Source organism: Sparus aurata, chromosome 6 (assembly GCF_900880675.1).
Source record: "Sparus aurata chromosome 6, fSpaAur1.1, whole genome shotgun sequence".
NCBI lineage: Eukaryota > Metazoa > Chordata > Actinopteri > Spariformes > Sparidae > Sparus > Sparus aurata.
This window is the reverse complement of record NC_044192.1, coordinates 27,005,899-27,544,136: the sequence shown is the minus strand read 5'-3', so window position 1 is coordinate 27,544,136 and position 538,238 is coordinate 27,005,899. Positions and strand designations below refer to the sequence as shown.

At 41.4% G+C, this 538,238-nt stretch overlaps 27 protein-coding genes, 1 long non-coding RNA gene and 2 other non-coding genes across 87 annotated transcripts in view; 18 read left to right on the top strand and 12 right to left on the bottom strand.

Moving 5' to 3' along the window:
• Positions 1–357, bottom strand: part of zbtb49 (zinc finger and BTB domain containing 49) — a 6,457-nt gene extending 6,100 nt beyond the window's left edge. Inside the window, exon 1 of one of the 6 annotated variants that reach the window (XM_030419475.1) lies at positions 257–357. The gene's annotated coding sequence lies outside the window, so the exon portion shown is untranslated. The other 5 variants (XM_030419481.1, XM_030419476.1, XM_030419478.1 and 2 more) reach the window with 5 other exon arrangements.
• Positions 358–554: 197 nt separating this feature from the next.
• lyar (Ly1 antibody reactive homolog (mouse)) lies at positions 555–3,994 on the top strand. The gene is made up of 8 exons (XM_030419485.1): positions 555–989; positions 1,122–1,236; positions 1,334–1,441; positions 1,572–1,652; positions 1,835–2,162; positions 2,413–2,466; positions 3,461–3,546; positions 3,714–3,994. The coding sequence occupies exons 1-8, from the start codon at positions 868–870 to the stop codon at positions 3,849–3,851; spliced, it is 1,032 nt and encodes a 343-aa protein (XP_030275345.1). The 5' UTR covers positions 555–867; the 3' UTR covers positions 3,852–3,994.
• A 2,784-nt stretch (positions 3,995–6,778) lies between these two features.
• tmem128 (transmembrane protein 128) lies at positions 6,779–11,432 on the top strand. 2 transcript variants are annotated; one of them, XM_030421604.1, is made up of 5 exons: positions 6,779–6,957; positions 8,170–8,302; positions 8,476–8,637; positions 9,697–9,805; positions 10,364–11,432. In XM_030421604.1, the coding sequence occupies exons 1-4, from the start codon at positions 6,858–6,860 to the stop codon at positions 9,794–9,796; spliced, it is 495 nt and encodes a 164-aa protein (XP_030277464.1). In that variant the 5' UTR covers positions 6,779–6,857; the 3' UTR covers positions 9,797–9,805; positions 10,364–11,432. The 2 variants fall into 2 exon arrangements, with proteins under 2 accessions (XP_030277464.1, XP_030277462.1); XM_030421602.1 differs by having other exon boundaries at positions 10,360–11,432.
• A 2,963-nt stretch (positions 11,433–14,395) lies between these two features.
• otop1 (otopetrin 1) lies at positions 14,396–24,729 on the top strand. Its single transcript, XM_030418506.1, has 6 exons — positions 14,396–15,084; positions 15,296–15,432; positions 16,160–16,218; positions 16,433–16,563; positions 20,182–21,089; positions 22,745–24,729. The coding sequence occupies exons 1-6, from the start codon at positions 14,700–14,702 to the stop codon at positions 22,913–22,915; spliced, it is 1,791 nt and encodes a 596-aa protein (XP_030274366.1). The 5' UTR covers positions 14,396–14,699; the 3' UTR covers positions 22,916–24,729.
• On the bottom strand, positions 19,251–26,216 carry LOC115582532 (uncharacterized). Its single transcript, XR_003984182.1, has 2 exons — positions 26,083–26,216; positions 19,251–21,000 (listed from the first exon to the last, which is right to left on the bottom strand). It is a non-coding gene; the product is annotated as an uncharacterized LOC115582532 (long non-coding RNA).
• A 422-nt stretch (positions 26,217–26,638) lies between these two features.
• Positions 26,639–28,901, top strand: drd5a (dopamine receptor D5a). Its single transcript, XM_030418507.1, has one exon. It carries the CDS (start codon positions 27,264–27,266, stop codon positions 28,641–28,643), a length of 1,380 nt encoding a protein of 459 aa, XP_030274367.1. The 5' UTR covers positions 26,639–27,263; the 3' UTR covers positions 28,644–28,901.
• A 77,661-nt stretch (positions 28,902–106,562) lies between these two features.
• slc2a9l2 (solute carrier family 2 member 9, like 2) lies at positions 106,563–225,542 on the bottom strand. Of its 3 annotated transcripts, none has more exons than XM_030418794.1 (13): positions 225,364–225,542; positions 216,670–216,758; positions 211,762–211,863; positions 205,915–206,075; positions 201,186–201,310; positions 199,573–199,718; positions 187,769–187,901; positions 177,022–177,209; positions 169,822–169,932; positions 159,739–159,840; positions 159,333–159,408; positions 129,527–129,654; positions 106,563–107,047 (listed from the first exon to the last, which is right to left on the bottom strand). In XM_030418794.1, exons 2-13 carry the CDS (start codon positions 216,739–216,741, stop codon positions 106,811–106,813), a joined length of 1,581 nt encoding a protein of 526 aa, XP_030274654.1. In that variant the 5' UTR covers positions 216,742–216,758; positions 225,364–225,542; the 3' UTR covers positions 106,563–106,810. The 3 variants fall into 3 exon arrangements, with proteins under 3 accessions (XP_030274654.1, XP_030274656.1, XP_030274655.1); XM_030418796.1 differs by lacking the exon at positions 225,364–225,542 and adding an exon at positions 223,108–223,135; XM_030418795.1 differs by lacking the exon at positions 225,364–225,542 and adding an exon at positions 220,091–220,137.
• A 2,383-nt stretch (positions 225,543–227,925) lies between these two features.
• Positions 227,926–239,440, bottom strand: wdr1 (WD repeat domain 1). Its single transcript, XM_030420946.1, has 15 exons — positions 239,290–239,440; positions 237,528–237,649; positions 236,572–236,662; positions 235,638–235,785; positions 235,114–235,294; positions 234,272–234,349; positions 233,908–233,988; positions 233,244–233,477; positions 232,758–232,845; positions 231,645–231,801; positions 230,989–231,076; positions 230,738–230,848; positions 230,374–230,547; positions 230,109–230,253; positions 227,926–228,834 (listed from the first exon to the last, which is right to left on the bottom strand). The coding sequence occupies exons 1-15, from the start codon at positions 239,303–239,305 to the stop codon at positions 228,728–228,730; spliced, it is 1,821 nt and encodes a 606-aa protein (XP_030276806.1). The 5' UTR covers positions 239,306–239,440; the 3' UTR covers positions 227,926–228,727.
• A 2,405-nt stretch (positions 239,441–241,845) lies between these two features.
• On the top strand, positions 241,846–251,088 carry idh3b (isocitrate dehydrogenase (NAD(+)) 3 non-catalytic subunit beta). Of its 2 annotated transcripts, none has more exons than XM_030420769.1 (11): positions 241,846–241,975; positions 243,586–243,759; positions 244,042–244,162; positions 244,918–244,978; positions 245,082–245,214; positions 245,569–245,702; positions 245,821–245,923; positions 246,029–246,175; positions 246,805–246,899; positions 247,864–247,924; positions 250,571–251,088. In XM_030420769.1, exons 1-11 carry the CDS (start codon positions 241,922–241,924, stop codon positions 250,646–250,648), a joined length of 1,161 nt encoding a protein of 386 aa, XP_030276629.1. In that variant the 5' UTR covers positions 241,846–241,921; the 3' UTR covers positions 250,649–251,088. The 2 variants fall into 2 exon arrangements, with proteins under 2 accessions (XP_030276629.1, XP_030276628.1); XM_030420768.1 differs by lacking the exon at positions 250,571–251,088 and adding an exon at positions 248,815–250,085.
• A 1,002-nt stretch (positions 251,089–252,090) lies between these two features.
• On the top strand, positions 252,091–280,202 carry ptpra (protein tyrosine phosphatase receptor type A). Of its 3 annotated transcripts, XM_030420568.1 has the most exons (23): positions 252,091–252,586; positions 252,977–253,027; positions 264,118–264,164; positions 264,460–264,541; positions 264,641–265,090; positions 269,451–269,550; positions 269,759–269,832; positions 270,340–270,476; positions 271,422–271,512; positions 271,765–271,841; positions 271,955–271,991; positions 272,114–272,211; positions 272,596–272,715; positions 272,980–273,146; positions 273,240–273,375; positions 273,729–273,887; positions 273,971–274,064; positions 274,202–274,278; positions 274,454–274,588; positions 275,090–275,215; positions 275,382–275,533; positions 275,982–276,117; positions 276,426–280,202. In XM_030420568.1, exons 3-23 carry the CDS (start codon positions 264,144–264,146, stop codon positions 276,498–276,500), a joined length of 2,544 nt encoding a protein of 847 aa, XP_030276428.1. In that variant the 5' UTR covers positions 252,091–252,586; positions 252,977–253,027; positions 264,118–264,143; the 3' UTR covers positions 276,501–280,202. The 3 variants fall into 3 exon arrangements, with proteins under 3 accessions (XP_030276428.1, XP_030276427.1, XP_030276429.1); XM_030420567.1 differs by lacking the exon at positions 252,977–253,027; XM_030420569.1 differs by lacking the exon at positions 252,977–253,027 and having other exon boundaries at positions 252,092–252,586; positions 273,729–273,875.
• A 2,212-nt stretch (positions 280,203–282,414) lies between these two features.
• Positions 282,415–283,921, top strand: gnrh2 (gonadotropin-releasing hormone 2). The gene is made up of 4 exons (XM_030420826.1): positions 282,415–282,558; positions 283,158–283,303; positions 283,440–283,523; positions 283,682–283,921. Exons 2-4 carry the CDS (start codon positions 283,169–283,171, stop codon positions 283,718–283,720), a joined length of 258 nt encoding a protein of 85 aa, XP_030276686.1. The 5' UTR covers positions 282,415–282,558; positions 283,158–283,168; the 3' UTR covers positions 283,721–283,921.
• Positions 283,922–284,418: 497 nt separating this feature from the next.
• Positions 284,419–292,770, top strand: zmat1 (zinc finger matrin-type 1). Of its 2 annotated transcripts, none has more exons than XM_030418480.1 (7): positions 284,419–284,588; positions 287,089–287,195; positions 287,303–287,386; positions 287,606–287,747; positions 287,835–288,113; positions 288,866–288,956; positions 289,173–292,770. In XM_030418480.1, the coding sequence occupies exons 1-7, from the start codon at positions 284,435–284,437 to the stop codon at positions 290,146–290,148; spliced, it is 1,833 nt and encodes a 610-aa protein (XP_030274340.1). In that variant the 5' UTR covers positions 284,419–284,434; the 3' UTR covers positions 290,149–292,770. The 2 variants fall into 2 exon arrangements, with proteins under 2 accessions (XP_030274340.1, XP_030274341.1); XM_030418481.1 differs by having other exon boundaries at positions 287,606–287,741; positions 289,173–290,148.
• Positions 292,771–294,078: 1,308 nt separating this feature from the next.
• On the top strand, positions 294,079–299,717 carry cd8b (cd8 beta). Of its 3 annotated transcripts, none has more exons than XM_030419099.1 (7): positions 294,079–294,243; positions 295,532–295,891; positions 297,563–297,643; positions 297,924–298,013; positions 298,741–298,774; positions 298,894–298,942; positions 299,139–299,717. In XM_030419099.1, exons 1-6 carry the CDS (start codon positions 294,189–294,191, stop codon positions 298,910–298,912), a joined length of 639 nt encoding a protein of 212 aa, XP_030274959.1. In that variant the 5' UTR covers positions 294,079–294,188; the 3' UTR covers positions 298,913–298,942; positions 299,139–299,717. The 3 variants fall into 3 exon arrangements, with proteins under 3 accessions (XP_030274959.1, XP_030274958.1, XP_030274957.1); XM_030419098.1 differs by having other exon boundaries at positions 299,117–299,717; XM_030419097.1 differs by having other exon boundaries at positions 298,894–299,717.
• Positions 299,718–305,391: 5,674 nt separating this feature from the next.
• Positions 305,392–308,663, top strand: cd8a (CD8a molecule). 3 transcript variants are annotated; one of them, XM_030420093.1, is made up of 6 exons: positions 305,392–305,856; positions 306,166–306,495; positions 306,588–306,683; positions 306,791–306,898; positions 307,131–307,170; positions 307,789–308,663. In XM_030420093.1, the coding sequence occupies exons 1-6, from the start codon at positions 305,712–305,714 to the stop codon at positions 307,832–307,834; spliced, it is 765 nt and encodes a 254-aa protein (XP_030275953.1). In that variant the 5' UTR covers positions 305,392–305,711; the 3' UTR covers positions 307,835–308,663. The 3 variants fall into 3 exon arrangements, with proteins under 3 accessions (XP_030275953.1, XP_030275952.1, XP_030275954.1); XM_030420092.1 differs by having other exon boundaries at positions 305,401–305,856; positions 306,582–306,683; XM_030420094.1 differs by lacking the exon at positions 305,392–305,856 and adding an exon at positions 305,871–305,996 and having other exon boundaries at positions 306,582–306,683.
• A 269-nt stretch (positions 308,664–308,932) lies between these two features.
• Positions 308,933–350,310, bottom strand: cast (calpastatin). 35 transcript variants are annotated; one of them, XM_030420054.1, is made up of 36 exons: positions 350,180–350,291; positions 346,847–346,936; positions 324,862–324,930; positions 323,415–323,558; positions 323,008–323,118; positions 321,806–321,928; positions 321,116–321,199; positions 320,268–320,312; positions 320,090–320,188; positions 319,886–319,966; positions 319,303–319,341; positions 318,413–318,499; positions 317,875–317,946; positions 317,671–317,778; positions 317,297–317,398; positions 317,075–317,191; positions 316,880–316,954; positions 316,673–316,783; positions 315,689–315,811; positions 315,440–315,541; positions 315,204–315,320; positions 314,980–315,093; positions 314,181–314,309; positions 314,005–314,055; positions 313,799–313,903; positions 313,453–313,569; positions 313,189–313,302; positions 312,972–313,076; positions 312,783–312,887; positions 312,599–312,691; positions 312,263–312,307; positions 312,034–312,171; positions 311,832–311,912; positions 310,669–310,698; positions 310,308–310,414; positions 308,933–310,198 (listed from the first exon to the last, which is right to left on the bottom strand). In XM_030420054.1, the coding sequence occupies exons 1-35, from the start codon at positions 350,234–350,236 to the stop codon at positions 310,316–310,318; spliced, it is 3,282 nt and encodes a 1,093-aa protein (XP_030275914.1). In that variant the 5' UTR covers positions 350,237–350,291; the 3' UTR covers positions 308,933–310,198; positions 310,308–310,315. The 35 variants fall into 35 exon arrangements, with proteins under 35 accessions (XP_030275914.1, XP_030275915.1, XP_030275916.1 ...); XM_030420055.1 differs by having other exon boundaries at positions 312,034–312,168; XM_030420056.1 differs by having other exon boundaries at positions 314,193–314,309; positions 350,180–350,289.
• Positions 350,311–359,071: 8,761 nt separating this feature from the next.
• Positions 359,072–375,708, top strand: pcsk1 (proprotein convertase subtilisin/kexin type 1). The gene is made up of 14 exons (XM_030421086.1): positions 359,072–359,559; positions 361,687–361,791; positions 361,881–362,003; positions 365,784–365,930; positions 367,011–367,087; positions 367,779–367,867; positions 368,604–368,776; positions 369,053–369,265; positions 369,898–369,998; positions 370,115–370,348; positions 371,401–371,558; positions 371,652–371,785; positions 371,983–372,144; positions 373,449–375,708. Exons 1-14 carry the CDS (start codon positions 359,371–359,373, stop codon positions 373,869–373,871), a joined length of 2,328 nt encoding a protein of 775 aa, XP_030276946.1. The 5' UTR covers positions 359,072–359,370; the 3' UTR covers positions 373,872–375,708.
• Positions 375,709–376,698: 990 nt separating this feature from the next.
• LOC115582828 (globoside alpha-1,3-N-acetylgalactosaminyltransferase 1-like) lies at positions 376,699–380,782 on the top strand. Of its 3 annotated transcripts, none has more exons than XM_030419047.1 (4): positions 376,699–376,895; positions 377,344–377,388; positions 379,061–379,123; positions 379,330–380,782. In XM_030419047.1, the coding sequence occupies exons 2-4, from the start codon at positions 377,355–377,357 to the stop codon at positions 380,286–380,288; spliced, it is 1,056 nt and encodes a 351-aa protein (XP_030274907.1). In that variant the 5' UTR covers positions 376,699–376,895; positions 377,344–377,354; the 3' UTR covers positions 380,289–380,782. The 3 variants fall into 3 exon arrangements, with proteins under 3 accessions (XP_030274907.1, XP_030274908.1, XP_030274906.1); XM_030419048.1 differs by having other exon boundaries at positions 376,719–376,895; positions 377,347–377,388; XM_030419046.1 differs by lacking the exon at positions 376,699–376,895 and adding an exon at positions 377,100–377,184.
• A 4,722-nt stretch (positions 380,783–385,504) lies between these two features.
• Positions 385,505–403,536, top strand: ell2 (elongation factor for RNA polymerase II 2). 2 transcript variants are annotated; one of them, XM_030420017.1, is made up of 12 exons: positions 385,505–385,722; positions 389,419–389,466; positions 390,341–390,465; positions 390,573–390,736; positions 394,923–395,182; positions 395,585–395,709; positions 396,737–396,809; positions 396,900–397,620; positions 399,247–399,319; positions 399,482–399,653; positions 400,032–400,076; positions 400,227–403,536. In XM_030420017.1, exons 1-12 carry the CDS (start codon positions 385,549–385,551, stop codon positions 400,341–400,343), a joined length of 2,097 nt encoding a protein of 698 aa, XP_030275877.1. In that variant the 5' UTR covers positions 385,505–385,548; the 3' UTR covers positions 400,344–403,536. The 2 variants fall into 2 exon arrangements, with proteins under 2 accessions (XP_030275877.1, XP_030275876.1); XM_030420016.1 differs by having other exon boundaries at positions 385,506–385,722; positions 396,897–397,620.
• A 1,254-nt stretch (positions 403,537–404,790) lies between these two features.
• glrx (glutaredoxin (thioltransferase)) lies at positions 404,791–411,352 on the top strand. The gene is made up of 4 exons (XM_030420025.1): positions 404,791–405,116; positions 406,577–406,708; positions 410,767–410,932; positions 411,013–411,352. Exons 1-2 carry the CDS (start codon positions 404,910–404,912, stop codon positions 406,688–406,690), a joined length of 321 nt encoding a protein of 106 aa, XP_030275885.1. The 5' UTR covers positions 404,791–404,909; the 3' UTR covers positions 406,691–406,708; positions 410,767–410,932; positions 411,013–411,352.
• Positions 408,317–440,870, bottom strand: rhobtb3 (Rho related BTB domain containing 3). 2 transcript variants are annotated; one of them, XM_030420019.1, is made up of 13 exons: positions 440,742–440,870; positions 438,239–438,470; positions 437,186–437,378; positions 432,676–432,833; positions 432,186–432,294; positions 429,127–429,322; positions 428,772–428,968; positions 421,628–421,737; positions 420,099–420,204; positions 418,659–418,832; positions 414,162–414,328; positions 413,775–413,871; positions 408,317–410,909 (listed from the first exon to the last, which is right to left on the bottom strand). In XM_030420019.1, the coding sequence occupies exons 2-13, from the start codon at positions 438,404–438,406 to the stop codon at positions 410,791–410,793; spliced, it is 1,794 nt and encodes a 597-aa protein (XP_030275879.1). In that variant the 5' UTR covers positions 438,407–438,470; positions 440,742–440,870; the 3' UTR covers positions 408,317–410,790. The 2 variants fall into 2 exon arrangements, with proteins under 2 accessions (XP_030275879.1, XP_030275878.1); XM_030420018.1 differs by lacking the exon at positions 440,742–440,870 and adding an exon at positions 438,902–439,501.
• Positions 440,871–443,040: 2,170 nt separating this feature from the next.
• On the bottom strand, positions 443,041–446,410 carry rfesd (Rieske (Fe-S) domain containing). Its single transcript, XM_030420023.1, has 4 exons — positions 446,269–446,410; positions 445,171–445,332; positions 443,917–443,951; positions 443,041–443,638 (listed from the first exon to the last, which is right to left on the bottom strand). Exons 1-4 carry the CDS (start codon positions 446,276–446,278, stop codon positions 443,339–443,341), a joined length of 507 nt encoding a protein of 168 aa, XP_030275883.1. The 5' UTR covers positions 446,279–446,410; the 3' UTR covers positions 443,041–443,338.
• Positions 446,411–447,856: 1,446 nt separating this feature from the next.
• On the top strand, positions 447,857–449,904 carry nudt2 (nudix (nucleoside diphosphate linked moiety X)-type motif 2). The gene is made up of 3 exons (XM_030420024.1): positions 447,857–448,003; positions 448,982–449,123; positions 449,215–449,904. The coding sequence occupies exons 2-3, from the start codon at positions 448,997–448,999 to the stop codon at positions 449,535–449,537; spliced, it is 450 nt and encodes a 149-aa protein (XP_030275884.1). The 5' UTR covers positions 447,857–448,003; positions 448,982–448,996; the 3' UTR covers positions 449,538–449,904.
• A 3,751-nt stretch (positions 449,905–453,655) lies between these two features.
• On the bottom strand, positions 453,656–465,082 carry ube2r2 (ubiquitin-conjugating enzyme E2R 2). Of its 2 annotated transcripts, XM_030420021.1 has the most exons (6): positions 464,479–465,082; positions 463,969–464,158; positions 461,163–461,249; positions 460,995–461,092; positions 459,291–459,425; positions 453,656–459,192 (listed from the first exon to the last, which is right to left on the bottom strand). In XM_030420021.1, the coding sequence occupies exons 2-6, from the start codon at positions 464,143–464,145 to the stop codon at positions 458,907–458,909; spliced, it is 783 nt and encodes a 260-aa protein (XP_030275881.1). In that variant the 5' UTR covers positions 464,146–464,158; positions 464,479–465,082; the 3' UTR covers positions 453,656–458,906. The 2 variants fall into 2 exon arrangements, with proteins under 2 accessions (XP_030275881.1, XP_030275882.1); XM_030420022.1 differs by lacking the exon at positions 464,479–465,082 and having other exon boundaries at positions 463,969–464,177.
• Positions 465,083–466,079: 997 nt separating this feature from the next.
• Positions 466,080–475,693, top strand: ubap1 (ubiquitin associated protein 1). The gene is made up of 7 exons (XM_030420745.1): positions 466,080–466,251; positions 468,610–468,658; positions 470,331–470,455; positions 470,905–471,720; positions 471,852–472,010; positions 472,592–472,693; positions 472,859–475,693. Exons 2-7 carry the CDS (start codon positions 468,619–468,621, stop codon positions 472,997–472,999), a joined length of 1,383 nt encoding a protein of 460 aa, XP_030276605.1. The 5' UTR covers positions 466,080–466,251; positions 468,610–468,618; the 3' UTR covers positions 473,000–475,693.
• Positions 475,694–476,592: 899 nt separating this feature from the next.
• dcaf12 (DDB1 and CUL4 associated factor 12) lies at positions 476,593–485,811 on the top strand. The gene is made up of 9 exons (XM_030420574.1): positions 476,593–476,998; positions 479,102–479,392; positions 479,900–480,181; positions 482,222–482,282; positions 482,445–482,638; positions 482,985–483,050; positions 483,907–484,069; positions 484,317–484,495; positions 484,666–485,811. The coding sequence occupies exons 1-9, from the start codon at positions 476,939–476,941 to the stop codon at positions 484,822–484,824; spliced, it is 1,455 nt and encodes a 484-aa protein (XP_030276434.1). The 5' UTR covers positions 476,593–476,938; the 3' UTR covers positions 484,825–485,811.
• A 1,032-nt stretch (positions 485,812–486,843) lies between these two features.
• Positions 486,844–504,357, top strand: ubap2a (ubiquitin associated protein 2a). 3 transcript variants are annotated; one of them, XM_030420557.1, is made up of 27 exons: positions 486,844–487,071; positions 488,902–489,039; positions 489,730–489,807; positions 490,025–490,135; positions 492,338–492,500; positions 492,630–492,710; positions 492,796–492,862; positions 493,169–493,266; positions 493,445–493,503; positions 493,594–493,664; positions 494,451–494,634; positions 494,740–495,010; positions 495,139–495,443; positions 495,552–495,778; positions 496,805–497,084; positions 498,026–498,065; positions 498,184–498,358; positions 498,643–498,694; positions 498,804–499,179; positions 499,291–499,382; positions 499,578–499,628; positions 499,746–499,836; positions 499,921–500,337; positions 500,764–500,868; positions 500,957–501,024; positions 501,127–501,318; positions 503,556–504,357. In XM_030420557.1, the coding sequence occupies exons 2-27, from the start codon at positions 488,944–488,946 to the stop codon at positions 503,649–503,651; spliced, it is 3,846 nt and encodes a 1,281-aa protein (XP_030276417.1). In that variant the 5' UTR covers positions 486,844–487,071; positions 488,902–488,943; the 3' UTR covers positions 503,652–504,357. The 3 variants fall into 3 exon arrangements, with proteins under 3 accessions (XP_030276417.1, XP_030276419.1, XP_030276418.1); XM_030420559.1 differs by having other exon boundaries at positions 486,845–487,071; positions 492,799–492,862; XM_030420558.1 differs by lacking the exon at positions 486,844–487,071 and adding an exon at positions 487,099–487,599.
• Positions 504,358–507,332: 2,975 nt separating this feature from the next.
• nop56 (NOP56 ribonucleoprotein homolog) lies at positions 507,333–513,185 on the bottom strand. Its single transcript, XM_030420211.1, has 12 exons — positions 513,033–513,185; positions 512,245–512,334; positions 512,037–512,151; positions 511,415–511,579; positions 510,999–511,197; positions 510,233–510,420; positions 509,777–509,928; positions 509,472–509,572; positions 508,789–508,937; positions 508,455–508,576; positions 508,070–508,189; positions 507,333–507,793 (listed from the first exon to the last, which is right to left on the bottom strand). Exons 1-12 carry the CDS (start codon positions 513,033–513,035, stop codon positions 507,551–507,553), a joined length of 1,647 nt encoding a protein of 548 aa, XP_030276071.1. The 5' UTR covers positions 513,036–513,185; the 3' UTR covers positions 507,333–507,550.
• On the bottom strand, positions 508,265–508,330 carry LOC115584196 (small nucleolar RNA SNORD57). Its single transcript, XR_003984517.1, has one exon. It is a non-coding gene; the product is annotated as a small nucleolar RNA SNORD57 (small nucleolar RNA).
• On the bottom strand, positions 510,003–510,132 carry LOC115584191 (small nucleolar RNA SNORA26). Its single transcript, XR_003984512.1, has one exon. It is a non-coding gene; the product is annotated as a small nucleolar RNA SNORA26 (small nucleolar RNA).
• Positions 513,186–518,334: 5,149 nt separating the features above from the next.
• LOC115583411 (retinol dehydrogenase 11) lies at positions 518,335–532,549 on the bottom strand. The gene is made up of 6 exons (XM_030420212.1): positions 531,963–532,549; positions 523,591–523,830; positions 523,340–523,429; positions 522,510–522,698; positions 521,840–521,949; positions 518,335–519,171 (listed from the first exon to the last, which is right to left on the bottom strand). Exons 1-6 carry the CDS (start codon positions 532,117–532,119, stop codon positions 518,992–518,994), a joined length of 966 nt encoding a protein of 321 aa, XP_030276072.1. The 5' UTR covers positions 532,120–532,549; the 3' UTR covers positions 518,335–518,991.
• Positions 532,550–538,238: the final 5,689 nt, after the last annotated feature.

Below are 538,238 nucleotides of genomic sequence, written 5' to 3'. Positions count from 1 at the left end.
GGTGATAATATTGATCTGTATAATTCAACCACCGCGCAGGATCCACTGCGACTGAGCTGCGAGACCACCCATGCAAAAATTGGACACAAACTGCAAACAAGCTAACCAGAAAGCTATGCTAACCGACCACAGCGGTGCAACTGCAACGGTGAATCACTGCAGCGCCGAATCCCTCAAGAGTTACATTTTTAACTGGGGGTGTACGTCCTAAACATTTAAAGTTCAGTCACGTGTGTCATATAAGATGAGTTCAGACCTACACCTGAGCTGTCCACCTTTTCTTTGGATGATGGGTCACTTTTCGAGAGCAAAAACGTCACCTCACTTCCTGGTACGACCCGTATTCCGCGCAGCCTCAACGTGAAGCAGATTAAATGAATGAATAGGTTTTATATTTAGAAGCAGTTATGGTGTTGTACCATGTCAACTTTCTGCAATAATTAAAGTTGCTTTACGTATTTGTCTCCTGAATACGAAACAAAAACGTTATACTAGTAACTTTGTATCGTTTCCTGCCCGGTCGGAACTTTCGCTCGTGTGCATTTTACACGGAAGACTTTTAGTGTAGCTATCGAATGTCGGTGTGGTCACGTGTGTTTTGAAAAAGTTAACACGCATGGAAAATCCAAACGAGTGAAGCGTCGCGGCTAGCAGCCTTTATACGCTTTGATAGCCCTCCACGTCCTCCATATCGCAGTTGCTAGCTCTGTGTCAGGTTAGCTAGATTTGTTTGGCGAACATTAGCTCGTAGCAGCGCTTTAGCATCAGAATCAAACCAATTTCGGTTGGGTTGCCATAGGGACTTTTCGGTACGTTAGGAGATCCGCTTGAATCAAAGTTATCGTTACAGCAGACGTGTCGATAAAAATGGTCTTCTTCACCTGCAACGGTTGTGGTGAATCGCTGAAAAAAGCCCAGGTGGATAAACATGTGAACATGTGCCGGGGCTGCCAGGTGCTCTCCTGCATCGATTGTGGAAAAGACTTCTGGTAACGTCCGAGTTCATGCTTTCTTCTTATTTTTCCGTTAGGCTAACACAAGCTAGATAACCTCTTAGCATTAGCCACCAGACTCACAGTGCTCCATGCGTGCCATGTCATTTCTGTGTGCTTGTTAAACAGGGGCGATGACTACAAGAACCACGTTAAGTGTATCAGCGAGGATCAGAAGTATGGAGGCAAAGGCTACGAAGCTAAGGCGAACAAAGGAGATGTGAAACAGCAGCAGTGGCTCCAGGTACAATGCAGCAGAGCACTGCCCATTGATGTTACAGTTCTGCATGTGTGAATGAAGAAACAGTTGTTTTTCTAACTTGGTGTTTATTCCCCTGCAGAGAGTCCATGAAGCCATGAACAAACCTGGAGTCAGTGCGAAGCTAAAGGATGTGCTCAGACAAGTCAGCTCATATGACAACGTCCCAAGAAAGAAGGCAAAGTTTCAGGTCGGTGTGTGACGATATCATGTTATACTGATGTTATACTATACACTGTGTGACAAAGTATCATTTCTTCATGTGCTGTGTTTGTGTAGACTAAACCATGTTTTTTTTTGTTTTCTGCTCTTTTCCTCAGAACTGGATGAGAAACAGTCTTAAAATATCGAACACCGGTCTTCATGATGAAGTGTGGGACATCATAAATGCGGCTGACAGTGTAAGTTGCTCTGCTGAAAGGTTACACATATATTTTCTTTGACTGCTTCTCTGTGCATATTGGTCAGTGTGTGTCAGCATAGATATTCCTTCTCCCGTCTTGTTGTAATAAATTCTGTCACAAGTTTCCCATGTTTTGTTTTCAAAATCCCTGACATTCCTTGCCCACCTATCCTCCTACAGGCTCCTGAAAACCCTCAGGAGACTAAAGAAGCCAAACAGACAGTAGCTGAAGTAAAGGTGGACACTAATGGAAATGAGAACCAGAACGTCCATCCAGATGCTGAGAAGAAGAAGAAGCTGAACAAACGTGAGCGTAAAGAGGCCCGTCAGCAGAAGAACGGGAAGGCTGCGAAAGGTGCCGAAAAGACCGTTGCACAGGAGCCAGAAGAAGAGCAGTCGGGCAAAAAGAAAAAGAAGGACAGGAAGAGGAAGCATGAGGAAGATGGAGATGAAGAGCAGAATGGGCACAGTGCTGAAAATGAGACATCCGGCAAGAAAAAAAAGACAGGTAAAACTGTTCTGTACAGGTTTACTCAGGGTCTGTTTCTTAATGCCTGAAAATGTGGAATGGCTTAATGTTTGTTTAACTAGCTTTGTAGAGTTGTTTTGTTGACCAAATGCAGATCCAAATTTTAATGATTTATTCTTTTTAAATGTTGGTACATTTTGTGTAAGTGCTCAAATACAGTATTACACACTGTTATAACATATGTTAGTATTTAACTTCATATGAAACTGTTTCATTGCCTTTCCTTCAGTTGACCAAGCAGCAGAGGAGTCAGAGGAGACTGAGGATCAAGCTGTTCCTAAAGGTAAGATGGTTCACTGTCTGACATTGATTGAAATCTTTTAGGAATTTTATAATGATGCAAAAGGAGAACGCCACCAGGGGTCAGTGTTGCTTCTTCTGTTAAGTGACAGTGAGGAAATGGACCTCTGTGATGTGTTTCCACCTCATGGCTCAGTTTGACACGACTCTCCTCGCTCTTCTTTGGTTTTCTAGTGTAAAAGCTGTGGATAAATACCTTGTAGTTTTTTTTTTTTGGTATCAAACTGGTCCAAGATGCAACGTTATGGGGTGATACTTCACGTTCCAGCCAAAACATTGCAGACAACTGATTGGTCAAAGAATCATCACTGTAATGGTTATTTGCACGATGAAGAACAATTAGAATCCTCTTGTCTGTCTTCTGTTTCCCAAACCGTCATGTGTTTTCAGCCGTCAGCTGAAACAACGTTTGTCTCTTTACAGTAACTAACAACCAATACTTTGATATCCTCCATTTATCCTGTGATTGTGTCGTGTTGAAGATGATGTCAAGCCAAATTTGCGTGGTTTCACTGTGACGATCAGACCCATGTTGCAATCTGAGAGTAGAGCCGAGCTGTACCATTTAAAGCTAACGCAGCTCTAATAGGGATGTGAATCTCCTGGCACCTCAAAATGCAGTTCTTTTTTTGAATTTTTGAATTTAACACATGATTTTTACATTTTATTTTATGCCTGCGCGCTGACAATACCAGTGGCTGGATGCATTATGTTGTAAATGCGTTATCTCAAGGACTTCTTGAGAGAATTTCATCATATTTCGCATAAATATGCACCTGGATTCAAGGATAAACTGGTTAGATTGTGGTGGCCCTGCTTAAAATGTTTACACGACACACATTTATCTATTTTACGCTTGACTATTCAGTTGATTCAGCCATAAGAAATGTTTGGACCAGTTTTACAAAGTTGTCCCCCAATACTAGTTAACATTCCGTCTGGCTAGCAGCTAATTTAACTTTCTAATTAACTTCCAGGCAAATTCAACTGGAAGGGAACTATCAAGGCAGTGCTAAGAGCATCGCCTGACCAGGAACTGCCAGTAAAGAAACTCAGGAAGAAGGTGAGGCATGGAGCGATTTAATTAATCAGTGCGCTCTGTAGTTCTTTGTTTGTATACCACTCCATTTGACCTATAGACCCAGTATGTTGCTCTTGAAAAATGTAATTGGAGAATTTGAGTCGTCTTGGGTTAATGTGATACTAAAAACTTGATTATCTTATTTACAGGTTGTGGCAGCGTACTACTCTTTCACTGGGGATGGAAATTTTAAAACAGAGGAGGATGTGCTAGCACTTTTCAACAAGAAGATCAGCAACAATCCCAAATTCAAAGTTTTGAAGGACCGAGTTAGACTTGTAAAGTAGATATGCTTATCTCATCCGTCTCGCATGAAATTTATTTTGTTCATAGACTTTTAAAATGTGATGATCATTGTTGTCTGTTTCCTCCCATGGATGTTTTTGTACAGGTGACATAATCTCAAAGATTAAATGATTTTATAACAGAATTACGCGTCCTGTTCCTGTTCAGTTGTTTTAGTGATAGCAGTAGCTTAGTCAGCACAAGAAAGACTCCTACAAATTACCTTACAACGTGTCAGTGTTGTTTAATGTATAAAATGACAATTGTGATAGACGGCTGCTCTGTTCCACATTCCAAGCCCACGGTAAGTCTGGGAAATGGCACTTTATCTGTGGGATTGGATGTTGGAGTGGGGGAAGGGAAACGGGAGAGGTGCACCTGAGGTGAATTTGACTCTCACACGGGACGAAGCTAATGCACATTCCTCGGCACCCCGAACGGGGTTCATTTGGCCAGGGACACAGAAGCTCCATAGAAGCAAAGACGCTTGGTGTCAGCCTCAGGTGAAGTTTTAATGCTGTCTGATTTTCTGCCGCTAGAATGAGCAGCCTCTTTACCCTGCGTGTACACACACACACACACACACACACAGGAGGAGCTACAGGAGGAAATCTGCCCAGCTTTATGAAGCTCTGCTAATCCCAGCAGGTTTAACACAGATGCTCATTCATTACACTGCTTACCTGTAATTGTATATTGCATACTTTGGGTATTAGTCAAGCTGTTACTCAAGTTTGCTAGTATTAAAATCGTGTTTTCTAGTCTCCAGTGGGACTCGGTATAATTTAACACTTTTGTTTTAATCCAGACCCCACAGGATACTCGGAAACACTGAAACTAAATCTGTATTCACTGTTGCAAAAGAACAGTTCAACATGCTTTATCTGCCATTAGATATTACAGGATTAACTGTGGGGCTGTATGTTTTCTATGGGGCAGTTTCACCCCTGCACGTTTTAACAGCAGCATGAGCTACCTGAGGGATGTGTTCAAATAAATGGGTACCTTGGGTTTTAATGGAAGAATGTATAATTTCTTAAATAGTGTGTCTTTTTTAGTTTAGTTTAATTAGTAAGTTATTTGAGTGTTTTACTTAAAAATTAATAAAAATGTACTAATTTCAATACACTCTGTTTTACTTCTTCAGCCTTTGTTGCTCTCATCAACTTCTAGTGCTCCTGGTAGCTAACGAATGCTAGCTGACTATAGATTGACATGTAATGGGAATTATTCAACCAGTTTACTGACTTTATGATCCTTCTCTGCTTGTGCTAATGTTACATTATGTAAGACTATATTCAATTATTTTTTGAATCTCCACATAAAAAAAATAATATAGAATGGCACTCAGTAGAGTGCATACCTCTGCCAAGGTCCAAAAGTCCCTTTTCATTCAAACAAGCCAAATCCATTACATTTAATAGCCCTGTAGTAACAAGCTGAAACTGCTCAATTGTAATTTAAGATCAAAACATCTAGTTTTGAAGTTACAGAAGTGAGTCCTAAATGTTGACCTAAACCAAGTAGTTTCCTTGCCTAAACCCTTACCAAACTGCAACCATATGACCGGGCCTGGATTAAATGAACATATGACATTAGGCCAGTAAAAGTTATCATCTTGTTTATATGTTGCCATTGCAAAGAAAGCAGTAAACTTAAAGCAGAGGAAACACCTGTTGTATGCTGCTTGTGCTATAGTAGAGAGGTGTTAAACATGACCAGGTATTACTTCTCTTACTAATACCCAAAGAAAGAACCCGACTTGTGAAGGATGGCATCCCAGAGTATGAGCAAACACTCTTATCTGGTGCTTCTGCACAGGAACAACAAATACTCATAGATACAATGTAGCTGATGACCCCATAACCTTTACCTGTTTGTGAGCAAAAGACACTTGTTTCCCCTAAAAGTGACTACATGCTGCAGACGTCCAGTTGCCCTATTATTTGTATTACATTGCATTAGTTTTAGATGCATCTAACATCTCACGTTTGTCAGTCTGTGTTCTGTTGCCTGTTTATGATTGTTTGCCACAGAACAACAATCCAGTATTCTCTTTTCTTCAATGCACCTGCCCGGCGTTTGCCTCGTGGAAGAGTTTTCGATCGAGAGTGAAATGGGACAGAGGTATCAGCAGTGTCAGATTCTTGCCAGCGCCATGTAAAGGTATACATTCAAGATAAACTTTGGAATACAGCCAGCTACTATGCATTCTGCAAGGTTTATGAAGGATGACAGCAAATTTGTCCTGTCTGACTTTCTTGTTCTAATGTCCTCAGTTACCCTTTTGTGGGTCTGTTTCACTGCCAGCCTGGTGGTCCAGTTTGACTGATGCTGGATTTACACAAATCACTCACAGACGTTGGTTACACATAGTATGCAAATGATCTCAAGTATTTGCACAAGACATTGTTTTCTGTTGCAGGGAATAGATAATGAATCAAATAAATAATAATATTTCCCTTTCAGCAGAGGTGTGATGTATAGTTAATATACATCATTTACTTAAACTGTAAATGTAGAGTTTACAGTGTATGCTTTACAAGTTCTATATTGTTGGTCCAAATGAGTTTGCTATTGAATAAGAAGTTAGTATTCATTTATGTAAATTAAGAACAAAAAAGTAATTGTTTCCTATAATCAAAGGGGACATGGTCACTTTATTGTTTAACGATGGTATATATAATATAACAATTATATAAATACTATAATACTACAAATAATTGAAAACATATTTTGCACAAAAGCAATACAGTTATTTAACTTTTTGCTTCTTAGATACAAATAATAATTAAAATGTAAGTTTGTTTATCTGATGTATAGCCTGTTGAATGTTTTCTTCCCGCTTCTTGACATTTGTTTTGCTCAATTAGTTCTAGTATAAAAAAAACTACAACTGTCGCATTGGGCCGCGTCACAGAAAAGGCGACTCTGGGTCTAACAGGAAGTGCCTTCTAATTACTAGCTAGCCTTCAGAGCTGCTGTAAGTTGGTAATAGTATCGACACAATGCTTAATGACAGTGAGCTCGCAACGTTGCGGAATAGATTTAAGAGAGATGCGGAGTTTCTTATGCAAACAACGACGTCGGGTGACGAAGACGAGAAGAGTAAGCTTCAGAGAGATTGTGATGGCTAACGATTTTAGCCAGATGTAACTAGTTTTCTGACAGAGCTAAGCGGGAACACCTGGAGGTAACACAGTGTTCTGAAACGTTAGCATAGCTCTGGTTGAGCACTGACATCCACACTGAGAGTGGCATTGTGTCAAAAATGTACAGCTTGCTAGCTAACATGAGCGAACTGTGTTAGAAAAGTAACGAGCTAACCTTTATGGTTAAAGCAGCTGAACTGTCAGTCCCTAAGTTAGTCCACTTTATACACAGACATTTGCCTGTCATGCAACCACAGCAGAGAGATATGTGGTATTTTGAGGTTGTAGGCAGCCTGTACAGTGGACAATTGTCCAACTTCGAGGCCCTGACTGGCAGAGATCCAGCAATTCTTGATTGTTTTGACTGTGAGCAAACGCTGTGTCAGCACAGCAACATAATACAGGGAAACTCTACTCCTCCACTGTCCCAAATCCAAGGGTCATCTCTGCACCAGTGTAAACTGAGATCTGTAATATAAGCAACAGACAACACATTTGTCGAGTGGTCATCCTGTCCTTATTGATGGCTGCCTCTACCGGTTTACATGAGGTCAGTTCCGTCTGGCAGGAGGACTTTATTATACTTTGTGTCCAAGATGGACCACGAGGCATAGCTTTGATTATAGAGGTAGGCCAAGCACTCGTCTAGGGCATGGAGTTCATTGTGAACTCTGCACAGAGTAGACCAGCATGCACTTCAGCAGCCAACAACAGGCTGATACATTTAATCAACCAGCAAATTATAGAGACTAATAGCTCTCTGAGAGGTAAGATTATCTCAGAGAAGGCTATCAGACTCATCTCAAAAGCTCCTTAAACCTGAAAGGTGGGGATTTAGTACATTTGGTTAAGGCAATCTCATATTTGGTAGTAAATTCTTCAGCATATTACACTGCAACTCTTTCAGCCACTTCTTCAAGTCATGCAGTGGGTTTGCATAAAATGGCTCATCTAATTTATGTGAAAACGTGTTAAGAATGTAGCCAAACTTTTGTGGACTTGTGAATTTACTGACTGAGAATGAAGCATAATTCAGTAGTATCAATTTGTGGTAATCTGCTGTTAGATCACCTCTTGTCTGAAGGCCGTCTTGTGATGTAAAGTATGGGTTATGGTTGAATGGATTGAAACTTTGTTTGTTAAATGCTCCTTTTCTGTAACTGTTCAGGTCAGGCTGAAAAAGATGCTAAGCCTCTCCCACGCATCAACAGGCACTCAGTCTTCTGGATCGTAGCATCCATAAGTGTGACCTACTATGTGGATTTCTTCCACAACATTATGGAGAATGATGATATCAAAAGGTGACTGTGTTACGAGGAAGATACCAAACTTTCCATTACAGATCTTGTTCATGTATTCTCTACTCCGTACATTATAAACACTCAAAAGTAAATGCATCTTTTTTATTTGAATAGCTACAAGAAGTCTTTATGTATATTGCCTACAGGTCTTGAATGAATGTTATTTTTTCCAGTTGGTGGTTCAACGTGGGTCTGATACTCCTCGGGATCTGTCTGTCTCTTGCCATGTTTTGCATTGTGTACCTGGAGTGGTTCAAAGGTATCAAGCACTACGACCAGGAGTACCCTGCCATTCCTCCCATCACTACCGCAGCTTTTATTGCTGCATCTTGCAGGTAAAATAAGTTAAATAAGTCACAAATTAAATAACTTCACTCTTTAACTTATCTGTTCAGTTCTGTCATTGTCATTGTTTCTAGCTGTTGTGCTCTCTGTGCACAACATCAGAAATGGACACTGTAAACTGGACTGTATTTCCTTTATGTCCGCACATACTTGGCCAATAAAGCTGGTTCTGATGTAGTACTCAAAACTCAGGAGGTTTTTCACGTCAGATACGTTCACGCCTACTGGAAGTGGTTTAGGCAAAGGTCGGCGCCTGGATAGAGCAGGCAGGAGGTTTTAAAACAAGTTCTCGTCTACTTCAGTTGTTTAGGAGAATGCTTGTATGCTGTTCGGCTGTGAAGCTCCAAAAATATGACCACCCAAATTTCCATCCATATGGTGGTGAATAGATAATGTGGGAATTTTCATTCTTGGCTGAATGTTTCCTATAAGCAAACATTGACGGAATACTAAGAAGAACCCAGCGAGAGCAAATGAGAGCGAGCCAACTGGGAAGTGTCACACACAGGATGTTGCGTACTTGTGTAGATCAGAAACATGGCTGCCAACAGCACAAATCGGTACCCAAAATCTGCCAAATAACCCACTTTGTGTAAATCATAAACCTATTTTCATATTCACATGTTATTTGTATAGCATCATTCAAAAGTAGTTTGAAGTGCTTTATGTATATAAAAAGATTATGTTGGATATGCTTGAAAAGCGTGTATACACATATGAATCGGTGTTGACTGGAGTCACTCATAAGAAGAAAACGGCAAGCAGTCAAATGCAAAACTAGTTTATCTGGATGCTTCTTTAGTGCCAAGCCTGAACTTATTTGGATGTAGACTGGTTCACGTTCTCTCGTCTTCTGAGTGCTTATTGTGTTGACAAGCAAGAATAAATCAAAAGCCGCCATATACAAAAATGCTGGCATTGTTTTACCTCCCACATTCTTCCTCTGTGACAACATGACAGTGTAGGCAACAAACTGCATGCGTTGAAAACTGTATGATTGATCATCCAAATTGTGCACATTTTTAAGTGTTGTTGTATTTCCCTTGCAGCCTCAACATGGCACTGTGGCCAGTGTGGTCCTTCTTCACTCCACTCATCCTCTTCACACAGTTCATGGGCGTGGTCATGTTCATCTCTTTGCTTGGATGAATGTGACGGGTGAGGATGATACGCTGTCATTTTAATTTTCACCAAATGTCTTTTTACTGACATGAACAATGCTGTATTTGGCCTTAAACTGTGAACAAGTGAAGTCTTTTGTTGTTTAACGTTACATGTTTAATACCAGTGCTTCGTACTTGAAGAAGTTGAACTTTTCAACATGATAATGTTGAGTTTTTATACACATATTTCATAAGCAACACTCAAGTTGACAACTTCACTAACAGTCTTCACTGCAGTGGTGTCAGTACAGGAAACACGCCTTCAAAAATAACGGAAACACTAAAAGCAAACACACTTTTACCATCATGGTACACTTCCATCATTTAAAAACACATGCACTAAACACAGCAGCCAGCGTTTTTCAACACATTTAATGTAGATTTAGAAAAAAATGCTCAAAATGAAGAAAATACTGTAAAAATAAAATTAGAGTAATATAATAAAAGAATAATAGAGCAGACATCGCCTCAGTCAGTACTCTGTACAATGGCTGGTATGTTAGCACAATTGCCCGTCACAATCCCTTACCTTCACCTCCCTGTGTTTAGGCAGAATCCTGCCTCGGCTCCATAGATCAACTCATGATGACGCTCTTCATCTGCCTCAAGTTCAAGTTATTGCTGCATATAAGGAGGAGTCAAAGGGAGAATCGAATATTACAATATATCAAATATATAGATGTCACTAAGCAATGTAAAACATAAAAATGACCTATTACACACAGCTATATTTTGTCATAGTGCTGAAAGTGTGTGACATTTGTGGATTGGATTTAAGAAAATCAATGTGAATCTGCTGAGCCCTGTGTGGACCTGCTGACCGGCTTCTCCTGAGACCATGGTTCACCAAATATTCAACAGTAGTGACTTGAATTTAATTTAAAACACATCCGCCTGGTTTCTCATGCTCCTGCTCCTGCCGTCCTGTTGTCGACCCACACCTGCAGCATGATGATGATGTTGTGAGAATTTCACACAGGTGGTGTCAGCGGGACAGGTCAGCATTGTAGGGTCTCTGTAGTATTAACGTGCTGGGAGTTTAACCATCTCACTTTATGATTCCTCATTGTTGTGTGTGACAAAACAAACAGTGACAACTGTGTCAAAAACTGTGATGCATTGTGTGGAGTGTTTGGCAAACGACACTTTGGAGTTTTGCAGGCAGTGTCAAGAATGTTTTACGTCCATAGCGGACATTTTGGCTTGTTGTAGTAGGAAAAGCGGTTACTTAAAAAGTTTGTTTACTAGTTACAGTAACAATTGCGTCATTTTAAATGTTTCAGTAGCCATGACAGTGAGTCAGTGAGTCAGCATGAACAACACTAGAACCCTCAAACTGAAACAGCTAAATGGAATTCATTTTTTTCTTCTTTTTTTAAGTGTTCACCTGTGCTTTTCCTACTGTGGCATGTTGAAATGTCCCGTGTGGGGGAAAAAATGCTTCTGTGCTTGTATGTTGAAAATTGTGTGTAAACAAACTTAATGTTCCACCGTTTATAACTTTATAAAGTTTTTAAATTATTTTTATTTCTTCAGCAGTTTGTGGTGAGGAATGTAAAGATTTCTGCTCATATTCTGTATTTTTTTTCTTAATAAACTTTTATAACTGATTTCACAACTTACTGAAATTATTGTCACTTCTTGATAAAGCGATACATTTGTTCAGCACACACTGTACAAGGGGTCGTTAAAGTATTTAGCTTTTTACTCAAGTACATGTATGATACAGACAAATCAACTTTTAAAATTAAAGGTGCAATCTGTAAGAACTGGCCCCCTGTTGAATTCATAATAGAAAGAAATGGGGGATGGCATATGACCAGAATAAAGCTAATTGCAGCTAACTGTAGCTGCAGACAGTTAGTCAGCACAGTTAGCCGTGCAGGTAGCAAGCTTGGGTCATCTGGAGGGTGTTGGTGCGGCATGGTAGCTTCGAACTGGGAGCATGCGTAGTACATGCCTCTTCGAATAATATGTAGATGTCATATATTGCCATATATAATCCTTCAGTATATGGTTGCCTTATGTTACATTCTGTCTTCAACTATGTCTTTATAGCCAAGATTTCTTTGCCTTATTCTATGTGCTTTTTTTTTTGTTTAGAGATTGGCTCTAGAAGACATAAGTTCCAGCCAATTTTATATAATGACATTCGTCTTGTTATGTGAATCTTAATTGTGAGTATGTATTCTTAAAATATTAGACCTTTTCTTAGTGGTCTGAATGACATGAGACGAGCTATTCTGTCATTTTTTGACAAGATTTACAATTTTTTTTTTTGCCTAAGTCTATGTCCTTTCTTTGTTGTTCAAGGACAGGCTCCTGATGACACATTAAGCTCTAACCAACTTTTGAATTATATTTATACTGTTTTACTATTTCTATGGTGAACATGCACGCTTTGATATTTTTCCTACTATGATGTTGTACCATATAGTCAGCCCACATGTTCCTGCTCTTCACTGCCGTGGATTTGATGGTCCAGGTGTGTGTGATGGGATTTTGACGGATGTCTGTGTGCTTTGTGGCCTGATTGGTCCACATGAGTCTAGATAGTCTCTCCCATTATCTTGTAAGATAACCTAAAAAAAAAAAGTCCTGAAAAAATCTGTGTTATCATCAGCAATGACACATCAATACAAAGCATTTTAATCCTGTAGCTGATCAAGCTAAATTGAACCATTTTTTTTGTGCTCTGAAATCCATAATATTGCATCATATTTTAAAAGATAGTAAGTGTAGCCCTGCAGCTTTCTGTAAGAGGAATTCATTTGAACCCTTATGTGTACTGCAGGGTACAATAATGCATCCTATTGTAAATTATTAAAGTAAATTAGAATTGGAGTGAAAAGTAGCAATACTGGAATGACTCGCCTCAAGAACAGGTCATCAAATTGATCTTCAGCTTCTAAAAAATACTAATTTTAAATATGACAGTAAAGCTTTTAGTGAATCACACTGTTATTGATGTTATTTTGATGTTGTTTTATTTTTTGTACTGTTTTTTTTTGGGGGGGGGGGGGGGATGCAAACAACAGAGAGTTCGAGCGCTTCCAGATTTAATCAAAAATGTTCAGACTTAATCAATCGCCCATTAAGGCGCCTGATAATGAAGAGATTAGACTCTTTTTCTTTATCGCGCTGACTGTCAGTGATCAAGAAATCGATACTCGCTGAGATGTGCTGTTCAGGAGCATGAATGGACTGTCTAACCTCGTGACGCTTTTGTAGCGTGTCGTTCGCGAGAGGCTGACGGGCCAGGTTGGTGTCTGATGTCTCCTGCACGTGACATGCGCAGATCCTAGATGTGTTAACGAAGGAAAAATAAACGGAATAGCTGTTTGGCTTATACGCACACGTGTATCAATGGCAGAGCTGAAGCTACCACGGTGTGTACACATGGCATGCGAGTTCGTGTGCGCAATTACGCGCCGTTTCCTTGCGCACGGTCCCCATCGCTATCTGTGCTGTGTGTTTTCAATGCATGTAACATGGATATCTTCTGTAAACCTCGGAGGAGGAACAAAGACCGAACACACAGAACAGACTGTAGTGCTGCTAGTTTTTAATCAATTGATCCGATATGCGTAAAATAAAGATATTCCGGAAATTGATATTAGTAAATCATGGCTGCTGCACTTATTAACCATTAAATATCCGCATTAGGACGCTCAGCTACTTGCCCCAACGGCGTGTTGTTGTTTTAATGTGTTTTTGAGTCCAAGTTGCTGGACTAGGTTGACTCATGCGTCCTGAGGGACTGACAGCACTCCTAAAGCAGAATAGGAGCTATTGTGAAGCCGCTGCCGCCTCATGTATCCGTTTCACTAACTCTGTTTCACTTTTTAATCAGGCAGTTTTTTTTTTTCAAAGAAGGTCCCATATTTGCTTTTTTAAAAATTGATCAATGACTTGATTAAGTCCTGAACACCACTCCCATCACCCATCACACCAATCACCTCTGAGTGTATGTGAGCGGTCCCTCTATTGTTATGCTGATTGCGCGCATCCGCCCAGGTTATTTCTATTGAACCAGCGGTGACATATAAAAGCTCTCAGTGCTGACGGTCTCACTGCTCTCCGTCATGCACACACAAAAAGCCATTGAGAATTTGACCGATGAAATTGGATACTTCTTTTTTTTTCCACACTAAAAGTTTCTAACCCGCACATCTCAACAACAAGTCGGACATAAAGCTTTGAGGAGCTGGCACTTGGATCTTAAGTGCTGTCAGGACAGGTCACTCGCCTCCAGCCTGCAAAAATCGCAGGTTTGTGAAATGTCATCTTTCTTTTCATCTCATCCAGGCCTGCATGCTTAACACCCGATAGCTACCCTGAGAGGATTTCAGCAGACTTGGACACACTGGCTGGCAGCGACTCTGAAGAGGTGGATTTGGGCGAAGCTCGTTTTCTTTTCTTTCTTTTTTTCCCCCCTTCTCTCCCCCCCCTCCCCCCCTTTTTTTTTTTTTGCTGTTATTGTGGATCATTCCGTGCTTAGTGTTTTTGCTTCTTTAGGCGGTGAATGGTTGGCACGGCGAGCCCAGTGATTTCTCTGAATCATATGGGAGTTTCAAGAGGACGGGCGTCCGGGATCACCAAAGACTGAAACGCAATCTCCCATTTTCAGTTACAAGGCCAGATATTTCAGTTTCAGGGTTACAAGATGACAATGGCATCTATCAAGTCCATCCTCAGCGAGGCTGGACATGGAAACTATGCGTGACCACTGAGCCGGACCTTGAAGATTGAATGAGCATGTTTGGCACAGTACCTACTCTGCTGAATCCCCACCTTGTAGCAACAGGTTACGCACCTGGCCTCCCTCAAATGCACTTATAGCGCGTGGCTTTGACTTGACTCTTCTCTCGGCACCGTAGTTTATATACATGTCTCCCACCATGGTGGAACACAGCGGCCTGGATATAATGTGTCTGAACAAGTACTGCCACAGTTCCTCCTCGTCGTCCAGCTCCGAGCAGGACAAGAAGATTTTCTCGAAACTAAAGCGCAGCTTGTCGGGGGACTATCCGAGGAAGAACGCGGAGTTCCTCAGCGGTCAGTACGGGACCAACCTGCTGCTGATCGGGGCGGCGTTGATGCTGGCTATTGCGCACCATGGGCCCTCTGTCAAGGAAGAGCATCTGCTGTCCTTCGTCACCTGCCTCATGATCCTCCAGCTGATCTGGATGATGTGGTACATCCTGGTGCGGGACAGACAGAAGAACACGCGGACTGAGAAAGATGTCCACGCTACAACATGTTGGATAAGAGGTGAGTTTGTAAGATTACGCACAAGATGACAAGGGTCAGTGCGTAAAATGGCAAATTCAAGTTTATCCTCCCCATCTATAATCATAATGTTGACAAGAACTCAGGGTTTGACGAATTGAAGAACACCCGGAAATGATTTGTTTTGCCATAATTGTTTTTCATTAATCAGTGGCAATAACAACTTGATCTTTATTACTTCATTCCTCGGTAGGTGGTTTGACTCTCCTTGCACTCCTTTCACTGATCATGGACGCTTTCCGAATCGGGTATTATGTTGGATATCAGTCTTGTGTGTCGGCCGTGCTCGGGGTATATCCTGTCATCCATGCAACCCACACCATAGCGCAGGTAAGTTTACAACCCCACTTTAATTTCAATAAGGTGATAATCTTTCAGCAGTGTTGGACACTGTGTCTTTTTTTTCCTCCCGTGCACCACTTAACCAGGTAGGTCTGCGAATAATGTGCTCTTTGTTGCTGAGGCGAGTACACAGTTGCTGCAACACTATAATCCTGTCATTGTCCATGTTACATGAGTGTAGCTGCATATGACGAGATTAATCCTGCCGGTGAATGGATTTTAAGGATTCTGACGATGCTGCTCTTGGAATATGGTTTTACATTTACATGGTGCACCATGTAGTTTTGGGGCAGAAATTAAACAGAAAATAAGATAAAATAAACAAAATAATTTTCATGACTTTAATGTAACACAGTTTCATCCTGTTTTACTTTGTTAATATTTTGCACCTTTCTAACTCTAAACACTCTTCTGGGGAGCTTAGAGCCCTTAGAGGAAAATAAGATCCCCAGAACACTGTTTGAAGCTACAAAAAAAAAAAAAAAAAGGTGGCAGGGTCCGCCACATAGAAACTAATTAAAACAGAATGAAATTGTCCTTTAAGGTCAGTTTGTCTATTCAGTCATAAAAACAAAGTTTTTTTGTTTAGGCATAAAAAAACAGTCTGTGAGGATCTTTATCTTCTGATTAAGTTGTTTCCCTGAAACTACACAGTGCACCTTTAAGATAATGTGTTCTGAAGCTCTTGATATGAAGGTCTTGTGTCTTCTTTCAGGTGCATTTTCTCTGGTTTCACATCAAAGATGTCATCAAAAGCTTTGAAACATTTGAGAGGTATGTGAAATATGTGATATTATCATTTAATTTCAAAAGACTTTAGCTGTTGTGATATCAATTCTGCTACAATAAATCATCAGTCACAAAAAATCTCACCAGCCACTAAAGAATGTGCATGATACGAACATGCATACACATCAAGTAAAATCCACTGCCACATGCTATTAAATGACCGCTCATCGACCTCGTCTTCAACTCTTTGTATCCACAGATTTGGTGTGATCCACGCAGTCTTTACCAACCTCCTCCTGTGGTGCAACGGTGTGATGTCAGAGGCTGAGCACTTCTTGAACAACCACAAGAGGAGACTCTCTGCCCTGGGCTACGGAAACCTCACTATAGGTAAGGGCCAAAGGGTCGATTGCTAGCTTGTACCTGGAAGGAAAAGTACAATAGTCCACTTGAGAGCTTGTCTCAATGGATGAAAGAAAAAGGAAGGAGAGGAGGGTTCGCGGTGGGGAAGGGAGGTTAGCTCGGCAGCCCAGTGGGTCTTGTTTGTGTTGAACGTCTCTCTATTAGGTTTCAGGAGAAACACAGCATTGCTGGCACTGATTCCCCCTCTCCAGCCCCTTTCCCCACACTTCAGCCACCACCACCCTCCTTGGCAACCCCCCGCTTGACCTCAGACGGCTTTGTCCCCCAGGCCGCTTTCTCCCAAGGGTGCTGCAATTACAGTAACTGATACATATAAACCTAGGGTTGGGGGGTTCAGCTGCTCCTCCTCATATCCGGCTGACTGTGAGGCTGGCTGCACCCTGACTGCTGTTCCCTTTTTAATTAAAGGGTGCAGTACCATAGTGGTCGCCTCCGGGGGGTGAGGGGATGGGAGTGGGTGAGTGAGGAGTACACGGCAGGGTTTTGTTGAGATGGTCTCCAGGGGCAGCAGCGTTACCACAGCGTGTTGTGGTGGGCTTGACAAGGAGTATAAAAAGTGCATTGTCATCAACTTCTAAGATACTCAGGTGTCCTGCTAATGAGCCAACATTCAAAATAATGAGTCTTGAGCCACAAGAGGAACTATAGAAAGTTGCTGCAAAAGTTTGAAAACAAACATTACTGAAACTTTTCATAGGCTTCTGTCGTGAAGATAAGTCTAATCTAGGAGCAGAAAAAATAAGAAGTGGCTAAAAATTGCCACCCTTGTTTGTAGGCAAGCCATGAAAAGCAGAAGTGGCCATGAGGACCGGCTCTGAATTTAGTATCAGCTGATTATCAAGCCGACTGTTGTGAAGATCCAACTTAGAAGATTATCAATCTAATATTGCCGGCACACAATAGTATGTTCATCTTTCAGATTGTCATCTTATCTTTGCGAATAACTGGATAGTTGGACCTCTTCATACCACTAATTATAGGAGATAACAATCAATCAATCAATCAATCAATCAATCAATCAATCAAACTTTATTTGTATAGCACCAATTCACAACAAAAGTCATCTCATGACACTTTCCAAATTGAGCAGGTCTGAACCAGGTCTACTCCTCAATATCCTTTATATGACGGTCCTTCCAATAATTGAGGTACTCATTAGTACTTTTATGATTAACCTTAATATGATTATATAAATGTTAATAAGACATTTAAAGCCACTTGCTTGCTTAATTAGGATTTAATTACTTCATGTTAATGAAAGCATCATTAGTTTATTTTGTTTATGAAAGCATTACAAAGACACTTAATTAATTAAACTTAAACTTATCTATGATGTTATTGCTAATAAAGCTCCCAAAAAGGTTAGTTAAGTTTTAACAATTAAATTTTAGGTAAGTGAGTTAAACTCAATAAATGTGCTTGTAATGCTGTTATAAACAATAAAATAAGTGCTTAACATTGCTGTACAATCCAACAATAAACGTGTTAATTAGTGTTTCTTTTACTAATTCTTACATAGTCTTTCGAATGTTAATAAGCACCTTACAAGGACTTATAAGAGCCTTATAACCTACCAACTGACGTTTATTACAAGCAGCTTAATGTAAAGCTTAATATCAGTTTTTGGTTTAACTGGTCAAAACTGGTAGATACACAGCACGTGACAAGTAGACTTTGCCACATCCCATAAAGGTTGAAAAAACGCTGCTTTTGTGAACAGACGTGTGGGCTTCTGATACTCGCTAATGCTCATTGTACTAATGCAGGCAGGTCCCAGGAGAGATTGTGTTTAACTCTGAAAATAAGATTGCATTGGAGCAAGACGATGTCAACACTCATCAGATCTAATCTGCATATGGAAATGACTCTCTTGAAACATGTAAGATTGGATTGGGTTAGGGTTCAGTGGCTATAATTATGCCTCCAGGCTCTCAAAGCATTCGTATTACTAACTAACTGCTCTTTCTCTACACAATGAAGTACTGATCTTCTCTTTGATTTTTATTTAGTCAAACGGGTGGTTTCCTATGCATGATAATTATTTCTTTACGTATCTAATATTGATTTGTTCTTATGCTAATTCTATTATCGACATTTTTGGTTTCTCGTCGTTGCTGCCAGTTAAGTATTATGTCCTGCTACAACCCTGATTAAAATAAACCGATGAGATGCTGTGGAAAACATAAATAAGGCAGAACTGAAGATAGTAAAAAGACAAAAACACTTAAGGTTTTACCTCATCAACCTTTTGTAAATATTTGCTTATTCTGAATTTGATGCAGGCACCATGTTTCTAACAAGTTGGGACAGGGGCAGCAAAAGACAAGCAAGGTTGTGAAATGCTCCCAAACACGTGTTTAGAAGATTCCACAGGTAAACTGGTTCACTGGTATCAGGTGATAGCATCATTATTGGGTATGAAAGGGGTGTCCTCAAAAGGCTCAGTCATTCACAAGCAAGGATAGGGCGAGGTTCAGCACTTTCTCAAACACATGATTCTATAAAGGATATTATTACATGGGCATGGTAAGCACAGTTTGTTTGCAAATGATTGCCTTTTTATTTATGTTTTACACAGTATTTGTGGAGCTGCGGTTGTAGATGGATGTGGTTTTGTTAATATTGTCTTAAAAAATAGACAAACTGTGACAGCGTAGGACATAAAATATATAACATTTATTCAACCAGGAAAAAACATTGAGATTAAAGTATGACGGAGCCAAGACAGGGTCAAAATAGCAGCATCAAGGACAATGCAAGACAAACAACAACAACAACAACAACAACAACAACAAGTCAAACCACAACAGCAGCTAGTACAATGAAATACATTTCGTAATACAGTAAATTGACAAAGTAACAATATTCAGGCATGTGTCAAGCAACTACACTTGGTAGTAACCGCTTCCATTATTCTGCATTTACCTCTATTTAAAGATATAATGACGGTGCATTATGTAAGAATTTCGACTTAAAACATTCAAACATTTACCAAAAAAAAACACCATGTGAGGAAATAATTTTGGCGTTATTTTAAACACGTGTATGTAACATGTTACAGAGATGTCTGCTGAAGTAGCATGATTACCAGCTAGCCCTGAGCCTGAAAGCCTCTTTCTCCAGGTAGTCCAAAGCTGTTGTGCAAGTGGTGTAAACACAAACACTCCCCCAGAAGTCTGGCTAGTTGCAGGGCTAACTGAGCTAACAAGCTAACAGTAGCTACAGCCATGTAATGTAACGGAATACAATCAGCAGTTTCTCTGGTGATATGCTGACCCTATCTGTTGGCAGAGTGAATTTAACAGGTGACAAATTCTTACACATTGCACCTTTAAGCTTGACCTGCAGATCACTCCAAGAACAAGGGCCGTAGTAGAACAGGCTGGATTTTTCAGCCTCCAACATGACAGAAGGCGCTGTTATTTGAATTTAAATTGAAGCCATGACCTGAGATTATGAATGTTTTGCAGAAAGAAAACCTTGAGTAAGTAGGAAAATCACCTAAAATTGTTGAGTAGATTAAGATGTATCAGTGTTGGAAAATGGATATATTTCTCATGAATCCCTTTGACTGTGTTTTTGCAGTGCACTCAGAGCCTCACTGTAACTGCACCACCAGCACCTGCTCCATGTTCTCCAGCAGCCTCTACTATCTCTATCCATTCAACATCGAGTACCACATCTTCGTCTCTGCCATGCTCTTTGTCATGTGGAAGAACATCGGACGGACCATTGACCTTTCCATGAACCGGAAAAGGTTGGCTACCAAAACCCAGGGCCTGACCTTAGGCCCCATTCTGGGTCTACTTGCACTGGCCAGCACTATCGGAATCCTGGTGGTCTACATCACCCATGTCGAGCAGTCCCTCCCAACGCGTCAGTCAGCCATTTCCATGTTCTACATATACGGCATCGTCATGCTGGTGATCATGTGCTCTGCTGGTGCTTCAGGTCTGCTCATATACCGAGCGGACCACATGCCGCTGGACACCACCAAGAACCCATCCAGACAGCTGGACACAGAGCTGCTGTTTGGGTCCTCTATCGGCTCCTGGCTCATGTCCTGGTGCAGTGTAGTGGCTGCGTTAGGCACCAACAGCAGTCCTCCTTACCGCTGGACCAACCTTGTCTACTCTCTGCTCATTGTGCTGGAGAAGTACATCCAGAATCTCTTCATCATAGAGTCCCTTTATCGCCAACAAGAGGATCAAGAGAGAGAGGACCCCGAGCTACTAGCATCTCCAGAAATCTTCTCGGTGACGTCCTCTTTGGCCCCTCCATACAACGGCATCATCAACCGGGCCTATGAGACTCCAGACAGGTCCTGTGTCACCATGGAGAGCGAGCAGGAGGGGAGCGGACAGGTGTATAGGTGTCCGAGGAAACCATCCGAGGTGCCGCTGCCTGTGGGAAACAAAGTAGGGGAGCCCCCAAATATAAAGAGGCAAATTCTGAAGAACATTGCTGTCTTCCTGCTAATGTGCAACATTTCGGTAAGAATTTCTACCTGTCTAATTTCGACCCAATTGCCAGCATAAATGTCATGTACGTTTTTGCAACACATCAGATAAGTTCTCTAGTTCTCTGTCGTCACCATACTGTGCTTATGCTCTGCTAAGGTTTAGGCACAAAAAACACCTGGTAATGGTTAGGAACACATCACGGTTTGGCTTCAAATATCTCTTGTGGTCACTGCAAACATGGCTGGTAAATGTCTAGAAGTCTCCTATAAAACACCCACTTCTGTTGCAACATACACGGTTGGAGATGACCCAACTTCACATGAAAAACGTTCTGTTTTGGTCGTCTGAGGGGCCCAGGTCCGCAGTGATCTGCCACAACAAAGACTAGTGCTGCAGTTGCCTGTTTGGCAGCCTTGTCACCTGTAACTTCACCACCATGCCCTCCACCTCCAGTTTGGATGAATCTGTGGTTTGCAGAAACATTTACTGCTAACATGATATCCTCTTAAACCTCATTATGTCTCTATGAACAGATGTCTGCATATTGTTGCAGAATCTTTGGGCAAGGGACAAGATTTTGGTTTAGGAAGCATTCCCATTTGTAGCCGGAGTAGTATCGACCACCTTTGAGTGGGCTTTGGTTGCATCCAGGTAAACAGTCGGTGTCGAGAGCAAAAGAGGCATCAGGGATTGACCGAAATATTATCTTGGAACCCACTGGCTATCATCTTATCATGATTTAGCTTTTTGTTACATTTTAACAGTTTAAATGCATCCATTCGCATATTTCTATTTATTGAGATTAGTCGTCTCTTCATGCCAACTCCATCTTCATGTCTCAAGTTGCTAATTCGACTGTAAACACATGGGAGAGGAAGTGTTGGCCCACATATCTGGTTATCCACTGGCTACAGAGGCTAAATCATCATCAGATTATAGCCGATGGATTTCAAGATGGATACCTGCCAAATTGATCACTGAATGTAGACTTAATTAGATTGAGGCAAGTTTTGCAGTGTACTGTAGAAGGTCTTATAATAATGGCAATCATAATGGCAACAATCCAAAACATATATTTATTAACTGAATGCATACATAAAGATCTGAAACTAAACAAGATTTACTCATCCAGATTTCCACTTAACTTCCCTGTAAGTCTATTCATACTATCTTTATCTCGGAAGCTGCTGATTGATGTCACACATAGGGACAAACACACACCTTATTCTGCCTTCAGGATGTTTTAGTGTCTTTCAGCACATTGTTTTGGTCTTCTTGCCTTATAGCTCACTCTCACTGCTCTCATCAACCTTGTTTAAGACATAGACAGGAGCTGTTTTCAGCAAAAAAAGGCCACTGTACACTTCCTGCTGAGCACCAAACAGCCAAAAGACAAAGTTAGCGACTAGTTGGTAAACACATTGGAGCATTAATCAGCTATGGAAGACTGAATGCTCGACTTACATTTGCAGAAACACCATTTCAATTGAATGCCATCTTTGCTCGTTGGCTAATAGATGTTTGAATAGGCAACTGTTTACCAACATGTTAGCCCCAATAACTTAATAAATAATGGCGATAATATGACAATGTGATGCATACAGCTTGCTGTGCTGCCCTCAAGTGGTTAAATTTTTTTTATATCTATGACTGCAGATTTAACTCCTTTCATTTCTTTCTTTCAGCTATGGATCCTTCCTGCCTTTGGCTGCCGGCCACAGTACGACAACGGATTGGAACAGGAGACATTTGGCTTCAGCATATGGACCACAGTTCTCAATTTCGCCATTCCTTTGAACCTTTTCTACCGCATGCACTCAGTCGCCTCCCTCTTCGAGGTGTTCCGCCGGGTCTGACAGAATAGCAGATGACTGACAATGCCAGATAACATGCACAGGAACACTTGTCACCATCGGCTACGGGGGAGTGTCTCAGAGCGCAGGTCAACCGTTCAGGAGGCAGTCTGGGTCACACTCCGACAGACATGAAAGCAAGCCGTGGAGACAAACAAAACAGTGTGGGGATTACAGAGGAAGACAAACCTATTAGTCTGTGTTCCTTGAAGAATTACTTTGTGTAATGTGAGGCTTATTCAAGATTGCGATGAAAAGAACCTTTCTACCTTTTGTCCTGTAATCACATGTCAGTACGTTATTCCTCACTGATACATCATGTAAAATGCTGTATCTGCCACGCACATGTAATAACTGAGAGTATACCACAAAACAAAACAGCTACTGGAACACCTATTAGTCTCAAATATCTAATAATGTAATAGTACTGTACCTAACGGAGCCACACTGGTGTTCCACTTGACTCATATTTTATCTGCATGTGAAATGATCATACTGTATATGGAGATGGTTCTCATTTACTTCTCTTAGTAGTTCAAGTAGTTTAAGGGAACACTTGAGCTACACTGATAGTGACAATCTTAGCACTATATTTTGAATAATCTCTATGAGTTGGACTATAGTTCTCAGAAGTAGGACCTGCCTCTCTCAGTCATTTAAGGGTCATCATTGTCCATTTGTACGGTGAATGGTAAGTTACGTTCAAAATGTTGTTACTAGGTAGCGCAACTGTTTTTGTTATACCGGAGCCCTGTGTATCAGCATTAGATTAAGAAGTGCAAGGTGAGATAACAAATGTCCTGACAAACAGGTTTCCCATCTACACACTGACAACACTGAACTTTTCATTTACAGTGAGGTCCAAAAGTCTGAGACCACATTAAAATCATCTAATATTCACGTAAACCAGTGAGGAGAGTGAATGAAAGCATCAGAAGTCAAATTGTAAGCTGAAGCAAAGAAGGGCTTTCGCAAGGTTAAATCATGGCTAGACTAAAGGTTTCCAGGAGTAAGTGAGTTAAACTCTAAAATGCCAGTGACCACTCCATCAATACATCGAGCTTAGGTCCCTGAAAGATAGAAGAAGAAGAAGTAACTTCATCACAAATACAGTCATCGGGTTTTTCACAAACTTGTGGAGTCCGTACCAGCTCGAGTGCATCCGTCATTAAAGCAAAAGGGGAACATACCAAATACTAAGATATTCTGACATTCATTGCCCTTTTTAATTGATTGGACTTTTCACGAGATTGGCACATGATAGGCAATGGTATTATCATTTGTAATTAAAGAAAGCATTGTTACATTTGAAACAAATGCAAAAACGAAGTAGACTAGTGGTCTCAGTCTTTTTGACCCCGCTGTATGTGAGCATGAAAAGGCACTAATGTTGCTAGAATGAGGTGCATTTTATCATTAAATTGGGAATCTTGTATTGGAATACTTTAAGGATTATTATGCCAGATTCTTACAAAATCAATTGTTGCAGTGATAACCTTAGACCAGAGATTGTATGTTTACACCAGAAGGATCAATAGAAAAAACACCCCAGTCTGTGACATTAACATGAATAGCAGATTAACTGTCTACTTGTACTGTATAATTTTATATCAAATCAATGTATATCTTCAGCTAAGCGAGTTCTCAACCTGGTGCTATCCACTGTATGTGTTCTCACTATGTGCCAACGTGTGGTAAAACCCTTGTTTTTGTAGGTGCAAACTGCAATATTATATTATCTCTGTAAATACTGTCATGCTGATCAGAATCATCATTCAGAAACTGTGATATGATTTTGTGTAATTACACTGAAATGGTGCTCATATGCAATTATGTGTACAATAGTGATGAATGCATATCTTTCGCCTTATTGAAATAAAGAATAGTTTTCTTTTTGTTTCATATACAAGACTTGTCAAATCTCTAGGGTCAAAAAGGCTGAGACCACAAGTCAAAATGATATGATTATAATTTTGCTTAAAAATAAATAAATAATTGTAATAGCACACTATTCATTACAAATAATGACAAGACGAATAGTTTCAATGAGAGTTGAATGTTAGCAAAAATGTCCATGAAATTCTGTGACATCACAGGAAGCTTTGTGGAACATCATGTTTTGAACAAACTTATGGAGTCCATGCCAGCTGGAGTGTGTGCTGTCATTAAAGCACAGGGGGAACATACCACATATCAAGATTTTGTGAACACTGGACAGCATGGACATTTTTGACAACAAGCATGACAACCCCCCTCCCCCAACGCTTCTTGTGATGTCACAGAATTTCATAGACAGTTCTCAAAGATTCAGCTTTTCACTAAAACTCTTCATATTATAATGTGTAATGGTCCCAGCCTTGTCTGCTCTCCTGAACACCGAGGAACTCTCTGGAGTGTTCCTACATTTTTGCTCATTTTCTCAATGGGCTGCAGGTGTAGAAGCTCTTTGCACCACAGGATGGCGCCACATGTTTATATTTTTGAGGAGTTTGATTGGACTGTCCTAAAGCTTCTATACTATAGGCATCCATAGCTTGGATGGTTGCCTCATCACTTCTTATAAATGCCTGCTTCTTGCAAAAATCTCCATAAAACTCCTGAAGACGCAGTTCAGTTTTAAGGAGAAGAAATCAAATACATTCTCACAAAAACAAAACTTTGAACTTTATGTTGTGGCTGAATTTAAACTAATGATGATCCGACAACTATTAGAAAAATACATATTGAAACAAAATAACGTAACTGATTTCATTTTGTGATTCTCCCCCACGCCGTCACTGCAGCAACACTATTCAACATAAACGCATTTAGAGATTAACCTCCGTGGCCATGGTGCCATATCATAGTAGAACACCGGCATCTGTGGTAACATCTGTCTGAACGTAAAGATTTACATGTGTGTGTCGGACACAGGTTGCTTCCTGGCATGACATCCAGGGATTATAGGTCACTCCAGAGAATTTGGCATCGGGCGTAGAGGAGATTATTTTGACGTCACGTCAGAACGATCTGACAGGCAAGCAGACATATCTAAAAATATCCGTGACGTTTCAAAGCCGGAAACGCCACTGCTGCTGCTGCTCTCGCAGCTCCGCACACGGAGACGCAGCAGCGCGCAGAGCTCCTGGCTCTGAACATGCCCGCTGAGAGTGTGAATGAATGTGACTCACCTGTTCAGGCAGAGGCGGGTGAGCTGTGACCTCCAGCCGGCGGAGGGCAAAAAAACCCACCAGAATTCCGTGAAAGTCTGAGAAAGGATTTGTTAATGTGTGAACAGACCCGTCGGCTTTTTGAGGCGCACGGTTGAAATTATTTCACCAGGGTGAAAATGACTCAATTCACTGATGCTTAAACTTAGAAAATAATATGTGTGTGAGAGAGTTTAAGTTGCCTTACTCTGCACCAGAGGTGTATCTCAGCCATGGGAGTGTGGTGCTGCTTATACACGTATGAATCTAATGCGGGATCATTCATGGTTTAGATAGATAGATAGATAGATAGATAGATAGAATGATAGATAGATAGATAGATAGATAGATAGATAGATAGAATGATAGATAGATAGACTGGTGCTTTTGCGTTACGCTCGAGGGTGTTTTCTTTTTCAGCACCATGGACAGCTCAGCCAGTGCCAGTACTACAGCCTGTGAGAGGCTCATGTCTCTTCACAACTATTGATCATGCATAATAAGTGGACTGACTCTGTTTGTCTACAGCCTGTCTACAACACACGAAACACGGTTAAATGCACCCAGTAGCTGCTTTGGTCGTCACAAACTTGGATCGTGGATCTCCCTGCATATTGTCACTCCTGTCACACGGACTAACCACAGTTCGCAGACCGCTCTGACTGATTTCGACTTTTTAATCACACACTTTGAAACCAAACGATGAGAACCCCTCGAAAATGTTGACGGCTTCCTCACACCCCTCTCCTAACGCAGTGCACAGTCGTGCGTAACACCACGCACAGAGGAGGCGTGATGCTGTCTGCGCGCAGACCTGGTTAGGTAAGTGTGTGTTCAGGCTGCAGGGACTCCCTCCTTACCCACGCCGCGCTCAGGATACCTCGGACTGGAGAGATTCACAGAGGCAGCCAGATCAGACGACCGAGCCCGGCCAGACTGCAACATGCGCTCGCCACTGCTCGCTGCGTTTCAGCCCCTCAGCGCACCTGGCACGTCGCTCGGCTCAATTTTAACGCGCTCACTTCTCTCTCTTCGTCTGTTTTGCTCTCCATATCATGCTGGCAGTCGAGCGGGTCAATGGGGACCACACGGTGAATGGCTGTTAACTGCGCCCGTCACCGCGCACGGAGCTATGGACTGCAGTTTTACTTGAAGAGAGGCACATGGAGAACCCAGCCAAGTATCTGTCATCGGTGCAGAGGACTGACTCTGTGCCGGCACCCCTGGGAGAGATTATGTGGAACAGCACCGAAACAGAGGCAACAGACGACGGGAGGAAGGATATGGTGGTGCGCACGGTGACGGGCTGCCTGCTGTCCCTGCTCATCCTATGGACCCTGCTGGGGAACATCCTGGTGTGCGCCGCGGTGCTGCGCTTTCGGCACCTGCGGACCAAAGTCACCAACATTTTCATCGTCTCCCTGGCTCTATCGGATTTATTCGTGGCCGTCCTGGTGATGCCTTGGAAAGCTGTGGCAGAGGTGGCGGGGTACTGGCCGTTTGGCACTTTCTGTAACGTGTGGGTCGCTTTTGACATTATGTGCTCCACCGCCTCAATCCTCAACCTCTGCATCATCAGCGTGGATAGATACTGGGCCATCTCGAGCCCCTTCCGCTACGAGAGGAAAATGACCCAGCGTGTTGCCTTTGTTATGATAAGCATCACTTGGACGTTGTCTGTGCTCATTTCATTCATACCGGTCCAGCTCAACTGGCACAAAGCCAACGCTGACGACGCAGCCGGGGCGCACAACTCCTCCACTCGGCAGGTGGAGGAAAACTGCGACTCCAGCCTGAGCAGGGAGTATGCGATATCCTCCTCTTTGATAAGTTTCTATATTCCCGTGGCAATTATGATTGTGACTTACACCAGAATATACCGGATTGCGCAAATACAAATCAGAAGAATAGCCTCCTTGGAGAGGGCGGCAGAGCACGCGCAAAGTTGCAGGAGCAACAGAATAGAGTGCCAACACCACACCACCTTGAAGACTTCGATCAAGCGGGAAACCAAAGTGTTCAAAACTCTGTCGGTGATTATGGGCGTGTTTGTGTGCTGCTGGTTACCTTTCTTCGTCCTGAACTGCATGGTCCCGTTCTGCGACAGACCCGCCACGGACCGGGACGCGGGGCTGCCGTGCGTCAGCGAGACCACCTTCGACGTCTTCGTGTGGTTCGGCTGGACCAACTCCTCCCTGAACCCCGTCATTTACGCCTTCAACGCCGAGTTCAGGAAGGCCTTCGCCAGCCTCCTGGGGTGTCGCAACTTCTGCTCCAACACGCCGGTGGAGACGGTGAACATCAGCAACGAGCTGGTCTCATATAATCAAGACACCCTCATCCACAAGGAGATCGTGAACGCCTACGTCAACATGATCCCCAACGTGGTTGAATGTATCGAGCACGAGGAGACTTTTGACAGGATTTCGCAGTTTTCTCACAACAACGAGAACCCCACCGACTCGGTTTGCGACCTAGAGGACTGCGAGGCGGACATCAGCCTCGACAGGATGTCCCCGTTCACACCTAATGGAATACACTGACTCCAACTTTAATGTTTCCCCGTGCGTAAAATGGATGTATTGATAATAACGCCATCGTTCATTCTGCTCCCATCTTCCCAAAAAAAAAAAAAAAGCTTCGACCAGGGGAGCTACTGAGCAGCGGCCCTCGCAGCTGCTGCGGGATCTATTTCATGACTTGCTCGTGGGCACTCCAGCAGGGCAGTGCCTCCGTAGCCGCCCTGCTATGCGTCATATATGAGATGTAATGTTGTCGTCCTGTTCTGGAAAACAAAAAAAGAAAAAAAAAAAAGTGATGTGTAGGTGTATATTTACATGACAAGTGAAGTCTGTGTTCATTTGTTCAAAGGTTCAGTGTAGTTGAAGCTGTTGTTTACGCGCAGGCGGAGCGTCCGTGTCTCGTGTCCATCCTGGGGGGGGGGGGGGGGGGGGGGTAACTCACAATGGAAAAACCTTTTTGCTGCTTAAAATCCTCACGTGTATCCAGTGCCCGTCTTATCCAACGAGTATGAAAACTGAGGGCAGCCTTACAGACAGTGCAAACCAAGACAGTTCTACTCAAATGCAGTCTTTTCCAGCGCCTTATAGCTTATTCAAAGAAGGAGTTTGGAGACATGAGAGGAATGTGTCTGTGTGGAGATTAAGTTACATGATGCCAAAATGCAGTATTAAAGTGTTTACCCACCCCAGTGACTCGTCCAGCACACCTGATCTGCACCTCATGGACTGTATGCAGTTTGACCCAGACTCCAGATGGCCTTTGATGGAGCAGAACATGCAGCTACAAACACATAACACTGGGCCTGTTTACACTGGATTCACTCATCCAAATCAAAGAACCCTGCAGCCATTGTAAGAGTAAAAAACTGTGACTTTTCTCTGATCTCTCGTTTCTCATTGAGGCCAAAAGAACGACTGAACGGTTCTGCTCTCTCAGGCGTACTGGGCTCACACTGAGCTCACAGAAGAAAGCAGAAAAAAAAAGAATCCACACTGTCCTGAATGACCAAAGATTTCAAGGAGTGAATCAATAACTCTGACACAATGAGGCGACGGAGTTTTGTCAGCCAGAGCAATGGTCGCTATGAACACACACACACACACACACACACACACACACACACACACACACGCACACACACACACACACGCACACAGACGTGTGTGAGGCCACTGGGTCAACACAACTGGATGTCACACACCAACTCTCCCACACCTCTCACCTCTTTAACTTTGTACTGTACAGATGACCTGATGATCTGAATGTATACTGCTGTCCTTTTAACAGTGACGTGTGTCATCATTTGTCTAATAAAATGCCGTCATGCTGAGAGGAACAGAGTGCTCTGGTGGTGTCTTCGTCAAGGTGACATTTACCTTTTCCCAACTTTCGCAGAGCTGGAGGAAACTTCACCTTTAGATTGCCTTTTTCATTTTGCCAGCATTCTGGACAGCGACTTGAGTCGTTTTTACCCCCCCAAATCTGACGCGTCTTTTTTAAAGGTTTGTTTTGGGCAGTTTGACAGCAGCAGAGAGTAACAGGAAAGGTTGGCAGAGAAACGGAAAGAGGGAGGGAGAGGGAGTGAGTGAGGGATGACATGCAACAGAGGTTCCCCGGTGGACTCAGACTGGGGAATCGTGGTTACGTGGCGCACATTTTATTGGCTGCGGCTCCTCCAAGACATTTCCTCAGACTGACCTGTCTTCCACGGGTTCAGACAGCTTATGCACTTCCTCTGGCAGGGACAATGAGTTTTGAATCCTGCAAGATAAAAGCTGCGCTGTTTCGTATATATCTAAAGAAACTGGGAAAAGTTGTTGAACTGCCAACAGCATCTGTCAGTTCAGTCTTTCAGCCAGCAGAAAAAAACCCAACCAAAAACCCACTGTGTGCAAATCCCTCCACCATTCCCAGCTTATATAGGTCTTGGCACTAAGTTAACAGATGACAGATGCCCCCTTTTTTATGAGAATAAACATAGAGATGATCGAAATTGACTTTTATCCTGGATCCTTTTATGCTGTCTACTTCACCCACAAACCTAAAGGTTTTTTTTTTCTTCTTAAAAGCAGAGATGAGCCAAAGTGCTGGACAAAACTGATGAGCTGCCCGAAAGCAAAAACATGCATATTTGAAAGTTAAAAAGAAAATCTGTGCCAATTATCTCAGGAGCCCTTGTTGTCTACATTATGTCCACAACAGGGAAGCTATTTGTGCAGCACAACAAAGAAGATAATTAAGAAGATACGCAACACAACTCAATTTGTGAGAGTTTTTCCCAAGTTTTTAATGTTAACCCACGCCTTGGGTCGTGTCCCCTTGACTCCCCTGGGACTTACACCAGTGAAACAGGTGAGTTTACCAGACCTCGAGGCTCAAAGCGACATTTGCATAACACACCAGAATCTCCAACCAAACTTTTCCAGCCGAGTTGCACGGTGAATAATGGAGGCACCAGGTTTTGACGAGAGAGAAGAATCCATGAAATAAAAGAGACAATATCTTTGGTTCTTCAGCATCAACTATAATACTCTAATATAGAAATTGTCCAACATTACATGAATGTATTACTTTCTGTAAACGTTCCAGTTCAACGGTGTAAAAATACATGATTATGTGTATGATGCTATCAAAATCATGATTAAGCAAAAGTATTGAAGTTTTACAAAACACATATGTACTCAAAGTATCAAAGCAAAAGTAGCCTCTGTGAGCAATAGGCTGTGTCTTTTTCATATCATATTTATAGATTGTAGTACTGAAGCATCAGTGCAGTGTGTTACTCCTGCAGCTACTTGAGGTGAAGCTCATTTTAATCGCTTTATTGTGAGTCCTGGCCAACCTCAGCTGGCAATTGCCTGGCATGGGAGTGTCGCCGAATGATCGATGTAGTTCAGCGGGGACTCGGCCTATGTGCTCACTCTGTCTCTCGCTTCCTACAGCTGACACCCACCTTCCACCCTGTTCTCTTGGTTTGAGCTGTCAACCCCTCCACTGCACACTGCCTACATTACTCATATTGCCACACCACTGTCCATTGTGTTAACCTCAGTTTTAATAAATTACATTTCTTGAAAGTAAATCTCTTGCGTGGACTCCCTTCTTGTCACATTGCTTGATACAGTTTTTTAAATTTTTTTTTGATTGTGTATGAAACACTCTTAGACCCTCGATTCGAGTGAGGAAAAATTCTCCCAAAAAAGAAGAAACCTCAGGAAGGAGCACAGAGCAGGGATACTTTAGGATGGAGAGACACGCAATAGTTTTCATGTGTACAGAAAAAGGCCGACAGAATCACAGAGCACACACATAACATGACAAAATATCTGATAATAAAATAAATTTGAAGGGAGTGGCTCCGTTATGATGACTGAACAGCTTTTTAATTTTAGCCACTCCATCTTTTAGACAATAAAATGCATCATATTTTAAAGGTGCAATATGTAAAAAATGGCCACTTGTCATATTCATAGTAACAAAAATAATGGGGGGCAGCATATACCGGAGTAACCACTAACTGCTTCTAATCGTAGCTGCTGTTAGGTAGTTAGCTCAGTTAGCCGTGCAGTTAGCTGCCCGGACCGGGAGCTCGCGAACCAGAGGAGTCTGGGTGTTTACACTGGATTTTTGGACAGCGATGGGCCAGGACTAGCTGGTTAGCATGCTAACTTCTGGAGATATCTCTGCAACACAATAGATATCATAGACACCACAATGGCAAAATGGCTGTTCATTCAAATGCTGATGAAAATTTCAGTCAACTTTTGAATGTTTTCCACAAAAAGTCTTACATATAGCCAAGTAAAATATTGATTCTAAACTTAATAGCCTACATAGAATTTCATAGAGTCGCAACTAACTGTTGTTTTCCATTCAATTTGGTGGAGTTAAAGGTATTGCATTGAAATATGTCAGAGTAGACGCATACACTTACATGAAATGGAACAACTCTAACTTTGTTACTGTTTATTCCAGAACACTGACAAATGGCAGTCTCTCCCAGAGAGAATAACCCCTCAAAATGTGACTATTACTTTTACTTACTATGCCTGACACCCCTCTCGAGGGACAGGCCATCGACAATGGACCTCTGGAGTTCTTGGTTATTTGTTGTCTTCTCTATGAGATGTCAGTTTTACCCTAGCCCCTTCCCAAGGAGTTCCTGTTCCCTTGAGGGTCATGTGTCAAAGCTTGTCTGGTGGTGTTTGACAACGGTGTTTGCAGTGGGTGTCCTATCCATCTTCATCATGTTCTTCCAATTTCATCTGTTGCTGGTAGCTGTGTCCTCGTCCACAGATCATTATTGCGGGAGAAAAAAACGAGAATCTTCGACTCCAATGTGTAATCAGTGCTGCGGAGACCAGGAGAATGACAAAGACCACCACAGCCCACAGAGTGGAAACCTTCACCCACTGCTGCCTCGTAACGACACAGAGGGTGTAACTCCACCGATTTTACACGTTAAAGTGTGTTTACAGGTCTTGGAGAGAACCACTGCATTTATGAATAAAGTAGTATAACGCCTTATGTGGCTCCAGAAGAAGCTGCATTTATCTGATAATCTGCCTCCAGTGATGTAACTCGGTGGTCAAGTTGCATTGTGGGTAAAAAAAAAGGTTTTGAATTGAAGGAGAATACGTGGTTCTGCTGTTTACATTTATCACGATGCGACTAAGCCACAAGTGACATCACTGAAGCTAATTTACCAGATTGCATGCGTCTTTCAAAAAAGACTTTATACTCCTTTTTTCCACAAATGCATTACTCCTCCTCCTCTGATTTTAAAGTTAAAATTGGTGAAGTTATCCAGCCAGACTGAATCAGCAAAAAATAACAGTATAAATGCAAAATATATTAAACAAGAGTCCCCGCAAAGTTCATGGTCACACTCAGGTCCTGCAATTTATTATGACAAATCACTTTTTTGACCAAACTGCAGAAATATTTGACAGTTTTTCTTTGATATGCATAAACTTTATATTAAGCATTAAGCCTCATTACAACAACTGATGCAGCAGTGGAGTGAGGGATTGTAGTACAGATGTAGTTATGTAAATGCAAAATCCTGTAAAGTGACTCTCTCAGCGCATTTTCCCAGAAATTAATACAATCTGTTATTTTCACCTCATCAGGGGCAAATTTTACGCAGCTTCCAGGGATATTAGACCTGGATGACATCGAGATGAAAGCCTGTTAACTGAAACCCCCCGACCGGTGCTTCAGTGTTGTTCACCTCCCACCTTCATCCGGTTGCTGATCAGAGTTTCCCCCTGGAGATGACAGATGTGAGAGGATGTGAGTGTTTGTGGATCGGGTTGTGTCTGTCAGAGCCGAAATGTAGCTGATGTCTCAGCGACAACCCGCGAGGCTGTGATTAAACTGGTGCGATTCAGTTCAAACTTGAAGGCTTGGTGCACTTTGACACTGAATTTAAAAAATGTTGGCCTCGTGTGGAGGGAATAATTGAGGCTCCGCTTTTCAAATTTCCATAATTCAGCAGAACGTCTGCATGGAGGTGCTGCTAATCCAATTTAACTACAAACCAGCGTGATGATACTGAGGATTTCCAAGATTATTTTAATTTGCTGTCTATTCTTAAAAAAAGAAAGAAAGAAACAATAACAATGTTTTGCACAATAATTGACTAAATGAGTAAAACAATAAGAAAGCAGCACCATCGCCCGGGTGTTTAGTTGCTCCGTGCTGTGTCCTTGCAGTGTGGAACAGATATGAAAGGTGGTTTGACCTCGATATTCAGCCGTGACAGGAGGGCTGGAGAGGAAGTGGAGGCAGGCTTAGGGGGGTTACACCATCCGTCAGGACACATTCATCAAAATCACTCCCTTTGCTCCTGCACACACATACATGAGCACACACGGAAAAAAAACGCACATTCAAAACATAGATGCAACCACTGTTAGAAGAGATTTGCTCTGAATCTCTGTTTGCCGTGTCTTTCCTTACACACACTTCATTCTGTTTGTCTCACTCTCGCCTCTCAGCATGCCTCCTTGCTTCTCTGTCTTCAAATGATTCTTGTCATCTGAGGAAAAGCACAGAGGCAGCGTGGCTTCCTGTTTGGTTCACCTCTCAGAAGAGCTGTGTGAGTGCTGCGACTGACACCACTTTGAGCTTATCGCAGCGACTAAATGAACCCCTTAATTACTGTAAATCAAGCCTGGCCTGTTTCATCAGCTAGTCCATGATTGACCTGGGAGTCACCTCGCGGATTTAAACGTCACGCCACCTCCTCCCGTTCCCCTTCTCACAAACCCACACTTCCATATTCCACTTCACACAGCGAATGTTTCAACTATGCCTGACATTTAATGATCGCATGTTTTATTCGCATGATAAAAGAGGCCACCTCGCTGAGGCTCAGTCCTTGTACTTGGATCGTTAAAGGAGAGACTTTGCTCAGATCACCGAGCCGTTGTTTCCTATCTGTTTAAAAACATCTGAGCCTTGAAGATCAGACACTCTGCTCTTTGAAACTGTGCCATTCACCTCTCGCTGCCATCCCATCAGTTTCCTATCTCTGATGCAGTCTTGGGTTTTAAGTTACTTTCAGTGAGCTTGAATGGAATAAAAGACTGGTGTCTCTTTTCCTGCAAGGCCACTGGGTCGCTGTCCCTGTGGTGTGCACAAACTCCGAAATGGGAAGAATTAAACCTTCGACTCTGTCCGGCTCATTTAGGGCACTACATCGTGCAAGGACTGTGCTCGGAGGGTTTGTTATTTTTTTCCTTACGTCCTGTTTCTCCCATCTGCTCATTTCTTTTCAGTGTGAGCTATTTGATAATGCAAAAATGCCATGAAGAGGAGGAGACATTGATATAAATTATCTGTGAAAATCAAAATGCTTTGTACGAGGACATGAACATCAAGTTTTAAGGAGGAAAATAGAATGTTTCTGCACTTTCTGCAGAAATCAATTTGTGATCCTGCCTCAAATGCACGTGTCTTCTCTGTCTGTGAGACGAGACAGACATTTGCATTTGTTTATCTATAAAGCCCTTATCAGGAAGTTGCCGCCTTATAAATCTGCTCTGCTTCAGTGGTCCTTGGGTCCTTATCAAAATCTGCTTTTAGCCCCAACTGCCAGGAACTCTTTACATAGCATCAAAAAAGTTGACACTTTGAGACCATATGGTGAATTTGAATCCACAATTTTGAACGGTTTGTACCTTTTTTAGCTGAATTTGTTTTTGTACCTTCTATGAATTGTTTTTAATTCATGGCCTCATCTTTGTATTTCTTAAAGTGCAATATGTAATAATCTTAGTTGAAAACATTAAAAAAATAACAAAAAAGTAAATATAAGTACAACAATTTTCATGTCTAAGTATTGTGTTTCAGAGATATCCACTGAATGTGGCATGCTTACTGACTAGCCCTTGTCCCGTTCTTTTCCAAAGCTCATGTGCACCTCTGATTCTTACATATTGCACCTTTAAGATTATGTATCTGTTTACTAGACTTCATTGTAGATAAGGACCTGCCCTCAATGACCTTTGCCTTCAAATAAAATAATACCAATAAAAAAAGTGTAAAGCAATGAGGAATACAAATATATAAGGCAGGTTATCAAGGGGGATGCATTTTGATCATCCCCTCTCAAAAATATCTACTGATTAATGAGTTCAGTCAGATGATTAATTTCCCTTTAAATCCTTCTTAGCAGGAAATTTTTTTTTATCATTTTGTTTCTGCATAAACTTAAATGTTCTGAATATGCCAGTGGCTACGTATGATGCGTTAAGAATTTAATGGTCAGCAATTCAGCTGATCCGCTTCATCAGGGCTGTGTGCGATGTGGTTTGATCAGATTTTATCAGCATTTTTCTGGCAACATAAAGCAAAACAACCCACAAATGTAATTGAATTTTGATTTACATAGGGGAGCATCGCTGACTGAAACGATCTTTCAGGGCCTTTAAAAAGACGTATTGTCAACATTCAGCTTGCACAGGAATCTAAAATCCTTGGGACTGTTGTGGTCAAAAGTAGATTCTGATCTGCAGGAAGCTATTCACCACCAACAGTCACCATGCAGCACTTTACCACAGAAAACTGACAGATCTTCTAATCATCACAAAGCAGCATTTTTTATAATTATGTGATTAAGTCATGAGTAATCATTAGAGGCCAAATCCTAATTATGAGATGCTCAGCAGGAAATCATATGATACAGAGTAATAATTAATTACTGGAGATACGGAAGGCGTAATTACAAGAATTCTTTTTTCTTATCTTTGATGAATGCGTGTGCGTCTGAATCAACCACAAAAACGCACTTAATTCCTTTGATATTCTATTATATCAGATGAAAAACAATCAGATAGGTAATGGAGACCCAAGGTGGAAAATTCTGTGTCTAGGTCTTAATAGCCTGACAGTGAATTGGCTCATCAGATGTCCCACTGAGTGAATAAACCACACAGACTCGATAGGAGAGTGAAGGCAATGAGGCATAGTTACATTGTTTCATGTGAAGGGTGGAAATATTCACTATACAAGGTATAAAGTGCTCCTAGTGCTTGAAGAGAGGGCAATTATGCACTGATGCCAAATTTGTGTGAGTAAAAAGAGCTGTAGGTCACTGACTGTAACACATCCTGTGGTTGTAAATCAATCACGTGGGGAGATTTAGTTCATTGAGTCAGCATCCGTCAGCATTTTTTTCACTTTCATCTATCATCTACTCTGTTAATGGATTGCTGCTTTGCAGGAAAACTGAGTTCATATGACCGGGTCATGATGTGCACATACTCTCACGTAGGAGCTGAACAGCAAGAGGTCTGTCTACTCAGACTGTTAATAATGACTGATTGTTTCATTTAGTTTGAACTGGTAATTTATCTCATAAAGGTGTCTGACATCATGATGGGATGTTTTGTGAAATAAGCTGTTCAGCAATGTTTCATAAGAAGGCTCTCTAAAATGGTATATGACTTTACTGTAGAAGCATAACCTCTAAAATTGATTTTTAATCCACTGAATATATCATGTCATTTATCGTGTTGATGTCTACAAGTGGGGAGGGGGTAAGTGGGAAAACTTATTGGATTATAGATGATACGTCAAGTGCTTGGTGGAACTATCATAAGAATGTAAGCATCATAATAACAGGCACTTTCAAGGCGTTAGATGTGTTAGCAGATAGAGCCAATAGTGTTAGTAGTATTCACTTGATAAGTGGCTAACCTAGATCTTTATTAATGAATGATACGCTGCACCATTTGCTCTAAAAACTAAGATTCCTAGTCCTTTTACCATAAAAAAAACAGCAGTTCTGGTTAAATGGGCATGCTAGAAGCCATGCCCATACTTTGTTCAAGGTATCCAGGGGTTAAGGAATAAGGTAGATATTTCCATGTCCTATTTTACCTGTTTGTGCGTTGCTCTGGGCACCTGTGACTTGGTAAAACAGGAACATTTGAGGTGTGAGGAGGATGAGAGAATTCCACACTGCACTTGCACAATGATTTGTGAAGTATATCTGCTTTACAAGCTGAAAATCTTTTAGCTCCTGGTGACAGATCTACAGTATAGGTCTATAGTTATCTCAGTGCATTTTCTTACTTTTCACATGGTTTGTATATATTATTAATAGTTTACTTTTTGTGCTTTGGGTTTGACAGAAATTACTGCCATGAAGCACGATGATTCATTATCATAATCATCCAGAGTAGACCTGTATGAGTCATTGTCACCCTGGTCTGAGTTCCACCTGTGATGACGGACAGAATTGATTCAGGAGCAGACAGAGACTTTGACTGAACTGCTTTGAAGAGACCAAACTGAGAGCTACTCAGCTGAGTGTGTGAAGGAAATTGCCTTTGTGAACAATATGCCAGTTTCCAGAATAGTTATTATGCTCGGCCACTTTTACTAAATTACTCCTCAGGCTCTAATATTAACTTTAATTAACAAAGTGATTGGAATTTTTCAATTCAACTACCGCCACATTCTCTCAGTCAATCAGGTATTTGTCAGCGACCCGTCATCTGGCAGCAGATAGACTTTGTGTAAATATTAAAGTATTCTTTTATTCGCGTTTGGGGAATATGCGGGTAAAGAAGGAACCTGCAGAGAGGAGATTTGATCATCTGCTGTGGGACAATCAGTTTTCAGAAGATGCAACCGCACATTAGTCAGAATTATACAAATTATTTCATTGTAATTTAAATGCAGACCTCATTTATTGATGAACAAAAGCCCACAGTCTCATGGAGGCAGTACTTAGGCACAGTGGTGCCTTGGACTGATTGCTAATGTCATCATGCTAACATGCACATAAAGACAATGTCAAAGACAAAAAGTAGAGCTAAAATGAATGGGAATGTTACTCATTTGCAGGTCCTGAGTCACAAATTAATTTACCGAAGCTAATTGAAAGGGTGTATCATCACAAAATTCATTCTATGGGGACATGAAGGTGTGCACTTTGCACTCAGGTGGCTGACTCTGTTCTAACCTGGTTAACATCATATCTGACAAATTGCACCTTTCAGGTCATATGGAATGGCTCCTTGTCCAAACCCTGCTTTCTGGAAACTGGTGTCCCTCAAGGCTCAGCACTAGGACCACTTCTGTTTTCATATACACTCAATCACTAGGCTCAGCAATCACATCATATGGATTCTCTTACCACTGTTATGCAGATGACACCCAACTGTTCCTCTCTTTCCCAACTCCTCCGAGACCCATGTTGTAACCGCATCTTGGAATGTCTGGCAGACATCTCTGCTTGGACAACTGCGCACCCCGAACATTACTGAGATTTCAGATATCATTGATGAATAGTAGCCACTATACTTAGACGAAGGCTTGAGAAGTGTTTCTAATTTTACATACTCACTTTATCAGTGTTGATATGTTGTGGTTTACGTTCTTTTGACAAATGTACTTATTGTAGGTTGCTTTGGACAAGAGCGCCTGCTAAATGCCCTAAATGTAAATATAAATGTATAAACGTAGTCAATCTGACTAATCATTATCGTTTCGCCGCTTCCCGATTGATTTGCTGCTGAAAAGATAATGGATAATGAACATAGTTGATAAACCATTAGCTAATGTTAGCATTCAGCAAGCAGCTACATTCTGTGTGTTTTATTTCCAGTCTTTCCAAAATGTGCTTTGATATATTAGAATTAATTAATACCTTTATTGTATTGTGTAACACTATCAAACAGTATTGTTAGAGTTTGAATGCTAACGTTAGTTGTGGTCTAACAGAAGTACATCGGTGCTCCAAAATGTTTTTACCTTGAAATATGGCGGCAATCCCCGAACACGGTGGTGAACACCGGAAGTAAGGGTTGCTGTCAAGCTGAAGAAGGAGTCCTACCGAGCCTGGCTGGCCCGGGGGACTCCTGAGGCAGCTGACGGGTACCAGCAGGCCAAGTGTGCGGCAGCACAGGCAGTCACGGAAGCAAAAACTTGGGTCTGGGAAGAGTTCGGGGAGGCCATGGTGGAGGACTACCGGTCGGCCTCGAAGAAATTCTGGCAAACCATCCGGCGCCTCAGGAGGGGGAAGCAGACCTCCACCAACACTGTTTACAGTGGAGGGTAAACATCCATCCATCACCCAAGCTGAAGTCACTGAGGTAGTCCGGAAGCTCCTCAGTGGCAAAGCACCGGGGGTGGATGAGATCCGCCCTGAGTACCTCAAGTCTCTGGATGTTGTGGGGCTGTCTTGGCTGACACGTCTCTGCAGCATCGCGTGGCAGTCGGGGACAGTGCCTCTGGACTGGCAGACCGGGGTGGTGGCCCCCCTATTTAAAAAGGGGGACTGGAGGGTGTGTTCCAATTATCGGGGGATCACACTCCTCAGCCTCCCTGGGAAAGTCTATTCCAGGGTGCTCGAGAGGAGAATTCGGCCGATAGTCGAACCTCGGATCCAGGAGGAACAATGCGGTTTTCGTCCTGGCCGTGGAACACTGGACCAGCTCTATACCCTCCGCAGGGTGCTCGAGGGTTCATGGGAGTTTGCCCAACCAGTCCACATGTGTTTTGTGGACTTGGAGAAAGCATTCGACCGTGTCCCTTGTGGCATTCTGTGGGAGGTGCTCCGGGAGTACGGGGTCGGAGGCCCTCTGTTAAGGGCTGTACGGTCCTTGTACGACCGGAGCAGGAGCTTGGTTCGCATTGCCGGCAGTAAGTCAGACCTGTTCCCAGTGCATGTTGGACTCCGGCAGGGCTGCCCTTTGTCACCGGTTCTGTTCATTATTTTTATGGACAGAATTTCTAGGCGCAGCCACGGGCCGGAAGGGATCTGGTTCGGGAGCCATCTCTGCTTTTTGCGGATGATGTGGTCTTGTTGGCTCCTTCGAGCCGGGACCTCCAGCATGTCCTGGGGCGGTTTGCAGCCGAGTGTGAAGCGGCTGGGATGAGAATCAGCACCTCCAAATCCGAGGCCATGGTTCTCGACTGGAAAAAGGTGGCTTGCTCCCTCCAGGTTGGGGGAGAGTTCCTGCCTCAAGTGGAGGAGTTTAAGTATCTTGGGGTCTTGTTCACGAGTGAGGGTAGGATGGAGCGTGAGATTGACAGGCGGATCGGTGCAGCGGCCGCAGTAATGCAGTAATGCAGTAATGCGAAGCTCTCGATTTACCAGTCAATCTACGTTCCTACCCTCACCTATGGCCATGAACTTTGGGTCATGACCGAAAGAATAAGATGCTGGATACAAGCGGGCGAAATGAGTTTCCTCCGCAGGGTGGCAGGGCGCTCCCTTAGAGATAGGGCGAAGAGCTCTGTCACCCGGGAGGAGCTCGGAGTAGAGCCGCTGCTCCTCCACATCGAGAGGAGCCAGCTGAGGTGGATCGGGCATCTGTTTCGGATGCCCCCTGGACGCCTCCCTCGGGAGGTGTTCCTGGCATGTCCCGCCGGGAGGAGACCCCGAGGAAGACCCAGGACACGCTGGTGTGACTATGTCACGCAGCTGGCCTGGGAACGCCTTGGGATCCTCCCGGAAGAGCTGGAGGCAGTGTCCGGGGAAAGGGAAGTCTGGGTGTCCCTGCTCAGGCAGCTGCCCCCGCGACCCGGCCCCGGATAAGTGGAAGAAAATGGATGGATGGTTGGAATATGGCTTAGCGTTCCTCAGGCAATATTTATTTGACCTATTTTCACTATCCATCATCTTTTCAGCTGATCAATAAGGAAGCCATTAAATGATTCCCATGTTTACAGGACTTGCAGCTTGAAACACAAGCAGTACAATATTTTAGCTTTTCTGACCCTGAGTGTGATGTAAAAGGAAAATGGCCACTGTGTAAATATGGCAGATTGTAGTTGAGATACTTCATTTAAATGTATAGATTGTCCTATACAAAAACTCTGCTACAACATTCTGTTAATAATTTTCCTGTAGATAATTTTGAGAACATGAATGATGCCATCATCATTCATGTTCTCAAATGTTTCAGCGCCTTTTCTTGTAATTTTTGCAAGAGTCGCTGCTCAGCTGCTTACAGCCGGCAAGACATTCTGGACAAGAGCCAGACCCTCTGGAGAATAAAAACCCAGAGTCACTTTGGATTCTGCTCTGATCCGTAACCATTTACCAACGGTAGGTAAAGCTCAAAGATTACTTTGAAACTTTTGGGATTAAAAAGTGCGTTTATCTTCACTTTGCTGAGCGGCGTTATGTTGACTGCTGACTGCAGCTTGAGGGGAAATATGCTTTACTTTGTAAACGTAACGCTACAGAAAGTAGAGGGGAAAACAAGGTAGGGAAGCTAGAATCTCTGGAGAGTAGGTAGCTGACTTCACTGAGAGTTGTACTGCATTTCACTACACAGACACACCGTTGCTCAATAACGTTAGCTTATGTCTAGCATATGGTAAACTGGCTTTTTGTGGCAAATAAACACAGCATGAGTAATGCAAATAAACACATCTATCAAATCTATCTGATGTGACTCAGGCACAAATGTAAACAGATAAGGAAATGTTTAAAGTTTTCTTCATCTTAAATTTTGTCTTGTTCGCCGACCTCCTTAACGTGAAAGTCGCAGCGGCGACCTAATGAAACATTACAGTTACCTCGAGTAAACCAGTGGATTTATCTAACAATTTTTGTTAATACATATTACATCTTTAACCAAGGAAGGAATTCAGCGCTGCATTTCAAAACAGTGCACAGAAGCTTCACGACTTCCCTGCTCAATCAGCTATGCACACAGAACGTGCATGAATTGAAGGTACAGTTCGCAGCGGCATTACATTTTTTTCCAGGCTCATCACTGCAATGTTTATTTTTGAATCAGTCACATTCTTGCTAAGTACAAGAAATCCTAAAGGATAGCAAAATTGTTGAAGAAGCATTTATCAAGGCTAAATATTCATTCTATTGACAAACAAGGTAGTGGCTGCTGCTGAGGACATGGAAGTATCCTGTAATACCAGATCATGCAAAAACCAAAAGTGCGAAAGAAGAGCTACTCCTTATTTTGCAATTGAAAGGCCTCACTAGGGGAAAATATATTTTCCACACTTTTGTTGATGTTATTATAAGAGCCAGTTGCTTCTCTTGGAGCTCATCTCCACTATAACTAGTGGTAATCCAGCAATGACAGGCTGCAATATTTCTGCATTGTGCAAAAAAGTGGCTCTTTCCAGGACTGTCATTGTATAATTGAGCAGCAAGCACTGTGTGGGAAGACTTTAAACATGAACCACGTTATGGGTCAGGAATCAGGAGAATGTGCACAACTAAAGGACCACAAGTACTTTTGGATGTAGGGTCCCCGACGGATCTCTCTGACCTACTCAATGAACTTAATTTACAGCTGCACGGTAATATACATGATCAGTTCAATGAACACATTTAAAGCAAGCTCTAACTGCTGTCGAGTAGGCTAGTGCAGAAAGTTCTTAACAGACGATGTAAAGGCTGTGACACGTATCCATGATTTCAACGACTTAATGAGGCTTCTCTTTATTTTTTCTCCTCTACCTCTATGCCAGTGCCATTTACAGCTAAACTACTCTTTTGCATGCTCAGCTCTTAGTTTAATTTCATATACCATCCTTTCATCCATGCTACTGTTTTGTGTGCGGCCTCCACCTTGTCACGCCCATGGTACAGATTGCGACTGTTCCAGATGGTGCCCGGGTTTCCACCTGCTGTGCCACACAATATTGCCACACATTTTTTCTGTTTGTCGTTTGTCTCTTAAATATACGTTTGTATAACTGTATCAGTAACACTGCTCCCATTGGGGATGGGTGTGTGTTGGCAGGCTGGCTACTGCACAAGTAGAACTTTGTTTGAAAATGGTTTGACACCAATGCTCTATAGGTTCTGTCTATCATGGGTTCTCAAAGATATATCCAGATGATGACCTGAATTAGAAATGATCACAATCAGAGTTTGAGATAGAAAAAGGCTCTGAATCAATGGGGCCATTTGTTAATGTCCTGTATTGTCGCTCTCGACAGTGACATTGGCGACATGCAATGCATGCATCGCAGGGCATTAGCGGCTTATTCAGTGCAACATGCTGCCATTGGACTGTTAAGCTTTCAATCCCACTTTTGTGAGGCAGTGCTGTTAACAATGAGCGTGGCGAATTTACATAGGATGTCTGTGAAAGCTTCAGAAACACTGTCTCCTGGTTCAGTGTGGGACTATGAGATGAGGTGAACAGATGCTGCTTTTGATGTTTTCTTCATTCTCTACATTTGTGACAGAGCCAGCCATTTGTGTGCTGGACCACAGCTGTACAGCTGCTCCACAACAATCTCTCTAAATCAAAACAACATGAAATAAGTCAACGTCTGCGCTCTATCCTCCAGAGATGTATAGAGAAGGTTGCAGGAACAGACACGTAAAAAACGTCTTGTCGTGTTCTCCAAACGCCGTTGAGATGCTGATTGTTTAGGATGCCTTTTTAATCAAAAGGCTGATTAGTTGGCATGTAATGCTGCCTGCATGCGTGCAATTATAATCTGAGATACTTTCCTTCTTGTTGCTAATTGCCTTTCAGTGCCATAGGACCAATGTGTGTGTCATCATCATTCCATAAGGCACCTACACAACCGAACATGCAGTTCATAGATGTGGGAGGTTGACAATCACATTGTATCCTGTTTCCTCTGGCTCCCCTAGTCATCGGGTAATTATTATCAAGTTTTAATCCACGGGCAAACAACACATTTCCTGATCAATTTGCCTACTTGCATAAAGACGCTAAGAAATGGAAAGCACTAGAATATTGTTTTCCAATAAACACAGTGTTACTTTAAAGAAATGTAAGTTTAAGTAAAAGTACTGGTGCAAAAATATACTCAATTAAAAGTAAAAGGATGTGAATTAGAATGTAAACTTTGTAAACAATACTGTGTATAATCAGCACCTCTGTATATATGTCCTTGTCATCCCCTCTCTTTTATCTATCCGTCTGTTCTGTTTGTCATGCGTCTCCTGTTCATTTTGCTGCCATATTTGGGGATTTTGTATTTATTGGACTTCAGCCTTTTGTTAAGTTATCTGGCTTCCTATGCGTCTACATTTGGGTCCCCTTTGTTTAACCATGATAGTGATGCTGTTGAAGGACAGTGTTCACTCACAAGCATGTGGGAAGTTGTCCTTTGAAACTCTGAAAAAGGCGCAGTCACTTAGAAAAATACCTCAGGTGAATGGACAAACTAATTGATTCAAACCAAGCAGATCCATAGTAGAAGAGTGATGGTGGAGCCTGTTGATACATAAAACTTTTGAAGCCACTCGAGACTTCCGTCGACCAAATCGGCTAGTGAGCCATTTCACAGGAGTTGCGAGGCTTTATTACCGTTTTGCTGACGCATCTTTCACAATGTTAGCTTTTGTCAAAAAGTCCCCAGTGCATCACATGACGATGTAATTACATGGCTTGGCCACTCCAAAAACTGGCTTCAAGGCCTGGTGCTCATTGTAGGGGCTTGATCTCGACGATGAGGCCAGTTGTCTTCTTTGCAGAGGAAGTTACTGTCAAGCCAATTCAAAAAAATAATCCTCCTCCTCTTATTCGTTGGTTTTACCGGCGAACTAAAAACAACAATGCCATCCACTGTATCGGTGTATATAACATTATGCTATAAACTGACGGGTGCACTGTCTTGAGTGAGTGAGAATGGGATCCACAGCTCCAAAAATAGAAAATCAATATGTGGCAGCCAATGTTGATAGTGTGGGATACACTGGATACTGGGATAAGTGTGCTTTTTTTTGTTCTCACCTATCTGTATGTCATTCTGTGAGTCTCATGCGGCATGAAGTCCTCCACAATCTGCGCTTGCCCTAACTTCTCTGCTCTTTCATTCTCAAAGAATAATCTAACCAATCCATTCAGCCTCTCTGTCCCACTTTAATAAGCAGTCCACTTATCCTCTTTGTTCCACTGCCCTCCTCAAAGTTTTTCAGCGAAATGAGACTCTGCAGTCACAATGTGACTGTGAGATTATTTTCGAAAACGGCTTAAAGGCCTTACACACCTCACTGAAGGTTTAAGTTCCAATCCTCAGTGAACACAGACGCCACCGCTGGAGCATCCAGTGCAGGCATGTTAACATTCAGCATGTAAGCCGGACCCTGCATGCATCTGTCGGTCACGCAACATCATGTGTGAGTTGGATTTGGGTCACTTAGCATGCTGGCCGGGCGCTGCTTTAAACCCTTGATTAGATACGACCATTTTTTCTTTTTTTTTTTAAACTAAGCCATTGTACACTAATGCGAACCTTAACTCATAAACTGCACTGACATGATCATTTTATTGCATTATTAGGCATTTGTGTACTGTCCACTGCCAGCCCCTGCCCAAGTGCAACGATACCGTCCACAACCCCTGACACTTGGCCACCGAACATTCTAAAAATACTCAAAAATACGACTTTGTTTCAGTGATGAGAGTATACGACATGTCTTACTATTTACTAGCAGGCAGGCACGCATTCACAGGGGAATACATTTTCTTAATGATGTAGAACATGCGCTACAAGGTGGAAGATTGTCTCACGTGGGCATCCCGCTTTCCTCGTGACTGGGTGATCTCTGCTAATAAAAAAGCACTAATCATCTATTGTTGGAAAAACACATCCTATCATTCCCTTCTCTCTCCTTATCTTCAGACTGAATAATTCAAACTGGTCTCTGAAGGGAGAGCGTAGCAAGTAAATGTTAGGTTCTTCCACCCTATATATGTCAGAGAAAAGCGATAGACTGCTTTGAAAGTCCTTGCTGAAGCTCCAAAAATATGGCAAAGATGCCAGGTAAAAAAAAGTTTACTGTATTTTTTATGAAATGGCGTTGGGTATATATAATTCATTCGGTCCTGCAAGTCAAGTAGCAAATTGAAAGTCTGGCAGGGGATTATTCTTGGAGAATCACCACTCGAAATAAAGAGACAGCCTCTCTCTCAAACGGTGTCATCATCTGAAGTAGGAGCAGGGTGGCCGGGGAGTGGACGGAGACTAGAGGCGATGAAACTGAATCTGTGGTGCTTCTCTGAGCGCTGACCTGTGACGACGCGGGAATCAGCCATGTTTTATCACTGACAGGTAGGTGGGAAGTGGCCAGAGCTTTGCTGCCTTCTGAAACCAAAGAATCAGGTTGCAAGCAGATATTTATGTGTGAGACTGTGTGGAGTATAGGGGAGTGTATATATGTTTGCACACACATATATACACTCCCCTATACTCCACACAGTCTCAAACATAAATATCTGCTAGATGAAACAGTGTTCAGTGCAGCACGAGGTCTCACCTGCTGCTGGCTTCAGTTCGGATCACAACTATATCCATATATTTGGCGCTTATCATGCTCTAATAATAAAATGTTGTACAGCCAGGCTCAGGTGGATTATCAAAGAACCAGAGAATATGACCTGACTCTGCTGTTCTCATCAGGAACAAACTGTTTCTGTTCAACCTCAAAGCACGTTTTGAGATTTTTTTTACTTCCTTTCATTCCAGATGGAAATATTGTAGTTTTGTTCCATTGCATTAATTTGCCCTCTACTTTTTAGATCAAGAATTTACAGACAAATTGCATAAATGTATCGAATACAATGCATTAAACACATTAAAATGGTGGCTCCCAACCTATTTCGCTGGCGACCCCTTTACAAAAGGCTCCCAGTTGTCACGTTTCACATGTCTTTTGGTTGTTCTAGATGATTTTCTGACAAGTCCTTACATGTTTTCATGTAAATAACTGTTTGGGGCTTATAGAGGTCAAATTATCCAATTTTTTATTCGGAGAACACCTAAAACAAACACGCATCCATTTATCAAAGTGAACATGTGAGGAATTGATTGGTGTATTGTTGTCAGCAGTGTAAAGGACTTTTATTCAAAGACAAATACAAATTCAGTCTGCTGTAATTCAATGCGCCAACTAATGGTGCCTAATAGATGACAGTGTTAGCAGCTTTGACATTTATGAGGTTGTGTTTCACAGAGAAACAAATGGCTGTTTGATGACAATTTTGAACTGAGATGGAAGCCTTTGTCAGGCCTATAATGGCCAGAATGTCACCATGAATCTGACAAATTAATTTCATTGCTGTACTCTAATGTGTCTTGGTGTCTGTCTAATGTCATAGGTAGAATAAATACGAGAAAAATCAGTTTCTATATGACTTTTCAGACTTGATAACTTGTCAAACATGGCAGCAGTTACAGTCCAATAGTCTGCTCAAGGTGATGATTCTGAACAATCCACTTGCTGCACAGCTCCTCCATAATCCAGCGACAATAAATCCAATCAGAAACCTCAAGCAGAAGTCATCGTGTCATGTTTGAATCTGCAGGGCTCCTTCACTTGAGACCAGTAACTCATACCTGCAGTGTCAAGTTTCAGGAGCGACTCTGAGCCAGTGATGACTCTCCACATTTTATGTCTTCATTAAGTGGAGCTGCTTACGGAGATAAAACACAAACTGCTGACGGACATCAATAAAATAAGGAGTACATGATAAATGCGCTTCCTCTGTATGTGAAAGCTACAGTTCAGAGAATGCTGCAGAAAAGCACATGAAAAAGGAAGTGGCATACAATTCACTGCTTGCTCTATGGTAACTATGGAGACAGCAAGTATGGAATGTGGCTTTTTTTGCCTCATTTTTCAGCTTTTCTAAAAGCAAAGTCAAAAGAAGAGTAAAGTGTATGAAACCTTTTAAATACTATGTCCATCAACTTGAATGTTAGCTGCTGTATCCAGCCTCATGTGTGGTGACCAAGACCTTGGTGACCTTGGTGTTCTGAACAAGACCTTGGGACATCTGCAGTGTTTGTGGCAACCAAAGCAGGTATTTTCAAGCCAAAACATGATTTCTTCCCAACCCTTACCAATGTTGTTTGTGCTTAAACTAACCACACCATAAGCATAGGGTGATCAGAAAATAAACTAGAAAAGTGAACCTAAAAACAACAATTCACATATTCTGGCAGTTGGGTTGCCAATTGAGAATGGACAGCTTGACACACTGATTGTAAAAATAGTGGGTAGAGCCATAGGTTTGGGAGAAGTCAAAATGAAATCCAGCAAGGGTAACCAGTCTGTTAATCCAATTAATTGCGAGAAAGCCATATTACTTGCCCTGTATTTGCATTAAAGATTCTCCAAAAGGCATCACCACCACAAACACGGCAAAGATGTAAAGATCATTGACTGGAATCAGCTGAGGTGAAGCTCCGCAGACGGCTTCACTCTAGCAGCCATGTTGGGTTACATATTGAGTTATATGAAAATAGCTTGGATTTGTCAGAACGTTTTCTAACATAGGCTCTAATGGGGATTGACTTGCTTTTTGGAGCCAGCCTCAAGTGGTCATTGGAGGAACTGTGCTGCTGTGGGAGGCGGGATTTAGCTAATCAGACAATTTTTGTTGCCCTCATTCAGTAGGTCCTTCTTTTACACAGCATTCTTGGGCCTCAGATGTCTTTCTCTATGTGGGAGTTAACTGGATTTCTCTCCAAAATGTAACAACACATATCCAACACAGACCAGCACTCCTGCTGTTTTTGCCTCCCTTTAAATATACAGAATTGATTTTAAGATACGTTTGATTTTCAAGCACTGTGTGAACTGGCACCAGTTTCTATCTTTGAGCTCCTCTACCAATTTTTCACCACCAAGTGATACTGCAAATTACTCCTCTGCAGTTCACATAGTTACATGTTTTCAGTCCATTACATTTATTTGTATTCTCATTGTCTAATGTGGTTTCAGCTTCTCTGTTTGGCATTTTTGTCCTTTATCGTCAGTGTTATATGTCAAATACTTGTTTTAAAACACCACCTTCCTCCAAAAAAATACATTCAAAGGAACTACACAAAATACATGAAAAGGAAATAAAAGAGGGAAGTAGAATAAGAAGGATGTTCAAAATACTCACTTCAAAGAAGTGAGGCACTGGCACTGACTTTTGTAGTAATTGGCAGATGAGCCTCTTTGGAAACAGTTAACCTTTTCTGACAAAAATACATTAAATCAGCTGGTGAGGATGATGTAGAAAGAGGCACTGGGCCTTTCAACTGCACCAGAAGCCATCTATATGTAACCTTCAAGAAGGTACCGAGTACACAGGGGCTTCAATGAGGAGGCCGCAACAGCCAGTGTGGGTCATACATGCCATTTATGTTATTACAACTAAAACTCTAAGAACACAGGGAAGAAGAGACAAGAGGACAGACAGTCATACTACGGCTGGGACACCAACCACTCACTGCTAGTGAGACACTGGGAGTATACTAAGTATTCAAAAGAAATATAAACCCAACACACTTCAAATAAAACACTACATTAATACAATGTGCAACCACAAACCATATCACCATCTAAAGTGAACTCCCAGCATCAACCACACTGGTGAATGGAGGACCTCGCCAGCCGCAGCACTAGAGACAAAAGGAGACAGAATGTTAAAACTCTAAAACAATTCCAATCCTATATTAAACAATAAAAACAATAAAATCAATAAAGCTAAAATATATATAATACTAAACTAAAATAAACAGCAGTCAGTGCTTTGCCTAAAAACAAACAAAAGCACTGTTAGTTTACTTTAGAACACAAGAGGTTTAAAAGCTGTATGTTTTACACACCTCTGTGCTGGCAGTCAAGTCAGTCCTAAAAGCAAGTATGGCAGACCCACAATTAAAATCATTAAAATACAAATACCTCGGGGTGCAAGCACCCCTACCATACCCTAACAATGAAAATGCTAACATGAGTATAAAACAATGTTAAAAGTCCGTCCTACCAGAGCCACAGGGAATCAAACAGTCACAGCCCTGGCGTGCACAAAGGATTTGAAGAGTGACTGCTGCAGTCACACCTGCTGCCAATCAGTCCCTCCTTCAATTCCTGTCACTTGATTGGTCTCTGCTCTTTTGGCTCTTTGGGCCTGCTACATATAGAATAGGATTTCATTGTGCTCTTTAAAAAAACAGACTTGATGTGTAGCTAAGCAGTTTTCACTGCTCCTCATTCACTCCTTGTCAATTTAACGAATTGTCTAAACTCAATATCTCATCAGCTGCCAATCTCTGGCAGGGAGATTGAATTATCTGGTCAATCAAAATCCTATTTCCAATCTTTATCTGGTTTGGGGGATCATTATTGGACAACTGCCCCCTCTTGTTGAAAACAATAGGGAACTTTTCCTACCTTATCTCAAGGGCACATTATTCATTCAGATGACATTCTAGTTCAGATTGGGCTTTAGTAGGGGTTTAAATGTCTGGCTCAAGGATATTATGGCAGAACATGTCTGTTGGTGTGGTTGAACCTGTGACTGCAGGTCAGGGAACAGCAGTCTTGAAGGACATTTCATGCTTGTATGACGTTAAAGTCAATGCGGGGAATAGCCTAATAGGTTTAACCATCTATATTCTATTAAGTCCTGTTTTCTGCTTCGCAAATTTCCTGATTATGCAATTTTCAGGCTTGCTGCAAATAAAAAAAAGGGCGAGCAACACCAGTTATCACCTATTATCTGTTAAATTTGCTTACAAACTTGAAGGCGATAAAAGGGTTGAAATTGATAACTTGCTGCAGGATGGAACACTCTATGGCCCTGTTCACGTTAGGTATGAACTCGCGTGTTGAGTGACCCGCTCACAAGTGCACAGCTTCAAAGTACAGGCGTGAGTGCCCCCGAGACACAATAAGGACACATTTGAGATCTGCACGTGTTCTGGGTCAGCATCAGACAGCCTTTCCCTTTGGCACTACATTCCCTCAACCGTTTTTTAACCCTCTAGCTCAGGGGTGGGCAAACTTTTTGGTTCAGGGGCCACACTGACTTTTAAAATTTGACAGTCGGGCCAGGCCAGCACCAGATGCATACATATCAAACATAAACATATAAAAAGGCATTACAGTGTTAATACTTGCATTCACTTTTATTGGGAACAGTGTTGTGGATCACCCTTTTTTTGCCAGTGCACCAAAATCTGGTGTTAGTTTTGTTGTGGCAATTCTCAAAACAGATCTGAGGTGTTCATCACTCAACTGGGATCTGTGGGGTGCTTTGTTGGTGTTCATCACACTAAAAGTCTGTTCACACACATACGTAGAGCCAAACAACACCAGCATCCTATGTGCCATCTTCTGGATGTTTGGAAATTTGGCTGCGCTTAATGAAGCATAAAACTCATCCAGTTTAAGAGAGTTGAACTTCTCCTTTAAGACGGTGTCACATTGGAGATCAATCAGTTCCAACTGCAGCTCCTGTGGCGCCGTTTCAGGGTCTTGTGTGAAGGGACATGACACCAGCTGAAGTGACTTGTCAATTTTTCCAAAGTCAGACCAACCGCAGAATTCTCCATGCAGGTCGTCCAGTGATTTCCTGTATTTTTTCACATGTTGAGGAGCCTCTTTCAGTGTAGCGAGTGTGGGGGAATGAGCGAATGACTTGTTTGACATTTGCTTTGAGAATAAAGCTAGCTTGGTTTTGAAGGCTCTGACGTTTGTGTACATTTCCTGCACAAACTGGTCTTTCCCTTGTAGCTTCACATTCCACCGACTCATGTGTGTCCGTATGTCCACAGCAAAAGCTAAATCACAAAGCCAATCTGTGTCACTCAGCTCAGGAAAATCGGCAGCTTTCTCAAATAGCTCCAAAAATGAGATAATCTCCTGTTTGAGATCCCACACTCGTTGACATGCTTCCCCCAAACTTAACCTGCGGACATTAGAGTGGTAAAGCAAGTCCTGGTGATCAGTGTCAGTTTCTTCAAGTAACTTAATAAACTGACGATGCTGAAGTCCCCTCGCTCGAATAAAGTTAATGATTTTTACAACTGGCTTCACTACGTGGTCAAGCTGCAATACGGATTTACACAGTGCTTCCTGGTGGATTATGCAGTGTAGGAAAATTACCTCCTGCTCAGAGTGCTGCTCTCCTGGATTCTTTTGAACAGCCTGATGTTTTTTCCAGTCAGATTTGGCAATCCATCGATGGTAACGTTGGAGAGCATACTCCAAGGTAGCCTGTGTCTCTTGATGACCATCAACACGCTGTCATACAAGTCCTCCCCCCACGTTTTCCCCTTTAGGGATTCCATGGCCAAAAACTCCTCTGTTATCTCAAAATTGTCATTAATCCCTCCGATAAAAATTAAAAGCTGAGTGGTTTTGTTTATGTCACTACCATCGTCCAGTGCCAAGGAATATAATGTAAATGACTCCACTTTTTTTTTTTTAGCTTGCTAGCTAAGTCTTTGTCAATTAGCTCAACACGGCGAGTCACTGTCCTGCGTGATAAGCTAATTTTTTCAAATTTGTTCTTGCTCTCAGGACACAAGATACCTGCTGTCTCTACCATGCACTCTTTGATAAACTCAAAGGCTTGCTGGTCTTTGCTTATTTTAATGCCAGCAAATAACTTGCCTTCATGCTTGATTTTTGGATGGCAGCTTGTCGGATAAAGGTGTTTTGCTGAGCCTGCAAACTAGCTTCCAACCTCTGAGCGGCAGCCGTCCCTTCTTGCGTTGACTGGTTGTTAGCGTACACTTAGAATGCTTGGTGGAAAAGTGATGGCTGATGTTGTATTCCTTTAAAACTGCAATGGTTTCTTGGCAAATAAGACACACAGCCTTTGGACGGACTTCAGTGACAAAGTATTTAGTTGTCCATTCCGTATTTAACAATTAGCACTCACTGTCGACTTTTCTTTTCTTTGGCCCCCTCATCGTTTTAGATGGGTTCAGAGGAGTAGCAGAGTAATAACAGAGAGTAACCAGGCATTACAGGACAAGGTCAAATGAATGCAGTCATAATTATGATATGATTTGATTTGGGCAATTCTGTACCAATCTTTGGCGGGCCAGGTTAAAAGGACCAAAGGGACGGATGTGGCCGTAGTTTGCCCACCCCTGCTCTAGCTGGTTCCCACTGTTCAGGGTATGTATGCTAAGCTAAGCAAATCAACTCCTGGCTTTAGCTGCATATTTAACACACAGACATGAGTCTCAATGTTCTCTTCTAACACTCATCAAAACAGTGAATGAGTAACTTGGGTGCTTGAGTTAATATCACAGTTTTTTCTGCCCATCAGATCGAGGCTTTACAATGTCATGCCATAATCTCAACCCACCGTCCAGTGAATCAGCATATTGTCATCCAGTATGCTGGTGTTTCTTCCAGGCACACGCGTTCATCTTTCTGTTTTATAACGAAGCTGGGGTTTCAAGGTGACTCTGCATGCTTACTTTATTGATTAAGATCTGATCTCAGATATAGAAGAGACCATTTCGCTCCAGCGGTTTTTGGTAATTTGTGATTTACTGAAATGTCTTTGAGCCAACAGCGGGAATTCTTGGATATCATGTTCACAGACCATCTAACTGTCTGCCAGCAAGGCCCCCCCCCCACCTTTCCAACCCACACAGGGGAAAAAAAGTAGTCACTGAATTATGCTGAACAAGTAAATACGTAACAACGTATGGTAGCTGAGTAGATTGACGAGACAGGAAGGGATGTTTACATTGATAGTAAGCCATGGTAGTGTCTCATCACTGAACCATTTTAAGACTTCACCTGAAGCCCTGACGGTCCAGCTGTTGCTCCCTCAACCTGCCCTACATCTGTACTGGATATCGGAGTTTCCTGAATGCATTTCAAAATAATGCATCAATGAATAAAATGTCGTCTTTATATCCATTACAAATATCAAACTTATAAGAAAGAACATTTGGGTAACATTTGAAGAATAACATCTTGACACCTTTAATTATGAAAATAAATGAATGAAAATAAATGAAAATTTATTTTCAAACTTACCAGCATGATGATGAGATTCATAGGTTACAACTGCAAGGTATCCTAAAACAAAGAACTGCAATCTTTATTCCAAACAAAATTGCTAACTGACATCGTCAACACCTTTACCCGAAACTCCTTATTCATCATCAGCCTGCTCTACATTTGTAGCTTCATGCTGCTGTTTTTCCTGTGTGCAGTGATTCATAGTTACCAGCCAGTTACTCACTAGTTTAACCCTTGTAATTGCTAACACTGTTTTAAAGACTAGAGGGGACACAGTTAGCTTTATTACTACCCTCAAAACTTATACTTAACACCAGTGATGTTTTACACAGTAAAAGACTGGTGATATTACACTAGGCTAGCATGTTTGCATTTGCGTGGGACGGCATCCACTTGTCTTCACATCGACTGGCAAACATTACAGAACCCACAGTCAGTTAGCTATGATACTAGCCTGCGTTCACTACACCAACACCTTAATTACACTTTTCCATAGTAGTGTTAATGTTGAGCTTGTGTGGGTTGTTAGTTAGCTAACTAATAACAGCCTAGCAGCTAGGCTACTACTTACTCTCTGGGTGGGGAAATAGCTTTGGATGTCTCTTTTCTTTTTCAGTGGCATTTTCTATCTACAAAGCAGAAACACGGGCAAAAATGTTGAGACCAATACTGATGTGAGGATTTACTTTCATGATTTCCTGGTGTATTTATGTCAGCACAGTCCGCAACAGCCAGCCTGATATCTTGCCGTCAGTCCAGCTATCTTGCAGCAACTCTGCCACACAGTGCGTCTTCTTCGTAAGAGGTGACGAGAGGGGCTTTGATACCTACATGTGCTGAGAACGTGATAACCCTTCAGCCAATCAAATGGCAGCATGAGAGGGTACGTTGGAAAAATAGTTCTCTACATATGCTTAATACTACGAATGAGTTTGCAAAAATACTATATTCAATGCATTATGCAAAAGAAAAATTGTTTTATTGCAAAATATTGGTAGGGACAACTCTATCTTTCCCAAACTTTGGTTGTGACTTGTCCCTATTGTCCCTATGCAAACTTACGGCCTTGTCTGACAGTTTAAGCTATTCTTGCTCTCCATTGATCTATTTTTAATTTGAATCCCTTTTGGCCTCTTTTATGTCTGCGTCCTCAAAGCATTTAGAGTTTTATCATTGATTGTCTCATTTCTTGATGTCTCTAAGGTTCTTTGACATCTGATGCTTTGATAATCTTTGATTCTTTCAATCAAGGGATTGTTTTTGAAACAATCCCTTAAGCTTCACCATAGTTTTTGATATATGGATTTAATTCCACAATCTCATTTAACACTCAAACAAATGCCCACAAATCAAGCTTTATCCATTTGTATCTAACAGTCAGGATCAACATTTATGTCCCAATGTGCGACCAAAGCTACTCTTTTTCAGTTTGTTTGGAGGTCATTGCGCCTCAGTGAAACCATAAAGAAAATGTATAGATTCAATGTAAACCGTAATTAGGGAAACTCATGCCCTCTAGAGCAATTCTCAAGAGACACACTTCGGCTGCACGGTGACCTAATGTGACACCATCCTCTCGTTTCCGTGTGTGTGTGTGTGTGAGGTTCAATTGAAGCGTGAGGATTAGGGCACAAACCCATGTGAGCATGTGCAGAATGTGCAAACACTTAACAGATCCTGTTTCCTGCGGCCTGTAATTAGATGAAGACTGACCCAGTGTACAGCAGTGACTAATGTTCTCCAGAGCCTCAGTAGCAACACAAGCATCAGTCTGAGGGAACGAGGTGTAAACCACATGTATGCATCTGTGAGACTGGCATCACGGCCTCAGGAGAATCACTTCCGAAGTGACAGTTTGTGGTTTTGTGGGGAGTTTATGTGCTGTTAACTATTTCCTGGTGAACAGTGCCATGGGTACATAACATCTCCAAATGTTACAACATACAGTAAGCTACAGAAAGCAAATCATCTTCTAGCTCCAGCTACCTAATTATGTAGGCAATATGAAAGAACTGGCTACCTCAAATTCCTCCTCCCAACAAATAAGGGCTGCATGTCACCGTCTAACTGCTAACTGCTGCTAACTGTATTCTTTTTATACATCCACGACTATAGCTACTGTTAGCTCAGTTAGCCATGCAGCTTGCGAGACTACCAAGGGAATGTTGGTGTTTGCAACACTTGCACAGGAGCCTCGGACTGCCGGGAAAAGAGGATTTCAGGCCTAAGGCTAGCTGTTAGCATGCTAACTTCGGTAGATATCTCTTCAACACAATACAAAGACATCTTTGGCAAATGTCAATTGTTATTTTCATGCATGTTGTTATTTTCCATACATATTATAGATGAAAGTATTAAAGTAATAAAAAGTAATGTATGTTTTTAACTAAAAATTGTCTCTATTGCACCTATAAGAACATCTTTACTTCTCCAAAAAGAGAAGGACAGTAACAGAAGACATCTGTGGCTTTTAGGTTGTCCGCAGAGAGGATGAAAAAGGTAAACCATGAGACCCAGCCATGCAATACTGTACAGCCCGTCTGTGGCAAACACCTTTTCACCGGTTAGTTAACGATGTAGCTGAGTTAATGACGTGTGCTGATTGCATCTGTAGAATTACAGCGAACAAAGCCAGAGTCTTTGTAAAGTTGTTACCTTGTAAACAGCATGAAGTAATGTTGGAAGTGGAGCTTAAACTGACCTGTTTTCACTTCCTCTCAGCTCGTAGTGAACAGTCGGGTATTTAATCACCAACGGCTGTCAGAACAGAGACAGCGGTTCTGGTTCGCCACAGTGATGTAATTAGTATACAATTGTCTAACTGAACTGATTATAAAACAACAACATAATGTGTCTTATTGACAGAAAAGATGGTAGAAGACAGAGAAAATTAATTGGACTTTCAATAAGGTAGTTGTTTATGTCAGACTGTTCATTTTGATGGAGACTTAAAAGACGCTTATCATATTGTTTTACATTTTTCTATATATTGATGCCAATCATATGGATTGACAACAATGTAACATGACTGTTTGTCTGTCTGGTCATCAGATTTGGGCTCCTAATAGCTATCAACACGCAATTTTTATTTCATGCAGCTCGAATTAGAGAGGCTGTTTTCACCCAAAAGGGAGCAGGGCATGACACTAGGACAGGGATTGATTGATCTTAAGGGAAAACGTTCTTGTGCATATAAAATATCAGAGTGTGTGTATTTTTTTTAAATACTAATAAAAACCTTCCCCACAGTTTTCTGAATACTCACCTTTGAAGCCTCACAGCTACTAACCTAATAACCTTCAGTGGCTCAAAGGTCTAAATCTAAACTTTCAGTCAGCAGGAAGGGCAACAAACACCCAGTGGATACCTTGGCTGTTTACAGCAGCCACTCTGACTGACTGATGTGTGGTGTGTCATGTCACCACGACTCTATCATTCACTTTCACATGGTTGATGTTTACAGCCTGTTGGGGGGTCCATCACTGCTGTCGGCTTTCTGTCACCAGGGCCGAGGCTTGGACATTCATCGTTTAGATCAATTCCACAGTTCTTAAAGTGCAGCTAGGTTTAAAAAACGTTACTGCTTTACTAGTTTCTTTAGTGCTGATGCTGCTTCTCATATACTCTGTCATGTCTGTTGTTTGCTGGTGCTTCTGCGAGAATATGATGAGTCAGCAGCGACAACAAGGAACATTGCTCTTATCAGCACCTCGCAGTTGCATTCGGCTCTCCTATATTTTGATGAGTTTATAACAGAACTTAATGAAAAACTAATACAAAATGAACAAAACATGCAACTTTGAGAATTACAATAAAGAAATCACCTGGCGTCAGGATCGTGTGTGTGTGTATGACCTTCTGTCAGTCCTCCAGTCAGTTGTCAATCACAACGCAAGTCCAAAAAATTGAGCATTTATTTTTTGTTTTAAATAAAATCTTGTGATGTAACTACATGCAATAGCCTGTCCGCTGGCTTTGAAGTTTCTCTCTTGTGTCCAACTTGTGTGAACAATCCACCCAAAGCGGCAGCATCATTTCCCGTCTCTCTGAAAGTAGGCCACAGGTCAAAGGAGAGCTGGCTGCACGCTGAAAACTCCGTCTGCGGCCGTCATTTTATCTCTGCATCCTGCTGTCTTACAGGGTTACTACTAACAGGCTGCAAGGGACACTCCACTCAAATTACACTCGCAGAAGCATATTATTTCCCCGATGTCCACTGTAAAGATCAGGTGGCTTCCAAGACAACTGAACAGCTCGAGTAAGTACCACTGACCCACACAGCAGCACAGAGTTGATGAGCGAACAATAAGGTTATATGGCAGGGCCTGCTGGACGAGGCAATAGAAAGGAGATAAGCAGCACACCATTAAGCTCAATGGGCGGATCAATCCTCAGAGTTTAACAGAATATCCAGGAAGAGGCAGAATTGATTTCATGACTCAAAAGCAGACCTGGCCTTACATCATTCTAATGATTGTTGATCTACAACTGTGGACCCAATCCAACTGGAATGATTTAAAACGGAAAGGTAGAAAAGCCAGAAAAGAAGACAAAGCTTGCTCAAAACACAATCAGTAACTTTGTGTGTGTCTGCATGTGTGTGTGTGTCTGTGTGTGCGTGTGCGGTACTCCATCATTTTTAGTGTAGCTGACATGCCGTCTCTTCAAAACCTATTAATGTAACTCTTCATTTGAGGGCTGTGTATTGACAGAGATAAGAGCTTCTCATCAAATGAAGTGTCTGGAGGGTCAGTGGGATGCCACATCAGTCAGTGGACGTCATGGCATAGTCAGCCTCAATATATCAGAGGCATCAAACAAAAGCGTTGTCACGTTAGGGCTGGAAATATAACATGATTCATAGAGAAGCAAGAAAACAACAAGCACACTACTAATGTTTAGTCTTGCAATATCTGTCTTATTCGTTTAAAAGAGATATATCAGGTGATACGTTATATATATATATATATATATATATATATATATATATATATATATATATATATATATATATATATATATATATATACACATACATATACATTGACAGAAAAGATATATATATGTGTATATATGTATATATATATACATGTATATATATATATATATGTATATATATATATATATATATATATATATATATATATATATATATATAGTGCTATATTGTCCAATGCAGAACTGTCTTCTCCCTTTGTCTGAAGCACTCTGTTTTAGCTGCTGTCTCTTTGACAATTCCTGCATTATCAAAAAACTAAATATGTTGTTTGTTCAGACACTCCAGAATGACACATATGTGCCCCCTAAAACCAATACTATTGTTGGAAATCGATATTGATCATTCATTAGTCATTAAAATGTTGTTATCAATTAATTGAATTATTAAAGTTGATTAATGAAACATAGGTTACTATGATTCATAAATGAACACGGGGCACCACCCTGAAGTCAGGGATCAATAATCAAATGATATACCTTTAGTCTCAAAGTCTGAAATTAATCAAATTGTCAATATTATGAAAAGGGAGAACAACATGACTGTTGCACCGAAGCAGCAACAGGTGTACTTGACCTTCATCGTGTGCTTGCAGTTTGGTTAAGTTTAGGAAAACATCTGGATCAGGTCTAGATAACTTTCTAGTTCCGTTTGTAAGTTGAAATAATGCAATGTTGAATTTCTACCTCTTTATACTACTTTGCCTGACTTCCTCCTTTGCTGCAGTAACAATTACTCTGGCCTCTAGAGGACGCTGCCTGTCAACAAGTATAAATATGAGTCGTCATAAGCAGCTGTTACCATCGACCCTATATGGTAATTTTTCTTTTGAGGATGGACCGTGGGTTACAACAATATATGCTATGTTTAAGTTCCTATTTGTAAGACAAGTTGATTTTTGAGTGTCATTACTAACTCGACACTTTGGGATTTTAACTCAGGTCGACTGCCATCCCAAAGCTTCGATTTTTGATGAGTTGGGAAAATCAAAGCGTCAGAATGATTATGATCATGCTTTTAAAAAAACAAAACATTAACTGTTAGTTTGAAATAGAAAATTAAGAACTGTCTCCAGTGTTCAAGTCTGGTGTTTTAAATGTTAACATGTCATTTTGGGGCACCTGCAACTGATTATTTTGTTTTTCTTGGAGAATAGTCTGTCTCGTCTTTGTATGGTTTCAGGCTGGCACATCCTTTACAGCATTCTCTTTATTAATTAAGAACAAATCCACTTTTTGCCTCGGTGCCCACAGGAGCCCCAGAAAGTTTAGGCCCTTCCTTGGAGTCACACTCTGTCATCTCAAACCGCTCTGTGACATCTCCGTTCTGCGATGTTGGCACACATTAGCAGTACATAACTACTGCTCTTTAGAAAGCCAAATATACCCACATAATTAATACAAATTATAACTTCACTTCTTCACTTCATGCAGAAACATGTTGACAGAAGTGCAAGGTGTGTAGAAATGTTTTCCCAAAGCTAATCAGTCATTCTGTGGTGCTCAATTTCTGTTTGCCAAACATTAACAGGGAAGATATTTAACATTCAGGCTCTACCACGTAAAGGCAGGTGCTACTGCAAAAAAGAAATGCACACCTCAATCGAGCAGAGCAGGGGAAAAAAAAGAAAGTTGGATGAGGAAGGTATACGAGGAGAACTACACAAAGATTTTGATTGACTGTTGCGGTGGGTTAAGGAAGCCTCTCCACAGCCGTTGTCTTTGAGAATGTGAGAGTGAACTTCCATTACAGCTTTCTTGGCATCTCTGAGAGACCTTTCTGCTCCCTGATCTCTGGGAGATCCTTCCTGCTGCACTGCATGCAGGGATGAGCCTGGGCTTCAAATCATGCCTGCCTCTCTTTAATCTAGTTCAAAATCCCCTGAATCCAAAATGTGAATGTGGAGTGCCCATGTGCGCACCTTGACATTCATGGGATGCCTCTTGTCCTGTAATAGGATATTAATATTCCTCCTATCCTGGGGAATTTCAAACAATTGAATAGCTGGGAGTGCAAATCTATTTCTGTGCAATGAAACGTTTATTAAATCAGTGGATTTCAATGGTGAAGCTTGGCGCACTGGAGTTTCCATTAATTCTGGAAACAAATTAGAATTTTATCACTGCTTTAGAATTTAAGTGACATGTGGCAGCGCTCATGAGTGGCCGAGGTGATGATTGGTCAAGGCGCTGAGAAAAGCCTTTGGTCGGCAATATGAATGAAAGGAGCGTGAATACGATTTCATTCACGCTGATTGTAGGTGTCCTTCACAGCTGTGCCACTGGATCCTGCAGTGGAAAAATCTACATTGCTAATCTGGGTGTCTAGTGGTTTTCTCTTCACTACAGAGGTCAATCTCATGTTTACTCTGCACGGTCCAAACAGCTCCTAGGCACAAGATGAAGAAAAAGGAGAGATTTTCAGGAATAACTAAGCTCGGGGCTTCAGTCCATGTCCTCACATATGCCAGTGGACTGACAGGAGGGATATACTGTGTTTGTACTGTATCTGTCATGAAAAAAAACATGTTTAAGTGTTTGGTGAAGCCCACACATCAGGGATTTTGTTTCTTTCCTTATCGGGCTATTGTTAATAAGAATACATAAGGCTTGTTTATGCCACTCTTTCGCCCAGTAATTCATTTTCCAATGGAGAATTGTTCCTGTGGCTTCTCTGTTTGATTGTGGATTATGTTAGATTGGGTATTTTAGAATTTAGATCAATGTGTGAGAGGCTGTGTGCGTGTGTGCACATAGATCCCGTGTAAAGTGACAGAAGGCATTGTGTCAGTTGTTGGCCTTTGTTCTGGTGTATTGTGCCAGCACAAACAGATCAAGTCTTTTGTGGTGTGATCAAACATTAAATTCACTGTGGCCCACAACTCGCTCTCCTCCTCTGCTTGTACAGCGGGACAACGATGGCACCCACGGGGAGTTGTGGACACAGGAGTTGATCTCAGAAATGAAACCCATGCTCACCCTCTCAGCATCTACCAGTGGTCTGAAACACATTCTATTTTTTCCCCGTCCTGATGTCTTCAACGCCAACTGGTCAAGTGGTAGTTGCATTAAGATATCAAGTACATCACTTAAATTGTGTAAATGCATAATTATAACGTGAGAGGCACTTTTCAAATTTACTGTATTTTTCGGGTCAAACTCATTTTCAATATGAGTGCTACGGGCACTTTTACGATAGCATCAAAATCGATATTTTAAGACACTAAGAAGGCTCGACACAACATGAAACTTTGCTCGTAGTATCACCAGGGAACTGATGGGCCTCACCTGATTAAGTTTTCATTTGGCAGGCATGTCGTTGTAATGAAGGGGTGTTTTAGGGCTTACTCTGGTGTGATTCTCTTGCTTGGATCTGAATACTCAAGAGGGTCTCTGCTTGGTTGGCTGGAGACCTGTTGCCTCCTTTATATTCCTCTGGTGAATTCAGTCTCCAGTCTGGACTGCTGCTCCCCTCCTGACTGAAATACTGTCAGCTGTATATTCCAGCACTCAGCAAGTGGTCCTCTGGCTGACCCAGCAGCTGCACCATAGTTTTCATTCACTGATATGCAGTCACCAGGGAAGAGGTGCAGACCGAAGCACAGATATACCATGACACATCCGACTCCCCACATATTGATAGCTTCAGACAATGGGAGGCCCAAGGTCACCTCTGGAGCCCTGTATTCACAAACCTGGAATACTCCCCCACCTCCAAAAAGTCAGCTGGGGTCACCAGAGAAAAGGTCAATCAGCTTCATCTTGTGCGGCTGCTACTTGATTGTCAAGCATCATATCAACAAGTTTCAAGTCTTTGTGAAGAACACTGATACCCTTCTGGTCATCCAATGCTTTCAGAGTCTGGTGAATCACAGTGTGAATCACATTAAGTCTCAATGGTGTCCACCTCCTCTCCTTCATCAGGTCCCAAAGGCTCCTGTCCAACATCCCAAGGCCTGGCAAGAGAGGTCTTTGAATCTGAAACTTTCCATGAATCTTACTATGTTGTTTTTCTCCGGTTCAAGAGCCTTGATTACTTCCAGCATTTCCACCTCCTTCTGAATGAAGTCCTCTGTGTGTGGATCCTTACTGCTACTGTATTGCAAGTTGTTAAATTGAGACACTTGGCTGCTTTGACAAAAGATCCCTCTCCATTAAAGAGCATCACTAGTTAAACGGTTCTGCACTTGAAATGGTGCACTGACATTTGTATTGTATGATGTTAAAGTTGAGGAGGACATTTTTGCAGTCAAATGTTTCCAGATACTTTCTAAGCACAATGTAAGTCACTCGTGGTGTGTCTTTGGTACAGTGTTTGTAGCTAGAACAGTGGCAGGGTCCGCCAAATATAAACAATAAAAAATAAAATGCTATTAAATTCTGTTGTCCTTTGATTATTCAGTTTATTCCGTCACAAATGTGTTTATTTAGTTTGTTTAGGCAAAAAAAAAATACAAAATCTTTCAATAAAAGATCTTATTCTTTTTATAGAAATGTCTTCCCCAAAACTACATACAATTCATTCTGAAGCTGAATTGCAGGATTTGGCATCAGTGAGATGCACACCTCTTTAAAAGTTCATCAATAACATCCCATTTTATCAAAAACATAAACTGAGTGATTTTTAATTTTTTATCGGGCTGTAATACCTTGACTGCTGCTGCAATTTCCCCAAAAGTTACGGGAGAATGAGTTACACCGTATTTAGCTTTTCTTTCATCAAATTGTTTTGTGTCGATCCATTTCCACTGAGTTTCTCGCCTTAAATATATAATTACCAAGCTCAAGAATGGCCAAGAATATCCATCAGAGTGGACATTTTCAACCCTGCAGTTATCACGAGTGGCAGGCCCAAAAAGTAAAGCATCCGAGTTTTACTGAAGAGTTTGTTGTGAGCACGTCCACATTTGAATTGTATGTGATGGCAGCAGTCCCATGATGAAACAGATCCCCGCCTCAGGCTGCCACATGGGCCTGCCTGATGGGCTCATTTAGCTCTGTCTCTTTACAGACCAGCAGGATTTCAGCGGCTGGATCCTTAGCTTAGAGCTGCAGTTCATCAGTTGGTTCTTTAAAAAGCGCCTGGTGGGTGCTAATCCAGCATGAATAACTTAGAGAATTACTGATGGACGGTCGGCAACAGTCAGCAGAAAGCTGCAGCTTATTATTCTAGGCAGACTGGGCTGAAAAAATAATCTTGTTTTTTGGGTTGATACGTAGAGAAAGAGAGCGGGAGAGAGATTTCCTCTCCATCACATGAGCACTTATTTTCTGTACTAATGTTTTAAATCATCCAACTGTGTTTTAGACAGACAGGTGGCTTTTAGGTATAACCTAGAAAGCCATGGCCTAAATCCCTGGCTTATCATCTTCCAGAGATGCACAGACTCATGCACACAAACACACACACACACACACACACACACACAGTGCACATAGCAGCACTGGAACACAACTCACAAGATCAAAAGGGCTGTATCTGATGCCTCTGGTGCAACTTTCCATAAAAATACAGAAAACATCCCCTCTGTTCATCGCTGGCTTTTAAAAGGAAACCCTTCCCTTTTTTTTCCTCACTTGAGTGCCAGGATCTGTAGAGGCAGGGGAATTATGTGCTCTGAACATTTTGTCTGAGCACACTGCATCAATGTGACAGCTCCTCGAGACCAGCGTGGTGAAACATCACTTCATAATTGTCCGTTTGGGGTTTGTTTTTTAACAACGCACTTACAATTCACCACAAAATCATCCACAGGGATCATGCTCTGTCACACTGAATGCAACTTTTGTGAGCACGAAATACAAATCGGCCAGCATTCTGTACGATATGGATACGATACAGGATTAACCTCCAGGCTTGCTTGAAGACATTTCATAGCTCAGCTGTCCACTTTGATCCCAGTTTACGTAAGAGGCAATGGGGAAAATGTACGTAGCTCGGGGGCTGAAAACATCAGACAATAACCTGAATTGACAGTTGCCTTCTAATAGAGATGGATGACAAAGAACAAATAAACAACAAAAAAGTACCCTCGTAAGATGTTTAAGCCCCAAGAACAGCTTCAGTGCTCCACAACGTTTATTAAGTCACTGAACTCACTTGCTGGAGGGAGGAACACCATCCCTCCAAAAGATATTAAAAAGGGTTTGGATCGGTGATGTCTTTTTGTCAGCTTTTCCAAAAAACAAAAACACAAAAACAAAAGTATGCTAGTGTTACTTTCAGAACCATGCAGATTATCAGGAGCTTGTGCTGGCCAGCTACCTTATTTTTAGTGGTTTACAAGTTAGAGGAGCTTCCGGGCTAAACTCATCAGTTAGTCCTCATCCTCAGATCATCTTCTCTCATAACATTATAGCAGAATTACAAATATCCGAGACTGAAATAATACACTGAGCATGCATTTCTCATCGTCATATAACTTGTGCTAACTAGGTGAAACGGCAGTACGAAAACCATAATGCACCTTAATTTCTATGTCATCAGAATGGTTCATCATCTGGTGATTATGTTCCACCTGGGACATGCCAACAAGTTCTCAATCCCATCTTGTCAAATACGGCGGCTTGGTCAGTGGCCTATAGCCTCAACTTATAACACTTCACTATACCTCTAAACTTTTAAAATCATGCTGGCAGACAAATGGACATATTATGCCTTTTGGATTGTTATTGCTGCAATTGAGTGAGGTTTAGGTACAACAAACATTTGATTGGGTTCAGGAAAAGAGCAAATTTAGGTTAAAATAAATATATGTACTCATGTAACTCACGTAACCGAGTCATACAAGTTATGTCATGTTACGTAAGAGACCTAAGTTCATCACTTACAGAAAAAAAACAATGGATCCGGATGTTAAGAAATGTTGAAGAAATATGTTAAAACATGCTTCTGAAGGGAATTACCTACCCCAGCTTTAATCTGTCAACTACACTGTGCGTTCATTTTTTAATTTTTTTTTATGGTATGTAACACACAGTTGGCGTTCACTTAGCCAGTTTTATTCCAGTTCTCCCCAAAACAACAGAGGTGCTCTTTAAGTGTCCCACAATAGATAGAAATGACCATTAAATAACTCAGAACAGCCCCTTTTCAGCAGCTTGTTCCAAATGACGGCAGAGTTGTTCCAAAGGAGCAATATTTATCCCATTACTGCTTACACAGGGCAGATATTCCTCTATGACCTTGACAATATGACCACTTATTTTAGGTCTATGGACTTCAGGATACAACAGGGAATAATCATTCACTCACTTATTTTTTATGTTATTACCTAACATCCAGTAATCAGAAATGACTTGATTAATTGTGTCGTTGTTTGCTTGAACTGCATTTACTTTTGTAAGAGTCACTGAAAGGATTACCCAGAGCCTGACATTTTGGTAAATACACTTATTTGTATTCATGCTGAGAGTTCAATGAGAAAATTGATACCACTCACACATGAGTGCTTAAAGGATAAGTCACCAAAAAAAAAAAAAAAATCTAATCATGATCCACTCACCCTCAACGGCCGATGGATATTGGTTTTGTCATCAACATAACTTTTTTAGAGCTGCACAGCAGATCAGCGTTGTAGCATTCTGAACAACTGAAGTAGTTGTCAAAAAACATGGGAACAACTGGGGGAAAAAAAAAATTCCCAAATGAGATCCCAAGTTGATTTGATAAGACTTTACTTATACCCTCAATGTATAGACTATAGACAGGGTGCGTGCTAACGCTTTTAGCTTAGCCATTACAGTGAATCTAAAAATATGTAAATGACATCTGCCATTGGCATGGGGGTGAGTAGATAATCACCACATTTTTAATTTTGGGTGAACTAATCTTACTGGATACCTACAGTATCGATACTGGAACTATGATGTGATTAGCTTAGCTTAGCCTTCAGCAGGTACCTGGTGCTGGTGTCTTAGTTATTAAGGTTTCGTGGTCATTTGGAACTTTTGACAGCACCAGGCCAGCTGTTTCCCCCTTTTTACTGCCTTTATCCTAAGCTAAGATAAAGGTTCCTGGCTCCAGCTCTTTACTTAATGTGGATTATCTTCTATCTGGTCGGCAAGAGAGTAAATAAGCACATCCAAAAATGATCAGACCATGATTTTGAATGTTATGTCCTGTGTTAATGAAACTTTTCATTTATTAGGATCTAAGCTTTAAGTAAGAGTTTTCCTTTTTCCTTTAACGTTAATGTCAGTTCATCTGTACGTCAAGATTAAAGAGCAAACTACCTGCAGCTGTTCTCATGCCCTCCAGCGACAGATCTCTTTCCTGTATGCCAGCCAAAACCCTTCGAGCTATGCACACTACTCTTTTCCTACCGCTGAAAATTGTACTCGACTGTAACATTTTTTTTTGGGCTCTTTACTCAGAGGGCTTAATGGAGGTCAAGGTGCACTACTTTTAAATGTAAAACTTCAAACAGCTTCAATCTCAGGTCTCACTCTGTGCCTTGGGCCTGCTCTAGATGAGCTCTCAATGAGACTGAGGGAGACGTGAGTGGGAAAAAAAAAAAAAAGAAGGGTTCCCCTCAGTCTGGGTTTCCTGTGGGAGGCAGACCTGTGTGCAGCCTGTCTTCATTACCAGTGCCGCCTGCTTATTTATAGATGCCCTATTTATCCTTAGAGCTGGAACACAACAAAGAACAGAGAACAGACATCCTGTGTTGCTGAGGGAGTTTTTAATGGATGTTAACTACAGATTTCAGTGACTTAATCTGCCTTTTTTATGAATAACTTTATTCTATCAATACCCTCACATGATATATAGAGCGTTAGGAAAAGTTCAGATGATCATGTCTAATTTGGGAATTACTTCATTTAAAAAGTGCTGACTAATAGGATGAAAATGCTCAGAATGTCATTTCTGTCACTAGGTGTCTCTCAATCAAAGCAGTAGATGATGATGTTGTGAAGTAGCGTGGGATCATGGGAGACTCAGGCAGAAATGGTCAAGGATGAGGTAATGTATAGAAGTTTTATCCTCATTATGTTTAGTTCACCGAGTTCCTTTTTTTCACTATCTGACGCGTCATCTGATGTTATAGCGACAGGAAGTCATAGCAACTAAAGGACGTTAAAGGGATATAATGACAATTCACCATTACTCGGAGAACAATATGTATTTCTCTGGGTTCGAACCTTGTTGGAAAATTTGGGGAAATGTTTTAATATCATATCTTTGAATAAGATAAATAACCAGGGCAACGGTGGTACATGCAGATGCAGATACTGTTTTTTTTTCTGCCAGCTTTATTGCTGAAACACGCATTGTCGATAAGATAAGAGAAGATAATGATAATGCCCTGTAGGGGAACACAAAAGTAGCAATACGAGGTAGGAATCGTCTGAGAGAAAGATAAGATAGAATACAATGAATTATACTCAAATACATGAAAAAAGTAGAACAGAACATACTATATGCACTAGATGGATCTGTGGGCATATGCCTGTGCAATATTCTGTATTCAGAGAGACGGAGCCTACAGAGAGCTCATTAAGGACTTTGTAGACTGATGCCAGCAGAACCACCTCCAGCTCAACGCCGGGAAGACCAAAGAGCTCGTGGTGGATTTCAGCAGGGCACAAACAACCCGACACACGAGTGAACATCCTGGGAACGGACACTGAGATGGTGCATCTTGCAAGTGACTGGGAGTTCACCTGAACAATAAACTGGACTGGACTGATCACACTGCAGCAACACAAAACACAGGTAGGAGCAGACTCCATCTGCTGAGGAAGCTCAGGTCCTTTGGCGTGCAGGGGGCACCCCTGAATTCTTTCTATGACTCTGTGGTGGCATCTGCCATTTTCTATGGAGTAGTCTGCCAGAGCAGCAGCAGCTCGGCAGCAGGCAGGAGGAGACTTGATAAACTTATCAAGAAGGCCAGCTCCATCCTGGGATGCCATCTTGACTCAGTGCAGGTGGTGGGAGAGAGCAGGATGATGGAGAAGCTGTCATCGCTGTTGGTGAAGGAGTCCCGCCCCCTGCAGGTCACTATCAAAGCTCTGGGCAGCTCCTTCAGCAACACAGTAATACACCCTAAGTGTGTGAAGGAGAGGCATCGCAGGTCCTTCCTCCCTGCTGCTCTACAACTACAATCAGCACTGCTCCCATTTCTCATTTTTAGTTGTTTGCACTATCTGGCAAATTTTTATAAATACCCATATTTATTATTATTTGTAAATAACAATTCACTGCCACACTGTCTGTAATTAAAATATTAATTTTTGTACAATATTGTGTTTATATGTATATAGGAGTTTATTAAATTCTGTTCTATTTCTTACCTTTTAATTGCATTTTTTTTTTTAATTGTTTTTTTCATAATTCTGTTAAGTTCATTTTTTAATGTTTTAAACTTCAATTCTTATACATTGCCTCTTGAAGGCTGCTCTGGGCTTACATCATGCAGGAAAAAACGAAATGAGTAAATGAGACTCAGGCTCGCCAAGCAACAGGACATCAGAGACGGTTGTGCCTACCACCCTACAGACATTTCTCCGCCACGGCATCCAGGATTGAGCTGTTGCAGGTCACAGGTTCTGACCCGAGAGAGGGTATGACTCTGGTTGGGTGAGGAGAGGCAGACATCATGAATGCTTGGTGCTCACACGCAGTCAAAGTTGATGGACAATCTCTACCAGATGTTAAACTGTTAATTGGAATATTCAAATGTATTCAAATTATAGAAACTAGTGCAGTGCCCGTAAGAAAAATGTATTCCTATAAAAAAGTGGGAGGTTAAGTAGCTTTTTAATGGATGGCCAAATGAGGCTGTGTTTGAAGGTATTTAGGTTTGTTGTGTAATCCGATATTCCAGGGTATAATCGGCTGTTTTTGACTATTTTTGATTTTGCCATTATATTTCACCTTAAAAGCTATTTACTTGGTGTCACTATTTTCAGCACAACCTCACATGTGTGACTGTACAGTTATGTTTTTATTTTGACATACTGTATTAACACTATTGACCTAAAATCACAAAAAAACCATAAAATCTGAGTAGAAAAAGTTAGATTTTTTACTGTGAAAACCACAAATATGTTTACCAAACCACTTTTTTTTTTTTACTTATAATCCCAATATAAATTGTTGTTTGCTAAATTTGTGCATACATTTAAAAAATGTACAAAGTTATATGTAACTATTTACATTTAAATGCAGGCAATGCTCAGGTCTGCCTGAACTCCTTCCAGCTGAATGAAGAGCTGCACTGCCTGCTCCACATTCAGCTTCTCCTCATTGTTCTGACTCATTAAACAAAAAAACCGACTCCACTACACACTAAACACACTACACCAAACACTACATAACACACTAACTATACACTCCAAACACGCTAAATGTCACAAATCTCTCAACTCTCAATATCGCTGTCTATACACCGACCGTCGGTGCCTGTCAATCATCCGCCTAGGTCCCTCCCACAACTTCCTGTTCCTCAACAACCGAACTTGCTGCTTGGACACTTTCATGACAAAAGCCCGTTTTTACCGTTTCTTCTGCACCAGACACAAAGCAAACATGACGGCAATGCTCGCGAAAAAGCGTTCCGTTCCGTTCCGTTCTGTTCCGTTCCTTTTCTTTTCCGCTTTTTCCGTGAGGGTCGCGGAGATGTTTTATCTCCCCTTTTTCAGGGGAGGTTACTGGGGCCAAATCCAGTGACTGTGGGCGAAAAAGCGTGGCGGACATTATTTACCCTAGGTCCGGTTTTGGATGTGCAGATGCGTCCGGTCCGTCGCCTCGGAATGTGGGCCGTGTAGCTAGCGGCTAGCTACACACGAACATCCACAGACAGACAGAGATTCCGTGCTTTTATAGAGAGATGCTAAACACGTTTGTGTGTATTTGTGTATAAATAACTGTATATATTATGTTGTATATTCGTGTAGCATGAAGAAGTGTACAAACCTTCATTATGTTATGAATAATGACAAATACATCATCTTGAACCTTGAAGAAAAAAGAAGGAAGACAGAATTGAAATGCTTTTTATCAATCTGCTGACATGTGTCTTTTCTCTGAATGTTACCACCTGAGAGCTCTTCCTTTGTTGCCAATACTCAAAAGGAACTGCACACTTTACTGCTTCCAATACATTATTCCCTTCTGAAGAAAGTCAGAGTCTAATGGCCTCCTTCTTTTCATTCCTCGTTAGCGACACAACCTCACCTAGCTGTCAGTAACTCGCTGTCAGTCATCCTTTGCCAAAAATGAATTCTGCTGACCTTGTGCAATTTAAGCTGAGGGGAAGTGTCGAACCATGGCAGGTTCACCATGGCTTGATTTTTTATTCTTCTTGAAGGATGTTCCCCCCCCCCTTCAATCACTTAATATTGCCTGTATTGAGTGTTAACTTATCGTGTCTCATCCTGCTCACCACTGGGGACTTTACTGAGCGCTCTAATCAATGGGTGGTTATTTATCTATTGTAGGGGCTCTCTGTCAGTGTTTAATGAGATGGGTGCAGGGGTAATGCACAGCAGGGGTAGAGCCATTGACTTGGTCCTCATCTGGGCTCTGTGCTGGTTTTATTGAAGCTGGACACAATGGTGGTTATGTGTGGAGTCTACTCAGGGACACCCAAAAATGTTTTTCTGATGTCTGTACACAGTGCCTCGCTTCTTGAGCTAATATTAGCGTGGGTCTGCCTCCTCTCTGCCCTCCACTGCAAAGGCACATGTAATTGCTGCTATCTTTCCATCAGAACAAAGCCAGAAATACAGTTCATCTATTATTCATCACTGCTACAGACTCTCCAGACACTTTCCAGAGAGGGATTTCTTCTTATACAAACACTGTGGACCCTGAGCCCCCCCTCCAGGAGAAAGGTGTATTTGTAAAAGAAAACTAAACTGTTTCTCCATTTAATGTTACATATTAAAGAGAATTTTGCACAGGAGCTGTTTTCACAATGACACTTTATATCAGCGTCAATAAAGTTTTGAGCAAGTACTTTTTTAGTCTGTATTGAATATTTGCCAGGTTTTAAGGAACACTCATTTTAGTGGTAAAACAGTCCCACGAGAGGCTTGGGAGCTGCTTGTGTCAGCATTTCTGCAGGGTTAACAGCAGAGACACTTCTCATTATAGCTGTACAGGGACCAGTGGGGCTGAATTAAGTCAGAGAAAGTCCTTAAATTGGCAATTTATCCTTAAGCACGGTGCATTACACTGGCCATCACCATTGCATGTGTGACATTAGGTACAACATTTAATGCGACTGTGTATTTCTGTTCTGTTCTGTTTTGTTCTGTTGCCAGGAACCACAAAGGTGTTGGTGACGTAAATGAGGTATGAAGCTCCCGTAATAAATCTCTGCCTTCACACAGCAGTCCAAACTCACATCTTGGTGGTAAAATGTAGCAATGCAGTGAGGGCCTCTTGACCAGAGGAAAATGTTTTCTTTAATCCCTCAGGAAGACTGGCTCGGGCATCCTGAGAGACTTTCCAAAATCTGAGAAGAAATGGACTGCAGAGGCCACTGCAGCACTAACACTTGATCAATACCAGAGGTGCTTTCTATAATTCAAATCAAATCAATTTTATTTATATAGCCCAAAATCACAATCACATTGCCTCAATGGGCTTTACAATCTGTACAGTGAACAACATCCTCTGTCCTTAGACCCTCGATTCGAGTGAGGAAAAACTTCACATGTTGATGGAAAAAAAACCTTTTAACAGGGTAAAAAAAAACAATGGAAGAAACCTCAGGAAGAGCCACTGAGGAGGGATCCCTCTTCCAGGACGGACAGACATTCAATAGATGTTGTGTGTACAGAAAAGAGCAACAATTCACAGTTTACAGGTACATCGACAGAAGATCTGATACAAGTTATGCAATGTTAGTGGAACCAGGAGACGACCGAGCAGGACGAGGCATCACCAAGTGGAGCCCGAGCCAGACGATCTCCTGTCCACCATGATGACCTGGAAGAGGGCAGGCCACACAAGATAATTAGTAATAGACAGAGAGAGGCTTCAAGATTTACAGAAATAAAGATATGAGGAGATAGTGAAGCAGAGGAGAGCAATGATCCAGGAGAGCCCGGGGTGTGACGATCCAGATCAGTCAGTATTTCAAGGCAGCAGAGACTATAACTTTGTAGTCTACTTCAAGATGTGTGTGTGTGTGTGTATATATATATATATATATATATATATATTAGGGCTGTAACGACACACTAATCAAAACTGAAATCACTCCGCTCAGATGCACAAACCTGTCTCGCGGTGTGCGAAGGCAGAATCGCGACACAAGTTCCTGTCCAGATCCAGCCCTATGAGTAACAATAAGTAGCCCCTTTCACACAGAGATGCCGCATTAACACCACAGGTGGTTCACCAATTCTCCGCCAATGGTGATTCACACAGAGTGAAAGATCTCCGCCGTGAATTAACACAGAAAGGCGGCGCTGTGGCTCTTAAAGAAGTGTGACGGTAACGTGTACCCCCCTGTCAATCGGAGGCTGTTTTCCGAAAGTTCACTGAAGTCTCGGTCTGGAGGGCTGACGGTCGCGGAGATTTTTTTTTCATCACGAACACTCGGTGAGTTAAAGTTTTTTGCCGGTGACAGAAATGTTGCGAGGAATTGGTAGGATAGGCGGGAGGACGGACACTTCTCCACTATATCTGTGGTATCTTTTTCCTCATATAAGTTGCCAAAGACAGTTACAGTTACTACGTTACTTTTGTTTGGTTCTGTAACGTTGCTTTGTGGGACATTCTGTTTGTTAAGTTGAGTGAGGGACCTGTGCAGTCATCAGACTGTACGACACCTCCTCCATATGCGCAGCTGGCTCATCCATTCACATTGGTTCAGTTTCCCAGTACTGCGCCTCTGATACTATCAGACGAGTTTCATATACAGAAGTTATTGAAATGTTACATAATAAAATGTTTAATTTTATTCAAAAAAATCGAGGTTTGTATTTATCAAAAATCGTGATGCAAACCGAATCGTGAGTTTGGTGTATCGTTACAGCCCTAATATATATATATATATATATATATATATATATATATATATATATATATATATGTATATATATATATATATATATATATATACATATATACACATACATGTATATGTAAACTCAGGTCAGCAAACGAGATGATACACAATATTGGGTTCACAAGACAAGGTTTTAACACCATTTCTAAGTAAACTTCTTCGAAATGTTATTCGACAAAATGTAAAGTCACAAAATGCAAAACAAGCTGGTCCATTTAAAATATTTGAATTTGAAGTGTTTTATCTTCAGTTTTACTTTCAGACTGAGTATGAATTAATGCAGTAAGGGACACAAACAATTTGTAAGCACTGTAAAATATTTTTACCACAAACCCGACTTGCTTCTCTCTAACATGATTTCTCCTCATTATAACTGCCTCACACCACTAATACACTACCGTTCAAAAGTTTGGGGTCACCCAGACAATTTCATGTTTTCCATCAGAACTCACATTTTTATTCATCAAATGAGTTGCAAAATAAATAGAAAATATAGTCAAGACATTGACGAGGTTAGAAATAATGAATTTTATTTGAAATAATAATTTTGTCCTTCAAACTTTGCTTTCGTCAAAGAATTCTTACAGCCTTGCAGACCTTTGGCATTCTAGCTGTCAATGTGTTGAGGTAATTTGAAGAAATATCACCCCAGGCTTCCTGAAGCCCCTCCCACAAGTTGGATTGGCTTGATGGGCACTTCTTTTTTTTTTTGTTGGCCTTTATGGCTTTATTGACAGTACAGCTGAAGAGGGTGACAGGAAACAGGGTGAGAGAGAGGGGGAGTGACATGCAGCAAAGGGTCCAAGGCCGGGAGTCAAACCCAGGTCTGCTGCAAAGCCTCAGCACATGGGACGCCCGCTCTACCAACTGAGCTAAACAGCGCCCCGATGGGCACTTCTTACGTACCATACGGTCAAGCTGCTCCAACAACAGTTCAATAGGATTGAGATCTGGTGGCTGCGCTGGCCACTCCATTACAGACACAATACCAGCAGACTGCTTCTTCCCTAAATAGTTCTTGCATAGTTTGGAGGTGTGCTTTGGGTCATTGTCCTGTTGTTGGATGAAATTGGCTCCAATCAAGCGCTGTCCACAGGGTATGGCATGCCGTTGCAAAATGGAGTGATAGCCTTACTCTTTTCTCTTGTTCTGTGTCTCACAAATGTTCTTCTGTGTGATCCAAACACCTCAAATTTAGATTTGTCTGTCCACAACACTTTTTTCCAATCTTCCTTTGTTCAATTTCTGTGTTCTTTTGCCCATCTTAATCTTTCCCTTTTATTGGCCAGTCTCAGATATAGCTTTTTCTTTGCCACCCTGCCTAGAAGGCCAGAATCCCAGAGTCGCCTCGTCACTGTGGATGTTGAGACTGGTGTTTTGCGGGTACCATTTAATGAAGCTGCCAGTTGAGGACCTGTGAGGCATCTATTTCTCAAACTAGAGACTCTAATGTCCTCTTGCTTAGTTGTGGACCGGGCCCTCCCACTTCTCTTTCTATTGTGGTTAGAGCCCATTTGTACTGTTCTCTGAAGGGAGTAGTACACACCGTTGTAGGAAATCTTCAGTGTCTTAGGAATTTCTCGCATGGAGTAGCCTTCATTTTTCAGAACAAGAATAGACTGTCGAGTTTCAGAAGAAAGTTCTCTTTTTCTGGCCATTTTGAGAGTATAATCAAACCTACAAATGCTGATGCACCAGATACTCAACTAGCTCTAAGGAAGGCCAGTTTTATAGCTTCTCTTATCAGCACAACAGTTTTCAGCTATGCAAACATAATTGCACAAGGGTTTTGTAATCGTCAGTTAGCCTTTTAACACGGTTAGCAAACACATCATTGTGTACATCATTAGCACACAGGAGTGATGGATGCTGTAAATGGGCCTCTATACACACGTGTAAATATTCCATTAAAAATCAGCTGTTTCCAGCCAGAATAGTCATTTACCACATTAACAATGTCTAGACTGTATTTCTGACGAATTTAATGATATCTTCATTTAAAAAAAAGTGCTTTTCTTTAAAAAATAAGGACATTTGTAAGTGACCCCAAACTTTTTAATGGTAGTGTATGTATTTTTAAATGTATTTATATATTTATTATAGTTTCATGTACAGTGTTTACAGTTATCTTGTTATATTTTGGTGATTTTTATGTTTCAGTCCTTTATATTTTAGTACTTCACTTATTGTACTCTTACTTATTCTTATATTATCGTCCTCTATTTAAATCTTGTTTATATCTACAGTGTGATATTTTCTATTCCAGAGGGGGCATCTGTAACGTGCGCAATTTCCTCCACATAGATCAATAAAGTACTTCTGATTCTGGTAATTGGATATGACCCACCACGGATGAGTAACATGATATACAAATCAATATTAACATTGCATTTCAAGTAGCAAGATGTGTCGTTTTGCTTTTCACTTCTTTAATGCCAGGTTGATGAATAGACTAGTGTTGGTAATGTTCATTCGTATCTGTAACAGTGCCACTCAGACAGTTTTGTGAAAATGCCCAAAATCACAGGAAAATGGAATATGCTAAAGCCAAAATATGGAGAGGCATACAGTCAGGTAATTTAAAGGAGACATATTTGGTTCCCTTTTAGGTTCATAATTTTAATTTGGGTTACTACTAGAATAGGTTTAAATGCGGGTTAGGGTTATGCTCAAAAGTGCAACATTTTGCCCAGTACTGCAGCACTATACCACCTGAAATACTCTCTTTTAGGTCCTGTCTTTTTAAGACCCCCCCTCCTGAATACCAAGTCTGCTCTGACTGACACGATGACCGTGTCTCCGGTCGGCCCTGTCATGTTATCAGCTTCCACTTAGCTTCACTACTACCATGAATATACAGTAGGCATAATGTATCCAAATGTGTGACATGGTGACGCGGTGTGATGTCAAGAAGTCGCCAAACTAAAGGCGGGACTACTGATGAGGTGTTTACAAGCACCTCAGCAGCATTGTTTTCTGTGGGAAAGAGGCAAAAAAACAACTGAGGTCTATATGCATATGGAAGTTAAATCAGGTCATTAATCAAGAGCATAGATTTTCAGTTTGAGAGCATGATTTCATTCCTTTTCAGTGACACAGCTCCTTCGTGTGCTCAGATTTGTTCTCCTCATGCTCACATTTTGTCCTCGCACTTAAATTTCTTATGCTTACTTTCAAAATGTCTGCTTGAATTCAAAAATCACATGCCTGTGCTCACATTTCTCCTTCTTGCACACAAAGATTTCGCTCGCATTCAAATGTGCCCTCTGCGCGCTCAGGTCTAAGTGCACGCGCTCAGGACACACACCCGCTCACAGGTCAAGTTCTGCTCTCGGATCTCTCCTCTGCTCACGGATTTTTCTTGTGTATCAACACTATCAACCAATAGAAGGCCTACTGTTGACCAATCAGATTATCCCCGCTTCTTTGCGGGTGCGTTCGCTGTACTTCAAGGAGCGTCGCATACGGGCGGGCACTGTTTCTACCGGGTTTATCTACTTCCGTCCTCCAGGCTGTTAAATGTGGTGGTTCCCTTTATTTTTTGACGACTTTTGGAATGAAATATCAGTTAATCAATACACGAGCGCCCGTGCTTTTCATTACAGTAGCTACATCAACATAAAGTAGAACAATAGCGGCTCTACTTTCGCCATATTAGCCAATAGCCAGCTACCCAGGCAGCGGGATATGTTATATAGTATAAATACTGGAGTGCTAGTATGTTTTGTGATGATAGTACAGTGGTTAAGAATATCAATTTATGCTGCTTTTTGCATCATGGGACGCTGGTTCGCATCCCGGCCCGGCGTACAGAGTTGGGTGTAAATGTACCGTATATTACCAAATAATAGCCGCGTGTCAATTAACCGCAGGGTCCCTTTAAACACCGAAGCAGGTGTATATTTTGATAAATAACCGCTGGTTCCAAATAAATGCTGGGTCTAATTCATTTATTCTTTTTTAATCAAGGAAGAAGACATGACCACTGACACTGCACGTTTTTCTTCTTCGCCTTTTTCACGCGTTGTGCTGCTTTCTGTCAGTCAGTATCACACTGATGATCGCCATGGCTCCGGTGCAGCAACAAAATAAAAAGTATGACTTGAAATTCAAACTTTCTGTCGTAAAATATGCAGAGGAAAACTCGGGAAAACCGTGAGTGACAGACAGCAGAGATGAGGAGTTTGCAGCGAGTGCTAGTTGGATGAATCGTTTCCCCCGCCGCAACTTGCAGGAGGATGCCAGAGAATTCACCGAGAAGCTGGCGAAGTTTGTGACATTTTCATTCCGGATTTTGAGAGGAAGGAATTAAACGCCTGTCCCAAATAAACGCCTGGTCTGTTAAGTGATTGAAACAAATAAATGCCGCGGCTATTATTTGGTATTTTACGGTATGATAGCTCGCTCGGCCGGGGAGAGAGACACGTCACAGTGCTCAGCTGCAGACACAGCAGAGAGGTGACGAGACGCGACTCATCATGACTGACAGGCATCAAGGCCACTCAGCGTTACCTTACCGACCCGCCCCCAGATATTTCATTCACAAAAACAGGGCCTGTGGCAATTCTGGACAGCTGTTTTTTTTTCTTCTTTTTTTCTTCTTCTTCCTTCATGGGCCCCCTGACAAACGCTTAACAAGAGTTGGTGGGTAAACATACGTGATTAAAAAGGTGTAATGAAAAATACGCTATGATGATAGAGTATTTTTCATTCATTACACGAGCGAGGGTGCCGGCCGGGACGGGATGCGAACCTGCGTCCCATGATGCAAAAAGCAATGTGAACTGGAGTTCTTACCCGTTGTACTACCTTCACAATCATGCTAACATCTGACTATACTATATAACATATCCCGCTGCCTGGATAGCTGGCTATTGGCTAATATGGCGAAAGTAGAGTCGCTATTGTTCTACTTTATGTTGATGTAGCTACTGTTATGAAAAGCACGGGCGCTCGTGTATTGATTAACTGATATTTTATTCCAAAAGTCGTCATAAATAAAGGGAACCACCACATTTAACAGCCTGGAGGACGGAAGTAGATAAACCCGGTAGAAACAGTGCCCGTCCGTATGCGACGCTTCTTGAAGTACAGCGAACGCATCCGCAAAGAAGCGGGTATAATCTGATTGGTCAACAGTAGCCGGCCTTCTATTGGTTGACAGTGTTGATACACAAGAAAAATCCGTGAGCAGAGGAGAGATCCGAGAGCAGAACTTGACCTGTGAGCAGGTGTGTGTTCTGAGCGCGTGCACTTAGATCTGAGCGCGCAGAGAGCACATTTGAATGCGAGCGACATTTTTGTTTGCAAGAAGGAGAAATGTGAGCACAGGCATGTGATTTTTTACTTTAAGCAGACATTTTGAAAGAAAGCATAAGAAATTTAAATGCAAGCACAAAATGTGAGCATGAGGAGAAAAAATCTGAGCACGTGAAGGAGCTGTGTCACTGAAAAGGAATGAAATCATGCTCTCAAACTGAAGATCTATGCTCTTGATTAATGACTTGATTTAACTTCCATATATGCAGCCATTAATCAGTCATTTGGATAACCGTGATTTGACAGGCGTCACACACAGCTGTCAAATCAGGTAACCTTGTATAATTGTTGTTAATATAGAAGTCTGTAAACTTACATTACTTACAGTACATTACATTGCTCTTAGGAATATCTGCAATTTTTTTCCATGCCCTTGATATGAAGTCTCACTTCAACATCCAGCTGTTCAACCATCTGTGATTGCTCTCTATTGACACAGCAGCTGGAGATTGTCTGACTGTCGAATCTCATGTGGTAAAGCAGAGGAGAATATTCCCTTTCTTGGAGGTTTGAATAAATCCCTGCAGGTAAAGAGGAGCATCTGCTCAGATCTGACACAATCAGAAAGAGCAGGAAGGCAATCTTGGTGATGTAGTCTTTGCCTTCGAAAGAGCCCCCGCAGCGAATTGATTGAAAACTTGGGGCTGGATCCATTTTCAAAGATCCCCCCGTTGTTCCTCTGAAGAAATTGCATTTTAGTAATACCCTGCAGTGTTGGTGGGGCTTTTTCTGGACATGCAGTGCAGCGCAGCGTAGGGAAAGAGGGAAAGCAGGATTACGATCAATAAAAACAGAAATGATCCTTATAATTAAACTAACACTGAACTTTGTTGAGATCTGATCTTAAAGAAGCAAAGATTATAAGTCAAATTATATTAATGGGAACATTAAATTCATTCTGGCCTTTGTGAACGGCGCTCTCTGTGCCAGATTTCCATAGAGCCTTCCGGGCAAAAACCCGGCTAAAACACACTGTAAACAGGCCTTAATATGTAGCTGGAAAAACATCCAATCTGGCAACACCAGCCACCACAGAGTCGCACCGCCGCATGCGTCATCAAAATGCGAAGCATGGAGGCAAAAACAAATGAAGGCAGCAGCACTACCTCAGACTCTGCCTCCACCATTAATACGGCATCTTCGTATGATTACTTAAAACAATTCTATGAAAAGGTCAGTGATGATCCAGGTGGGAAATATCTGACCTTTTTGTGTAAACTTCACCTGTCGGGTTTCAAGAAGCAACTCCGTACATCAGCAACGTCAACAGCAAACCTGAAACAGCACATTGAACCAAAGCACCCGGCTGGCCTTTCAAGGTATGTGAGAGTGAATAAAAAATCAAAAGACACGGCAACAGCGAGCCAAAACAGATCCTCTACCACCCTAACCGCTTTGATCGCGTGCAGTAGCGGCTCCGCTGTCTTCATCTCCCAGCCACAGCGGGACAACCTGGTTTGGCAGTATATTGTCGGAGACCTGCAGTTTCAGCGTTAAAAGTGATCAGATAATTGCTGTCTGTGGTTCTATATGGGCTGTGGCAATACGTTTGAAAAATAATAGCTCGCAGCAACATATTGAGAAAAAAAAGAACAATAAACTAGTTCATTTTTGGAACTGTGAACTGAACTTTGAACTAGTTCATGTAGAAAGCGAACTGTCCTAACACTGACTGTAATAGGCTTAACTGCATTATCAATTAAATACATTTGTAGCGATGATAATGTTTGTTTCTTTTTAGCCAAGCTACTGATAAAATTTTGGATGGATGGATGGAAATGTTGCTCTGCCTGTTGGTTTGTTCCAGTTTGGACTCAAATGTCAACAAAAACATACGGTGGCCCTGAAGGGCAAACGACAATGACAAAAAGAAAAACACCACAACATTAACAAAAACACAACAACATTAACAAAAACACAACCACAATACAAAAACACAACAACATTTACAAAAACACAATTACATTAACAAAAACACAATTACAAAAACAAAAACACAACAACATTAACAAAAACACAATTACAAAAACAAAAACACAACAACATTAACAAAAACACAATTACAAAAACAAAAACACAACAACATCAACAAAAACACAATTACAAAAACAAAAACACAACAACATTAACAAAAACACAACAACATTAACAAAAACACAATTACAAAAACAAAAACACAACAACATTAACAAAAACACAATTACAAAAACAAAAACACAACAACATTAACAAAAACACAATTACATTAACAAAAACACAACGACATTAACTTCTACCGGAAAAGGTAGGTACCTTCTACGACACGGATCAATGCTGATTGGACGAAAGCACGTCTGTCTTTTTTTTCAGGTGGGAAGGGCTGCTTTACGCCACACCTGAGGCCTGTACTGCGAAGGGGGCTCAACATAGCCAGGCTTTGTGCTCATGATGCAGCTCAACAAAGCCCAAAGTCCCCAATCAGAGTTAAACGGTACTGCAACGGTGGTTATCAACTTAATTTGTCAAGTCCGGTTCTCTGCTTTGTGCTCTGCGCGCGTACACATAAAAGGGGGCGTTTGACGTCATATTATTCTACTTCCGTGCGAAAACGGATCGATCCTGGGCCACATATTTTACTCAAGATGAGCAGATTCTTATTATGCAAGGCTATGAAGAATTCAAAGAAACCATCACGGCAAAAAGTAAAACTGTCGCCGCCAAAAGAGCGAGGGAGGGCTGCTGGCAGAAAAGTGCTGACCTTGTAAATGCGTAAGTTAACAATGATTAATATTATGATCAATATTATATTAAGCCCTTAGTGTTTTCATTTCTGAATGCTCAATATTGTGCAACTTTTAAATATTAACCCTCATCCATTTAAAAATAAATAAACTGAAGCAACAACCATCTTTTTCATTTTTGAATGATGTCTAATTTGTTTTCACATTTTACTGATCTCAGTTATAGAATGCGCGTGTGTGTTTTATTGAAAGTGAGACTGAGTGTGCGTAGCAGGGATGGAAATTAACTTTTTTGTCCACCTGCCACTGTGGCTGGTAAATTCTAAAATCTACCAGCCACTCGACATTTTTACCAGCCACTTTTATATTTAAGCGTTGATGTGTACAGTACAATGCCTAGAAACATATTTTCCTGTACATGGCATGCACATAGCACTTCCCAATCAGTACTTGTTACCAGAGTTGATTATTCAGTAATTATGTGAAATACCAATGAATGATTACAGAGGTGAAACTATTCAAGTGTCATCTACTAGGCTGTGAAATAACAGGACATGAATGAAGAAATGAAGGTTAGATGGTTAGAAATCTATATCAATATTTCCCTGCAACTTACAGGAATTTACAAATGTCAACTTATTTCACATGTTCAGCTGCACTGGACCCACACAAAGGAAGTGGAAGTTGCATCATTAGGTGATTAGGGGGTTAGTAATATATAACAATATCTACTTGCAACTATAGAAATTACTGTACTTAATTATCCCCTTTGTTCAACCGTTACGATGTAACGCCACATTTTAATTTACTTCCGTTTTTGTAAACTCTAACAAAAGAGAAGCCAGCTCAGCTGATCGAAGCAAGGAGTGATAATTAGTAGCAGTGAAGAGTTCAAGTAAGGGCTTGCTAGCAGTTCAACTGCCGAGATGGTCATTTTGGCCGTTTTCAAATGTGCAATAACTTTGTCTGTATTTTATTTTAGAATAGTTCTTATATAAATCACACGCAAGACAAAGACAATATATGTTTAACCTATTTCAGCCACAAGTGGTCATATTGACCGCACATCATGTCGCGGGATTTCATTGTTATTGTTTGTGCTTCTTTGCGAATTAACTTGTAAGTTAATTATTATATAGTTGTATTATATCGCCTGGTTGGCACCATGGGCAAACAAAAACGGGAGTTCCCCCCTCCGTGAAACAGCCAGCGGAGCAAGCCTGTAAGATTTGTGTTTGAGCACACTGCTCTACAACGGGTGAAACATTGATCAGTTCATCAGGTTATTCATGGCCACATCAAAGAAATAATTTACTTTACTCATCATCTGTGACAAATAAATACTAGGTTGGCCTAATTAATATTTCATATTGCATTTTATTAAGATGTGGAAGCAGCAGTTGGACATGGCAGCAAGTTAGAGCCAAACACAAACACATCATTCAGAGTGGTATGTAGCCAAGCTGCCCCATTATTTTGTCAGAGTGTGTTCTTGCTCAGATTTTCTGCATCACCAACTGAATGCAAGTAGGTTCCCGTGGCAAAAAAACGAAGGGCTACACAAACAGTTTGCCCGACAGTGAGCGCACAGCTTCTTCGAGTGGCATTCCTGACACTCGGCTCGATATGTGAGTGTACGGTATTCCCTCAGCTGAAAATCTATATCGCTCATAGAGAATTTCATCAGGAAATGCCAGCGGATCAGCGCCGCTCACGTCATAGTGCTGCCCGAATTATTCTTGCTCCCAGGTCCACCGGGTTCTCAATGAATGGTGACACCATCTCCGAATGAGTTACATAGTGAAACAGCGGCGCTTTTATAGCCGATTTTGAGCTGAAACTCTGAACAGAACCTGTTCGGGACCAGGTTATGAGCTAAGCATAAGTTACCATGGTGATCTAGCCGGGTTAAAAGAGAGCCACCGTTGTAGTACAGAGAAGCCTGGCTTTAGACTCAACATACCTGCTAACCCACTAAACTGGCTTCGCAGTACAGCCCTCTGGTGTGGCGTAAAGCAGCCCTTCCCACCTAAAAAGACGGACGTGCTTTCGTCCAATCAGCATTGATCCGTGTCGTAGAAGGTACCTACCCTTTCCGGTAGAAGTTAATGTCGTGTTTTTGTTAATGTAATTGTGTTTTTGTTAATGTTGTTGTGTTTTTGTTTTTGTAATTGTGTTTTTGTTAATTTTGTTGTGTTTTTGTTTTTGTGATTGTGTTTTTGTTAATGTTGTTGTGTTTTTGTTTTTGTAATTGTGTTTTTGTTAATGTTGTTGTGTTTTTGTTGTTGTGTTTTTGTTAATGTTTTTGTGTTTTTGTTTTTGTGATTGTGTTTTTGTTAATGTTGTTGTGTTTTTGTTTTTGTAATTGTGTTTTTGTTAATGTTGTTTTGTTTTTGTGGTTCTGTTTTTGTTAATGTTGTTGTGTTTTTCTTTTGTCGTTGTCGTTTGCCCTTCAGGGCCACCGTAAAAACAGGAGAGGTAGATATATTCTGTACTGTACATGCTGTGTATTTATTGTCCCCGCAGGATAAGTCCTACTGACTTTTTTGAATCCTTGACTTTTTTTTCTGGCACGACCAAAAGGTTCACATTTCTACTTTCGAGTGAAATATATTGACTAATAATAGGATTGCCATGGGATTTGGTGCACATGTTAATGTTCTCCTAAGGATGAATTAATCAGATCTTTCTCTTGGCAACATCAGTGGGTCATACTTAGGACTACAATTTTTCTAGTTTTAGGACCAAATATGTAAGAAGAACTACGGTGTTAGTTTTTACTGCCACCGCTCCAAAATGGCAAATGTTTTTGCTCAAGTGACAAGTCATAATTACTTTGGCATTCTAACGGCCAAATTGATTAAGATTGGAGCAAAGGAGGAAGTCAGGTGAAAGGGCATCGACAGACCACATATTTTTTCAGTCACTTAGGAGGACTTGTTGCATTACGAAAAAAGCAGTTTGCCTAGTGTGGCTTTGGACTCTACTTTTCTGTCAATGTGTCTTCAAGTAACATGATGTCATTAAAAGCAAACAGATGGTTTAGTTTCCTTTGATGTACCTCTTATATGAACTGGAGGACACTGTATGTATTATTTTTTAAAGCATTTCCATGTTCCTATGTAGCAACATAGAAACATGAAAACATATTTATGTTTTCACAACCAATCATATTTAGACTTCAAAGGCTTTTTTCAATAAAGTCAAAAATGATACCTGGTAGGTAACCTCTGTAGGTGCAGACGGTGGAGTATCCTGCTGGGATAAGATAAGATAGAATATGAAAGACCTATAAAATGTATATATGATTTAAAGCTCAACATCACTGGTATTAAATTACCATAAAGTGCTATGAAAGTATGACATTATTGCTCTAATAGTTATCATTATTCCATCGGGTCATTCTAGGTCTGCTATCTGATTGTTTGTGCTGTTGTACGTGTTATAAAACTTGGATTTAAAGTTTGGGCGGTATATATTTGGAAAACATTGCCCTGTTGTGTCAAAATTTATGTATAAGCTTTGCCCAAGAGCCTGCTGAAGGAAAAGTATATTGCTGCACTAGAACTGTTTGTTTTAAAAAAGTTTGTTTTCCAAAGTTGTGTGACTTTAAGTGCCTGTTTTTATCTTAGATAATACATGGCTTAGGTTGTATTTTACTGTCGTGATGCTGCTCTGTTGATCACGCCCAGATGGAAAGGTCTGTTTTACTTTCTTTTGTTATTCCTTTCCCCTAAGCCGCAGCCACATTCCTCTACCATCTGAGACAAAAAAAAAAAAAAAATCCCACCTCAATTCTCTTTATAACTTGGCTAATACCCACATCTATCCCCTCCCTTCCAGGCACATTTCCATATCATCGGTCTCTCTTTGTTGATACCAGGTGTTGAGCTGACAGTCACCATTTCCAAGTCCAGGGCATTAGCTCCTCAAACCTTTTTTATTGTTGAAGGAAATAGCTTTTTTCAGAGGAATAATGGCTTCAAAATGAGGGTTTAAAATGATTTACACTTAAAAATAGAATGGCACTCAGTTGAGTGCAATGCCCCAAAAGCCCCTTATGTACTTAGTCATAGATAACAGCCACCTAACTAAGGGACTTTTTCAAGTTCCATATGTGATGCTACCCTCTCACTGGGGTGACATAGTGCAGAAACATGTGATGGGGGGGCAAAGACAGCATTCATCCTGTTACAAGACAAACCTGTTACGTTTAACTACTGTATGTAGGGAAGATGGACAACTCAGCCTTGCATACATTAATGTAATCAATTTTAAAATATTCTTATAACTGCATATATATTAGGATGACTTAAACCATATTTCACACCGTCCTCAAAGATACATACAATATGCTTCAGTATGAAACAGTGAATGTAAAATATTAACTTTGTTTACAGGAAAACTTCCCAGTAACAATTTAACCTACAATATTTAGAATTTAGATTTATTTTATTTTCTCAGCTCAACTCAACTTTATTTATAAAGCGCTTTAACCAGCCATAGCTGGGACAAAGTGCTGTACATGAAAAGAAATAGAACATAAAACATAAAAACATAGGAGACAAAAAAAAAATAAAATGTTAAAACAATAAAAACATAAAACACTAAAACAAGAGCAGAGTCTCATGCTGGGTCAAAAGCCAAAGAATAAAAATTGGTTTTAAGATGAGTTTTAAAATTTTTGTCTTTAAGATCTTAACGCTCCACTATGTTCAGCAGCAAGTTGTTAACCATATCTCTCTGCCTCTGTCAGTGAGTTTTATTAGCTTTTTTATGAGTTGACATGAAAAAGGTTTAAACTTTTAAAGAATTGAAACCTTGTTGTGACTCCACCAGGAGTTTCCTAATTTTCAGAGAAAGATGGATATCACAAATACAGTTTTTCTGCAATTTCTGGATATATACTATTCTGTGTAATTCAGAAATACTGTTGCAAAAAAACAGTTACAGAGTGAATTTCCATTCAGTGCATATTTAACAGACTATTGAACAAAATAATTGTTATTTTGGGCACGTTGCATGTGGCAGGGATTAAGCATGTAGACAAAGGCTAATCCAGTGTAATTACTGTGAAAGCTCCCAGTCAGATGGTGGTCCAGCAGGCGAATAATGCTCATCTGGTACAATTAAGGACCTTTAACTCAAGATGTTTTTACAATGGACAGTTTATGATCTGATCATTGCTGCTTGAATATACTTTGAAACTGATAAAATCCCTCAACACAGTCTCAGCATAAAAGTCTGTTTGCACACAAGCACATCATCAGCTGGGATAAAGATGTAACAGACTCCCTTAACTGAGCATCAGCCAGTCTATTTGTGGGCCTGGATGGAAATTCATGGCCCAGTTCCACATTAACCTTCTGTTTTGTAGGTTGCTGCAATCAGCAGCTGTACAGATGGTGTACTGGCACCCTGTCATTTGAAACTTTTTCAAGAGATGAGAGGTATTTTTCTCTTCCATTAGGCCAGCAGATCCACGCGCTGACCTACATGCATTTCTCTGACTCTGAATCAGCATAGAATTATAATTAATGTTTTTGTGCATCAGGATTATTTCAGTGAATATACCTGATTTGAGTTTCATATAGCAACTATTGCAGCAATTGTGATTTTTTTTTCTCTCACTTAAATCCAGCAGCATTTAAGTGCATCTTATTATCTATCTTCAAATGAACACAAGCCAATGTAGAAATATATTTTTTAAAAAGCACAATAGCACTGGGGAAAATAACGAGTTTGGCATTACAGCTGTCACCGTTTTGTTTTTGTTTTTTTTGGAGCCAAAAGTGAACTTATTTGGATGAGGGGGAGGAGCTGGGATGATATCCTGATCTGACCGATAACCAGATGACACGCTGTAGAAGCTATTTTCCAATCACAAGGTAGCCACACTTAAAGCATCACCTGCTTCATTGTATATTTTACTTTAAATGGGACCGTTATTCACAGAATGAACATCCTGCTCTATTGTAGACTTGAATCTAGAGACTGAGACAATAAACTTATCTTGAAATGTTTACTGAGGTAATGAATCAAGTTCTAAGTAGGGTAATTTTCTCATAAGCTTACATACAATCAGACAAATTTTTGCAACTGGTGGAGTTGCTCCCTGCTGGAGATTAGAAAGAAAGAAAGTTTAATGCACTTCCTCATAGACTATTTTTGCGCAGTGGCCATTTTCCTCTTACATCGTGTACAGGATGACTCCATTGTCATACTGCTGTGTTGGTTGCAAGTCGTATAAATGCAGGAAATCTGCCAAATCCTTATCAATTCACTGCTTTGCAATTGATTAGCAACTGAACAGACAATGAATAGTGAAATCTGGAGGGACATTGGGCTGTATTTCAAGATAAAACAACATATATAATAACACATTTGCTTCCGTTATAAACTAATGTTAGCATTTAACTATTTCCGAGCTAACATTACTGTTTGATAGTGTTGTACGGTGGGTTAAGAAAGATGTACATTCATTCTAGAATATCAACAAACCTCTTGGACACATTTCTTTAAGCCTGTAAGTGAAATGTACTAGATGTAATCAAATGGTAATGGCTAACTAGGAAGTGATTGAATGCTAATGTTTGCTAATAGGTTACCAAATATTTTGCTAAAAACTGCATCTCCAAATTTTTATTATCCAACATTTCTTCAGTCGCTGGTCAATCAGAAAGCGGTGAAAGGATAACAGTGTGTCATATTCCATACATTTATATAGCTTATAGCCTGGATAATCGCAGGATTATCCCAGCATTCATGCATCCGTACCTGAACACAACATTCCAGGAAAAAAATGGTCGCCCTATTGGTTTCACTTTTCAGACCCGAAAGCTCCATCCATATATTATTAAGTCAGTGGACACAAACTGAAAATGCCTCACTGCCAATTCATTAGCTCGCACAGTGCCCTTGCTCTTAGAGTTGTTCTTAGAGAGCTGTCTTCGAATAATTTTACTGCTCTCAAAGGCTTATAACTGTGGTTGCCCTGCAGAGATTCAGAAATAGCTCAGGATGGGCTGAATGGCTTTTCTCTTTATTGGCAATGGTTTGAATGAAAAGATCTGTCATATTTACTTTCCCCTCTACAATGAGGCAGGGAAATTAAATTTGGAGAATGATGTAGACTAGACCAAGGTCACCTTGCTCGGTTAATGCCCAGATTACAAATGTGATCCTCTAACAGAACAGTAAGAAAATACTGGAAGTACGGATGACTGTGAGGTCAATTTCAAAGCAAGCATAAGCTATTAGACTGCAGGAAATTCTGAAAGCATCCCCTTAACCTTTCAACTTATTAAGTTGATACACTTATTCAGTGTTTCAAAATCAGTTAGGACTATTTTTGGACAAAATGCATGAAATCCTGTGGCGCTTCTTCATGTTTATGCTGGTTTACTGCAGATTTGTCCATTTCATGACTAGATTTTCTGTCTTGCCCTGCATTACTCTGTGTTTTGTCCATAATTCCAAAATAATTGGGAACAAATCCCTACATTTTCTAGAAGCTGCAACATGAATGCAGCACCGATCAATATTTCTATTTTAATAATGGGTCAAACAGCTTAATAACATAACCGATCCTACATTATCACTCGACTCCCCAGTCCTCCTTAGCTCTATGGAAATCAAAGTGTTTTTCAGCTCATGTTTTGGTTTGATGGCACCCGGCTTTACTGTAGTTTCAGCCTCACTGCTGTGATCATCCTCTGAGGCTCAAGCAGGCTTGTTGCGCTGCCCCCAAGAGGCAAAACACCAAGCAAAGTGGGTTTAAATTCCAAACATGTCTGTACTTGAGTTAAGCATGCTGGTCATTCCCTGTGTTGGAAACAATGACATGGTTTATCATAGTAATAGTAATAACTGTGGCATGAGGTGTTTTGTAGACCAACTTGGAATTCAGTATGTGCTCGCACTGCAGATTTTCAGTAGATTTGGTGATATATTTTCATGAAGAAAAAAAACAAGAACAAACCTGTGAAGCAAATCAACTTCATGATAAGCACCCTTTTAGTCAACTTGCTGCAGTTTATAATTTTACAGTTGGAAAATGAAGGCCTGTTATGTATTCCACATTAAGTGGGCTTACAAGAACTGAAAACAGTATTTAAGCAAAAAAAAAAACAACAACTTTTGGAAGTCGGGAGATAGTGACCATGGCTCTGCACTTCACAACTACAAACTGTGATGTTCTATGTCAGTGCACATCTGAGCCATGTCTGTGTAATCCTCTTTTCCCTTACAGTATGTCAGCAGCTTCTGACTGCATGAACAGGCTTTTCCTGCAGCGACAATCCACCTGCTTCAACCACTACTGCAGCAGCTCTCACATGATGACACACGTAAATCAGTTCCCCGAGCTTCAGAAATGGAGTTCCTCAGCTGCTTTGTGGCCTGACTCAAAATCATTTTAAATAGCTTGTGTGAACGACATGTAATTTCCGGCTTTGCATGTATTATTTCAGCTTCTGAAGCAGGTTTGCCACTGCAGCGACTCCGTGAAATATTTGACGTCACGTATGAATGACCTGCGCGGCATTTACATGTGGCTGCGGTAGAAAAGTTTGTGTATCAATAAAAGCAAAGCTGTGACAAATTGCATTGGAGAACAGGTTCATGAATAATTCAGAATGTGCTTGACTGATGTGACTCACTTCGCAAGAACTTTGTTTTCTGATTTCTTTAATGCTTTTAACACAATTCAGCCGAAGCACAACGTTGTTATAACATAGAAGGTGGTTGTGAGATGTTGTGCTCCTATGTATTTCCCTCCTTTAAAGACCAACCATGTCCCCTACTCGTAAGGATATCTGTAATTTTACAGCATTTAGTAGCGCTTTCCGCACAGGCTTTTCTCCTTTTGATACGCTGCCTCTCAGTCATGCCTTTTCCTCTTTCTCTTCTTTTCTCTCTCCTCTGCTGCCGATTTTCCACACAGTGACAGGTCGCTCCGTTGATGTGTATGTGCATGTGACCAATCGCATGTGATGACAGAGATTACACCATCAGTCACCATCAGCCATCAATTTTAACACTGGCCTGACACTCCAGGCCAATCAGCTTGCCATTCCACCGGGAATTCTACTGGTGTTCCTGACCGCCGCGGTAATGATCACGATGTTGATGGTGGCTGTACTGAGGGCCGTGGAGTTATTGGTGTCCAGAAAGACATGGGTGTTAAATGTAACCACAGACATCATGTTGTTACATGTTTACAGTATTTATGAAGGTGCTGCGCACTCCCCTGCCTTTGTACTTCCTTGTGACGCCATTGCCTTCTCCTATCGTCCTACTTGTTGTCTCTGTATTAAAATGGCACAAAAGGACACCTGTTATGCTTTTTGAATTTTTTTAGCCTCGCTTTCAGTGTCTTACAGCACATGGGTTGTTGTACATACAGAAGGTTTTGAAAGTTAAAATGCCCAAAGTAAGCACCAATAGAAGCTCCTCTCTCCCACACTCGTCAGAAGTCCCGCCTTTAATCTCGCGACTCCTTGACATCACACTGCGTCACCATGTCACACATTTGCATGATTTACACCTATATTCATGTTTGAATTCGAAGCTGAAAACAGGACAGAGCCAACCAGATACACATTGAGCAGTGCTGGCTCAGGCGTGTGTGAGCTGATCAATCTCAGCAGACTGGGTATTCAGGAGGGGGGCTTTAAAGAGACAAAAACAGGCAGTGTCTCAGGCAGATAGGGAATACAGTGCTGCTGTATGAGAAAGTTCATTTGTTAAGTCATGTAAACCTATTCTAGAAGTCATCCAAAATAAAATCAGGAACCTGAGGATATGTCTCTGTCCATGTATCATTCGTTCATTTGATAATCAATGGAGAATCCAAAATCAGAAAATTAAAAAAATTATTTGTTATGTCATTATTTGCCACTCTCCCTAATAGAGACACTGCAGCTGCGACAGCCCAAAAGATCAGTGTGTTTATCCGCCAAGCTACAGCTCATAAACCACCGTAAACAGAGCAGTTTATGAGCCAGACCTTCTGGGTGAGTCAATTAATCAAATTCATCCCCTGGCCTGTTTTTTACATTCCCTATTTTTGATCTGAGCATAAAATCCTAAGGATGAAGCATGAATCATTTTTTAATTTTCAGATTTTCAATTCTCAATTGAATATAAAATGAAGGATGAATGATACACAGATACACGTTCAGATACATGGTCCCCTTTAAAGCATATCTCATATGATGGTATCCTGAATGACCCCAGCTTCAGTTCCATATTGAGGTATATTGTTTGATTACACAAATATCAATCAGGCATCATCTCCCATCACCACACCTTTCTAGTTTGTTGCTGCTTTAGTGAATACAAGTGAAACAGAACATACTGCTCATATAAGTCACATTTTGATAAAACTTAAACTAGTGAGTAATCCTGAATGGTTAAAGCTTAAGAAGTTTGATCTTCACGCTTTTGGGAGGAATGAGGCAGAGTGGTTGTTCAGTTTAATATATTAGTCTGGTCTGCCTGATCCAATGGTCCTTTATATGACTGAGGTTTGTGAGTTAGAATTGGATTTTGTTTTTCAGACATTAACTAACTTGTACATTAGCTTGACTTGAGATTAGAAACTTGAGAAAACCCTGTCCCGATAAACTCATTCCACTACGTGAGATTAAAATGTGTTTTTTTCTCATTACTTTAATTCAAGGTATCAAAAAGACAGTTGTGCTAGGGAGAGGAGTAAGAAGATGGGATAAAATGGATTTGTAGAATTAGAAATATGTTCTTTGAGTGGTGTACAGATGTGTCTGTGTGGGTTGGTGGTGTAGGGGCAGGTGAGTGCTCCATCCCTTCCGTTGCCAATTAACAAATCACAGACTGGATCCACATGACGAAGTGTCGAGCTACTCTGCTTTACTTTGACGGGTGATCATTTTAGAATTATGTGAAGAGAGAACCGCACCATGTGAGTGAGAATCACATGCTTCTCTCAGTGTGAGCTCTGAGTGCACTGCAGCTGTTATTGGTTTCAGAAATGACAAGAAGATTGAGGGTCTTCCTTTCTGTCCTTTACACCAGCGACATTTGCGATCATTTGCTTCAAGAGGCGGCACCAAGGTCAGGAAGGGTCTCTTGTTCAATCCACATCAGAACTGTAGTACCACTGTCCCACAATTCATTAGTGCCCAACTTATCACAGTCTTACAATAAAGTAGCTCACAGAAATGCACTTGCTCTCACAGACACACTCCTAGTCACGACACGTCGCTAAGGCTTTAAATCAGTCCAGCCACAGGCGTCAATTCTGTCTTTCCTTGATGAGCTCCGGCGCTCTGGTCGGGTCAGCTCTGCAGCATTGGGAAAACGTTAACTGATAGAGACAACACTGAAATGGAAATCAGAGGTCAGATGCATAAAAAAATTGTAAGCACAAAGACAGAAATCATTTCAATCTACTGATAAAGCTGTGCAAATGGCTGAGTTGGTTTGATAACTCTCAGTCATTGTGGAAATGGGTGCATGTGAAAGAACCTCATTTCCACTCCCACAATTATCTATAAATGGATGGACAAATGCCCTTAAACACCTGTCTGCATATAAGCACTTGTGCCTGGTCCATCACTCATTAGACCTGTCAATGTGATAAACAAGAGGAGGAGAACGTGCAATTTAACAGACATCATCATTCAAGGTCAGAAGCATGTTCAAATATTAATCTCAACACGTTCTCACACCCAACTCGTCAATTCTTGCAGCATCGTCTTAAGATTCAACCTATTGCCCCCTACTGACCCCTCCAGTGTCAGTTATGAGTGTGTTGGGCTCTCCGCAGTCAATTGGCAATAATAAATAAAGTCAGACTTTGAAAATAAAACGTCCTGAAAAACATTTGTGACAAATAAATGCAGAGGTGCCGCCTAACAGCCTAATCTCTGTACTAGAACTCTTTCCACAGACAGTGATTAGTTATTACATGCTGTTGCTGGCGGGGAACTGTGGTATCATTCTTGTCTGGTCCTGCTTGCTTTGATTTCAGTGTCCTAACAGTTTATCCCTCAAAAGCTCTCCTCATATACACTTACCATCAATGTCAAACTACCAGCCTGCACGCTCGGGACATCAAAGGTGTGTTAAGAAGTTGTTGGAAGACTTCTGTCTGGTTGAAAAGAACTAAAAGCCACTTAAATCACAGACACACGTCACCTTAAAAGGAAAAATGGCCTATGTTTTTTTTTCTACAACCTCCATTATATCCCACTTAGTGCTTAAAGCTATAAAATGTAACATTTCCGCATTAAAGTGACTAAAACATCTAGACCGTTGGTTTGTATATTGTTTAGTTGTGTATTTTCATTTTTCCAACATTTCCCACAATGCTCAAACCAAGAGAAATATGCAAAGTCAATCGTGCGTTTCTGTGTGTTTTGTTCAATGTAACGGTGTGTTTTGGTGAGTTTCTCAATCTCTGAGTGAGGAAGGAAGTCAGCAAAGATAGACTATATGTAATGTGATTAAAAAAAAAAAAAGATTAACTTGAACATCTGTGAACTGGTCTGCCTGAGTCACATCAGATAGATTTTCATTAGCATTGATGTTTTTTAACAATGACGACAAAACTTGCATGATCCTGTGCTACACGTCTTTTGTTTTTGTCTTGAAAGGAACTGCAAACATGGACACCTGATGTTGGCCAAAGTCCAAGTGATCTGCAAGTTTTTAACCAGAATCGTTCCTTTCTCAATGTCTAACAACAGCCTGACAGGGGCACTACAGACCTGTATACTCTCAGTTTTTAGGATTTTTTTCAAATGAATGCTTTTAATGTGTTAAATGGCTGTTTCCACATGTTGCTGCTCTCTGTCATTCTGTGATTTTTGGTTCCGCATTGGTTTGTGTAACATCCTTATTCTCCCCTTTCTCTTAAAATAGAGAATTCAATCTCAACAGAATTTCCCACTTAAATAAAGGTCACTTCAAATTAAATAACAATATAGTTAATTCAAAGCATACCAACAATCCACTCTGTAACACTGACGATGCTGGAATTTCTGTGACTTCAGGTGGACGTTGGAGTGTTAGAAACTGCAACACTTCTACTTTATAACCCTTGTTTAACATTGTTTCTGAATCATTTGAACATTATGTGCCATCTGGATAATGTAGAAGTTGCCAGAGTAACTTTGGAACAGATGAAAATGATCCTTCTGCAATTTATCTCCAGAATGATTGTTTTGATTTCTCCACACACTGTCAAAGGCAATTTATTGCACCAAAAGTGATTAAAACAAAAGCTTGTCAGAGTGTGTCTGGGGGAGGCTGCTGCATGTCTGTCTGTGTGCTATCTTTAACTTTGCTGTTGACATTCCCTGCTTTTCTTCACTAACTGTTGCTGTGACAACATTCATAATTAACACTTTCTTTATATCCCTAGACATAAAGTGTATATTTTTACATGAAAAACCAAAATTTTTCCCTCCACGTCATAGCTGACGTTGATTCAGATCACTAACACTTATGTTTGATTAACATTAAGCATAGTCACTTTCTGCAACCACTGTCAGTTTATGTCTATTTCACACAGGTTTGGTCCTCCAATGGGCCCTACAGCATAAGCTTCACCTTGGGTGTAAAACAGAACAGGCTGGTTTTCTTCAGAAGTGTGGCTGGCCCAGAAAACATGTTCTCAGTCCTCTGTTTGTGACTGTAATGGAAAATGGTCTGTCCATAGTGTTGTGAGAGAAAGGGATTGACTGACTGTCTTGTTCAATCAGTTCTATGTCTAAAATCATCAGGTCTTCTATCAGGACCTCAATAGCTCAGCTGAATGACTCCCCCCTCCCATAACCTTGTATAACCATCGTATAGAGGAGAGAAATTGTAAAACTGTGTCTTGTGCATGTCTTGGCATACTAAGTGGAACCACACAGGTTCTCTGATGCTCCCCGCAGCAGTTCATCTGTTATAGCAGTGGGGCTCATGGCAAGATCCTTCCTAAACAGAAGATGGCACATTGAGTCTGTGCAAGTATTTCGCATGTCTAGTAGCAGGGCGGCTTAGATTCTCCTGCAGTGATTTGACTGTATTTCACAATGGTGGCAACATGTGAAGAAGACAGTGGGGCTGACTGGGGTTAAAAATTGGGGGGGGGTGTATGTTAGATAAAATCAATTTAAATCTGTTTAAATTTACAAATCTGAACACTGTACAGCAATCGACATCCTTTGTCCTTAGACCACCCCCCCGACACACACACATACACACACAAACACACACACAAAAAACAACAACAAATGACATACAATACAATAATACAAGTAAATCATAAGATACATGTGAAGAGTGTGGCAAGGCATCGTCAAGTGGTGTTCAAACCACATGGCCTCCACTCCCCGGTGGTGACCTGAAAGAAGACAAGCCACAGAAGATAAGTGAGATGAGAGTGAGACAGCAGCACGGCTTGCAGCTTGAGGAAACAGAAAACAAAAGTTAGAGAAATGTTATGTGTATCAGAAATAAACAGATAATTGTTTTCTCATTGGCAGGACAACATGGACTCTAATATTAAGTTTAAGAGAATCTTAGAAAACTGAGGCGCGCCCACTGGCATCATGGTGTGAGGAGATCAGTTATCTCAACCACTTCATAAACACAAACAGGGCTGGCCACAGCAGTGGCTTGAATGTATTGCCTGCAAAGCCAAGGTTTTGTCTGTGCTCCTCTCTTGCATCGCATTTCCCGTTTTTCTCATGGTTTTAAGAAGTTGAAATATTCTCAACTTTTGAGTGCAAAGCACAGAGTCATCCAACTTTTGCCTTTAATAACATCCGATCAACCACTTATGCACACAGTGTCGCTCCACAGGTGCACTGAGCAGTTTGTCCCAAGTGATTTTTAAGTGGCCACTTCGCAGGTAGAATACCTTTCCAGATCCAAGTCTCTGAAGCAAAATTTGGAGACCTCTGTTTACACTCTCTTGAAGCTTCGGCATGTCTCGCACCTGGCAACTAGCTTTTCATAGATTGGACCGACTCTGCTATGAAGAATATAGGAAGAACTGTCGTAATGTTGTGTGAACACAGGCTTTTTATTTCTCCTCTGTGGCAGCTAGCACAGCCTATCCATTATCCTGCGATCTGTATTCATCCATTAACTTTTTTATGGCTCACTATTACAACAAACAGCATGCTCTTTTCTGTGGCTGTGGCAAAATGCTGGTACTTTTTCCAAACACTCATTTCCCACAACAACCCAGCACAGGTTACCCACAAAGTTCAGCCAGTAGTAAGAGTTTAAGAGTTAAGAGTGACAAAACACTGTGCTTCTTAACACACACACTCTCTCTCTCTCTCTCTCTCTCTCTGGCAGGTCTTGGTCTTTGTGTTAAAATGTTATTTGCAATAAAATGTATCTGATATCACTGTATGGTTTAATTCCTGCAACATCATAATTAGTGTTGTTCCCTTTGCAACTGACCAAAATGCCACAAAGTCAGCAGTGGGAGTAGTTTTTGGAATGGTTGACTGGGTCAAGCACAGGACTGTCACCGAGGAGACTGGGCCTGGTGTCACATGTGGAACTTATTGATATATTGTTTGCTCATTATTTTTAGACTTTGTCTTTCTAGAGCTCATGTGTGCAGCGCACCTGTGTAGTTCTACGTAGAGAAACACATGTGTCGTTACTGGAGTATGAACAAGCCTTTACTTGCCGCTTTGTTGCACAAAGGGGACACTACGTCGTGCTCTGGCACTGAACATCAGTGCTGGGACTTCCATTGTGGGAAGCATAAATGTACACAATCCCGAGGGGTCCTGGGCTGAACTTTCTACGTGGTTCACTGTGCAGGGTAGATGTCTGTTGTACTGTAGGAGCTCCTTCTTCCACGCTGACTTTAAGTTAAACCTATAAATTGTATTTGTTGCTGGCCGGAGGTCTTGAGGTTTGTGTGTCTCAGAGCTGTACAATAAGAACAGCAGGGTTGCCTGCCACTGGCAGCATGCTCATTAGTATGACTTGCTCATTAGCATGACTTGCTCATTAGCATGACAACCTTCTTCTTCTACCACCATGGCGGTGAAAGGTGCTGTATTGCTGCCTGACTGAGTTGCTATTCCTGTCCTATACATGGTCAATCAGGCATGAAGTGGAGCAGTGGATTCTGCCTTCACGCCCCAGGTTGTTGGGTCATAGAATGGTGGCTTGTTGTAAGGTTGACTGATGCATGCATGTTCAATTAAGTTAGGTGTGGGTGTCATGGCAGGGAGTACAGGCATCTGCCTTTCAGTTCCTCTTTAAGCCTATAGAGCTTATAAGGGATTGAAGTCAGTGTGAAACAACTTGCTTATGTATATACCTGCTGCTCTGAGTACAGACGGAGCCCTCGTACCTTGTCACCTTGTCATCAGTTCAAGAAGTTGCCGACTGAGCAACCCATCGTTATGTAGAGGAAACATATTATCCTGTTTGACTGAATATGTAAACTAGTATTTACAGGCTGCCCCAGTGAGAGGAGTGGTGTCAGTGGTGTTGAATTACTTTTCCATTCATTCAGCCTGACTTAATGTTCATGTTGGCCAATTTCTTGTAGGGATGTTTCTGCAAACCATGGATATGTTGAAACTTTACATTTCTTTATGTGGTAACTTACATTTCATTAGGTCCAATTTTCTATGTTGTGTTTTGTACAAGTATTAGGCTTATGGTTAGGTTAAGGCACAAATAACACTTTGACTGAGTTAGGAAAAGATCATGTTTTTGCCTGGAGACGTCACGTCTTTGTATTCTTTTGCCACAAACACAGCTGGAAATTGTCCTGAGATCAAAATATGGCAAAATTACCAGCAAAGGTAAGACTATTTGTAGAGTCTGTAAAAACATAGCTGCCTTTTGGCAAAAATACATGGGTCACTGAGGCAGCACGGTGCATCGGTTGCAGCGTGCCCACAGCACAGCATGTCCATCATAATCCACTGAAGCTGCCACACTTCAAAACGGATTCTTAAAACGAATGAAACAAAATCAAAAAAATGTAATAAAAAAAAAGCCCACGTTTTCACTGATACCACTTTTTTGAAAAATAAAATATGACAACTAATTACCGGAATACCTAATAACCCCGCTGGCAAACCCTGCCACAGAGCAGGAACGCAGATTCAGTAGTGCGCACACACGCACACGGGTCACAGTGGAGCACAGTGGAGGGCAGGTGACTCCGTCTCAGACCAGCAGGGGGAACGCTGCTGTATACCCCAGAGAAAGTGTGCGATATTATTTTGGCCTGTTCAGTTTTGCACAACATTGCATTAGTGAACGGAATGCCTTTGATGTGCTGGTGCTGCCAGGATGCCGATCTCCATCTCGGAAAAGTTTCTCTTCTTGCCAGTGTTTCTTCTCTCCATGTTTGACCTCAGTGGGCGAGGCCTCCGAACCAGGAATATTTAAGGGCGTAACATGTTAATGACGATCGAATTCAGCCGCCGCATTTATCAAGACCTGATCATTCGTATGCTGGGATTGGTCAGATACGAATGTTTCATAAATCACACGTGTGTCCTGTCGTAAGACCAATTCTGCACTCAGATCTGCACCCGTTTTCATGCAAGATTGATAAATGAGGGCCATTGAGTGCAAATTCATTGGGAGTTGGAGGTCTTGATTAGGGTCACACACAGGGACATGCTGACGTTTTAAAGTGCTTTAACTTCAACCCACTTTCCAAAGTATCCTACTTTAAATCTCCTCACAAAACACGGCTGACACACAACCACATGTTACAAAGATGGGAGTGTGTGTAGCAGATAAAACACCCTGCTCCACTCCGTCTGCTCAACCTGTCTATCTGTGCCCCAAATGCTTTGGCCGTCACTCAGAGACACAGAGGTTATTTACTTTATAGTCAGTTGAGGCTCCTCTGAATTGTCTGAATTCCTGCTGCATTTAATACAGTTAAAGGTTTCCACTGAATAAAGCCTTAGTTTGTTGCTTAGTTTAAGAGTTCACTTTGATTAAAGAAAATACGGAAAAGAAATATTGTTCATTTCAAGGTTATTATTGACTAAAGCAAAAAATCATTTAACAGTCAGAGGTGTCTGGCTCCACTCTCCCCCTGCCTGACTGCACAGGCGGTGACCACCTGCAAAAACAAAAACGTTCTCATGAGACTTTCAAAATAAAATAGCACAGTTACTAGGAAATTACAATCAGAGTCACCTACTTCCAAAATATTACAAATGCAATATAAGTGAGACTTTACATGTTTTTTTTAAACTAAATTATCTACACATTTTAAGACTTTTTAACTTATTGCATCTCTGTAGATATGAACTGTGAGAATATCAACATGGAACAATGTAAATATTATTTCCCCTTGGTTCTTACAGTATTCCCTGTATATTCCTGTTTCAGATATGAACGTTATTATTATTATTATTATTATTATTATTATTATTATTATTATTATTATTATCATTATTATTAAGCGTAAATGACTTAAACATCAAATAGGCTGCATTAGGCTCCCAAAAGAATCATGTTACAAGGAGCAAAGTTTCAGCAGAATTATACGGGCTGATGAGCTGTGAGTCATTTATTGTCACTGCATCACACTGACTCACAAAAGTTTGAAGTTATGACAGAGTTATAATAGTGTCTGAACTATCACTCCATTGAGAACAAAAAATAGACTTTTTAATCAGCTAACTTTTGATTGAGGCAGACAGCTCAAGAGTTTTGAAAGAAAGTTTATTTTGCTATTAGCTATTAAGTGACGTGGGTGATCGAGAAGGAATAGATTAGTCTGACACATTCGGTTTTTCTCAGTTTTTTCTCAGTGAGCTCCAACACAGCACAGTCAACTCATACCACACTAGCAGACTCCCAGCTCTTTGTCTTCTCTATCTCCTTCTCCTTTTTTCCAATGAGCTTCTAGCTGCCTGGACAGCATCAATAGCTGAAATACCAGATACTAGAATTACTGTCAACACTAAATTTATGTAAACAAGAAACCAAACTTATTATATCAATTATTTTTAAATCAATTTAGTTTACATGTCACATTTTCACTCGGAAACAGTCTAAGCTATCGCTATATTCGTTCACAGTATTTCCATTTGGCCTGTAATGAACCAAGGAAAATGTATATTCACCTAAACAAGACCACCTTCCTCCTCTCTCCAGCAGTCTGATGATCTCTTGCCCTTAAAGAACACGCACATGCTCCCAGACACATTTACTGTCTCGATATTTTTTTGAGGGAGTCTGAAATACTCAAGCTACACTTGTGTGTAAACTACCACCGCTGAGATAATGAAGGCAAAAGCAGGTGCTCGAGGAGCACAGTAGATTTGTAATGGATCTGCCACTAGAAGGGCCCTTCAGCCAAATCACTGTTTTATTAAGTGCAAATGTCAACAAAGGGCTCGGAGCTGCAGCCGTCACAAACAAAGTTGAAATTCTCACAGGATCAAGAATTCCCCCCCAAACCTCCCTGTTGGGTGACAGGGTTCAAATGCTCCAGTCTCAGGTCAGTCCGCAGAACAGAATCAGAAGATGGATATACCACGCAACCAGCAAACTGTCTCTAGACGCAGACGTGGGAGGCTGGGATGTAACAGGTCAAAGTTACTTTGCAGCAAGTGCTGTGCCTGTAAAAGATTGTTTAGTGTTGTTAAGTTGACTCATACACCACTGACGTTTATATTCACGGTAGTGCCTTGGGTATTATCTGGGTTTTGGAGAATCCTGTGTTTGAGTTTGTGAATGCAAATCCAGTGAAAAAGACTAAATTCCTGAGCACACTTTCCACCTCTGCACTGATTGATTTATTAAGACAGGTCGATGTTTTGGTCACAAAGACATGTGTGCCTTACAAAGCAGCACCACTGTTGTTACAAATGACATGAACATTGAAATATTGAAAGGCTACTCAAACGGTACGTGTTGGAGAAGCTAACACTGTTGTTTGCTCATTGGAGATTGATGCATCATGTCACCAATGTGATCTCAGTAATATAAAGTTTATATCAGTTTTTAAAGCCCTAAACTTTGAAAATGATTCAAATTAATGGGGTTTTTTGGTTGTTGTTTTTTTTGCATTTCGCTCTTTGATCCGTCTGTTTTTCCACCATAGCACTTGTTTTTGACTATTTTAAATGCATGAAGTTTTTTTGCCCAGTTACTCCCACACCTCAATACCCCTTATTGAGGTCATTATTGACACCTTTTCCCTCAGGAAAAAACAAATGTTAAGTTCAATTTTCAGTGATAGTGTTTTTGAATTTGAACTTGGACCATGTGAGACTATGATGTTGATGATTGCTTTTTACAGCTAATAAAATCTAGCAGAGAAAAAGTGAATACATAATTCTGTGTTTTTAAACTCCTATAGAATAATTCCAGGAGCACTTACAGAGCCTCTGACAGCTTTGGGAAATTATTCAGCCCGCAACTTTTCAAAAGTGCCCAAAACCATGGCTGCACTCCAAAATGGCTCAGCAACAGATTTAAATTGACTTTGGGCTAGACGGGGATAGGCCTTTTAGGATAATTTTACATACATTTACATAAATATTTACATACAAGAATTGCATATAAATTTGATCATCTCCTTAGCCGTGGTTTGACAAACCTTTGCTGTCTAGTCGCAGAGAAAACTGGGACACGGCCTACTGATGTGCTTTGAATCACTGTTGACCAGGCAGACTGTAGAAAAAAACACAAATGATGACTGATGACATAATGATGACTTACACGCCGAAGTGTAATTAGAGGTCTGACACTAGTTATTTGGAAGATAACCTGATTATTGCATGTCGCTTTTGTTTTCCATCACTGGCAATCAGATTGAGAAAACCTAATCCAGCAGAGAGTGGTGAATGCAGCAGGCAGGCACGAACCAAAGTGGGTTAATCCTCCGCCGCTGAGGTAATTCAGTGGCCGGGATGTTGAGGAGTCGAACACATGCCTGCGAATATGCACGATTAAACACTTGATTAATGTTGAAATTACACCTACAGATAGATGAATGACCGGGATGTATGTTTGTTCCGAGTAAACATCATCCTGAATATGAGTCATGGCTCAGGCAGATGAATGTTAGCATGCAGATGCATATGGTAAAGACTAATAGCAGTCATAAATCACGTCGCCTCCCAACGACTGCATGATAAAAAGCTTTTAATCTGAGACTCCTTTAAGGTAGCAAACATTATGGTGCATAAATAATGTTTACTGTCTCGATGACTGTACAAAAAAAAGGACAAAAAAAGCATCTGCATTTTCTGACTCTTTTGTGCTTTTCATGACCTACCCAGACAACCAGGCTTCTGCGCAGCAATGACACCTGTATGGTTGTTTAAGTTCAAGTGCTGAGGCAGGCTTTGTGAAGGTGAAAGACAGCACAGCATAAAATTGCCCATTCATCACTGTAGAGGCACACGTGCACAGTAAAGACACCAACCTCCTGTCACTGCAGAGCACTGTGGTTCCTGAGTACCTCAACCCTTAAAGAAACACATCGTCTGATCTGCAGGTTGACCGAGGGACATGGAACAAACATCACTTTCAAAAGCATTTCAATATCCATAAACTGCTGTAAACATTCAATACCATTCTTTAAATTGTCAAAACTTGGGCAGCACGTCCTGTATGCTATACATCTAAAGTCACCATGAGCTGTGAAATATTATTTTTTGCGTTCTTGGTGTTGGGGCTGTCGGCCAGGCTCACTCAAAAAAACAACAAACTAATGCTCATGGAATACAGCCATCCTAGTGAGTATAAAGTTTCAAGGGTTTTGTTTTTGTTGTGTGCTCTGCATGAGCAACTCTCCCTGCACTGACCGGACCGCCATATTTGGACCCCTAATCCTCTGTTTGATATTGCTGAGTAAACTCAGATGATATGAAACAGATATTGGCTGTGTGAGGCAGGGAGTCACAAAGACAATATTTTTGTTTGCTTAGCTACAGTGGCCTGTGGTTCGATGGACACTCTTCATTCAGTGGGTGAAGGTGCTGCTGGACGTAGCAGAGATAATGGATAGAAATAGTGAAAGTGTGTCATCGCATGACAGAAAAAATCCACCTGCGATATTAGATATACTACTTAAGCCTTAAATAAATATGAAAGAAAGGAAATCTGTCATGGATTGTGACTTTCGGGTTATTCAAAGTTGTTAAACTCTGGGATGTGTGAAACTAAATGATCCCCCTCTCCGTTTCCTAACCCTTTTCATTACTTGTCGCCAGAAGAGGCCTTGACAGTTTTAGTGGTGCAATAAAGAATCTAGAGTAACTGCTAACTGTTGCTAACACAAGGCTGCCAGCTAGTTAGCAACGGTTAGCTGTGCACCTTTGCTTTGCAGGAATGAATCATCATTCCCCACTGTGCCCACTTCTTACTTTGTATAATGAGAAGTTAATTTAACAACACTTTCTGAGAGGATAGGTTCTATTTAAGTGGCTGGACAAACACGCTGTTTATCAGACACAGCATTACTCTACAGTGCATCTTATTAAAAATGCACTATTTATGTCTTCGCAGCTGTAAGGTAAGATAATTACTCTCCGACCACTAATAGCCAGCAAATCTGCCTGCCATGTCTGCCGCAGACATGCTAGAGCAGAGCGATATGAGACAGCATTTCCAATTATTATTCCACCCATTTCCCCGTCTGCCTGCCAGTTGCACGAATGTAATCTGTGGCGCTAACTCACTGGATAAGATCAGGAATTAAACTGAGAGCGGTGAATTTACCCACCTCTCTTCTTCAGTGCCATTCGAATACTTGGCCGCCCCTGTATCATCGCATGACACATACATCCATGTGTCTGTGTGTGTGTCTCTATGTGCGGGTAGGGTGTTAGCCCCCAGGCAGTGGACTTTGAAATGTTGAGTACACCCCACTGTGGAGCAAACTGTGAGTGCTATCCAATGCCACGCTTGTCTGCCCCTGTTCAGATCACTTCCTCTGCTGGCTCCCGCCATCTGCTGGGAAGTAGCCCTGGCTCCTCTTCCAGATTTGGAGAGGTTCCAGAAAACTGTTCCTGTCAGCTTTACTGCACTCTCTGGGTTCTCTCTCTGTTCTCTTATTAGGAAGTCAACCGAGACATCAGCATTAGGGTTAATTCTGCAAAATATGTCTCCCCTAAGACACATGGCTGCCCTCCTCTCATTATGAAGCTGCTTTGGGATGGGCAAAGAGATGACATACGTGAGATAAAATCTGACAGACAAAAAGAGATGTTGCATGCTGCTACAGCCTGTCTGCTTCAATCGCCATCCAGTTGGTCAGACACACTTTGGCCTGGTCTGGAAATTAAGGGTGCCATAATATATTTCTTTAAATATTGTTACACGCAGTTGTTTGAAAGGACATTGTGTCATGTGAAAGTGGGCACTCAAACAACATGTTTGGCTAACACTTCAGCCATATCTCTGTGAGGTGATAACATTTTTTCCTGTAATAAAGAACGCTTTGAAAAGTTAAATATTGCAGTGAGTACACTTAATATACACTTAATATACACTGTATTTGTATATTTGATGCAAGCCGTCTATATCCACTTTGTTATCCCTTTTGCAACTGCTGAACCACCTACAATGCATTATGTTCTATTCAGTATATTGACTGGCAAACAGAAAATGACATTTGGGTTTAATTTTGATACAAGACATAAAAACTTTTTTGCTGTAAACTAAATATTACAAAATTCCCAAATATTTCAGTCATACAAAATGTATACAAAACACCTGCATTTCTACAACATATTGAAACATGCATGATTTTTTATCTTGTTCATCACAGTCATTAAATAAATATGTAAGAAATACTTTCAGTTTATTTTTTTAACCCTGTTTCTCTACAGTCGTAGTTTGGCGTACAGCTAGGAGGAACTATCCATGTTAGTGACATCTTGGGCTTTTCCGTTGACGTCAGGCTTCATGGACAGAACCAGCTCCATTTCTTGGGCGGGGGCGGAGATTTTGTTGATCTTGGCAAAGCTCTGACTGATGTCCATAAATGTTTGATTTTTGGTTTCAGGCAGGACGAAGTAAAGGTAGATAGATCCCAAAATGCAGACCACCACAAACACCAGGAAGGCGAAGGACTGCAGCTTCTCCTACACAAACAGAAAAACACCGGTAGGAATTAGACGGATCCGATACATCAGCGTACATTTTTCTTAAAAAGGACTTTGGATTAGGAATGAAATTGAGTCAAGCGCAAAGTCTAGAATAAAGAACTGACAGAACAAACCTTTTTACTTTTTTTTAACATTTAAAGCATTGATGAATACTGTTCTCCCACTCCACAGAGCTAAGTCTTGCAATTTTTCAGCCCTCCTAAACTCTTGCCAACTCCAGACAGACGTTGTCTGTGGCATCTGTTTTGTCATCTGTGTGTGTCAGCGTAACATCCACATGATTTGACACTCACAGGGGGTCCCACAGGCTGGTGCATAGGTGTGAGCTCAAGTCAGAGAAAGTGTCTTATCGAAGTTTAGAAAAACATATGCACATCTTTGTGTTGAAAACCATCGACGTAGCCAGAGTATGAAAGCCAACCTTGTCCAGTGTGTTATGCCAATAATAGAGATTAGTGACAGATTTAAAAATACACACTGACTGATTACCCAGAGGGAGATTTAGAGATGGAGAGAGGGTTTGTTTGTGAGTGTGTGTATGTGTGTATGTTTGTGTGTATGTGTGTGTGTGTGTTTGTGAGAGACAGAGAGAGAGAGATTCTGCACGAGGCTGTTTAAATTGACTGACCCTCGCCAGTGTGTCACAGAGCTATAATACCTTGCTCATGAGGGGAAGGGACTGCGCTATGTAACTGGTATTAAAGATGCACTGTCCAAAAAAACATGACCTCATTGAGGAACTACTTACTGTTTCGATTTCAGCTGTTATATCACCACTGCTGTTAGTCCCTGACACGAGTTCCTCTGTTGAGTGTATTTCATAATAGTGCTAGAAAAAACAGAGCATCGTGCAAAGGGCCTGACCCAGTTTCCGTGCCGCCTAAGTGACATAACGCATATCTGCAAAGTTAGCAAGTTCCTCAGAAAACACTGCCTGCCTCTCCCAGTTGTCATTCGAGATGACTCATGGTACAAACGGGACATTTCTGCGTCCACTCCATCTGTCATTAATCGAATTTGTGTAAGCCTGTGGACTGGGGAGAGTGAGACGGCCCCAGCCGTGACACAGGGATAATCTGCTGATCTGCTCTGGTGACTCAGCTTGGTTCTGTTTGCTGCACACACAAACAATTAGGAATGCACACAAAGACTCATCGATGCTGCAGACCAACACAAACATAAAGACATGACTCACATTTTAATGTTAAAACACATGTTGCAGCCAGGGTGACAGTGCATTAAGAGAGGAGATTGCATTACAGTGAGGGTGGTGGTGCACAGGGTAGTAGAGTACCAGACAAGACTGCATAGTCAGACAGGACAGCACGTAAGGGACTGGAGGGGATGAGACAAGATAGGATAAGCGAAGATGACGGAACAGTGGAAAGTTTAGTGCTGAACAATGCAAGGCTGGACAGGATAGGCCAAACATTTGCAGACTGGGATAAGACAAGATAGGGATAGGATATGAAATGAAGGGAAGAAATAGAACAGAGCAGTGTTGACAGGACAGTATTAGGGCCCTGTCCACACCAGACCAGGTTATTTTGCAACCAAGGTTTTGTTAAATAAAATTCTGCGTCCACACGAGTGGTGTAATAAAAATAACCGAGAATAACTCCGTACACATGCAACCGTAAAAATCTGTGTGATGCAATATACGTGTAATACATATGCCACAGCAATAGGTGGCGATGTAAGGTAAAATGGGAAGGCTGTTTTAACCAATCAAAATAGTTTAAAACCGGAAAGGGGAAGCGCGGCAAATACCAAAACAAACAACAATGGCGACTCGCTAGCAAGAGGAGCAGTCTCCTTCATTGCTCATCCAGGCGCCGCCATTGTTGCATTAGGTTGAGCAGCTGGACATGACAGCCAAACACAGCTGACAGCAAGCCAATTAACAACAACAACTTTGTCATGTCCATTTTAGCCTATCAAGCGAACGTTTACTCTAGCTAGATAACAACCTCTAACCACTTTCTAACTGTCGTTACTCTCTGTGTTTACATTGTTGTGCGTGCATTATTTATAAAGGCACGCGCTCAGCTCTGATGTAAGCAATGGAAATAATCGCGGTTGTCATATCCACACGCAACTGCTGTTACCCGAGTTGCAACCCGAGGTTGCAAAATTACCCGGGCTGGTGTGGACAGGTGCTTAGATGGAAAAATGCAAGCTAGGATAGGCCTTGCCTGTATTGGATAGTACAGGACCAGACAGAAAAGGATGGACCGGGATAGTCTAGAAAGTACAACACTAGACGGTACAGTATTACATAGTACAATGCAGGACAAGACAGGATAGGACTGGCCAGAACAGGACCAAAAGCAGACGGTTGCCCTAACAGAAAGGGATAGGGCAGAACTATGCAAGACAGGACTGGAGGGGACGGTCTAGGACAAAATGTTGGAAAATCACCCCACAAAGGACAAGAGTGGATGTAACGGGACGATACGCAGCAGGATCAGACAGAACAGTGCAGGACCCGACAACCAAAGATAGAACACTGCATGACCAAACAACACCAGATGGCAAAAGACAGACCGAAGGATAGGATAGGACAGGATAAAAAAGTATGGAATAGGACAGGACGTAATGGTAAAAGACAGAAGAGAGGTAACGGAAAGGAAAAGATTAACACACACATTGTCCCGGCCCAGTGACTGCCCGTTGCTGGGAACAATACTGTCACGGTCACTGGTTTCTGGGGCAAGACTGAGTCATCATTAGTGGTCGGGCTGTGTACTGGGTGAGAGGATTATTTGCATGTGTGTGGGCTTTTAGAGATTCTGTTGATACTCAGCATCAGTGTTTAGAATAAATTAAGAGACTTTATGGATTAGCAGATATCAGTGCTGCCACAATGGAAAGACAAATGATCCTTTTGCATCTCAGTTATGGATCAGGTAATCTTAAGTCATTAGCAACACATACAGACGATACAAACTCATAGTACACTAATCAATATGATCGAGTGTGACAGCTCATTAGTCTTTGCAGATGTCAGAAACAAACAGTGCCTGGTGTTATCATCCTATTTTACATTTCATGCCGTCAATAAATCACCTACTTGCGAAGTGCATTTAGTTTGCTGTTTGAAAGTAACTGGAGGATGTCTAACAAATAACTTAGAATGGCCGCCAGCACTGATCAATACAGAACAACAAAATACTCTGATACATTAATTTCATACCATCACTATGCTATACAAACATGGATCTCTAAAACATCAGCTTTTCATTCATTATTTAGTTTAACAAGAAGGAGACAGTGGTGAATGCTAATAAGTACATATACTCAAGTACTGTAATTAAGTACATTGTTACGGTATTTGTACTTTATTTGAGTCTTTTGGATTTCATGGTTTTTCGCCAAACTTCCCAAGAAAATATGGCACTTTTACTTAACTACATTAATTTGACAACTTAGTGACTTTATAAACTTTTAAGCTTATAAAATTGATGTAGTTTTCTGTAGATTAAACTTCCCAAACACTGTACAGCAGAAATGATTCTTTGTTCAACTGGTTCAAAATGAATAGTTAAAGTAATTTTTCAAATATGGATTTTCTGAACTTATACTAATAAACAATCCTTAAGCTCCGATGATTGTGACGGCATTTCTCACAGGGAAAATAATAAGTAGATTGATATATGATAAATAAATGCAGTCCTATAAAAAATAGATAAAGTTAGCTGCAACAGTAAAATCCTTCTTTTACATTAAAGCATGAGTAACAATGAATGTGTGACATGATATATAATAGTACAGTCACAGGGGACATTTTTCCCCTATACTCACTTACAGACTTAGTAAATGTTTTAATGCAGGCATTTTTTCTTGTAATAGACTGTTTTTACAGTGTGCTTTAAGTACTTAATTAAATTATATTAAAACGTTGCAAAAACCAAAACAGAACAGCAGCTTAATGGACCATGTGGTCGATTTGTCAGTCGAAGTAATCCCCTTTTCCATCCAAAAGGAGAACCCCTCTAAAGGCTCACAGCCATTGGATTCAGAGAAAGTCATCTATTTCATGGAAACAATCAAAGCTAAAGCAATACCACAGGCTCATCTTAGTAACGTGATTTTCACTAGTCCTATATGAGAGTCAATTAGATGACACTGTATTGCATCCCTCTTCAGTTTCAGGTGTGATATCTGTCTGGATTTTAAAGGGGACTTGAGGTTAATAAGGCAGATTTGCAGCTGCTGTAGAAAATTCCAGTCTTGTCCAACATTTGCTGTGTCAGTTGAACTTGACAGTTCAATGTTCACAACAATCCTGTTTCAATTATTTCCAGCCCATTTCCTGCTAATGCAGATTTGTGCCCTCAGAAAGAATCCAAGAGCCATATGAAAGGTCGGAAATGGCGGGGCTAAATCAGAGGTCTGTGTGGAAATCTCGAATAAGGCGGCAGACCCCGTGTCAGCTAAAAAACAGCTGATGGTGCTTGATATTCAACACAAGGCTATGATATCAAAATCCCCTTCAACAGTGGTTAAATGAGGTCAGCTGCTGCGCTGCTTTTAAAATACGGTTGATGACTTTAAGGTTACTGTGGCAATAAATGATGTTGTACTGTAGGTGTGAGTACCGCAAGAATGCTCTAAGATCATCTCATTGAATTAAACTGAGGTTAAATTCATCCTTTTACGTGACACATGAGTTTTTTTTCACGAGTTTCTCCTTTATTTGCTCTACTTTAGTAAAAACTGACTAAAGTGTTTAATATTAAACTGGAGCGTAATAATGTTCAGCACTGTGAGTAGGATTCAGAGATAAAGTAGGAGGCGATAAGTCACTTAATCAGCTTGAGTTCAATTTGAATTATTGATGCCAGAAGCCTAGAGCCGTGGCCAGGGGTGCAGCCTGAGGGGTGGTCAGGGGTGACGCTGGTGACAGAAGGTAATAGGTCGTTTGCTTGTTAGTAGAAGAACCTCTGTGCTGGTAAATCTTATTGGAAAGTCAGTTGACCACAGATATCTTCAAAAAGATGCAAAATCACCACAAAGTAATGCACAACCACTATAAATGTTACAAAACATCTGCAAAGACACAAGACGCTCTCTGTTCTCACAATCTGGCCAGCCACTCTTAAACCAATGAATGACACAGAGCAATCTGAAATTGGAAAATCCTCTGAGGCCAATCCAGCATTCAATCCCAACTCTGATCAACACACACACACACAAGTTCATAAACATGACAGTTCTATGTGAAGGTGGGCCTGAGACAACACAGTGCAAATCAATAATCCATACACATAATGATTTGCATATCTTTCAGCACACAATGCCAATGCAGCCACAATTCCCCGTTATTGACATGGTATAAGATATGTTCCGATGTTGTGTCAAAGTGTGTTCCTTGATCAAATAATGCCCTCCTGTTATATTTGTGTTTCCCAAAATGCCTGCCAGAGGTGCAGGTTGAGGTTGGTACATGGCACATATACCAATCAGAAACAGACTTCAACACAACATCGGAGACAAATTGACATGCATTTTCATTTTCTCTGGTTTCATAACGTCTGATGCTTTATTTTCTTTACATGTGAATATTAATTCATTAATACTTTATAGTAATTTTAACTTGATAACAAAGTTGAAAAGAACTTTCACTTATTAATTGCAGATCAATTCTTGTGATTCATCACTGCTGTATTTTGAGTTGAAAAATAGCAGCTGTTTCATATTACATTATTTTAGCATTTTTTGTCATTTATTTGGCACTCATTAAGTGCACAAAGTTGGACAATGTTACTATTAATAATATTTATGATTGCCAAGAATTGGGGCTTTAAAGAAGACCTATTATGCACATTTTCAAGTTCATGTTATTCATTTTGGGTCACTACTAGAATGGGTTTACATGCTTTAGTGCTTGTCCAGTGCTGCAGCCTTGTATTCCCCTTCTGTCTGAAACTCTTTCTTTCAGCTCCTGTCTCTTTAAGGTCCCCCTCCATAATACCCATTCTGCTCTGATTGGCCAGTTCACACATGCCTGACCCAGCACCACTAACAGCAACAGAGCAGCTGTGCCAAATTAATTTGTACTTGCTAGCTGCCAGGCATAAGTTATGTGATTTCTTGACATGCTGACACAGTGTGATGTAAAGAAATCACAGGCGGGTCTACTGACGAGGCATTTCAGGAGCATTGTTTTCTGTGGGAGAGAGGAGCTCCTGTTCTGTGGACTTTGACCTTTTCAACTCTTAAGATCTTTTACATACATGATAACCTATACAACACACTGAAGGAAAAAACAAAAAGCATAATAGGTGCTCTTATCAACCTCCAAAAGATTCTAAACCCGCTCCTGCAGAAGCCTAAGTGACACGTCAGCAGTGGCTGTCGTAAAGGTAACGGGATGTGACGGTGCAGTGGCGTGTTGCCTGAATGGAGGTCAGGGCTGTTTTCAGGTGCCAGTCAGTAACCAGTGAGTCACTGCTGTGATCTGTTGTGCCCAGTGTCTGCCTCGGAGTAAGTGGGTCCAACAAAACCAACACAGCAATATTTGTGGCACTGGCTAAAAATAACCCTCCTGTTGCTCTCTGCCTCTCACATTCCTTCCTCGCCCTGGTCAACCTTATCTCCCGCACTCTTTTCTTTACCTCACTGAATCCATTTGCACACGTCTCCTGTAGCATCGCTACCTCTTTGCTGTATGCGTCTATTATCTGTTCCGATTACATATTCAGCTCCACTTCTATGTGCCCTTTGGCTGACTGACATCTATTGCTACCGATCTTTTTGTACATCCATCAAAACGAAGGAGCCCTCAATGTCATCACCACAATACATCTGTCTCCCTATCTGTGTAGCGGGGCAGATATGCTCATATGATTATTATCATATATACAGTACAGGCTTACTAAATCCAATCAGACATTAGGGAATGAGGTGACAATGCCGAGGAGTATAATTAATGTCCCATGGATCTGCTGACACTCTCCAGATGAGGTTCCACATACCAATTTAGATGTGGCACGTTCCTGACAATGCAGTGAGACCCCTCTGATCATTAAAACTAATGAACACTGAAACATGAGCTTATAGGATGCCATGCACCAGCGTCCTCTGTGACACTGAAACGGCTCCAAGTTTCAATACATTTCTGTAAATTACTTCCACTGAACAGCTTTTCTAGATTTCACCCACAGTACCTGGATAGAGGGGTTTTACATTACAACACCACAAATTGTATTGTAATTACAATTAAATTAATTACCTACCTCAATTACTACCTCATGAAACTGTTTTTAATTTGTCAAATGCTGTACTGTTAAGGACTTCTGGTTTTTGCATCCTCTATTTTTGGTAGCTGTCCACTTTTATAGCCTCTGCAGTTGGCAGGTGGCATGTGTGTCACGTACTTGTGGCAGAACATCAGATACAAACAGTCCGGGAGTTGCTCATCAAAGCATTGTTCTCCTGCACCACTAGTCGTCAAATAATCTATACGGTACCTTTTAGTGTTTGTATCTGGATAGTAAGGCTTTAGACACACACACACATCTAATCCTCCTGTGAAAATTGGGGAGATAAGCAATCACAAGGTGGAAACCCGTAATCACTGTAACTGAAAGCACCAGTACGTTTTACCCCTCGGTGATCTGATCTGTTCTCTTGTTAGGTTTGTGTGCTCGGTTTGTGTTTCCTTTTAAAATCAGTAAGTCTAACATCAGAAAGAAAAAACGACTGATCCGATAAGAATACCAACTTCCTTCTCTGAGAAACCACTAACTGAGTGTTTGATGTGCCCTTTTCAGCTATGTTAGCTCTCAGGTCACCCTTTGCCTCCCACACATGACACACTGGTGCAGCTGACTGAAAGGACAAAATTAGGTTTATCTGCAGGGGCTGCAGCGAAAACAGACATAGAACATTTGACAGAAGGTCAACCCAACGTCACTATGATGTCCAGCATGCCGCAAGCAGAGTTTCACTCTAATCTCAAACTTCTGCCCTGACTTTATCTCACTCTTTCTGTTTCTCAAACACAACCTTCAAGTTACAGTGAGACAGACCTTGCTTGTGCATGGATACATGTTTCAGTAAATGAAAAATGAAAGTTCCTTGTAGCTGTTTTAAAGAATCGAAAGCAAGTAAGTACTAATCTAACTATAAAGCAAGGAATCTCTGTCTGTCAGTCAAACTGTCCGTCTGTTGCATGTATATCTCGAGAACCGTTTTTCGGATCTACTTCACACATGGCAGATGTGTTGATGAGGACCCATGGAAGTGCAGTGTCAAATGAGGTGCAATATGAACGTGCGACACACTCTGCAGATTGATGCTGGGCTCACACTACAGATCTTTTAAAATCCTAACCATTTTTTAAATTCAGGTTGTGTCTCACACTCATACTGTAAGGAGAAACTACAGATTCATTTCTCTCTAATATTCAACATGCGCACACAGCAGTCATTTTTGAAATTATGGCACATCACAGGCTACAAATGAGCTTATCGTGATAGAGTAAGTGGTCCACGACCTTATGTGATTCCTCTTATGTGACTCTTGAGACTCATGATTATGGGGAAGCAGATGTAAACAAAATGGAGATAAGCACGCTGCAGTAAAAAAAACAAAAAAAAAACAGAGTCTGGTTGAGTGGGGAGATGTAGTCAACATATGCAGGTTATCTATTCTTCAGCAAGAAAGGGGTGAGATTTTACCTTTATGTCAACAGTAGTGTGCTAGCTAACGTTAGCCTCAGGGGATAGAATGTTTACCTGTGCTTGGTAGCACCATCAGCTTTAACCCCTCACAATACCAGATAATCTACGCTATACAGCATGTTTTGAATGGCATTACACTTGTAATAGAGAAAAAAGGTTGAGGTTGATTTTAACTAATGAATATACTGTTTTGTAATGCATCAGAGTCTATAAGATCAGTATATGAAGATGCATGGTTTATTAATACATTACCTTCTAAAATTAGAAGTAGAAGTATAAAGTTGTATAAAATTGAGCACCTCAAATTTGAACTTAAGTACCTTCTAACGGTGGTACCTTGTCTTAAACCATGTCTGTACATCATAAAACAGTTCTTCCAGAAAAATGCAGAGTTTTTTTGTGATTGTTGCGGGCAAAAATCCTTGATTATGCAGCACGTTTTCTTAAAAATGCAATGGAATATGCGGGATATTTATGCAATTTTATGCGATGAAATTGCGGGAACTTGCAAAAATTGCGGTTTGATGAAAAAGAGAAAAAAAGGGATTCCCCCAACACTCTGTTCTCACTAGGCTACTACCTTAATGTAAAGAGTCATTTCTTATTACTTCCTATGACAAGCAAGCATAGCCTACTACATCATAGAAAGTGCTGGGAATATTTAAGTTCTCAGCTTGTTTTATTTCAGACCTTAATAAACACATGGCTCAAACTTACAAAACATTGATGAGTCAAATAAGTTCTGTAGCTTTACAAAAGGAATATGTTACAACTTCTGTAAATATGAATAAATAAAATATAAAAAAAAAATGTGTGCTTCCTGTTTTACAGAGGTAGCTATACAAAACAGACATGTACTGTTAAAATAAGTGCTTCCAATGCACAAAGTGCAATCTCTACTGTAACGTAAATTTACATACTACTAATATACTTACAACTGTAAGGTTTTTGAAACTAGTATGATTTTTTGTTGGCAAATGAGACTGATTTGCGGGCTTCATCATGGCTTCATCACGGGGTTTGCAGCTTTTCGACGATGTTCATGTCGTGTAATTACGTCACTTCATACAATCCCATGGCAACAGGGGAAAATGGCTGCTCTTGTGTGAAGTAAACGCAACATTTTTCAACTTTCTGCTAAGATATATGTGACTTTTTTGCAGTGAAAATGCGGGGATTATGAAATCATGCAAGCCCTGCATATTTTGCATGGAAATCAGCAATTTATGCGGCGAAAGTGCGGTGTATTTGAAAAAATGCAGCCCCCGCATAAATATGCGGACTTTGCCTTATTATGTATTGAATCATGCCATCGCATAATCGCGTTTTTCTGGAGGGACTAATAAAAGTGTAACTGTTGTTATGTATGGTAGTTTAGCATTTTTAAATATGTGTATATATATACATATATGTATATATATATATATATATATATATATATATATATATATATATATATGTATATATATATACATATATATATATATACACATATATATACAGATATATATATATATATATATATATATATATATATATATATATATATATATATATATATATATATATACATATACATATACATATATATATATATAGTGGCTGCAGGATGAGCTGTAATGTTAAAACAGTGTGCACTTGTGCATGAACAGAAATGAGGCACGCTGTTCACTCAGTCATGCTGTAATGAAGCTAGGTGTACTGTAATACACAGTAATTATATTATGTAGTTCCATCACATTAGGCTTATTGATGGATACAGCACAATGATATGTTAATGAATTTCAGAGTCCCCAATCCTGTTGTTCAGAACTAAACAAGGTTATGCCTGAAACGTCCTGTGCTCATGTCGTTTGTGCTCATCCTCAGCAGAGTGCCACTGTAACTGAATGCTGCTCGCAAACGTCCTGATGAATGCCTCGGGCTGAATGCCTGCATCCAACTGCAACGACTAGAGGTCGGACTCTCTCCTGAGTTACACAGCCATGATGCCCACGCAGGCACACAGCTTCTAGTCACAGGGGAGGGTCTGAAAAAATTCAATACAATACATTGAAGATGCAAATAAGAAATGCAAAAAGGGTAAAAGCCTCTGGACAAAATATAAATTAAGACAAAGGGACAGAGATTATGAGCCGACACATACTGGGCTTCCTGTAACAACACAGTCTGACTATAATTTTGTCTTATTAACATGTGATTAAGCCAATGAGCGCAAAACTCACTCACACACACACACACACACACACACAATCTATAGACTTATAGATTCTATATTGCCTCAGTACTGAGCATGCAGCAAATAATTGCAATTACTCAAAGTGCATTCATTAATTCATTAATAATCACTCTACGGTACATGTGTAGATCAACTCCACTGCCTCTCTGAGCAGAAGCATGAAATGCTTTCCTGCATTGGCTTTATTTCAGCCAACAACATGGGGAGAGTAGTACAGGGACAATTTCTCTTGTGCGTTCCCAAGATTGGAATTCTAATAAGGTATGTATAGTAATAAGGCATCTTTCAAAAGGATGTGAATTCTGTGTACCGCATGTGTTTGTTCATTCATAAATGCAATAATGAAATAATATTTCCTGTTCACTCTAGATTGTTTTGTTGTGGTACGCAAAACAACTGTTTTATGGACTGTGTAATACCCGCACAGCAAATTAACTAAAACAGTCAAATCTCTCTAAAGATGATAACCATAAGCAAGGTATTTGATATACCTGTTAATTGTTATTTGTAAAAGCAAAAAGCAAGCCCCACTGTTATTATTCTTCAAATGAAGGACAAAGTGTAAAAGTGAAGGAGTGCTTGAACAAGTTGAGAAAACTGGGGGTTTAAGAGGGCATGAACCTCAACGCACATATCTATATTTTTTTAACTCAGGAAGATTGAAATGTCAAATGCCATTAGGATCTAATGAGGGACGAGTGGGACATTATGACCGTGGGCAAAACTCTGCCTCTATAAAAAGCTGAGCGACTATGTCCTTTGCACAGAGGGCAATTATAATAGACAGCAGGACTTCACTTCTTCTCTTCTACCGGATATGTGCAACTTTACTGTCAGGTAGACAGGTAACAATTATAATCTAAATGCTAATATTTAATGTCTCACCAAGACAGTTAGACAGTTTCCAGTCATTGTGTTTAATTAATGGTGCCCAGTGTAGATTTAGAGGAGCATTTCAAACTCTAATATTATATTATTATTAAGGGTGTAACGGTTCACCAACCCACGATTCGGTTCGAACTTCGATTTTTGACTCACGGTTCGGTTCAAACCTCGGTTTTTAAAAACATCCTGAAAAACCTTTTGAAAAACTTCCAGAAAAAATGTCTGCATTTTATTAAAGGATTGTTGCATTGCAATATCAAGAACATGAACATTACTTAAGTTATATTAACTTAACCAAGTATAACACTTCTCTTTAGACCAGTCCAAAATTAATAAACAATATATATATATATTTTTTTAAAACACTTCTATTAATCTCTTAACTATCCAGGAATACAAAAAATAAACATTTGTCTTAAGACAAGTCTACATTGTCTAAATAAAATAAGAATGAAAAACTTCTTACACCAGTCTGAGGTATAACAAAAATAAAAAGCAGTCTACATTTGTTTTGGCGTTGTCCGTTGTCATGGGAATGGTGACATTTGGTCTGTCAATCTTCCACTCTGATACAGCTGCCTGTAGTATTTCTGACAGATGGTCACTTATGTGACTTTTCAGCTGAATTTAGCACCGAGCAGACAGGAAGTCAATCACCAAAACAACAATATGTCCTCCGGTTACTTTTCATAATAAAACACTCAGTGTTGACACCAGCACACAATTCTCAAAAAATACAAGAGCGATTATGTGGTTATCGTGGGAACTCCTCGCGACGCCAGCAGTCTACCGTACTGCGCCGTGGCGGACTCAAACCGCAACCGGACTGTGGACGGCAGAGCAAAACCAGATCGGAGCCATAATGCAGCGGACACGTATCCAGTGGATATTCGGGGTTAATATCAACTGAAAACCAAAATTCTCCACACGGCTGACCGGAGTGTGACCGGGAGATCTGCTAGCTCAGGTTTATTAGCCATCTTGCAGAAATGAAACGGGAGCGGGGCGGGGATGAACCGAGGTTCGGGAAGATAAAATGAGTTTCTGAACCTAAGTCCTTTGAACCGAGGTTTTCGCTTTCGGTTCAGAACCGTTACACCCCTGATTATTATATTATATTTAATATTTACAATATTAATGAGGTAATACTACAATCTAAGAAATATGAATGTTCTCCATAACTGAATAAACAAGCTGTTCTCAGAGGAAAATAAGGTTGCCGGGAGAACAGCTCAGATATTAAGATAGAAAAACTGCTGAACTACTCCTTCATAGTGGCTATAATTAATGTATCTATATTAACAATAGACCACATGTTTGTTTTATATCAGGGTCTTTCAGCCTATTGTTTGGGTTTACAGACCACAGCCACACTGCAGCGAGAGGGCCAGAGATTTCCATCTGCAGCGAGGAGAGTGGAGTGAATGTTGGAGTTAGATCAGCAGTGTGCAAATGTAAACTGTAAACATGATATCAGTATGTCAATGTTGTGTTCACAGCATGTGTCCACCCAAAAATCAGTTACTGCAGGGTACACTTAGAGAACAAAAACTAAAGCAACCCCAGTGATCATTAACTTGCATCCAGATAAAGCCAATGCATATGCAGTAGGGTCGAGGATAGAATAAAGAGGATAAAACCTTAAAGATAGACCTCCAAACTGGAAAGGAAACAGCTCGCACAGCGGACTACTTGATTCTGGGTGGTAGGAGATTGGTGTGATAGAGAGAAAACGAAGAAAGAAGAAGAGACGGAGAAAGATTAAGACACAGAAGGGCACAATTTATGGTTGCATGAATATGTAAAAAAGGTCAAAGGAACTGTAGATGAAGTTAGGTTGGGAGAAAAGATGTGAGTGTACTGCAAAAGAACAGAGAGGAGAAGGACAAGACACTTCAGAGACAGAGGAGACAGAAAAGAGACACAAGGCCTGTGCACAAGGACGCTGGAAGTAAAAAGAATGGCCAGACTTCTTTAATGTGACCATTTCAAGCTAAAGTGTCTGACTGATTTCTCCTTGCTGTAATTCAACAACAGCCTCTTTGCTTGTCTATAGTGGCAATCACCTCATAAACAGATACAGCTGATATATGACAAAGGTCAAGTTGAGCGTTCAAATGTCACATTTTGCCCATAGAGTGATGACTCATCTGACTGTGTTGACATCAGTTCTTCTTTACAGGTTAACGACATCTATTAATCATCTCTTGTTCAAAATGAGAGCAAAGATCTGATGGGCAGAGATGAAAAGGGCCAGTGACAGACGATTGATGAAATGTTAAAGCACACTGTCGCCCACTGGATCCAGCTCGGTGCAGTTTAGGAGGAAGAATGGACTCATTTACTGTCTCGGACGCCCGCCGAGACATTAAAGACCGGCTACAGAACAATCGGAGACAGAAAGGGAGATACAGTAAATACAGAGTACATGTAGAGGCAATTGTCAAGCTCATTTCGGGGCTAATTTCCACACACTCTTCACTGCAGATCAGATAAATCCCCCAGGCTGTTCATCAGCTAGTTTGCATAAAGTTGCCTCTTCTATCTATCTCAACAGCACTTCCATTTCATTTGCAGTAGCTCACGACATAGAGCAATTGTTTTTGTTTCTCTCATGAAGTAGCACTTAACGAGTCACGTCCTTTAATATGTTTTTGGAATAGTGAGAGCACTGATGAAGTACATTTGCCATGGAACATGTACCATTCTGTGGAACTTAGATTTTCATCAATAAAAAAGAAATACATGGGGCATTTATTTAGAATTTAATTAATTGCAGTGTAACTTACAAGCTGAAAAGCTTTAAGGGCTTTGGTTAAAGGAAATGTGCACACTACACAGATTGACTGAATTCCCTGAATTACCTGAGTTTAATTTGTTTATTGATTAGACTTTAAAATGCTAAGGGTGTTTGTGGAGCATAGCAAACTAGCTGCTCACACACATATCCCAGCTAAACTATACAGGACCCAAGCTTGACTGTCAGACTATCGCCTCTAGACGTACAGAGTGGGACTACAAGACAGGATGGGCTGGGGCTAGCTGGTTAGCATGTTAGCTTTGATAGATGTTGATGACGTTTCTCAATTAACGTCAAAGTCTAATTTCTTCAAAATTCAGTTGAGAATTCTTGTTCATTATTGAATGTTTTAAGTCTGTTTTTGTTTTGCATGATGCACCATTAGAGGGGCACTGTGTAGTTTTTGGAGAAGAAATTCTAACTCAGAATTTTATATTAAGAATATTAATGAAATAATAATACAAACTCAGAAATTAGTATTTTTCCATAAGTGAATAAACAAGCTGTTCTCAGAAGACAATAAGATCCCCAGAACACTGTTTAAGGCTAGAAGGGTGTCGGGGTCCGCCACATGTTAACAAAGTAAAACAGTAAGAAACTGTGTTGTCCTTAAAGGGACAGTGTTTAACGATTTAATTAATTTATTAACTCAAATCAATGTCTTCGTTCATAAGTAAGTCCTCATTGGTGTACAATTACCTCTGCCAACAATCTGACTTTTCCTCCTGAACGAAGAATTACCTATCTGAATATACATAGCACGGGCAAGCTCTATGGAGGCCGCCATGTCTTTCCGGTTTTAAAAAAACTATGGACTGCCAAGAGGGACAGAAAGCACTACGTGATACTTTGTAGTAAGGCTGAACGCGTTTTCGCTCAGAGCCAGCTTGACTGCGGAACTGAGAGAGAGCTCAGCGAAAGCGTTCGTCACTAACAATAACAATAACTAACTACATCTTTACCTCATTACTTGAATCAGTAGAAACACTCGACGCTGTTGGGAAAGAGTCCATATTTTGAAAATGAGTTTCTTGTCCGTCAGGGCCACCGTAGTTTCCAGAACGTCTCCAACGTCTTCAGAATGGGAGGGGTGAGCAAAGGAGTGTTGCAATGTAGAACCTCACAGCTAGATGGCGCTAAATACTTGATTTATTACACACTGTCCCTTTAAAGGTCTAAGTTTGTTTTTTTTTTCAGTTTACACAGTCATGAAAACAAAGACTTTGTTTATTTAGGTATAACAAAATCAATCAATAAAGATCTTACTCCTCTGATTAAAATTTCAGAGGAGGGTCCCTATAAGGCTTCCCCCTTCCAAATACCCACTCTCCTCTGACTCGTCAGCTCACACGTGCCTGACCCAGCACCGCAAACAACAACAGAGCTGCTGGGCTAAATCAATTCTTGCGTTGCTGAATAGTTGCTGGGCATACATTACGCAAATGTTACACATGGTGACACAGTGTGATGTCACAAAGTCACGGAATTAAAATCAGGACTACAGACGAGGCGTTTCATGAGCAGTGTTTTCTGTGGGACAGAGGAGCTCTTGTTGGTAATGTCTTTTCAATGCACAATAACCTGTATAAAAAACAACAATAGACAAAATGATTCTCTCCTCAGGAACTTCTTGTCAATTAAGAATAATCAAGAATCTGATAAATACAGCTCCTGCACACTCTTTCAACCTCCGCTTTCTCCATCATAAATCCAGACAAGGGGTTACACTGTGGCACACTGTAGTGAACCAGATGGCTCTGAAACCAAGAAGGATTTCAGAACTGACTGCTATAAATGTACCCTGCTGTCTTTAAGAGTGGAAATGAACAGCTGGTCATGACTTCAGAGACCTGTCTTGGCTCAGTAACAAGGAAGACATGGCTAAAAAAATACAGCTTATAGAAAAAAAGGTTGTTTTCTTGAAGAAACCATTCCCTGCAGTATGCAGTAAACAAGGTCCTCTTGTGACAAGCACAGCTCAGAATATGTTTAGAATGATAGAAAGTGAAGAGGGAAATACAAATGAGCTGCTTACTATGCACCAGAGTGGCTCTTAAAGTCTTTTGAAAAGCAAACAGTGGAACTACTTTTGCTTGCTTATTTGTGCTGTAAATTAAATTTTTCAAAAACAATTTTCCCCTTTGATTCTCACACATTTCAACAGATTCGGGAAGGAGAATCCAAAAATGATAAATCAGGTCACGTCACCCTGGTAGCTCGCATTACACACCCTGACAAGCTGGCACACATTTGCTGTCATTGCACACAACTAGAGTCCCACGGGGGCAGGCATCCCGTCCAGGGAGAATCCTCTAAACCCACAGGCTGTCAGCAGGGTTTGACAGAGATTCTGTACCTGCAGGCCACTGTGGATGATTTTTTTCTCCACAAACAAACCCTTGACACTGCTGTGTGACGCCATTCTCAGCCTGCTTCTCCCAGCACAGCCAGAGGGACAGAGTTTGTATTCAAGGCGCACAGAGGAACTTAACATTCTCACTCAATGGCTCACCCTCAGGATCTGGCTGATGTGGGGCAAAATCAGAATACTGCCAATCGGCCCACCAGCATGATGGAAACCATTCAAAGTATTCACAATGGCTGCATGAAGTGGCACATGTTTATAATTGGTGTAACAAAAGGGACATTATTTTTTAGGTCTGCTGTTTTTTGTCCTGAGGGACATGACAGATGAAGGAAAAGCTTCTGTCTGCTGTGCTGCACCATGATTAAGGACATCACAGACTCTCTCACACTCTGGTTAGGATCTGGGCCTTGGTGTAGGAGACCCTGACTCAACATCCTTTGAGAAAATGTAAAACAAAGTGTTGTCACTGATGACAGCTCTGCTCCTGGCTCCTGGCAAACTTCAGACAGGTCGGCCCAGAGCAGTCTCAGCTGCTTTCTCCCATCTCTGCATGTCAGTAGAGTTTGTGGTGCTCCACTAATATCCACACTCTTCTTCAGAGGAACGAGAACAAAATGTAATCTGTCCACTGGGTTTGCTTTACTCTCACGGATCACGCTCTGGCCTTAGGAAGCTCATGTCTTGTCAGCACTGGTGGACTCGCCCCACCTGCTGCCTCGATGTTCGTAAGAAATGCAGCAAAAGGGCACTTTGGCTGGTTTTTTGGTAGAACAAGATAAAGTGCCCTCTAGGTTTGCCATCCACTGGACAAAAATGGGTGCACTCTCTTCACTCTGAATATATCACAACTTTCTGTGTGCCGATAAATGTTTAACTGATAGAGTGTGGGACTGATAAGGAGGAAATGGGCACTGGTTGGGGGCAGATGAGGGGATGGCAGGGGTATTGATTGCTTCTTAGCATCTTTTCTGTTACATTTACTTAAGAAGTAAATGTTGATGAAGATTCTCAGTCTTCCAGGTCATGGTGATGCTACGTTTCAGGCTTCCTCAGTCTTCAAAAAACTGAAACAAGTTCAGTTGCCTATGATAAAACTATGCTGCTACATTTCATGAGATCATCATACATCGTTGATAGGACTTTGCAGATAGTAGCTATGGATAAGTAAAAATATTATACCCAGTGACTGAATGTAACTAAGTATATTTACTCAATTACCGTACATTTTGGGCTACCTGCCCTTTTCTTGAGCGCTTCCAATTTCTGAGACTTTATACATCCACCCCAATACAGTGGGAGGCAAATTTGTACTTTTTGTACATGACTTTGGGCACTATTTACAACATTGGTTATACCATGTATAAAATTAACATAAAAAGTAAAAATGTGAAACCTTTTCTGTTATAAAATGCAGTAAATCTCCTCAGGAGAAATGTTTTTGTCTAACAAACTTCCTACGTGTTATTTTCTGCTGTTACTCCTCCACACAACAGCACACAACCTGAAGAACAGATGTTGGTTAATCCATGCATTCGCTTCTTCCTACATACAATGCAAAGACTCAAAAGTTCAAGCAGTAAAGTAAACTTGAGAAACGTTTTAATGGTTGCCTCATTTCTAACAGGGGTAGAGGTTTTGACCGGTCCGGATGTGCATTGTATTAATATGTAATGAGGCGCAGGTTGATTGGCCGCAGGAAGGACAGAGCCGGAATGGGGGGCGAGCCTGCATGCACACAGACTCCAAAACATAAACAGCCCCCTGTCATGGCGCACACACTAAATGACGAACCTTACGGAATTCAGGCATTTATGTACGAGCCGGAGTCGGAAACCAAACGGGAGAGTGAAGAGGCAGAGACGGTGGAAGAGACACGTTTACAGCAGGACGTCTCTGAATGGTAAATTCTTTTTTTTTCTGTCTTACTTTTCACACTCGTGTTTTACATGTAAGACCTGAGTTTTAATGCTGGCGGTTACGATGTATGGCGTGAAAATGACAGAGAAATAAGCAGATTCGGCGTGCTCACTCAGAAAGTCTGGCTGAGGACGGCTGTGAGCCGATGCATATGCAAGTAGCCTCCTGTGGTAACGTCACCACAGGAGCAGAGTCAAAATCTCGTGCTTTAGGAACGCGCACTACTGTGCGCTATTCCTGTTCGGAAAAAGAGCCAAAGCGAAAAAAATAAGCCACTTTCAAACTCCAGCTTTTCAGGCAAGTTTCAACAGAGGTCCAACACCAATATGCATGATTTAACGAGAGAAATTGCGATTTCCGGGTGATGACTCCTTTAATAATTGTGAGTGAGTAATTCCTGATAACTTGGACACCGAGACTTGGAGATATTATATCAACGACTCATTAGCTGATGATTAGTTCATAAATGTGTGAATATATTTACCACTTTATTCATGAGTCACTCTTGATTTACTCTGAACCAGCTGCAGAGTGGCACAAATTAGTGACATTTCTTTAAAACATATTTACTTAAAATGCAAATATGTAAGGATTTTAGTTGACAACATGAAAGAAATGAACAAAAATCATCCATGGAATGTAGAGAAATACCAGTTTTGACATCATGATGTCTATATATTGTGTTGCAGAGTTATCTACTGAGGATAGCATGCTAACCAGTTAGCCCCTTTCCATCCTGGTCCAAGATTCTTTGAGTAGAGATGTAAACACAAACACTTTCCAGTGCTCCAAGTTACCAGTCTTGACCACTAGCTGCACAGCAATCTGAGCTCTGGTGTTACTCTCTGTTAACTCTGCTGATATGCTGCCTGCTATTTGTTGACAGATGGCCAATTCTTACATATTGCACCTTCAATCACACATTTTTTTTATCTGTGCTGCTTAAAATGCAATTCTTTTTATTTTCTGACAGTGTACTGACATAATGAGGGATTACTTAGTGACTACTCAGTATGATGTGTCATTAAGATTTTAATAGCTGTGAATTAAACTGGATGTTATTTCAGATATGACTGCATCGTCTGAGTGACAACTTCAGACTTGTAGCTACTGGAATAGTGTCAGCCAGCCATAGGGTTTCTCAAATATAAATTAATAATACCAAACTCAACTTGAAACTCAACAACACACAACCAATCCATCAAGCGGCTGTAGCAGGTACAGAGCAATATTCTCTAATATCACTAAACCCAGCTCTAAAGTGTACGAACCCAATGTACTCTCTCGCCTCAGTGAAGAGGCTGTGAAGTGAAAAACACTTAAGTTTAATACAAGAATTAGAGTCAAAGTAAGAGTGGGAGACAGAGAAAAGAAACAAGTTCTTCAGCCAAAGACAGGAGGAGGGAGAGGCACAGAGGGGCAGAAACAAAGCAGGTAAAATGAGAAGAGGCAGTGATGTGGAGCCGCCTGGAGCAGCAGTCGGGCTTTAGAAGTCGAAAGAGGAGCCTGCAGCTTCCAGGAAAAACATTCCAGTTTCAGAAACTAATTGACTCTTCTGTCAGAAACTGTTATTACTTCACTCTTAAAAACACACACACTCGTCCTCTTTAATTGTCCAGTGTATTTTTGTGTTGAACACTTGTTTTATTAGGTCTTTTTGAAAAGATAGAAACATGATTGTGGGCTTAGCAACTATTCACTCCTGTATTGTCTGGAAGCCTGGAAGTCCTCCTTGTTTGAACACAAAGTACTGTTATTTCATATTATTTTGTTGGGAAACAACAACTACAGCTGCTCTGAGGCTTTGAAAGTGCTTCAATTCACTGTTAACACATTGCTTACAAGGCCAAGAAAGAAAAGCAGCACACCAGCAGCACACCATCTCAAAGGCATTTTTGGCAGAGATCATAACCCGATACAAGCCATGTACATTTATTGATCTAACTAAGAGGAGAGAAAAACAGATTGGAAGTCACTTCAGGTGATTGAAGCACAGGCCATTATGTGGCTATGACAGCTGCATTTAACAAGTAATTGGGCTACTAGAAAGACACATCTTTAAAGTGTCAACAAAGGATTTAGCATTGCACTGACAAAAAATAGGATAAATCACAAGAAAACTTAAAAAGAATGGTCAGAATTGAAGCAGCAGGACATATTCTGACTTAAACACCCTATAGGTGTGCCTTTAAAAACTATTGATCCTACATTTCCCATAATGCAAATCAGCAGCATCTTTCGTTATACTGCCATCCCAGCCTCCTAAATGTGCTTCCAGTTAAAAATGATGGGACTTCTGTTAAAAATTCTGTTAAATAACGAAGTGGTGTAGGACTTTTATTGTGAAGAATTTATAGGAAATTAAATGCGTTTACCACCGAATTAGCAGAGCTTTGTTAACAGCTGTTTGTCAACAGTACAGTGGGGAAGTACTGCGCTCCTATAACTCTGTAACACAAGCGGGTCATCAATTAGACACACCTTCAAACATGTAGCCCTGTTGGAGTATAAAAGCAAATCACTGAATTGCTGGGCTGACATGCCGACAAGCAAAGCCAGCTCGTGTTTGTATATAGAAAAGCTTCAAATGCTCCATCTTGCAGTTCTGAGGGGGAAAGAAGAAGAAGAGGGAAAAAAACCCTCTTATTTGAGCATTAAAAGCTACTGGCTTGTAGAACCCCGATCAAAGCTCTTTAAGCTCGAGGAGCTTATGACACTGTTTTATTGCCCTGATTCCTCTGGGCAAGTCTCAGTGTGTGACTTGGACTGTGTTTATTTCATCATTCTTCCTTCATTTTTGTGCATCTAAAATGGTTGAGTAGGCTTTATGGTTGAATGTTTTGTTTGTTTGTTTGTTTGTTTGTTTGTTTAAGTTTGTTTATTGTTAGGCTTAGGGTCAAGAATGGCCGTGATCAGCTCCGACTTTGTGCATACGTACCCTGCTGATCTCTGGTAACAGTAAGGGAAAGGAGACTGAAGTTTTCTTTTATTTTCTTGTCATTTGTTTCTTTGTTAAGTATGGTTTGACCTTAAACGCACCACAGCTATTTGAAAAAAGCTACCTTGCAATTTGCATTTGCAACCCACTCAAAGGGAACAAAAGGCGCTGTGCCAGTTCAGTCAGAAACACTGTGATTATTAACTTAAAAAACATAATTGTGAGGAGCCTGTAAATTAGCAAGGATCACTGACCCTTCCAGGGGCAACAAGTAGAGCCCAGTAGTTGTGTATAATTAGAATACAAAATACATCCTGACGTGACTGGACTACAGAAACATCACAGGCAGCACAACCACACAACAACATGGTGTGGCAGACAGTCGCTGCAGGGATTAATGAGGAGCTGACAACTTTGATGGACTGTGAAGGTTGAAGTGACAAACACAATTTGGTCCAGCTGACAATCCGCTGATGCCTTACTGTTTGTGCAACACTTTTATTTTAGAAAAGTGTCACTTGTTTTATTTGAAGCATCTCCACTGGCGTACCATGACCCTACTGAGCTCCCAAACCTGACCCAAACCCTGACACAATGTCTGCACATTTAGTTACCCACCTGAATGAAGGGGAACAGGAGGCCCACAGCAAAGTTGGACAGCCAGTTTACGGTGCCGGCAATCATGAAGGCAGCGGGTCGGTACGACTGTTCAAACAGCTCCCCGGTCAGGATGAAGGGGATGCCACCTGACAGAGAAGGGAGATGACTAACAGTTAGTTACAACAAACCAAATGACAGAAACAAGCAGCTTTACTCTGAGCATCTCCCTGTGTTCACAGGCCACATAAAGTGGGGAGTGATTCCTCACTTCTACTTTTAGTTTACTTTAGTACAAAAGTTACAGTAAGCGATGCCATTTTTTTTTCATTACTCCTGCCCTACTACCAAATGGGTAGTGGTGAGTCGTTTCTCATGAGCCTCAGTGAGGGTCTGACACTAACTAGCCTAAGATAAGGCTAGCATAACTAGCCTTATCTAACAAGATAATCAAAAGTCCACAATAGGGTTGTTAAAGGGCCGCATTCAGCCCAGGGGCCGGCAGTTGAACAGGTCTACCATATACCATCCTCTTGTCGAGTTTCCACAGCACATAGTCCCTTATCATAAAAAGATATTACCATTTCATGGCCACTTTGAGGATCAAATCAGCTGTGATCTGTTTCACTGAACTGAAATCTGTTATATGAAAATAAACCCTTTTAAATCCTTCTTCGATCGTTGAAATACTATATATATATATATATATATATATATATATATATATATATATATATATATATACATATATATATATATATATATATATATATATATATATATATATATATATATATATATATATATATATATATATATATATATATATATTTATATTTCATTTTGGAGCATAAAAATCTAGATCAAAATCATTTCTTAAAAGAACAATGACCTTATTCAGTGATGTTGCTGTGTTGAAATGAGCTCTGACATCCTCACAATCCCAGTCTTAAACTGTTTAGCATAGCAGCTCTCCTTGCTGGAAGTCAGAAGGTCCTCAGGCCTATCCTCGAGTACAATGTGCAACCAACATTTCCAAACCTCCGAGAGCAGATGTTGACATTTGGATGCTTTGGCGGGTGATGACGTCAAACTAGGAGGCTGAAATCGAAAAACTTGGCCCACTGAGCTCAAATGTACAAGGGAGTAATTCATCCTGACAGATTATTGCAAACTCAGTAGAGCACTTGAGTTCAAACCACTATAGCCTCAATTTCTTAAGGTTTGGGGAAAGTGCTGCTGCAGAATGACTCTCATTTAGCTGTCTAGTGACCCCCACTCCTCCAGTTTAATTTGTATTTGTATTTTTTTTCTGGCCTTTATTGACAATTCAGCTAAAGATATGGCAGGAAACAGGATGAGAGAGAGGAGAAGTGACAGGCAGCAAAGGGCACCAGGCTGGGACTCGAACCCGGGGCCGCTGCAGCGAGGATAAAGCCTCTGTATATGGGACGTCCCCCCCTACCAACTGAGCTAAACGGTGCCCCGGAAGATAAATTTTGAGTTTGGTGTGTCAAATGGCAATGAATTCAACAACAGATATCACATTTTGACAGGAAAAAGAGGTGTACCATGTTCAAGGTTCAAAATAGCCTGGTATCCAAAATGACTGATGCTGCTGAATATATTGATCAAGTTCTCACAAAATGTTTTTAAGAAAATGTAAAAAAAAAAAAACCCAAACAAACAAAAAACCCATTATGCATTCAAATTCAAATGTTTGCAGTACCAAGGTCAAAGTCCAATTTTGCATGCACGTGTTAACCCAACTATAAACCAATGATAACCATTAAGTTCTTTGGGAGGTTGGGGCTGATAGATAAGTGAAACAGACACAGGACTTTCACCCAGGAGACCAGTGTTTCAATGTGAGTACATATGTCTCTGTGACAGACCTGTTAAAACTAAATGTAGCTATTCGAAACCTAACCATGATCTTTTCCCTGAAGCTAACCAAGAAGTTAAGAAGAGCGGAGTCACAAGCATATTTAATGGACAAACTGACTGAGTGATCAGGTCACATTTACCTGTTTTACCTATTTATATTGACCCTCTTCCACAGACATTGAATATGACATTTGTTTCAGGTGGAAATGTCCTTTTCTTTTCAGTCTGAATGAAATTACACAATCGAGCAAAGGGGAAGAAAAAAGGAAACAGAAAAGGCAACTGCTCTTACAAACACTAACAGTAAAACACAACGCAAACTTTGGGTTAGAGGTTAGGGGTTTGCTCGGACATCTGTTGACATGAGAGTGAGATAATGTTTTCAACATTGTTACAACACTGTATTATGGCTAACCTGAATGAGTTGTTCTGTTACTGGTCTGACTCTCTCTGCACGAAGGAAAACAGTTATCCACTAGACCTCAACACACAAGACTCGCGCAGACAGGATTTGCGAAGCTCTGTGCCATTTCGATTATGGATGCAAGTGGAATGCCACTGTTGAAAATGTAATGGACGGTGACATTTTCAACCGTATTTCATCAGACTGGAGCCTTTCAGGCATTCTTACATGAGCCCCTGCTGCAGAGACTATGCATGAGTGAGCTGCTCAAGTGGGCCGATCACCTTCTCCAGCAGTGAGTCGCGGAGAAGGATAAAGGAGGAAACATTGACTGTAAAAAATTTTAATGGAGCTCCTGGGTCTGAAAAGTAAGGTCAATGCAAAAATGCCTGCAAGTCCAATTGTATGTAAGCTTAAGAGAAAATGACCCTACCTCTCACATAAATTATTACTTTTGTTAACTGTTTCCTTACGAGTTTATGGTCTCAATCACGAGATTCAAGTTTTTTCAAATACAGCATGAAGTTCATTTAGTACATTACGCTCTAATTTATAGTAAAATCGACGATATAGCAGAGTATGCTTTAGTACAAGGCTACCTAGTAGCTGACAAGTCGCTACCATGGAGTTTTATCAGATTCTCAGTCCGATCCAATCAGTATCATACCCATCTCCACATTTTTGTCAAAATATGGTTAGTTCTTTATAAAAAATAAAAAAAAAGCCTATGCCTATCTCAAGGCTTTAAAAGTCTACACACTGATGGCTGATGTCAAAGTGGGTTTACACTTGGATGGGTCGGGCTGCTGCTTCTTGTGGCAGCTATGTGTAGAGTATATTGTGCAACCAAACACCATGAAGTGTGGAAGCATTTTCGCTCAAATATGTGACTGATAAGATTTTGTATTTCAAAGTTTGAATTCACACATGAAGGGTGACAATAACAAAACACCAATACTGCACAAACATCCAGATAAAGCGATGGAAGAGGGACACAAATACAGGTAATTATTTGCAGCCTCCTGATAATATTATAAGTTATGTCTTATCTTGACTTTGGTTATCTGGCCCTTTTTGAATAAGCTGCAGCCTTACAGAATACCGGTATGGGGGTAAAGATAGTGTTCATCATAGGGCAAGGCATGCTGCAAAATGTTTTTTGTAAGCTATTTCAGGAAGCCAGGAAGCTGGGTAGCCATATAGCCACATATTTCAGTTTTTCTCCCAGTGGTGCATGCTGAAGTGAGATATATTGGCCTGGTTGAGCCTGTTTGTGTACTTGAACCTCATTGTTAATGGCGTAAATGACTAAGGACATTAGTTCCGTAAATGTGGCTGTAGGCTATCCTGAAAATGCACAAAAAAAAAATCAATTGAGGCTACAGGGTGCACAGTGCACACTTATAAATCTGTGGATGTTGCATTTTATCCTCACAATAGGTTATTTGTTGTGGCATAATTGCTTCTGTGAAGACAGACAAAGAGCTACAAAGCCCAGGAGCATTTCCATTAAGAGCTAAATAAATGCTCCGCTCACATTACCTTTTAGCAGCCTCTTAAATTTGACAGCTCGTGATAATAAACCATCTCCTTATTTGGATAAAATGTTTTTTAAAAATGCAGACAGCTGATTGCAGGTGACTGTGTTCATGTGTGCAGAGAGTTGTGCGCTACAATCCCGCGTGTATTAAAGACAAATCTACCCACCAAAACAATCACATAAAATTACAATTAAATCAATACACACTATGAAATATGAAGGTGAAACATGTTGTTTATGTTTTTAGGTTATTACTTAAAAGCTTCTCCACAGCAATAAGAACATGAAGAATATTTTGGTTTTCCACTTCTTTTGTTCAGCAAACCTGAAAATATTTAAGTCATCATTTACAAAGAAGTAGGACGGACCTGCTACTCTGTTCCCCCTCCAGCTGTCCATGATGGGGATTGTATTTCATCTCAAGTCACAATTCAGTCGTTCTTTTTCGACACATTGACAACTTGCCAAGCATACAATTGTTATTCAGTCTAGGTTTGTAAATTCAACCTGTTAACCAACGGGTAAATACAGTTCTTGAGCTGCTGCGCTTTGACAATCAGCGAAAGTACTTTTTCACGCCTGTCTCCCGAATAGATTAGTGGCTGGCTTCAATAACAAGTTACATAAGGAATCACAGAAAAACGTAACATTTCTCCTCTTGACTTTTAACACTGTAAATAATTTTGGGCTGTTTCAACTTAAAAGTGTAAATTCAATTGCTGCCTTAAATTGTTGAGTTAGCTTAAACTAGGTTGAGTAGTTTTGTTAAACATCTTCTTTTGAGTTTGTTTTGCTTATGAAACACAATTTAAAGTTTACTGAACGTGAGAATACATGTTCGACAAACTTAAGACATCAAGTTGAATGTACAACTGTTGACAGTGAGAACCATCACAATTAAATCTGGTATCTTTCAACATTCAATGATTTCTTTAGGAGTCGGTTACTCACTTCACACAGTGATTGCAGCAGTAGCGCCTTTTGAAGCTGACTGTCATATGATCAACATAAAGATATTACATGTAACAACCGAGATCAGTTTAATCAAAAGTGTTTGTGTAAGCAAACATGTTTTCAACCATGACTCTTAACACACAGACGTTTTCTTCAAACTATAAAATAGAAGGATCTCTGGAGAGTTTTGCCTCTCAAACAATGCATGCTGGGAAGTCTGCCGATATGCTGATATGGGTTTATTGATTTATAACATTTATCCAACTCAGGTTAAAAGAACTCATGTTGATCTGTTTGGAAGTGGTCTGATAATAAAATAAAAACTATACATTTTAAGTTTTAATCAACTTGAAACAAATAAAACTTGCATATTAACGTTAAGATGATTAGAAGAGTTTTAAGGCACTTTTTATGTGCTCTACTTAATCTGATCACATATAGTGTGCAATCACAAGTGTACACCCACCTTACATTAACATGTGTTTTTCCCGATCCACAGTGGTTCATTTTAACATTCAGAAGATGTATTTTTTTTTCTAGCTTAAAGTGAGCGCACTGCAATCTTGATTCAGGAATCAACCATAATAGACAGCAGCAACAGATAATGAAACAAATCAACTGAACATCAGAGTCTGAAATGAGCCCAGGGTATTTAAATGTCACTTTAAAGGACTTTGCTTTGTGGCTTCCCTGGAATGTTGATGTTGTCTTCCTCTTGTCCCCAGAATACATCTGCAGCAATTACACTTGTCACTGACACAGCACTGCTGTAATGGCAGTATTTAACACTGTGTTCACCCGATGCAACACATGTGGTATCACAAGTGTGTCGGCGCTATCTATAAGGTCTTAGTAGGAACACTCTGCTTCCCATGACTGTAAGTAATCTCTCTAAAAAAAAGAAAATGCCACTTGTACAATATAAATGTGATGTGAGAGATTAACCAGGAAACATTAGCAAGGGACTTCTTCTGGACGCAGCCACAACAACACTGATCTCTCTTTCGGGCAGGAAAGGACAAATCTACTTCACACATGATGCAGCAAGGGTGGGGCGGCCAAATATGTGTGTGTGTGTGTGTGTGTGTGTGTGTGTTTGGTATGTCAGTGTAGATCTGCTCTGAGATAATCCGCTCAGTGCAAAATAGTGTTTTCCAGGGACTTGTGCACCTAATGATATGTGAAGCCTGTGTGTGTGTGTGTGTGTGTGTGAGAGAGAGAGAGAGAGAGAGAGAGAGGGAGACAGAGGAGAGATGGAGACACAGAGATAAAATCATGCCTCTGCTCTCTCAGAGAAATCTATGTTGGCTGCACTCTGTCATATTTCCAACAATTATGATCCACAACAGTATGTGTGTATTTGCAGCCTTTCAACTTTAACCAAGCTGAGGGGGCTAATAACCCGCCCTTGTTAGCACAGCATGCTCCACGTCAAGCCAAATGTATTTTCGTATCCTTTTTGTCGCAGTTCCAGTCTCATGAGCTCAGGGACCGCGCACTAATTAGGCCATGTAGGTTATCTGGCCAACATGTGTTTGTGGAGGGAGACAGCGAGCGTTGAATCATGTGGGATCAAATAATGGAGATCTCCCTTCCGGCCAAAGAGCACAGCAGCCCACAGAGTTAATCAAATTCATTCACCGTTCATATCAGTATTCATGTTGCCTAACTTTAACAAAGCGCTTTATATGCCAAAACGTAACCACACTGTGACTGAGAGACAGCAAGGCTGCAGCTGTTGTGGAATTTCGGTTCGCTTGACCGTTCAGGAAAGATGAAGAAGACTCAGAGACACCGATGGCTTACGTTGAGATAGTTTATAAAGCATGATCATGGAGGAGCAAAACTACATGATGTCTGTCTGCACACAGTGTTGCCATGATAATCCTTAATGATAACGAGTCTTCCCCAATGTCCAAACTATGTCCTACAGCTTCAGGAGGCAGTGCTTTCATACATGGTTATCTGTTTAATAACAAAGCAAGGGGGATGATGCAGAGTCTCTCCCCTCTAGCCAGAGGACTAAGAAGTAAAATAGGTAAGAGACACTTAGTCTGCTAACATAGATAGACTGAAGGCCTCCTTACAAGGTTTACACAGTTAGCTTAGCCTTGGCTTGGATCATCAGACATCTGTCCTGTAGACATATCTACAGTAGCTTTGAGTTCTAGCTTGCAGAGACTATGAGAAGAGTGCTTGTATCATCATCCTGACTTTAACATCTGTACAAGACATGTATGATCTCCTATTGTATGGAGACATGCTGTCCTGGGAGAATAATATTTTTCCCCAACAGTGGAAATGCCGATATGGGAAAGGTGATACATGTAATTCTGACAGCTACAGCGTTTTGGAGACACAGAGACATTAAGCCTATTCAGTTGTTTGAGTATGAGGATGTGTCACATTAGCAGACCATTCATTTCTGCCAGGAATGGGCAAACTGACAACTTTCCTAATGATTATAGATCTGTACTGGCGGTGTCACATTTAATAGCCCAGTTAGAGAAGATGTAAATCACACCACCGATAACACAAAGCTGCTCCAACAGAAATCAACAGCCGCATTATCTTCGCTTTGGATTTGTGACGAGAGTTTGTGCACTGCCTTCTGTTTCAGCTTGACCTCCTGAGACATCGCATTTTCCGGAGGTCGGCCACACTCAACCAGTGCCAAAGCCTTGATCTGCTGTGCCTCGGGCACAGAGCCACAGATGACAGGATAGCGGCGAGAAGGCAGCACCGGAGGTCACAGTTTTTTCCCTCACAATCGGTTCTGACAGGGGTCTTAACCAGCTCGTCTGTTTAGTTTCTCTGTACACCAGTAATTCTACTTCATAGCTGAGAGAAGGTTAGGATTAAAAACCACATATTTTAATACCCTGCAGAGTGGTCATCAAAACAGAAATATTAATAATTTAATTTGTATTAACTCTTTTTCTCACAACGTTGAAGGATTCATATACCACTCCCTCGGTCTAAAAGGATTTTCCAGTGGCACTACCTCTGCCCTTGTAGTGACTCATGTTATTAGCGCTACTGCTCACAGATGGATGCTTGTGATATTATCCAACGGCAGCACACACACTATAAATAAGGACCAATTATATAATGGGATAACGTTGTCACACTAGCTGAATACTGCCCTCCCACACAAACACATGAAACATCCATGTCAATGACAAACACTTGGACATTCATGCAGAAACATGCAGAGTGTAAGGCGGTCAGGAGGGAATAAATCTGCAGAAATACTAATAAATAAGAGTTAGACTGACAAATAAGAAACATTTTAGACACATTGTCTGAAGCATTATCAACAGGTTCTTAGCTCTTAGAGGTTCAAAATAAATTAATTTTTTCCCTGTAAACTGTGATAGCTAGAAACTAAAGAGAAAAAACAGAAAGAAAGAAAAGAAAGGACTTTTTTGTTTCATTTTAACAAATGCACAGTACAAATAAAGAGAAACTGCAGGTGTAATAATTAGTGATAAGTCATATCTATTAAGTCAGTGATGCTATTCAAAGGGAGTCGTTAAGTAGAAAAATACGCTGACAAGGAGCATTTATGGCCCAGGTGCAGGGATCAACCCCCTGCTGGGATAAAAATACGTGACAGGACCTGAACTGATGGTAGCTTGTTAGCAAACTGCTAGCGTGTTGCTAGTCTCGTCACACCTCACAGCAGATAAATAAAGTCATTAGAGCAAATCAACCTCTATTCAAGCAGCACCATGCCTCATCCTCAGACAAATATTTATATATACAGCAAAGGTTCAAGGAATACAAGCCATAAATAAAGACTGGTGGATAAATCACTTTGCTTTATAAGTAAGGTGTAAAGATGAAGTCGTTGCCGGCTGAACATCAGCAAGTTAGCATTGACATCGTGAATTAGTTAGTATGCCGACTTCAGCATTACACTTGAAGCCTTTGTACAGCATAATCTCACAGAGCTGCTACCATGACCGCAGACCCGTATAGTATAGTATGAAGGTGGTAATTACCAAGTAACATTTTTGAAAATTCTTTCAAACCCCCCAAATTACCACGATAATTAACTAAAAATGTGTTTCAAATAATAAATAATATTCTGCTATTTTCTAAAAAAAAAAATATATATATATAGTTAATAAACGGCTGATCATTTCTTTCCTGCTTGTTGCATAATGCTAAAATATTATTATTAGATAATGTATGGGTAATTTTTCAAGAACCTTTAAGATATTTATTGCAATTTTGGGGTAATTGCAAATATTTTTCAAACTACTAAACTGTTTCTTAACCAAACTTCAACCAGTTAGAGGATCCTGTAATGACAGCCTGACCTGTATGAACAAGAAGCACTTGTACCTATCATAACAGAGAGAAAAACTGGCAACATCCTCACCAAGAGTACACAAAAACACTCTCTCAGCTGCTTCCGTCCGTCCTCTCGGAGGCCTGTCTGTCTGCCACTCAGAAGGCAAGAGGCCTGTGGCAGAAAACTGCAGGGAGTTGAGCTCAAATTCTGCCCACACCAGAAAAACACAGACCGAAGAGGAACACTCCAGGCCCTCATTTTGCTCTCTCAGCTTGTACGATAGATTGCAGATTCAAACCAGAGGGGCAAGTTGTAGCCTGACTGCCCAGGAGAGAGCAGAGCGGTGATATGGGTTAGTGGCCCCGCTTAGGAACAATATTGCACGCCAGTCTGTGGAGGCTGAAGAAAAATGCTAATTAATCAAACTGGTTGTTGCTCCTGCTATTGGTCATTTGGATTGTGGGATAAAAAGTGCAGCCTTGAAGTCAGCAACAACCATGACAGTGGTTAACTGTGGAGGGAGGGGGGGCCAGGATTAAAATCCAGTGACAATAAAACCAAGGTTGCCTGGGGATGGGCATGGTGAGTCAGAAGGATACTGTTTAAAGGACTTGTGTTGAGCACATGGAGCTTACAGTCTCAAAGGAATAAATGTCCTATCTAGGCGTCCTGCATTATAAATGACACGAGAAGTTCAGGGTTACTCCGTACTGGGGCAATGACACATCTGCACTTGAATTTTTGAAAATGCAGTTTAGCCCTCTGCTCTCTGTGTGAAACCAGCTTTCCTCTTGCAACAGAGCAGGTTGGTGCGGTTGAAATAAATCAGACGTTTGCAGACACAACTTGTTGTTTCTGCTCAAAACAGAGTCAAGCCACAACTTTGCAGACTTGTGAAAGGATCCATGCTGACACTGATGCTTGAAAGAAGGTATCCTAGGAAGGAGACGTGAGAAGTACAAAACACTCACAAACAGTAACAGTGATGTCTTTTATAAATAAACCTCTGGAGGGAAACAGGGGTGTGTGTTTTCATGGGAACAATATAGCCTGTTCACATCGCACAGGGCCATGAACACATGCTGTGGCCTCACAGCAGAAGATCATTGTACAAAAACCCATACTGATAACAGGGCAGACCGTGGCCACTGCCTCCATCCTCACTAAATCGATTGGATCACCCCATGTGTGGCTGTACTGGCGACGAGAAAAGGGGCACCTTTTGATTTTTAAGATTTTGCTCTCAACTCTCAAAACCTTTAAAACTTGTGACTAATTTGCTGGCGTCTCGAGTTTAAATGCACTTCTCCATTCATGTTCATACATTAAAAGCATTTAGAAGGATCTCCTGGCATTAACAGAATGCACTATTCATAATATTGCTTTAATCACCTGAAAATGAGAATCATTGTGTTTTCATGCAAATGGAAAATGTCCTGCTGATGCTGCTGCTTCACATTTAAAGCTTTCAATCAGTGAACCAGTAGGAGGCTTTTATTGTGAGGCAGCTACAAGAAAGGCAGTGTTTACCCACGAGTTAGCAGGACTAATGACTTTTTCATCATTAAAATGGGTCTGCACAGTGAGATATGTGCATATTTAATTCTACTTATCCAGCACATTAGTTTTAAAGGAGACATATTATGCGTTTTGCTTTTTTTTGTTCCTTTCCTTCAATGTTTTATAGGCTCTTGTGCAAGTAAACGGCCATGCAAACAGGAGCTCCTCTCTCCCACAGATAAAACTGCTCCCAAAATGCCTCTTTACTAGTCCCACCTTTAATTCTGTGACTTTGTGATATCACACCACATCACCATGTCACACATGTGGATAATTTATGCCCTATATTCATGGAAGAAGAGAAGCTAAGTGATAGATGAAAATAGGGCAGAGCCGACCAGAGACACGGTGAGCAGTGCTGGCTCAGGCGTGTGTCAGCTGGCCAGTCAGAGCAGACTTGATATTCGGGGGGGGGGGGGGGCCTTACAGGTACAGAAGCTAAAACACACAGAGGGGTAACAGTCCTGCAACACTGGGCAGTGTGAGAAAACTGATGTGTTTCTAAACATTAGAGCATGTGCACCTGTCCCGTTAGTAACCCAAAATAGAATTATGAACCTGAAAAGGAGCACTATGCAAATTATGCAGGGAGGCATTGTGCAAGATGGAACAACCACAGTGTGCTATTAGGTTCAATTGTGGTATGTGCGTAATTAAGGTATACAACTCACATAACCTAGCTGAGTTGGAAAACCATAGGCACTGTAAAAGCACACTGGAAAGGCTGCGTTTCAGTTGCCTGTGTGTATCTGAACACCTATCGAAAGATGTAAGTGTCTTATTTTTTTGCTCTGATTAAGTGATATCATGTCCATCTCAAATGTAAAGGTTGTTTGTCAAGCCAATCCTTAAGTGTAGTCTCTTGATCACAGCAGCACTATACAGATGTTCAAGGGGCGAGCATAGTAAGGGGGATGACAGTTCTTGACTGCGATGTTCTGGAAAAAGAAAAACCTGCTCCAGCTGGTAAAGTGGAGCAATGGATTAATGCAGGAAGTGAGGGAACCTCTGGTGTACCCCACCTCAGTGAATGTTTCAGGACTTTCAGGAGAAGAAATCATTCCCTGTAGAGTACAGGCTCCCGGCAGAAGGTCAGTGTGCGTGAAGAAAACACTGTTTCCGCATTTTAGTAAACATCTCTCGGGGGTCTTAAACACAGGGGGAATTATACATCAGTCAGTCTTGGAGAAGACATCAGCCTCGCAGGAGCACGGCAGTATTTATGGGAAGAAGAGGGAAAAGTATGACAACAGTCAGGACTCTGGAAGCAATCAAATCAGGGACAAGCGAGAATTACAGGGAATCCTTCAAGTCTAAATGACAGATTTTTCAACCCACATACTTAGGAGACAAGATAGAAACATTAAGCAGTAGCAATTTGATATACAAGAGAGTACAAATCTAAAATGAATAACAACACATAGCAAATGAGGTGGTAAACACAGAGATGATTAGAGCCACCAAACACACCACTAAATTCAGGTGTACAGGGACCACTTCTTGTCCTGATCCATCAGCCTCCACATCTTCCTTCATTTCTTCTGTTCTTCTAATTAAATCTTGTTTTAATATCGGCTGCCACACATAATTAAGTTTCACCTTGGCTCAAGTTTAAATCACGGAGAGTCTCATCGCATCACTTCTGTACATCCTGTACATTTTTGCTTGTGGCTCTTAAGAAGCAGCTGATGCCAGGGTTTGCTGGAAGCGTTCACATCTCACCTCCAATTTCTCTCATTTCCACTAACAAAAACCTGTCTGGCTGCCCAATACGTGAGTTCTCAGGTGAAATGTGATTCGTCTTGTTCAGTCCTCTTCTGTCTTATCCTCTGTGGCCTGTCTGTCAGCAATTTGTGATAACCCCGCGGTCTTTCTTACAGCAATAGCATTTTCCATTCCCAACAGGATCTAGTGAATACACCATCCGAGTATGATGAGGCCGCAGGGTCTACTCCACCATGCTGTGTACTGCAAAAGATCCATACGTCTGCTGCCAAAATTCACTTGGTCCAAAGGGGAAACTCTAATTTGCCAAAGTGTCCCAAATGAATGCAGAAGCAATTAACACGATGGTAGTAAAACATTAATGCAGTTTAGGTTTACACCACAACCCACACTCACCACCTCAGAGTCCACAAACTTTTCAATGGTGCACTCAAAGTTTTACAATTTAATTTAAACTTAATTGAAGACCTTTATTACATCTGCAACACTAATTATTCGTGACACAACAGCTGTGATTTCATTTGTTGCCCATCCAAGCTCCGATAACATGCATAATTGAAAAATATATTCAACACACTGATGATCCACAATCTGTCGAACTGTGGTGCTGCCCATTTTTCAAAGAAGGACTGCTACTGTGACACCTGCTGAGAGAGACAGGTGGAAGCCCCTAACACAGTGGCGGTCCTAGCTAGCATGAAGCTCTGGGCGAACCCCACCTCCAATGCTTCTCCAGTTTTTAAGAGAAGGTCATTGCCGTGTGGAAAATATATGACCTTGTTGTGGCAACAGATAAGCCCTCCCATCTTCCTCCACAACTCTTACTTTAAAAGAGCATTGTGATCATTTCTGTACAGTGGCATATCCGGAAGGGGGGCCTGGGGTGGCACTGGCCTCCCCTGAAATCTGATTGCCCACCCCAAGTGCCAACCTATTATTCCAAAAGTATGACTGGCTACATGCCCATCTGGGAGGCGGAACCTTAGTTTGAACCAACTGTTTGAAGAATGGAAAATGTCTTCTGTTATTACATGTCATATTTTGATTGGTTGGTGTGTAGTTGTGTGGGTCACAGCAGCAGTCACGTGCTGAATATCTGTCAAAATGTAAAACTCAATTGAACCGTCTTGAATGCAGAAAAAAAAAAAGCAAGGTATTCGGGCAAAAATCCACAATGTGTTGGCCAATCAAATACATACTGGCACACATTCCTTGCAGGTTAATGGGAATGCCGCAGCCCTACTGTGTACCCTGAAATCTTAACAACAACTCTGTTTTTCAGAGTTGTAATAATCTGTCCCAGAGTATTCTAGTCTTTTTTTCTGGTCAGTATCTCACTCTTTTACTTTACCAAGTGCCAACCTATTATTCCAAAAGTATGACTGGCTACATGCCCATCTGGGAGGCGGAACCTTAGTTTGAACCAACTGTTTGAAGAATGGAAAATGTCTTCTGTTATTACATGTACACATGTCCTGCCACCCCTGTCAGACGTTTTGAGTTAGTCATTGAACAAATAACCAGTAAGACGGATATAAGATATGAGCAACTGTGTGCATACAGTCATTACTTTATGAAAACACTGTTTATTTACTGTCTTCCTGCTGAATGACAACATAGTGACAAAAAATTGCTCACTGAAAATGCATTGTTGCTGTTCCTTTAATGAAAACTCAATTAACATTCAGAACCAATTGCGTCTTCGTGTACAAGTATATTTAAATCACTGTACAAATATTTTAAATGGACTTATTTTTATAGCTGTTTTCTTGTCATGGTCCTGAGTTTAAATTCATTTTTATTTCCCTTTTTTACAGTGGGCTGAAAAAGGGCAGGGGAAAAGGACAGAGGCAGGAAGTGGAATGTAAAACGTGACACATGAGGATCAACTTACATAAAACAGTGAGTCGACTGAATTAAAACCTAGGATCATGACATTTCTAGTCTACCGACTACTGGGAGGGATTTAAAACCCAACACAAATCACAACTGGCCATTCCCACACACATCCACACACTGATGGGTGCTGCTCTGCTCATCAGAAGCAATAAAGCACTTCCAAACCAAAGCACCCCACAATATTTCTATGCTCAGCCATTCAGACATCCATTCACACACAATTTGGGGTTCAGAATCTTGCCTTAGGATACTTTAACGTGCAGCTGGGGCCTTCCAAAAAAAAAAAAAGAAAATCCAATGGAGCATTTGTATCTTGTGAACCAAGCTTTTTCTTCTGTTGAACCACAAATAAGGACACGTTCAGTATGATGTGCAGGGGAAACAGGAATTATCACTGAAAATTGTGTATCTGCAGTGACTGCCTAAGTGGCTTTTGTTCTCTCACGTACACAAGGAATATTGAGATTGAGATCGCCGTCAACCAGTTGGTTTAATGTAGGCTACCAAAGAAATAAGGCTACGGTTTCAACTTGAAGTTAAAGTGTCCCTATCAGTCCCCAGCACACCCTCACCAACAGGAGCTACATCGAGGAAAGTGCCAGCTCCAACCTTGGTGACACCACGAGTGAGATCAGACAACACTGGCACGACAGAGTTTGAAAAAAAGGATTTGAAGATGTGCCCATGCCAGCAGCGAGCACTGGAGGAGCAGAGTGGACGATCACAGGAAAAGAGGAGACCCAGGTTGAGATCCAACGGGTGTATTTGGGTTTCAAGTCAAATGTTTTCTCCTCATGAAATATATAATTATGAAATCACAAAAAACGCCCACAAAACAAATTTAAATTCAGTTCCAATTTATATTTATCAAGGGAAGTGATTTATTTTCTAGTTTCCTGCAAGTGCACAGAATACATTCTCTGTGTGTGGGAGGCTGCATGGGACAGAAAACTGATGAGGTTTAAATGAAAAGGGTTCTGCGTGCGGGTCATCTGCTTTCATTGTTCCATTGTTCTTTATCTTAATTGTTTACTCCCCTGTGTAATCTCTGTAAGTTTCAAATTTAATCATTTCTTGTCTGAAAAAAGTTTTGCCAGAATCATTTTTGGACCTCGGCCAGGAAGAGAAGTTTAAACACACCTGGAAGGAACATCAATGCCTCTAGTCCTATTTAGAAGTAGTAGTGCACTTCAGCCTCGTGTGGCTGAAACGGGTATAACAACAACAAACACAAACATGAAGAGTAATTTATAATTATCCTAAAAAACAACATAAATGGTTTTTTTTCACACTTGCTTCTCATGGTTTCTGCACTGCCCTGAGGGTATTCGTCAGGATAAAATATAAGATTAAAGCATTTACTATTTCTATCAAAGTGATGAATAAATATCAGTCTTAATAAAAAAAATAAAAAAAGATTTTGATGTGAATGTTTTACTGACACTGTTCACTCCACTGTCGGTGCTCTCAAAGCATTTCATTAGCAGCAGCTTTTTTAGGGATCAATGCTGCCATCTGCTCAAAGTGAGGAGAGTTTATTGTGACAACACATTTTTTTTTGGCTGTGAGGGTCGTTCGATTTTATCTTCCCTTGATCCCTTGCTCTTGTTCTCTTGCTGAGGTACGAGAAGGGCTCATTTCTAGTTAGCTCACCGTGGGAGGAAGATATCGTCAGACGGGGAATGAAAACAAGGACGAAAGATGAGTGACTTAAAGGCTAATTTGAGACTTTCCTGGGTTTATTTCTCAGTGGAAAATGCAATCGCTCACATACTTTGCTGTGAATATGAGCGAAGAATTACACCAAAACAAACCCACGAAATTAAAAGCACACAAACTGAGGTGCTAGGTTTGCGTGGTGGCGACGCAGGTGTGAAATGTTTATTTTTGACAATTCTCTTGCAACAATCATCTCTGTTGTACATGATCAGTGAGTCACCGGGACAAATTAATAGAACTCCTCAGCTCTGAAAATAGCACAGACCATTTACACACACTGATCAGATGTGAAAGGTTGTGAAACGACAGGTTGATGCCAATGTGCCGAGTATCTGTGGTGTTGGTCTCGCAACCTTTCTCCACACAAGATTTTCTGACTGAGCAGAAGAAAACTCGAATTAAGTCGGATTAACACTCACGCCTGCAGTGAGTATGATGCCTTTAAGAGAATCAGATTCAGATTGTAAGATATCTATACGGAAACTGTCAGAAACAATTAAGTGTTTTGGCACAAAAGTACTCGATTTCAATCCCTGGATAAATATTTTGATGGAAAATATAGTGTATGTCAAGAAGAGGAAGAAGAACACAAAGCGAGGGAAGTAGCAATTATTTCCCCATTATCGATGAACACGTGTCCGTCTAAGCTGTTTTTTTTCACAATCAACTCCATCCTCTCACCGTATTGCACAAAAGAAATATGATTTGCAATCTATCTCACAAATATGATTATGTCTTAAGGCACCTCTCGAGATTCAGATTGTACAATATCAGCCTTTCGAGTGATTAATGTTTGCCGGAACATTGTCCTACGATGAAAATACATAATTGAGAGCAAAAGCACATCAATAGTCTTTCATTTCACCACAACCATTTTTGTATGTGTGCCTGCATCTCATGTCATATTTTGATTGGTTGGTGTGTAGTTGTGTGGGTCACAGCAGCAGTCACGCGCTGAATATCTGTCAAAATGTAAAACTCAATTGAACCGGCTTGAATGCAGAAAAAAAAAAAAGCAAGGTATTCGGGCAAAAATCCACAATGTGTTGGCCAATCAAATACATACTGGCACACATTCCTGGCAGGTTAATGGGAATGCCGCAGCCCTACTGTGTACCCTGAAATCTTAACAACAACTCTGTTTTTCAGAGTTGTAATAATCTGTCCCAGAGTATTCTAGTCTTTTTTTCTGGTCAGTATCTCACTCTTTTACTGATACAACACACCCCCATCAAGGCAGCTTGGCTGTTTAATGTCCCCTTAGGAAGAAGCAAAGCCCAGCAAATGATGTCCACAGAGGAGGCATTGTTTTTAAATATGTTTTTAGCCTTTGGCTTTTATTGACAGGATAGCTAAAGACATCACAGGAAACAGGGTGAGAGAGAGGGGGAATGACACGCAGCAAAGGGCCCCACGCTGGGACTCGAACCTGGGGCCACTGCAGTGAGGGTAAAGCCTCTGCACATGGGACGTCTGCTCTATCCACTAAGCTAAATGGCCCCCTGAGGGAGGCATTATTAAAAAAATGTAGAGTGAGACACATACCGAGAATAATACATCCCTCAGTGATACTGCATACTGAGGTAAATCAAATAGACCCTATTTATGAAATAATCCTAATTTGCACACAAAATCCTACTCAAACTAACACAGCCTGACATACGATGATGACACCAAGTCACCTCATAAATGGGAAGAACACAGGATGATAATGTTTATGAATTTATACAATGGCTCTGCCACAGATGCATCGTACTGGCAAATCAAGGGGCTCTAGTATCTTCAATATCTTTGAAACATACCGACACTAACGAGAGCAAACGAGCACTCAAGTTTCTCATAATTAGAGGGAAAATCATGGTGCAGGTGTTCAGGTAAAATTTTTGCTGTAAAAGATGTCAATCAGGCTTTACTTAAATTGAGTTGAAATTATTAGAACTGAATTTAATATTTGCTAATCACTTGAAACCTGAAACCAGTTTGATAAGTAAATGACATAATGAGGGTGAGTTGCCGTTAAGAGTTTTAGAAATAAATAGTAACCAATGCCTGTCAATAATTCAATCTTCTATTCAACTTAAATATTTAAGGCAGCGATTGAATTTAGACTTTTACATTGTACTATGTCCATTTCGAGAGGTAAATGCAAACCATTTTCAACAGTATTTTACACTGCAGAGAATAGCAGATGTTAAGTCTTGTTGGCATTCACTGGCTAAGTTCATATCTCACAGTGCATCTTTCAATTTGTCAGAGGCTTGTAGGATTTCAATGGCTGACTGTGCATTGTTAGCAAAGCTTTACAGAACTGTAGAATCTGTATAAAGATGGGCATTACAGTTTACTATAGAAGATGTAATATTGTTAGTATGAACTGTCAACAAGACAGGACCCAGTATTGAACCTTGTGGAATCCCCTTTGACAGTTTGAAACCAACAGATGATCACTTGCCAACAGGCAGTGAAGCACAAATTAATCCCCTTCGTCAATGTCTGATACTATATCATTTTGAAACAAAGTAGTGACTGTAGATGTCTATCTTTGAAACTAGACTGGTCTGAACTTTCTTGAGAGGAATGATTTCAGCTGATTATTAATTAATGACTGCAGGACTGAAGCAAGAGGGGACGGTTTGTTATTTGGCTGTTAAGATCCGTTCCCCCACAACCTTTATGCAGTTGGACTACACGTGCAGATTTCCAGGTCAGAGGGATAAGTGTATCAGAACTCGGAAAAAATAGAGAGATATGCCATTTTCAGCAAACGATGGAGCAGAGAGCTTTCAAAAACTAAGGGTTTATCCTTCCAGTTGCTTCCCTGCAATCTGTGGCTTAAAGTGCCTCCTCAACAATGGAGGAAGTGAAGACCTGGAGGGTGAGCTGAGAAATACACTGTAAGCTGGGCACATGAGCCAAAGGCTTAAGAGCAGATCCACCATATCAATCAGATTAGTGTTGAGAACATGGCAATTCTCTCAGGTCTTATGTAATCATTAAACATAACACGAGAAGGAATAGATAAAGAGGATTTCTTATCATTTTCATTTATTGCTTTCCAAAATTTTGACAGGTTGGTATTGGGATTGATTGAGATAAATCATATGTAGCAAATGGTTTTTGCCATCGTCAGCCAATAGTGTCTTTTGATGATAATCCTGGAGCTTGGTATTTCCAGTCTATCGCTCCACTCAGGCCAAGCACAAACTCCTCCTATTGCACAGAATCTAATCGTTCAAAATAGTTTTTGTCATCTTATCACTCAGCTGTGATACCTACCTACCTACCTACCTAACCATCTATCTATCTATCTATCTATCTATCTATCTATCTATCTATCTATCTATCTATCTATCTATCTATCTATCTACCTACCTATCTACCTACCTACCTATCTACCTACCTATCTATCTATCTATCTATCTATCTATCTATCTATCTATCTATCTATCTATCTATCTATCTATCTATCCCGTACCTCTGGGCTACCACACGGAGCAAATAAGTGCCCTAATTTATTAATTGCACTGAAGACAGCTGAGGAAGATCGACAGCCACCACTATAATTGGATTACTGAGTTAACTTAAGCCTGAGGTACAGTGACAGCATTTCAAACAGTGACAGATAAACATGTCTTCATAAATACATCCACACCACATCCTCGTCCAACGCTGTCTAGACTCTGTTTACTCCAGGTTTCTGTCAGAACCAGGATATTTGCGTCAGTCCTTGAAACAAGCATTCTCAGGTGATCTAATTTTAAATTGATTACACAGACGACTGATATTTAAATGCACGGCTCCAGGCTCTGTCTGGATTTGAAAGCATCTGGGTTAAACAAGACTAAAACGAAAAAGAAAAAGCGATGCAGGCTCACCTGGAGGCGTCAGCTAGTGAGAGGAAGCTCCATGATTGATCTGCCATTTCAGTGATTCCACCATTTCACACATGATTAAAGATAACAGCTTTAAATTAGATTCATAAAAATGGATGCCATCTCTTCTCAGACATTAGGATCGACTAAAAGATACATTGAAATTGTCAATGTGACTGATATTAAAGGAGCCCTTCAGCCAGCGTGAATCTGTTGCAGAGTTTTCTTGAGTGTCTCAAACAATGACAAGAAATCCCTTTTGAGAGCTCTAATTGCTTTATACTGTTCGCTCCTACATAAGCACTACAGTTGGGACTGGTGGCTTCTGTTCAAAGACACTCAGGAACCTATGGCTGATGTCTGACACTAGTCCTCCCAGGTGGCAATAGGTCACAAAGTGACAAGATGCACAATCTCCCATGACCATTAAGGAGGACAACTTTGGTTTTGGAGCAGCAGGAACAGATCCAATTGTGTTGACCTACAGAACCGAGACCACAGTACGAGGCAGGAGAAGTAGCAGCCAGTTCTGCTTTATTACATTCAACATCGACTGTGGCAATAGACGAGAGGGCACCAGGACCCACAGGATGCAGTCATTCCGTCACAAGTATGGTACAAGCAAGCAGGGACGTGCACATGATTATAGTGTGGCAGGGGCTCAAAGTCAGAAAAGGGCAGTACGTGCGTGCGCACATTTTTTTTCAGGCCTTAATTACACAATATGTAGATTAATTAATGTAAAATTAATAAACAAAGTACTTATAGAAAGCTAACTACTTAGCTGTGTATCCTGTGTAGCTGTGAGTGATATGCAATTGCCATTTCTTTTGTGTCAACAAATTATTGTCAACATGAGTTTATTCACATTATCATAATAGGTTTGGAAGACATGCAATTGAGCTGCAATACTTAAAAAGCAATGAAACACTGGTGTATTATTAGGCTATTTATTGGAGGGCAAGGTCAAACTAGAAATACAGGCTAAACATATAAAAATGTGACAAAACCAAGAAATTACTACTGTGACTGTTAGTAGGAACAGCAATGTTTACAACAGCAAAGCCACAGTAAACTCAATATCAGGAAGAAGTTTAACAATGTGGCAAGATAAACAGCCGACACAAACAGCTGTCAGATTTGATTATTCTTAACTCTCATTAACAAGCAGTGAGCTTAACAAGCACAAATGGGCGCTCTTCTGAAATATGACTCATATTTAAGCACGTTGAATAAGTGGAAGACGACTTGTTAGCACCCACAAGGAAGTTATGAGGTTCAAGTCGCTCCACTGTCACGTCTTATATATGTGCGTGGTGGAGTTCTCCATGAGGCAGCGGCTTCTCTCTCCCTCTCTCTCCTCTGTGAGAGACAGAGCGGGGCCGCAGCGGACAGTGAAGCGGCTTTATAGGTTCAACACACTGGCAACACCATATGACGTACGAAATGCGTACGGTAGATAACCATGGCGTTTTTATACCCCCTTTTTTTCACATCTCTATGCACAACAGGAATTTATTTATTCATTAAATACACACACAAAAAGGGCACTTTTTAATACGAGATAAAAAGGGCAGGGGCTCAAGCACCCCTTGGGCCTAATGTGCGCACATGCCTGCAAGCAAGAGCAACATCACCAAAAGCAATGATAGTAGCAGGGACCAGTGTAGGACAGACAGCTTTTGCCACTGCTGCATTGAGAATCCCTCTAGGTCTAGCACATTTACCCTTTAGACACGCTGCAACCGGACTCTTGATGTCTCTGATCAGGAGTCATGATGGTTTGCATGGTCTCATTCCCCCGAGTGTCAAATAGCTTGTCATGTCCATTCTTGTCTCACACAGACAGGGAAAGTATCCTTACTGTCTGAACGTCTCCAATTTCCCAGCATTGGAATCGAAAAACTATAGTTGACGACATCGACTCTCAAGACGTGTTGCCAAGTACGAACTGTCATCCCATTTTCCATGCAGAATGCAGAAACAGATAATACGATGCAGTCGTATCTGGTCCTGTTAGATTATTTGTTATAGCTGGTCTTGTTAGTATTCATGTATAGGCACCAGCATTACCAGGGTTGCACACAGGCTGGGGGAGAATTGTTTTCTCTGGTTTGACAAGGTGGGAAATTCTGACAACAGGAAAGTCAGTAAATGAGAATTGACATTTTCCATATAATGAGATAACAATGTCTGCCTGCTACAGTTCTAGAGGAAGCAAACAAAGTGAACAATCTTTGCCTTGAGGTCAAGTGAAGAAAATATTTGAATTCCTTTTTTTAAAGGTCTTTAGGTTACAGTATTGTAAAGCCATGGAATGGCATGTTTCTGCAACTGTATAATACTATAGCATATCCATGCCTACAACTTCAAAATTCTCCGTACTTTTTGTTCGGTTGTCTCTAAGGTGGCAGCTGAACAAAAGGTTGGCTCCAGGAATCTATACAGTGAGCCCTGGTTACAGCCTCCAGCTGTAAAAGGACGCAATTAACCTTGACTAGACATATCTGCACCATAGGTACCCCTCACTAGTGCCGGTGTTTTGAAGAAGGATTGATTTGCTTCAGCCGAAGGCAGCTCCACTTGTCACTCACACAACTCAAACAATTTGGAAAACTGTCTGCCTGTGAAAAAAATTGCTAAACACATCCTCACCTGCAGCTCCAGCAGCTGCCTGTGACAATTAAAAGTCACGTGTGTGGCGCGTACCAAAACCAGCACATGCAGTGGTTTGCAGGCTTGTGCTATCCAAGCAGAAAGTGAACATGCAATAGAAGTAACAGGAGAGGTGTGATGGAGCCTTAAATGTCACTTCTTCGAGGCAAGAATCTGAATTTTACCGCCAAAGTCGAAAAAGCGTGACACTGCCTTGCATGTGTGACTTGAACTTCAAGCCATCCTCCAATCGTGTTTTGAATATCAAGAACTCTAGATAAAACATAATAAGGCTGTATCTTTAGCATTCCTTCTTCTCTGCCGTCCATCTGTGTGTAACACTTATCATTTCATCACAACATGGCTTTATTATGATGTGTCAACAAACACTCTATTGGTTATCTTGTTGAAGCCCAAACAGAATATTTTTTGAAAAAACCTTTTAGGCATGTCATCCAACACAATGAGATGGCTTTGACATCTTTTTGTATTGCTTTATTATGATTTTACCAGTTTTACAGACCTTTTCCACAGTAGACATTTTCACTTTAATAGGAAAAGAGTATGTGTGACCAATAACATTAACATGGGCTCTGTTCTACTAAGGCTCTGTCCATACGTGCACGCATATTTCTTAAAAATAAGCTTTTTCTAGATGTTTTGGCCTCTGCACACATGTAGACAGCATTCAAGTTCACTCAAAACAGGGCTTTTTGAAAACTTGGCAAGGGTGTAGCTGTCAGAGAGTTTGTAGCACCTTTAGCAACTGTGAACTTGGAGCATGGGAATGATATTGGAGTAATTGAGTTTGTACAGTTAGGGGATTGATTTCTAAACACTATATTTAAAAAGCCACAAACTGACATTTATAATGCAATCAAGGGAAAGAGAGACAAAAATTATACTAAATTATTTTCTGTCGCTTAGCAACCATCCAGAGTATACAATCTCCATCCTGTTTACAACGGCACACGCAGTGTATGTAAATTGGCCCTTAATGCATTTTCAGGTGTGTTATGTCAACAGATAATTTCTGAAATGGTGCCAAAACACTCGTCTGGGTGGAGATTTCTTTTTTTTTCTAAAACCCTGTTTACAAGAACACAAATGTATGTGTGAATAAGGCCCAAGTGTCCCAGAAAGTCATGTCAATGAGGGAGCATGCAACGAAGCCCTGGAACCGGCTCACATGAATAAAAGCTGTCGTTAATGTTAAAAATTCCACCTGTGGTTTTCCCGCTTTGACAGGTAAAAATGTCTGCAGTGAAAAGGGTCTGTTGTGCATGCTCACTCACTGACATGGCTTACTGGGACACTTCAAAGAATGGAGCTATTGTTTCAACATTACTGGTCACACCTGTGCTTTTCCTGCTTTGACAAGCCAAATGAGGCTACACTACGGTCTTTTCACAGGATTTGTTGATAAAAGCAAAGAAGTTAATTACATAGCTTTATCAGTTTTTAATATGGATTTTTTTTTTTCAAACAGCAGGTTTGTGTTTCAGTGCTGTGCTGAATCTCAAAGGGTTTCCTCTATCACTCCTCACCTTAACAGTATCTCAAATAGCAAGAAGCCCATTAAACTGACCCCCGAAAACTGCAGCCTAAACACCAAACTGTCCCAGCGAGAAAATCGCAGCTGAGAAAACAATTTATGAATTGCATTAAACATTTCACTGGACTGCAGTTTCGTGAGTTCTCTGTTTTCCATTGTGCCTTTCTTACATCTTGTTGTATATTTTACTCCGCTATCATCTGAACAACAGCTCTACCACTGGCAAAGCAAGCCCACATTACCCAGATCTGGCATAATAAATCATCGAGTGACAGGTGTGACCGCCCGCGATATCACCCTCGGGTGCAGAGGCCTTTAACGGAACATGTCCAGCTTGGTGGCTTTTGTCTCATCCCGCGTCTGCTGCGTTTTATTCAGAGGGTAGATTAAACACTGTAGGAAAAGTGGAAAAGGTGATGTATGACCACAGATGTGTTCAAAGGGCATGTAAAGATAATGACGTGATAAACAAGGTATGTGTTTTTGTCTGAATGAACCTGACACGCCATAATTAACCAAGTGTGGGAGACTTTTCATCAGTGCTGCCTGTGTGCTATCTCGTATTTAAATAGGCTCGTACTGTATTTTAAAATATGTAGGGTACTTAAATGAAGCCCTGTATCATTACAAGTAGTTGTGTGTGGGTTTATGTGCACCAAGGGCATAATCACCGAGGTGGACGGGAGGTACACGTCCTCCCCAGTGTATGAAATATGGAAATTTGTCCCCTTAGTTTTCCACCATGCCTCCATAAGCTTCTAAGATCATGCACAGAGAGGGGATAATATACCATGCACTCCTGGCCAAATGTGCAGGGATTAAGGGTTTCATAATGCAAATACATGCAACTGTAACTGTAATAAAGCTCATTGCCTGCAGAAATGTTCAGAGAATTGAATCACTCCTAAAAGTGAAATATAATCCCTGTCCTTTTTGGCATGTGGTCCAGTGAGAGAGGAGTGATCAGAGGATACAAAGTGAACAGCAATGCGTTGGTAATAATAAGAAGGAAGATCAGGTTTTCAACAGATACGCAGAGATTTTAATGAGACCTAACAGCTCTGATTGCGGGTGAAGATGTCGAATGTGTCAAACTGTGAGATTTCAAAGAGGACAGATGTTTTACGGCTGTTCGCGCCCGACACTTAACACACTTTGAGGAGTGTTGAGTGGAGGGAGGGGAACGCGTTGTAGATGCTTTGATGACGCAACCGCAGTTCAGAATATCAACTATTCAACCCTGCTCTAATGAACTAGACATACCTTATCTTAAAATAAGGATTACACCTGACCTGAGATGTGTTTAAAGCTTTAATTGTGTTTATCAACCGAATGGATATTACATATCCATCTATGTTGTTGAACTGGCACATTTATGTTGAGTGAGTTTATTGCCAGAGCTGAAGTCAACTGAAGTCCATTAATGCTCGTATATTCCTGAGCTGGAGCAGTTAAAAGCCCTGTGGTATCAAACACAAGCTGGTGCCATTTTCCACTTTTACAGTGGCTGATTCAATTAATCATCAGGTTTTTCATAAAAAAGACCTTCCAATGTTTGCTGCAGAGGGGAACACCTTGCAATTCATTAATCAGCATTCCATCTAAGCTACTCCACTCTTGTCCCTATAATCACCTCAGTGGGAAACAAAGCAGTCAGTCACAGTCAAGTCCAAAGACTTCCAGATTGTGTTAGAGCTCTTCAAAGAGGGGAACTGAGACATCACCACACAATTAAAACGTTCTGGAATGTAGCTGTCAAGCATACAGACCCATTAAAGCGAAACTCTCGCCAAAAAGCAACCGAGGCTTTATTTGGGATTGAATATGAGTCAAACCTTCGTGTAAAAGCATAATTACGATGAAAGAGGCACTTTTAAGATTTACCGTAGTTTCAGTTTTGGGCACGTTCATTTTGAACGCGAGAGCTAGGGGCATGACACACTAGCATCAAAATCGCTATTTTTAAAACACTAAGAAGGCTCGACACAACATGAAACTTGAAACTTTTGTCTGGCATGACGGCGACGCGCCGGAGATGCAGCAGCTAACGTGAGTAGTTCAAAAACCTTCTTTTTCATAAACTCTGTGCACACAAACAATGTTCTCTATGCTCGTGTTCATGAGTAGAGACCCTGGTGATGCTACGAGCAAAGTTTCATGTTGTGTCGAGCCTTCTTAGTGTTCTAAAAATAGCGATTTTGATGCTAGCGTGTCCTGCCCATAGCGCTCCCGTTCAAAATTAACGTGCCCAAAACCGAAACTACGGTAAATCTTAAAAGTGCCTCTTTCGTCATAATTATGCTTTTACACGAAGGTTTGACTCATATTCAATCCCAAATAAAGCCTTGGTTGCTTTTTGGCGAGAGTTTCGCTTTAACTTGATCGAACACCTGATTCATTAAGTGTGAAGCTCCTCAACTTTCGATAACAATCGGGCCAAAGTATATAATCCATGAATGCATAATATATGGGGGTAGACTATACACAGTAAACCAGCCACCGCAATGCAAATGTACAGCAGAAATAGAATATACCACTGACTGTTAAGTGTGTCATACACTACTGTAAACGATGCATCCATGCAGATGTGGCAAAAGTACATACTTTCTTTACTCGAGTAAAAGTACAGATAATGTGTAAAGAATGACTGGTAAAAGCAGAAATACTGATGCAACTTCCTCAATTACTCAAGTAAAAGTAATAAAGTACAGTCTCTAAAAAGTACTCGAAGTATAAAAATAAAAAGTATTCCTGTGTAGGACAGTTTGATGTCATGTCAGTGCTCATACAGTGCTCAATTAATTTAAAGACTATCAAACTTAAAGGTAAAGTCCGTAGGATTTCTCTGAGCTGTTGCTAGTTGATTGTTGAGACTCATTCCCAGGATGTTAAACACAGACCTTCGGGATTGGTAAAGCATCGTAAGTAATCGCTAATTCCCCTCAAATGCATTGAAACTTAAGTAACAAACCTGTTTTAAAAAAAAAGGTACAAAGTATAAAGTACAGATGTTTGTGTTAAAATGTATGGAATTCGATTTGTGCCAAAAGAAACAAACAAAATGTCTTAAATGTCAAACAAAAACAGGAATTTGAGAGAACATAAAACTCATTTTAAAAATAAAACTAAGAACTTGCAATCAAATAATTTGTCAAATAGTGTAAAATATTGGTCTTTTACTCTTCTAATAATGCATTATTTTGTTTACGGTTCCCTCTGCTGGTCTCTCTCCGCTCAGACTTTTGCGCTGTCTCTGCAGCTCTTTCTCGTTTGCGCTCCCTGACTTTTTGTTTGCAGTTTTGGCACAAACCTCTCGGGTGGGCGGGACTTTTCAGCAGAGCGTCCCCATTGGCTAATTAGTTGTTGACTGACACAGCTCAGTACCTATGTGTAGATAGCTAGTGCGCTAAATGACCCCGGCTTTAAAACGGAGAGAAGAAGAGATGACGAGGACGACAACGACACTGAAGAACAATATATGTATGTCATAACTACTTACATTTCACTTGTTTTTCTTGTTGTGGGTTGTTACTGTTGGTCTTCATTGTCGTCGTCATCTTCTTCTTCTCTCCGTTTTAAAGCTGGGGTCGTTTAGCGTGCTAGCTACCTACACACAGGTACTGAGCTGTGTCAGTCAAAATCTACCTAGCCAATGGGGACGCTCTGCTGAAAAGTCCCGCCCACCCGAGAGGTTTGTGCCAAAACTGCAAACAAAAAGTCAGGGAGCGCAAACGAGAAAGAGCTGCAGAGAGAGCGCAAAGCTGAGAGTCAGCGCAAAAGTCTGAGCGGAGAGAGACCAGCAGAGGGAACCGTAAACAAAATAATGCATTATTAGGAGAGTAAAAGACCAATATTTTACACTATTTGACAAATTATTTGATTGCAAGTTCTAAGTTTTATTTTTGAAATGAGTTTTATGTTCTCTCAAATTCCTGTTTTTTTTTTACATTTAAGAACTTTTGTTTGTTTCTTTTGGCACAAATCTAATTCCATAAAAATGTAGTGAGTAAAAGTAAAAAGTGGTCTGAAAAATAAATGATTAAGGTAAATACAGATACCTGAAAAATCTACTTTCACTAAAAGGAGTAACAAATGTGTTGTTACTTTCCACCACTACATCCATATACCGTATCTGTACGCAGTACGTGATTTTAAGTGGGGGTTCAAAGCCCCTTGTTATTCTATACTTCACCCCCCTGGTACCAGAAAGAGTACAGGGGCAGAGGGGTTACTTAGTTGAATATCTAGTCTGTCTGACTCATTATGATACTTTCTCAAACTGAGATTTGTGCCTGTTAAATCCCGTAGCTGCCCGCACACTAATGTAATGCTGTTTCTTTTCAGACTGGAGTTTATATCATTATACGCGCTGCTATTGGATTTACCACCCGCAACAGGCTCATACTGCAGCTTCATGACGTGAATTGCATCTTTTCGGTCACAAAACAAAATCCCATGCAGTCCCCAATAATGAGAGGACCCAGATGGACCAGCTTCTGCACCAAAGAAAGTCCCTGTCTTTTGCACTTTTGCAAATCAGAATAAGTGGTGGCAAGGCATTGACTTCACTGAATATATTTGAAAGTGTGCGATTCGTTTGCATTTGGAAAGTTAAATTGCCTCTAAACACTTAGAGGCAAACACTTACAGGTCATTGGTTGTTTGCAGAGATCCCGATCACAACATGACTAATCCCGCACAATATTTACTTTTTTGGTTATCTCGCTCTCGCAGTTTGCAGTTAAACACAAAGATGGTCGTTTCACACGAAGATAAGCAGGTAGATGAAAATGCGTAGGCGCAGTACGACAACACATTTCAGACTGCTTTACAAGAGAAGTGCTCAGGGTCAGATTTTACAAACACACTGCGGCGAGTCCTTTTAATTAATCAGAGCAAAAAGCAAAAACCTCCCCATTTCTCTTTCACACAGCCACATAATCGTTGTGTTTTCGTCAAACTTTGAAATATCTGGGCCACTGTTTCCATGGTGAAATGACTCGAGAGGAATCGTGGCTCCTCCTTGTTCATCCACTCGAAAGCTCAAAGCACTGCCGGGGTCAACCCTCTTTTGAATTTTCTTCTCCCCTCCCAGGCATTCACCATTTCTAAGAAGTGAGGGGCTTCATTTGTTTGAATAGGCCATAAATCATTAGCTGTGCAAAGGAAATACCATGAAAGGAGCTCTCCTCTGCCGATGATTACACAAGTACACCTGAGCAAGGCACTGAACGATGAACGGCTACAGCTGAGGGGCTTTTCTATTAGTCCATGCCTCAGTTTTTTCCCACACTTGCTGCAACTGTTCTCATATCATGCTGATGCGCTGAGGCACTTTGCTGGATTAATGCTCCCTGGAGACATTATTATTCAGGAGCGATCTATATGTGTGGTGACAGCAATAGCCTCACCTTGGAACTCAAAGTCAACCTCCCACCAAGACCAACTGTGCACACTCACACTGTCCCCTGTGCATGTGCGGTGTCATTCTATATATGTACTGTATGGCTCCCATTTAGTATGCTAATATATGACAGCACCTTCAACTGTGATCCTAATAGCCGACGCTCCAGAGGAATAGAGTTAGGTCACTCAGTTATTAAACAACTGTTTGAGCAAATATGGATTCAGAAGTCTGGTCATTCCGTCTCTTTTCAAGTGCAGTTTCAAGTGAGTGGAGCACTCGGGGAAATCAAGACAGACAAAGAAGAACAAAGAGAGAATCTCAGCTGGTTATGTAGGTCAATAGTTTTACCTGGCCCAGAGCAAAAGGAGGCAATCACAGCCAGTATACAGATGTAGCTGAGGTAGGGCATCCATGACACACTGTCCTGCAATAAGAGAGATGATAATGTAGCGACCAGAATCATAATGTAAATTACAGCTCAGTCCTGAGCAGCAAATATGTTGGGAAAATGAATGATTTTCTTTTTTCCTTGAAGCAGCAAACATTGGCAAATACATTCAGGAAAATGTAATCCCTGCGTTACATACACGCAGGAAGAAATATATAACATATATGGATGGCAACTAGGAAAGTATAGTATTTTTGTTCACAGTATATGTGGGCTGCAGTACTGAGCACCTCTGTGCTTTCAGACACCCTTCCACTGACATTATGTGTAGAATGAGGTCAGTCAAGAGGAGGAAGGGTGGCTTACCTGGAAATTGAGGAACACTGTGAGTAGGCTGAAGAACACGGCCATGGCGGAGAAACCAAATATGAGGAGGGGCTTCCTCCCGATTCGCTCTATCACTAAGCCCTGGGGAGTGGAGAAAAAGAACAGGATCATATAAGAAACATGTGATTATTAACCTGTTTTTTTGCCATGCCAGTTTCGTAGCTCTATGGATGACGATGTCAATCTGTTGAGTGGTCAATACCCCCCCCCCCCCCCCCCCTCCCCACTCTGGTCCATGCGTCAACAAGTATTACATAGATTGACAGGACATATCTAGACAGATATTCACGGTCCCCAGAGGATGAATCATTCTGTCTTTGGAGATTTTGTTCCATCTAGTGCCACCATCAGGTTAAAATTTACTTTATGACCCAATACCTGACATAACTAATTCATGCTAGGGCTGAGTAGGAGGTTCAGAATAAGTTGACCATCGTCCAGGGAACTTTAGTACTTTATTCTTCAAGCACAGTTTAATTTCTCCAACATCAAAGAATTCATGTACAGAGGACCACACATGGACAGTTGCATCAATACTGCCACGAGAAGATGAAAAGGGTGAATGAGTGGGCGCGGAGTCTTTATATAGGGCGTGCTCACTTAAACAAGGTGTGACCAGAAGGGGAGGAAAAAGCCAATGAGTGATGAGGAAAGGAGAGTAAAGGAAGTGAGGTAGAGGAAGTAAGATAGGTGAGGAAAGAGTGAAGAAAAAATAGATGAAAAAGGAATCTTGAAAACAGTTAGCATGCTAACACGCAAAACTAAGATAGTGAACATGACAAACATTATGTCCACTTAATATCAGCACGAGTGACGTATGCTGAAGTTAGCATTGACCTGAAATCACTGGTTTGCCTGAGTGCAGCCTCAAATAGGTAACCCGTACTAGCAAACATTCCTAATAGATTACTTTGTGGCATGAAACTACCTCTTCTTTTTGACCAACGACCGTAGTGCCGCTGGACAGGTGGAAGTACCCTAGAGGGAGGCGACTGCCCCCATGTTCAAGGAAACGATGTAAAAGTGCCTATAGGGTGACCTTCCAGTGGACAAAACGTGGTGAACATACCTACTATAAATGTATCAGGACTTTCTGCACGCTGGTGCGCGACCACATACTGCTAGTGCCCTTTTATTTGGCCCCTGCGCTTCAAACATCCCCAGTTCGCCACCACAGTTGTAAGATCCTTCCTCTATTACATATTTGTTTCTGTGTCCGATAAATCTTTAAACTCATTCAGCTTTCACTCAAACTGGACTTCCCGGATCATATTTCAATGTCTCACCATCACAGACCCTCATGGTGACTGTTTTCAGTCTGAATGCCCGCTTTATAGCTTTATAACAGCAGTTGTTTTTTTTCACATAGCAGATGAAAAATGTGTGAACAATATGTCGCCATCTATTTGAGACTTTGTTTTTCTCAGCTTCCTCGATCATACTGTGTGTGCCATATGGTCACAGTAGTGAACAAGACGTCTAGCACACAAAAATGAAAAAATAACTTGAAGGAAACGATTTGCTGAAGGAAGCAGCAGCAAAAGTTGGCGGAGACGCCCTCTGCATAATACATGATATGGCACCTACACTTATTTTGTCATACACAATAATACTGCACCGGGCTCATCAATAATTCCACAGGCACTTCTCACCCCCGGTGTCATGGATCTAGAGTGGGACACGAGATGGAGGCCGGACCCATTCACAGCCAGCTTCAAGCCAAGACTTAGCCCGAAGCAAAGTCTTCCCCCCACTGCTGCAGGACTTCCCTCATCGTGGCCTCAGAGCATTAAAACATTCATGCTACTACCCTCAACTTGCCTGACCAGTGGGATTTCATGAAACATGAGATTGTGGTAAAAGGTCAGTGGTATTTATACAGTAGGTGTCCCTGCACAGGATTAAGACATTTCGACTGCTCCAGGGTTTACTGTGGCTATTATTTGCTTATTTTGACCGGCTTCCCATCGGCAGCAGGTTGTGCTACAGAGCCTATCCGCTTTAGATTTGGATTGCCTTCACAAGCATTCGAATTGACTGTGTGTATGTGTGCGTGCGTGCATGCGTGTGTGTGAGCGTGAATGTGTGTGGATCTCTGCACGTCCCACTAGTCCCTGAAGGCACTGGCCATTTCTCTCCCAGACACTACCCACGCTGCAGCCCCGCACAGACAGATGCACACACACATACACACACAAGCCACCAGTAAAGCCGCAGCTCGTTAAGGTCTCTGTAGGTGAAAGAGACTGAATATTTATGAACACGTGTGTGTGTGTGTGTGTGTGTGTGTGAGAGAGCCTGTATATATGTATGTAGAGACTGGGGACAGAAATGAAGTGTCTGTTGAGGAAAGTATATGCACTCACTAATAAGAAATGAGACCTGAGAGACAGAAATAGACTGTGTGTGTCTGTGTGTGTGTGTGTGCACGTGTGTGTGTTTGTGTGTTATTAAGTGAACCCTTGATTAATTGATTGCTGTTCAGTCCTCTCATGTACATGCCATCTGTTGATTCCCTGTCATTATCATACACTTTAGCAATATTACCCGAGAGGGTGTGCTTTAACGTCATTTGAGCACAACAGTGATGCGGTCAGGACGCAAGCAGCACTGAAGTGCTCAAATGACGTTAAAGCACACCCTTGAGGGTAATATTGCGATTATACAACTAATACCAACAAAAATAAAATGTATAATCAAAATATATAAATGTTGATGGACAATTTGCTCTCAAATTTTAAAGGTTTTTGTGAGTGTGTGTTGCGTTTCCATGGAAACACATGGGGTCAGTCAAAATCAGTCACGTCAGTAGACTCACATGTGTAATGGAACGTAGTTTACCACTACAGCAAATAATCCAACCCTTATTATTACACGGCTCTTCTTAATGCTGTAGAATGCTCCACTCACTTGAATTAGCCTTCCCAACGTTCGGCGGTCAATTATTTTCGTATAACAGACCGCTGCTAAGCATATTTGACCGTCGTCAAGGAAAGCGGCCTTTTTACCTCTGATTCACGTATTTCGTAGCACTCCGCGCTCTAAAATCTTTGTTCCGCAAGTAGTCCGGTCACTTTTCACCCCAGCGTCTTCGGTCGCTAAGCGACGTCAGCTGATCTGTAGTCTACTTCATATCAGAAAAACGTACTCCTAGGGCACTAGTATGGATGAGTTTCACATTAACTTTAATATTCTTGGAAAATACGGTGATTTCAACTCTTGGCAAAAGGCTGAGTTGTCGTCACCGGTCAAGAAAAGAAAAAGAGAGGAAAGCAGCGAAGAGGGAGAAGCGAAACAGCGTCGGTTTGGCGAACTATATTTCTCTCCTGAAAAACACTATGAACGGTGACAAATAAATTGTAAAAAGACACACAAAACAAATAATAGCCGGGGCGTTTATTTGTTTCAATCACTTAACAGAACTCTTTATTTGGGACCAGGTGGCAATTTGGGACAGGCGTTTATTTCCTCCCTCTCAAAAATCCGGGATGAAAATGTCACAAACTTCTCCAGCTTCTCTGTGAATTCTCTGGCATCCTGCTGGGCAACAGTCGTCTTCTGCAAGTGAAGTTGGTGCGGCGGAGGAAACGATTTATCCAACCAGCACTCACAGATAACTCCTCATCTCTGCTGTCACTCACGGTGGCGTACATTTGTTTCGCCATCGCCCTGATCATTTTGCGGGCCACTCTCTCGTGGCGTGCCCGTTTGCTGATAACTAATTCCCGCATGTTTATCTCAGGCTCCTCACTAGCCTTCTTCCTCCCTCCAGCAGGCAGCCTGGCCCTGTTGCTGTCCTCCTCGGACAGCTCCGTTTTTTTTTTATCGCCAATCTCTCACTCTCTTGGGGTCGACAGAGAAATGTCTAGCGGCTGCTTCTCCCGACTTTTCCTCTGCATATTTTACGGCAGAAAGATGGGAATTTCAAGCCGTACTTTTTTTTTTTTTTTGCTCCAGCTCTGACAGTTACTATGTTGCCATGGAGATGGATACACTATTGCCACAGACTTGGCGGAGTAATATTTTGAGTAATGAGTCAGGCGTGCTGTCATGCTGATTTGAGCTCGGTCTAAATGTCTTGTTGACCAATCAGATTGCTTGGTCGGAACTACTTGTTGTATAATTGCCACTATACACTTGAAAAGTGTGTTTCAAGCAGCCATTGTTTCATGACAATATGTCCAGACAGAGTGCTTGCAACACTGTTACCGGAATAAATGCTGGCAATGTACGTTACTGCAAACCACAGATATGTTGAAAACTAAGGCTTCTTTAGGTTTAAATTCAAATGTTATCTTTAAGACAAAAAAAACACATGGTTAGGGTATGAAAACAATCATGTTTTGGCTTAAAATACCACAAACAGAGATGTCCTGAGGTCTCCAGTAACACAAATATCCAGTGGTTTCGAGTTAACAAATGTTGAAACGCAGTCTAAAACAGCGCTCACTGGCTTGCTAGCCTTTCCACCTGTAACTCCACCACAATCTCCTCCTTTACAGACATGAAAGTCATAGACATGTGAGTTTCCAGTAGCCAACAAGAACATAATGTAAACACTGTTGTTTCTTGACACTCTGTGGATAATCTTAGTTCACTTATTGTTTCTTACATAATGCCCCTTTAATGACTTGCAATCCTATAAACTACCAATGGAACTTGAATAACTGACCGATCTCGCACGACCCGATATTCCACTTCTTGGCAGGCTCGACAGAGGTCAGACTGGTGACTTCACCCTGAAGGTTGGCAGGGCTAATGTCTGGACATTATTCATCACATCACTAAGCAGATGAGCCATTACAGACGACTGGCTACGGCTTAAGGCACCACTGGCACTTCACATGCAGTCTCTGCGCTATGCCTGGTAAAAAAAAACCCTTGGGAGAGCCTCTGAATGAGGAAATCTGTCGCATAAAGACACACTAACAATAACGCTTTGACTGAATAATCAGCACACAAATAACCTTGTAGGACAAAGACATGAAAGGAGAATACTGATATGTTCACCTCATCTATCTATCTGTAGGATCACTGGGATTTAAAAAGCTTCTCCATCAGGTCAGTTTTTGTATTCTGTGTTAATTTGTTTTTGTTTAGACTTTAATTTGCCTTTCTGGGCTACAGAGTGTGACGACACAGCCCGATGTGTGTGATTTAATGTGGGATGGCACACACTTCACAGTTCCCGCGTGTTAGCAAGCCGGATAGTGACAAGTGTGTCGCAGTGAAAGGGCGACGGCTCAGTGGGGCACTGGAGAAGAGGGCACGGGCTCAGCAGATAGCATTTTGCATTAAGTAATCACACATACTGACACTTTTCTTCTTTCATAACTTGTTTCCCAATGGCTTTATCACTGCTGAGTTAAGATCAGAAATAACAAAGGAGGGTATAAAAGAGAACAAACACTTTAAACAGAGCTTCATAAATACGCAGAATAAACAAGTCTTTGGTTGATGCCTAATGATGCATTCAGACTTAATGAGATGCTCAGTTCAAAGGCAGCACGAGCGCATACAAAGCCAATTGAAAGACATGAACAGATGCGAGGGGACATGAATGCATAGAGTTTGACTCCGGGCAGTGTGAATTGCAGGGAAGATGCTTGACTCGTAAACATCTTAGCACCAAGAAAAAAAACACAGTTATCCCAAGTTGTATGACGTCCCTCCATGAACGCATAGACATGGGAGCATGAAAGGAGAGGGCCTGAAGCAAAAATTTAAAAAAAGAAAGGAGTTAATGCTTTTTTTAAGTCGTGACATATCTATAGTGACGAAAGAACAGTCTACTACGTTTTGTCCACTGGAAGGGCACCATATCATGTTTTATATCATGTTTTATCTATAAGGGGCCTGTTTTTTTTTTTTCAAGATGGGGGCACCAGAGGGGCGATCGCCCCCCCCTGCACCCCTCTGCATCCACCAGTGATGCCGACACATTCATTCTAAAACCTCGGCACTTCTGCGGTGAAAGGCCAAACCCTTGTCATAAGTCCATCACAAGGGGGATTACAGGCAGCATTTTACAGGCAACATTCTTGGGTCCAGCAGATACGACAAAAAGAAATTCTGCCACACAGTATTTTTACAGTCCGGTTATGCAAAACTACAAGAATTAATCTTGAAGATGTGTGAGGTATCGCCTTTCCTCACTGTTGACGAGTGTCAGGTAGGGTAGGCCACCTGGATGAATGATATATTTAATCTGTGACCTTCTCTATCCACTGGTTTTCACAATGCTGAAAAACACAGTATTTCAATAAAAAGGCTGGACAGACTCATCCGTCTATACCATGTCTCTTCAACATCCACTTATTTTATTCAGAGTCATCTATCAATGCCGTGTTAGACCGACAGTTTCACCTCATTTGCAACATACCATATACATGACCCACAACCACAAGCTGATGTCCTTGTACTGAATGTGCAAAAAATTGCCACAAGCAACTACTAAAATTCCCTTAATAAGCTGCTGGAGACAGAAGGTGTTATATTAGCGTTGGAGGAGAGAACACATTTAGTCGTCCTGGTCAGAGGACAACCGTTCAAGGATGTTCCACTCCAGGGACATGATTATTGAATCAAAGCGTAAAATTTTGACCAATTAACACATGAAGCCATTGCAAAGATGTGTTAAGGACGTAATAGCCCGTGTATCTCAGTCAAATATTCTGTTTAATGCTCTGTGATCATGGTGCAGAGTGACAGATCTGGATGGCATGATGAATGAATAAAGTCATCTCTCATCTCAATCTTAAATATTCACTTTAATCCTTCTTTTTGCATGCAAAGAAAGGAAAGTTTCTTATTATAATCTAAATCAATTTGAATCACATTGAAATACATCAGAATGTGGGACTGTCATGCAGAAATCAGCAATTACAATATGGCGTTAGCTTGCTAGTTAGTTAGTAGGGGTGGGAATCTCTTGGCACCTCACGATTCGATTCGATTCCGATTCCGATTCCAAGGTCAACGATTCGATTCTAAATCGATTCTCGATGCATCTCGATGCAGCAAGTTTTTTATGTACATTTCCATGCACGATTTAAAATAAATAAATAAATAAAATCTGAGTTTGCTAATCACTTCCTACTTTTTTCTCACTGTGTGACTACTTGGTACTTTCAAAGCAAAGTATTTGTAATGATCCATACTTAATTTACTTCCAATATATTTAATTAATAAAACAAATGAAAGAAATGTGGCAAATCAACTGGAAGTTTATATTTGCTAGCAAACATCCAGCTTTGCAAAGAACCAAAAGGAAAAGAAAAGTGTTCCTGTAGCAGCATACATGTAGTACATTAAAACAGCTGCAGCTGGTCACCGTCGATACAGGTGTTTGTATCACAGGTTGATCTGGACGTCTCACAGCTGACTGACCTCACGCTGAGTTCGGGCTGGATTTCAACACACTATGCGGGCTGTTTGACAGTGTACAGTTTTCACATCGACTTTGATTCAGCTTAATAACGATGTATGCGGCTGGTCACCGTCGATACAGGTGTTTGTATCACAGGTTGATCTGGACGTCTCACAGCTGACTGACCTCACGCTGAGTTCGGGCTGGATTTCACCACACTATGCGGGCTGTTTGACAGTGTACAGTTTTCACATCGACTTTGATTCAGCTTAATAACGATGTATGCGGCTGGGAACGATGGCTTTAAGTAACCATTTGAACGCACAGCGGGATGACAGAAATACCCGATAGTTAGTTACAGGTGTCGCAAGTTAACCTGGACGCTGCGCACTCAACGCCACAGCTAACAGCTATCAGCTATCAGCCAACAGCCAACAGCTAACAGCTATCAGCCACGCTGCTCTCGAGCCGCTCGGCGTGAACAAATGCCTCAGACGTTCCACCCATGAGTTGTTTGTGAGTACAGACATTCACGACACATCCCATGTTTTTTGTTGTGCGCACGCCGTCAACTGTCCGGAGTGCTGCACTTTCGCACTTCTGAGTTCCGCCTCTTGTGTTCCGTCAACATTACGTTGTCAATTAACATGTAGAAAATCGATTTTTGACATTTGTGAATCGATTCAGAATCATCCACGTCCGAATCGCGATTCATCTAAGAATCGATTATTTTTCCCACCCCTATTAGTTAGCTACCCAGACATCAGCAAACCAGTAGTGATTGTTTTATGCTTGTTGTAAAGATAAGGACTGTAATACACTGAAACAACAGAGTTCTCATAAACCCTCGGTTCAAACTCTGCCTCTAATAAAACCTCAGTTTGGAGGGTTGTGTCACCCTGAACATTTCACCCTAACCCTCTATCCCATCATTGGGATACCCTAAGCCTACACATGAATAAGCAAAGCGGGTTTGGGATTGGGCCAGAGTCATCAAAACATATTCATATTGCTAGCACCAGTCCAAGGGACCTCAGGACTAGCATGGAGAGGCGGCTAAACATGCCATCTGATACACGACACACAACAATAATAGATCGGTGGGAAGTCACCAGTTACAACAATGGAACAACAATGGAAATCTGTATATGTAAACGTATATATTAGGTCAAATAAATCGACTGATAAAACCTTTTATATAAAAATAAATTGGACTGCATAGTTCAATCAGTTACTTACTTAATGATATATACATGTACAACAATCCATAAGCAACAGTCTCCTTCTCTCTTGCTTGGGTACTCCTGGGTACCTTGCCTGGGTACTGCCAAAACTCATTAACACTGGACTGCAGATGTGAAAAGACATGTAATCTATCCTCAGTATTTATAGCTATAGTATTCATTGCTTGCAGTGGACCTGCTTGTGCATACACTGAGCTTTTTATTGCACAGTGTTTTACCCCTTGTTGATCTGGAGTATGAAAATGACATATGCACATGTGTGAGAAAACACATGATGTGTTCTGTTTGTGTGCTGGCAGCTCTGTGTTGTGTGAAGGCATCACTAATGGAACCAGAGCTGCAGCTGAGTGCCCCCTGTGGTGTATTCAACTTGTCATGTAAAGACGCACATATCACAGGATTTTGGAGGATTAAACCTCTTCTTTGAAATGTTTGCCACCTAAATGAAAAAAGTCACAATTTACAGCCAGGGGGAGACTTTGATTTGAATATCATAAATATTTGACGCTCCTGAAACCACAAATCAAATTAATCTTTCTCATCGGATGTCAAGGTTCCCGTGATGGTGAACATGAGGCTCATACAAATCAGTAGGAATGAAATATCAACACAGGTTGCTTCCCTTAAGAAAAGATGTCAAAAACTGTGTTTTGCTGCTGCCTTGTATGTGTTCGCTTTTTCTCTGGCTGTGGATGAGCTACGCACACCCTTCTCACTATTATGAGGTAAATGAATTAATCTAATTTGTCTTAATTCAATCTTTCAGCTCTATAACTGCTGGACATGGTAGTTTTATTGTGAATGCCAGTCTAATTATTATTCCATCCATCCATCCATTGTCAAACGCTTATCCAAAGTCGGGTCGCGAGGGCAGCAGCTTCGGCAGCGAGCCCCAGACTTCCCTTTCCCCGGCCACGTCTAATTATTATTATTATTTGCAATTTAAAAAAGGTGGTGTTCATCAAAGGCAGTTGGGGCTGAGTTGGCTGTGGAGGATGGGGGGAAAACGGCAGGGCAGGAGAGAAAACCGATATCTGATGGGTACATGCTGGTGTTTGAAGTCAGTCACCTCGCAGCCAAGTCGCTCAGTGGGTTTCTCCTCCCTGCTGCAGATCAAAGATCAGCTTCAATCAAATTGTGCTGAGAGGAATCACAGAAATAGATCGCAGCCCTCACAGGGCATATACACACTCAATTAATGAAGAGACATGAGTGTGCCTTTCTTACTGGATTTGGCACTGCGACTACATCTTGTCTGAAACGTAACACTTTGTTCATTTATCCTGATGCACGGGTGTGTTTTCTCAAATGGTTTAAATATTTTACCAAAGAGTGCCACGACCTGGATTACTTAGAGTTAAACAAAACAAATGAAAACGAGTGTTTATATCAAAAGCAGCTTTATGCTCAGAATCAGACAGCTGTGAAGTCATAAAGTTCAATACTCACCGAGGCGATGGCAGCCAAAGTCTCGATGGCCCCGGTGCTCAGTGTGATGTAGGGGATGATGTTCTTGGCAAAGCCTGCTTCCAGAAGGATCCCATTCGTGTAGTACCAGATCTATGGAAAAAGAAATTAATTTCATATTTAATAATTAGCACCTCATCTATAAGCCAGTATCAGGCCCAATAGTGGTCAAAGCCAGTTTGTAGGTCTTATGGTATTGTACTTTTTGTAACTTCCTGGAAAATCATTTAAACTATTTGCTGGTGTGGCCTCTGCTGCCCTCGGGCTGCTCTGACTTGACCAGCTCTGGACAAACAACTTTACTTGTTGCTAATGTAACAGCTGACAAAAGTACTGATAACCAGCAGTTTCACAGTGACCAGGATTATCTGTGGCGTCAAAGATGGAGGTCAGTTACAGTTCAGGTACAGGTGATTTATGGAGTTTCCTGGTTGACAGATACCGGAAGCTTTGTCGCCAAAGTAAGCTCTCATAGCTGCTGAATGTAACACTAACTGCTGTAAACTGGGTAAGCCACCCTCGGTGAATCAGCCAGAGAAAAAAACACATCGTTACTGTGTTCCCTTAGATTCCACGCTGTTGGCCGCTGCCTGTTTTTACATGCCAAAGCAAATAGCACTCGATTAGCCATTTCATCTGGACTTTCTGGAATATAAACGTGATTATATTCATGTTTGTGTGACATTTTAAACAGTTTTCGGGCTGAATTCTGGTGACCAACTAACTTAATGTCACAACAAGGTATAACATCATGTTTGCACAAGGTGCTTTAAGCCATCATTGTCCCTCTCACAGGTATAGAATAACTAAACACAAATGAGTGTGTGAGTGGGATTGAGCTGAGCAAAGGAATGTCATGAGGCGCTTTGGATAGGAGACGCTTTGTTGCTCCTGATGAGCACCTTGAATGGCTGCCTCTACCATAAATAAATGCTATATGGAGTTGCATTTCTACTGTGCTTTTCCAGTCCACTGACCACTCAAAGTGCTGTACAACACTTGTCACATTCAACCATTCTCACACGATCTAACTAGATGACCCACTCTACTTCCTGAGCCACATCCGCCCAGAAGTGTGTTAAATGTGTGTGAATGTGATAAGTGTTGTCAGTCCATTTACCACCCATTTACTTCTGTTTCAATCAATCAGAAGCCTCGAGTTTATTTCTTGTGTTTCCCTGGGTTCACAGTTCCACAACACTTAACCGGACTAACACCACCACTAACGTTTCTAAAAACATGAATAAAGACCTCTTTGAATTTAACATGCCCTGCAGCTGACAATCTGCTTGCATCAAATGTTTTTTTTCTCCATATTCTCTTCTATAACCTGGCTCGCACTTCATCTTCTCCAGTGATCCCTTTGACAGGGAACGAGGAGAATACAAACCATGCAGGCAATTGTCAGAAATTGTGACCTTTTTTTTTTTTTCTTTTACAAGCCGAAACACTGGAGCTGTGACTGGTGGCAGGAATGTATCTCAGCTGTCAACTGAAGCATCAGCACTCCGATCCCCAGCAGCACAATGAGCCTTTGTGAGATCACCATGTCATCCTCAGACTAAAATCTTTACAGGATTATTTGACAGGTCTAATGGAGATGGTGAAGTGGAATGAAATCAAATAAAGACTTTCAGTGCGAGCTAAATTACGTCCCTGCCTTCTTGGGATGAAAATTTATGCAAATCAAGTCCTGTACATATCTATGATAATTCAGATCAGCTTTGTGATTCCTAGCTTTGCATTATATTACCGAAAAGTCAATCGACCCATCAAATATGGACATTTCAGCGCGGATGTCACGTTTGATGATATTCTCGTAAACTGAATTTGAGGAAAGCTAACATTTAATTGTATTTCATGTATTGCACACAATTCAGGAATATTAGTCTTAACATTATCGTTTTTGATCACATCCCTAGAAGAGCCTCAAAGGATAACTCCACCTGAAAATGAGACTCCAGTCAATACTTACCCCCATCCCCATCAAAATGAGGTTGAGGTTTCATAAAAAAAAAAAAAAAAATCTGGAGCTTCCACAACAAAACAGCATAGCAGCATTGTCCTAAACAAATGAGATATCTGGGGACTTGTTTTAAAACCTTAAGAATAAAAACAACAGAAAATTAACGTGAAATGGCTCCAAACATTTTGTTCGCCATAATCCAAGGCCCTAAACCCCAAGATCCTTAACTAATTTGAAAAGACTTTATTTACACACTTTACACACTCACCGTAGCTGCTAAGCTAAAAGCGTTAGCGCACAACCTGTCTGAAGTGCGTGCATGAGCTTGGCTAAGTGTTGAGGGAGTAAATGTGTCTTTTCAAACTCAAATTTAGATTCTCAGAACGTCTGCAGACTTAGATTGCACAGGACGAGCTTTAAGGAGCCATTTTGTGTTTTAAAACATGTCATCATCTACTTAAGTGGTTCAGAAGAATGCTACAACGTTGCTCGGCTGCGAAGCTCCAGAAATGTTTGGTGGACTATGAAACTTCATCCGACTTCCCATCGGCCGGGTGAGTGAGGAGATAATTCAAACATTTTCATTTTCGGTTGAACATATCCTTAAATAGACACATGGAATTTTCAAACCGCATATTCTTTTTCAATATAACATGAGCTTACTTCTCTTCTCAACATTGATTTAAAAACAGTGTCAGTATTTTAGTTTACAGTGAAAATATTTTTTGTTGTTAGATAGTTTTTGGTTGTTGGAATTTAAGTAAATTTTGTCAATCTAAAGTAAATTTGTCTCTGCTCACAGTTGTCTTTTTATCTTAAGTGGTTGATGGCAGAAATAAGCAGAAGTGTTGCAGCATGCAGGATATCTAGACCCAGACGGTCTAGGTTCCATAATTGCACAGCCATTACCACTGCAGAACAGCAGAAGATGGTTAGACATCTTTTCCTATCAGTAAAGTGTACAGGACAGAGTGAGTCACAGTGACTTGTTCATGCCCACTGGTTCTCATGCCTTAAGAGAAGCTGATCCTGGTGACTGCATGAGTAGATGTTATTGTTTGAGTAATATTTCACCACTGTAACGTTCTTTTTTAAACATCTACAACAGATAAAACAGATGCAGGTAAAAAAAAAAAATACTTACTTCTTGTTAATTTTTACAACAAAGCCATGAAAATAACTTAATTATCTTCTTTGAAAAAGAGATCACAAATACGAGATCACACCTCGAGGGTTGCAAAGTGTTTCTACACCTGCTCCACTGATTTTTCTTCTTATTTGTCACTCATAGGAACTGATATGTGTGACAGCATGCCATAGCATTTCCTCAGTTAATGGTGCAATATGTAAAAAAAAAAAAAAAAAAAAAAAAGTCCACCTATTGTATTTATTCTTGAAACAAATAGGGGACAGCATTTCCCCAGAGTAACTGCTAACTGCTGCCAGCCGTAACTCCTGTTAGCTAGTTAGCTCAGTTAGCTTTGCAGCTAGCAGCTGGTAGCACAGGGGGCGTGTTGGAATACTGGAGAAATGCATTACCTATACATAAATGTCTTCATCATATCTGCTCAACAACAAGAAAAAAAAATGTCTGTGTCTTTATTAGGGGTGGGAAAAATTTCCGGATCTTCGATGCATCGCGATTCTCTCTAGAATGATTATGTCTCGATGCAGATAAGTTAATAATCGGAATGTTAAAACTGAAATTAGTTTGCCCGCTGCAACATTCAGTTCGCCTGCTGCAGAGTGCTACAGAAAGCTCCTGCTGATTCTCTGCTGTACACGCATGCGCACCGAACACACATGTACGAGTTGTTTATGTTTGAGTGGCAACAAAATGGCTGCAATGGCTAGCACCAAGCATATAAGACCAGCACCGACTTCTTTGAAAGCTACTGTATACCAGCATTTTGAGCTCCATGAAATCGAGGGGAGTATTGACAAGACCTACAGAGTTTGTAAGGTGTGTGGAACTCAACTTAAATACTTTGGCAACACAACTGAAAAACCACCTTGTGCGATACGATACAACCCAGAGTTGAGAGAAAAGCAGTGACCTGTTGCAGATGCCAGCCAGAGGACGATCGAGCAGGCGGTGGCACTGCTTCAACTGAACTCTGAGAGAGCGAAGCGGATTACCAAATCCATTGCAAGTTTTATTGCATTGGATTTAAGACCGTATTCAGTTGTGGAGAACGTGGGTTTTCGGATGATGGTGTTCACTCTAGAGCCAAGATACAAAATACCATCTCGACCTCACTTCACTGACACAGACATACCGACGCTCTACAATGAAACTAAAACAGAAGTTTTGAACACTTTGATGAAAGCGCATAGGTAAGTAACCATGTTTTAGTATGAGAGCTGATACATAGGTCCATAATGTGTTAAAATCCAAGCTGCATTGATTATTGCATTGAAAGCTTTTTTTATTTTTATATAGGCTACAGTATACTGTTTTTCTCTCAGGGATATGCTCATTGCCTGTAACAGGAGGATTCTGTGTTCATAGAAAGTCATATCTATGTATAAATGATAAAATAAACAAATAAATGTACTGTACACAAAAAAATTGTTGCATCGATATGCATCGATATTTGGTTTAGAATCGAATTGTTGACCTCAGAATCAGAATCAAATCATGAGGTGCTAAGTGATTCCCACCCCTAGTCCTTATGTGTACATTTTTATGCACTATCCAATTCTAACGGAGTAAGCGGTCCTGCGACAAGTTGACTGAGGCTGCGGGACACAGGAGCTTTTTCTTACAGGAGCTCGATAAAAGGCTTTTGACTTGATTAAATCTACCGATCTCCAATGTGAGAGTGAACTAGGCTCCACATTAAAGCTGAGCTTTTCCAAATTCCTCTATTAACAATGGATCAGACTTCTATGTCTGACTGACGAAGGTTGGTCATATTGACGAACCCTCAGTCATTTTTCACCTGACTCTGCACTCCCCCTGAGTTAGTGTTAACGACTTTGATTCACTCCCACCACTCCCATCAACTTCATTCCCTGCAGCAGCAGACACTGTGTGTTCACTACCTGTCTAGCACCACTGGCAGACAGATGGCTAATCAGTGACTAGCTGGTGAATGTAATGTGCCATTTGACAGCTCAGTAGACGTATTTCTCTCTTGAGATTGTGGTGACCAAAATAAAGCACTTCCTAAAATCAGTGAAGCAGAGAAACATCACAATCAACTGGACATGTTGTGCATGGCTTGGGTAAGGAGAAAGCCGAATGGCTTGTTCTCTTGTCTGAGCTTCTCCGGTCAGTGTTGGGAAGATTACTTTGGAAATGTAGTTGGTTACAATTACAAGTTACCCTGTTGAAAATGTAATAGTAGTGTAACTATTTCAATTACTTTCTCAAAGTAATATAACTAATTACATTTGATTACATTTTGATTACTTTTCTTAATTTTGAATGAAATCTTTCAACTGCTAACCATTTTCACATTTTAAGACCTATAGTGTGATAAGCCTTTCAGTTCAAAGGTTTAACCATATATTATGAGTCTGACCTTAGGCCTGTACTGCGAAGAGGCTCACTTCCTCACTAAGTGGAGCGACAACAGGCTGATTTCAGCCAAGAGGAGCAGGTTGTTTTAATGGAGAGAGTATGAGCGATACAAAAAAGCCTGATCACAGCCTGAAGCAACAGTGTTGCTCCAAATATGACAAGAGGAGGCTGATTTTAATTTCTGATAGCTCTACATTGAGCTGCTTTTAAATATGAAGCTTTAGAGCAACAACAACTGTTGTTTTGAACTGTGTTTTATATTGTTTTCATATATTTCACTGATCGCAATTATAAAATGCCAGTGTGTGTTTTATTGAAAGCGAGGCTGGGTGTGTGTATGAAAATAGGTTACAGTGGGTTTTTTAGGTGCTGTAGCTACAAGCAAATCTCATGTTGTCTCTGTACAAAGACCTTCTTAAATGTGAGAAAACAGAGTAGACCTACTCAAGATTTGCGTTTGGGCAACACATAACAGGCGAAACAATTAATTTATTCATCGCCACGACATTAAGTTAAAGTATCTGTCCCGCTGCGAGCGCACAACTTCTTTCAGTGGTGACTGACTGTATATAAAAGTAAATAAATGACCTTCTGACGCGAGTCGGATCAACAGCTGAGCAGCGTATCCCCTCAGCTGAACATCTGTAGGCGGAGACGCTCAGAGAGAAAGTAAACAGCAGCGGATCAGCGCGATCTCTCCCTCCGCACAAATGCTCCGTTCTGATCCAGCTCGACTGGACTTTCAAAGTAAAGGTGACGTCAGCTGTAAATGAGTTGAATAGTGAAATAGCGGCGCTTTTATAACCGATTTTAGGATTAAACTCTGAACAGAACCTGGTCGGGACCAGGTTATGAGCTAAGCATAAGTTACCATGGTGATCTAGTCGGGTAAAAAGAGAGCCACCTTTGTAATACGGGGAAGCCTGGCTTCTGTCTGTATTAAGTGTTTTTTGTATTTCCAGCCCAGGAACATCTTGTGCGCCGCCGACACTGTTGCTGCTGAGTCTGACTGCCACCGTACGGTTTGTCGGTTGAGTCGAATGGCACATGACCAGAGAGAGCCAATCATAAGCGTCAGTTTTGGAAGGAGGATGTTGATATGAAAAAAACTAAAAACAAATATGAATCCAGGGGGGCGAAAAACTATTTAATAAATCCGAGCTTTGGCGGCGATTTTTCAAATGTAACTTAAGTCGTAATCATTGAAATTTCCAAAAGCAACTGTAATTTAATTACATATTTTCTCCCAGTAATGTAACGGATTACAATTACGTACATTTTGTAATTAAATTACGTAACGTCGTTACATGTAATTCGTTACTCCCCAACACTGTCTCCGGTAAAACCAAAACAGAAATCATTCTACACTTTCCTCCAGAATCTTCTCACCACGGCCAAAACTGACAGACAATGTTGACCGGTTGTGTGAGCATTTTGTAGAAAGTCTGATGCATAGAATGTTTGCCATACCACCAATGAATAAAAATAAATTATATATATAAATTATTTACCAAATGTTAATCATTTTTATCTGAACTTTTAACTCTAACCCATTTCTTTTTTTATAAACATACTCTGTTAATAGAAAATAATAACAACGTCCTAGATGTGCTGCGCTGTAAGAGAGCACAGAAAACAGGATTACACTGACTATCGTGAAAGAAGTGAAATAAGAGCTGCATCTTACAGCGTTGAGGCCACAGAGCTGATAGCAGGCCATGGTGATCATGATGGTGATGAGCTGCCAGTGCACAGCTGGGTTCTTCAGCAGCTGTAACACAGATGCTCTCTGTACGTTGTCCTGAGCTCGAGCCTCCGCATGGACCTCCTCCAGCTCCTGGGACACATCCTTCTTTCCCAAAAACCTCTGGAAGGCTGACACACAAACAAACAAACACAGACGGACAAACACACACACACACAAAAAAAATGATAAATACGTGTATATCCACATTTAAAAAAGGAAACAACAACCCTAAATAAACAACTTTGCGATCAAAGTAGTTGAGGATTTCTGCGCACGTGAAAATCTATCCTCAAAGGGATACATTTCTTAAAATAGACTATTAATTGTAAGTTGCTGTTGTAAGTTTTAGAAGCTTAAAATGATTAGTTTACTTCATAATTAATTTTGAGGAAATTAGTTTCCTACAAGTGAAGTCAACTTGTCAGATTTACAGTGCACCCAACAGCAACATCTCAGGTAGTCAGGGGTAAAGTCAAGCAGTCTCCAACCTAATGTTAATTAAAGTGTTGTTATTAATGACATATTAAAGCATCAGATGTGTTTCAGATAAAAGAGACACACACAACACTCTGACATGAAATATTAAAGAAAGATGATTTTATTGCATATCAGCTAATGCTTGATGCAGGGTTTTTTTACCTGAAAGTTATTGTAAACAGACATTGTAATTTGGTTCTATGTCATCATCATTTTTAGAACATCTGCATATACTGTCTAGATTGTTTTAATATTTCTGTGAAGTGTAGGACCATTTACACGGGGATCACTCTTAAGCAGAGTGGACTTCATGGCTTTGTTTTTTACAGGCTCTCAAACTGCAAATCTGTTATAATGCTGATGAGTCAGTGGCTAAATATTTGGGGGTTTTTTTCAATCTCACCCTGTTTGCTTTGACTATGTTAATAAAAAACAGCCGTGTGTCAATGAGCGACGATGAGTGGGAAGTAGTCCTGTTTATATATTATGAGAATTTAGGAGAAATTACTTTAAATGTTTAACAAGGTTGGAAATGTACAAGACACATTTGTTAGGCCTGAAACACTTTGAGCGCTGATGAAAACTAGGAATGTAAATGTGATTGTGTTTAAAGCTTCACAAGGTGCATCTGTCAGAGAGATTAGTAGCATATCCTCAAGCTAAATTCTGGTCGTGTCGTGTTCTCAGTAAAATGTTCGAAAAATGTTGTTTTATCCTCAGCTGACTGATTTGTATCCATGGCCACCAGAGATGAACGAAGTATTTGTATGTTAACTAAAGTCAGTTGGAATACAGTAAAAGTACTCATTATACAGAATGACGTATATCAGAATAAAGTATATTATTTGAACAGAAAATTATTATAATTATTCATGCATAAGTGTGTTCATTATTAATTTTTAAGCTGGTGACCGTGGTTTAACTACTTTATAACTGATCGGCTGGGGGGCTTGTGAATGGCCCCTATGTATGATCTTTAAAGTAACTCCATATGAGAGAAACAGAGGCAGGCAGGCTGAAAAACAAAAGGCGAGCTTTCATGAAATAAAGCGGAAGTCAAGAAAATCCAAAACGCTAGCGAACAAAGAAGTTGGCAAAGAAAAGGCAATGAGGAGGAACCAATAAAACTATAGAGAATGACAGAAGCTGATCCAACAAAGAGTGACTAGTAGTAAGGAAGCGGGCATCACAAAAGCTGATAAACTAACCAATCACAGGTGTACACTGGAAAAGGGTGGGGAAAAGACAAATACAGGAAGTGGAAAGTAAAACATGGCAGGCATGGATATGACTCACAAAATAATACAGGGAACAAATAAGCCAAAAACCCAAACCATCAAGGATCAACAAAAATAATATTTGAATCTAAAATATATCATTTATTATTATTATTGTAATTATTGTTGTTGTTTTTGTTGTTGTCGTCATCGTCATCATCATCATCATCATCATCATGGCTCCATTTTTCTCTCAGTCAGAGGCCTGCACAAGGTTTTAAACCAGAAATATAAACACGTATATTTGTGTGTGCAGAGCCAACCAGGCTTCATTTGCAGCAGGGCCAGCTGAACGTATGAACATGAGCTACTTGAATCTGATGGCCCTGTGGGAATGAGTGCATGTAAAGACACTTCCTCCCTCTCTTGAATCCCTTCTCCTGTAAAGGTGAATCCTGAGGGGTTGTGGGAAGTCTAGGTGGGTACAGGTTAAGGACATGATCCTGAATATCAAATCTCTCCACAACGACGGAGACCAAAAGCAGCTCATTATGGTGTGTGAGTTGGAAGGTTCACAGGGTGGACAGCGACTATCCAGGAGGCAGGAGGACAAACTCAAACCTTGTCCAAGGACTCCAGGGTGTTATGGTGTGGTGTGTGTGAGGCATGAGTTAGAATACTGAAAATACAAGCCTGGAACTCCCTGGTGTGCTGCAAAGGAATGTACTTGTCCCACATACTGATATCCCATATATTGGCCCAAAAAAATGATAGTCTCATGTTGGATGTGTGTACATTCTGCACTCACATGAGGAGGAGAAATATTTCACATGATATATCATAAATGCCCTAAATCCTTTTTATCCCGTATAGTTTGTTTCTGCAAGCAGCATATTACAGGCCATATTAACGTTTACTGGTAGGGTTAGGGTTAGGGACGGCAATGACAGGAGCAAAGGAGGATGTCGGGTGACGTTACCTAAAGAGTTGCAAAGTCCACATAGTGAGAAGGTTGGAGTGGACTGATGAGAAAGAAAGGACTTTCACCCAGGAGACCACTTGTGTAAAACCGTACGTAACATAATTAACTCACAGCAAAACTTGGTCTTTTCACTAAATCATGCAGATTAGGTGCCTGACTGCAGTCGTATGCGTCGTTTTGGAAATCGTCTGTAATTGACTTATTTTGTCCTTTAGGTGTGCGAATGTGTTGGGAAAAAAAAGATCTACCGTGATGAAAGAGCCATCAGAGAGTGAAGGGAAGGAGAGACAACATGTTGCCCTCCGTGAGATCTTACCTCAGTCTAATTATTATCCAAATTAGTTCTATCCCTGCTGATAGAAAATATTGGAACCTTCTTTAATCCAGAGTCACACTGGGGCCGCTGGTGTCAGTAGCACCACATGGGAGTGATGTTTATATGATAGTGGTGGGATGTGTAACAGTGTCATTCTCCCCATGGACACAACCCATTTTATTTTCCCCGCAGGAGGACAGTGGGGGTCCACTCACTGTCACTGTTGTGGCCTGAACACTCGCAGGGCCGCAAGGAAGAACCACAAACAGCTTTTAAAGCACCATGCAGCCTGACTGACAGACCGATTGCACACCGTGACTGTGGGAACGGAAAGCCTTTTTAGCAGTTGTTCAGTATTCGACGGACTGACTAGAGGGTCAATATGGACACATTTTGAATTTAAAGGATGATTAATTTGTATATTAGGTGGTCTATTGGATGCTGTTCGGGTGGAGAGAAAAAAAATCACAAAAACCAAAAAAAAATTAAATCCACAGTGTCTGGAGCACATTGGACAACGTCTGGGTGCTAGCTGATAATACTAAAGAAAACTACAGCTGTTAATACAAACAGAGCAGCATTAATGTAGACCGCAATCAGAGCATTCCCAATAATCACCCGACATCAGCAGAAACAGCTGTTCGTGGTTTCCAGCACTCTCTGTTTGTCTTTTCTCTCTCCCACTGACTCTCTCTCACGTTCCCATCATTTCCCTTCAGCTGATTGTTACAGGAGAGACTGAATTGGGGCTGGAAGCTCTATTTGCAACCGCGAAAAGCGGGCACGTGAAGAAACTGAACAAAGCGATATGTTCTGTCTGTCTATCGATCGAGCTGCTCCGCTCCATTTCAGTGCTGCGGCAAGCACCGCGACTACAAAAGTGCCCCCTGATTTAGCCATGCAGCCCTTCAACATTTCATAACACAGATGCCCACTTGCTTGGGGCGCTTACAATAATCATATGCCAAAACATGGGAGGTATAAAACACAGAGCTTCAGGTGTCGCTGCGTGACCTGAATGCTTTCACTCTTGCTCTTTTTTTCAGTCAGATTTTGTTTCCAGGCATCGTTTTCTAAGTTTCAGTGGGAACTTCAATGGGAATAAAAAAGGAATGGAAGAATAACTAACATTAAACATTACACAAAATGCTTTAAAAGATTTTGATAGTGACAAAGGAGCAGTCTAAAAGGTCCTGGATCCTCTTCCGGTACAAATGAAGCCCCTAAATTATTCAATATTTTTTATATTGTCCGCAATTATAATGAAAAGTCCAAAACACTAATTCATAGGCCACCTCTCAATAGTTCGAGACTTTATTATAGTTTCCCTGTGTGGGTAACCAAGGCCATTAGTTCCTGCTGATGATGTAAATCTTAAAATATCTATCACTCTACGGTCAGTAATCTCCTAAAACAGCTGTGCACTGTACTTTTTAGTAAATGTTCCTCAAACAGGAGTGACTCATGTAATTGCTGGAAACTATTTTCAACTGCACATTAAAACACTTCATTAAAACCTTTTTGTGCGCTGACAAGGTGCACACGCTTACGTTGGTGGTGATGCAGGAACAACCAGTGTGGCTCATTTATGTCCCAAAATGGTGAATGATAAAAAAAAAAAAAAAAGTCTGTAGCAATCAGGGCATGTTACAATGATCGGTGTCAGCTAAAATGAAGCCAAGGACATGGATCGAGAAAAGGGCCAAAACAACTAAATGCTCATTATGTAACCTTAAAATAGTTATTTCACTGTTAACAAACAATTACATGTTTATTTAACAATGTGTAAAACAATTGTAAGGGTTCATAAACATTATTTGCAACTTTATAATAATTTGCTTAATGAATGGTTTCTGAACATTTTCGTTGTTTGTTAAATATCTATCAACCGATTAATTCTAAATCAACTGTTCATGAGTGATGTTTATCGCAAAGTCCTACCCATGGGGGCATTTGAAGGAGCACAAATGGGAGTGACAACGAAACAATCATAATCACATAGAGCCTGATATCAGACAGAACCTACAAGCCAGGAGGAAAGATAAAGCTGCTGTATAACTCGCACGTCTTACTGTAAATAGAGACCAGTGACCTTGGCCTCCTGCCTTCGGCCATTCTGACAGTGATTATACATATATATATATATATATATATATATATATATATATATATATATATATATATATATATATATATATATATATATATATATATTTATATACAGAGAGAGAAAGAGATTTTAAATGTTTTTTTTAAAAAGAACCAGCACATACTGAAAAATATGGTGAGTTACAATTGGAAGGTGAGACCCCATGTCACGCTTTCGTTTGTATGGTCGCAAAGTAAACGTGTGCTTTTTGTATCTGTCGGCAGGGTCAGTGCTGGGAAAAGAGAGATGACCACTGAACACAGTGGAGTTAAGGCAGTCCTAAAAAAATGAAGCGCAGTTTTGCAATCTCACTGACCGCGTTTAGCTTACAAAACTATCTCATCTACAATCTCTGCAACCTTTAAATGGAGGGCAGGGCCACCGCTGATGTGAGTCGCGCCAGAGACAAAACAGGGTGCAGGGGAACAGGCTGTTCCTGTCTGACACTGCATGATGATAATAGGACGCTACAGGGTCGCCCCTCAAGATTTCTGTGTGCTGACAAACAATTCCCCGGCTGCAGTGTTGTAACACAAGCCAACAACATGGATCTGCGGCGTTTTTCAGACTCGTGCCAGCAAAATCTTGGCTGGCAGTGGGCAGGATGTCCTTTCACCGACGACTCATCTCTGCCCGAAGGAGCTTTTCACACAGCCAGTCACTGTCGCCACATTTTCCCAGTGGCTTTGTTTGTCGTCCGTGTGTCATGTTTGAATATTTTTTTTCCTTCTGTTTTGATTTAAAGATAAATTAGTTTTTTGTAATTAGTAGTTTATATGAAATTCTTTTTGTACTTTGAAACTAATGTTATTAAAGCTCATTTGGTGTTTCTTACCTTGCTGGATCTGCATTTGGGTCCTTACCTGTTTGTAACTATAACAGTACCAATAATGATGTACAAATGCGATGTGCTAGAAAATGTGTAATAATGAAACGACACAAAAGCTACAATCTGCCTCTTGCAACACAGCCCAAGATACACAGAACTACAATCATCCTGGAAACTGTTTAATTCACTTGTTCTTGTGTTGGCTAGCCAAGGAAATTACAAACAGATGGTTTGAACTAATTGTGCGTTCATAATCTGTCAGACATTATCAGAAAAACGTTTGTCCAACTGAGATAATTCACGTGAACGCCCTCTGGAGTCGGAACAGTCGGAGAAAAGTTTGGTGCATGAGTCGCAGTGTTGACATCATGTGATGCTGGAACATGGCAAACAAAAAATAACATCTGGTTGATGGTAAAACTTTTACCAAAGTCATTTATTGTATAGTCAGTGTATCATTGCTCTTCCTGACAGAAGTGACAAGCCTGGGAAATGGGACCACCGGAGGAGCAAATCAATAAGGTAATAAAGTAAGGTTGTGTCTCCGACCAAGCAGATAGCCAATCATAGTTTAGGCTCATGGGTCACCAATCAGAGTGCAGGTGTTGCCCATGCCACCCCCAGGTTACACCCCTGCATTCACTTATCATCAAACGAAAACATTATTTTGGCCTTTAATAATTTCTGAATTGGCTTAAGTTTGAAATTGTCTACACTTTTGGCACGGTTTTTAGCTAAACTGTGGTTGATTTATAGATAAGACATCACTCGCTCACTTCTCTTTTTGTCTTCTGTGTCAGTAAACAGAGAAAAATCTTCCTCATTCCAACTGGCTGAGCAGACTCAAGGCTGGAATTATTTCTTTGGTTGGGAGCAGCAATAAACAAAGACAGAGGGCATAACGAGAAAGCGAGCTAAAAATAAGAAGTGCTAGTCCTTGAATACCAAACGAAAAAGTTTTCAGATTAACTGCACTGCACAAAGTTAGAAATGAGCTCTCAAAGAGACACCATTGGTATTTGTCATAAAAGGCACAAAAGGAACGTCCATAACACTTTATTGATCTGCATAGAAATGTTTGTACAAAATGTTTTTTTCTTTCCCTCAGTTAACATGCCAAAACGAGATAACAGCATAATGACAGTGGTGTGCTAAATTCCTATAGATGCAGTCGATTGATCTGGAAAATAACACTGCCTTACTGAAATAGATTAAATTGTCTTTACTTCCAGGTTAATATAATGTTATTGCAATTGATGCTCATCACCACTGATGACACATGGAGCCGATGGGAGTAATAGATTCTGTTATGAGTTGAGTTAGGATTCTGCTCTCTCCTGTTGTGTATCACGTTTGGTGATATTTTGTGAATATAGAAAAAGTAATGACATGAGAAAATATTCCATGGTTCCCCCCTTATTTATCCATATGGGGATCAGCAAGGTGCCCATGCAGAGGGCTCCAGGAATAAAACACAGGCTCGTCCAGTAAAAAAAACAAACCTGACTTGACTTTTCCTACACTACAAAATGAAATCATCTGACAAGGCACAGCACATTCCTACGTTTCGACTGTTAATGACGCAGACATCGTAACAACAGATGAAAAACCTAAAAACTCATAAATCTGCTACTCAAAGCAGATTCTGCGGCTCCTGTTTGATGTGTAACTGGTGCCTAAAGTAACACTACCACCAATACAAAACCCCTCATTGTTTGAACGCAGAGCTGTTTTCAGTCCAAACGCCCGCAACATATTTCATATTTTTCTAATCACTGTCTGTGACCTGACTCTACTCAAGTCACAGCTGAGAGAGAATAAATGACTTGAGACACGACTGGATCATTCTTGACTTGACTGAGGACTTGGCTTGCCTTAAATGGGAAATATGTTACAATATTAGTTGAAAACATGAAGTAAAATTATCCAAAGAATGTGAAGGAATGACAGTTTTGACTTCATAACCTCCATGTATGTTGAAGAGATATCTACTGAAGTTTCTAACCGACTAGTTTTGCCCATCCGGGTCCAAAGCTCCCATAGTAGCAGGGTAAGCACCACCCCTGTACCCCGATACTCCAAGCTCCTCTGGAGCGAGAGCTGCACAGCTAACTGAGCTAACTAGTGAATTGACTTGACTTGCCCGGAAAAAAATACTTGGAGCTCACTTGAGACTCTGACCTAATCACTTGAGTCACATGTCAAATGTCAAAGAACTAAATGTCATGAAATCTGACAGTAAATCAACATAATGTAACTTTCCTGGATAAAGATGGTTGAATATTAAGCATCATCGCCAGGCCGTCAAATACTAATGATTTACGTTTGCGTATGACCCAAACTGCCAACCAAAGCTTCAGTATTTGACGACGTGGGGATGAGATGCAGCAACAGGAAGTGACAGTTTGATGACAAATCTGTCTATTCTACTAGATAAGAATTTCTGGCATTTTATTGCCAGACAGCTGCAGCAAAAAAGGAGTATGGCTAAACAACGTATTGTTGATATGCTAAGATGACTGATACTGTGAAGTAGAAACTCCTTGCTGAAGTGGACTCTCTCATTTTATCGTCTGAGTACAGACATCAAAAGAAGTGCTTCATCAGCTGTAAAGTCCTCTGACACTGAGACTTTTTTGTAACTCTGGGCTTGGTAGAAACAAACAGGATGCGCTGTTATACAAAGAACACAAGCAGCCCAACTCTCAGAGAATTCCCATCTATAATGTATGGACGAGATCATCAAAGAGCTCAAAACACCCCAGAGAAACTGATCAAAGTCATAACTGACGTCACATTCCCCTACATGCTTCGTTAAGACATGCAGTTTGAGCTCTGCCTCAACCCCATGCTGTTTCTCCTCATGTCACAGCATTTGAACATTAAACAGGATCATGCTAGTGTTACTGGTATTAACTGTCTGTTACAGTCTGTGCTGCTTTAAAATGCATTCAGATGAGTTGAGAGCTGAGCGCATATGCGTACAGCATGGCACTAGGGATGTCACGATTACTCGATTTCACAATTAATTGCGGTATTAAGCGCTACAATTAATTGATCGTAACGTTTCCTGAATACCGTCAGAAAATATTATGCCGGAACCATAGTTAAGGGCAACTCAAACGGAACAAGTTACGCAACACCCACGTGTTGCCGCGCCCACGTGTGTTGCTTTGTTTTGGTCCCTGCAAGTTGCAGAAGAGAGGCGTGCCTGTGGGGAAAATGGCAGAAGAGTTATTCCCCCCGACCAAACGTATTAAATCAGCCGTGTGGGAATATTTTGGATACAGGAAGAACGACCAGGGTGTCGTTTTCAGAGGACGGCTTGCCAGCATGTAAATCATGTTATAAAAAAATTGCAGTCAAAGGAGGAAACACATCTAATATGTTTCACCACCTGCGGGACAACTCATTTCTTTATGTCATTGTAATTTAAACATAAAATAAATTAGCCAAAATAATAGATAAGTTTTATATGTGGCCACATAAAATTAGACAAATGATTAAAAAGATGAAAAATAAACTTAAACATCTGGTATAGATGACAATTGATGACTTTAATAATGTAAACTATTCTCCTGGGGGATTAATGATTGGTCCTATATAAATAGATACTTAAATATACAAATACAAATATTGGGTCATGTGATTAGTATATATTTTGACAGTCAGCTAGAGTTGTGAAATCAATCAACTCATAATAATCGTGATTATCGTAATATCGTGATAAATTCTCTGACAGTAATCGTACTAAGGAAAACTGTAATCGTGACATCCCTACATGGCACTGTTACTCTTGAGATAATGAAAAAGTTTGGTTCTGGAATATTGTTGTGAAGGCATGTGAATTATTGTTGACTGTCAGCAGATTTTCACTAAAAGGTCGCTCCTGAGATTAATAAAAGAAAATTGAATTGGTAGTAACTGAATCATCCAATGAGGATATATGGGGGGGTATTATCAATGGCCACAACCTGCCGCTGTTTGTACCATCTTTTAGGATGTCGTGCACATGCACATGGAGAACTGTTGTAAAAAGCTTTGACTCAACTGTTTCATGTCCTTACAATGGATTTGCAGAAATACGATGACTCACACCTCTCGAGGATATCATTATCCCCAGCCTTCCTCCCGGATTTAAATGCATCTAAACGCACATACAAATCACAGAAAAAGAGACTCTTCAGAACTTGCCAGGGAATCATTCAGGTGATTCAGACATCATCTGAACAGCTGTAGGAACATTGCCAACAGGATAGCGACAAATTTAATAATACTTTTTTTTTTAGTGGGAAATGTTCTTCCTCAGGGTAGGCTATAGATTCCAGCCGGACCAACACATTCGCTATGGCTTTAATTATCTTTTTATTAGAGTTTATTGTGTGAGCTTTAAGGGAGGAGTAGAGAGGAGGGGTGGTGACAGGGCTGGGTGTCATCCTTCAGAATGCTGCATGATCTGAAGATGTGATCCAGTGCAGGCAGGTTAAGTCCAATTATTTTCTACGATGTCTTTACACATTACGTACATGCTCCGGACTCTATTAATGCCAGGTAAAGGTAAATATCACACCCTCCTCCCAAAGCTACAGTATATGAAGTCTGAGTGGGGCTTAAAGATAACTTTTGAAAACTTTACTACCAGATTACGGTGCGGCAGGCTGTGCACATTCTGCAAACATTACTTGAGTGAGAGGGATGGCACAGATGTATACGCTACCTCTCTCTGCTCCTGCCTCATCCCTCCTCTCCATCAGCAGGTAGCGAGGACTCTCGGGGAGGAAGGGCAGCACACACAGCTGCAGCACCGCTGGCACTGCCAGGAAGGAAAACAGGTGGTTCCACCTGGACACCTGCAGTCAAAGCATCAACAAAAGGACAGCAGAGCTTCAGACATAGACAAACTCAAGTGTCCTCCCACGTTTGTTCTTTTCCCCATCCTTCCTGTGTGTACAACTGTGTTTCACTGGCTAATCGTTCCTATGTATCAAAGCCTGTGTTTTCCTCTTTCTCTTTGTCAGTACGTCTGTTTTCGTCCTGTCCCCTGCTCCTCCTGTGTTTCTGAGCCTTTCTCTTGAGTTTTATCTTGAACTTTCTTTTGCCAGCCTTTTTTTTTGCATGCTTGCATTTTGGACTTTGGGTTTCAGATGCCTCCCACACGGCGCGTGCATTTGGGTCCTCACCATTTTGACATGCCTTTACCGAATAGACAGCAGATTTCAGTTTCATTAAGTCTCCTCTAGGACATTAATTTACACTGTGTTCATACCGCTGGCAAGAAGAGATGTTTTTAAAGTCTGTGTAAAGCAAATTCAGCCATTTTCTTCTAAACACATTGAATAGGTCATAAATGAATTTCCTTAAAACGTGTAAAAAGCCATTCAACCATTTAGAATTTAATTGTGGAGCTAGGCTCACAAACTGTGTTTCAAAATTTCTGTGTTCAGGATTTAATGGGCGGGTCAGAAATCATTGCTGCGTTACGTAACGCTCGTGCATCTTTCCTGGATGGTAACGGCGCCGTTAGCTTATTTAAGTTTCCGATTTTTTCGATTTTGTCAAGAGGAGCTACTGTGGAGAGTTCAAAATCACCACCAACACCCGCCTCTGCAGTGTCCACTTTACCCCCAATAGTTACAACAACTGTCACCATGTAAAGTCTGGATATCTGAAGAGTCCGTTGACGCTGGTCAGTGGGGCCGAACCGACCCTCTCCGTCCCCGGCTTGCATCCCTTTCGTCTTTGAAGTCACATTGATCAAGGGCATTCTTGCCTTAATAGATGCGATAAACTCAATAATTGAGTTGGCTGTTTTCCCAATCACTACCATAAACAAGTGAAGTATAAAATAATCAGCTGAACATGAGGACAATACAGTAAAAACCTATGCGCTTGGAACATCTTTAGTTTTAGCATGACAGACGGATGCAGAAGTGAATGTAGACTGCATGGATGCAAGGAAGACAAATGGCCAAACATGAGCGGATGCTTGGGGACGCCGTTAGTCATTTAGGTTGTCTCAGTCCCATTACATGGTGATTTCTTTTCAAAATGCCCCAGAGGCAAAATATTCATCAAAGCCTGGTAGATTTATGGATGCAGGAAGTAAACATGGTCTTTTCTATGAAGGACTTTGCCACAACAACAACAACAACAACAACAACAACAACAAAGAGCGCATGAGTCATTTCAGATAACCTTGGACTTTGGAGAATATAAGATGTCAGATTATTACTGAGAATACAGTTTCCTTGGAAATACCTTTGTGTTGAACATGTAAATTGTACTTGACACAAAATAGCCCTCGAATACATTAGACAACCTGACCTGTTATTAAAGCGAAGAGGAGTGTGAGGAGCAGTCGGTGTTGATGAAGGAAGAGGTCACTGACCTGACATCACACAGTCAACGCTCATGCGCGTCACACACTGCACAGGATCTCTGACCTATGCGCTGCGACCGCACACTGACATGCTGTGTGTGCATACCTCATATGAACCATTGCCCTTAAGAAAGATGACAGGACGCACAGCCGCATCTATCTTACAGATCTATGCATCATGAGGGATATTCATGGAAATGCAGCAAATGTGGAGAGGAGGTGCCCTTTGGAGAGGAAATGTCAGGCCTCAACTAACAAGACGTCTGTCGGGGATTCAGTTGCGGAAGTTGCATCCACAAGTTATATAGTCTCTGAATGTCATGACACTTAAGGAGTTAAGTATTTGCTATAGTATATGCAGCTTAATTACAGCCACAACTGTAGAAAAATGATTTCAACAGTTAATCAAATATTTCAATTGAAGCCATATTGCTAGAATGTGTTGTTGTTGTTGTTGTTGTTGTTGTTGTTGTTGTTGTTGTTGTTGTCGAGAGCAGAATAATCTATAAAACTGCACTGATATTGTCACTATATAAATCTTAATTTCACATCCGGCAGAGAGGGAGCAGCACATGATTCGGAGCCGACAATTCAATTTATTTCAATTTCAATTTAACTGTAATAAATCAGCATACATGCTTTGATATTCATTTTGTTTTTCTGAAGTTAGCCTAGAGGTAGTGGTTGGCATTGATGCGTTGTGTTAAAATGGTAATATTATTTAGCTAACATTATATTAATCAAGCAGATGTATTTAGTTAATTAGTTATAGATACAATTAGTATGACTGTGGGGTAAAGATGTTGTCCCTGATTCCTCTGCTGCCTGTCTTGCCTGCTATTCTAAGCAGGTTAGAACCAGCTACCTCCTGACCCCAGCTGCTGTGTGCATAAACGTGAGAACAGTACCAATCGTTCCATCACATTCCTGGGAGAGAAGGTAGAACTATTCCTTGAAAAACACAGTTACTGTCGTTTTGTTTGAGGGCACGGATGCCTGGACACCTGTCGTGCTCTAAAGAAATGTGAGGAAGGCTCAAAGAGACACCTTCCTGAAAAGGTTTGAATTTGTTGGAAGCATAAACAGTCTTTGTTTATAATCTGTTCTAATCAAACCAGTATAATGTGGTAAAACTACGTCCAAAAACATGAACGAAAAATACAAACTCTTCATCTTTGAATTAAGTATCTTCAGGAGCGATTTTGTGCCATTTTCGAAGAAGTTTTCTTACAGATAGAGCCCGATCTACTTGATGAGCCACACTTCGATTTTAGTGCATCAGAATATGTTCACACACTCAGTGTTCATCAGCGAGACATTAAATTGGTCCGTCCTCTGTTCTGACTTTTTCACTGAAAACAGGCCTGATGATTTTGCTGAGAGTGAACCAAAGCTTTAAAGCTGCTGCTCGCAAAATGGTGCTGATTACATTCAAGATGCTAAAATGCCATGAAGAGATGATGATACATTGTGGATTTGTAAATAAAAGCAACCACTTGCAGATTACACATAGCAACTTGGTCGGAATGAAGACAAAGATTACCATTACGCATGTATAAAGACTTTAAAGAAAGCAATTAAAAGGATCAGTTTCAGTCCAAAAAAAACAAAATCCTTTGAAATTCTTGTTGTACCTTGTTGTACATTCAGTATAAAGAGCACATACAGAACAATAATGGATCATAGGTTCAAAGGAATACCCTCCCATAATCTGTTCTTCCCGTGTATACCTATTTTGGATCTACACCTCCATGTCTGACGGTGATCATTAAAAAAGTCAAACATTTTACCAAGTCAGTTCTTCTTAGTTACATTAGTAAAAAGTTTGGAAAATCAATGAGCAAAACAAAGTGGCAAAGTTAAAGCTGCCACTCCTCACTAATTTTGTGTAAAAAAAAAAAAGGAGCTCCTAGCCACTTTGAGGAGGGAAATACATTACATTTATATTTTATTTAAACACTAATAAGAAGGGAGTGGAAGAAGACTAAGTGAATCATTACAAAGTTGTGCAGCGCTGTTGAACTTTCTGGGCTTACTTATCTTTCTCATTCAGGCCATTTAGAGGTATTTCTTGGAATACTAAAAAAAAACAGAAAATGTTTGCCCTTAAGATAAGATAAAACGAGCTTGTCTATACTGATCCAGCTCTTTGCTATTGCTGCAGCAATGCTGAGCTCCAAGTCGTTTTATCCCAACTGGAGACGAGTGTGGGCAATTTAATTCACGTTCAGCGAGCATTAGTATCTGACGTCTATACTCTATACATTTTCAAATCATTTTTCCTAACGTCTGTATAATTTTCTGTTACGATGCGACAGGTCATTGACTCTGACTGCACTCACAGGCTGATTGTTTGACGGGCCTGTCAGACGTGTCCAAAAAAAGTGAACTCTTAAATTATGAGACAGATGATGGGGTGTCAAAATGCAACATTCACATAAGGCGCCTACGGTAATTATCAGGTTAGACTGTGGCTATTAGGAATATACTGTGCATAGAAAAACATCTTTGAAGGCAAATAAAGAATGATCATTTGCGCAGAACAAGGTCACGGCAAGTGTAAGCTGGGAAGTCCGCACATGAACACCCACCCACACATAGTGAATGCACACCTCATGGTGTCCATAAACAGTTGTATCTAACTGGGACACCTCTGTGAGCGAGGCTGCGTCTTCCTTCTGGGCCCTGATCCCAGCATCCCTGGTGATAAAACAAATCACTGCTCAGAAAGCCCTGCTATGACCTGGAGTGAGACTGGTTAACACAAAACTATACAAAACGGACAAATGGTTTATTGCTGTACTCTGATGTGCTTTGAAGGTTTTTCTTCCTCGGAGAACGCAGAGGCCGCAGCCTGTTCACCCCGTGATTGTGCGAGAGAGAGACATGAAAAGCGTCTTTCCTGTTTTGAGCTGACAGGAGCGAACCAGAGGAGAGCGTGGATTTAATGCCTCTCTGTAATGGATATATCAGGTGGGCCACATCTGCAGTGCGTCCAATCATAAAAGCTAATATTATCCTCGTTCGGTCAGTCTTAATCACTATAGCTAGAACAATCCCCGAGTGAGAGATGAACCTGCGTCGAGCTAATCTTTACTAAGTTTCAGCGGCGTTTAATTGCTAATCTTTATTTCCACAGCAAGCAGTGAGATCTAATTGGCTGCCAGTCACTCGCTGTCAGCAAGGTAGAGATTAATGCAATTATACAATGCAACGTTCTGTTATCCTGGATGAGTAAGTAAGTAAGCAGAATAAGATTTTTTTTTTTAATATAAATCCAGCATATGGCATGCCAAATGATGTGAACCTTTAAAGGGGCACTATGCAGTTTTGGAGAAGAAATTTACACTCAGAAATGTAATATTTACAATATTAATAAAGTAACAGTAGTAGAATAGAAGTCAGAAATAACTCCATTCCATGACTGAATAACCAAGCTGTTCTCAGAGGAAAATAAGGTCCCAGAACACTAATTCAGTGAGGGGAAGGAACTGGTTTCCCCTAATTATTTTTCCTAGTCACGTTCCTGTTCGCTCCCTATTACCTGAAAGATAAATGTTCCCCTGGAGTTATTGTATGTCTGTATATATGATAAACGCCCCTTTCACATTAAATTCTCCCAAAAATGAAAAGCTTGTTGGTAAAAGCCTCACATCGTCACACTCCGAGCCTGTGGAATCCTAAATAGGTGTGGATCTGCCAGGATCAGAAGAAGCCCATCACCTGACCGCCTGTAGCTGTTTGTAATGATTGTCAAGTCCTCTGGGAAGCTATTTCTCTGATGCTCTGTCAGAAAAGCAAATTGACAGTTTGCCCTTGCAGGTGTGCGCCGTCCCATTCTTAAGATATTAAAGCGATGCTCCTTTATAGATTGGAGAAGTCCAACTCCGCTGGGATTCACACATTACAGGAAGGATTGATACGGAGCACTAATTTACTTAAAGCGACTATAGTCAATATTCCTCGAATGACAAGGTGGAAACACTGTGAGAAAGAAGCCACTCCAACAGAGAGTCGTGAGTTTAAGCTGACTGTTTAGCTGTCCGCTCTGCCACTTTACTTTTTCGGTTCACTCAGCTTTTTTTCAATGAAGAATCTGTAAACGTCTAATGGACACTAGCAGCTCAGCACCAAACAGCACACAGACATAAAGAGTGTCTAGCTGTTGAACTAGTGAAACTCGAAGAAGCATGCAAGTGATTATTTACATTCATCTGGTGGTCAGAAACATGTTTCCAAATGAATGATGAAGTTCATCTATTACCATAGATGTGTACATGAGGTGATGATAAACAGCCCAGTCGCCAGGATATCATGTTAGCAGTTAACATTACTGCAAACCACAGTAATGTCCAAGATTGACATAAGGTGAACCAAACGTGGCGTATCACGTTCATGTTATGTGCTTATTAGCTACCTGTCGCAGCACAAGGTGGAGGGGACTGTAGTGGTATCGTCACAAGCCAGCAAGGCTGGTAAGTGAAGGACTGGAGCTCGAGTCACACCAGAGGACATTTCAAAGGACACTTGGAGACATTTCCATCTATGATGTGTGGAGACCCAAAGTGGCTATTTTTCACAGGAAGTCGGACCATCTCCCTCCATATAGGTGGCGACCAAAACAGCTATTTCAAGCCAAACGAGATGCTAAACTTAAGAGGAGAATAGCAACAAGAGTTGCAACAAAAAGAAATGTTCAGTCTTAACTTATTTGGGGTTTTGCAGAAGCTTACTTGGCCAACATGTATTCTGGTGAGACTTCTTTTCCGCTGCACCAAAGATGCCAAAAAACAAAAACAGTTACGCGTAGTTGTAACTGTTTTTGTTTTGTTGTCTTTGTTGCCCAGTCTCACCATTTATAAAGCGGAAGATTTAAAAAACATAGTTTGTTGCTACATGCTCTTAAAATAATAGAGCAGTATTATCAGACTCATTAATATCCTGTGACTGTACAAACAAATTACTCTCTCCTTGTGTGTTGTGTTAATTTCAAGAACGCTTAAATCTAATCTGGCCACAGGCCTGAATGAATTACTTGTTAAGTACTTAAACAACAATGAATCATGTTCCAAAAACACTGAATCCTTAACTGCTCTTGCTGAGTTGATTGTTTCTTGTTTGTTTCTTTTCTGTCATACTGCGAGTTGAAAGCGCGCGCACACACACACACAGATGTTACCTAAAGGCAAATATCAGTGTCATTTAGAATACCACATCACTCTGACATCTGAGACCCAGTGGGACAACCATCTAAAATGAACTGCATTAAAGTGACAATCACACATACAACAATCCATTGATTTGCTGTCTGCTCACACAGCCCTCTGGAGCCACAGGCAGGTGTGATGGATATGGAATATATATAAGGCCACTGATTGCAAACTTACTGGTGTGAGCTAGATTACTTGGTGATGAATTCAGTGTCTCAGGAGACTTAAGTGGTAGAGCAGCTAAAAGCCTGTTCCTGCTGTTATGCTGGAAAAAAATGCGTGTCTACTGGGAGAAGGTCAGTGGGTAAGCATGAAGGTTAGAGTAATTATCATTTGTCAAAGCTTATCACCATTTGGCTCCTCACAACAAGTGACACCTCAGCCTGGCTCCCGTTACCAGAAGCCCCCACTGAGAGGAACCCCGTTTGTGTCACATGACTAAATGCCAGCAAATTATCCTCAGATATGTCACATATCTCTGTGATGCCCTTGTCATATGATGGGGACAGCGGCTGTCCTGAAGGGCGTCGTGGAGGTGATATGAATGCATAACAGTGGCTGCATGAAGACACACAACTCCATATGATATTTATAAAGGTGGCCTGTAGGTCGAGGCGATGGATGTGACAAACCAATACTTATAAATTAAAAATGAGAAACTGCTTGCTCGAAGCTTGGACACTATTCCCGTGTGTGTAAATGTCACGACAAAGTGACGGTGGGGGAAAATGCGAGGGGAGAACTTGGTCAAATCCTCTGGAAAATAAAACCAAGAGTGAGGGGACTCACAGCTAGAGGCTCACACTGGGTCTCCAAACAGAACTGATGTCTCCCAAAGGTTAAAGTGAAAATATGTGTTAATTGTGTTTTCTTTTGAATGTCAAAGTCAACTGGCTCAAAACGTGGCGGTGGATTTTACTACAAAGCAGGATACATGATATAGAAAACGCATCATTTTCCTTCCCGTTGGATTAGACACAATGGAAAATCGTGGAAACGTTGAAGCAAACACGAAACGGATGAAACCCAACAATATGTGGAAATTATGTAAATCGTAGCTCCATCCAATATTCACTGGCTTTTGGAAAAATGTTTGCTGCTCTTCAATCATCAACGCTGGAATGAAAGCAAGTGCACAGCTGGAAATATGCAATAATGTATAAGCCCCAAACAAAGCAGGATGTGGATGTGGTCGAGATGATTGCAGCTTTGAAGTAAATATCATATGCAAACAATTACACAGACAAATGAAAATGCTGTTCAGTCCCGTGCCATGTTGTAACAGCAGGTATGCAGGTATAACAGCCGTGGCACCCTAAAAAACTAAATTCACATAAGAGTATATCGAGTCACTATAAAGACATTTTATCCTCTTAAACTCAATATATTCTTCATGCCATCCACCAGGATGGTTTCTCCACACACAAAATTACTCTTACCAAGCAACTCAATTGTACTTCTTTACTTTTGACTTGACTTCCTGAGCAGGCTCAGGTCCTTTAATGTCTACAACCAGAGGCTGTCTGTTGTTGCGAGCACACTCTTCTTGCTGTGGTGTCCTGGGTTGCAGGCATCAAAGTGAAGGACGCCAACAGACTAAATAAACTCATCAAGAAGGCACGGTCTATTGTTGGCTCCGAGCTTGTCACCCTGGAAGAGGCGGCTGGTAAAACTGCTGGCAATCATGGACAATGTCTCTCATCCCCTCCACACAACTCTGGACAAGCTTAAGGGCGGCTTCAGCAACATACTCGTTCAACCCTCCTGTCAGTCAATTAAACATCAATCTTACCGCTTCCTGTGCTCCTCAAATGAACACTGAGGATCACAACGGCCAAACAGCTGGTCGATTTCTTCATATTTGGAAGCCTGAGCCTCTAATGCCTGCTTCCTTTTCCCTCAGCTCCTTCCTTCACTTTTGATATTTTCATCTGATCTCACTGTTGTTGATACACGTCTTTAGACTGTTAACGCAACAGGAGGCACGCAAGGCCATTGGTCTAACACATTTCCCAGCAAGCCTTCCGTCATAAGTTTTTTGAGACGAAAACAACCAAATTTAAAAAGTTATGTATAGCCCAAGACACTTTATAATTTTTTTTATTTGTAATAAAACAGTTTTAGGACATACCCATAGCCTAAGGCATATATATATATATATATATATATATATATATATGGATAAAAACAAATTGGTTATCACTCATAACAGTCAAGTTCAACCAGTAAAAGTAGTGCATATACAATACATATACTTTACAATAGTCCTAGAAATTGATGTAAATCAGAACTTTTAACCTGGTTACTTGATGATAGCGATTGATGGCAAGGTCAGGCGGGTGTAAGAAAAAGCCTCTGAAAAGCTACCGAACTATCACCTCTTGCCGGCATAAAGTGGTATCATAAAACCGGAATGGGCAGGGAATAGCTAGTTAGCATGCTTATTCAGTAGATATCTCTACTCTCGTTAGATTAGATAAAATGATTAGATGATTCATTAGATGATTTTTTTTTTATGTTTTAAACCAAAATTCTGCCCTTCTTTGACAAGTTGCACCTTTAATGAAAGACCTCCAGCGAAACCAAGCATGTGTTGATTGTGGGAATGTTGTCAACGGATACCTGCACTTTTCTGTACCAGCAGAGCTTGCAACCATCATCTTCAATTTTGATGGCAAAAATGCTGCTATAATCCTTTTCTATTGGGAAAAACAAAAACATTTCAGTATTTTTCTGAGTTTGTCTTTTTTTTATTTTAAACATCCTTTTATTAAAAAGAAACAGCACATAGATAATGATTACTTGTATAGAAAACTTCAGTTCTCTCCAGGCACTTTCCCCACTGTTTGTGTGATTATAAACAGAATTCAAATTACGCACTCCCACAAACAGAGAAGCAATCAACTTCCCACCAAAATACAGTTCTCATGTAGAACTGTTATCCAATACAATGTACCAGATATATCAGTGATAGATACATTTGGCCTAACTTCAGAAAAGCAGCGAGAGGAATCCAAGGTCACCCTTGGATTAAAAAGATAGAACAGCATGATTTAAATGCGGGATAGCAATTAAGTGGAAATCCAAGCAGTGAGCCAAAGTCATTAGAATGTATCAGAAGCAGTGTGATTTGTATAATTGTCCTTCTTTTCATACTACACAAATGAGTTTCGCTTTGTGTGCTTCATGTCTATTGTGTGCCTCAAAAGACAAACTGAAAATCTGGGCACATGAATAATCACATTTACATATGAAGTCTGGATCTGTCATGAGAAACACTCAACAGTGGGCTCAGTCAATATGGTTTAACTGGTGTACAGTGGGCATAAAGCGGATTACATTTCCTTCAGGGTGCGACAAGGTGTGATTGAGAATTCCTGGTGCTCTTATTGAAAAAAGGGGCAGATACCAATTAAAGTTTATTAATCAAGTGGCTTAGGAAGACTTGTTGCTGGTTCTTCACATTTCAAAATCTCATTCTGATGTCACACATCATGATGAGGTTCTTGAAGCCGTGTGGCAGACTCGCAGCAGTGAATTGGTGTGAAACTGAGGAGGTGATTAAGGACAGCTTTGCCATCATTGCCTGTACTGATGCTACATCATTGTCACCAATCAGCAGCAGACAGGTGCAGTCATATTCCAACCCTTCGGGCCAGTAATGTTTTCTTTTTCTCATACGCTAACGAGATTTTGAAGCATTTCAAAAATCTATGTTCTCTGTCTCGGATGTGGACATTATGGATCTAATTTTGAGCTCTTTAGCAGCTTGATGATACCATTTTCTTGTATTCTAATGAGGTACATTGAAGAGAGATCCATTGACTTTCTTTTTCAGTTGATTGTTTGATTCAATGAGATAGTGTTTTGTCCACTGTCCGGAGTGTACAAAATGATTTTTTATGACGTCATTAGCACGTTAACTGCTGATCTTTATTATACCTCATATAAAACCTCATGAGGTATAATCACGTGTAGTATTGTATGAGTTCCTGGACAAACAAGACATTGCTTCTTCCGCAACAGTAACATTAAAAGGGCCGTAAACTTGAGTGATGTGTTTCTTTGCTGGTCACAGACATGGTTTCTGTGTGTGTGTGTGTGTGTGTGTGTGTGTGTGTGTGTGTGCGTGTGTGTGTGTGTGTGTGTTTGTGACCTCAACAACATCTTCTTTTCTTCTCAGAGTAGGTGATTTAGTTTCCGGAATCCAGGGCCTCTCTTATGTTCGGTGCATTTATTCCAGTAATAATACTTATAGCTGATTAGAGAGATAAGTCTAAAGGAATCCAAAAGGCGGTTTAACCTATCTGCCTGGTTTGGTCTTCGATTTGCATCTGCAGTAGCAATTCCATTAATGTCTTTATAGCACGAAAGGCTCTTAGTAGATAATTGTTATTTTGTTTTCCTTTTCCTGTCCATTTTATCCTCTAAAATTGTAATAATGTCACACTTCTGCGGACCCTTTTCTATGTTGAGGCCATGTATTTGGGGAGGAGGTTTTTATTTTACCTCAATGTTTTGACAAAAAGTCAAACACTGAGGTCACCAAGGTCGAAATGGCAAAGCAACTTGCAAATATTATAAACTTCCTCAAAAGTTTTCATGCCCATGTCATTATTTTTGTCATGTTATTTGCAATTCTGTCGTTGCTTCTTGACCTCTAGTGCTTGATTCCATCTCTCTTTATATTTTCTTTAACTAACCAAGGCATTTCCTTGTATCTGAAATCCTATTTTGGCAATAAACCAGATTCTGAAACTAACTTTGTTGTCCTTACTTGGATTTTTGTGACCTTGGTAAAAGAAACACACACTGTAAAGCATAAATCTAAGCTTGATCCTTAATCATGTCCCAATGAAAGCCTATGTAACAGGGGAAATACTACTTAATCTATACATTTTCCAACTGTCTACAGTCTCTAGCAACACTGACCTGTCCCAGTAGCTCAGGTAGCCCCAGCACTTGTCCTGTGAACACTCCCAAGCAGATCAGGATAGAGTTGAACTGACCGATGGAACCTCTGATATGTTTTGGCGTTATCTCTCCCAGGTACATAGGAAGCACGCTGAGAGCGATACCTGTCAGAAAAACAAATAAATGCACATCATGCGATGGTTTTTGCCATGAAAAGGACAGAGTGGAGATTCATGTTTTATATGAAATATAAATGCACTGAAATGCTTTTTTAGAGAGGGAGAAAAGAAATCCACATTTCTCTTATCTTCAGCCCTCAGCAGTCTGTAAACACACGTGTTTGAATTATTTCTGAATCTGTATCTAAATCTATGTTGTTTTCCTTGAAAATGACAGAAGCCCAGGGAAACCAGCAGCCTACAACGTGCACCAAGAGCATCCGACATGTGGCAACATGTGAGAAACCTATTGAATTGTGTGACAATGTTATGGGTCCATTGATGGGCTGTGCATCAGAAAAGGTCAGCATTGATAGAACATTTGATCATCCGACAGCTCTTTGCACAAATCAATTACCATGGTTGATAAACTGCAAACAAGTGATCGTGCTCTGCAGGTGAACTGGATGTTGATTTTGGACACTTTCAGCCAAACAGATTTTATCTCACTCAAAGGACTATTTCATAACAACAATCGTGGAGTGAAAACTGTGACTGGCACTCACATGATTGATTTGTGTGGCTAGCCAGTTGTACTAGCAAATCAGTGCAGTGCTCACAGTCAAAGTGTAGCGCAAAGCTATACAGATCTACCAAGGCACCAAGGGGATAATTCAACTGGGCATGTAGCAGTAGTTGCCAGGATATAATATTAGCAGCTCATGTTTCTGCAAACCATAGAAAAGTCCAAGATTGGCATTTGTACCAAACACGGTATATCACATATTATATGCTCAAGAGCCACTTTTCCCATCTCGAGGTAGAGGGGCGGTGGACTATTCAGGAGTTAAGTGCCAATCAGAGGAACACATGTTTTTATTTCACCTGATGAAGTCAAGCATCTGCCTCATTGATTTTTGGTCACTGCAGTGTGGGTCTGCTACGGGGACAGGGATGAATGAGCACTGATGATAAGGTCTATCTCTGTGATGAAAGACGTGCATTCCTGGAAAAGTGAGTCTTGTTGCTTACTGATGAAGTGAACTCTCCGCAATATCTGACAATTCTCATTGATTTGTCTTATTCCCTGTGGTTGGATTACAAGCTTCTTATATTCATCTTTGGGATTTTTACACCTTCGTCATTTCTTTTAACTTAGAAATAAAGAAACGTTTTGGATTTCATTGGAAGATTTAGATAAAATATGAACTTTTTTGATTGATTCAGTGTTCAGCAACTTAGTGTGTTTAGTTTAGGGAAATTCAAAATGTGCCATTGATTGGGACCCAAGTCCAATACTAAGCACCCCCACAATTAAATTCTTTCACAGGTAAGTTTTCTTCGCGTAACTTGATAATACATTTCAAATCAAATTTGCCACCAAGGCCCGTACTTGATTTTTAGAAAATCAATATTTCCCTTTGAAACTATAGAAACTAATAGTAACCCAGGCATAATACATGAAGAACTCACCAGAGTCAACTCCAATTATGAACCGGCCAACGATGAGCATCTCAAAAGATTTTGCCGTCTCGCCCAGGGCCAGAAGCAGAGCAGCGATGACAGCGAAGCCGTTATTCAGCAGCAAGGTTCCCTTTCTAAAATCAAGAAGAGGTTTGAAAGAGAGAGACAACACTGAGCAGAGAACATCACCATAGGAACGGCTGGATAGTAATCAAGAACAAAATTATATAAATCATAACCCCTGTGCAGAGGTTGATAATTCACTGCTATCTGTCAAAATGAGCATGATGATTTATTTCTAACATTCAAGTAACAAAAGACAGTTACAGCTAATGTCAGGTGTTACACAGCAAAAACTGGCAGAGGTGAGAATACTATAAATAGCCTTTGTAAAAAGAATAATATGGACATCATTCATGGCTGTGAGAGGATAAAGAGTGGATATGTACTTTTGTTCAAAGCCGGCAAAGCAGAAAAATCAATATGTACTTGCCAAAGAAGGCTGCTCATGACCAGTCAAGCTTCATGTTGCTATATGTCTGAGAAAAATTGATTACAGCTCAATTCAGAATATTAATTGTGTATTTAGAAGGCCTAAGAGGCACTTTATGGATAAAAATATAGAGATAGATACCACTTGAATCGCGATGTGGGTGCAATGTCACTCTCAGCGCACTATTTATGAAGGTCGTGCCGACTCTCCCTCTCCTCTGGTGACTCAGACTAACTGCGCATTTAGACAACCTTCGTTCTCTCATCAAATCAAACCTTTGTAGATTAACCTGAAACTCGAACTTTTGAAGGGACCGCCACAGAGTTCTGGGGTTTGGTAAGTAGTGACTGCAGGGTTCCTGTGCGGCGAACAGAGGAGTTTTTTTGTGCAATATCAGGGGTCAAAGAAATATGTGCTCTCCTGTTGATTCTAGTTGCTGCTGGTGTGATGCTGCAGCAGTTTGATCTGTCATCAGTCTTCTCTACTCACAAACAGTTATCGCCGATGGCGGTTTCACCTCTGCCATATACACAAGTCAAGGCCAAATCGTTTCTCTAGTTAAAGTTATTTCTTATGATAATTTTTTTCGAAATGATGGTCTTTTTCACGGCTCTTTTGTACAGGTAAAAAATTAAAGGAGATGGTATAAGAAGGGGGTACAGATCAAATTCAAATCCTGGAGGGACACGCTCTACCTACTGTGCTACTGGGGCGCCCCAAAAACAAGGGCGTTTAACACTAAACTCAACAGCTGCCCGTGACCTGCACTTTACCAAAAAACGTATATGTTGTTATCGCTAGTACTATAATCATAGCCCTTATGCACTTAAGGTATCCTTGATAATAGCACCTACAATCCTCAGATGAGGGCTTGCCAATTGTTTCTATTTTTTCTTTTTACTCTATCGACGGTGATATGTCGTGGTTTCTATCTTGTGACAAATGTACCTATTGTAAGTCGCTTTGGACAAAAGCATCTGCTAAATGCCCTAAATGTAAATGTTAATGTCATGTTAATAACACATCATCATAATTACCATTTTTTAACATTCCGTCCTTATTGGGAAAAAAATATTTCACAATCATGTTTTTTTTTTCAAATGTACCTAAACCTGACTGGCAAACTTTTAATGGACCAGTTGGTCCCACTTTGAAATACTTTCCTCGTAAATTGCTCCATGTGTCCTTATCTGCGATTATATATTCAGCTCTTCTCCCTGACATCTGAATTTCAACCTTTTCCAAGACATTGTGAAAAACTACCGGCATGCCCCAAGATGTCCTGCAGAGAATACAGAGCGAGAATGAATAATACGTTTCAGGCTCATCAAAACAGCGAGGATCGCCACCTGAGAAAGCCAAGGTGACCCGCAAGGGCATCCTAATTTTCTAGAAAGGCTTCAAATAATAGCTTCATAAGTCTCTCCCTGCTCAGAGAGTCAAAACCTCATCATTAGCCGATAATAGATTCTTTTGAATGTGTAATATTTCAGGGCACCGCGGTGATCTGTCTGTGCCGGAGTCTGTCCCTGTGGGGTAGAAGGGCGTACAGCTGTGCAGCACTTTACCGAGGTGGTGAAACACAGCTGGGCAGAAACCTGAGAAACTCACCACAGAGGCTGAGAGATTGGATCTCACAGTGGAGAATAAGTTGTCAAACCACAGCTGCTCAGTCTGAGGAAAAGGCCTTTTTCAGCATCCCTCAAACACCATGTACAATAGCTATGTCGAGTTACCCAAAATACAAAAAACCTCAGCCCTTTAATTTGTATTGAATTTATTTTTCCTTTGGTAGCACAAAGAAATGATTTTATGCAGAATTAAAGGCAATATAACAAGATAAAAACATGTTTTTTAGCTAAAAAATAATAATGGTGCCTGCAAAATACACATATAATTTGTGTTATTTGAGTAAAACAATGGCAAACCAAGTCCAAAAACTTGGCTTTAAATCTTAAGTATTTCTAAATCAACAGTAGAAACACAGTCTGCACCAGAACACCTATCTCAGTCCTGTTTTTATCTTATTCCTCCTCTCTGCTCCTTCCATCAGCCACCTCTCTCTTCCCCCATGCATTTCCTTGGCACCCTGCCACTCCCAACATGTTCTTGCTCCCAGCCTAGTTGTGCACTTTTGGATAGCTCAGTGGTTGAGTTAACAATAATGCAACTAACGGTTGCCGTCTGGACTGTTATTGAATGACTGTTATTTGCGTTGTCAAACAGTCGTGGTTGGGATAGGTTCATATTTTGGGTTGAAATAAGTGTGTTCAGTCGTTTTACTGACATAACTTCCGAAACGAATATACGTTGACTTAACGTGACGTAACTTAGAAGCAAAACAGTCTTGATTCTTGATCACATGCAGGAGTTAAACCCCAGTCTCTGGAGAAAGTCCAGTCTACTGCCCATCTCACCACTGCCTGGCCTCTTCTTATTCTTATGAATAAATTATTCCTATTAATTCTTAATAAATGAATACATTCTGCATAAGAGGGGAAGCGATGCAAGAGGGGTAACTATCAGTAGCATGGGGCCACTGACCAGGCTGCCCAGTCCCCAGACTCTTATATCCAGCCCCTCCCTGCTGCCCCACAGTTACCTGACCTTTCCTGCCTACTTTCCTACCTGTATCTGTCCAACTTTCCCTGATCAGTGCCACGGTACGTACCAGCCTCTTTCCCCAGCCATTTGCTTGTTTGTAACAGTTGCTATGTGGTTTTCTAACCGAAACTACCCTTTCCTATCTGCACCTGCCTGAAAGCCTCAAAGGGGTAATAAATGATTTGAGCGGCACCAGTCTGTCTGCATCTTGATCTTTGCTCTCTTTGCCTCACACTCACAAAATCGTGACAGGCGGCTCATAAACAAACAACGTGCATGTGTCCTCAGATTTTGAGCCAAATGTTACAAAACACTGACTGGCTAACAGAAGTATGTGAAATCACCTATAAGCCAATGAGAAAAGCAAGGACAAGAGCACACATTATGGACGTGACTCAGGTAAAACAGCCCAAACATTTTAGACACGGGTACCATTGTTCATCTGATTGGCAAAAATGCGTTCAGGGGATTTAAAGAAAAAAATAGAAGGATTTCAACAAGTCATTTAGACAAAAAGACTGTGTCATTGAAAGATAACATTGTCACACATACTGCCTCAGAACTGATCCGCAATCACTTAATTGGATCATCTCGCAGTCTTCCTCACAGTCTCGTCCTCGTCTAGCAATGAACGTTTTCAGACTAACAAGCTTGCTATTTTTTTGTTTTTTTTTTTTGGTTGCAGAACTACTGTACTGATGAAGAGTGTTTCTTGTGTATCTCGACATCTAGCTGGAAGAGACAATGTGCTACTGGTGTACTGTAGCGGAAGCCGATGGCGAATCCATAAGAGGAAATAATACTGACAAACCGCAGCAGGTGACAAGAAAAGTCACTCCGGATCTTGCCATGCTCTCTAACTGTAAGTGCCTCTGTGCATGGAGAACTCCCGCATTACCTGCACTGTGCTAATGGTCGCAGACAGTGATTAAGATACTGTCGGGGGGGAGGAGAAAGAAGGTATGGAGGGTAATAAAGGAAAGTGAGAGCTGAGAGCCTGACAAAGCACACAGCAGCATGGTTTCCTAAGCCTCTAAAAGACGGAGCAGGAAATGAATAATGCATGTGTATATGTCACATACTGGCATGAAGGTAAACCTTGCCAAGTGTTTGCACCAAGCCGGGAAGAGCAAAAGTAAAGCAGTGGAGTGTTCCTATTGGAAAATGTTTTTCATAGTTAAGTGGTAAAACACTTTACAAGTCTATGCAAGACCATCTGGCTATCTGGCAACAATTTGGTTGCTTTTTGGTTTGTCAGCAGGATTAGACAAAAACTACTGAACAGATAGCCAATAATGATTGTTTTAGGCAAAGAAGCTATTTTAAGCCGAAGCGTGATGTTTTCCAAAACCACTACCCACGTAGTTTTGGTCCCTAATGTGATCAGTTAATAGTCGGTTCTTACCTGACCAATCTGATCTGATTTATATCTGATCCTCTGAACTGAAGCTGTTCCAGAGAGCATTACCGCTGTAATGATGTGCCTGAGCTAAAAGTGAGCTTCAGCAAGTCAGAGTAAGCTGACTAATCTACTTATCTGATTTAATGATTCAGGTCCCAAGGCTGATACAACTGTAGGAGAATCATTCATCTGTGTTACATCAACAAGAATTAATTATGAGTACAAGTGTGTTGACTCACCTTCCCAGTACTCTGATGATGGAAGAGACTGACAGCGCTCCGAGAAGGCCTCCAATAGCGAAGATGGACACAGTGATGGACCAGAGGAGGGTGACTGTCTCTGCTGCAATGGGCTCCCCGTATCTCTCGATCCATGTCTTATTGTAGAAAGCTTTAATGAACTGTGACACAAGAGAGACGACTTTAATTGTCACCATTCATCATTTGAAAGGTGAATGATTACACAGTTCACATTTTTCATGAAACTGTAAAGGCCAAACATCACAATCCATATGTAAACAAAAAACAACTGAAAACAGACTGGATCTTCTCATCATGCAGTGCATAATGTCTGAAGGGCATCATGTTGAAAGTTACAAACATAAAAAAATACTGTTCTCATTTATCTGCAGAGCAGTTGAATAGCAGAAAATCATTTATAGTTTTGAACATTGAACTACACATTACACATTAACAATATCTGGCAACCCTGAGCCGAGTGACTGCATCGAGAAAAACTATATGGACTGAATTAACGTCGATGAATATGGAGTTTAAACCCTTGAGACCCACGCTGGCAGCTTATGAAATAAAAAAAGTCATGAATTATCAAACCAGCTAAGGCAATTTTTACAGAACGGGTCACAGCCTCTATAGGTTTCTAAAGGCTTTTCAGTGCCTTTATCATCATTTTCATCGGAGGAGAGTCATAATTCCCAAGAAGAATCTGACTGACATCATTCATTGCAGAACAACACACCAAGCTCTCTCATTTACCTGTAATTCCCATGGTTAAAGCAAACACAGATGTCAACAGGTGTTTATTTGACCAGCATTTTACCCAGACAAAAATCAGACCTATTCTTTCCCTACCCAGACTTTTGTATGGAAGGTTAATACGTCTAAATGAAAACAAATTAAACAGAGAAATAAATAAAATGAAAGTCACTTTATTTCTATTTCCTTTTCATACATTCATTGTGTCATCATTAACTGAAAGACATGTAAGAAAAAAGTATTCAGATGATCTAGATAACGGAATATATTGGTCTCCATTGTGACATGAATTTTAAATTCAAAATCACAACACAGAAATCCCATTGAAGAGGTTTATTGCATTTTGTTATTTTTCATTAAAAGACACCTGGAGTACATACAAATACATACAAATGTACTGTTCTGTGTTTCATCATTTTTTTTTTTTTAATTTTGAGCAGCTGAAATCTTCTATAACTTTGGAACGATGTCCAAGGTCAACAGCGCAAAGATTGGAGTCTAATTGCAAATATTTTTTAAATTCAACTCTTAAGCTGTACTAGCTTATGTATCGTTAAATCCAGTTTCCCAGTTAAGAACTCCATGGCTAATATTCCCTTCCCTTCACCTTCCCACTGATTGAGATTGGATCCGGGTTTGACTGCTCTCTCTGCTAGTGGCAAGGAAAAAAAAACCCCATCTACTCTAAAATTAGTAGATGTTTGCTGATATTTCATGCCTGAGATCTAAAGCTCTACAAGTTATCAGAATTTAATGGCCATGCATTTTTTAATACTGCTTTCGATGTACATTTGCCCACTGCAGCTACACTTAAAGTTTGGCTGGCTGTTGGAGGCCTGCTGTGCGTAGGAGAAACTGAATGTTACCTGAAAGTGTGCAATCTGTAGAATTTATTGTGATTTTAGTGGATTGTCATCAAAGTGGTTATTTAAATGATTTGAGCCTAGGCAGTGTCCTAATCTTTGTAGTATTCATTCACAGTTAAGGATGGGTTGAGCACATGCAGTTGGTCCTTAATGATCTTTACAACCCCATGTTGGCAAAACTACAGAAAAAACGTAAAGTTGTTGCTCATTTATTTCGTATGAATTTTTGTAAAGACAGCAGGAGCAGCGGCAGACCCCTGCAGTGTCGGAGAGGGGCCAGCAAGCGCTTAATGACCAACTTGTTTGTTAGATGAGCAGAAGCTATAAAGGAGAATAACCAATGGGGAATCGCTAAACATACATGGACATGAGAATAAGTTGCAGAAGCACAGTGGGAATTTTACAAGAGCAATAGAATTAATGAGAAATGGCTTGGCTGTAGATAAGTGCGTATTGAAGATTGGGATCTTGTTAAAAAAAAAAAAAAAACAAGCTGTCTTTGATCATCGAAAGTTTGCAATGCATATTTAACATTTTTACCAACCAAGCGGAAGCGGCGATCTGATGGAATATTTGTGCTATTTAAAGCTTTATAGTTGGCGTATTATGATGGAAATGTTTCAGTCTTAAACGACACAACTTTTGTGAATCCGCGAAATCCAGAAAGAATCTACGGCATCAGTTTTGTGATGATGTTTCCCAGTCAAAATTGATCGAACAATTTAAGAGACTTTTCTATTGATTGCATCTATCAACTACCACAACTCCTACTGCTGTCCATGGTGCTGATGACAGAGAATATACTTCAAGGTAACTTGCCAATTCAATTTTCCTTGGTTCATGCATCTAGCAAAAAGCAAAAGTGTTTTGAAGGAAAAAAAACGTGTATACTTGGAGTAGTTGACTGGGAAAAAGAAGGATGTTATGTCCTAAATTGCGCTTACAATTCACGTTCCTGGGGGAGCTCAGCTAAAGACAGTAAAGTTAGATTGATTTAGCTGCTGATCAAGGCGGACCTTCAAGTAGTAAACCCTCAATAAAGTTTCGGAAAAATGATTTATATCTATTGTTGATGTAAATCTGTCATGATCACTGATGTTATGATGCATTTAGGAAACACCTCTCAATCCTTAGAAAGTTTTGAGCCTTAAGATGCTTTTGGAGAAACCGAGGTTCGATTTTGGAGAGACAGGTGCAGGGAAAATGATCGGGTGGGCGGGGTGCTAGGGATGAATTTGGAGAGAGAGAAAGAAAGAAAAAAAGAAAGAAAGAAAGAACGGTAGGGCATTAAAACAAACTTTACTTTGTTTCACCATAGTATTGCACATAATAATCTTATTTATACCATGGTCTGGGGCAATACTCGATTCTGATTGGCTGCAGGTTGTCCATTAATCCCTGATATATGGACACCTACCAAGTAGTTCCAGTCAAATTATCTGTTCAACGTTATGAATTAATGCGCTAGCTGGCATATCAAATCTGAACATTTTATTTCCAACACTGAGTGCAGTCCGTCAGTCCTTCAGTGTCTTATCCTCTGAACACAACAGGGTGGCCACTGTAACACACAAGCTGCAGAAAGTACACTTCCCCTCTAAACTTACTGATACGCGAATAATCTCACATCCCGTTCGCTGTTCAGCTCTCTACTTCAGGCTGCGGCCACAGTATTGTTACACACGGCCGATGTTCATGAAAATCTTGTCATTGATTTGGGGACAATGACATGACTGATTAGCTAGCTAGTATTGTTGTTAAACATATTCTCAAATTATATTTACTGTTTGTCAACCGCATGCAATGTTATTGACTTTGAATCTTGCTAGCATAGCATTAGCTAGCTAATATCTCCCGTTGCCAAGTCGTATCTAAGGTCCGTCCTATTTACTGGAGGAGTGAACAACGTTTCCGTTGCATAAGAACCTTACGGGGGGAGTAATGATTGTTTCAGGTATTAGTCAAACCCTCAGTTGTTACCAGGGAAACTAAGCTATGGCTCGTGAATAACTTTATATTTTGATTGTAAAATGCATGAAAACATAAATTAATGGTCTTAATTTCTTTTCTCTGGCAAGTGACCATGGTATAAGCGAGATAATGCCCTTCAAGGTCCATAATTGTCCATAATCAGGAATTAATTGACAACGCGGAGGCCTAAGAACCATCCGACGCACCTCCGCGAAGTCATTATCCCTTACATAACCTCACGTAGATACATTACCTCACCATGCATCCTGCCAACAATATTACAATCTTTGGTTCATTTGCCTTCAAAACAAATGTAAACGTTGTCCAGATTAAGCTCTTCAGCCACAAGTCGTGGTGCTCATACTGCGTTTGTCCACAGGGGGCACAAGAATCAAATTAAAGAGTTCCTCATAGTTGCTTTAAAGGAGTCATCACCTGGTTTTTTACATATCCAGTCCCTCTTGGATCGCTTTGGATCAATTCTTAAAACTTACTAGAAAAAAAAAGAATTTAAAAAATCAAACATAGAGCTTGTTCTGACACTTTTTCATACCGCGACTTTCTCACGCGAGATTATGCGCGAGGTTTTGACTGGTCCGGATGTGCATTGTATTAATATGTAATGAGGCACGTGTTGATTGGCCGCAGGAAGGACAGAGCCGGAATGGGGGGCTAGTCTGCATGCACACAGACTCCAAAACATAAACAGCCCCCTGTCATGGCGTACACACTAAATGACGAACCTTACGGAATTCAGGCATTTATGTACGAGCCGGAGTCGGAAACCGAACGGGAGAGTGAAGAGGCAGAGACGGTGGAAGAGACACGTTTACAGCAGGATGTCTCTGAATGGTAAATTCTTTTTTTTTTCCTTCTTACTTTTCACACTCGTGTTTTACATGTAAGACCTGAGTTTTAATGCTGGTGGTCACGATGTATGGCGTGAAAATGACAGAGAAATAAGCAGATTCGGCGTGCTCACTCTGGCTGAGGACGGCTGTGAGCCGATGCTTATGCAAGTAGCCTCCTGTGGTAACGTCACCACAGGAGCAGAGTCAAAATCTCGTGCTTTAGGAACGCGCACTATTGTGCACTATTCCTGTTCGGAAAAAGAGCCAAAACGAAAAAAATAAGCCACTTTCAAACTCCAGCTTTTCAGGCAAGTTTCAACAGAGGTCCAACACCAATATGCATGAGAGAAATTGCGATTTCCGGGTGATGACTCCTTTAATATTAATATATATTAATATATATAAATATATACACATATATATACATATATATATATATATAAATATATACACATATATATACATATATATATATGTTGATATATATATATCATAGTTCTTTTTATTTACATTGGAGCCACAGCTTCCCTTGCATACTTTGATTTGTGTTTGAATGCAGGACTTGCACATGTAGTGGAGCATTTTTACATTTTGGTTACAAGTATTAGCAAAAGAATTTAATAGTTTTGAGTTCAGAAATCGATGTATGGCAGAGAACATGACAGGTCGGATAAGAGGGGAGAAGGTCTGGGGTTTTTTGTTAGTATCAAAACAGGTCAGGAAGTCATATGAGGGGCAGTTCTCTTCACCTGAGGTGTTTACAGGAGGGTAGATAGGATGAAATTTCAGAGTCCTCTAAAACTTCACAGGGTCACTGCCCTGGGTAAGGCAAGACCAACACAAACATCAGAGGGTCAGTGTTTGGGGAAGGAGTAATTAACAATTGTAAAGTATGTAACCACTTCATTTAAGTCAGAAACTTTTGAAAGATTGCAGAGAACACTGTTCTCTCCATGCTGCATGTATTAAAAAACATCTGATTCACAGCACTGAGCCTGAAATTCTTCTGTGAATTAGAAACTCTCTACCTCGACAAGGAGAACTTCCCTTACATTAACACACATCAGAATTCTTTTCACACCACTACTCTGTTGAATTTGTATGCAAACACTGTGAAACCATTAACCCAGCCGGACTGTGGCAGGCAAACACAAGATCTGTGTCGAGTGTAGAGCTTCATGATGGGGTTCAATATAATGAAGACATTGTTTCTAAACTAGTGAACATGTGCATTTTAGACAATCACTTTAGAACGACAGACGAAGCTAACGTCATTAGCTCTGCTCCTGAAGCACTGTCTTAGTGAAATGTTTATTGATTCCTAGCATTGTTAACAAAGCAAGAGAAATCAATGGTGGTTCTTTACAAGCGGTCCTGCGAGACAATTTAACAGTCTGACTCACCGAAGCAGGGGCGTTGACCACAGAGAGGTTGTAGCCGTAGATGAAAGAAGAGCCCAGGGCACCGAAGAAGGCTGCACTCAACAGACAGGCTGTGATCGGCTCCTAACAAGAGGACACACATAACAAACACACAGGTTTATTAATACTGGTCATACAAACATATGAGCAATTACAGTAAGAGCATGTATGTGACATCACATTGATGTTGATCGAATTCAATGTCGAACCAAAGCCGAGGGAATTCAGGTATCTAGGCCAGGAAACTGGGTTATTTCCCTCACTTTGCCCAGGTTGTGTCACTGCACAGCGTCTGTTTGGCTTTGAGGACACGAGCAAAGTAAGACCACTGGTACAAAATGATAGCGGCAGTTGTTATCCAAGGCCTCTCCGAAGAGCAAGACCTTGTACAATCATAATGTTCCAAACATGTTAAGGAGGGACGTGACTGATCATGAGGAAAGAATAACTGGAATTACACAACATCGAATGAAGGATTCTGTGTTTGAATAGCTAATGCAGTTACAATAATAAATCATAAACTGTGTGCACCAGACAGAACAAAAGGCCACAGTTGGAGATTTTGTGATGGCCGCAACACTGATGGGGATGAAACCATAAAGTTTGTCCCAAGAGTGGCTCAAGACAAAAGGCTGGAAAGTCATGAAATTCAGGCTTTAGGGACAGCGAATGAGTTGAAATTTGATGGCACAGTGCCAATTAGATCATGAGAGGTCCTCTGAGTGCAAATTTGACATTTAGGCCAGAAGATGGTGCTGAGTATTAGTGGAATGGGTTCATACCCTGGGGAACGTGAATGTGTTTTCATATAGAGCCTGGAAATTTGGCCTGATATGACAGAATAAAGGCTAAAAGAAACATGGATCAAGCTGAATGAGTTGAATGAATGAATATTCTACCTTAATTCCATGGTAATATAAACAGTGTTGTTGTACGCTGCTATGTACCAAACTACAGACAGACCAACAAAGAATTTGTTATTAAAAGCATGTGCAATTGTATGCATTTGCAGAATAAATACGACTCACTGTTTCAGACTTTCAGACTTGATGATACGTGGTTATATTAGCGAGAGTGGTGTCAGAAAAACACACATTTAACAAAACTACAGTTTGAAAGTTAAATACAGACTCCTGCCACCTGGTGGTATGGAGAAGTAATTCCTTTCATGCAGGAACAGAACATGTGAGTTAGCTGGCTGTCTGCTCTAGTCTTTGCAGTGTGGTCAAGTGCACAGGCGACATGAGGCAACACAATAGTCAGCCTTCATCAGCGTTCATTCTCTGATGTTCTTTTGGTGTGTCTGGGCCCCGAACACCACCAGCACGTCAACCTTTTTAGCTTCCGGTGGAATGTCTCAACAGCTATCGGATGGACTGCAATGAAATTTGGTACAGATGTTCATGTCCGCCAACTCTTAGTCATGCTGCACGAAATGTGTATAACCATTAACAATCAAAGTACCGCTTATGAGTTCACAGATATTCTTTGATTTTAGCCAAAACAAAATGATGATGCTGATTTTCTGTTCATCTTGGAAAAAGTAGTGAGTTTTAAATTCCTAAAGGGAGTTATTACAGCCTCCCTGAATCAGTCTTGATATATAAACACTCTCCAGTATGAGTCTCACACACTGTTAAGTTTGTGAAGGACAAAGAACTTCCGTATGCAGGGCATCAATCTAGACCTTACACTGACAGGCCACAGGCTGCAGCAAGAACCTGGAGGTAGCAGGGAGAGGGCTGCAGGTTGAGACTAAGGCTACCGAAGTACAAGATGAAGGCAAAGTTAAGGATTGCTGTAGAGCTCACACTAATTAGAACATGGATGTTATCAGCTGAAAAAATGTAGTGGAGCATAAGAAGGTACAGTTAATCCAAGGCGTCTCGACACTTCAGCAGTAAGGGGTCTAATTGAATTTTACGTGCTGAATTAGGCACATCAGGCTACGAGCAGGCTCTGCGTGGAGGTTGTAGAATATGGCTGACACTGTATGGCCTATAAAATCTGATATGGTCCATTCAATTTCTTCCTGAAAATGGAACCACATCTGAATGAGAGGACTGAGTTGAGCAGGTCGAGGCCAAACAGAGCAAAAGCGCTGAATGTGAAAGTGGAAAACATGGCTGCCCACCGTACACTCCTATAACAATGGTTCTGTGTTTATTTATTTCTAACAGTCCGCCAACAGGGAGAAGGAGTTTTGTGTGTTACATCAGTGCTGTTTCTGCCCATGTTTATATATTCCTTTCATAAGGTAATAGCTTTGATGATAGTATGCTTCCAATAAGTCCTTGTTATGTGTGTCCCAGGGGAGCTCCTTTACTGCACTTGCTGCGCGTGATGATTTATTCCCGAGAGTCAGCTTGAAAGCTTGATGATACAGATTTCGAAAAAGGCATGATCGTGTCATCAGGAGGTTAGAGCACCAAACGAGGAGGTTATTCAAAGGTGCCGGTCTCAATCAGTCATGTCTTCCTGGTGCCATCAGAAGTACACATTTGCTTTGCTTTGCTTAATAATAAACACAAGCACTATTTTAATTAGCAAAAATAAAGTAATATCAAATATATGTAATTATACAATATTTGGCCCCCCTAAGTTATTAATCCGTGCTCATGGACTGCTTAACCAGTGTTCTCATCTGTGTGCCCGCTTGTTTTGCAATCCCTGCACATAGTTCAGAAACCCATGTGCAGGGATTTCCACATCATTATTTTTTGCCATGTGAGCCTTAGGGGCCCCATATAAGTCAAGAGGTTCAGGAGGGGAGAAGTCAAGTTCCTTATTTGGAAACTTAAGAGAAATGAGGCAGTGTTTGCTTTGTTTCACCATTTGGATTTTGCTAATGTGTCCAGGGCAACAGTGGACTTACATGCAAAAAAGACCACAAAAGTGCCTTCCAGGATGTCACCATGGTAGATAAAACAAGATGAGGGGCCATCTGTGGTGGCCATAATGTCCAAAGAGAACAAGATACAGTGCCCTTTCCAGCGGATAAACTTTAAATTGTTTTTTTTTGTTTTTTCCACCACTGCCCCTAACATAGTCTGAGCCTGTCACTATGGATGTGGGGTGTCTGCGTATGGTACACATTGGTCAGGGAATGAGCGTAGACAAGTCCCTCTCATCATTGAGGAGAAGGAAAAGGAAATCTTCTATGGGGAAAATGTCAAATCTATAAATTATTAAACATCTGCTGGGTTGAATGAAACAACAGAAATAGAATGGAGATAAGAAGATGAAAGGGAGTGTAGAAAAAAAATCATGTTTAATTCATTTTATGACCTGGTTGGAGATAAAGTGAAAACATTTTTTTGCTGTCAATTAAACTGTACATTATTTAACTTGCTGTATTATTTATTCATGTATCCAATCATATCTTTCCCACATTTGATTTCTTACTCATGACATTCAGCATTCAAAATGTGTCCCTCGTACACCTCTTCCTACATATCTGCAGTTTGTGCACCTATGCATTCTATTCATCATACTTCTACTGAGGACGACAGGTATTAAAAAACAGTATATGAATATATTCCTGTTTGAGAAATGTGTTTCATGTCTTCACGATGCTAATGATCCTCTTCGCGTTTACAGAAATTGCGTGAAAATGTGTTTGTCAGCATAAACACACAGTGAGTAAAAGACTTCATGTGAGTGATTTATTGAGTTAGTGGGCACCACCTTCACTGACATTAGCACTTCATTGTTGTTGCTGAATCCAATTGATTAAGTGTGGAATACGACGGGGCAGTGCCGGAGCAGATGAAGCTGTAAGGTCTCTGTTGGGACCTTACTGATTTAGCGCAGTTCGAACCTGCAGTTCAAGATCGTCCTTTGGAAAATCAGAAACCATCAGGCTGTGTTATCTTTGACGAGAGCTTTATTATTGAGGAGAAGGAGGCTCTACCTGGCATTGCAGGGGCCGCCTGGATCAAATAAATGACTGTAATGCTTGTGTCGCCAGTACGTGTGAGAGAATGGGGTCACATTTCATGAAAAGTCATCATTAAATAATTTTTTTTAGACATGAGTGAATAAGGAAATAAAGTTTCTTTCACGTGGTTTTCAACAACCCAGTCTCACATGAAAATGTATAATAGCTACATTGGTCCACAGGGCAAAATGTAGTAGTTTCGCCTTTTAAATCGTGAGATGTCTGCATTTCTTTTGGCCTATTCTTTTCTATTGCCTGCAGCCACATCACGTGACCGTCAACAGAAATATGCACCTTACTTTAATAATCCTCGCTCAGTGAATGTATGTGGTCTTTAGTCTGTTAGTTTTTTCCAAAACTTATTGCCAGTTTTGCCAGAAAATTGAGGGGCTGTTACGCACTGAGGTAATTGCTACGGTGGTTGCTATAGAGGATGCTATGTTGCTATGGTGGTTGCTATAGATGCTGCTACGGGCCGAGTCCGCCACTTTATTGCGAAAACATACAGTATGTCAAAGCTGAAAACTTCATAACATCATCAGCGCAGTTTTTTATAAGGAGTTAAATTTGACAAATAATCAGAAGGATTTTAGATAACAGAAGAAAAATGTGCGTTATGTGTCACATAAAGACTGATTGTTTTTGTTCTGTTGTTATTTTTTGTCTAAGGAACCCTGCACATTTGCACAGGCCTTCTGTACTGCTGTGTTACCTGTGAATCTCTATACATTTCTATCTATTTCGATCAATATAGGAACATCTTATCTTATCTTAAAGTACAAACCACCCCGGTTAATGAACATGACAAGACAGCGACTACCAATAACTTCTAACAGCCTTGACCTGCAGAGTCCTGTGAGGACAGGTCTGTCAGTTGGTCCAATTTCACACACCACAAAAGATGTTATTTCAGGACATGCACCTCGCCCTGGTGTTCTCACAACACTAACCTGCTCATGGCTCTTACTTCCAGTGTCGCTTATCTTGTGGTCACCTGGGTAGTCCTCCTGTGGCTTGCCCATGTTAATGTTTCAGCGTCCTTAAATGACAAGTTCACATCAGGTCAGACATCTAGTTTATACAGAATGGCCACAGGAAGACAAGACATGTTTCATGACAAAGAAGCAGGAAGTGGAGTTTATGAGTGAGTGAGAAATGTGCTGAGGAGGAAACGACAGTGCCTCAATGTGCTGACAGGCAATACGGGCACTGGTGCAAACACACAGGATTATAGATCACAGCTCGGTCACAAGTTTAGGATTTAATTATAAGACAAAGGCAACACGGTCAAGTCAGTTTGCTAACATGCTCAAAGCTTGACGCATTGGATATTTACTCAGTACTGTCTCACAGTACAGGTCTCCGCAGTGGTGGTCAAATATAATAGATAGCAAATTAAAAGCCTGAGTGTGACACCTAGTGGTTATAAGGGTAGTAACACTCAGAAAGTCAGAGACAGCATCCTAAACAAACTGCTGAAATTGTAACGAAACCTGGTGTTCTCCAAATAACTGTCAATTCATATCAGACACAGGCGAAGCAGGGCACCGGACTGTGTGGTGTATTTTATGCTAGAAGTCTGTGTTTTTGAAAAAAATAACAATATGGTTAACATAGAGGTTTCAGGATTCTAAACAAAAAGACGATAACGTCCAGGCATTTTACCCAAAGTTGATTTGAGTCAGTGCCCTACCACACGGTTAATGTGGTAGATCCCTGAGTCCTGAGGAGCAGGATTAAAAACATCCACTATTACATAACTTACTACATTTGACAACTATCTGATTAAACCACTCTTTGATTTTTGGATCCGCAACTCTTATGTCTAATCTGGATACTCAAGTTGTTTAAGCATTAAGTGCCATTTAATCAAATACCAGTTATCAGATCATTGTTATATGTTATGGTGCTTATCCAAAGCTTTTGTAGTCTAATTTGCTGTATAAACCAAATCAGTCTAAACACTTCATTCCTCCGGTCTCGCTACTGAAGCTGTATTATCGACACATTTCATAGAAAAATCAAGAATTATATGAAGCATTTCCTTCCTGAGCTTGAAAGTTCATCCTTGACCTTCAAAGGTACACTACGTAGTTTTTAATCAGAAGAGAAAGATCTTCACTGACTAAACCAACTGTCTTCATTTCAAAGTTTGAATGAATTGAACAAACAAACTGACCTTACTGACCTCATGTTCCTCTGAGAACAGTTTGTTTATTCAGCTATGGAGTTTTTATTATCACCTCATTAATATTAGAAATATTACTTATTCTCCAAAACAACACAACCTTTTAAAGTAGTTTGACTGACGATCTTCACACAAGGTCAAATCGTTACGTGGTGAGGTTTGTGTGTGACCGCTGGGCAAACCACAGGATGTCCATCAAAAACTAGCACCTGTGTCACATAAATCGCGTACATAAAATCCAACCGTAAGTATTGTAAATACACAATTCAACCCGAGAAGGTGATCGTGCATGAAAGTCCCTTCAACCTAATCTGCCATATTGCAGAGTGGATGTTGAAGTGAGGCTGTGGATGCAATGTTTGTTTAACTCGCAGAGGAGACTCTGCAAGTGTTTGGTTATTGGGAGCCAATGACATTGACTTATTGTTAGCTCTCTTTCATCTCTGTGATCCGTCCTCAACCCTGATGTTAGTATAAAGATTACTTCAATCGGAAGGCTTCAGAGGCCCGTGCCTTGCAGATGGATAACAAGCTCAAGGCTATAACCAGTGCTTCAGCGGGTCAGTGTCAACGAGTCATTTGTAAATTGGATTCCTATCTCTATGCATATCATATAATGATTTGACATCACGTTGTTTCTTCAAGTCTTTTTAAACTGCTTGCTGTAATGTGTTGTGATAATGTCTGCACTAAGCATGCCAAGGGATGTAGCCAATGTACTGAAAGAAGCAATATGTAAGATTTGTCAATGGACTTGGCATGCAGGATGCCCTTCCTGACCTAACCCTCGTGTCATGGCATGTGTGTCCACAGTGGCCGAGAGCAACCTGAGATCAGTGTCCAAGGACACTTTGGCATGTGGACGGGAGGTGGGGATGTAACCTCCAGCCCTGTGATCAACAGACAACCACACCTCCTGAAGCTCCACTGGACAGTTTGTTTTTGCTGTGTCTTTTGGACAGATTTTTGGCTTGCTCTTTAGGGAGAAAACAAATACAGTGTGTCATCCCACTGCTGAAAGTCCCACACAAGACTAAAAAACTGCTCAAAGTGATGAACAGCTCCTTTAAATGATATACCAACACGGAACAACGACTAAATCTATGTTATCACTGCTGCCTGACCCTGACGGATATTTGTTAAAACAGTATGGTAGTTACATAGAATAAGAAATGGCAAATGCGTACAACATCACATCTACAGTGTGCACGTGCAATGTGATCAGTTGCATAAGATCAAAGTCATGTTATGCATAATCATTCATTTGGATGACAGAGACGTGTAAACTGATAAAACAATAAAATCATTTTATAGGGTACAATATATTTTCGATTCCAGCCAATAAATTATAATAAATGATTAGACAGCCCTGCAATACAAAACACACGTATGCAGTGAAGAACATTACACAGGCAGCAGATGATTGTGGGTTTACAAATCAGATATATATCACTGTATTACTGTATCTACTTCTTTCTCATATTCCAGTGAAGAAGAAAATCACTTTGCTGTTATTACTCTATTGTTATACTTTCCTTGTATGATTTTGTGTCTTCCCTTTTACATGACAGTGAGCCCAAGGCATTTCGATTAACAGACTGATTAATCCAATCAATACAAGTGTGGCGTTTTACCCAGGAACCCCATTGATTAATTAGCCTTTTGCTTTTAGAAAGTTGGGTATTGACATTATGTAAATCAACCCAGACTCTGGAGCAGGGTCTCCAAGACGCCCCCTTCACTCTGACTGAACTTTGCATCCCGGCTGAAACTTCTGTCTCCATGGAGCGGTGAATAAAACTCATCTGAACCAGCCACAGAATTGGATCTGCAACTCTCTGCCCCAAACAATGCAAACAAGATCTAATCAATCCTTTCAATCCTTTCAAACTCAGAGATAAATATCTCTGAGTTTGTTTTATGACCTCATGAACACTAAAAAGAAAAAATCCTGAATGTAGGCGCTGCCCCTTTAAAGTTGTATTTGTGGTTTATTCACGATTCTGCTATTCACCACGTAAGTCTAACAATTTATTTTTAAAAATCGAGCTGGTTGTGATAGAAGCCTTTCGTTTCAACAGACCAACTGACCATGACACTTAAGAAGAATGATTAAAATAAAGCTTAATAAAAAACATTTTATATCAACACTGATTGAGAAGTATCGCTGTGGGGACACTCACCAGAGTATAGGATGCGTATCCAATGATAACGAGACGATCACTGACCCAACACTGGCTAGACCTGACGTTGGTAATAACGCTGTAAAATGATTAACTTTGATGAGCCCCTCCCTCTCTCTCTCTCTCAGTCCCTGTCTCCCTCTTCCAGTCATCCCTACACTGCAGGCGAGACAAACATTAACTACTATAAACCACAGCACCGAGGGCTTCAGTGTCCGCTTATAATCATCGCTAAACAAGAGGTGAAGAAGGAGGTGCAGAGGTCATTTTAATACCTATCAGTAATATTAGAAGCAGTTACATGGACAACTTCTGGGCACAATCTCTGTCACTGGGTTTTGAGATATATAAATCTGTTGCTGTTTTGGTTACCATGTCATTTTTTTGAAGTCTGTTTGTTGCTGTCGTTTGGTCTTTCCTAGACTCCAGAGGACCCAACGCCTTTCTTTGTATTTACAGGAAAACCCTTCTCAGAGGCTGGTTTTGGCAGGTCTCTCGACCACACAGACGTCCTCGGGTTGATGACATCAGTGCGGGCCGGGTACCGTGATGTCTCCTTTATCTTACACTCTACTACAATAGAGAGGCAGATGTACTTTGTATTTCACTACATTTATTTGATAAGTACACTGTATTTTCAGTTTCTCTGCAACACAATACAAAACTGTTCATCTTTAACATTCCGCTGATTTCAATGTTTTAACCTAAAATCCTTACACATTGCATTGTAACAACATTGATTTATTCAGCAGGATGGTCCGCACTCTGCTATCCTAAATGGAGAACCTGTGGCACAGTAACGCGAGCTGATTAGTTGACCAGGAAGTGCCTATGTGCAGACTTTCTCACCACGTCACGCAAACATCCAACATGATTTTAAAGAGCAACTGAAAACCTCGATTTCGCAGATCTTAAGCTGGTTAACGTCACACGCCAGATGTGACCCACATGCAGCGACCTTAAAACTAATGTTCCCCGGCCTTGTTTGGAGACCTTCCTCATAAATTTCTCTTGATCATTAACCGTTCGCTCTGTGGACACTGCTGTTAAGTCAATGTTACGAGAACCTGATAAAACACAATGGGTCTTGATGCTTGTGTATTACGCCCACTGACGTAAGCCAGGACAGGCAGATCTCTGAGAGGATAGATAAGGCATCTGCGTGATTCAATGAGCCGAGTTGCCCCCTTTCAATTACCAGGACCTTGAAAAATAGTTAAAAGTGAAATAATATTATTCAGTTCATTGAGCCTTCTTCTTCTTTATGCAGGTTAATCAGCAGTCAGACACGAGCAATGACTAAACGTAAAGCAGTCCCAGTTCTTACCTCGAACAGTGTATATATGATACATCATGCCACCGAGGGGTTGAAATTAAAACTTTTTTAATGTGCTAACACACAGATACCATGCTGGAAGAGATGCCTTGTTTCTCCTACCATAAAGACAATGGAGAGTGCCCGTCCAGCTCATCCATGCCGTCTATTGTTCTGCTGCATTCCTTGAGCTCGGGTATGCATGAGCAACACGCCTTCATCCTAACATCTGGCCAAAGTCCAAAGGAAAAGACATCCCGGGTCAGAAGGAGTAACAACGGAACAGAGCTGTACTCTTCTAGCTGTCGAGGTAACATACACCCAGCTGAGGTTAACCCAAACAAAGAGCACCACTTGCTAATTTCCTGATAGATGGAGTGACAGAGCCATGCCAGACAGAAAGGAAGAGGTTCCCGCTACCACTGGAGCCATTGCAGAAACACTACAGCTTGTTACATAGAGGCATCACAAGAGCTTCAGTCTTCAGTCCTAAAAAAAAAACATTACCTCGGGCAGCTTCTTCTCCCATCAATGGCTGCTTTATTCTCCTCTGGCCTCACATTGATTATATTGTTGAAACTACTGCCAGGCAACTATCTATATTACTTACACATGAGTCTCATTTCTGCCATGTGTAAACTGCACGAAGGCGGACCCACATCATCATAAATACCAGGCAAAAACAAGACAAAGTTTTAGTGTCATAGCTGCAGCACATGGTTGGAGGGTTGAGCAACTGAGGCCGTGCGTGGTGGGCTTTGTGAACTGTCATGTGGGGAAGAGATATGAGCAATAATGAAACTCGGTCTGTAAGATGAACACCCCCTCTGGGACACCTTTTCCCAGCCCTGGAGTCTAGGTAACAGTGGTATTAGGTTTCCCAGGGTGCAGATAGACATCCAGTCAGTGGGGAAAAGAAGCCGCAGGCAAACTGTGCAAAACAGTCGAGGTGACAAAACAAAATCTTTCAGCATAGGGTTACATCTGGATTTTAACCATGCACTGTGAACAAGTCTATGAACCCTCTAATAAAGTTTGCTGTTTGTTTATATAACACATTTCCAAGATCTTCTACTATCCATGTCTGCAACGTGGTCTACTCCGACTACATTAAGACAGTCACAACTATTGTATCCTATCTGCTCATATGTGCACAGTGTACACTGATAAATACCGTATTATATTTTATTATCTGCAGCATTATAGTTTACAGTCATATCAAACGACACTGTCCATTCCACTGTATATTAAGCAAGGTTGGGTAATAACTGTTAAGATGCAATCAGGATTACATAATAATGACTGATTCATAATATGTATCAGTAAATAAATGGTAAATGTATAGTTATTTCACTGTAAGCAACTAATGAAATGCTTTATAAACCATGTGTTAAAGGAGAACTTCGGTCGATTTAAACATGCAGCTTCATTGCTCAAGCTACCCTTGACTTGCCAGTACCGAAGACGCGAACAAATTTGGTCCAACCATTACAGAGCGCCGTGAACGGAGACTTGGCATTGAACGCTAACAGCATGGGGTCAGAACTTTACACTGTGTTTTAAGCGTCTTAACATGCTCCACATCTCACACCAAAAGTTATGCAACATCAGCAGACACCTTAGCACGCAGCACTGTAGCGTGTATGACTCAAACTGAATAAAAAAGTAGTTCAAACAGTGTGTTTTGCAAGCAGCTACTTACCTGTTTGTTGACATCCGCGTCTTCCGGTAGCTAGACCAAACTAGTCAATCCGTCGAGCGTGCACTTACTCCCTCACTGGCGGAGACAGAAACGTAATCCAGCATTTTCGTGTTTATGTTCATAATGTACATGTCCATGTTACAGCCTGTCATGAGCCATGAGCCTTACAATAGCCTGTTAAGCCTGTTAAGTGCACACTCGATGGATATGCTAGTTTGGTCTAGCTACCGGAACACACGGATGTCAACACACAGGTAAGTAGCTCCTTGCACAAACACACTGTTTTAACTACTTTTTTATTCATTTTGAGTCATACACGCTACAGTGCTGTGTTGTAAGGTGTCTGCTGATGTTGCATAACTTTTGGTGTGAGATGTGGAGCATGTTAAGACGCTTAAAACACAGTGTAAAGTTCTGACCCCATGCTGTTAGCGTTCAATGCTAAGTCTCCGTTCACGGAGCTCTGTAATGGCTGGACCAAATTTGTTCGCGTCTTCGGTACTGGCAAATCAAGGGTAGCTTGAGCAATGAAGCTGCATGTTTAAATCGACCGAAGTTCTCCTTTAAGTGATTGTTTATTATAAAGCACCTGATGCTAATAATACTTTGTAAATGGTTCATAAATACTATTAATAAACATTATTTGAGGGGCTGTTATAAAGTTGTGCATGATGTTTATAAAGTCTCACTCTTGCGTAAAAAAATTAAGTTTATTACCAGTTAAATAACTATTGACAAAAGTCCAACTATGTATGTATGTATGTATGCATAATATGTATAACTTGTATCAGCTTTTCTGTTGATGTAACTTGTAAACTGAATTGTTGCTCCTTTCTGTAAACGCAACATCTATTGCATGTCTGTCCGTCTTGGAAGAGGGATCCCTCCTCTGTGGCTCTTCCTGAGGTTTCTTCCATTGTTTTTTTTTACCCTGTTAAAAGGTTTTTTTTCCCATCTACATGTGAAGTTTTTCCTCACTCGAATCGAGGGTCTAAGGACAGAGGATGTTGTTCACTGTACAGATTGTAAAGCCCACTGAGGCAATGTGATTGTGATTTTGGGCTATATAAATAAAAATTATTTGATTTGATTTGATTTGATTTATGTATTAATGCGAGTTATTATAAAGCGCTGCGCCCGAAAAACAAAGTAGCTATAATCAGCTCAGATTACAAATGATAAAAATGTGTAATAAGATTATAGTTACGTTGTAAGGATTACTTGATGACATTTTTGGCCATGTTTTTTAGAAAATGGCCTTATTTACATGCTACATGTTGCAGAATACATACAGTACATCTGCAGTTTGTGAGTAATACAGCACAGTACGCTGAACATGCAAAACGCATTATATTTGCATTGAAAAGGTTTTGAAAGATGATTCAGAAGTTTAAAAAAAAAAAAGTGTTGTTTCAGTGTTTGATTTTGAAGCAATCCAAAATTATGAACTGCGAAAATTGACATGTAGTTTGCATTGACTATTTCAAAGTTGACTGATCCAACCCTGATATCAAGAGTCACTACCCTCGTGTCACATGGCCACTCCAGCAACTGAACTGAGCTCTCTCCACAGCTCATGTCATACATTCTGTTTTATCTCTGACATCATGTGTTACTGCTGCAGTCCACGGCCCTTGAAGTCAGCAGCTGTGTTAAACATTGACTTTTCCCAGGCTTTCCCTTTCTCTGTATCATCCAGTCACCACAGACGACTATCAGTGCTGTTGCAACTCTCTACGAACTTACTGTTGCAAATGATTTGGGAAATGCAAGGGCTCCCAAACATGAACTTGATAGCAGGAGCATTCCTTCTGCAACAATCAATTAGACATAAAAAAACAAAAACAAAACAACAACTCACCGACCACACTCAAGACTCTCGCCGCATCCAAAATTGCAAATTCCTGAACCAAAAAGTAAGTGCAGCCAGGGACGTAATTGAAAAAGACACCATGATCACATGAGAACTAGCTGGCTAACTTAATTTACTGGAGCTGGACAAGAACCTATGGTGGTTGGAGCCACAGAGAAAGAGTGCTGCTACAGGAGGCGTCACTTTCATGTCCTGTGTTCCATGATAAACACTGTTCAATAAGACGCACACGAGGATGATTTTCTGACTGCAGTTTTTAAAAAGCTGACATTACTGAAGGTTTCTATCTCGCAGTGACTGCATCAAGCCTAACATCAAGTAAACTGCCTCTCTTACAACACATTTACATGACAGAACTACATGAATGTGAATGATCCTCTTACCCTTTTATCTCCTCGACAGGTTGCTCTGACGTTATTTATTCCATCATTTGGTGTTTCAGGCAAATATTCACTTTTATGCTGCTTCTTCTGACAGAAGCACTGACGGAAACATGTTACCATACTGCATATCCAGTAACCGTTTCACCCTCTTACTTGCGGTGCCTGCAGGGAGAAGGGTAAGTCTGGTTAACCATTATCAGTTTCAGCATACTGAGTCCATAAACAGTGGAAGAAATACAACCCCTCTTTCTTCTGCCAAAATATTTTAGTGACCTCCCTCTTCTCTGAAGCAGCAGGACTGGAAAAAAAAAAAAAAAAATGGACTTCTCCTGTTTTGCCCTTTTCTTGCGTGTGACTCGAACTTAGCCCCTTTTTTTATTTGTTGGGGGATAAATGAAGCCAATCTTAATCTTAATCTTAATATCAGATCTGAAAATCAGTCATCCTATAAAACAGTTTATCCCTAGCATGTAGCACATATACCTACATGCTTTACACATATAATTTACTTTTACTTGTACTGTATATTGTATATTGAACTACATTCAATGTCAAATAAGATGTATTCAAGTGCTTGTCCTTGACTTTCACTTTTACTATATTATGTTACTAATTACTAAGGAAAACTTTTTTAACAGATTTTCACTTTAAGTACAAATTTTGGGTACTTGTAAAAGACTGATTGCGCCTTACAAGCTGTATGGAGCCACTTCATTTTAAAAAACAAAAACATATCCCCATCTACTTCGGTTGTTTAGTAGAATGCTGCAACACTGTTTTGCTGTGAAGCTCCAGAATTTTTCTGTGGACTATGAAACGTAACCTGTTTTCCATCGGCATGAGCGCAATAATGACTGAAATACAGTTTTTGTGCAAACTTATCCTTTAAATAAAGGGAAAGCGGTTTTGTGCCATCATCTAGCATATGTTAACCTGAAACACCTACACAACTTCCAGAGCCTTGGAGACAGTTCATCATATTTGGTTTATGTATTATCTGTAAAACCCATCTGATCAACACATGAAAACTGGGACAGAGCTCTTCAGCATCGCCCCTTCTGTTTGCTCATCATCACCGGGTTGTTATTACATTTGAGTTTTAAAAAATGAAAATCAGACAGAAGAAATTGAATCATCTGAGGCTTGTCTTTTCTTGCCCATTACTTAGTGCAGAAAAGGGGAAAATGTTTTACCTTTGGAATTCAGTAGAGTCGTAGAAATGGCTCTGATGACTCTGAATGTACCCCATTGTTATTTGCACACAAGTTTTAAATGTGTTGTTTGAACATTAAATCATATAAACCTTTTACAGCATGTACGTGGTTGTGTGATATGTATAGCCCCTTGGCTGGAAAACATATTAATGTTACTTCCTGTTGGTTTCTAACCTGAACTTCAATTCGGTTTCAGTTGTCAGTTGTGACCGAGGCAAACATCATACCTTCCTCTCAAATCTCAAAGATGTTCAGGAAAAGGAAAATGTCCGAAAATCCAGTAGAAGTTGTGCGATGTCATTCATGAGGACGGTCAGCATTTACTGATGTCATGGCCTCTGTGTATTACGTTGGAAAGCTATATACTAATGTTGGCACGCTTATCAGTTATCCCATCCGAGTCTAAAGCTCGTGTGCTAGTGGTGTAAACACCAACACTCCCCCAAAGTACCAGTCTGGAGCTAGATGCATGGCTGACGGAGCTAACAGAGCCAATGGCTTAAGCAGTTAGCAATTACTCTACAACATGCTGCCCCCTGATTGTTGTTTGAATTGTCAAGCATTATAAGATTATTATTTAGATGCATTTAGGTGGAGGACTTGATTTGGGTTATGCCACACAATCTGACTACACACACACACACACACACACACACTCACACACACACACACACACACACACACACACACACGCACACACACACACACATTCAATACTTGAGCACCAGGTTTTTGTTAAAAGGGAACTGATGTTAGTAAAACAACACAATATTCTATTTGCTAAAACCTTTTTTAGGTGGCATCATCTACACCCTGCAGTGACTCTTTTACATGTACTTCTAACTGTGCACCAAATGTATATTTTACACCACTATAAATTAAATGTAATCAATAAAAGTCATCAATAATTGCTAGATGATTCCAGTCATTTTGTTTTTTCAGTGAATTAAACACTGACCTGGACAAGACTATATACGTCTGTTAATTATCTGAATCTCACTGAACAGATAAGAGCAAATCACTGCACATAAAACATCTGAATGTTTCTTAAAGGAAAATCTGGGGATCTAGCCGCCCCAGAACATTAAAGTATTTCTAAGAGTAACATTTTGAATACTTCTCTGAATCAATTATGCTCTCTGTGAATGTTTTCATAAAATGGAGACAGAAAGAGAGATATTAAAAACTCGGTCACAGAGAAGTCTTGGACAAAGTGTTAAGGAGCTCTCTCATGCTTTCAACACTACTGATATTCACCCACAATTCAATCCATCCTGAATGCTATGAAATTCATTCTCACTGGATAACCTGCACATAGATCTGCGACAAATCTGCATGAAAGGCAAAATGCATAAAAAGTGTTTTATTATTATTATTATTAATAATGCCTCACTTCCACTTTGGAAGCGGATGCATAAAGACATTGAAAAAAAAGAAAATAAGTGAGACGAGCATCGTGGGCCCAAACAAAGACACAGCAACATTACAGGACCTTCAACTGAACAGACAGCATCTTGATTGTACACATAATTTTTTCTTTCAGTTCCTACTATTGCTTCCCAATCCAACAGGAAGAGTTGTGAGTCACAAGAAGTATGAAACCTAAGACAAAGCAAAAAGAACACCCACCCCCTGAAAAAGTTGAAGAAAAAAAAAAAGTGACAAACAACATTAGTCTGGACTAGTTACTTCTCATTGTAGGAATGTAACCAAAAGGTTTCATTTCTTTCAAACACCATTTTGATGAAAAAACAAAGTTGCTTTTGGTTCATCCGTCAGGTTAGGATGTATTGAGCCCAACCACAAACAAGCAGTTCAGTTAAAACTGAGTGAAAGCTATTAAATATGGAATGTTGAGCTTACAAATAATTTTCTGGGTCCGTAACGCTCAAGGAGAAGTAAAAGCACTCATGGTTAGATTGTTTACTTCCACATTTTGTCTCTGTGTAGGTTGACGTTATTCACATCAAAGAGACATATCTTAATTATTTTTAATGGGAGCTTTTCCCAAGTCGGAAACATTTACAATTCAGATGTTTACAGACAGCATAGAACACCGTTTAGACAGTGAAAATACAGGTTAAAAAAAAAGAAAGAAAGATTGAAGTCTACAGTAGTCCTTGTTCCTGGAGATGTGGATGTTTCTCTGCTCAGTATTTAAGAGTCCACTGCTTGATGCAGGCATCGTGGGAGCCGGTGACGAGGGTATGACCATCGATCCAGGCCAGGTCGCTAACATGGTGCAACCGGTGAGTGTCTGCAGACATCAAAGCATGGAAGAACCTCGTTATAAACATTTCTCAACACAGGGGAAAGTGTTTTTTTTAATTAACATCTACAGTTAATACAAGTTTGATTTGCTGAAGTTATAAATGTGTCTACACAACAACACGTGGTCATTTTCAGCACATTTAGTCAGTCGATCAGTTTAAAATGTTGCAGCGATGGAAGAAGAAGTAGCAGCCACAGCAAGCAACAGACTGCACACCACCGACACCATCTCTGCTGCAGCTTGCTTTTGAAAACTACTTGAGCAGCATGAAATTAGATCACCGCATGATCTCTTTATTAAAATTCAAGCTTGTTTGGCTGCACTGTAAAAAACATACTGGCTGCTCTGTTGTATATCTACAAAGTAACTGCTTAAACAGCTGTGTTGTATTTAACCAAACATTCTGTTACCAATAATAACCACAGGGGTTGCCAAATCAAGGAACATTATTAGTCTCAGCCACTCTGCTGCCCTATCCCTTGTCTGCACTATGTGAGAGGGTAGGAACACAGCGCTACATACATGTTTGCTTCTACATATGACTTTTCACACAAAACTCTGATGAAGTAATGAGTTTTGTTTGCAGTTAGCACCTACATTACAGCTGACAAATTGTAACAAACCTGGGATTTGTGTTTATGACAGTGGTGTTGCACAGAAACTGCAGGGTGTGCAGAAATCGCACAAAAAGCCAATTTCTACATAATGTTGCTGTCACAATTTTGATTCCAAATCAAAAATTGATCAAAGTGGGCATTCAGTTATGATCATCCAAATCAAAACCAGGATCAGCAATTCTCCCAGTATTTTTTTCTATCCATCCCTGTCTACTTGCCCTGAAGAAAAAACTTTTCCAACCCAACCTAACCCAAATAATTGATTATCCATTTTTCTTTGTTCATTGTTCTTAGGATACATTAAAGCTGTTGTTGTAAAATACCTGCCTTTTTAAAATAATTTGTGAACGACAGCTGTCATGGCATAAAACCAGCTGTTGATCTTTACAAATCCAGATGCGATAGTCCAACAATTGCATAACCGTCAACACTTGGGATAATTATTCTAAATCAAATCCGACACCCCAGTACATGCTTTTAATGTATAAATTGTCTCATCGTAAAATGGCCTGTTTTGCGGAATGCTTGGGTTTTGTTGCAAAGTGGACTTGTGTAGCTCATACAGAACAACTTTCAAGTACATCAATGCGCACCTGTGTGCAAGCTAGGCATAATGAATGCATATGTGCACTGCCGGCCTACCTGGTATCTTAATCCTCTTGTCTGTATCACCAACTGTCCACACATACACCATCATGTCCATCCCACCAGTCGCAAAGTGCTCGCTATCAGGGGACCAGGCCAAGGACACTGGTTTTGCATGATGTCCGTAATACTCAGTTTTGCCCTGGTGGAAAAAACAAAAAGTGAGAAATAATTATAAAAAAGAGGCAATGGCTCCAATTAATAAAAGAATTGTATATTGAGAAACCCATAAAAAGAATGTATAGGACAGACAAATATCTACCTTGTAGTCATCAGCCACAGAATAAACTGCTGCAACTTTCTTATCATCTACGGTAGCCAGATAGGCTCCATTAGGAGAGTAGGCCATCTCTGTGATCGTCCCTTTAGCATCAATAGTTTTGCCTTCGTCCTTCAGAGTGTTGCCCTGAATGGAGTACAGATGGATTTTCTCATCCTGAGGAGGAAAACAAAGGAACAAATGAATATCACACCCAATATCACCAGTGTGTGATGGAGAGTGTGCTGTAACCGTCTCCTGTGATAATAACTTAAATGGATTACACACCTATACACGTCGATGTGTTTAATTTCAGGTGAAAAATAGCATTTTCTCAGATTATCTGTCTTTTTAGCTGCCCACTTACTTTTCCTCCCACTGCAGCAGTGGTACCGCCAGGGTGGATAGCTCCGACCTCTGCTTCATAGCCGAGACTGTCCAATGTGAAGACCTTCTTCTTATCCTTCAGCAGGACAATCTAGAAAAAGCAAATGACAAATGAGGAAAATGTCAAAAACTGCCATTTCAAAGGATTTAACTATGATGATGTGAATTTTTTTGTGGAACCTTGGAAAAGTTTCCAAAGTAAAAGAAAAAGAAACTGACAAAAGAAATTACCTGCTCAACGCACACAGCCAGTGACAGTCCTCCCGCTGCTACTGACACACTTTTAGGCTGGAAATCCATCTTCACCACATCAGAGGCACTGAAAAGCAGTGATAAATAAGCACTGTTACATTAAGAGGTGGACAAACTAAAGAATAATTAGTGTTAGTATCCAGTTTGAGGTAGAACAAGAAAACAGAGATATTCAGATAACACATAATGTAAATCAAAGTGATCCGGCAGGACATAACATCCAAGACATACAAGGCTAAAATATACGGGTGTTGTGCCTTGCTCAAGTGCACCGCAGCAGTCCTCAGGAGTTGAACTGACACAGTTCCAACAACCAATCCCCAAGCAAAATCCCTGTGGACAGAGCTACTGCCGCCTCTAATTGATATGACTGCATATCAATACGTGTTCTATGCACACAGAAACTTTTTGAGTGAATTTTGTGAAAGATAAAGTGATAAAATCCAGGAGTGCCATTACTGATTTTATACTTTTCATTAAGCGCTAGTACGTCCACACATTAGCAAATGTCATGACAAAACAAATCTTAATCTGCTTCCTTCCACAGGTTCGCCCTGAACAGACAAAATCATTATAGTCCCCACTGAGTTCATCTCACAGTTGTTATCTGCACAGCAGCACATGAAGACCCCCACCTGTACTCCTTCTTGTTGATGTTGGTGAAGCGCAGTGTATCGTCCATGCTGCACGTCACCAGCTCGTCGGCGTCGTTAACCACCGCCTTGCTCACCTGGTTGCTGTGGCCCTTCCCACTGAAGCAGTCATTCTCCCCAGTGTCTGCATCCCAGTAATGTGAGGCAATCGTAAAGGAGAACGTCAACAGTAGAAATGGATTGTTAATATTGCTGCAAAGTGTCAACACAGTACATACTGTGAAATGAACAGATGCAGTCTGTTGTGTGACTACAGTGACTGAGACATAGAAAGTTGAGCATGAGCTCCATGAACTACTTGCACACCTCAGTGCATCAAGGTAGTTTCTGAGGCGGCAGCACACTCTCTATAAACAGAAATTGTGTCACAGAGGCTTCTCCACGAAGCACTGATACCTCATCACAGATATTCATGCAATTTTTAAACTTCTTTAAAAAAGACTAATGACGATTGAATTACTCCACAAATCAGTCAGCCCTCTTAAGAGTTGCTTAATACTGACAGCTTAATCGTTTTTAGAGAAAAAAAAAAATCTGCTTGGATAAAGTCCTCAACTAAAACCAACTAAACAATCATTTAAGCTTTCAGTCTTTTATTGAATAAAAATCCATCTCAGCCTGTTCTTAAGAGTGTACATATTTAATCTGCACTTTAAAAGCCCAAATTAGAGTGACTTGCTTGGACCATTTGTGGAACAAATGTCTTTACTCTGCTTCTTAAATGATCTGTATGTAGCTGCCAACAATGGCAGAACCTCGCATTTTAGGTCTGTTACACTGTAGTACTGCCTTCAATCCTCCTGTCCATTTTATTCTGCTACAACAATTTCCTATCAGCAACTCAATTCCTATACAACTATATACATTATTTAGAAAAGGATTCCAGCAGGAAATATCTGTAGTTAGAGTTACTCATTATATGACTATACTACTAATACTATATTACCTGTAACATGATGTCAACATATTATATTTGTACTAAGTTTGTGCTCCATCTACAGATGTTTTTTTTTTGTTTGTTTTTGTTTTTTACTTACAGGACACTGAGTGACATTTATAATCATCATTTGGTTCAACTGATCAGTAAAAGGATATTGATATGTCCATCGTGACTCCCCGAGTAGATGTTAGGTCGCCCATCAGTTTTGTGAACTGTCAGACACTGGATGGATTTGCTGTGACCCTGAAGGATGAACAAGCACATGTTTTTAGATAATCTTACAAGGGCACATAATAACAGTTAATGTAAGGTATTAACCTCCAACAGCAGCACATTAGTCCAATGAGAGCCACAAGACTAATAACCTGATTTACAGTGACTGGGACTTCCTGCCGTTCTGCCCTCCTTAACATAATATCTCCAAGTCACAGGCCCCCAGTTGTTTTCAACAACCCCCTGAAAACAGCCCACAGACAGTGCTTTATGCAAAATGTAACACTCTTGACAAAGTAGTGTTTTGGCTTCTATATGTGTATGTGTATATGTACATCTTTTTAGCAACTTGAACACATGGTTGTATCAGTTTCAAGGAGCACTACTAACAATACCAGGTGCAGCGTCTTTAAACTCTGGAGTCTGACCTTGATGGTACGTATGGGCCGGTCAGGGTTGTTCTTGTCCAGATAGTTGATGTATCCTGACAAGGAGATGCTGAGGAGGTGGTCCTTCTGCCACAGGCAGCCCAGCTGCTGGTCTGTCACATCAGTGCCCATTTTGAAGGTGGTGACTGCCGTACCTGCACCAACATCCCAGAGCTTTACTGTCTTGTCCCCTGAGGCAGAGATCAGTTGAGAGCTGTCAGGGCTCCAGCTGACCTGCAGGATTTAGAGCGGGAAGGAGATTAAAAGAAAGTATTATGACATTAATATATATGTAACCAATGTCGCAATTTCTTTGTGTGAAGACTGTCAAAGTGACCTATAAAAGTTCAGAAACAACAACGCCATGTGAAAAACGGATAAATCAACAGAAAAATCTAATCAGCACTTCGATCCCTCATTTGAAGGGCAAGAAGCATGTTTTATGTCCACACACTATGCAATCTGCAGGCCAGCTTTGAATACAACTAGCTAGCCTAAAAAATTAAACCTACCCAGCTAAGCAAGTAATTGGGACAGAGTATGACAAAGAGGTTAACAACTGTAGTGAGAATTTGTTCAAGTTCCACGAGACATACTGGCAAAGTACACAGTAAACTGAACGTAGACTATTTTTTCTTTATTCTATTAAAAAAAACCTACTTACAGCATAGATTCCTCCATTGTGGCTCTTCTCTCCACCCAGTGAGCCAATAGGCTCGCCAGTCTTTCCGTCATAGATGAAAATCTGTGGAAATCATACCCATTAAAACACTTTCAGTTATAGTGAAGTTTTCATATATTTAAAACCGCCACTTTAGGTTGAGACATCACTAGATACATTTGTATTACAGGGTTTCTGCAGGTTTGAACAAGTCAAATTTAAGACTTTTTAAGACTCCGCGGAAACCCTGTATTACTTCTGATAATATCGCAGTGATAGTTACTTATGATTTTGGCAGAGGATAATCTTGCTTTGAAATTTTAATATGGTATGGGAAAATGGCAAATCCTAGTTATCCAATACTCACCATGCCATCACCTCCAGATGTGACAAACCGCTCTCCATTTGGAGAGAAGCGGACACAGTTGACAAACTGGGAGTGACGCTATAGCGGACACCAGGGAGACAGAAGAATAAAAATAAATAAATAAATTACCATATTAATACACAGTCCATGTAATTTTAGTCCATTTTATTTGGCACAGTACCTTAGCCTTTCAATCTGTTATCATAGATAATACAACATGATATATCTATAAGTCATGGTCATCCTCGAGACTGACAAAAAAATATCACAATCCTCCCTCCCATTATCTGTAGCACATACAGTACTGTTCAGCCTCCTCTGCTACCATGTCTGGAGCAGCTGAATCAGTGAGTTTATGAGCAGAATAACACCAAGGCAGCAGGACAAGGCCTCAGAGGAGTGCTGATGCTGCTCGACTTTTAAAGCTTGCAAAAGCTTTTAGAGCAAATAAATGAGAAATGAGAAACCAACTGCAGATTGAATTCTAAAAACAGATCACAATAATTTGTGTGTAGAGGAAGTTATTCACATGTTTATAGTGGGAATGCAGCTCACGCATTCTGGAAGAATGTATGAGGGAAGTTGGTTATGTAATATGCAAATGGACAAACAAACCCACACTGTCCAAAACCAGCACAGCAAGAGTCTTGAGATGACCAACAGTATTAATAATAAGACCATTGGTTTCATGTGAAAGAAACATTTAACTTACAGGACTTTCACTTGGTGTGAAAGGTATTACAAAATCATCTTGGCTCAAACGACTTTGTCTAAACATCACCCCTTTCCAAAAGCTGCCCAGAAAACCAAATAAAGAATATGTAATTGTCAGTGTAACTCACACTTAGTGTGAACTTGAACTTGAAGGGAGGCCCCTCGAAGAAGGAACCAGTCTGGTCATCGCTGCCGACGACAATGCGGTATGGGCGATTCTGCTTTATGTCGACGCTGTTGATTAACTTGCTGTGGCCAGATAGATCCCCCACTGAGGAGCCAGAGTCCCACAGGAACACGGCCCCAAACCTAAAACGATAGAAGGACACGCATACAGTTGCAGGTTTCTGTGACAAATAAAGAACCCCCCCCTTTTTTTTTTTATGTACAGTAAATCATATTCACACACACTACTCAAAACTCTGTCGATATCATATACAAAGCCATTACATCAATCAAGTAATAATACTTCCTTCAAAAACAGGGTTAGTCGGCATATTAAAAAGGTAAAAATATCTAAAGCAAACAACGGACATATGCACAGTGGGCCTTGATCAATGTGATACAGGGTGAAGCTGAGTCATGGTTGAGTTTAATGAAGCTCTTTTAATTTCCTGAACATGCATTAAAGACCCCCCACCGTCATACTCACTTCTCTCGTCCATCCCCAACAACAGCCATCCTCTTGCTATCCTCTGTCCAAGCAATGTCCTTGACCTTGCCTGAAATTGGGGTGTACTCGTACTTGAGCAGGTGCTCCTTCTGGGTAGTGTCCCAGATACGGACCTTTCCTGATGCATCTGAAGAAATCAGAAATGATAATTTTAGAATATAACAATAATAACTCTATTAATAGAGCAATGTGCTTTGACTGGGCAAAAGCAGGGAACTTAGGAAGATTATGTAAGAGGATAAATGCTAAACAGTCGAGCCAAACCAAGAGAAGTTAAAAGAAGGCTATAAAAAGAAGGCAAAATCAAAAGGCAAAAAGATATATTATGAATTATGAATTAATAGATAATTAGAGAGATAAAGCAATGGAATTAAAGAAAAGAAGGACTAAATGTATTCAGAAAAAGGCTCACATAAAAGCACCTAAGTAAAAGTGGGTTTTAAGAAGTGATTTATAAGAAGTTAAAGATTCTGCAAGCCTTATCTCCTCAGGTAGATCATTCCAAAGTCAAAGTCAACCGGAACTGACGGCAAAAGCGCACACACCTTTAAATTTGAGCCTCGACTTTGAAATGACCAGGAGGGCCCCACCCAAGGACCTAAGGCTCATATGGGGTCAACATGTCTGCTTTGTAACTTGGCAAGACCCAGATGAGCTTCATAAATAATCAGCAAAGTCATAAAATCAATTCTAAAACAGACAGGGAGCCAGTGAAGAGAGTGATGTTGTCTGTTAAAACCAGTAAGAAGCCTCGCTGCTGCATTCTGGATGAGTTGGTGGCAGGAGAAAGACTTTTGGGTGATACCAGAAGAAGGGAGTTTTTTTTTTTTTTCCCCCCAATTGTAGCATTAACATTAGTGTGGCACCTATATTCACACATTTGTCGAAATGCGTTCACAGGTGGATCATTTACCTCCGGATGCAATGTAGAATCCACTGGGGGAATACTTGGCGACTGTCACTTGATGGGCATGTTCGGTGTAAACGTCTGCTATAGCCGGGTTCTGTAAAAGACAGGACATGTGAGACATCAGCGGGTGTTGCCTTTGACCTGGAACTTATTTTCAAGATTTTGGCCATCGTTCTAATAAAATTTTACTTGTTACATTTGACACTTAACAATGTTCTTTACGTTTTAAACAACTGCTTCCTGATTGAGGAGTAAGTGAATACCAGCTGACCAATGGTGTTTGAAGCTCTCAATCTTGAACACTGCACTCAGTGTTCAATACACCATGACGTCATCCATAGGTGTAGTTACAGCTGCAACAGAGGGTGTGCTCCAACTGACCTCATCACTGTGCCGTTATGTGGTGTCACGTGGTTTTAACTCTTAAATGCAGTGCAGGTAGAGAAGAGGTGGCAGGTATAACCACGGTCACTATCAGCTGACAACAAGCAGCAGCAGGTATGGAGAGGCTGTTTTTGTTGAGGATGAATTATTGATCAAGAATAATTTGAATGAACACTCAGGGCATCAAATTTAGACTCTTACTAAATTATATAATTAACAAGGCTTGTGCGTTAGGGAAATTACCATCTAAGGCCATGTCCACACGTACCAAAACGATCCTGTACCCACACAGTCATGACCACACCTAACATGGATACTGGATGTGGTCAGCATGCACTAAACATTCAACTTCCAGCTCAGTGCTCAGTGAAATTATGCTTTTGAGCTTGATGCTAACATACCCTTTTAATTTTGACTCACCAAAGTAAGTACAGTCAAAACAATTTCCTATTAATAGCAGGTAAAACATCATCATATGATGATGGTAATATGAAGGATGGCCAAAACAGAGCCCAGGTTGCAATACATAAATGAACAACACTTTAAATATAGCTCTTAAGAAGATGGAAAATTACATCAATGTTCCTGATGATGACACACTTCCCATTGGTATACAGGAAGTTGTTGCCTTTGGGATCCCCGCCAATCACTTTTGAAACTCCCCTCTCCATCTGTGGGAGACTGGCGAATACATGTTCTAAACAGAGAAAAGAGATTTATTAAAGTTGACAAACATACAGCATTAAATTGAACAATTTCTCCACAGACCACAGCACACGTAGAACAATAAGAACATCACCTAACAGGGGCGTGAAATCTTACAAGCAGCACCGCACATGACTCACATCTTGATATCTAATAATATCTTTGCACCGCCACAGATTTAAAGAGGATATGTGCTGCAGACATAAAGCAGCGTCACTTAGTTCTGCATTCGTCAGGGCTACTGAGACACTGAGACCAAACAGCCAGGTCTGTCCTTATCGGTCAAGTCGCTGTTCAGACCAATTTAGCGCAGAGGCGTCTAAGCAGCGTCCAAGAGAGGTTAATGTTCCTCTAAAAGAGAAGAAGACGACGGCACGTGATCGGCTATGCTTTTCCCTTATTACAACAAGGTGGTATCAATATTTATACAACACTTTTATCATGAAAAGTACGATTGCTGATCTTTGGTTACAATATAGAAGCAATAGGTTTCTAAATTTGGGTTATTGGCAGAGCCAGACTGATATATCAGTTGCCTGATATTGTCAGACAATATTAGCCAATCACTGATATATATCTGCATTCAGTGTATATGTTGCCCAATATGCGCATATATGAAGACTTTATTTTTTATATTATAAAAGCTTAAAAAGATGATGGGATCATTTATATTTAATAAAATCACAGTGAAGTTTATTGTGTCAATGTAGAGCTATAATTTTAAACTGTTAAAATACAGCCACACACTCCTTTGTCACAAGTGTATGATGAAACAGTCGCTATACCTGTGTCTATATCGGCTGATAATATCTGTATCTGAATTTTGTACCTCCTAATATCAGCATCAGCCCCAAAAATTTGAGCATCAGTCAGACATTAGTTAATTGGGCTCTTTACTTACAGGTTAACAGACAAGATGGAAAAAGCAAGCGACTCAATTCTCTTGGCTAGGTTTGAAATACATAAATGTAAACCCACCGACAAAGAAGCTGTTTTCTGTCTGCCCTAAAGAATATGGACACTAACTGAAGACCAGTAAATCAGACACTACCAAGAAAGCTGCGATGAGCTTGCTGCACTTACTCGGCTTCCGTATAGGCTCACACAAAAAAAAAATCACAATCTTTCACATAGCTCTTATCTCTACCAGCTCGGTATTAAAAAAAACACACACACACACACAGTCAAACAAACCCCTTTACTTTCTGTGAGCTAAACGACTTCTCCGGCACAAGTGCCCGACGAGTCAGCCCACCTCTGTCCGGGCATGTCACAACAATGCGATGTGAGCGAAACTATTTCCTGACAGCCGTTAGCACGACGAGCTAACGCTAACTCGACTCCACTGTCTGCTGTCACCAGCTGCATTTGGGATCAAATCCTCCTCACGGCAGACCGAGCTCACCGGAAAACGAGTGAACAGTCAACCCAAAACAAGCATTTTCCAATGCAGGGTTTTTTCTTTCTAAAGGCGAGATGAGTTGTCAAATCGTGCAGCCATGGGCGAGGCTAGCTAGCTTGGCTATACGGGGCTACCTGGCTGACTGTCTGCGGAGTGATTCCACCCTCAAAAAATCAGGATTCCGTTGCATTTTCTCTTTACGGTTGCCATTAAAAGATAAACAGCCTTACTCAGTTCATACGCCATTTTTCTCCTCTGGTCACTTGCTTAGCGTTACTCCTCTAAATGAATGAAACAGTGGAGACAGTGAAGCTCCCCCGGCTGTTCACTCCCTGATCACACAAACACGGAAGCGAGTGCAGCTCCTGCTCTGCCTGGCTTTGCCCATATATAGTAAACTCAGATACTACGCTGCGGCTGACAGCCACTAGCCATGCACTGCAGCTGCAGGGATTAATGATCCCTCAACGCAGCCTTTCAGGCTCTAAGGCAATTATACCATCTCTAAACTCCACCAATCCAATTGGCAAAGGTAGCCACAGCGTGTGCTTCTCACGTGCTTCCACTGCGTTGGAGTCGAGGAGCTAAACCTAAACTAGAGGTACATTAAAATAAACAAAATAAAAGAGTAATTTAATAACATTTTCCACAATCCTCCAATATTTTTCTAACCTTCTTGATGAAAGTCTGAAATCACAAATATTAGTGGGAAAGATTGAAAAGATCACATTGGATATTCATATCTCATATAAAGCCAACAGAGACACTTTAATGATAATTCATCTTTGTTCACATCGTTTATTGACATAAATATATCAGAGCCCAAACATTTCATTTGTGGGTACATAATAAACCTTAATTTAACACTCCTTTTCCATATTTTACCATCCACTTAACACAATACAATTTGTTGAGGTACTATTAGGTTTTGAGACCAAGACCAGGTTAGAAATCTTTTTATTGTGCAGGAAATTTATGACGAAGACCAGGACATTTACATACAAATGCACATCCATTACAGACAAGCCCTTGTCAAACCCGTAAAAGTTTAAGTCTGTTCAACACAAAGATGCTGGTGAAATAATGATGCCCTTATTTTAGTACAATATATACGACAATTGATAAAATACTTCTATCAAACTCAAAATATTTAAGTACTATTTGCCTAAATTGTTTAAGTAGTGACAAATTCTGGGCCAACAGTTCAGGTCCAAGTTCAACAAATTCAAACAAGCTCTTTAACTGCATACATTCATTGCCACTGTACTGTTAAAAGAGCCTCATGGTATTTTGAAGATTGCAAAGGATATTTCAGAAAAACTGCCGCTTAGCTCTGTGGCTTGAATGTAATGATCATATACGAGAGGAGCAAACCAAGCAAAAAGGATTTGTGCACAGAGGAAGGACTGCCTGAGAGGCCTGACTCAGGGCAAAATCTCCATAAATTTTTAACTGTGCTGCTTTGGCCCCCACAAAAAATTAGGCTAGCATGAATAACCAAATTAAAAGCCTAACAAGGTAAAGGGAGACTATTTAACAAATGTCAGAGGGGAGCAAGCTGATTACCAATCAGCGAAGTCATTATGGTGACTTGAAAATCTGATGTCATGTCTGAGTGTCAGGAGAGAGCATCACTTGCCTGGAATAGGATCGGGAATCCCCTGACCTACTTAGGATGGACCCATTTCAGAGTTATGGCAGCCACAAAAATACAGTAAAAGTGTAACAATGCGGTATTTGAAAGAAAGTATTAAAAGCAGTAGGCAACACACTGAGAAATTTGAGCAAGTGTGAAAATGTGCATCCTCAGCTATTCGCATAAAGATGGACACAGGGGCACCACTACATTTTGGGCCCCAACCGCACTGACACATACAAAAAAAACGTAATCCCTGGCATGTTACAGGGGCCCCTCTGAGTCACTCAAAGTAAACAGTATTATCTTCACAATGACTGTATTTATGGCAACGTCAATGTATTGCGAAATATCGTATGGCTTCCTGTTTTTTACACCTCTCTAAGTTCTTCACCGTGTATTTCTCTCTTTTCTTTTCCACTCCTTCTTCAGCACCATCTTCACCGACAATGTAAATTCAGTGGTTGTCAACATTATCATAACTGGTCAGAAAAGACCTTTCATAAAGAGTGAGATTATACCCATACAAAGGAGCACAACTGTTTCCTGCTCATGTGCAATGACAGTTTTCATGTCTGAGTTGCCATGTTCTCTGAGACTAAATACACCATCCAACCTCTAGTCGGAGATCTAAACTTTTTGCCAAATTTGATTAATATAGATTTTGTGTGGGTGTGTGTGGGTGTTTTTTCTCTCCTAAGAGATGGGGACTGTAGAGGGTGTTACAATGAATGACGGCTGCAGGAAGATGTGATGATTCTTTACCTTACTGATGGGCATTTTTATCCCTCGGGTGGAACAGATGTATGGATATTATAACTGCCACATTTGCATATTGTGGCTTGAAAGATTTCTTTTTGTTTGGACTGTAACACACAACTCACGTGGTCTCCCTTTGGTGGTGGTAGTCTTCAGCGCTGCAAGGCTTTCTCCAAGAGGCCAGGCTTCATGTTTCAGACCGGCTATGTGATATGACCGTATCACGTAAGCTGTCCCTCCTGTTGGCTGCCTACCAGCTGTCTGCCGAAGTGCCCCCGAGCAAGACACTCCCCAGTGGAGCAGGATGTAGTTTTCACCATGGTTTTCACCCTGACGTGCCATGCAATAACCGCCCTGACAGCTTGGAGGCACTATAACAAAGCAGCTCCTCTTCTTCTTCTTCTTCTAAGCACAGACAGCAGCCCCCTCCCTGTCCGACACCACAGAAGAAGTAACTCCGTTGCTGCATGCCCGTGACGATGGCGGCCGCCTTGAGAGGAAGCTTGGTAACATTGGTCAAGGTGAGTGCACGGGTGATGTTTACAGGCGTATTTCACACACGGGAGAGGAGTCACCGTGATTGAAGTCGTCTTTTTGTTCACCTCAGGCGCCATGTCGCCATAAACTGTCAGAGAAGGAGTCAGACTCACCGGCTTGTGACATCTTGTTGCTAACCACGAGCCTCCGTCTTTAAGTTACACTTTGAATAAGCACCTTCAGATAAAAAACTGATGCCTTTTATGGCTCCAACTTGTCTTGTCAGCTGGTGAATGAGAAACAAAAAAAAATCTCGGTGTTCACTCGTCAATAGATAAAACAGGAGTGAGCTCAAGCAGGCTAACTCAGGCTAACTCCGTTAACCCTGAGAGTGGTAACCTCCCTGTCATTAACAAACCAGCATTCACTTCTTCACGCACAGGGAGACAGCGCATCACCTTCTGGGGCCAAACATGAGCTGACAGCACTGTAAAGAGCAGAGCAGATAAGCCTGTCTGTTTTGCCTGTTCCCTTCAGATAATAATGCATCTGGTTTGATACCTGCGTGTCAGTTCCAGCTTTCTCACCTGCCAGATTCTTAAATGACAGTGGAAGTCAAGAGCTGTGCAATTTGTTAATTTAGATTATCTCTTAATATTAAACTGTAAGTGTCATTTCTTGGTGAGGTGCCTTTTTGACAGATGACAGTTGAGGGGAATTGTTAGTTGTATTTACTTCCTGTAGCTTCCTTTTTGCCCACTGACTGATGATCATTCAGGGTCCTCATGAAACATGTTTTCATCTCTGCCCATCTTAATATTATCGCTGTTGTAACTAACAGTATGGATAATATCCTCAGTCAGTGCTTGTATGTAATTGTATGTTATCATGTTGTTATAAATTGTGATCTAGATCATTTTGTTAAAACTTTGCTACCTGCCATAAAGAACATTAACTCATATAATATTGCTCTTCGATTTGACGCTCACCTTAGCCTCACTAATCTCTCTCAAGATAAATATGAGGTGTTAAGAGGTAATTAAAGGAATGAAACTGAAGTAAAAACATCCTGTGACACTCAATTAGGGCTGCTACAACTGTATCCTTATCATTTAATTTGCCAACTTTTTTCACTTATTTCTTCTTTGTTTTTTCTATAACCTATACAGTTTCACAATGTAACATCTCCAAATGTCTTAACCTGTCTGACCAACAGTCTGGAACACCAAAATATTAAATTCACCAAATTTATAAAATGGAAAAAAGCGAAAATGACTCAAAGAATAGAGAGTTATCAAAATGGTTGCAGGTAAACACAGTTATGTTTAGTGTTGACTGAATTTTCAAAGGCCGTTGCCTATTTCTTGTGAAATCCTGCATGATAGATAGATAGATAGATAGATAGATAGATAGATAGATAGATAGATAGATGGGGCAATCGTTGGATTTGCTCATATTTCATTGGCATATTCAAACTGTGCAAACGCTGCTTTGTTTTAAGGGTCACAAGCCAGGAAGTTGTGAATCATCAGTATACCCAGAGATTATAAACAGAGAGCTAGTACATTGTGGTAAAAACACAAAACTCAAACTCATTCTCGTATTATGACCACCACGTTGTGCTTGTTGTGACTATCTTCCTTCCCATCTCCAGGGTCTGAGCAGCCCCCGGTGGCAGCAGCTGGCCTCTCGACAGCTGAGTGTGTCTGCTACTCTCTGTAGCCCAGAAGCCCCTCCAGCCCGCGCTGATGCTACCTTCAGAGTCACCATGGTGCCGGGGGATGGAGTGGGACCTGAGCTCATGACTGCTGTCAAGGAGGTGTTCAAGGTACATTAAAGAGTGGCATTTTAAGTTGTTCATTAAGTTATGAGTAAAAAAAACAAACATGTTATAACAATATCGGAATCTAAGATGGTAAATAGTCACATATTATGATAATGATGGCATATCAATATTATGCCCAGCCCTGTTAGATATCTAATTAGATTTCTATTATTATTATTATTATTATTATTATTATTATTATTATTATTATTATTATTGAACATGTATATACAGTATGTTGATGGCATATATCTAACGTTGACGTCTGTTTTATCTTTTCTCCAGGCAGGAGATGTCCCAGTAGAATTTGAGGAGTTCCACTTGAGTGAGGTACAAAATATGGCCAGTGAGGAGAAGCTGGATCAGGTGTTGACCTCTATGAAGACCAACAAAGTGGCCATGAAAGGTAACCTCAGTTATTATTTTGTCTCTGCATGTAAGCCCATTTTACACAGCGTCTTCAAGATGTCACTGCTGCACCTTTACTCCACTGCACCATCCTGCACTTTATATTAAGCACAAAGGCAGTACAGGGCATTATTGTTATTCTGTCTCTGAACAGGTAGTAACATTGCGGAATCAACATCTGTGAAAAAATAGTGAGCCAGCGAGGCAGCAGGGTGGAACAGTGTTTTGACAACTTATTATGTGTTCGACACACACATGGGTGATTTACAAAACCGCTAGCGGCAGATAGCAGTCACAGAAAATATCTGATGACAACAAGGTCCTCAAGATCTTAACCCTCTAAGGAGAGGACGAGGTCAACCGCTGTCTAACAGAGATGGTGAATGGTTGTTGTTGCCATGTTATGCCATTGTTTAGAAAGCGCTGCCTGATGCATTTGTAAAACAAAGCCAGCATCATTGTGTTACAAGTCACGCCATTTTGCTTGCAGAATGCTGGTACACTATCCAAAATCAAGCCCTGGGGTGGCAATATGCTGTCGTTCTTTTGTTCATTGTTTAAAACAAAGGGGGTTCAAAGAATGGGTTTAAGTTGCCACAGTATTGCGAGACGTCAGTGTAAAAAGGGCTTTCGTCCAGTTACAATTAATAAGAACAAATACATTGTTATTTGGATGGCAGCAAAAAAGTCAGAGATTTTAAATAGAATGTAATCGATCTAATACGTGTGTTGGTGATATGCTTGGTCATCCAGGAAAGATTCACACACCTATGGAGTTCAAAGGGGAGCTGGCTTCATATGAGATGAGACTGAGGTAAAACCAGAAAACAAGTTTTTTGTGTGTGTGTATTTAGTTTTTTGTGTTTGTTTTAATAACTCCTAAATAAATAAATAAAACCTTCCTATTCATTCCCCAGGCGTAAACTGGACCTCTTTGCTAATGTGGTTCATGTGAACAGCCTTCCGGGCTACAGCACTCGCCACAACAACCTGGACCTGGTCATCATCCGTGAACAGACCGAGGGGGAGTACAGCTCCCTGGAGCACGAGGTAAACAAAACTCCTCCTCCCTGCAATCACCAAAGGTGAACAGTGGCTTTAAAACCACATGAAAAGGGGATGGGCTTTTTTTCTTTGAAGAGGGAGGTTTTCCATGAACACCTAGACATTTGGCCAGCATTAAACTGTGTATGAAAACAAAGATGAATCACTCTGACAGAGGTTCTAGAATAGCACAATGTGTTTATGCATTTGTGTCTTTAATTAAGGTTTTCTTTTGAACTATTTCTCAGTCATAGGGAAGACTAAAAGGTTCACATGTTTTAATTCTCATACACCATGGATTAGACGTACTTAACTAAGAGCAACTGTATCAAATGAATGTCCCTTCTCCTTGCTCTGTAGAGTGTGACCGGTGTGATAGAGTGTTTGAAGATCATCACCAGAGAGAAGTCACGGCGCATCGCTAAGTTCGCCTTTGATTATGCCACCAAGAAAGGGCGAAACAAGGTCACCGCAGTCCACAAGGCCAACATCATGTAAGGAAATAGAAGAGCCCTCCTTGTTGAAATAATTGTCTTCTATTAATTCTTAAAATAGTGTTAATTTGGGTCTTAATTTGCATTGCACTTGTCTTCATCTTCTGTCTTATTACAGGAAATTAGCTGATGGCCTGTTTCTGCAGAGCTGTGCAGAGATTGCACAACTGTATCCCAAAATCCAATATGAGAACATAATCATTGATAACTGCTGCATGCAGGTATATACAGCTTCTCGGTTCAATCTGCTGAAATGAATAATAAATGACTCTGTGATTAGGATTTCATTTTATTTATCTATCTCTTGTGTATTGTCTTTGCTGTAGCTGGTCCAGAATCCGTACCAGTTTGACGTGCTGGTGATGCCCAACCTGTACGGTAACATTATCGATAACCTGGCAGCAGGGCTGGTAGGAGGAGCCGGAGTTGTTCCTGGGGAAAGCTACAGTGCAGAGTATGCTGTGTTTGAGACTGTGAGTTTCCACTGACCTTCTACCGTCTCTCTTGTTTTACATCTGTTTATACAGCCTGTCAGTCACTAGTTTTATTCCACTTTCTCTGCTAAGATATAGTTGTTTGTACATCAGATGAGGATGTATGGCCAAAATTGAGAAAAATATTCATATTATATTACAAATGTTTAAGTTTTTCAATTTTTTGTCAAATAAAAATGCTCTTTAAATTTGTAGGATCCCTAATTATTATCATCTGTCATAATCTGAACAGGGGGGGCAGAGCGACACTTTGTAGATATCTTAAAAATACACGCCCAAAACTTTGTGCACCCTTGATTTTAGTTCATAAAATGTCAAGAAGTTGTGAAAATTGAAAAAAAAAAACAACTTCAGATGTATTTTTTGTCCAAAAAAACAGTCCAGAACCAAATGATTTCAATTCGCTATCATACATAACAATGAAAAGCATTGAGTCCTTGCATTTAAGAAGCTGGAACCATCAAATGTTTGATATTTGTTTTAAAAATAACTGAAAAAATAAAGTGATTATCGAAACATTTGGTGATTAAAAGCAGATTGAGAAGTGGTATCAGTTCTACTAATGATTACTCAGCCCTTCTTGATCTCCTGTCTGTCTTCTCTTTCAGGGTGCCCGCCACCCCTTTGCACAAGCTGTAGGAAGGAACATCGCTAACCCCACAGCCATGCTGCTTAGTGCCTCTAACATGCTCAGGCACCTCAAGTGAGTCAACCTGTTAGGTCTTGTACTAAGAAGAACACTGCGTTTCACACTGTACCTCACAATCCTTTGTAACCAGGGGTGGGTAGAGTAGCCTAAAAACTGTACTCAAGTGAAAGTACTGATACATTCCAAGAACAAGTTCTTAAGTAAAAGTAGTAATCTAAATAACTACTTGAGTTGGAGTATAAATGTACTTGCTGAAATAATAAGGTAGATTAATTCAAGAAATTCAGAAAAAGGAAAAAAAAGCTATATGCTATATAGATAAGATATTAACAAATCAGAGAAAATTGTGTTCATGTGCATGAATAACAGACCTTTTATATTATGTCAAAAAAGTAAAAGAAAAGAGAACCTTATTATCTATAGCCTTTCATGCAAGGGGCCATCCTTTACTGCTCCGAGAAGTAGCGGTTGATTTCTTCACTTAACACCTCATCAGAACGTCACAGACCTGTTCCGCACTGGCAGCTTCCCCATTCACACAAATGTTGTCTCACCTCCGATGCATGTTTGCTATTACCTTCGCTGGCGTCCCCCCCAATTTAGCCTCTGTAACTTTGACACAGACGATGAGGCAGGATATTGGTGCAAGATTCCCGTCTTGAAAGGGCTGTGTGAATGGGGCCAATATAATAGACTACCTGGTGGTAGAATAGCAGAGCACCAGCAGACCTGGGACTAGCTGACCACGTGCTTCTTAAGAGAATGTGTATGAATGCATTAAAATTATAAATGAAAGTCGTATGATGAATATATCCCAATGTAATACAGTAAAAGTAATGATTGTCCTCAAATAATCTACTCAAGTAACACTTAAAGTATGCTTTTATGCTAAAACTACTCCGAAAACTACAATTTACTCAAAAAATGCTCAAAAATCAACCTGTTTGTGATGTGTGATGTTGTCATATCTACAACACTGTTCTGTTCACCTCTTCACTGTTGCTTTATTGTGTTGCAGCCTTGAATATCACTCCAACATGGTGTCAGATGCTGTCAAGAGGGTCATCAAGCAGGGCAAGGTGAGTGTGTGTGTGTGTGTGTGTGTGTGTGTGTTACCTGTAAATTTGGCCTACTGTGTGCCTACAGGTGCATTCAGGCTGTGAATGTGAAGACACTGCCATAACTTAACCACTAACAGCATTAACACAAAGTTGTTGAATGTTTTCTGTTGGTGCAACAGAGCCGGCTCAATTATGTGTGGTTCTGCTTCAGAGATGTGAAGCCAACAGGACTTGTCAACTCGTAGTGTCAAAATGCTGTGGGCATTTAAGTCTGATACTAACGATGCAGCACATTAACTGTAATGATGGCAGTTCTTGACCCACACATACCTTCATCTAACAGCCTGAAAACTGCACCTCAGTATGTTAGGGACTACTTTTTATAAGATTGTTTATGTGCTCATGCATCGTACTTTAGCTCTACTTTGGCATGTCTCTTCCTCCTTCTTTTCTGTATAATGGCGCAAGGTATGTGCATTTGTTTCCAGGACAACCAGTCTTTTTATCTTTTTAAATTAGCTCAGACTAACTGCCTTTTGCACCTGCTCCACCTTGATGCTAACATACACTGACACAAACACCAGCATGCGGTCAGCCGGCCTTAGTCCCTCAGATAAAATGCACGGTCAGTTCAGCTCTAAAAAAAGAAGCATTTCAGCAACAGCTTCAGGACAGATTTTTTTTTCCCTCTATAAGAGGTGGCAGAAGCTTTTTGAGTTTGAGGCAACTGTGTGAATGTGAGGAATTTAATTTTTAAGGAATGTCTGTCAGTTGAAAGCAGAATTCTCCTGCACGTTGTCTCAAGTGCCCTTCCTCTCCCTCTCCCCTTTGCTTTAATTCCCTCCTCCTTGTACCCCTTTACCCTGTGTGTTTGTGTGTGTTTTTGTGTACCTGTGTGAATGTCCCAGGTACGGACACGAGACCTTGGCGGTTATTCTACCACCAGCGACTTTGTGCGTGCTGTTGTGGAAAACCTGCGCCACCGACCCGCTAATTAAGATGTTTCGTCACACTCCTCACTGACTTTCCTTTAAATCTGGACATTGTTCTTAACATGAACTGGACGCATGTTAAGACTCACCTCCCCTCTCACTGCATAATGAACGTTGTGCCATCAGTTGCATCCTAATGTATACGGTTAATACCAAAGGTCCTGTTGTACATCACCAAAAAAGGATTCCCATCATTCATCTGTATCATCTTTACATCCATCTTCATAGTTACTGTCCATCGGACTATCTCTTTTACCGTCTCATGTCATTGTGCATGTCTATTGTCTAAGTGTTTCAGCCTTGTCCACCTCCAGGCTACCTCTCTACTATCGAAAATTGATAGTCTGTCTGCACAGAAACAACCAGACCACATTCATCAACAGTTTATATCAGCTGCTCGCCACCAACCTACATCACTTTATTTCTCATTTTCTGACATTCTCATCACTCATAATGAAACATCTTGAAGCCGACTGTTACTGTAACTCAGTATACAGTATGAACATTTCTGAACTACATATTTTTTTAATGTATTTAATAAAACTGCCAGTTCAGTGCTGGAAAAAGCACCTAAAATTGTGGCTCTGAGTTACTGCAACATTTATGTTTCTCACTGTGATATTAATAACTCCGTTAATATTTAAACGATTCTGCCAAAACAAAAAAAGAAAACCAAAAATGATTACTTTCAGGAATAGCTCCACTGACCAACTTTCAAAACATTGTTTTAAAGTAATTCTACCGTTTTGTAGCTGCAGAAATTCTCTTGCGTGACCATAAAGCTAGTGAATATTCTTTGAGCGCAGCAGTTCACAGCATTGACACTCAGACTAATTATGATATGGTAAACTATAGATTATCTGTGTAAAGTTTTGGGTTTAATAACAACAAATGAATTTTGTGAAATGGTCATTTTTGTATTGAATTTCAAAAGACTTATATAAAAAAAAGCATTGTGTAATATTGTTGCTGTTCATGACATTGATGCTGTAAGAATGTGAAACGCTGACTGCTCCGTCTCACCACTTCATCTTTGCTCTGTGTATCACTGTGTCATAGTCTTTACAGTTGGTAGCTCTTAACCACAAGTAATAAGATATGAAGTATTATATTGGTTATAGCTGAACTTAATGTTGCAGATTTTCCAAATTTTGTGTACCACCACAGTATAAACAACAGTAAATGGTGTCATGTCCTTTTTTGAACTCAGATCCTTCTCGGAGAGTTCATACTTGAATACTGAAGCTTGATGTAGTATCGCATGAATAACATCAGTCTTCTTTTCATAATCACTTTTAGGTTTTGAACGATGATAACATGGTTGAACTCTAATTGATGCATGTTGTACAATGGCAATGTATCCTCATTAATATTCAAAACTGCTTCAGGACATTAATTCTGTCTCTGGTTTAAAGGTTTAGTTCATTGATATTTTTTGACTCTCGACCTCAAGTAATGCTAAAAATAAAAATATTAGAAAATAAGACGAGAGCAGAGCAGAGGAAATTAAACTGCTGCTTTCTAGAAGTACACATCTCTCTGATCACATGGTTTTGTATTCCGTTACTGCAGTTTTCAAAGGCTCTGTGACATGCAGACCGTCATACTGTATGCGGACATGTGTTGTTGCAGCTGTGCATATAGTAACAAGCTGTCCTTATGTTTGCAACAGGTGCGCACTGGAGACCTGGGGGGCTACGCCACAAGCGACGAGTTCACCCAGGCTGTCATTGCTAACCTGGCAGTCTAAGGATTGTATTTGCAAATCTGTCAGCTGCTGAGACGCACATATGCTTTTTTAATTTACCTCTTGTTGTGCTGACTGATTGTACACAGACAGTACGTCAACAGCTCGCACACATTTTTCCGGCTATAACAGCCAAATGCAGATGTTACAAACAGCTATGGTAAACACAAACTCTGTGTTGCATTTGAGTTTAATACATCATCAGTGGTAGAATGTGAACATGCAGTCTTATAATCAGCGCACAAAATATGTTTCCATGTGTACACGCTGGTACACTCCAGCCATTTACATCCCGAGATTCCTTCATTTCTACTTAATAGTTTTATGTCTGGATATTAACCAGCAGTCAAAACATGATGTATGTATACGTTATTATTTATTAACTCCAAGTTTTAGCTCTATTGCTTCTTCATTTATGATGAGAGATGAATAAAAAATGAGATGAAATCTTGTGTGCAGAATCCTTGCGTGACTCCTAATAGAAGACTGATGTAGTATTTAGTGTTATCAAAAGTTCATTGTGGCTGCCGGTGGCTCTGCCAGCACGCTTCACCTGACGGCGTGAGGAACTCAAATCCAGGCCAAAGCCTCCGTGTCCAAAAATATGCAACTCAGGTGGACTGGAGGATCTATAAAAGATGAAAAGCGAGAGTGCCTGGCTGTGTCAGACTCTCAGTGCATGCCGATGTATCATCCAGAATCATAAAGCAGAGGTGAGGAAGGAAGAAAGTGGACACAACTGTGATGTTACTGGTCTTTTACTTTAGAAAATAGTGCTTATAATCTCAAGCAGCAACTAATCATTACTGGTATTATAATTTAAGCCATTAATATTTGGCTTGTAACATGTCAGAAAAATGTGTTGTCACAATTTTTTCAAACACAATTCAAATATGTTGTCCACCCAACAGCCCAACAAAAGACGAAGAAAACGGAATATTTGAAAAAAACACCTGAGAAACTGCAATCGGTCAATTTTTGGCATGTTTGCTTAAAATGACTTAATTCAGTTACATTAACTAATTATCAAAATTTCTACCAATTAATTTTTAAGTTAATTCAATTTATTATCAATTTGTTATTTACACTTTTAGAGCTCTAAATTGGCTCTGATAGCTTTTTACTTAAGTCAGTCATTAGCATTACATTAATCGCCAATAGATGGAGCTATTTATACTGACTTGGAACCCAAAGTGAAGGTCTGGCTATAAAATATATATATATATATGTATATATATATATATATATATATATATATATATATATATATATATATATATATATATATATATATATATATATATATATATATATATATATAAAATGTTATGTATTTATGAATGGGGAAGTGTCACTGTGGTGGCCCTGATTCATTCCGCTGCAGTGCCTCAGTCTGGCCCGTGCAGGCTCCGGCTCGGCCGGCAGGTGTCGCTGCGGGCTGCGGGGACGCAGAGTGGAGAAGAGACGGGGCATGGCCTGGGAATTTGCTGCTCGCTTCCCATTCTTCCTATGCAGACAGACACACAACATGGCGGACTAGAATAGTCGGCCGACGCGCCCGGATACAGCGGACAGACCGTGGGATTTAACATCCAGAGAGGCCGAGAAAGTACACTCCGAAGGGGACGAGACGTCAGGGTGAATGCGGGTTTTTTCTGGGAGTGCCGTCCTCGCCTGGATTTAGCAGATAAACTGACCGCGAAGTGTTGTTGGCTGTGTCCCGGATCGTGCTTCCCTCCTCCTGCTATCACCCAGGTCCCCCCACCCCGCTCACACTCTCGGTTCCTGGGGTGTGGAGACAGGGGCCGGGGTTGAAAAACGTGGAAGAGAAGGAGTGGATACATTCCTGCTCGGCTTTTCTCCCCCCCCCCCCCCCCCCCCCTCCACCACCACCACCCCGCTCCCTTCCTCGGGTTTCCTCTGGGCGCTACAAGAGTTGAGGTGAGTTTTCTTGTTTTTGTCGCGCACAGCCCCGAATCACACTTGTTCCGACGTCGCTGTAGCAGCATGTTTCCTCTCGCTGTAACGTTGTGTCACCCACAAACAAGCACTTTGTCCCCCCCTTCCCCACCCTCACTTCCACCCACACGGGCTTTCATTACATGATACCTGTGACATAGAGGAGTCAGCCCGGGGCTGAGCTGGGGAGTGGGGCTCGTGTTTGATATTTGAAAGCCTCTTTGTGAACGCTTGAACATTTGAGAAGTAGCTCGGAGGCAGGGAGGGATTTTTTGAAAATTTTTTGGACGAAGGGGGCTCCCGAGAAAAGGGGGTCTTGGAGATGAGTGCGACAAACACTTGAGAAGTGACTCGGGTTTTTTTTTTTTTAAGGTGCCAGCACGGATGCTGTTGCGCTGGCAGTGGAACAAAGAGGAGATCCAGGTCTGTCCTGCCTCACTGGAAAGTCCACTTTATTGATCAACGCTTTGTTATTACACGTCCAGAGAGGAGGGTGGGGAGCTGCCTGGGTGGGTGGAGGAGCAGGGAGGGGAGGGGGGGCTTCATGCGACCCACAACAGGAATTAGGTCGCCCCCTAACATTAACTTGTAAGGTCTGTGAAATCACAGCAGCGCCTGCTTTGTGTTTCTTCTTCTTCTTCTTCTTTTTCTTCTTCTACGCTCTGACACTGGAGTGAGCATTCCCCTCCACAACCTCTCCCAAAGTTTTTTTTTTCTCCCCCTCTTTCTGTAATGATTAATAATCTCCCTTCTTTCTGAGTGTTGGGTGTAACCGAGCATACCAATTCAATCTTGTGGCTGCTAAAGTTTTTTATCTTGTTTTATTTTCGACTCTATAAAGCTATGATTTCTCAGCTCATTAGAAACACTGATTATTCCTTGAATGGCTTGTTTATCATGAGAAATGGGGTCGATCGGAGAGCGAACAGGCGTATGCATCAACATCGACTGCGGGAATAGTTTGAATGTTTGTAAGTCGGAGCAGAGACGGGCATCATTCGGTGCTGAGGGGGTCTTGGCAGGTTTCTGAAAAAGTACTCGCTGCGTCTGGTGTCTGAGCTGCAGCACTTATCCAACCGTACCCCTCCACAAAAACACTTTCAACTTCATCGACGTTGTTACTTTCAGACTGTCCAAGTGCAAAAGACAGGCTGCACCTCCTGCAGACTTGTGTGACTCCTCTCAGGCCTACCTTGACCTCTGCGTGTCAGGTCCGGACACGTCCGCCTGGCTGTCAAAACCATCTCTGGTCGTCAAGCAGGCCCCATCTCAGGATAGTCAGACTGCCTAAGGAAAATAGAAAAGCAGATCTGTTATTCACTTCCTCGCTCTGCTGTCCATATCTTCTCCAACCTATTTTAAGAAAAAAAAGGAGTTATTTCCATCCTGGGATACTGCAGAGGAGCTTGAGTGATCCTCACACCACCACACGTTTCATGATTGGCCCAGTTTCTAAAAATAACAATAAAGTATAGCTTGAACTCGGCCTGTTGGAACCTTGCGCGTGAAGTTTCGATGGGAGAATCGTTGAAATTACCTCTGCGCCGTGAGATTTCACAATTTCAGGGTGCTGACACAGTATTATGAGCTGACACTTTGGGTGAGGCAGGAGGTATATTTTTGTTTCCACCTATGGGTCCACGTATTTGACTGGGGAAGAGCACTGTAATTCTGCCTCTGACAGAATAAATACAACTACATTTAGAGGAGCCTGATTTCAGCCACATGTGATGTGCCATTCAGCCTCAATTACACTGATTTCGCAATGCAGGAAATGAACCTGTTTGGTGACTAACAAGTTCATGAATCAAACATCTTGCCCGGCTGTAGCTGTTGCAGCCAGAGCCCATCCGGCCTTGTTCTGTCCCTCTGTAGATGTGGGGTAGTAATTACGTAATCCCTTGAAATGATTGAGTAAATCTTTTGTTTTACATCCTCCTGATGTGGGATGATTGATGTTTCTGGTTCACCACGACTGTGATGGAGATGGATAGCAGTTCATTTCTTTTCATTGGAGTTCAAAGATTAGGCGGGGTTTCTGGGTTTAAGAAGCGTTTCAGATGTGTGAGAACTTTCCTGTGATCTTGTAAGCCCACGTGCGATCCTGGTCAGTCAGAATCGGGTTGCTGCTTCCTTATTTTAGCAGGGTGCTGGTTTGCCATGAGGTGAGATAATGGCACCGAATGTTGGAGCTGGAGGCTGAGTTTGGCTCAAAGCGGCACATTAACACTCTTGCATGTGAAGGATTACACTTGGTTGCGTCTTTATACCTTAACAAGAGACACATAAATTCTTTGATTGTTATACAGTATGTCTTGGCGGTGGAGATAATTCTTTGTATGTGTCCATATTTCTTATTTTGTTAGGGAAAAGCACAAGTAAAGTGACGCATTCAAACGCTTTTTAGTCAGTTTTTCCTCCTGGATAAAAACTTTGATGTGCTGTTTTAAACAATGCCTTCGTAGTGGAGGTCAAATTCAGGTCTGATTCAGAATCAGTTGCGAGCTGTAGTTATAAATATTTATATTTGCCCTTGGCACCGGCCTTCAAGCCTGCAAGACCTCTCTTGCCCTGTTGTGAAAAAATGTCCAGAGAACATGTTGGCAGTCTTTGAATGCACCACATAAAGTTTGATGTGGAAAGGAAAAAGGAGAAGCGCTGTCTGTGAAGGGAAGTCTCAGATGATTGTCTCTTCACTTCAGACGGGTTTCTTATCTGTCGGAGGAAGAGGAGGGGACGAGTGCTCTAGGATGGTCACTAAAGATATGAGAACCTTCACTTTGGGTTCCATTATTACAGAACCTGCGACCAAAGCAAAGAAATAAAGCATGGCAGGGGAACTGGGCATGTTTTACTGATATCAGGTGGAGCTTAATTTGAAATGTCATGATATTACCAATGGTGGGGAAAAAAGTATCTACAGATTTGAGTTATTTCAGAAGTATTTGTACTTGATGTAACTTTCTACCTTAGCTTTACTTAACTTCAGAGGTAAGTGTATAACCGTTTACTTCACAACATTATTAATCATGTATCAGATTGTGGTTACTACACAAATTACAAATATTGCTTCTTGCGCATTACAAATTAAGTTTGGAGATTTATATATTTATTTATTTACTAGATAAAATGTGTTACATAAAGCTGTTACATCTTCTGACCAACTCCAACCAACCTCCACCAACTACAACAGCAAAATTTCAAATTCATAAATTAATAATAATCATTCAGAAATGTATAGTGGGAAACACTCAGAGACATTTTTCAATGTTGAAGTGTTTACTTTTTATTTTTACTTTTTTTTCCTTAAAATAAACTTGGCTCATAGAAACCTCAATACTTTTATTGAAGTATTGTAGCAATAATGTAGTATTGCTATATTACTTACACACACAGTATGTAATTTCTGTGGATGGGGGCCCTCTTAAAAACATGGAAAACAAATGATCTATTGTGACGACATTGTGAAGTAGCGTGGGATCATTGGAGTTGCTGTCTTCATTGTTAAACAACCACCTTTGTCAAAGAAAATCTCAGACTCAGACAAAATTGACAGGAAAGGCCATGATATGAAAGTGAATACTTACATTTCCTCATCTTCAGTATGAAACCTCTACCTGTTAGTGTTCCTGCAAATATACTTTTTCAAGTTCAAGTCAAATTTCAGAACATAGTTTTTTGTGAAATCATAATAAAGCATTTGTTAAACCAAAACTGGCAAACTTAAATGTGGTCTTAACACCAGCAGCTCTGCAAGCATAAAATACTCAAAATTATGTTTTACATCAGGAAACTGATCAAAGTAGACAAGACTGGGAATCTGACCCCTTTCAGGGCTTTTCCAATACTCCATTTTGGACATTACCCAAAGGTACTGAGGTTTGATGGCTAGATGTAAAAAAAACATCATTGGTGTTATGTTTCAAATGGCAGGGGCGATGGTGAATCTGGTTTCGTTGTGGCCCTTGGGCTGGCCGTTTGGCCCCACACCACACTCCAAGGTCACAGTGGCTTCTGTGGGGAGGCCATGCTTTGCGCCTCCACATCCTCTCTGTGTCCAATGTGGGAAAGCTGGAGAGGCCCCTGGCATGCTCTGTGAGAAACCCCACAATGAAGCAGACACAGCGCAGAGCTTCGCTGACCACTCTCACTCATTGAAACAAGTTGAGTTTTCTTGATCCTTCCAGCATGGTTGAACCAAATCATCATTACGGGCTTAATAACAGACGCAGCGGTCACTGTTGCCTGTATGATTAGCCAGAATAGTAATCCCATGCTTCTCTTCGTCTTTTCATCAACTCACTAGCTCATGAATGAAGGCAACAGGAACACAAACCACACCAGCAGGGAGTAGTATCCCTCAGAAAGGGAAGTCCAGAGGATTGTGGCTGTTGTATGTGGCACTGGGGACATATAATCTGTGGTCTGTTTCGGAGCGAGAGTCCTAGCTGCCCTGGGTTAGGCCTACTTCAGTCTCCTGTGAACAGAAGCATTCACAGTATTCCTGTTGCTCCGGACCCCCCCCCCCCCCCCCCCCCCCCCCAAGACATAGAAACAGTTTTAATATGCCATGAATGGAGACAGACAGACAAGCATTATCTCGCGCTGCAGCGACTGGAGAAGCAGGATGCCTCGTAGAAAGCCAGAGGGAAATATTTCTCTGCATGAATGGTGAAGTCCCCTTGACCACCACGGCTGGTGTCATGTCAGCCAGGCCTGTAGGGTTTGTGTCTGTTTGGTTTTCAGCTCGCTCACTTGCCCCGGGCTACCCTCTGTGAATTATTAATACAATTTGTTGATTTTAAGAATATTACTTAACATAAGGGCAGTATGAGTTATATGGGCCTCATTAGCGTTTGGGATTCTGTAAAATATGGATCTAACAGCACATGTAACACAGAGGAAAAGTATACTTTCTCCCACCTTTTGTAAAATCCATCATCATCTTGTGCCATTCATTAATTCATGTCCACGCAGTCGGAAAAGATACTTATTAATTCACCTAAGGTCACACATGAACACAAAAGCATCAGTGAAATCCACAGACTTGAGTGGGAACCCTCCATATTAAATGACTACCTTGCATTGATCTTACGTCTTTGGCCTTTGGTTGTCATGGAGATGTAATTGGACTTCCTTTATATCCTACCTATAAGTGTTCCTTTCACTGTGTGAATGAAATGGCATGGGAACAGCCCAGCCCTTTCACAACTGTGTGATTGCACTCCTATGAGGTCTGCAGTTGGCCACAGGCACAGAAGCAACTGTCTTCTTTAGTTGGTCATGCTCACCACGCGCATGCACATTCAGCATCGAGCTCTGCACAATGGAAGGATTTTGTGGTTTAGTATGTTCTGTGACTATATATCTATCTATCTATCTATCTATCTATCTATCTATCTATCTATCTATCTATGGGGTAATCATTTTCAGTTATGACGTTTTTATGTATGTATGTCGAATTAAATGTATCCTATTCCTTTTTTTGATTTTTATTTGTAACTTGTCATAATCTTTGTGTTACTAAGAAACATTCAACTGAATTTCTCCATTCTTCACACCTGACACAACAAAGAATGGATTGTTGTATCTGAATTACCCACATATTTTTTTTTTGTCTTTGTATCTTTTAGTCAGTTGTCCACATTTTCACTCAGTTTAATCCTTAGTAATTTCCCAGGAGTTAAACTAGAAACGTAGCATGAGGGATTAGTATTGCTGCTATTAGGGCTGCGCCATATCATGAAAAGAAAATCATACTGTGATTATTCTAACAGATATAATGATCGTGATATGATTCTAGATTAGTGAGAATGATTTCATTTTTGCTTCACAATTTTCATTTCCAGTGGAGGAACGATTAGAATCATGACGACGTCGTCATTTTTTGGAGCCCTCATTTAATAAACATGCTTTCTTAGATTTAGCCAAAAACGTTTGTAGGCCAGGGCATCTCTGCGGCACTGTTTTTTCATGCATCTTACCTTCTTTAAAAAATTGCAGCTTCTTGTGACTTGTATATCCCGCTTTCCTGTATTACAATTTCAGTGATATTTCAACTGATTGTGCGTCCCTAATCATAGCACATGATTGGGACAAAATATCCATACAACAACATATTGTGATAGTTCCTCTTGAGTTGCGAAAATCGAAACACTGGCTCCAAATGTTTTTTTCTTTCTTTTCTTTTTTTATTCAAACATTTTGCCCTATGGAATGATGGCACAACAGTTGCAGTCAGTGTGTGAGATAAAGAGGTACTAAGCTAAGACCACGCACTGTGCACTCCACGATGCCGCCAACAAATTTCAGTTAGACAGATATCTTTATGTATTATAAGATGTCTGTCTTGCAATTTATCGATCATCGCACATTCTCTGTATTGTGATACTATCATGAGGATCGAATCATGAATCGTATGATATCGTATCGTGACTGAGTGAGTGAGTGTGATTCTCACCTCTAATTATTATCGGTGTCAGTACCAACATTTTGGCACAGATGCCTGAACAATACCGACCAATGCAGCTTTATTATTTAATAATAAATCAAATAATCTACTGAATGCATCAGTACGCTGTTATATAAAGAGCTATGTCTGGATAAAATACCGTCTAAAGTTAGAAATGTTCCCAATGTAGAAAAACCTCATCCAAGAACAAGTAAACAAGCCTAAGAATCTGCCCGGGCATTCAAAGCCAAATTTCGATGAGGGTTTGAGTCCTGTTGTTTTCCTAGCATCAGTCAAGCGGTGCAGCACGTCCTGATACTGTAGGCTTAAAATAATACTAAGGGGATATGGGGAGTGAGAAACAAATGAACCATAGTCATTTTTGATTAGGAAAAAGGAAGCAAATGTCCTGTCACATTTTTGTTTGTTTTTCTTTTTCCCTGCAGTCAGGCTATTGATTTTTGGTGCTTGTTGCTTGTCACAGTCTTAAGAAAGCTGTGGCAGGTTTGTGCTTGGCCGTAGTGCAGCTCATCCCAGTGGTGGTCGCTTTAAAGGTCTTGCTCCCTGTGCTCTCGGCTTTGTCTGAAAAATATTCACATGGTTGCACAAAACAAGCCCAAAGTCAGACGAGCGTGAGCTGCATGACTACCTTTTCAGTACAATCATTCACTCATAGACGGGCATGTACATGTTTCCTCTGCAGGGAATAGCATGATGAAAAAAGATATTTACGCTCCGCCTTATTTTATTTTGGAGTAGGTGGATTCGGAAAGAAGAGAGGAGGGGGGCTTTGTCAATTAAATCTGTTAATGAAACATGACATCAAATGAGAGCAACTAAGATAGTGAGACCTTTGTTCTTTTAAGAAGCATATTGGTCTGTCAGTAACAGTGTCTGGTCATGTGTGATTAACTTCCTATGTAATAATATAATCCCAGTTGGGTATGTTTCCGGTTTTGCCGTTCTGCTTGGCTGGTTTGATTTTTATGTGAACTGACTGAATCGGCATTTGTCAGGTGTGGATGGAGAGCACTGACATAAATAAAGATGGACAACATGTCTCCACTTCCTCCCGCATTACAAAAACCAAGCCAAATTGCTGATGACTACATATTTAACATTATGGATATCATTATATTGTGATATAGCATTTGTCTCTTCCTAGTTTTAAAGTCTGCTTTATCATAAAGTGATGTAACTGTCTGAACTGGCCAGACTGTTCTTCTGGTTTTAATACTGGCTTTTATCCACTTAGTCATCATATCCACATTGCTGTTGATTAATTATAACTAGAGTTATGAAGTGCTTTAAAGTGCGAACAACAATATTTTCAATAATATCTGTTTCCATTTCAAAGCCCTCTAGTGTTTAAGTGGACAGAAGTCCTTCACTTTTTAGCACAGCTTTTATTGGGAAACATTTGCAGGAACATTTTTTGGAAAAGTCATTGACATGCAAGGTCATCTATTTTTTCAAGTAACACAAGGCTAAAGTTATATTTTATTCATTATTTTGATGTTAAACCTTTTGGAGGGAAAAAGTTGAGCTGAATCGTTGTTATGACAAGTGAAAACGCGTCAGAGTTGTCCTGATGGATTGTGTTTTCGGCTACACTCTCATTTATCGGCTCTTACTATGTTCCACTCTGAAGCGGTTGAGTCGTGTCCCATTACTGGTGGTAAAATTCACTATTACCAGTTCCGTCCAATATTTGGCTCAATTGAAAGTAACTCAACTGTAAGTTTCTTTTCTTTCTCCTGCATCCATCGTTTGAGTTGCCGTCCCATCCCCCCAGAGCGTCTTTTTAAAGAGGGCACTGACAGCACAGAACCTAAAAACGGCACAAATAAAAGCACTTGCCCAAGTACCTCTTAAATTAATGATGTCCACTACCAACGCACAAGTCTGAATTGCATGCATTTACACACACCCACACGCGCACACACACTGAAAGACTGCTGCTTCTCAGGAGGACGAAACACATTAAGATGCATCTCTAGGGAGCTTGTTCTCTTGGGTCTCCAGTCTCTGGATAAAAAAAAAAAAAAAAACCTCTCAGGCTCCTTCAGCATCTCGGAAGTGAAGGTTAGCAACGGGACCAGCTTATATCACTTACACCAACACAGTGACACGTCATGCAGCCTCTCTGGTTGGCACGCAGAAAACAATGAGTCATGCTTCATTAAGAGAAGGTTACACACTAAAAAAAAATCTTGTTGATGCGAAACATACCCATTAGTATATCACGTCCCATTTACTACACATTGTGACAGATGCTGTATAAGGCTAATTCACACAAAATGGTACTAATCACTGAGCTTGTCCATTATGGCTGAGTCACTCCTTTTAATGAGGACAGAAGGGGAGGACAGTAGACGTAAGGGGTTGGGGTTGTAATGTGGTTTGTGGGTTAGCAAGGGATTTGTTTTATGTCTTTATTTGACCAGACAACCTGTAGGCTCAGGAAGACAAAGTGCAGTTGTTATAGTACGCAATGCTTTGTTTGCCCATATGTGTCACTCACCGGCAGGATATTATCATGTGGAATTAACATACTATTTGGTCAGGATCACGTTGCACCTGCATGTTAAGTGGCAAGTGTGCTTAAGTCTGTATTTTTCTGTCTCTAGAATGGTTTAGACATGGACAGCAGTCATTATTTGAGCTACTGATTTGAGGAGTGACACAAAATGATTAGGCAACAATTATAAGACAAAATGCCAACATTCTTCTTTCCCAGCTATTAAAAAGTGAATATTTGCTTATACATTTGTAAACTGAATACATCTTGGTCAGAAAAAAATATACATTTGGAGACTTTCCCCCCCGGGTAACTGGAGTATTTGTAACTATTTTACAGATATTTTATGGACTTTATTTTAACTATTGAAAAAAAGGTCGGCAGATGAATTCCTGATGAAATGTATTCATTAGCTGCGACCTAGACAATTCAGACAGCTGAAAGACAAAGAGAAGGCCCATCTGAAAGCATTTCTGTGAAAAGAATAGTCACAGCCTGGCCGTATTTCCACTTAAAAGTCAAGCCAAGAGAAACGTTTTTGTGTTGGTGTTGGTTTTTCCCAAAAGGGCATCCATAGCAAAAATATTTAGAAAGACATTTCTGTTGAATTCTTCTATCGACTGTTTTGCTGAAGGCATGAATTGTTTTTTGGGAAGCAGACATTTGCTGGCTAAATGGATGCACGGCTGGGTGACCGAGTGAGAGAGAGAGAGAGAGAGGGAGAGAGGGACAGCAACAATTGGATTTGTAGGTTAATAGCATCGTCATTGACAACATAACTTGCTCATCATGCCCCATTTAAGGCTGCAGTTGGAGCCAAACAGCTCTGTGCTAAAACCAGAATGTAAGTACCGCAATGAATGAGCTCAATTCAAAACACCAGAAGATTGGCAACTGGCACTATTAGGGCTTTTAGTGCCCAATTTATCCTCTGCCCACTGATGTAATAATCCCTGATGTAAAGCATCAGTTTGTGTGTTGTAGCGCCGCAGCGTTTGGCTCAGTGTTGAAGTATCTCTGTGAGCGAAGGCAGATGGGCTGGATTATTTCAGGGTCAGGACCATGGGATTAGGTCCAGGGATTATCACAGCTCAGTCAGGGAGACAACAGCCTTGTTGGCCTCTGGGATTATGAAAAAGACTGACAGCAAATCGAGCCGACGACCACCCATCCTCCTTCACGCTTTCTCCAAGTCAGTCAGTCCTCTGGCCTCCACCACTCATCCCCATGTCAGTGGGTGAAGAGAGTCCTCAATGCTGATTCACCGTCACTGCAGGAATTTAAATGTGACACTAATTCTGTTTTGGTCATGCTGCGGGTAATCTCTCAAATGTTTGTTCAGTTTGGCCTTTTTAAGTCAAAACCCTGTCAAATATAGATGAAAGTGAAGATACTACGTTAGTTGTTAACTCATTTCTAATGATCTGTGATGACAGCTGTAATTTTAGGGATTAGAGTCTCTAAAAAAAACTTGGCGATTCAATTTGATTGCGATTAACAGGGCACAGTAGGATTATAGAAAAGATTGTCATTGATCGTTTTGTCTCACTATGTGGCAACTTGCTACTTTTTAAAAACGTGTGTGTGTGTGTAATAATCCGTAATTCAAATGAAGAGGTGCATTTACTTCCTGTGTCTTTGCACACGCTCAGCCATCCTCACCAAAATCAAGAAACAGCCTATCTTAGAATCTGAACAAGACGCAGATGTTCACCTCCATTTCTTTTCACCGCCCAGTTGATTTAGAAGTGACCAACATACAGCCTTGCCTCAGATTTGTTACAGGTGATCATAATGTTGAGAATTGGGTCTAACGTTTACCAGTCAGTACCTTTTAAAGTTAATATGTCATGAACATGATGCTTTTCTGCTGGAAGTCATATTATAATAATGAATGTTTGCCAAATGCTAATGTTCATTTTTAAGGAAAAATGTGTCATTTCTTCACACCTATGTCCTTATTAGAGCTGCATGATATTGGAAAAAACACACATTATGATATCGGGTATGACAGACTACAGAAATGTTCCTGCACAGAAGCTCTTTGTCGCAGTGCTGGTTAAAATAAGATGTCACATATTACATTTTTAAGTTTGTGTAAACATTGGGTAGGGTGACTGATTCATAGAATCCCTAGAATCACCTCACGGCTCCCGCAAGACCAAAACAGAGAATGTATTCACCTCGGCTCGAAACGCAGCTAACTTTAGTGGGTTGAACACATCGGGTATGGAGTTTATTTAGTTTTTGAGCCATGACGATGCTTGCTGTTAATGCTTTATTATGCTGTAACGCATTTTATAGAATGGCCAAGACCGCTTACTTGACATAGCACCTGATGCGATGTTACTATCGCAGATGCTCACATTGCAATTTCGATATTGAAACAATATATAGTGCAGCCCTAGTCCTTATTCATCCTGAGAGAGAATAAATAATACAGTTGACAAATGATATCTTGACTGTTTTAACAAAATACTGTGAGTTCCTCTGTGTCATGCTACATGCTAAGTGTTGAAGTATCTTCTGTTTGCTTCCTAGGACCACGCTGTGCGAATGAGTGATTGATGCGAACTTCCCTTCTTCAGGTAAACATTGAACATGCACAGGTTAACACACTTGATGTCTTTTTTTTTTCATGTTAGATTTAGAATTAAAGTATTAGATTTAGAGTATTACCTTCCAAAAATGAACATGTGGGATTAAGACAGAAGATTTAAACATAGACGGTGGAATATACAACACGGGGATCAAGTCTACTAATCTTAATGGAAAAATCTTTGGGTTGAGTTACTGTGTTTTTTTTATCGATTTCAAAGAAATTTGAGTTTTTGTTCATGACTAAAACCTGCTTATCCCTTTTGTTGTGCCTCCTCCATCTAGGGCAGAATGGGTGTGTGTCCCCTGCTCCTGCTGCTCAGTCTAGCCCTCGGGGCCTCAGCCCAGGATCATGTACCCATCACAAGTACGAACCGTGTCCACTTGCATCAAATTCCTTTTATTATTCACCTCCTTAACTTAAAAGACTTCTGCACCATACTGAACAAGGTCTTCTTCTTTCTAGGTCCTCCAAAAATCACTGTCAAACCCACAGATCCCCCAGTCGCACCATCTCTCAACTTCACAGTTGCCACACAAGCCCAAGCAGGCCCACCCACGACGCTTGCCCCCGCAGTCATCCCGGTGACGACAATAACAACAACAACCGCCACCACCACAACCACCACGGTCCCAGCTGTTGGGGATGATGTAAAAGTAGTGGGCCCTAATGGCACGGGGCGGTTGTTACCATTCTCCCCACCTCCAGCTCCAACTGATGCCCCACAGGCACCACCGACTACAGAGCCTCCCCCTCCTCCCACCCCGGCAGGGGGAGACAACGGGACAGCAGATTATGTTCCGGACACCCCAGCTACAGAGACTTACACTGATGATGATGGGGATATAGTAACGGAGGAGACGGAGGCCACCACAGAACCTGGGCTGGATTCCACCTCAGACACCACCCCACATGGTGAGTGCGTGTGCTTATTCAGGGGTGTCTGTTCATTTAATGTGAGAATACATCATATCTATCCACCATGAAACAATATACACAAAGTTAAGATTAGGGAATTGTGTCTACACATATTATGTCAATCACTGATGGAATGCAATTTAATACATTTACTCAAGTACTGTACTGGAGTACGGTTTTGAGGTACTTGTTCTTTTTTTTAATCAGTAATCTGATTAAAAAATCTGATTGAGAAATGTTGTTTTGATGCCTAATTACATTTAATATCAAATACTTTAAGACTCTTACTCAATTATTATTTGTATGCGGGACTTCCACTTTTCCCAAAGTCATATTTTAACACAGTCTTAACTTTTATTTACTCCAGTATGACCTGAGGGTCCCTTTTACAGCCCTGATAGTAATGTAACATCTTTTTACAGTCACATGAGGATAAAACACAGACATGTGTTGTACTCTACCAGTGGTAGCCTCAATAGACCAGGATGCCATGAAAAAAACAGATATGTTGAGTTGTGATTTCAGTGACTCGTTGTATCTGGAAGGGAATAACACCCACTTGCCATGTCGTGGGAATTGCTATGATTCTGTCTGTCTTTGCATAACCTAAAGCTGAATGTAGGTAGACATTACCATTCTCACATTGTCCGTAGTTGTTCAGAGTCATTAAGAGAAGTGTGGGAAGATTTGCAGATTCTTCAATGATGGGATTTCTTTTGTTGCGCTCAAAATTTCAGTTGATGCTGAACAGAGACAAGACTCTGTTCACTGTTCTGTGATTTGCTTCAGGTTTATACTTTTTATTCAAGATGTTTGTCACCGGCAGATCAGCTGAAAACAGCTGGGCCAAAGAGGCTTTTTATGTTTTTTTTGAGGTCCTAATGATTTCTCAACACATTTTGGCGGCATTGGGGCCTTTATTTAGAGCTGCCACTTGTCATCAGATCATCCAAGACACATTGTAGTGTTAGGTGTGAACATGGTCTAACTGAAATAGAAAAGGTTAAAGGAATCTGGATGCAGCAATAAAGCAAGGTTTCATTCGAAAAACTCCTGGAACACATCACAGATTGATGGTATACCACATAAGAGTGTTGGGGTGTTTTTTCGTTGTTGTTGTTGTTGTTCCATCGAGCTGTGTGTTATTCATGGGGGCCTGCAAAGCAGCAGCAACAGCTCCAAAGAGCAGCCAAGTGAGCTTTCTGGTCAAGAGTCGACTTTTAATATTTTAGAGACTCGAACACTTTTCTGCTTTTAGACTCCATTGTAGCAGTGCTGGAAATACCCTGACGTGACATATCTGCATTTGACCAGTCACCCACAGGAACGAGAGTGCCACCAAACCAAATGACGCAGACGCTGCCTAAAACTATTATGCTGAATTAAAAACAATGTAGATGGAGGATTAGTATGGATCTTTTTGATTTCATGTAAAGATGCTTTTGTATAGCATGTAACTTGGGATTGCAGCATTAAAATGGACTTCAGCACTTTTAACATGATAAATACTTTAAATTTCAGCTTCACTTTTAGTAGCTTTGTGTCTGCTCACTGACCACCCTAGTAATATGCTCGTGAGTGAAACATGACTCCCCCACCCTTTTTCTTTTACATTAATTATTAATATTATATGATTATAGAGAAACGTACAAATCACTATCAAATTTCATTGATTGATTCGGAAGGATGTTTTTTTATCATAGATCATAATAACAGCAAGTAAGTTCTGAATCATCCTGCGAGATGATGTGAAGCTGTTTTTGGTTTTAAAAACACTTGGGGAGTGTATTTTCAGACTTAATGGGAAGCTGTGGAAGTTCAGACGAGCATCATACACGTCTGGTCAACATAAATACAACAGCTGTGCCTGCACGGCTGTATGGTATGTCAGTGTTATATAACATAAACACTTTTGGTTGTTAGGTGTTATGTAATTGCTCTATTGTCTCTCCCTGGCCGTCTGTGAGCCTTGTGTAGGGAGCTGTGAGCACTTCTAGATGGCATCAGATCTGTCAAGGCTTTGTCGATTCCACATGATGCCCACAGCCTGTTGTGCTCCGGCTCCGTTGAATGTACACATTGTCCGATGGGAGAGCACTGAAAAAGTCCTGGGAATTGTGTGTGAAAATGCGACATAACTGGGAGGCGATCCAAACCACTTCCCAGCAGAAAGTGCACATGGAGCATGAAGTCAAATGATGCATTCTTCGCCGCATAGTTTGCCCGTAACGTTAAGAGCTTTCTTGAATTTTTGAGTCGGCCCCTGGAACAGCTGATTTTGTCATTGCATTGTCACCGCTGCCATGCAGTTTTCTAGAAAAATCTCTTCTTTTGTTGTGGCCCAGTGTGTCTTACTGACCAGTCATCAGCACACAAACGGCAGCCAGTTTTTTTTTGTGCTCCAAACTCCTGTTGTTGTTCACGCAGATCTCATGTCTTTTGTGTTTAACAGTGACAGTTGTAAGGTCACCAGGAAGACCACGGGGTTGCCTTCAACCAGTAACTCATGCGCGTGGTGGAAACATACAAATTGGTCAGCTATTGTAATCTACAGGAGGCATCACAAAGAATAGATGACTTGGTTCATGTAATGTCTAATTTGTTATGTTAAGCCTGTGTGACCACAGTGCTTTGTCAACAGTCAGTAGCATCATAATAGTCCTACTTGGGTACCTGATGCAAAACAAGCTTTTAACCTTAAACTCTGAATAATTCATGAGGAATTCATGGCAAACATCCTAAATGTTTCAGTATGTTATACCACCACCCTGTGTCTGCTGTCATCGTGAAGCCAAGGGTCAAACCTCTCAACTGTTAATCTGTGATTTATGTGCCCACTCCAAAGGACAGTTTGCACTCTTTCTGTCTCTCTATTTGGGTTTCTGTTTAGGATTTCTTTTCCCTTTTGGAAGCTCAATAAAATATTAACATGGCCAACCATTATGGAAAGGAAAGATGCAGGCTGGTGTTGAAAGAGGCAGAGGTCGTTTTACAACCTTGGCTCTTGTTTTTTTTTTTTTTTACCCACATTCTGAAATGTTAAAAAGCTGAAAAACTTTGTTTTGGGGAGTTTAAACAGCCACTAGATATTGAATATAGTATTAATACAGGTTTTGCTGAAACAGTAAGCAGATTAATTTGTCAGTTCATCGACAGAGTGATAAAAGTAATAATAATAATTAGATAGACAATATTTTTTTATATATATATTTTCCAAATAAGGTTACAAAGTGCTTCACAGAAAAGGAGGGGAAACATCTGCAGATAAAGACAACACAAATTAGGAACAATGGATTAAAAACAAAACAAAATTAATGAGGAAATTAAAAACAATAAAACAAGGTCTCTTTAAAGTAAGGCATGCAAATATCTCTAATGTCAGCACATTAAATATCAGGCTACAGCTAGCAGCTGGTTTGCCTAATTTAGCTTTAAGGTGCATTATGCAGTTTTGGAAAAAAATGTAAACTCAAAGTTACCATTTACAACATCAATTAGGTAATAATACAAATTGAGAAGTAGTTATATGATATTGTCCCATAACTGAATGAGCAGCTCATCCTCAGAGGGAAATAAGGTTCCACAGTGTTTGAAGCTAGAAAGGTGGCTGCTCAGAAGGGTAAGACTGAAAATTGTGTAATAGCTTGCCTGGCTTTGTCCGAAGACAACAGCATCTCTGAATGTGTTTGCAGTGGCATACCAGTCTCAAGGTATACCACAGTATGAAAATGGACAGTTTTCCTACTGTAAATTTGCTTATCTACAGTATCTACTATAGTACTTAGCAAGTTTATATCAAGTTTCATGTCTGTCAGTACATACAATTTTGCGACCATTCAAAAAGGACTTTTTCATTCCTTTAAGGTTCATTGTAACTGATAATATTGATAATTGTGTAATGCCACATACCATGGTACTGTGATTTTCTGAGATGGTGAAAATCTCATACCATTGCAAACCTGCGTCTGTTGCTGCTAATTAACAAGTTATATCCTGTTTGAAGTCTTTCTCACACTTCCGTTGTGGTTTGAATGGATGGTCCGATTTGAATTTGAATATTGATATGTAAAAAAAAAAAACTAAAACGCATAAAATCACCTTCCCATGTTTTGCACATTTAATAATTCATTAAAATGTGTTACATTAATAAACTGATAAAACATTCACATTGAAGACCTCACGCTTCATCTACTGGTGTAATATGAGACTCATTTAGTTAAGGGCAATGGAATTTGGCATCAGTTTAAAAAGAACTCTGACTCACCTCAAATGTTGAGACATCTTTTTGAATATTTTTTTTAATTATAATCCATCTTGCAAACCTTTATTCTCTGCTTTCTTTCCATCTCCGATGTAGACAACAACCAGTCTGATGACATGCCGATCATCGCAGTCATGGTGGCTCTGTCCTCCCTTCTGGTCATCATCTTCATCATCATCATCCTCTACATGCTCAGGTTGGTGAAGTGCGGCTGATGTTGCACACAGGCTGGAGACCTGTGGTGAAGGCCTGAGGTGCTCCTGTTGCCATGGCAATGGCTGATTGGCATTCAGCTGCGAGACTAAGGCGATATGTTTTTGTTTGTGTGTGTGTGTGTGTGTGTCACAAAGATGCACACATTTCTCTGTGTATTAATATGCACTTTGATCTGTGGTGATTGACAGGTTTAAAAAGTACAAGCAGGCAGGGAGCCATTCGAACTCCTTCAGACTGACCAATGGTAGATCAGATGATACAGGTAAAACTCCCACACATGCATCCGTGTTTGTGTTTGTGTATGTGTATGTGCATCTGTTTGTGTTTGTGTGCCTTGTCTGTGTCTGCAGATGTGACTGAACACTCACTGAGCGGGATTCATTTATTTGTTTTGGGTCATATCAGCAAATATTTACAGCCGACTTGACCTAACCTGTGACTCTTAGTTGTTTCTGATAACACTTGATTGAACTCGCTTCCCTGACTGATAACATTACACTGGTTGACCATTGGCAGAGGGCTTTTGTTCGCTGTGATTACCTAACCAACAGGGCTGCAGTAACCTCGCTCTTGTCTCAGTGTTGAATCACATCGCCCTCTGGTGGGCGCCTTTAGAAAAGACAAATGATGAAGTTAGTGCAACTTGGTGTAAGACAGCTAAACTCTCACTTTTTCTACCCCCTTCTCCCCCGTCTTTATCTCCACCTGTCTCACCCCTCCCATTCCTTCCCTCCTCTCCTGCCTCCTCCCTTCCTGCTCGCCGGCGCAGAACTTCAGAGCGTCCCACTATTGGCCCGCTCACCCAGCACAAACAGGAAGTACCCTCCGCTTCCCGTCGACAAGCTGGAGGAAGAAATGAACCGTCGCATGGCTGATGACAACAAGCTCTTCAGGGAGGAGTTTAATGTATGGCACACTAAACATGCACCCTCAGATAGAAAATACTGGACCTTAAAACTATATCTCTCTCGCCAAAATAAGTCCCAACCCGGTGCTTGTAGACCAGGACGTATCTCAGCTACGTCGGGGTTCGCTGAAAGATTGTGAAAAAATAGTGATAATGATTATATATATATGATATATATATACACATATGTGTGTTTAAGAAGAAAATAACCGCACAAAACGGATAAAAGAAAAGTGATGTGATGCTAATCTGAGCTACATTTATGTCACAATAACCAGAAAAAGAGTGAATGGAAACTGGTTAACAAGCCAAAAGAGAAGTCAAAATAGTTAAATAGCTCAGCTAAAAGAGGATAAACATATAATAACAAAATATGTAGCCTTAAGCAATTGGTAAACTGATATAAGTAACCAGAACTAATGGATAAACCAGTAAAATACAGAAAAAAAGGCAAAATAATGGATATATGGTTTCATTTATTAGCTGAGTAAAAAAAGGGAGTTAGTTAAAATCAACGCTGGCACCTAAACCTTTACCTTTCAGTTAGAAAGATATCCTTAAACCTCAAAATAGTTGGAGGTTAATTTAGTAGTTGACAGTTAATTGATGAATACATTAATCATTGCAGCTGTAAATTCAAGTGTATGAAAAATTATCAAATACAATTAATATCCATTTTTTGGGAACGTACTTAACATTCCCTTCAAAATTGACTGGAGTGAACACGTGGAATATGAAGGGTGGTGCAGATGGTACTGGAGATTAACTGATAGGGATATGTCAGAAAAAGCAACTTTTACTGTTTGGCAGAGTAAACAAAAGGAATTTGAAATTATTAATTTTAAAATGCAACATCAAGGCACAAAAGTAATTTTAAACTGAAACGCATCGGTCAGCTCTTCCTCCCTGTTATCTAAATGTGTGTTTTTGCCTGTGTGTTTCAGGCGCTGCCAGTCTGCCCCATCCAGGCATCATGTGACGCTGCTTCCAAGGAAGAGAATAAAGAAAAGAACAGATATGTCAACATCCTGCCATGTGAGTGACAACAGAACTGTGACACTGACTGACATTGTCTGCCAGTAAAGCTTTAAGAAAGATTAATCAGTGAGGTCATAGTAAATAACAGGAAGCTGGCAGTAAAAGACATTATACAAAGTGATTTACCGAGTCATACTTTAGTGGTCAGGATGGAGAAACGGCAATCTAACATGTGTAATTAAAACTTCCTCTCTCGCTGTGCTCCTCCTCTGCTTCCTTTGATATCTTCTCTCTGTGTTCCTCCCTCAGATGATCACTCCAGGGTGCACCTCTCATCTCTGGAGGGAGTCCCCGACTCTGACTTTATCAACGCCTCCTTTATAAATGTTAGTACGAGTGCTGTGTTTTCTCCAGCAAAATAATCAATTCTGCTCTAAATATTATGGACTCTAATTTTAACCCCATCATAACATGTCTTCTGAACATCTTTCTTTTACAGGGTTACCAAGAGAAGAATAAGTTTATTGCAGCTCAAGGTACATTTTGTTAATGCACTGGCAGCAGAAAGATGGTGCTGTATTTTATTTAACAGACTACCTGATTATTGGTTTATTACTCGTCCTCTGAGTTTCTGTGTCTCTATTAATCTGTCTCACAGGGCCGAAAGAGGAAACGGTAAATGACTACTGGCGGATGATCTGGGAGCAGAACACAGCCACTATTGTCATGGTGACCAATCTGAAGGAGAGAAAAGAGGTGAGAGAGCTGGAGAGTTGATGACGCATGTGTTTTATATACTGTGTTTGATAATGGTATATCATTTACATATACAGTTTGGACTGGATATCCCTGTTTAAAAGAACACAGTTTGGTTTTATGTTTAACATGTCTTTTTTTGGAAAGTTTGTTAAACAGTGAACTTTTTAAACTCTTGTGTGAATTCTTACATGAGGGCAAGCACAACTAGTCCCCGAATCCTGACTTTGCGTTAACCTCACGTAAATTTTTTCACACTTGTTCTGTTATACACACAGTATACTGGCCTTTTTTTTCCAAGTGAAATACACTGAGGCTGTTACCACTTTGTATACACTGCTTTGTGAGTGTACTCAATGTGAATACCCTCTCTACGCATTTCAGTGCAAGTGTGCCCAGTACTGGCCGGACCAGGGCTGTTGGACATACGGGAACATCCGAGTGTCTGTAGAAGACACAATGGTTCTGGTGGACTACACCATCCGCAAATTCTGCATCCAACAGGTAATATCTCACAAGACTGTGAGTACCAGGATGTAATCGTTTCATTGTGTTTACCTTCTGTCTTTCCTTGGAAGTGGTGGTGTGACTGAATACACAAAAAAAAAACAACTGCTGGAGCATTTATCTAAAGACCAAGACTAACTAATGACACACATTACTGACACAAAATGGATTAAATATAGTTTCGACACTTTGGGTATGCCGTGATTTGAGTTTAGTGACCTAAAAAGAAACCTAGTTAACACTCAGTTGTTTGTTTCTCAGGTGGGAGATGTGTCTGGGAAGAAGCCTCAGAGGCTTGTCACCCAGTTCCACTTCACCAGCTGGCCAGACTTCGGGGTGCCCTTCACCCCTATTGGCATGCTGAAGTTCCTCAAGAAAGTCAAGAATTGCAACCCGCAGTATGCCGGGCCCATCGTGGTCCATTGTAGGTGAGTGGATCAAAGCTCGCTCTCTTACTTTTCACCTATTTTGCTGTGTATCTTCATCCGACACACAACTCACAACATATTTTTGTCTGTCAGTGCCGGCGTAGGGAGAACGGGTACCTTCATTGTGATCGATGCCATGTTGGACATGATGAATTCTGAGAGGAAGGTGGACGTGTTTGGTTTCGTCACCAGGATCAGAGCCCAGCGCTGTCAGATGGTCCAGACTGATGTAAGTCCAGTGTTGACACACTGCTGAAAATACATTGAGATTTCTGTTAGGGCTGCTCAGCTAATCAAAACATTACCAAGATTGCAATACAGGTAAATATACAAAGAAAAATCCAAATGTCATGAGATGTCTGTGAGATACAGACCCCAACAAAGGTGACATTTACAATCAACCAAAAATGGGCATCATATCGCAATGTCATTGTCCGTCAAAAAAATCTGACTCATTTATTTTAATTTCCATATGATGCAGCCCTGATTTCTCGCCACATGAATAGCTGAGATGCTGCGTTTGTTTCGTGCAACAATTTCTGACTTCCACTCGTTCCTCACCTCTCTCACTCTGCCCAACAGATGCAGTACGTGTTCATCTTCCAGGCGTTGCTAGAGCACTACCTGTACGGAGACACGGAGCTGGAAGTGACCTCTCTGGAGTCTCACCTGGCCAAACTGTACGCCCCCTCACCTGGAGCTAGCAGTGGTCTGGAGGCAGAATTCAAGGTCTGCGTGCATGTGAGAAGAAACAGTTGTTCCTCTTTGACCCCTCAGTTCTCATAGCTTTTGCATCTAAACAGCTTCAATCTCATCATTTCTAGAAACTGACATCCATCAAGATTCAGAACGACAAGATGAGAACAGGCAACCTGCCGGCCAACATGAAGAAGAACCGAGTGCTGCAGATCATTCCATGTGAGTGACCTGTGGGTTTATACAGTATTATTGTGCCTGCAGACGGGGATGACAGCTGTGATGCACATAATTGAACTGCAGATGTATAGTCCACGTGTCGGCTCCTAAAGGTTAATGTTTCTCCTCTTTTCTAACAGACGAGTTCAACAGAGTGATCATTCCAGTCAAGCGAGGAGAGGAGAACACAGACTACGTGAATGCCTCCTTCATTGACGTGAGTGTAAAAGCACCTGCATAAGAGTGGGATCATTTCATTTCATTAATGCAAGCAATCGATCAGGTGTTTGAAGTCTCCCTCCCTTCCTCCCACTGTTTATTTCTGTATCCACTATTCATCTCTGCATTCCCTCTGGACATTACTTCCTGTCATCCCCTTCGTCTGCTCACAGGGCTACCGCCAGAAGGACTCCTACATGGCGAGTCAGGGCCCCCTGCAGCACACCATAGAGGACTTCTGGAGGATGATCTGGGAGTGGAGAAGCTGCTCCATTGTCATGCTCACCGAGCTGGAAGAGAGAGGGCAGGTGTGTGTCTGTGTGGATGTGTGCAGTTACAAACACTAGTATTAAATATCAGCTCAATAACTCTCTAAAATAGAATATTGATATTAGATAATTTACTCTGTGGTAGTGAAAGGCCTCCAGTCTTGTAAAACATGGGTAAAATGACTTGATCTGTAGTGGTTTTCTGACATATCTTCATGTTAGATCTTTAATAGAATGTCATATTAAATCTTGCTGGTCAGGACACTGCAACAAAGACGGAGCGGAATTGTTGAAACAGGACAGTCATACCAGGAAATCCTCTTTAATGGACAGGCCTTGGGGTTATTTCTAGCAAACATGGTGGATTTGGTGTCAGCTTCCTTCTTTGCTCATGTAATTAATTATTAACGGAATTGGAATTTGTTTCTTTTAAAGTCATTAGTGTTTGGATATTTGGAGGATCGCAAAACCACTATCCTGAGATTTAGCTCATTGTTAAGCGCGGTAATTTGACCACCTCTGTCATTATGGCTTCTGCAGGAAAAGTGTGCTCAGTATTGGCCCAGCGATGGGGCGGTGGTCCACGGGGACATCTCCATTGAGATAAAAAGGGAGGAGGAGAGCGAGAGCTACACAGTGCGTGACCTCCTGGTCACCAACAACAGGGTAAGAAAGGACAAATAGAAACACACTGGAGGGTTTGACAGAGGATAAAATATTAGCAATTAACATTTCTTATACTGATCATACACCAACAACAGTATTTGCATGTTTGCAATACTACCAACATATCCTCATCTTTCCTTTTTGTTCTTGTCAATCTTCTCTCCAGGAGAACAAGGCTCGAGCGGTGCGTCAGTTCCATTTCCACGGCTGGCCGGAGGTGGGCATCCCCACTGACGGTAAAGGCATGATTAATATAATTGCTGCAGTGCAGAAACAACAGCAGCAGTCAGGCAACCACCCCATCACAGTGCACTGCAGGTAAGGCACAAGCACACACATGTACACACACACACACACACACACACACACGCACACACACACAGCGGTCTTGACAGTATGTTGCTCTTATAATAGTTGCTGTATGCACATGTGAAAGAAAAAACAAAATGCTCTACACTAAAACAGAAATTGTATGGATTTTTTGTGTCACGCTTGCACATAGAAATGCTTCTGGCAATCAAGTGAGCTGCTGTGTGTCTGGGAAATTGTTGCAGCCATGAAATCACAGGAAAAAACAACTTGGAAGAATTGTTCTCTTCTTCCTCATGACATTTTAAACTGCTCCCAGAAATGTTGCTGTGCTCCCTTTTTTGCATGTGCACTCACAACAAAGCCTCCTGTGTGTATTTCTGTTCATGCTTACAGTAGTGTGTTTATTGAGGTTTACATTGTGTGTGTGCGCGCGTGTGTGTGTGTGTGCGTACAGTGCTGGTGCTGGCCGGACGGGGACCTTCTGTGCGTTGAGTACAGTCCTGGAGAGGGTGAAGGCAGAGGGCATCCTGGATGTCTTTCAGACAGTGAAGAGCCTCAGACTGCAGAGACCCCACATGGTGCAGACACTGGTGAGGAACAGTCAGAAAAGAGAATTAACACATTTCCCAAAATGCTGAACTATAACTTTTTATGAAATTGTTTTAATTCATGAAGCAGATAGAATGTGGATCCCTAAAAGCAAGTTACATTTTTTGTAGATGTTTAGATTTTCCTCATGCCCGCAAAGTGTAAAGTCTAATTGCTTAGATCTTCAGTTCATGCATTAGTACTCAAACTACAGCTGTGTGATTTTACAGTAAGCCCGGAAACAAGGAATAGGTTACCAAAGTAATTGATACATCACAGATTTTGTACTCCCCTCCCTCCCCCTCCTCAGGAGCAGTACGAGTTCTGCTACAAAGTGGTCCAGGAGTATATCGATGCCTTTTCTGACTACGCCAACTTCAAGTAAAGACCTGCCGTGGATGGACTGATGTCCGCAAACACTTCATACCATCATAATGCTCACACCAGATGATAACACACACACACACACACACACACACACACACACACTACCGTGCAGGAAGCTGCATACTCCCATCTGATGGATTTAAAAAAAATAAAAAAAAGACTCATTGCAACTTGACCTGTGGATGGGATGAACTGCCCGGAGGAAAAGGGAACAGAGGCCTTGGCCCAGAGGACAGGACAGGGCAGCGCAGTCGGACAGAGAAAATAACTGAGATGCCTTCTTGAATATTTTGTAATATTGGTCTTGTTAATACAGCCCTTCACCCCCATTTTCTTCCCCCACATGTATATATACTTACTGTGTTGCATCTTATTACTTTGGTTTCAGACACAGTTTTGAGTTTGGCTGCATTTTCGGGTGGCACCTGTAATGTATTTTATCGCTATATAAATATATATAAATATATATATGAATATAAATCTAATTGCTTTTGAGGCTCATGTAAAAAAAAAAAAATCCAGAGTCAAGGTAAGGATGTTTGGATTTCTTTCTCTCTTTTGTTTTTTTATTTTTGTTTTTGTTTTTTGGGGGTGTTTTTTAGGGACAGAGACTTAAACATTTTTGGCTGTGATAGAGCCGCGCTGTAGCAACATGTGTTGTAGCAGAATCCTGAACGCTTACAGAGAAAACTCCTAAACACACACACAAGCAGCAGAGCCATTAAGCTCCATCTATCGAGCCAATTACAATTTCCACCCTTTTAAGTTTCAGGGGTTCAAAGGTCACTCACGGTTTGGAGATTTGAATCACTGTCATGTAGCTCATGGGCTCAGGTTGAAACACACACACATAAAACACTAAATACCAGGAGCCATTCATCTTTTTTTTTTTTTTTGTGAGCATCTGTGTGTGCATGTTTGTTTGAACTGGAGCATAAGCTGGCGGAAAAAGACTGCTATCTGCCGAGTGCCAAAGCCCGTCACTCACTTGGTTGTGCAGCTCTGGAGTCTGAGACACTCTACCAGCCATGTGTAGACATTCAGTGCGAGAAAGCTATTTTACTGTCTAAGCTTCTGTAGCCAACACACTCCTGGACTATGACAGGAAACTTGGAAAGTAGCTATTAAATATAGAATTTTTTTTTTTACCCTATACAGAAATTTGAGGGGCAGCAAAATTGGTCAAGCTTCAATGTTAAAATCTATATTTTACGTTGAGGTCTGCTACAGTATCAGCAGCATTGTTGATCATGTTAAGAAGCCAAATCGCAAGTTACTTCGTTATTGCATTATAGACATCAACAAATGCTATACTCCCGGCATGTTTCTTGTTTACAGACACACGTCAGTATTTCTTTTAGATTGTATTTGAGCATTTCTTTTTTCCTGAATGGGGTTTCCTTTGAGCCTGCCTGAATGAACTGTCTTTTTTTTTTATATATATACATTATCGCATCACTACGCTGTACTGTCACTCTTTTCAAGACTTATCCCCTTTTATTTCCCACCATGAACACTGATGCCGAAGAATGTTTCTTTTTATTCGAATGCTGTTGCTAACATATTCCTCGATAATGGATGCATTGTTACTTTTAATAGTGGAGGTGTGCCATGCAATGTTTGCTATGATTTTTTTTTTTTCTAAAGTCTGTCCTGTGAGGGTGCTCAGACTTGAACTACAGTGTTTTTTTTTTTTTTTTTTAAAGATTAGGTCAAAATGAGGCCCTGCCCTTTATGATTGTAATGAAAGATGAATAATGTCCGTTAACCCTTTTGGACTTTCAGGTCAGTCCTTATTTCAACCCTGTGAGCTCAGGAAAAGACTGATGTCAGGATTGTTTAAATTTACAAATTGAACAAAGTAGGCTTGAGTGCTTCTCCGCAAATGGTTTTTACTCTGAGCAGAGGAGCGTTCAGTTGCTCCCCTGCCTTTTTACAAATTTTAATGCCATGATATTAGAAATTATATTCCTCTTAGGAGTTCTCAACCTTTTTTTAAACGTAGATTTGAACTAAGATCAACCCAGTGCTTGTACATTATTTACATCACACCAACGCATTACACCAACGCATTACACTAACACTCCATATGTAATTACTTTTATTAAAAGAAGGAGCACAATCAAAGCTAATTTACTGATGGACGTCATGAAAAGTACATGCTGAATTTTCAGGAAGGGTAATGCGTCAATGTTGATTTTTTTGAACACTCATGCACTATTTGCACCAAAAGCAAAGCCCTTATAAAATAACCAAATGAGAGATGAGGTCAGAACTGTGATATGGCCTTTTATATTGGATTACGGGAAATATATTTGAAACCCTAGAGAAGCTCTTTCAGGTCTCAAAGCCCTGGGCGAAGGCCCCCTGTAGGGACTTAAAGTAGCAGGTATATTTAATTGACCGGCCACTGAAACTGATGGCTGTTTGTGCATCATCATTGTCATTTCAGGTCTTCTTTTGTTCCAAAGCATCACAAGTGCCCGCACTCTTAGTTAGGTGCCATTATGTTCTTCATTTATTTACTTGGTCACTTATTGGGTCTTTAATCAGCAGAGGAGGGGAAGATTTTTGTTTTGACTGTCTGTGCTTCAATTACATGGGCTTATTGTGCGTGTTTGGATCATGTGACCACTTTGTCTCACTGCAATCTGACAGCAAAACTCGACACTGTGCCAACACAAAAGACCCACTGTTTTGCTATTATAGTGAACTTAAAAAAAAGTGCCTCACTGGTAGGTTTTCAAAAGAAACTTTACATTCAACATGTGATGGAATCTTTTCCCAAATTGCATGCATTTCCTAAAACGATGACAAAACCTCTTTGTATGACAAATCAATAGGGCCAAAACCAAGACTGGGTCAGTCATCCTTCCTTCCACATTCCCTGTAGTCATATATTCTTAGATTCCTTGATTGTGCAGATCAAACTAACATTGAGGTCACTCTTTAATTGAATTCCATCTTTAATGGCTTAATTTCATTCCATATCACTTAATTGTGGGATCCATGACAAGTAATCAATTGTGGGTACCCAAGTGTTCAAGAGAAAGTCATAGATTTTTCCCCTCAACAAAAACAGTTGCATCTTTTATGCAGCATCGTCCTTGTTTCACATCCCTTTATTCCTGGAGTGGAACATTTGGAATGGCCCGGAGAATCCAAATATGTCTCCACTACTCGAGCATTAGGCTGAAGGAAGACATGAGTCCAACTTTGCTCTTCTTCTCTCCACCTTTAGATGTCCTTTATGTCTCCAATCCAACTCCGCTCACTCCTTGTCCTTGTCCTCTTTCACTTTGTCCTTTGGACCATTTGTTCCCCAGTGGTGGTCACTGCCCACTCCCTTTTGTACATAATGTAAGGTTATTTATATTTCATTCCTGTCTGCTGCCTTGCTCATTTTATTTTCTTCTCCCCCCTTTCTTTTTTTCTTTCTAAAAGATGTATATTGAACTGTATCGGGACCATTTTGAAATGTATTAGAGATGTTTTGTCTGGCCATTTTTAATTTGGTATAATTGTCTTAAGCAAATCCTATTTTTTAATTTGCCTGTGTTTGTTTCTAGTGTTTTGTTATTCAACATTTGAATATATGTATATATAATTATATATGATAAAATTATATATAATTATATAATGCCAAATGGCCTTTCTAAGCAAGATACTGTTCAAACCTAATAAAGTGCTTGAGATTTTATCAGTTGTCTGTAGTTATTATGTCTTTGACGGGTCACTGTGTAGTTCTGGAGAAGAAGCTCAAACTCTATTTACAAGTAATAATACATACTCAGAAATATTTCTTTTCCCATGACTGAATAAACAAGCTATTCTCAGAGGAAAATGTGGTCACCAGGACACTGTTTGATGCTGGAAGGGTTGCAGGGCCCGCCAAATTTTTGAAGTTGTACTATGTTGTTTGGTTTATTTAGACGTAAAATTCAGCCAATGAAAATCCATCTCCTCTCTTTAAAATATCCAGAAGTGTGTTTAATCACCTTTGAAGCTATTTTGAATGTAATGTCAAAACACAGTTCTGGACGAGAGGAGGCATGTCACACTTTTTCAGACGTTTCAAGTCAGGACGGCCTGATGCTCATTACAGCTCACCTCTCAATGAAGACTAATGGTACAGTGGTGCAAAATAATTGCCAATCATTCATGTACCTTATAGATCAGGCAGTCCTCTTGAGGGTTGCTCTTGAAGGCTCTCAATCGGTGTTTGACCCTTTCACCCCTGATCACATTTGTGCTTTTTGCTCCAATAAATAATTAAACAGGGAACAGTTTAGGCTTACTGTTGTAATGTCGCTGTTAACAATAATACCTAGAATTCGTCTTAGGACACATTAGGTTTAAATTAGGTAAGAATGGCTAATGAACAAACATGGGGTTATTCAGGTGAGCAGACGTGTACCAACTCAACAGAAATTCCTAATCAAAGATAAAGATAGATTTTTTAATACCTAAATAAAAGGGCACTCCACCTACTTTGGACAGGAAATTCAGTTCACTTCTCATGAGGACTATTCCTCAGTCAGTTGCATCATGTTTTGTGTGTCACTGGAGGACCCCACTGTAGTGGAAAAGAATAACAGTGTAGGATTGAGTCTTCATTTGCAAAGTGAAGAAACTGACAGAACTGAGCATTCGAAGCAGGAAGGGTTGAAGGAAAGAATGCATATAGGGAAATGTAGGATCCAGTGATGTTGGAGCTTGACTGGTACTCATAGTCCGAGCAACTTGAAAGTGCAATGGTAAATTGCTGGAGTGTCCCTTTAATATGGAATGATTTAGGATCCAGAAAAGCTTGGATCAACGGTTCCTTGCATGAATTGTTACACAAATTAGTAATAAAATGTCCTCTTGTCACATGCGATCAGTAGATGTCTGTGTTGAGCAAATCAGAAAAGGGGATAAGTTCAGCATGCAAACCAGCACGAGGTTCACACAACAGTGAAAACAGTTCAGAAGCTTGAAGAATTCCAGGGAATGTTTTTGCATTTCAACAACATAAAATCAGTTAAGCTGAATTTATTATTATTAACATGGTTTTACGAGCAGTTTGCATCTCTTAAATATGTGTTTGTAAATGTCTACTGACAGACTTCTGTTCAGGTAATCGCTCTTGTTCCAGGTGGGTCTGGGAGCAGGGAGCAGGAGTCATCAGTGACGCATCTCGCTTCGACCAATCCCTGGCCTGCACCCAACAGCCGTAAGCTGCTGGTCAAACTAAGTCAACGGCAGCACGTCACACTGTCGGTCACTTCTTCAGTATGAACTGGTTCTCTGAGAAGGAAATACCTTCCCTCCACTAATTGAGAAGGTGTTTGTTCCCCTTGTCATCTGTGTTTCCTCTGACTGAAGGGTCGTCGGGGTCAGAGGGAGGATGTGTGACGGGTCACTGTGGTCGTAACAGGTGCAAGAGTAGAGGAAATGGGGACTATTGAGTTTTACCTTCTGACGAGGGCCTGCTGTTTGATCTGAGAAAAACAAATAGATATTATTAGTGAAAGATAATTGTTGGTGAGGCCCTGGCTATAGATAATGTCTGCAGTGTGGAGCACTTTAATACATTCCCAATTTTCACATGTTTTCTTAAGTCTGTATGTGCAGAGAAGAAAAAGTATAAGTGACTGAAACTATCATTAATTTTTTAACAGAATGACTTAAATCTGTTGCACAGCCAGAGTGACAGTATTTAGAAGTCCATCCCAGGGGTGTCAGCGCTGTTTGCAGGTGATAATTGGTATTGGCTGTGTCCTCTGGACCTTTCCTCCCAAGGGACTGTTCAATTTTCCACTGGGAATAGAGAGACCAGAGGGGTCAGCGATGGGCGGGGCGGGTAGGGAATTATAATGTAAATGCTTGTTGGAGGGGGGCCTTTAGACTGGTACATATATTGAAGAGGAGGAGGAAGAGGCTGAAGAAAATCTCAACAGTGATAAACGTGTGATCCTGTGAGATACTTTGAGCGACTGAAGGACAAGCAGTGGGAGCTTCTGGCAGGACCCCTGGACAGGTGCAGAGACAAAGTTGTGGGAATTGCGAACAAGGTGAGGACACTAAAGTCTACTTCTTCATAGCTTTAATGCACTCTGTGTCTAAAATATACAGTGTTAATATCAGAATAAATTGATAGGGAGTCTTTATTTTTACTGTAAAGGTGTTCTAATGTCTGCCAATTATTTTGGCCTGACATGTGACATATCACAGCAGGACATATGGGAAAACAGTCCATGTAAACGGCAGTATACGATGAAGTATGTCCCATTAAACAGTGTGGTTTTAAATGAGATAACGTGTTATCTCCAGCTGGTTGATGGCAGGCAAGCATTTCCTGTTTTACACAACAATCAAATTAGGAAAAATGAAAAAAAAATATGTATTATCAAAATTTAAGAAAATTAACAGTTGAAATATAAAAACTCATTGCATTACTGCGTCTTAGTCTGTGTGTCTTGAATTTGTCTTTTGGATTTTTATTACAGGAAAGGCAAATCAAGAATGCGTTTTAAAATCTGCAGAACAGCTGAAAGAAACCTCAACTTAAACACTTTCAAATTTGCTTAGAATGACCAAATCCAATTCAAAATGATGAATGTTAATAGCATGTTATAATCAGAGCCGACTGAGTGTCCATCTTTGCCTGTAGGTGGGAATATCATGTGTGTATCTCGGCTGGTTTTGCTGCTCGGGCTGCTTCTATGTGTGGGGGCTCAGCTGTCCAACGGCCAGCACTGGTCCCACGGTTGGTACCCCGGAGGCAAGAGGGAACTGGACTCTTTTGGCACATCAGAGGTCAGGATCGGTGTGTGTGTGTGTATGTGTGTGTGCGTAGTTTTCTCATTAACTGAGCATTTCCTGTTGAGAATGAAGATTTTCTTCCCCGCTTTGCTCTTCTCTCGTATTCCAAATCTCCCTCTCCGTCTCTCAGATTTCAGAGGAGATTAAGCTGTGTGAGGCAGGGGAATGCAGCTACTTGAGACCCCAGAGGAGGAGTGTGCTGAGGAATATCTTTGTAAGTGCACAAACTCTATCCTATTCACCCTGTTGAAATAATGCCCCAAAACATCTCTATACAATGAACACAACCAAAAGAAAGTTGTGTTATAGCAGCACTTTAGTGTTTTGAGTAAAGTGTGTCTGACTCTCATGTGGCTGTCTCACCCTTCACAGTTGGATGCTTTAGCAAGAGAGCTCCAGAAGAGGAAGTGACAGCTTTTCACTTCCAGCTGCTTTTCTATCTATAGTGACTCTCCTCTTCTTCACTATCCTGGTCTTGTTGTGGAACAATTTCATGTTGATCCTGTGGTTTTGACTATTTGTTACATTTGTCAGTAAATGTGTTTTCCAGTGTTACATGGACTTCCCCCAGTGTAACAATGTCCCACAATAAAATATCTATTTTGATATTAACCTTTTTCATTTCTGGTGTTGTCTGTTGAGCACAAGCAGGCCCTAAATGTCACGTAGGAAAGTAGGCAAACTGAATTAAATCAAATTCATGATGGCTTGATACCATTTAGCTGCTCAGGGTCCTGGTGTTGTGCGTGGTGGCTTGCTGTCATGGCTTACTGGGGGCGCTTGAATAGAACAAATACAAAGGTTTAATGACAAAAACTCAAATAAAGTACAACAAAGACAAGGACATGGAATGTGTTGTTTTATTTGTCTTTTAAAAAACATGATAACCTCAGAAATGTACAAAAGCGAATTTCCCAATGTGCCATAATTTAAGAAAAGAGGTTTGGAATACAGTTTATGAAATGATTTATTATTATTTTTTTTTAATATATGTTAATATGCTGAGTCTGATTCAAACACATTGTCGTCAGAGGTCTAGGACATTAACAAGTTATTTGGAGGATTTTCCCTCAAAGTCAAACGCCCTTAGTACTACGACTCCACTGCGCATGCGATGAACAGCTAATGTTAGGGAAAAAGATGGACGACAGGAGTGTCTGTACTCCGCTGCTTGCGGAGTCAGACGCTCAACATAACACTACTAGTACCCCTCACGCGGCTTCTGTCCCAGATGCTGACAAAGTAATAAACACTAAAATAGATAGTACCCAGGTTGAAGGTGAGTTTTGTCTAGAACATGCAAATTCAGCCGTCCTACATTCCGAGCCAACGTTAGCTTTTTAGCTAACTGGCTAGCCAGCTCAACAGTCGAGTGAGCTAGCTAGCTCCTTGGCTAAGAACTCGATGTCAACTGTCTAAAATTAGCTGTAACGTTAGGAGCTCAATATTTTATACCGCTCCGTGGTTACATGACTCGTTGAAGATATCGCCCACTGAAATAGCCTTTAAATCCTTACTCCAGCCTTATAGCGAAACCATGCAAAGTTAAAAGGCTGCCCGTTTTCCCAGTTCCGGAAGTGGGTTAGCAGCTGCTAACGTTGGTGGTTGTGCGAGCTAAGTTATCGGTAGTGTCTGCAAACTCAGTCCCCAGCCCAGGCAGCCTGTTGACCACTCAGACTAGCAACATACCAGTGGTCAGTGTTAGCTGGTAAGGCAGCTAACATTCTCTGGAAACGTAGGCCATGAAAAAAGTTTGTACCATTCAGTGAGTGACATTAATTTGATCCTCTTAATGGAAATAGATGGAAGTGGACTGCAATATAATGAAGCAATACACACGCTAGTCAAAAGAGTATTCTTATGTTGGTAATGAACTCAGACTTCAGATGAAGTGTCAATCAGTCCAAAGTTTTAAAATGCTCACCTGTCCCTCACTTGGTAGCCCCGCTCACCGGTAGAATAAAACTATTTTGTATTATTAATTTATTTTCTCTTATGCAAACATTGTTCACATACTTTGAGATACAGTACCTGCAGTCTCTGTTTTCTTAACTGCTACTGTGATTATCACTTGGTAAGTACAATATTTGAAGTGTATTCGCAGACATGGAAATTGTGGGCAGTATCTATCAAAGTGTTTATATATGACTTTTCTCATGACAGTCCTTAGTTTATTAGAGCTGTACACATTATTTTTACACAGATGCAGAGGAAAATGCTTTCAGTGTGCAATTGTTTTATTACATTGAAGAATTTGGAAAGTTCTGCCAGCACATAGTCTGCTTTTCCGCTTTTTGGGGCTGAAAATGGTCATTTGCAGAACTGATTAATACAGCAGTAATTTTTGGACCATTGGTCCATGACAATTGATCATCATAAACATAAATATTGATTGTACAACTATACTGAATGTACATTTGCAGGAAAAGCCAGCACACCTTTGCCATTGACTCACTGTAATCAACAATAATTTGTTACTCAGAAAATTGATATCAGGCCATTCTTTTATAAACAGTGATCTGTAATTTATTTGTCCATTGACTAATTTACTTATCATTTCAATGCTAGTTACACATTTTCAGTCTCGGTCATCACCAGCCATAAAAAAAGCCATATTTGTCAGTCATGTTTAGCTTAACATACTGTTAATACTGTATACTGTGTTAGGGCAGCCAGCGCAGATGCAAACAAATTCATTCTCACAGTAATTCTTCAGTTTCTATCTATTGATGGCTATTATTGATGTCGGATAGATTAATAGGATTAAACTTTTATACCTGCTTCTTCACAGTTTTGCAAAAGTGGCCACACTCAAAACCAACTCTTTGCCAATAGTTGAGCTATCATGAATATTATTCATTGACAATGATGTTGCCAGATATTACAAATGTTTGAGTGATAAAATACATATGTTTTATGTAAAAATAAGCAGAGCACACTACATTTTATTGATGTTATCATAGGAACTTTGCTGAACCTTTGTAGTGATAATTGAATATGAATGTATGCAGTCAAGCATTAAACCATGATTATTATTGTTTTTACATGGTAGCACTATAAGATGCAAGTGCTCAGATTTATTGCTGATTATTACTTAGAGAGGTTGACTTAAAGTCACTGTGACTTAAGTAGCAATTTGCAGCAATGAAGACACGTTGTGAAATGTAATGATGAAAGGACTTCCTCGTTTAGTGCTGCCCCAAAGAATCCTTTATATAATAACAGATTTTGTATGCATCCACACACATTATGCAGTAAACAATGTCTTGTTGTAAATAGAGTCTGAAAAGGGTGGATACATCTTAAATAAGTGTGGAATTCAGTAAAATGTGTAAATTTCCTCTTACACTAACTACTGCATTCTCCATCATACAGGAGGAAGTTGTTATAACAGTCTGTATTCCACTGTTTTTCCTCACTTTGTCGTATGCCTTGCAGACTTCCTTGTCTACAAAAACAAAACTGTTTTGAATGTCGGATGAGGCCTCGATCGCACTAAATATAACTAATGAAAGTTATACAATGTAGTTCTTATTTTTAAAGATTCTAATTTCTAACACATTTTTTTTTTTTTTTTTTTTAATCTTTTTTGCCAATATTTACACCAGTGTTCAGAGAGCAACTGTCACATTTTAGTTGAGGTCTTGCATAGAGCTATGTTGTATTGATGTACTGTAATGTTTTACTAGCTTGTTTCTTGTTCATTCATAAAATAATCGTCCACTGAATTAATTGACTGTGGCTTGATCGTCGTGGTGACAGTATATTGTGCCACACAGGAGACGAGAGTGAAGAGGAGCTGCTTAAGGGTCTCCTTACAGACGACTACTGTCATGTGTGTGAGGCTGTGCTGCTCTTCGAATCTCAGCGGCTGTCCCACTACGAGGTGAGTGCTACTTTCTAGGACTTCCTAATGAGACTGAAATACAGTATTATTAACCTCAGAAGGTCAAAGCCTGTGTAACAGTGTCTCCCATATCTCCCCCACTGAAGGGAAAGAAACATGCTCAAAAACTCCGGGTGTACCTGCAGGCGAGGAGAGCAGAGAAGATGGACGGAGAGTCCACAGGACCTCAGGTTAGAGCTCATCTAGAGATTTTACTCTCTACACATTTAGGTACAATGTTGATCTGTGATGTTGAACACTGTGTCTCATAGCTTTAGTTCTCTAATGATATCAACAGTAGAATATGATCACATGAGACACATCTTTCTTCTTCTTTATTTATTTTCAATTTACATACTACGTAAGGAAGCATTTATCTGTTTCTTGATAAGTCAATCTGTTTTTTGCAGAGGACTATGATGACTGATAGGGACCGTTTCTGTGAGCTGTGTAACATGGTGTTTAGTTCCCCAGTGGTGGCAAAGTCACACTATGAGGGCAAAGTCCATTTTAAAAATCTCCGTAAACAAGGTCTCCAGCCACCAGGCAAGTGTGGGTTTGATTAAACCATCTGCTCAATTTGTTTAAGTTTTTATGGTCACATACAATTTGACTTAAATTGATAATTTCTCATTGCAGTTGTAGGATCCACAGAGGTGCATAATTCACCAAGTCTGAGTCAGGATCCTGATACCATTGAACAGAAATCAGCCCCAGAGGGTGCTATGGACCCAACAGGCACAACAACTGCCCCCAGCACAGAGGTTGATCTGAACGACCCTAACAAATACTGTGCCCTGTGTGCTGCTTCCTTCAACAATCCCCAAATGGCTGTGCAGCACTACAATGGACGCAAACACCAGAGGAATCAGACCAGACAGGATCTGCTCAAAGAACTGGGGGACGATGCCCAACAAGGTAACACGTGGTCCTGCCTCTCAGCGAAGCAGTGTATTACAAAGGCCATCAGACCCTGCAGGAACTATATTAAAATTAATATTATAATTATAAGTAATTTAATATATAAGTTTCACATTAGGATATCAAGTGTATTTAAAGAGGCAGTTTTTTGCGCAGTAAGTTATGTTGTTGAGGCCCATTTCTACTTTGTAAGAGACTGTTTTATGTCAGTGTCCTTTAATCCATATGAGATGCAAGGTGTCAGATATAATCACTAGAAGCTGGCAGTAGCCAGATACTAACACTTATATGATCAAAAGAAAAAGAAATCCCTCTTACATTTGAAACGGAAAGTCCTTCAGCTGTGAAGAGTTCATCCCATCAAGGTAGCAGGATGGTAGGAGATGAGCAGTTAGGTGTTGGTATTCTAGCCCTCTGACGCTAAACTGCTGCTGACAAGAGGCAGTTAGTCTGACTGGTAATAAAGTATAAAAACATGGCAGATTTTCACTTAGTTAGCCACTGTTTGCAGTTACACAGATACTAACCTGAGGACTCGTGACATTAATTCTTAGTTCTGAAGACTTCGAGACCATCAAATGCAAACCAATTTTAAAAAGATATTATTATTTTAATGTGAGGTAGACACTCGAACAATATTAGGTAGAAGGCAAAGTAAGCTGTATATCTGAGTGCTTATAAACTATCTTTTGATAATTTGTGCTGTCTCTTCCTTCTTTCCCATCTCACCCACCTTCTGTTGACTACAGCCAACTCCCTAATGTGTCAGATGTGTAGTTTGCAATTTAATTCTGTGGAGATGTACCAGGCCCACATGCAGGGAAACAAACACCAGATTAGGTAAGATCAACACAACGTGGCGACTGTCATTGTGTCGTAATTTATACTGCACTAAAAATGTAATCTCTTCAATCGCTTCAATTTCTTAAAGCTCAGATGGATATGATCACCTGACATCTATGTTGCTTTGTGCTGCTTTTGGCTCATGTTTTAGTTTTCAGCCGCACACACGAATTGTAATAGTGACATAATTCCTATTGACATGTTCTTGACCAGGGAGAAGAAGGTCATCAACCTGTGCAAAACCCAGCAGAAAGCCTACAATACATTTGCAGATGAACTGTCAGATTACATTCAGATTCAGAAGGCTCGTGGAATCGCCCCCAAGAGCGGCCAAGTCCTCCCTCCAGGTGAAGCACAAAAGGAGGATAAGGAAGATGATGAAGAGGAGGAAGTAATAAACAAGGCGGATATCATAGAGCTGAACAAACCTGTGTCCAACTTTCCTCCCGCCTCTAACCCTCATCATCATTCCCATCTTGGCTGTTACAACCCGGTTGAAAGGTGGCGTCCCCCATATCAGGCCCCTCCCTGGCCACCCCATGGCTTTGATTACAGCTGCCCTCCTCCGGTCCTTCCAGGCTCAGTCTCCCCAGTGTTCACTAATCAACCCATAAAGAGACGGAGGGGCAGAAAACAGTCAAGCTCCTCCTCGTATACCGCCACATCATCCAACTCCTCTTCGTATTCCTCCTATAGCAGTAGCACAAGTGACAATGATGACACAGAATACAGGCGCAGAGAAAAAAGGAGGAGGATTAGAAGATCAAGGAGGGAGAGAGACAAGAGGACAAGAGATGAGGACATAGACAAAGAGGAGAAGAGGAGAAAGAGATGGAGAGGGGAAAGAGATAAGGAGTCAGATGAGAGGAGAAGAAGGGAATCTGGAGAGTCGGAGGAAGAGAGGAGGCGAAAAAAGCAGAAAAATCATGGCAAGAAAAGAAGAAGAGATAAGAAATCCAAAGAGCAGGACTTGGAGGCAGTAGGAGGGGAAACTGTGATGGACAAGGTAATGCCAGAAGATACGATGGACAATAGAAAAGAGACTGAAGTGAATCTTGAGCAGAGGGGTGGTGGTCAGGATGGGCCAGCTAAACCCAAGTACAGAAAAGAGAAGAAGAAAACGAAAGAGAGAGCAGACACCAGGACAGAAGAGGAGAAGCTGTGGGATGACTCCATTCTGGGCTGTTAAACTCAAAAGGCCCTTTCTAACTCTGTCTTTTGAACTGCAGGCGTTAAGAGAAGACATGACATCATGAGCATGACATGGAGAAACGCTTGAAAAACTGTTTACATAAAAGTGATCTTAATAGCTGTTTCTACTGTCTGCTCTGATAGCCCTAAAGTGTTGTTCTCCACAGCTGTGCTAGCTGGCTAGCCACGTGTAGTCAGTTCGTGTCTGTAAGGAATGAATGGAATCCTTTTATTTCAGTGTGTTTGGAGGGGTTTCTAACATGCATCCACAGTTGTAATAGCTTTATTTTTCACTATGACACTTAATATGTTTTTGGTTTAATTGATTTGCACACTGTTATAATGGTTCGCTGTAAATGTATGTTTTGAAATTATCAGGAAGTCATCTCGACCTCTTAACACATTAATAAGTTAAATTATGTTTGATTATGTGTCTGTGCTTCTGGCAAGGATTTGATAGGTTGTGATCCCTACAGCAGCCTGAGGTTGGCGCTATTTAGCTTCAATCAGAGCATCTAAATAAAAGCACATAGATGGTAGAAGCTTAGTCCTTCCATTTCTTTTGAAGCTCTGTGTGCTTTTACTCAGGCACAGACTGAAAGAAGGCTGCTAGAGATGTAGAGAGGTAAAGTCATGTTGTACACATTGAAATGATGAAAATGCACCAAATTCTGTGCCTTTTGCACACACTGCATCCAAACTATTTTATAAAAGCAGCAACGTGTTGAGACATCGCCCCAGTCTACTGTGCATTGTCTGCATTTGCATCCACATCCAAACAGCACATGAAGTGTTTGGGGTCAGACAGGTGCAGATCAAGATCGAATGAGGACAGCTCTTCAAAAACACTTCAAATTCAGATGTAGTGTGTGATGACTTGAACACAGGCAGCATATGTAGGGTAATGTAAAGGTGACTGAAAAGAGGCTATATAAACTTCCCCTTTGACTCATTAAGAGCCACTCAAAACAGGATAAATGTTTGAAATAGGTCCTTAATAGTCTTTATTGGCATAACATAGTCTAAATACCTCGACTGGAGGAGCCTCTGTTTGCTCTTGTTCGATGAGCTAGCTGGTACAGTTGTAAGAATTATGACAATGGGCGAGTTTGACTACAGACACTGTGGACCCTGAAAGCAGACTTAAGTGGTGGTCTAACTATTTACACTACTCTTGATACAGGTGCCATTAAAAAAACTTGGCAAAACATGATCAAACTGGTCTAGAGATGTAATATTTTCAAAAGAAAGTTGTGTTTTCCTACATGACTTTTTTTATGTGTAGCATATGGACCATCATCTTTTAAGTTTGGCTGATTGCTGTATGTCAGATATCGAGTGGCATTAGGATACTGGGCTCTGAATGACCCACATTGTATGGCTGTTGGGTTAGGGTAACTCTAACCCCAGAACAGGGTATCACAACATTCAAACCAAACTAGTGTTGTAAATCCCCAAAAATTATAAAAACAGCCTGCTAGTAGGTTTTAGAGCTAAATAATTACTGAAAAGACTGAGATGCCATCTTGATTACAGTTTGAGATACCAGTTTTTAGAGCAAAGTAAAAAGGTGAACAAGGGAAGTAATCCAAAAGTTGTTGTAGTCCGTTGCAGTCCTGCAAGGGCTGTAAGATGACTTTAAATGCAAACTTGTTTAAGGCACTGCTAATGAGAACCAAACCAACTTCTATATCTGCAACACATAGTAATACAGACGGCAAGTGTCTTTAAATATTAAACTGTCAGCAAACTCTTCTCAGCAGATGAGAAGAGGGAATTAAATGAGAGCTGAATTTCTTCGCCAGCGGCTTTTGATTTGAAGCGACGGCGCAGAGACCAACAAAGGCGTTACAGCTCAGCGATGTGTAAAGGGCGGCTCTGAAGCCCCCTGAGATCTCCTGTTTTCAAAGAATCCTGTGGTCTCGTTCCCTGCCTCGCTCGAGTCTACGACCCCCGTAGAAGTATACGGTGCCCACATCCTCTCACTTTTAAGACCCCCACCAGACCGTTCTACACTATAACCTTTCATGCACACACAAAACAAATCCAAAGACGAAATGATCCACAGACATCACTCGGATGATTTAAACACTCAGCAGTTTATCAGGAAAATTCTGAATTCTTGGGATACTGAGACATTTGAACAGCCGGTACTCATTGTAGAATGGGTGCAACACAAGTGCCAATGAGCTGGACATGTTACAGATAATGTGAAATAACGTTCTTAAAGTTAGGATTAAATGTAATATGTCAACTTCAAGTGAAGCTCAAGTGCTTTCCAACACAGCGTACCTCTGTAAGTCATTGCTGCTCATAAATAGCAGCATCACTGATTTATGGTAAGAGAATTCAGTGTATCATAGCCTTTAGTGTTTGGTATATCCACTGAATGCAACAAACCAAAAGTATTCAATGTGAAAGGTAGTACTTTAGTACTTACTTTAGTACATTGTTCCATCCTTGGAGATGTAAAGATGTGCTGTTTTTTGTATTATATAATAAATGATGTACCTTTGATTACTGGACTAATAATTGACACAACAAACAACCTGAAGACATCCCATGGAAATTCAATGGCAATTTTTTGTTTTTCTGAAAAGTGATTAAACAATCGTCAGAAGAAATTGTAAGTTGTGGAAATAATTGCAGCCTTTATTGACTAATTTCCAAAGTCAAGTGTTTCTAAAACTGAATCAGTTTGTGTTCTTCTTGGCTGTCGTGTCCGTAAGTGATGAAATTTTACCACGGGCCGATCATTTTGTAAGCAAAATGACACCGGTTTGCAACTTTTCATAGCTGTGGGTCAATTGATCAATTGATTTGTGCAGAGACAAATCTTCCATGTTATTGGAAAACTCAATGAAAGTTCATTTGATTTGTTCTTTTATCTAAGTTTTCATATGCTAAGAAATACATTTTCATAGTAATATCATAGTAAACTGGAGAGATTCAAACGGGGGTTTCTTTATCAATTGCACTGAAAAACTTATGAACATTCAGTTTGTTGAAATAATTAAGAAATGTATTCAGTATTTTCATAGAATGAATAAGTGTTTTATTTAATTTTGTAGTTTGTCATGCAAAAATCTCACTGCATTTTGTCGTTGTGCTTTCATCATGTGTGTCTTGATACACTGCACCCCGTACTTTATGCAAAGTTAAAGATGTACGTTATTTGAAAGACCTGATAAGCTGTATACAGATAGCAGTGATTACATAACAGTAACCTATAGCGTTGTGGATCAGGGTTTATATAACTTATCATTCATTTCCAGTTAATACTTTATGTCTAGTCTCCGTACAGCGGTATTCCCTCTCCGTGCTCTGCACTAAGGCATGAAGCTGCGTATGTAGGACTCTAGGTCGCTCTAGGTCGCGCACCTGGGCAGAGACCACAGCACTGCAAACTGCTGCTGTTTGAAAATCACTTTTTTTTTTTTATTGCTTGATATGTGGTATCACATCAGCTCTGACGAAGCATCACAATATGTTTTTCAGCTGTTTTTTATGATCATTTTATGTATGTCATGTACTGAACGTTATAAACTGCATCTTTCTCCTTTAACAACTGGCATCTTCGAAAAGAAAACACGCTCTATTTGTTTGGTATATACATTTTAAGCGAAGGCGTTCAAGACTGATTAGCATTTTTATGCCTTATATGGTCTGCGTTTCATAGATTATGTTTTATGCACATCTCAAATTAAGGTATTTGCTCAGCTGTGTGTGTGTGTGTGTGTGTGTGTGTGTGTGTGTGTGTGTGTGTGTGTGTGTGTATATACCTGTGTGTACGCGTGTGCGTGTACGTGTACGTGTGTGTGTATCTTGTGTGTAAGTCCCTTGGCTGGTACATGGCCCACTCTGATAGGCCCCTGTGTGTGTCACATTGGGGTGTTGCCTTGTATACTCGGGGCCCTGTCAGCTCAGTTCCTCCCATCACCTTTGAAGGATAGATAGCAGGAAAAGAAAGTATCAGCAACGTCCCGCAGCTACCATTCAAGATACATACGTGCGTACAAATACTGTTGACCAGACAAAATGATCCCGCTGCCACTGGCATGGACACTATTGACAGTATCTTTGTGGACACCAGGTAAGACCACCAGGTTTCTCTCTTGTTTTCATGTTGCCGTTAGCCTCCGGCATTCGTAACATCATAACTCACTCAGAGGCCTGGAGCGAGGGACTTGTTGTTGTCTACTTAGACTGATTATATGTCTGATGTTAAAGTTAACTTGTCTGCTGTCATCAGATAGTTCTTAACCATGGTCTGTGCTACAAGGTTGATTTGACTTAGACTTTCAACAAATGGGGTAGATTGTTTAAACAGACCAATTGCAATGCCGTTACTCTCAGCTCATTTGTCAAAACTGTGCTGGTCATTATTATTATTATATCTTAGAATTGTACAATTATACTGCTGTAAGTTATTGGTGCAATTATGCGATAACATCTTTATAATTTGTACAATCGGGGTACACGGTTAAAGTAATGATGAATAATGAGGGTAACAATACACTAGCCTGCCTGCTGGCGTTTGCGGTAGGTCTATATAAAAATAGATTTTATATTAACATTATTATATGATTATATATGATTATTCATATTGTACCTCTATTACAACATTTTTACTGCATTTTTTGTTTTTTTGCACTATTGCATAATTCATTGAATAAGGATGGAACTATTTCATGTATTCGTGAACGTCACACTGTTTGTTAATTTACATACACAGAAGAAAAGACTGACACACCAGTGAGCCTTAACCTTTCCACACTGGAAGTCTTTGAATTTCAGTTGATCTTTAGATATTTCGTAAGACTAGTGAATGTAACAGGTAGATGCCTCCCTACCTGACTCGAAAAGAGACAAAATAGGCACTGGAATGGATTCTAAAATTAGATGAAATAGCTCTTCCGATGAAGGCATCTCTTAAACATTGCATAAATCAGCCCCCTAAAATAGCAATGTCAAAATGGCACCTGAACAGGGTTTGAAAGAGGTAGAAAAGTTTCCTCATAGTTCATTTATTTTCTTGCGACACTTTAGGTGATAGTCCTAGTGTTTCTGTATCATGTTGCCAGTTACATTTGTACTTTTGTCTGTCTTGCTTGATGCACAGTCACTTGAATGTGCTTTTATGTTATGATAAGTCTTAATTTTGTTAAGCACAGGAGACTACACATGCATCGCTGCTTAATGCTTTTCATCAAACCCTTCTTAACACCAAATAATGGACAAGTCGGCCTGAGACATCGCTATATGGGTACAGGTGTTAGGCCTTGATTTCGTAGCCGCGTTTGAGCGCAACAGCGTTAACAATATATGACCCTAATCTACCATACTGTTTGTTGAAATCTCAAACATCCCTCTGTTTCCAGTCCTAGGTTCAAACCTGATCCTGCAACAAGAACCCCCCACCGTTCTTTATCCGAAGATCCTCAGTACAGAGTCTATTGAGTGTGACTGCGTTAACATCTCCTGTGAATATGTCTACTGGTTCCGAAGTCTTTCTGATCACAGTGAAGTACAGTTCCTTGGCAAATGGAACAACGCTGGCCGTTCTAATTATGGGAAGGGTGTGGATGAAGCACGATTCAAAGTGCACAGGAGGAACAGCATGTCCTTTGCGCTACGCATTATAAATGTGACAGAAAAGGACGCAGGGATATATTCTTGTGTTCTAAAGGACAAGAAAAACACCGAAATGTGGAAGACTGGAACTCTTCTCCAGCCGGGAGGTTTGTATGCTAAAAAACTCCAGTGCTTCACTTACAGCAGTGAAATAGCAGGTGTCTGTCAGAGTTTCAGTTCATCTTTACAAATTCAGGTGGCAGGTGACGGAGTAAATGTTTTAAGCACTATGTTCTGACCAAAAAACGAACTGTACAAGAGTTTGTTTGGACCACCTCTTCAACAAGGTCTCAGTCTGGTTGTTTTGGTCCACATTTGAGTGCGATTGGTGTGTTGCCCAAAAGCACCGCACCAAAGGGGGAAACGCTCCAGAGTTAGATTCAACAAAACTACACAAGGCAGGTATGAAAGTAACCCCAATTGCATTCAAAACTGCTTCATATAACACAATATATTAAAATGTGTTGTACAATAAAGATTGTGACCTAATAATATAATTATATGCCGGTGCGTACCATGTAACTGCGGCACCCCCAGTTTGAGTTCAGACTTGCACCCGCCGCCTCTCTTTTAAACAGTATAAACCTCCACTGTCTACTATCCCTGAAAAAAAATGTGTATCATAGTGATAAATTAAACATTTTTCTTCAAAGTTGTTAGTTCTGACCAAAATCCTCACTTCAGTCATCACGTAATTTGACTTACCAGGGTGCGGCAGTCTAATACAACCACACTGAGTTAGTGGACCCTCGATAGAACCTCAGTACCACGGCACAAATTTGATGTGTTGCTTTCGTTAAGAGATGTATACGTGTAGCAGGTAAACGTGATGATTATTGTAGTTTCGCTGTTTTGGGATTTTGTTTGGGCACATTCTTTTCACTGGCTTGTGGTGTCTGTCTACATGACTGACAATTAAATGTAGAGGAAATAGAATAAGAACTTTCCAGATCGTGAATAAAACAATACATAGTTAGAACAGGTAAGTGTAATCTATCTACGTAGAGCAGGACTGCCCAAAGTGGGGCTCATGGCCGAAAGCTGGCCGCCAGATATTTCTAGCGACATAAGCGAAATACAAATGAATACACAGGACATCATTATATGAATTGCTGTTCATGCAATTTTACCTATTGTGGGGTAAATTGTGCCTTAACAATGTAGGATCCCTAATTCATGATATTTGTTAGAATGTCTTTTTAATCTGAGTACAGCGGGCAAAGTGGTGCAGGAAACCAGTCAATTCGGGGAACTCAGGATCATTGTGCTACAGAAGCACAGAAGCAGGAGACAAGTGGGAGCAAATGACAGATTATTCAGGGATTTTCATGTATTTCTTAAAGTAAACATAGTATACATAGGAGAGAAAACAATTTAAAGGGGACCACCAGATTTTTTTTCCTATCTTGCCTCTTGGGGCTTCCATAAAGTTCCGTAAAGGTCGACTAATCAGTTTTAGTTTTGATCCTCCAAGGGAAAAGGTTAGGCACCCCTGATTGAGAGAGTTTATTCATCATTATGTGAATGTCACTGAGTTGAAATAGAGAAAAACTGCTGATTGGCCCATTGGCCAGGACTGGACTATAGAGTCACATGCTTATAAACCACATAATGTATTTGTCAAGAGAATTTGCTGATAAGGTCCTAATCAAAGTCATTTTTTATGATGGATAAAAATGTCAAAATAGGGAGGGGTCAAGAACTGCTGGATTCTCCTTTAATATCTTCTTAAAAAATCTTGACATTCTTGTTAGATATCACTTGTCTTTATCTTACAGCGATCCCTCCAACCTTACCTCCAAAGATAGTAACTAAACGACGACCATCCCCCTGCCGCTGCACTAAGAATTCTAAACAAGGTGAGTATTTATGTTTTTTCCAGTAAAGGAAATAATCACTGATGTTTGTGGCAGTGTGTAATAATATTTATGATTCTCCTTACAAATGTACTGTATCTTTATGTATGTTCCAGGACGTATAAACCCTTCCGGGGGTTTGGGAATGAATTGTAACTGGGTTTAAATCTTGCGCATTGTACCAGATTGAGATGATGTAAATGCAACAGAGGAAGCTGTTTTTGTACGGACAATGAAAAACCAGGTCAAACTCAGTACTGTATATGTTGTGTGTCATCTCCAGATGGCTGCGGCTCCCTGATTCTGTGGCCACTGGTTGGACTTATTGCTGCCCTGGCTGTAGCTCTCATCTGCACGCTGTACTACTTCAGCCGTGAGTATTCGTGAAGTTTAATGTGCTAAATAGTGTTAAATCTGGTGGGGAAAAGCACCCATTTTCTGGAGAAAGCAGCGCCACACATAATGTTCACATATGGTTATCAAGTACAACCCTGATTCAAAAAAGTCAGGGGGCTCTATCAAACATACAAATATAACAGAATGTGAGCATTTGGTTATCCTTTGTGGGTATACTCCCTTGAAAACAGTACAGAGAGAATATATTCCATGTTTTACCTCATCAACTTCATAGATTTTTGTGAATGTTACTTCTGAATTTGATGGCAGCAAGCTTCAAGTCGGGACAGGCACAACAAATGATTGGAGAACTTTTGTAATGTAAAAAAAAAGAACATTTTTGGAACATTCCACAGGTAATCAGGTTATTTGGTAGCAGGAGATAATATCATGATTGGGTATTAAAAGGCCATCCTCGAAAGTCTTGCTCAGAAACAAGGATGAGGCGAGGTTCACCACTTTGTGAAGCACGATCGTACCATGATATTCCTACATGGGCTCAGAAACACTTAGTAAAATCGTGTTGGGTAAACACAATTGTTTGCAATCGATTCCTTTCTGTCTTTATTTGGTTTAAGAAAGTGGCACAACTTTTTTTGGTATCAGGGCTGTACTCGAACAGGGTTAGGGTTAAAAATGTATGTATAAGCATGCACTGTCCTTCTAAACTGTTTTCTTTTGTTTGTACATGTTCCTGCTATCAGGGCTACCCAAAAAATGTCGGCACCACTTTGTGAAGTAAGTAGAGAGCTGCAAATAGTAAAAACTTTACATTCCATGTTTAATTTTGCTTCTGTATCCATATATACTGTTATTGTATGATACTTACATCTATATGTTTTGTTTTCTCTTATAAGGAAGAGACGGATGACCTAAATCACAGCATGGACAGCTCCTGTGCTCAAAGTATGTGCCTGTTGTGTCATTTTGCATATCCATAAATAGAAACCTTACGTGTATGTGTGATATTAATCACCAAACAAAATGTGCGCAAACCAGACAACCAGTCTTTTATGCTGTATGAATATTTAAAATCTTTCATACACACTTACACACTAACACTCACTTCTGTGACTGCAGTGGTTGAAATTTTTTTCTCCAGCCAACATCTGGTCAACAATGAAGGAGGCGATTCACCCTGAAGACCCGCTGTGCTAACAATACATCATGTTTATTTACAGCAAATTGTGCACTCTTTCATGAGTTTCAACAGCTTTAAACATGTAAACTTATTGTGATACGTGACTGTTTTTTGTTACATACTGTATATTACAAGACAGCTCCAGAGCTCCATCAACTGCAGTTCTAATCTCTGTGCTGTAACTTTTCTTCTGTAATGTATATGTTTGTTTTTTCTGTGTCAATAATCATTATGCAGATGACATTATCATTTATCTTTGAGCTTTTTTGAATTCAGTAGGTTTGATATCTCTAGCTTTGGATTTTAGATTATTTATTACATTTGGACAAAGGGCAGTATTTTTCCTCAAAGCAAAAATGATTTTATTTACAAACTACAGAATGCACGTGGGCCACAAAACACCGGAATTGAAATTAGGTATTTTCCCATCTGCTCATCGGTGATTTCTGTATTTATTAGTGTTCTTGTGTTTCACAGCATTTTTAAGACACATTCATCTTAACGAAAACAGCTCTGTCAAGTGGATCTTTATGCATCATTCTGTTGTATCAATAAAATTGTATATTTCTAATCATTTAAACTGGTGACTCTGTCCTTTTCATAGATGGTTAACTGTCTGCATTTTCTGTCATTAACCACATATTTGAACACATTTTTTCCTTTTCTTTTTTTTCAATCTTCTTCTTTCAACAGTCCAGTTAAACACGAATGAAGACACTTGTGTGTTGTTGCTCAAGGGCACTTTTACAACAGCAGGAATAATATAAGTGTAACTAAGAGGCCAATCACTGTATGTGTCTGCAATGATCCTGCAGTCAACTAAGAAATCCTGCGTTTCAGAGCATTTTTATTGTTCTGTTGCACATCTAAAAGAGTTCTTTGCATGTATGTGGAAGAGAAAGAGAGGTTTAGGAGTGGGTGTTGTACATCCATTGTCAATATTGAGTTTGGCGGAAGTTGAGTAGGTGAGTGACAGGGTTCGGTTTCTTCCTTTTCCTTTGATGCGTACACTTACATCACATTCAGTTTCTGTTGAACTGCCTACAGTATGTATCAACGAGCTTTATTGTTAAAAACCAAAAGTACGGGTGACACAGTGTATATTTCTTGCTCTCTTTCTCACTCTCTTATTATCTCCTTCTCTCTCTCATTAGCTCTCTCTCTCTCACACACACACACACACACACACACACAATCAACACTTCAACAACACACATGAACACCTGTGCGATTGAGTGTGAAGTTACACTGAGTTGGTGGTTGTTCAGGTCTCAGGGAGCGTGCGCGACCCTTTCCTGTGTGCTTTGGAGAGAGGAGAGAAAGAGCTGTGTTTACTGAGATGCTATCGCTTCGCTTCAGCTTTGAGCTCTTCATCTCGTCTCTGACACAAAAAGACCGCAAAAATACCACAGACTGAACCACAAGCAATGACAGAGAGACAGAGGGAGCTGAGACAGGGAGAGCGTTAGCAGTTTTGAAATGAGAATACAGTCAGAAAAAACATTTAATGAAAACTTGAAGACAGCTTATTGTTGGAGTGTGTTTTATTTGATATGATATAATACAGTTCCATTGCCAGATGCATTTACACAGTCAATGACTATTTTAAAGATAAACTGTGACTGTGTGTGTGGGTTAGGGATAGGGTTAAATGAAGAAGTCTAAATTCATGAAATTTAATTAAAATGAAAATGAAAATCAAGTATTGTATCAACACTGTTCTGATTTAAAATGGTATATTAAACCAATTACACAGTTGAAGGAAAGTAGACCAAGACTTCACTCAGATGCCAGTTTAATACTGACATCTACGACAGTTGGATTTGCAAAATTATTGACACACCTCTCAACAGAGTGCTGCGGGGGTGATCTATTTGGTTCCCTCCATTAAAAGCTTATGGGAGTTTTCAATTGGATTTCGGGTTAATGGAGAAAATAAGCTCTGTGGCAAACACAAATTTGTGATACTCGCTTTGCTCACATCACCACCTGCAAGCTTCCAACTACATTGTACTATACACACTTCACTATAAATTGATCTATCAACAAGTTGGAAGGTTAAAATTTTGATAGTTTGCAACTGAGGTCAAAGAAGAACTATTCGATGAGTCTCTGTGTTCAGCATAATGACATTGATTGTCCCCGACAACCCTTTGTAGTCTCATTTTGCCATTTATTACCAACCATCTTTTTAAACACACGAAAGCATGTTAAAATGTACAAGTTGGATATTTACTGATGTATTATATGTCGTAGAACAACACATGAAAATCTCTTGTGTTTTGTGTTAAGTTTACTTCAAGTATGAAGCTGAAAACCCATTTTCAAAAAAAACAATGAAACTATAAAACTAACTACAACACTAACTTATTTCATGGTTTTAGGACTCTATGGACTATGGCACTCTATAAAAGTAAAAAATAAACAAGGCACCAGCATAAAAACAATTGCATCCAAAAAGATCATAAACTTGAATTGAATCTTTCCAGAAAAACTGCATATCAAAACCTTTATGAAGGCAGGACTTAATGCCGGCTGTTAAAGTTGCTTTAGTTTAAGCTCGGTGTACCTAATGAACCAACAACTGCACTGTACACGGTAAAGCAAATAACATCTGTGTCGACGTTTGAGGAAACCATTTATTCACATTCATCAGTTCCAGGAAACATGACTGCATGCAGAGCAGCAGTAGTTTTGTAGGACGTCTAATGCAGACAATTGATTGTGTCTGATTGAATGTTTTGTCATGGCAAATCGTCTATATTCAAAACAGAGGACACTGTACAGATGAAAGGTCATTGTAAAGACGGCCAAATGTACAAATTATATAAACCATGTGTGCGTTGTACCATGTACCTTCTGATGACTCCAGTACATGATCTACCGCACACTTCTGTGTCATTTCTTACTGTTTATACCAACAGTATGTTAAATATAATTGTTCAATTAGATTATCTGTTAAAACATATAAAACTTAAGAGAGAAACACAATTATTTAAGGGTTTTGAATTTAATAAATGCCCCCTACATTTCTGAGATGTATTGTTAAAGTAAGCTATAAATTGTACATGAGGGCATAATGTTTTCTCTACCAGGTGTCTTATAGATTTAACTTCTTTCAACATCTGAACTGAATACAGTCTACTCATCTGTTAGAAACAAACATTAAAGACATGGGAGCACAACATGTGGCAGAGGTCAAATCAGGATAGCTGCATGCAGCTACACTTGATTGTAACCTTTTTATCACAATTTGGGTTATACATTACAAAAAGCACTTTCGCACTCAATTTCCCATGATATATTCGCATATACAGTGCACATATTGTACGTGATAAAAGTGACAGATTGCATGTGAAATGTAGTTCTTCACATTGAAAAATCCATATTTAGATTCTGCTTTTACTTAGAGAGATTGTTTATACATTTTCAGGACGATACACAGCTAGCTGTACATCAGTGATCAGCTCTGAAATGCAACTGCTTTACATTTAAATCCACTGCAACAAGAATTCACACCAGTATAGAAGTCACACATGAAAGGTCTCTAAATATGTAAATGTAAATCAACACTGTTGAAAAATACAAACGCCATAAAAGTAGGATATTTGTGGTGAAACCCTGCAGAGAACATATTGTGTAATGTCGGTACATTGTAGGATATCTAATTTGTCACACATTATCTTACTTAACAATCAGTAACACACTGAACAAGCGAGAGTATGCAGGATAAGCAACCTAGACACAATCTTTTCACATACGGTTGAACAGTTGAACAAGAAGGGTTTACAAAATTATTGACACACCTCTCAACAGAGTGCTGCAGGGATGATCTATTTTTGTAGGCTAATGCTGACATTAGCATCGCCCCGGTTCCCTCCATTAAAAGCCTATGGGAGTTTTCAGTTGGATTTAGGGTTAATGGAGAAAATTAGCTCTGTGGCAAACACAAATTTATGATACTCGCTTTGCTCACATCACCACCACCAAGCTTCCTACTACACTGTAGTATTTGAACAATTGGTTTCTCTTGATAAATGTCCCTTGTATAACTATTTCATCTCACATTTTAGACATAAAAAAAATTTCCATTACACATATTTTTTTTCTTCCTTCTAATTTACGTATTTACGCAGAAACCAAAAGGGTAAATCAAATTGCGGAAATGATTTTCAGAAACCCACATGTATACGACAGTGACAGGAAGTCTCAACAGCTTAAGAAATGATGACCAAACATGTTTCTGTACAGACGCATCCGCACATCTACAATTCCTCTGCTGCCGAGCCCCTTCAGTACTTACTCCTCTCAATGCTCATGGTTTCCTTTTCACAACTTCATATCCCATAATGCCTGAACCTGCTGGTGGAGGAACAGAGCAGAGCCAGGTGAGACGAAGTGATGAAGAACTGCTGAAAAAGCACCTGGCATCGATGTTGATTTACTGGTATTGATCGTGCTGCTATTTTCAGAATGCAAGGATGGCCCTTCTGACTACACTTGAATGTCAAGCTTTGCTTTCTCACCGGCTTCCCCTGGTCACCTACACACACACACACACACACACACACAGATGTAAGTTTCAGGTTGGAGACCCCCTTGTGTGACTAAGATAGGGAAGCCCATGCAGGTGTGTTTGCGAGTGACTCAGTCCTGAAACAGACGTATGGAAAGGTGAAGTGGGCTAACTGAGAGCGTTCTGACTGGGTCTTCCCTCTAACACAAAGCATCAACAGAATCCCCTGCTTACTGAAAACCCAAACCTGGTTTCCATCTAGTTTCACTGATAATAAATGTCAAAGTGATTAATGTAAAAACCAAGTTAAGTTGATAATTAGCATCTACTGTTTGAGGAAACAATGTAACAGGGTTAAGAAAATTCTAACGTAAATGATACACACTGTTGTATTTAAATCTCTGTTTCTGTTTCTGTCTATCCGTCTCCTTCCTCCCACCCATGGAACAGACAAATCGCCCACTAAAGAGTAAAATGTCAGTACTTCTTGCCCATTACTAAATCGGTGCATTTACTTTCCATCACTGAACAGGAAACAGACAAGCCCTGGGTTGCGCCATAGCCGCTGTTGCTATCTCAGTTGATCTGAATGTAGTTTCACTTCACTACAACTGTGAGACAAGCTTTCACATGAAGCGGTAAATGACACGATGCTTAAAGGGGTGCTCTGTAGTTTCAGAGAAGTTCAAACTCAAATTTTTGATATTAAGAAGATTAATGAGGTAATAATACAAACTCAGAAATATTAATATTTTCCATAAGCTGTTCTCGGAGGTAAAAGAGGTGTTGAATCTAGAAAAGATGGCAGGGTCCACCAAATATAAACAAAGTCAAAACAGTATGAAATTGTCTTGTGCTTAAAGGTCAGTTGTTCAATAGGTTTATTCAAGAGAGATTGTTTATTCAGTTTGTTGAGGCATTAAAAAAAAAAAAATCCGTCTGATAAAAATGTCTTTCCCAAAATTACATAGTGCTCCTTTAATTGATGGTTAGGTATGTCCTTTGTAGTTACTTTTTCTGAATGGAAAATGCTGTTTTATAACCACTATCATTTCCATTTGTGGTCAACATCCCCATTGTTTGTGCTAGAATTTTACTTTACTTTAATTTTACTTAACAGTTCGATACAGCTTTACATCAGCTCCAGTCATTCATCATATTTGTATTCATACCACAGTTTGAGAATAGCAGGCCTAAGATATCCCGACTTCTATTCAAAAGTTGAGGTCAAGCTGACAAAACACTCCTTTCCTATAATGCAGCTCATTCTTGTTAATGATGAGCAGCAGTTTTGTTTCACTGGTTAAACAACGACAGACCTGTAAAAGCTGCTTTTGCTGCCATCTATCGGTGTGAATTTCTCCATTTGCTGCAATGAATGTGACCCTGAATGATAACGCAGTGTGACATTTTGTGTTGGGTGTGGTTAGCCGATGAACACTGGTAAATCTGCCATACCATTGTACTGTGACTATCAGGGTTATATCATCTGCGTAGACAGGCTCTTATTTATTACATAGCACACAGAAATACAGTCTGTTAGCCAGTGAAATTCGAATTGGGGAAGCTAAACTTGCTTGTACTTTTCTTTTCTACTACAGGATTAATACTGGTCGAATAAAATTGGGAAGTTAAACTTGTGGTATAACTCGAGACAACTTAACCACTGTGACATCCCTATACTGTGTTCAGATCCTTGAAATGATCAGGCACAAGAAGTCATTTCACCGGGCTTTATGTCACATCCCACACAGGATGGAGGTAAAAGGCAGGGATTCTGGCTCCAGGGCACTTCAGCAGGGCAGATTTTTGCCGACATGAGGACGGGTTTTCTCGAAATTTGTTCTTCAAATTCACCGTTTGATTTGTGAAACAGTGCAGAGTTGTATCTGTGTAAAGTGAGCCGCCACACACGTGCTCAGCTTGCAGTTTTTATACTTCTGCTCTGCCCTTGTCTTCTTACATGCTGTGCACTGCTGCATTTGTGTGTCAGTACCTGGTGGGTGATATGCAGTTCGATGCTTCAAACCAGAGGCAGAGGTGTGATGTGCACATCAGTGGGCTCCACTTCAAAGAACAGCAGACCACGACCCTGCTGCAGGAGGTCTCTGCAACACTGCGCTGCAATGATCCCATTTGACGCAGCTGAGAAGAAGGTTACAGGTGGGGCGTGGTTTGATATCTTGCTAAATTATCTTCTGGCAGGCTTAAGCAAAGTCGAGTTTAGGAGCTTCTGTCGCCCACAAGGTTAAAAATGGAACAAAAGTGGATTCATTTTCTGCTGATTCTGGCTTTTTATCAAAGTAAGTATAACTTAAAATTTACTGTTTTCTCTGATCGCTACCATGAGGGTGAAGTGCTGTGAACGTGTAAGTGCTGATGATGCGTTTAGGTGTTCTCTGGTCTGTTTTCTTAGTTGATTGCTTTTGGGTGGAGAATGATGTGGCTGCTCTCATTTATTAAATCTTTCAGAGATTACTTCAGGAGCTGACGAGGTCAAGGCCGTAAAGGAGGGGGACAACACTGAAATCAAGTGTCGTCCTTCTGAACCCGGCTCCATGATCATTTGGTTTCGAGTGCGGGACAAGTCTGGCATGGAATTCATTGCATCATTCAACAGTGCTGGCATGCGAAAACCAAATACAAAGTCTCCGTCGTCCACCTTCATTGACTCAAAGATCGGACAAAATATCCTCATACTGCAGTCATTCAAAGAAGCTGTCGATAGCGGCGTCTACAGCTGTGCAACTCTCTACAAAGGTACTGAACTGAGATTCGGCGAAGTAACTCGACTGGTCGGAGGTGAGCTTTGTTTCATAAATTTGGTGTCATTGTGATATGATGGATGTTTTTCAGTCCCGCTCTCATCACATATTTGTTCTCCCAAGTTAAAGAAAAAGCAGCCCAAACGACCTCGACCCCAACTGACAAGGAGCAGAGTCGATGCACAGAAGCCCCGCTATGCAAGTGCAGCAACGGTAACACGAACGGTAAATGTCACAATTCGCAACAGTGTGTAGTGAATCCTTATCATCATAACGTTTTTTGATGCTGTGAAGAGAGAACAGCAGGTGGTAAACGAGCACATGCTTTACAGCGGAAGCCAAGACCTCCATGTTCTGTACTCCGCTCATACTGGGCCCACTAGCCGGCGCCTGCGGCCTTCTTCTTCTACTCCTCATCATCACCAGCGTGTACTGCAACAGTAAGTCCGCCCGAGAGCTTAAAGCCATAAAAACAGCCTTACTCCAACCAGTTTCTATGCCATTTTGTTTTATGATTTTTATATGCAGACGATAAATTCTCAAGCTGTTGTTTTAAGTCCTGCAAATGTTCTGTATTTGTTTTCACCTTCCTTTGATATGTACTCGCACGATTTTGCTATGATGATTGTGCGTAATCAAATTTCTAAACAACATTTTTTGCATTTGCTGTAGAAATAAGGACAACGAGATGCCCACACCACTACAAAAGAAAGTAAGTTATTTATTTGTTTATTTTTATTTTACTCTTATAGTATTATTTAACTGAGGTCCGTAACCAGGATTTAAAAAAATACTGAGGTAATTCACCCACTCCTCCACCACCACACCCTAAAACTAAAGTGTATATAAAATCCGTCTCTCTCTGTCTGTCTTCCACACATTTATTTTGTTGAGTAAGCTGCTCAGAGTATTTTTTTCCAAGTTAGAAAATAAGCAGCTGTTTCAAGGAAATTACTATTTAAACCAACTAATGCTCATAATCATGCATGCTGTTATTCATCATTGCAGTTTCCCCCCTCCTTTTATGTAGAGCTTTGTCGTCCTTATTTTTTTAGCTGTGTATTTATTTCTATCTTCTTTCAAACAATTTTGTTGTATGCACACACATACTTTAATGCCAATAAATGTGATTCTGATACTTCACTAAATAAATTCAAATTACTTATTATTTTGTCTCCATTTCCCTGAAATTACTCTAAAAAAAAAAAAAAAAAACTCTTTACAGCTCTTCCTAATGATCATTAGCAAATTAAAGTTTTATATGTTAAAAAAATATAAATTATTGTTACCATCACCATGAAATACCTTGTTTACTTCTTTATCTCTGTAGACCACGAGCAGCCGCTGATGGAAAACACATGCCGACCAGACAATAATCCACGCGGTGCCATTTCACCAACATTTCTTTCAACTGCAGTTCTTTTACAGTGTTGTGTTCTTCTTGCAGAAGCTATTTTTCATCTGTTTTACAGTTAAGTAGCAATCATGGTGAATATTTTGCTGCAGATTAAAAAAAACCCCACTGCTTTTAATGAAAAATATAAAAAAGATGATCAAGCATTCAACACATCAGATACTTTCAGATCCATGGTTTGATGGCCGATAACGCTTCACAGTGACACCCAGACTGAACGCTTTTAATGAAATAACCTAATAAGAAATGCCTATTCATCCATGAATTTTGATAACAATAATAACAGTCCGAGTCCTGAGAATATTAGAATGTATCACTCTGATTCATGTTGATTTTCCCTATTGAAATGTGTGCAAAAATTGTAAATACTTTTAATTTTGTATAGATTTATTTGTATTTGTCATTTGCAATCTGTACTTTTGACTATGTTTTCACTTTGGTTTTGACCGAGTACAGTACTGTACTCTTCTTTAGGTGTGTGATTTAAAACTTAACTTGCCTTAATCTTAAAAAAGACTGATTAGAGGAAATTATCTCCGAAAGTACAATTCTTTCCAGGACGATAACTTGAAACGTTGAAAATGTAAAATTCACATAAGCTTTCGATTCTTCTGTTTCATTTCTTCAAAGTAGCGCTTCCCTTTATTCTGATTTCTATGGTTTCAAAGTAATGAGGAACAAATATGTAACTTAGCTTTTGTAATGTTAAATTGTACGTACAGTACTGATAGTAGAGATTTCCCAATGTCGGAATTGTATAACAAAATAAAATGTAATACCACTCAGAAAAGCATGCTTTCTCCGTTGCAGTTGGATTTGTCTTTATTTGTGTTTTTTTTTTTATTTCCCCACACATCAAACCCACTCATTCGCATCCCGATCAGTCATTCAGGCTCTCGGCACAGAGATGTAAAAGTTTTTTTGACATGAAGTTGGAGCGAAGTTGTTTTGTTGAAAGTCCCCCCCCGAGTAAAACGGAAGTGGGCTGCTGCGACTGTATGCAGGGCGAATAAAACCCACAAGGTCATGATATAGAGAAGTGTATATTCAGAATCCCTCACACCTTTGAGAAAAACTGTTTATTGATTTTCTGCAAGATTTAGCATGTTTCCACATATCAAAGCATGTTGGGTTGTTTTTCTCCTTTTGACATAAATCCCCCCCAAAACAGACCCCGGGTACAGAAACACTGTTGTTTTTAGTTCATTTTATTTAATTAGTATTCCCACATCTAAAAATATCTCTCATATCGGTTGACTCACACCCACACAAAACCTCTGACATGAAAAAAAATCTCTTTGGGGAAGTATATCGATTTTTGTCTTTACAGTTGAAAGCCCTTTCTAAATTACACAGTGTTGTATTGTAGAGCAAAAAAAATCTTTTTTTATTTTTTTATTTATGTGTACAGTATACAAATAAAGGCAGTTTCCAAAGCTTGTAACCACCTCAGCTCACTAAGTGCACTTTTGGACGCCAGCATTTCTTTTTTTTTTCTCTACACAGCCAAATACATACAGACCCTCCTCATGACATACAGTTCTCTCCAGAAAGTTAAAGGCATTTGCGAGAAGCTCTCGAATACGGATTTAAGCAGATCACCTCCTGGAAAATCCTCCAGATATCATGTAAACTATGTGTTGTCCAAAAATACAAGCAAACTAAGCTGTACACTAGTGTCCTTAAGGCGTCTGACCACATCGTGATAAAAAAAAAAGAAGAAAACTTGGCTTTTTTTCTGTGTACATCAAGATTGCACAAACATCCCGATACTATACACCCACTCCTCACTGCTCCCAGGCCAGCTGACAGTCACCGCTGCGCTGACCAATGTCACAGCTCACAGGAGCAGTGAGGCGTGACATCAGTGGCGCTTGAGCCATGGAAACCGTCAGCTGAGATGTGCGCGCAGGACTCTGACGAGCAGCGCCTTTCTTCCTTCGGCAAGCTCATCACACCAACCAGAAAAAAAACCTTAACATTTTCACTTGTCTTCAATTCCTCTATGTCCCTGCACACTTCCCCTTCTCATTCTCCATCTAGTTTAAAAAAAAAAAAAATATCTCATTGACACCACAAGCCTCTCATCCTTAAATACAGGCGAAACCGAGCAAGAAAGGCGCCGCAGGCAGAGCTCCGTGTGTGTATGTGTCTGTGTGTGTCTGTGTGTGTCGAGCAAGTGATATGGGTGTGTCTTAAGTTCATCTCTCATCCAGCACATAAACTGTACATTCTTGACAATTTAGAAAAATAGAATCGTCGCCATCGAGCTGCTCCCCCTCGCTGACACGCCCCTGTGGCCGGGAGGACGAATTACACCGCCGACCTGCAAAACACATCCAGTGACACAATTCAGAGGTCAGCGGAGTTATGTGGATGTTCACCCTCACCATTTGTCCGGCACAACTGTCCAAAAGACGAGAGCAAAACCTCACCAAGTGGTCTAGCTCTTGCCTCCCTTCTTTGTAGATGTTGGCACGACGTCTGAGCTGAGCTGACCTGCTAGCAGGTCGGTGGCAGATGGCTCCTCTGCGTGGTGTTTCTGAAATACAAGATTACATTTGAAACATACACACAGAGGGAGGGAAGATGCAGCACCTTCGCATGCAATGATTTGAAAGATCGATGAGAATTATTTGTGGTAATTAACAAAGCAGAGACGGGAGCGTGCATCACATGCAGCTGGGTGCAGGCTCCACCGATGGAGACATTTGTTTTTTTACAGATTCATTAATAGTGGATTATAGTGCATGTCCAATTTAATGTAGGTTTTCATGCAGCAGGCAGATATCTTACTTTAGACCTGGACTTTGACTTGTTCTTGCCCTGTAACAAAGTTGACACCTTGGTTAGGCTCAACAAGTCCTCGCTGCTCAGTGAGGCGGTGACCACTGGAACTGTAGGTGCTAATAAAGGCCTCTAGAGGGCGCCATGTAACAATGATAACTAAAACACCAGCACCGTACACACAAGGGCCGTAAGTCAGACGCAGGTTTTTATCATGGGATGTCAGGCTTTACAAAGATTTAGATCTGGACCTGTATTTATCAGACTGCTTAAAATTACATTTTAGAATTAAAGGTGCACTATGTAGTTTCGGGGGAAGAAATTCAGTAGAGATTTTCACTCCAAACAAACTAAATAAACAAACTCTGTTCATTTTCGTGACTGAATGTACTAAGTAAACAAACTGACTGTTTATATTTGGCGGACCCTGTCACCTTTCAAGCTTCAAACAGTGTTCTGGGGAAGTTATTTTCCTCGGGGGAACAGCTTGCATTTCTAAGTTTGTATAATTTCTTCATTTATATGCTTTATAAGTTTGAATTTCTTCTCCAAAACTACACAGGTGAAAGATCAAACACAAAATGAATAAATACAGTTATCTGTCAAATTGCTTTTGACTTAACTGTGCAATGTGTAAGAATTTTAGTTAAAGAGTATTTAAAATCCAATAAAATCATCAACAGATTGTGGAGACAGAACAGATTCGACATTATGATGTCTATGTGTCCATGTTTTGCTGCAGAGATATTTATGGTGGTCAATTCTTACACATTGCACCTGGGCGGGTAGTCAGGTAGGTAGGTAGGTAGGTAGGTAGGTAGGTAGGTAGGTAGGTAGGTAGGTAGGTAGGTAGGTAGGTAGGTAGGTAGGTAAGTAGGTAGGTAGGTAGGTAGGTAGGTAGGTAGGTAGGTAGGTAGGTAGGTAGGTAGGTAGGTAGGTAGGTAGGTAGGTCAGATCGGAGATTGGACATCTTTTGGAACATGTTTTGTAGTGATTGTACAAACTATAAATTATAATATTTAGCTGAAACAATGTGTGCTGTATAATTCAGAATAGGAGTTAGACATGTTATTCTTCACTTTTCCCAAGAAGGCCGGAGTTTCTTGCTCTTAAGAGCATTTATAAGTGAAGAGTAACACATGCGTGCTCTCACACACAGATCCTGTTTTTACCTTTGGTTTGTCTGTCTTTGTTTTGACCGCCTCTGGGAGCAGCGTGCTTGCCAGGTTGTCCAGGACAGGACCGGCCATTGGCTGGGAAAGAATAATTCAAAGAAATTTAAATAATGAATAAATAAAATTGGCACCACACAGCAACATTACTACAGCTCAAATGTGTTATATCAGGACAGTTTTAGTTCATTTTCTGCGCTACCTTCAGGGGATCTGAGTCCAGCACAGGAGGTTCCAGCTTTGTCGCGGCTGCACACGATGTGGCAGCTGCAGCGGGCTTTGGAGCAGTTTCGAAATCACCGGCAAGCAGGTCCAAGGCTGTTTTATCATCCATAGACTTCTAGAGAAAGACCAGAATTCAAACGATCTGCACACATATCATTTCACAGTGTGTATATGTGTGTGTTTGTCTCTGCGTGTTGCATTTTTACCTGCTTGGGTGCTGCGGCTGCCTTTTTCTTTGATTCTTCAATTTTCTTAAAACAAAAAGAATCAATAAGCAGATTCCAGTAAGTATTAAAATCAGCACCCTCACACGGTATTTTTTGCTCATGATTCGTTAAAGACGGTTGATTTGTTTTGTGAATCAAGCTCACAGCAGCTGATGAGTCTGAGTTCAGGTGAGGAGCTCTGTGATGACGCGTTAAGAGGGAAAGACAGGGGCCCGCCTAACTCATTAGGCCTCATCGGCTCCATGAATGTGTGGATAACATTTCCTAGCACACCATCTACCATCTGTGGTGGACTGACAGATCAAGACATTTTACCTTACGCTCTTCCTCTGTGGGTCGAAACTCTGGCGGCAGCGAGTCGTCTCTCTCTCCCATCTTTATCAGCTTCTCTTCAACAATCTTTTTCTCCTGCAACAACCACACAAACCGGGGCAGCTGAAGTGATGGGTGGACTGAAATTGAAAATATTCTCTCTCATCCTGGCTGCGCCAATTGCTACCTTGACGAAGTCTTTACTCGGGACCGGGGCGGGCTGGGGTGCGGGTGTGATATCCTTCAAGGTGTCTGACAAAGCGTCCAGGGCGCTGTCTGTTCCCCCTGACAGCTGGAAGCACAGACAAAAAGATTCAGATTGGAGCGAAGGCTTTTAGAGAGTCGAAGTGGTCCAAAGAGGGTGTGGCGTGGTTACCTGCCGGGCAGTCTTTGGGGGAGCAAAACCAGACTTAACTACTGGAGCAGCAGCGGTGGAAACAAAGTCTCCTGCCAAGGCATCCAGGGCGAAGTCATCAGAGGCCTGAGGGGGACGACACAAAGTGTTAAAAAAAGTCTGTTCAGGATTCTGAATCTCAAATTGTTTCATCGTCATTTGTATCATTAGGGCTGCCGTAAAGAAATCCACAGTGCACCTGTGCAGGAGGAGCCGAGGGGGTGACAACGGGAGCCTGGACAGCAGGAGCTGCTGAGGAGGTCATCAGGTCTCCAGACAAAAAGTCCAGAGCGTCTCCAGTACCAATGGTGGGCTGCAGGAGGAGGAGAGGAGAGACATGTTAGGCTCTAAAAACAGTGTTCCTTGAGAACATTTGAATCAAAGGATCGGATCTTTGCCTCATCAATGCAAAAACAGTTCTGCTAATAAAAATTGCGTATAAGTGAATGTGTCCCGGTCTCACCTTGGGTTTGGGAGCAGGCAGCTTTTGGAGTTTGTCCTTATCAAACCTGTACTCTGGAGGAAGTGTGTCCTCCCTCTCTCCCACAAGAACACCCTTCTCCTCCTTGAATTTGCCCTCCTATGAAACGGAAAAAAAGCATGGAAGATGTTACCTGGTGGGAACATTTGCATGGTTGTTCTTCACTTCAATTATTAATTGTTTTTTTTTCCCAAATCCATGCATTTCATATATATGTAACACTGATTTTCTACCACGCGACAAAGCTGAAAAAATGCAGATAAAGCCTACACTTTTGTGTGTTTGGAGTGCGAGCGCTTTTTTGTGCGAGTTTGTGTGTGTCCCATACCGAGACCATGTCCTCAGGTTTGACTTCGGGGAGCTCAGGTCTTGGTGTGTCTGCTGCCAGTGTGTCACCGAGAGCACTGAGAGCGTCCAGAGACAAAGAGTCGTCCTGTGGAGAAAAACATGAGAGGAAGTATATCGTTTACTTTCTTTCAGCTGGATACAGTTTAAACAAGAACTAAATATAGTTCAATTGAAGAGTATCCTCACAGTCTTGGGTTTTGCAGGAGCGACATCAACTGAGCTGGGACAAACCGTTTTCTGCAGGAAGACAGGGAAACACAGGGGGACATGTTGACTAATATGTATATATATATGATAATGTTATTTACAGGAGAAACACAGTATAGCAAGCCTAAATGTTTCACAGATATGCTAACACACACCAATGGCTTTACCTCTGGTGTCTTCTTCTTGGTAGAAGGAGGGACAGGGGCCTGGACTCCTGAAGCTTTGGTTGGAGCCACAAAATCGTCCGAAAGTAAATCCAGAGCTGACAAATCCTCTACTTTGGTCTGTGAAAACGGAGACAAGCACTTTTAGGGATCACAAGGAAAATTGTAACATTAAAAATCATCATCTTAAAAGGATACTAAAAGATACATTTGGGAAATGCATGTTTTTTCCAGGTTTGTTTTTTTTAGTAACAGGTGATAATAATATAACATTCCCAGGTGTGTCTGGTAAGTATGAATCTAGGAGAGGTTAGCTTAGCTTAGCAGAAAAAATAGACACAGGAGGAAACAGCTGGCCTGGCTTGGTAAAACCACATGCTGTTTTTGCAGTTCTTTTTTGTTTGCTTTTTGGGATATGTTAAAAAATGTTATGTGTTAATAAGTGAGTTATTTGATTCTATTTTCAACCTTTGGACGTAGCCAGAGTAGCTCTCTTCCCGGCTCTAGTTTTATGTGCTAGGCTAAGCTAACCAGCTGCAGCTTCATTTTAACACAGACTACAGACATGACTCCGCAAGACACAGCAAAAACATATTTACCAAAATGTCTCCTTTTTTTTTCAATGATATAACATTGCAACGGAAATTAGATAACATAGACACGTAGACTATGCTAATGCTAAAAATGACATTACTTCTGCTTCTGTATACATCTGTATTCATCTGCTGGACTGATTCATCTGCACATAAACCTGCAGGTCTGGGCTACTGGACCCGGTGCTGGATCCTACCTGTGCAGGAGGAGCTGAGGGGGTGACAACGGGAGCCTGGACAGAGGGAGCTGCTGAGGAGGTCATCAGGTCTCCAGACAAAAAGTCCAGAGCCTCGCCGGGGGCCAAGGTGGGCTGCAGGAGGAAGAATACAAATATTAAATATCAATATCCTGCAGTTATTATCGTGTTGATATCACAGTGACGGTTTCAGTCCCCTCAAGTGACTGTGTCCCAGTTCTCACCTCAGGTTTGGGAGCAGGCAGTTTTTTGAGTTTCTCCTCATCAAACCTGTAGTTTGGATGAATTGTATCGTCCCTCTCTCCTACAAGAACACCCTTCTCCTTCTTGTGTTTACCCTCCTAAAGAAGGACAAAAAGGTTTCTGTGAGGAGCTGAAGCAAAAATGCTACAGATGTGCCAGCAGTTCGAGGCTTTCTGCAGTCAGAAGCTGTGAACTCTGCGGTTGTTTGTGCTCCTACCGAGACCATGTCCTCAGGTTTGACTTCGGGGAGTTCAGGTCTTGGGGTGTCTGCTGCCAACGAGTCACCAAGAGCACTGAGAGCGTCCAGAGGCATGTTTCCCTGAGGAGAGAACAGGAGATTTTGTTCTACTGATCTGTCATAATTCAAACATTGGAATAAAATTCCTCCAACGTGAATGAGTGACAAGGCAAACTAGTGAGGGGAAGAAAAGCACGGCAACTAATCTGTACATTCCCGCTGTCTCACCAGATCGGTCTTGAGCTTGCCGTCAGTGCTGTCCTTTCCGGCAGCACTTTTCCCTGCTTTGGCTTTTTGATCAGCAGGAGAGAGACACACAGCCACAGGGGGGACGGCACAGGATTCCACTTTCTACACCCGACAACAAGAGACAACATTAAACTTTATATTCATCACCTGTTTTAGTTGCACTCTCCAGTGAGCTCACAGCATTTTTTAAAGACACTTTTAAGTGTTTCTGTGTTCTTTTTACCCTGAGAAAATAGCTTCTACTTGCAAACGGCAGTATTATAAGGAGTGTGGCTTCTTGCAAACAATTAACAGCTCATATCAAACTGAATATCGACTCTTCAATCTGTATCTCTGTCTGTTTAATACATGAAAATATCTGTATGTAGATTCATACAGGGCTTTCCATGTTAGCCGTGCTAGCTTATGGATGTTTGCCGATCTCCAAACTATTTCTTTGGCACCAAAAGCAGGTCAAAGATTTAATTGATTTATTCTGCAATACATCTGTTCTATTCAGACCCTCGAGGGTCCCAGACGATGTTTCCTAATGACTTTGGCGATCTCTTAACTTTTCCTATGATGACAATATAAGGTTAGCGTTGTCTCACAAACTATCGAGTAGATTGCCATCCACCTCTATGTCCCTCTCAGGATGAATTCTGATCACTCTGGCGAACGCTAGCAATTCCTGGGGATGCCTGGATTATTTTGACACCCCATCGCCACTATATAGAGTGAACTCTGCTGGTTGTGCGCTCTATGAGTTGTGACTCAGATCCAGATGGTGTTCGTATCAGTTTAGAGCACATCATCTGCTCATTTCTAATCAACGTGTTCATATTTGTTTACATCTTATTAAAAGGTTTTGTGATAATAATTTAGCTACACATGTGTGCATCTACAGTAGGACGGAGCTTATCAACATGAGCTGATGATCCGACCAGCCAAGAGGTAGGAAGTGGAAGTGTGAGCTTACTGTACCTTGGCCGTCGAAGCAGAGAGTCCGGCCTCCAGAGAGAAATCATCACCGACTTTCTCCATCTTGGCTTTTTTATCAGCAGGAGCAGGACACACAGCAACAGGAGGGGCTTTCTACAACAACCAACAGAGATGGCATTTCAAAGAGATGACGTGTCTCGTGCTTGTATTAGTTTGTCTGCTTTGACCTGTGACAGATCTACAATGTACCTGTACAGGAGCCACTGAGGAGTCCAGGAAGCCTTCAGACAAAAAGTCCAGAGCATCACTAGTGGCTATTTTGGGCTGCAGGCGGAGGAGAGGAAGGGACACAGAGGAAAGAGAGTGATACAACTATCTTTATTACTGTGTTGATATTACAGTGACGTTTTCAGTCCCCTCAATTGAATGTGTCCCAGTTCTCACCTCAGGTTTGGGAGCAGGCAGTTTTTTGAGTTTCTCCTCATCAAACCTGTAGTTCGGATGAATTGTATCGTCCCTCTCTCCTACAAGAACACCCTTCTCCTTCTTGTGTTTACCCTCCTAAGGAAGAACAAAAGGTTTTTGTGAGGAGCTGAAACAAAAAAAAAATGCCACAGATGTATCAAAGGCAGAAGCTGTGAACTCTGTGATTGTTTGTGCTCCTACCGAGACCATGTCCTCAGGTCTGAGTTTGGGGGGTTCAGGTTTTGGTATGTCTGCTGGCAACGAGTCAACGAGAGCACTGAGAGCGTCCTGAGGCATTGCGCTCTGCGGAGAGAAAATAAGGGATTGTGCTTTAATAATCTGTCATATTACTATTACAGAAATAGTAGAAGATAGCTTAGGGCAAAGACTAGGGTACAAAGTATTTTGTCCACTCCTGTATATCTACATAATCAGTCTTGGGCTTGGTGTCCAACAGAGACTACATTCAACTTCACACACTGCACCAAGAGGACACTACTGAAAACTTTTGAGGTTCTGAGAGTGCTCAGATATCCTGTTGTTTTCAGGAAAGTGTTTCTGAGGACGTACTGTACCTTGGAAGGAGCAGAGGGGCGCCCAGCCTTCTGAGAGACATCATCAGAAGCTTTCTCCATCCTGGCTTTTTTATCAGCAGGAGGAGCTGCGGCAGAGGTTTGAGATTTCTGCAATAGAGACACAACGTTATGATTTAATTCCTAACTCCGTCAGTCAGATGCCTCTATGATGAAAAATGCACAGAACTGAACGTTTTACTTTACCTGCACAGGAGGTGGTGCGAAGTTAGCAGGGCCGGCAGATGAGGCGCTGACAACGTCGACGTGGCCCTTTTTCTATGAACAGGAAGAGACGGGAATTTGTTAGAAATTTTTTTTTTCAAATCTCCCTTTAAAAGAAGAACTATGTATGAATTTCTGTTGAAAACTGTTTAAAATCCACTAAAACTGCCAACAGAATTTAGCAAAGTCAGCATGCAAGTTCCTAGTCAGAACCACTAGCTTCACAGCTAACTGAGCTAACTAGTTATGGACAGCTACAGTTTGCAGCAGTTAGGAATAACTCTGGTGATGTGCTGCCCCCTATTTTCTTTTTTTGTATGAATCTGACAAATGGCCAATTCTTACATAGTGCACCTTTACCATTTTAGAGAAATGTAAGTCTACAGTCAGAGCTGATACTGTCAACAACAGACGTGCCAGACCGGGAATGTTAAGTATGGAGGTTTGTCAAGTGGGTACATGGGATGTGAAGTTGGAGGAGGGACTAGCAGGTGACTGCTACATGCTTTAAGAATCTGACCTCTGGCTGCATGCCTGCAGCTGGAGTGGTAGAAGACATGAAACCAGCTGAAAGAGAATCCAGGGCCTCGTCTGTGCTCAGTGGTTTCTGTGTGGAAAAACATGACATAACATGAGCAGACAATTAAAAACGATCAATCTGATGTAGTTACTCCAAATTACGATCCATAACAGCCACACGATCCTCCACTAGATGGCATATTTGACCAAGTCAGAGGCAAACAAAAGGGCAAAATAATGCAAACCAGACTGCATGTACCAACAGTGAGGGAAAAGTACAGACACACCCTTCACATTCCATGAACACAAACAAAATCACAAATAAACTCTATTGAAAGACACATCTGACACATCAAACTGCTTCGATTGAGCAAAAATATGATAAGCGTCAAACGTTAAAAGACCAAACTCACACTGGAGGAGAGTATCTGGGTGGAAACAGATCGTTTGACACAGAACTAAAGACGCCTCATGCAAGACAAAAAGACAAAGTGGGAGTATGCTATGATGCAAATGTGGGTGTGTTGACGGTGAGTAAATAATAACCTACATGTGAGTGGGTATCTAAGTGTGTAACAGATGTATCAGTGTGTGTGTGTGTGTGTGTGGTGGTACACGCACTGTATATTTATATAAGTGTTTGGGTTTGGTCTGACAAGAGCCAACGAGCTAAGATGGAGAAGTCGGGTCGCTGTTTGCTGAGACAACACCCACCAGTGCAGTGCAGCATTCCCAACTCTAGAGGAACCAGATCATACAGTCGGAACAGTGCTTCCTGAACGTGTGTGGGATGTGATTTGCTCACACATTCAGGTAAAAGTTTAGTATCTGGACCAGAAATCAGTGTTGTGCAAGCGGTTGTGACACAATTAAAGGGGAAAGTTCACTTACAGGGACGTCCTTCGGTTTGACATCGGCAGGGACAGCAGGCTAGGGGGGAAAAGAAAAAGATTAATTTTGGAATATAAGAAGGACAATGCTAAAATCATTAAGGGTGTCAATACCTGCCTTAAATGATTACACATGTTCTAAAAAAGTTTCCCAGACAAACTCTCTCACTATGCAGGTAGTTTTGGTTTCCAGACTGGAGCTAGGAGGTAGCACGCTAATTGTTTTACTGGCTGTTAACTGGAGATCCTTTTAGTTCATTTTGGATTGTTTTGACTAAAATCTCTCATGTCCCATCTTATCATATACTTTTTCTCATTAATTGTTTTTCAGCAACATCTGTCAGGCCAAATCTAACTTTATGGCAAGACAACTTTGGCCCACGGGCCACACTTTGGGCCCTGCTTTAGTTAATCCTATGATTGGAACAGCTATCACATGAACTTATTCCTACGAAAGATATAGCCCCTATAAAAGCTTGACTACAGAAATAATAATAAAAAAAACTGCAGTAAATGGCAGTGTGGAAATGAGTGAATCTGTGAATCAGAAGTAATGAAGATGAGAACCACTGGGGAGAACTGACCATATCTTTAAATCTGTAGCCTGGAGGCAGCGTGTCGTCTCTTTCGCCACACTTATGACCCTTCTCAGAGATGACGTCATGCTGTGATACATGCAACACACACGGTTACTCACAACAGATCCATGCTGCAGCTCAATGCAACTAAATACCTGTTTGGTTTATAAATGAGCACACACAGGCGTGCACACTGCAGCTGTTCTGTACCTCTTTGACCTCTGGCCCCGTGTAAACAGGCTCTGGTGCGACGGGATCAGCTGATGGCAGTATGCTGGCCAGGGCATCAAATGGATCCACGGCAGGTGCCTGAACATGCAACAAAACTCAGCACACTGGAGCAATGCAACATGCTTTTCAAAGCAAAGGGCTTTCAGTAAGTCTTTACCTCTTTTGCTCCTTTGGCTGCCGTGGGAGGAACCTCCACCTGCACCTGCAACACAGATACAGACTGAGTACTCCCGACTCCACCACATTAAACATGCATGGTAGAAATTACAGTGTATGTGCTTTAACTCAAGAGACTGCACTTATTGATTGCAAGTTGATCCATCTACACACAGCCAGAGGTCACTTTTATTCATGTTATTTCCAGACAGGAAATACAAATTGTGAGATTGAATAATATTATGAAAGTAGACCGATTCTGCTTTTATTTATTTTCGTTCAGTGGTAAACATACAGCATGTTCTTGTACATGCAAAAGATCTTGCCAAAGAAACAGGTCAAAGTTCGAAAGAAGCTCCTCTCTCCCACAGAAAACACTGCTCCTGAAACGCCTCGTCAGTAGCCTTTAATTCCGTGACTTTGTGACATCAGGCTAAGTCACCATGTCATACATTTGCGTAATGTATGCCCAGCGGTTATTTGGCACATGAGAAGTGATTTAGCACAGCTGCTCTGTTGTTGTTAGGTGTGCTGGGACCAATCAGAAGAGGGGGGCCTTGAAGAGACACAAGGGGGAGAATCCAGTGCTGCAGGACTAGGACAAGGAAAGTGATGTGTTTTTTTGAGCACTAAAGCATGTAAACTATTCTAGTAGTCAAACATAAAAAATTATGAACCTGCAAATGAGCATAATATGTCTACTTTTAAACCCAGAGACACTCCCCCAGAGTCTGACACAAATTCAGACAGAAGACCGTATAAATATTCAACACATCATACTCATGACCATTATACAGGCAGGAAATACACAGGACAGCCTCCACCTCTGTCAGTTTCAGGATCATCTACCTTGGCTGCTGCCGTTGACTTTGATGTTTTAACCGGATCAACTTTAGCCACATCAGCCTTGAGTGTTGTGATGGCAGCGGCACTCTAAAATACAACACAGTTGAATCTTTCATAAGCCTAGTACATGTAAAGTAAGATTACAGGTCCGCTGTGCATGCGCAAGTTCGGTAAAACACCCAAGGAAGCAAATAAAACACAGGACAGCGAGGGGCCGACCTCTGGAGAAGAAAGCTACCACCGACTTGATGACAGTCATGAGTGTCAGCGGGCGTTGTGCAAAGAAACCAGCCCGAGAAGACAAACCAACAGACTGCACCTCCGACTGACTCAGATTAATGATGTATGAGGGGTGATGCAAGTGGACAGGTGTGCACTGTTTGCAAATACAATAACAAGTGCCGGCATGCTGAGCTAAGTGCTTCAGAGAGAAGAACAAAAGTCCTTTATACCACCCAACTGGTCATCGCCGAGGTAGAAGAAAGAGGGTGAAAGCAACAAAACTCCCAAAGTGAGCACTGCCCAACGCGAGAGTGCTGTCAGGTAAAGAAAGGAACGCAACCCGATGAGACTCTGCGACGCAAAGGAAAAGGTTGCAGGAAGAAAAGAGTAAAGCCAATGACCGAAGCAAGCCTTGCAAAGTACACCTCGAGGGAGTCATGGAGGCAATAAAGACGTAGCAGTTGAGTCTACCTTGGCTGGGCCTTTGGGTGACTCTTTAGGTGTGGTCGCCGCCACACCAGCTGCTGCAGCCGCTCCAGCAGCAGCAGAGGGAACTGTAGCTGCGGCCTTACCTTGAGAGACAGTTGGTGGAGTCTACAAAGACGTAGCCAAATTATTACTCAAAAACACAAGAACAAAGATTCATAAACATTTGTAAAGCCAGTGAACATATTGACGAGAGATGTATATGTTTTAAACGGTGTTAGTGGAAACAGAGCAGAAGTAAATGTACAATGATCACCGGTCAGATCGGCCACTGTAGTCCGACTCAAGCAAAAGTACATGTTGTTTCAAATGTGTTGAGTTGGTAATAACTCAGGATTACTGAGACTAATCTGACCATTGATCACAGTGTATGGTTACAAGCTGGTGCTTTAAGCCCATTAAAACACATTTGACTTTACTTAACTTTACTTTACAGTACTGCTGACTTCATTCTAAACTTTCCAAATTGATTTTCTGCCTCCCAACAGGATATGTAAAGGTAATGCAGTGAGCAGAAAACGTTTGTTGTATTCAGTAAGGATGTTCCAGCTTCATTGGTGGGTTTGTCAGCTGGATTACACCAAAACTACTGAACGAACTTCCATGAAACATGGCCCAGAATAGACCCCACTAACTTTTGGTGTGGATCCAGAAATTTCTTCTGACTTTCTATAACCTTTTTGGACAATTCTTGTTAATTTCTCAGGGCAGTCAAAGAACCATCTAAGTTGCATTCAGGTGTACAAGACAATGCTGGGAAATAGCAGCATCCTGTCTCAAGTCTGATACATTACATGGTATCTGCTTAGAATTGTATTTGCCAGCCATGCTATAAGAAACCAAATCTGAAAATCTACAATAAAACAAAACTGAAACGATAAGTTAGCGTGATGTTGTGGTAAAGTGTCATGTGAATTTGGTTGTTTCATATGAGAGGCTGCCGACACACACACATCATGTATGCAGGAGTTTCCCACAAGCACATGGTTCGACAAACAAGCACTATCACATGAGTCTCCGATCACAGGACGTTACAACTTGACAGTGAAACATCCTCAATGACCAGTAAAGGTGATAAACTGTACCTGCCAGCTGCCCAGTTGGTAGAAAACCAATCAAAATGGTCATTAAAATGGTCAGCAGTCATGTAAACAGAGAAGAAAGAAGCGCTCTCGTCATAATGTTACCTTTGACATCTCTTTAGGACCGCCTCTCGACCCCACTGATGTCATGTCAACAATAGCAACCTCAGCGGACGACATGTCGATAACAGTAGCGCCTGCCGGAGTAGTGTTAGTCTACAAACCAAGGAGCACCAGAGGGTTATTCGTGAGGACAGTTTGTGCTGAGCATTTATCCCAAGCGTGATGATGTGAGAGCTGACAGCAAGTATTTGTCATGCTGATGCACGTGAAAGGTCAAGAGGTTTGGAGGGCTGAGCCAAAGAGACCAAAAGAATTAGATGAAGGCAGCGAAGAGGAAACGTGAGCGGCCTCATGATGAGTGAAGAAGGAAGCCGAGATTCATGTTACATCACACCCAAACAGCCAGAAGCACCCTTCCACTAGTATGTATATATCCAGAGTCCGTCTACCTCTGTTTTGGCTTTAGGTGACTCTTTTCCTGCAGTCCCAATTGAAGCACTTCCTCCTGCTTTGACGCCACTTCCTGTGGCTCCACCTGTCGCTGTGGAAACCACCCCAGGCTTTGTAGCCATGGCGGATCCTGATGAAGCCTTCTGCAACGCACCAGATGTGGAAAGCTCAATCATCTACCTTAATTACAGCTCACTGGATGATTAGAGTGCCAGTATGCATTTGCTTGTGATGTATTCACTGTTTCAAGAGCAATTTTATGGAAGTGCAACATCAAATCACTGGAGTGCCCTTTTAAGTTGAAAATAGCCACACTCATGTACACTGCCACTGAAACACGAAGAGCTGTCCCCCACTAAGTCAACCCAAGAGGTATGAAAAGGGGCACCGAGGTCAACCGCCAACAAGAGTCACTTTTAGCTAAAGGTTAATGCCCGAGTAACACAAGCTTAGTCTGTAAATATCTGTGTGTTATTCTCTCCCATTATAATTCATTACTATTTTAAATGTTGGTGCACCTATTTTCCACGCAAAGCCACTGTCAGAGTTTAAATATCCCACTGAAGCCTTTCTCGACAGGCCAGACACCAAAATAGACAATGTCCAAGCTCAGTTGTTGAAGGATGAGTGAAAACGCTTCAGGCTGGGCATGTTGATTTGTTCTGTCACAACACTGTCTGGCTTTGAAAGGAAAGAAATACTGCAAGACAAGTTAGACTACGGTCTTATTGAAAGCCTTGTGTTCTAGAGCCAATATCGGCTTAGAGCATAGGACTTTCCCTTTTGGTCAAGAGAACTAGTTTGTCCTGTTGTCGTCCCCTCGACGGACTTTTAATTCAGTCCAGCTTGTGCAAAGTACCTAAAAAGTATTTGTTCGTGTCTGCCAACCGTTTTCTCACAACAGACATCGTGCTGGTTTCTGTTAACATCCTAAACAAAAAAACACTGCCGTGAAATCACAAACAGTCCAACTGTTTTATTATCATAATATGAGAGCTTTTACTACTGCATGTCCGCTCCCTTAAGTTGCAAAAAAACCTCTCTCCAATCAGCAACAAATCTATCAGAACACGCTGGCGCGATCACTTTGATCCATTGTTCGAGAGCTGCATTACTGGGTTAAACTGCTTCCCCCTCACTGAGAAACTGGGTGTTACCTCGCTTGTGCCTGAATGGAAGGAAGGGGGAAAGTTCTTTTCTGCGTGCTACCGTTCACAGGGCACAGCTAACGGTATTCCTTTCACTTTATCTAAAAATATTTATAGCCTGAAGCTGCACAGCGAAAGGAAATACTGCACATAGTCCAGATAATGAGCAGGTCAGAGGTCAGTCGCGCAACAATCGACCGACTGAATGTGGAAAGTTGACAAAATGGGTTTTTTTTCTTTCAGGGAGAGCTGCAGGGAGAGAAGAGGTTAAAGGGAATTGAAGGGGGATGTTTGATACCTCGTACTGAGCAGGCTTCACGGTGGAGACCTGAGCGGCTGGTTTGGGTGTGGCCTGGCTAGGCTGCGACTGGAGAGAGAGAGACAGAGACAGAGAGAGGAAGAGACATGTTGTGAAAAGTTATGCATGTGCGGTGAGAAATCGCACAAAAAACATCATAATCATTTCAAGATTCACTCGGAGCAACATGTCCGTTTCACAACAGCTGACGTATGCAGAGAGATTTCACGGAGATCGTTCTGTGAATGGGGAGGAAACATGCAGTAACACGAGTCACCGCAGCTTCGAACTGCACTGTGTAGGACAAACACAGAGAGGTAAAGACAGGAAACATTTACAACGGAGCAGTTACGTCCTGCTGCAAAACGCTCACAAACACATCCATCACTCCGCAGACAGAGGTGGTTGATTCAGGCGCTACATTCCAGTCAGAAGGGCGTGATCTGTTCGACAGCAGAGGCCCAGTGTTGTTGTTTTCTGGGGTTGTCCCAGCAACCGACAGCGGCGAACGTATGATGTTCACTGACGTCACAAAGAGGAAAAAAAGTAAACCTAAGCTCATTCTAATCAAAGAGGTCGATCTATGACTCCTCTGGATGGAAGACTTACAAGTGGCCATGTTTACACACACCCACACACACACACACAAAGTGCAGTGATATCTGCACTGCACTTCCTCACACAGTGTCAGAGTGCCGCTGTGATTTTGTCTAAGGTTTTTTGCTCTCGACAGTTCATCTTCTGGATAATTTTTCACACAGCTGCTGCCACAAAGTTAAATCACATCACTACACAAAGCAAAGAGCTAACCAGAGAAGAAATTAAACATGCAGGATGTAGTCGCTGTGCCAATGTGTGACCATGTTAAAAAACGTATAATTAAGTCTATTTTCTAATGCTATAACAAAAGTAGCACACAAGCTAAGGTACTTTTTCTGTGAGTGTCCTCTTTTGTCTAAAGAGCCATTCAAACTTTTATATCATTAAAGTGTATCATGCGGTTTAAAATTAAAGCTTGTGTCCATAATGTACTTACTCTACTATTAACACATCTCTATTGATTTATTTATAACTAGACAACCCCCAGTAAGGTTAGTGTGTTTCATTTCCAATTTTGTTTTCTGATACACACACACTGGTCCGCGGTGTTGGTTTAGCAAACTACCATTTGTGGTAAGGAACAACTTCCCTATGACCTAACATGAGTGTATTTAGATGGGTAAGGCTAACTATTGTGAGGATAGACTTACATACAGTGTTGAACTCACAGCAGATGTTTTTACGGCATCGATTTGTGCTGGCAATTCACTCCTGATCTCTGATAGCATCACATGTAATAAGAGGAAGCATTCGTTTGTCTTTTGTGATAAGGGGTTGATAATCTCCCTATCTCCAGATAACAACGCTTGTTTCCTCATCCCCAGATAACGTATTAAAAAAGAATGTTTGCAAGCACAGCAGTTCTTACCTTCCGTACATAATTGCAGGAGTATCGCACAACGCTAAAGGCTCAATGGCTGATAATCAGCTCTGCTGCCCTCTGTGTGTTTCAGACATCATCTCAATTACAACAGCATACACAGAGTTCAGTCACAGCAAATGAGCTCTTAATGTTCCTTTCAGACTTTAATAGATTATGTTTTGGGGGGTTTTTCAGCTACAGTTTGTTCTAACTGTAATTATGTCTGTCCCAAAATTTGATTAGAGTCAACCGGGAACAGATTCAGTGTCATTATCCCTCTGGTCATGTTCCCTTTGTAAGCATGGAAGCATTAAACTAGCTAAGAGACAGTCAACATGGTCAATTTGTTCATTAACATGTGCCTTTATAAGGCTAGTGCGATCACCTCACTGACGGCCCAGGGTCTGTAAACTTTTCTTTTCCGTCTTCACTCACTCGGAACAATTACAGTAGAAAACTCTAAACAGATTAGTTAATTTCTTCATAGTCTAATGGACACAAACTGTATCATTCAGCACTCACTGGTTCACTTCTGCAAAAACAACATTTCATATTACATTTAACTGTGTACTATAGCCCAACTGAAACAGATGTATTAATGCCCAATCCATAAAACTAATAACAACTTATCAGTATTCAATACAGTTACAGTACATACATTTAAAAAAACACACACATACATGAAAAAAAAAACAACTTAAAAATTATCATCAGTATTGTTAACTATGTTAACCATGCAAAAATATATGTTTGGCATGTCTTGAATGACTTTCTTGTTACTTGGCAGCTCACATTTACATAATGCCTGAAATAAGCTATTATTGCCAATAAACCAACCTGGTCCATATACATCTGTCAGGGTCTTTATAAACTTCTCCTTCAGACTGGAAGTCATAAAGGAAACAACCTGGACTGGTCCTCACAGGCTGAGAATTCAACCCTGGATCCACATATTGTGAGAGAACAGGGCTAATTTCCAATAAAACACAAAAGACTAGAAGTCAAACTTGTATCATGAAACAATCAAGCATCTTGTTCTATCCTGACAGCAAACCAGTGGAGGCACTGGATGGGCGCTCTTCTTTCATGAACAGGAATGAAGACATACCTTACAGGTTCATCACTGGGACAAGGATATTGCCACCTGGTCTCTTATAACTGTAACTATAACGACATACAATAAAAATGTATCTCTGCAACATTAATCAAACTGTATTCAGTTATACAACACGTCTCAGCAGAAGCAATATATGACAAGTACGATCCTGAACATACCGCTCTCAGGTGAACTCTCTGCTCCACTTGTATTGAAGTGTAACTGCTTTTTCACTTTTACAGAAGTACATGTACAAACTATGTAATGAACACACTCCTTTTTGAGGGCGGTGAATGTTATTTTGAAGCACTCTGCTGTATCCAGGTGGAGCTCAGTATGCCACAGAGCCCAGCCCTGTCTTTGTGGTGTGAATAAAGAGAGAGGCACAAGGCCTCCACCCCAGTGACACGAGGTCAGAATCACTTCAGAGTTATTTTCACATGCGGCTCGAAGCTTTGTGTGGCCGTGTATCATTGTGCAGTCAGATCTAACCGAGCCAGTTGGTGAACATTTCTGTTTTTATGCTGTTCAAACTAATCACGCACAGGCTGTGGGATGATTTGGATGTCAGCACGCGGGCTGTCCATCAGTGTCCCCCTTAAAACATACTGTACGTGCTAATGTAAGTCCACAGATGACAGTTTGAACACCAGTCTGTTTGTTTATGATGCATTTCAAAGTGTCCTCGACAGATGCCGCTGAGTGTTGTGGCAATTAGGCCCAACAGTTATCATTCTTCCACGTCTGAGCGTCTGTATGTGTCTAAGCGAGTTAAGCCAGCCGTTCATGGCGTTTTACAGTAACCCTGAACCAGCAGGATGGAGGCAGGCTGTGTGTCTGCGAATGACTACAAGTGAGAGAAGGGAGAGAGATTAACAGGAGGAGGAAAGAGACGGAGAGATAATTTCCATTCTCAATCATCAGCAATCTGTGACCTCTGATTTAGAAATGACTGCAGCTCACCACTGTCAGTGATTACCTCACACACTGCTGCTACATTTAACACAAATAAGGTCACTATTCAAGGCTCTATTTAGTTTTTTTTTTTTTTTTTCTCAAACCCTTCATCGTTTTTTGGACAATCACACCTTAAAATAACATTATATGGTTCCTCACATTGATAAAACAGGTTCAAAGTCAAGTAAATGACAATAAATCTAAGAGCATTTCTTTCTTTTCTCTTCTTCCACTATAATTGGAGAGAATGGGGAGGAGGAAGTGGCACAAGCGAGGAAGTGAGGTCACAAGCAGCCGGGGCATCCCCCTGCCACAGGGGAAGTCACATTACTCCTGTTACCGCCGTAAATATTGATTGTTCCCAAGTTACCACAGACAAAACTTTATTAGTTTAAGGGAAGCAGAGTTGTACTGCATGCTGGGTAGTAACGCTTGATGGGTCAGATGTGTTTTGAAGGGCGACACTACACTTGAAACTGAAATCCACCAGCTAAGATATTTTCATTGTAGAGTTACAAAGCTAATGCTGATACTGACTGTACTACTAATGCACCTGTAATTTGATACATACACTAACAGATTACTGGTCAATATTTGACATTTATAATGTAAACAAGTGTTTCTACATTCTGTATTACTTTTCATTACATGAACAGTACAAAATTTGGGGAAATGTCGCTCTTCTTGTTGAGTGTTCGATGAGAAGATAAATACCACTCTCATGTCTCTGCGGTAATTATGAAGCCACAGCTAGCAGTTAGCGTAGCTTAGTAAAAAAAAAACATGAAGCTCGCTAGCAACTAGCCTAGCTTTATCCAACAGCAACAAAATTCTGTCCAGCAGGCTGGCAGCTACTGGCAGGTCTCAGGTGCTACTGCTCTGGGCAAAGTCAATTTTCATTCACCAAACACGACACAATCAAGATGCAACATGTTAACATGAGATGCTGGTAGGCAGAAATTGTATAGATGGATCCAGACTAGCCGTTTGTCCCTAATTTCAGTCTGTATGCTAGGCTAAGCTAAGCTGGGCTAACCAGCTGTCTGCTGTGGCTCTGTGTTTTTGTTATATAGACATGAAAATGGCGTACATGCCACTGTTGTCACGCTCTGTCCTGTAAAGTTAAGATAATTTCAGCTTCTAACAAAACCCTTGGAAAAAGAGAAGTGCAATGCAAGAGATAAGCGCACAACAGGGCAAGCTGTACCGCAGGAGAGCAACGGTTTTGCTGGAAAAGCCTTTCTAGCCAATACAAAACACATGCAGCAGCAACAATCAATCATGTGTGTAAATTGTGTTTGTATTTATGAAGTGGATCAGATTGTTGGTCACAGAAACCTTTATTTTCTTCGGTAATTTTATTTTGCAGGGAACGGGAAAAGCTACACTCAAACTCAGTTGCATGCAGATCGTCTACACACACTGATGTCATCTAGCATTACCTAAACTTCTTCCCTGCTGCTGCCCAGTCTTGTGTACAAGTGGCATATTTTAAGCACACACACTGCAAAAGTAGCTTTAATTTTGTTTGAATAAGGTGGCTGTTGTGGTCACTACAGTGGCGGTTTTTGCCTTCTCGACTAAAACATGATGTCAGATGTCTCTGTGTCCAAATGACATCATTACCGTTCTCTATACTTTCCCTCACACTCAAATTGTGGCAAACCAAAAGCTCTCAAAGAACGTGTCCTAACTAAATATAGTGCAGTATTCAGCAAATGTTAAATGTGTCAGTTGAAATGAAAGGAAGTTGGCCAAGAGGATATGTTGACTCATTTGCCTTTTAGTCATATAAGAGCAGTCCAACAACAAAGTTGCTAATCTGACTTTCTGCTCTTTTGATCCCTGGAACGCATCCACGCATCCATGTCCACGTCCACAAGTTATGCTCACTTACAAAATCATGTTTCCTGCTTAAATCAGCATCCACGTTCATTTGCATAACCATCAGATAGGAGATCTATGTGGAAATCATGATTCAAAACCACATACACACACAAAACAGTCTCCCCTCAATCTGACCATCAAAGCATTGTCTACCATCAGCTCTGTATTCACTGAGTGTGACAGACGGCAAGTTACAACTTACCACCCGGATATTTTTTCAACAGGCAAACACACCGACTGCTCATTTAATTCACAGTCCATTAAGGGAAACAATGCACTGTTTGACAGACAGGGTGTGAACTATGAAGAGTGTTTACAAGATGACTGCCACTGTCGGAATCAGATCCGGAGAAAAATTTGCAATCAATCAAGAACATGCCAAAGAGTGAAGCACAAAGGTCTCTTTCCTCGACCGTCCTCTGAAATAAAAGGCTGCATCATCTTGTTGGCATTAAAATCAACACGGTAAAAGTAACAGTAACAGCAGGCAACAACATGGGGCCAGTTTCAGATATTCGCCACCACACAGACCTCTGTGCTCACCTGCTCCACCCAGACGCCCTGCAAGCTTTCTCCATGCTCAGACTCCAAACTGCAGCATTCCTGCATTCCTCACACACCTGTCCAGCAGACTGCTCTCTCCTTTTAGATAACACACACATCTGACCAGCCACCTCCACAATGCAAACAGTGCACATACAGGTCAAGCTGCTTTTAGCACAGGCCTCACACACCTGTCCAGCAGACTGCTCTCTCCTTTTAGATAACACACACATCTGACCAGCCACCTCCACAATGCAAACAGTGCACATACAGGTCAAGCTGCTTTTAGCACAGGCCTCACACACAGGTGACCTCAGGGAACATTTTAAAAATATGGATCCCAATGGTGTTACTGTACATTCATGCTTTACCCACTGAGCTAAAAACAGCTCTGCCTCCAGGTGAACGTATATTTGCAGAGTTTTAGTTTTTCTTGAAAAGCTGAAACATGACCCTTAGTTTTCCACTCATATTCTGAGTAAACAGTGCAAAATCAATATTTACAGTGAAATATGGACTTATGGACACATATTAACGACAACAGCTGATTTCATTACCATTTACAACAAAAGGTCCAAAGAGCAACGGGAAGGTGGCCTATTAGCTTAAATTTTCCAATACTTGTATTAGTGCAATACCTGAGTTTGGCTACAGATAGTTATTTTCATTTGTAACATAATTAGGGGAATGTAAAATGCATTCCTACAAAATCAAAAAGAAGATCATCTTCTAAAGGTATCAAATGTTAAAGGTCCAGTGTGCAGGATTCAGAGCAATCTGTGGGTGTTCCTACAGATTGCGACCAACTGAACACCCTGCGTCCCATCCTCCCCTACAGTGGCTGCTTAAATCGCTAAAAATAATGCGAAAGGCCCCTCTCTAAAGCCAGTGTTAAGTTTGTCTGCTCTGGGCTACTGTAGAAACACGACGGCGCAAGATGGCAAACTCTGTTACCTCTGTAGGAACAAAAGGCTCAATCTAACAGAACGTTTCTTAGTTTTTAGTTGATTTTACACTATTTAAAAAACAATTACTAATATCCTGCTCCATTTCTGTCCCTGAATTCCCCTGAGTCCTACGCACTGTACCTTTAAATAATGTAACAACCCGCCACACAGAAATTCTGTCTCAAACTGGCAACATGCTGGTTTAAATAAGGAAAAAAACAAGATCATTAGAAAGACAAACAACCCAACATATCACACACAACCCTTCAGTTTCTCCTTTCAACACTGTTTATTTGTCCATACTTGCTCCCACGAAATGGGGTTTGATAACCCGCCCTACTAATGAGGCCTCACACTAGCCATGCTATCAAACTGTCATGCTAGCTGAAGCATTAGTTCAATTCTGATAAACTTCTGTTAAAATGAACTTTTGTTTCCTGCAGATGTTGACTGCCCTTTGAATTTGGGACAGAAAATTACGAGTCATTCCATCAGCTTTTCACAAAAAACAAAGAAACCACAGTGGGGACAGCAGAAGCTATCTCCAAGCGGTTTGTTGTGACCTTGGCTCGGTGCAGGAGGATTTGTGCAGGACTTCTCTCATGCAGCAGCCAACAAAGTAACAGGAACACCTCACGATCTGATCTGCAGAGAATTCTTCCATCATGATGCCACAACATTCATTCAACACTGCAGTCGTTTTTGGAGATTGGGATCTGACCGCTGCATCTTTCCATGCATTGTGAGGTGCTCCCGTTATTCCGTCCGACTCTTGTACACTAACAAAATCAAAAGTGTGCACACGGAAGAAAACTGCATACAGCTGTACCTGGTAGAAATTTTGTCGGGGTAAGGGGAGGGGCCGGTAGTTGCCGTGTACCTGTTTTATAAGGGGGACATATTGAGGCTGTTAAACAGTTGAGTTCACAGCTGACAGATGCATAGACAGCTGCAGAATGAAACACAACAGTACAAATAAACACTGCGATAAACACGAACACACACTGAGACAAAAATGCACACAGAGACATATATACTCAATTATTATTTAAAGTTTCAGGTCCTTTCAGGGGCTCGCAGACCTATAAGGAATGTCCTTCTCAAGTGTAAACACCTCTTAGACAAAAACCTCCGAACCAAAACCCACTTCTATCCGGCCACTTTCCCTGGTGCTTGACCACATTTCCTGCAGTGCGACGCATGACCCCCACACTCACACGCATGCGCGTATGCAGAGCAACAGAGCTTTTAGCAGTGACCAGTGAGGATGACACTGGACTGACACAGCTAAGGACAGGATATCCACATCAAGGCTCTCCTGGGAGAGCTGGGCACGCTGCTGGGCTGAGGCTCGAGTGAGTGCGGCCAAAATAGACGCAAGACTTCAGAGCTTGGCTGACGGCAGCACAGGGCCATTTGAAACCCAACGCCCCTTTTCAAACTTGACACAGACGGAAACTGGCAATGTGCTCGAGGTTTTCCTGTTTCAGCCAGGACACGTCTGCACATACGTTCACTACATCAGACCATCCCGGACTACTCTTAACATGACGCACGTAGCTCACAATGCATTTGTCTGCTGGAAAAACGAAGGAACAATGCAGCCTTACCCAACTACTGCGATTAAAGCAGTAGCGTCTGACAGTACTGAAAACTGATGACTAATGCTGGGCCCCACCCAACAAACCACTGACACGCACATGTGAATAAGGCTGGAAACAGCTCCTGAGCTAGCTGCTGCTGCTTCAAAATAGCACTGGCAACTTGTCTCAACAGTCGCTCGTGATAACGCGGATCACCTCGGCTCAGAGGCGGAGATGACGGAAGCTGCAGTTGGTGTTAGAGGGCAAGAATGTGGAGCAGAGGTCTGAAACCGTTGTTGTCTTCTGTGCAGAGCTCTGCGGGGATGACCGTGGGCAAACTCAGAACTACTTAAACAGGCCTTCTGTGAGGACAGCGTGCTGTTAATATTCTTAATTGTCGCATCAACGACTCTGTGCTGCTTTTATTGTACTCTTCATTTGCCTTTTATCACGAACTGACATGCACTTTACCTCGAGAAGAGAGCAAGCAACGGTGAAGCACAGTCCCTGGAGATCGTGTATTATTCTGTGTTTCTGCAAATTCTATCCATCACACTAATGCAGTCATAATGCTGACAACAAATAAGCAGCAAACCCTGGTTCAGAGAAGTCAGGATACTGTTTTTTTTTTGGTTAAAGGTGCAATATGTAGTTTTTAATCAGAAGAGAAAGATCTGTATTGACTGATTTTATACACCTAGATGAACTCAATAAACCAACTCTCTGAACGAACTGACCTTAAAGGACAACACCGTTTTATACTATTTGAATAATTACTTATGTTTGGTGGACCCTGCCACCTTTCTACCCGTGGGCGTTATTTTCCTCCAAGAACAGCTTGATGGAAAAAATATATGAGTTTGGGTTTGTATCATTACCTCATTAATACTGTAAATATTACAGTTCTGTGTTTAAACTCCCTCTCTAAAACTACATGGTGCCCCTTTAAAGCCATTGAGAGTTACTGCTTGTATATTGATAAAAAAAAATAAGAGCAGTGTCACTTAGTAAACACATCCAGTTGCTTGTTTACTCTTTATTTGGATCCCTTTTTGTTGCTGCCTTAGTGACAATTCCTTCTCTGGGTCCATAAAAGAAACAGAAATCTGTCATCCTTTGCCAACTTTCCTTAAGTTCACACAACGAAGGCAATGAACTGGATGAACGAAAAGCTGCTGTCTCACACAAACACAACCACACAGTAGCCGTCACACTGAGTTGACAGGTATCAGTCAAACAGGAAGCCCTTCCACACACACAAACACACATACACACGCACACATACTAACATGAGAGCGAGCACAAAGGGGGAAATACTCCCCAGATACATACCATGGGTTCGCCTGTGAGTGTATATCCTCTATATATCCTGATGTGAACACTACCGAGATTCTCCCTTGCGGCTGCTTCACCTTAGATCCCCGCTGTTAATCCACGCACAAGCATGCACACACACACACACATGTAAACACACACTGACACACACACACCCAGCAGTGCAAAACTTGTTGCCCCGCCTTCCCGAGAGCAGTACAACAAGCCTGTGCTGCTCAGGCTCCGCCTCCTCAGCCACAGGCCAGAAGAGCAGGCTCAGTCAGATTGGCCAGCCTCGCACAGACCCGCCCACTGCTCGGTGCCTGCCAGGAAAATTGAATAAGTCAGCTTGAGAGGAAACTTGGGGCTGGGTCAGGGCGATCTGTGCGAGGAGGGGATGTTGCAGTTCGATAACAGACATGATGGCCTACATCAAGATATCATCGCGAAGAGATGTTGTCGAAGGATGCAGCACTAAAGAGGCAGAAGTTGACCTGCTGGAGGGGTGTTGTTTGGTAGAGTCTGGGTGTGTCTGATACACTCACTGCTTAGGAATCTAGACTGCAGAGCCACTCTAGCAACAGTGACAGAGCCTGTGTGTGTGTTGTAGGGAAGAAAAGAAGAGAGGGAGGGAGCCCACATCACATGTAGCCCTAACCGCACCCAAAGACAGCAAGACCAGTGAAAAAATAAAAAAAAGGTGTAAATTTAAGACGGTTGGAGGAAGGGACCTGAGACAATGTGATCATCATGACACGTTCAGGCGTGCTCTCTGTGCTCTTCACTGCTCTTTAAAGCCGCCCGTGGACAAAGGAACGGACAGGAAACATAGCCTCTGGACAGCAGCCAGAGGTTATGTAAGAAATTCAGAAACAAGCATGGCAGCGTGACCTCTAACCCCTCTCAGCACACACACACACACACTTTACGGTATTGATTGGCTGATAGTTTGCTGCTTTAATCCAGAAGCTTTTAAACACAGCTCAGATGGAGCGCTGCAAACCACAAAACATGTGAAGCATGTTGAGGGGGAGGGCTCTGAAGGACAGCACAGCACAGCGCCCCCCTGTGTCCGAAGATACTCACAGCACTTAGATGAAAATGAATGGAGGATTGTGTGAGCGTCGTCTGCTGCGTGGGCTCACCGTGTCTGTCAGCTTCTGTATCAGTGTGTTGTTTTACGCTGACTGAGCAAACGTCTGACATGTACTGTATGTGTGCCACACTTGTTTTGTCTCCGCAATACAATAAATAAGTTATCCAAGTTCGGTATTGTAAATTCTCAGTGTTGTAACAGTATTTATCCTTGATCCATGTCTCAAACTACGCCATGTCGGGCCCTTGTATTTTTTGATTATGGGCCTAGGAATGAAAAGTCATGAAAAGTCCCTCAATTTGGGGTTTTAAGATGTGGGTCCCCTGGTCCCTGGGTAACAATCTGCTTTTTACACCAAAGAAACAAACAATGTTTTGTGTTTCAGTGTTGTTTGTTTTCTTTTTGGGCCATATTTGACCCATTTATTCTTATTTTACACACATGTTCATATTACCGCACAATGAACTCCACTACAATCTATCTACTATAAGGCTATACTATGAGGGATTTTCCAGAAAACAGATTCATATAAAGTTATCAGTGTAAATTGGGGCAACAGCATTTCTGGGGAAGGATGGTTGATCATTAAGAGCTTTAATTGCGTGCACACCCACAGCGCTAGTACCTGGGAACGAGACTGTCAACTATCTTTCTCACTGCACCTTTAAATGGTGCGCTCGCAAACAGCAACCGACACATCCTGCGTGGTATGCCGTTAAACATCAGCCAAGTCAAGCTGATGATTACGAAACAAAAGGACCATCACCTTGAATAAAGAGTATGGTGGATGTATTATCTTCTCCAGAAGAATGGTGTGCCTTGTTCCTTAAATTCCTCCGACCGGATCCTCTTTGTCTAAAAATACATTTAAAAGGACAAGTAGTCCTACCACATTATCTCCTCAACTTGTTGCACAATCCCTGCCCCGGCCCTGGCATCTCCCCGCTAGGAATATTTGTGTCTGTTTTGGGACCTTTCACAATAAATCTTCTCTAACAGCTTTGCACTTTAGCTTCTGTGTCTTTGACTCTTTTGGTGTTTATGTGTGTGAGAGAAAGAGAGAGAGTGTTGGCATGTTTCTTTAAGAAAACTGGATCTAAACATCTTATTTGGTCACCCCTGGCAACACTTATCTTTGTTGACAACTAATGAGATGAAGCAGGCCGGGACCCACCCATTCAGAGGGATTGCCCAATCAGAGCTGTGAAGCTGGTTACCAGTCTGAACTTCTTGCTTCTGTTTCTATGAGCTCAGAGTAAAACTCCAAGTGGGAGGTTTGATAGTATCATGTTTCTTAAACTAAGTCTGTGGGAAGGCACAGGAGTGCCTGTAGACTTTTGCTGGCAAGAGATCACAGTTAACACCATTTTATATTGAAAACATACTGGTAGAACTCAGATAGAAAGAGAGAGGCTTGTTTTTCCAAAAGGTTCAAGAGGTTGTAAAAGACTGTGTGAATCTGGTTGGTCTGACTGTGAACAGTATCTGGCAGAAGGAATCCGTGTTCTCCACGTGAACTTGTCGTTGACTGGATAACTTGACAAACCAGATTCATTCAGTGATAGTGACATCACTGCTGGTAATGGGGTCACTGGCAGAGATAAATCTACAAGGGATGTTCCTACAGCTCCGTAACTATACAGAGTTTTTTAGCCTGTTGTAGCTAATTGTTTTTTTGGTTTGTTTTGTTGTGTCTTGCAGCTCTCCCAGCCCTGCTTCCAGCAGCAGGAGGCAGCTGATTTCAGCACACAAGCTCTGAGAAGATAACCATAGCAAGCTTTGGCAGCACCATGGCAATGTTGGCTAGTAGATCGAGAAGAAACAGAAGCATCAAGGAAGCTCAAGAGCCAAAGACTAACCTGACACATCAGATGGTTTGTTTCACAAACTGAAAAAGGCTCTGCAAGGAACTGTTTGGGCCGGCAATGTATAATAAAATACTTGGCAGTCACTGTCTGTCATGGGACAACTTCAACCGGTCAGATAGTAGAGCACTACTGTCAGCAGAGCGAGTTGGTAAATTAGTAGCCAGAAGAGCAATTACTTCTTCTCCAATCGAGGAAAGCCCTCAGTGCCATTCTTTGCTCTTCTTTAGATGAAATAGACCCCACAGTTCTGATGTTATAGCAGCATCTATGCTACCCTCTTGTGGAGCCGCCATTGTTGCTCCCAAACGAAAAGCACTTATGGCCGGTGTGGCTGGGCGTCACACCCAGACCCGCCAGTGGTTCCTCATAGGATGCTGATTTGTTCAGCCACTGTGTTTTCAGCCACGAGAGCATAGCTTGCAGCCCGGCAAAATAGATTTGCAAGCTCACATATCAAATCCAGCAGCCTCACAAGGTTGAGACCACAAACGGGGCTAAAAAGAGACAATGAATATTTGACTGATATTTTATTAATCAGGTGGCCATAGACATGACTCCAAATAGATGCTAATGCTGCTGCATGTTGGCTGGATGGCTACATTTTGCAGCAGTTTGCTAACACAAGCTATGCATCTGTCTGGTTCTATTATACAGTGTAGACCTTTCTGACACCAGGTTTGTAAGGGATAATGCCCTTCGAGGTGTCCATAAACAGGAGTTAATGGACGACGCGGAGGCGCGTCAGACGGTTGCCTCCGCGAAGTCCATTAACACTTTCTTTTTTTTTTTTAATACCGAGCGTTAATCGCGTGTTAAAAAAATGAACAGCGTTAAGAGGATGTTGCATTAACGAGTTCACGCGTTAACTTTGACAGCCCTAATATATATATATAAATATATATGTATACTGTTTACCTCAAGAGTCTGATAGTAATCAACACCAGCACTAGAGAGCACCGTGTAGAGCTGCACGGCTAGCTGAGCTAACTAGCTAATGGCAGCTGTCTTACATATGGCACCTTTCAGGGTACTGTATCATTGTGTAATAATGTATTTCGAGGTTTTCATGAACTTTCAATCTTTTAAATCTTAATCACTGTTGATTTATGGAGCATTCAAGTGCTGAAGAAATACTAATCTGGGTTAGCATTGGCTAAAACACAGGACTGCCGTATGGAGAATAATGTAAATCTGACAGCTTCATTCCTTCAAAAAATCACTAGTTAACAGCTAACCTGTCCTTCCCCTAGCCATTAAAACATATAATTGTAGAACAATGACTTCAGTGATCGGTATCCTAAATGACAGGAGTGACAACCCTGCCGAAACAAACAGCAGAGACCAGCATCAAAACACAACATATGCTGGTCTTGCTAGTGACTTTTCATCAGCAAGGCCAGCATATGTAGCGTTTTGGTGCTGGTTTTGGTGCTGGTCTATGCTGTTTTTTTCAGCAGGGAAAGAAAAAATTTGAAGAGTCAAACCAGTTTGGTACTAGGTGAAAATAGAAAGAGTGACACCCGTTAAGATCTCCTTCTCTGGTTCCCCCCTGTCAATCAGTATCCCCCACACTTACTAAACTATAGATGTCCTGTGCCCAGCTGCATGTCCACGTTCCATTTTCTAAATTTAGCACTGCACTTTCCCCCTGGTTTGTTGACCCACGCATCATCCCACATTAGAAACACACACGAGACAATCTGGACCCGTCTCCACCTTCCTATCATATCTACTGTCAGTTAGATGAAGCTTATCTATGTTGTACATCTACAGATTACACAAGGCTCACTCTGTTTTCCTAACATTACAGGACAGGACTGAATAAATCTCTGGGGCACAGGAGCCACAACTGACTTGTCATCCATTTTGAAAACGAGCTCATAATAATCACAAGCTTGCTTAAACGCCACCATCAACTTTGGCCCACTACTTGTGCTGTTGATGTGCTTATGTGAAGTTGTACCACGAATCTCTAGCCTTATATCACATTACAATTTCCAGTAAGCGTCAAGCCACTTGGTCTTCATTACGTATTACCTTACTTGTCACAAACATCATGTGGCTACAAGCGCCAGCTTTTCCTCAAGCACGTCAGATGTAAACAGACAGCGGGACAAGAGTTCAGGAAGAGTTTGGTGGCGAACAACAACGCCTTGCTGAAGCAGGTGAGCCCAGAGGCCTGGACACTCTCCCAGGGTCGATTTTATATAACTGACATAAAAATGTAAAACAAGCCTGAGAGCAACTTTGGTTCAGCAGCCAGCTCAAGCCAAACTGACAGTGCAGCGAGAAATCTGACAAGTCCCGCTGAATGCTGGGAAATACCACATAGGCTCCCCGCGGGCTAAACGCCAACCCATTTAGCAGGAAATGGAGGGATAATATTTTGCTGCACAGGATGTGTGTCAACAAAAACGGCTGTGTATTTATGCTCACATGTACACAGTGTTCCCTTGCTCTCTGTCTGGCACAGGCGCACACACAGCCTGAGGGTTTATTACAGAGGGCCACGTGCTGAAGCATCACATCAATACAGCTGTACGATATTGAACTTCGTCATCCAGACAACTTGTGACAGGATTTCAGTAAATGGCACATGACAAACTGCAAACCGACCCGGCTGGTTCGTGGTTACTGACATCAAGGAACGCCAAAGGGGAAATTCAAGTTCTGACCTGTCATTGCCTAAAAGTGGTCTAAATGTGAAATGACATCATGCTCTCATTCGATCAAATGACTCATCAGAACATCTTTGTGCTCCAGGCCAGTAAATTGACAACAACCAGTGAGTGTTTCCATTTTAATTCGTAATTTGTAATTCGTATTTGTACATTTGTATTCGTAATACTGTTGACCTATCATCATCTGTGAAGTTGCTATGCATGGCTCCGGACTAAATTTGTACACCGGTTGACTAATGCGCCTTAAGTTTTCATTTAGGTGCATCAGGACATGGTTCAGGTACACCCAATAATACACTTTCATTTCTGAACACACAATGTAAATTACTTGTTTGCAAACGGTTGCTTATTTAGACGTCCAGTTGTTACGGGACAACTTTATGGTTTATCTGGAGTCCGATATTTGGCCACCTGGTGATTGAAAGTTCAATATTCTCTCTTTTAGCTCTGTCTTTGGTCTCTACCAACTCTACAGAGGGACATATCAGGTATTTAGCTGTTATTGTTCACTAGCTAGTCGTTAACTGGGTCTTTTAAGTGGTCGGATCCTGAGCAGTGTACAGAGGGTTTTTTATGAGACAAAAGAGCATGAACCAAAACATTAAATAAACTGTAGGTTCATCACTCCGAGCACTTTGAAAGTTGTCACATTTGATACATCGTTATTATGAAAACATTGATTATAGCTGCATTAACTAAGTCAGAATTATGAATGCACACTTTTTACCCTTACTTTCACTTATGTTAAGGTGCAATTTGTGAGAATTGACCACCTGTTTAATTCACACTCAAAACAAATATTGGTTCGCATATCACCAGTTAGCTAGTTAGCTGAGTTAGCTGTGCAGCTAGCAGTTGGGACTGGGACCCCGAAGCACCGGTGGAATGTTGTTGTTTACATTGGTTATCACAGTTGCTTTGGACCGTGGTGGGTCATGACTAGCTGGTTAGCATGCTAACTTCAGTAAATATGTCTGCTACACAATATAGTTCCCTATATCACATTCTGTTGACAATTTATCTAATTTTCTAACGTTTTCAACTGATAATCTAACATTTACATTACACCTTAAGGACTGTACTAAAACAGTCCTACTGTACTTACAAAACTTTTTAGTTAATAGGTATTGAAAGAGTTGTTCTCCGTAGATTTTGAATGAAAGCTGTAGTATGTGATGTAAATGATTAATCTGTTATAAATCCACTGCCATGTTGAAACAACTGCCTTGTATCACAGAATGCAAACACAAGTGTCAGTTGTCAAGACTGATGAGTACAACATCCACTAAGCTCCTAATGGATGTGTGTGTTTGACAATAAGGGAAACCTTTCAGACGTGTGTGTAAGTGTTCAATTGTTGTCTTGTCATTTTTGTTCTGATGTGTTTCCCCAGTGGCTATTTCCTGTCATGATAATGGTTCCAGAGGACAGTGAGATGTAGGGGAGGCAGACTGCTGCAGTCCACTAGTGGGAAGATTTTTGTCCATAAAACACGACAAAAAAACCTCCCAGCAAAAATCTGAAGGCTATCTGTGAGCAGTCCTCCTCCCAGGGATAATTTGCTATTTAACCTTCAGCACATAAAGTGACTCAGAGCACATTATCTCAGCCCTGATAACAAAGAAATGACATCGACTGCAGATCTGTCAAAAATCAGCACACAGCCACCTTCTCTGTGTGAAACTGTGACAGTGACCGCGAGGCTATAGTCGTTTTTAAGTTGTGCAAAGAAAAATAGGAGATCTCTTCATTCTTTAAAAAACAATAGAGAAAGAGCGTGTGTACACATGGACACACATGCTCAGGATAGCTACACACCCTTTTCAGATTGCATGATCTCGCTGCAGATTGTCACAGGGGAATGCTAGTCGGGCAACACCTAAAAACTATTACCCCTGTTCGGAAAAACACAGAACTTATTGTTCCTTTTTAATGACAATCAAATTAGAAAATATTCTCAAGAGCATGTCATTTGAAACAACCATCACTAACAAGTATTTATGCACTCAGAGAGCCTGTCGCAGCAGGTAGAGACCAGGGCAGGCCTCGTCCAAGCCTTGGTTTTAATATCTGACTACTATGAACCACAAACTCTGACTCTGAACTGGTGGAGACTGACCGGCAGTCTCACATTCCAGCACAGAGAGTGAGGGAGGGAGGGAGGGAGGTCGCACTTGGACTAAAGCCAAGACAGTTTTCCTCCTTATGCGAGTTTCCCCTATAAGTCCTTTGTTTAACGCACAGCACGTACCAGACCAACAGAAGTAACAAGGACAGCCGCATTGCTAATGCACGTCCATTTCAACTTACAGGCTGACTTACATGAGCAAAACAAAACACACGTGGACACTTACAGCACATACCGACGCACAAGCACACACACATAAGACACACGCACACATCTCAACACACCTGCTCCTCCACGGCCACATCCCGCAGGGCCGGGGCGTCCCGTGGGCCTCGGATCCAGCTCAGTATCTGGCCCATGTTGGTTGAAAGTGCCTCCAAAACGTCTCTGTGTTTGTGTATGTGTCTGTCAGCCTCTGCCTTGTCTGTCGGCTTGCAGCATGTTTCCAGCGCACAGGCAAGGGAACGGGAAAGGGAGGGAGAGGGAGAAGGGGGAGGGACTGGAGGGGGGTGTGGTCGTGGAGCAGAGGCGAGGAGGGAGGGAAGGGGGGGGCTCAGATGTGGTAGTCACAAGAGGCCGGGCCGTAACTCTCTGGGCTATAAAGGGAAGTGAGCTGACCGTGGACTGACACCCGTCAACCTGGTAAGGGGCCACATCTGAGCTGCTTCTCAGGAGAAACGGATACAGCTCTAACACACACACACACACACACACACACACACACACGTGCATGAAAATGTGCATGCATGTGCAGATGCGTGGAACTATTTTTTGCAGTGTGCTGCCATCTAAAACTTTTATATGAGACGAGTTACTTATCAACACACACCCACGTCTGTGAGCTGAGCACACACAGGCACGGCAGACACGCACACATGCCTATGTACACACTACACGCAGCAATACAGGAGAGCTTGTGCAACCAACGCGGCCGCCTGATTGCCTCTGAGAATCAAGGGAGGGGAACATTTTATATGACATCTGCGTCAAGTAACTGCCAAGAGAGACGAGACTGTTCTGAGGAATAGTGTCAGGGGAGGGTATTGATTAAACCATGATTATTAGAACATCTGGTCAGCAGGTCGAAATGGGTGAAAGGTCACCGGCGCAGCCAATGTGAGGTTCCTATCTGTGGGATTTCATCATTAATCAGTGTATATAGGAAACAAGAATGTAGGGAGTGCTCCTACAGAGCCCGTGAGTAATAGATTTGCTGAAGCTCAAGGCTTGGGTGTTGGCTTTCTGAACCCACATAACTTTTTTAGAAGAGAGATGTTTTATTTGAACAACGCAAAAGACAACATTGCCCTCCACATGTTAAATGTGTGGAACAAGTACACTCAGGTGTATCCAGAGTCAATACTTGTCTCCTATTGTTTTCCCGTCTTTCACATCAGAGCGAGTGCAAACTGCAATTCCACTCATAGTTCTGAGGCGTTCACCTCTCCTATGACTTGGGTGGATTGTGTGTCCCTCTGGGCAGCCCTCGGGTGGGGTGCGCAGACAATACTGTCTTTGAGTGAGTCAATGCAATGGAATCAGTCTGCGAGCCTTTTAGCTGCAAGTGTTTAAGTTGCACACCTCTGCAGAATAATGTGCCGCGCTATTAATGAGCTGAAACCGGCCAGACATGAAACTCCTGTTTGTGGTTGAACAAGTGTCCAGGTGGAGCTTGGCGCTGTCCCCTTTCAGCGCGCCACGTGGCAGGGTTCAAGGATGCAAAAAAGAATTCACACCACCGTCGGTGCTATACCAACCTGAGCCTGAATGGCAGAATTAAGACCTACAGTGCACATGGATGACCAAAAAATATATCTGTTGTGGTGATAAAATATATGAATGCCTATTTGACAGTAAAGTGTGAATGAAAGGTGCAATATAAACGACTTCATCCCAAATTAACGCGAAATGATCACCAAAATCTGAAGAAATAACAGTTTTGACATGATGACATTGATGTAATATGTTGCAGCAATATATACTGAGGTTAGCATGCCAACTAGCTAGCCCCAGTATTTCCTTGTCCAAAGCTCCTGTGCTCGCTGTATAAAGATCGAGCTCTGAATGCAGACAGCTAGCGCCACGCCTAACTGAACTAACCAGCTAAGCATTTTCATTAGGCAGCAGTTAGCAGGTCCTCTAGTGACATGCTGCCCTCTATTTGTTTTGAGTATGAAATCAACATGTGGCCAGCTCTTACATATTACACCTTTGATTGAGAAAAAAGAAGAAGAAGAAGAAGAAGAAATGGTTAGAAATGTGGATCAGTATTTCACAAAGCCCGGGATGATGTCCTCAAATGTCTTGTTTCATTTGCAACTCAAAGCTTTTCTATTTACTGTAACAGAGGGCCAAAAAAATAATACAGAGCCCTCTGTGGAGGAAACTGCATACAACTTGGTAAAGGGCCTTCAGTGATGTCACTCAGTGGCTAGGTTGCATCGTGGGAAATGTAGGCGTCAGGTTTTGAAAAGGAAGAAGAATAAGTGGACAGATTCAGGCAGGTTATCTCTGGTCTCTGGTTTCTTTTTTTTAGATTTTGATCGTTTGTTTTTTTTTTAATGTCCACAACGAGTCCAACAGTGCTGTGGGAGTGCAACGCTTGACCGGTGGACTGCTCTTCAAAAACGTGGTGCCTTACATTACCCGTAGTGCGACTTAGACTTCGAACATATCTCCTGCTTTACATCTGACCCGCCAGTTTGTTCACACAGCAATGGAATGAAGTCATACAAGTTTGCATCGTTCTTCTGTAGCCGATGACTTCAGAAAGGAAAAAGGCGAACATAGTATGTGCATCACAGGCACACACTTGTATCAACGTACTGTACATGTTGCAATAGACATCTGATAATGTACATGCCTCCACATGCACATATGGGCGTTGGCACAAGCCCCCACAGACACACACAGACACACCTTTGTTGATGCGACGTGCCAAATGACCCAGCCTGTAAAACTAGCTGCCATGGGAAACAGGCGTCTTCTGCTGTAACCTCCCAAAGATCTACCTTAAACTTGTATCACTTGTTTGGCCTGCGGTGGTGTTGCAAATAAAAAAAAATCTTTTGGGATTTGCATAAAAAGATTAATCTAATTAATTAATCTGATCTCACACAGAAAGAAAGAAAGAAAGAAAGAAAGAAAGAAAGAAAGAAAAAGAAAGAAAGAAAGAAAGAAAAAGAAAGAAAGAAAGAATAGTGACAGATAGTGTAGATTAACATTTAAAATTGGAGCGTTACCCAACAGTACACAGTTAGTTAAATGCATGACCAGCATGCAAATGCATCAATGACTTTGCACTGCCAGGTTAATGTGCATCTGTAACTGGACTCCACGGGTAGAGTGGCGCTCTTCTTTATATTTAGACTCATGTCATACTACAGCAGCTCAGCAGTTCATACATCCAGAGACTCTGACCATCACCATCTCACACATCCACTTACGTGCTGTAGAGACCTGCTCCTAGAAATAATGCAAGGACTCTACACCAGTCTAATATCTCTATAGCCATCTGCAAATACATCTTTTACATCATTGTAAAAAAAAAAATAATTTTCAGGAAGTATATTTTTCGAGTTAGGCAAGAGTTTTTCGTCAAGTTGAAAGTCTGAAGACGATCTTAGAAAAACGTCTTCTGAAAAGTTGAAGATGATTCTTCGTTAAGATTAACGTTTATACTCATAAAGATAATAGTAGATGCTAAAGATAATGAAGTCTAATTGCTCAATGAGAACAAAGGCGGCATTGTCTGGGGGCTATTTCTCTGTAAGACTCTAAACTCACTCTGAACAGTCGGTGGTTGGATATTTGGCGTTGTGGAGGAAAAAAAGGGCAGGAATCTTAAGATTTTGTGGTTACCACACCTCTTCATTATCATCAGCAACAAGACTGAACGCACCGACAACTTTCCCAGGCTGCAGGTTCACAGGTGAGCAGCTCTTTTCTGAGGATTCAGGTTTTTTTCACCAGCTCAGGGATTCTCAGGCAGTGACTGAGCTCAGCAGAGGGAGACAAACACAAACTAAACTAAGAGCTATCTTCACAGATGTATATACTGCCCTGTCATTTGACTTCAGAGCAATATGCAGTCATACGCAGGAATGCAAATGCATATAGTCGTACATATCTGATGTGCAACCCTCCTTGTCAAGGTCCTACAATTCACATGACACCAACAGTTACAGAGTTATACCGTCTTAAACATTTCATCGAAAAAATCAACTTCAATCCTGCCTGCTTATCAAGTGAGCCCGCGGTTTTTTCGATCTCTCTTCAACAGCACTTAAATTGAAACTTAAACTCATCAAGAAGCCCTAAAAGAATAATCAGCCTTGCAGGATTCTGTCAGAAGCAAAATAAATTCCCCTTCTCCGGTTTCGCCGTGCATCTGTGAGGCGGCGGGAGGAGGGGAAGTCAGTACCTTGCCATAGCAGGACCGTGCAGAAGGGTCGTAGGCTGAGAACCTGCTGCCGTGATGGACTTCAGGCTGGGAAGCAGCTGCTCCACCTTTCTACACACACAAACAACACACACCCACCAGCTTGTTATTGGAGGCGCACAGGCTTCGAGAATGCGATTTTGGCTGCAAATTCAATGGGGACGTCTGTCACAGGATGCAGCGAGAAAGAAAGCTATTGTGTTGGAGCTCTATTCATTTAGCATGTGACGGAAAAGCTTTCCTTAACATCTCGTTGCTGCTGCTGTTGTTGCTTTTTTAACATTTCTTTTGCTACTGAATGGAAGAAATAAAAAGCGGCGATGCTGGTCATAAAGGTATTGAGCATGGTTTAAAGGTGCAGTATGTAGTTTTGGGGAGGACATTACAATCAGAGGAGAGAGATCTACTTTAAGTGATGCATCTAATGCCTAAACAAACTAAATAAACAAACTGTCTTCGTTTTCATGTCTGAATTACCCAAATAAACAAACTGACCTTAAAAGGACAATTTCATCCTGTTTAACCGTGTTTATATGTGGCGGACCCTGCCACCTTCTCTAGCTTCAAACGGTGCCCTGGTGACTGGGCACCCTAATTTTTCTCTGAGAACAGCTTGTTTATACAGTTATGGAAACAAAAATATTTCTCGCTTACATATTATTACCTCATTAATATTGTAAATATTAAAATTCACAGTTTGAACTTTTTCCAAAACTACATAGTGCCCCTTTAACATCCGATCCAAACCTCCAGGAGGAATAACTGGAACTAACTCAGAGCTGAAACGAGTGTTTAAACAGTCACACACACCCTTGTCTATCAACACGGTGTGTGTGACACAATGTGGGCACAGCTCTTACATTCATATACTTCAATTTGACAATGATCCTCTGCTGACTATGCCAAGTTTTCACAGATCTATTCAGCAGAGCCTGATAACTTGCAGACTAGTTGTGCTGCTTTTTTTTCTGCACACACAGGCAGCTTCCATACACAGGTGCCAAGTTTTACCTACAAAGAGTCCCTAGCGTGTTTTGCCAGAGGGGACCGGAGGGGAGAGAGGGAGAGAAGAGGGGGGAAAGCAATGTACTCACAAGGCTGTTCCAGTATGCTGCATACGCCATGAAGGATCAGGAGGAGCGAAGGAACAAAGATTCAACTCTGCACTGCCACTCTCTGCTGTCCTCGCCGCAGGATCTACTCTATCATGCCTCCCCAAACGGTGTGCCACTCCCCACACACCACACACACACACACACACACACTTACACACGCTTCGGATAATTACGACAAAGCTGTCTGTACTTATTGTCTTCTTGGGCTGATTCCAGTGAATTCATTCTTTCTCCAGAGCGTCCTGCTCTTCCGCATAACCCATGATTAATCCAGTACCAGTAACACTCCCACACTCCCATCAACCATCCACACACACACACATTTCCAAAAGAGGAACTTTTTTCGTCTCCAGCTCTCCAGCATTTCGCAATAATAGCCGATGTTATCAGCGTCGACTAACCGACGATGCCAAGCCACACAGTCGAGGTTAACCCATTTGTGCCCAGATTTTTTCCAGATTTGTAAGGCATATCATTTTATCAGTTGAGTCCCTCTGAATCATGTTATGTATTTATTTTTTCCATTTTGTACTTAGTTTTGAAGAAAATAGCATTTTTATGACTGGCAACAATTGTTGCCAGTGGGCACACAGCTTGTCACTAGGTCAAATGTCACGTAATAATAACATAGAAATAATAATAATAATAATAATAATATAGTAATAACAAAATAATAATATAGTCACAATGAATAATAACAAAAAGATGGAGGGGGGGTGGGGGGTGTAAAACAAGAAAAATATATATAAAACTGTACATGGATACCAATGGATATTACCATCCCAGGAAGGTAGCTAATGATCATGGTTCAAACCTTGGTTCCCCCTGTATAAAATTCAAAACAAACAATTTGAACTAGTTTCTTTATTTAAAATAACCTTTTTTATCAGATATACATCTCAGCAGTGGCGTGCACAGACTTTTCGAAGGGCAGGGGTGAAAATACAGCGCGTTCTCGCCACTGAAGAGGGCACTTTAGCGTGCGTTTTGGCTCCCAAGAGGGCACTTTAGCGCGCATTCTTGCCACCCAAGAGGGCAGTTTATCATGTTTTAACCAGCCAAGGGGGCAGTTTATTGTGTTTTGCCAAGCAAGAGGACACTTAAGCATGCATTTTGGCTCCCAAGAGGACACTTTAGTGCTTGTTTTGGCTCCAAAGAGGACACTTTAGCGTGCGTTTTTGCTCCCAAGAGGGCAGTTTAGCGCACATTTTTGCCACCTAAGAGGGCAGTTTATCATTTTTAAACCAGCCAAGATGCCAGTTTAGTGTGTTTTGCCAAGCAAGAGGGCACTTTAGCATGCATTTTGGCTCCCAAGAGGTCACTTTAGTGATTGTTTTGGCTCCCAAGAGGGCACTTTAGCCTGCGTTTTGGCTCCCAAAAGGGCACTTTAGCATGCGTTTTTCAACAATTGGGCCACGAGGGGGTGGCGACCGCCTAAAAATCCCATAGACACAGGCCTTGAATACCTGTGAATTTATTTAGCTAGGAAGAGTATTCTAAGAGGACTAAAATGAGCCGTTGTACATCATTCTTCAATTTGAAATAAGTTAATTATGAGCAATCCTACAGACAGTGTTTTCCTTTAGTTAGCGACAAGCTATGTGCCCACTAGCAACTTTTGTTGCCACTCACAGAAATAAGCCCATGAACAAAAGAATATTCATCCCAGGTAAAATTTTTTGGGGGAGGGTTAATCTAGAGACTTAAATGATTAAATAATTATAAACATGTTTGGGGGGAAAATCATAAGAAATTTATGAAAATTGCCTCTTTCCAGGAGGATTTGCATCAACCATGTCTTCAGTCAGAAGTAGCAGGAAGCAGATGATGTCATGTGATAGGAAGCACTTGGAAACAATTTTTTATAAAATAAAACTTTTGTCTAAGTTGTCTACTAGCATATAAGTGGAAAAAGTTGCATAAGTACCTTTGAGATTTTTTATAATGAGTAGAAAATGACAGTGATACACTTCGGCAACAATTGTTGCCAGTGGGGCAAAACGGGTTAATGATGCAGCAGCCATCACATTCGGCACATCCACTCCAAAATACGCACGGGAAGAGTCCAAACTCCTGCAAACTTAGCGGTGTTGTCTTGGAAGAAGCCATTTGTGTGTGTGTGTTTTTTAAATCCTCAGACGCAATCTGATGCATCCTAACCCTCCCCCAGAAAGAAAGAAAGAAAGAAAGAACAACTCACTTCTTTGACCTCCTTGGCGCCCTTGTGCTGACCGTGGCTTTTCTTTTTTTGTGGCATCTTCAAAACGCGGACAGATTAACTTTTTAAAGTGTCCCTCTGCGCCCTCGCTCCTCAGTTGTTTTTGGGGAATCAGAGTAGGCTGATCTGCCCCTCAGAGCAATAATAAGTTGCCCCTCCCGCTGAAAAACACTTCTCCGGCGTGTGATGATTGATCAGAGCTGGCACAAACTTAATGTTTAGTGTGCAGCCCAGCTGTGAGAGTGCGTGTTTAAGATAGAGCTGCAAGTAAGGTCTTGCAGAGGGAGAGGTTAGATATCACACATGATGTTCATTTACACTGCTCCACACACAGTAACACGGTAAAATAACCTGCACATTTACACACACATATGAGATCATAAGACACAGGGGCAGCTGTGACCTACAGATCGATAAAATTGCTTCTACTGTGTGATCCAGTGCTTATGAGGACATGTCCGTGTATTTCTGTGCTGAAATCGTCATGTTAGGCTGACTTCTGTGCAGGAAGAGGCTTCAAACTGGATTTTGCTTTTTGCTTTTGCTTTTTCTTTTTTTTTTTTTTTGCATGAAATGACACACCCCGCAGCCCAGGGAAGAGTTGACTCACCGGTGATGTTATCCTCTTCCTGCTCTCTCCCACTCTGCCTCTGCGCAGCGCAAGGTGGCCCTCTGGTGGCCAAGAGAGGGACCGTGTGTGTGTGTGTGTGTGTGTGTGTGTGTGTGTGTGTGTTTGTATTGCTATGCTTGTGTGGATCAACCCTTAAGTGTGTGTGTGTGTGTGTGTGTGTGTGTGTGTGTGTGTGTGTGCGTGTGTGTGTGTGTGTGTGTGTGTGTGTGTATAAAGCTTTTCCTCCACTAGAGTGAGCAGTTGTTGTTTTCTTTCAAAGATTTTTTTTCTCCAAAAGACTTTCTGACAAAACCAGAGGTGGATTATTTTCTTAAATAAAAGTACTACAACAACACTAAAAATGTCATGTGCTTTAAGTATTAAAGAGAAAAATGTGACCTTGTGACATTTATATCAGATTATTATAACTCATACATTACTATAAAAGCAAGATTTTAGATTTGTAGCTGGATGAGGTGGAGTACATTTGTACTGGATAACAACTAATGATTTGTATTTCAACCACAAATCAGTCGATAGTTGGTTAGTAAAAATAGTGAGGAATGCCGTCACCGATGAACAACCTTCACAATGCTTGTTTTGTCCGACCGACAGACCACACCTCAAAACCATAAACTAAATCAAAATCATCTAAATATTTAAAGCAACATTATGTAGAAATTGGCTTTTATGGCAATTTGGCACCCCTCACAATTTCCGAATGCAACAACACTGTTGTAAACACAAAGCCCAGTTCTGTAGGTAACGACTACAAACAAACCTCATTAAGACAGTGTTGTGTTGAAAAATTGTTTGTTGAAGTAAACGTGTGTGTAACGCTGTGATCTTACACTCTCACTGAAGTTACATAGTGCAGAAACAAGTGATGGGGGCGGAGTGGCTGAGATAGTGAGCCACCCTGATAAAAGATGCTGTTTCCAAAAAATCATTCTAAAGCTGTTAGTTTAAGGTCAAAAGTGACATAATGTTGTTTAAAGTTAAAGTTTGTAAAACTTTAACATACTTGATGCAGAAATATGCTACTATCATATATCATTTAATTATTATTACTCATGCATTGATATGAAAACAGGATTTTACTGTTGTAGTTGGATGAGTTGGTGCAAATTTTGAGCTTGACTGCAACGAATGATACATTTAATTTCTTTCTTTAATCTCCAATTTTAACTACTAATAGATTGACAGTCTGGTTTGTAAAAAATTCTGATGATAATAACAACTACAGTCACAAACTGATGTATTTTCAATACTTGTGTTGTCCAATCATGTGTACAAACTTCAAAATTATTCATTTATATGAAATACAAAATATGGAATTAATTGAAAGGAAAAGCAGCAAATCCTCACATATTCAAAGCTGAAACTTTCAATGAATTTGTCATGAAAATCCCAAATGATTATCAAAGTAGTTGACAGTGTATATTTTGTCAGTCGACTAATCATTTTGGCTTTGCTTGTGTTCATACAGTTTGGTAGTTAATTTTATAAAACAGCATCATATTTCATGAGCTCTTCTTAAATCTTATATGCAAAAACTAAAGATAGAGTATAAAGTCAAATACATGTAATGAATTAAAAAGTACAATATTACCCTTTGAAATGTAATGGAGTGGAGGTAGAACGTGGCAGGAACAGAAGAAGACTCAAGGAAAGTACTTGTACTTCAAATTTGTACTTAAGTACACTAATTGGATACAGAGTTATTTTGCCATCACTAGTGATAATTCACTCTAAAGCACTTTTATATCACTGTAAGTTCATCGTGCTACGTTGCACACTTCCCTATCTAATATAATTGAATGATAGTGAATATTTGCTGTATTGATTCAGAAGTAGACTGACTTCTGCTGGCTATGATTTTATGGTAAAACACAAAGCTAAAATGGTCGGTTGGTTCGTTAATTGATTGACAAGAAATTCATCAGCAACCATTCTTTTGGCTGATGAATCATGTCAATTCATTTTAAGGCAAACATTGGAAACCTTCTGTGGCTGCAGCTTCTCAATTGTTAGCTTTTATTGTTTTCCTCTATAAACTTAATATCTTTGGGTCATTTCTCTGACATTTTATAAACTAATCAACTCATTGATACAATACTCAGAAGATTAATAAGACATTCATTGGTTGCAGACTTTGTTATGGCCTGTAGAGTTGCACAGCTGGATGAATGTGTACAGATGCTATAAAACACATTTCGGTCTACTTGTTGATGTTTCTTCTCTGTGGTAGTAAAGTCATAATGGCAGCGATAAACATGACAAAAAAGCCTTTTTGTGTTTATGTCTCTTCGTTATCAGCCTAATCAACATTTCTGCACAGATTACTGGAGTTGAGAATTATACATTTGTTTTGTAAGAAATCTTGACCACTATATTTCACTGTTGCCAAATCATACCTCCTTTTTTATCAGCATCAGTAACAGTAAACAACAGCATGAGAGGCCTTTTGTAGATTTTTGTTGAAAAGGTTAATAACATAAGTATGGTGTCTGTTAAAAGATAACCAGAACCACATTATGATTTGCCTGAAATCTGGACTGATACTGTGTGTTACAGAAGACACAAAACAGGAATCAATACAAACTAACCCAGCACTGATTGGTGCACTTCCTGTCTGATCTGCCTCTTGCCAGCACACACACACACACACACACACACTTCCATTGTCATTTCTCTCAGGGGATGGATGTAAGTGGCTGCTGGGATGTACGAGCGTCGACAGAGTCCGTCACTCCGATGCCCTTCAAAGACAGAAGAGTCTGTCTGACCTTCACACCTCCTGATAACAGTATGAACCCTGTCGCATTCCCACAGAAAGCAGCAGTCTATCACTTGCAGAGAGATGCCAATCTGTGTGACACCACGGCGACATTTTTACAGCGCTGTGTGATAACAGCTGACATTTGTTCGATGTAGTTTGAGTCGATGACACGAGTGACTGAGACGGATTCTTAACCTTTGCTGCGTTTGTTTCCGGTATTACACATGTTTTCCACATTTAGACTTTTAGCTATGGAACAAACAAGTATTTAAGATTTGATTTTAGGATTTATGGATTACTTTTGATAACAACTAAGAGTAATATACAACAGATCTATTACTCAATACATACAGTATAATCATATGTGTAAATGGGAACTGTTTGTAAGTGGTTTTGTTTTATATTTTCTTACTTGTGAAGCACTTTATTACTGTCTGTGTCTGTTCTGAAAATTCCTGCATAAAGTTTATTCAGGATTCTAACTTGCAGAAATCCCTCTCTTCCACCATGTTTTGAACAACAGTCTGATATTCATCAAAGCATACCTTTTCTCCTTTATTTACATAATCAAATTGCTTTCATTGACCCTCTTCAACCTTACTTCACCCTTAAATTTACCTGGAAATGTTTCTAAAACATGAAAAACATCTTCATTGTCTTTGAGAGTCTCAAACACATCCTCTTCATCTGCTTGATCAACAAATTTCTTTAACCTATAGGATGGCTTTACAACTGAGTCTTGTACAATATTCCTTTGGAAAGTTTTGTTTATTGACATTTGCCGCACATACATGGATCAGTAGTTCAATTTCTATGTTTTCATGCCCATTTCAGGATAGGGGGGTACATACACAAACACAGTACCTCTATACAAGGAGAGATAGATATGTAGTGATATACAAAGTTGGTTAAAAGACTTAATTAATAATAATAATAATAATAATAATAATAACAATAATGAAAATACAAATAATAATAAAGCAATTATAATGAGATAATATGTTGATTCATATGATGCTAAAACATTTTTTAAAGATAGATTAAAGATTTGACTATTAGAATTGCCCAAAGGAAATGAATAATAGGACAAGAGAGAAAAGTAACGATACTTATCTTCCTTTTTTTTTAAGGAATCCTCTTTTTATGTCTATACCCTGGTTTAACACTGAGACAAACTCACATGTCTGTTCACCTGTCAGAGACAATGTGTGAATACAGATTTATGTACTTATACGTGAGGAAAACACGTGAAACAATGTAAAAGACATTTCAAAGAGCCCTGACACATCTCAGAGTGCCAGCATGGATGAAGATGAGTCCTAGGAGGCAGTGTTCTGACAAATCGAGATCCTGTTGTTACTGTTTATTATATTACATTACAATATCTACTTTCATGGGGGGGGACCCTTATGTTTAATTCAATCTGGCTAAAATTACCTCTCTTTGTAATTCTTCCCACTTTAATGAAATGAAGAGCATGTTTGATCTATAGAGAATTAAATGGCAGGTGAGAGGGATTTCCACTTCAATAGAGTCAGGAGACCAGCTATGAGCCCACTTCATCAAGAACTTCATCGACAGCTCAGATTTTGCTCCAACATTCACAGAGTTTATGAAGCCCAAACTGTTTCTTATCATCATTATTATCATTACATCATCACTATGTAGATTTTTCGGTCCTAGCAGCAAATCAGAAAATCATGAAAGAATACAATGACAGAGTTCAACATCAGTGAGATGTCACGTTCTACAGTAACGCTCGTTATTCTCGACCAAACCTGCGACTTGTGGGTGAAGATTTGTCACTCAGTTGCTCTCCGATGGGCCACGGTGATGATGATGAAGGTGACAAGAGGAGGGGGTTGGCATGGCAACCACGCGTCCTCGGTTTAGTGTCACATGCAGCAGGTTTTCACGGGGCTGGTGGGTGATATGGGAGTATACCAGTCCTCCTCACTGGTATAACGCATCTCTCTGCTTTACAGGCTTCAGTTAAATTTACTCTTATTCTAATCTTATCATCACATTATCGGCATATTTGATCTTTCTCTATTCTATTTCTTTCCTTGGAATTTTTGAAAATGGCACTGTCTTGATGTAATATACACACAATCACTTATCAGTAAACGACGTTGGAAATTGCCAACAAGTTGCAAAATGCTGCAGCCATGACTGAACCATGCGCGTTCTCTGAGATCACAGGGAAGTGCAGCTGAAGTCTTCACATCTATTTGTCACAGCTAATTGATTTTGGCCAAATTAGTGTGTGATGAGGTGTCAGCAGCTTCATCTGCGTCATCCCCCTCCTGCTAAAAGCCAGGACCTTCTCCAACCGTCTCTCTCTGGAGCTGGAAAAATAATTAGCTGACGAAACACACACTCAGACCTCTGACCTCATTCGACGAAACGGATGTGTGCCTGCGTGTGTGTGTGGTCTCTCTGTGAAATAAGGAAGGCCGGATGACTGATCCCAGGACACTGTGGTGAGATACACACCCACACCGTTCAGAGATTATGACAGAGGATCCTGGGAATCAATAAAAAAATTAAGTCGAGGATGAAATGAAACCAGAGAGTGTCCACCTTACTCGTGTCCCTGCGGCTCCTCGCCGTGTGATTCCGTGTGCCTCAGTGAGCGCCTCAGTCAAAGCAAACAGCTGTTGCTAGGTAAACGTGGATTATACCGCGGATCTGGTGCGGACCTGTTTGCTCACTGGCCAGATGAGCGACCATATCAGCCGTTATCAGCTCTGACAAGTTTAACTCACAATGACGAACAAGCTCGCTCAAATATCCATGTCCATTCGTACAATAGTGCTCGTATTGTTGTCTCTCTGTTCCCAATTTATACAGACTGTCTGACATGAACTGAGCCGACACAAGCTCCATTGTTTCCAAGGGGGGAGAAAATAACCTCCCCTCTTGCAACGCCTTTATCTCTGGATCCTTGTACACTCAATGAGCCGCTGTTTCCATCAGTAAACAACTCAAACAGCACCTGATGCTGACAGGAGCGTCGCTAGAAAAAAAGAAAAACCTTTGAACAGCGGCCTGTTAATGTCGTTTGATTTAGGATGACGTTTGAACAGCAGGACACATTTAACAATGAAAAAAACAGTGTACATTCAGCTCATTTAAATCCATTTAAGTCCCATTATGGTTTGTTTTTTTTCCAGCATGTGTTCAACCACCATGAGAAAAGAAATGTATAATCTAATCTCACTGTGTGTTCTTTTTTTATTTTACCAGTTGTCGTATTGATTCTGGAAAGAAGACACCAAAAAGATCACGATCCACCCAGTCCACGAACTCATGCTGTATGATCCCCTTTCTGAAACACAATGTGTTATATTATCCATACAGTGTAGACATTTGTAGGACTGCAGCTCGCACTGTATAATTAAACAGTGTGTGACATATGGGTATCTTTGTCGGAAATGTGCCATATGTATATGTTGTATGCCATTTTTTTTTACCTAATATTGCCTAATTTTAAGTAATTATGTTGAATCTATATGATATATCTGATAAGGGGAATAACTTACCATGTGAAACAGGCTTACTTTATCTTAAACTGAACTTGAACTTGTTTTTAATACTGTATTAGTATATAAATGTAAATGTGTCAGTTTAAAGTCAAATTAAAACATGTGACTAAAGACCGGAGCCATGTCAGACCTGAATCAGTGTACAACTATCCTTTGTGTGTTTAGAAAAGGCACAGGTGTTGCTGATAACACTAACAATGGCCCTGTTCTGTCGAATCGTCCCAGTGAGCCGTGGCCGTGTGACAGCGAGCCGCAATATCAGGCCTCTGAATCTGACTCTTAATTCCATTATTCACACCTGCGCCTCCTCCACTGCGACGTGTCCAAGTGTCCTCTATGAAGAGAGTCTCACTTAACTTATCTAGTTTGTCCTTTAAGCCTTTTTCTTTAAAATCGAAATCACACCATGACGTCTGTGTTTTCATGTGTGGAACCGCTTCGTGAGAAAATCGACCGTGACAATAACCATCATGAATATTTGAACCATTTCAATATGCTCTAGACACTAGCATCATGTTGTATGTACCGTATCTCTCAGGGCTGTGGGTTAGGGTGAGGGTCTGAATTAAAGATTAAGAGAGAAGGGAATTAAAAAAGGATAATTCTTTTGTTCAGAAAGGAAATATAACAGATATAATCTACTGAAACTTGAGACACTTCACTTCTTTTTTCTATTCTCTGCCACGTCATAAGAAGACTATATTGTACTTTTTGAGTACAATATAGAAGTTAAGATTTCACTTTCCAAACAAGGGATTATCTATATTTTGTTTAATGTTATATATGAGGCATTATTACTATTTAAAGGAGCACTATGTAGTTATGGAGAAGACATTTTAATCAGAAGAGAAAGACCGTCATTGATGGATTTGTATGCCTAAACAAACTAATAGACAAACTGACCTTAAAAGAGAGTTTCATTCTGTTTTACTTTGTTTTTTGTGTGGCGGACCCTGCCACCTTTCTAGTGTTCTGGGCCCTTATTTTCCTCTGAGCAAATATTTCATATATATATATATATACATACATATATATATATTTGTACATATACATATATATTTCTGAGTTTGTTGTATTGTAACATTGTAAATATTGAAATTCTGAGTTTGAATTTGCGCTCCACAACAACACAGTGCCCCTTTAAACTACCCATCGGTTCAATTTTGCTCCACCTACTTGTACAAGAACATAAAAATACAAGTAAATACATTGACAATCTAGTAATGTATTGTACTGTATGGTGAATGAATACACTCACACTTTTGCAGTTTTACTCCAGGTGACATGTTGAACACATTCTACATTATTGAATTCTGGCCTGCTGTTATCGACTCCTCGGCTCCTGCACTGACACATTTTCTCCTTCACATGAGTCCGTTGGTTTCATCTCGTCTCCTGATGAGAATCTGCGGTGTGAGCGAGGAGCTGTCCGCGGTGCTGAACACCCCCACCCTCCTCCCCTCTCTGTCTGTCCTGTCTCAGTCTGTCTGTCTCTGTCCTACAGTGACGTGAGCACGGTCTGAGGACACACACACACAGGTGTAATATTGACCGAGGCCGCTTTTTCTGTTATCGATAATCTTCAGCCACGAAACCGAAGGAGAGCAGATCAGGCGCCGGACTGTCTCACGCGGACGGAGGGTGCAGCAGGAAGACGCTGCACGACATGATGATGATGAGGATGAGGATGATGAGAATAAATATGTACATGTAAGCACTGTTATAAGATCACATATATTGTTGTGGTTCCTCCTCCTCTTCTTCCTCCGGGGACAAACAGTGGGATATTTTTAGTCGGATCTCCCTCCTCCTCTCTCCTCCCTCCCTCCCTCCCTCCCCTTCAGACTTTCTCCCCCCGGGACTTGAACTCACATCTTACCGAAGGTAGACGCCGAACTGACGTCAGAGCACTCGTAATTTGACGTGTATACACCCCCCATCACGACCACACACACACACACACACACACACTCTCAGCGCACACAGAGCGCACACACCCTCCCATCACCAGTATTTCCTCTCCTTGGCGGACCAATAACGCGCAGTTTCACGCTCCCTCCACCTCAGCCAGCTGTTTTCTTGAGGAATAAACAGACAGCAGGGACACTTGTTCTTCTTCTTCTTCTTCCTCATCTTCTTCGTCATCGCAGCTTTTCTTTTTTGGCGCTTCGGCTGTTTGTGTCCTGTTATTATAATAACATTTTTTTCCTCATCTGGTTGAATTTGCTCTGAGATGGAAACGAGATGTCGTCCAGCGGTGATGTGTTGTGTCCTCGCCGTCCTCTGCTCCGTGGTCCCCCGCTCGCTGGAGTCCTCTTACAGGGACAGGCAGTACCTGAACGAGTGGGCAGTGGAGATCCCGGGCGGGCTGGACGCTGCGGAGGCGATCGCCCGGGAGCTGGACTACCAGCTGGTCCGACAGGTAGGCACCACTTCAGACCTGAGCTCGTTTATTCATTTATTCATTCATTCATTCATTTACTTATTTGTATTATCTGGCCTGATGTGGGAGCAAACTGCGCTCATTTCGACATCAAACAGCAGCCAGAGAGGAAAAACCATAAAAGCAAAACGGAATAATGAAATGTTAATGAAGTCTGCAGCCTGCAACACCAGCATCACACCACGGATCGTGCTGGAGCAGAAGAAGAGGCAATAACTGTATCAATTATTACTGATGAGCTCCATTACACTGGAAAAACTCGTCACTTTTCTTTTTTTCTTTTTCTTCTTTTTATGACATCCCAGCACACGTTTGTATTTCCAGCGCCCTGCTAAATAAAAAAAAAAAAAAGGGGGGGGGGGGGGGTTAATGAATCCATGACTCACTGTTTACACACTTGTGGGTTCTTTTGTTTTTCATTTCCCTGTTTCTGCACATCAGCACCAGCCCGGTGCTGACCCATCCTCCTCTTCAAACACCCGTTAAGGGCTCGGGGCTGATTTATATAAGGACAGTTCATTAATTTGTGTCCAGCAGCCGTCAATGATTAACTCAGCTCTCAGGGCGTCATGGAGACTGAGACACCACCACCGTGTCATCAGCGTCGTCGCTTGTACTCACGCTCCAAGAGAAGGAGGGCACAGGAGTTAGGATGCCATCTGAAAAATGTTAGGCTCTGTCTGGTGGAATGGACACATTGTGACTGTACTCTAAGTATTTCATGGCTTAGAAGCTGTTTGATTATCAATTAGAATTAGGCTTTACTTTCCCTCAAGATTAAGATTAAGTGAGGCTAGGCAATATATCCATATGAAATCATCATTGTGATATGGCTGTCATCCCAGATTTTGTATATATCGGTATATTGACATACGGTGGGAGAGGCTTACAGTAAAGTTTTCCGTAATTTAAAAAATTTACCCACTTGGTCATTAAATCCACATAACTGGTGATTATTTATCAAAAATCTCATTGTGTGTATATTCTGTGAAAGCAGCATTACGGTTGCAATATCGACATCGCGGTATTTGGTCAAAAATACTATGATACTTGATTTTGTCGTCCAGTCCAAGCATTTATGAAGCATATCTGTGATTTCAAAATGAGGGACATATCATGTATCACAATCCAGCCTAAAATATTTAGATTATTTTAAGATTTAGACACTTTATATGTCATTGAAAATGAACAAAATTATGTAATGATGATAACTTTCAGAGACCGGCAGCAATCACAAGAGTAGTTTAAACTATGGTTGCATGATATGGATTTTCCTCAGCCGACATGATAACGATCATGTAAATTTTCCATTACTTGGCCGATAATTCATCTGTCTGATTTATATCCTGTGCATCCCTAGTCTAAATGTATCCATCCATAATAAAAAAAAAGGCACTTGGATGATGCAGGTAAACTGTGACATTCCAAACAGTGCAGTATAAAAATCTGTTACCTATAAAAACTGTTACAAAAAAGGAACGTATGCAAGGCAGGTTAAATCTAACAGTGCAGGAACTCAATGAATGAATTTAAGATGCTTGTGATACACACACGTGCGAAGTACAGGACCTGTCATGGGCGTCACCTTGTGGTGAAGAGTGGTGGGGACATAAGAACATGTAAAAACTGTTTTAGACCGTCTTCAACATGTGCAATTTTAGGAGAGAAAACGCATAATGGAACAACAAAATTCATGTCATCTCATCTATAAGATAACATTTCTTTGTGAAAGCTGTTTTTTGTGGGATGGTGTGGACATGTCCCCAGTGTTCCCCAGTGCAAAAATGACACCTGTGGAGGCTTTGTGATGTGCTTTGAATGTTCTCAACTGCAATTAATGAAGATAACACCTGTAAATACGTTATGTCTGCCAGTAATCTGATTTCCAACCATGTACTTTATCATCTACTTAACAACAAGCACTGTACACTGTCTCACAGATAAAACATAAGCGTAACATTGCGGTGACGTTTTACTGTCTGAATTCCTGCAGCTCTTTGTGAGGGATAATAACGTTTCTAGACCTGAACGACAGGCGCCAGCGTCCAGATGGCTGCTATTATGTCATTTCCTATTAAAATATTCAGCCTGTCTTCCTCTCCGCAGATTGGGGCCCTGCAAGACCATTTCTTGTTCAGACACCGCAATCATCCTAGCAGAATGAAACGAAGCGCCGAACACATCACCAGGCGCCTGTCAGAGGATGATCGGGTGAGTGGACGCTCTTAGCCACCGTCTCGTCTCACTCTGTCTTGTCTCACTTTCAAAGACTAAGGTCTCCACTTCCTGTCTGTGTGCAGGTGCTGTGGGCAGAGCAGCAGTACGAGAAGCGTCGCAGCAAGCGGGTGCCCCTTGAGAAGTGCAGGGACTGCCAGGTGGATAAGCTGTTTGATGATCCCATGTGGAACCAGCAGTGGTACCTGGTGAGTCTCTGATAAGGATCGAACGCAACACACAATCACAAACAAAGCAGGAAGTTAAGCCCGTCTGCCACAGTGCCGGCTGTACATGAGAAAAATCAACAAGTGGCTCAACAGTTAATCTACTTCTTCCTGGTTCAAAGGCATCTGTGCACATTTTAGAAATTAATTGAACACTGTGTACTTTCCAGAGCTCTACAAGCCACAGGTCCCATCTACTGGTCATACATTGTGTCTGTTGGAGCCTTCTGTTTGCTTGCGGTCAGTCTGTTCTCCCCTGAGACTCTCTGAAAGCCCTGGCAGTGCTGGACAGCTCCACACTGCTCTCCACTCTGCTTTCACAGGGACCTCAGGCCTCTGGCAGGCAGCTACTGAGTCTGTGTACAGTACATGCGTCTGTTTACAATGCACGTACATTTGCATGTGGACAGGCCTGTCTCAGAGTGTTCGTCAGAGATATGTTTCAGCCGACACATAACAGATATGCACCTGTCTGTCATGGCTGACACTGATAAGATAACCAATAATTGAATATCTTTTCATATTAAAGAGAAGTTCTTAACCTGTGGTTTATGCATACTTGAGGAAAAAACAAAGAACAGCATGTTGTCTTCCTCTTATAAGTTCTCAGACTGATAAATGTTGTGCATCCCTGACGTTCGTGCACATGCATGTGTGCTGATGACAAAGGAAGCAGCTTACTACTTTTCCATAAACCGCTATCCGAAAAGAGAGAGAGAGGGCAAAAACACACAAACAATGAAACAATAGCATGCTATCAAGCAGTTCTAGCCAAAAGAGCCATTTGCTTAATTGGTAACACAGTCCATGTGGAGATGAGAGGAGTGGAGAGGCAGTAATCCAGCAGGATGGAGCAGAGTAGGGCACCGTGCATTAAGTCCCAATTTACCCTGAATGGGATGTTTTAGCCCTCTGAGGCCAAGTAGCAGCAGAGAACAGTAGACTGTCACAGCTGTGCATCTCCCCTACCAGATCCATTGCTGACACCTTCACTTTGTCCTGACCACGGGCTGACCCCGACATTACCATGCTGAATGGCATCTACACTTTTTTTTTATCCATAAGCTTAGAGAGAACTCTGGGACTGGCCCACTGACCACAGCACGCCCATCCTGTACATATATACTACAGCTGATACAACAGTGGTTGAATGTATTTTCGGGGGAATGATTTTGGATGCTGTTTATTGTTTTCATTGTGCCAGATAAATCCATAAAATATATTAAACTGCAAGAAAATCAAATTTTTTTACTGTCCATTAAAGCACACTATGTTTTTGTTATAATGTAACTCATCACTTTCTTATAGGTTTTAGGTTTTTACTCTATTCCTTGTTTAGAAAAGTGCTATATGAATCAAATTATGATTATGATCATGTAACTTTCTGCTGAAAGATAGTTGATTGTTGAGTCTCTTTCCATCCATCCATCATCTGTAAACACTTATCCTTTGTCGATCCAAGCAAATATTGAACGAGTGGCGGGGCATGCCACTTTGATGCCCAGGTCATCAATTAACAAATTGGTGCCTTTGCCATGGGACTCGAACCATCAAGCCAGAGTGTTGGTACTTGACGATCTGGGGATGAGACTCATCAATCAACTGTCTTTCTCCACAATTACTTTAAAAGTTGCATTGTGTTGCTTTAATTTGCTGGTTTGAATTGAATTGAAAATATCCAAGGAAACAGTTAATACAACCAGATTTCTCACTTAAATTGATATAAAACAGAAGGCATCTGCTTAAAAAGGAGTTAAACAATTAATCAATTCTAAGAAACGCCTGTTTAATGATCAATTGAGTATTTTTTTCAATGTTGATTCTATGATAATATAAGTATGATAATATGACGCCGTATTCAACAACACAGTTCTGTCAACATGTAACGATGACCGCTGACCTAACTCAATTAGCAAATCAAGCAACCTAAAACAAATGAATCAGTTCAAACTCACATACATAACTAACTAAAAAAAAAAGACTTAAATGACGATTCAAAACATCAGAGAAAGAGACCACAACATGTTCACCACACTCTGTTTAGCTGCAGGAAACTGACATGATCACTAATATAAGTCTAACCCGAGCCTGATCAGTTATTAAAACAATCACTATCAGTGAGGTGAATCATCTTTTCCTTGGTCACCAGCAAAGCTTCCCGGCTGGACAGAAAAGTGACGACGTGTCTGTGGGTGCGTGTTGCCTCAGCGTTTGTGCGTGTGTGCCTTTGGGATGGCAGAGGGAGATTCAGCTTCCACTTCTCTGCACCTGCACTAACTGCCAGCATGACTCACACGCTTGCTGGGAATAAGAAAACAAATTGAGATGAATCATTTTTGCCGATGAGGGATGATGACACTAATGGAATTGGCCTCAAAGTGCCGCTTAGTGTATTTCCCCATCAGCCCGAGTCTCTGCCACTCCACGAGCCACATATAGTTCATCCTGTGATTCATCCACCTCGTCTGCGAACATATCTATGTAGAAGTAGGAAAAGCACATACAGCCGCTGTGCCGTGATGATGAAAACAAAACATGATGATGAGGCGGAGAGGTGGAGGATAGAAGTGACGTCGGCGGCCCCGATTACACCCGGCTTCAGAGTGAGGGTGGAGCTGTGTGACGGGGGCAGAGGCTGACGGAGTGGGAGGGCTCCGGCCCGAGAACAGGATGAGTGTCTTTATCTATCACGAGTGGGTGACTGCCTGATAATCAAATCAGCGGGTGACTCATACTCGTAGCTCGGATTCCTCCTGCCTGTGTGTGAAAGAGAGAGAGAGTGTGTGTATGCAATCGATGGGTCTCTCGTGTGTGTGTGTCCAGTTGCTTGTTTTGTATGCAATCGGCGCAGGGATACTTGCATAAGCTGCTGTGTGTGTGTGTGTGTGTGTGTGTGTGTGTGTGTGTGTGTGTGTGTGTGTGTGGTCAAATCTATGCATGGTGGGACACTGAGAGCCCCCTCAGCTGCCACCAGCATCAACAAGTGAGTCATTTGGTGTCACACCAAAACAAGCAAACTGTAGATACGAGCTGGTCGGAGGTGAAAAAAATTCCTCTCCAGCTAAACTGCTGCTGAAACACATTGTGCGAGAGTAGAACATCTGCTGCATATTTACATCGAGATCTGTGTCGGCTGGAGAGTGAGGCTTTCCAGAGAGAAATGGGAGATGCCAGTGAGAGGAAGGGGGGAAGGGGGAGAAGAAAAGGCGATACATCACAGGGATGAGTCACATCTTGGGGTGGCGTTCTGCAGTGTCTGTGCATAATGCGCAAAGAGCGAAAGAGCAAAGTGAGTTCTTTTTTTAGTCTTAGCCGTCTCCCAGCTCTGAATCACACTCTCAGCCCTGCTCACTTTACCCCCCTTCTCCCCTGCTGATCCCCCCCAGCACCACCTCGCTCACTACATGTGATATTATACAGCCTCTGAGACGGATTTCTAAATAATCCAACAGGGGATTTTAATATGAGTCGAGCCAGGAGAAACTGTGGCTTGAAGCGCAGCACGTTTCCAGCCATCTTGAGGGTTATAATAATCAGTAGAGCCTGTATCTTTATGACCCTCTGGAGGCAATCTGCCAGAAAACAAGTGGCCATGAGAGTGGACAAAAGGAAAAAGCCAACAATCCCAGTAATTAATTTCTGTAAAAGGTCAGCGCACCGAGCTGTACTTTGGCTGACCTTTTTCGCACATACGATAAGATGAAGTGCTCTGAGATCATTCACACACAGTCTGAATCACATATGTGTACATTTGTCTTCCAGCAAGACACGCGGACGTCCTCCTCGCTGCCGAAGCTGGACCTGCACGTGATCCCCGTGTGGCAGAAAGGCATCACGGGGAAGGGAGTGGTCATCACCGTCCTGGATGACGGGCTGGAGTGGAACCACACGGACATCTACCCCAACTACGTAAGACACCGTTTCCATGGAGACAGCCTCCGTCGTCTGGGTCTGCCGTTGCCCTAGCAACACTGCTGGTGACACCTTACAAGGCGATTCATAAAGACAGTAATACGTCTTCTGTATGATAGTGTGTGCCTCCAATCAGCTTTGTTGGTTTTTTAATTCCAGGATGCAACACTTTGAATGAATACCTTTAATGTGAAGGTATTTCGAAGTCACTACAAGAACGTTTTTCGACAGTCTGAGGGGGCAATGCGGATGATTGCAAGCTGATGAAAGCGAGCATGGCTGAATGGGAGCTCAAGGAGGTTACATTTCGGCACAGTTCCTCCTGTTGAGAAGGACTCTAAAAGCCCTGAAAAGCCCCATCTGTGGTTTGGTTTCAAACAGTGCCGACGCTCTCAGAAAGCCAGTCGACACCACTGCCTCGCCAGTGCAAGAGACTGAAGGGGAGGGAAAGGGGATGGGGGAAAATAATGTATGACAACAGGGCTGATGGAAACAACCTCCCACTGTAATTAAGTTAGCTGTGATTAATCAAAGGGGCTCAATCAAGCGAGACGCTCATCCTTAACAATCAGGGCATATGAGCGGCGTGGATTTGCATAACTTAACAGCAGTAATTCTAAAACGACAGTCGCAGGCAGCTGATTGAAGTCGGATATTAAAGCTGTTACTGTGAGGCAGTGACTGAAGGAAGCTTTGGAATGACTAATGATATCTGATTTCCTGTTTAATAAGAACATCATTTGTACATTTTTTTAGACCTTCTAGTGCGGGGGAATGATGGGAGGGAGAATACCGTACACAGTGAACCCTGCAGTCCGCTGAAATATGACATGACCCTCAAGCAATCTGAATGTTTCAAATCCTCAGAGTCATTCAATACGTGTCGTCTCACCGTCACTCCTCCCTCCTGTCACCTACCATGCGTGTCTCCATGACAGCAGATTGGCCCTGACAGATCTGTGTTTGAAGCCTCCGTCACCGATGCACGCTGACGTCATTACAGTTAGGTTTTTTTTTTTACAAAGAGGTGCTTGACAGTGTTCTGTCTGTTGTTTTCTTTTTTCTTTTTTCTCAAAGGACCCAGCAGCCAGCTACGATTTCAACGACAACGACCCGGACCCTTTCCCCAGATACGACTCCACTAATGAGAACAAGTGAGTTTTCTGCTGAGAGGCAACATTCTCGAATTACCTGACCTTCCCCTTTTCATACAGCCATTCTGTGGCTCAAGCGTAGTTATTATAGGATGCGTCCTAATAAGGGCCTGGTAATAAATCAGTATGATGTAGGTACAAATAGGCCTAACATCTTAAGAGCAGATTCAAAGGATTGGAAAACAGTCGATTCAGTTTTATGCCACTCCTGCCGCTCCACTCCAAGTGTTTCTCAGACCATACCTGAAGTCAGTGACTCACCCTCTGCAAACACACACACATGCACACACGTGCAAACACACACACACACACACACACTCCTCTTAGCCAACAGCCTATTGTCCATTGTAATTGCAGAGCCACCGAACCAGAGAACCTCCACTGCCCTTTTATCACAATCATTATTCTCTGCTCTAAACATGACATTTTATGAGAGATGTTATGCAATCAAACAACGCAGAGGCCTGTTATTATGGGCTTTGCATTCTATGAAATAACAAGAGCATGGAAACAGTTAAAAAGAAACACAGTGCAGTGTCTGTGTTTACGATCCACAATATTTTCTACAAAACCACACCTCATAGAAACAGCTCTGACTTGATGTTTCATGGAAGTAATACAGATTTAATGATTAAAAAACACTTGAAAATGTTTCAATTAAGTGTATATTAAACATGTCATTTGTCCACAGACATGGGACCAGGTGTGCTGGGGAGATCGCTATGCAGGCAGACAACAATAAATGTGGCGTTGGAGTGGCGTACAACTCCAAGGTTGGAGGTAAGAGCTTTTTGTGCTTAATATTTTATTTGTGTATTTGAGCATCACATGACATTTAGATCTCAATCTGTGTGCACGTTGTGTGCTGTAAAAGACAGACTGAGAGTTAAACTGTTGTGGTTGCTGCCACTGTTGTGAGGGATTTAAATGCATGTGTAAAACCAAATGTAAAGATAATTGTTCGCCATCACTTTTAAACAGGACACAAAGAGTTTTAATCATTTGCTCCCTATCCAAGCGCTGCCTTTAGATAACATGTCCACACATCTCCTATTTATTGCATTTATAGCCAGTAGAGAAGCAAGATTTCCTGGTTGAGACCTGATTATTAGTATTGTATATTTTTTTTTTGATGCCAGATGGTTGTAAAACGTCACTTGCCAAAATTGCTGAGCTTCAATCCACATAAACATTGTTTTGCAATATCTGAAGAGCCAGTGTGGCCAGCTGCTTCTTAGAGCCCCGTAAGCACCTGCGTCTTAAAATGATAATGTCCCAAATATTGCTGCTGGAAAACAAAACCGTTATCACCGTAACCTTTGAATGACAGGCTTGTTTTTTTTTTTTTTTTTTTATTTATTCACTGTAATGCGTTAGTAAATTGCAATATTTGTGTCAGCTCTATTTCCTCCTGAAGATGCATCCATAACTCGATGATACGGCCATTAGTACAGGGTGAATTACCAAAAAAGCATCTTGGCACTGTTCTACAACATTCCTATCTCTCTCTGCTCAGGGATTCGTATGCTGGATGGGATTGTGACAGACGAAATCGAGAGCAGCTCTATTGGGTTCAACATGGACCATGTGGACATCTACAGTGCCAGCTGGGGACCCAACGATGACGGCAAGACAGTCGAGGGCCCTGGCCGTCTGGCCCAGAAGGCATTTGAAAACGGCATCCAGAAGGTAAATAATGACACAGACAGACAGTCACATTCAGCTAGTGTGATTTCACAATGAGGTTTCTAATGGGAGCTGTTATCTGCAGCAATGGGAATCTGATAGAAAATAATCAATAAGGACATTGTAATCACTGCTGGGAATAAAGCTTCTAACGACAAAATGCCATCGTAAATGTTGACATAGAATGAACACAGTATCATGGCAGTAGTAGTATGTTTGCAATATCAGGATGTGAAGCGTTGTCTTCAGCTCTTCCTCCATCCATCTTGTCCTCTGCAGGGCCGTGGTGGGAAAGGCTCGATCTTTGTTTGGGCGTCGGGTAATGGTGGCCGCCAGGGCGATAACTGTGACTGTGACGGTTACACAGACAGCATCTACACTATCTCAATCAGCAGTGCCTCCCAGCAGGGCCTGTCCCCGTGGTACGCTGAGAAGTGCTCCTCCACTCTGGCTACAGCATACAGCAGTGGAGACTACACCGACCAGAGGATTGTGAGTAACTGCGTCTCAATAACCATATTATCTTTTCTTACCTTATCTTACTTAAAATTTTGCTATGTTATTTTACAGCACGTTACCGAATGTTTTATTATGTTATGTTATATTATTTAACATTTTTGTTATGCTATGTTACATTGTGTTGCACTGTGTTGCCTCATGTTATGTAACATGACTCTGTTATGTAAAGTTGACTTAAGTTATGTAATGCTATGTTTTGTTTTGTAACGTTATACTACATTTTGTCCAGTCGTGTTTCCTGTTATCTAACATTTAGTTACATTTGGTTTACGTAACCTCATGTTATGTTGTTGCGTTACATTGTGGTACTGTTTCTCATGTGTAACTATAGTATGTTAATTCAAGTTATGTTGCTATGTAATGTTATGTTATGTTGTGTTATGTTTTGTTATGTTATGTTATGTTATGTTATGTTATGTTATGTTATGTTACATTTGGTTACATTATCTAACGTTATGTTACATTATGTGATGTCAAGGTGAGCTATGTTCCGTCATTATTTGTGATGTCATGTCATGTTTTGGTATGTTATGTTTTGTTTACGTTGAGGTTCAGCTCCATATATGAATTTCTTTTTATGTTGCATTTTGTTTGCTTGCTTTCAGACGAGTGCTGACCTGCACAACGAGTGCACTCAGACTCACACTGGAACGTCGGCCTCTGCCCCCCTTGCTGCTGGAATATTTGCCCTGGCACTGGAACAGAAGTATGTAATACATCTATTATTATAGTCAATGATATTTTTACTGCAATTTACAATATATTGACACTTCTGTATAAATGCTCACCGGTCACCATCTGTGTCCATCTTCCCTCCTTCAGTCCTGATCTGACCTGGAGAGACCTGCAGCACATTGTGGTCTGGACGTCGGAGTTCGATCCTTTGGCCAATAACCCGGGCTGGAAGAGGAACGGAGCAGGGTTGATGGTCAACAGCCGCTTCGGGTTTGGCCTTCTCAACGCTAAAGCCTTGGTGGACCTCGCTGACCCGGCCACCTGGAAGCATGTGCCTGAAAAGACGCAGTGTATCGTCAGGGATGACTCTTTCCAGCCCAGGTAAGAGAACATCCTATACCTTTTGATTTGTGTTGAGAATGTTCTCTGTAGCCCAGGGCCACTGTATTTTAAATGATAGACGTAGCTATGTGTGTGCAGTTTGTGAACCAATGCAAAACTGTTCAAATTCACTGGTTAAGTCTGCAACATTTCTAAATTTCAACAATTCAAGAGTAATTGAGTGATACATAAAGAGCTTTATTTCATGTTTGAGCTGACATTTTGAGTCCTACAAAGCAAACAGACCAAATGAGTTTTAGGGCTGCACCATTAAAATAAATCAAAATCAATTTGAAAAAAAGTTAACAACCAAGTGCGTTCAAATCAACTCTGACCACCTGGTGATAAATGCTAATTGTTACACAATAGGATTAAATCTGTAAATCTAAAAGCTGTCAAGCATGGACAGAAGGTCAGAGCAAAGCCCCCCTCCCTTTCTGTTTTCTCGCCAGATGTTTTGTTTGCATTTTTTACGGATTAACGACCCAGGAAGATCAAGGGCTAAAGTTTAGCTGCTATACTTTTACCTAGAAACAACTTCTCTTTTCACATTGTGTTCCTCAGTAGCACGGGTCAGATAGATTCTGTGTTCCTTTAAGTGTCCAGTCTGCAATTTGCTTTGGATTAAGAGACTCAATAGCACCAACATCCAGTTTCCCCATTACCTTGCTACGTCCCGGTCTAATCCCGAGGATTTGGCTCTACATTTCCCTCAATGCTTAGTGGTCTACAACCCCCCCAGCTTTACGCCAGCTTGAACACGGAAATCCTTTCATTCATGTCTGGGAGAGATGGGGATTAACTGTTTTTTTGCAAATGAATGACCTAAGGCATCCAAATCTGTCCGTGCATCTCGCACAGGAATGTTTGCTAGATATGGGATTGTCAAGGAACCATCACGCTATGAAACGTAAACGCAGGTGCAGCAGTAACGCATGTTTTTCCAACCCCTGCTGCTGTTTCCCAGATCTGCAAACGGTAATGAGAACATGTCAGGGATCTACAGGAAGAGCTGTTTGTCTCATTCCCTGCTATTTTAATGAACTCCGCAGGGAGCTGAAAGCAGCAGGGGAGATCACTATAGAGATTCCAACCAAAGCCTGTGCGGGGCAGGAGAACGCAGTCCGCTCATTGGAGCACGTGCAGGTGGAGGCCAGCATCGAATACACCAGGAGAGGGGACCTGCACATAACCCTCACCTCCCCGTCTGGTAAGAGACGTGCACGTACACACACAAACACTGAAACATCTGAGTGAAATAAGCATGTTCTTGACTGATCTATCCCTTTGTATATTCCCTCAGGTACCAGCACAGTGCTGCTGGCTGAGCGAGAGAGGGACACGTCCGCTAATGGCTTCAAAAACTGGGACTTCATGTCGGTCCACACATGGGGAGAAGATCCAGCTGGAACGTGGTTGCTAAAGATTACAGACACTGTGAGTTCCACAGATATTTGATGATGCGGCAGCTGTTCTGAGCAACCGTTGGATTTATTTGCACATTTATACACACAATAAACGAAAGAATCCCACTGTTACACACGTAAAGCTTTCATGAACCCCTTAAGTATTTAACTGCTGAGCCCCTGTCGGATTCTTCATGAGATCTAAGCAACATCATTCCCCCTTCACAGTCGGGCCGTATGGAGAACGAGGGTCGCATTCTGAGCTGGAAGCTGATTCTTCATGGAACGTCAGAGAAGCCAGAGCACATGAAGAAACCCAGAGTGTACACTCCCTACAACGCCGTGCAGAACGACCGCCGCGGTGTGGAGCGCATGGATGACATGATGGAGGTGAGTGGCAACAGAATTTAAAGCTCAAGCTTTATGACAACATAAAGAACTGTGAAGTGGAGAGAGATCTTGTTTCATGTTAATATATGGTGTCATGTAAAATTGGACCACTAACTTTAAGGGGCTGATTCTAGAGACTCTTAATGTACACTCGATAACAACGGTAAGCAAAGTGATATTACAACAAGACCATAAGTCTACGGTCATGCCAGCAGCTCTATGAGGCTGTGCTAAAATAAAGACAGCAGAGCTTTGAGCTAAATGCTAACATGCTCACAATGACAATGCACACATGCTGGTTTTAAGCTGATACAATCATGAGTATGTCCACGATCACACTATCCAATCAGCATGAAAAAGCGGAGGCTAAAGGAAATACCAATAAAGTTGTCAACCAGCCAACCTAAAAATGTGACAATTTAAGTACGCTTGTTCACACACACACACACACACTGAAAACCTTGATTTTGCAAAGCCCCAGTGCTTTAATTTCTCACCTTGCTGCAGTGATGTAACGCTGTTGTCCATGGTGCATTAGCTCTCTGTCACATCGTTGCTGGGTGTGGTTACAGTTGCATAAAAGCACACCTTTGACCTCACACAACCAGGAGGTGATGCAATAGTGACATGCATGACTCCCCATGTGATATGATCCGTCATTCAAGATTGGCACATAATAGTAGTCCCTGCCTCGGGGTGCCGTTTAGCTCAGTTGGTGGAGCGCGCGTCCCATGTGCCGAGGCTCTGCAGCGGACCTGGGTTCGACTCCCAGCCTGGGTCCCTTTGCTGCGTGTCACTCCCCCTCTCTCTCTCCCTGTTTCCTGTCATATCTTCAGCTGTACTATCAATAAAGCCATAAAAAAAGGCCAAAAAATATTTTTTTTTAAAAATAGTAGTCCCTGCCTCAAATGTATGTATTAGAGAGATTTCGTAAAAAACAAAAAAAAACCCACTACATAATCATTTGAAATTACTTCAAGGGCAGAGCAAATGTGACAGATTATTGGAAACAATAACATTCATACGGTGCTGTGTTGGTATACGCACACTGAAATATTGTGCTTTTTCCTGGCTGTTTATTGTGTGCTCGCCAGGACATTTGGAATGAAACAATAACTACAAAGTTAGTGTTGACTTTCAGGTTAAATTGGTCAGATTTGACATTTTTACAATGGGTGAAGAACCACAGGCACCTGTATCACCACAATGTTAGCACAACGCAGTACCACAATGAATATTCGTTCACACTCTGAGTCAGTCTATGTCACAGATCAGTAACATGTCTCCTATCATCGTGTCTCCAGGAGCCCACACAGGCTTTACCACATCCAAAGACTGAGACTGCACAAACCTCCCTTCCCTCCAACCCAGAAAAGGAGCCCAAAAAGCCCTCAAGTTCACCCTACTCCCCCTCCCTGGCCCTGCTGCGTCTCCTTCAGACCGCCTTCAACAGGCAGCTCCCTGCCCTGCAGCAGCCCCGGCCAGAAGCCAGGCCCTCCTCCGCCTGGAGGAAGCCGCAGCCGGGCCGGAGCCTCTCTCCACCTGCGACGAGACTCCCCCCTCAGACGTTGTACCAGGCTCTGGACCTGATCAACAAGTACCGGGGTCCACAGGACAGTGTCTACAGTGACTACGCTGATGGCTTCTACAACACCAAGCCGTACAGGCACAGAGACGACCGACTGCTGCAGGCCCTGTTTGACATGATAGATGATGACCGCAAGTGAAGGCCTCAGGGGAGAGGAGAGGAGAGGAGGGGAGGGGAGGGAAGAAGAGAAGAAAGAAATACGCTAAAAAGGAAGCATGGTTCTGTGTTGGTTGGGGAGCAGAGGAACAAGGCGAAGAGAGGAGAGAAAGCAGAGGGATGGGATCGGGCATTAGAGGAGTGGAGGAGACGAGAAGAAACACAGGAAAGAGGAACTCTTCCACTCAGTTCTGTTTTGTTTTTTTTATGTTTTCCCAAAAATGCTGCAAATCTGATCTTTACCGCCATTTGCCAGTCACCGTTCATCAATTACTCCTTTTAAATCAGTCATGCTAGACCGTCCAGACCACACAGGAACATGGACTTGTTTAGAGCCTCTCTGCTACAAACTGTATCTCCATGTTGTGAAAGTGAAAGCATTTAAATCACTGGAAAGGAGAAGAAGGCCTTGTCTCTCTTCTCCTCACTGCCTGCTCAAGCATGCCACCTTTAGAAATATAAGTTTTGTATTAGTATCTATATATTATCTATATATATTATACAAAGACAATGATTGTAATATGGTTTTGACAACACTTGACAGCTGAAATCTTCACTCTCAAAGATCCTGTTTCTCTTTGCGTTTTGTCATTTTTCATTATTCTCCCCCCCCCCCCAGTATGTTTGATTATTACGTGACACCTGCTCACTTGATTCACCTTAGGAGGACAAATGTATCCTTCCTTCCTATCCGACATAATGTTATAATTAGAGTCAGCATACATTCAAAATGAAAGGGGAAAAAAGGTTAAATTGGTCATCAATTTGAAATGTTTTGTCGGCAAAGATTTATTCTCAGGGTGTCAGCAAAGCTCAAGAGAGTCACAGACCCACGCTCTGGATTCTTTGAAGTATTAAGAGAATTAAACAACGAGTGAAATGAGACGATAAAGTTGCATTGATACACTATTAAAAAAAGATTTTTAAAAAAACCATAACCAACCTCTACTCTGGTGATGATGGGGTACAGATGGAGCACTGGGTTGGCGTAGCAACACATTCAAAAGGAGAGAGAGAAAAAAATCTTCTTCTTGTGCAATTTGTTTAATTTTGTATAAGTACAATGCTGCATTAAATGAAATATTTTTCTAAGGAATCCTCATAGTTTATGGAGATAATATATACAGTATCAAACCCTTGAACAGTTTATTTTCTTGTGCCGTCGGTGTGGTTATCATAACTACAAATGAACACTGCCAAAATCAGTGAATGTGCAAATGGCTAACATGTTGTTTGTTCATCATCTGCAATATGCCAACCAGAAACAGTTCCTTGAATCCTGGACAGATAACTGCAGTAATATGACTTCTCTGGTATTATTTATTTGGTATTAATGGACCTATCACGCTTCAGAAGCTGACCAGAAATAATTCTGTAGAATAGGGGCTCTGCACCGCTACCCTCGAGCACATTCATCTTGAACGCCTTAATATATTCTGTAATAAATGTGCATATCTCATCTCCACATGGTGTAGATCAATTTACAGATGTGTAAGTGTAAGTGTTTATGACATGAGTAGTTATGAATCCTGTATGCAGAGTCTCTATCCTCCAGTTTGGAACTGCCTGCCCCGCTTCTCTCCCGACAAGGTGACAGGAGAAAGAAGGTGTTTCGGGACATCGCTTCACACGCACCCTGTAATTTATCCATTATTTAGTGGAGCCCTTGCTGTTTTTCTTCATGTTTTTTTTTTTGGATTTCTACTGATTCTTCAGTCCAACGTTGTTTACACAAACCGATATTATGTTGCAATTTCTGTATGGATGTATAAAAAAAAAAAAGAAATAATGAGATTTATCGTAATAAACTGCAAAGTGACCTCTTGAGTCTGTTTGAGTCTCTGCTGCAGCCATTAACCCTGGGAGCTGACGTCAGCTGCGACAATTTGAGTTTTTTTGTGCCCCTGTGGTGCTCAAAGCGCCAAAAGAAATACATTTGAAAAAATCGAAAGCAACATGTCTTTCCAGAAATCATGAACTAGTTGCTCAAGATAATCCACAGTTTTATGTAGAAAGTATTTTCTTTCAGATTCTGAAACAGCCCAGAAAAGCTCATTCTCATGACAGCGCGGGGTGAACATTAATGGCATACACCTCGGCTGAGCTGTAACATTAGCTAGCTTAGCCTCTCCTCCATTAGCTAGCGAGGCCTTTCCTCATGAAAGTCTAGCCTGGCTACATCCCCATCTGTGCCGTCTGTTTAGGGCTAAATAGCGAATGTTCGGGAATATTAGCATGCTTGTCATTGTGAGTCTGTTAGTGTGCAAATGTGCGCACTTAGCTAAAAGCACAGCCTCACAGCCCCTGGCAGGACCGTAGAATGTCTGGGAAATACATATGTATGCCTGTCAAGGTTTTTATTTATTTATTAATGTATTTGCATTCAGTCAGGCATCAGTGCAGATGTTTAAAATCGTCAATTATTTGTTCTCAAGCTTGTGAAAAATTAGGATTTTAATATTTGGCCTAGCCTTGACGGGACACACAAATGAGAAACACACACAACAACTCAAACACGTAAGAAATGTCATAACGTGGAGTTCAGCCACTAGATGACAGGGATCCCTTTGAGGCCTTTTCATTCATTAAAGACACATTATCTTTCCTGCACCGTCTTTAAAGATCCTTTTTGTCACACGGACTCAACATATTTCACAGCCTCTTTAATGTACGTTGTCTCCTGGTGTTCACTGTCAACATGCAAGAACTTCTTCCATTATATTTCCTGTTGACTGCCACCACCTTGTGGACAGAAGGAGTTAAAACACAACACCCCTGCTGACGTGACCTCATGAGGCCTGGTTTATAACACAGTTATTATCTCCGTCTGCTGCCTTCTAACTCTCCTCACCAGCTCTCCTCCGCACAATATCATCAAACACTTGTGTACACTGAGATTTCCTGCAAGGAGAACGAATTTGAGGAAACTGTGAGTATTTATCGAGGCTCTCCTGAGAACTTTCCAGTGGCTGCTACCCACAGTCTACCCTGAGCCGGAGGAAAGAATGTGAGTATCCACTTCTGTCTTCACTGCATGTGTAATTTCACCATCGTATTCTTTTCTTGCCTGCGTCCTCTCCTCACTCCTCAGCTCCTCCCATTCGCCCAGATTCCCCAAGCATCTGGTTGCTTTGGTTTTCCTCCAAAACTAAACGCTGTAAAAGCCAGAGGGGTGAAGGGAAGTGAAGGGGGGTGGGGGGTGGGGGGTGGGGGGGCCGAGAAAGAAGATATGTGAAGAAAAAAGGGAGTGGAAATATTATAAACGCAAGAAGAAGAGAGCGAAAAGCAGGGACGAGGTAAGAAAATAATCACCAGTGGAAACACATTGAGTTAAACAGGACACATTTCCAGGAAGAGACAGAGTGAGCAGAGGAGAGCCAGAGTGCGAGAGGCAGAGATTTTTTGGGGGGTAAGAATAGTGACCTCAAACAAAGTTCTGTGTGTTTATCCACCAGCAGGTCACGGTATGGCGCTGTTCCCATTCTGCAAGACGCCCTCAGGTCAGTGCAACCTCAGCCACTGCTCCACCTCTTCTGCTTGTGTCATGTATGGCTGTTTCTGCCTCACTTTGGATTGATTTGGTGACTGTTGTACGTGCGCAGTAAAAGCTCAGTTCGACTGAGCCAGAGGGGCTGAACTGTAAACACCAAAGCGCTTTGTAAAGCCTTTCTTAAAGGTTTCTATTAGCAGTCTGATGGTAAAAAATATGCCCAGTAAGGAAAAACTAAGTCCTTGATCAAGAACTTGTGTGCAGTCGTCCCAGACGTCTTGGCTGGTTGAAGAGCACACAATAGGGGAATGTACATGCACGATCTGAAGATAAACATCTGGATTCACTAACACGCGCCTCAACTTAGGTTCAATCAGGTTCAATGATATGGTCTTACCATGTTGTATGTTCCAACAGTGAATGCTCGTCCATTTGATATATTATCTCTTGTAAATTGTCTTTTCATTTAACTAACCCTCAAAATAAGAACAGGATGTCATCTATGTGAAAATCTTGTTGTATCACTATCAGCGGTGGAAAAGACCTGCATTCAAAGTCTTACTGAAATAAACGTACAATAGAATTGGCATTAGAATAACCTTAAAGTACAAAAGTGATCATTATTCAGAATAATGTCTGCAATTTCACTGGATCGTTGTTATTAATACAGTATTGTTGCAACTGCTAATTTATATAATATGATATGTTAATCCATAAAAATGCATCATAACTGAGTTGATTCATATATTTTGTAACAGTAACTAATACTGTCAAATAAATGTAGCTGAGTTAAAAGTACAATATTGGCGCTTGGATATAAAGAAGCAAGAAATGGAAATACTCAAGTTAAGTACAAGTACCTTGAAAACATACTCCATTTCTGAATTAATTAAGCTACTGTTGCTCTATGTTAGCGGAGAGGAGAGAGGCACTGAGGCCCTCAAGAACGTGCATAAAGTCACGTCCTTTAATGTGTCGTCATGAAAAACCCAACCTGAGTCCTTCACAAAGAAATCCACAGCCCAGCAGCATTAAACAACTTCAACAAATTGTCCACAGGCTTTTGTAGGCAACTGAGAAAGTTGTGGAAGGTCTTATTTTTCATGTCACGGTACAATCCGCTCACTTATGGCCAATGAAAAAGTGATTATTACATGTTAATTTGATACAAATTGTTACATAGACCCCCTTTAAGTACTGTAATTGAATAGGCTAAATGTACTTTCTCACATTCCACCGCTGTTCAGTAGTTAACCAGAATCCTTTTTAAGACTTTAAGAGTTACATTTGAAGGTCAAATTTGAATTTTAGTATATACTTCAGTAATACAAAAACGTCACCGCACATATTTATCTCTCATGTTTCCATAGTACAGACTACTATCTCACATATTTTATTGCACAATACACATAATCTGGCCTTTAAAACATACAGTGTGTTGCAGGTTAGTATAGAACATGCTCAAGAGATTACATTTCTGATGCAATCACACGTTGCTACACTTCCAAAGAAAAGCTATTTCTTTCGCAGCACATTCTTTTCATTCCTACGAGGTTGGGTCATTTTACCTGTCGGGGATTCCAAGAAACATTTCAGTAAAATGTGCTGACTGGAAAAGTTGAAGCAGCTTGTACAAGTTTCATTTAAATGCTCGTCCATCTGTGTGGTTGTCCTTTCAACAGGAGCGGTCAGAGTGACCAGAGTACAACTGTTCCTGTACTGTTTCCTCCTGTCTCTTATCATATGTAAGTGAACAGAAGAACTATGTTTCAGCTACATCCCTTGTGCCAGGAAACAAATGCACATTTATATATTTACCTGTGGTGACATATGACAAATATGCAGTATCTCCCCTAAATATTCCACACACAGACACATGTTTGAAGTTGAAAAGGAGTTTGAACGTTATTAGTTGGGATCAGTTGGACTAAGCCGTGTTTTGTTTCCTCAGACTTTCTCCATGGACGCAAAGCAGCTGTTGGTGGGAAGTCACCTCATCCTATCTTTCATGCCTTGGGAAAGGACAGGGGAAGACTCACGACAGACAAGACGATTGTCAAGGCAGCAGTGCCACAAACTCCTCTGGAAACACCTTGGGGTGCTCCTTTAGTGTGGGGTGACGCCCGTAACTCAGCTGTCCGTAGGGCCAAATTCGCACAACGGGAAATCCATACAGGTCTGTTGGCCCTTGTGGTGGGAAAATATGCCAAGTTTGTGAGACATTTCCTCTCTTCAGCTGAAACCTATTTCCTCCCTGGACAGACGGTCACCTACTACATCCTCACAGACAATCCCCGTTCTCTGGATCCCCCCATTGAGTTGGGGCCTGATCGACAGCTGAAGGTGATTCCAGTTGCAGAGCTGCCTGGTTGGGAAAGGTTGGCCCATCGACGGATGTCCCTGCTTGCTGATGCCATCAGGAACCCAATCGGCAGCGAGGTTGAGTACATCTTCTGTGCTGACATCGATCAGGAGTTTGTGGCCCCTGTGGGCGAGGAAATCCTGGGACACCTAGTGGCCACGTTGCACCCAGAGCTCTACGGGATGCCACGAAATGCGTTTCCTTACGAAGTCGAAGAGGTCTCATCAGCTTACGTGGAGGAAGACGAAGGGGACTACTACTACACCTCTGAGTTGTACGGAGGGTTGGTTTCTGAGATGTACAAACTGGCTCGAGCCTGCTCTTTGCTCATTCTGCAGGACCAGGCTAATGGGGTGATGGCCCGGGGCCTCGAGGAGAGCTACCTGAACCGTTACCTGATCAACCACAGGCCGACCTGCGTTCTGTCACCAGAGTACAGCTGGTGGGACTCGGCCCTGGCTGCTGATGTGCCTGTGGAGAGGCTGTTCTCTTTGGGAAGGCAATGTGAGGCGTTAGATAAACAGAAGAGAGAGGAGCACAAATGTTGAATCAATCTAAAAAGAGGGAGCGAAGTATGGATGTAGAGCTCAATTGCACATGAAGAACTACTTTTTTAGTCTTGAATTTCCCAATGGAGAAGAACTGCTTGATACTTAGCAAATGGTGTTCTGACAGGACAGTAGATGAAGGAACCAGATAGAAAGACAGCACATATTCCAGTTATCGTTATTCAATTCATAACTCGAGATTCCCATTTCATTTTCTGTTCTATTAGCTCATAAATGTCGCTTCCAATCGCACGGAGGCACACTGAACAATCTGTTTTCAATTAAAGACCCATATGTTTGAAAAAGCGTCTGTGCTTGTCTGCTATCTCTTCCACAGCAGGCAAAAAGAAATTGAGCTGTCTCTTTAAATGAAGCACTGTCCTCTCCATTAATGTCAGCCTCAGAGATACTGCTCCAGTGGCTTTGTGGTCAGCAGCGATAAGAGTCAACAGTGTAAGTGCACACTTTCCCCCGCAGTGGCCAATCATTAACTGGAAAAGCTGCTGTTTCAAGGTCTTTAAATACCAGGTGGTGGGGGGGGGGGGGGGGGGATTGATAGAATGGGATGCGGTCACACGTGTATAGAAGCTGCCATGTTTAAGTTTTAGCAAAACCTATAGTTGAATTGAGATCGGTGAAACTGGTTCAGGATGCATTGATGTAAATTTCCCTTAAAAAAAAAATGTTATTTTACCCGACTGTGAATTGGAGTAAATTGTAAACTCAGATGACCTGGCGCTGGTGGCTGTCTGCAAGTCTGCCACACACACAAACACGCTCCCACGTTCACACTCTGTTTTCTTTTCCGTGTGTTTTAATGGGAGGGTTAAACAGCAGCAGATGTTTTTTTCTCACTGCCAACAGAATCTGTCCACAGGGCCAGATCGCCACGTGGAGGGAAGCCGGAGGTAAACTTCAGATAATCCTTTTGAAACTAATGCTCAATTTCCCTCCGCTGACCACACAGGTGTGTGTGTATGTGAGGTATAAGTAATCACATGTCAATTCAGATTATTAAATTCTATTTAAATTTGAAATAAACTGCTTCACAATTTTGATTTGCAGATGCTCCTGAACAGTCGCTGTAGTATTTTATGAATACCTCAGTCATCTAGGCTTTTTAGACTACCCAATCCATGCTGAGTGCCTCTTTTCATGCCACAATGCAAAGCAGTTTAAAGAATTATTGGTTTAATCCCTGTCATGTGGTTCACTGGTGGTCTAGGAACCTGTGGGCAGCAGCATAATAGATGGCAGTATAGGATAGTCAACTATTAGATCTTAATAATTAATGTGTTGAAAGATCTGCCTTGTGAAGACAAAGAGGACAAGGATGAGGCAAACCAGAGGCCTGTGCGTGTATGGGGGGTTTGGAGTTCATCATTTTCTTTCTTGAATATGATTTACTGTGTGAACACATTTAGACAAACTTCTGCTGATACAGGCTGTTGGAATGCTTTCCTTTTCCTGTTATTTTCAGTTTTTAAGCCTATCTCAACAATTAGCCTGCAGTGGTGTCTGCATTAGCCTATTATACAAACTTACAGTATATGTTGGTATTTGGCCAAAAATTATTTTAGCCATTTTTAAGACCACCTTAGGGAGAAAAAGGGGGGCTTTTGCAGTACTTAACCATTGGTCAGCACACTTTATGTCTTTGTGTTTGTCAGTTTAAGCTGAAACAAAACTCCTAATAAAGCAGTTCAAGTTCGCCAAATGTTAGCTGTTCCCAAAAGAAGAGCTTGGAGTTGCACTTTTCCTTTTCCCTCAGATTGTTTCCGCCATTTAGTCTTTTGTTGTTGTTGTTGTTGTTAAGTTAAGTTTCATGTTGTCATTTTTGGGGATGTTTCTGATATTTGGTTATAATTTTAATCTAATCACCCAATAAAGACAACATAGTAATGACAGTAATTAGCTGACACTGACACATAACGTTAGCTAATTTACACAGACATTCAGATGATGAATAGGCCTATTTAAAGTGATTAACGTATGATTGCATTAACAAAGTCATTTCAATTGTTAAGAGATGTATAATACATTTGGGTTATGCTGACGACAGCTCTGATAGATTTTCAGCAACAATGGTGGAGATTATTCTAATTATTTCATTACTGATACACTTTAATAAAAGTTGATACGGTACAGTTAGCATGGGATATTGTATCTGTGACTGCAAGTTAAGGTGAGTTTACTTTTTCCCTGAAACTCTCGTTCTGTGCTGTAAATCATGCCTGTTCATCATAGGCAGGTCAACAGAGAAATAATAAGCCTTTTTTTAGTCTTTTTCTACATCCACAGATTGCCAAAAAACCAAGCAGCGGAATTCACATCAGGCATTTTTTCTGTCTTCAGCTCACCTGTGCTGCATGTGTTTGTTTTGAGGGAAAAAGCTGCAGCATCTGGATAAACTCCAACCCAGGATGTTGCTGTAAGGCACACTGCTAGTTAATGAGCCGCTGTGCCTCTGCCATGCCTGCTTATTAGTGTCAATTACAGGTCACCCACAGGTAAGTCAAACTGCTGGAGACTTTTTAAAGATGGGGCAATTGCTCAGTCTCAAGTAGGTGTTCATCATTTAATTCCCCTGTACTCAGGTTGTGTTTAACCATACACAATAATTCAGTTTTACTACAACAGTGTACATTTTTACATATCAAAGGTGCCTTCAAACCAGCTGACATTATTCCAAGGTTATGATGTCACAACTATATAGTTGCCACCTTCGGCCATGCCCCCAGCACAGCAGTGGCTGCTAAAACACAAATCACCCACCTGTCAAATGGCAGGCCTGTGACACATGACCAATCAGAGCAGGGCTTTTTGGGAAGGCGGCTTTAAAGAGACAGGCACTTAAACGGATCATTCGGACAGAGGGTGAACTATGTTGCTGCAGCGATAGTCAGTATGAGAAAAATAATGTCAGATAACTGCTAACTGCTGCTAACTGTAGTTGCAGTTAGCTAGTTAGCTCACTAGTTAGCTCTGTTAGCTGCTTACCTAGACATCTGAACTGGGATGTTGGAGCACCAGGGGAGTGCTGTGTTTACACAGCTAGCGCAGGAGCTTTGCTTTGCTAACTGGTTAACATGCTAACTTCAGCAGATATCCATGAAACCATTACACAGACTTCTTAACTTTTATTAAAATGTATTTCTTCATTGTCTGTTGAATTTGAGTTAAGTTTTTAAGTTTGAGTTAAGTTTTCATCATTTTAGCATTCTGTAGTAGACACCCAACCTTTAAAGTTAAGTTTGATATTAAGCTAATGTAGATCTTGATTTATGAAAATATGCTTTATTGGTTTCATATCTGCTATATCTACCCCACATTTAAACACAGATGCTTTGATTAATATCAAAACAGGCCAAGATATGTTACACAGTGTGATATCAGTGGGCCTCTGAATGACATGCTTTTGATCACACTGAAGGTGTTCAGTCCGCAGCTCTCCGACAAAAGTTGCCCATACATAACACATGAAGATATAATCAGAGAAAAAATGACTCAGTGGAACTGTTTAGCAAGAGGGATCAAAGGTTGGTGTTGTTGTCATGTACATTAATTCAAAAACAACCTTTGAATATTTACACTGATGATTAAAGACTGGGCTCTGAAAGGATTTCAGTGGGTGTGGGAAGTAGAACTACTTGTTTGGGTGTTCCTCATTAGCAATACATTAAGGGGTCACATGGGAAGAAGCAGTCCAATGTGGAAAAATACAGCAACTTTTAAATGTAAACCCTCTGATCTGAAAAGAGCAACAAAACAAAATGTGACAATATATCTCAGCCTCATTTGACAGATAATTGTCGGTGGTCAGTAATCGTAATAGTCTCCCTGTGTTTAATGTTTAGTCTTAAACAAAGGGTGTTTGTCCATCAGAAGATACGCCTGTCAACACAAAAGCCCCTGAAAGGCATTATTTAAATGTTTGCACAGCAGGAGACCTGTCAGACAAACCAGAGCGCATCTGGAACAAAATGGACTTAGTATTTAAAATTAGCATGTAATTAAAACCAAGAGACAGTACAGGAAATGTAATGCTCTAAGACAAAGTTGTCCAAGTTGTATTTAACTATGGTTTGATACATGACGTGTATGATCATAAGGTTAACTATGACCTCATTAAATGATTTCTCCAGAAAACCATGCATGTTTATCCTAAATTGACTTAATATCTGTGTAGTCAATTTGTTGATGGATTCACGGCAAAAACTGTCAAGTTTTCGTGTGTGCGTGTGTTTGCGCTTGTGTGTCGCCAGGCAGACGGGTGGGGTGAAGAGCTGTGGTAATCTGTTGGATTCACACAGGCCTTTCCCCACCCAGCCCGATGCTGCTCCACACCAAAACATGCTGCCCTAATCACCAGGTCAAGGGGACTGACACTGGGAGATAGTGGAGGTGCAGCTCACAGGGGGACATCCCTGTGCCCATTGTGCTGATGTCACATGACACCCTATATCATTAAAGGCACCACATGAAGGATGATTATATACACCAGCTTCATGCCAAAGCAGTTCACAAAAAATATGCTCCCAGCTGACTCTACCATATCATGGGAATTAGGGTCATGGTTGGTGAATAGTTCCAAAGGTGGTTAAAGTACGAGATTAAAAGCATGTTGTTTGGTTTTACAAGACTTTTGCCATATATTTCTCAAAATAAACTGGTTATTTAGAGAAATATATGGCAAAAGTTTTGAATGTATATGCGAATATAGTATAGAATTCTATGACTCAGATTCTGCTGATATTCCTTACAGTGTCTGCTTAACTGCATTCTTACAAGACGAGGTTAACAGCAGGCTGCAGACGCTCGCTTTAACCAATTCAGTGGGCTAGAATTAGTTCTACCATGTCAGCACAACACAGCTGACAGGGACAGTTTTGACAAGAAGCAGCACAACTACATATGTGTGTTTAAGAGAGAGATATGAGCTGACAGAAACAGATAATTACTAGAATGTGCCCTGGAATAACTACAGCTGTTAAAGACCTTTATAAACAGACAGCCCTGGTTCTACTAATGGACAGTAAAACGCACATGCAGAAGTAAACTAAATGGTACACTTGTCATGCACATTAATATCTTTTTTCTAACTGACAATAATGTGTGCTGTATTTTAACTTCACTGTGGCTAGAAAGTGACAAACCAACAAGCTAGCAAGTCAAGACCAATCCAGTGCTGTCAGCCCTGTAGGCAGCAGCTGTAGTCCCTCCCCGGGCCAGAGCGAGCACAGGGAGCCTGGGCTGCTAAATGCTCCAGCCTCAAAGGGACGATGGTGGAGGGCTGGTAAAGATGGCGGCGCTCTCCGAGGATGGGAGGTACGGATTAAATTGTGGCCAACAGAGCGCCGACAGAATCACCGTGTTACACGTCAAATTGACCGAGACAGCACTGAGAGCCATAGAGGGCCACCAAAAGTGTATGGTGAGTAAAACGGGCGTTTATTTCGGTAAAAAACGAGCCAGGACCGTCGGGCTGACACAGCTCGTCTCAGCTGGGGAAGCTCAACTGCCACGCACAGCTAAAGCTACAAAGTTAGCTAAGCTTTTGACAGAGCAACTTTCTCCTCCTCTTATGATTATACTGGCCTTGTGTCGTTAAATTTACCAACTGAATAGGTTGAATGAGGCCTCGGCATTATGTTTTGGCCAGGTTTTACGAACTGACAAATGTTATTTAACGCAGAAAACCTGTTGGTAAAGTTAGACACTCTGATTAGCCACATTAGCTCTAGCTGCGTTAGTCAGAACCCCCTGTGCTGTGCTGGCCAGCCAATTCCGTTTTTTTCTCTCCTGCCAAACTAATGTTGTTCTGACCAAATTAGGAAAGTTGTCATTTTATATCGACTCGCACAGTCGTCGTGAGACACGTTTTCATAAGCCGAGGTTTTTAACATACAAGCTTAGTTTTCTAACATGAACTTTTCTTTCGACGCCGTTGTGTTTGGCGTCAGGGGCAGGGTGGAAATTGCACGGATAAATTGTAGCTAAATGTAACTTGATAACAAGTAAGTTGGTGGCGTTGGAAGCCTGTCGGTGACTAGGCAGCTTACCATATGGTTAGAAGTTTTAGCTAGTAGGAAAGGGCAACAGCACAGCCTAGCAGAGATGTGAATCTCATAGCAAGGCTCAGCCCTTTATAGCCATTTAACTTAATCATGAAGTGTTACAGTTAAAGGAGCTGCCACACTGGAGCCACAGGATGTATATATGAGCAGTTGCCTCAAAGGGTTTACATGAGACAAATATTTAATTGGGGCTTGTTAGCCAAATTGCCGACATTTTTCTGCATACCCCCATGTCAAGCTGCATGAGAAGGCCAGCTTTTGCAACTATACAGCATATGCTATCAGATTGCATCAAAACCTATAATAAAACCTGAGCTATAGGATGATTTATCTTACTATATGTGTCATTTTGTTCAAAATACCATATATTCATGTATTTCTTTTGGCTCTCAACAAACTACTTCATTAAATTGTACTGCATGTCTCCCCCGAGCTTGACACCACCAGTCATCGAGGAGCTTTTAAAACTAGGTGCGCTTATAGGGCACTGCATAACTGTGCAGATTAAATATAACTCTTGAACTCTGCAAATGGCATAATCTTGTTGAGGTGCTACACAGGTGAACTAATCTGGACGGACCAATGCAGTCTTGAGTTGCGGAGGCCTAAAGCCAAGTTACCTGATGGAAACGCTGCCAACAACAACCCCGTTACATAACACGCTGCCTGGGCTTGGGCTCTGCTCAGAGCTGATGCACTGCAGCTTAGCATGGGGCTGTAGTGTTCAGAGGTCTCTGTGACAGCTTTTTATGGCACATGGTGTGTGTGTCAGTATGTAAAGCACACTCTACTGGCACCCCTGTATGTAAAGTTTTGCTCACGTTCAGCCCTGTATAATAAAGAGATCCTGTGTAGAGTGTTTAAAATGTACCACAATTTAAATATATTATTTAGTCCGTCTCTGACAGCTGGCAGACCGAGTCATCACTAAGTTGAATGAATTCTTTTGTGACAGCCCATGCTACAACCTTATTGGATGTGGTAATGTTGGTCTGTACGCTGCATTGAACGGCACCCTGCCATCCCTTGCTGACTGAGCAGCCAAAACTGCCTGCTTTTTGTCTCTCTCCCTCTCAGTAATGTGTGTTGTAGCTCAACCAGTCATCGAACTATGGAAGCTGGCTATCTTTGTCTTTCTGTGGTGATGTGAAATGTGATCAGAACTCTGTGTGTGTGTGTGTGTGTGTGTGAGGACTGGTTGGTGTGTGAGTGACTGAGTGTATGGATAGTGGGGGAGGGAGTCAGTCAGTGGCTTGGAGTAGCTTAGCTTTAACAGCCATGACATGGGCTTTTCAGTCTGAAAAAGTATACTTTACTTAATGGTTTGCCTCTTGTCATATGTATGAGTTAGAAAATGTCTTTTATAGTCCACAGGAATGCAGAGACGCTATTGTTGATAAAATGTACACTTCACTCATACCAGAACATTTCACAAGTCTATGATTTAGCCAACTTCTGTTGGCTATGTAAAGAAGCATTGAGTCCTCTGTGTTCCTTTTCTATTAATACCAAAATGAATTGGAGAGGCTGGGATCATTGTTTAATTTTCTTCAATACTAAACCTAAACTGAATATTATATTATATATATGTTATTTTTATTATCAGTGGGGCTTTTATATTAATATTACCAGCGTCAGTCCACCTCAAGCTACAACCTCAAGCTGTAGACCGCCTCCTAACCTGCACTGCACCAGAGCCACTGCATATTTGTGCAGCCACTGCATATTTGTGGCTGTCAACTCTGTTTCAAGTAGCCATCTACACAAACCTGTAAACCTACACAAAACACAGACATGTCAAAAATATCCTCATGAAAATACCTGCTGTGTTTGACTATTGTCCAAGTTCCACTGCTTGTGTTCACCTAAAAGCAAATATTTCTACCTACCACCTACCTCTTAACCACTTAAAAGAAGATGCAGGTGAAGTTGACTCACATGGTTTCTTTGAAGAGCTTAAGAGATGCAGAGCTGAATGTTGGCAGCCAGTGGATGGTCATCAAGTATTTGTGGCTGACTGTCACCCATGATTTCAGCAGTATGCATCAGTCCACTAGTGCAATATTATGAACAGAATAGAATGTAATTAGGTTTTTCTTTTTAAGCAAAATGCCAAATTTATCCAAGCTCAAATGTTAGGATTTGCCTCTTTTTCTTTTATTGTTATTTGAAATAAAATATCTTAAAACAAGCAATTGGAAATTACTTGGGCTTTAGAATTGTTTTTTTTATTAGTTTATTGATTCATTGATAAAAAATATTTGCACATTAGGCAATGCTCAAAATAATCCTCAGTTGCAGTCCTGCATCAGACATATTTTCAATTCAAATTCTTTGTATATCACAAGTTTTTAATGGGTTCACAGTTTGAAAATGAGAGTGTGTCGTGTCCTACTGGCTCTTCAGGTTTGGAGAATTGGATGGACGCAATTTTTAAAAGTGAAAGTAAGCCAGCGTGGGGAATGGGAGTTCTGGGAGGGCGCAAGCACGAATGAATGAGCTGATATGAAATATAAATGCTTATCATTTGTGTCGCTAATAATGACTGATGATAAGTGACGCCTTGAAAATGGCAATTGTAAAACCCGACCCACCTCTCCAGGCGTCCGACCCGATCCACATCTGTGTCTGACACAGTACATCATTTTTCACCCGTGCAGGACTCTGAATTAGATAACTCCTCTCTTGAAAGAAATAACAAAAATAGTATGTCTTTACAATATTAGATGAATCTTCATTCCAAGCCCATGCAGGGGAGTTCATGATGGCTGTGTGAGAGCATTATAACCAGAGAAAAAAAATGAAATTCCCTAAGTAGCCTATGACTTAAGTATAAATATTACAGTATGATGTTTAAGGCTGTTTCTACAACCAAATGCTTTGACTCCTGAAGAGTTTGTCAAATAGTGAAACATGTTCTGCAGGTTCTAGAAAAGAAACGTCTTAATTCAACATTGTGTAGCTTTTCTATTTTCCACCTCCAACTGGTGCTTCTCTCTCAATAATCCTCCACATTTCCAAAGTGTTAAACTGTTGATTCTCCTCTCTTTCAGAATGTACCTTCTTTGCGGCCAACGATACAATTCAAGGGACTCCAGGGGGTAAGTAGTGTTTCATCCCCATGCTGTAAATTTCCAATCATAATAAATAAAACCCTTGTTCTGTTTCCGGTCGTTAGCAGCAAGCATAATTTTGCATCCATTAATGAAGAGTTATTTATTTAGCTAGTATTCTATTTTAGTTTTTGCTTGCATGTGCTGAGTTGTAGCCATTACTTATTGAGACGCAAATCACAAATAAAAGCACTCACTTGGTCAGTTTAATCAGCTTTAACTCATCTGTGTCACCAGCATTGGACCATTATACTTTCATTAAAATGTAATAAATGATTATTAAATTAGTGATCAGATTATACATTAATCATCTAATAATATTACATTGTAAATCGCAGTATAAAATAGGCAACAAGACATGGCCCGGAAGATTTATTTTATGTTTCCATTGCACAATGCATATGTTGCTGAGTTTTAATGATCGTTTTGATGAGGTAACTATTTAGAATCGGTAATATAAGCTGTGTCCTTGATGCAGACTGTCTGCTGGACTGTTCAGAAGGGCAAACGCTAACATCTGAAATCTATAAACATTGTTTTGCACTGCTTGTAGTCCATAATGCACATGACTCACATACAGCCTCCCCTTAGCTGCTGAGACCTCAGAGACCTTCCTTTCACAGCCCATAGCTCAGATGTAGACGCTGTATCATTACAGTGTGCAGGCACTGAACTGTGGGGGGGTATATGGGGTAGATTTGAAGGTGCTGGTAACACAGGGGTTGGTATTGCATGTGACAGTTTTCTTGCAGTAAATTAACCACTTGTATTTGATTATCAATTGATTGATTAACTCAGACACTTACAAGTGAATGGGTAAAAAGTTTTGCTATGCTTAATTTTTGTGTACATCTTTTTATAGCGTATTAAAATTCCCAAGACGGACTCCTCCTCTGACACCTTCCAAAATTTTGATTTCTACCTGTCTAATGTGGGCAAGGACAACCCTCAGGGAAGCTTTGAGTGCATCCATCAGTATGTGTCGAGGTAATCACTGGTCAGCTGAATCATCTGCTGCTGTCTTACCACACATTGCTAGAAGGTAATCCCTCTATGCCTCACATTTCTTTCTCATACTCCCTCTTTGTCTCCAGCTCAGGGGCCTCACACCTGGCATTGTTGGCAACAGTACAGGACAAGGTCACAGTGTGCGCTACTAATGACTCCTACCAGGTGACCCGGGACCGTATGACCCAGGCCGTGGAGGACACACGTGAACGCGGGACCAAAGTCATCAAGCCTGGGGGCCAGTACAGAGGTAAGGCCCCTCACTACACTCTGACTTCTCCACCAGCAGTAGTCAGATGTCAGGTTAGATCCCTGGAGACCAGCATTGCTTTACGTCTATCATCGCCTCTCCTCTCCTCTCTTTTCAAACTGACTGAATAGGTGAAAGCTGACAGCCTGACTCCATTCAAAGCATTATTGCGACTATCTAAGCCATTTTGCCATCGCAGTCTTTTCCAGGTTAGCAGTCAGACTGATAAGGGCCAAAGGTAGCAGTTGAAGCTATTTCTGTTTTATTGACACACAGCCTACTAAAGTGATAGAGAAAATGTCACAGCACAGGCACTAAATGCTGCCTGTGTTCAGCATCTATTACCAGTGTTTGGGCAAGTTACTTTCAAAATGTAGTATTTTATATTACTAGTTGCCTAAATTTTAGTAATATATTATGTTACAATATTACTTGACTGCGTAGAGTAACAAATTACTTATTACTCTATATTTGTGTTACTTTGAACAAAGTGCCCAAATAGAAACATTAAATAGCATAGATCTTTTTAAATAAATGAATGGCCTTGGACGCAGGGTTGAGCATGCAGACAGAAGATCAAAGTCTGATATGTTATGAGATAGGAATAAATATTTTTAATCATAGGCTTAGTCATATTAAACACAATAGACCTATATGTTTTATAATGTAGCTTATAATTAAAGTGACATGAAAAAAAATCTCTTTTCCTATACACAGAACAAGGAATGCATAGGTATGTCATTCAAGAATGTAAATAAAGGTGCACTTAGAGGATTAGGCTTCATCATAAGTCCTACGAAATACAGCTCATTTCCGTCAGATTTTATTTTTCTGTGGTGGAAGGTCGCGGTAATGCGCGGTGTGGATGGATTCTTAAAGAAGCTGTAATAATACACTACTGAAGATTATTAGTAACGCGTTATATTAATATGTTACCACTAAAAAATATATATTACTGCAATGTGTTGCTTTTGTAAGGCATCACCCCAACACTGTCTATTACTAGCAAACAATTCTGACTTACTTTAATGTTTCTTTTCCAAATGATGACCCTAAATGCATGTATACCAGTTTCCTGTCCACTGCGCCGCCCAGCGCCAGGATTGAGACAAGCAAGCCGAGCAGGAAAAGTAATCTTCATTATCTAATTTGGCGTGTCACTCTCTCCAGCCTTACTCGTATGTCTTATCCAACTGGGGACAGGTAGGACAAAGGATGTGCAGGAAAACATGATGATGTAATCTCTTGCTAAATGGGTCCCCCCTCCTCCTTTGCCTGCCTCACTTATATTAAGAATCTTTTTTGGTCTTAGTTTAAACTTGATGTACAAACTCAAGACAATTACAAGATGAACACAGGCTCAACAAACAGATAAACTTGATGCCAACTGCCCCACATGTTACAGCCACTCACACTGAATGATGGTGTTACCATGTTTTTTTAGTTCCACTAAAGTTAGATGAAAATGAGCATGTCAGTGAAGGAAACCTCAGAGGAAGAGCAGCGTCACTCAGTCTCTTATCACATAAAAGTGGTTTGGCTGGGTCAAAACCACAGAGCAACCGTGAATGCAAAATAAAATGATGTTCCGTCTTTAACACTACTAGGGATATTATATGAATTAAGCCAATGGGTTACTATTAATAAAAAAATATTTAATTCGAAAAATGGATGTACTGTCAGTACATGACAAAAACATTTAACCAGCATTTAAAATGCCTTAAACAAAAAGTATTTACAAGTTATTTGTTTCTCCCCTTTTGGCTGGGTTTGTAGACAACTGCAGCTCCAAGTTTTTTTTTGTTTAGTTTTTGTAACAGTGGCAGTCCAAATGTATTATAAAATTGTTTGGTGAGTTAAACAAGAAGGTTATTATGATACTAACATAAACCCTTATCTAACCTCAACCTAATGACAGTTGCTCGGAATGATTAACTGATTAAAAAATAGATAGAAAATTGGACTTCCTGGGACTTATATCCTGTCCCACAAAAGTTCCTGCTCATGTGGTGGTATGTTTGATTTGGTCAGGCACTGTCACTGCAGAATTGTTTAATTTTGCTGGCTAGTAAAACATAAATCTTGTTCATTCATATGCAAGCATGCACTTTTTGTCTCTAGTATCAGTACTGCGAGTGAGCATTGAAAGATCTTTCAGTGTTTACATTTTTTAAATTTCAGTTAATGTTAAACAACAGTTATGTAGCCAACACCTTGACATTTAAAATGTTCTCATGATTGAATGTATGAGAGCTATAAGGAAAGTAAGGGACACGAAACTGAAATGTATCTTTATTTGGATATGTACGAAAGCAGAAAACAAGCTTGGTCGATGTAGAGACAGCTAACAGGTGTCTCCATCATCCTCATTTAAAGATGTCCTGAATAGGTTATCTTATATTGTCAACATAATTATTATAAATTATAAAATTATAATAAAAAAAAACACTCAAACTTCACCAAAATGCATTCTCTTTTCTCTTCAAAAATACTCCCTGTACATAATTTGTCTAATCACTTTAAAAAAAAAAATGCATACTTGTACTCCTAGTGGGCACTGTGGGCTCAGACAGCCATGTTTTTTTTAGTTTGGAGGGTCACTTTTTATCCTCAAGAGAAGGCAAATGTAGCCTTTTAATCTAGTCATAAGCAGTCCATGCGGTCTAATCCCTTGTCAAAGATTTTGTTGGTTAAACCAGAATCAAAAGTCTTGCTCAGTCCATAGATTTTCTATACGAGTGAAAACCTCCTCAGGCCTGTATTTCTGGGCCTTGGGGATACATTTGCATAATACTGGCCCAGATAGAAACTGGGAAACGAGACGAGCAGCCGAGAAAGGGGGTGGGACTGGGGCTTGTAGCAGCTGGTTTGGAGTGAGCACCCTATTTACTAATGCAAAAGGAGCCTTTAGCTTCTTGTTTTCACAGGTTGCTTATTTCAGGTAACCATCTGTAACTTGTATTTTTATCTCTGTCTGTAGCCTGTATCTTTTTATTAGAGCTGTTCAACCCTCTTCATTTGGAATTTGATGTCCTTGCTACTATATGCTTGTTCTGCAAAAGTTCTCAGTGTACAACTGATTATTTCTTATTACATAAGCTTTTCACCTGCAGCATAAGCTTACACCTCCTCCCATTTCTCTGAGTCTCTTGTTCTTTGACAGAGAAGGAGGGGAGCAGTTTTTCCTTTCTCTTCCTCTCTTTAACCTCAATCTCCTAAAGAGCTTTAGAATTTCATAATGCACATGAACCGCTATAGGGAAAATGTGCAAGCACCATGACTGCGCATATGGCTCAGCAACACAGTCGAGAGGTGTCTGAGAGGTTCTAATCACCTCGACTCTAAATCAGCTTTCCAAACAAGTCTCAGCTGATGCAGAGAATTGTCCAGCAGACAGCGTAGTTTAGTGCTGGTCTCTCCCCCTTGTGACTGACTCCCTGATGGTATGTTGTATTACTATTAGCACTACCAGACCTCCTTACCTCATTAAAACGTGTGTAAAACCTTTAAATCTTAACTCTTCTCTGAAGGTAATATCTGATTAGTCACATAAGGTAGATTGTCATTGGCGGTGGTGGTTGTATGTTTAATAATGAAAATGCAACTTTCATGATCACACACCACCTTATGACATCATCAAACCACATCTTGTGTTTTCATTGTTGATTGAGGTACCACCACCTTAAATTACATAGTGTGAATTCACATTTACCTGATAGGAACTGCTTAGAATTTCACTTTGTGTACCCTTTTATATCCAGTTCCAAAGCTCCAGTAGAACTTGGTTTTGACTCGACTGTTTCAACTTACTCAGTCTGTCAAATATTCTATCCATGTTTCACTGAAACGCTCACTTTGATCTGGTTTTTAGTGAAACAGTCCTGGCTTATTAGCTTCTTCTTAAGCATGCCGTGTTTGTGGCCACGGGACTTTGGGACTTTCTCTGCTTTGAGGTTTGTGCCACAGAGGTGATGGGATCAAACTCCACATGTCCTTAAGCTCCTGTTTTTTTACTGTCAACGTATGGGTGGCGGCGATTGTAGATATGAGACTTTCTTCAGTAAGATACCTGAATTGATCAGCAGGTTTGTTTTTGTGAAAGTATTTAACAACACAAACATTTCCAATGATGAAGGTCCCTGAAAGGAAAGAAGAGGCTTTAACACTGTTTAACTTCTGTCTTTAGGAAAGCAAGTCCACATCCGTAAGCCAGCACTGTCAAACCCAGAGGTGGTCCCAGAGCGCAAGCGCTCCACACCCATCAACCCAGCCAACACTATTCGTAAGTGCCTCTCAAATAACCCTGTGTCGCAGCGGCCATTCCGAGACCGCATCATCCACCTTCTGGCGTTGAAGTCCTACAAGAAGCTGGAAGTGCTTGGCCGTTTGCAGCGGGACGGTATCAACCAGAAGGACCGAAACTCACTGGGGTCCACCCTGCAACAGGTACTATTAAGTGTTTATTTTTAAAATTGACATGACCCAGTGATTGACACTCACAATACCCAACAAGATACAGAAAAATCCAGCAGTAATAACTTTTTTTGATCTTCAGGTATTTCACACCAAGACAGGTTTTCTTCAAGTGTCCCATTTCAAAGACCAACTTACCTTTCTTAAACATTAGGTCGAGGTACACAAATCTGCCTGAGGAAATCCAGTTCACAGAACAAAGGCTTCATTCATCATGACAAGAAACAAACCACATAATCGTTTAACACTATTTGCATGCACAGATGTTTGGCAAGCACAGGAAATGTGAAGTTTCTGTACATATTGTATACTTTTCATGCTGTCATAGATAACTTTTTTTTAAACTGTCTGTGTTTCTCTGTGTTTGTGAAACAGGTGGCCAACCTGAACCCCAAAGACAACACATACTCATTGAAGGACTTTATATATCGTGATGTCCAGCGAGACTGGCCTGGTTACTCTGAGGATGAAAAGTCCCAGGTTGACCGGATTCTGGCTCGGTACTGAAACGGCCTATTAGCCTTTTTAATGACACTCTACATTCTTACTTAAGCAATTAAAACTTTGGATTTTATGTGTAATTACACCAAAATGTAAGCACTTTCAAAGAGCTAGCCTACCACCTGAGGGGGTGTTACAACTGTTATCACAGTTGGCTCCTTAGTCCTTCACAGTGTGCAGTGACTGTTGTCGGACAGATGTTTTTTTTTAGTTACAGTGGCGCCCAGTGTTTCTTTAAATTTTCTCTGCCCAGGGTTATCTGTGTACAAAACTTGCCATCATTGGAACACATTGTAACACACTCTACAGAGGGTGACCTACTTAATGATAATGGTAATGGAATAGTGAAGCTTTTTAAAGTCTACCAATAGCTCATGTAGTACACACTTTATAACTACACAGTTGTGTCTTATTGTTCCTTATCAGCTAAGTCTAATGGCCGTAGATTTATTCTGATGTTGGATTGCCTCATATTGTTAGGTATTCATGTTATTTACTTGTTCTCATATAAATATGACATGCATAACAAAATGGCTTGTGGCTAGATGAGATTTGCATTATTTTGAATTGGTCTTCAAAAGCAAAAAGTTTTTCCAGATTTTGTGATCCTTTTAGTGAAAATTGTATCCAGTTAAATCTACTTTGTGGAGTTTTGTAAACAATTAACAGTCATGTTTACATTTAGTGAAATCACCATTTTGTGTGTATCCCAGAGGCTTGATAAACAATTTGACTACATTTCCTTTCTCTTTACACATTTGTGAAGCAGATTCTTGCATTGTGAACATTCACATTTTCTTGCTTGCACTCTCTTTCTGTTGGCACATGTCCAGCTGCTGTTTGTTTGAAGGAAAATGAAGAGGGCGTGAAAATAATAACTTCCTGTGTACTACATGAGCTGAGGGTTTAAAATAAGGAAACTCTACAACCATTGTTTTTATAGAAGTACAATTTCTTAAGCAGGACTTGCTCTATATTATCTGTTACACCACTCCCTGCTGACACACTCTTTTCTTTCTTCAACAGTAAATTAGGTCTTCCTACTGAGACCCTCACATCAAGCAGTTCTCCCAAAGACGGTGTACCCATGTCCCCCCAGGTAACTGAACAGATGCACACTAACACACACAACCATCAAACAATGACGCATGTGGTTTTCAGCAAAAAACTGTGTGTTTTCCTCCAGAAGCGCCAGCCAGACTTTGATTTCATTGATCCTTTGGCACCCAAGAAAGCCCGCATCTCCCACCTCAGCAACCGAGGGCCAGTCGCATCTTCATCCTCCTCCTCCTCTGACCGCCGTGAGGACGAGGGCAGCCCCAGCTCTAAACGCTCGTCCCTACCCTCCAACGTCGCCTCAGGCCCCCCCACCCATCTTCCCATCTCGTCCCACCCTCCTGCACCCTCTCACCAGCAGCCCAGCCCGGCCTCTAATTCCAACTCACCCAGCACCCCGGAGGGCTGTGGCACCCAGGACCTGCCCATGGACCAGAGTTCCTCCTGCAGAGACCCGTCACCTAGCCCCTTTGCCTCTGATAGGAACCCGCAGGACCGTTATCGGCATCCTGTCCCCGTCCCTATCCCCAGACCAGCCGCTTCTCCCAGCCCTCCTCCTCCTCCTCCTCCCCTTCTTCCTCCTCCTCCTCCTCCTGTCACCTCACTCACAGTTACCTCCACTGTCATCACCAGCCCTTCTTTGTCCAGCAGTACCAACAAGAAGTTTAAAAAGAAATCCAAGAAGCACAAAGACAAGGATCGAGAGAGGGAGAAAGGGAAACGGACGGAAAGTGGCAGCAGAAGTCCTCCCAACATAGCAGAGCAGGCTGAAGAGACTCGTCGAGTCAAAAAGAGACGCGGTGCTGAGGAAGACAGCAGAGAAGTTATCGATAAGAATCCTCACAAAGCTAAAGGTTTGTTTCTCTCAAATGTGTTATCAGCTTCACTGATCAACGACAATTTGAAACTTAAATGACCAAACCAGAGTTTTTATGGTCCACACACACACACATACACACACACACACACTTTTCAAGTGAAATCGGATGCTCTCAGGCAGCACTTTTCATCACATCACTTCACATCGCAATAATTTCTTTAGTCAATTACTGAATCACTATGTTGTAATTCAGTTAAGGGGGCATCTTTTAAGATCTATTAACTTAATTTAATCCTGTGCTGATATAAATAAATTTAACTATAAATAGAATGGAGAAGAGATTGTTCATTGTGTCAAACTCAGAGAGAGTTGGCAGCAGTTATGGGGAGCAGTTTAGCCTCATGTAGTTTATTGTTGTTGTTGATTTAAGAGCCCCCACTCTTCCATAAGAGTAAACTGTTGTTACCATAAAGGCTTTGTTATATGTACTGTAGGCTACTTGCCCATCGAATGGCAGACAGATGTAGTTGACAAGGGTCACACATGCAGCTGCCAAATGTAGGCATTTTTCCCAGGAGTTGGTCGGGAAAATAAGTAGATGCTCAGTGCAAATTAAAAACATTTAAAAAAATTACAAAAACACAACTTCAATAAGCCTGGCGGGGGGGGGGGGGGTCCTGGTATTGTGCAATGTTTATTACAACACAGTTATTTTCATTGATGTGAGTAGCGCTCAGTCTTTTCCTACAAAGATGCGTTCAGTTGTGTAAAAGCCCTGTGAAACGAAAAATATTGCTCTGTCTGCTAGATGCTGAAACACATAATTGTTTGCTGACACCAGGCTTTATTCGTTTGATTTGTAGTTATCCTGCCCCCTAGTGGCCATAAATGAAGTACAGCAGCTCAATGTTTTCGAGAAAACCTGACTCTTCAGAGTACTACTAGTAGTAATACAGATTGTTATTGACATGCACATAATTCAAGTACTATTTAGACAGAGGTAATGGAGCCATATTTGCTTAGTCAAACATGTCTTTGAGAATAAAACATATTAAGACAATAAATGAAGACACTTTCAGTTATAAAATAGTAATAAAATGTTGAGAGCAATGGCAAATCAACATTACATTTCAATCTGAGTCAAACTTACAGAACCCCGCTTCATTGGCAACTACAGTGTGTAAAAAAGAGTTTGTGTGTGTGTCTGGTCTCTCGCTTCAAGCTGCCTTTTAATGTCTTGTGACTCACATGCCTCCTCTGTCCAAGTTTCCAGCCTCCAGCCAGTTTTATCTTTCAGACTTTGTGTTGTTATTCACTTTGTTTCAGTGTTTATCTCTGCCTTGTCTCTTACAGCCGCCCAATCATAGTTTGATCTTTGATTATGCTCATGCACTGGATGTTGTCTGAACATGCTGAGGCATTGATCTAAGCTTCTCTTTGCTCTGCTGTCCTTAGTTCTGGTTTTCCTTGAAGTTGACAATGTTGTGTTGGCATCTTTCTTGAAGTCTTGTCAAATATATGCTAGTACTTGCTTGAATAATTGCTGATAATCCAGGAGCTCTTATTTAAATTTTTTACTGGCCACTGGCTTGCAGGAGCATTGATAATGTGTATTCTGGATTGTCGGTGCTGTATTTATATTCTTCCTCTTTCTTCGCAGACTCTTCAGATAAAGAGAAGCCAGTCCAATCCACCGAATTCTCCTCCACAATTGAGATGCCTGACTATGTAGTGTGAGTAAATTTGCTATACCTCAAAATTTCTATTCTCCCACAGCATGACCCCCTTTTTTTTCCAGGAGTCTCATTTCAATTTTTAACCATTTGACTCGTTAAACAGGGTGTTTACAAAACCATCATTTCTTAAATGATATATTTACTTTCCTTTGTTTACAGGAAGTACATACCATTGGTGTCCATGGACCAGCGACAAGGCTACAAGGATGACTTCAATGCAGAGTATGATGAGTACCGCCTGCTACACGCCCGTGTGGAGAATATCACCCGCCGCTTTACTCAGTTGGATGCCCAGTGCCGGAAGCTGGCACCTGGCACCAAAGAACACCAGGTCACTGTGTACTCAAGTTGATGTTGCCATGTTCACATGCTAGTTTCTTATCTAAAGCCACAACACTGTATAATTCTGATAGTCATGTTAGACAGCATATTCCATAATTTCCATGAACTCACAGGGCAGCTGGTTAAGCACCTTTGTGGTATCATTGAGTCCTTGTAGTGGTTTTCCCATCAGGTTGTTGATGAATTTGTTTATAGCAGATAATACAATGTTAAAGACACTTCTGAATTGTGCAACATTGTCCAACTACACAAGAAATGGGGAATGATGTGTTATTAGTGTTGTGATGTGTTATTACCCAAAAATGACAGTTCAGTCGTGATCTCCTCATTGATCATGATCTCTTTATTTTTATTTTGAATTTCACAGAAGGTGCAAGAAGAAGTCTTGAAAGAGTACAAAAAGATGAAACAAGTAAGTGTTGACAGATTTGCAGTATATCTGATACAGACATTTTTATCGGCCACAACCATCGGATGTTGTTTCTCAACCACAGCAGGAGTTGCTGTTGGCACGACAGCTTGAGTCTGATATTAATTGTATGTGCTTTGTTTTGTTTTACAGCGCAGCCCAAACTACCATGAGGAGAAACAGCGCTGCGAGTACCTGCACAACAAGTTGGCCCACATCAAGCGGCTAATAGCTGATTTTGACCAGCGCAGAGCCCAGTCCTGGTGCTGAGAGCACAGTACACGTCTTCACTGATCAGTATTGAGAACGGAGTGACGAACCAGGAGGGGGTGTCCAACTGGCTGTTATTTAACACCCCTTCAGTTACTGCCTGCACAACAGCCACCCCTCCCACCTTTTTCCCTTCCCATTTCCTTTTCCATCATCCTTCTTCATTCCTTCCTTCTTTTCCGATCTTTGATTCCACTGGCTTCATTGTTGCCTGCAATCTTGAAAATCCACTTTGACTCCCCCCCATCTTTTGCTTTCTCTTTTATTTTATTTTTTCTCAATGAGCTCCTGTGGAATTTCATGCCACTGGACAAGTGGAAGGGGCTGCCTGCATGTGTGAATGGGTTTGGGGGAAAACTTCAACTCTTCTAACCTTTTGAAGGACTTTATCTTCAGGCAAAAAAAAGAACAAAAAAAAAGTATTTTTGAGCATCACAGAAAATATTAACAATGTATTTAAGTTAAAAAAAAAAAAAAAAGAGGGAGATCTATTTATTTTGGGACTCGTAGTGCAAAGGAAGAGTCCGCAGATGATATATTGTTTATCTTTTGTTGAAAACAATGCAAAAAAATTACCGCGGGCCTTATGTGTTCTGACTTTGTGAAGCCATTTTGCACGCAAGATCCATTATGTAATCTCACTTGGCAAAGATGTCTCTCCTGCCTCATTTCCTCTCTTTTCATAAAAGCTGTACTGGATAACTTTGCTTCAGCACATTGCTGTCATTGCTGAATTTGAGGCTGAGTAGGGAGGAAATGAGACGGGCCGGAGAAATCACTTAAGCTAATTGAGAAGCAACAACTGTACGTGTGCATGGATTGTAAATTTAGTTGTAATGGCGACATGGGGTGGTAAGGGTGGGGTAACTAAAGGTGTATGATCCCCTGTCAATGGGGGCAGTATTCCCCCGCACCAACAGTGTTTAGTGTTCACGGTGCATTATGGGTGCCTTAAGGTGTTTACACTCGGACATGCCGAGTCAGGCCGACCCTTAGGGTCCACAGGCTACACAAAGGAACTATAACTGCCTGGAAACAGGTTGTGTACGTGTGTGTGTGTGTATGTGCGTGTGTGCATGGAGAAAGGAAGGGATGTCAAGTCTGGAAGGAGTGTTACAAATCGTATGAGGGTGTATGTTTGTATGGTTGTGCATTATGTGGAGTGACAGGTGAAAGAAAAACATAGAAATGTGGAGAAAAAGTGAGAAATATGAAAAATAAACAAAAAAAGCTGCTATAGTGTTTGACCAGCCAGAGCACTCAGGATCAACCTGGCTGGAGTAACAGTACCTAATCTATATTGAGGAGATATAGAAGATCCTTATTTTTTCCAGAATGGTTCACGTCTAGACCCTGGAAAGGACTGCGCCCACCTCTTCATCTTTATCCTGCGGCAAACGGTCTGTGTTTCTGTTTTTAGAGAGAGGCCAAAGTTTGTCATCCACCAGAGGATGAATCTGTGTTATGTCAAATATTTTTTGATTTTCAGTTTAATTTCTGCAGAGCAGTGAAAGATTCCAGAGTAGCATTTTTCTTAACTTTTTTTCAACATTTATACCAATTTAGTTTGGTGGGTGGACGAACGGCTTCAATGAAAAGTTTTTATTTCATTTTCAAGGGAAAAGTTGTTTACAAACCTGTGTTAGAATGTTTGCCAAAAATTAAATACTTTTCTGGTACTGCATCCACGGAGTACAATTCCTGATTGGAGCTCAATTGCAGGAGACATTAATACTGGAATAAACTATGTCTCATTTCATGTAGAAACGGTAAACACTGAAGAAGAACTGGGACACTGTACCCTGAGAAACAACAAGTGGAAGGTGCTGACTCCCAACTTTTGGAGAGGTTGGCCCCTTCGCAGCCATTTGGTCTGACATATACACTCAGTGGCCACTTTATTTGGTACACCTGTCACAATATCTATCTTCATGAAGTTTGTGGTGATGTGTAAATAAGATGATATGTTCACTGCAATACTTAAGAATTTTGGTCCAAATGTGTGCCAACAGTGTAAACACCAACACTTTCCTGGTGCTCCCAAACTGGATCACAAGCTGCACAGCTTGCTGAGCCAGCTAGCTAAAAGTGAGTGGTTACTTTGGTGACATTCTGCCCCCTATTGGTTGAGATTTAAGAATTCAACAAGTGGTCAATTCTTACATACTGCACCATTTTTTTTTTTTTGAAGGTTGTGTTTTACTGGACTCATAATATTGAGCTGTGTTTCTAATTTTTAGCTTCCCCATTTATGACACAAGTCACACCTCAGTGTAATGAAGTCTGTAATGAAGTGAGACACCACCAGTAACTACAGCATCAGTGCTGCATTTAATTAACCCCTCTACAAAAAAAAACCTAACTAAAAAGGCATCATAAAAATAGACTTTATGGCAGTACAGTTGTATGGGCTTGTATTAGATTGTACAGACATACGTAATGAAGTGGAAACTGAGCGTATATTCAGCTGGTGTTGACATGTCTGTGTTGGAAAAAATGGGGCCCCATTTTATTTTTTCAAGGCAAATGGAGATAAATTAAATTTTGGCCAGTTCTATCTCTGGTTGTTTTGATTGTGGCATTCTGTCGAACAGTCAGTCTCTGCAGCAGACTGGCTGTTTTGTGCATCTGTCAGAATCAATTCAGCATAATGACAAACTCTGCTCAACTTACTTGTTGTCTCTAAAGTTATTTCGGACAGAAAAATCAGGACTTGTATCATAGATTTGCACAAGATCTACACATATTACAGCTGTGGGCTACAGGGTCAGTCTTTTGGTTTATTTTCCCTCGCAAAAGTCATTTCTTTAAGTATGGAGCGGCACAAGGAGCCACTTTAACAAATTTAAGTTATAGACCAGGGCTTCACAGGCAGCCTTCTAAGTGCTATCTGTCAATGGTGTCCTCCTCTCAGCCTTCCAAGAAATGTCAGGATTTTGGGTTTTTTTTCCTTCAAAAACAGATTTAGGTCAGTTTGATCCGATCAACATGAATAAGCATTATGTGACTCATTGTCGTGGGAGAAAGGAAGGAAGCGGTTTGATTAAGAGTCTTAATGAGGACGTAACGAAGTAAAATATGCCCTGGCAGCGTTTTGATATAAGAAACCACTGAAAATCAAGTGTGAAATCAGATCCTGCCCATGTGAAAATGTAAGACATTTCAATAAAAATCAACTTAGTTTTACCTGGAATTTGTCTTTGTTGTGTATATTTTTTCATGGTTTCCATTCCATGCCTTTGAAATTAATATATGGCCTCTAACAAGTGGTTTTTTCTGTTTTGACTGAATAGCAGATGTTGTCAAAGCTCTCACAAGTAAAGCCAGATCTGTCTGCATCAATAGTCTGACCTTTTTTGGACAACTACTGTATGGTGCACTTACATTCTAAAGGGAGATAAACGATCGAAAGATTTGTTCTTAATTTTGCTTTGGACATGAAGTTTAATTACTTGGAGACTGTTACCCAAACTGCAAACAGTCTGGTTTAAATAAGCCCCACACACACACACACACAATATATAGGTTGACAAAAGATTAATATAATAATGATTTATAATAAAAATTTAAGTGGGCTGCATGGTTGAACCAGAATTAAAAAGATTTCAGGACTGCAATGAGGCAAATACAGTCAGATCATAAAAAAATAGGTTACAAAAAACAAATGTAAATTTCATGACATGCTTTTCACTGTCAAGTACTACACCTGGGTTTGTGGCTGCAGGTTTGCTGGACCAGTTTGTTATGCCTGGATCCAAAGACACCAGGCCAGTTTTCCCAGTCCCTGGTACATGAGAGGCTCCCAAAAGCACCTTTAAACACTTATGATAATCTGTTCCGGGACTTTGGAGAACATCTTGTCCTGTGCACAAAATGTTGGGTAGGGTGGGTGCCATTAGATGTCCCCTCTGCCCCTGGACCTCCTCAACAGGTTAAGCTCCTAACACTGGCTTTAGTGGTATTCTCTCTTTATTATTTAAACCTGACACAAAGAACTCTGTTTTTGTTTTTTAATTCGGGACAAAAGCAGAGCCCCACCATCTCCAGATGTGAAGAGGTTGATCCGACTAGCTAGCGTATGCATCATTTCACCACTATTTTCTTTCTTAAAAACAGTCTTGAGATGAAATATCTATTTTTGGGCTACTTAAGATAAAGTAAGTAATATGACGTTAGTGAAACTGCCATTTTTACGCCTGGGTTAGCCTGTGTAGAGCTAACAGGGCTGCTCCGTAATAGCAGCTCTGTGACGACAGCTTAATTTAATAACATTGTCTTCTTCCACCCTCAATAACCATAAACCTCCGTCATAACCAGCTAAACCTTCATTGTATGTAATAGTTCGTTTAATAAAAAGTTATTAGCATTAACAAACGTTGTCCGAAACAAGTCCTTCCCCTGCGCACGCGCTTACACTCACCAGGGTGTGGTGTCTCTTTAAGAAGGGGGCGGGGCCGCAGCACGTCACGATTAACATAATTGACAAAGCGCAGCCGGGCGATCATCATCTTTCTTCCTTCTCCTCCATTGATCTCACTCTTTCCCTGATCTTCCGAACACTTCGAAATGGCGCAGGAGTTCGTGCAGACCAAAATCAAAGGGGACAAGGTGGTGCTCTTCATGAAGCCCACGTGCTCCTACTGCATCAAGGCCAAAGACGTTTTGTCAAAATACAAATTCAAGCCTGGACATTTGGAGTACATTGACATCAGTGGACGCAGCGACATGGACACCATGCAGGACTATTTCCTGGAGCTGACGGGAGCCCGCACGGTAAACACATAACGCCGCTTTGTCTCAGCGCGAACAAGGGAAGAGTCGCTCGTTAAGCAGCCTCAGGGCAGATGTGTCAATAATGGAGTCATGTGTTGGGTTACCACAAAAGGGGGAGAGGTAAAAAGCAGTGACGCCGCGAAGACAAACAGAGGGCTGGCTTTTGATATCGAATGTTTTGAGCTTAACGTTAAATCACTTGTTGCAGCGGCAGATGTTACGATAAATAATCGGGAGGTGATCATTTGCTGGCTGTTATTCATTGATCTGACTTCTTAAGTCTTCCATGAAATCAGTGGAAAGAGGAGGGAACTGAAGTCTGCCGTTGTGACATCAATGAAGGGAGTGCATCCAAGAGGAAGTGCGCACGCAGCAACACGACACCTCCCAGCCATGATACGGAATCACAGTTGCGACTCCTGAAACTAATGTCATTCTGTGAGCTGATGGATTAAGACTGTGTGTTTCAGTTAAATCATTAATGTAGGTTAAAGTCCTGTCACAGCATATGTAGTGGTGCAGGAAGTGCTCAGACACTTTGAAGGACCTGCTTAAGAAATTCATCAGGTTAAAGTAATATCAGGTAAAAGTCCTGCAATAAAAGTACAAGTAATCAAGAGTAATCATGTCCTGGGGCTGTTAAAGGTTACATGTTACATTATTATCAGATGTTGTTTTGATACAGATTGTTGGTAATCAAGAAGACTGATTGAGATATTATCTGGAACCGATGAAATGAAAAATCTCAGTGCCAAGTAATAGAATAACCAGTGAGGGGATGTAACGAAGTAGACTACAAGTCACTTGAAAGTACAGTTTTTGAGGCACTAATCTTGAGTACATCCCTGTTCTGCTACTTCGTACTTCATACTTGCATTAATGCATGAAGACCGAATTAAAAATAGTTTCCCATTAAGTTTCATTTTCTGTCAGAATAAACATGTAGAGCTGACACAACTGTCGGGTGCTTTAACTTCTAACAAAACATTATTGGGGTTTTTTGGGTTTTTTGGGGGGGTTTTTTATGAGCATTTCACGTTTCTTGTGCGCAAAAATCTTCCATCTTTGAGGTAACTGGTAGCTGAAGCTGTTGTTAAATACATGTAGTGAAGTATGTTTCTCTCTGAAAAGTGGTTGGCGGACGCACCTTTAAAATTGGCACGGTGAAGAGCATTTGAGCAAATGTACACAGTCGCTTTCCATCAGTGGGTAATTAAAGTGTTATACTGCCAGATAAATACACATGAAAACAGTTAAATGTACAGAAAATATATTGGAAAAAATGGTATCTGAGGGGAATATCAGTTTGTAGTTAATCCTGTTGTGCTCATTGATGTGCACATGGCTCGGAGATGTTAAAGGGACAGTCACCCTGGTACGACGTATCACCCAACCTAACTGTAAAATCAACGACTGCATCTGAACCAGTTGCATCCCGGTTTGTCTCGACTCGATCGTAGGTACCGCGGGTGTTCATCGGTGAGGAGTGTGTCGGAGGCGGCAGCGATGTGGCGGCTCTGGAAGAGAGTGGTAAACTGAAGGGCATGCTGCAGTCCATCGGAGCCCTGCAGTGACCTGCTGCAGACCCCCTGGTACAGTACAGCACACTGCACAGACCCACACACTCCTATAATGTGAAAGAAGGGGGGGGGGGGGGGGAGTAAAATTTGCAATAGCAGGCAAGAAAAGGAGGTAGGCGTTGCCCCACAGAAGACCCAGAGCAAGTCATTAAATGCATTAATGAGTTGCAGTAAGCTCTCATTAGTGTAAAAATAAATAAATTAAGGGAAATAAGACGCCCGAGGCGGGGCTCAAAGACATGAGAGGTAATTGCTCTGTGGTGAAGGCAGGAGTAAAATCTCCTCCAGGCCCACACTGTTTCACATCTTGATGGAACTGTACAGATGGGTGACAAATTGAAGGAAACGAGTGAAAAACACACAATGAACGCAGAGGCTTCTTACACAGGGCCGAGGGGGGGGGGGGGATTATTGAATGGTTTTAAAATAACTTTGAACATGTGCCAAGATCTTCAAAATCCTCAGACTTCAACCCCGAATCATCGCAGATACAAGGTTTCCAAACATGTTGTGTTGAAATCAGACAAAATGATATCGATCTGATGATGGCCTGACTGGAAAAGACGTGCACACCTTCAGGAAATGAGCATCAGGGGAGATGATTTTTTTAGTGTTACGCTGGAAGACAACAGACGTCTAGGACCCCCTTGTAATGTCCCGCATGTAGGTTCACATTAGCCTTGTTCAGACTGCCAGCCCAAATCAGTTTTTTGGAATATTTAGATGGATTGATTGATTGATTGATTGATTGATTTTTACAAAGTCTAGACATCTAAAGGAAATGATGAATGAAATTGAGTTTTTTGCAAATCAGACCTAAGCCTCATTTAAAGGATTCTTGAACTGAAAACGGATTTTAGCGTCTTTTGCGACAATCGCAACATGACACGCGAAGACAGAAGTGCAGCAGAGTGGCTGAGCAGAATCCATGTGGCCACTATCAGAGATGCCCGGTGCTACAGAGGAGCTCTGCACCGCGATTCAAAATACAATACTATGACCCACAAATACTTTATATCATTACCACAGACATCCCTGCAGACAAGTTGGTGATGTCCAAACACACAAATCTGATCTGATCACCGACAGTGCAGACAGTCTGTCTAAAGATCTGACTTGAGAAACTAATCTGATTAGCCTGCAGTCTTCTCAGCTTTTCATATAAAAAAAACACATGACTATGGCTGGCGGCAGGAACAGAAGTCGTTCCCAGGAATCTTACTGATCACTTTTGTCTGAATGGCCGACCAGCTGTCACTATTGCTTGTAGCCTGTCACGTCTTTTAGTCACTCCAAGAATTCATGTCTGTACTCCTTAAACTGACAGTTTGAAAGAGGAAGATATCATGGAGTCTGATCCTGAAATGACACAGCACTCTGAGAACCTCCTGTGGAAGAATTCAACTCTCCAGTGGAGTTTGGAGACTCGAGCCTCGTCCTGACACAACACTTTTTATGTTGTTTTTCTTCTAACCTGACAGTAAAGCCGGTCTGTTTTTAAGATGAGAGGGGCCGGAGAGGCAGTTTTATGAGGACAAAAATGAATGCGGTCTAAACACATGGCTGTACAATAATGTAGAAACACAGCAGAGTGCAGACACTCATTGAGTCGACCGTCGGTTCATTCTAAAACATGTCTTTATTTAAAGTCAGACGTCATGGTATGTACAGTCTGTACAACACCTGCCCAGTGGGGGCCGCGTGTGTCTCCACACACTGAAGCATGCTTTGTTTCACAGTCCAGTTTTTCAACTGTTATTCGCTGGTTTTGTTTTGAAGAGTCGGACTGGGATTTATCTGACGATTCCAGGGAGAGACACACTTTGTTGTTGGAGCTTGTTGTGACGCAGCAGCAGGTGAAATATACCAGCTGAGCGGACTTGTACACTGTCAAAATCTCACAGCGGTAGATTTCTTCTGTTACATACACAGCCTGCTGCTGCATCTCTGTAACAAGTCCAGTTGCATACGGATTACTTTCACCAATTATTGATAAATAGCTTAATCAAAAATGTCAAAGAACTTTGAAACATTCTCCAAAAATAAAATAATCTTCTTTTGCTATCATAAATGACAAAGAAAAGCATCCAATTCTCACATTTAAGAAGCTGGAACCAGCCAATTTGACATCCTTTTTTAGAAATTAAACTATAAATTGATTATCAAAATATTTGGCAAAGTAAATATCTTTCAGCCAATAAAACAATCAACCAATTGCTGCACCACTAAATAAAATAGTTGCAAAATATTTTTTTTTTTCAATAATCATGCACGTCTTCAGTAAATCCCAGTGAAAAAGCAGACTGTAAATCAGTGTCACCCAGTTGTCTGTTCACTATCATAATGTCATAATCATGTCCACATACAGTAAAGTCTACAAAAATAATTGCAGCACCAATAAATCATAATCTCTCGTTATGATTAAAAACAAACTCTCAAATTAAAAAAATAGGACAAAATAAATATTATGTTACACCCAGAGGCATTGTGGTTTTCACTGTACCGACTTATGTTCATGATATGGTTGTTTTTTTTTTCCTTAATCTTTATACTGCTTCTGTACATGTAAATGCTACAAAAGGCTTTTGCCCTTTGGTGTGACAGACACAGACAGACTGTTATTATTTGTTATTGCAAACAGATAAAGAAGAGTTTCAACATTATTTCATATTGACCTGCAAAGGACATGGTGTAAAACGTCCAGCTCGGAGGCTTTTAAATGAAATTTCAAAATACATCGATTATTGTTCTGGATTTGGCGTACGGAGCACTTGATTTTGATACAGGCTATGTGTAGTTTTGATTTGAAGGCTTGATTTCAAGCCATCTCTGAATGGAACCGATCAGACTGAAATACAGACGGAGCCACGAAGAAGTTGGAGGCTCAGAGGTATTTCAGTTTAAAGGGCCGTCCACACCGAGAACGGTACCCGCAACGATGGGAGCCACACTCTGCGGGCTCCTTCCTTCTTTGAAGAAGAGAGGAGACTCCAACACTCCGTCACAAGAGCCGTCGTCTCTTAAATTCAAATTTTATTCAAACTTTGCCGCAAGTCGACATCAGTTGTCCTAGCAATCGTGAAAGAGAAAGTAAACGGACTAAACGAACTTCGAGACCTCATCGTTTGTTCATGTGTCTCAGGTAAAATGATGTTTTCTAAGTGTAATCTCCAGTCTAATATTACATCACATAAACCTTTTATAAGGTGTGATTGGGTATATTCTGATGGATTTTGATTGGACTGTGGGCCTGGATTGTCAATGTTTTTTTTATTGTTCATCAAATCGTGCTGATCCCAAAGATATTGTTTGCCACTGTTGTCGTTATCTATAGTTATTGTCATCATTCTCGGTGTGAGCGGCCCTTTAAGAAATGCTGCATGTGCACACAGACACAATTCAGGACACGGGTGCATCATCATGGACCACGGTTTAATTGAATACAGAGCCATCTTGTGTCCTGCGCACAGAAGACACAAAGACGTCACCGGGTGTGTCGAGTAGACAAGGAAACACATTTCCCCCCCCTGCTTATTCAACCTGAAGCAACGTTACCCGTTACTGTAGTTGAAACAGTCCGCACATGATCCCGCTCGGCGTCTCAACAGGCGTGTGGTCTATTTGAAGGATCTGTTCTGCTAACGGGGCCATTTTTTGTGGCACAGTTCATCTTGGAAATCCACCATTTTGCATGAGCCAATAGAAATCCCATCTTTTCACAGAGCCTCTGGCCGGTTATTTTTTATTCATATTGGGTAGTAAGGATCAGTCATTTTGTATTGCCCATGTCGGAAACGTCATTAAGCAAAGGACGCAAAGTCGTTCCTCCGGGAGAAGAGAGGCGTATCACGGCGGCGTAAGCCACTGCTCGCCGACGCCGTCCGATTGGTTTCAGGAGTCTTTCTGACCCGTTTCCTCTGTAACAATGTCCTTCACAATCAGCCCTTCATCCAGCAGGACAAACAGAAAAGAAACATGTTTCTCCCGTCTGGTTCTCACTCTTTGTCATTATTTTCTCCCTGGTCTCCCTCCTCTGCTTCCCCCCCCCCCACCCTCTTTGTTCTCCACAGGTGTTTTTTGGCATCCAGGTGAGGTCACATGACTATGCAGCGGGACTTGCGTAGCTTGCGTCGCCGCTGCTGGTACTCGCTGAGCTCCTGCAGGTAGCCTCTGGACGGCCAGCGTAGCCTCTCCACCTGCTCACGCTCCTCCTCTGGAACACACACACACACACACATATATATATATATATATATATATATATATATATATATATATATATATATATATATATATATATATATATATATATATATATATATATATATATATACCATAACTGTAATCAATCACAAACACACTACGGAGATGTCTTAGTGACAAAACCACTGCAGCAGGATTTACTGTACTTGGCATGCCCTCCTCACACAGACACATTCGGTAGTTAACTCTTTGGATCGTCGCCAAACAAGGCTGAAATATCCGATCAGATTTTGTTCACACTGATGAGCAGCAGAATATCGACGGTGATCGATCATTTATTCTGGCCTTTGACTTCCCTTTGTGCCCTTCAGTACCCGTCCAGTGACCTTAAAATGATTTCTGTGTGTATGACTAATGAAGACAATAAAAACGTGCTACTGCTTCTAACCACGGCAATGTTGCAGTTAATCTTTGTAATGAGCCCGCTTTAATGTGGCCTATTAAATGCATGTGACTAGAATAACTGAGACGCAGTCAAACATGGACTTATAGTATAAAGCATACTATAAGGAAGCCTGACAGCCCACAGTCTAATAAATAAATACTGCCATATTGTGCTATATGTCAGAGTGTGAAGGTTGTCACAGGTGGCCTAAAAACATTGAACATTCTAGTAACTCTTAAAAGTGCGCTGAAAGAAATGCAAGCTGAGAAAGTTGGTCTTTAGAATAGTAATAAGGTAAAAATACAAACTCTGGAATAGTTATGTGATATATTTGCATATAAACAAGCCATCCACAAGGGGAATAAGGTCACCGGAACAATGTCTGGCTACATTGTGGCTACTTCGGAGGCTCCTGCAAATATAGATGAACTAAAACAGAGTGAAATTGTGTTTTCCTTTGAGGACAGTCGTGAAAAAAATCAGTGAAAATGTTTCTCTTCTCTTTCTTTCTCTTCTCTTAAAATGTCTTCCCCCAAACTACATAGTGTACCTTTAAGGTCCTTAAGCGTTAGTAAATAGGTAATACAGCTCTTGTAAGTCCTTAAAAGACGCTTATTGACATTAGTAAGTGCTAATAATGGCATCGTGAATCACATTGTTTGTTAGATATTAAGACAGAAGCACTTACAAGGGACTTGTTAACAGCTTACAGACTGCTTATATTAAGAATGTTTTTTATATATATATATATATATATATATATATATATATATATATATATATATATATATATATATATATATATATATATATATATATATATATATATATATATTTTGGGCCTTTTGGCTTTATTGACAGGACAGCTGAAGATATGACAGGAAACAGGTTGAGAGAGAGAGAGGGGGAGTGACACGCAGCAAAGGGACCCAGGCCGGGAATCGAACCTGGGTCCGCTGCAGCGAGGACAAAGCCTCTGTACACGGGACACCTGCTCCACCCACTGAGCTAAACGGCGCCCCGACTGCTTAAGAATGTTAACAAAAACCTTTTACATTGACAGATATTGTGCCATTGTTTAACCACGCAGCTTTTTTGTCGCTCTTGTAAGCTTAAAACATACTTTGTCACACACTTATTAACAGTTAAGAGGTAACCATGCTTTCTGCAGCTACTGGATCTACTAAAGTGAGAACAGTGCTCTGTTACAGTCAACGAACCCTTTATTTTTCACCTATTGATAGTTTGTTTTAAAAAAGATGACAAGACATGCAGGGAGGACTCCAGGCTGGAACTGAACCCGGGCCGTTACAGTAAGAATTTTGCCTTAGTACATGGAGCATGCTCGCTATCAGGGGAAGCTGTCTGAGCACGTCCACTCTCAAGAGTCAACGCCGTCTTAATTTCAGTAGTGATGTTTTATATCGCTGAGTTTCCCCGGGGAGGCCACTGGGGAAAACTGTGCTTGGCAGAACTAGCGCTAGTAAAAAAAAGTGTAGTAATAACTGATGCAACGGCAGCACTTTCAAGGTTTTGGAAGCATTAGCTTAGTGGGTTGAGTAACAACAACAGTGTTAGTAATATTAAAAAGGGATGAAGTCGCTAACCTAGATCATCATGAATGAATGACACACAGCACCAGTCGCAGTAAGAGGGGAACACAGGGTCCTGTTACCATGGAAAACATGCCCATGATTCATGCAAGGTGTCACAGGGGCTGGGAATCAGAATATCTTTTGCAGCTGTTTTTAAGTGTATAATAAAGGATACATTAACCTTTTATAAAGCATCGTTCCCCCTTACAATCCAGTATCAGGAAAAAGCATATTTAACAGTTAATAAGTGCATAAAAAGGTCTGTATCAGTCTTCATAAAACAATTAACAATGGCATAATATTTAAGTTATTTAAACTCAATGTGTTTATAATGCTATTTATCAGAAACTGATAAGCAGTCTATGAACTGTTAACAAGTTTCTTATAAATGTCTCCAACTTACCCGTATCATCTGAAGAATCTTATGAGGACTTATAATTACAACTAACTAACGCTTATTACGAGGCACTTAATGTAAAGCATAACCAAAATTCCTGAGGTGACAACATGGTGTTTCATTTGAACTGACAGCCAATCCATGGACACCCTGATTACGCCTCATGGATTTTACAAACTCGCTGGACATTGGAAACAGACGGGGAACAAACCTGCCGTTCACAGCCTTTCTCTGAGACGGAGGGAGCCTAACCTACATATACTGAGTGGGAAAACAACAGATTCTCATAAGCCTGGAGGCACGTGGACTTAATTATTTTTAAAATTAAGCCAAAATCAGCAGTTTCTTTTTGCCATCACTCCATGCAGCATTCTTAGCTTTTGTTCTGGGCTTATTTAGGTTTTTTTTGCTGCGTTTTAAAACGATGCACACGCTGACCTGAGAGCTCCAGGAAGTCAGGTTTGTGGCTGAAGATCAGGTAGTTGTTGGCGATGAAGTGGAGGAGCCACACATACAGCTGCTCTGCGTTGTGGCACTGAGAATAAAAACAGACATGAGGGTTGGTTAGAATTAATGCTTTTCAACGGATTACTGAGAAGATCTGTTGCTGATGGAGGCCCGAGGCTACCACGAGCACAGAAAAACAAATTGCATTTGACAAACGGCGAGACTTTCATTTTGCATAGCAGCGGCTGAGCGAAATGTCACATCATAATGGAGTAGTAGTCATTTTCCACAGAGAGGCTTTCTCCCGCAGGTCTGTTTATGTTCCCTGCTCATCTCTTTTGACCTTTTCTCACCCTCGTGCTCATAAATTGCACTGACCTTTGCTCGGCGGAGTAGTCGGATCACGCTGATACCTGTCGACGACAGCTCTCTGCTGGGCATGCTCTGGAGGTAAGCGCACACGCACACTTCACACAGATGCTGCAGACGCTTCACCTGGTACATCTCGGCACAGACCAGCACGGCCATAGCCTGCAGCACGCTGGCTGGACACACAAACACAAACACACACACACACACAGCTCCGTCTGACACGCTGATCATGCAGTAATGATCAAACATGCATTGTCATTTCATCTAAAGATTACATTTTTACTCCACATTTTTAAGGATGTGGACCTCCAGAGGAAATCAAAGGCTTAAAAAACGCTCCCTGAAGCAAACAAAGTGTTTTTATGACTATTGGTCCGAGAATTGAATTGGAACAAAGCCACGCCGGGAATTTCAATGAAGCTTAAAGCAGCCATATAATTATCAAAGCACTTTGTGGGTCTGTTATTATACACAAATTAGACGCTGAGTGAATCCAAAGGCATCAACAATATCATTTAAAGTGTCTTTAGGCCGAATCCTTCACGTTGAGCAAAAACGTTGTCTGCTTGATGCAATAGAGCACATTGACATGTTTGACTGTTGGTATCTTACAGAGGAAGATATTAGGAAAGACAAAAAGTGAAAATATTAAATCCAAAAAAAAACCAACACTGATTTATATTTCTACATTAACAATGGATAGAATAAGCATATTAATGTCGGAGGCGTACGTGCTAAAAGTAGCCCCCGACTCAACACTTACCCACATCTTGACTGTGCATTTTAGCATCTTTCAGCTCATTGTTTTGGTCAGCTCTAAAGTTCTGATCGCCTCCCATTGCTTTAATCAGCACCAGCAAGCAGTTGTTATGAGCAAGTAGGTCTAAAAAACCCCTCTGTGCACTGATCCAAAGAGCAGACAGATGCAGCTCGCTGGTGAACACAGTGAAACATTTAGCAGCTCAAGAGCCCAGGCCTTCCCAAAGGAGTTGATAGAAACACAGCTAAGAGATGGAGTGAACACTGTCAGGCGGCCAGAAACACAAGTCCGGGAATAGGCCAGAAGTATTTACTAATGGCCCTTTTCTTCAGCATTATTTATTTATAAAGTGCTTTTAAAGAAAATGACGGGGCAGACCAGCTCTTCCTGTTCCAGTCAACCTGTGCAACAATACTGATGTAAACAAAAAATAACATCACATTTTTCATCACCTCCGGAAAGCACATTATGTTTCCTGTATCCGTTTATTGGATTACACCAAAACCACTGAATGGATTTCCGTAGTACTTGGAAATCCATTCGGAGGATGGGTCTTGATCCAGAACAGACCTGATTAACTTTTGGTGTGGACAAAGGGAACAAAGCAGGAGTTTTTTTTATCAACATTTTTGTTAAATTTTTCAGGGTGAAGTGGGTAGATCTTGATGAAAATAGAGACACATATATGATGTAGTGAGGGCTTTATTTAATTTTTTTTTTAAAGCGATTCAGCGTAGTTCTTGGCAAATGGAAGTGATCACTATATTGACATGAACACCCCCAGTGAAAATCTTCCAGTGAGAAACATGCTGTTTTCTCTTGGACGCTACTTTTACAGAGAGGAGTACAGAGGGATAGAGAGCTTCACACTCGGTGCTACGCCGATCATCTGAAGCTCAGTATCAGCCGGACCGATCGGCTTGTGGTAAATACAATGCAACAAATTCTAAAACGTGGACGCTTCACACACATCTGGCAGCAAAGAAGATCTCTACAATCAGCACAGTTTCAAGGTGGGCAGCCGAAATTAGACACCGATTCAGTGTTTTCGACCAAATGTGAAATATGGTCACAGTCTCTCCTTCTGTCTGAGTTATGGCATTGAATAATGGCGTGAAGAGTGTTTTTAACAGAACATTGTGATGTCACATTGAAGGTGACCTTTGACTTTTTGGATATCAATTGTCACAGCGTGGAATTTTGTCATAATCGGCGTATGAATTCTTGAGTTATGGCCCAAAAATGTGTTTTGTGAGGTCACAGTCCCAGTTGACCTCGTAAATTTAATCACTTCATCCTTGAGTCTAAGTCGAATTCCCCCCCGAGTAGTTCCTGTGATAACGTGTTCCCGAGAATGAGACAGACGGGCAGACGAGCCGAAAGCCTAATGCCTCCAGCCGCGGCGACCAGCAGCACGGAGGCGTGCATTAAACCACACGATCTCCGTGATTACAAACTACACACATCATCGTCAAGAATCAAGTCACATTAAATTTCAACAGCTGAATCGGTTTGCGCCAAAATAATTTTTTGCACTGCTCTTTCCAAGCTGTCAAATGACATGACACGCATGTGCAACAAGCATCAAATGCGTAACGTCAGTCCCATTATGTAATGTCAAAATGTCAACTCAGATGACTCATCTGTGTCAGTCAAACAGCGCCTGAGACATCCGTCTTTTCCTCCTGTAAACACTGATTCTCTGCCTGTCTGACCGGCTGAGCTGCAGCCACACAGAGAAGCGGCGGAGCAGGTTTGTCCTGCTCGGCTGCACAATCATCGAACATATAAAATGAGCAATAATCACGTACTCTCCTCTCATACAGTGTGTACACTACGGTATTTATCTGAATGAAACGCTCCTCCTTTGAATCCCGCAACCTCAGTTTTTGCCTCGACTGGTGGCGTTACCTTGCTTTGACCTTGAGTGCTGAGCCCTTACGTAACGGTGCGGCGGCTGCAGCCTCTGGAAGCTCTTTCATGGCTTTAATTTCCTGTTCCCATTACTCAACCTGAGGCTGTATCTCTGGAAACAGCTTGCTTACCCTCCCCGTACCTAAGCTGGATCTTAAAGGCTGCCTGTTGAAGGTTTTTTTTTTTCCCACGATTTTCATTTTTTTCATCAAAACATCTCATGCCACGAAATAAGGGGATTGTCAGCACTCAGTAGCCGGCTATTCAGAACAGATTATTCTGAGCCTTTATAATGTCTATTCAGCAGCTTCGTTACGTAACAATAGCGAAAGGGACGATGATAGCCAATGTAGTAATTAACTCTAATTCTGTAAGTGTGAGTTATATGGCTTTATCTATTAATTAAGGAATGTAAAATATTGTTTTTCCTCTATGGATCTGTAATCTGTCGTTGGAAGGACTGAATCAAGAAAGACTACAGTTTCTTGTCAGTGTGCGAGCGCACACACACACAAGACATATTTGCATAAGCTTGTCATTCAAAGTTGCAATAAGTAATCTTTTGCCACTAGGGGGCAGAAAACCTTAAAAAAAAAAGTAACAGCATTTATCCAGTTGTGGTGGCTAAGCTGTTAGCAGGGCAGCTCACTTACACATGTAGCAGACACAGAGCAACATGAACATTACACCGGAGTCCTTCTGGTCACCTGTTCAGAGGTAAAAAAAAAACAAAAAACAATATTCACTGGCGTTTTTGGTCCATTTGCTTTTGAGATGTTTGACTGTGTTCACCAGGTGTTTACCTCGACTCTAGGCCCATCGAAGGTGCATACAATCTTGTGTGCCCAAAATAACAAGCAAGTGGCTGAAAGCTGCTCCAAGCGTTGATTTCCAGTGGGATCAGCGGTACGAGCGTCCACATTACAAGCACTGACTCGATTCAGCGTTGAAATGAAAAATACCACTTCATGCAACTTTAAGGTTGTAGGAAACACTTCAAACAATATGTAATGCACTTCAGCTCCTCGCCGCCACCGCAGGGAATGACCCGCGCTAATTACTTTGAAAAATGCGGCACACGATGTGACAGACAGCGACAGAGGAAAAACAACAACAACGACACGTCTGGGGCCACGAGTGTGGCGCCGTTAAAAGCAGATGAAGCAGTGATGCCACGGGTTGATTTTGTCAGCAATAAATCTAATTGAATTTTAAGCCCGGTGCTGTTCTCCGCGCGCCTCCCGAGACCGACACTGGCAGCGTGTCGCAGTCGCACAGATGGTTGATGGCACTTGTCATCTGCGCTTCCGTTTTTTTTTTGCGTGTGTGTGAGCGGGGGCCTCGAGGAAAAACACTACTGTACCTCTCTGAAGTGTTTTATGATTTGGTAATGACGCCGATTCCTGCGGTGCGCTCATTGCGGTCCATTGTCCCTCTGTCGTGTTGTCGGTCAGGTCCATGGCACCTCACTCACAAATCAACCAGTGTGGAGTAATTATCCATTATCAAACTCTGCAAACTCTGGTTTTATTTACAGCAACAGCCAGAGGGAGAGGTTATGGACGGGTGAGTGAGTAACAGACCGACTGAGGGCTTCCCAGCGCAATCAATCTCACCACCACACAAAAGCTGCTACAGGGTTTAATTAGTCCACAAGATAAAGAGGACGCGAGGGCCATTTTCTTACTATATTTAGGCCTCCCACCGGGGATGTGTTTGCAGTTTTAGGTGCCATTAAAACGGCAAACTGTCGTTAATCTTGATGCATACTGTAGTGGCCCCCCGTGGTACGCTTCAGTGCACGTCTGGGTTGTGTGCAGTAAACTCACCGGGACAGCAGGAGTCAGTGTAGAGGTACTCCAGGAAAGACAGGAAGGTGTCTGAGGAGACTCCGTGGATGGGCACCACTCGGCTGCGGGCTTCTGCATACTTCCCGCTGAACATGGCCGCCATGACGTCACAGCGCGCCACCAGCACTGCCCGGTGTGCTGGTAGTACACTCCCTTGAACACACACACACACACACACATACAGACATGCAAAATTAACATGTAGGTCTAGAATTTGAGAGTGGAAATCAAGGAAAGTCCCAAAGAGCTGTGAAGCAAAGTTCTTGAGAGTATAAACTGTTCATGATTACAGTGTTTAAAAGGGTAGCACCGCCAATTTCCCACATTATAGTGATTCATATGTGAGGAAAAGTGGCATAAAGCCTTTTGTGGCTCCTTCAAAGTTGCACTGTGGGTAATGTAGGCACCAGGTTTTGAAAAGCACTCCACCTGTCCAGCATTGCTCTCTGTTGGACTCATTGTGGACAAATAGAAAAACAAATGATAAAAAAATCGATACCGCAGAACCAGAGATATCGCCCAGGATGCCTACATTACCCACAACACATCTGAACCACTGAGTGACCTCACTGGAGGCAAATTATCAGATTACAGGCAGCTTCCCCTGGAGCCACAAAAGGCTTTATACTACTTTTTTTCACATTTAACACACATGTAGTAGAACTTCCTAAGACCTGTACACACTTTAATGTGTACAATTGGCGGAGTTACCCTTTAATTTGGACTGCTAGTAATGGAATTATGATCAAACAACACATGCAAGTTTTAAATATTTTATGTCAGCGCTATTAAATCACTAACATGTCTTTTTTGCCTCGTTGCAAAAGTATGGAGTCCAAACCTAATCCAATTTGACTTGTTATGAGTGATGGCCTGTCACAACGGGCCAATTCAAAAATCAGGAAACAAATGACATGAGAGGCCCTAGCACAAGTCCTGACATTACATAATAGCTGTTATTAAGTGTCGTTGACAGCCGGCGACAGCTCTCAACACACTCCGTCAAAAAAAGTAAAAATATTCTCGTAGAAAATCTCCTCTGTGACCTCTGAGAGCTGAACTCACAGCTCTGAGGTGCAGGGACGAGAAAAGCTCGCTGCACTTTTTTCAATGAGCTGAATATTGATTGAGGAAAGCTTTGGGGCAGTATTTCAGGTTTTCTCGGTCTGATCCTTTAATAGAGAATCGGCTAAATGCAGCTCATGGAGGAGCTGTTGTCGAGATGAAACATGACAGGAAGGGAAGGCAGCCCGGTCCCTTGAAACCGTTTTATCTTATTTTGCCTCCAAATGGATGATCAGGCCCGAGGACTGAGATCATAATTCAATCCTGGCTAATGAAATGTGACCTTCCTCTGCCGTGTGACCGCGCATGCATTTGTAGATGTGTGTGCGTCGATTGAGATCAGCGTGGACCCACCTTGCACCATGAAGATGACATCAGAGTAAAGGGGAGAATTGAAGAGGTTGACAAGCGTCTGGGGTCCGAGCTGAGCTGCCCGCGCGCTCGGCGTGTCCCTGGGGCCCTGTGCGCGCACACACACACACACACACACACACACACACACACAACGCAGAAAAGAGAGGAAGCCAAAAGAAACGGACAGAGGGAGTTAACATTCCTCTGCTGAATGTCAGGTACTAGTTACCAGCACATTTGCCATTCTGTGCATCAGTCTCGCCTCCCCAGTGGAATACAGATGGCCTCTTTGCCAGTCTTGCTTAGCGCTACCCAAACACACTTCAACCGCAATGCCAAGAAAGACACGACGGAACTGAAAAACACACTGAGAACCAGACGGCTGTCCAAACTGTCTGTTTATCAACGCGTTCCTGCTCATTTTAAGCATTTGAATGAAGCACGAGGCAGTAAAGTGCGTGTGTGTCTAGTCCACTGCGCAGCACAGCAGGTGAAATCAGCGGCGTGAGGCCGGCTGTCGGTGTGCCATTTTGGATGTGCACAAGTGGTTTTCGTTAAGTCTGCAAATGAGCGTCATCAAAAGCGTCCCATTAGCATTACACGACCTTTCTCAGTCAACTGAAGCACAAAGAACTCCATATTCTCGCGCCGCTCTGCCGCAGAGGGGAGCGTTCAGCAAACACCAGAGTCCTTCAGAAGAGGCAGCGACAGATTCAAGCCTCTTTTGTAAGTCAATGGGAGGCTTATGGAAAGCAAATCCTCAGCCCGTCTCGCAGACCAACAGAAGACTGAGGCGAGGTGTGCGCAGACGACGGGACCGACTCACGACAGGACATTAGGGTGTTTCTCCTCGCGTTAAAGTGGCTCGGGCATCTTGCGGTGCGTCAGCTCGTCTCGCCACCGCCTCAGGTGGAAGGCCACGTTCTCTCCTGACAGGGTTGGTAGACCATGCGTGGCGCCAAAGGCCTGTCAGAGGCAGACATGTCATATCTCCTGATCTCCCCCCCTCGCTCTGAACGTTAAAGTCTGCTGCCTGTTATACAGAGCCACATTCTGTTTTTCTAAATAGACGCCGTGACGCTGCAGTTTTTTAACCTAATGTTTGATTTCCTGACTGATGTCCGCTGTGAGCTCCCTGCGGATCTCGTGTTGTGCTCTGGGCTCCTTCGAGAGCACCTCTTGTTTACCCTGTGCTAATTGCCACAGTGTCTGAGAGGTGATACAGGCATTAATTAAGTTAAAAAATATGCTAATTATAGCCACATTATTACTGCGCCGTTTCTAAACAAGGCCTCGCTAATTAGGGGGGCTGTTAGTCTGCAACTACCAAAACATGTGTTTATACCGTGGAAGAGAGGATCGGACACATTAAAGATATTTAACCTCTGTTGTCGGGGAGGGCTGTGAGACCTTACACACTGCAAAATCCAAACAAGATCAAACAGAAGTACAAGCATGTGATTTTTATGCCATGTGTGTGTGTATTGGAGAAGAGGAAGAGAGGTGATGGTAAACGTTAAAGACTTCACCCTGTCTCTGCCGATGAGGGATCGTATGCGCTCCATAAGCTGAGCCACCGCTATGGAATTCTTCAGCTTCTCCTCCAGGGCTTCCTGGAGGTGGTCCCACTCCCATGCTCCTACAAAAAGATCCACAAACACACCGATTCTTTGGACCCACAATAGTACAGTACACAGTGACTCTGTTCTGGCTGGCACTGTGCTCTGACCGCCCACATATCTTTTTTTACAACCAACACGCACGGAGCTGTTTTTGGACAAAGTTGGCTTATTCTAAGAATTGTCTGCTTATATAATCGGTGGTGGTTATGGGTGGGTCACCCGGATTCCTACGAATGTCAGGGACAGTGACACAGATGCCTTTGCAAAACACATTCATTCATCTTTTACCAACTAGTTGCTGGCAAATAATGCCATTACATACATATTGAAAAGGTCAGATGGATTTTATAAAACTGTAATCCATTTTTTCACCATTTAAATTACAGATATCATGTCATACAAGTCTGCTTATGAATAGAGAATCTGCATGTAAGTCATTTCTCATCCAGTTCTCATCACATTAAAGGGTAACTCCACCAATTGTATACATATAAGTGTGTTTGCAGGTCTTGGGGAGGACTACTGCATATGTGAAAAAGAAGTATGAAGCCTTTTGCGGCTCCAGAAGAAGCTGCATGTAATACAATAAACTGCCTCCATTGATGTCAGTCTGTGGCTAAATTGCACTGTGGGTAATGAGTAACATCAATGGAGGCAATTATTAATCTGATAAAATCTGACAAAATCAAGTCTAGTTCAAGGAGAAGTCTCACTCTGAAATCTCACAGAGTCAATCAATTATGAAGTCAGCCATGAGTTTGTAAATACAAACCCCCAGCTCCAGACTTCTCTCTCCAACCAGCCATCTTTCCGCCGTCGTCTTCCACAAGATTACAGAGCGTGACTTCTCTTTGAACGAGACTTGTGTTTCTGGTTAAAAAAAAAAAAAAAAGGATCTTATTATTTGACAAAAAAGTCTACCTCTGTAGCGATTTCACTTCTGTAATGTTGTCAGGCAGTTGGAACGACAACCTCAGCCTGCCGGTGGCAAAAACAAGCACTCTCTGTGGATGTTACTTTGACGGTCAGTGTTGCCCTGAAGAATTACGTTGCAGCCTCTGCAGCCATGTCGGTAGCTGCCAGCTGAGCCGACTGACTGGACCGATTCCAAAACTTTTAGCGAGGATTAATCCTTTTCTCACCGAAATATAAATATAGGGCCAAGGTTTAAACATATAGGAATTTCCCTTTAATGTGTAAACTTGGTGGATTTAAAATATAATGCTGAAAAACACTGTGTTCAAGTCTTCAGCCTTGCATGCGGTTGTGTGAGTTAAATGCTAAATGCCAGCAGACTTGACTATTGTAACATACGGATGTGTAGCAGTGGTAATGTCGACCATGTTCGCCATCTCAGCTTAGCGTGTTTGCATGCCGACATTTGCCTATTAGCGCTAAATGCAAAGTAGAACTGACGCTCACTGGAATGTTGTGACAGGTAAAGTCATCATAATCATTAGGATTCATCCTCTGGGGACCACCGTTTTAAGGCAATCCATCCAATAGTTCTCAAGAAAAAGAAGGAAAGGAATAAGGAAAGAAGACCTTGTTCCAAGGAAATATGGCTGTGGTATATGGTACATTGGGTTGCCATAAAAAAGGATATAAAAGGAAATGTATACTTAGTAACCAGCAGCACTGATATATAAAGATAAACCTTTGAACTAGACATGATAAAGACCCTCTTTTATCATTTGGAAAACATTGGGGCTGCTTGTATTCACCTCAGCGGTAAACTCCTTAATAAAGCCCGCACAGCCCTGCAGCTTGATCGAAGCGGCGCTCTCTGTCTCGCCAGGGCATAAACAGACTGTCGAGGGAAGAAGGGAGCTGGACTGGGCAGGATTTATCTCATCATTAGTTCATAATGAAGGTATTTGGGCTGATAGAGGGATTACCTCAACACGCGGTGGCGGATAATGACGGTGCGCGGAGCAGACACCTCATAGGCAACGGGGAGAGATTAGCTCAGGAGCTGCGCTGCTGACACATGATGCAGCCAGACACCAAAACACAGGGCTGAGACAACACTGCTGGATGTTGTCAGATGCTGGGAACGCTTAAATCACTTCTACATAATCTCACAGAGTTGCGGCGCTTGGTGATTTTCTTCTCGCCTGCCGACACAAACGCGCCCTGACAAACAGATGCTGAGATTGGATCCTTTTGGGAAATGAGTTGTGCAGATAAACATTCATTTCCTGGATCAGTATCGCAGCCTCCCTGACTGTAAACCTTAAACACCCTGCTGGAAAAAACAGCATAGACCTTTTGGTGTCACCAGCGAGACCAGCATATGTTTTGGTGCTGGTCTATGCTGGTTTTTCCAGCAGGGAAGGTGCACTATGCAAGAATTTTAGGTGAAAACATGCAAAAATGGACATAAATTATCAACGGAATGTGAAAATATATATCATGGCAGTATGACATCTACATGGGTTGCAGAGATATCCAATGACGTTAGCAAGCTAACCAGTTAGCCTCGGTCCGACCGACAAAGACTAATTTGTTCCGAGCTCCCAGTCCTGACCGCTAGCTGAACTGCTAACTGTGCTAAGTAGCGTGCTAATAGGTGGCAGCACATCACTGGAGTAATCGCTAACGACAGCTATGATTAGCAGCCGTTAAAGGTTACTCTGGTGATATGCTGCCATCTATTTATTTTGTGGATGATTTTGAAACAGGTTGAGAATTCTTACATATTGCACCTTTAACCTTACTGGCTCCAAAAAGGCCGTACACCAGTGCAGCTGCATGGAAACAACATTAGAACATTTTCCCTCCAGTGAGACAAGTTGTCCCAAAAACAACTGGGCTTTAGTCTGAAATTCGACCCCGACTAGGGCCGAGGTGACCCACACAATGTGCCGTATAAATGTAGCGAAAAAAGCACACACGAATACACACAATGGTGACCAAGTGACAAATTGGATAATTCAGCAGCACCCTACACAAGGAGACGCAGTCTAACAGTGTTAACATCACACAAGCAAAGTCACGGCCTCTGCGACTGTCCACACACACCCAAGTGACTGAAAACCCAGAGTGTGGAATAAAAGCGTGACGCTGTGTGTTTACAGGGGGGGTATTGTTATGGAATTAATTTTTTTTTTTTCGGCTAAGCCATCAAAAAGGAGCTTCAACTGACAAATGAGTGGAGCTGCAAGCGAGAAGATGTCCGTCACGTCTCGGGGAAAAGTACAGCTTGTTGCGGATTTACTGCCAGTGAGCCTCAAACATTGGCTTACTGTGCTCCAATTGTTCCTGCGTGCTATGGAGGCGCACCATCGACGTCTCCCAGTTCAAGAGAATCCACTAATAGAGGCAAACACACGCTGCTAGTGAGGTCGGCCGCCTCAAACGTGCAGTCTCACCCGCCATGTTGAAGGTTAACATTTGTCACACAAGGCTTAGCACCGTCACCCTGCAGTGCTTTATGGAAACGTGACATTCGTATTCCACTCGGCAAATGCACACATATTCCCCGTTCCACTGTTCTCTACACACACACACACACACACACACACACACACATTAACAATATGCTCTAGTGCCCAGCTCTCCTACCACCCAAACACTCTCTCACGTAATTCCACCACAAACGCAAGCAGCACCTTGAAACACTCCCCCCCCTCTCTGTCACCCTCAACTTCGTTCTCGCCCCAATTTTCCACTCCTCACTTTCCCATCTTCCTCCTCTCTCACACACACAAAGAAAAAATCCTCACAGGGACGTGTGTGCGTGTGCGTTAAACTACACACTGCACCCAACGTCTTTCAACCGCTTGCTTTCTTATTTTTATTCATACAGTCACTCACAGAGACCCAGTCTAACCCTATAATCTTCTTCCCTTCACTGAGCACACACACACAAATGCACACACACACACACACACACACACACACACACACACACACACACACACACTGCCTCCAGTCCAATGTGTGCGTGTGTGTGTGTGTGTGTGGCTGAGCACACGCCTGTTCATTCAGACCGCCGGTGCTGCTCACATACATGTTAAGAGGCAGCTATGAATCAGACATTAGCGCAGCTTTTCTGCCATGAGGGCTCCTGCACCATATGCAGCCTTCTGATGGAGCGCCGGCATACTCAGAAGCTGCGCTCTAACATGCAGGGAGCACAGCACTGCAGGCTCTGAGCCGCAGACTGAGGAGATTTTCATCACGGCAACTGAAGTCTCGCAAGAATATCACACGGCTATTTAACAAGGCTTCATACGCGACTGGAGAGCATTTTCGCATCTGCAAACGTTTTGCTTGTGTGTTTTCTGCCTGTATCCTCGCCTGTGTATCACGTTAATGTAGGACACTGTTAATTTTACATGACAGTTTCATTAGAGAGTTAATCTCCAGTCAATTGGAATTTGAGGGCTTCTGTAACGGGCGACAGAGCCAGAACCTAATCTCATCAGCCATCAGAAGGATGAGGTTCAATTTCTGCAGAGACATCACTCCGCGATCCGAGCCATGTGTCCGTAATGTTTAATAAAAGAGAGCTGGGTGCAGATAAAGGAGACACGGGTGGCCCCGAGGCACCCATGCACAAATATGAGCGAGATCACAGTACTACTCCACGAATGATCGGGTCCAGGATTAAAATACTACAGTTGCTTAATATCAAGCACTTTCAATTTGACTGATCTCTGTTCCTCACCATAATGGAACATTGGACAAGGCCCAACAGCAGAAAAACTGCCTCCTGCTGCCAGGGGACATTAATCATTGCATCTAAATTATGAGAGAAAGAGCAACTGCTCCTGCTGGATGGGGTTCCCATGCTGTGGAAGTCAGTCTGGCTCTGTTAGCCGTATTTAAACTCCAGTTGTAACGCGCAGAATCGCTCCGACATGGCAAAAACATACAGGCAGCATAAAAGAGGAAATGATGCACACCATTTCACAGAAACAATGCGGTGTGATGGGAGTAGACTGACGGAGCGATCCTTTGCTGAGTCCAGATTGCTCTGGCCGCTATTTTGGAGACAGTTGTGTTTTCTGATCTCCACTTTCTATTTGGCACCTCCTCTACAACTGATCCTGACGCCAGAATGCCAGTTTGGGCAACTCTCATTGTCGGGAAACCAAAGGGTTTTAATTAGTTGAAATTAGAGTGTAGATATCCAACCAGAACCAACAGGGTTTAGAAATGATTTGCGGTCACTACAAATTGACCTGGTGCTATCAAGTTCTTTCAGTGAAAATATAGGCTAGAAATAAATGAATAGCCCATAAGTGTTGTTAAATGGCGACTGATAACAAGTGATGGACCTACAGTGTGTGTTGGGGCTTTAAGTCCTGTGAAGTGGTTGTCATATACGTGACACAGGCTATTTGTCAGTTTCTCAGGCAGCAAACATTCATGTGGGACTCTGCGTGACAGGGTAACACAAACTCAGTGCTTCAGCTTACATCGTCTGTGACGGGCTCGAAAACAAAAAGCCTGTTGAGTTCAGACTGGGCTCGGTTGCTACTCTCTCGGACTCGGTCTGGTTAGGACAGAAGAATGCTGCCGGAGCTGCACCCGAGTGGGGATGGGATGTTCCTCTGTGTCGCTGTGATTTAGTCTGGTGCAACATTTCAGGTCTGACTAACACAAGCTCTTATCACATGTGGGGTATTTAGCTGCAGTATAATTAGAACAGGGCTGCGAAAATGGCCACAATGACCAAAGAGATGTATAATCTATACATATATTTTGAGTTGAATCAATTAGTGGAGTATTTGATTAGTTGATCGCAGTAGAAGTGCGTAGTTTTTGATAATTAACTTTGTTATGGTCATTATTGCTCATGATACTGTCGTGGCTCTAGGTATAGCAATGGGTGTTGGTCCACTTTGGTCCAGACTGAAAAAGCTCAACAATGAGAAAACGGATTGAAAAGAGTATTTGTACATTCATTCATGGTGTCCAGAGGATGAATCCTAAAGACCATGGGGATCCCCGGCTTTTCTTCCAGCCCCACCAGCAAGTTCATATTTGTAGTTTTAAGTTAAATTGGATGGATTGCCATGGACTGCCAAAACATTCATGTCCACCTGAGGATAAATATATCAAGTGACCCTTAACATGCCATCATCAGGTCAAAACTTTTAATAAAAAAAAAAATGAACTAAAATAATGGAGAGTATGCACAGAAACCGAGGCGTTAAAGACATTCATGTATTGTGTTGCAAAGATGTCTTCTGATGGTAGCATGCTAACCAGCTCGACCCCGGCCTGTCCTGTCTTGTACTACCACTTTGTGCATCAAGAGATGCCACCTAAGCCAACCAGCTGATGGCAGCAACAGTTAACAGCACTTAGCGGTGACTCTGATCACACACCTCCCCCATTCGCTTGGAGTGATTTCGACAGGTGGCTGATTCTTACGGACTCTCCTTGTTGCAACTTTAAGACCTTCCTTTCAACCTCAGATGTACTTTGTGTGGTGCTAATCGGCAAATATGAGCTTGCTAACGCGCTATACTTAAGGGGAGGTAAACATTACACCTGCTAAACATCAGCATGTTAGCATTGCCATTATCAGCGTGTTAGCATTGAACTCTTAGCGCTGCAGTGCCTAGCCTAGCCTCATGGAGCAGATAGCATGACTGTAGTCTTGACTTCTGTGAAAGCAGATGTGGCGAAAAATTCTGTAGCTTCAGCTTCTTAAATATGAGGAATTACTGTTTTTCATCTTCTCTGATAGCAAATTGAATGTTTTTGTGTTTTTCCACCGTTGTCTGGAATACTTAGGCGATTAACTATGTGGGCTTTGGGAAACTGTAATTTTGGGAATGGAGCTGCATTTGCCACTTTTTTCTGACATTTAAAGACCAAACTCATAATCAACGAATCAAGGGAATAATTAACATACTAAATGGTCATATTAATGTCACTGCTCACAGCACCAGCAGTCAGTGTCAACTCTACATAGTGCAGGCATCTTTGCGCACAGTGGGGTGTTAAAAAGGTTAAATGGAAATGACAGACTTTTCCAGAAGAGACATGAAACAGTTGATCAGCGTCTGAGTGTACTGGTGTTTTTTACCTCTGTAAATGAACATGAGAGTCTCCCACAAGCACATACACAGGAGGGGGTCCTTCACCACCAGACGAGACAGGCGTCCTGTCAGATGCCCCTCCGATCGCGGCAAGTCATCAATTATCCCGCCGTCCCAGGTGGAGAGCAGTGAATGGGGACCTCCGTCTCGCTCTCGGCAAACACACCGTGACTGGGGACGCTCCCTGTCCAAACCAGAGATGAAACTCAGCACAAAAAACCTTCACAGTCACACGAAAGAGGAGTTTGCAGAGAGCAGGCTGAGTGCCCGCAGGCAAACAGGCTCAGGTGGTGAAAAAGCTTGTTAAGCTCCATCCTGGGAATGAGCTAATATCTCTCCTACCTGGTCTTGGGCCCAAGGAGCAGCTGTCTGAAGTAGGGGCTGACAGCACACAGCACAGCAGCGTGCGCCCACCCCAGCTCTTTCCCAGAGTCCCCAGCGTAGAAAGCCACATCGGCGAACTGCACGCCACGCTCCAGCAACCACTGCATGTCCTGGGAGAAGCTGGACTCCTCTACTCGGATAGGTGGGAGACGTGCTGAATGGGGGGGAGGCAACAAGTAGAGGGAGAGGGAGAGGGAGGATGAGCTGTGTTAATGACTAATCAAGGCAGAAAATCCTCCATATTCAGTCCGGTCAAAGCAGCCCAGTAGTGCTGTGATTTACACTGACATGTCCTCAGTCTGCATTGTCTACGTTTACTAGAGATTTACCCATTTTTCTGACAAAGACTTTTGACAAGTCAGAGAGAAACGGGCTTCAGTACTTGTATGTGGAGGGAGTGACAGTGACAGCAATAGTGTAGTGAGATGTTTTAGTCAAGAAAGAGCTGAGAGAGACAACGGTCTCCCTGCCCTGTCGCTCAACTTAGAAAGAACGCTTCTAGACATGTTTGTCTTTGCACTAATGACAGACCTGCAGACATGCAGACCGAGGCCGCTGCACTGGAACAGACCGTCACGACAGTCCGCTCAACAAAGGATTTGTCCCTGCTTTTTCTTTAAATCACGATGGACTGACACCGAAATGTGACATTTAGTAGATATGTTTTGGTCGTAGAAAAACAGCAACGCGCGTCATAAAGCTTATTTTAGATAAGGTTAATGTTTTAAGAAGATGTACAGAAAACCGGGACAAAAAAAAATACTGCAGTACTGGGAAACCTGTCCGGAGCAACAACCTGTGAAGACATATTTCTATGAATAAAAAGAGAGAAGGTGATAAAACTGTGTTCTGTGAAGCACGCAGTGATAAATTCAGATAAAGGAAAGTAAAGGAAGGTGTCTGGAGGTTTGTTGGACAAATCACGGTCCTATCGAGCTCCTATTCATGCTGAATACGCGCTGCTCTTCTCTGAGGACCTCATCTCCTTTTTAATGGCTGCCCAGATTTTGCCGCGCAAGCGGTGCTGTTCCTGGAGCCGTGCGCGTCATATTTAATGCAAACTACACCGTAAGGAGAGCTAAGTAGTGTTGGACATGCACCAACAGATCTGCCAGCACTGCTTGCTGCCTTTTTGGCTGGAATTAAAGCTGTCAGTTATTGCATCAGATGTAGACTTAAAAAAAAAGCTAAGAGGTCAGATCAATGTTTAACACTAGTTTGACAGCAGTTTGTGTTAATTATCTTCAGGTTTAGTTTTTCTTGGTAACAATTCACTGGCGGTGTAAGCAGTAGTATCAGTAGTTGTAAAGCAAGACCAGAGCGTACATTTCAGCATACAACACTGGCCTCTTTTTTTGTAACATCAGTTACACTACTGGATCAATTTGTGTGAGTTCAAGTGTTCAAGTACGGCACAGAGAAAGCTTTCAGTTCATGGCAACATCTGGCAGTCGCTTGCAGATTCAATCAAACTAACTTTTAGCCAATTAGGAGAAAAAGTGCCACGGACTAAAAAAAGAAGAACATTACAACAAAGGAACAGAGATGATACCGTCACGCACTCTAGCTCGGCTTTTATACGGTTCAGATCTACTACAAGGAGCAAACACGCTGCGTCTCTGCTGCTCGGTTGTGTTTGAGTGTTCGTGGTTCGCGATCAGCTCGGCTGCTTATCTCTTCTCATAATGAGCGTTTTGAGTTTTGCGGAACCCCGACTGACTAAAAGGCAACAGATCTGCCACCGACTCAAAACTTTCAGTTCAGCGTGGCTTGTTTTGAATCCTAATTATAATCTAATCCAAAATTCGGAATCTCCAATAAGTAGGTTTAAACTTAATACGAGCTCAAACAAGTGATTAGTTGATGATTAATTGGCGTTTGAGTCATTAATCTGGAATAAACGGCAAACATTCTCTGGCTCCAGCTTTCCAAAAGGAGAGATTTGTTTGAATTTGCCAGTTTTCTGAACATTTTCAACATTTTTAACTGTTTAGCTGGACATGGTCTGCAACCAATGATTATTTTCACTGTCAATTAATTTCCTAATTCCATGATTTGTTGTCTGGTCTGTAAAATGTCAGAAAATGGTGAGACATGTCGATCAGTGCCTTCCAAAGCCAGAGACGACGTACCCAAAATGTCTGGTCTTGTCTACAACCCAAAGATATTCAGTTTCCTGTCTTTGAGGAGGAAAGAGAACAAATTCCCATTCAAGAGGCTGGAATCAGAGAGTTTTGACCAGTTTTTTTTTCTTTTGAAAAGGAATCACACCAATTAATCATTTATCAAAACAGTTGCCGATTAATTCAACGCTCAACAAGTAATCCATTAATTCCTGCAGCACCGGAACAGACAAACTGTTCGCAGATGTCACCTTGGGTTCTGGAAAAATTGGAAGGAAATGAGTTTCGAGCTTCAGCCGTAAACCAAATCTTCAAAGACATATTCAATTTTGGTACCGCGCACGAAAAATGAAATAACGCATAACAGAGTGAGCTGCAGCAGAGATTTTACTGGCAGGTCAAGTGGCTCTATAGTGCCTGGGAAAAACTGACTGAGAAAATGCCGCTAAAGGCTGAGGTTAATGAGTAATCCTCTGCCGTCCTGTGCCTCCGCTCACCGAGCCGCCTCACAACAACGCACTGAACACTCAGTTGTTGCCGCGTCCGGAGCTGAAAGGAGCTCGGTCTGAAAATTGATTTAAACGTCACTAAATGAAAGTAGTCTACCTAGCTCTTTGTCTCTCTTCTTATTTCCACTTTGCAACAGAACATATTGATCTGGATAAAAAAAAAAAAAAACCTTTGTGCTCAGCTCTTTTTATGGCTTTGCACGCTGGAGGAAGAAACAATCCGGTCAGTCCATCTGGAGCTTCTCTAAACACCATACAAAGATCAACAACTGTTACTTAATTAACATGGAAAAAGACTGAACGGAAACAGTAATTGGGTTGAAAAACGGCTGTCGATAGAGACTGACAAGACCCCCGAAAAAATGAAGTATATTGCTCCCCTGACCTGGTTGCTCTAAGTGAGGGGGGCGAAGCTCGTTGACTTTATTTCCTCGCCTCTTCTCCGGCCTTTCTTTGGCTTTGTGTTTCAGACACTGAATCATGAAGTACTCCAGCTGAACAATACAGAAATACACACGTTAGTGCAGATGCAACATACAGAAATAGTGGTGTTACATCATCAGTTCTTTGCCTTGGAAATAAACAAACGTCCTGAGAAGACCGATGCAGCCACCTGTCTTTGCCTCCTCTATTAAGCACTGCACTTATCTGAAGCGGAAAGTTCATGGAGTTTAACAGACAGGACGAGTGCAACCAGTGCATTAAAACACACACGTGCAATTCTATCAGGGGGACGCCGGCGCTCAAAAGTACCTGCTCAGCACATCCTGATCACATAGACATTAACATGTGTGCTCATTCACAGGAGCTGGTAAATGTGCGCAGTGAATAGTCCGGTGTGACCCGGATACGCGTGTGACCGCGCGACCACTTACCACGCTGCCGAAGTAGCGGCCCACGAAGACGTGGTTTAGAGAGGGCAGCTCCAGGTAGGTGGCCCCCAGGTCCCGGGACAGCTGCAGACCCTCACTGTGAGGCACACAGCTGCTCCAGTCTGAAGCACACAGCGGGCAGGTACACGGAGGGCCTTCATCTGAAAACACAGAGGGGAATTTCACTCTAAGATGAAGGTGAAGGTACACGAGAGTCAATACATGAGTCATCGATATTACCCTGCAGCTTATAGGATGTATAAGCCGAGTATAAAATTGAACAGCCGATGCAGTCAACGCTTGCCGCATGTTTTATGAATGAGCTGCACTGGCTGTGACGGATAGTCCGCAGAAAGGGCTAGCACGTGGTTCACATCTGTTAAGATACTCCGCTGAAACAAGAAATTGATTGCCATAATGTTTAATCAAGACCTTCATCGGGCATTGTCAGGTTAAGACCACAGAGCAGAGCAAGCATTACGGCGCACGTCAGGGATGGGAGTCACCGCGTGACTCATGACGTAAGAGTTAAGAATCGTTCCCAAAGATAAACAATCGATACCCTTGCAAGGAGATCATACGACGCTACTTCACGATATCTGTCGAACTGAAGAATACAAAATGCCCCCAGGTGCAAGAGTTCTGTATTTATTCGCTGTGTTGTGGTGTCAGGTTCACAAAATTTGATACAAACGGCGATGAAACAATGTAAAACAAGAGTAAAGAGTCCGAGCTCAGTGCCGCTTTATCACACACACCGACTGTCACTTGTCCATGGCCATGTTTCAAGGAAAAGACACAACTATGTCTAACACAAAGAGTGATGAAGTAGTGACTCAAGCAGGACTGTCGGGGAGATCTGTTGAGAGCACCTGCATGTTTTTTTTCGATATATATTGATACTCGCACGAGGAAGCAGCATGATATAATCCTATATCCATATTTTGTCACACCCCCACTGTATATAGTCATAAACCGACTCCCATCACTTTGCCAAACTAAGAGTCAGACTGGGCCGAAGCTGGGTAACAATGTCTGACACAAACTATGCCAATGATTATAATATACATCCAGCATAAAGTATGAAAAATCTCGTACAACGTTGAATCTAGCACTATGACAAAAACCTACAACTACAACACATGACACTCAAAACATCTGTTGCTTCATGACAAAGAAACTCCCTTTTGCAAATACGTCTCGGTGCCTGTCGATGGCTCCCTACGGACCAGACGGAAAAGAATGAAAAGCACTAGCTCAAAGTAATTCTATGTGATGAACGGGCACATAAAAACAGCATTTCCCAAACCAAATTAAAACAGAGAACGTATCTCGCCGTAAACAGAACATTACAACCAGATGCCACGTGTGCTTGTATTGTATAGTCAGTGGGGGAGTGGCTCCGGAGCATAATGTCTCGGCTTCCTGAAGAAAAGGTCTGGCTATCAAGAGGGAGAGTGAAACAACCTGGCAGGAAACACATACAGAGGTCAAAAGAAAGGGCGACCCAATATTTCACAAAGTAAATTGGGTGGAGTCCCTGAGTGGTGGAGATGAACCTGTTAGCTTAGTCCTGAGCGAAATAGCCCACCCCACAGACAGCGCTTTACACTTCACTGCTCCTTCAGCCAACAGAGAAGTTAACAAGTTACTCATACTAAATCAGCTGTCCCTGACTCCTGCCTGGTGCCAAGGACAACAGAGACAGCTTCAGGCTCAGCAGACCAGTCTCCCCGTCAGTGTTGGGCAAGTTACTTTCAAAATGCAACATATTGCATATCACTAGTTACATTCTTTTTAAAATAGTATATAACGTTACAATATTACTGTCTGAGTAGATAATCTATAACTTATTACACGACTGTTTAGTTTCTTTCAACAAATTCCCAATTAACCTGTGAAGAACATTTACATAGCCTAGATCTTTTTAATTAAAGGCATGGCCTTGGACAGAAATGTCTTAGGATCAAAGTCTGATATATTATGAGATAGGAGTCAATACTTTAAATCGTAGGCTTAGTCACATGAAACACAATAGATCTATACGTCCTATAATGTAGCCTATAATGACTTGACGTGAAGAAAAAAAAAAAACGCTTTTTCTACGCTTTTTTAAATTTTAGTCCACAGATCAAGGAATGCACCGACATATGTGATTCAAGGATGTAAATTGTAAAAAGTGCGCTCCGAGGATCAGGCTGCATCATCAGGTCGACGGCATACGGCTCATTTCAGTCACACGGTGGCTGAACAAAGAACTCACAGGCTCGGCTTTATTAACAACACGCACAGTCTACATATGGTCATGATTCATTTTAAATGAAAGCGTTCGATGTACACTGAAGTTATATCTATTCTAAGCTATTTATTGATGTTGAGACTATTTTCCACTCAATAATTGTACCAAAAAAAAAATACATTTAGACTGCAAAATGTGTCCTTCAACACATTTTGTTATCAAGAGTACCAGTCTTGCATCAAATAGTGGATTCCACTCTTTGCAGACTGTTACACACATGTCTGCGTAGCGTTATATTCTAGCCGCTCGCTGTCGGTTAAATATCGTACAGTAAGTACTGGACTACAAGGAAGTGGCAGCCCCGCAAAGGTAGCTACTGTATTTAATGCATTTAGCGGGTCAGTAGGGTTCTGGAGGTTGCGCTTACGGCTAATCGTGCACGGTCGGCCTGTGATTGTGGGGCCCAGTGAGATGTCTTTTAATGGAGTGCAAAATGCTTGGACTTGCCCTACATCCGAACTGCTCTCGTCTGTCTGCCTGTGTCAGAGTGACTGCTTAGACAGGCAAAGAGGATTTTAAAGGGAGATAGGTGTTCTTTCCACTTTGTGAGAGATTGTTGCTGTTTTCCTTCTCGTCGTGTTATTCACTGTCCTGGAATGTCGTCAGGTCCTGATTTTTCTTTCATTTAATGCTGATGTGTTTTGCACTTCCAGGCCACCAGTTTTTACATTTTCCAAAAGGCCAAAAATATATTTTTTAAAAAGACAAACTCTCTGATAACAGTGGCAAAGACAGATCGTCAAAACACATAAAATCTGCAACAGAACGTGCTCTAGGACCAGACACACAGTGGCATGTGTGCACGATAGGGACCAAAGAGCCCGAATCAGACAGAAAATTTGGAGAGATTAGCTGGGAGGAGAAAAAAGACTGTGCAAAGAAGGAGAGAGCCAAAGAGAAGGAGGGAACGAGCGGGACATGTGGTTAAGTGCTGAGGCATTGGATAAATCATACTGCTAATAACCTACAGGCATGACATAGAGACGGAGCAAGTGTGTGTGTGTGTAAGAGAGGGAGGGCGTGTGTGTGTGTGTGTGTGTGTGTGTGTGTGTGTGTATATGTGTGTGTGTGTTTGTGTGTGAGCATCTGACAGGCGGTGACTTGGCATATCAGTGGTATGTTTGTGTGCCTGACAGTGTGTGCGTGCCCTTGGATAAATCTGTCTGTGCTCCTGCGTTTAATGGCTGCGTTAATGCACGTGCGGCAGCGCTCTCTCTGCCACAGCTGTGCCTTAGGTGGTCTCGAATCGAGCGGCGGCAGGAAGCGCTCGCGGCCCAGCCGTCGTTCTCTGCAGTCATGAGGGGATAGCATGAAAACACTCACAGCAGCCGCAAACAAAAACACAAACAAAGGCTCTGGTCCTCCTACTCTGTCTCTGTCTCTGTCTCTGGCAAAGACTTAACTCACGCTGTGATCATTCTGCAGCGGAGCGCTGACAGGATCTCAAAGTATGTCGAGCAGACAAGCTAAAAATACAGCCAGGTGCATTTGATGAGCTTGTTTACAGGATCTTGGATTCGACAAGGGTCACTGTGTGTGTAACAGCACGTGCGAGACTCACCGAGGTGTCAGTGTACACAGACGTTAAGCCCTGACGCGTTCAGCAGCATCAGCGAGGCTCCACCCGAGCAGTGTAGTAGCACTTACAGAAATGTGTGCTTCACTTTCGAGCCGTCACTGAGTGCATTTACATGTGCCGTGGTATCCTGTTTCTTTGTGATGCTGTGGAAATGGCATTCATATAAACCTGTTCATGTTAACCTATTCTCGTTGTAACCCAAAACAAGATTAGAAACCTGAAATTAAGCATGATATGTCTCCTTTAATGTCTCCATTTGGTCTGTTTCCTGCAAGAAAGCGCCTGAGCGGACATCCTGAAGGCCGCCAAGGGAAGATTTAATCATGAGCATCCTCCTCATTGCTGGGAGGACACATTAGAGGACACAAGGCTCAGATACAGATCTCACTATCTCACTGGCCCAATGAACAAAGCATGTTATCGTCCAAAAATCAAACTCATCAACTGTGAATCAACCCTAAAATACCAGGATATCAAGCACAACAGCTGAGAGATGAGGCCTTTTTGTATTTGCTGCCTCTCGGGCTCCTTTGTTCACAGACAGCTGCTGAAGAAGCCATCAGTTGTCATGGTGTCGCTGTCAAAACCAAACTCGCTCCAGCTCTAATGAAAACACAGAACAAGGGCTTCCTCACCATTCAGGCGAGCTCCGACTGCGACCAGGATAACAGGCACACCCCAGTGCCTCAGGAGCGGGCGGAGTCTCGGGGCGTAGCCGTTCCTGACCTGCTGGAAGGCCAGCTTGTCAGTGACTGAATATTTGATGACCAGGATGTCCGCCTGCTCAAGAACTTTCCGTACGCTGGCCCAATCGCTGTCCAACAAGTCCTGCAAAGTCAAGGAGAGGACAAACGGAGCCAGGTCAGAGGAGGACACACATGAGGGATGCATTATTTTCTGAATACCTCACCTGAGCTGTGAGTCTCACCTCAGGCGACCCTCACCCTTTGCCTCAAGAGTCTCCCTTTGTATAAATACCTCAGTGTGTGGCTCTCGGGACTTTATCCCCGGGGACCTTGTGTGAAGCTCCGAATCAACTCATTAGGCGAGGAAAGAAAAAACACTTCAGAAAGCCTTGAGCGATTTGGCAAGTAAGGAAAACATAGGCATAGGATTGCGTCGACAGGCCCTCACCAGCACCACCCCTGACAAGGCTAGACAGCCCTACAATAGGACGCATGCAGTGCTGCTACGAAATCACAACAGCGCTTTCATTTCAAATTCATACGCTATTAGGAACAAAAGTTCTTTCACCAGTTTTTTTTTTTTTTCTTTCTGTGCAGTGCATGTTAAAATAGCGTCCTCCTAAGAATAGAGACATTTATTTATTTTTACAAAGCCTGCAATCAGCGCCGGGAGGGAAGTGGCCTTGGTGTCTGAAATGTTGTACTTCTTCTGAGAAACAGCAGCAGAGTTGACAGCAAATCAGTGAAGTGAGGAGCACTCTTTCATAATGACAACGCCGTGGTAAAAATTACACCACTTTCTTAAGCCTGTGTTTTTGCACTCCTGGCCTGGAGTCTCATTCGGTTTCACACAAGCAAAGACGAAGCACAGAAGCAACACCCAGAATGACCCTGGAGGTTCGCACTTACACATGCACAACAGAACAGCGGCATCTGAGTATCGACGCACTCCATTTCTCGGATTTTCTCCTCCTGCACCCAAACACACCACCAGTCACTCACCCAGCTGGGACAATCCCGAACCACAACAGTGACATCCCCGAACACACGCGAGGTGTACTCCATGAAGGCCGGGTTGTGCATGCTGCTCTCCAGGTCGCAGGGTCCCACCAGCGCCCCGTGACCCAGGTAGCTCCACAGCAGGCCTCCCTGCAGCTGCCCCTGGCCCATGATCTCCTCCCCGGGCCCGACTCCTCCGGGACACTCGGAGCCCAGGGCCACAATGTGGATCGACCTGTAAGCCAAGGAACTGTTGGTTGGAAGTGACCGAAGCAGCACATGATGATGATGATGATGATGATGATGGTGATGGTGATGATGATCCAGAGGTGCAGGAGCACCGAGGGAGAGGAGGCTTTGGTCCTTATTATTCATGTCTATCACGGAGACAGTGCATCACCGTTATGTCACTGAAAATGACTGAGGAGACGCGTGCCGAGGCCCTTATTAGGCGACACCTGAGAGGATATTATGGTTCAATAAATCTGACACTTGGAGGGATATTTTCGCTGCTGTATTCACATTTATCTCGCAGTGATTTAGTGAGGGGGGGGGGGGGGGGGGGGGGGCGGGGTGAGAGGGAAAAAATAATGAAAGCATGCAACCATACCAGGAGCCCCTTCTGCTCACATCCCCTTAATGAGTTGCAGCTCCGGAGCAACTTACATTGTGGTCGCCGCGGTTTTGTTCCGCCGCTCTACGCTATGGAGCCCGTTTCTCTCGCCGTGCGTCTCCACGCCAGTCTGCAGTCGGCTTTTCCGCAATGAGCCGCGGCTCCGCTCCGTCGTTAATCCCTCTCATCGGTGGCCGGCCCCCCGGGAGCCCGGCTGCTCGGGAGTTTCGCAGTCACTGGCATTTCCCCGTCTCGTTACTCATTCATAAAAGCGGAGCCCGGTACCGTCCCGAACCGACCCGCAGCGGCGGCAGCGACAGCAGCAGCAGCAGAGGCGCACCGGACAGCCCAGCCGGCGGAGCAGCGCGGAGTGAGTAAACAGCAGCAGCGCCCATGGGCAGCCAATGCGCTAACACACAAACAAGTTGTCAGTCGGTGGGAAACACAATTAGAGACCGGGGAGAGGAGGAGAGGAGGAGGAGAGCGGCCGCCGCGTCCTCAACGTGGGAATGACGTCGGCCGGTAAAACAAAAAGTGTCAGTGGTTAAAGAACAACTGAGGGAGAGAGACACTGAGACACAGAGAGAGAGAGGGAGAGAGAGCGAGAGAGAGACAAAGAGAGAGTGAGACTGAGGGAGAGAGAGAGAGAGAGAGGGGAGAGAGGAGAGAGACAAAGAGAGAGTGAGACTGAGGGAGAGAGAGAGAGAGAGAGGAGAGAGACAAAGAGAGAGTGAGACTGAGGGAGAGAGAGAGAGAGAGAGGAGAGAGACAAAGAGAGAGAGAGAGACTGAGGGAGAAAGAGAGAGGGAGAGAGACACACTGAAACACAGAGAGAGTGACACACACTGAGGGAGAGGGATACTGAGAGAGGGGGGAGATAAACTGAGAGACAAAGAGAGAGAGAGACACACTGAGGGAGAGAGACACTGAGACACATACAGAGAGAGAGAAAAAACTGAGGGAGAGAGAGAGAGAGAGAGAGAGAGAGGTCGCCTGACTCAGCAACACGCCTGTAAGCATACACATGTAGAAGCAGCACACGCCAACACCATACAGCACCCTGACCAGGACCGAGCTGAGGACGTGATGGCGTTGTGACAGTGGGTCATCCCCTTGTTGTCATTTGAAGGCTGACAGCTTCACCTGTGAACTAGTCAACAGATTTACCCTCTGCTGAACATCAGTGCGAGCCAGTAGGGGATGCACCATATGACAGAAATATATGGACTATTATTGGCTACATATGAGTCGCGGTATCATTTTAGCTGATAAATAGAGCCTGCAGTATGAAGCCAAATTGCCTTCATTGGCTTAAAGCTTATGTAAGCGTTGTCATTGTTTTAGCTAACTTCCGGTCAATTTTGCAGCAATAGAGAGCCAAAGTCACGCCTCTTCCGGTGGACCCCATTGTGTTAAACCGCTCAGTGCACAACATTATCGTATGTCAACATGGCCGCCAACGTGGCACAGAAAAAGTGCCTTTGGCTCTCTACCGACCTAAAGCTGCTGTGAGCTGCCTCCTCTCCACGTCACCACACTTTCACAGCGTCCTTTGTTTGTGTGTAGATGTTGCTGTTTTTGCCTCTTTCTTTTCTTCAAGCGCTTTCCTTTGCCGTGTTTAGCACGGAAGTTCAACAGAGCCCCTTTAAGTGGTTCATCTTTTCTCCCTACGTCCCTTTCCAACCCTCCAGTGTGTTGAAACTACAGGTTGGCAACTTATTTTCAAAGGTGCAATATGTATGAATTTATTTGTACTAAAATTATTAAAAGGATGTGAAGAAATAACTGTTTTGATGTTGCGACGTCTATGTAAGGTTGCAGAGGTATCTACTGAAGGTAGCATGCTAAATAGGAGCATCAGTCACGCTCCAGAGCCAAAACACCAACGCTTACCTGCTGCTCCAAGCCCCCTCAGTCCAGACCGCTACCTAATGGCAGTTAGTTTGGAGCAGTTACTCTGTGATATGCAGCCCCCTACTGGTTTGGAGTATGGATTTGACATGCAGCCGATTCTTACATATTGCACCTTTAAAATGAAAAAAAAAAAAAAAAGTTTATTATTGGTTATTGTATCAGTATTGACCATTAAAAAGCAGGTGATTATCAGTTAGCATATTGGCTGGGGGAAAAAATCTAAATCATGCTCCCCTTGTGCCTTTAACTCCCATTCAGACAGACACTGAACCCTTCCACATGAATAGACACAGAAAGGATTGCCAAGAGGTGTGAGCATGGGGCGCAATGTTAATGATAGTGATAATAATAATGACAAGTAAGGAGAGTGTGTCACCCATATGGCATGGAAATATAAAATACTGTAACTGACTTTGGGGGTGCTTTACTGTGTGAGTCAGTAGAAGATAAAAGGTGATAATGAGATCTGGTGGTCCCTCTTGGACAAACTCCAGGGCCTCCAGTGCGTGTGGAGCGGAGGAATAGCTCCAGCCTTAAAAAGGTTTAATCAGAGCCTCTTGTGTCATTCACAAGCATGATGAATAATGCAGCACATAAAACTAACAGCAAGTATTTAGGCCTTGGGTTTGAATACCCTGCATCATTGTAATTCCTTGCTGATTCCATGCCTTGTAATATTCTCCCTCTGGAAGCAGTTCCCCCTCAGATAGTCTCTTTATTTCAACAAAACAACTCTCAACTTCTGCAAATGACCATCTGCACATAATTGTCCACGCCTTGTATTCTTGATTTCAGGGCAAAGTCATATTTTAATATTTCATGTGTGCTCAGCCCACTCGTACCATGTGACCCACGGCAGTGTGCATTTCTTGATTGTATTCGAGGCGTCACATAGGATGAGGCTTAAGCCTTAGATGGTAGTTTGCTGTAGGCCAGCTTCCGAGACCAGCATCCCTCATGCACAAAGGAAGATTATACCCCATTGCCTCGGTGTTCTCGACCCGTGGCATGGCCCATGTCACTGGTAGTCTGCACTGTGGGTAACAGAAATGATCTGAACGCGACAGCCTGTCGTGACTCTTTACATCAAATAGTTAACAAATATGCTAGCAAATTCTCATAAAATACTCACCTTTGTATGTTTTTGTTTTTTTTTACAACCAAGATATAAGATTAGAATCACTTAGTCAGGGTTAGGAAAACATCATGGTTTGGCTTAAAATACCTGTTGGCCACTATCATGGATGTAGATGACATGAGTTCCCAGAAAAAATATCCAGTTTTGGTTGGATGGAAATGTCAACAGGTCTCCTTAAAAAACACTGTTTGTGATGACACAAAAAGAGCTGCAGATGTCCTTAAAAATATCCACTGGTGTCACTTGAACTGAGGTCAGCCATTTGGCTGCTTTGTAACAGTTCCGTAACACCAACCCATCCCCTCCTCCTCCTGGTGTGAAAGGTGGCAAATGAGCATTTAATGTGAACCTAATATGCCACGTTTGGTACAAATGTCAACCTTGTACGCATCTGTGGTTTGCAGAAACATTAACTGCTAACATTATATTGGAGCACTAGGCTGAATTGCCAGCATTTTGTCTGGCAATTGTGTTGTTAACAGAAGATACTATCAACATGCATTATGGAGTAATCCTTCCAGCATGACACTGCCACAACAAAACCACAACACAGCAAAATATAACAATGTCAGTTTTAGAGATACTGTTGACATTACCAATAAGAAGGGGTGATTTGACATATCTGGAAGTGCAGAGAGTTCAATGAGAAGGACGAATGTTGAATGTTTTAAACAAAACCCTGAATATGCACCGGAGGTTTGGCCTTCACATCAGCCACAATACCTGTGTGTAGCTGCTGTAAACACAGCCTCAGGGATTTACTCGTTGCCCTCTGTGACGTTTTCTTTCAGATTAGCTGTAGGTTTTTATTTTTTTACCAGTAAAAAAGAAACACCTCACAAAACAAATCCCAATTGGTGGAATCTATGCACCCTGATATTCAAGCTATCCGAGGGAAGAAACAGACATGGATATCACAAGAAGTGGCCAGTAATACGTTGTGATCTTATTGTTTTACATTAACGATTTTCCACTTTACGACATGATGGATCAGCATAAACCTTTTTTGTCCCATTGATTCATTCAGTGTATGCATAATACATGAGGAATATTGAAGTGCACGGGGATACACCAGTGTGGGCACGCATTCAGATGTCTTGTGCCACTGCCCAGTTTGAGAACAGAGAATCAGAGATCCAATTTCATCCATACACAAAAAGTTTATTTATTGAGCCACATGATAGTTTTGAGCCACATGATAGTTTTGAGGTATGTGACGGTTTTGAGTTTTGCGATGCATGTGTCATGTAACATAATGTGACCTGATTTATCAAGTAAAACATCTGAAAATCATGTAAACAACAAGAAAGCCCCTAAAACAAATGTCATTTAGAATTTTAAACAAACCATAACACATAAAAAAAGCTCATTGTTTAAGGCCATGCAAGCCAAAGTGATTACTTGAAGTAGAGCACTAACTGTATCGGGATGCCCATCCTCATTCGTCTACATAAGGTGTATCCTCGTCATCCTCCTCCGCTTTGGCCCTCTCTATCTTGCCCTTCTCTCCCTGGTAGTAGTCTGAGTCGATCCAGCACGACTCCGTAGAGAGCCTGACGTAGACATCCCCGTTGGTCTCGGTGACAGTGTGGGTCCGCTGTTTCACACCTTTGGAGTACCATCTGGGCACAAGCGGCTTTTCCCTGGGGTCGCTGGCCTTGTAAATGCCCTCCCCCTTGGCCAGAGAGATCTTGAACTTGTGCCTTGGACAAACGATGCACATCTTGCCATCAAATTCCTGTGAGCGTGTTGAAAGAAAACAGGTAAACAACCTCATGCAGGATTAGTGTAGGTCATTTGGGCCTGACACCATTAGCATAACATTATCTTAATGTTATGCAGGTTTGATATGTTAATTGTCCGCTATGCCACAGCCTAGCAGTTGCAGATGGGATAGCCTATGAAAGCATGAATTCAATAAAAACACAAAAGTACAGTCCGGTTCTTGAACTTAAATGGCTAAAAATGTTGGATTCTTTATTATTTTTACATACTTGTAAGATTGGTAAATCTCACCTCAATGTCTCCATTCTGCAGCATTCCCCCAGAATCTGTCAGAGGGGAAGAGGATCAGTGTATTGCAGAATAAGCAAACAGCTTACAGCACACTAACCTTTTGCTGACTGGACACACTTTAGAGCTAATATGTGCGAAAATGTCCTATGGATAACAAAGTAGTTCAGCTCAGTGTTAAATGTCCCACGAAAGCTAATTTGAATTGTTCACTAAAACTAAGCAATTGCCAACAACAGTTTTGATCAAGAGATGTGGACTCGAGTCATTGTGACTCAGCCTCGAGTTTTGCAGCTCGTCTTGACAGAAAATAAATGACTTGAGACTTGGAAAATAAAGGAGACAAAGACATTTTTCCTCTTGTTCATCATTTTACCGTATATATGTTCTAGTGCATGGCAAAGATCTTGCGTGTTAAAAAGCCTGATGTCTGCCCCAACGGAAGCTGCTCTTTCCCACAGAAAACACTGCCCCTGAAACACCTCCTCAGGAGTCCCGCCTTTATTTCTGTCCCTTTGTGACATCACACTATGTCACCATGTCAAATATTTGCATAATTTATGCCTAGTGGCTAGTTTGGCATGTAAGAATTGATTTAGCACAGCAGCTTTGTCGTTGTTAGTGTTATTGGGTCAGGCATTTTTGAGGTGACCAATCAGAGGAGAGTGGGTATTCATGAGGGGGACCTTAAAGAGACAGGAGCATAAACAGAGCGTTTCAGGCAGGGGGGGAATACAGCGCTGCAGCACAGGACAGAGGAGAAAACTGATGTGCTTTTGAGCACTAAAGCATTTAAACCTATTCTAGTAGTAACCCAAAATAAAATTATGAACCTGAAAATGAGCATAATGTGTCTCCTTGTAAGACTTGTGACATGACTTAACCTTAGACTTGATGACTTGAATGACTTGTCTGTGGTCATTTTATGTTTATGTTTTTTGACTGAGAAGAAATTAAGGAAAACATGCGCTTTCCCACTTTCATTCATGTCTGTGCAGGCACTAATACCCTTGTCTTGTTCTCTTTAAAAAGACAGAATACTGAACGAGGGGAAAAAGTGACTTGACTTGCTCAACTAAGGACTCCACCGGACTTGATTTGTCCAGGAAAAAGTGACTTGGGATTTGCTTGAGACTTGATTGAAATAACATGTCTGACAGGAGCACATATTGTTGGATAAAGTCACAGATGCACACACTTTCACTTTCTAATAACCAGCAGCTGTTCACAGCTCAGCACAAGAGGGATGGTACTCACGATAACAATAGGAGTCCATAGCAAAGAAGGCTCCCTGGTGGTGGATGATCAGTATATCCCGACCGTCTAGTGTTCTGAAAGTGCGCTTTGCTTCAATCAATTCATCCTTCTTCCCCACAAAATGGAGCTCTCCGTTGGGCTTTCCCAGGCCTTTGAGAAATGCTGTTTAGATGGCAAGCAGGACATATCACAATTTAGTATTTATCATAAAGAAACACTTTATTTTGCTTTACCAAATAGCAAGAATGGTTGTAAGGATCCTGCAATCAATGCCATCTTTGTAGCACAGTGACTGTGCTGTATTTCCAGGTGAGAAGTGCAACTTAAGTCCCAACTACACATGAAAAGTGTGGCTTTTGGATTAGTCACTGGGATTATTGTGTTGGCACCTCCCATCACAGTTGTCAGCTTAAATTAATTCCACGACTCCTCCAGAACATTCATCTTGAAGAATCCAAGCAAGGACTTCTCTTGGCACTTATCAGCTTTACGCCGAACATACTCAGACCTGCAATAAAAATCCCTAATATCTGTCTCATCATGTCTAGTTAAACCCTAAAAACAGCCAGATCCCCGAGCAGATCAGAAATGACACAAGTGGGCCAAATACAGTGACATATATATAAATTTGGATGTCAAAATTGTACACTGGCATTGGTCTTCCAGAGAGGTCCTACATTCATGTTTAATCTCTCTGACAGTCAGTATCAAAAATATCATACTGGATGTAGGGAAACCTGACCCCCAAGTGTGATTCATGTAGAGCGGAGTGGAATAATGAGCCTGTCAGTGCAGGCTGAGTAAGCACCGTAGTAGCAGCATTGAAAGTCACATGTCCTGAGGCCTCAGGCTAAACCACAGACAATGACATGAAGGAAGGAAAAGCAGAAGAGCAAAATAATTGTTTGTGTCAGGAAAACAAAACATTATAAATACGAAGCCTTTATGGACCAATGGCTACATTTGTACAATTCTTTCAAAGTTACACGATGTTATTGCATCGTCCCTGCCTTTCTTTCTGTCTTTCTCTCCCTTTTCCGATTTATTTTTTACTTAAAAATTACAAAACGAGTATTTTGGGTGTGTTTCTGTTTTTACCTTTAAACATAGCGGCGGTGTTCTCCTCCGTCAAGCTGAACAAGTGTACTGCTGACAGCTCGGCTTGCGTGGGAAGGAGGCCCCATCTCTTTTATCTTCAGACTCAAGCTTTCTTCAGTTTGCCCTATCTACACTGGGTACATTTCTTATCTGTCTCCCCGCAGGCACACCAGCTTCTTGATAGTGAAGAAACACGTACTTCATCATCAAACCATTTGTTTAATCTGGAACTGTGAGAGATTTGTAACAGGATGAATCCATTGAAATCAAAATATAAATTGATATTATTTATTAAGACTTTATCGTCTTCACCTGGTTTGTGCCCCTGAATGATTCTAACTCTGATAATCATCATCTGCAGTTGTTGCAGCAGTGCAAAGCAGAAAAGTACATTCACTTAAGTACTAAACATGTACAGTACAGTTTTGCCATACTTGTACTTTACTTGAGTACTTCTATTTTCTGATACTTTAGACTTCTACTCCATAACATTTCAGAGGGCAATAATGTAATGTATGTAGTGTAATGAGTTTTTATTATTTATACTTTATTTTTACTTTGACACATTTATTTATATTGCTGCTAGGCCCATAGTTATAAGCTACTATCAATAAACAAAATATACAATAAATATAAAATAATACATAATAAAAGGTGCAATATTTATGAATTTGCTACCCTTTTGAACTCATACTCCAAAGAAATAAGGGCTAATGGCTAACCACTGCTAACAGCTAGCTGCTGGGTTTCTCTTTGGTTCAAGCCCCCCGAGGGAGCGCCCGGCTTTGAAACCAGCTTTAGTGTAGGGCAAACCATGGATACAGTGGTGGTTTTTACCATCACAACCCCCGCAAAATGACTCAGTGTCATAACTGGAACCATTCGTCCAATAAAATTTTGGAACGTCTATGAGAGTCGCATGATTAAATTATTTTTAAGAAGATCAGGATAGTCAAGCTTTTTTGGCTTCAAAACACCTCTGAGCAGCTTTCATAGGCATGAATGGGGCTCCACCTCCAACACTGTGTCCAGATGTAATAAAACGTCCTTGCTGCTAACTGAAGCTGCCATTAGCTAGTTAGCTCATCCAGCCGGCAGCTAGCTGGGAGTCTGAGCTGGGAGTGGTGTCTGGGAATGTGCTGGGGCTAGCTGATTAGCATGCCAACGTCAGTGGATATCTCAACACAATACACAGACATCTCTTATTACTTCACATTCTGTTAAAAATTTAACCAAAAATTCTAGCACATTGCACTTTAAATGGAATAACATACCCAACAGTAGCCTATAAAGTCGTAATAATCATTGCAAGAACGAAAAATCAATAATGAAAACAATAGTCTTTCTATGAACATAATACTATATAATAAAACATTGTGTGTATTTTACATAGTTGTATCAGTACAATATAATATTATACCACACTACAGCCATTCTGCCTCATGACTTTTTGATATTAAAATATCACATATATATTTATATATATCAAAATATCATAATACCAAATATACATCAGGCTACTGAAAAAAGGGACGTTGATATTGTTTGCATTGCTGTAGTTTTGTTACCATTTTTGTTACAGGTGCTGTCGGAGCAATTTTACAAAGCGGAACTGTTTGTGTGGGTTCTTTAAGCGCACCGGAGTAATTTCTCAGTGCACCGCGGAGCTCTGCAGTACTCTGAGACGATGAGAAAGTAACTGCGCCCAAACACAGATTGTCACAGTGAATAGACCGTAAGTTTCTCACATTTTTCAAGTTGAGCAAATAATACTCGTCACACTTTGCCTCCGCAGTGACAGTAGAAACTATAACATGTTCGGTCCAGTCAATAAAATGTTTGACATTTCACCTGTGCGGGCAGAGCAGCAAGCTAACTAGCTTACATAGATACACTTTGCTCTAACGTTACTAAAACAATAAAACTGTCGCAGCAGTGTGGTGCATGAGCCTGTCAAACTGTTAAATCGGTCAAAGAATCAGCACTAGCTGCAGTGTGTGCTAATCTTTTCGTGGCAGGCTCAGGCTAACTCCTGTAACACTGGTGGACTTTGTTTCAACTGGTTGGCTCTCCAGCAAAGGCTCAAAATAGGCCAGTATGTTAAACAGGAAAACCTGCGCTTAAAGGTTTAGATTTACAGAATAAGGGCAGCTGGTGGCATTGTACAGTATGGTGACTTTCATTCCCATGCTGATGTGTGGTATCCATTATTCTCTTAGATATTTTGGAGGAAAAAAAGGTTTCCTTCTTTAAAATGCCACATAATGACTTTAACTTTCAATGTCAAGCAGTGTTAGTAAACAGAACTGATAAAACATATTAACGTAGGCTGAGTAAACACATGCGCCTTTACTGAACATTTGTTAAGGTGTAATATTCGATGTCATACCACCTAAATACAGCCTTTACCTGTCCAATAATATTACCACATCGTGTAGAAACAAAATTGTGAAAAAGTAAGAACATATCATTGCACTTAGCATGTACTCATATAACACTGTTTTTGTAATGCAGGGTTATGGAAAGGATTCATACTTTGATACTTTTTCCATACAATGTGTATATCTGATACAATATCCACATTTAACGGTAACAAAAGTACTGAAACTATTTTAAAAACAAAAAGATCAGATTGTTAATTATAAAAATTTAAAAAATCCTATTTTGTGTGCTTACTTTAGTGCCTACTATAAAACAAAATGTGTTTGTAAAGTTGTTGAACAGGGAGATGGCGCTGCGTGCTTGTGGCTTCATCATTTTTCGTCGTCTAGCCAGTTGTGTCCCTCCACCAGACAACATCGAGTACCTCCTCTTGCAGACATCTTATGGGGAACACCACTGGACCCCACCCAAAGGTGTTAACACGTTCAAAAACAGTACTTTTATGATGTAGCTGATGATAGATACGAACCGGCTAAATACAACTCTTAACTTGTTCACCATCAGGTCATGTGGACCCAGGTGAGGACGACCTCACCACAGCTCTGAGAGAGACCCGGGAGGAGGCAGGGCTGGGGGTGGAGCACCTTCGGGTGATTGATGGCTTTCTGCAGGAGCTTCGCTACGAGGTGCGAGGCCGACCCAAAGAGGTGCTGTACTGGTTGGCCGAGCTGAGAGACCCAGGGACGGCAGTGACTTTGTCTGACGAGCACCAGGACTACCGCTGGGCCCGGCTGGAGGAAGCCTGCACTCTGGCTCGGTACAAAGACCTGCAGGACACACTGAGAGCCGCACACAAACACTTGGAGGCTCAGCAGGAGAAACAGTGATGAAGGAACAATTTAAAAAAAGGGAGACTGTGAACTGGCATGTCGGACCCTCGGACTTAAGTTTAGTAGAGCACACACTGTGACAGTATGTCTGCAGCTCATGTCTCTACTGTTCTGTATCATGTAAGGCTGAGTTGAGTCCCTTCTTTCAAAACAAAGATGAGCAGGGAGGACTGTATGTGTCTTTGCATTTTCTAAGTCATATGTAATAATTACATTAAATGGTTATTGTTTTAATTGTTACTTGAAGGAGAGAAAAAAAAGACACCCTGTCATCACTGGAACAGTATAAACCTAAACAGGGGGATGTTTTATGTTTTAATACTGTCTGTAGTTAATAAATAAAACAGGTTTGTGTACCTGGTTATTTTTCTTAAATCTTATTTTAAAATAATAAAAAGAAATACAGAGGGGTGGCAACTATCTTAGGAAAAAAGATAAGAAAGATAGAGACTGGGAAAACACCGAACACCGTATGTGTCGGGTGGGTGACCTGTATCAGAATTGTGTTTTCATGTCATGTATAGATCTGACTAGGAGATACGCCCTCATAGGGAAAGGTCACTTTTGGAAGTATCTACAAATTAGGAGCTGTCTCGCACAAGGGACTCGGTATAAGAAGAGAAATCCCATCACAGACTTTCTCAGATTGCCAGCGGAACACCTTAAGTCCTCCATCTTTTATAGACTGACCAATGAACTCCTCAGTAATAGTTGTGACAGCTTAAGAGGAGTGTGGCAAAAGGACTAGGGATGTATGTTGAAGAGGAGTTGTTAAACATTTTGTCATATACTGGTAAATTTCTCAGGGAGTCCAAAAGTAAATTTACTCAATACAGAATAATCCACAGGTACTACTGGACACCGACTAGACTGCGTAGGATGGGACTATCAAGCAATAACTTGTGTTGGAAATGTCAGGAAGAAAGGGGAACTTTTTCACATTGTATTTGGGAGTGTTTACTTGTTCAACCCTTCTGGAGCAAAATTGTCAGATGTATGAGTGAGTGGCTGGGCAGGACGTTGCCAATATCCCCAAGGCTGTGTTTACTCAGAGACAGCTCACAAGAACACAATATATCCAAAGAAGAAAGATGAATTTTCAGTGGTTATGGCTGGGTTAACCACAGCTGCCACAATGGTACTCATTTATTGGAAATCAGCCAAACTCCCAGAAATGAAGGAATGGGTTAACTATATGATAAAAACTGCCTCATATGAATCCATGTTGATCAGGAGGAATGACGCAAACCACACTAAGGGACCAACATGGGGGGCTTTTTGGAATCATATCTCTCTGGCTGAAAACCCGGACTCATAACTGTGGTTCTGTTTATCTCTCCCTAAATGTTACCTTCTTTATTTATTTATCTGCATATTTTTCAGGTTATTATTGTCACTATTATTGTGGTTGTAGCTCACGCTGTTATTGTTTTTTTTTTCTGTCTTTTTTCTACTATTATCAATATTCTTACTTATTTAATAATTTGTTTAATGAATACTTTTTGGCTGTGATGGCTAACTGTGCCTTGCCTTCTCTTGGGTAGATCTCCTTGTTCTACAGTCAGTGGATTATATTGTAGTGGCTGTTGAAATATCTAAACTGGAAGGTTTCTATGTTATGTTGTACCAACCCATTTAAATTCAATAAAAAACTCAAATCACACTAAAGAAAGAAATAGACTGTAGACGGTCGATGCTGCCACAGGGTGGAGACAAAAACAAGGACTCTTTACAACACATCAGGCGCACATTTGTTATTGTGGACTATAAATACTAACTGCAGGATGTGGAAGTAACAGCTCTCAGCATCCAAATAAAAGTGAAATGCACCTATAACTTTTGGAAAATTAGTCCTGTGATTAAAAGCCAGAAACGGTTATCATTTTATCATGTTAGAAACTATGGTCATAAAATGTGAGAGGAGCTATTATGATGCACTGACTCTGGGTCACTGTGGGTATTATAATACAACAACAATACCTTTCCTGGATGATATACTGAAGTATATGTACTATATAGCCCTTTATATACTTAAGAAGCCAATAACAGACAGGCAGAGTTGCTGGGTCATACATTAGATTGGACACTGGAGACATCACCTGGTCTTATCTACTGCTTGTGGTGTCTGTCCTTGATTGGTTATGGTTTTATGCACAGTCAGCATAAACACTATAAATAATAAGGACTAAATCTAAAAACTCAGCAACAATTTAAACCTGTTGTGAAATCAACTATGAACCTAAAACTCTGCAGGTAACGCAGATGCATTCGATCCAAAGGGCTCGTTGTCTTCCAAGCAAACGATGACTTTAGGCCCGACCCCGGTCACTGGTGCTGTCACATTGTACTATATACAGGAACATGTCCTGCTCGCAACGTCATCCTGCAGGATTACATTAATAGCCTCCACTTCAGCGATGGAATACGGGTAATTAAAGAAACAAATGTGTTCTTGTAACTCATAAAGGAGAGAGGACTTCCATTAACTGCCATTTGTCTTCTGGGTATTTTAAGGACAGGAAACGGCAGTGAGCACAGAAAAAGTATGCGAAAGTGGCCAAAGTAACTCATGTCTTCCACAAGGAATACACTGTATACTTTACAGTATACTTAAAGGGACACTTTGCAGTGAGCAAAAGCATAAAATCTGCTGTAACACCCATCGGGGAATCATTGAAGCAGTAATTAATATCATGCCTGGTAGAGCAGAAAAGCTCCTCTTCCATTGATAGCGGACAACTAATTGTTCTGAACTGAGATTACAACTCTCCTCATGATTAAACATTCACTCTGTAACTTTGATAGGTCATGCATCATCTTGTAATGAGGCACTGGATATCTTAAAATCATCTCTATGCATTCAGTGACATAATGAACTTTAATTAGGGTGCGCTTCTGGATCATACTGTGGTGTAAGTTTGGCCGTTAAGGGAGAAAATATACTCGTTTGCCACTTGCAGTACTAAGAAATACAGGTAGCTTCCATTAATTTCTCCAGGATCTTAGGTATTCGTTTTTTAAATGTCTACTTCCACCTCAATACAGTATGGGAAAAATATTAACTTAATAAAGTTGCACCATGAGTTCCGTGGAACAACGTTAACACAATTTCAATTGGAACTATTTGGTAGAAAGTGCTTCGACTTAAAGCTGCTAACATAAGGTCTATGGATTTTCCAGAGCAACAGATACATTATTTTTGGGAACACATGTTGCCGCAGGATTTTTAAAAATGTAATTTTTTCCAATGCTGTGTGCACAAAAAACTAATATCCAATTTTACACGTCTGAGTGTGTTTTCAAAGTGTATGAAGCCTTTTGTGGCTCCAGAAAAAGCTGCATATAATCTGATTAATGACCTCCGGTGATGTCATTCAGTGGCTAAGTTGCAATGCGGGTAATGTATTATAACACGTCCTTCTTCCTTTTCGAAACATGGTGCCTACATTACCCACAATGCAACTCAGCCGAGCTGAGCGAAATCGCTGGAGGTCATTTACCAGATTAAATGCAGCTTCCTCTAAATTCAATTCTAAACACCCAGGGGGGCAATTAATGATGAATTAATGAATTGAGCAGTCCCTAAGGAAACAAACCACTCTGTAGTCTGGTGGTACAGAACAGCACTGAAACAAACTTTACTTTGTTTCACCATCATCATACTACAGTTATTGACCACATCGCAATGCATCCTGCAAACAGCTGCTATTAGAGACCAGAGATTTGGCCAGCCGTCAAATTTGTACTCAAAAACAAAAAGGGGGCAGCATATCACAAAAGTTACCACTAACTGCTGCTAGACGGCTCAGCTAGCCGTGCATGAAGTGGTCTGGACTAAGAGCACCAGCAGAGAGTTAGTGTTTACACTACTAGCACAGGAGTGTACGACTTGGAAGAGCCAGGGCTAACTGGTTAGTATGCTAACTTCAGTAGATGTCTCTGCAACACAATGCAACGCATCATAACCTCAAAATTGTAATTTGTCGACATTCTGTCGATAATTTGCGTTGGTACTTTTATATAAAAAAAACATTTTCGAATAAAATTCTTAAATATTGCACCTTTTGAGATATGTTTTTGCTTTCAGAACAAATGCACACGCTAACAGATGGAAATCCTTGTAGAATCTTTAATGTTCAAACTGACAAAAACTGTAAATAAACTAATTCTGGGTTTGATGCCGGCAACAAGTGCGGTAAGGAGAATTGGCGTTGCAACCTTTTTTGGAATCAAGTTCGTATGCTTGATTATATAAAACTATGGGGTAGGTTTTCATGTTATTTGACTGAGCCAACAATTTAAGCTAACAAATCTAAAAGGATCTACTATTATTCCATGTAGTAGTGAGCGGGGGGCAATGGCAAAATAAGGTGAAAACCTTTCAGCAGGCTTCGATGACATACTGTTTTATTTTGAATGATTTTCCAACTTAACCACAATAACTGTATGCCTCCATTTGCATATCACCCCTTAACTTTACTCCAAAAATCCCAGCTTGCTGTGTTGTCTGTTTTCCATGTCAATGCGGGCTTAGCAACAGATATCAAAGCTATACTGCAAACAAACCCAACAATGTAACTTTTTTTCTATTTTCTTTCACAATAGAAACTTTATGAGTGACATTTGCATCCTCACAAGCACAAAAAAAAAATGATGATGAGGGAAAAAAATAAGATAAAACCAAAGAAGAAAAACAACGAGGACAGCATTAACATCAATAGGTGTGAACACATTGTGGTGGTGTCGTGGAGACACGCGCAAGTCGGTCCATTGAGTGTGCGTCAGCACACTTCAGAAAATACACGTTCGTGCACACACACATGCTCGCACACACACGCCTGCGCACACACAGATTAAATGAACTAAATGATTTCATTCAGTCTTTCTTGTATGTCATAGTGTGTACGGAGCAACGCCTCAACAGCTCAGACTGCAGACCTTTTCAGTGAGTCATTTCTTAGGTTGAGTTGGGGAATTATCGTCATCCCTCAAAGATTAGAACTGTTGCTCTCTTCCCTCAAAAGGCCCGCTTAGCTTTTTCTCCACTTGCCCTGATTATAAAAACAAGGCATACATTTCAGTAAAAAGGAGGAGGGCTTGAAGATCAAACGGCTCTAAACTGATCATTGGATTTCTATCAAATGGGCTAAACTATGCCGAGACTTTACGCTAACGATTTAAACGAATTTGGAGGCAAAAACTGTTTGACATCCAGAGAAACACGCTTATTTGCATTCCTGCCAAGAGTTAGATGACAAGATTGATCCCACTATAATGTGTGTCCGTTAAATAAGAAGCCAATGCCAGCAGTTAGTCAGCCTATCTTAGCCCAAAGACTGGAGAGAGAAGAAAAAAGTGTCCAGCATCTTGCTAAAACCACTACCTCTCCTTTTACATTTCATTTTTAATCAGCGGATTAAACAAACAAACATTTCAATTCATGAGCTTTAAAGCCTTAAGATGAAGCCTGGCTGGTGCTTTGAACCTGTTCCAGCCGAGATGAGCTAACTAGCTGCTGTCTGTAGCTTCATATTAAAAGAATGTGAGACAAGTTTTGGAAAATGCACTTGTCTGCTTTCTGCCAGAGTTGGATGAGAAGATGCCACACACATTCCTGTCCATTAACAGTGAAGCTATGGCCACTAGCTCCACGACTAACTGAGCTTGCTAGCTCCTGGCAGCTACAGTTAGCAGCAGTGGTCGGTTACTCTGGTGATATGCTGCCCCCCATTTGTTTGGAGTGACCCTGCTTTGACAATGTATTGCATCCTTAAGAAGTGCTGGTTGGCGTTTCTTTTTTACCACTAGACAGGGCGCGGCTGGCTCTTCTCCTGTTTCCAGTCTTTTTGCAAAGCTTAGCTAACAGGCTATTGGCGGTAGATTCATATGTAAAAGTTCGAGGTATCAATCTTCTCATCTTCTCGATCTAATTCTGCCAGAAAAAATATTTTTTGCCACATTTATAAGTCAAACTATTCCTACTATACATGAGATGTGTAACTACAATTTCACTTCTTCTCTATATTGTGATGGGTGGGCAAAAAAAATATTTAAAAAGAAAAGTTCAGAATCTCTGGCATCTATCCACTTCCTGTTGTGCCTTGATATCAAATCCATTAACGATCCGGTTCAGGAGTTGATTTCACCCTCGACTTTTTTTTCTTCGACCAAATTCATTCTGTGAGCCTCCAAAGCACTGGGCCAGAAGGAAATGTTTCACTCCTTTGGCTTCACATTAAAATCCAAAAGGTATCTCTCATGAGTTCATTCAAAGAGCGTTAAATCCACCACATGCGTCCATTTCTCCGTAGTCTTTAAAACGAACGGTTGTGGGGCTGTACTTGGTTTCCTTGGCATAAAATCCATCCGTTTGAATCAGAGGTTTGCGCCGTGCTCTGTTGCGCTGAAAAGGGCAACAGGTTCATACCCACAGCCATAAAACACAGCTCACAATGTGCGGTTTACTTGACGTCGCACAAGTTGTAGTCACATTAGGCTGTTCTGTGTGTTCAAAAGTTTAATACTCAGAGGGCGTTTTGTTGTTTTGAATCAGTCAGATCCTCAGCCAGTCCGGGCCTCCCAGGCAGCACTGGAACGCCATGCAAACACACCGAACATTTTCTCAACTGGGCAAAGTCCGAAAAGGTCATCCGGGAAAACTCACTTGTGTGACAGAAGTCTGCACTGGTTCCACAGAGACAGGAACAAGAAAACCCTGACATTGTAGTCAATAGATGAATGGTGAATGTCAATACATGCCGCACACATACACGCACGCAAACACACGCACACAAATAACAGGCAATCAGGGTCATATTCATTCAAATGCAAGTGTGTCGCTAAGCTGCATGTTGATTCCGTCCCTGTCCATAAACAGACACTGTATGTGGTGTAGCACAGTAATAACGTCCAATTTTCACCAAGTTGCATTTAAGCTTAAGTTGGAGTCATGGCGCAAGAGTGTAACATTTTCACATCAATGGCAACATAATGTGAGCATCGCCTCGAGGAGAAAAGTCCTGACAGGTGTGTTTTTTGAATTTCTTTTTTCAGTTTGACTCTAGCCTACCAAGATGAACTTAAAGGACCCTAATCGGGATCAACAGCAACACTCTGTCACGTGTAAACACGCAGGCGGTGGGATTGGAGAGCTTCAGTTCACTCTCTGCCCTCGAAAAAAAAAAACACCGGGCGATGCAGAAAGTAAGAAAAAGGAGGTGCAGGTGAGGAGCAGTTTTGTGTTATGTTTCTCTTTGACTGGTTTTTCTCTCTCACTGAAAGTCCATTGAGGCCCTGAGGTTTAAGAGGCAGAGAGAGGCGAAGGAGGCGACATGAGAAAAGGTCTCAACCTTGTTCACCCCCCGACCTAATGACGTCGCTTTGAGGGATTCATGAGGGAGCAGTTGTGAAGGACACCACTACTCGCGGTGGGTCCACGGCAGAGCCTGTTTTTGCAAGTTCAAGTTGATTGCATCAAAGTCGAAAGAGACAGGCGCGAGAGGGACAGAGATATTCCGGGACACACGGATGGACAGTGATGGGGCAGGCTGGCCAGCTCATCGACTGCTTAATGAGCCAAACAAGCAAAGTGTCCGTTAGCCATTAGACTGTCTGAGCCATCCCAGGAATTACAAGGGAAAAGTTAGGGAGAACAGAATGTCAAACAGCTAAATGAAAGATTAACAAATAAAAAAAAAAAAAAACAGCAACAAGTAAAGACACGTTGTGGGTAGAGCCGATCTTTGAACACATACAATCTGACGTGGACTAGCCAGACGAAAGGCTGGCCAGCTACAGAGGGGTTCAAGAGACCACCACAAGGACAGCTTGTTTTCATCATTTATCAAAAACTAAGACAATCTGTTGACTTTGGGGAAAGTTTTCAAATATGGAAGTATTTAGAACTGACTTCATTTTTATCTTTGGGAAATGCCTGTATGTAAGTGAAAGACTGGTCTATGTGACGGGAAGCTTTTCTGAAATGCTTGTCTCATCGCGTGCGCAGTATAATTCACATATCAACACGTTTATGCTCCTGCACAATGTGAGATATTATGGTCCATTAAAAGGTCCAATTTGTAAGATAGTTGGGATTTAGACAAATTGGACATTTAATTACCAACTAGCTGTCACTGGACTATGATTAAATGGTTGGAATCAGGGACCAGACAGACATAAAAGATGGCACCATGGTATAAACACCAACGTCTTGATAAGACTGAACAGCGTCTGCATCCAAGATGCAAGCCGACTCAACAAGGACGGCCCTACTCCAGCTGACGAAACTTGAATTTAAAGACCAACAGACTCTCGCAGTTACCAAACCTCTTTTTAAATGGTTTAGCACGGGCTGCACAATGCTGACATTTCACCGTTAAAAGACTTGTTCTTCGCAAAAAGCGTCATGGTTGCAGCCAAGCACCGGACAGTCCCGAATGTGTGGTTGCATGACAGTGTATTACAACAAGCTAGAGTTAACCACAATGAGGGCAGTATTTATTTGCGGGGATGTTGTGCCTCGTCTGGAGTCAGTAACTTGCGCATGATTTCTCACACACTGACCCATGGAGTAATACCACTGAATTTAAAAGCCTGATGTGGAGAATTTAGAGGGATCCGCTGGCAGAAATGGAATACAATATTCATAATTGTGTTTTCATTTTTGCTTTACCTCCTGGTACTAAGAATTGGTGTGTTTTCGCTCCCTTAGAATGACCCTTTAATATCGACAAAGGGAGCAGGTTCTCTTCTACAGAGTCCGTCGTGTTGCACCACCCGGTTCCTACGGTAGACCAGAAGTGACAAACCAAACACTTGCTCTGGAGAGGGCCTTCAGTGTGTTTCACAAACGAGGGGTGTTTCGTTTCATGCGATCTGCGACCTCACGGCTAAATGCCACTAGATCCTAACCTCTGGTCCTTTACATCACTGTCGATGATGATGGATCCTAAACCTCCACATCAGGGACATTTAAAAAAAAAAAGTGAACTTTAATATAACATGACAAACACTCTCACACTGTGCTGGATTCATTTCAATTCTCAAACTCTGCCAGAACGTCTGACGCCTAACAGAGTGCAAGCTGTAATTAAGGCAAATGGTGGAAACACCAAATTCTGACTTAGAGTGAAACAGTACCAACAAACCTTTGCTAAAAACCTATGTAAAAGCATCTGACGACTATCATTTGACCAATGGTTTGTATTAGTTTAATAAATGATGAAACGGTTTTTGGCAGTAGACCTTTGACCCCACTGTATGGGCAAACACACACGCACGCACACAAACAGAAAATCGTAACGAAACACATAAAAGAAGGAGGGAGGAGGAGGGTGGGTTGGCAGGGAGGGGTTGTCCTCCAGATCATCACGAGTCTTCGTTGCCAGAGTCGTCCTGGTTGTCGTAACGCCTGGTGGACGTCCCGCCGTCCTCGACTGAGCTCATCCCCCCGGCTTCGCCTACAGACTCCATCTCACTCTCGTCCTCCTCCTCGTCCTCCTCCTCCATGTCGTCGTCGTAGAGGTCGTCGTAGAGGAGGTCTGAACTGCTGTCCTGCGAGGGAACCCTGGTCTGGACACAGTACTCCGCCAACGTGGTCGGCACCTTGACACCATCGCGCTCCGCCTCCGCTGCTGTTGACATCACCTGCTTCCTGTGGGCCGAGACAGTCAGCATGTGACGTGGTCTGACCGGCAATAGAGTTGACATATGTCCACACATGACTGAAACACTTCTTACGGAGATTATTACCTGATAATCTCTGCATACTCCTTGTCCTTGCCTTTGCTGTCCCTCCATTTGCGAAACATGACAGACGCGTCCACATTGGCCGGGGAGAAGGTGTTCGGCTCATTGAGCAGAGAGATCACACTGAGCAGTATAGTCCTGATGATGGAGGGGACAGCACACGAGCAGACAGGAAATGAGGACAGTCAAAAATCAGATCAAGTCAGTGTATTAAAAAAAAGAAGATGAGGAAATTCTGCACAGGCTTTTTGAAGCTGTAATAAGCTTCATCCCAGCTCAGACAGAGGCGTTACCTCACCTCTTTCCTCTTGTGGCTCAATTACATTGCTGCATCCAATCTGCTCAGGTTCTCAAAGACAGACTCAGCACTTTACCACGAGTCCTCAACAAAACGAGTCTTGCTGACGTGTTCATTTTAAAAGGAATTCTGAAAGCTGCCCCGCAGTACTGTCTTGTTCTTCAGGTGAACAAAGGAACACTAAAGCTGAAAATGTTAATTCACACCGGTCTCAATTTGCTGTTACACTTGATTTACGCTGTATGTATATTACATGAAGTTCCATGTTTTCTTTTTGTGGATGGGCATGGCAAGTCCTCCAACTCTTTTTTCTTTCTTTCTTTTTTTTTTTTTTTTTTTTTTAATTTATTCCAGGCATTTTTGAAAGCAGAGAATACAGAAGAATTGAAATAGAATTGATACGGTGTGTGTGTTGTCTGTTCCTGGTTTTAAAGGCGACATTACAGTAAATCGATGTCATTTTCTAATCTAACCAGACTGTTGTACTTGTTCTGATACTTGCCTTCGCCCACTTGGTCATTATAACCACATTACTGATGTTTATTTATCAGAAGTGACATTGTGATAATATAAAAATGCACCATTAGCCATCCCTGCAATATTGTTGCAATATTGATTTCGGTCAAAAGTATCATTATACTTGATTTCATCCAACTCTTAGCATTTATGGAGGGCTTTTGAGGAGATTTTTAAATATCTTGATATATATATCAAGTATCCCAATGCTAGAGTATCCCAATATTATTTTATAGCTGTATCGCCCAGTACTACCAAATGCTTGGCATTATCATCCTATATTCTACATTCAAAAACACAAATTTAATAGGGCAAGATATTTCAAAATCAGTCTGTTGTACAAATAATCCAGCAGACGTGTGTTGTAGAATGGATTTAAATGCATACAGAAGGCTGCGTGGCATTGGTCAGTGGTTCTCACACCCATCTGATAATATTTTTAATTAGGAAGTTGTATTACTGAAAGTCTTTGACACCCATGCCCAAACAGTCATAACTTCTGTTATTGTGTTACTTAGAGATGGAATTATTATTATTTACCCATCTATTCACTTTTCAACAACACCAGCTGTATTGGTCATGTCACTGTTTGCATCATCATAGTCATCAACATACTTTGCCACCTCTACTTGTTGTAAACCGATGTTATGTGTATAACATAATGTGTATACATACTGTAATATTTGATTTTTTATATTTGATTTGTATCTTTTCATCTCTATATCTTATTACTATTTTCGTTTTCTTTTATTTTCTCTAAATCTCTGGAGGGCCTAAAGTGCATTTCACTGCACATTGTATTGTATGCTCTGTGTATGTGACAAATAAAGACCCCCCTCCCAGGAACCCCTGGGGATCCCTGGATCCCACTTTGTGAACCAGGCAGAGATTACCTGACGTTCTGGGTGGGGTTCCATCTTTCAGACGGCAGTTCCCCGCTCTGAGGGTCGTCCACAGGAGGGTGCAGGATGGAGATGCACACATCTCCGTTCTGGAAAGAGAGCAAAATAGACCATATAACATGTGCACACATATAAAATGGCTAACACAAAATGTTTTACCTCGTAGATGTTGGGGTGCCACATCTTGGTGAGGAAGCGGAAGGTGGGCGGGGAGTACGGGTAGTCAACTGGGAACTTGATGTGAGCCTGGGAGAACAAACAGAAGCTGACAGTCAACACATGTTTTACAGACAGCCGAGCTAGACTTCCGTTGAGACCTGCCGGGGACACCTCTAGGGAGATGTGAGAAGTGATGTTTGGTGAAATGACAGGAAATATGGAAAATACACACTTTTTATATCCAAATAAGCTAAAAACACATACGTTTGAAATACATCTTTTCTCTGGAATGACAAATTCAGTTCTGCTTTCATGCTTTCTTCAACAACAAATCACAAACATTTTGCAGGTGACACAAGTTGCAATTAACGTAATTTAAAATCTAATTGAAGAAATAAATAAATAAAACTTGATAAATTTGATATGTCCAGACTTGAAGTTATAAGACAAATTGGACTCTGTTCTCTGTTCACATCCGACTTAAAAGATGCATAAAAAAATGAGATTTCTCTCGACTGACTCTTCTAACTGCACAAGTTGACTCAAAGCAAGAATTCAACCACAAAGCAGCTTCCTGTATAAATAAATAAATAGATTAAAAAATTATTGAATATCATCATATTCAACCATGTGACAATCACACTGGAAAGCAGTTACATCTATGTTTCAATACGGCTGCAGATTAGGTGACTTAAGAGCTGGTGTTTCCGGTTCTGTCTTTTCTTCCCAAAAGTATTGTGCAATTATCAACATCAGAGGCCTGGGTGTGTGTAACTCCACCCCAGCTCTCACCAGACTGCTGCCACTCTGATAGGACTATCATTGCTCCACGACTAGTCGCTACAGTGGCGCAGCTTCGAGACGTTAAAAACACAGATGTCACAACGCACTGGCACAAGTTTCAGGGCTTGCTATCAGTTACCATACTGACATGCAGGCGCATACCAAAACATCTTCCCCCCAGTCACAAATGCATGACTGTGGAGCCATGCAGGGTTCAGCAGCGGAAACAAAATTACATGCAGTTATACTAGTCAGTCTCTGCCACTGGCCTTTCATTAAATGCAGATCAATCAAACAGTCAAGGCATTCCTCTTCTTAGTACGCTAGGCTCAACAAGCCAGCATTGTAATTCATGATAATTACATTTACAATGTGTTGATGTAATTCTGTGGGTGTCACAGTGGGTCAGGGGTAAGCAATATTTGCCTCAATGCAAGAAGAGTAGGCTCCATGTCGCTAAACAGAAACAGGAAACTCCAGCTACAGTACCTATTGTCTATCTGACTGTTCTGATTGGAGGATCTCTCCCCGGTTGCTCTGAGGTCTCTCCCCTTTTTTTTTTGTGTGCACCTTTTTCTTACCCACCTGCAGGGTCTAAGAATAGAGGGTGTAACATAACGTGTTTTACACATCGTGAAAACCCTCTGAAACAAACGCGTGGATCAAGGCTATATAAACAACACTGATTTGACAGGACAATAGATAACACAAGAACGTCACCGCGTAGCCAAAGCATAACACAATCAATGCTGGTCAGCTGTGAGAGTAGACTACAGCAGCGCCTGCTCTGCCCTGTGTTGTTCTGGCATTCCTAGGAGGCTACAGCATCATCTGCATTGCCCCAACTTGAATGCAGGCACTTACTGCCGTCGCATTTTCGGGATGTTTCACTGAATAAGTAACATGAAAGAAAAAAGGAAGATGAGTCTCATCATGCCCTTCTCTCTTGCTCTTTCTGTGTGCTGAGGTGCCATTTATATCGGTCTCACGGCTAAAAATAGCCATCTGAGGCACAACCAACATAGATAGAGCTGGGGGGGGGGCAGACAAGGAGAGTGGAGGGACAGGGGGAAAGACTACAAATTAGAGAAGTGTAAATGGCTGCCTGAAGACCCTTCAGAACTGACCAGTAGAAGTGAGCCACCTTATTGGTGAATTATAGTTTTTAAAAGTGCAACAATCTAAAAATAACAATACTTTACTTGGTCCGACACTTAGGGTTCAAACACAGCCCCTGTCGGTTTACTAGCAGTCTGTTTTCCAAGTTGCAGCAATCTCCTGTATGTCCTCCATAGATACTGTGGAGCCCCAACAATCCGTCCATTAATCGATCAGTCGATCAACACAAACTGTATTGCCAGCTTTTTTGACGATTGGTTGATCCTTTCAGTCATTTTTAAAGCTAAAATGTCAAAGATTCGCTGGCTGTCTTTGTCACTCGGTTGGACAAACAAAAGGTTTTTAAAGACGTAACTTTTGGCTCAGTGAAAGTGCAAACAGCATGTTTCACAATTGTTTGACCATTATGCTGCTGCAAGCGTTGTCGTCATTTTAGCTAACTTCCTGTCTGTTTTGCAGTTAGCGTTCCCCTCCCTCCTCTCTACGTCATTATATGAACCGGCAGTGGAAGTCGCCAGACATAACAGCAAACAGGAGGATCCTGCTCTCTAAAGGAGCCGGGGATACCAGAAAATGTATTTTGTCTTTTACTACGTGAGCAGGGGGAGGAGAGACATGGGTTACTGACCAAACACTCCACGACAGTGATTACTGTTGGAATAGAGAGCTATTCAACACTTATTTTAAGAAGAAAGTCATGCTTACAGCAGCTTTAATTGATAATTGATATTGAATTGATTAATCGGAAAGATAACATGCCAAGGAGCACAGCCGCACTGTATGCATTTATATACAGAGCGCAAAATAAGCTTCATGAATGTGCCTGAACACGGTGCAAAGTTGTGACTACTCTGAATCCATTATCCCCTGCCCCCTTTTTTTCTAATTGAAAGTTGCGTCCCACCTTGAAGTAGCCTCCCTCATACAGGGTGTTGGGGGGCCCGAAGATGGCCACTTCCCAGTTGTAGAGGTCAGACTCCTCCACCAGAGTGATGCGGAAGCCCTCCACCGGCTGCTCCTGCAGAGACTTCAGCTCCATCATCAGGGCCTTCTGGGAACTAGGGGTTGCCTGGTGGGCCATGTTGATCCCACTTCTGACACCAGCCAGGGAGGGGTTATGGCAAGATTGGAAAGAAAAACGATTCTGCTTACATTCAACATGTCTTACATGTCATGGTTACTGTTGGCAGTAGCAGCAAACAACTACAGTGTGTTAGCTCTGTTTGTGTTGACACTAGTCTGTGTGGAACACGCTAGAAGAGACATCAAACCTGGACAGATAACAGTCTGACCGCCACATAAACAATTCAAACACAAACAGGATATGTGGCCTTCCAAGCTAGCTTAGTTCAGTGCCTCAGTTCGCAGGCCCCTTATGGAAGAAGAAGCAAAGTTAATAAAAAAAAGTGTTTACCTCTCTCCTTGCACTGTAATGTGTATTCGTGTCGTTACAGCTGAGAACTGGATGGTAAAGTCATTGGTTGTCCATGCTAGGCTGGCTAAGTCTTGACAAAGAGACAGTGACAGGAGCAGTGGATTCTCTGCTAAAGCCTATGGCTGGTCCTCGTGTTGTGTTTCCGAAATTCTTTGTGTGCCAGTGTTGACAGTTGACATGGAGCTAGTATCAGTGTAAGTCACGGTCTCCTGTGGATCATTCTTGGGCGCAAAAGAGGAAACTCGTTCTCCCTGACATCTCTCCGTGCTGCTGGTTCGGTTCGGACTGGCGCTCAGCTGATCCCTGCTTGTTTATGTTTGTTTATCTGCTCTCTGGCAGTCTCAACTTCTCCACACGTCAGCTAAACCCCTACCGAGCAACTTCGTTCAAACGGAGCAGCTCTCCTGCTCCCTGCCGTCCCCTCCGGCACGGTGGCAGTGTGCGTGGAGGATGAATTCGAGCCTACGGTCGCAAAAAGGACAGTAAGTGAGAGGTTTACACTCGCGAATAACAGTGGATTTCATCGATTTTTATTTTCCTCCCATCGGTGCTTCCGGCTATCATTGCGCGTGTCTGCAGAACGTAGAGCACGTACGGGTGAGAACGTGACGTGCGCGCTCTCGATGCTGAGCAAAAAATAAAATAATTTCAATAAAAATGAATGAAACGATGAAAGCATTCACAAATATGTACATACTAAACATTTAGACATTTTAATTCTCACTACATTATTATTATTATTATTATTATTATTATTATTATTATTATTATGATAATATACATTTGCGTGTACCCAAATTATTCAACGTTTAGGTTATCTTAATTTGCATCTCTTTACTGATCAGCTGAATGTCATAACTGTCATTTCACGTTTCTTCTTGTTCATACTTTACAATTATGTGTTTTCAAAGTAAACTCTAAACACTGTAGGGATGTTTTATAATGATATCCATTCATTTGTTTAAATTGATCAATAATTGACATGCCACTGTGCCACACTCTGGTTTATCAGCTCGGACAACAATGAGCTGATAATCTGAATAGATCAGTTCAGTCTATACAGCCTAATTGATTACATCATTTAAAGCCCTCCACTGCTAGCATTTTAAAAGTTTGACAGTTTAACTTCTTAGGTAAGTGGTACATGATACTTTGAATGTAACCACTATTAATTTCTCTCAATGTCGGAAATAATAAAGAGGATAAATAAAGAGGTCAAGTCTTCACAAATTCTCATGTCAAGGAGATAAATAAGGTAACTGTGGTACTTAATTGGTAGTACAAGATGCTGCTCTGATACAATCTTATTCTTAGACATCTTGAAGGTGCCAGTCGTCTTTGCCTTCACTCAAGTTGTGTGCATTCATCCAGGGAGTGGCTCATGCATGTGGTTGTCCTCCTACAATGCCAACAACATGGTGAGAACAATCAATTTAATAAAATGAATAAAGTGATGACAAGCAATTGTTTACAATCTGTTTCTACTTTTTCTTTACAAAAAGTACCTATCACTATGCAAACACCGTAGGAGCGCGCAGCTGGATGTAGTGTTGTGATGCTCTGACGTCACGTAGGTGAGTGACGTCAGACAGGAACCAGTGGAAGGGAGCTTGACAAATCAAGATGGCGTCCCACGCTGAAGCAGGAAAGAGATGTCATAAATAAAACTCATTCGGAGAATAGTTTATATTTGAGTGTCACCTCGACAAGACGTCGTTTGGATTTTGAAAGGAAAAGACGGAGCAGATACAGGTGAGAGGAGTGTGTGTCCGTGTGTGGGCTCAGGTTTGTTTCAGGGGCGGTGGCAGAACAGACAGCGGTCTATCCTGTCCAGCCACATAACGTTACTGCCAGGCCACTGGCGAAGCTAACTAAGCGTATTAGCATGTATGGTAGCTTTTCCGCAAAAACATTAGTCAGCGAGTCGTGATTATTGTCAGCTAATTCATTTATTCGACCTTAATAAGCGGCTAACACTAACCAACGCCATATCCGACTTTGACTTCTTAGCAAAACTGTCACTTTATGAACACTGTTAGCGCACTGAGCTAGGAGTGTCCACTGATAGTAATAGCTTAGCTTGTTGCTAATTAACGCAGATATAACTTAAGTTACAGTAGCTAATGATTATACCGCACTTCAGTGCGTAGCTAGCATGATTACGAGATAAAAACATAACAGCTCGGAGCCTTGGATTTGCTATTTTAACGGACGCTTGCCTGAAAATGTGATGAACTACAGTAACAGCAATTGTTTCGTTATCGTTTTGAGATGTAAGAAGTTCACTGCTCATAAATTAGCCGACCTAATTGCCTCACCGAGTTGCCCTTCGCTTTTGTGGTTGTCGCTGTTGTCTGCAGTTAACACTAACGTGACTTAATGTGCGTTAACCGTGAGGACTAGCTAAGTGTTAGAAATAGCTACGGACATGATATTATCTCGAGGTAGCTGCTAACTTTATGCTAACTACTAGATCAATATCTGAAAGAGAGCAGATAGATGCCTGATCACGAGACACTTTCTGGTCATGTGTGTCCCATTTTTAACATGATTTTCACAGTCAGAGCATATAGAGTAAAGTGGACGAAACTCAACAGTGAGCCTAATGGGCGTGTACAGCTTCCAAGGTAGTATAAGAGACGCCATCGTGGGTTGCATTTTCACACATATGTGTTTGAAATGATAGATCTCATGCTGTATAGGTCCGTGTGTGTGTCTAATCACTGTCATCACTTTCATGGGGAATCTGGGTCTTTTTCTGGCCAGTGCTTATACACAAGGCACTTAAGGAAGCAATTGTTCCAGGAGAGATCGACTGATAACACTGTCTTCATAGACTGGACTATGATAAATCAGTGTAGACACATTTGCCTCTCATGGTTACGTTATTACTAAACGTAAGTAAAGGTTTACTGGATATGAGTTATTTAACTGTTCATCTGTAAGTACGAATTCATTTATGACTACATTCATGTCTCAGTGATTTAAAGCATCATTACAGCTGTCAATCAATTTAAAACGTACTGTTTATCTAAAAATGAACTCGCATAAAAACAGAGCATCAAGCATTATACTATTTGATTATCATTTCCTAATGTGTAAATAACCTGTTGTCTGCCTACATGTCTGGCAGACATAGAGAAAACCGGTCATGCTGCTGCAGTCATATGAACAGCAACAGCTTGGCTGTGAGTAGAGCCTGAGCAAATACTGGATTTTTGGGGCCAATACCGACATGAATTTTAGAGATGTATAAGGAGGGCAGGATATTTTACAGTCCAACAATAAACTTTATTGCCCATAAGGAAACTGATCAGTGCACTGACACAATTAACCAGACTGGAAATTCAAACAATCATACCCCAAGCATCTTTTTCTGCATTATGCAAAATTCCATCGGTGCACGCCGGACAGCATATATGCTGATACTGATCTATCTGTGATAAGCCGATATTGGCCGATAATATCAGTCAGCCTTACTTTTGAGGACTAGTTTGGTCCAACAAACTCCTGACAGATGTTCAAGTTTCCTCTTTGTCTGAATCTGAAATAAATCTGCCCCTTCAGCTGTGTAAGTGGATGAAATTGACCACTTTTTCCACAGAACATTGGTCTGAGAAAACACGCAGATCAAAGTTCAGTGTCAGTGGATGTGAAGACAGTGGCTTCACTGTGTTGAAATGTCAGGCATTGTTCCTGGGCATGACCAAATAACAGGATAATGTCAGTTCAGATGCAAAGCAACAGAATGTACAAAGCCGATAATAATGAAGATTTTGAATTTGAATAGAGGAAATGGACATTTTGTACTACCACGTGTACCATGTGTCATTGCTCTCATGCTTTGATTAAAACTGTTCTGTAGAAACAATTTCTGAACTGTAATTATCATTCAAGAACTATTCTGTCAAACAAAACGGCATGCCTGAAGGCAGGTGGAAGAAGGGCTGGGGAAATCCACATTGGCCTGTTTTCACACTGTTGTGCCCATAGTAATGTGTTTGTAAGATATATTGACCAATGGTGTTTACTTTTCAACTCTTTGTCAGTTAATAAACCGTGGCCCTCCTGCTGCTCACCAACTCACCTGGTGTGCTCATATATTTTCAGAGTCTCTAAATGGCTGCGAGGAAGTCTGGAGCAGATGTATACAACAATGGTGAGATCCTGTTTTTAAAACTTTCTTCTTCTACTGTTTGTCTACACTGCTGTTTTCAGTCAGGAGAAGTGGTGCAACAGTCACGGTTCAGTTCATACCTCTTATATGTCAACATGGTTCAGTATGAGTTCGGTACAACAGGAAAAAAAATCAACAAAAAATCCCAAATGCATAAACTTAGGCCTATCTGGGAAGTGCAGCGATGCGTATGTCAACTCACTCTTGGAGGGAGAGAGAGCGGCGACCTGTAGTACTGTAGCTGGTATGGGTCTATTGATACCACGGAAATGAGACAGTTTCAGACATTCAGAACCAAGATGTATCGATTTTTCAGTATTTTAAAAATATTTTCTCATCACTTATACACTCACATGTTTGTGTTATTTCAAGGCAAGCCTCTTGATAAACAAATTAAAATGTGACATTAATGCCAATTGCTTCGGTAACGTCTTTGCCCCTGTGTGATTTCACATCTAAGGGCTGCTTAAAAAAGAGTAAGGATAAGTTGCTGGCCTCGCTCCAGTAACTGACTCATCTGCTTGATGCTATCTAATTTGTGTTGGCTTGTGTTTCCACTCGCACAAAACTGTCAAACAACAGCAACACTGTCCTCATCCACTTGCTCTCCAGAGGTTTCCCACACAGCAAATTTGGAAGAAGTGGACATTTCCTGTAGCTCTAATGTCTCCGTTGAACTCGCCATAGTGTATTGTCAGCCACGATCTCCATCACAGGGAGCTGATCCAAGTAATCATCTTGTTTTATTGTGTCTTCTGTTTTTGTTGTTTAATGGCAGGTGGAACACGTTTTTTAAGCCACATTACTGTCACTTACTGGATTGGAGTGTGGATCATGGTTATACTCTCACCCCCCGACATATGCTTGTGAATGTACCCGAGTCAGCCTTCACGTGTTTTTGAACAACTCACGTTAGCAGTTGCTTGGTCCACTGGCTGCTGTCCTGCCAGTGGAGAAGTGTCAATTTCCAAATGTGACATAACTTGGAGGGGAGTTAAGGTGGATCACTGCTGTCTTCCGGCAACAACTATTCACGCAATATCTCACGTGACTTTTCCGGCTTTTGATTGTAGTATTGTTTCTTATATGAGGTCAATATTTTTTTCCGTTAACAGCAAAACAACAAATAATCCGTGCATTTATATGGAACTAAGCTTTAGGAGCGGTCCACCTTAACTCCCCTCCAAGTTACGTCACATTCGGAAATTGACACTTCTCCAATGGCTGGACGACGGCTAGCGGAACAATCAACTGCTAACATGAGTTCTTCAAAAACTTTCTTTTCAGTAAACTCTGTGTACACAAACAATGTTCTCAGTGCTCGTGTTCATGTGTAAAGACCCTGGTGATACTATGAGCAAAGTTTAATGTTTTGTCGAGCCTTCTTAGTGTTTTGAAAATAGTGATTTTGATGCTGTCATAAAAGTGCCCGCAGTACTCACATTGAAAATTAGTTTTACCCGAAAACGAAAATACTGTAAATCTTAAAAGTGCCTCTTTCGTAGTAATTATGCCTTTACACAAAGGTTTGACTCGGGTACATTCACAAAAAAAGCCTAGGTTGCATTTTGGTGAGACTTTTGCTTTAAATGTTTATTTCTCATGTATTCTTGCTTTGTATTTCTTCTTTTTTAAATAAATTTTTTGTACACAGGACCCATCAGCTACCTTGATGATGTTCCCTTCAAGATTAATGAAAAATTCCGCTGCCCAGCCAAAGTGGGGCTCCCTGTTGGTTTCTGTCCGCCAGACTGCGGCTCTTTGCTGGTGGAAACACAGGTACAGGACTGTTATTAGTTGATGAATACTGCACTTATGCGTACCTCTCCAGCATCCTCACAGCAGGGCTCAACTGTGGTGAACTACAGCATTATGGCGCTGATCATTATCGGTCCTGCTGTGTCAACATGATGTTATTGGTCATGAACATGGAAGACTTGTAATGCTTAGCTTTTAGATTGAGAGGTGTGGTCCAGCACATGCTGTCAGTGGTGGTGACAGTTAACAGCTAGATATTATTTCAGTAGATTTACAGGTGTTACAGCAACCTCAGATTTGGAGTTTTTTAAATGTATGTGGTACAATATCATCCTATGTTTAATCTGTTCAACTGAACTGTTGTAACATCATGTGTCTCTTATAATCATAATTATTCTTGTTTTCTCTGTTACTCTATGTGCCCTCCTTGCCCATCATTCCTCTTCTTCCTCCTACTACTGTCGCAACAGTATGACTTTTCTCTGGAGAGGCGTAGCGTGCGCTGGGGGGTTGAACTGGCTGAGGCCAGAGCAGCAGAAGCCAGAGCAGAAGAAGCAGCAGCCAAGCAGGAGGCAGAGATCAAGGAGTCTTTGGCACAGGCCCAGGACATTGATGGTGGTGGAGGGAAGAAACCCCGGTCTGCTGCAGAGGACCAAGACCTTCTTCCACCAGCGTTGAACCCTGTGCTTGCAGGGCTGAGCCATAACGCCATCCTAACTCCACTGCCTGCCCCGAGCCTTGGCCCCAGGAAAACCCAGCCTAGCACTCCCCAGCTGCACAGCCTAAATCTAGCTGACTTTGAGCGGGAAGAGGACCCCTTTGACAAGCTGGAGCTCAAAACTTTGGACGATAAGGAGGAGCTCAGGAACATCCTGCAGAGCCAGCCCCAACCTCTACCTCCTCCTTCTGTATCCCCACCAGAGGTCTCCCAGAGGTCTCGTGGAAACAGCCCATCCCCTCCTAGCACCAACACCAGCCTCACAGCCAAACCTGGCTTCACCCACAAACCCAACGGGTTGGTTGCCTTGCTGGACATGGACAGAGTCGGGCAACCTGGGAGAACGGGGTTTGAAACAGATGATCGACCCTGTAACATCCGCTCTCTCACTTTTCCTAAGCTCTCTGATTCTGGAGACCCAGAACCAGTGAGGTACAGCCCACTCCCTGCACCCATCCCAGCCCCCCGACAGAGCCTACCCAATGGCAGCCCACCGACCATACCCACGAGCCAAGTTATTGTTGCCCCTGAGCCATCCAGCCACAACAAGGGCGGTGTGCCCAAACTGGTGAGATTACATACTGATTTATATACTTGATTATAGTGTTTGTATGGGTTACAGAACGGTAGATGAGCCTGCAATTGTTAAATAGAAATGTCAGGAGCTTCACTGACATTCACTCTTGTTTTTTCCACTAGGCCAACCCAGGGTCAGGATCTGCTGGTCTGCCATGTGGTGGTGCCCTGCTCAGCATGACCCCCAGCGAGCGCCAATGTGTGGAAACCCTTGTGGGCATGGGCTACTCTTATGAGGGTGTCCTACGAGCCATGCAGAGACAAGGGCAGAACGTGGAGCAGGTGCGACTCCCTCTCACCCCAATTCGCAGAAATCTGGATACCTAGCATATTTACTGTCAGACATGCTTGTTTGTGTGGTTGTGTATTTGTGTTCAGTGAAGGGTCAATGCTGTGCAACTGTGTATATATATATAAAAAAAAATTGAATTGAAATAAAGTTGTTAAATCACACTGTCTGTTGTCTCTAAAGTAATGGCAATAGATGCGTGTTTGTGATCTATGTAGCCAAAACTTAGCAATATAACCTATCCAACCATTGTCCCAGGATTGCACTAGCTATAGCAGTAGATGTGGGATGAAAAGCAAAACATAACAGGTCCAATGGAGATGGTATGGCAGATTTAGTTGGCCTGCTAATATTGAATAATGATAAAACATTGGGCACATGTAAGGCATATGCAGCATTCAAGACAATAAATGAACCCTACAGAACATTAACAGTAATTGATTTCATACCAGAATGTAATGCGTTATTCTTTACTCAAAAACAAGTCCTCATCATGTCTTTTATTTTAAGCCTGAATAAGAATGTGATTTTCAAGACGGACACATAATGAACATGTGCTTATTGTTTGTCTAAGGTGCTGGACTATCTGTTTGTCCATGGGCGTCTGTGTGAGCGGGGCTTCGATGCAAGTGCAGTGGAGGAATGTTTAGAGATGTACCAGTGTTCAGAGGAAAAGGTTTGTACAGTTTGTATAGGTAACTGCTCGTCTTAACAACATGCGTTGTGTTGTGTCAAATCAGAAAACAGCAATACCTCTACATTACCCTTTTAATAGTTTAGCCAAAGTCTCTAGATTGTATTATAAACAATATAATCTGTTGGTTTTTTTTCTCATTCCCAGGCCTTGCAGTTCCTTGAGCTAATGTCAAGATTTGGCGAGATGGGATTTGAGCGGGATGCCATCAAAGAGGTGTTGCTGGTCCACAACAATGATCAGGACAAGGCTCTAGAGGACCTGATGGCTCGGGCTGCAGCAAGCTGAGCCAAGCTAACCAGCCAACCAAAGCCCTGCCCGGGGCTTGCCTCCCGCTACTACCCAACACAGCCCCTTTCCTTCTGCCTACCCTATCGCACCATGCCCTGCCCTCGCCTTGGCTGTGGAAGGGACAGCTGGGAGACAGTTGTATTTCTCTCTGTGCTAAAACGTATTGTGTCTCAGCACTTCTTAAAGACTGTGTGCCTAGAGTGGAGGGGGTCAAAGTGTAGCCATACTTCATGGTGGTGTTTTTTTTTCTAAGAAATCCTGGGGTTAGGTTCCAGGATGTGGTACTGCTAGGGTATTAAAGAATGGGAAGAAAGTCTGAGCTAGAGAGGAGAAACTGGAAGAAATTGGGCTGTGGCTGTTTTGATGCCGTTCTGATTTGCTTCCACTTGGAAGTGTTTATCTGACTGCAGGTGAAGCCGCAGGACTGAAGGGAGAGCTGATCCCAGGCTCTGACTGCATCACAGAAAGGCCAGTTTGAACTCCTGAAACCCTTAAACAACTAAGCTGCCATCTTCCACTGTTCAGTGCAGACCTAGTAAATGGTGGAGGGGATCAGGGCCTTGAAGAGGCTCTCTTCAAACTGAGCAAACTAACATTAAAAAATCTAAAAAAAAAAAAAAAGAGAAAAAAGAAAAAAAAAGGCCCAGATGGCAGACAGATAACTGACTCTCAAGAAGTGCCCTCTCTGCTCTGGTGCCCTGCACCTAGATCTGTTCTACTTTATTCTTTCATGCATTCATTTTTGTTTTCTGTTTCTTTGGGCACTTTTTTCATGTCAATTTGAAGATTCCATTCCTTTGCTTTCTGTTATAGGAACTGCATAATAGATCACTAGTCATCATAACTCAGAACATAAAGAGATGCTACTGCCCCGGTACGCTCTTTGTCCTGCACTGGAATGGCCTGTTCAAGGAGTGGGGAGACATGTGGGAAGTTTCTCTGTAGGAAATAATAAGAAATGTCCCAAAAACCCACTGACACGGATGTGTCACATACTGCACAGGCACACATTTCATAATTATCAATGTATTTAAAATAGTACACTGACACTTTCATTTAATTGATATGATGATGTAAGATATGTTAACTCACACTTTTAAATGTCATGGACTTTCTTTTTGCAGACTGGAAAAGAGTGAGTGGTTTTAAAAAAAAAAAAAAGTGAGTAAGTGCGGGTTGTTTTTACAGCCACATCATAGTGCAATAGAGACATTTCATATTGTGTGACTGTTGACTGGCACTTAGAGCCTCAAGAAATTTTTGGGAGTTAAGATACGGTCTTCAAGCCTTCTGGAAATTTGGTTGTAAAGGTTTAATTTTATTGATTTCTATCATTTGTTCTCTGTTATTGGACTCCATATCACAAAAATCTAATCAATCGTGACTTTGGTTTGTTGACTTGTCCACTCTTCTTTTCCTCAAGTGTAATATGGAATGAGTTTTCATCTTAAAATGTTTTGGTTGGCATCCCCACAGTCTTAAATGGAGAGTTTAAAAACGCATGTCAGTCACCACATGTCAAAAGCATTTTCCATACGTTCATTTGGTGTAATTGTTTAAAATACGATCTGGATCCTTTATTTTTATAGTTTGTGTAAACGGACCTCCTGAGTTCCAATGCTACATACAGTATGTTTATTAAGCTGCTCAATTGTACTGAGGGCAAAGATGGCAGACATTTCCATAACCTTGGGCTCTGGGGTTCTGCTGGGGATTGTGAGAGGCATGGTGACAGATTAAGGGCTTAAAATTAGAAAAATGTGACTGGGAGAACTGGCACTTTGCTTGGGGCAGGTCCAGTACTTTGTCCTATGTTCCACAAATGCAAAAAGAAACTTCATAACCACCAATCTATTTCAGAATAACTTCTGGTTTTGACAAATAAATACATTGTAGTGAGGTTTATTGCCAAAACAAATGTAATTTTACTTGTTTAATGAAAGACATTGGCAACCAAGATTATACAGTACCACTCACGCCAGAGAGATGAGCACATCCCAGTGAGTGTTTATAGTGGCACGTCATCATGAATCTGTCCTCCAGTCCATGTTCACTCTTTAGTTAGTTAGGGCAGTGCCTTGGGCAAGCTAATGACACGACACTTGCAATGTGCGATGTTACGTGTATTATCCTTATTTAAGCCAGGCTTCTATCTGACATGTGGTTTACATGATCAACAAGCATGTGTTCTCACTCTTACCCAGTTTTAATTGCCTTCCGTCTTGATTTACTGTGACAAAGAAGAATAGCACACTTGCTTTACAAACACATAAGTGGTATTATCGTCGCCTTACATAACTCAAGTGTGGTTTCCCTCAATCGCACATGATGCCAGATGACATCCACTCCTCTGACAGCCTCACACGTTGGAGTGAATACAGTATAGCAGGTTCTGGGCCTCCTCCATCAATGCCTCCTCCCATTTCTGTTACGATTTGCAAGCTGTGTGGGGATGACATGCAGCTAGGTTCTCCTTATCAAGGGGATCATCAGGTCCAAGGGGTTTATCAGTCACTGCATAATTGGGGCGCTAATGAATCTAATGAACAATGAAATATCTTAATGGTATAATAAAAGGTGGGTGAGGTGAGTGTTCTTTCCCATGCTCCTGAAATGTGATTTGCAACATTTTTCGATTTCCTCTGGAATTATTTGGAAAAATCCACACGATTAAATGTGCACATCTTTTCAGTGGTGAGACTGTTGATCGTTAATGGTGTCGCTTCCTGAGCTTAGTGTGAACGCGAAGCTGGTGGGGGACGGCTCACCTGCTCCTTGTTGTCTCTCTTCAACTGCAATTGCATTTTTATTCTCTCTATTCAGTCGACAAGACAGCAACAATACAGACGATTGTCAGTCCAGGTATTGTCAGCGGCAGCTGGAAACATCCAACTGTGTGGCTTAGTCAGCAGAAAAAGAGACGATAATGCACCAGAATAGAGGCCATATTTGGTCTGCCTGAACTCACCAGGGTTAATAAACAGAAGATTACAAAGTCGTGGTTCAGTACAAGGTCCTTCATAGTGCTCAGTCAGCCTGTGTAATGTTAAATGGCCATGTTAACCATGTCTGTGTGCTCATGCAAATGATGGCCATCTTCAGAAAGATCCAGTGAGCCAGTCAGATGATTTTAGATGCATGTTTTTCTACCACAGATGTAAAATAAGACCTTAAAAGATTTTATAATTCAGTGTCTTGTGCAGGTGGCCACCAGAAGTCCTTTATCTTTATAGTAACAATTATGAACATATCAGGGCATGTAAAATAAATAACAGCCCAATAAAATGACAATTAAATAGAAAATGTATGATGCAATTAGATTTTTTAAAGAGAGCACAGACTTGACAGCTTATGATTTGATTTTATATCCCCAGAAATTTAATTTAAAAAAATCTTGTCTTACTTGTATTAGATGTGTGAGACTCGATAATATTTATGATATAAAAAATATTCGATTTTTACAATTAACACACTGAAACACGATATTCTTCAATCAGAGAGATCAGAACCATCTGATCAATGGTCTTACGCAGGTGGCGTGCACGAGCACGCATGACGCTCGCGTTCACGTACGACCTTGTTTTTGTTGATGTTTAATTTGAGTGCGGCTGCGCGCTGCTCAATGCTTTCGCCGTTGCTGACGCGACTTGGCAGGGAAAAAGACAGTGTGAGCCCTCTGGCAGTGGGTAGCGACTCTGTCGAAACTGAATAGGTAGCACGGCCCGAGATAAGTATTATTTGGGAACCTACGATAGTAATTCAGCGACAATCTTAATCAGCGACTAACCAACCTCTCCCGTATGTGATCGCCCTTCCTCCTCGTCGGACGCTGCCAGCGAGGGCCAAGGAACAAAATAGCATATCGCCATTATATGATCCAGTGTCCAGCGTCACTTTTACCCTCCATGTGGGTGAGGGAACTGTGTGTTTCAGATTATGGCGAGAAAAACAGTTAGCAGGAAAAGGAAGGCAGGAGAGCCCAAGGACCAACAACAGGTAGGCGGAAACCCGGTGCGGATCCTTATTAGCTAGCTAGTGAGTTGTGCTAGCATGCTAACTGACACTGGGCTAGCCGGATTTGGCTGATAAAACTGCCAGAGGCCAAATTTTCATGACATTTTCACAGATTTACCACCAATTGAACTACATAACGTTACATGGACAATGCATTACAACTGTGGTCTTATTTGAACGACAAAACGTTGTGTTTCTGTTTGAAACTTGGTACCTGCTTATATTAGTATGGCGTCAGCCAACGGCAGTCCGTTGTCAACACGACAGCTAGGTTAACGTTAGCTAAAATGCTAGCTACATCGTCGTATTTCGGCTTTTATTTAATGTTACCCACTATTAACTCATCTTTTCGTAGGTAAATTATATTGTCAGTTCCTTTTTCGCTTGGGGCCATTACATGTCAACCTCTAGTCACCGTCCTGAACAGTACCAGACAGATTTAATCATCACTTAAAACTGAATCTGCCTCATCGTAGCGAATGATTAGGTATAGCTTTAGCTAGCTCTGTAGCTAACGGTAACGTTAGCTGAAACGTTAACAATCAGTTAGCTAGTTGACTTACATGTAAACTAACTGTAGATGGGCTCAGCTAAGAGAATGGAATTGACCTCTGCTGAATTGACAGACAACATTTCACATCAGCACGAACATCTTTCCTATACAATCAGCCCAGAGCCCAGCTGTTGACTTAAACTTGAGACTGGTTGACTTCATCACTAGTTTCAGTTTATGATCTGCTTTTACTGGATTGTTTGCCAACACTGCAAAGGCATGTGGCCACCATCTTTCACCAATATAAATAAACCACACACTAGTAGCAAACCCATTTAATGCATCTGTTATCTATTGATCACTCACGCCAGTCAACAGTATTAACAATCGTCTAGAAAATTACAAAAAGACAGCAGATTGCAACCCAAATTACTTTAAGGTCAAGGGAATAGAAACACACAAATAACACCACTTATGTGAGGTATGAATTGTTGGGCCAAGACGATTTTTATAATCAGAAATTGTGTTTGTAATTTCATTGTGAGGTAAACTGAGATGCCTATAGTATTTTGAGTGAACAAGCAAAATAGTAAGACCAAAAAAAATGTAAAGGCTTTTTGTCTTCCCTTGATCACAAGATTAGCTATTCTGCTCGTCTCTGTGTTGTCGTTTTCATTAGCAGGGATGCCCGGATGACAATATTATTCTATCATTTTGACATACTGCAATTCTTTGACTTCAAAGGTGTATTAGTCTGTACCGTGTACTGAAATATCTCTAAAAACCAAAGAAAAAATGAAAATGTTGTGCTGCAAGGTTACACAGTGTGTGTGTGTGTGTGTGTGTGTGTGTGTGTGTGTGTGTGTGTGTGTGTGTGTGTGTGAATAGTAGAGCTTAATTGTGCCCTTAAGTGTCGGATGTATTGATGGACAACCAAGAGTGTGACCAGTGTGCCTGACTTGACTCAGCCTCTTAACATGTATTTGTGTGTGTATGATAGATATCTTGTTGTGCTCCTGTCCTGACCGGGCAGTGATCATGTTTAGGGCCGGATGGGTCGATGAGGTCTACTGACTAACAATAGGCGTGGTCTGTACCTCCATTACAGACAGCCAATGATACTCGGCCACCTGAGCGAGATGTTGTATCAAATTCAGTGCCTTTGTTTGCACTGGTCCCGTATTGACCCAGCCTGATAAAGTGACAGTGATGGTGTGCGTTTTTGCTGTTATACTCCATGATCTGCTAAGGCTTTTAATTCTGTATCAGCAATTTACAGAAATGTGTCCAAAGTCCCAGTAAACAAAGTTTGTACTGAGATGTCTCAGTAAACACAGTTTGTTATTTTCAAATAGAGATCAAGAAAGCTGAAAAAGAAGATGACAAGATGCAACTGGATTTTATTCATTAAAGACTTATTAATATTTTAAAATGTAAAACATGAATTATATTGATGTTGGCTTCTTCAAAATTGTGTGTAAAACACAATTATTGTTTGTCTCTGAAACAGTGTTGACATCTGGAAAAAGTCAGGTGCTTTCCCCACAGAACATTTTTAGGTGCTTGACTTTGTTTCGCTTTTCTTCCTTCAGCTGGGCTGGTGTCAGGCACCACACAAGCGGAGCCGTGTTTCTTGTTCATCACGTCATGACCAGCAGTGGTGGTGCAGTCGGCGCTCAGTGGTGTGTGCCCTCCGGGGGCGGGAGTTCAGGCCTCAGCAGCAGCATGAGTTGCGGCTCCAGCGGAGCCTGCGGGGTTTTGCAGCCGGCAGGCTCCCTGGCATCCTCAAGGAGAGGGAGTTCTCTCTGGGCAGGCTCAACAAGGTTTTTGCTTCACAATGGCTCAACCACAGGCAGGTGGTGTGTGGGACCAAGTGCAACACGGTGAGATGTCATTTTGTCACTAACCTCTGTCAATTATTTGATCATTACCACATATTTCCACTGTTTGTTGTTAATCTGCCGATACTATCACTTAATCAGTAAAGATGCAGCCCTCTCAAATAATTTAGAAACACAGAAAGGCAGATGTTGGATTATTTCAGCTGTCATGTAAACACTACAAACCAGGTTGCATGCTGCCTAAAGGTTGATCTTAGAATGAGTAGAAGGAAAGGAACAGAGCTGAATCTGTCAAATTATTTTGTCAGCAGGGTTTCTCCTAGGAAATCTGTAATAGTAGGTGGTTTGTATCCTGTGCCAGCATGTGTCTATTAAATAACAAAATTCCTACATTCAGCTAATTTCGAAAGATTTTGTCTCTTCACTATGTGGTGAATATATTCAGTCTCTGTGTTTTAATCAGATCACAGGAACTTCCCACAAACACTCATCTGTATAATTCCTGAACCTGGTAGGATAACCAGATTTCTTTCCTTCCATTACCTGCAGCTTTTTGTAGCCGATGTCCTAACGGGGCAGATAACACGTATTCCCATGCTGAAGGACAGGGAGTGTGGCAGTGGAGGCTCTGGTGTGGTGGGTGGTGCAGTGGTGGCGGGGCGGCATTACCACTCCACCGCTGGCTCTCGTTCCCGGATGGACCAGCAAGGCTGCGGGATCCACGCCATCGAACTCAATCCCTCCAGAACGCTGTTAGCCACCGGAGGAGACAACCCCAACAGCCTGGCCATCTACCAGCTGCCCACACTGGACCCTGTTTGTGTTGGAGATGTAAGTGGTTTGGGTTGGCATCTTTGGTCAGTTTGTGAGTGAGATTTTCGTTGCTATGTTGCTTATCTTCACCATATGGACTCCAAAGATGACAGTGTTAGTTCAAGAGGGAAATACCCCCACACAAGTTTTTGTCAAAAGTAATTGTCAATAATTGTATGGTCGTGTGTAGGTGAATGCTTGTGACTCTTTTGATTCCAAGTCTTTTCGATCATTTCCAAAAATGTTTTACTTGTTTACAACACTTTAGAGTTGTCACGATACCAAAATGAGTAACCACGATACTATACCAGACAAAGTATCACGGTTCCGGGTATTATCGCGATACTGCAGCCTTTTTTTTATTATCATTATTTTTATGAACTGCAATGTATTTGTACAAGTTATAAATACTTATTAATTACTTATAATGTTGTTTGGTGCATGATAAACATAATACTAGTGAGGCATGAATTAGACTGAAACAAATACTTTTATGAATAACATTTATTAAAAAGTTAAAATTAAAAAAAAAAAAGGTATGGTCTTGGCCATGGGTTGCTTCCCTTTTGGGTTGGATGGCTCTCTCTAAAATAAGGAGTGGGAAATACATTACAAATTAGCCTAATGGTCCTAATGGTTTTAGTTCATAACTGGGTCAATAAGAGTACATGAACAAAAGCATACGAGCAATAAAAAACAAATAAATGAAGTTAGAATTTATATGGTTGAAATCATATAATCATTTAGTTTCCTTTGCACATTATTTATGTTTAACTAATATAAATAATCAATTTAGGATAACAAATTCTCTGTCTTTTAAAAATATCTATTTGACAATAATGTAACATAATAAACCATAGAGGACAAAATACAATAAACAGGAACTGATTCCCTGTGAAAACTATATTTTTATGCATTTTCTAGGTGCTTTATACTTTGACATCCTTTAACTCTTCATTCCTCAGCCTGTCCACGGAGCATATAGACTAATATTAGCCAATGAGAAAATAAACAGGGCATACTAACCTGGTATTCGACATATAAATCTGGGTGACGACCCTGCAGGTGTTTATGAGGTTGGATGTGTTCCCTCCTTTGGCTTCTATAGCTTGGTGGCAGCGCCTGCACAGTGGACGGCCATCGTCTATTGCTTTACCATCTGTGCCTTGTTTAAAGCTAAAATAGTTCCAAATGTGACTTTTGGAGTTTGGTTTTTTGAGCAAAATTAGTGGTGCCACTGAGACGCCGCCGCGGCAGACTCGCCGCTCGGGCCTGGTGCTTCTGCCATGGTGAGTGTGTTGTCTCGTGTTAGTGACTGTAAGCTCGCATCTGGGTGAGACAGAACTTTAGCTTGTTGTTTGTTTTGAAGCGAATTTCTATCGAAGCGGAGCTGTCTTCACGGAGTTCGTTCTTGCCGGCAGAAACACACGAACAGCCAATCAGCTAACAGACGGGCGGACCCAGCGTGCGGAAACAGCCTATCATATCCCCGGACATCACCAGTAACAGGCAAACAGCCAATCATTCAGCAGCTGTGTAGTTCGGTTGCAGTAGTTAGCATGTGGGTTTGTTTACAAGGGAGTAGCATCGGGTATCGTGCAACTCTACAACACTTAAAACAACAAGATAACAAACCGATGATGATTGATTCCCATCAGCCTCAACTGTAGCCCGCTTCCAAATCTCTTAATCGCTGCCCACGTCAGTTTGTATAGTGATTCAAATAGGTTGTGTTACTTGCGTTACTTTGGGTGGAATACTGGCGACCGATCAAAGCAAAGCAGACCTGATTAAACAAACACCGACCATGGTCAGCTGACATGTTGGTGTAAGAGAGCCTAAAGTAATAACTCGTAAATTGGCTTATTTTTAGTAGTTGATTATTGTGAAAAAATATTATACATAGTATAGTATAGTAATATATTTGAATGTATTCTGCACTAATATTTTTTTAATATTACACGGTCACTGTTAAGCATTAACTGTTTAGCAATTCAAGCTGCAGAATATGTAAAACGAGCTGTTTTGGGTTTTAAATATTAGCCATTTGTTTTTCAGGATGGTCACAATGACTGGATCTTCTCCATAGCGTGGATCAGCGATAACATGGCGGTGTCTGGTGAGTTGTCTATAAAAGCTTAGTTGTATGAATGAACTGTACTCCTTTCTGTTTCTGAGTCAGTGAGCTCTAAATAACCTGATGACAATCCTGACGATGTTAATTTTCCACGTTTGTCTGCACGATCTGTAATCTCGCTACGTCTTACGTTACAATTCCCAGGCTCCAGAGACGGCTCCATGGGCCTGTGGGAGGTGACCGAGGAGGTAATGAGCCAGGCAGAGCGCAGTCAGAATGAGGAGTCAGTACCCTCCTACGCCCACATCTCCCACCGTGCCCTCAAGGACATCCCGAAGGAGTACACCAACCCATACAACTGCAAAGTCCGGGCTCTGGCCTTCAACAACAACCATAAAGTAAGGTTCAACCTGACACAACTGTTGGGGGAAGTCACATGATTGTGTTCTCCGTGACTTATTTCCTGCAAATCTTAATATACCGAGGGCCAGATTTCAGGATAACACAGTTTATTTTTATGATTAATATGTATGATCATACAGGTGGACAGCAGAGGAGTGGTTTGAAGCATTTTTTTCCTGTCTTTTCAAGCCCACAGGGGAAGAGAATTTGAATCGAAAACACTGATCTAGAGGACAATATGTCTACTTCTTGAGAAAAGGTTATTGGCTCTACCTGTCTCTGCCTTTATGCACTTCAGTTGCAGTCGTTTACCTCTGTCCTCCCATGTTGTTCCTTTTCCAGGAACTGGGTGCTGTGTCCTTGGACGGCTATTTCCACCTCTGGAAAGCTGAGCACAACTTGTGCAAGGTAAATGCATATAGTTAGGGTAGTAATCATTGTGTAATACATTTCCTCTGCATATAGACGAATCATCAACGCAGGGATGGGTGATGTGACCTAAAAATTATATCATGGTATTTTTATTTCTTTTGCAGTGACGGCATTATATTACAGTATAACAAAAGTAAAAGGAATACTCTGACATGATTCTACCTTTTCTCGCTCTAATGGTAATGTTGGGAAACAGATTTTAAGAACAATTGAAAACAAAGTGTGTGTTCATAGGCTTAAAATAGGAATACAAATAAGGCATTGGCCTAAATGTTTTCTACATGTTTTGGGAGTTCCTGTCCACAATGTAGCTTAATTTGTAAATGTACTGTAATTAATTCTCTGGACAAGGGGTAGGATTAGGCATCTGAACAACATTTACTTGGCATAAAGGAAGGAAGTAAAATAGTTTGCCACAGGGCATGTCTATAAAGTACATTTACATATAGCAAAAACAGACGGAGATGGTCACTGAGCAGAGGGAGCTTTCAGTGCATTGATCACAACAGGGCTAGCTGAGGTTATGTTACCTCAGCAAACCTAACGAGGCTTAACGTTCACACTATTTTTCTTGACTGTCCCCCAATGGCACTGGCCCTTGTTGAGAAAGCAGCGAAGAAAGTTAATCTACTGGGTCTTCACTTGATGGATTGTGGGAATAGATTAAGACATTTGTGTTTGTTCTTGCAGATGACAAGCAATCATTTCTTACACTTTTCTTATTGAATGGACTTTCTCAGTGGAGTTCTCCTGGATGGCATGGGAACGTACTTTCCTCAGTGTTCCCCCTACTCAGTTCCCGTTTAACAGTCCCTGGTGTTTTTCAATCCAGATACTGTCCACCAAGCTGCCTCACTGCAAAGAGAATGTGTGTCTGGCGTATGGGCAGGACTGGTCAGTGTATGCCGTGGGTTCTCAGGCCCATGTCTCCTTCCTGGATCCGCGGCAGCCGACACACAGCATCAAGTCCGTCAATTCCAGAGAAAGAGGAAGCGGTGAGTAATCTTTTAAGATGGCTAAATGTTTGGTTAAAAGAAATCGTTTCATAAGCTGTATTATGAGCGTAAAATGGTTGTGTCTATACTGTGATTTCTCTGTGTCTAAAGTATGTGTTAAGGTTGTCTGTGTGGCAGATGGTAAAACTTGCCAACAACCCAGTTTTTTAGTGGTAAATCTCAAACAGACAGGCAAGAGAGGCTTGATGTTTACCCTTTGGCTATCTGTGTGTTCGTGTGTGTGCAGGGATCCGTTCAGTGAGTTTCTACGAGCACATAGTGACAGTGGGCACTGGCCAAGGTTCTCTTCTCTTCTACGACATCCGGGCCCAGAGATTCCTGGAGAACCCTTTGAATCCAGCTGGGGGCTACCGGAAGTGCCCAGGAGATGGCATCCTCAAGCTCACTACAGGGAAAGGCTGGCTGGTACACAATTTTTCCTCCTCTTTATTTGTCTTCAATATGCTACTCCTTTTTTTTTTTTTTTTTTTAAAGATTGGAGTTGACTTGACACAAATGTTGAAGCACTGTAGTTGTAGATCACTTGCGTAACTCTCTTCTCTCCCGCTGTTTCGACTCTTTTGCTCTGCTTTCAGAATCACGATGAGACGTGGAGGAGTTACTTCTCAGACATTCATTCCTTCCCCAACGCCGTGTACACCCACTGCTATGACGACTCCGGCACCAAGCTGTTTGTAGCAGGTGGCCCTCTCTGTTCCGGCCTGCACGGCAACTACGCAGGACTGTGGAGCTAGCCTCTCCGTCTCCTCCATCACTCTTGTCACCACATCCTCGTCCAGATTTTTACTGAACCAGTCCCTCCATCCTTCTGCCTCTTCCAGTCCGTTGACATCACCGTCTTTGGTATCCCCTCTTGCTCATTGAATTGTCACTCTGTTTTGCTCACACATGGACTCAGGAGCATGATCTTGCCCCCACCTGTATCACGGCTTTGAATATTGTTGTTGTGTATGTTTGTGTCCACCATCACTCTATCCCTTTTCCCCTGATTATTCCTTTGCTCCTTCCACCTCAACTACTCAGTTTGTTTGTTGGTTTTTTTTTTTTTATATCAAATGTATAAAACTATTAACTAGTAATTTTCTCAAAAGCTGCAAAGTCTGCCACTAAAGAACTCAGAGTTTTGAGAAACATAAAGAATAAAGTAATACGTGTTCTCAGCATCATTTAAGACATTCACATCCAACACGCAGGGATTAGGCTATGGTCTTTTTGCTGGCTTGTTTTTGTATGTAAGGATAGTGTTTACTGCTGCTTCCTCTGTGATAAATGACAATGTCTTTGTGAAACGGCTGTGGGAACTTTCTCCCCAAAGTTCCTTTTTGTTCTCTCACTGAACTGGACGGCAATAAAACATGAAACGGGAGGGAGAGAGTAAGAAGGACTGAGGAGATGATAGACTTTGAAGGACTGAAACTGGAGTGCAGTTTGACGTTTGATCGAGAATACTCGCTGGTTGGAATGGCCCGTCCTGTCCCGCAACAATCACAAAGAACTTCTCTCTTCTCCTGTCGGAAGTAAAACGAAGAAGCCAATCAGAACGGGACTTTGTGTTCATATTTTTCTCACTGAGATGATGTAAAGGAGGAACATTAAGAATGCTAAATGCAGTGTTGTTCTGCTATTAATCCCAACAAATGCGTATTTTATTATTTTCTTTTTGACTGTGTGATTTGACAGGCAAACCCCTGCTGATATTCTAACGACCTTTGTATTTATTTTCACCTTTCTCCGTCACCTTTATTCAGTTGGCCAGGGGTCTTTATACCTGCTTCTCTTTGAAGGATACATTGTCTTTTTGCCGCTCACATTTCTAGAGAATATACTCTAAGATTTCTGTAGCGAGTTAAGTGTCATCCAATATGATGACTGATAGATAAAGGAGCCTTTAATTGAACCTCCCCCTTAACGATTCTGGGGCTCCTCCAATGAGAAGATCGGCAGTAGCTCACTGATCCTCAGCAGTCCGGCAGAAAGGATGCAAGCAGAACTAAATGAGAACTTTTAGGACTCGACCCTGGAGTTCAACACTGCAGGCACATACATTAGTTGTTACAGTTGCACAACTGTCTTTTTGTCCTTTTTTTTTTGTACCAAGGAGTGAGTGATTCTGCTCTTTTCTGTGCTTGGTAGAGGCAGGGAAGGCTTGAGTTACGTTTTTTGGCCTTCCTCAAGTCTTTCTGTGAAAGACTGCCACGGGCGATCATAGTTTTCCTTTTCTACAGTTTTCATGATAATGACAGGTTAAAAAAAAACAAATAAGAGAAACCCTAATTAGGACCCTCAATTGAACAAATAAACACTTTTAAAGTGTATTTTATATATAAGTGTGTATACAGTATGTATGTGTAAAAATACATAGGGACAATTACATACATTTTTATGTATATGTCTGAGGAAGTGTGTTGATCGACCTGTCTACTTGGTGATGCCCTGTTTTTTTTATACATGCCTCATGAATGTTTTTACAAATGACTGAACCTGAGGATATTGTAAGATATAAACATCTGGAAAAAAAAACAAGCTATTAAATCTTTAAAAAAGAGTAAATAATAAAAATAAAATGTATATTGATGTAACGTTCCTTTACCCATTTCCCCCCCCCTCCCTCATGTTTGACATTATTTGTCCGCTTAAGAGGTTTCCTCTTGAGTTTAAATGGGTCATTGCTGATTTAGAGGCTGCCATTCGTGGTATCCAACTATGTTAGTGAGCACAGAAAAGGTAGACTAGTCTGCTTTACCGTCACAAATGGTAGGAATTACGACGCTGTGTTCATCTTCGATAAGCTGAACAAGGTAACAATACGTATTTATACATAAAAGTCTAACTGCGGGTGGGTCTCTGACGAACTGTTGTGTGGCGGAGGAGGTGAAGGTGAAAGAAGTTGTGACCCGGGGAGGAGAGCCGAGCATCTACCGCGGCAGCGCGCGTCACGTGACCATCTTGTCTGCTGCTGGCCGACTGAAGCGTGTTAGCAGGTAACAAAAACATTAATTTTCTTACGTTTTCCAAGTTCACTTTCTCCGCCGCGACGCGTTTAAACTGCACACTCAAGCGCGTTTTCGCCGAAATAGTTTGCCCTCGGCGCCGTCGCTTCGCCTACACGGGGCTGTGAGGGATGTCTTTCGAATTTTTTTTTTCTGTTGTCTTGTTCCCCGGCGAGCAATGTCGGGATGGGATTGTGCTCCGCTCCGAGGCCTTTTTCTTTACATTTCACACAGCTATGTTTTGTTCGTTGGCTGGCTCGTTGTCAACATGTCGAGGACGAGCCTGATGTAACTGCCACTATCGTTAGATAACTACGGATCTATAAATACGCATAAGACTTCAGCGAGCCAGTTAGACGGTTGTTGGCTATCAACTTGGACCAGATTTAGATAGCATCGTTAGCTAGCTTCATCCCCGCTGCACCGTTTGTTCAGTATCGACGGTGTAGTGTCAGCATTAGCATGTCAGTAGCTAACTAGCGAGGACAAAGGGACCCCAGCACCAGAGGCACCAAGTCGGTTAGTGTCGAGACGAAACTGACCCTAAAACAATCCGATTTGTTTTTCCCAGATAGACACGGAACGTGAACCGTTAGATAGTAACAGTCCCATATGCGGAGTAAAGGAATAAGTAACCTAACAGCTACAGGCTAACGTTAGCATTGCTTCAAAACAACGCTTGCTTTATAGCTAACGTTAGTATAAATTGTGGCTGTTTGACAGCTGTAACCAACTAGATTGTGACACACGTAAATATTAGATTTATCAAATCTGTATGCCCGAATAAATGTGATGATGTCTGGGGTTATCATACTGAATTGTTTTGTTGTTGTTGTGCGTAAGACCGTCGATACTCACACGTAATAACACATTAATATTTGGTGTAGTGCATACACGCGGCAGCGGCTGCAGTTTGTTTATTAGTTATGAATAAAGATCTTGACATTTTTCCCTGGAATTGCATTTAAAGTCAGTACAGCCTTTTGCATTAGCTTTGTTCAGTCCAGCAGCCAATGGCAGCAGTGCGTTTGCCAACGTCACTCTGGCACTGTATGCTGGACTGCTATTGTTCTCTGACATAAAACAAATGGGTCAGTGGGAATATCTGTAGTTATTATTCCAGCAAAGGACACCGTAGTAACAGTTTTACTATTTTAGATAGCATTACAAAGTACTCTTAAGTACATAGAGCGATCGCATTTTCCGTGCCTTTTGCAGGTGGAGAAAGCACCCTGTGTGTTTGTAGAAGTGGTTGTGTGAAGTAGAAGTGTTGATATGTATATAATAATTTTACTGTGAATCATTACTGTTTGGTGATGTGGTATCATGCCAAGTTTGCAGCAAGGTTCATAGTGTACACGGCTGGGTTGTCAGATACTCTGGTGGAGCATAAATCAGCTTTTCTGCTGCAGTAGATTAATGTTGAGCGTGAGTGCATGTGTGCATGCAGACAGAGGGGATGTGGGGACAGGGGTATGCAGTGTTTGTTCTGCTTCACACACTCTGTGGTCTGTGCTGTTTGTAAGAGGACACTAGGTCGCTTTCCCTCCTTGACCTAGATTTTCAGTAAAGCTGGTTTGTCACCAGGCCAACTGTGTACAACCTTCATGAGGGCAACATTCACGATTGTGCAATAAGGCTTCACTATGCTTATAGCACATATTTCTGGTATTAAACACTTATTTATTTCTATGCACTTGCACAAGGGAAAGTGTTGAGTCTCTCCTCTAACAACATAGTGAATGAGATGAGTGTGTGTGGTTTTGGACAGTTAAAAAACTGTAAGTTAATCCTTCTGTGTGTCTCCTTGTTTCCTTCCAGTTTTTTCTATTTTGTACATACAGAGTTTTGTATATACTGTATATGATGAGCTCGCTGGGCAGCGAAAAGGCCCGGGGCCCTCGGGAAAAAGCGCTGCCTGCTGCCACTCACACTTCACAACCACAGAAACAAATACAGGTGAGAAACCTCAACCACCTGATCAAGAAAAAACTTTCTGAAAGCACACACCTCTGAACCATAGGAATTGTGAGACAAAACACCAGTGTGCACACAACTACCCTTGCCAACAAAACCATGGTGCAAAAACTATGTGAGGACCTTCTCGGTCAATACTGAAAAAGTTTTTTTGTTTTCTCATTACAGACACATAGTACTTTTGATGGCGACAATAGGAGGCACCTGCAGAGTAACTTAGTAGTTACAGACATTTATAACCAGCCAACCAAGCAATGTCATTCATCCTTTTAGGTCCACCTGTCCAATCTAATGAAACCCAGTATAGCAGCTCTTCCTCATATTCTTCCTTTACAAAGCTCATAATGTTTGTCTTTTGTCAAAGAGCTGTTGATTCAACTTTATGTTTATTACTGAGGTATTAGTTGTTGTGGTAATGACATGTTCTAGACTGCACTGTATGAAAAATGTTTGTAAATGGCAAAGGGCAAAATGTTAGAAAAACTGAAGTCCGGTTAACAGCTCATTCTCAATAATAGACATTTCGGTAAATTAATACCTCCCATTATTATTACATTATTGTCTCTGTAAAGGTGGAATGTATAGAAGAATTAAAGGTGTCTTTGCAGGTACTTGTTCCTCAGTCTTTTGTCCTGTTCACCAAACTTTGACCCATCGGTCTCTGTGTTGCAGGCTACTGCTGAACAGATCCGGCTTGCCCAGATGATTTATGACAAGAATGATGCTGACTTTGAGGACAAAGTTAACCAGGTGAGCATTTAGAGCAGATTTGGCCGACAGTACAAAGCTCATGGTCAAGCCACTAGGCTGAGCTGGGTCGAGCTGTCCATGACTTCTTTCACTCCTCTGTGTAGAATGTAGCATGAAAAATGCATGTTTGATGCTGCGAGTGTACCCAACCTTTTGTCTTTGTTACATCTTATTTTGACTACAAGACTTTTCTAATCTAATCTAATTCTTTTCTCAGCTGATGGAGGTGACTGGGAAGAACCAGGATGAGTGCATGGTAGCGCTCCACGACTGCAATGAGGATGTCAGCAGAGCCATCAACTTTCTCCTGGAGAGTACCTCCGACATGGTACTTTTAATTTTATCCCCTCTTAAACTTATTTTACTAGTCTCTTGTCATTTTCAACTATATGGATTTGGTCTTTCATAACATTTGAATATATTTCTTCTGCTTGGAATGTGTGACATTAAATTTGGAAACTTTATTAGCACTGGGTAAAAACAATAGCGTCAACTGTCAAAATAAGTGAGAAAAATCATTCATACTCTGAATAAGATTTAAAAAAAAAAAAACTTTTTCACAGCAGAAATGTGGACATGTCACGTTAAAAAAAAAGCACTGGTGTTATAATATGTAATTATATTAATGCCAGTGACAGCAATCAGTGCTTTATGATTTTGCAGTTTGCTGTGGTTGGCGTTTTTATGACCTTTTCACTTCTAAATGTCATATGGGCTATTTATTTATCCTTCATCAAAAAATTCAGAACTGACCCAAACCCTGAACAGTTTTTGGAAAATTGGCAGTATTTATCTACAATGTTACCATGCAGAATTTTTTTAGAAAACCACTGCAGGATTAGTACCATGTACAGGATTTACAGTAAAAGTAGCCCTAGCCCATCCTCTATCAATTTGCACATGGTTGGTGTTCAGGTAGAGCACTGCTTTGCTTCAGCAGCGCTCACAGCCCAAATCACTGTAATTTCACTTCTAAAGTGCATGTGAAGCGAAATGCAAGCCAATGCACGGCCTGTGAAGACAGCTGTATTGATCAAAATAGAATCCGATCTGTACTGTGTGTGTGTGTGTGTGTGTGTGTGTGTGTGTGTGTGTGTGTGTGTGTGTGTGAGACTGATGAGTGATAAATGCAGCTGATATTTACCCTGTGTAGACAGGCTGTAGACAGCTATTTTTTATATCTCCTTGCACCTTCATCTCAAAAGAAAAACAACAGTTGGCCCTTAGTATAAGTTCGTAAAAGTCTATCTCTGTGGTGTCCTTTGCCACAGTGACTTGTACGCAGTCTGCTTCCAACGTTTGCCTCCATTTTATCTGAGAGGCACAGTATTGTACACAAAAGTCAATCAGGCTACCAAATGTCTGGCAAACACCTGGATGTTGCTCTGCCTGCGTTGCAGATCAGAGTGAACGTCCCAACATTTCTGAAGAGTACCAGTCTGCACAGATGGCGAGGAGAGGCTGTAGGGCAGGGCAGTCAGCCAGACAGCTACCCATGGTGTTGTTTTTGTTTCGTGGAAATCCCAAAATAGCAAATAGCTGGTTTTTGCCTATACGTGGAAGTCTCCACTATGATGGTATATGCTGCAACACTCTGATTACATCTCCTACTGTACACCTCAAGATCTTATCTTTTATTAACGAAAGGCATGGAGTAAGACGTGGTGTAGCATAACGTTGTCATTACTATTATTGTTATTACCTCTGCCGTGGAGATTATCATTTTGCCTAGGTCTGTTTGTTGGTTGGTTTGTCAGCAGGATTACACAAAGCCCACTGGACTAAAAATAAACTGAAATAATTAGGCGTATTTAGGTGGCTGTTCTCTGTGAGTGAGTACAATTTGATGTGGCGCCAATAAGACTCTGTATCTAGTGGATTTAAATATGTTTATTGGATAATGGATCAGGCTTGATTTAATTAATGGGGACTGTTGGGCCTTGGCTGAGGTATGGTTATTAATGGTTATTAATGTTATTGATTTTAATCTGAGATATTAAAAATTTATTATCTATCATATTACAAGCCCTCATCTGATACTTGTTTTTCTTATGTAACGCTGCTGCATCGTGCACACTTCAGTGCATAAGTTGGTCAAAAAATAGCCGGCGTCACAGCTTTTCCTAAACTGCTAACAGAACAATGCTTCCCTGTAGTGTTTGGTATAGTGTCTCTTTTATCCTCTTGAACAGAATACACAAGTTCAAATGTGGGTCTCAACCAACAGCAGAACGCCTGAGGCTACTTTGACATAGTACAACTGTGAAATGTCACTAAAATGGAGGCAAAAACTGTTCTGTTGTAGTACAGCTGCACTGCCTGCTTCGAAGCACATTGTTGATGTTTTTATCATATTTTACAGCTGGCTAGAGTTTAAAGTCTTTTTTTAAAGTGGTAGAATAAAAATACACAAACGATACATTTTTCTTTCCAACTTTACTAATCCTAAACCTTGTTTAATTTTGCTGTTATATGTTTTGATTTATTCTCCCTGTATTTTGAGTTCTTTGCTGTCTCCTCTCATGTTTAGACCTCATGGGAGACTGTAGGGAAGAAGAAACCCCTGGTGAAGGAGGGTCCATCGGAAAGCAAGGAGAACAAGGAGAACAGGGAGAAGAAAGGAGAGAGAGAGGCTAGCAAGGGCCGCGCAGTGGCTAACCGCAAGGCCAAGGGAGCCAGTCGCAGCCGACCGGGTACAGAGTCTAAACTTCGCATTAATTTGAATCTTGTTCCGAGTCCCGGAACTAAGTAGCTTCTCAGTATTGTTTGATTACACCATAATATAACTAATGTGGTTTCTTTTCCCGTTTGCATTCATCCAGCACGTCCAGAGGAGAATGGCGTGGAGGTGACACCACTGGACAGAGGTTCAGATCGAGGTCGGAGGCTCAGAGGTGGCCGAGGTGAGCAAATGAGCAAATGCACAATACAACGCTGTCAGTACGCCTAAGACTGAAGTTGATGTTTGACATTTGTGTGAATGTTAAGCAGGATCTGGAGGTCGAGGCAGAGGCAGAGCACCACCAGGGAGTCGGTTCTCAGCCCAGGGCATGGGGTATGGCGGACACACATACACATATTTCACGTTTTTTTTATTTTGTAAACATAATTACTTCAGTTAATTTTTAATTTTAAGATATCAAAAGTTTTTTGATTTAGTTTGTTTGGATAAGCATTGAGTCATCTCTCTTGTAATGGGAGCTTTGCCCAATAAATAGTATACATAATAAACTGTAATCCTAAACACACTGTCTATTAGGAAAATAATTAAATCTGATTTTACCCTCTGTCAACTGCTCTCTGGCCTATTTTTGTGTATTTTCTGTGTAACTAAATATACTTCTTCTTAACTCTTCCTCAGGACCTTCAATCCAGCGGATTATACCTCAGAGTCTGGCACAGGAACCACACAAACTGAGGTGTGGGACACGGTGGCCAACAACAGCACAGATGGGACAGGTAGGCTCTCTCAGGCAAGATATACTCTAGACCTAAAAATGCAGTTCCGTGCAGACAGGACTGTGCAGCTCTGTGTCTTTTCTGTTAATGTCCATGAGCTTCAGGCATCCTGCATCTCAGTAACTTACTTATTTCACCTGCGTTTGAACTTTGTGACTCATCGTTGGTTGTCCTGTAGTTGCCTGGAGGAGTACCCTGGAAGACTGGGCAGCTGAGGACTGGAGTGAGGATGTTAGTGTGAGTTGACATAAAAGGTAGCACATTACAGGATCAGTCACAGTTTTTTGATGTCTAATTAAAACACCTCTGTCTATTGTGTTCTTATAGCTCTCAGAGACCAAAGTGTTCACCTCATCATGTGCACCTGCTGCTGAGAATCACATCACACCTGGGCAAAGGTAATTAACTGTCTCAGTTATAATTTAATGCATTGGCCTGAATCTTCCTACAGTGAGGCTTAATTTCCCCCAAATTAGCAACATTTTTTACACAAAAAGTCATGCGAAGACTTGTCAGCAGCAATGAAATAACTTTATTTTTGGGTTGCATCTTTTACATACTGTAAATGTACGTACTATGTTATGTATGTATAATACATAACACTTGCAACTTTTGTCTTCAAATTAGACTGCCCGCACTTATATTTGCAAGTGATCAGATCAGATTTTTGTGTCCAGACATCACCAGTCAGTCACCATGTTCAGGTGACGTGGCCTTCCAACAAGGAAACATAAGGTCCATCATCTCGCTCTCTAAACAATCCTACTGCCAAGTTGCAGATCAGACAGTTTATTTCAGCGTGACCAGTCTCTGTGTTATCTTCCGTCCACTCTGCCTCCAGCGGCACAGATTTCTGCTTGCTCTGATGCACTTTCGTGACTCTGGATTTGTAGTATGATGCATTGCAAGTGACAGAAAACTTTGAAATCCAATATGAGTGGCCAGAGCCTCTGGACTGCGATGCATCTGTAGAAATTAGATTTCAACCCATCTCCCAGTGTAGGTTGGATCTGATCTTCAAAAATCGCATTACATCTGTTTTTAGTTGTTTTTTCTGCTGTCCAGACTTCCCAAAATCAACCTGGATATGCCAAAAATGAATCGTGGCTGGCAGGCTGGACATAGCTGTGTTGTCCTCCCCCAATCATTTTGTAACTGACCTAACCAACTGTTTTCTGTGCTAGTTTGGATCTCGCCTCTCTGCTGCAGAAGCCTGTGGGTGGAGGAAGAGAACCACCTTCCTCCTCTTCCCCTCAGAGTCTGGTCTTCACAAACTCCCACCACCACCAGCCACCGCAGCAGCAGCAGCAGCAGCCGCCCCCCAGCCGCAATGCCACCAGCAGCACAAGCTATGCTCATGCAGCTCTGGTAAAGAAAACCAAAAAAACTTAAATATTAAAATAAAATATTATATTGAATACACATTCCTTCATATAAGCTGATGAATACACTCTCTCCTCCTGTCTATGCCAGTCGTCAGTGCTAGGAGCTGGTTTTGGGGACTTGGGCCAAGCCAAAAGGACTCAGCCCAGCGCTGGAGCGCAGATACTGGAACAGCTGAAGGGTCCTGGCTTGGGTCCGCTCCCCTCTTCCCAGGCCGCGCCTCCTGTCAGCACCCAAGGAAGCAATGCCTCCATCTGCCGACTGCCAGGCCTGGGAGCACCAGTACCTCCACCCTCCTCATCAAGCTGGGACATAAAGGCTTCGGAATCCAGTGCAACCTCGCTGTCCTCACAGTTCAGCCGTGAGTGGGATGCTCATAGTGCAGCCATGCAGCCACGTGTGTGTGTTCTTGTCACATTTATTAACGTAGGCATTTGTGTATTTCTGGTTAAAGTCCTTGTCCTGTGCCTCTACTTTGTGTGTGCTCAGGTGAGTTTGGCCTGCAGCCAGAGCCTTCTCTTGTGCTGAGCCAGCTGGTTCAGAGGCACACCGGCCCCTCCTTGCCTCTGGCACGTCAACCCAGTCCTCCATCACAACAACAAGCGGCCCCTGCTTCCGCCTCGCCTGCTCCTCAGCACACCAGCACGCCAGCACAGGCAGGCTTGGTGATGGCTGCTGCTGGTGCTAAACCTCCTGCCCCTAACGCAGGGCTGGACCCTCAGGGTGGCAGTACACCGCAGCAGCAACGGGCGCAGCTCAAGGGCCAGAAACGAAGGATACCTCCCACATCAAAGGTACAGCCTGGGTGTTGACAGACTGAAGGTTGCAATTACTTCATAATGAGCATACATAGATACAATACCATGGTCCTGAAACACGACTGTGTCCCTCCCTCCTTGCAGATCCCCTCCACAGCGGTAGAGATGCCAGGCTCGGCTGATGTCCCCGGTCTGAACCTCCAGTTTGGAGCTCTAGACTTTGGCTCGGAATCGGCAATGCCAGAGTTTGGAGTTGTGGACAATTGTGTGAATGCGGCATCCAGGGAGTCCACGCCGGCCCCTGCCCCTGCACCACCTGCACCAGGACCAGGGTCACAGAGCCAGACAAGCCTGTACTCCAAACCGCTCAGGTACTGCCACTGATGCCTGCCTAGTTTAACCTCTTTGGTGTATATTGTTACAGAAACTGAGCATTTCAAGAGTTTCATTCTCTACATATCAGACATATCAAAAGAGAGTCAATACAGGTGTTTGTAAATGCATAAAATATAGGGCTGTCAGAGTTAACGCGTTAATAACGCGTTAACGCAACATCCTCTTAACGCCGTTCATTTTTTTAACGCGCGATTAACGCTCGGTATTAAAAAAAAAGAAACGTGCATTGTTTGATTTACGGCCATCGATGACACCTGTAGTCTTGATCCGGAGGGGGGCAGAAGAATAAGAAAGGGAATCAGAAGAAGAAGAAGCAGGGTTGACAGTTTGGGAAAAACACGGTGGACTGAAAAGCAAAAGTGAAAGGAAATAGAGAAAGGACTTATGAACGGCAAATTCACTTTCAAAACACGGCCAGATGGTTTGGTCGATAGGACAAAAGTTATCTGCACATACTGTCAACATGAAATGAGTTACAATTGAAGTACGTCGAGTCTCAAATATCATTTGCAAGCCAAACACATGGCAGATGCAGAGAGCCCACCGCCCCCCCCTCGCCAAAAGCAGACATCACCATGTTTTGATCCCATTTAGGGTGAGGGGATATTTTTTGAGCCTTTTATTTTCCTGAATGATTTGAAATGTTTATTGTTGAATAAACATTTTCATAAAGCAAGCATATTTGCCCTTTCTTATGTTGTTAAAAGTATTAAGAACATGAAAAAAAATACATTAAGGTACATTTAGAACAGAAAAAAATGTGCCAAAAAAATTGCGATTCATTTGCGATTAATCGCGAGTTAACTATGGACAAAATGCGATTAATCGCGAGTTAACTATGGACAAAATGCGATTAATCGCGAGTTAACTATGGACAAAATGTGATTAATCGTTTGACAGCCCTAATAAAATATAATATACCCACATGTTTCTCTTTAATTGCTCATCTGGGCTGATTTTCTCAAATAACTTGTTCTTCTTTCCCTGCTGTTGTCTTGCAGTGAGTCGCTGGGCAGCCCTCTCTCCGTCTCCCTGCCTCTGCCCCTCTCCTCATCAGAGCCAGTATATCACTCCTCCACGGCGTTGCCCAGCCTCGCTCCTTCCTCATTAGGGACTGCCAACTCCGTCAATCCTCCCTCATCTTCGACAGCCTCGACCAGCTCCACCTCCGTACCCTCATCCTCACACTTCTCCACAGTGGGGGGCAGTTACGATGGAACCATGTCCCCTCACTCGCGGCTGGCCTTTTCCCAAAGCAAAGAGGCCACGGGGCCAATTATGGTGAGTAGAAATAGAAATGCTCATGCTTCCTTTTTTTAAGGGCTTTTGGCCTTTTGTAGTTTACTGAAATGATACGTCATCCAAATTCAAATTAGGGGTGTGCCAAAATATCGATACTACGATATATCGCGATATTTCGTTTTGAGGTACGTTATCGATACACTGGTGCCAAATATCGATATTTATAAATGTAAAAATAAATAAATAAATAAATAAAATAAAATTTCTTTTTTTTTTTTTGTGGCCCACCACCATTACGCCTCTTCGGAGGACAGCTTTATTTTTATTCAAACATAGGTATACAACCAAATAAAATTTTTAAAAAATGGTTTAAGTAGCTCTGAAAACCACACATATAGATATTTAATGATAGTTGTAGTCAGTGTGTGTGTTAAGAAGAGACACTGTGCAATATACTCTTGGTTTACTTGACTGTCATTCATGTGAAATTGATTGACAATGTTTTGTAATTCCTGTGAAATGGATTCAGTGCAGTCAATAAATTCTGAATTTCTTCAGTGACAGATATCGTGATGTATCATGGATGAAATTCCTTGCAATATATCGATTATCGCAGAATTGCTGTATCGTGATATTATCGTTATCGTGGGCAAAATATCATGATAGTATCGTTATCGTGGGCAAAATATCGTGATAGTATCGTATCGCGAGGTACCTGGTGATACCCAGCCCTAATTCAAATACTCCTTGAGGGAAGAATAGTGTTGATCAAGTAGTATAAAGTGGACGCCCTCATCGCACTTCTGCGTCTTGTACACACGGCATGACATTGAGTAATTGCAGGGCACAGGTCAACGGTCCTTTTATTGTGCAGAGATGGTGGTCCTCCCATTCCTTTTGTGTATGTTTGTCTCATAGATATGGTTATGTTATTGATTTATTATCAGTATATGCAAACAGTTTGGTTTCTTTTTCACCAGAATGGCCTGAATGGTGTAAGGACCTCTGCTGCTCTAGACAGTAAGTTTTTGTGCAGTTAATACTTTCTACTGTATTCGACTATGAACAGCCATTTCTCTTAGCTTTGCTGTTTTGAGTCCTTTCCAAATAAAAACCTTTTCTATACTCCTCCTCTCAGCTTCATCAGCGTCCTCCACACCGAAGCCAGAATCGCCGTCTCTGAACATCAACACCAACGGTCCCTCAGCACCCTCCTCCCACTTACCTTCGAACCTGCCTGCACACAGCTCCACCACGCTCTCCAACCTGGCACAGGACCTGCCCTCAGGCAGCCAGCTTAACTCGCTCAACAGGTGACCAACATACACATGGCATCACCAGCTTTGGCAGAGAGGGACCTTAAATCTTATTGCAGTCTTGTTAGGACCTTTTTGACCCGTTACTGGCCAGCCTGAAGTCTCAAGAGACTGCCCACTATTGGGTGCATGCTGCTGCCACTCCTCTATTTTTTCATATTTAATGCAAATGTTTTTATGAATACAAAATTATGTTCTAATGTCAGAATCCTTGCCAATCATTGTCATTGCCACAACAGTGCACTGATCATCACTCATTGCTCTCTGCTTTCACTCTACAGCCATGTCAGCAGTCATTCCTCAGTTTCAGCTCTGGGCTCCAGCTCTCTCACTGTAAGTACCTGTCTCATCTTTCTCAAGCATAATGGTTACAACCCTCTGTGTGATGATGTGCATCTGCATTTCAAATCTAACCTGAACCCCTATTCCTCACCATCCTCAGTACACCAGTGTCGACAACAGCAGCGTAAACTCCCTGGCCCCCTCCTCTGGTTCCTACGCGTCAGCGCAGCCCTCGGCCTCAGCACTCCACTCAACCCACAACAGCAGCAACAGTAGCAGCAGCATCAGCCACCTGGTCAACATGCCCAACATGCCCAACATGCCCAACATGCCCAACATGCCCAACATGCCCAACATGGCTAACATGGCCAACATGCCCAACATGGGCCACAACATGAGCAGCACAGTCGGTGGCATCGGCGGACTTCACTCTGTTGCCACTGCCGTCACCGCGGCGCTGGGACTTGGCTCCAATGGAGCTACTGCCACGTCCAACCTCTCTGCACCGAGGACCACCCCTCTGCTCTCTTCCACTGGTACACACAGCTCAGACACTGGGAATGTTTGTGTGTGATGGGTCTTTCTTACTCAGTGGTGTGTCCCTATGATAATACAAGTCGATAAGTCATGTTTCCTTGCATTGACAGGTAAAGCTCCCCCTAACCTGTCCCAAGGAGTGCCACCTCTACTGCCCAACCAGTATATCATGGGCCCAGGGGGGCTGCTGCCAGCATACCCAGTAAGAAGCCTGTCAGGATCTAGAGTCATTGCAGTATACTGGTTTTCCTTTTAAATCATGGAACCAAAATGGGATATTTCTCCATCACATGTTAAACCCCCTTAGATCTGCTGAAGATGCAGTCATTTTTTTCATAAAACATATGTTTTATTTAGTATTTCTAGCAGACCGCATGTGTCCTTTTGTATGTTACAGCAGATCTATGGCTACGAGGACCTCCATATGCTCCAGTCCAGACTGCCAATGGTGAGCCTCATCACCACACACTTGGAACAGCTCTTGACTTCTCTTGTCCTTACGCAAGTGTTTTAGCTTGTTCGGTTGTTGTGCGGCTCCTCGTCTGATCCTTTTCTGTCCCTTCAGCCCTCTTTGCAGGATTACTATGGAATCACATTCCCTGGCCCCACGGCTCTGTCTGGCAGAGACGGGAGCCTTGCCAACAACCCCTACTCAGGTAAGGCACCTTTAGCCTTTGCTGACCTGGCCTAAATTTTAGTGCTAGTCCTCACCTGACAGCTCTGCTGTGTGTGTCTTTTAGGTGAAGTCACAAAGTTCGGCAGGAATGACTCCACCTCCCCGGCACCCCCCACCAGCTTGGCAGCACCGCAGCCTCCCCAGGGCCAAGGCCAAGGACAGAGCCAGGCTCAGCCTCAGCCTCCGCAGGCCCAGCCTCAGCCCCAGGGCCAGCCTCAGCACCACAACAGTCAGCAGGCCTTTCTGCCTCCAGGCTACAGCTACACAGGCCTGCCTTACTACCCCGGGGTGCCCGGCGCCGTACCCAGTGCTGCTGCCTTCCAGTATGGCCCCACCATGTTTGTTCCTCCCGGGGGCCCGGGACCAGCCTCGGCCAAGCAGCACAGTATGGGCCTTGGTCTGGGAAACCCCTCGGCTAGCCCCTTCCAGCAGCAGACACAGCAGCAGCCAAGTGGTTACGGCCAGCACGCCTTCAGCTCAGGTTAGTGGAACACACTGCAAACATTACTTTAAACCTTAATTGAACAGTTTGATCAATCATTTTGAATTACAAATTATTATTATTATTATTATTGTTATTATTATTATTATTTTTATTGTTATTATTGTTATTGTTGTTATTTGTGTTTTTGTTTTCATTTATTTTTCTTAAGGTTAGAAATATGCTTGAATTTAAATATTCATTTGCCTCTTGGTGTCCAAATTAGCAAGAATCAAACAATCTTGATCATAACAAAACATCAAAGCTTATAAACATTAATTGCATTAACTAGATGAGAAGATTAAGGGCTCAAGAGTGTGGAAATCATTGGTTTTGGTATCTTGAAAGTGCTTGAATCTTAATCTTCCTGTACAAACCCTGTCATGTGTTAAGTTTGAACTCTGAGGTTGATGTTTTGCTCTCCAGGGTATGAGGAGCTGACAGCAGGGCCAGCAGGAGTGGACTACAGTAAAGGATACAACTCCTCCTCACAGGCACAAGCCAAATCTGCTACTGCTGGACCTGGGAAAGGTGAGAAGAAAACACACGCACTTACGAATGTTTTAATTTGGATTTTTAAAGGAATTGTAACATGAAAATGTGGTTTACTTTCTGCTAGGTGTCTCAGTGACGTCCAGTAACTCGGGTGTGCCAGACATCAGTGGAAGTGTTTACAATAAGACCCAGGTGAGCATCAAACACTCAACTCATCCTGTTGTCTTTTTTTTTTTATGCCAATAAATAATCACGTTTTGAGTTTTTAATATATCCATTATTCTCCGCCTGCAGTCTTTTGATAAGCAGGGTTTCCATGCGGGGACCCCTCCTCCCTTCAGCCTGCCATCAGCACTGGGGGGTCCAGGGCCTCTGAACCCTGGAGCAGCTCCTGGAGGCTATGCACCGGCCCCATTCCTCCACATCCTGCCTCACCAGCAACCACACTCACAGCTGCTGCACCATCATTTAGCTCAGGACGGACAGGTAACACTCAGACTCACTCACACACACACACACACACACACACACACACACACACACACATATACATATATACTCACCGGACATGTCACCCATTGAGCATGTTTGGGATGCTCTGGATACGACACATATACGATACGTACACTAAACCGTGTTCCAGTTTCTGCCAATATCCAGCAACTTCGCACAGCCATTGAAGAGGAGTGGACCAACATTCCACAGGCCACAATCAACAACCTGATCAACTCTATGTGAGGGAGATGTGAGGCAAATGGTTATCACACCAGATACTGACTGGTTTCTGACCCACCAGACCCCCCCCAATAAAGCAAAACTCCACATTTTAGAGTGGCCTTTTCTTGTGGCCAGTCTAAGGCACACCTATGCAATATTCATGCCGTCTAATCAGCATCTTGATATGCCACACCTGTGAGGTGGGATGGATTATCTCGGCAAAGGAGAAGTGCTCACTAACACAGATTTAGACAGATTTGTGAACAATATTTGAGAGAAATGGTTCTTTTGTATATATAGAAAAAGTTTGAGATCTTTGAGTTCAGCTCATGAAAAATGGGAGCAAAAACAAAAGTGTTGTGTTTATATTTTTGTTCAGTGTGTATATACACTACTCACAATAAGTTAGGGATATTTTTATTTACATGAGTGCTTTTCCTATTTGGTCTGAATTTTAATGAAATAAGTAAAAGTTCCCTTTGATATTACTAATAATGAATGAGAAGAAACACCATTTTCATTAGTTTAATATTTATTACCCCAAAAATTTAGACAATAACAACCACAACCAATAACAACCACAACCACAATAACAACCCGCTACTGACATTGACAATGTCAGTAGCGGGTGTTTCCACCATTTGCCGCAATGACAGCTTGACAGCGACGTCTCATGCTCCTCACTAGCCTCATGATGTTGTTCTGAGGAAATACGTTCCACTCCACAAGTGCTACACGCAGTTCTGCCAGGTCACGTGGGGTTGGGTTACGATCATCCAGTCTCTGCTTCAGCTGGTCCCAGACGTGCTCTATGGGGTTCAGGTCAGGGGACATTGCTGGCCATACCATATGAGGCACTCCGACTTCCTGAAGTCGAGCTGTGACAATTCTGGCACGATGTGGTGGAGCATTGTCATCCATGAACAGAAAGTTGGGGGTGTGCTGGCGGAATTGGGGGATGATGATGGGTTCTATGATGTCTCTGAGGTAAGAACGTGCAGTGACTGAGCCATCTACAATAACCAAATCTGTTTTGCGCTGACTGGTGATGCCTGCCCAGACTGTTGCACCTCCTCCACCAAAGGGAACCCTGGGGACCATGTTGACCTCGGCGTATCGCTCACCTCGCCTTCTCCAGCAACGCTGACAACCATCATTTCTGTGCAAGGTGACCCAACACTCATCAGTGAACAGGACGGTAAACCACTGCTGCATTGTCCAGGTCACATGGTCTTGTGCCCACTGCAAAAGTTCACGGCGGTGTCTTGGTGTCAGTGGAGTCACCTGCAACAGTCGTCTGGTGTTCAAGCCAAAGCGGTGGAGTCGGTTTCGAATGGTTTGTCTGGAAACCCTAGTACCCCTCACATCTCATAACTGGGCCTGCAGCTGTGTGGCAGTTGCATAACGATGTATGAGTGCATAGGTCCTTAGGTACTGGTCATCGTTGCAGTCTGTCACTCGTGGGGCTCCACTCCTGGGTCTGTCACCAACTCTGCCAGTAGTTCTGTGTCTTGATGCAAGTCTGCTGATGACACTTTGAGACACACCAAGTTCACGAGCAACATCTGATTGCCTGCCACCGACCCAAAGGCGCGCTATGGCCAGGTGGCGCTGCTCGTCCGTTAAGTGACGTTGTGTGTTCATGGCTGTTTGAATGATGAACTTGGAATGACTTACTGACAATACCAGTTTTTTATACCCACAGAATGTTGAAATTGATGCCTCATTGAAAAGGGTTGTCTTTTGTTTTTTTGGTATTGGCCCTAATACGTAAGGCACACTGTACACAGTGAGACATTACATGGAAAACACAAAATGAGGTGTGTCTATCACCCCAATACAATTGCCTCCCTATCCCAAAACTCTCTGAAGTGAAACAAACACCGTATGTATGAAATCCACTGAGTCTCTCACAATATCCCTAACTTATTGTGAGTAGTGTATATAGCAGTTTCCTGTGGGAGATGCTCTCAGATGATTTACATGATTCGTCTTTGTATTTTCAGGGTGGTCCTAGCCAGCGTGGCCAGTCCAGCAGCCTGCAGCAGAAGAGCCAAGTCAACAAGTCGAGCTACGGCAGCTCCCCATACTGGGCCAACTGAGATGGCTACAGCTATGATGCGTTCGTGTGTGTGTGTGTGTGTGCATGGACAGACACCAACACACGGCACCACAACTGTGTATCTGACTGACAAGATCGTGGAGGGACAAACCATTTTACAACACAAGCTAAAACACACACTACCACCCCCCCTCTCCCCCTCCCCTTTGCTCTGTATATCCCCTTTTCAAATTTATGGCTGTTGTATGTAAAATATATTTATGTATGTATTTATACAGTATATATGTATTGGTAGGACATAAAATGTGGTTTTCTGCATTTTGTTTTTATTTTGAAGGACATTTTATTTCAAAAAAAATGTGGAAAGATGAGAATGCTAAATCATGGAGATGAAGTTGGTGAATATACTTGAACACAAGCATCTTGTGATGTGGATTTTTTTGTATGCATACATGAATTGAGAATGATGTACATAGACTCTACACATCATTTTCACGGCAAAGGCCTTTTTTTATTTTAGAGGAAAAACGTTTTTGTAACTTTGGTCTCCCACATCTGTGAATCCTTATATTGAGGGTGACTTGAGTTGATAGCTTGACTTTTCTTTATCGCCCCGTTTCCCTCCATCTGTCTCTCATTCCTCAACTCTTTACTAGTTGGCTGGTTACATCAGCTAGGCCTTGGATTTGATGTCATTTTAACATTGGTTTAATCCTTGTTGTCCAAATTAAAAGTTATGAACAGTTCGTATGGGTCTGGCATCAATATTTACCAATCGCATTGCTTTTCTGGATTCAGACCCACAACTTTCAGGCATACGCAGTATCATACTGATCCTTGTGAACCGGTTTTCCACTTTTCAAACATTTTTCCAGTTTCACTGTGTCAGATAAGTCATGGCAACAAATAATGACTTTTAAATATTGATATACTAAATGATCAAAGGCTGTCTCTATGCAAAACGTGGACACAGGCAGATGTCAGTACAGTTGGGCGTTTGCCAAATTACATGAAGTAGCAACTTTCAAGGTCAATCAACAGGTTGTTCAGGTTCCTGGAGCCATGAAGCCTCAGTAGGAACTGATATCTGATGCCTCAGGATAAAATAACACATGATGGACCATATTTAGTTTTTGGTTAAAACACTATTTAAATCAAAATAACAACACTCCACAATAGAATCCAATATGCAGCAGACAGAAACAGTCTAAAACCTCTCAAGGCTTTGTGTCCATTTTATTTTTTACATCTTAAGTCTGAAAACAGTCCAATACATACGTGGAGAATATGATGCTTTTTATTTATTATACAGAGCTCAAGCACCTCCAGCCAGCCTTTAAAAGCTCAACCGTCAATCATGAGAGCAGAGATCATTTTGAGGATGGGGCTCATGGTGTTATGCTAAAATTAATCTTTTACTGTCAGCGTAACTTTTGACCATTTTCCCGTCATTGGAGTACACCTTGTCATGATTATAAAGATCCAAATCCATAATATCTTTTACAGTTTTTCTCAATTGTTTACACACATTTTCTGAAAGCATGCCTCATGCTCTCAGAACTCTACACACAAATCAAAAATCACACACACAATGGGCAAAACCCCTCAATTCTCCTGCAAAATGAAACTTCACATTCAAAACAATGTTATTTCTTCTCAAAATGGTATTTTGTTTTCAAATGACACACACAAACCATCAAATGAATACACATTTATAAGAACCAGTTGAACACTGATGTTCTCAATGTAAAACACTATGATGAATGGAAAACACTTCTTCATTCATCATATTGACTTAGGCCTTTTTTGTTCAGTTACACTTACTACAGTCAGTACATACGTAAGTGTGTTGTAAAATATTTGAGAATATTGTTTTTATACTCAGAACACACAAATACACGTTAACAGATATATTTTATTTTTCCCACAAACACAATGTACACAGTGTACATCCCAACCAACACAAAGTGCATATACAACAATATACGGTCTACCTACAAAACAACAGAAGAATTTACTGTACACAGTTACAGTAAAAAACAAACAATCAAACAAAAAAACTGTGCAGCATGCTCTCCTCTGTTTCGGTCTGGCCACAGCACCTCATCCACATCACAAGCCATGTTTTCCCTGGCCAAGCAGCAAGAGAAACATCACCTAGCCTGGCGAATGCAGCCATGAAAAGCACCAACTGCTATATATCCACATGCATCTTCCATAGCTTGGAGAAGGGTTATAGGCATTTGTGGATTTCGGTCATACACTTTCCATCTCCAGGCAGAAAAACAATTCTCAATAGGATTGAGGAATGGAGAATATGGAGGGAGATAAACAACTAGAAAGCTTGGATGGGCAGTGAACTAGTTACGAACCAGAGCAGTCCAGTGGAAACTTACGTTGTCCCAAATGACAACGTACCTGAGCTGATCTGGTGGAATGAGTGTGTTGTGTAGGGTGTCTAGGTGTTTGCCCATTTGATGAGTCAGTGTGCATAGTAGGGCAGTTCACTTTAGAATTTTGAATGACAGAGTGTTCTTTGTGAAAGCAAGAGATTTTCTTCATGAAAATTGTGCCAAATGCAGAGAATTGTGTGTAGTGATTTGAAAAAAGTGTGTTTTAGAACTGCAATTTGAGTGTAAAGCAGGAATTGTGCTTGTAGTTCAGCAGAATTGGTTCAGGGGGTTGGTGCATGAGTTACATGTTGTGGTCATTGTGTCTCAAGTACTAATTTCTGTGTAAACAATTGAGAAAAACTGTAACAGCATATTGCTAAGTTATGTACCTATATGCGTCAAGTAGAGCAAAAATATGCAATGACAATATTGCGTCGCCAACCCCGCCACCACAACAAAGAACAGAGAAACTTGGATCACAACGCACATCCAGGAAGTGAGGCTTTCTCTGGTCAGGTTGTCATCACTCCACTATATATAGCAATATGGCTGCTACGTCACTAAGCCATAAATAATGTGTGACTTGACTATAGTTACTTATTTCAGCACTGGACTTTGGAAGAGCGGTTTTAGTTATTTGCTTCCTTACTCACAAAGTGTTGACTTTGCCAACAGGTGTAGCTAATAACAGGCCCAACCTATGATTCTGTCAGAGGTTTGGCCTGCCAGATCTGTCTAGCAATAAATATGTAAAATAACACCCTAGTTATTAGCCGTCACTTTTTGCATCTGACCAGGTTATTTGGCCTTCCAAAGGAAAAGGTTTGGCCCACCCCTGCTAACATGAACATGCTGCAATCCATGTGGGCGTGCAAGGCCCAGGATGCAGGGACATGACTTAAATAAAACAAATCAGTATTTGTAATTATAGTGGCAAGTTATGAATTCACAGCAATCCTACACAAGTGAGTCAACAAGTTGGAACCTCAGACTCAGAACTTACAACACCGAGATCCATCTGATCAAGTTAACATGTCTGCATGACGAACTTGGAGCACTTACACCGTTTCAGTGAGCAACCAAGTTACCATCCTCTTGTCCAAACAAAGCATGATGTACATCTCTCCTGACAACCTGGGATACCATTGCAGGTCCTTAATATAGTGAGATTTTTTTTCAAGTGCATGATATGTGGAGTGAAGTAATTACCAGATAGCTTAAAGTGTTGATGCATCAGTCATAAACATGACAAGACAAAGATCTTTACAGCCTACAGCCTCAGTTTGCAGTCAAGTGAACCTTTGACCTGTAAAACATGACAGACCAGATGCTTTTACCTCAAAAAGGCGTAAATTACAGTTTATTTACAGAACAACAGAAGTTCAGCATCTTCAAGGCACAGTTATATACATTTCTTTGCAGAAAAAAAACCAAAAACAAGACAGTACAACATTAAGCTGCTAACATGAACTCGCTGCAGGTTAAAAGAGTAAAATAAAAATATACTGTACACAAAAAATAAAGATTCAGTCTTTGGCCATATTCTCTAGTCTCCAGCCTCCTTTTTCTTCTTTTTCTTTTTCTTCTCAGATGCAGGCGTTTCTGGGACCTCTTCTGCTGGCTCTTCGTCCACAGCCTCAGCCTTTCGCTTCTTTTTCTTCTTCCCTGGGGTTTCCTCTGCTCCATTCTCTGGAGCAGGGGCCTCCTCTGCTTCGACCTCCATCTCCTCGGCTGCTTGTTTCTTCTTTTTCTTTTTCACTACAGGGGTGTCTGCGTCTCCATTCTCCACCTGCAACCACATTAAAGGAAAAAAAAAAAAAAAAGTTCAGCGATAGATAAAGACAACATGGACGACAGCACTCCAAGCTAGCCTTGAAGTATAATTTATCCTTGGTGTGCTTCTGACGGCAATGTCTGACTCACTTCAGTGATCAAGTCCACTGTTTAGGACCAGCCAATGGTTCGGAGTCAGGCTAATATAGCATGTCGTACACTGAGACAGGACCACGTTGGGGTCAAATCTCAAATCAAAACATGCAGCCACACGGTAAAAATCAAGGCTCACCTCAGCGTCACCGTTGGTTTCACCATTTGCATCCAGCTCTGCCAACTTCTTTTCCTTCTTCTTGCGCTTCTTTTCTTTCTTCTCCATCTTCCGCTTGATCTCAGATGCAACATCAGTAGCCTGGGGGGGGGGGACAGACCGACATGTTAATTACAGTCAGGGGGAAACCAACAGGTTTATCTAAGGAATGATGCTGCGTCAGGCTCATTAAATCAGTGTTTACCCTCAGGGAAGTCAGGGAAAGGCTTGTCATCATTCACAGCATTAGATTTTGAATGCATAAGTGGAGTATAAAAAAACCCCCAAAGATAACAGATCCATGTCCTGCCGAGTATACAACCAGCTTCACACACGCCATGTCTGAAACTTTTTAAATTGAGCTCACCTCTTTAAGAGCCTCTTTCATGACATCGACATTCTTCCGTGGCACATCACCAGTCTCATAGAAAGACAGTCGCTCTTCCACCTGTCCACGCAGCTTGTCTCCAAACACACTTGTGGGAACCTCTGTAAGAAAGTGAACAATCAAAATCAACTTCAGTGCCATCAGGTTACAGCAGGCTTCAAAGCATCTTGACATGTGGCTTTGCTCAGAAATTAGCTTATCAACATCAACCCGAGGGATGAATGCTGTTGACGAAAAATATGAGCATCACTGCAGTTATGCCACAATAATTGTAAGCTATGACAGCATTACTCCAAACAGTGTGATCACTCACCCGAGAAACAGTCAATACGGGAGGCGATTGTGCACTTGTTTGCCAGATATCTGGAGATTCTTCCTTTGTTCTTGGCTGCAGCACGTCCAATGAAGGTCGAGTGGAAGATGAGACCATACTTGGGGGTGTTACCGCGAGTCTTGAGGGCTCTGTGTGAAAATACAACTCATTTCACATTCAGGATGTACAGTTGCAGAAACATTGAAACGTTATCAAAAAGATACATGGGGAAGTCTGAACATAAGTCAAAAGGTGCATCTGTGCTACTGACATGCCCTGTAAGTGCAATGTCCAGACACAAACCAAAGGACTGAAAATCCAGTCATGGCAAAGATGTTCTCTTATGGGTTTAAATTATGGTGTTGTACCAGCATTTTTAACAATGACTGAATGCCCCCCCGGTGAAAGAACTACAACATGAGGGAATAAGAACCAAAACCAGTTTATAATTATTTCTCGGAAAATTTGGGAAAAGTGAACAGTGTGGGGTTTAACTAGCTTTTCAGATTTTCTACCTCAGTGCTGTGAGTAGCTGCTCAGACTGTGGGGGTGCATTAGGGCGAGAGGGATCACTCCAGAGGAGACTTCAGAGTTGTGTGTCTCCTCCAGTCACCCTGCTCTGCTCCAGCCCAGCCCTGCCATCACTGCAACCACTTTCCCCAGCAGGGAGGGTGCCCCAGTACCTGAACAGGGCCTTCTCTGCTCCCAGGATCTGAACGGTGGATGCTGGGTATTTGGCCAGGTTGGTGAGACTGCCAGCATGTGAGATCAGACGAGCTCCTACCTAAAGGAATAGGAAAAGGGGGGGGGGGGTCAGTCACACAGACTAAAATACTCAGCGGTGGGACTTAGAGATTCAATTTACATTGCTTGAGGACCATCAGCACCGGATAGGTTTGTCATCACATTGATTCAGTGGATTGACAGATTTTGGTATAACATCACTGGTCGCATTTATGAGAACAAAACAAATTGAACTTCTATTTACCACTTCTCCGATTAAAGCAGCCAGGTTTGGAGCCACCTGGCTCATCTTGGAGCGGAGGTACTCCTGCAGCTCCAGCCTATATTCAGCCAGAGACACAACACGATTGGAGAATCTCTCTATGTTGATCAGATCGATGGGAGAGATGTCCATACCTGGAAAAGGAACAGGAAAAGGTGTTGAGCATAGATAGACCATTTGCATATAACAACATTTAAATGCAATTCATGTTTGTTTCTCCCGACAGGATCCGCAGTGAGGATTTGTGCCTTCACTACAGGTTTATGAGAGAGCTATTCTGCCCCCCTGTGTTATCACCATGGACAATTGTTGGTCCAAGATGAGCAAAAAGGGGGCAACGTATACGTTGTTGGTAACAGTTGTCTGAGCTTTATAATGAGTGCGATGATCAGTGTATTCACTACTATTTCATGTTTGAAACAATTAGCTTTTGCTGACCCATGGAGGAGCGCGATGCGTCCAGGATGGCCTGAGCTTTGGCACCGTCCATCACCACCTCCTCCAGGCTCGCCAGACTCTCCTCTGACAGCTCCTTCCTGTTTCCAATGAGCTGAGCCAGACGGCAGTACATCGAGTTGTCAGGCACGATCTTAACCAGCTCTGGGAAGTGGTAGCCATACCACTCACTGCACAGACACATGGGAAAGAGTGTTAGAAAAAGTGAAGCCTCTAATCACAACACAAATCAGTGGCGTGCTTGAAGAGTGGCTGAACATGTGAGTCGATGGCACTGATGTCTCACCAAACAACATTGCCCCACCAGACAACAGCTGGCCAAGCAGATGTGAGAGGAGAGGTCGATGTCCCTCCCGTTTCTATACAGCCAGCACTCTACGGTGTGCTGTCTGTGGTAAGCATTAGGAGGATACTCCAAAATGGTGGACACTTGACCAACAGAAAACACACCAAAGAAAAGCCAAACAGACAGGTTACTGACTGTATTACAAAACAAGACAAATGTCTCATGGTTTAAGGGCCAAAAACACTGAAACGTGACAAGCCAATACAAATTAAAAGCTGCTGAGAACTGAGTGTCAGCGTTGCTGATGCTCTCAGAGGAATTAAGACCACACCATTGCCATGCAACACAATGTGACCATCAAATTCAAACCACACACACACACACAAGCACTGAAAAACTGTATGCAGTGCTTTATTCTGTCACATGACAACATTTCAGTTGCATGGTGAGGGAAAGCCTTACCGGACACGCATGGAGAAAGTGTTGATGTCTTTGTCCAGCTGATCCAGCAGAGCGATCGACTGGATGATCATGTTGTCGGCTCTGTTGACATTAAACTTTACTTTGGCTCTGGAGTAACTGTGGCCGAGACCCAGCTGGGCCTTGGAGGCAGCAAGGCCTGATAGACCCTTCACCAGGGAGTGAAAGTGCAGACGCAAACCTGACAGGACAGACAACGGATAAAGGGGGTTTGTTGGAGTTAAGTGGACAGTAGCAGGACAGCATGTGACTGTGGCTGTTCAGATTTTCAGTATAAACCTTCATGTGCTTCAGTATAACAAGATGACATCACAACAGGCCACATCATTTCTAATTTTTTGTGCTCTGGTGACAAACTTCTTGCACCACCATTCTTAAACATGCATGCCTTTCCTCACCTCTGCCTATCTCTGCCACCACCCCACCAGTCTGGATGGAAAGGGTAAATTCTTCTTGTAAAGCTGCTCCGATCTTGGCATCGGAAACCCCCAGCACAGCCTTCTTTTTCCCAGAGAGGGGAAGGTTTGTCTCGAGGAACAACTTCAGGTCAGCATGAACCACACCTGAGAGGGAAAAAACTTCATTGATCTGTATGCACTTGGTAGAATAAAGCTTGGATTTTACTACACAGCAGTCTTCGGGTGGGGGCAAAAACCATGTCAAATGGTGCTAGTGATTTATACTTTTTTCATCAATCTAGCCATGGTATGGTCCGACTTTGGCCACTAGGGCGATTTAACCTCAATTTCAGGTCAGACTAGAGGCATAAAAAATGTTTAAATATTGCCAATTCTACTTAACTTTACACAATGTCATTCTGCATTAAACTACGTTAGGATAATTTTCCAATTCGCGTCTGCATATTCAACCCTCATCGCTGCATTTCAAAGGGCTCTCCTCAGATGTTCAGGATTGATATTAGGCTGTCAGCACAGTAACTCAGTGGATTGACAGATTTAGGAAACATCATTACAGCCGAGGAGACCAACACATGACCAAAACCTTAGAAAACCCACTTGCCTTCTGAGATGGCGTTCATGTTCTCCAGAGCAGCCTGGGCCGACTTGAAGGGGAAGAAGGCAGCCAGGCTCACCATGCTGTTAAACTTCCCAATGCTCAGCACGCTCTCCTCCACCTAAGAAACACACATGGTGGTTATCTCTACTCCATCTACAGATAACAGGTTAAAACTGCAGACAGGAGGGAAGACGGAAGACAGAAGACGCACCTGAGGCAGCAGCATGCCGATCTCCTCCACTTCTTTGACGGCGAACAGCGCGTAGCCTGCCGCATGCTCGAACAACACGTGCAGCAGCACCTGAGGGAGGTGAAAGCGTTGGATTAAGGAGCAAACCAGACAACGACTGAAATAAGGTAATGTTAAAATCGTCGCTGTAACTCATGTACCACGTGTCCACACTTTAGCGTGTCTACCGGACTGCACGTGGTAACCACTGAGGCACGTCGATGCTGGTAGCATCGTAGCTAACGCTAACTTTTGTCAAATCTGCAATAAAATACAGTAACGTTGAGTATTAGTTAGCACTGATTCATATCGGGGCGTAGTGGCCAAATTTGCCGCGAGTTACGTTAATACGCAGCCACGTTGTCGTAAGACGAGCCCACGTGTTGACCTGGGCCCGACGGGAAAGTGCCAGGAAGCCAATTTAAGCTAGCAGCTCTGCTAACACTAGAAAGTAACTCTTCACAAACTAATGTTCGGCTGCTAAAAAAAGTACAACTCGCTGGGTTAACCTGCACGACAGAGTTACAAAGCTGCATAGTTAAACAATACTGCAGTGGAAGTCAGAGTAGTTACAGTAAAATACGCATGTTAAAGCTAATGTTAGCCACATGGGAGGCTAACTGCTCCACTCATGTCTAGGCCTTCAACTGAACAGGGAATATCTGAAAAAAACAAAATCGGATTTTAAAGCGTAGGTAGTCTAACAAGTGCCTTTAACTGCATCTAAATAGAAAAACCTTGCAATTACACCCAAGCAGCACTTCTCTTACCATGACTAGGAAATATCTGCAGCAGCACGCAATGCGTGTCTGCTCTCCTCCTTCACCACGGCAAAAAGACGGCGTCAACACGTTTCAGCAGAATACCACATGACCCAAATACCGCGATACATGGCTGACACCGCGAGACATGGCCTAGGTCTCTCCACCTGCTGCCCGCAGAACAGAATGACACTTTCTAAATAAATGAAAAATTGGGAAAATATTAGATGATAAGGCTCAATTAATTCCAACCAACTGTGTGTCACAGCATTTCTAAATGCTATTCTTTCCTGTCTTCTCTACCTCGTCTGTAGCACTCCAGCTAGAGCCACCCATACATATGTTATACAAGATCTGAAAACTCACACAGGTGTTTTCACTCAACAGGCTCATTATAGGTTGAAAACAGTGTTGTCCTCCTAAACTGGTGCAACAGGAGAGTCAGAGTATCGATATAAACCTTAAGTCTGATCGGTCACCCCATGGTCCAAAGCCTGTTATAGTTACATGTAGCAGAGTTTGGGTCATAAATACTTAATATCAACTTTTATAAACATGAGGTAGTTTTGTGTAACAGCTGGGCTTTGTAGATTTGAGTAAACAGGGATAAACATTAGTAAACAGTGTTTTTGTTGGGAACCAGCCACTCCCAGTCACGGAATAATACACAATAAAGTTCAAGTAGGGTTTTGGGGTGAGTTGAAGGATGCTTAAAGGATAAGTTCACCTTAAATAAAAATTCATTCATTATCTACTCACCCTTATGTGATGGTGAGTCAGGTAAAGTGTTGTAGTCTCTGGAGGCTCTGAGATCACAAATTGTTATGACAATCTTCACTGTAGCTGTTAACCAAATGGTGATAAGGCAAATCCATCTAAACTGGGTGCACAAGCTCAACTTGACGCCCGAGAACAAGTCCCCAGCGACTTCAGTTGTTCAGGAGAATGCTGCAACGCTGCTTTGCTGTGACGCTTCAGAAATGTTTTTCTGGACTACAAAACTTCTCCTGACTTTCTATCGACATTGGGTAGGTAGATTAATTTTAATTTTTGCGTGAAGTTGTCCTTTAATGTGCTAATTGAATTAGATTAAATCTTCGTTTAGTCTATGAAACGCCATTAAATGCATGAAAAAATGTCCATTACAATACTTTGAGTCTAGTGTGACGGATCTAGTCTTTTTTGTCTGACCAACAGCCCAAAAACCCGAAGATATTTTATTTACTATCATTGCAGACGAATAAATTCAGCGCATATTCTCAAATTCTTTAAGGTGGAACCAGTGAATCATTGGCATTTCTTATTTAAAAAGATTTAGTCTTCTACAAAATATCAATTTTACCGTCGATCGACTCATAAATAATCAAAAACACATAACACATGTAACTATATCAGGTTTTGGCTACATGGACAATACTTATTCCTACAATTCTTTGATGGGTTTCTTTATTTTAGAGGGTTGTGAATTTGATGACGATAAGTAAAATGAAGAGCACTAGGCTCATCCTTTCAGTGGAAATCCAAAGCAAGTGCAATCCCTCAGTCAGTGCAGTGAGCAGTAAACAGAACGTCCAGTGGTTCTGGGTTTGTGCTCCAACTGAGTTTGAAATACAACACTGACAATAAGGTAAAAGTACAAGTAAAGTATAATTATTGTAGTACATGCAATTCAAGGTGAACATTCTATAATGAACATTCTTTAAAGAGCTGGAAAATATTACAGGCAGAACATAACATATTATAGGTGATGGAAAATGTGGTGCTGCTAACAGAAGTGCCACAGATGGGCTACAAAGCTGTGACTGTGTACTGTAGAATTCTGGCACTATTTCCAATTGGTCCCCACTGCAGAGCGCTTTGACCCAGCCTGCCAGAACATTTTACCATTATCCAGGAAACCTGTTAAGTGTCAGATTTCACAAAAAGCATCATTAAAGTTCTTTGGAGTGAGGAGGTCTCTAAGGAACGGAAGCATGTAGGTCTGTTTGTGCACAAAATAAATTACTGGCTCGTCATAAATGTCACAGGATGCTTGATATTAGTGTGGAGCAAAGAATTTATGACCGACCTCTTTGGACAGATCCCTTCCTGGCTGCCACACACACACACGCGCGCACACACACGAGCACGTACGCAAGCACGACACACACGCAAACACAAAACAGAAGTCCATTACAATTATCACATTATTTTCCCTCTTCTTTGAATTATTCTTTATATGTTTGTTTGTTTGCCGTCATGTGTGATAATATAAGTATGAAGTCCAATGGCACTCAGCAGAGCGCAGACCTCCGCCAAGGCCCAACAGTCCCCTTTAGATCAATCAAGCCTAACCCAATATCAAACTCAATAGCCCTGTATCACTCTAAATTCAAACCACCCATGGCGGCTTGACCATAATTTAACCCCAACAGATCTAGGATCTGCATCACATTACACTCATCTACACCTTAATTTGATTGATGTTATCTCATCAGGATCTATGTATTATTCCCTGAGAAATTAACAGTAATAACAAAAAACAAAACAAATAAATGCCCTGTCTTGCAATTTTAAAGCTTCACTATGTAGTTTTAGGGAATCACAACAGAAGATCTTTATTGACTTGATTCCTTATGCCTAAACAAACTAAATAGATACCCTCTTTTTTATTTTTAATGACTGAGTAAAAGGAATAAACAAACTGACTTTTAAGGACAACACAATTTCATACTGTTCCACTTTGTTTACATGTGGCGAACAGTGTTCTGGGGACCTTATCTTTCTCTGAGAACAGCTTGTTTATTCAGTTATGGAGAAAACTTTAACATTGTAACTATTCAAAACGGACCAAAAACCTTCTGGATCAGTCCCTCTGTTCGGATCGGCACCAAAAGTAAATGGGGTCCATTGTGGGCGAAGACCCATCCTTCATCCAGGTTTGGTGGAAATCTGTTCAGTAGCTGTTGTGTAATCCTGCTCATAAACCAACCAACAAATGGACAGGGGTGAAAACATGACCTCCGCGGCGGAGGAAGTAAAGGAGGTTGAATACTGATTTCTTTGTGTTTTACGGGGGGCTCATCTATAAACTACCAATAATCACACAAACCTATAGTATGCGTAGAACATCCTGTAATAATGGTCAGACACTGCGAGGTTGCTCATCAAAGTGTCTTTTCGTCAGTCTTGTCAAAGGCCCACATACGTGCAGCACGATGAGCTTACTGCCCCAATAAAAAGCCAGATTCCTGAGATATACGTGTGTTTCCAGGAGCATGGAGAAGAGTGACTGAAGGAGGCTGTTGAGGAGCGGATGTGAGGGAGGACAGTAAAAAAACTCAGGGATCGGGAGAGGGCTTGATATAAAGGCGGACTGCGGGGACGAGCCGACACTCAGACCGGTGCAGCTCTGCTCATCTTAAAGCACACTTCCTTCAGCAACTGACCAAAGCTGACACAGCACGTGAGTAGGGCACGGCTTCTTCTGCTTCTTCTAGCTTTTTCTCCGTAGCTCCTGTCTTCCCCCTCTTTTTGTCGCCGCGTCTCCATTGTCCTGCGCCTGTGAACAGAGCTGTCTTGCTGTTAGTAAGTAAGTCTGGCCTCTTATCCGTCTTGTCAGTGGAGCAGTTTACTTCCATGCCTCTCCCTCGTCCTCCCACCTCTCTCTTTCCCTATCTGCTGTCTATTTGTCAACCTCACCCTTGCATAATGACACGGGATACCCCTCTGTGCTGCTCCCTCTGAACTCACTTATTGTTTCTCACGCGCACACACACACACACACACACACACGCGTTCCACCTCATGTCAAACACTGTAAGTTGACCTATTTCGACTGTTGCCTCTCTTTCCCACTGCTGTAAGTTCCCTGGCCTCGGTGCCATTCACCCCTGTGTATGTGGAAACTTTGACTCCACTGTACGTTTGTATGAGCCTCCACTGTTCTGTCTGCATACCTATGTACAGCATGTGTTTATGCACGCGTGTATGTGTGTGTGTATGTGTCCAGGACAGAGCAAGATGAGCATGCGCGGAGCAGTAACCGGTTGCCTGGTGCTGGCGTGCCTGGTGGCGCTGCTGGCCGAGAGGACGGAGGGACACATCACCTTCTTCAGCCCAAAGGAGATGATGCTGATGAAGGTAGGCAGCTCACGTTTGATTGGACAGCGTGCAGCGGAAGTAGTGAGTGACAGTTCGCCCGATGTCTTTCCAGTGTACTCAGAAAACTTGTGAGTTTTGTCCTGTAACGGGACTGGGTGAGCATCAGTTCTATTATGTAATGTGATGTTGCATAATGAGCTGTTTGTAAAGAAACCGATCTGAAATAATCAGCAAATGTTCTGACTATCAGGTAGTTTTTTTTCAAGCACAATTGGCAAACTTTCCTTTGTTCCAGCCTCTCACTTGTGAGATTTTGCTTCTTTTCTTTGTTTTTTCTTGTGTTTTTTCCTTATGACGTTAGATAAGATTTGAGAAAATTGTTGGACATTTTTCTGTATTTAAAAAAAATAAAAAATAAAATTTCGTGGACCAAACAATTTATCTTTTAGTTGAAAAAACAACTGCCTAAAGATTCTATAATTAAAATTATCATCGGCTGTAGCCCCAGTGGCAAAAAACAGTAACAATATTAAGTAATTTTTTAAAAACATTTTGTCTATTTATCCAACAAAGGAAAGATTATCCCATTAGTATTGCACTTCGGTGTTCTAGTTTTGCAGTTTGCATGATAAAGTTACAGAGATCAAGTGGAGGTTGTCTGTTGTGCCAAATCAAAAGCTGATAAAGTGTACTGATAAGGGATGAATGATGGTATTGTGGCTCCTCATACCTCATTCAACGAACGACTATGTCTGGAGGTTGTAGAAATCCATTCTTTAATGCAGTATAAACGTGTGTGTTTTGTGTGTCTTTGCTGCAGGAGCGAGAAGGCAGAAAGGACATGGAGCCTAGATCGGAGGATGGTCAGTTTGAAGAGGTTACAGTTCAACAGCTTCACCAGATGGAACGTGGCGGAAATCCTGTGAGTGCACACCCACACACACACACACACACACACACAGGCACAACATGTCCTCACTTTGTAAATAGGTCCTCACTCTGCTGGTTAAATAACCCATGCCTGCTTTTACTGCCATTACCACTTCTTTTGTGTGTTTCTCAGGATAAAACAATGGAGATTGCCATACGCCTGGATCACGTGGCTCCGGTGCTTGAGGAGATCATCCATGAAATTGTGGAGGAACGTCAGAAAGGTACAAGCACTTGGGTGGTGGAAGATGCAGCGAGACACATTTGTTAGAGAAAGCCTCTTAGCAGACACACAACATGGCCTTGCATCTTCTTTTTATTATCCAAAGACGATTAGCAGACACACACTTACAAGTGATAGTGCTGTGATCAAAAACACATTTGTTAGCCAGATTGTTCTCTCACTGTCTCTTGTCTCTTGTCTCCGCAGCCAAATAGCGAGGCCTGAAGACGAGAGGGAATGAACGCTGTACAAATTCTTCAAAAAGCACTGAATGCTCACATGTTTTGCTGTGTTTTAATGAATGGAGTCAATAAAGGGAAGTAATTGTACCACTTATTGGAACCTGAGTCGTCATTTCCTGAGGAAGCATGTGAGTGCGAGGTGGCCACATGATGTCAGCACCTCTCTCAGGAAAGTTAACAGCAGTCACATACCTCAGACCGTAGCTCACAGGACCTTCTTACAAAATGACGATTACTCAGACGACACGACTGCTGATGTGACGGCTTCTTCTCAGCGCCAAGTGCTTCACCATTTAAGCCTGACCCACATCAATGCAGGGAAGCACAACAAAGCCTTATCATTTTACAAATATGCAAGATTTGATTAAACTGTGAGTCCTGTAAAAAAAAAACCACGTCCATCTGATAATTTTAAAGGCGCAGCGCAATACGCGGGTGGACTTTGACCCCTTTTTTCTGTTATCAAGCCTCTGTGTGCCTGATAGTCGTTTCACAGCTTTGATGTCAGTCTCTCGCACATCTCAAAGTCCTTGACTGCGAGGGCAGCGTCTCGAGCTAGAGGGGCGGGAAGAAGCAAGGAGCAGTCGCTGTCGATATACTTCCCAGTTATCCCCTCCATTTCTTCTGATACGGCACAGTATATGGAGCTGACAGCACCCTCCTCCGGAGACTGTGAGGGAGACAAAGGCAGTGAGGGGGAGAGGTGAGAGTACAGTCACCAGATATCACAGATGGATACCTCCACATGATGTTTGTGTAATCTCTGCCCTGATGTTTGTCTAGTTTAACCACATGTTGATCATAGTCTGCTCCGGCAGATGCACATCACATATGCCAGTCAGATGAGGCCAAGAGTTGGAATTCAGACGGTGGGAAAGAGAACAGTCCTGTGCAAACACTTGCGACTTAACCCAGATCTGAAAGTGTATGTACCTTGCATGGATGGATTTGAAAGTTTGTATGTGTGTTGTTGGTTACGTGTGACGCACTACGTGAGGCTGTGGGCAGTGGATGCTCGGAAACAAAAGTGTTTGCACAAACACATAACAACAGTGTGATGGGTAAAATACACTGCAGCCTGTTGTTGCAACATCACGTAGACGAAAGTGTGAAGAGGTTTTACACAAACCAAGTTAGCCCACTTTTTTTTAGAGGACGAAACAAAGCTCAACCGTCAAAGGGACAGATAAATCCATGGTTGAGATGGTTGCTCACAGCACCACAAGACTACATTTGAAAAACTCAACAGCAAAGTCTCTTTCTAGAAATCATGACCCAGTGACTCAAGATAATCCACAGATTACAGTGATCCTGTGCAAAGAGAGATTTTGCTTAGAGGCAGTTTCACTTCTAAACAAAATAAACTGGCAGACAATGATAAACCGTTGACTCATTTAAACCTGTTTGACATTTACAGCGCTCAAGATTCTGATCTTGCCTGACTTGGAAGTAATGTGGCTGTCTACCAGACATCAGATAGTACTTTGATGAGTGCGATACTACTAAAACTGCTATCCAATGTGGCTAAAACTATCAAAATAAATTGTAATAAATCTGACTGTCCGCTTTAATTCATTTACATCAACATTATATAAACAGTGTACAAAATGGAGTACTTTTTAAACATAGTCTCACCAACTGTAGGGGTCACAGTTGGTGAATTATGATTGAAAACAACTCTCAACAACCGTCAGACTGAAGCCCCCAACGGCCTTAAAATCCGCACCGACATAAATGAATGTCATCATTACCTTGGTGATTAGCTGCTATAGTAGTAGCTTAGTTGCTCTTAAGCTAAGAGTTAGCAAACCTTTAGCTACATCTCTATTAAGGGTTATGGTCATGTTGGGTAATGTTAGAAACAGACATTTTGATGCGTCTAGGTTACAGGACCAGGAACATCAGCCCTGGATGCTATCGCCATCAGAGTTTAGCCTAATGTTAGCAATGTCCGGCTCTTTATTAGAGTTTATGGAGACATCTTTGCCAGACTTGTCACTCTCATTTTTTGTGGTAGGAGTACTAGAAAAAAGCAGTTTCATAACATGTTTTCTTCAAAGGTTTTAATACCCTTAAATACTACGGCTAACTGACTGTATCCTTTAATACAAGAATAAAGGACTTCCTTATTTCCTCGACATAGATCGTGAGCATCATTGTCTATTTTTTTGGACATACATGCTTAGATTCAGCTGTTGACATTAGTTGACATTGTATCATGTATATAATATTTAATACACATAAGACAATTTTTAAACTTCCTAATTTTTTTATAAATTAGCTTGACACATAAAAAAAAAACTAAGCTAAATTAGCTACGGCTAATTTAATCTGCCAGTGACAGATGTAACTTTAGCAGGTACAATTGACAGTTCTCCAATGTCTGGCTTTCTCTACTTCTGTCTGATATCAAAGACTAACCTATGTACATGCTGGGTTGGAAATTAGGGGACTTAGCGAAGGGCTGCTTCAGAGACTTCTGCAGGGATGACGTTTTGTTGCAGGCTAACCCAGAAATTAGTCTACGGATTTATCAAACTAAACTCTGGATTATCGCCGAAAAAAAGCTCTGTGGGAGACACAAATTTATGGTACGGACACATTTTGTTCAGCACGATAATCTTACTCAAGTAAAAAGGTAACCTCACTCAATGCACAACACTAGCTCTTTAGCATACTTCGATTTAAAATTATCAATCACAGTTCGATAGAGTCTGCTGTTGACGTGATTACTTTTCTGTAGTCTCATATGTTTTAGACTAAACGGCTATAATTCAAACCGGGGTTTAATTGTGTTGTGATGCTTGAGCTGTGTTATGCAGACTTATTCATCTTTAAGAAAACCATTAAAAAACCTGACTGTAACAGGAAACATAAAACCTTTTCCGTTTTAGACAATGGTGGTTTTCCACAATTGCTGTAACAGTTGAACATACAGAACAACAGCCTTATCCTTTAGCTTGTCAAATGCCATCTTCTAACTGGCTGGCTGTGCAAGCTAATGATCCAAACATCATAACTTTACTGCAGACAATTAGACACAATGTGTCAGCCAGATGTTGCATCATGGCCATCCGCATACGCTCATATCAGACTTGAATCTTGGCTCTCTCTTGTTTTTCTAACTTCTGAAGAAACCTGAAACCTGTCTCATTGTTCTAGCGCAGTGTGATCAGTGTGGTAGGTGGTTTAATCAAAGTTCCCGATCGCTCAGTTTACACTCCAGCGCATTTGTATGTTCTTGAGCAGCAGCCAATTGCATTCATGCTAGACAGTACAAAGTGGTAGGGGCATTGCGTGGACTTTGACTCTTCAGTAAAATCTTACATTGTACTCACCTTGAAAAAGAAAAATCCAATGAGGTTGAAAAGACAACGGATCACAAATGGATAGTATCTCATCACTTCGGTCATGACGACACCAGGGTGCACGGAGTTTGCGGTGACATCTGTGTGAACAGAAACACAGATACATAGGTTCAGAGTGCAGACGGAAACAGAAGAACTCAAGGCCAGTCTCAGTAACAAGTTTTTCAAGGCTGACTTTCCCCTGTAATTGGTTTCTTTTTTCCGATGACTCAAAAGCGGAAAATTCGTTTCAGCTGCAAGGCTGTGCTAAGAGCTAGAACACCCGATTGACATCATCTGTGTCCTTTGTAGAGACTGACTGTAGGTTCAAAGGACAAAGTCTCATTAGTCTGAAAAATGTATCTGTTTTATACAACAGATTATACAGTCTGTCAAGCCTGACGTGTGATAAACTGAGACAGGAGCTGGCAAGCTCAGATATGCATAAACAGACTTGTTCTTGGGAGCTGAAGTTCATAAAATAGGTCACATATGGTGGTGCTAAAGAAGCAGAGCTATGAGCAGAATTTTTTTTTTCCTCTGAAGAGGACCTTTGAGGTCAGTATCCATTCATCTTCATTGCTTTTCTCCATCCTCTGCAGCACTTATTCAACAGGACAGACCATGCATTAGTTATATTACTGATCATGAGAATCTGTACCTGTCCCTTGTAGCCTGCGGGCCAGCTCATTGGTACAGATGATATTGTGCAGCTTAGTGTTGTTGTAGACTTTATCCATGAAATAAGTGAGGTTCTCGCCACGAAAGTGAGCAAAGTCCACTTCACCCTTCTTGTGGTTCATTGAGCTGACGGTGACAATACGTGCCGGAGCCGAACGCTTGATGAGGTCTTAAATGAAACAGTGAGCGGTGAGAAGGTTAGAGAGCAAGAGAGACAACACACTTTTCATGGCAATGGTCCCCTGGCAACCCCAAGAATAAACTACAGTAAGAAACAACCATCACCGCTAATTGTTAACCACTTTTTCCCAAAATGTTGTGACCTATGCAAAGGAGGTTAAGTTTTTTGCCATGTCTGTTTGTTTGTTGGTTGGTTGGTTGGATTGTCGACAAGATTACACAAAAACTTCTTCAAAGATCTCCGTGAAACTTGGATGGAGGATGGTTCGTTGTTGGATGTGCAATTAATGTCATTGGGGAAACAAAACAGGTTATCATTATTTCAAGGAAGAGTTCATTAAAACATTTGCATATTGTGTAAAATGAAAAACAGACATACAAATTTCAAGTCCATAATGGTGTTGAAACCAACCAGGTAACTGTGACACCAATAATAAAAGCTTAATCATTCAAACTTTCTACTACTTGTTAGTCTGTGTCTGCTTCATATGTGTTTGCCTACTTCAGATTGACTAACAGGGTCCAAATTTGTGAAAAAAAATCTGGGAAAATTCTAATGATAGAATAAACCGACTGTGGTAACCCAGTCCATAGGATTAGAGTTAAAGAGATATTAAATAAGAGTCTCACCCAGCAGCAGGTTGGTGAGAAGAAATGGTCCCAGTACGTTCGTGGCAAAAGACATGTCCAACCCATCTTTGGTTATCTGCCTGGGTAAACCTTGTGGTGGGATTTATAAAATGTGAGATGAAGTTACATTTCATAAATTAGATTAGAACAGAATTCCGTTAAATCTCTTTGATATTCGGGGTCCCCAAAATACAAAATAGCCCAGTGCAGTTTTGAAACAAATGATTCAATTTCTGCTGCGCATGTGTTACCTGATACCGCTGCGTTGTTGACGAGGATGTGGAGAGCTTTCTCCTCCTCAAGAATCCCCTTGGCAAATTCCCTGACAGAATCCAGAGAGGACAGGTCCACCAGGCGCAAGTGGACGTCAGGGTTTCTCGTTTTCTCCCTGATCTCTTTCAGTGCTGCTGACCCCCTGGCCTCGCTCCGACAGGCCAGGATAACACGGGCCCCCCGACGTGCAAAGTCCAGGGCAATGAACTTCCCGATTCCTAAAGTGGGAGAAGGCATAAATCAATTTGCTCTACTTGATAAAGCACATAGTGATAAAGAAAGAGGCGACATCGTAAAATAGAGGAAACACAAACGCACTGAAGACAAGCAAATACTGACATACTGAATGTTTGGATCTTATAGTAAACCTTGACTTCTGAAACCAAAGCTCTGTTTGCAGTTTGAAGTTGGGGCATGTGGTCTGTGGCACAAAAGCAAAAGCTTAAAGTTCCTGGAAACCATAACTAAGGCCTCGACAACAACACAACAGGAACCTCGTGGTTTAAATCTCGCTCTTTTTTTGGTGAATTCTGAGTGTTTCCATGTGTTTGTTATGGTTCTGATGAGCCATTTTTTCTCTGGTGACTATATAGGATGTGTTGGAATAATTACTTAACATGCTTTGTTCTATCTGGTGCAGATGGCTTCGTAGAGAGGATCCCAATTTTTCTCAACCATCAACTTTTTTGCAAAACAGAAAACAGCTGGCTGCATGCGCTCACTGATGATCATTCCTTACTTACTGCTAAACTGCTGTCAGAGTCATAACCTGGAGATGTGTCAAATAAAGGTGACCTGTTATGCTGAAGCTGTATTTCCCTTAATTCAGTGTTTGTATATGTTCTGGTGTGTGTAAAAGATCTTGAAATTTAAAAAGGCAAAGAGAAAGAATAAGGAGCTAAAGCAGAGCGATTCTTACACCATGAATAAGCTATGTCACAATAACTGATGTCCAAGAGATCAAAACATTCCTGACAATCTTGTTGGCCACTCTATAATGTTTAAATCAAAGCAGACTAACTCAATATTGGTATGAAGAGTAACTGGCAGCAGAGTATAGCAGCATGTCTATGGTGGTGGGAAACACTCCTGATCACGCTTCTCTCATTATCTGGTCAACAAAACATAATCTGTCTCTAATCAAGTGAGTTTTCATTTTTGTGTCAGGTGAAAATAAAAACAGTGTCTGTTGTCATGCCTTCCCAAGAAGTGGTGTGATTGCTTGGTGAGGGGGTGCAGTGCTGCCATGCTGTGAAAGAAGGAGATGTGGGGCAGCTGATAAGAAAAAGAACAGGAAATGTCCTTGGAAAAGGGTTTTGCAAGCTTGCATGTTTATCCTAATAACTGTAAAGTGTTTTTCTTAGATGTGTTTAGACTGATTGAGCTGTGTGGAAATGACTAAATCGCCGTTGTGGGTTGTTATAGGCTCAGCGGTAAGTGGATTACCAGATGGGATCCACCCAGTCTGGAAACACTGCCTGTGTGTTTTAGAAGGAATTTTAAATGGGTAACAAGTATTTTAACACTTTGGAATTTCTTGGCAATTAATTCATCATTGTTGTTAATCACAGACTGAGTCAAGGTACTTTGTAAATCACTGAACTGATACATGAGAGACATGCTGCTTGGGTTTTGTACATATTCTGCTGCAGCACACCATCAACGCAACAATCATCAGGGCAAACTACTTTACACTGCTGTGTGTGCACACTTTACTTTTGTGCACGATTAAATATAACTACACATCCCTTCTTATAAGAAGAGAGGTTAATACCACAACATGCACAACTGCCTTGTGCTAACGTCAATTATATTTTTATCCAGTCTCAATAACCACACAGTTCCTTCTGTGGTATGACAAGAGCAGACAAATAGCTTTTGTGTGGCACGAACAACAGTGATCATACCCTGACCAACCTGTTACACTACATTGCGATGCATAGTTTTAAATCACCACGGATGTTAAGCTATTGGTTTGGCTTGATTGGTTGAAGGTGTGGCGTAGGCCAAGGATGAACCCATTATCACTCTGTTAACATTGTGAAATAGGGCATTCGGCCTTACACAAATGCCATGCAACTTAAAAATCCTGATGTTTTTACAGTTTAATAGCGACAAGACAAATTCCAGAGATACAATGACTCCACATCTCAATCCCCATTATTGGGACATTAACCAGTCATCCTCTGTGGTAGCCTACACATGCAACTGGGCAAGATATCAATATTGTATATTTAGATTTTGGATGTCATTATGTCATGAAATGGTGTCAGTGTTGTATTTTCTGGGTTTTAAAGGCGGCTTTACACTAAAGTGACGTTATCTTGTAAACTTACCAGGCTGTTCTGCTTCTACTAAACCATTATATCCACATTACTGATGATCATTTATTAAAAATATCATTGTATTAGTACCAATAGTCATCCCCACAGTATCGATATCGCAGTATTTAGTAAAAAAAAATATTTTGGTATTTGATTTTGTCTCCCAGCCCGGGCATTTGTGAACTGCTTTTGAGGAGATTTAAAAATATCATGATACATACTGTGTATTGTTAGATTTATGCATTTTAATCTTAGCTGTCTGAGTATTGCTTGACCGCTGTGACGAATCATTATGCACTTATGACCACCTGACCCTAAATTACTGTGCACTTATATTCACCCGCCTGATTTATGCACCGCAGCTGTACATATCTTGTTGATAAATGAGAATGGTTGTAAGCATTAATCGTTTTTATGAGGGGTTAATACATTGGAGAGGAAAGCCAGGGAATGAGAGAGAGCACAGCTGCATTCATGGTGGACAGGCCAAGGTTAAAGATAACACTTGTTTAGCCCAGCAGTATTGAGGCTAGACTTAGGGAGTCAGCCAAGAAACTTAAAGAAGTGCAGGATGAGCAGGAAGACAAGAAAGGGAGGTTTTTTTTCTCAACAGGGCGCTGTCTCCATGGAGTGAAGGGTGTCACACAGCGATGAGGTTTGTCTCGTTCTGGGTTTTTTGTTTTGTGGCTTTCTGTTTTATTTTGAAAAGTAACTCTCCTCTCATTTCAGGTCACTTGCCCTTCCTCATGTCCCCCTGATTCCTGATTGTGTCCACCTGTTCCCCGTTACCCTCATGTGTCTTATAGTCTGCGTCTCCCTTTGCCCTGTGCCAGAGTGTCTCGTTCTGTCGTGTACCCCATCCCTTTGCCACAACTCTCGTCCCGTCCAAGTCGTGATCACTTGTTGGTATTTCTGTATTATTTTGCCTCTTTACGAGTGATTTTTTGTTTCATAGTTTTATAGCGCAGCTCTGTCTCGCAGTTTATGTTTATAGCCTTTTCTTTCCTCCTTTGGAATGATCCTTTGTTTTGTAGTGCAGTTAGATCGTAGTTTTGGTTTGCCTCCTGTAGAGTGATTTTGTTGTTGTTACCCTTTTCTCTAGTCTGAGTTTCCCTCCTTTGGACCGGTTTGTTTTATCAGGAGTTTGTTTCTTTGCCTCCATTTTCGGAGTGTTTTTGTTTCTTTGTTAGTCTGCTCTGATCCAGTTTAGATTATTTTTCACTGCCTGTTCTTTTGTCACTCTGCCAAAGAGCTTTAGAGTTTTTTAAGAATAAAAGCCTGTTTATCTGATCCCACTCTGCATCTGAGTCCTCCTTCTATCCCAGGCCTGACAAAGGGGCTGGGACAAGCTGCAACCAACTATGGGAGGTCGAAGTCTAAACTACGGCTCCACCCCACCTGTTAACCAATAAAAGTTATTCACCTTATCTATCTGCTTTAACCAGTGAGAAAGTATACATCTTCTGTAACTGAACATATAAAACACATGGCAGAGAGAAAATGCATCTTTTTCTGGGCGATTGGTTGCAGTTAACAGCTTTGCTGCCTGCAATTTTAGCAGAGAAATTAACAATTTAACAGAGAAAGTCCTTGATCGATAAAGCTTTACTTAATGATACATATTTAAATAAATGGTAAAAAGTACGTTTTTTTGTCTTCTGTCAAATAAACGAACACACCTGACAGTTTCACAGTATAGCCTAAAAATATTACAATACACATGGCTGGCACATGTAGCTGGTTAAACTCCATACATATGCCATCTTCTCTCTATTGTTCTGTGTTTGAGGAGCTCAGAACTCAACATCATCCGGAAAGCAACACAGTTGTGCAGCTACATGTAATTGCATAGGTAATTTTGTCTTTTTGTCTGGTCAATCACACATCCTGCCATCACTCTAGGAATTTGATACAAAAGCAGAAAGCCAGTTAAATATTATTTATATTACAGAAAAAGGAAGTTGTATTTACTTCAGTCCCACTTTGAAGTTAAATTTACACTCCTTAATGCAACACAGCAACCTATTGACATTTTGATGTTTCCTTTAACCTTTATTGTTGAGGGTAGTGTCACTCAGAGCAATGCTCTCTTTCCAGGAACAGCCTGATCACATTCACACAGTTGGAAGCCAGCCTGATCTGCCAGCCACTGAGCGGCTTCGCTGGAGTGATTGGGGTTAAGGGCCTCACTCAGTGGGCGCCTCGGCGGTGGTAATGAGGAAGTGGGCAAGCTCTGCCTTTCACCCTGATTCACCCTACTGAATGAATGACTTTTATTATTATGTCATGCATACATGTTTGCCCAGCCCGCATGGGCTTATAGGGCACCAAAAAAAAGAAAGAACCAAACCAGATCCAGAGCACAACAACATCAGCACAACAACATCAGCACATAAAAAAATAATTAAACAAATGTACATGTCTTCTTTTCCAGGCTTGAGAAATAAAGCTAGCAGTTTTAAACACATTGAAATTAAACAACCACTCCAGCTTCTGCTCATCAGAGCACCAAAATATTTCAGGGTTTTGTCCATAGATTTCATGAAATAATACCTCTCTCAAATCGTCATACTTTGTACAGTATAAAAGGAAATGAGACTCACTCTCTACTTCATCTAGCTCACACATTTCAAATATTCTATTCTCCTCGGGAATATTTTTATAGCCAAAGGAAGAATACCAGATCTCAACTGTGCAACTAAAGATCTTTGACTTCTTTGTAAACGTGATGTAACATATAATTCAGGTCCAAAATTAGATTTAATCTGCATATATGTCCTTAATTTTGGCTTTAATAGGACATTTTCAAACCATTCCTCTTCAAATTTCAATAGAAGCTTATTTTTAATTTAGTTAATGTTACAGCACAAATTATTCCTATAAATATACACCGTATCCACCTCCTCAAAAATAGAGTAAATTTCTTTTGACCAGGGGGATCTATGCAATTTACTCCATATAAATACTTTTTTATTTATTCTATCCTCTGCCATTTTGTTTAGTCAATTCCATAGTCAAATCATCTCACATTTTCTTTGTACACATTCTGGAATCCAGCCCATATCTCCTTCTATTGCTGGAATTGGCGCAAATTTATGGTCACTTAAAAAATATCTTATAGCTCTATTCTGTATAGTATCTATAACTTTGGACTCTTTAAATCCCCACACTCCTGCAGCATAATTCAGTATGGGAGAGACGCATGCATTATACAGTTGAGTATATGTAAAGTAACCCAAATCATTACAAACTTTCATTTTATTAATAACTGATCCCAAAGCTCTCCCAGCTGAATCAGCAAGGTACCCAAAACCAGTTTCAAATGTCAAAAAATCATCCAGAAGGAAAACTAAATATTTATATGAGCTAACATATTCCAAGGGAACTGAATCAAAATAGAATTTTTGTTTACTTCTTTCCATGCCTTTGTTTCTAAAATGCATTATCTGTGTTTTGCTCTGATTTATCACCAATCTCCATTTATGACACCAGGAACTAACCAAATTTAGCATATTTTGTAAATCAGACTCAGATTCTGCCCGTAAAATAATATCATCTGCGTATAATAGAATACCTAAGTAAGTGTCATCCAAACATACACCCAGATTATTTTTCTTAATCTGTAGAGCTAAATCATTCACAAACAATGCACAAAGTGTTGGAGAAAGAATATCACCTTGTTTCACACCAAAAGGGGTTTCAAACCAATCAGTATACAAATAATTGATCTCAACACAAGCAACTGGGCTACCATACAGACTCTGAATAGCTTTGTAGAATCTACCATCCACCCCTACTTCCATCAGTTTAAAGGGAAGTAAATCTCTATTAATCCAATCGAATGCCTTTTGGAAATCAACAAAGCATGAGAAAGTGGGTTTACCTGTGGCGATTGTAGCTCTAATAATAGTTGACACTGAATGAATATGGTCAACACAGGCGCGATACTTTCTAAACCCATTCTGCTCATCAACAAGACACCGTTTCATTTCCAAATATCGAATAAGCCTATAATTCAGTATATTAGAATATACCTTATAAACTGTACTTAGGAGACTGATGCCTCTGTAATTAAGAGGTATTCTCGGATCATTCTTTACTGAATTTGGGATAGGTTTTATGATAGATTTATACCATAGTGATGGAATTATACCATACTCAAAACATGTCTGAAACAGGCAAAAGGCACTTCAAGGAGATATGGAGATTTCAGGGCTTCATTTGGGATGCCTTCTATGCCAGGTATTTTCTTCAGTTTTACTTTGTCCAAAGCTTTTTTAACTTCTTCTAAAGTAATATCCTGATTCAAAAATGTATTTACACTATAGCCTGGCATATCCATAGCCAACTCCATCATACATTTTGAATCACAAACATTACTTAAGAACAGGTCATCAAAACCAGGTGGAATAAGATGCCCTGAAAATGTATTTGCAAAATCTGTTGTCCATTTCTCAAGCACAAGCTCTTTTTTATTTTCAGTGACACCATTATCTAATAAGATCTCCATTGGTATTTTCTTTAGTTTCTTAGGACCTCATTTATTAATTTCTTTCCAAAATTGTTGTGGATTTTTACTTTGCAATCGGTCAATCTGTAATGCTTGTCCTCTTCTAAACTGTCTTTTATAAAATCTGACTCTCTTATCAAAGTTAGACTGAGTCTGTAGTGATCTTTAAGTTACTTTCTAATAGCTGGATCTTTACATTTCAAAAATTCACTCTCAGCCTGTCCCTTGTCATTCAGAAGTTTTTTGAGTTCTGCATTCCAATATGGTTTATTCCTATACCCACTTTGAAATGTATTCCTCCCTGGCCAGATAAAGATTTTCTTGATAAGCGCTTATTCATTTCCCTATCCATTATATCACAAAATAATCCATACCAGTTATATTACTTTGCGTTATCACACGACCTTCTAAGTTACCAATAAGTTCCAACAAAGCCATACGACACATTAGATGAAAGAAAGTTGTCTGGAAATATTCTAGGTCGTCTTTTTAGATAAATGAATCCCAGAATCAGTTTCAGAAGAACAAAACTCAATAGCAGCATTAATTTTAAACTTAAACATTAACAGAGAATGGTCCTGTAGCCTACTTTTTTCTCCAATAAGGTCAATACAAACAGGATTGTTGCTCAAAATCTCAGATGGAGTCCAAACAATCGTGAGGGGTTATTATATAGTCCACCACTGCTCTACCTCTTGATGATAGAGATGTAAAATTGTCAGTATCAGGATTTATTCTGCCATTTAGGACACAGCATTTACAATCCCTGAGAAATTCAAGGGCTGATTCTCCGTGACTGTTCATGCTTAGGTCTATGGCCACTCGAGGTGGGACATTATCAATATCCCCAATACAGTCATCTTTATTTGAAATACGACTGTTGAAGTCTCCGCATAAATAAATGACAATTATAATTGCATGTTCACTTATTGTATTTACCTTTTTATTATATTGTGTTTTTTTGTAATATTACTGTCCTCTGGATGCTGTGGCAAAGAAATATCCCCGTTTGCGAGACAATAAAAGAATTCCGATTCTGATTTTGAATTATTTGTCATATATTCTAACTGCTCTTGATATGATACCGCGACCGTTTTATTCTGCAATGCAGTAGCAGGCTTGTGGTCCTGACTAACCTTCAGGGAAAGTAAAAGAAAATTGTGAATTCATTCGATAGTTATCATTTGTTCTACTCTACTTTCTATTTGCCTCAAACTTTCTTAGCCATGACGGGAAATAATGCACAGAGGAAATGTGCTATTAGTAAGTCCTATGGAATGTCCTCTAAATCCCCAGAGTGCCTGCTGTTCAGGGACACACTGGGCTTCATTATTACTGCCACATCAAAACGTACATGAACACACAGCCAGTTTTAATCCAGCTGGCCTCCAGTGTTGGTGCCACATTCAAAGCGAGATTAGCGGTAACGCGTGTGATCGCAGCCCTGCACTGTACTAGTAGATCAGCGGCGGTGTCTCCCTGCACTCGGGTCAGAAGCAGGGTGAGTGTGACCGACCTGTGTTGGCTCCCGTCACTATCGCAGTCTTCCCGGCGAGCCGCGCGCTGCAGGCTCGCGGATCCCAGCGCGCTCTCCTCTGTAGGCGCACGACGATCGCCAGCAGCGCCGCGGAGACAGCCCACACCGGGTGACCGAGCACATCCAGCAGGAACATCTCAGCGTCCGATCAGCGTCTGACATGTGCTGAGCAGTGAACGGTCAGCGGGAACCGGCTCCTGGTTCAGAGTAGGTGTGCCCGAGAAATGAAATCACATTCCACTATAAACCTGCTGCTGGGCGTTCATGGAGGCAGTGGCATGGTCCGTGGGATGCGTCAGAAAACTCTTTGACGTGCAGCGGAAACATCTGGTGGTAATCATGAGCTATAGCCAATATATAAAAACTTTTGACGTCAATGAAATCTGAAAACACATATCATTGCCATGCGGGTTCAGCGATCTGGAGAAACTTGTTAAATATTGCTGAAGTAGTAACTGTCCCCATGAAACTGTGCAGCGTGGTGATGACGGCTCGCAGGCATGCACACTCGTCCTCAGAGATGTAATGGGGATTACTGAAACATGTCAACTAGTGGCAGTTACTAGTTACCTCGTTAAGAAGTAATGAAACCACCTTCCTGATTACTAACACCCAAAAGTGACTCAGATAAGACACATTAGTTACATTTGTCTACTTTAAAAAGCTGCTCTTGGGTTTGTGTCCATTTGCATCACATTGACATCACTGAACTCTACACAAACAAAGATATTCGCTCAATACCTACTTATTAAACCCTGGACTGAAAATAAACATAAAAATATCACATGCCTGCAGATCTGTTTACTGAAAACAGAGCTGCAAGACTAGACAACGCAAAGTGCACACACACACAGCAGAGCCACAAGAGAATCCTGAAAGTAACCGACAGATTACTGATTATTGGCTGCTGGTTGATCATTAGCCTCCAGGACTGAGTTGTGTCAGAATATATCTCAATGAAGTAGTCCTGACACAGCCTCTTGTCTTTCAAGTGGCAGAGCGTTAGTCAGATGATCTCATTCTATTTATCTCCCTCTGCCTGTAAGTATGAGTCATGTTCAGTGGTGGTACAACACTGTATATAAAAAGTTGTGTTTGACATTAAACTCCACTTCTGTATGTGCCCGTTCTGCACAATGTGCATGATATGTGAAGCAGCATTCATTGATTTGTTCTTTGTTTTCTCTGACAAATATGCATACGTTTTGATAAAAGATAGATAAGATAATTACAAAAAACGAGATATTTACATAAACAAGTGAGTGGGGCGTGATTGTTCAGTCTGATGGCTGTGGGGATGAATGATCTGCGATCACTCACCATCTCTAGGACAGAGCTGGCCCTCCTAACCAGTTAATTTGGTCTCTTCCTGTCCATGTGCGCCATAGATCTTTGTAATAAAAGACTTTGCTATAGTTTTAAAAAAATAATAATCAATCCTTTTTATCTCCCCAGCCTGCTTTTAACGGAAGCAAATCAGAATAGTTTTTTTATTCCCAGTTTTCACAAACAAGGAGTTTGCTGCGGTTTGTCAGTGCAATACAGAGAATACAACTAATTATTGAAAGATATAAGAGATGATAAATAGAAAAAGTATAGTATAAATAACACACAAATGGACAAAAACAATATGCATATGCCAAATGTTTCACCATGCTAATGTAGTGGCAAATATATACTGGGTCATGATCATGCATATAAATTTTATTTGAGAAATACACCTTCTAACAGTGAATATGAGCCTGATGTAAGACCAAGGTCAGATACTCCCTTTATAATAACAGAGCTGGAGTGAGTTAGCAACAGGTGACGCCGCAGCCCACGCAAGGCCAAGATAGAGGCCTGGGTGAGACACTTTGCAGCCATTAGGGAAGATATTAAATAATATTAAGATGATAGTCTCGCGTGATCATGACGAGGGGGGTGGTCCAAGAAGGGGCGTTGGTGACACTGACCCCAGGTATAAAAGGGGGTGATCCGGGGAGATTTCTCAGTTGTTCGGGGATACCTAATGGATTTATAACTTCTCTTGGAATAAACACCTTTTTGACTGAAGACCTGCTGCCTCGCCTCTGATTTGGACTTAGGCTCTGGAGTAAATTTTTGGACTTAGTCTCTGGAGTGATTTTTGGACATAGGTTCTGAGCAGTCTCACCTCTGCTCTGGACTTAGGTTCTGAGTGGATTTCTCCTCTCAGTTGGATCTAAAATCTGGGCTGTTTTTCCTTTAATTTGGATTTTAACCTTCAAGTGGATTTACTGGGCCTGATTGTGGAATAATTTGACGGATAAGGATGGTAGTCTCCCACTACACTAAATATGGCAGGTAGCTCAGCAGCTGTGAGGTTGTAAAACTTGGTTGATGATTGAGGTGAAACTGAACCAAAACAGTGAAGCTACAGGCCATAAACCAAATCAAATGAGCTGAAAGAGTTTCAAAGTCTCCATATGGTTGAGTTAATTAATGCAGCTGTAAATGCACTCTCAACACATACAGCCCTTGTTAAAAGCCTCAAGGTTTTCATCAAATCAAATCAAATCAATTTTATTTATATAGCCCAAAATCACAATCACATTGCCTCAGTGGGCTTTACAATCTGTACAGTGAACAACATCCTCTGTCCTTAGACCCTCGATTCGAGTGAGGAAAAACTTCACATGTCGATGGAAAAAAAACCTTTTAACAGGGTAAAAAAAACAATGGAAGAAACCTCAGGAAGAGCCACAGAGGAGGGATCCCTCTTCCAGGACGGACAGACATGCAATAGATGTTGCGTGTACAGAAAAGTGCAACAATTCACAGTTTACAGGTACATCAACAGAAGATCTGATACAAGTTATGCAATGTTAGTGGAACCAGGAGACGATGATATCTGCAACTGGTAGAAAGACTGATCCAATGTTACATAAATAAAAGCTACACATTCATTGCACTGAAACTGTGCAGCAACCGAGATAAGCCCCAAACATTCTTGTAAAATATCCAGCCAAAAAAACATTTTGAATCATCCAACAGAGGATGGATCTATTTTCCTCCAATTTCAAAAGCCTTGAGGAACAGAAAGGTAATTAATCTTTTATTGTGACGGGAAGTTGCTGTCTTTTGCTGACCGAGTATGTACAAAATCTGCACCCTTAATATATAGATTAAACATTGTTTTTTTTGTATAGTAAGCATAGAAAGATATTTTATTTGCCTTCATTGATAGAATAGCTTAAGAGGTGACAGGAAACAGTATAAGAGAGAAGGGGAGTGACATGCAGGGAAGGGCCCCAGGCCGAGACTCAAACCCAGCACTGTTATATTGAGAGCAAAGATTCGGTACATGGAGCATCCCGCTCTACTAACTGAGCCAAACATCACCCCCAGGTTTTCAGGAGTCTTTCCTATACAGCCACTAGAAGGCGCACACCAACAAGTTGTAATGGTACTGAGTGGAAATGAGGAGTGAATGGTGTACATTACAAATCACCCGTTGATTTAATATTTAGTTGCATGCTTAAGCTGTTGACTACAAAATCATTCCTGTATTTTACTTGATTACATAAAAAAAAAATAAAATACTGCTTTAATTATACCTGTATGACAAAGTGTCACAGGTTTAAAGGGGAAAACTAAAGGTGGACCCAAATGCAGAACAGGAGGCAGGATCAGGGGAAACAAAATGCGAGCTTTATTTTCAAAGCTGAATGATACAAAAATCCAGGGAGCAAGGCACAAAAAACAGTCAAAAGGGGACAAAAGGCAAAGTAGCAACAAAGCTAAAACAGCTAAACAAAGTGCAAAGAAAAAAAAATCAAAGTTCAAATCAAACATCGGAAAACCAGAAATCTAATTAAAAAAAAAAAAAACACATACCACTGGGAGACTGGAGACAGAAGGAAAAACATCACACAACACCAGACAGAATCAACAAACTGGCAAAAACTGAAGGGGAAACAAAGACTTAAATACAGAGACACTGATGAGGGGACGAGGAGCAGGTGAGGAGAGAGAGGAGGGAGGTGGCCAGGTGAGGTAACGAGGGGGGGATGCACAGAGGGGAAGACACTGATACTGATACCTGATACCTGATATTATCTCCAGAGGCGTATCAGGGCCAGAGCGAAATTTCACCCCTAAACAGCTCCGAGAGATTCACACTGAGATGGAGGCAGGGAATCTGCGAACTAAAGCTGTACCCAAAAGCCAGTGTGAATGGGGCTACTGACAGACAGAGGGAGACAAACTGCAACAGGGAATACACAGGAGACACTGAAAGGACAAGAGACACAAGAGGGCATAGAATCAAAACATAAGACACAAGAGACAGAACCAAAAAATCTAAACATAAGGTACAAAACGTGCAAAAAGACATAGAACCAAGACACTGAATCATGAACCATGACATGAAGCAATCATATGCCACTATTATTATTATTATTATTATCATTATGCCACAGTTATTGTGCTTGTAAAGAGCATCCATCACAAGAACAATAAAACAATAAATCATTCCTCAGATTTGCTATTCATGAATTTATTTAGACACCCTTTTTGTAATGTTTCATAATTATCACGATGGCGATTAACTGAATAGTGGAAATAAATGTTGGTTAAATATTAACTCCACACTTCTTCTTGCAGAGAGGAAAAACCCTGCTGTGCTGACCTCTGTGGGTCGAAAGGCTGAAGTCTGATGAACCCCCGACAACGCCCACGATCCAGGTGTCAGGTTTGGTCTGCTGTGTGCAAAGTACATATAATCATCACCAGCTTGCAGTGCAAGCAAAATAGGTATGGAAATGGCATTGGATAGACGCACCACTATCTATTTCTCCTCATCAAAAGCTGTAATGCAGAAAAAGGATCCTCTGTCTAAAAAGGTTTTAGCTTGCTTCACTGAAATAAAGCAATTTGATTTTCTATGCACTAACTAAATCACAAGAAAAAAACCCCAAAGAACAAAAGAAAACATCATGACCACTTTGACAACACCTATACTGCATTTTTAAAAGACACAGAAAATGAATGGAACATGAGCAAATTAAGAAACGCATTCATTATTATGACAGCATACAGTACGTAGAGCCATTATATGAGTCGGTCAGTATATTGGTTGTCTGGATATTATTGGGTGATATTGACATTTACACATACATATTAGTATTGGTGTTTATGTTGCCTAATATTTGCTGATATTTTTTTTTTTTTGCTTTTTGCTTTTAGCTTATAATGCATAATAAGATATTTGAGATAATTAATAATCATTGAATTATGTTTATGTGCACGGATGTCAATTGTAAGACTAAAGTTTATTGTTAAACTGTGAAATGTCTTGCCTCCATAACACATGAGGCGTTTGATAACCACATTTGAGGGAACATGTTTATATCGTCAAATATATCATTATAAAACAGTTTTCCCCCCTAATATCGGTATTGACCCCAGAAATCCAGTATCGGTTGGGCTTCAGTATGTAGCGTACAGAAATGCTGCAAATTGCACAAAAGACAACACAAACCCCTCACGGGTCAAATACGTTTAGTTTTTTTTACACCAATTGCTACACACGTGAAATTTTCCACCAGCAAGTGAGCAGATTCCTTCATAGAGCACAGGCCCGCAAACTCAATTGTTAATGACTTCTTTGAACATGTTACCAAACGAGATGACGAAGGAAATTTCCGTTCTTAGGTCTATTGTGACTGCAATCAATGACGCTGTCCTTCTAATCAATACTCCCTATTGCCCCACTGATCTGTGTTCTCTTATTAGTTAAAGTCATTTGTTGTATCACAGCGACTGTGCGACATGATCAAAATGCTGCAGATCGTACATAAAACAATATGTAGAATTTATGCTATTCATGAAAAACCAGCAGCCTGTTCTTCCTGCTGCTGAGGAACCAGACTACAGAGCAGCACCTCAGACCGCTTGACTCATCCTCGGAACTCCAAAACAGCAGTTTTTTTTAACTTATGAATTCACCCATGAATTTATTTCTATTTTGTGAGTTGCATTAGGTGACTACAACTAGCGTTTCGTAATACAACCCTGTGTGATAAATGAATCGCCTTCCTCGAACCTTGTACTTTGCACCTTAAATAACCTCCATACGTTAACATCTATAGTTACCAAACATTTTACAGAAGAAGCTACTTCCACTTTTGCTACTGTGAAACATCTTTCACTGAGACTAAACAACCATGTGACTCAAACAGAGTCACATATGAGGGAGGAATGTGATTGTAAATTAGATGTATTATCTGTATG

Excerpts from the sequence above, each read along its gene's own strand:
- lyar (XM_030419485.1), top strand. The coding sequence starts at position 868 with ATGGTCTTCTTCACCTGCAACGGTTGTGGTGAATCGCTGAAAAAAGCC. Across the intron at positions 1,237-1,333 it reads AACAGCAGCAGTGGCTCCAG|AGAGTCCATGAAGCCATGAA; the intron begins GTACAATGCAGC and ends ATTCCCCTGCAG. Across the intron at positions 2,163-2,412 it reads CGGCAAGAAAAAAAAGACAG|TTGACCAAGCAGCAGAGGAG; the intron begins GTAAAACTGTTC and ends CCTTTCCTTCAG.
- tmem128 (XM_030421604.1), top strand. The coding sequence starts at position 6,858 with ATGCTTAATGACAGTGAGCTCGCAACGTTGCGGAATAGATTTAAGAGA. Across the intron at positions 6,958-8,169 it reads GGGTGACGAAGACGAGAAGA|GTCAGGCTGAAAAAGATGCT; the intron begins GTAAGCTTCAGA and ends GTAACTGTTCAG. Across the intron at positions 8,638-9,696 it reads TTTATTGCTGCATCTTGCAG|CCTCAACATGGCACTGTGGC; the intron begins GTAAAATAAGTT and ends TTTCCCTTGCAG.
- otop1 (XM_030418506.1), top strand. The coding sequence starts at position 14,700 with ATGTCTCCCACCATGGTGGAACACAGCGGCCTGGATATAATGTGTCTG. Across the intron at positions 15,085-15,295 it reads TACAACATGTTGGATAAGAG|GTGGTTTGACTCTCCTTGCA; the intron begins GTGAGTTTGTAA and ends ATTCCTCGGTAG. Across the intron at positions 16,564-20,181 it reads CTACGGAAACCTCACTATAG|TGCACTCAGAGCCTCACTGT; the intron begins GTAAGGGCCAAA and ends GTGTTTTTGCAG.
- drd5a (XM_030418507.1), top strand. The coding sequence starts at position 27,264 with ATGGAGAACCCAGCCAAGTATCTGTCATCGGTGCAGAGGACTGACTCT.
- slc2a9l2 (XM_030418794.1), bottom strand. The coding sequence starts at position 216,741 with ATGGGCAAGCCACAGGAGGACTACCCAGGTGACCACAAGATAAGCGAC. Across the intron at positions 169,933-177,021 it reads AGCTCTGTGGCCTCAACGCT|ATCTGGTACTACACGAATGG; the intron begins GTAAGATGCAGC and ends CTTTTTCCATAG. Across the intron at positions 129,655-159,332 it reads CTCCTTTTGCTCTGGGCCAG|GTGGCATCCCCTTCATCCTG; the intron begins GTAAAACTATTG and ends CTTCTCTGTCAG.
- wdr1 (XM_030420946.1), bottom strand. Across the intron at positions 231,077-231,644 it reads ATCAACAAGAAGGAGTACAG|TGCCTCTGATGTGGTGAAGA; the intron begins GTGGGGGTCTTC and ends ACTGCTTTTCAG. Across the intron at positions 230,548-230,737 it reads CTGCTGCAGTGGGAGGAAAA|GATGAGAAAATCCATCTGTA; the intron begins GTAAGTGGGCAG and ends TTTCCTCCTCAG.
- idh3b (XM_030420768.1), top strand. The coding sequence starts at position 241,922 with ATGCCCGTGACGATGGCGGCCGCCTTGAGAGGAAGCTTGGTAACATTG. Across the intron at positions 243,760-244,041 it reads CTGTCAAGGAGGTGTTCAAG|GCAGGAGATGTCCCAGTAGA; the intron begins GTACATTAAAGA and ends TCTTTTCTCCAG. Across the intron at positions 247,925-248,814 it reads GGGTCATCAAGCAGGGCAAG|GTACGGACACGAGACCTTGG; the intron begins GTGAGTGTGTGT and ends TGAATGTCCCAG.
- ptpra (XM_030420567.1), top strand. The coding sequence starts at position 264,144 with ATGCGAACTTCCCTTCTTCAG. Across the intron at positions 269,551-269,758 it reads ATCATCCTCTACATGCTCAG|GTTTAAAAAGTACAAGCAGG; the intron begins GTTGGTGAAGTG and ends GGTGATTGACAG. Across the intron at positions 274,589-275,089 it reads AGCTGGAAGAGAGAGGGCAG|GAAAAGTGTGCTCAGTATTG; the intron begins GTGTGTGTCTGT and ends TGGCTTCTGCAG.
- gnrh2 (XM_030420826.1), top strand. The coding sequence starts at position 283,169 with ATGTGTGTATCTCGGCTGGTTTTGCTGCTCGGGCTGCTTCTATGTGTG. Across the intron at positions 283,304-283,439 it reads ACTCTTTTGGCACATCAGAG|ATTTCAGAGGAGATTAAGCT; the intron begins GTCAGGATCGGT and ends TCCGTCTCTCAG. Across the intron at positions 283,524-283,681 it reads GTGTGCTGAGGAATATCTTT|TTGGATGCTTTAGCAAGAGA; the intron begins GTAAGTGCACAA and ends CACCCTTCACAG.
- zmat1 (XM_030418480.1), top strand. The coding sequence starts at position 284,435 with ATGTTAGGGAAAAAGATGGACGACAGGAGTGTCTGTACTCCGCTGCTT. Across the intron at positions 287,196-287,302 it reads AGCGGCTGTCCCACTACGAG|GGAAAGAAACATGCTCAAAA; the intron begins GTGAGTGCTACT and ends CCCCCACTGAAG. Across the intron at positions 288,957-289,172 it reads GGAAACAAACACCAGATTAG|GGAGAAGAAGGTCATCAACC; the intron begins GTAAGATCAACA and ends GTTCTTGACCAG.
- cd8b (XM_030419099.1), top strand. The coding sequence starts at position 294,189 with ATGATCCCGCTGCCACTGGCATGGACACTATTGACAGTATCTTTGTGG. Across the intron at positions 295,892-297,562 it reads AACTCTTCTCCAGCCGGGAG|CGATCCCTCCAACCTTACCT; the intron begins GTTTGTATGCTA and ends TTTATCTTACAG. Across the intron at positions 298,014-298,740 it reads CACGCTGTACTACTTCAGCC|GGCTACCCAAAAAATGTCGG; the intron begins GTGAGTATTCGT and ends TCCTGCTATCAG.
- cd8a (XM_030420092.1), top strand. The coding sequence starts at position 305,712 with ATGCTTCAAACCAGAGGCAGAGGTGTGATGTGCACATCAGTGGGCTCC. Across the intron at positions 305,857-306,165 it reads AGCTGAGAAGAAGGTTACAG|AGATTACTTCAGGAGCTGAC; the intron begins GTGGGGCGTGGT and ends TAAATCTTTCAG. Across the intron at positions 306,684-306,790 it reads CAGCAACGGTAACACGAACG|CGGAAGCCAAGACCTCCATG; the intron begins GTAAATGTCACA and ends CATGCTTTACAG.
- cast (XM_030420054.1), bottom strand. The coding sequence starts at position 350,236 with ATGCCACAAAAAAAGAAAAGCCACGGTCAGCACAAGGGCGCCAAGGAG. Across the intron at positions 315,812-316,672 it reads TCTCTGCTTCGACGGCCAAG|AAAGTGGAATCCTGTGCCGT; the intron begins GTACAGTAAGCT and ends TGTCGGGTGTAG. Across the intron at positions 315,094-315,203 it reads TGCCTGCTCCCAAACCTGAG|CCCACCTTGGCCCCCGGCGA; the intron begins GTGAGAACTGGG and ends TTCCTCCTGCAG.
- pcsk1 (XM_030421086.1), top strand. The coding sequence starts at position 359,371 with ATGGAAACGAGATGTCGTCCAGCGGTGATGTGTTGTGTCCTCGCCGTC. Across the intron at positions 365,931-367,010 it reads CGGACATCTACCCCAACTAC|GACCCAGCAGCCAGCTACGA; the intron begins GTAAGACACCGT and ends TTTTTCTCAAAG. Across the intron at positions 371,559-371,651 it reads AACCCTCACCTCCCCGTCTG|GTACCAGCACAGTGCTGCTG; the intron begins GTAAGAGACGTG and ends ATATTCCCTCAG.
- LOC115582828 (XM_030419047.1), top strand. The coding sequence starts at position 377,355 with ATGGCGCTGTTCCCATTCTGCAAGACGCCCTCAG. Across the intron at positions 377,389-379,060 it reads ATTCTGCAAGACGCCCTCAG|GAGCGGTCAGAGTGACCAGA; the intron begins GTCAGTGCAACC and ends TCCTTTCAACAG. Across the intron at positions 379,124-379,329 it reads CCTCCTGTCTCTTATCATAT|ACTTTCTCCATGGACGCAAA; the intron begins GTAAGTGAACAG and ends TTGTTTCCTCAG.
- ell2 (XM_030420016.1), top strand. The coding sequence starts at position 385,549 with ATGCTCCAGCCTCAAAGGGACGATGGTGGAGGGCTGGTAAAGATGGCG. Across the intron at positions 390,466-390,572 it reads ATCCATCAGTATGTGTCGAG|CTCAGGGGCCTCACACCTGG; the intron begins GTAATCACTGGT and ends CTTTGTCTCCAG. Across the intron at positions 395,183-395,584 it reads TGGGGTCCACCCTGCAACAG|GTGGCCAACCTGAACCCCAA; the intron begins GTACTATTAAGT and ends TTTGTGAAACAG.
- glrx (XM_030420025.1), top strand. The coding sequence starts at position 404,910 with ATGGCGCAGGAGTTCGTGCAGACCAAAATCAAAGGGGACAAGGTGGTG. Across the intron at positions 405,117-406,576 it reads AGCTGACGGGAGCCCGCACG|GTACCGCGGGTGTTCATCGG; the intron begins GTAAACACATAA and ends ACTCGATCGTAG.
- rhobtb3 (XM_030420018.1), bottom strand. Across the intron at positions 432,295-432,675 it reads GCCGCTACTTCGGCAGCGTG|CTGGAGTACTTCATGATTCA; the intron begins GTAAGTGGTCGC and ends TGTATTGTTCAG. Across the intron at positions 410,910-413,774 it reads TGACTTCCTGGAGCTCTCAG|AGGAGGAGCGTGAGCAGGTG; the intron begins GTCAGCGTGTGC and ends TGTGTGTTCCAG.
- rfesd (XM_030420023.1), bottom strand. Across the intron at positions 443,952-445,170 it reads TATGGACTCCTATTGTTATC|ATTCTGGGGGAATGCTGCAG; the intron begins GTGAGTACCATC and ends CCCCTCTGACAG. Across the intron at positions 443,639-443,916 it reads TGCAGAATGGAGACATTGAG|GAATTTGATGGCAAGATGTG; the intron begins GTGAGATTTACC and ends ACACGCTCACAG.
- nudt2 (XM_030420024.1), top strand. The coding sequence starts at position 448,997 with ATGGCGCTGCGTGCTTGTGGCTTCATCATTTTTCGTCGTCTAGCCAGT. Across the intron at positions 449,124-449,214 it reads CCACTGGACCCCACCCAAAG|GTCATGTGGACCCAGGTGAG; the intron begins GTGTTAACACGT and ends GTTCACCATCAG.
- ube2r2 (XM_030420021.1), bottom strand. The coding sequence starts at position 464,145 with ATGGCCCACCAGGCAACCCCTAGTTCCCAGAAGGCCCTGATGATGGAG. Across the intron at positions 459,426-460,994 it reads AACCCCACCCAGAACGTCAG|GACTATACTGCTCAGTGTGA; the intron begins GTAATCTCTGCC and ends CTCCATCATCAG. Across the intron at positions 459,193-459,290 it reads GAGTATGCAGAGATTATCAG|GAAGCAGGTGATGTCAACAG; the intron begins GTAATAATCTCC and ends CTCGGCCCACAG.
- ubap1 (XM_030420745.1), top strand. The coding sequence starts at position 468,619 with ATGGCTGCGAGGAAGTCTGGAGCAGATGTATACAACAATG. Across the intron at positions 468,659-470,330 it reads AGCAGATGTATACAACAATG|GACCCATCAGCTACCTTGAT; the intron begins GTGAGATCCTGT and ends TTTTGTACACAG. Across the intron at positions 471,721-471,851 it reads AGGGCGGTGTGCCCAAACTG|GCCAACCCAGGGTCAGGATC; the intron begins GTGAGATTACAT and ends TTTTTCCACTAG.
- dcaf12 (XM_030420574.1), top strand. The coding sequence starts at position 476,939 with ATGGCGAGAAAAACAGTTAGCAGGAAAAGGAAGGCAGGAGAGCCCAAG. Across the intron at positions 482,283-482,444 it reads CGATAACATGGCGGTGTCTG|GCTCCAGAGACGGCTCCATG; the intron begins GTGAGTTGTCTA and ends TACAATTCCCAG. Across the intron at positions 484,496-484,665 it reads CTACAGGGAAAGGCTGGCTG|AATCACGATGAGACGTGGAG; the intron begins GTACACAATTTT and ends CTCTGCTTTCAG.
- ubap2a (XM_030420557.1), top strand. The coding sequence starts at position 488,944 with ATGATGAGCTCGCTGGGCAGCGAAAAGGCCCGGGGCCCTCGGGAAAAA. Across the intron at positions 490,136-492,337 it reads TGGAGAGTACCTCCGACATG|ACCTCATGGGAGACTGTAGG; the intron begins GTACTTTTAATT and ends TCTCATGTTTAG. Across the intron at positions 495,011-495,138 it reads GCTGTCCTCACAGTTCAGCC|GTGAGTTTGGCCTGCAGCCA; the intron begins GTGAGTGGGATG and ends GTGTGTGCTCAG.
- nop56 (XM_030420211.1), bottom strand. Across the intron at positions 511,198-511,414 it reads GGTGGCAGAGATAGGCAGAG|GTTTGCGTCTGCACTTTCAC; the intron begins GTGAGGAAAGGC and ends CTGTCCTGTCAG. Across the intron at positions 509,573-509,776 it reads CTGCTTTAATCGGAGAAGTG|GTAGGAGCTCGTCTGATCTC; the intron begins GTAAATAGAAGT and ends CTATTCCTTTAG.
- LOC115583411 (XM_030420212.1), bottom strand. The coding sequence starts at position 532,119 with ATGTTCCTGCTGGATGTGCTCGGTCACCCGGTGTGGGCTGTCTCCGCG. Across the intron at positions 523,430-523,590 it reads CAACAACGCAGCGGTATCAG|GTTTACCCAGGCAGATAACC; the intron begins GTAACACATGCG and ends TCCCACCACAAG. Across the intron at positions 519,172-521,839 it reads TTGGATTTTTCTTTTTCAAG|TCTCCGGAGGAGGGTGCTGT; the intron begins GTGAGTACAATG and ends TCTCCCTCACAG.